This window comes from Ipomoea nil, unplaced genomic scaffold (assembly GCF_001879475.1).
Source record: "Ipomoea nil cultivar Tokyo-kokei standard unplaced genomic scaffold, Asagao_1.1 scaffold2922, whole genome shotgun sequence".
Classification (NCBI taxonomy): Eukaryota; Viridiplantae; Streptophyta; class Magnoliopsida; order Solanales; family Convolvulaceae; genus Ipomoea; species Ipomoea nil.
In genome coordinates, this window is record NW_017619350.1 from 837990 (window position 1) to 1288923 (window position 450934).

Below are 450934 nucleotides of genomic sequence, written 5' to 3' on the forward strand. Positions count from 1 at the left end.
AGCCCGCTAGTAGGTCTATCTATTGATGTGAGACCAACCAACTTTCTGGTCGGATTTTCGAGTTGGGGCTTGGGCGTTGCGTCCCTAAAGGCATGCATGTTTGGAAATGGGTTAACTTAATTAAAATTCGTTTTCAACAGTAGAGTGGAAGACTGAAAGGTTGAATCCCGCTACAAACAATAAGGATATGTTAAAAAAAAAAAAAAGGCAAATTATACCGTGCACCAGGGCGCACAATGCATTGTGCATCCTAGTCCAAAACGACATCATTTTTATAAATTGACGCAACGGACATCGTTCCGTCCGTCTAATTTTGTACAGTTTTTTTTTTATGTGTATTATGTTAAGAATTTATGTGTATTATGTATTATGTTAGATTATGTGTATTATGTTAAGAGTTTATATGTATTATACTATATATACAATTCTGTACATACGAAACAGAGTTTGGACCAGGGCGCCATGGTGCACGATATAACAATTGGCTAAAAAATGTGTAGCAAACAATATAGAGTTTAGACTCTAAAATAGGAATTAGGGCTGGATTGAGCTCTTTGTGCGCATGAATGTAGGTGAGTTTAGAAATAGGTTCACTTAAAACTTATTTTCAACAATAGAGTGGAAGTTCGAAATCTGCTACAAACAATAAGGATGTGCTTAAAAAAATGTATAGTAAGCAGTATTGAGTTTGGACTCTCAAATATGGATTAGGGTTGCGTTGAACTCTTTGTGCATATAAATGTATAGTAGAAGACAATTTAGAGTTTGGGCCTCTCAATATGGATTGGAGTTGAGTCGAGTTCTTTGTGCTTAAAAAAATATATAATTTGGTGTTAAATATTAAAGTTGAAGATTGAACTTTCAAATATGAACGGTGGTTAAATTGGTTTTATTGTTTGTGTGCAGAAATATATAATTTGATATGACATTCATGATGTAGTTTAACAAAATGGGATACAGGTAGGTGTTATAAAATAAAGATGGGGTTTTGTTTCAAACTTTCAAGTTTGGATTCGTTGAGTGCAAATGTCTCCAATGACGAGAATGTTTGGTGCTTTCAAGTGACTCCTGCGTACGTTAATTAACTTACTCCAACAAGTATCTTAGCATGGCACTACATTGTTCCAGGAAGCGAAGCATCCTTTTCTATGCTGAGGTTTGCCACCACGGAAAGTAAGAAATAATAATATAAGTTTCAACTCCACACATACCGTTTCTGTTACAAAAAAGATGTGTCTCAACTAGTCTATAATAATAATTAAATCACAAGACAAAATCTGTCTCAACTAGTCTATAATAAGAGATCAATCACAAAATATGGTTTAATTGGTATGATTCGAATCATGCATCTTTAAGTTTAATAAATTAAATTTTATAAACTTTATCTTAAATTTGTTAACCAATTGAAGAATATCGGATACATAAATAATAATATAGTTTCTAGAGGGTTGAGAGTTGAGACCCATATTGACACGTAGGCTTTCTCAGCTGACGTCATCTCTCATTTTCACTGCCATAGTTAACTTCCTGCATATATATGCGACTGAAAATTTAATGTTAATGGGGTCCTTAAACCGCTAGAATCTGATGTGTTCGGGGAAGTTATTAATGAAGCGAGCTTCCGTGCGAAATTTGAAGATTTTTTTATTTTTTAAAGATATTAATTACTTTCTTTGGTCAATAAGTTGTTGGTTTACTCCTTTTAGATCATGACGTTTCAAAAAATTAGAAAGAAATAACGGGAAGATATCACTATGGATTAATATAAATTAATGCATGTGGAGTCGTGCCCGCTCACTAATTTCTTAATTGTATTAACACTTTGTTAACTACTTTATTGTGATATTAGTGTAAGGGAGATATCATATTATCATGTAAGTAATTAGAAAGAATAAAGTATACGTAATAATGTATTTGTAAATGAACTCAAGTGACAAATGAACTTCTTTAGATAATCCAAATTTGATTCTCACAAATTACAATTCCTCTTGGACTAGCTCTCATGTCTCTCAAAGCGAACGGAGATTAATCGGGTGGACTTAGACCGTAAGACAGACGGAGAAAATCCAGAACAACTCATAGTTTACATCTAAAAAACTCCTCTTGGAACGAATAGGGATTAATTTGGTAGACTCAGATCGTAAGACAGACGGAGAAGCACCCGGAACACCTCATAGTTTACATTCAAAAAATAATAATGTATTTGTAAAGCCTACTTTGTAGTTTTAAGCTTTTAACTAGCAAATAATCATAATAAGATAAACTAATTTAAATTTTTGATCCGTTTAAATTAGATAATCAGCACCTATAGAAAGTTAACTTAAAACTTTATAGTTATAAATCAATAATCTGAACAATTCAGTTAGAGGTTGTCACCAATTTATCGAAAGTTAAGTAAATGAGCTTTTGTACTAAAGGAGAAATATGTTACAATATCGATATTCCTTTTAGTTCTTGAAATGAGGAAATTTGGAAATGGATCATGTGTTTTTTTTTGTTGTAAAGATATTGAACACTTTGTTACGTTACTATTGCAATACAATTCTTTCCATCAAATATTGTTTATTAAATCAGTGAATTAAGTTTATGTGAACACTATTGCAACATAATTCTAATACAGAAGACGATGTTAACACAAAATATAAAATATAACTTTTTAAAACATTTGATACACCTCCAAATATAATATGTTATTGCTAATCCAAGGTCAAAGAATATTTGATAGAGCTTAATTATAACTTATTTTAACATACAAATAAACTACTCTATTTGATTAAACACTGATTTAAAATAATAACTTATTTTGAAACACTATTATAAATAATGTTTCAAAATAAGCTAATAATTACTAACTTTTAAGCTAGTTATATCAAATAGAGTCCTAGCCAAGCACCTTGTGCTCATATGACATGTAGTGATCTCTCCCATGTGGGAAGTCATGAGATTGAGCCTGTAATAGAGTCAAAAAAAAAAAAAATAGTCTTATACTATATTAAAGAGTCTTGAATTACATGATCCTAATTGACAAATAATTCTACCCGAAAAAATAAATCAACTTAGATAAGTTATGTGATCAGCTCAATTGAGAAGTTAATAGGCTGCTCATAACTGAGAGTTGAGTTTGTAATCTTACTACCCAGCCTACTTATCTGAAAAATTATATAAAAATTAAAGTACGTCATTCTAACCGAGTTGGTTGAATAATTAACTCCGTAACTATAAGATTCTAAATTCGACTCTTTATATGAAAGTTGTTAATTAGTTTCTTAGTTTGAGGTAATATGTAACAAGACGGACTTATAATTAAAATCACCAATAACACTTGTGGATCAAATCTTAAATTAATCTCGTAGAAATATAATAGAGATACGGAAACCAACAATATGGTGCCCAACCAACCACCTTTTTCCCGCCCCACAACATTCAGGAAGCTAAAACAGAAAAGTTGGATTCCGCAAGTTACTAAACGGATTTTGGGAGTTGTGTGTGGTATAATGCAAGCTCCATACAGTTCCTTTGCTTCATGGCTGATTTAAACGCTCAAAAATCAAGCTCAAGTAGGCCCCTCCTCACCACCTCCCCCATCACTTCAATATATTAATTAGCTTTCTAATGAATTTATTAATTATTAGTACATGAATGTATGCCTCAATTTGGAAGTACGAAGTCCAAATCCACAAGCGTAAGCAGTACATAGTACTTCTTTTGGAGTTGTAGTACGCTTCTCTGTTGAGAAACTAACCTGAAATAAACAATAAGAGAGAAAGGGGAAGGTTGTTGGTTATCTGCACAAGTTCTTGGAATCAATGGGGACTGTTAATATTAGCAGCAAAGCGTTGAGATTTCCCCAAGAACTGCATCACCCAGAGATGCCCATCAGTTTCAAATCTCGGATTTTCCCACACACTGCAAAAATCCATGGCGTCTATAACAAAAAGGGCAAAGCTTTCTCCTTTTCTCTTTCCTGTACCCTTAAGACAGCAAAAGGGAAGAAGGGTGGCAAGAAAAAGGTTGTGGTGCCGGATTCCGACAGAGCGCCGCCGCTTTTTGAGGGAAAAACGTTCTTAAACGGTCAAGCGCCGGCGCGCCGGCGGCCGGCTGTCCGGCGGAGTAATGATGGTGGGGTGGGGTTGTTTGGGGCGTTTCCGAAAAGGGTCTTTGCCGGGCTGTCGAATCTGCCGCTAGCTTTTGCCCAGATGTTTTCTGTTGCTGGGTTGATGGCTTTGGGTAATTTACATTTCTACATACTTTGCTTCTGCCAACAACTACCTTGTTTTAGGCAAATTCGCTACATGGGATTGTGTTTATATGCTTATCTGTGCATCTTTGCATGGGGACATGATTATGTGTTTGTGATCATAGAATTGCATATGAGCTTCATAGCTGCCAAGGCTACCATAGCTTCATAGCTGGTGTTATTACTCATGTTTTACTCTTTGCAAGATGGTCTTTCTATGGGCAACCCCTACCAAGTTGGTCAGGCTGTATTACAAATTCGACTGCCAACGGGATTGGCCTATTAGCCTTTTTGGTTTGAGCCAGTCAACTATATATGAATAATCTATGCTTGTTTACCTCCTTGTGATCCTTTGCCGGATAGGATCACAATGCGGGGTTTACAAAAAATTTTGCTTTAACACTTTTTGAATGAGGAAGATAGTATGTAAACCTTCTCATAAGAGAATTGGGGTCTTTCTTCTTGTTGAGTTTTGCCCTCCCTTTACCGGTCTCTTCTGATTTGCATATTTAGCAGTATAATATGAATTGTTTCGGTCTATCTGTTGTGCGCTGCAGGAACTATCATTGATCAAGGCGAGGTCCCGGGATTCGATATTCAGAAATTCCAGATGTTTTCATCATCTCCCGTTTTCTTGGGAACACTGGCTCTCCTGGGAGCATCATTGATGAACTGCTCTGACCAATCAGAGACTCCACTTGTGAAGGTAGCTAGAAGGTCTGGTTTGATGCACTGACCTCTTTTGAATGCATCTTTTTAACATTTTCTTGGAATCTGTTTGTAAAAATTTAGCGGTTTTCGATCATGTGATTACTCTGTAGATGGTCATTCTTAAACTCAAGGAAGCCAATTAGTGAGCAGGAATCTGCAGAAACTCTGCCTAAAACTTCTGTTGAGGATTTGGGAATCACCTTGATGGGAACTGGATACGAGGTATAGAATATTCATTCATATTTCGTTCATTTAATCTGTGATTCTTTTCATGATCTGCATTGATAGTTTCCCATGTATGTATCTATCTCTAGGTGTTTCTGAAAGGGCCTTTATATGCATTCAAGGGGTTGGCAGGTCAAATTGCTCCAGTTGTAGTAAATCTAGCACTGATATTGGTGATGATGTCTGGAGGAACTCTCGGGGCCAGTGTGGGTGATGAACATGATCCAATTGCAGGTTTGCCCACGCCTTCAGATTACAATCAAAGCGGGGAGGTAAGGGCAAGTTGCTTCTGAGATGGATGGCAGCAGTTCCTCTCGCCACCATAATACATTAACGGGTCGAGTTGTTGCTTCTTTCTTGTGTTATAGGTTTCACAGTTGCTTGCTGATCCTTCATCACATGACCTCAAAGGGAAGGAGGTAACAAAGAAAGCAATAAGCGTAAATGATCCTTTAAGGTGCAGTGGCATCAGAATATACAAAACAGATAGGTGTTTACCACAACCCTTAAAGACCAATGGAGACAAGACACTAGTTGTTACATTCGTACCTGTTGAGGATTCCAATTCTTCGTCGAATGGAAACGAGGACGCCAGTTCTCCCGATGTGAAGGGAGTTAAGGAGGCCGATTTGCCCAATGTCAAGAAAACCGAGGATGATGCTGATTCACCTAATGCCAAGGGAATGTAGGTTCTCTGACTACTTTGATCAATCAAAATAGCTGATTTTTCGGTCTCTTCTCATTTCCTTTGTCTTCTTTACCATGTTATCTGATACTCTAGATCAATGGTAGCAACGGATTCACAGTCAGTAACCATCTACCATAAAGAAGGGAAAGTTGTAGGAGTCGGACAGCACAACTCTCAGCTTCCTATTGAGACTGATGGAACAGAAATTGTTATAGTAGACACAATCGGTAGTCCTGGCGTTGACCTCGAGGTAATGATAAAAATAAAAAAAAAACATTCAAGTAGTTTTCGGCCAGAAGTGTTTTTACTTTTTATCCATTTTGCTTACATTCAAGGATTTGCACTCAGACTGATGATCGAGCGAAAATTGTCTATGCCGGTTTTGGCATTGGGGCTGTAATGCTTATGAACTGCATCAACTACTTGTCAAATGTAGAGGTAAGTTTATTTGCTGCTTCAAAGCTCAAACCATCCATTCTATCTTCAGACATATTAACAGCGATTTCGTGTTTTGGCATTGTGCATTTCCCCAATCAAATAAAAGGTCTGGGCTTTACAAGATGGAACAACAGTGATTGTTGGAGGAAAGACTAACCGTGCCAAGGGCGAATTTCCTGATGAAATAATCCGGTTGCTTGATCAAGTCCCTGCAGAAATCTTTGGATCTTCTTCTTCTTCTTCCACAGAGTCTGATGATCTCTCAGACTAGTTTAGACCAACAGATTATCCAAAAGGGATTAGATAGAATTAGAGGTATAATATAAGCAAAAAGTAAGTGTATATATGGTTTGTACATATAGATTGATAGATATTCTGTTATTTCATTTATTTGTAATATATAGTGGTGCCCTACTGTCTTAAGAGCTTTCCAGCCTGCAGATGAATTTCTGGGTTTTTCTTCTTGGTCCTTCAATGCTTGTATTAATACATTGGATGAGGAGAAAAATGATGTTTAAATACAGATGTATTACATTTGAATCATTTTTCTGTTACTTTGATTCTTTGATTACCCAGAAAGCCTACAATCACTACTTGAAAGTGTGTTAGTGAAATTCACTTTGCAACCTTAACTAGCAAAAGATTATAAAAAGATAAATTAGTCTAAGTTGTCCTTAGAGCATCACCATCAGCTCGGTTTTTGATGATCCAAATAGAAGAGAGATAAGGGAAAGAGAAGAAGAAAAAAGAGGGGGAAAAAAACAACAAACTGATAAAGCTGACACCAAAAAAAAAAAAAAAAAAAAAAGAAGACATAACGCACACCGGCCGTGCGTTTGTTGTACGCGCACAACTGCAACTGTTTTCTGATGTTTCTCTCTCCTAGCGGGCCTCACAAAAAACTTCATTTGCACCCACAAAAAAAACCAAGTAAAAATCATAGATGAGAATGGCCTTTGATTCAAACTAAAAAGGCATATTAGAAAGAGTCAAGCTTAAAATCTTGGAGTTAAATCAATTGTCCAATTAATTTCTTTGGGTCTTTTCAATGGAAGTAGTTTTTTTTTTTTTTTTTTTGCATGATTCAATGGAAGTAGTTGTTTCCTTAATGTGTTGAATACCTGACTGCTCAACAAGAACCACCATATGACTTGGGTAAATCTACGCCATGCACGTCTACGTGTCAGTTGCAGAGGTTGACATTTCTTCTGTAGACCAACAACCGGGCTGGCAACTTGCAACTGCCTGTCTGCTTCCGAGGACAGATTCTTCCATAACAAATTAAGAATGTTTCTTTCCTTCTTTTCTTAAAAAATAAAAAATAAAAAGTTGGTTGGGGCTTTGAATGGACTGTTTCTAGTATTCAAAGAACATGTTTGGCAACATGTGGGAAGTAAATTATTAGAAACTCTGTGTTCTTGATTTTAAAATAGCGTTGAGTTTATGTATATTGTTAGTTTGAAATGGATATTAGTCATTGAAATGGATATTGTTAGTTTTATTGAGGTCAACCCCAGCATCGACCCTTTATTGTAAAATGTAGTGGGCAGTGTAGATTCCTTCCTCTTAATTCAGTGAATAATCCCAATTTTTGGAATGAAAAACATGCCCAATTTGTTCTTCTTCTTCCCAGGTTCTTACACGAATCACTACTAACCATCACTTCCTAACAACCACCACTTCCTAACAACCACCATTTACAAGTGCTATATTGAATATGCAAGGGCAATGTACCCCCTAATGATATCTTTCCCAGGACCATGCATGTTGTCCAAGAATTTATGAGAATTGCCAAACCAAAGCTCAAGAAGCGAGTAGTCTAAGGGTGTGTTTGGTTGATGGCTTTTGTCCATAGGAATGGGTATGAAAGTGATTATTATTGTTTGATTGATAGGTTTTTAGAACACTACTATGGGTTTCGAATACCCCCATCAATTGAAAAACTCATACCCAAATAAAATAAAGGTTTCATTCCCTTATTCATTCTCAAGCACTACTATTAGTAACCATTCTCATTCCACCATACTACCAAACATGTTAAATACTTTCACCAAAACTCATTACCGTTACCGGAAAAATAGCTCGACGCCAGGATGATAAAAAGCTTAAGACCTCTCATTCTTATTACTTTTTCAATATGAAAACGAAAAAAATGAAAAAGAAAAGGGACGTCTTATTCAAAATCCCAATTATGACATCCCTTCTCTCCCACTTCACACCTCGGAACGCGCCGTTCTTATAGAGATAAACGCGCTTTCACATCCGAAATGGCCGGGGAGAGGAAAGGTTCCTTTTTTGAGGATACTCACGTGAACAGATCCAGTGGAGACGGGGGGCCTGTAGCTCAGGGGATTAGAGCACGTGGCTACGGACCACAGTGTTGGGGGTTCGAATCCCTCCTCGCCCACAACCGGCCCTCCCTCCTCGCCCACAACCGGCCCAAAAGGGAAGTACCTTTCCCTCTGGGGGTAAGAAAATCATGATCGGGATAACATTTGATACCCATTCTGATTCCGATCACATGTGCGAACCAAACACACCCTAAATAATCTCTATAGACACACATCAGGGAAAGGGTCTTCACCTCAAAACCTTACCAAAGAATAGGCGTAAAGGAGCCTACCAAATAAGGGCACAAAGGATCTGCTCTTGTCGTGATAGGCATTCAAACGATCTTGTCATGACGGGCATAGAGGACCTTGCCGAGGATAAGTGGCGCCGAGATAGCCACATAGGTCCGTCGTAGCACGCCTAATCTCCCGAGATGTAGCAAATAATAATTCCCTTCAAACTAAAGCAATGCATGCAAAGTCGTTGTGAGCCAAAGTCAAACCCTGCCGTCATGGCAGGCACAACCTAACAAACACATAATTAATTATGGAGTATTATATAATTATATTCTGGCCCGGGAAACATGCATCAAACGCAGAACGTTCATGCTCCTCACAGCTAACCAGAGATTTGGCGCAATTGTTTAAGGTAGTGGGTGGATATATAATATATTACTTTTTTTTTATACATTTTCTACAATTTAAACTCTATAAGCAGACAAACCTGTGTAGATTATTAAACAACCTTTTATGATCATCATCTATGGTGTTAGGAGACGAGAAGAGATTAGAGGAGACTGACAGGAGGTCCTACAGCTTAGTGGCAATGGATCCAAGAGCTTTGGAGATCGGGCCGCCATCATCCGGGGAGGTGCATTATGCCGAGGAGGTGGAGGTTCCAACTAAGCTGGGGAGGAGAAGCTGGGTGGAATCCAAGCAGATGTGGGAGATAGCGGCACCATGCATTCTCACGGCCGTGGCTCAGTTCTCCATTGGCCTTGTCACGGTGGCGTTTGTGGGTCATCTCGGATCTGTGGAACTTGCTGCTGTCTCCGTTGTTCAGAATGTCATCGAAGGTTTCGTTTATGGAGTCATGGTATTACTTCACATTCCCTGCAGCCTGCATACAACTTTATAAAGTTAAATTGTGAAAACTTAACCAAACCAAAACAAATCAATGATGCTTTATCCTGATTTTCTTGGATGTTATCCTGATGTCTTGCATTAGCTAGGGATGGGAAGTGCGCTAGAGACCCTCTGCGGCCAAGCTGTTGGTGCTGGACAGTATGACATGCTTGGAATCTACCTGCAAAGATCATTTATTATTACTCTATCCACAGCCTTGTTGCTAACACCTTTCTATGTATTCGCATCGCCACTGCTAAAGCTCCTTCGTCAGAGCAAAGACATTTCAGAACTTGCGGGGAAGTATGCAACCTGGGCCATTCCTCAACTGTTTGCCTATGCGTTGAATTTCCCTGCCCAAAAGTTCCTTCAAGCTCAGAGTAAAATATGGGTCATGACAGTAATCAACATACTCGCAATCCCAGTTCATGCAGTGCTGAACTGGGTATTCGTGACGAAGTACAAAAAAGGAATGATTGGTGCTGCCATTGTAGGAAATATAACTTGGTGGCTCGTGGTTGTAGCTCAAATTGTTTACGTCATGGCTGGTTTCTTCCCTAAGGCATGGACTGGATTTTCCTGGAAAGCTTTCAAATCACTCTCCGGTTTTGTGAAGCTGTCACTTGCTTCAGCTGTGATGTTATGGTAAGTCCTTATTGTAATGCTCAAAAGAACCTCATCCTATATTATGTAGTTTTACATTAATTGTGTAAACCAATGGCAGCTTAGAGTTGTGGTATTACACCGTTGTGATCCTCATGGTTGGCTGGTTAAAGAATCCTGAAATTGCAGTAGGTGCCATATCTATCTGGTAAGTGACTTACTACAAGTTTGAACTCCCATCGGCGATTTCCTCTTGATTAACATGACTATGATTCTTACCTTCTTGTCTTTGCTCTGTCTGCCACAGCATGAATCTACAACTCTGGACATTGATGATCACTCTGGGCTTCAACGCTGCAATCAGGTTACCAGAACATTAAACATATATCAGTGGAACTATAATAATCCTAGTAAAACATGTAATGGTGTTACAATACTTCAACTTCCTTGTTTTGCAGTGTGCGCGTCTCTAATTTACTTGGAGCTGGCCGTCCAAAAGCAGCAAAATTTGCAGTAGTGGTGGCCGTAGTCACATCAACCTTTTTTGGAATTATATTTACAGCTGCAGTGTTTGCAACAAAAGACGAATTTCCAAAGCTGTTTTCTGATAAACCTGAGGTCATAAAGGAGGCATCCAAGCTGGCATACTTCTTAGCAGCAACCATCCTCCTCAACAGCATCCAACCTGTGCTGCATGGCAAGTCAAATCAAGATTAAAATCACACCATAGCTTGACACATTTCATTCTTGAACACCCAACATAAGATGTCTCTGCTGTGATTTTGCAGGGGTTGCTGTTGGTGCAGGGTGGCAATATTCAGTCGCAATTATAAACGTAGTTTGCTATTATGTTTTCGGCCTTCCTCTAGGAGGCGTGCTCGGCTACAAAGCAAAGCTCGGTGTGAAGGGAATCTGGACAGGAATGTTAGCTGGTGCATTGCTTCAAACAATCATTTTGCTCCTGAAAATGTCCCGGGCCAACTGGAATAGAGAGGTAGGTTCGTGAGAAGAGATTATTCACAGTAACAATTTTCTTGCTAATAATACGATGGTGAATGTAATCTTACTTGATGCAGGTAGCAAAGGCAGAACAGCGTGTCAATGCAGCTCAGCTCGGAAACGAAGAAGAGCAAATGTGATAGCTAGCTATCATAGAGCAGTATGAATGACAATATTGAATTGCTTAGAAAAAGGAAACTGTAAGCAGAAATTTCTAGCATTAGAGTTTGCAAGAGGTTTTAAGTTTTTAATTGAATAATGTGCAATCTGGAAATTTGTTACTGGAGGAACATTGCATATACTCTTGGGAGTATTCTTTAAGGGCATTAAATCAATACAAAGGCCTATTATCCACTCAACTACCCTGTGTATATATATACTCCATGCATAGAGCAATTACATTACATATACTCCCAGCCTAAAGCCCTAAACCTTTGGTAATGAATGTAAAGCAACATGCTCATGTCTCAGAGTGTAAATGAGTCTAAGATATTTGCAGGGCTTCCTCGCGCTTTATATCAAACACCCTGACAAGGACATCTTCAACAACCTGCGTCCAAACATCACCCAAAGATTAAGCCAGTGCTATCAAAATGTTGTCTGAACATGGTGTAAACTATTGGCAATGACTTCCCAATGAGAAGTCAAAACCTGGAGTGTAAAGTCTGTATTTTAGCTTCTTTTCGGTTCTTTTTGTGTGGATGGGGCAATGGAAGAAAATCAAATAAAGATAGTGAACACAAAAAAAATTTGGATTGTAACTGGGGAAGAAGATATACACGAGCATAATGATGAGAGTGGTTCTAATAGACTTTACCTTATCAGGAGTGGATGCACCAGATGTTACCCCAATCGTAATGGGGCCTTTTGGTAGAAAGTTCTCCTTCTCAACTAACTCACCATGCTGTTTACAAGAGTAGAAGAGGGTAAGGAAAGGTATCCGAAGCTCAAAATTAGCTGCAAAATCATAGTGCCAAAAGTGCTCACCATTAGCTTGTAACTTATTTTGTTTCCAGGACCTACTCTCTGCTCAGTGTCAATCCAATATGATGGAATCCCACGTTCCTCTGCAATCTCCTGTAGGTGTGAAGTGTTGCTTGAGTTCCATCCACCAATCACCAACATAAGATCCAGCTGCTCCTCAACCAGCTTATACATGGCATCTTGCCGCTCCTAAAGGATTTTATCATGAAAGTGCAATTGGAAAGAAATTGCCAGGAAAGCGTAGGAAGAAAGATGACTTACTTGAGTTGCATCACAAATAGTGTTGAAACTTATGAAGTGATTATTGACATTTTCCACTCCATATTTGCGCATCATAGTCCTCTCAACTAACTTGCCTATATATAAAATACATAAAATCAGTACCTAGGAATGTTTTCTACTCCGTGGACAAATACACAACTTGGCAGTAGATGTAACTGATGTGGAAAGAGACTAACCCATCTCTTCAGTTTCTCCTTTCAACATTGTTGTTTGGTTAGCAATACCAACTTTAGTGAGATCAGAGTCCGGATCAAAACCTTTGGAAACTGCATACTTAAATTTCTGCAGGAAAAAGATATGTCAAAGTAGCATGAAGGTAATAATTGAAACAAGTTCATGAGGCAGACAGATTCAGGGAAAGGAAAGAAACCCAGGCTGCACCTCCAGAAACGCCTCTTTGGTTGAGCTAGAGCCATCAAGCTGACCCCCAAGAATGTAATCACAAACATATGTTGCCTGGAAGAAATATACAGTTTATGAAATACTCCTACTGGGTGCCTTCTAAATACTTCCAAAAGCAAAGATAAGCACTTAAAGTGTTTTGGTAATGAAGCTTAAGCAGTAAGATGAAACAAACCTCTGCCATGTTCTTCACAATGATGTATTTTCCTGCAAATGATGCAGTAGCAACAGTTTCCTCGTGAGAATATTTACCATGGATAATGGAGGTATATTCTCCCTTCTTGTGCTTTTCAACAGAATTCCAAACCTGGATAGAATATTAGTAAGAATTACAATGTATTATATGAGTAGAACTGTAGAAGAATGAATGATAGCAAAGGGGAATAACAACCTGGTTGACATACCTTCGACACCCATGGGCAGGTTGTATCAACTATCTGTACATTCTTTTCACTCAAAGTCAACATCTCATCCACACTAGCCCCAAAAGCAGGTAAAACCACAACATCACCCTTGTCAACAACATCAAAAATTTTATTTCCTTGATTCACAGGGATATTCTTAACTTCCATCTCCTCTAGGCGCTGGACAGAACGAAACCAAATACATATCAGAAATTAAAAAACTTGCATTAACATTAGTAGTAACCTAAGTGTTCTGAGAAGAGAGAAAAACAGCAGAATGCCATTAAATAATACTAGTAGTAGAAAGAAAGAAAATAAGTAAATGTGGCACAAAAAGCGCAAGATTTTTCTTACTAATTAAGTTGAGCAACCGAATAGTAAACTACAGATCAACATCAACAATGAGAAAGATTTGAGACCTTATTCACTGTGGGGTTGTGTATAATCTCATTAGTGAGCCAAATGTTTTCTGTAGGAAATTGTTTTCTTGCTTCATATGCAATCTGGACGGCTCGCTCAACCCCCCAGCAGAAACCATAGGCTTCTGCAAGCTTCACAGTAACATTGCCCCATGTATATTCATAGCCATTGTCCTTCAACTTCTTTATAATATCACCTGAAATAATAACAGAAGATCTTTAAAACCATTGCGAGCATGACCAAACCAAGATGAGATGCAATTCTAACAACTATGCAGTATTTTCTAGGCATATACAATTGTGCAAAGTATTGAATAAGAGACCAAAAAGTATGTACTATTTAGGAAACAAATATATGCATAAAACCATTGACCGAATAATGCGGTAGAATTTAAATTAACCTTCCCCCCAAACCCCATCTTAGATGTCTCCGAGTAGCAAAACTCTATTTAGAGCATCAATCAATATATGGAGTAAGAAATTTCTACATATATTTTAATTGTGAGCTTCAATATGCACTACTCAGGAACTATAACTTACTCATATCAAGTATCCGTGCAGAAAGTATATATACTCGAGCAAGAAATCGTCAAAAAACAAAATTAGAAGAACAAAAAAACGGAGTCTATTTTGGGACGTTTACTAGTATATTCGCGATTCATGAGCTCAAGAGTGGCCTCTTTGTGTCCAAAACCCCTGCGATTGTAATTGGCGCTTCTAGTCAAGTTCTTCCGGAAAGTCTTAGCATCGAAATCCGAATCAACGGTGGCCGACGAGGAGGAAGAGGAATCGGCTTCTCCGGTGGAGCACCGGATTGAGAGCGGCTTCCGAAGCTGGAAGATCCGAGGCTGCGGCAATGAGATGGCCGTACGAGTTGCTAGACAAGAGAATTGCAGAGGAATCGCCATTTCTGTAGACAGAGAAATGAGAAGTCGCACGTTAAGCAGTGCGTATGGTCTTAGTTCATGGAGTCATCGAAGTAGGCCTCTTGTCTGTTATACGCAATTAAGACTTAAGAGTGAGACGTCCTTTTCCAAGTATTTACACCGTTTCCAATCCAAAATACCAAAAATCTATATCAAATGTTATATTAAAAAAAAAAATACATTAAATACGTGCTTGGAAACACAAAAAATGAATTCTAAGATTTTTCATTTTTCATATTTTTTTGTGTTTGACCAAACTTAAAAATTGAAGTCATAAAAAATTAATTATGGTCATAGAAAAAAATCACATTATTTTTTTGAAAACAACTCCCCTTTTTTTTTTTTTTAGGGAAAGTCATTTTCCAGACTTCTCTCTTCGCTTCTTCGGAACGTTCTTCCTCAGTCATCTTTCCCGACATTCTTTCGTGACGTCGAGCTTTCGCAATGTTCTTCCTTGACGACGATCCAATCAAATCTGAAAACAAAATCGATGAATCAATGACCCGCAACACGGCTCCTTCTATCAAAGAAGATGACCAGTAAAGTATTATAATTTTGTAGATCTCAATGACTTGTTGAATTAAAATTAATTTAAATAACTATCACAAATATAGCCAATGTTGTTGATAGAACGTATCTAAAGCACAATTCATCAATTGATTGACCCATCGTAATAATAAGTTAATAATTTAGTTTGGTTGGCAACCACGTGGTGCAAGAGCTTAATTTATTGTATTGATAGAGCATTTCATACGAAATAGAATAGTGAAAGACATAAATTATTTAATTTTTTAAATACATAAAAATAATACGGAGTATATAATTTTATACGGAGTAATAATATGAGGAAGGATGTCAAATTTAGTTTGCAGTATTTTATTCATAATTCGGAGAGGAAAATATTTGAAAAGCAAATTTGTTTTCTCACATATTTTACCCATTTTAATTCCTCAAATTTCCTTCTTTATTTTTATTTTTTAAAGAGAAGATTTTAAAAACGTCATGAGTATTACATTGTTGGGTTTTGGCGCTATGCTCTGGAGGATCCGTCATTGAACCGGCGGTTGATGCTCACTCTTCAGTTCGAAAAGTCAGATATATACATCCATAAATGAAGACAATTAACAACCACCATAATTGATTCTTTAATTCTTCAACTACTTCAATTTTGTCTGTAGTCCCTAAAAATTATACAGAAATTAATTTTCTTTTCAACAATCAACATCAACAATGACTAAATAGCAAGAAAATTTAACTTAAACATTTGTGTAATTAATTAACCTAGAGTTAATTGATATATAATATGATGGTTCTAAAACCATTTTTTAGTGATTTGGAATTTTTAGTGCCTTTCCTAGAATTATGTTTGGTTTCTATAATATTCCGTAAAAATTTAAGGCAATTACCTACAAAGCAAGGAAAGGAAAATCGAAACAGTAGTATAGTACTTGTAAATGCAAATTTTACAGCCGTATAACAACCTTTCAAATTGAGTTGTACGAGATGGTACAAGTCGCAGAAAGGCACAGCTAAACCCCGGACAATGCGTAGAGCCAGCGGTTACAGACGTAACAATGCAAACTAACAAGTCAGCGGTTAATCAAGGACTCCAGAGGCCTCGTAGCCTTCCGCCGTTGACGGCTTGGTAGGAATGGTAGCTGGCGGCGTAGGAGGATCTGCATTGCAAACGCCATCACCTGATGTGAGATCACACCGTGACTCTTCGATCTGCCCAAAACCATCTTGAGTCTTGTGATGATACATGTGCGGAAGTGGTGAGGACACTGCATGGATCACAATTCTGCTGTTGTGTATCAGATCAAGGGTTGGAACGCTGATGTAATTGATTTTGATCGGCGAAACTGTGCCTCCTTCGCCTCCGGTGGTCAAAACCAGCTCGTGCTCACTATCCATTGTTGGCAAAACGCTTCCAGTCGGCAGACCGATCAGCTCAGGGGCGAGGATCCTCCTGTTAGGCACAATGTGAAAACGGAAATTCGAGAGATACAAAAAGCCGTTACCAGCGAGAAGGTTGGAATCCTCCAGAGCGAAAACCGTCATGGAATTTAGTTTTGAAAGCTCGGCGAACTTCACTCTCATCGCCAACGCGACGATTCTGTAACGGCTGTTTTCCAGTCGAACGACGGCGTCTTTCATCATAAGACGCATGATAGAGATCTTCGTTTCATGAGGTGAAGACACCGATGACGGTGGAGGGAATGAGAGAGAATTCATATGATCAATGCTACATGACATCGGCGAGAGGTGAGCTACTAAGCCTTGGATGCCGTGAACCACGATTACGCCGTTGTAGAAGAGGTCAGGGTGAGTGATCGTCGCTCCATTCACGAAAATCTTCGGCTGATCCTGAGTTTCGGAGGCGGAGGTCGTGATAGTGAGGCAGCGGTTTTCAGCTAGAGTTTGGATTTTAGTGCCAGAGGCTAACTTCCGCAGGAATTCAAGCGGATAAAGTCCAGGAACTGAGTGCTCGTGTAGGAGCTGTCGGGGAGAACACGAACGACAGGTGAGCAGCGATGAATCAGCAGGAGCAAAGATCGTAATAGGAGCGCCGGTGGAGAGATTGGCGCCGGCAGCCGCGGTAGACAGCTCCTGGAAGCCTAGAGAGTAGAGAATGCTGGCAAAAACAGGAGGCGTATAAAGATGACCGTCGTAAGAAGCCGAGTGCTCCGACGATGGAGAAATGTCGACGTCGGCGGTCGTTATAGTAGCTCCGGATATGAAGAGGGAGATAAGAATGAGTAAGACGAGGAGGATCTGCAGTTGCAGAGTACTGGTAGCCATGGCGGTTTTTGAGAGAGAAACTCGTGCAAATATGAGTTCGAGAGGTAGGGTGCTTGTAGAGAGCGAAAATGATCAGTGTATGAAATGTGAAGAGTGAGGATGGTTATACAATCACCGGGGTAATATAACAGAATTAATGGCGGGAAAATAAAACGGATTGGATTGCATGCGTCATGCGCAGTTGGGAATTCTGTTAGAGCTCTCTGCTCGATTTGACAAACTTGCCCTTACCACGCCATTTTAACCTTTATACTACTAAATAAACTAATTATTTGAACAAAAACGGTCCAGAATTTGACTCACGTAATTAATTCTTCTGTATATTACCATCAAATTGTTTGAAATAATGTCTAAATGCGAATTACTACTCACAAAGTCTATGCGGGCCTTAACTTGCATTTTTTTTTTTTTATAATTTTATATACATTACATATCCAACTTATACTAGTCTAATTCTAATTAAGTTCTTAAATATACGAATCAACTCTCTTGATTGAGACGAAAGTGACACTATCAATCCCCCATTCCTACTCATGCATGTATATTCTATGTGAAATAGTATATATCGGCGTATACTGTGTAATACAGTGATAGAATCGGTTCTGATTAGGGTATCTCTACCGAGTCTGCTTATTGGTTTAAGTTGGGAAGTTTGAAATACTAGACTGTGGGTCAGAGGTTTCTAAGCTAACAATTGCGCCAGTAGCACGTGGAGGCTATGCATAGGCACATATCGGCACCTAAGGTGGCTCGATTACATGTCAAAAGATTTTTGATTCCGTTAGGTGCGCTTCCTCATACTCAATTATGAGAACCAGGCCAATAGCCCGGTCCCGAACTGGCTAGATCGAGGCAGAAATGATTGTTACTGCTATTAAGTCCAGTCACCTAACACTGAACTCGGCGTGAGCTTAGGTTGGGCGGGTTGGGCTCCCCTCAATGAGTGGGTCCGGATATCCATCAATATGCACATTGAATCTTCATTTTATTTAACTCCAAATTCTCAGTAGAATTCAAATTTCACATTATGATTGAAACACAATTTTAATGTAATTAGTCGAATCAACTGAACTACTAACCTTGCGGGATTGCGTGGTGGCACATATTGCAAAGCGGATGAGTCGCTCTGGTTTTGTTCCTCACCCACTCTGTGCAATACTTGTATTATAGTCGCTGCACAATCGAGGTTTGATTCAAATTCTTTATGCAAATTGGTAGTTAGAAACTTCATTATATTGTTGTGTCTTATCTTTTGTTTTTTTCTGATCTTGAAGTCTGGGTAGTGACCATTGATCTAGGCACAAGATTCTGACTGTCTTTTCTGCGTTTATTTATTTTATTTACCCAGTGTCTTGGTTTCCTTTGACTTTCCAGTGATTTCTTGTTTGTAAAATGGTGCTGCAGAAATCTAAGTAGCCTTCCTTTCTTCTAGTCTTCTACTTGCCTTTTCGAAATGCTTTGAAACATGCATAATCCCTGTTAAATGTGCCACCTCCTAATTCATTATTAAGGGATCGGATCCTATGTTTTTCTTAATTGGTCAGCTAGCATGTCTGTCAATTTATTTCAATTGCACTTCACAATAACCGAGACTAATTGATTTCATAATCAATGTCACTTAAAATCAGACTTTAAATACATTTTTACAATATATTTAATGTCAATTTTTTAAATCGTTGTAAAGGTGTCTATCGATACTAAATGAACCGACTCTTGACACCATTATATTTTTTAGTAATCCAATATTGATTACCTTACTCTTGAATTGTTTAGGTAAATACACAATGCTTTTTAATTTATGAAAAAAGCTTATAACAATTAAAAATTGTTTATAGATTCTAATACGTTTTTTGTGTGAAGCCTAACGGGTAAAAGATTAAAAGAAGGTAAATCAACTTAAATTGTTCATAGTTAATCAGCTCAAACTATGATGTATTTAGCTGGAGGAGAAGAGAAATGGCATTCGAGAAAGCTATAAAACTTGCACAAGAATCTAAGACAAAATATCACTTTTATGGCATTTCACTTGACCCAAACTCGGTGGAAAACTCAAATGAATGGTTCGGTCACACGTGCTGAATGTCTTCCTCTAAACCAAAAGGTACCAACTTTTTCTTTCCCACAATGCATGTTTACTTTGAGCATGAATGCTGTCTTTTCTCTTTCAAATGGTGTGTGATAGGAAGCAAAGTGCATAACTGCACATAATCCCATAAAAAAGTTTGAAGTATAAAGCTCTTCTAGGCAAACTTACTGGGAGTGAGCTGTGACTCACAAACTGCTATATATCCTTTTCTGTGTGTGTATGTTAATAATACTTAGCAAATTGGAAGATTATATTTGTGAAGTAGAATGGAGATGATTTTCTACTAAACCAAACCAGTCATCATTCTTTTTGGCTTTAGCTTTTCTGCCCTTTTGAGGTGACCCTTATTCTTCCCTTGTTAGTGCAGCCCCTTTCTCAAAGCTAAAAGTCCCATCACCACTTTAATCCCTTTCAGTCTTTCACCCAAATGGCTCCTGTTATACACCTCACTGTTTAAGATTGGATTCTGTTTCAAAACTCTCTTCAATTGATTTTATCACTTTAATTTGCCCTTCAAATAATGTTCTTTCCACTGTGTCTGTATAGTTTCAGCCCTCTCATTCTTCAGTAATTATCGGTAATCAGTGCTGTGAAAGGATTATGAACATCATTAGTGCTAGTAGTCTAATGGCGCCAAGAAATCAATCTTGGTTAGTTTTTCATCATATGATTAGAACATTGGCGCCATTTGCTATAGCAAAAAGTTAAACACTAGGGATATGATATGCTTTCACATCATTCTTTGTGGGTGAGCCATTACTCTGGTTCGTACTGGATAAATTCTGTCTTGTAAGATCGCGATGAGATAAACCAGCTTAGGTTGTCCATAGTTGACCGGCTCAAACCAAAGCTAATAGGCTGCTCATGTTAGAAGTCAAACTTGTACTCTCATGGTTACCAAGTGTGCATTTTAACCCTAACCGGCAAAGGGGCACAAAGAGATAAACCAGCATAAGTTTCATAGCTGATCGGCTCAAACCAAGAAGACTGCTACCCCGTTTGTATCATTAGCCAGCTTGACTGTGTTACCACTTTCACATCATTCTTGATTTGGAAGCCAATAGCAAGTAAAAGAGGTGAGAACAGGAGACTATTAACATGTTCAAATTCATAGCTAATCACCTTTATTTGCTAGATTTATCCCAACAGAAAGTACAAGTAAGAGCAATAAAGGCATATCTCTAGGTTGTGAATGTGACACAGTTATACTCTGAGAGCTTAAGCATTGACTAGCTTAGCTTACTGTAACACTTTCTTCCAAAAAAAAGGGTCCAAACTAAAGTACTTCTTTTAATGCAAAGGAAAAGCACCAGTATGCCCAATGGAGAAAAGCTACAAAAAAGGGTAGGATTTGCTTTCTAAAGAAGTGTGACTGGGCAACAATACCCACAATCTCAATTCAAAAACCATATATACTTGACTCTACTGCATTTATATACAAGTTGCACCACACACTGCTACTCTGTAGGGATATCTCTGTTTTACCCACTTAGATATAGACATATAGTCCAGTCCTGAGTGGTCTCTCTTATCATCAGTGTTTATACTCTCTTCTTCAAAAGCCTTAAACTTTTTGTCTTCTGTGCTTACCATTTAATGCTCCTGTTATGTACTGGCCATGTTTCAGGTTGGGCACTTTGTCAACTTCTGTTGGATACATTTGCAGCATTTAATGCTGTTTTAGTCCACTTTCAAAGTGTGGGGTCTCAGATCTACACCAACTTCCTTTTCAATTACTTCAACAAATGTGCATGGCTCTTCTCCTTCCAAACACATGGAAGTAAAAACATCTTAGCCAAGTAAAATTTTTGCATTGAAAACAGTAGTATCTGCAGAGGTGCTTACCATCTTGATTTGGTAGGATTCTGGTTTACCTTTCTGCTTAATTATGGTTTGTGATAGATATATTGTTCACTTGTCTCCTTCTTGGCACACTTAGCAGGAAATGGAGCAACTCAGAAGTTGTATTGAGCCTAGTAGAAGACAATTATTAACTCCTACTCAAGTTCATAATGCTGAGGATCTGATAAGAGAAATTGCTGTTTTGGAGCTTGAAGTTGTGTCTTTGGAGAAGTATCTCCTCTCGATGTATCGAAGAGCGTTTGATAAACGGTTGTCTGCCCTTTCCGTGAAGAATCACAAAGAAAAAGAGGAATTAAGTAGAAAAGAAATGATATTCTCATCAGAAAAGCGGGGTGTAACTAGCACTAGTCCAGCTTTGCAGCCACAAGGCATGGTTAATAGTCCACCCGAAGAACAGAAACTGCTCGATTCGAGTATTCTACGAACCCATTCGTCTCTATCTCATGCAGGCTGTTCATTCAGAACTTCTCCTCCAATTGGCGTCCTTGCTGAAGCTTTGGACTCTTACCATTCTTTGCCTTTATCAATGCTGGAGGTTAGTATTAGTTGTCTGTTCTAAAGTGGCATTTATGTTCAATTTCAACTCTAATTGCAATGCTACTTTGACAGCGGGCACAAGAATTGTCTTCGAACGTTGAGAATCTAGGTAGCGGTGTTTCTGATCGAGGCCACGAAGCGCCAAACTGGCTATCTGAAGAGATGATTAGAAGCATTTCAGCCATATATTGCAAGCTGGCTAACCCGCCATTGTTCAATGATGGTTACACTTCCTCTCCAATCTCATTCTCTTCACCAACAATAATTGAGTCTTTTGCTCAAGGTCACTATGATGTGCCCGAAGAGTCTAGAGAGCCTAGTGGCCATTTTATCGCCATGGCTGAGGTGCAAGGGCTCTGTCGCGATGACCAAAGCTTTAAAGGCGTCGAGCACGTGCTAAAATATTTTAGGTAAGCTTAACTCCTTGCTTAATTGCTCGATCTATGAGGTTTAGTTGGAAAGTGTTGAGCATATAATCATTAATGTGCAATCCAACTATTAACTTAGGCTTTTAGTTGAGATGGAGCTGATAAGATAACCATGTGCAATCTAACTATTAGCTTAGGCTTTTAGTTGAGATGGAGCACATGCTTCAATTAGTCACAGATATAACTATGATTCTCTGTTGCTGCAGATCTCTAGTCTCGCATTTGGAGCAGGTTGATCCTAGTAAAATGAGACACGACGAGAAGCTAGCCTTCTGGATTAACATCCACAATTCACTAGTAATGCATGTAAGCTGATAGTTCATGCTTCAAAGACTATATAGATTGTGATGTTTTTTTGGTTTTTGACAGTTGAACCACATCTTGCAGGCCTTCTTGATTTATGGGATTCCTAGAAGTAACCTCAAAAGGGTGTCTCTTCTCCTAAAGGTTGAAACTTGATAGGCTATTCAATATTTCAATCCACCCCAGTGCCTTGGTTCCTTTCCCTTCTTCTATTCACTATAACTTGGAAAATTTATACATTTTCCTGCAGGCTGCTTATAACATTGGAGGGAAAGCAGTAAGTGTTGATATGATTCAGAGTTCTATTCTAGGATGCCGAATGCCACGTCCAGGACAAGTAAATCACTCTATTCATTTTAGTTTTAACTTCTTGTGCTTGCAACTCTATTCAGTTTTTATCTTCCACAATTTGCACTTTGCACCATCACCAATGCCAGTTTTTACTGACGCTGTGCATCGGTAAACCCCATCTTGTAACTTTAGCCCGTAAAGAACTACAAGGAGATAAATAAACCTAAATTGCCTATAACTGAACGGTTGGTTCAAACCAAAAAGGTTAATAGGTCGCTTAGGTCAGGAGTTCAACATGTAACTTTGTGGTTATCAAGGCATAAACGTGATCAATTTTATTAGGTTACCCCTTAGTTTTGGAAAAAGGGTCAAACATGCCAATTACGCCTCCGAATTTTTAAAATTTACAATTAAACAAATCAACATGTCATTTTAATGCATCAAAACTAAAAAATCTATTAGTGACCTGTGATAACAGGTCATTAGGATTCCGATGATGCTATGCCTACCTCCAAGGAGGAAACCGGTGACCACCGAAAAATGTGACCAGCGGGATCGCCTTCTTTGCCTTCTTCACAAAGAAGGCGACCTCCTGGTCATCATTTATTCCCTCAGAGGTAGTCGGAGTATCGCTGAAATCCTAACGACCTGCTATCACCCGTCACTAGTGGGTGTGCTTACTTGTAACTTTTAAAAGTTGAATGGTCTAATTGACTTGTTATATAAAATTTCGGGGGTGTATTTGAACCTTTTCCAGTTTTTACATATCTTGATGGTGCTGATTATGACCAATTCTCCTTACAGTGGATTCAATCCTTGTTCTTCCCCAAGCAAAAGTTCAAGTCCGGAGATCCAAGAAGGGCATACTCAATGGAGCACCCAGAGCCTCGCCTTCGCTTTGCCCTTTGCTCAGGATGCCATTCTGATCCCGTGGTAACTTTCCATTTCAAATCGCCAATTTTTCTAGCAATGATCGGCTGATATTCATGTCTGATCATATGATATCCAATCCAGGCTCGCTTATACACACCCAAGAGAGTTTTCCAGGATCTCGAAGTGGCAAAAGAAGAGTACATTCAAACAAGCATCAGGGTACACAAGGAACAGAAAGTTGTGTTGCCAAAGAACGTGGAAGCTTTCATCAAGGAGGCAGGGCTGTGTTCATCTGGGGTGGTGGAGATGATAGAGCCCTCTTTGTCTGACACTTTGCGGAAGAACTTTCTGCAGATTGCTGCAGATAAGGGGAATAAAGTGTGGAAGAAGATTGAGTGGATTCCTCATAACTTCAGTTTTCGGTATCTGATTTCAAATGAATTAGCAGAGGGCTCCCTGTCTCTAATATTTCATGACCAATAAATCGTTTTTAGTTCGAGTTTTGCTTCGTTTTTGTGTATGAGTGTGAATAACTGGATATTACTGTTAGACTTTTTTGTTTGTTTGGTTGTTTGGATTACCTTTGAACTTTAAGAAATGACCCACTATTTATGTATAAATGGTTCTTTTGGTTTGCTATAATATAGACATTTGTATTTTAAAAGAAAAATGCTATACTTAATAAGTTTAGTAAATCAATCCTCTCTTCATTAGGTTGCAAAACACGTTAGGCGCCTAAGCGCCGAGGGGGTGTCTAGGGCGCCTAGCGCCGATTTTTTTTTATTTTTTTTAAACGTAAAAAAAAATTAAAAATTATCAAAATTCACTAATAAAACATAAGATTCTTATCATTGTTTCTTACAAATCATTTATTTAAGTGGCTATAAAATTGTTTAAAATATTGTTAAAACCATCAAATACATAAAAAACTAAAATTAAGAGCAAAAGAAACATTTTTTGAAAAATTGGCGGGACAAACCGTCTTTGACATTTGCGGTGGGTAGATCTAAAAAAAAAATACGTGATTTAAAAAAAAAAATTGTCCAAAACAAACAATCGAGTCAAAAGTGATGTCTTCCCAAAATTTTCAACCTAAACCCTTAAAAAAAAATCATCCATTCGACCGTCTAGCCGGTCGCAGAAGAGGCCGATTCCGACCTTCCTTATTGCGGTCGAGCGGCGTTTAGACGAGATTTTTGCAATAATTTTATTCACAAGGCCTTTCACAGTAAATTATTAAAAAAAAAAAAAAAAAAAAAAAAAAACTAGGATATTTTTCATTATATATTTACATTAGCCTTTAGGTGCATCAAGAAAGCGCCACATATACCCCTACTTCACACATCACTCTCCAAAAGGGGCATCTTTTTTAGCGCCTATTCTTAGCCCCTTCTCTTCTCTACCTCCAAACGCCGCCTACACAGATAACACACTTGAAAGCAAGCTCCGAAGTCCAGAGAGATGGATGAAGATAGAATAGAGCTGGTGTTGGCTAGAATATCAGAGTTGAGGTCCAAGATCACTAATTGCATTGCCACAGGTAGATTGGAAGGGAAAGAATTGGGGAAAGAAAGCTCCGATGTAGACCAGGAGGCAGAGCTCGATTCCGATGAAGCAACGGATTGCCTTTTGAACATCCGAGAAGCTCTTGAAAAACTCGAACTCCAAGTCTCGTCTTTGCAGGTCTTTTCCTGGTTTTCTTATAGTTTTTATTTCTGCTATTTTTGCTCAATTAAAATTTCGAGCATTTTGTTTTTGGATTTCTGCTGGTCTTAGGTTTACCTGCTAGTGTATTTTTTTTTTTCTTCATAATTTGCTTATTTAATTTGGTGCTGATTTCTTAAATTTTTTGGTATTTTACGAAATTCTATGGACCTAGGGTTTTGTTGAAATGAGTGGTTTAAGTTCTAATCTGTTGCAATTACAATTAGTTAATCATAGTGAGTCAGTGTCGCCATCCAAATCACCGGTTAGCAATTCCAGAAATGTCTTTCTTCCGTATTTTGGGGGTTCTAGTTGGTTCTTTTATAAGCTGCTGAAGGTTTGCTTTCATGGCGGCTTTCTTGTACTGTGGAAAGTAGTGTTCCAGCTTGTTAATTTTGATCTGATAATCTTAACTGTTAATAGAGAAATGGTGTAGTGAGCACATGAAAACCTCAGGTTAGTTTCACTCGCAGATTAAAAGGAGGGTGAGCATGTGAATTTGCACGTTTTGAGACAATGGGCCTCTGGCTTTTGTTGAAACTGAACTGGAAGGTTTATATTGTTCATATTGAGATGCATTTTCATGACTCTATGTCATGCATTCTCAAATATCTTGAGTTTAAGAATAATTTTGACCTACCTGTACCTGAAAGTGTAAGAGAGTTTAGTGGCAAGTTGTTCTAGCTGATATATGGTTATTCCTCTGTCTGGTATGAAGATTTTGGTCACTGTTGCAATCCTTATTTCATGCAGGCATTGCAACATCAACAGTTATATGAGAAAGAAGAAGCCTTGGCTGGGATAGTCTACTCCCAGGAGAAGTTGCTGCATAAGCTCAAGGAGTACAAAGGCGAGAACTTGGATGTTATACGCGAGGCAATTGCATTTGTTGGTGAAACAGTGGAAGAAAACAACGATCTCCTGCTCCCACCATACCCAAGCCGGCCATCTTTCTCCCTAGTATCCACCAAGCCCCACATTTCACATTTCCAGTCCTCACACCTACCTTCTCAAAACGGGGTGATAAATGGCAGCCAAAGAAACGGATTGACAAAAGATCTCATCAGACCAAACCAAACAGAGGCTAAAACTCCGTTGAAAATGGTGAAACGTTTCATTGGTGGAGCTGCCAAGACGGTATTGACTGTTTTGGGGGTAATATCGGTTTTGACACTTGCTGGTTTTGAGCCTAGTCTTAAGAAAAGGGATAACCACATCAAGTTTATCAACCTATTTCAACTGCCTGGGGTTGATGAGAAGGAAAGAAAGATTGAATGTCCTCCTGGAAAGGTACCAGTGGTTGAAAATGGCGAAATTCGATGCGTCGTAAGGGAAAGAGTTGAAGTTCCATTTGAGTCTGTTGTTGCAACACCAGATGTAAGTTATGGGTGTGGGTGAAATCCAACTTGTTTTCCATACTTAGAGTTTGAGAGCAGAGATTATCATTTTGAAGGCATGCCTGTGCTAATGATGATGTTATCCAACCTTCCTTTGCTGTTATCATTTGTGAATATCATCTACTTGTTGAGCTAGTATCACAATTTTTAAAATTTTCCTATTTTATTTTATTTTATTTTTAAAATTTTCAATGGACTGGCCCACCAAAGCCCATAGTAGAGCGGGACAATATAGTACTCCGTAGTTAATAATAGTTATACTTTGAATAATGGTTCACGTTGCAAGGTAGAGATTATGACAAAAAATTACTTTTAAATGCTATAAGTTTATTTTTAATGTATTATAAATTGATTTTAGTAAGGTTCATTATATTATGATATAGGTTCATTTTTAATGTATTATTTAAAAATAATCATGTGAATACATTCAAAAGGAACATGCACTATAATAAAATTAAACTTGTATTAATGGTTCGGCAATATGAATCATAGTTCATGATATAATTTATTGGAGGAGTGGAATGTTGATTTTTGACTTGTCTCGATCTACTAAATGATGAGTTTTAGTGCGCTCTGTAGTTTGGCATGTTAGTCAATTTTGACTGTTAGAGCATTCTTATTAAAATTTTTGAGAGATTTTTAGGCTTACAATCTTATGTGGAAGAGAGAGAAGATCTGAAGGTGTGTTGCAAGAGAGATTGATCTTTTGTCTCAATAGTGGGCCTCACCTAAAAAGATAAAGAAGTCGTCTGGTGTGTCTCACGTGCACCAGAAGCGTGCATTCCACGCCCCAATGGGGCCCGTTAACCAAGCATATATTTTTCTTTTGAAAACTCATTTTACCTTTTTTTTTTTTTTTTTTCTTCCCTCCATCTCTCATACCTGACGTCTAAAAATTTGTGCAAAATGATATTATTGCTACCTATACAGTTCACATTCTCAATTTGTGTAGCCCATAATGAAATATCTGCGGCCCAATATCGAAAAGAAAAGTGAACAATTGGATTGATAAAACGGCGCCGTTTACCGGGGATTTGAAAGTATCTTTACAACAATCAAGAATAATTTGACTGCGTACAAATATACAATGATCCATATGGATTTTGCATTTTGGGCACCCAAAGACATCTAATAGGAGCCATTTCTTGTTACCAGGCAAAATCTCGACATACAATTGTCTGTGTGTGTGTTGTTTTTTTTCCTAGTTTCTCCCGACTTCTGCAAAGTTTGTGCGCAAGAAGAATACATTTTGGGTGTAAATTAGTGAGGTGTACAAAATCAACTAACAATCATCACAAGGAAGGAAGTAGCCAAAGATTGGAAAGTGATGAAGTCATGGAAAGAAACCATGTAAGGAAGGCCATTGCTGCAGATATTTGATATCTATTGCATAGCTTTGAAGGACACAATGCTTCATCCGTTTTCAAGAGAAGATCCACAACACCCGCAGTGGAGCTAGCTGCCGCCAGGGTGAGGAACGATAACGCCTGTCAGTTTAAACTCATAATGAAACTATACATTTATATTAGGTGTTTGGTAAATACGGACTAACTGTTAACCGATTGGATTAGTAAATTTTACTGGTAGATAACATTAGCTAATTATTATAGAAAAATATTTGATAAATTAACTGTTAGTTGATAGCCATTAATAATCCATTATATGTAAAAATAACTTTCTCAAAAAGTTGTTCAAAACAACTTTTTAAATTTAACATTTTAGAGCAATAAGCTGTTCAAAAAACTAATTAACCAAACACTCATATTAATTGTTTAGTCAAGTCAAACAAATAATCAAATAAACCAAAATTGATTGATAAACTAACTATGTTACCTAACAGAGCCTATATACTCAATAATAAATACTCAATAATAAAATTCCACATTTATATTATATAACTGATACTCAAGTAAGTGAAGAGCAGGACATACCCAATCTCCCAGGATGATGACCAGCAGAATTCCCAGCTGACGAATGGGGCACTTGATGAGCAGAGAGTATCCATCAACCAGTGCCAAAGTGACACTCCAGGGAATGACCAAACCCATGATTGTTACCAAGAAGCTGCAAGTACAGTACAGTACAGAAACCAGAGATGTATGGAGCGAATTAAAAATATGTAAAGGCTAGGGTAACATGAAGATGATGATGGTTCTGATTACCAGAAGGCAGTGTAACTATAGAATTCAACTCCTAAAGACATGAAAAGAAGAGAGGCGGTTGAGAAGGCGGCCTGCCCCAATCTCAAAGCAAAGCTCGCTCCTGTCCCCACAGCGCCCGGTACGTCTTCATTCATCGCCATACCCTACCAGAACCTACGTACGCGATATAAATATAAATTCGCTGCAGAATTTTAACTGATCGACGGTGAAGACGAGAGTGATATGATGGCGGCAACAGCAATCGCATTCCCTGTCGAACAAGCTTATCATCATCATCATCGCACTACTCAATATACACAATTCTCAATCGTTGCTTGCCGGAAATTGAAATTTCGGATATGAACATATACGTACACGTCGTCCGCATCGGCCTGTGACTCCAACTTTCACAAGCTCCACCACGCCTTCATGATCTCAACAATTTCACCATGGAATTGAAGCTGGTTGGATATCGGTCCCTTTCCTCTCGTGCCTTGCTGTTGGTATTTCCTTTCAAAAACCGAACCACCTGCAATTTCAAGTCAGTACGCCAGACGGCCCAACGAATGGTGGACAGACAGGTGGAGTCACGAACCACCATTCTTTTGAGAGATGGCTATGAATTTTTGAGGCGATTGTATAATGCCTAGTTAGGGGAAAGTAGGTTAGTTGTATAGAATATGTGACGATTGACTGGAGAGCATTGGCCCAGAATAAAAGTTGATCCAACTTGCAGACTAGGAGAATCTGTTACAAGTTTTTTTAATATACCGAAAACACACAATAGCTATTGAAATGTATACCGAGTGAATCTAGCCTTATAACCTTAGGCCGTTCAAGTTTGCACGAACAATTCGGTTAGCTCCTAAGTAATAAATTGTGAATGAGGATATATAATTAAGTCCTGGTGGCTGCAATATGAGAATTACACTCAATGTAGTAGACACCAAACATTAGTTCTATCACTTAATGAATTATTGAGTTACTATGATTTATCTCTCAACTATCATGTTGGGTCAAAGTGTGTGGCTCTAAGAGAAGAGAATATCTCTTTTGTATGCAAGTTTAGACGGCTCAAATTGTTACTCCTCCACTACTATGTCATTGTGATTTATCTCTCAACTATCATGTCAGGTCAAAGTGTAACCCTGAGGGGAGAGAATATTTCTTTTGTGTGCAAGCTTAGACAGCTCAAATTGTTACTCCTCCACTACTATGTCGGGTTGAGATGTATGTCTTAGATTTTTTTTTTTTTTTTTGGGGGCCAAATTTAGATGATTCAAATTAAGAATTAAACTAAGAAATTTATAATTATCAAACTGACTATGTGAACAATTTGACTAGGCTGTACTCCATCTTTTCTCCCTTTGTTGACCTTAAATTTCAGAGTTTTAGGGATATAGCCATACGTGCATGGTCTATTGATCTGACAAGCACCTTGTGGGTAGGTGTAGGTGACACCAATGCCGCTAGAACTAGGCTAGTTGGTAGAAAATAATAGCCGCTACAATTTTAATGATGTAACGTATTCATGCTATTATTATTGTGTGGATCATGATTTATACAGCAAATTATATTATTAAAATATACTTTAAATATATTAAAAATTTACATTATATTTAAAATAAAATATATTATTTAAATACTGAAAATATATTATTTTGTATAATGTACATTCAGTATACAAATAATGTATTTTTAGTATATTAAAAATATACTTTTTGTTATGGTGCACACAATAACAATTGTTATGTCATAGATCGGGTCCACCTTGCAAGGTGGACCCAGGTCTAAAACAACGTCTGAAATAACGGTGTCGTTAGTGGCACCATTTTCTCAGCCAATGATATTTTTTTTTTGTCAATATAGAGTTTAAAAATTGTGAATATAGAGTTATGTAATTGTAGATATTGAGTTATGTAATTTTGCATATTGAGATCTAAAATTGTGAATATTCAGTGCTAAAATTGTGAATATATAGTTCTATAATTTTGTATATTGAGATATAAAATAGTGAATATAAAGTTCAAAAATTATGAGTATAAAGGAACGGATTCTAAAGACAAACGGCAAGAAAGTAAACAATATTTTTTTTTATAAAATTCAATCGGACAAAACGATGCGATTTTGGACCCGGGTGTAATTTGCCACACCATAATTTACCGTTCAAATGGAGTTGGATTCATTTATGGCTAAAGCCCAAGTCCTTTTTAATGGTGGTACTCGGCCCCTTTCATTTATGGCTAAAGCCTAAGCCCAAGGCCTCTCTGTGGTGCGAGTTGCGAGGCTGGATGACATCCCATCCAACAGTAATTTGAATTTCCTTATAGTATGGGCGCAGTGAGCGGAGGAAAATAAGAATGGCGCAAGGAACGGAGATGTGGGGAAGAAGCAAAAATCAGTACCCACATTCTACTCCCATCCATCCATTCCCACCAATAATAACACCATTAAAATCTGGGTTAGAGCAGCCCAGACCGGCACTCAAAGACAGCCCCTGCTGTTCTGAGTTGTAATAATACCAATAAACAAACCACAAGATGGCCGCTAGTCCCCAAAGCGGCTCCGCCTCCCCTTTCGCCTTGTCCCCGTGGAACCAAGTCTCGGGTGCCTCGCCATGGACCCAACAACCCGCCGAAGATTCCGCCATGTCCAACGACCAGGGCGGCTGGGACACCTCCCTCATCGGCTCCCTCGTCCGTGAAGAAGGTCACATTTATTCCCTCGCCGCTTCCGGCGATCTCCTCTACACGGGTTCCGATAGTAAGAACATCCGTGTGTGGAAGGACATGAAGGAGTATTCCGGGTTCAAGTCGAATAGCGGGTTGGTTAAATCCATTGTGTTGGGTGACAAGATTTTCACCGGCCATCAAGACGGTAAAATCCGGATCTGGAAATTTGCAGATCAAAAAAAAAAAACCTACAAGCGTCTAGGTAGCTTGCCTACAACTAGAGATTATCTGAAAAGTTCTATGAATCCTAAAACTTACGTGGAGGTGAAGAAGAACAGGAACGCTCCGTGGATCAAGCATCACGACGCCGTTTCGTGTATGAGCTTGGAAGATGAAGAGGGCTTGCTGTATTCCGGATCCTGGGATAAGACAGTGAAGGTGTGGAAATTATCGGAGAATAAATGCATCGAGTCCGTTAACGCCCACGATGACGCCGTTAACGCCTTGGTAGTCGGCTTCGACGGCCTGGTATTCACCGGATCCGCCGACGGGACGGTGAAGGCGTGGAGGAGGGAGATGAACGGGAAGACGATGAAGCACGTGCTGGTGGACACGGTGCTGAAGCAGGACAACGCGGTGACGTCGCTGGCGGTGAACGTGTCGGCGGCGATGGTGTACGCGGGATCCTCCGACGGGCTGGTTAATTTCTGGGAGAGAGAGAAGAGTTTCATGACGTACGGCGGCGTGCTGAGGGGCCACAAGCTGGCCGTGCTGTGCCTGGCGGCGGTGGCCAATCTGGTGCTCAGCGGCTCCGCGGACAACAGCATCTGCGTGTGGAGGAGAGAGGAGGGCGCCGTCCACGTCTGTATGTCGGTGCTGAACGGCCACAGTGGGCCGGTGAAGTGCTTGGCCATTGAAGTGGACAACGGCGAAGGCGGTGAAGGCGAGGGCGAGGAAAGTGCGTCGGTAAACAATGGTGAAATGGAACGATGGAGAGTGTATAGTGGGAGTTTGGATAAGTCGGTTAAAGTTTGGAGAATAGTGCAGCCCAAGACGTCGCAGTAATTAAAATGCATCAACAAGCTAAAGCCTCCTCCTATCCTATTGGGATCGGTCAGTAGATTGCAGCAGCCAGCCAGCTAGATCGGAGACCAATCTCCGACTCAATTTTTCCGATTCGGACCTTCATTTTTTATGTCTTCAAAAGACATTGTTGTCCACCCAACCCAAAAATATTAAATTAAGTTGTTCATAACATATTAATATTAATTACCTTTTAAAGTATTAATAAAATTTTGTTTATAAAACACCAAAGCAATATTACTAATAGTAGTAGTAAAGGGAGTATCTAATTATCAATAGCTTTCTTAACTAGAATTCAAGATAACACTCTTCTAATGGACTACTAATTACTCCTTACGCGGATTAATTCATTAATGGGAAGTTTGGTTTACGGAATAGGTCTGAAATGGCGGATACTCCCCTTAATTCATTTTAGTTCATTGATTCTGGAATTGTAGTGCATCGATTCTGGAATTTTAGTTCATCGATTCTGGAATTTTAGTTCATTCATTCTGGAATTTTTAGTTCATAGATTAGATTCTGGAATTTTAGTTCATAGATGTTGGAATTATAGTTCATCGATTCTAGAATTATAGTTCATATGTTGTTGCTGGGAATCGAACCTGAATTTTTTATTTTTTTTTAATAAAACGACGTTTTTGCATCCGTATGCACCATGCATAGTGCATACGGATGCACAACATAATTTGCCCTGAAATGGCATAGCATTCTCACTAATAGACCTATTTCTTAACTCAACCCAACAATATAATGTAATCGGCCTATTCCTTAAATCAACCAAAAGTTTATTTCTTTTGCGAACCAAACAATAGATACTATTCATATTCTATTCCTTGCATATTTATTTCTTATGGAATAACATTTCTATTATTCCTTATGGATTATTTCTTAGCATTCCTATTACCTCAAAATTCATTCCGTGAACCAACCGCTGCAAGTAATTTATGGGCACTTATGCAAATTTTCCTTTGTTTTCTAGTGTTATAGTTTAACTTGTCGAATACGGAGTATAATTTGTAGGCAGTGTTTTTATTTTTATCTTTAATTCTTTATCATATCCTTTCCTTTGGCTTTTCTCGACTCATATATTATACGATATAATATTTTATGAAAAAAAAAAAGGGGAAGTATATTGTATCCCTCTTATATTGCAGAATAGAAATGTTTATTGTATCACTGCAATTAAACTAAAATACTAAAAAATAGAAATAACAATATTAATTACATTTGGCAAACAAGAAATTTACACATCAATGTGTACCGACCTGTGTCCACCGTCAATTATTTACGCAATGCAATGGACAAGTAGGCGCCACTTACAGGGAAAACACAATGTCTTAATTGCCACGAGCCGCTGCACATTAGTTTGTAAGCATCAAAGAGTTTGAGTTCAGAGACATATAGGCAACACTGCAACAGCAACTGCATAGAGGGGCAAAACCCATTAATCATTACAGGGCTGATATAACAAATACTATACGTTCTGCGCAACTGTCACGGTAACAATACTTAAAGCCGATACACTAATTAAAAAATTCAGTAAATTGATAATCATGCCAATTTTTCATATTAATCCTGTTTAGTAACATAGTTAGCTTATCAACCAATTTTAGCTTATTTGTTCACTTTTAGCTATTTGACTTGGTTAAACACCCAATATAAGTGTATAACTAATTAACTTTTTGTAATAGCTTATTGCTCCAAAATGTCAATAATGCTAAAATCAGCTATCAGCTAACAACCAATTTACCAAACATCTTTCTACAATCAGCTAATGCTATCGACTAGTCAAACCCACTAACCCAATCAGTTATTTACCAAACATCCTCAACCACTTCTTACCGGTGTTGATGCAGAATATGCTAATCCATGTAGCTGCCTTCATATATAGTGCGTGCTTGTGTGACAGTGGAGTACACTCCACCTGATTGGTTTGGGGGAGAGAACTACCGGTTCATGGAATACATTTGAAGAGAACCCAGGAGAAACCACCAGGCCTCCGATATCTCTGACCAGCAAGCTAGGAAGTAAAATGAAGATCGTGAAACATGGCAAGCCTCTCTCAGATTTTTCTCATCCAAACTTTGTTCTTATCATAAGGCACATGCTCATGAGTCCTGGCGAGGCAGTCTTGGTTTCAAATGCAGGCTTATTGGCCTCAATTTGATGAATTTCCAGATACGTGTAAGAGTCCCAAACAGATTCCCTTCCAATATTCTGAACAGAGGAGTTACGTAAAGCCTCAGATCCAAGGTGTCCAACCCTCATACATATTGCAAAGATTATCTATACTAGTTGCCTGTTTGAGCAGATAATCCACCTGTTCTCCTACACTTAATTCTCTGACAGGACCACATATAACATTGTTAGAACAAGTCCTACAAATGGAATTATCTAAAATTTTCATGGAAAGCATATACCTGTCATCTACAATATCTCGACCATCTAATTTCATCTCCATCCGCCTCAAAACTGAAACAGCATAAGGATTTTTACCTGTAGAACCAAACAATTCAGGTATAACAATGTTACAAGTCATAAAGTATTAAGAATATCATCTACCATCCACACACCACAGAAAAAAAAAAAAAAAAAAAAAAAGGTTAATTAACTTTAGTGACAAAAAGAGTAGAGAGAAAGGAGCCAATAGGGAGTAAAAGGTGGAGGATCCTAGGGCAGCAAGATTTTGAAAGAAAAAAAAAAAAAAAAAAAAAAAGCAACTTACCTCTGGTCCGACTGGAAGCTTCAGTATTAGTAGATGGAGCTTTACTATTGTCCTCAACCTTTTCTTGGGTTGATAAGGATGTTTCAATATTTGCCAATAGTTTCAACCCAGAAGTTTCCTGATTCAAGGAACATGAATAGTAAGAAGGTAGGCTATTGTTTGTTACATATTTTAGCCAAGGCCACTGACCTGTATATTTTGAGATCTTGATTGTTCAGAAGGTGACATTTCTGGAAGAGGAATTCCAACTGAAGGGGACAAAAGTGAATATTCTCTACCCTCTCTGCCATCAACGCTGTGATGAATTGGGTCCATGATATCTGGCCCATTTGAAGTATCTGCAAGACTTGTCTCAGATGATGTGACACCAGAATCTGTGCTGCAACTCGTGATGCTTTCAGGGGGAGATATCCAACCTTTGTCGTGCAATGAAAGTCTGCTCACATCAAAAAAATTCTCGCCTGTCTCTCCACTTTCAGGGATCTCATTTTTACTGTTGTACATGTTATCAAGATTAAAGATATCAGATTTTGATGGATTAAGATCCTGTGATCTGACTTCCTGGCTTTCTCCTAATCCTTCAAGAGCCTGAAAGTAACAAAGCAGCAAGATAGATTAGAACCTTATATGAAACAAATATTAAATGGAAGTTTAGTCCAATACTTTGTGAAGGTTTCCAGCATGTAGACTTGCAGATCGTGCTAGATTGGTAAGCATGGAAAGAAGTCCTTCAACAGATGATGTGACAGATGGAACCAAAGGCTTGAATGCTTGATAAGTGTCCTTGATTCTTGAATGGTAAGACTGGAACATTGCTTGTCCATGGACTGGTGATATCTCTGTTTTTGTCTCCCTCTCCTTTGCCATAGCTTCAGTCATGGCAGTAACATCCTTGGATAACACAGTTTCAAGTGGAAGTAAAATGGCACAGGCCTGAATTAATGGAAAAATGAAACTATAAGAATCTAATTTAAAAGGGGAAATCACAAAGGACTGATGTGCACTCTAGGGCTATGGATACTCTTGCAGGAGTACAATCTAAGAAGCATCTATTACTCTTATTATTACCATTAGATAGTTTAGCAAGTTGGGGATTATTAGAAAGTTATTTAGTTTATTAGTTAAGTTTTAGACATAGAATTAGTTTTGGAATCCTTGTACCTATAAAAGGGAGAACTAGTTATAATAATACCCAGCAGAAATTTAATCCCAAAGAAGGGATAAGGAGTTTTGGGTTTCAAGCAATTGAAGCATGTGCTCCATCTCAACTAAAAGCCTAAGCTTAAGAGAATATATACAAGGGTTCCTACTTAATGGAGATTCCTAAATCTGTGCTATAGTTGATCCTCAACAAATATATATCCTAAAAGAACAAAATAGAGCAGTTCAAGAGAAACGGTGTCATGTATCTTCAGTGCTGTTCTTTATTTCATTGCTCTATTTCTATGTGGATGGGTAATATAATTTACATCTAGCTATTGTACTTACAAAAGTCGAGAGAGGTCACTGTAAGTCTTTAAGTCATTCCAAAATAAATAAATAATCAAACAAGTAAATGAATAAAGCATGGGATCCAAAGGATAAAGACTACTAGGAGTGTGGAAGAATATTACAGAGTACCTTAGACAGATCTTCCATCATGGAGGAGTGCAAAGCCACAGCCTCTTTTGCTATACTGTGAACATCATGCACGCCTTCTGTTACCGCTAGGACCTATAGATAAGGACAATTAGAAAATAATAAATACTTGAGCACTACACATAACCAGCGTCATAGTTCACACATACAATTAAAAGAGACAGGATTCATATCTATTGATCTAGAACACTAGTTACATAACATAAACTTAAAACAAACACTAAGCAGATTCTGAGGTAACCAAGACAAAGGATCAACACACTTTAAAGATAGAATACCTTGATTTGAGATGCAACCATCAAATAAAACAAAGATTATGTAAAGAGTTTTAGTGGTAGCCTAAATGACCAAAGCTACTAAATGTTGAAATGATTAAAATAAAATACCAATCTATGCTGCCAGACTATGAGGGAGAAAAAGATTTGATATCAGATAGTACCAAAAGCACCACACCTCTTCAAGCATGGAGCCGCATTCAGATGTCAAAGCAGTATGCCCTCTTGTAATGTTTCCAAAGGCAGAAAGGGCTACACTTGCTTCACAGGCACAATCCCTCATGGCAAGAAGAGTATTTTGCAGATCACCTTCAGAAAGTAGATGCACCAGGTTACCGAAGCATAAAGGGAAAAGATATGAAAAAACAGCACTCATGAAAAGCATGGGCTTCCATGTATTTTCAACTACACCACTGTGCAGTGTGGTCCAATAAAGTCACCTATGTGCATTATACTTGTTTCGATTTTCAGGTTGCATTGCGAATTTGCCATGCTATGATAATATTAACTGAATAATTACCAATTGAATTTCATACAGCATAACACTAAATATTAATGGCTAGACTAAGATACTTCCTCTTTAGAAATGATTCACGTGAAAGAGATGAACATTTAAAAATAAAAGGATGATCAAGCGTCAAATTTTAGTATAATTAATCTATCAGATCACAAGCAGTGCAAAAGACGTTTGAGTAGAACCATATTTCACCTGATGCCGACTTTGCTTTGACAGAAGCAATGCAGAGTTCATTAGTTGCAGTGAATAAACTACTGGAAGCAATCTCCATGTTGCTCTTTGCAAGTTTCCATTCTTGTTCGGTTCCTGACATTAAAAAAAGGAACACAAGTTATCACCCATAAGAAGAATAATATACTTTCCTACCAACAACTCATGAATAAAAATTGAAACTCACTTGTAAAAGAGTGAAATGTGACATCCAATTTTGTTATAGCACTTAGGTAAGCTTGCTCCCAGAGCCTTCCATCTACATTAGTCCTTGATGTACAAAGTTCTTCTGAAGTCCGGAAAAATCCATCCCTGGAAACTTCAAATTCCAATATAGAGATGCAAAGTTTCATCACATCTGATGCCTTTTCTCGAGCTTCAGATAACAACTGTCGGCGCCTAATTAGATGCTCATGAAATTCTGGAGGTATTCCTGAATTCCTTGCTGATGTATTTCCCATTGCACTGGTACTTGCGCCTCCACAAGCCCATCCCATTGCTCTCTCTAATTGCCCTTCAGCTGTGATAAAAGTTCTCTCACAAGCCTGTATGCCCTCCAGTGATTTAGCTATTTTTGCAATGGATGATTGCAAACTTTCAAGCAATTTTGGTCTGCTGATATTTAGAAGAATCGAAACTAATTTGTCGCTACTTGCAAGAAATTTATGAGACATCAGCCTGTTGTTTTGCAATGGATTCACAGTCATATCATGCATCCATTCCATCTGAACAATTTCCAGACTAGTCTTCAGAAGGTTATCCTTTAATTCATTCACCTGCCTCTTCATGACAGACACGGCTGATGTTGCTGCTCTGACAGTTTCATGTGCATTGCAATACTCCTCAAGCATGATTTGAACTTCTTTTATAGCCCCAAAATTATTCTTAATCTGATCAAAAGTAAAGTCCTTCCTTGACTCTGTCATATGCTTCAGTGATTCAATTTCTTTCTCTAGCCTTTCCAAAAGAACAGGAGCAACTCTCTCTCTCAGGTATTCCCCAATATTTTTTTGAAGTTGCGGTTCAAGTTTTTTCTTTACCACATCCACCAGTTGGTCGAATCCCAAAGTTTGAGCAACAGGTAAAGCAGCATTATGTACACAGGAATCAAGAAAAGAATCAACCAGAGAAATCTTCCAAATAAAAAAAGCATGACTGCTAGATATTATGCCTGGAAAATTCCAAATATACCCAGATATTAGACTTCCTGAATTGATTGAATTTGCAAGGTGAGAAATCCCACTGGATCTAGATGCATTAGGTGCACCAAGCGAAGATAATGTTCTATCAACTGATTCCAACTCAGAAAAGGGCTGCAATAGTGCAGCCAGAAGCGCGCTGCTTCTTTGAGCATGTGGTTCCCTATCCTCTTCTGTAGTAATTAGAGATTGCAAATGGTGCTCAGAAGACACCAAAGCACTTCTGATATTAGTTTCTTTCTTCATAAGAGACGAGGTTCGCAAGTCCTTCTGGTTCCACGTCCGATGGAGTTTATCTAGTTGAGCTCTGCAAGCTTCTTCCTGGGAGGCTAGTTCCTCAGCCTCCTCCCAAGATAAATGGTCTCTACCTTTGATGGCAGCTTCTTCAAGAGCCAATTGTTGTTCAGTGATGAGACCAACCTTCACAAAGTAATTCTGTTCAAGCTCAACTAAAGAAGCCCTCTCTAGTTCAACTTCAATAAGTTGTTCTAGTGCTGTATCAATGGATCCCCGGATTTGAGAGAGTAAACCAAACACATCCAAAATTTCTGAATTGAACAAAATCACAGTTCTTATGACCTCTGGTAGAACATACTCGACCATTTCCCTGACCAAACTTTTACAAGAAAGCAGACTGGTTTTGAAAACTGAAGCCCAGTTGACTTCATGTGAAGAGGTTGCAGAGTCAAAACCTGTGCCAATATACTGCTGTACTTCATTTAGAAAACCAGCTATAAGCATGCACTTTTCAATTTGCTCTTCAAATTCACAGAAAAAGGCTCCCAGATTAGACTGAGGTGGAATCTCTGTCCCTGTGAAACTATTTATGCTTTTAACCAACTTATGCTTGACATCACTATATAGAGAACTAACTGCAATACTTAAAACAGTTAGAAGTTTTTCCTTGTTCACTTCGAACTTCTCTTGTGACCCAGCATCTTGTGGCCCTTTAAGATTCAATGATCCCAATTTATTAGAATCTTCTTTCCTCTCAAGGCCAGTGGACTGCATATACTTCAAGAATGCAGAAAAAAGACAATCCTTGGCTTTTATTTCAGTCTCTTGTCCAATTGAGTTCACCAATTCTGCACACTCTTCTTCCAGTCTCCCTATTTCCGCAGCGTATTGTCCTACTTTAAAGCAAAGCTCATCATATCTGATTTTAACAGTATCAGATTTGTCAACAAGTACCTTTCCAATAAGTTCGCTAGCCTGTCTTCTACTGAGTGACAAAATGTCAGAGGAAAGATTATTCACAGCAAGCTGCAGGATCTGTGACCAACCATGCACCGGATTAGTTGTATGGTAATTAAGTGGCAAAATTCTTTGCAGGGCGAGTGAGTATGTTTGAAGAGCACTTATTGCTGAAGAAAGTCCATGATCCATCTCAGCTACTAGCTGAGAAACTTCCCTATCTATATCTTGGCACTGTGCTAGTGTGGGTTCAGGAACAATTGTCAATGGGACTCCAGCCACTAACACAGCGGATGTCAGAGAAAGGGCTTGTTCTGCATCAGTCAGTGTTGTATGGGCATTGATTTCAGGAATTGAACTGCTTCTGATAGCATCAAGGACCCTGACATGTTGCTCAATCCACGTTGTAGCCTCTTGAGCTTTCTCCACAACCATGGCTTGTGCTTGTGCAAATTCTCGAGCCTGAATTTGAAGTGAAGCTTGGATTTTGTCTGAATTAGAAGTTGCTTCAGCGACAATTGACTTTACAGAGGTCTCTTGTAGAACAAGGTTAGATCTCTCTTGGTCAGCATGGTAGAAAAGAGCGGAGACGATCTCATACTGATTTAGGATGCTTGTGAATCTCTATAATAAATTAATAACATCAAAAGGAAGTTCCTTCTAGTAAAGAAGAGACATCACCAAGACAGGGATTTTTTCTACATACCTCAATAGCAGATTCAACAGCTGGTAAACTCGCCAGTAAAAGATCATGATGCTCCTGGGCACATTAAACAGGACTATCACCTTCAAATGAATATATTCACACATGTCTCTACATCTACACATCATGTTTGAAGGAAAAAGGAATGGAACGGAACCATTCCAAATAGCCAACTGTTTCAACTGTGAATGCAAATACTTGCAAGTTATAATGCACCAAAATCACATAAACTGTAAACTGAAGCATACTTGCTCTGTGAATACATCCAGAAACACCTTATTTAAATAAAGTTAAATATTAAATAAAATTAAAATTAATGAAAAAATAAAAAACACCAGAGAACAAACGGCATGCAGTCAGCAGCAATGACTACAATAATGGAATCATACTAAATTATATAATGCTCAAAACAATACCTGCAAGGGAACACGAATTTCTTGCATGCGAGAAGCAAATAGACTCAGGCTAACTGCAAGCTCCATCCCCTTCCTTTCCTCACCAAAAATTGCTGCATCATCATGAAAATCTCCACGTGTCCAATCTACAAGGGGGTCCCAAACAAAGACCTCTAAGAGCATCAAGATTATGTCCTTATTCTTCTTCAAAACACCAAGAACTGCTTCACAATTTGCTCTAAATGTACCCTCAACACCAGTAAGCCCTAAAGCTGCTTCAATTGTCTGAGTTAAACGGAAGGGCACAATTTCAGGGATCTTTAGTCTTTGTCCCTTATCAAAGCATACATTGTAATCAATATGCACAATGTCACCAGTACAAAAATCAATAAGGATATTATCCAAATGCCGGTCTCCTAAGCCAAGAATGTGACCAACAATACTCATGGCTGCTAAAGTACCAGAATACCTGCGAGTAAATTGATCAAAGGGAAAGAATGTCATTGACATTTTACTTGTTTACTTTTTGAAATCACTCAAAAAAGCAGCAGATAAAATTCATGTGTTCCATTTACTTGTAATATATCATTCAAAGATAAGAATGGTGCACATAAATGCACGACTAAGGTCCTGAATAACAATTAAGCATCAAAAAGAATAGTCAAAGACAGTGAACAGTTAGGTATAATAGCATAGGAAACAGAGACAGAGTTCAAGGTAGATATTGATCACCTCTTTTGTTTCGAATGGAATGCTCTGAATCCGTCACTTGCACACCAAAGCTCATTATAAAGAAGTTGGTTAGGAGTCTCCTTCAAAAGATCCACAAGCACTTTTCTCTTAACCTCATGAGGCCAGTCTCTTCTTGATATCACTTTCCTTATGCCTTTCTCTTTAAGTGCAGGTATGATTTTACCATAGAACATGTCCATTGGCCTAGGGATAGGGGGAGGAACCATATGTTTTGCATTAGCACCCATTGCTGAAAGTTCTGCCACCTGAACCCGGTTCTGCCATGACTTAAAGACACTATAAATGCTTACTACATTATCAACCCACTGGATTAGACCAGCCCGGCCACTGATAGGAGTCACGGAGTAAAAGCGAATACCAACAGACTGACCATAAGTTACAGATGACGAATGGAGAAAGCCATTTATCGCTTGAAGTAGCTGCATGATCCTGGCATCAAGACGCAGATCTTCTCGCCCTTTTAGTAGATAGATGTACTTTTCCCCATCAGATCCCACAATCAAAAGCTTTTTTGGTTTCGTCTTGGTTGATAAAATAGTTATTTGATCAGAGAATGAAGCAATCCTGACAATTCCCTTGGGAGCAGTATTACCCTCTTCCGATTCAGAAATTGTAATTTGTTTCTCAAGACCAGGCATAGGAGCATCAGATGACGAGAGAAGAGCCAACTGTGGAGCAACTTCACTTAGTGATATTGATGATTTCCTCTGATATGATGCCAGTGATGCAGCAATGTTGTTAAATGGTTGCCAAACATCCCCTAGTGCAGCACTGGAAGCAGGAGGTATCTTGAAATTTAAAATGGCAGATTTGATTTGCTCTTTATATACATCATGGAACCACATTTCATGAGGTGTTTCAGGTTTCCGAGAAGTAGAAGCTAAACGACGCTCTAAAACAACAACTATAGGAGCCATCATGGCTGAGTATTTGGCAGCATTTATCTTGCTCTTCTCTCCATGGCTAAGAGTTGCATTTTCTGCAATTCGTGCAGCCTCTTCTTTCAACAAATTTATGCGCCGCATTACATCTGGTCATTCATACATTCAAGAGATAAAGTTAAAACAATGAACAACTTGGGGTGTTAAGAGGCATGTAAACAGAGTATTATTTGAAAAAATGGCCCAAGATGAATAGACAAGGTTCCTCTAGCTCCAATCAAATGTTGTGCTTGAAAGCATAAGTCTGGTTCAGTCTTCTAGACATGTACAAGTATTTTATAAAGTTGGAATAACACATTAACACAAAACTCCAAAAGCATACATGCAGAGGATGAACTAGAGAATATTACCCCCACCCCTCTACCACCAACAAGTTGATATTACTTGATCTTAAGAGAACAGCATTTAATTTTGCACCATTTTGTAAAGAATTTAAAGTCATATGCAGGTAACACCATCAGGCAGACAATACCTGCATGAAGATCTTGAAGTGTGCTCAGCCAAAGTTCCTCCCAAAGGACTGTTACATTTTCAAGTTCTTTAATCATCATCTGGACATCCTGGACTAATCTAGGATATAGCTCATTCTGCAAGTAAAAAAAGCCAAAAATAAAAAATAAGAAATTAAAAGTAGCAGGTTTAGTCTATATTAATATTATCATCATTTTTGACAAAAGTTACGATAAAGAACTTGTTAGTGAACTTGGAAATAACAAGTGGGAATATTTTAACTTACTCATTAATTCATTTATGTCTACAGCTAATTATTGATAGAAATGAAGAGCAAGACAACCTACATATTTTCAGGAAAAACAATAATCATTTTGCAGAGATTTTCTATTTCCTCTGCTCGTTGATATTTTCAGAACATATTGCATTCACTTTCTGTCTTGGATCTAGATCTACTACACTAAGTTGTCCAAAGAGGGCATAAAAAAGTGTAAACAATTTATCCAATCGATTATTTTTACCAGGCCAAAAAAAAAAAAAAAAAAAAAAAAAAAAACTGTTTCTTATCCTTAAATACCAGAAAAAAGGTGAAATTCCTTTCAATATCAATCTTAGAAGATACTATTGCATGAGACAGTAAAGAGAGACTTTACCAAACAAGCTAGTATCCGCTGAAGCTCCTCAGGAGGTTTCTTTTCACAAGAATTTGCATCAACAAGAGTTGGATACACTACTGACCAAGGAGACAGCTTTGCCAGCATTACTAATAAGCTCTCTACTTGTTTCCTAACCACTTGTTCAGGATGGGAGCACAATCGAGCAAAAAGTTGAGGAGTTATTTCCTTCAAAAGGAAGATACAATCAGAAAGGCAAAATTAAACCTCACAAAAAGCTTATGTATAAACAGAAGCTCACCTGCCATGGTAGCAGAGGAACTGCAGAGAACATAAGTCCAAGTGTATCTTTTAACTCAGGTCCAAAGTTGACAAGAATATGCAAGACATATAGTGTGGCTTTAAGAGTATAATTCGTGGACTTATACTTTGAGACTCTATCAAAACCAGTTAATTGGCCATCAAAACTTCTAGAAGATGCATGTGAGAGGAAGTTCATAAAAGCTTGAGCTGCATGACCAAAAAGAGAGACCCTTCTCCTCCTCAAAGACCACCATATATCAACCAAATCACCAATCAAGGAGATCACAGAAGCTTCTTCCATGGGTACCTTCACAGTTGCAAAGCACTTCTGCAACTTAGAAGTTACAGTAGCAGAAAGGCATTCACCACAAAAATCTTCTGCTCCAGAAGCTCCAGCTTCAGACTCAATAATATCGACAACCTGCTGCAACAAAGGCCTAGCAAGACCTTCATTTTCTATATGTTCAGAAGATCTGAAAGAAACATCAAAATCTCCAGCATTTTCATTCAACTCTTTGACAAGAGATCTGTTCCAAAGAAGTTGGAAAATGATGTCTTTCACTTTCAAGAACTCTTCCTTGGTTAACCCAAACCTCCCAGGTAGGAGTTCAGAAGTAAGAATGGGAGAAAAGGTGCAAGATTGGAGAGCAGTTTCAGCAGGTACAAGCAGAGATGACCTGGCTTGAGTAAAACACCAAGAAGCATATGAGATCCATGACTTTCCCATGGTGGGGCACAGACGGGAAGACAACTTTGTAGCAGTGCCCACAAGTTCCTCATAAATAAGGTTCATGTTTTCCTTAGAAGTTAGTTGATCATTATTAAAGCTAGATCCTTCTTTGCCACAATAAGTTTCATGGGCATAGAAGTCACCTTTCATTTTGAGGACTATATCTTCCAGTATGGCATCTGAATAGTCTTGTCTCATCCAACGAGAAAGTTTCAAGCATGCCTTTGCCTTCAAAGCATTATCAACACAATCAGAAGAAACAACTGAAGGTGAGACCATACAAGGACGCAGAAAAGACCATAGACTAGTAAATGCATCTTCAATCTTGTTTTCAGCAAACATTAGTAATATTTGCTCATAGTTCAAACTAGAAATTATGTGATCACGGATACTACCCTCAGGGCAGCTAGATATATTGTCTATCAAATATTTTTCAAGACGATTTGAAAGCATTAGGTTTCCTTGCTTACGGGCAAGGCTCATCACATTCATGCAAAGTTTAAGAGTTGATGGCAAAGTTGGATGAGCAGCTCTATAGACTCGCAGAACTTTTAGCCATGTATTGCAATCCTGATGAATCTGGTTGATAGGGGAGTGCATTGTTTGAAGATATGAATTTAACAACGATGGAAAATGTTGGTTTTGGGCCCCTTTGAGCTTAAAGCATTCTTCAAATGCCAGGAGGCAGTATAACTGGTTGACATATGGTGCTGCCATTGACAGCCCATCAAGGGGTAAAACAGACAATGGCTCCTCCAGCATAGACTTGGCCTTCTGCAACTCATGTGACACCTTGTCCACCTTTCCATCAATTTGGTGAAGCATAGCCTGCAAGAGCATTTGCTCACTCCTTTGCAATGCCAATTTGGGATCAAGAGTTAGCTCACTACTACTCTTTGGGGTTAAATCAAGACATGCCCACGCCGCCTGGAGCTCACCCTCATCAAAACGAGCCAACGCCTGTATAGAATTTATTTCATTGCCAGCAGTGGTTAATGCACCTGAATAACTTTTACCAGCATGCTTAGCACGAAGTGTTTGTAATTCCAACAGCCAGGATTCAAGAGACTTCCAATCAGAAACTGCCACATAACTCTCAATGATACGAGTTATGGCAAATTGTACACCATCAGAACCCATAAATGTAAGTGAGTCTTCAGTCTGTAACAAATGGATAAAGTGTGCAGCAGCTTTTTCATGCTGACCCTTAGCCTGATATACCAGCCCACTAATCCAAGAAAAATATCCCAATGTCCCTCTGTCATTTACAGTCTGGTTTTCATCAATAAACAATGGAGAAAACACTGTAGTTGCCCATTTTTTTATACCAATCAACACCTCTGGCTCATGATTTTTGCTTAACGCCAAAGCAATGTGTCGTAAAACTCTCATAATATCTCCAGCAAACCTAACTCTGATACTGTGAAGGCTTTCATTCACTTGGGCTCTTGACTTGTCTCTCATAGATAATGCAACAAGATTTCTTAGCTCCTGCAAACGCAATGCACAATAATGAATTGTAGCATCATGGCAATGCAGTGCTAACCCAGCATTCATCATTGGCTCACATATCCGAGAAAACCATTCCTCACAGACCTTTTTATTTGCCCTAAAGAACAAAGAACTCTGCCGAGAAGGACATGGCAAAACAAGTGATCCTTCATATGCATTGTATACATTTTTCTTCAAAGCCTCAACAAAGTCCAATAATAGTCTCATAGGCAACAAGTGGGCATAAGAAGAGCTAATGATATTTAAGCTCCCATCACTTTGATCAGCATCAAGCTCTAGCACATTAGCAACATCCAACAGCATGCGCTCTAATGCAGCAAAAGTTTGAGTTGGACCCCCGAGATTCGTTCGGAGTCGTGTAGTAATACAATATCTAGCAGCTTCATGTATAGCCCACCATGCACCAGCAAGGATATTAGCAGAGCAAGCTCTTTCAAGAATATCTTCATCCACTTTGATATCCCACAATAATCCCTTTGGGCCAACATCAGCTGCCTCCTCAAGCTGAGTCAAAGAGATATTGTTTGACCTTTGGCAGCTACAAATAAGCCTCTGAATCCAAGAAGAAAGAGGCACTTTCCATCGCTGTGCAATGTAACTGAGTATGGAAACAAGCTGCTGTGAATGAAGTTGCTGAGGTAGTGGCTTAAGTGCAAAAAGTTGCTTCCAGTGCAAGTTAGTCCTGTTAGAAATTCTACAATCACCAGGTATGTATGTTGTAGTTAGTCCATTATCATTAAGACCGCAAAGATATACTGTTAGTGGTAGCATATTTGAAAGCACCCTGACAAAAACATTTTTTATGTCTGTATCTGGATCACCAAGTTTCTCAAGGACAGTCTCAGCGGTAATTATGAAGTGTATGGGATGGATAAGTTTTGCTTGCAGAAGCATCTCCAGTACTGATGCCACAAGAGATCTCACTTTATGTTCCCTGTCTGAAGCAGCATCCAAAATAGAAAACAGCAAATCCTGGAAAATATCAACATAGCCAAAAGCTTCACAAGGAGAAAATAATGCCTTTGAATTATCATATATGCTAATAACATTTCCACAGAATTTATGCATCCACTGTAGTCCTTCTATTTTGAGTGCCAAAGGAGAAGAAGGATGAATAGCTTTAGCAAGAAGAACAGAAAACTTTTTCAGGTATTGTAAGATTATCACTGGAGGTTCATGCCTCCAATCATCATCCTTTTGGGAATTTTGTGATGCTGAATCTAGGGAAGTTTCTACAGTTCTTTGCTTGTCTAAGGAGCACTTGCATAAAAATTCTACTTCAGCCAGCCTTTCCAAAGTTTTGAGAACTGTAACTTGCAGTTCCACATCATTCTGGATAGTTGAGTTAAAAGGGTCCAATCTGTCAATAATACAAGAAATCAATTTCTCTGACCTACTAACATATAGAGTATCAATTTCACCTTGTCCAATAAAACTGCTGCACCCAGCCAAGGAAACACAACTTGACAATACCCTTAAATCAAATTTGATTAATGCAACCAGTTCAGATATCGAGTAAGACTTAGGGACTGCAGTGTTACAGATCATGTCCCCACTACTTAAAGTTTCTCCAAGTGCTCGTTTCAATGGCTCCAGCTCTTCAAGCACTGTACTCACAGCTATTTCAATAACCTCATTGTTTCCATGTTGAAGCAAGAAGATATATGTAGCAGCAGAACTTCCAGTCACTAAGTGGTTTGGATGCAAACGCAACTTGGATATGGGTGCAGTAAACTGTAAGATTTTGTGAACTGAGGATGGGGAGAGACCAAGCTTTTGCAAAGACAGCAATTGTAAGTTGGTTTTAAGAATCCCATGAACTTGAAAGGAAGTTAGCTTCTTTGACCCCATAAATTGCTCTTTACCTTCCATATCCAAACTTTGAAACAAAATATCAACCGCAATGCTATAAAACGGTGAAAAGTGTTCCCTTAAAATTTCTGCCAATAATGTTAAGCATTTCCAAGAATCCTCTATCCATTTTGACCACCCAAATTTCCTTCCAATTAAAGATATGCACCCCAACAGAATAGGCACCATTTTGCAAAGAGGTTCATTAATTTTTTCAAGCATGTTAATCTCCAGTAAACCTGATGCCATGGACTGTAACACAGTAGAAAAACAAGACAGCAGTGCAAGTAATCTTTGGAACTGCTGCAAAGTACCAGGACTTCCATCCTGAAGCAAAACATCCATGTCTCCCAAGAACTTTGACAGCAGTCCCAGAGAGAACTGCATATTATTCACCCAGTATTTCTGAAACTGCAAAAAACTATCCATGATAACACGCCTATCAGTATCTGCAAGGTCTGGTACCAGCACCCATCCAAGAAGCAGATCGACAATATCTACAAAATGTGGTTGGAAGCATCTAAAAAACTTCAAAGAGATCAGTGTTAAAACATCAAGTAGTCTACGAAGTAAATTGAAGGAGGTCCGCTCATCTTCGAGAAGTTCTTGACAAGCCTTGAGGATTGGCAAAGCAAATCTCTCAACTGCTCCAACATCCCCTATACTAAGAAACTCACGAAGACCTTCCAAAGCAACATCCAGTGACCCATCTCCAACGTTGCCAAGTAACGGCAATGCCCAGCCAATGAACCGATCAACCAAACTTCCAAGTATAACATGATTCTGCCTTCCATTTGGGCCCATAGAGATAGAACAAAGCACAGCGCACAAAGCACCATAAGCTGTAGCCGCTGGGTGACGCACTGAATAGCACCTAAGCAGCAATTTTGGGGAAAATTCAGAAAACAAATATCATACAATCACTACTGATACAAAATACTTGAACAAATTAATTGAGTATTATCTATTCTCTATCTCGAAACATATGACATTGCTCCAAAGCTGTGGTCAACATCTTAACAAATCACGTAAGTGCACTGCTAAAAGGAGCAACACAAATAATCAATTAAATCAGCCAAACATTCTAACATAGAGGGAGTGGGAGGTAGGGAGAAGAGTTGCGGTACTTGTCGGAAAGGAGCTGAGAGAAGCCTTGAGCTAGAAACGAGGCGGAGTGAGTGACGAGGAGGGAGTTAGGCGGGTAGAGAATGGCGCGGTGAAGTGAGGTTAGGGCGGCGATTCGAGAGGATTCATCCTCCTCGGACGTCGTCGCAGCGGATGACGACGGCGTTGACGATGACGGAGTTTGTGGCAGTGGCGGTAGTGGTGTTGATTTGGAGGTGTCGTCTTTAGGAAGCGCCGCCGCGAGGAGTGCCGCTAACTGCTGCTGCTGGTGGTGAAGCCCCTGCATCATCTCTTTGTCTCACAAAACAGTATATCACAGTGATTTATTGATACCTCCCCCTACATAGGTGTCTGAATGATCCTTTGTTCGTTTTCCGGCTCGAGAAGACATACGTAGTGTATTCTCGCGTTATCGGCCGGCTGTTTAGGAGGAAATTCCGTAATGGAAATGGTTTTGGAGTCCCCGGAGAAGCAGAGCAGATATAGCACAGGTAGACGGAAAAGTGAAAACAGCAAAGCGGGGAGCTACATAAGCTTTACTTTGCAAAAATGTTCAATGGTATACGAACACTTCAAATATAAAATTCAATTTAATTTTATAAAATAATTAGACTTACTTTTTTTTTTGAAGCAAAGAGAAACTGATAGATTAGCTCAATAAGGCAGAAATACACCGGGGTGGTGAGTGAACATCACACGATCCTAGGACAGATTCAGAATCCGTTGCTCGTGCAAGCACGTGATTCGTTGACCTCTTAACATGGTGAACTTGAACGTGTTCCTGATGTCACAGGCAAGCAGTTGGCACTGCTTAATAATCAAATCAACATACGATAAATCTAAACAACGCGAATTAAAAACGACAGAAAATTCAAACAATATGTTTCTACGATTACATTATTCAGGTTGCGATGCTTTAGCCAAGTGAGCGCTTCTTTCACCGCAATTGCTTCCGCCATGAGCGGGTCACTGATACTGATTAGCTTTCCACTATGCCCTGCGACAAAACGTCCCTCATGATTGCGAATAACCGCTCCAAAGCCCGCTCCATCAGCAAAGAGGGTTTGCGTCAACGTTGCATTTCAACCACATTAGCGACGGTGGAGTCCATGCGACGGCGGACGTCCGTTTCTGTGCTGCAGTTCCGATATGCCGGTACGTGGCTTTCCATTGGTTGCGAAGTATTTGAACCTGAATGCGCAAGTATTTGAACCTGCAGTTCTATTTTATAACCGGTACGGCGGCGTCGGTTGTCGTCTTCTTCGCAAATTCGCTAGAGACGGCGGCGTCGGCTGTCGTCTTCTTCGCAAATTCGCAGGGGAGGGCGGCGGCGGCCTCATCAACCTTGGGCTTGGCTTCGTCGTCGACCGTCAAATTTGGCCGAGTTTGAGGAGCAACAGATCACATATACACAAATTTAAGAATTTAGATGTTAAGCATTATATATTTGAGTTCTTACTTTTAATTTCTCATGGTTAAAGGGTTAGTTCTATACATCAAACACAATGAAAAACTACTTTAATTCTTCTACCCGATTTCTCTTGCTTTTAGTGAGAGAAAACTATACATTCAACTATAGAGAGAGAGAGAGTAATGGAAGCATGTGGAAAGAAATTTGCAGTTCTGTTCTGTGCAAATGACTCAAGTACGTGAAGAAGATGTTGGGGGGGGGGGGGAGGGGGGGGGGTATTTTGGGGTTTTCCTGAGAATGCTGGCGGAGGAAGGGGATACATGGGCGGTGTTTCGCGTAGCTCGCGGCGAGTTCCCGGAGGACGACGAGATCAGAGAGTTCGACTGCTTCGTCATCACCGGCAGCTGCAATGACGCCCAGGAAGGAGAAGAAAGATTTAACTATGGAAATAACCTTTTTACCCATTAACTTAACGTCTATCTAACTCTTGGTTAACAAAAGGACGAATGATGGAACAATTTTGATAGTCAAAGGTTTATTTCGTTCAAATTAAAAGACGAGAACCAAATTTGGAAAATCACAATAGTTGGAATTAACATTGCAACACCTCATACATTGGAGTGCAATGACTTTGTTATAAAATGTTTGTATTAACTATGAATTCTTGAGTGCTATTGTTGATTGTCTTAATTATCTTGATTGTTACAGTAATGTTTCAAGTTTAACTAAAGATCGTGCAATTATTCAATTATACAGTTATATTTGAACATGTAAAATATACCATTGGACAATTGAGTACAACTATTTCAAGAACTACAATTTTTTTGTGTGTGTTATACTTAATAAAAATTTGTATAGAGTTATGAAGTAAATTAATTTTTATTAAAAATAATTTTCAAATTTATTGTTTTTTTTTTGGTTCAGTTTGTGTTCACAATTTTATCATTTTCAACTCTTCCGACCACACGGCATTACAAAACGTCAAACGCCTAGTGGGCATTGCAATTAGCAACCAACAAATTGCAGACCTCCCGCGTCCGCCTCGAGCCGTGGAAGATGAGAATCCGCCAAGCTATTCCAGTCAGAAAGCTCGATAGGCCTAAGCTTTTACAGGTTATCAGGCACTTCTCATCACGTAATCTTGTTACAACCGCGAAGCCCACAACCTCCCCTGCAATCACAGGCGAGGCTCTCCGGGACTGTGTGATTTCTTCTCAGTGGCAATTCATCAAACAGGTTTTGCCCGAACTTACGCCCACCTTGGTCTCCTCCACCCTCTCAAATCTCCGCTCATCCCCAGGCCACGTTCTCGAATTCATTCAAAAGCTCAGCCCCAAGTCTCTCGACATTGACTGCTACTGCATCGCCATTTCAATACTCTCTCGCCTTCCATCACCACATCAAGCAATACAGCTACTCAAGCAAGTAGTCAACTCTCGCACTGCGACGCAAAGAGAGATTTTTGATGGGTTAATGAGTGCTCGAGAGAAGTTGGAGATAAAGAGCACGATATCTCTGGATTTTCTAGTGCGGGTGCATTGTGAATTGAAGAAATGCGACGAGGCATTGAAGTGCTTCTACTTGATGATAGAGAAGAGGATTTTGCCCAAGATTGAGACTTGTAATGCATTATTGAGTTTGTTTTCCAATTTGAATAGGATTCAATCAGTGTGGGATGTGTTTGGTCAGATGTATAGGTTGGGGATTAATTCGAATCTCTGTACATTTAACATAATGATCAATGTGCTGTGTAAAGAAGGGAACTTGAGGAAGGCTAGGAAGTTTGTTGAACAGATGGAGGCTTTAGGATTCGAGCCAAATCTGATAACGTTTAATACTTTGATAAATGGGCATTGTCAGAGGGGTGATCTCAAAGGAGCAAGTAAACTTTTGGAGGCAATGGAAGCTAAAGGGGTTAAACCAGATTCATATACATACAATTCTCTGATCACTGGGTTGACAAAGGAGGGGAAGGTTGAGAAGGCTTCTGTTCTTATCAAGAAAATGGATGAATCTGGCATTGTCCCAACAGCCGTGACTTACAATACTATGATTAATGTATACTGCAATAAAGGGGATCTAGAAAGGGCATTTGCTAGTAAGGATGATATGGTTAGGAGGGGGATAATGCCTACTGCAACTACCTATAACTTGTTGATTCAAGGTTTGATTCTTGAAGGGAGGGTATCAGAAGCTGATGATTTAATGAAAGAGATGAGAGGGAAAGGGGTGGCTCCTGATGTTATTACATATAATACATTGATCAACGGCCATTCCAGGGCAGGGAATGCAAAAAAGGCTTTAAGTGTCCGTGATGAAATGTTGAGTGGAGGTATTGAACCTACACTTGTTACTTACACTTCACTTGTTTATGTCTTGGGCAAGAGGAATAGAATGGGGGAGGCAGATGATTTGTTTGCAAAGATGATACAGAGAGGAATTTTGCCGGATCTTATAATGTTCAATGCGTTGATCGATGGCCACTGTGCTAATGGAAATGTGGAGCGTGCAGTTTTTCTTTTGAAGGAGATGGATAGGATGAGTGTTATTCCTGATGAAGTTACCTACAATACTTTAATGCATAGGTATTGTAGGGAGGGTAAAGTTGAAGAAGCTTGTAAACTTCTTGATGAGATGAAAAGCTGGGGAATCAAACCTGATCACATCAGTTATAACACTCTAATCAGTGGGTACAGTAGGAGAGGCGATATGGAGGATGCATTTAGAGTACGAGATGTGATGCTAGGTTTAGGATTTAGCCCCACCCTTCTCACCTACAATGCACTTATACAAGGCTTATGCAAAACCAAGCAAGGTAATGCTGCTGAGGAACTTCTCAAAGAAATGGCTAGTAAAGGCATTACTCCTGATGACAATACATATCTTTCTTTAATTGAAGGGATTGGGGATGTTAATGTTTTCTTGGGGAAACAAGATCCATTATGAATATCTTACAGTTTACCTTTTATGAGAAGGCAAGCAAATATCTAATGTGAATGGTCATTGATGCCAAAATACCAAAGCCTCTATAGGTATTGCCTTCAGTGATTCTCACATCGGCTGCTTTTGCTATCTCTAAGCAAGATCCCTCGTGTATTTGAAATATGGGGTATACTATATCCAAAGGCAGTGGAGGTAAAGCAAGATGAAACACTACTCCACTTTAAAGAGCTTCACATTGGTGGCCCTTCAAATTAAGGCTATCCTGTTCTTGAATATTTAATGGCAAGGGTCCTTGTAAGACAGTACAGGGAACTCCAGCTTTGTTCAAGCACCAGAAGGAACACTGATCATCACATCATGTTTAAGTGAAGCTAAAGGACATATGCAGAATATAGGCAATGATATTTATCTTTCAGCATAAAGATGGTATCTTTTTAACAAAAGCCATTTGGTTATGCTAAGAAATTTCTTCTACAAATTGTATTGCATGACTTTGTCATCACCATGTTACACTGATTTCAAATATTCATATTATAATTCAGGGCAATGACATTCTCTATTCAATTTGAAGTTTGAGTATCCATAACTCTTAGAGTTAATTCCAGAAATAGTCTCTTGACTATTGACATTTATCAATTTTTATCCCCGACTTTCAATTGGACCATAAATTGTTCCAAATTTGCTGGGTTTATCTTAGAATTCTATGATGACCTCCTAAATCAGCTTGTTTTAATCAAGAAAAGCAGGTTATCTAACATTGTGTGGCTAAAAGTTTTGCAGGAGTAGATGAGAAAGAGAGGCAAAGATATCTTAGTTATATATATGTTGCCCCAACAGAACAAATATACAAGACAAAACATGGAACCAATTCAAAAGCACATTGACCTTGATTATTGAAAAAGAACTCTGAACCAACCACCAGACTTGCCATAACTTCATTCTTCAGATTCCTCCAGGTAAGCTTCAACTCGGAGGAGGACGAAACCGACAGCGACTCCAACAAGAACAAGGCCAGGGATTATGGCAGCAATCCTGAAAATCTCGGCGATGGCATTGCAGCTTGCAGAGAGAGCTCCACCGCCATTACCCTTGCCTCGTGGTCTCAGTGAGCTTACAATCTTTGCAAACGAGTGGTCAGCGCAAACAGGGACGCCTAATGCGGCAACATGGTTATGCGCCTTGAGGCCTTCAAATGAATTCAGCCCTCTAATGTACCTCACTTTGGTGCTTCTTCTCTGGGAAAACCTGTTGGTCTTTGCGGCGACAACCATCGCCGCGGGTGAAAGGGTAGCCGAGGCTGATGCTGCTGCCGTAGCCATTATTTTCTGCTCCAAAACCTGTATGAACAAGACAAGAATGTGAACAATTACTTGTACTGAAGAATTGCATATATGCCTAAAGAGAAGAGAAGAGAAGAGAAGAGTTTTTATGATTATGTTACCTGTTTGGGATGGCTTGTGGATTGCTCTAAGTTTGCCAAAGTAGAGAGATAATAAAAGAGTGAACATGGTACACTGGTGTGAGGAGAGTGTGAGAATGAAATCAATGAATGGATAAGGGGTTGATGAGGTGGTTGTCTGACTAGCTCACAGATACAAGTGGATTAGTAGATAAATTTTTACTTTAATTGTTGTCCAGGCAACAAGGAGTGGGGCAGGGGCTAAAACCATACGAAAGAGTATATCAATTTTTTTTAGTACATCTTACAATCGTTTAGGGTGTATTTGGTTCATAGATTTACACATTATAAATGAATCATAGTTAGTGTTTGGTTAATAACTTTTTAAAATCAAATATGAGATTTGATTACCCCTTCAATTAAAAATCTCATTCTTTAATTAAAAAAGCGTATCATTACATCTTATTGATAATCTAATTTTTAATTTTGGATTATTACTTTTAGATTTTTTGCTTTTTTTTTTTTTTTTTTTGTGTGTGTGTGTGTGTGTGTGCATATTGATGCTTTGGATGTCATTATATTAGGATCAATTACCTTGATTTTTTGTTTTTGTATTTTAAAAACATTTATTCTCATTTTAGGGTCATACACAACCAAACATAAATATTGGTAATCATTCAAATTTTATCCTACTACCAAACATGTAAAATAATTTTTACCAAAATTCATTACTATTACCAAGTATTTAATTCTCATTTCGATTCTGATTACCATGTGCAAACCAAACATGTAATTAAAACATGTTTCTGGGTGATGAGGAAATCATGCTCCTATGCTCAATAGGTAAATTGCAAGAATCGGACTTGTAATTACATTTAGGTAAACTGAAAGAGTATATCAAATTTGTAATTACGTTTCACCTACTCAACCAACCATTAATATTTTTTTATATGGTGTTGATTGACGATGGATACCGACAAAATTTTGTACAATTGTTGTTTAGTGTGAAAATTTGTAAAATTTATCACTAAATCATATTATTTAGTACATACAAATAATGTTTCCAACATTGACTTAGGTAGTACTTGATACAATTAAATATAATATGTCTAATTATGCTGAGTATTGTTGATATCATACAAAATTACATTTTTTAAAAACAACATAATAGAAATAATATGTGGTCACAAAATCCTATATATTTGTTTACTTATTTTTTTGGGAGGGAGGGGAGGGGTAACACAGCTAGTTTATATTTGTTTACTTGTTGATTGTAGTATGTGTTAGTTGATTTGATCAATTAATTGCATTAATTATTTGTACAAATATATCATTCCTAAATTTCTATTGTTTCTTTAAAGTGCTATGATCAAATAATTCAAACAAATATAGTAAATTGAACTAGATTCAATAATATAAGAACATCCACTCGCACATGGTTTCCTCCATAACAAAGGTAGTTTTTTATATAGAAGAAAGGAAAAAAAAATGAGAAACACTCCAATATGAAAGACAATGATCTTTTTTTTTTTTTTTTTTTTTTTTTTTCTTTTTTTTTTAAAAGATAATTATGATGATAAAGCCCCAAAAGGATAGTCGGTGGGTGAAACATCTCTAGTGCAGATTTTCTTAATCTAACAAAACTATCCATTTTCAAACTTATTTACTCGTTGTGTCGGAGCTTTTGATTTTTTGTTGGATGATTCAAAGTGCTCCTCTGCTCCAAATGATCTGGGGACTTTCTGCATCAAACACGTATCATATGATCATATCATTGTTCTAAAATGGGGAAAAAATGAATAGAACATGCACACACAAACCGAGTTCATTGTAATATATGTTATAAATTCGTTGCGTAAATGGTTGAGCTTACTAAATAAAGAGACTTGCAAACATTGCAACTTTTGAGATGGCTTACATATCCAGGATTCTTGGAACAGCAGCCCTGAAATGAAATGATGATGATGCTGTCTGAGGAGGGATCAATGGCTGCTGAACATGAACATCTCTCTCCAAGCCATTCACTTTGAAGATTCTTACAGAGAAAACCATAGCTCCATCATACCTGAACAACAGAAACTCATTTTCTTTCAGGGAGTTATCTCGATGGAAATCCTTCCAGCCTTGGTGCATAAACAGGCCGTCTTCATTTCTTTCCAACTTTACATGCCATGTTCCAGCTCCTGATGAGTCGCCCTTTAGCACTACACTTTCTTCATCTTCTTCAAGGTGCTTCTTAACAAAACATGGAGGGATTCTCTGCAAGATCAGAAGAAATCATGTCACATGGAAAAGTTTTACTTAAAAGAAAATGACAGGGAAACATACAGAGTCTGAAGAAATGGAGTAGATGCAGAAGATTACCAGAAAATCAGTAGTGAGGGGAGCTTTGACAAGCTGGAAGAAGGAAGGTCCCTCAGTTGTGAGTTCTTCACTTTCTTTCTTCTCCATTTTCTTGTATGAAAGACTTGGAAGAGAGACCATTTATGAGATGGAATCTAAAATGAAATAAATGGACCACCTCTAGTATGCATTTGTTTTATCTTTATCTTAGCTCGAAGCATCTTTGTATGCAAACGAAGTAAAAAGGTAAGAAGTTTAACATCTTATTCAATATAATGAACATCCAAAATAAATTCCCAAAATGAAGCATTTCCAAAAAGGGAGTATTTCCTACAATAGAAGTAGGAAAAACCCCAACCACACTTTCATAAAAGGTGTGCCAAATGTCAATTACATTCATAACCTTAAATGGAGCATCTTAATACATTTCAAAAACAATGCCATGGCATGGTCAAACTGTCCTAGATGTCTAGCTCTAAATTGCACTGATGATTTTCATACTGCAGAAAATATCAATCAGTTACTAAGCTTTGCAAAAGATTATCACCCAAATCCAATACCTGACTCACTATATCATTAAGGGCTTAATGATACCAAAATACTAGATATTGCTTAATCCTATACTTCAACCAAACTGATTTCATCACACCGATTTGCATTATCTAGCACAGCCCGAAATATGTGCACCTTGAACACAAGGTTATCATCCTGAAGGTACTTGATCAGCTCAAAACCACAAGCATCTCCTGCTGCTAAATTTTTCTCCCTAACAAATGCTGCCCATCCTTTGCTTAGAACGCAAGGCTTCTTAATCCATTTTATATTCCAACTATTCCCGTCAGAATCTTGAACTTCAACATTTTTTGGAATAATGGGAAGATGCTCCTTGGCAAATACAGGTGGCATGTGCTGCAGATTAAGATGAAATTACATGAACACATCAATGCCTATGTTAAACGTTGCTCTCATTAACAAGTATAGACTGCATAAAGCAAGGAACTTAACTCATTAACAGTAAATAATTTCTTTAGATTGTCAAATAAAGCAGAGAAGTCTTACCAGAATACAGCTGCTTGTTATGTTATATTCTTTCAAACTGACAGTAAAATAAGGATTGTTTGGTGCCAACATTTTTGCATCTCTACTTGCCCTTTCTTTTTCCTGGGCTGTAGCTTGTCTTTGCATAATATGCTTGGAAGAGCGTTTGCTAGAAACAGATCTCCGTTTCTTTTCTTGCTTTATATTTGATCCCTCGCTATCTGCAAGTAATGACAATAGCAGTCACTGAATGATGCAAACATGTTTCAGACACAACTTGAAAGCCTGAATAGTAAACAAACCGGTCTTGCAATTTGGAAAAATTGGAGACAATCTGTCAGCACTGTTTGATTTTCCATCATCACTGACCAGAGTGCCTTTTTTACCTGAAATTTGTTGGTTATTTGCATTCTCCACAATCAGGCCAGCAGAATCATTGTTATGTCTACTCTCACTGCCCAGAAGTGATTTGGCAAAGACTGGCTTATTAGAATAGCCATCATCAGGCACATTTTCTGCACCTGATATGCTCCCCTCCTCACCAAACATTTTCCCTTTGCCTCGCGTTCTATAGGAACTTTGAACATTTACCCATCTAGTGGCAGCTCTCTGTCTCTTGCATCCACTTCCAAGTCCAGACAAATCAGCCAAGTTCTCATGAACTTGATTACACTTCAGGTCATCCAATTGTTTGACAGTTCTGTTGCCATCATCACTACCACCACAATCAGAAATGCCAACACACTTTTCCTTTGTAAACTGCAGATCCTGACTGATATGAGTGGATCTTTCTGCATTAGCATTAGTACTAGGCAGGTCCCATATCTCAGTAGCAGTCATGTCAAACAAATGCACATCAAAACAGCAACTCTTTCTATATATGAAGAATAAAAAGTACCCAATTCCAATAGAGTAATACTCCATAAATTTTCGCCAACCATCAGTAAACAATACCCTTTTCCCAACCTTCTTCAAGCTCACACACCATTCATCACCAGTATGAACAGTAAGCTTAACCTCGCCAGAGAGACGATGTCCATATCTCTCCACAAATCCATCAGGTATCCTCTGCATGCATTAATAACACATTTAATTTAACCAGACAAAATAAAGACTCACCCCATCATATATATAACTGTTGGTTAAATTATGTTAGTGACCCCAACATGTAATCATCAGATGTTGTATTGATCTTCCCGAGCTACTTAGCTCGGCAGCCACCCCACTGAGCTAGCTACAGCATCCGAGGGTTAGTCTATTTTCTCCAACAATAACAATATATACTTAGTGTCTCGTTCAGTTTCTTATGCTCTACTCCAAAGGTTCAACCATGACAAAATGCAAAGATATTAACTACAAATAAGACTCCAATTTAAGCACAGTTTACAGGCGCAGTTTTAAATGATCGGAAACCTTAGGAATCGAGCTGAATACCGAGAGTACTTACAAGTTGAGGCTGATCGAAGACGGAAGGCGTAATAATCCGATAAAAACACGGACTAGAAGAGCAAGGGAGGGTTGGCATTGCTTCTGATCTCCCTCTAAAGTCTAAAATCTACCGGTGCTATGATCTGAGAATCAGGTATCCCCGGGACTGGGAGGTGGTTTCCGGCAGCGGAGTTGAGTGGTCTTCAGCTGAGGAGGTGCTTTGACAGAGAGATTAAGGCGAAGACTGGAAGCTTTAACAGAGAGAAAGCTTTGAGAACTCCATCGCTGGATTGAGCTAGCATTTCAAACCCGCCCAAATTTCCAGTGTCCCGTTACTCCGTTTTAATTTTCAATAGCATCTGGCGGATAAGATGGCACATTATGCCATTATGGTACTGAAACCATGTTTTTTTAGAATTGTACGGAAAATGTTGATTTCTATCCTATTGAATAGTATTTTTAATGTATGAAGAGTAATAATACATGTTGATAAGTTATATACCCCAGGTCCGTGCCATCGCTTACGATCGGGTCGGGGTCTCTCGGTTCGGGTCTTGGCTTACGGGTCGGGGTCAAAGGCGACGGGGCAAACCCGAGATGGGTCAAACCCGAGATGGGTCAAACCCGCCGCCTCGGTGGGCCTTTAAAAGGGCCCAAAGCCCTTTGAGGGGGGGATCTTTGGCCCATTTGGAGCGAGGATCTCTCGGCTCTCTCTCTCTATTCTCTCCCCCTTCTTCCCTTTCTCTAGAAATGCAGAGACAAACACACAAAACAGGAGTTTAATAAAAGAGGGATTTGAGCTATTTCTTGTGTTGTTTCTTGTTGTTTATACATATACATATTCATCCAGTACAAACACCCTGCTATACGGGGGAATTAGTACTATCAAATGGCGCCGTCCGTGGGGATCCGAGCAAAGAGCTCCGTTCCTATCATCAAAGCAAAAGCTACACAACGAGCTGCTGGCCTAGTAAGATTCTGGAAATGGAGTGCAAAATTGATTTGTTGATTGGTTCTGGAGCTAGGAGGATTTGAACCCAGGAACTCAAGCAACAAAACCAGCACTCTAACCTCTCCACCACTCTACTCATTCAGTAAGAGACTGTTTTCCGCCTGATCATCGACGTTTCTGCAAGATCATTTCCTTCAACAGCAGATCAGCGCAGATTGGTGGCGGATGGACTCTTCTTTGCCTCATGCAAAAAAGAGATGGGCAGATCTTGGAAGCCTGAGGAAGACCAGGTGTCCCATCCGTTCCACACAAACACCCTGCTATACGGGGGAATTAGTACTATCAAATGGCACCGCAAAAAGAGGCCATGCATGCCGTTCACTGGACGAGTAGGAACGAAGCAAATGAGTGCGAAGATGCACGCCGCTTCCATCACCGCTGCGACTGTCACGGGAGAATAGCTTCATCATATCATGCCGCTATCGTTGCCACCCATGCATCGCGGGACGAGAGTCTTCTGCTGTGGGGAACTTAGATCGCCGGCAAGGTGTTTCTAGAAACCACAGATAAGTCATCTTCTTCGTCCTCCGCCATTTCGTTTTTATTTTATTTTATTTAATTAAAACAAATGGCAGGGCAGGGCTCTATAGACGCCGTCATCGATTAGTTCGAACGACGGTGTAGCGCATGTCCAGTAGCTTTGGTTCCATGCAGCGCTCGGAGATTGGCACCAAGCTTCCTCATCAACCCACTTGAAATTATGAACTCTCAAAAGTAGGAGGGAAACAGACAGAGACGACCGGAGCTCTCCAACACCATTGCCGATAAACATCACCGCCCGCCGTTCTCGCCGGGGATCCTAGCTCCGCCGCGCCGTCTCTCTGTCGCAACTTTAGAACCGCCGACCACAGCCACCGCCACATCTCTTCGACGTTCGGTGATGATCAGGTCCATTCAGGGTGCGAAATAGATTTCTACGGTAGTCTCAAAGCTTGGATTTAGGGAATGGCAATGGCTTAATGTTGCATGCAATCCTATTGGGGGGTGTGTGGCGGTGAATTATGCAATCCAAGAAAGTGGATAGAGAAAGGCATGAGGAAGTGGTGTTAACATACATTAAAAAAGCAAATGCAAGACATGGTGGCCTTTGGAATGCGAAAAAAGGCTGAAATGCAGTATTGCATGCATCCTGATTTGTTACATACCGCGGTGGAATGTAGAGATCCAAGAAAGTGGAAATTAAGTAGCAAAGAAAATAGAAAGTGCGTGGTGCATGCACTTAGAAAAATTGTATTAGTCAGGTCCATAAATTAAAATGGGCCGTTACATTTTAGATACCAAGTTGTATGGGCCCAACTACAAACTGTATAGGTTATGGGCCTATACCTAGAAGTTGTAATAAGACTATTTGTAATAAGTCCGGTTAGGTTGGTATTTCCACCACCGGCACCCCAAGCCCGGTTAGGTTGGTATTCCCACCACCGGTACTTAGAGCCCGGTCAGGTCGGCCTCGCCACCACCGGCGCCCTCCGTCGCCACCACCGGCATTGTTAGGCCCGGGAAAAGCCCCGGCACCAAGCCCTACCACGTAGGCAAATTTGGGTCTCCGGACCAATCGGACGACGCTCCAACGAAGATCGAAGACGGGCTCCTCGCCCAACACACCTCTCCCTCGGTTCCGACCGATAGCGGTGTCCAAAGATCGAAGACGGGCGCCTTGCCCAACACTCCTCTCCCTCGGTCTCCACCGATAGGGGTGTGCCCTCGGGCTCTAGTAGCCTCAATTCTGCGGCTCTAATAGCCGACTGAACCTTGACCGGGCGAGGCAATCGACCGGTCATATCGCCGATTGGGGAGGTCGACACCGCGGCATATTCCCCGATCCGCCCGTTCCTCTCCAGCACTGCACTCACTCGTGCCCCGAGCGCGCACAGTGGGGGCTAAAGAGGGAGGGAGTGCCACAGGTCCCATGCTCGGGAACACCCCAAGCAGCGGGCCCTAGTGAAGTGTTTAGGCCCACACTCGGGGACCCCCCGATCGAGGCGGCCAAACAACAGTTGAAGCAAGCCCAAGTCGAAGAAAGGTTCCAAGGCCCACGAGTCGGGAACTACAGTCTGGGCCCAGGGTCGGGAATATCCCGTCTTAAACGGCCCACCCAGAGATCGAAGACCACGCCCTGAGTTGATCCGGCCAGTAATTTCACTGTCACACGCCCTTATACATAAGTGCGTCCGACAGTGGGGGGCTGGACAGGGTAGGGCGGCGGTCGATTGAGGAGCGGCCGGGTCAGATCGTCTGCTCGGATAACATACTGATATGTGGGTCGCCTGAGGCCATACGCCCGGTCGGCTTACTGGTATGTGGGTCGCTTGAGGCCATGCGCCCGGTCGGCCTAGAGCGGCCGGTTCAACCCGTCTGCCCAGGTAAGGCGATGCTGGCGTGGGGGTCGCCTGGAGGCTTTTAGCCCGGTCGTCCAACGCGCTTTTCCACCTCGAGCAGGTCGGCACTGCCACCTCCGACGAGAAGGGAAAGTGAGCCACGCGCCTTGTTAGACCGAGTAGGTTGGCGTTGCCGCCTCCGGTGTTTCTAAAGACCAGTTAGGTCGGCCTCGCCACCACTGGCACTCTATGACTGGTTAGGTCGGCATTATATTGCCACCACCGGGGCTATGAGTCCGGTTGTACCGGGTGATACCGCTTTTTAGCGATGCCGCTTTTCAGCGATGTATTCCGCTTCTTAGCGATGCCGCGTTTTAGCGATGATATTTCCGCTTTTTAGGCGATGCCGAGCGATGTGCTTGTTCCGCCTCTTAGCGATGCCGCGTTTTAGCGATGATATTTCCGCTTTTTAGGCGATGCCGAGCGATGTGCTCGTTCCGCCTCTTAGCGATGCCGCGTTTTAGCGATGTTGTTTCCGCTTTTTAGGCGATGCCGAGCGATATGCTTGTTCCGCCTCTTAGCGATGCCGCGTTTTAGCGATGATATTTCCGCTTTTAGGCGATGCCGCGCGATGTGCTTGTTCCGGCTCTTAGCGATGCCGCGTTTTAGCGATGTTGTTTCCGCTTTTAGGCGATGCCGTGCGATGTATTTACCCCGCTTCTTAGCGATGCTGCTTTTCAGCGATGTGTTTACCGCCTTTTGGCGATGCCGCTTTTAGCGATGTGTTTACCTTCTTTGTGCGATGTTTTACCGCTTTTTCAGCCATGTGTATGTACCGCTTGTTAGCGATGTCGTGCCCGATCGTCGACACGGTAGTTGTAGCTGGGTGCACTTACGTCGCGGACCCGGTCGAGTCATTTCCCGACCGCGGTGTCGTTTCCCGGTCGGAAACCCGTCGTATCCACTCCTTTGTGTTGACAATTCTCACACCCGCGAGAGTGGGGGGCTGCACTGGCCCGAGCAGCTCGTTTGCGTTTTAGTTTGCCCGATTAGCACATTCGTCGGTCGAAACGGTCGAATCGCGTTCGCTTCGCCCAAATAACGTTTCGCCCGAATGAATCCAGTCTCTCGGTCACAAGCGAATCTAACCCCATAGTTGGTTAGTAGATATCCAGATCGCAATCGAATCGACAACCCAGTCGTGCCCGGCAATCCAGTCGCGAGCCGGATGGGCTCGGCCTTTCGCAAGTTGCGTTGCGAGCTCGACCTAGTGGTCGGGCGCTCCCTTTTGGTCCACCGGACTATGTCTGGGCGTTGCACTCTTTTTTCCTTTGGCTAAAGTTTTTCCCACTGGGTTTTTTATTAGCCTAAGGTTTTTAACGAGGCAACCGGCATATGTCACGGACCGTGTGACCCGTTTTTTCCAGCCCGAACCCTTCTTCCTCGTTAGCTCGTCGTCAGGGCACGGGCTGTGGGGGCTTTTGATAAGTTATATACCCCGGGTCCGTGCCATCGCTTACGGTCGGGTCGGGGTCTCTCGGTTCGGGTCTTGGCTTACGGGTCGGGGTCAAAGGCGACGGGGCAAACCCGAGATGGGTCAAACCCGCCGCCTCGGTGGGCCTTTAAAAGGGCCCAAAGCCCTTTGAGGGGGGGGGGGGGGGCGGGGGGGGGGGATCTTTGGCCCATTTGGAGCGAGGATCTCTCGGCTCTCTCTCTCTATTCTCTCCCCCTTCTTCCCTTTCTCTAGAAATGCAGAGACAAACACACAAAACAGGAGTTTAATAAAAGAGGGATTTGAGCTATTTCTTGTGTTGTTTCTTGTTGTTTATACATATACATATTCATCCAGTACAAACACCCTACTATACGGGGGAATTAGTACTATCACATGTATTTTCATTTTTACTTCATTTTGTATTTTTTGTGTTATTATTTAATTGGTATACGTGACGGGAGTTTATACTCTATAGGTGTACATATAACATTTTTCATGTATGAAGAGGGTGTTTGGTTTAGATAATCGTGTCATATTTTTTAGGGAAATGGAAATATATAAAATTCTCATATTTGATTTAAGCTTTGTAATTTTTTTTGAAAAATTGTAACATAACTCACATAAGATTTTTAGCTATTGAAACGAAATGTGAGATATTTCACATTTCTTAGATATTCTTATATTCTATTTTTTTATTGTTAATTTTGTCATTTAGAAAAAGATAAAGGAAAATGTTACATGTACTTTCATTTTGTACTCCCAATTTATATTCTCACACACAAAATTTTGATATGGGTATTAAGACGCACATGAAAAAATAAATTATCAGAATCTGTCATATCACGGAGTAAAATTTAGGGAGTAAGATTGGAAAGTGCATATACTATAACTCAAAGATAAATTCAATAATCGTCGCCTAATTGGGCTTACAATAATCTCCGTATGATTGGGCTAAAAGCCCACTTATGGCGCAGTTGTTATTTGTTAACTACCAGCTCCACCTCCCAACTTCCATAACCGTTTCAGGAAAATAAGAAAGATCGCCCTTCTTGATCACCTCATCTGAAAACAAAATCCCCATACGCCCATCTTCTCGAATCGTGAAACGTTTTCGTCAGGTAAATTAAACCTCTTTTTAATGTTAACATTTTTCTTAGTATCTCCTGAACCTTACCTCTTTGCCCTCAAATTCCAGTTCCGCCATTGATTGTTAGCAATAGTCGTGTAAAATCAGTGTATAGTATAAGTTGGTACAATAATTTTCAGATTTCTGGTTCATGTTATATGTGTTTACAGCCCTTTTATTGGTTCTGAAATATATGGTTATGGATATAGAGTAGTAGTACTGTGTATGATCTGTAGCTTGAATTTCAGAAGGTGGGGATGGCAGCCATGGCGGCGATCAAAGTGGTGACGCTGACAATGGCCATAATAAGCTGTGTATATGCCGGCAGCGACGACACAAATCCTGTATTTGATCCATGTTCAGATGCAGCGGTTCAGAGATGGGATGGTTTTACATTTGGTCTGGTGTTTTCTTCCAAAGATTCCTTCTTCTCCAACCAAACCCAGCTTTCTCCCTGCGATCGCCGCCTCCCCCTTTTCGGTTCTCCTGCTCAGCTTGCGGTTTTCAGGCCGATGGTCGATGAGATTTCACTCCTCACCATCAACAACTCCCTCTTCAATCCAGTAAGTCCGGAAAACACGTCTATTGACTTTATTGGTTTGAACCAATTAATTATGTACAATTTATACTGGTTTAACTTATTTTGTGGTCCAGTTAAGGTTACATGCAATGCCTTTTAACTATGTACAATTATATTTATGATGGTTTAGCTTATTGTGGTCCAGTTAAAATTACATGCATCTATCAGATAATATCTTCGAGTTTTCCTTTGTCACTCAAATAAAAAAACTAGTTGTCTATTATGTGATGACATTTTTAGGAGTTTTATTATATGTAATTCTCATTCTTATTTTCTCAAATTTACTTCATGATGTGACAGACACTAATTAATGAATTATTATTTTTATGCGAGTCCTAATAAAAGTGTTAGGAGTAAAGAATGAGAGTAAACATAAGTTCTCTTTTGGTAAAATAGTTAGATCAGTCAATTTTAACTTATTTGATCATTATTAGTTGTTTAACTTGGTTAAACAATCAAATATAAGTGTTTGATTAATTTGTTTTTATAACAATTTATTGTTCTAAAATGCTAAAATTCAAAAAACTGTTTAAAGTAGCTTTTGATATATTGTTTGAGAAAGTCATTTTGTACGTATGTAATCAGCTAAGTAGCTAATAGTTAACAAATAATTTACCAAACCTTTTTCTACAATCAACTAATATTATCAACTAGTCAAACAGAGTAACTCAATAAGCTAATAATAGCCCTTTACGCCACACTCCTATAACACTTTCCTATTTTTAGTGGTTTTTTTTAATGCTTTCTCAGGTCTTTTCCGGTGGTCATATGGTGGCATTTGCCGGGCGAAAATATGCGGCCAGGTCTTTCCCAGCTTTTGTTGCCGACGTTAGTAACACCGTTACCAGCCACACCCTGGTAATTACACCGTACTAAGAACTGTTTCGTTTTAGTTTTGTCGTCTTAAATATATACTATAAGCGAGCGTTAATTAATAACGTAACATTAGATAGTATGTAGTTTTATATAGAGTAAATACCAGCGGAGGTCCTCTGACTTTGGTGGCACTGCCACATTTAGTCCTCAACTTTTAAATCAACCACTCTTAGTCCTCTTACTTTTTGTTTCTAACCAACTATGGTCCTTCCGTTAAACTTGACCATCTAATGCCATTTTCTCAAGGATAATTCAGTCCTTTCATAATTAATTTATTAGTTATTATGTTTGCCGAGTCATACCGAGATATCCCGACGTCGTTTTGGCACAACCTTCGTATCAGCTTTTGTACGCCATTTTGATTCACGAGCTGGTTTTGTACACGTTCATAGCTGGGAAACCATTGTTTGACTATTCTGATGAGGAAATTAAACATAATAATTAATAAATTAATTATGAAATTACTGAATTATCTTTTAGAAAACGGCATTAGACGGTCAAGTTTAACGAAAGGACCACAGATGGCTATAAACAAAAAGTAAGAGGACTAAAAGTGGTTAATTTAAAAGTTGAGGACTAAAAGTGGCAGTTCCACCAAAGTCGGAGGACCTCCGCCGGTATTTACTCTTTTATATATGTTGATGCATGCAGGTTGTTGAATTTCAGAAAGGCATCCTCCAGAATCTGTATTGGAAGAAATTTGGGTGCGTTTCTTGCATCGGAAGTTCTTTGGTTTGCCTTAATCAGACTGATTGTGCAATAAAAAACAACAAGTGTCATGGCTATGGCGGGGACACCGACTGCAGCATTAGCATACAGTTGGCGTTTTCAGGCACAGACAAGAACGATGATGTTCTCAACTCTTGGTACGAGGTGAAGAATCTCCGACAATACTCTCTTTATGCACTCTACTCTGGTCTTAGCAATTCTATCACCAGTCCATTTAGCAGTCTTTTTTGAGAAATTTGTATGGATGTAAACTCTTGTATGTGTTTAATTTGTTCATGGAGCTATTATAAAGGCCACATCTTTTTAAAAATGAATTATACGGTCTTTTTTTTTTTTTTTTTTTTTTGGTGTAATTACACTTGCTAATAGTAACTCTATCTTGCAAACAACATGAACAAATTTATGACCCTGCACCCAGCAAGGTTCTTGCAAATCAAATTACCATTAGGTAACAAATTAAACATGTTTTTAGATGCATATAAGACATGCATGACAAGGCAACTCCGATCCTATGGAGTTGGTCAAGTAATTGATTCGATCAGCGAAGCCAAGAATTCTATTGAATCGGAGCGAAGAAGCAAGGACGGGTCCATAAATTTTTTCAAGTGAAGACCAAACATGAAAATAAAAGAGATAATTTGAAAAATAAATAAATAAATTATCCAATAAATATAGATATAAATATTGTTGGATATGAGTGAAAAATAAAACACATCAAAATTTTATAAAAATATTCATAACAATTTGATAAAATAATTTGAATAGGTAACACATTATAAATTACACGCCTTATTATTAATATAAAAGAATGTTATATATATATATATATATAACCTTTATTATTATAACTAAACATATGCTCTACCGTGTTCATCCCTATTTAATACAATGGTGAGTAGGTTGCTGATACAATTACAAATTCACTAACTCAATCGAAAATATCATTTAATTAGTAAAGTGTGAAATTTTATATTTATTGTTTTGAGAGAAAATTAAACATAAGATACAAAGGCATAATATTATTGTATTTCAACATAAGAAATATAAATTAAATTAAACAGGAAAAATAAATCTAAAACTATGTGGATCGATATCCAATCCAATAGGAGAAATTTCAATTTATTATACATGAAATTATTTTACATCATCCATGGCTTATACTGGATCAACCACATATACATGGCCAAGAATTTGTATCTCGATCCTCAACAATTGTCTCCGGTTCAACGGTGAACCCGTTCTTGATTCTCCGACATTCATGTCAGGGGCGATATGTTTCCGGCGAAAAAATGGACGGCCAGTTTTGATTCATCTATCCACTACCGGCCTCTGAATCACATCTCCCCTTTCTCATATATAATCCCCTGATTCATTCATTCATTCATTCCAGCAGCCTTCGGCGCCGGCCGATCCCAGAATAACGCAGTGATATAATCACGGCAAAGTTTCTTTCCATAATCATGGCCGCCGTCGGCTGCCTTGTCTTCCTTTCACTCCTATCATTCTCTTCCATTTCTCTTGCATTCACCGATGCCGACGCAGAAAACATTGCTCGCCGCCAGCTCCTCCATTTTGCGGCGGAGGTTGATTTTTCCGGCGAAGGGTTCGAGCATAAACTCGACCTGAAGCTTGAGTTTGCGAATGACAGGCAGAAGAAAGCTTATGTAGCTCTCCAGGCATGGAAAGACGCCATATATTCCGACCCAAAAGGGATCACCAAGAATTGGGTCGGCCCAAACGTTTGCTCCTATAACGGCGTCTTCTGCGACCACGCTCTCGACGACCCAACGCAGTGGGTGGTCGCCGGAATTGACATCAACCACAGCGATATCGCCGGCCACCTCCCAACGGAGATCGGGCTGTTGACGGACCTCGCCTTGATCCACATGAACTCTAACAGGATTTGCGGTATCGTCCCAAAGACCATCTCCAATCTGAAACTTCTGTTCGAGATCGATTTCAGCAACAACTGGCTGGTCGGGCCGTTCCCGGACGTGATTCTGGAGCTGCCGTCGTTGAAATACCTTGATCTCAGGTACAACAATTTCGAAGGGGCGTTGCCGCCGTCGCTGTTCGACAAAGATTTGGACGTTATCTTGTTGAACAACAACAGATTAGAGTCCAACCTGCCGGAAAACTTCGGCAACTCCACCGCCTCCGTGATCGTGTTGGCTAACAATAAATTCTCCGGGTGCGTCCCGAGCAGCATTGGCAGAATGGAACAGAGCGTGGAACAGATCCTGCTATTGAACAATGAATTCTCCGGTTGTTTGCCGGAGGAAATCACTTTGCTTAGTAATATAACGGTGTTTGATGTGCAGCGGAATAAACTGGTCGGAGAATTGCCGAAGGGGTTGGGGTATATGCAGAGTTTGGAATCGGCTTCATTTGCGGGGAACATGTTTTCTGGGCATGTTCCTGATGGTCTTTGCAGCTTGCCTAACCTTAAAAACCTGTCGTTTTCCGGGAACTATTTTGAGATGGAGGATGAGTCGTGCCTGCCGCTAAAAGATGGGGTTGCGGTTGATGATAGCGACAACTGCGTTCTTGAACGGCCGGGCCAAAAATTGCCCCAGAAATGCTATGAATATTTGAGCAAGCCTGTGGATTGCAGTAAAACTGGGTGCAGAGCTGCTACTAAAGAGACGCCTAAACCAAAACCACCGGTTTCTTCTCCTCCACCACCACCACCGCCCGTTGCCTCTCCACCACCACCTCCACCGGTCTTTTCTCCACCCCCACCCCCACCGGTCTACTCTCCACCCCCACCCCCACCGGTCTACTCTCCACCGCCGCCACCTCCAGTCTACTCACCACCCCCACCAGTCTACTCTCCACCGCCGCCACCTCCAGTCTACTCTCCACCGCCGCCACCTCCAGTCTACTCTCCACCGCCGCCACCTCCACCAGTCTACTCACCACCCCCACCTCCACCTGTCCACTCTCCTCCTCCCGTGCAATCACCACCACCGCCGGCACCCGCAAAGTCTCCACCGCCACCTGTCTTCGCTGACGTAAAACTGCCTCCAAACTTGGGCGCTGTGTATGCATCACCGCCACCACCGATATTCCAGGGTTATTAAAGGCTTCAACATCGACATCTTATCTCTATACTGTAATATCATTCATAGTCGTTCCAAAGCAACATACAAGCCTGTCTGCAAAAATGTAGTGAATGTTTAGTATTCTGCCGCATATATATGGAGAGATTTTACCTCATTCTAACTTTCGTGCATGATCTATGAGTGACACACAAATACCAATTAATGCATGTGATCATAATTTGGTAATAACGACACAAAGAATAAAGAATCCAATATAATACACCCCGCGTGGGTCTTAGCTAAATGTTTAAATTCTTGTTTCCAAAATGTTGAATCCTCAACTTTACTTATTGCTTATGAGGAATCTCATTATCCCCTAATTGTTCATACATGTATTGTTACTGGTAAAAGTCATTGTTCTCAAACTTCACATGCCATATTCTTATTGGGGACAATTGGACAAGTTTTATATTTTTACCGATCGAGCATTCATACTTGCATACATTTGGTAGTGTGATTGCTGGTTTCCTTTTTCACCAACAAAAATTAATTGATTTAATTCTCTCCGTACTTGAATGTGTTCTGTTGATTTTTAATGCATCAAATAATAATAATAATAATAATAATAATAATAATAATAATAGAGTTGATATTTTAGTTATAAGTATTTATTGTTATGCATCCATTCAATAACAAGCTTTATTCCGTATATTTGTTTTAACGAATTAAATATGGAGTATACTAATAAAGGCAAAATCTACAAAGTACAAATAAAATTTTGTTTTCTTTTCATTTTATCCAAGAAAATAAAATAGCTCAATAGAATATGTGTATTGAACCACATACAAGTTTTATAAAAAATCATGCTTTTCCAGATCAGATCGAAGTAGACGAAGGGTTAAGTGTTGAGTGGGAATCCGGGGCTCCGGTGGATGCCGCGGATTCTAATATTATTATTATAATAATATTATGTCCGAGGCACCTGTTTAGACCGGAGACTCGGATCCTAATATTATATCTGCGTCACCCTTTCCTAGTTGTTGTCTCGGATTCGCATATTATTATTATAATAATAATCTTTTCGAGGCACCACTTTGTAATTGGTGCCTCGTAAAATTCTCCTTTTTTCTATATAAGACACCTTTACCTTAAAGGTGTAGTGGAAAACACTACTTATATTTCTAATTCTGTAGTAGTGAAAGATAAGTTTATGTAATTAGGAAAACTTTTTGCAATTCCATGTAACAACATAAGCAATTAATTATGTTAATAACATAGGGGAAAAAAAGATGAATTGTTGTTAAATTATAAAGAATTTATAAGTGTATGTATAATAAAATGAGTACAATATATAAATTATTATTGTATGTCAAGCGTTGTCTATTTGTGAACATATTAAGAATTGTCCGTCGAGTGATTTAGTCCTTCATTTTATTTTGTTGTCGGAAAGAAAATTAATATTTATTTGAGTTAATTATGAATGTATCATTTCTAATTTTAATTTTAGTCATTGACTTTTAAAACTATCAAATTAAGTCATGGAGTATTAATTCATATACAATTGTAATTCATTATGGTTGTTTAATAAGAAAATGAGGGGTTTGTTTAATTTCCGGCATGTGATAAACAATTAGCACAATGATCATGACTTTTTAATTTTAACAATTCAATATTAGTAGTTCATAAAAGAAAAAGCCAACGATAAACAATTAGACATGATGCAATAGTTATGAACTAATTTTGGTAGCTTTTAGGCTATATTTGATAGAACTTGTATCTTATTTTAAGTTACAAATAAATTATAAATTGTAGAGATGAAAGGGTCAAATAGGCCCCTAAACTTTACCCCAAAGGTTAATTAGGCCCATAAACTTTTAAAAAATTCAATTAAACACTCAAACATGTCAAATTGTGTCAATTAAGCTAAAAAACCAGTAAATGACATGTCATTATAGGTCATTGCAATTCCGGCCACCGGCGACAATTTCCGATCGTCTTCCACTGGAGAAGACGACCAGACAGCCGCCTTCTCTAAGCAGACGGCCGTCTGCCGCCTTCTCCAAGCAGACGACCGCTTGCCGCCTTCTCCATTAGAGAAGACGACCAGACTGCCATATCTAGTCGTCTTCTCCACTGGAGAAGGCGGCCGTCCGGTCTTCCACTCACGACCGGACGGTCGGATTTTGTCGCCGGTGGCCGGAATACGTCATCGAAATTGAAATGATATGTAATAACAAGTCATTTACCAGTTTTTGGGCTTATTAATTGACCCAATTTGACATGTTTGAGTGTTTAATTGAACTTTTTTAAAGTTTAGGGGCCTAATTGACTTTTGGGATAAAGTTTAGGGGCCTATTTGACCATTTTCTCTAAGTTGTATTTGGTAAATCATGAATAGTCTAAAGTAATAACTCATTTTAAAACACTGTCATAAGTAGCGTTTCAAAATAAGTTAGTAACTATTAGTTTTAAAGTTTTAAACTATCTTATAAGCTAAGAGCAATCTCATTAGATGAGGATTTTATTTGATTTTTGCAAAGATAGCTAGCAGAGAGAACATGGAGTCTGGGAGAGATAAGGGAAAGAAGAAAAAAAAAAAAAAACAACACGGGCGCGTGCAATCAATTGTGCGTGACACATAATTGAGGAGAAAGAAATTGTTTTTTGTGGGACAGTAAGTCCCACCAAAAATCAATTCTTGCAGGGTAGTCCCAACCTTCTCTCCACTCATCTTTTTCTTCCACATGGGTAAAAAAAAAAACTGCAAAAATCTCTCTAAAAATCACAAATTGAGAGGCTATAAGTATATGCCAAATAGAACATTAAAAATCAAGAACTAAGATTATAAATAACTAAAATAAATGATAGTGGGTTGACTACATCTGAAATTAACTCTATAGATTTTTATATAATTTGTAAGGTTAGATGTTCTAGTTTCATAATGGAGCAAAATTTTGGATGCAGTAGAAATTGAAGGATTTTTTTTAAACGATTAGTTGAAATTGAAGCGACACGACGTCGCATTTATCCTGCTAGCAATGAAACGCACATTGAACCAGATTTCGTATTCCATTTCGTTTCGATGCGATGCAACTACCAACCACTGAATGCAAGGTGGCATTTGAATCTTCACTGAATAACCAACAAGGAACATGATGGTATTACTTTCTCTGTGATTTTGTTAATATCCAAAGAAAAATCTAGTTCAGAGATATGGCGGATAAAATGACCGAGTCTTCCAATGAAGAACAGATAACGTTTGTGCAGGAAGAAGTTGAAAAAGAGGCTGAAACGAAAACGGCAGATTCGGCAAACGAATCACAAGCTGAACTACCTCCGCCACAGGATAACAGCGATGGAGGATGGGGTGGTTGGAGTTTCTCGGCGATCTCGTATATATCCGACTTTCAAAAGGTCGCTGCCGTCGCTGCCGAAGAGATCTCTCGCAATGTACGTCTTTCCATCTCATGTTACTGTGTGCGTGGCGATTTTCTAAATTTGTAAATAGTTTGTTTGACGCTGGAAATGCCTAGATTCTCCAAACTGTGAGTAATATTCACAACATTTTTTGAGATGAATTATGAGATCTGTTAAATCATCACCAAATACTGGATATCATATCTTGTGTCTCGATGGTGCCTTTTCAATTATTTACATTCCCAGGTTGGTTTCAGTTGTTTGTTCATTTATTGTGTAGGCTGCCGAGGCTGCTAAAACAGCTGCAAAGAGCATTTCTGAAATACAGAACACGCTTGAAGACGCTGAATCTCATAAAGACGATCAAGCTGAAACATCTGCAGTGGAGGAGCAAAGTAAAGACGAAAATGACATACGGCGACAGGCTGCTTTGGAAAAATTAGAGAACGCTAGTGAAGATTCCTTCTTTGGTCAGGCAAGTTACAGCGAAACGGACTAAGATGTAGCTGTTCATTTGCAAAATATAGGGATTGTGCAGTGCCCATTCACTAACTTTTTTATAGGCATAGATTTTAATTATTTTCCTAACTAGTTTGATATGGCCGTAGTTTCAACCTTTAAACCATATGTGCAGCACTTGAAGGTTATTGACAATTCAGTTGAGAGTTTTGCTTCAGGAGCTTGGCAAGCATTAGGAAATGCAATCAAAGGAGGTTCCGATTTTGTCCACAAGTACATTTAATTACATTGAGATTGCAGATTATAGCATCCAAATTATTGACTTTGCTGTCCATTTATTTATTATTTTATTTTAATTTCTAAGTTTGGGAATTTATTTCATTGCTGAAATACCATATGTGGTTAACAAAACAATGCTTTGCCATGTTTTTCAGACTTGAGGAGTCCATTCAGCAGAGTAGTTCACCTGCAGCAACTGGTTCCGTTGCACCTTCCATACTAGAGGTCTGCACCATACATCATTAATTTTTATTTTGCTTTAGAGGCTGCTGCTTATACTAGGGCTATTTTACAGACAGGAAAAGCTTATACTGCCAAGGGAATGCAAGTGCTTGAGCAACTGGGGAAAGAAACTTTGGATCTTCTGATCTCAGAAACTGATAAACATACCAAAGAAGCCGAAGGAAATATAGATGAATCTCAGTTTGAAGAAGTATCATTTGATCGGTGTTTCTATATTTATGGAGGTCCAGACCAATTGGAGGTCAGTTACTTCTGTTTGCTGTTATATCTTGAGGTACATTTCTTTGGTGCATTCAACTTTGAAAATGTTGTTTATTCACAGGAGTTGGAGGCATTCTCCAACCATTATGCAATGTTATTTAACCGAAGGAAAGTGAAGCTGGCGTCTGAGCAAAGATCTATTTATGATGGAAAGCTTAAACAGGTGCAGCAAATTTTTGACTTGAGTTCTAAAATAAATGGAAGTGTAGAGTCAGAGAAAGGGAAACAAGTAGAGGCTGGAAATGAGGACAGTGCAGACGAGATAAAGAATTTACATGATTCCAGTGTGAGGAGAGCTTCAGAATTAGCGGTTGGGTAATATATGCCATAAACATATTGAAAGTTCTTTCTTTTTCTTCTTGTTTTTTTGGTAGAGGGGTAAGTGGTGGAAGGGTTATCGCATATTAATCATAAGTTTCTTTTCAGCATGCAATCTGGGTAGTTTTTGTTGCATATTATGATTGGATGTTTGGCAAAGAAAACATATAATTTTTGGTCAACTTCTTTTCAAGTTAAAAAAAAAAAAAAAGAAGCTCTTTCTGGTTATTTGCAGCTTTGATAATGCTTTGGCTGGACTAACTCCAAATGACATGGTTCAAAGAACTGCAGGGAGATTGGATTCCCTTCATTCAGAGGGTGTTCAAGTATGTGTACATGAAGTTATTTCTTTAGCTCTTTGTTTTTGTATGATTGGTGTAGTTAGGAAATAGCAAGTATCTTATTATCCATGTGAATACAGAGGCTCTCGGACATGTGTTGTTCTGCTGTCACCCAACTTCTGATGCTTGGGAAATCTATCATATCTAATGCAAACAAGGCTCTGGATCAGGATGCCAATGAGAAAATGGTGAAATTTAATTGGCCCGAGGATTCTGTAGAAAAGGCTATGATTATCCGAGCAAAGACACAGCTGATTGTTGGACTTCTTGAGGCAATCTGTTCTGCTTTTATCACAGGTATAGTTGCGACAGTATGCATTTTTTTTTTTTTAGTCAATTTGCAAATTTCTTCTTTGTTTCTTGCTTTTTCTGTGTAAACCTTCATCTTTGTCTTGTTATTTACTAGATCAACCCATAGTCTCATAGGTCAGGCAACATCAATCCTTGACTAGTCCCTTGTATGCTTTCTAGAGAAATCGTTGATGGGGTTACTTGAATGTGTATCAGGATCAATTATGTCTGATATATACATATGGAGATCTGGTATCATGAATTGCAATATTAAATATATTGGGCCTATCTGATTTTTTATGAACTTGTATGCTCTGCAGGCATATCGAATGTGACAGAGTCACACATAGCTGCAACCAAAGGTGATTCTGCCAATTTGCCTGCAGCTACTCAAAAATCAATTCAGGACAAAGCTAATGCATTTTCAAAGAATCTTCATGCTGATCAAAGAACAGCCATGGACAAAATTCAGGATGGGCTTCAGTACTTGTCTTATGTTGTCCTCTCAACCTCAATTCCTGCTGCTTGAGAATACATTGACACTAGCAACAAAGCATTCACAACCAGGTTCTTTTTTAGTTTATGAGTGTAAATAGTTGCAATTATAAGTTTATTCAACACGTCTTTTTTGGTGTCACACACTTTTCAGCTTGCTAGGAAGAGAACTTCTCTATAATATGGTTATTAATGTTGGAATGGATCTACTTTAATTTAGTAGAATACCTTGTTAAATTCCCCCAGTTTTTCCTTTAAGGGAAACAATATAGATATGTTATGGATTGATGAAATAAACTTTACATACATATTCACATTCTTGGAAATTGGAATCTTGGCCATGAGTTTTAAGATTTTCATTGTTTATAATCCTAAAAAATTATGTGCCATAAAGTTAAGACAGTGGACCTGGCCATATCTTTCCCTGACTCCCTGAATGACATGCAAATTTCAATTCCATACAAAAGTAAAGTCCAGATTACATACTGGTTCTTATTCATGTACACCAATAAATTCAGGTTACATACTGGTTTCTTATATATAATACTTGCAACATGCTACATAATCAAGTCTTTCAAGAGGCTATAGCAGAAATGTGGAGCTTATAGATAAGGTAGGCTACTGATCAGAACTCTTGGTATTTTTGAAATGGTAAATTTGAATGTTTTCAACACCAAGCTTCTTGTAATTACTGGTCTTTCGAGCAGTGAAAAACTTTCCCCAGTTATATGGCTTGTACTTTGCTGGATTTTCCTCGTTCACTATCTCATCCAGGGGCTGCACCCAAGTGTAGTGTGCAGGGTTAACGAAGAACGGAATTGAAAACCGTTCCCTCTCCGAGTTCACCTTAACCCTGTGTTCCACACTCTCATACTTGTCATTGCTCCAAACCTGATCAGCATTTACATATAGCAATATGATTTAATGATTATAGTTTTAACTTCAGATAGACCAATACTTGTTGGATGAATGTGTAACAGATATATAGTATAGTACCTGAATAATGTCACCAACATTTATGATATAAGCATCTGGTGTAGGCTTGACAAAAACCCATTCTCCATCTGTTTTCCTTTTCACTTCAAGCCCTCCAACATCATCCTGAGCCAGAATGGTCAAAGCCCCAGCATCCTTGTGTCTCCCTACTCCAAGAGCCAGATGAGGGCTAGGGCATGGTGGGTAGTGATTTAGCCTCAAAAAACTGGTTTGGTCCTTAAAGAATCCATTCAATCGCTTCTCCGGCAACCCTAAGCTTAGGGAGATGAGTTCCAATAGCTTGTAAGAAAGCTTTTGCACTTCGTGAACATACTCTTCACATACCTCCCTGAAAATGAAAAAGGCAAAAGGTTAAGGATAACACTTGTGTGAGACCAGGGTCAGACCTTTGATTAATGGGCTAAATCTTTGATTGATGAATCTGATCTTTCATCTCATTAATAAAAAATCTGAACTGTCTCACGGATTTTCTCTCACAAGTTTTTGCCAAAGGTTAATAATGCGCTTCTCATTGTCCAGCTCAAAAATTAAAGTTATAATTTGTTGTGTAAGTTAGTTGTATGAAGTGAGATTTACCTCATTTCTGGAGGGTACTCAGGCCACTGGCTAATCATCTCCTTGAGAGCCTCGTCATCGGGCTCAGGAGAAACCGGAATGAAAGTTCTATCTACAGAAAAATCAAATACTTCTTTCCAATCCCTGACATTCTTGGTATGTTCTGTATCATAATAACCGTACGGGTTTACTTCATCCCTCCTCACCTTACTTTTCTCCTCTTTCGGTAACGCAAAGAACTGCCTCGATGCCAGCTCAATCTTCTGCCGCGGTTCTGACGGCACGCCGTGGTTGATCACCTGGAAAAATCCCCACTTCTCGCTTGCATCACCGATCTCCGCCACCAGCCGCCGAAACTCATCGGAGTCCGCCTCCGGGGAGCTCAGTATCGAAAGGTCGATAATGGGAATTCCTTCTGGTTCAGTGTTGGTGAGTTTAGGCCTGTGCTCAACGTCTTGGATGAAAGCTGGATCTACCTCTCCCATGGTGCCAAAAAACCACTGATGTTGTGCTTGTGACTATTGAAGAAAGAGTGATCAGAATGGCTTTGTTTTATACTGAGTGAAAGCTATGTAACTGGCTCGGAAATGATGAGTAACATACATTGAACCTGGACAGCAACGTAGTAAGTCTAGGCTACGCGGTCTCGCCTAGAAGTGAAAATGGTTTTGTTGTCTGGTTCTGAAGTTTTAAGGTCACGTACGTGCTGAAATCACCAACGAGAATTTAGAGCATTCCTAATAGGGGATTTTAGATCATTTTTACAGGCTGAGTTGTTTATGTGGAGGAGAGAGAAAAAGAAAAAGAAGTAGGCCCTATTAAAAACACAATTGCCTTATTGGTGTGCCTGAAACACATCAGAAGCGTCCAATAGGGCGCATCGTCTTTTTCATAATAACACCTGACATGTCGGCCAGTTGATAAAAATGCCAAAATTCTACAAATTTGCACAGCATGACAGTTCGGACTTGGGATATGTCTTTAGGCGTAAAACTCAAACTTCAGTAGTGACAATGCAATTCAAAAATACAATTTTTTTTTTTTTTTTCACATTGGCAGTTTTATTTGTTCACTTCTGTTATTAGTTGCAAATTCTACCATGCATGCAACTTTTTTCTTTTTATTACAGCTTCGTATGGTATGTTTAGTATAACATTCCAAATCAAAGGTTAGGTTATCAGATCCAAGATTTAGACAAAATGATTTGACTAAATAAAATTTTGAAACGGAGCTTTCTTAATGATGACGCATTGAATTATATATTCATGTTTTTGGTGGTATGGTAGGCTGTTACCATCCACCATCATCATCACCCATCATATCAGGGCATGTTTGCTTCAAAACATTTGTACACTGTTGTCTTGTGTTTCCATATCAACACTTGTGCCTCACAACCTCAAAAACCCATAACAATATCAACGGGGAGATAAGGTTGAAGTGCAAAAAAAAATGTTAAATTTGTAGTAAGATAACTTTTTGTGAAATTCGCTAATTCATGTCCACATGTTTCACATTATTTTAGTTAGTTTTTTTTTTTTTTTTTTTTTAATCTGACAAAGTTTATATACTATTAAGGATGTTCTAATAAGACTATTGTCACTTCAGTGTCCAATACATTGAACACAAATTAAATGTACAATTCGATCAGAAGAGATCTTAGATCACAGTAAGAAGAGCAAAATGCAAATTCTGAAACCTTAACAAAAGACAATGAAACAAATCTGAAGGCTGCAAGTCTGCAACACATATCGACTCATAAGATCAAAACCCAAAAGCTTCTCAACAAAATTGGAAAGCGAAAAAGAGAGAGGAAATTAAACTGAAACAGAACCAAAGACCGCGATATGATGATGAGCTCTGATCTCTGGGATTCTCAGTACACAGATGAGAAATGGATCCGTTAACGATTAAGGAAGAATACCGCCGAGGTAAGTAACCGGAGCGACGTAGGCGGAGGTTGCCGCCGCCGCCGTCATAGAATAGTAGGAATAACTCCGGCAGAACATGGCAACTGCTTCCGCGAAGACGATGATCAACTCTATGCCAAGATTCACCATTCCCATGCACATTTTCAGCTTCTTTATCACCATTAATGTTTTTCTTCCTTTCTGCAAATTCTTCTTCTTCTTCAAGGTTTTCGGGTGCTGTGTAGTTAGTTTGGTCTGATCTGTTGAGGTCTCAATTTATAGCCCCCCCCAAGTTGATCCATCCATTTCCTTGACACTGAAACTGTGAGCACTTGAGCTAACTAATCAAGTATTCTTGGCTTTCACACATGCCCAACAGACACGTAGATAGACCATCAAACATGGGGCCAACGTTAATAGTTTCCGTTTGTAATCCAACGTACTATGTTTATTTATCAATTTACAAAAGTAAAGTTGTAATCATTCAAAAGAGTAGTGAGAGAGAAACAAAGAAAATAATAATTCACCGAAACCTCGTGAATCCACTTTATTCACAATTTTTGTAAGACTAAGGTATAGGCCCGAAACAAGGATTTCACCTTATACATCCAAGAAATACCATCAAAAGGGAATTTTTTTTTTTTTTTTTTTTAAAAAAACATAAAAAGTTGGTAGCATGAACGTGTCACGTTGCCATCTAGTTCATACATGTTGTTAATTTCACATATGATCCAAGGACATATCCAGTTGTGATTTTTTAGGAAGTCAAGTTTACCTAGAGGAGAGAGGGGTGAGGAGAGAGAAAATTTGAGTACACAGTGCAATCATTTACAGCCCGTTTGGTTCGTTGGGGAAATGGAATTGAAATTCCATGGAAAATAAATTTCAGAAAAATTGATTCAATTGTTTGGTTGGTGGAAAAGAAATTACTGAGAATATGAATTCCATTGTTTGGTTGGGTTTAAAAAAGATAAGGAATAATGAATATAAAGACCAATATGCCTTAAAAAGATGAATGAATAAATATGTGCATATGTAATTAAAAAACTTTCATAAGGGTAAAACGGTACACTCATGTTATTTTTCTTCGCAATCTTTATGGAAAACAAAATCACACCCCTTTGCAATGAATTCATTTTCCTCAACTTTGAGGAATTCATTTTCCAATGGAAAATATTTTCCATCCAACCAAATAACATAAACCAACATTTTCCTTTACTTTTAAGAAAATCTAACCAAACACCCCCTTAGTTTTTGGCCCTGAAGATGGCCCACCACAATGCAACAACAATGCTGTTTGTGGCGAGTGAAGCGCAACACAGTGCCCAACATGACGCGTTAATCTAAAGTTTCTCTTTTTTTTTTTTCTTTCTTTTTTAAATATTTTTTCAGATTTGTTTTTTTCTTTTTTCTTTTTTTTTTCTTTTTTTTTTTCCTTCTCTACCATTTTCAATTCTCTTTCATAGTCACAGTTGTAAAAACTCATCAAAAACTACAACAATTGGAGATGGTATAAGTCTCACGAAATTGAGAGTTCAAACTTATGTGTATGTACGCAGTAATGTGTAATGACCCAGGAAAATGGAAGAATAAGAACGACATCGTTTCATCCTATTCTGTTGCTGAGTGTATTTAGATATTTTTCTTCTTAGTATAAATAGAAGGTATTGATTGTAATGAGGTTTTTGGAGGCTTGGCATGAATAGAATTATTCTCTCTCAGCAATTCTCCTTCTCTTCTCCCTTTCTTCCTTCTGCTCTCGTCTTCACCTTTCTTCTACTTTTGTTCTTCTTCATTACTGTAATTCCCTAGATCCATTACAATTGGTATCAGAGCCCTCGTGGTGGGAACTCAAACCCTACCCCATCAGCCATGGAAGCGCGATTGGACAAGCTTGAAGCTCAGGTCATGGAGTTGAACCACAAATTGGATGCACAGTCTCAGGCTACTACCGATTTTGTGGAGAAGTTTAAATTTCGGATGGAAGCTGAGTTCTCCAACTTAAACAAGGAGGTGATGGAGGCTCGACATGAATAGAATTATCAGATTCTCTCCAATCTCTAAACTCTCTGCAATTCTCCTTCTCTTCTCTCTTTTTTCCTTCTGCTCTCTTCTTCACCTTTCTTATACTTTTGTTCTTCTTCATTACTGTAATTCCCTAGGTCCATTACATAATGTCATTGAAAGAGATGTTTAAATACAATTGATCTAAATTTAATTGAATTAATTTTATCATCTCTAAAAGTATAATATAATATTTTTGTATATCTATTGCTTCAACTAAGTATTTTACTTTATATTTCATCACCATTTCAATAAAAAAAATCACATGTAATCACTAGTCGTATCAATCGATCCATTCTTAACCACAGACCACATGATTGATCATTTGATCTTAGCGCCACAGTCACTCAAATGCAAAAAGTATGCAACGAAAAAGGGAAAAAAGGAAAATTAAATAAAAGATTGAGGCCCACCGCTCAATGCAGTTTAAATTCTGTGGAAAATGGAGTAGCCGTTAAGAGTCATTTTGATTAATTTCAAAATCTCTACCCTAATTTCCTTTTAAATTCCGGGTCGACCCCTGACCCAATTCAAAATGTAAATCGCGGTTTGAATTCAACCCCCATTTTCAAATCTCGAGAATCTCCACCGTTGATCTAGTACCACCTTCATTTTAAAGTTTAAACTCGTCCGGACATCACAGTCAGCAAGAGAGAGAGAGAGAGAGAGAGAGAGAGAGAGAGAGAGAGAGAGAGAGAGAGAAAGAAAGGGAGGGGGAAGTTTTCCACTTCTGCGAGTTGCAGTTAATACACATGAATGCAGAAAGATTACACATTTGAAGCAGAGCGAGAGAGGCGGGAGACAATGTGTTCTTCATTCAATACTTTGTATTAAAGCCTTGAAACTACTTCAGTTCAAAAAATCCTTTGAGGAACCAGCTCAGGAACCAACTTCTCCTCTGTGTATCCGAGGAAAACGAATTTCGCAGTTTCGGGGCTTCACAATCCTTGTTCTCACTTCTTCCGACAGGTACTAATCTGAAGTCTTTCATTTCAAAGTTCAGTACTAACAAAATAAGATTAAATTCGATATTTTGAGTGCAGAATGTTGAGGGACTTCAAATTCTTGCGTCGAAATGCTGGTACAAATCCGCAATTGGAGGAAACCGAGAATGTGCCAGTGAACCCCAGCGACTCACTGGGTTCTCAGATTAGTAATATGGATTCATCCAGACCTCCCTTGAACACAATTCAAGAGAGGAGTATGGTGGATCACGAAGTAGGTGCTAGGGTTGCTAAAGTAGCTAGAACACCCAGCACAATTCAAGAAAAGAGCGTTGTAGATCAAGAAGTGGGTGTTAGGTCTGCTAGAATAGATAGAACACCAACAAAGTCCAAGTCTAGCAGATATTCCGATTCAACAGTGCCACTTAAAACTCCAGAAAGGCATAAAAACCGATTTGGGTGGGCTCAGAGAAGTGATATGAGCTCAATGGACTTGAAGGATGAAGTAAAGCTTGATGGTACTGCCAATGGGGGTCCATCAAGGACAATGGCAAATATGGGTACTCCTCGATCTACTAGGACAGTTGCTAGGGCGAACTCAAGCTACTCAGAGTGTAATTCTACTCAAAGCACACCAACTAAGAGCGTGAGTAAGCCACCAAATCCCGGTTTTTGTTTAGCTAGTGGCTCTAGGCCTCCTGCTAATGGAGGTGCTCGAATGGCCAATTACATGGCACTGTCCAAGGGGGTCCCAATTAGCTGTAATACATCTACTGTTGTTAATACTGTTGATGTACCACATTTTGAACTCAAGGAAGATCCATCTTTCTGGATGGAGCACAATGTACAGGTAAGTTGCCTATTTCATTTCTGAATTTTTTTGTTTTAAGACTGGTTTCTTCAGAATATTGCTTGTTAGACTTCATTATCATGGTTAATTGTTTGTTTGGTTGCACTGAACTGATTCAGGTATTGATACGTGTGAGGCCTCTCAATGGCATGGAGAGAAGTACTAATGGGTATAATAGGTGCTTGAAGCAGGAGAGTGCACAATGCATCACCTGGATAGGACAGCCTGAAACTCGGTTCACCTTTGATCATGTTGCATGTGAATCAGTAGAACAGGTCTTGAAGAAAGAATCATATTAAATTGTGTTTAAGTTAAACTTGGTTCTAGAAGTTGCTTACTGCTTCTCACTTTGATTTTGCAGGAAACACTTTTCAGAATGGCTGGTTTGCCAATGGTAGAAAACTGTTTGTCTGGATACAATAGCTGCATTTTTGCATATGGACAGGTGCTGACATTATAATCTTTCTGCTTCCTATATTTGAGCCCCTCACGATCTGCTTTACTTTTCTCCTTATCTTGTTTTCTGTTCTATTTTCCAGAATTAGTGTCATTATATTGATATAAATAGCGTTATATTGCAGACTGGAAGTGGGAAGACATATACAATGCTTGGTGAAATTGAAGAGCTAGAAGTCAGGCCAAGTCCTAATCGTGGAATGACACCACGCATATTTGAATTCTTGTTTACAAGGATCAGAGCGGTAATTAATGCATCCGATGCATTCTCTTCTAACTCTCACCTTCTAATTTAACAGTGGCCATCATATCTGTTGTGCTTTCTTTGCTCAGGAAGAGGAAAGTCGAAGGGAAGAGAGGTTGAAGTATAGCTGCAAATGCTCATTCCTAGAGATTTATAATGAACAAATTACAGATCTTCTTGATCCTTCATCCACAAATTTGATGGTAATGGGTGTATAACAAGCTGGTTTTGAATTTGGTATGAATTCACTAAATGCTTTTCCCTCATACTAAATTTTCTACTTACAGTTGCGTGAAGATATCACAAAGGGTGTGTATGTTGAAAATCTCTCTGAATTTGAGGTTCAAACAGTTGGCGATATTCTTAAGCTTTTGAGTCAGGTGACATATTGTCAGCATTCATATTCTTCAGTTCATTTGTCTAATAACTTCCATACAATCGCTTAAGCATATATGTGCATCTATTTGCAAGTGTTGCAAAGTTCCTTCATGTTTTTATTTCAACTTGTCCTTTAGGGTTCTTCTAATAGGAGAGTTGCTGCAACAAACATGAATAGAGAAAGTAGCCGCTCCCACAGTGTCTTTACCTGTGTAATTGAGAGTAGTTGGGAAAAAGATTCCGCCTCCAACTTTCGTTTTGCAAGGCTGAATCTGGTTGATCTTGCTGGTTCTGAAAGGTAGTGCACAGTTCTCATGTTTATAATCAATATTGCCCTTCACTTCATTTGCATTCACATAATCACATTGCCTGTTATATAGGCAAAAGACTTCTGGTGCTGAGGGTGAACGTCTAAAGGAGGCTGCAAATATCAACAAATCCTTATCAACACTAGGGTATTTCCACTACTATCAGTTATTTCCTGGAGAACAATAGTCTGATTTCAAGGTCTTTATATTTGCATCCCTGGTAAATTTTTTTCTGCAGTCACGTGATAATGGTTCTAGTTGACATTGCACATGGGAGACCGAAGCATATTCCTTACAGAGATTCAAGATTGACATTTCTTCTTCAGGTGAAAAGTGTAAACAATTCCTATTTATCCCATTGTTGATTCTAAATGTCTTGAACCGTTAAGTTTTTAACACAAATATGGATACAGGACTCACTAGGGGGGAACTCAAAAACAATGATGATAGCCAATGTTAGCCCTTCCATATGGTTGGTATATTATTTACTTCTTTCTATTTTACAGAATTCAGCCTGACTTATAATATCATGGTTCTTAACTTTCTTTCAGTTGTGCTGCTGAAACACTCAACACACTGAAGTTCGCTCAGCGAGCAAAACTCATTCAGAATAATGTAAGTGCTCCTTTTTTATGACAAGAAATGTTATTTTCACTGAAACATCAGCCAGGTAGCTCATTTTATTTATTTATTCATTCTATCACAAAGGCTGTTGTGAATGAAGACTCATCAGCAGATGTTGCAGCACTACAGCATCAGATAAGACTTCTGAAGGTGGCTAAACCTCTTTGTTCATTGGGATATTAATTGGTCATTAATCAATTCATAAGTTAAACTGACTGTGGTGGCTACTTGAACAGGAGGAACTTTCAACTCTAAAACGTCAGAACATTTCCCGCTCTTTGTCATTTGGTGCAGCATGTACTGGAGACCAAAGGGAAGAAGAATCCAAAAACAGCCTGACACTATCAACTAAACAGGTGCTAAAATCACTGCTGTTTTATTCCTTGTCCTTTCAGATTAATTCGTTCTTTAATTCCAGAATCATGATCTACTTGGCTACTGTCTTGCATATGCTATGGATGAATTTACATCTGCCTTATCTAGTTGGCCTTTCCTGACTTTACAAGATTGCATTGAATTATTGAATATCATGTCTTTGAAGTCCATTCTGCTCATGTTAGTGCTAGTGACATGATTTTTAGCTGGCTGCTTGAAAAACTGTTTGTTTTTGTTTTTCTTCCTTTCTCTTTGCAGTTCAAATCATTGGAGACTACACTTGCTGGAGCTTTGAGGAGGGAACAGATGGCTGAATCATCTATCAAACAGCTTGAAGCTGAAAATGAGCAACTGAACCGTCTGGTTCGTATCCTGCCCCCACTATCTACAATTCTATTTCAGGATTTGCATCCTGTCAATAAGACAAGATTCCTGAGCTACGTTTTTATAAACCTGTTGCTTCTCAGGTTCGCCAAAGAGAGGAAGATACCAGGTGCACAAAGATGATGCTGAAATTTAGGGAAGACAAAATTCAACGAATGGAATCTCTTCTCAATGGATTAACACCGACAGATACGTATCTGCTGGAAGAAAACTGTGCACTTGCTGAAGAACTTCAGTTGATTCGTGCCAAAGTTGATAAAAATCCAGAAGTAACTCGCTTCGCACTTGAAAATATTAGGCTTTTGGAACAACTCAGAAGGTATATTGTTGAACATAGTCTGATTTTATGCTAGTTCTTTTTCCTTTTTTTTTCCCCTCTCAATCTTTTTTCTTGCAACGTTTAGATTTCAAGACTTCTATGAAGAAGGAGAGAGAAATATGTTGTTAACTGAAGTGTCTGAATTGCGAGATCAGGTACCTCAATACTCTAATGGGTATCGCATATTTGCATACTCTGTATTTCTCACATTTTGAACTTTGTTATCATACACATTTCATTTGTCAACAGCTACGGCTGTCTCTTGATGGGAACTTGAAGCTGCATAATCATTTTGATATAAATATTCCTTCTCAGGTAATATACCTAATGCCATTTTTTGTTCCTTTCTTTCTCTTACATAACTAGAGAGTGCTGTTTTTTTTTTTTTTCCCTGAATCCTATTAATGATGTTTTTGGTTGTTTCAGGAGTCTATTCATGTCAGTAAAGAAAACAACTCGCTCCGCAGGGAGGTTGGATTCTCATATCTAGTAAATTATGTTATGATAAAATAGAGGAACCTAGATTCTCATATGTGCTATAATTCTTGCAGTTAAAAGAGACTCTCTCTCAGTTAGAAGAATGCAGGTCAAACCTGAACAGTTGCTTGGACAAAAATGCAGAACTCAGAAGGTAAAATCCTTCTAAGTAACCTTATTGGTGACCCAATTTAAATAATTTGTTTAACCATATCCAATGCAGACCTAATTTGAGTTTTCAACTGTCTACAGAGAAATAACTGACTTACGTGCTTCACTTGGTGGCATGGGATCTTCAATTCTAGATAATGATAGTGGTGTTGAAGTTATAAAGGTAATTTAATACAGAGTGATCCTTATTATTATTTTTAATTAATTTTTTATTTTCTTTTAAAGTGAAGATTCAAAAGCAACATTATGTCTCCTCTTTGGCTTCTTGGTGCCTGTTAAAGTTTGAGGTCTAGAAATGTAATTCATTAACTAAAGAAAAAGTGGTTGAATGGCTCTCTTAGAACCAAAATTTAAGATATGATGATATGGTAATTTTGTTATGCTGTTTTGCTTTTGGTTAGTTGTAGAAGCTTGCTTGAGCTGCTTGACTGCTTGACTGCTCCTTTATCTAGATTCTAGACATTCTCTATGTAAAGTAGAAACATACACCAACTCTAGACACATTGTTCTTAGCTGCAAAAGGATTATTAACAAAGCATTGAAGCTTGTGTTAACACAGCATCAACCTGCAGTTTATGCAGAGCGTTCAATTATTGACAATACTATGAAACTTGTTGATCATTCAATCTTATATACATTGTTAAGGCTTACAGATTCTGATTAACTATTACTCTGAACTATGGAAATAATATTTAATCAGGTGAAGGCATTAGTTTTACAAGAATATCCTGAAAATTCATTTACATGAAGACTGTTCTTGCTTTCTACATAAATGAAAGTATGAAACCATAAGATCCATGCTTTTACAGTGCATACAGTGCTGGACTTCAGGCCTCAATAGGTGACAATTTTTATGTTGTTTCAGGAGTCTATATCAGAAGCTCCTCCTCTCAATTACCAGTCAGCAATTGTTGCTCAGGAAGAGAAGCCAAATATAAGCTGTGATAAAATGCTTAACTGGTCAGAGAAAATTATGGATTTGCAATTAGAGTTGGACATTCTAAAAGTTCTCCTTCAAGAAGAAAAGTCATCCCACAATGAAGCAGAGGAAAGAGCACTATCTTTGAACAGAGATCTAGAGTCATCAAAAGATCAGATTCTGTTTATAACAAGGCAATATAAAGATGTTCAGGAAGAACTCAAGGAAGCAAAATCCATTATTGAAGCTCTTGAGTCTCAACAAATTCTAGCAATTAATGAGGTAGAGGATCTAAGAAATAGTAACAATCGCTATGCAGAACTTGTGCAGAAACAGGAACTAGAGATCTCTTCTTTAAAGGAGAAAACCTGTTCTCAAGAACTGAGAGATCTCTCATTCCCTAAAGTCCTGGAAAGTAATGATACTCCTTTACAAGCCAAGCTGAAAAGGATGCACAATTCTCTCGAGAAGGCAAAAACACTGAACAAATGGTACCAAAGTGACCGTGCTTTACAAACATCGAATGCAGAAGAAATGGATGAAATACGTAGGCAGGTTGAGGTTGAAACTGCTGAAGTGATTGTTTGCCTGCAGGAAGAACTTTCTCTTCTTCAGCAGGAAGTCCAGGCCAGTCACTTGAAGGAAACGGAGAGCCTAGATAGGTTGTCTCAGTTACAGTGTGAAATAAAAGAACTTGAGGAAAAAAATTATCTGATTACTGAAGATAATAGAACATTAAGAGGAGCTTTTGAAGAAAAAGAGAAAGAATTACAGAGTCTGCTTGAGGAATTGGAGCAAGTTAGCGATGAGATGGAAACAATTCTTGGTGGGGGACAAGCGGCGCTAAAGGATGCCTCTGATCAGCTTGATTTAATATCCACTTCATTTCCACAAAAACGAGCAAGTCGGATATCTGATCATTTTGGGAGGATGGCAAAATACATTTTTGAAAAGGATTTATTGATAGAAGATCTCAACAGGAGCCTTGAGGATGCTCTTAATAAAAGAAGTGATGTTGAGTCCATGCTAAGGTCTTTAAGAGGAGCAGCTTTGGTTATGACTGAAGCACACCAGCAACAATGCAGTGAAAAGGACAGAGAGATTATTCTTTTGACATCCCAATTGAATTCTAAAGTGCAAGCTGTCTCAGAATATGAGAACAAAGTTAAACATGTGGGGGATCAACTTAGAGAAACATCCACTTGTGCAACAGCTGCTTTCGTGGTTGTTAACTGGCTGTCTGAGTTACAAGCCAGTAACATTGATGCATTTAAACAAAAGGAGGTGAAGCTTGGGGAATATCTAGAAGCAAATATGCAAGAGATTGAATCTCTCAAGTTAGAATTACAGGCATTGGAAGAAACCTGCAGTGGACTAAGGCTGGAGCTCTCAGAGCAGCAGAGACATGCCAGTGCTATGCAGCAGAAACTTGAAGAGCGTGAAGTGAATGACATCATGGAAACCATGGAGACACTTGAAGAGTTAAAAACTGGTGTTTCAGTAGTAAGTTCCTGCATGAATGAGCATGTAGAAAGGCATGGGAGACCTAAGAGAGATACTACCAATGAAGGTCCTTCACATTTCTCTGTTAAGGAAGAATGCGAAATACGGGTAAGAAAGTGTTTACTGTGTTAGGCAGTAGCTTGCTAATAAGAGTTATTTTACTTTTTAATTGGTGAATAACTTTTTGATTCTGGCATTCTGGTTATTCATGTACTCCATATTAATTTAGTTATATACTGTTGTATGGTTGCAGACAGGTGCCAATGCAAAGCAACCAGTTGACTCCTGTAAGGATATGGAAACTGAACAGAAAGATCCTTCTTTTGAAATCCAGAAAAATATAGCTGGCCAGAAGATTCCACATGGAAGAGATGCCACCATAGCTCTTCTGAAGAAGGAAATTGTATCAGCTCTTGACAGCTTGAAAAAAGTGCAAGCTGAGATGGCCAGATTACATAATGAGAAAGAAGAGGTCTGCAAGGCTGAAAAGCAGAGTCGGGAGAGCATTGAATCTCTTTTTATTCCAATAGTTGCACTTGGAACCTCCATAGAAAACTTTGAACAAGAAGTCAAGCTCAAAATGGAAGAGGTAGATGAAAAGCTACAACAAGTAGAATATGCCGTGCAGGAATATAGGACTTCGTGGTTTGAACAAAGAGAGGTAAGCCATGCAACTTTCTTTTCCTATAATTAATTCTTAGTATATACTAATAACTCACCCTTTGACCTTTAGGTCATGGTTTAAGCCCTGCATCATGCATGAGCCTTGTGCACTGGACCTGATATAGCTTTAGTTCTCACTTCTCAGTATAGTTAAGTTGTTTTTCCTGTTACTAAACTAATAATGATTTATATCAGTTCAACTTTATTTTTTGTGCTCCTCACACCCATTTGCTGCATGTGTATTCCTTCCCTAGACCATGCAAGATGCAGGAGCCTTTTGTATGGGATCAGATAGACCCTTCAGTTCTTAATGTGGTTATGTTACTTTCTTTTTCTGTTATTAACCTAGTAATGATCTATATTAATTTGATTCTATGTTCCATGTCCCTCATACCCAGCTAATGGAAGTTGAACTTGGAGATGCAAAGGCAATTGCTATACAGAAAACCACTGAAGCTTCCTGTATTCTTGCTAAATTTGTAGAGGTCCAGGACACCATGAAGGATGCAGACATAATGATAAATGAGTTGATGATAGCAAATGAAGCCTTGAAGCTTGAGAATAAAGAGCTAAAGAAAAAGGAGGAGAAATTAACCAATGAAAGGGACATTTTAGAAAATGAAAACCAATGCTTGCAGTCTGCCAATGATCTAAAGGACTTGCATGCTGGAAAACTGGAGAAAGAGTTTGAATCAGATCTATCAATGGTAAAGCAGCAGGTTCTGGAGTTGGAAGATATAATATCACAAGCCAATAGTTGTTGGATGGAAGAGTTTATATCTGTGGCCTCTGATGTCATTAACATAAAGTCTGACCTTCACGACACAACTGAACTGATGAGGTCATGGATTGAGGATATCTGGTCTGAGATTATTGTCAAGGATTGTGCTGTGTCTACCTTTCACCTCTGCCACTCTGGAATTCTCCTAGAAGCAGTAAATGGTTTCAATGCAGAAAACGGTCTACTGCATCATGGTCTGTGTGAATCAAATTCCGTAATAACTGAGTTGAGAGAGCACAATTTTAAAGCTAGGCAAGAGCTTGAAATGTGTAGAACTCTCAAGGGAAAGTTATTGGCCGATATCAAAAGTAGTTTTGATCGTATTTCTAGGAAAGAAGGTGAAACCAGTGAGTTGACATTAAAGCTTGCAACTTTTGAGAAGAAAATAATTGATCTACAGTTTCAGGAGGAGTTAATGTTGAAAAGATCTGATCACTTGGGGTCAGAACTGGCTGAATTGATAAAAGAAATGCATCTCAGCAACCAAAATGTATTGGCAACGCTTGTGGATCGAGAGAGATTGCTTCAGGAGAAAGAGGAGGCCATGAAATCTGCAGAAGAGGATTTTATTATGAAACTTGTTGTAAAAGATTTCGAGGTGTTCATCTTGTCAGTGAAATTACAGGAGATGGCTGTCCTAATATCCAATTTTGAAAAAACTAATAGAAGTTACTGTGAAGTGGCTGAAAACTTGAAGAGAGAAATGATTCTTTATAGCCTGGATGTATCAATCAATGAATCAATATTGGTCGACAAGGAAATTGAAGTTTCTTTTCTGAAAGGAAAAGTTGAAGGAGCAGAAAAACAACAACAAAAATTGGTGTTAGAGCTTAATGAAAAAAACTCAACAATTGCCCATTCCAATGATATCAACAAAGCTCTTGAACAAGATGTCCATTCACTAAGGGATATTGCTTGCTCCAATGAGAAATTGAAAAGTGAACTTTGTGAAGTAGTTGGAACAAAGATAACTTTGTCATCCCAGGTTCAGAAACTTAACTCAGAACTAGAGAAAGTAATTGAAGAAATGAAGAGTAAGGAATCAGTTCTTGAAGTTTCTTCCAGTCATATCTCTGACCTTGATCAACAAAACCAGATGCTCCAGAATAGGATTTTATTGCTGGAAGAAGCATCGTGTAGACTCCAGAAAGAGTTGGAAATGAAAGATGCTGAGCTTGTGGAAATGAGCTGCCTTGGTAAGGATAATGATGCACTTCAGGGTGAGCTGAGGGGGTTGAAAGCAGCACATGGTGTACTTGTTCAGGATTTGGAGGTCATGAGAGCTGAACTTGAATCATCTTTAAATAGCAAAAGGGTGATTTCTGCCGGAAGTGATAGATTGCGAGATGCAATTTGTTCACTGGAGAATCATGTCTGCGATAATGATATCTTGATCAACAGAGTTTTCTCTGTGTTCTTGAAGAAATTTGATGAACACGAAGGAGAATTTCATAAGATATGCGAAGAAGTGGAAAATGCGTCTAGATTTCTGGGAGAGTTTGAGTTATTAGAGAATCTTGCTAAAGAGATTGTATCACAAAATTCTTCTCTTGGGAATGAGCTGTTAAGGAAGGATGACATTCTTAAGGGGCTGTTGTTTGATCTCAGCTTACTGCAGGAGTCAGCCTCAAATACTAAGGATCAAAAAGATGAAATTGAAAACTTGGTGGCTTCTTTAAATGTTTTGGAAAATGAATTGGAACAAAAGTCATGTGAGCTTGATGAAATTGTTTCTAAGGGTATCAAGCTTGAAGCTCAGTTGCTGGAGAACAAGAGCATAATATCTGATTTGGAGTCAGATGTCTCAAGAAAATGTGAAGATGTAGAATTACTTTCTATAAAAAATGATGAGCTATTAGCAAGTATCAAGGATGTCTTAGAAGAAAAAACCTTAATGGAAGAAGAATTAACAGAACAAAGGAAGGTCAGTGAAAACTTAGAAAATGAACTCTCTGAAATGGGTTCTGCTCTTTCAGAAATGAACAATTCCATTGAGTCCCTAAGGAGAAACTTGAATCTGGTTACTTGTGAGAAGGATGATCTCAGTGGGGAACTTCTTGCTTTGAAGAAGAAGCTTGAGATGGCACAAGTGCTTGCTGAGGAAAATGAAGCAGTTGCTTTAGAAGCTAAAGAGGTAATATGTGGTATTGTGGTTTAGTTATGCTTTAACCTTCTATTATCAACTTTTGTTACAAGTTTAGCTAACATGTGATTTGGTTGGTTGGTGTAGTTAGCAGAAATCAGAAAACTCTATGCTGAAGAGAAAGAAGAGGAGGTAAAACTATTAGAGCGCTCTATTGAAGAGTTAGACTGCACAGTAAATGTGCTTGAAAACAAGGTACTGAATTTTGTCAAATTTAAACTATCCACGGTACAATATTTTTCCCCTCTCTTGACACATCCCACTTTGTGAAGGTTGGCATTATCAAAGAAGAAGCTGAGCGGCAACGGTTACAAAGAGAGGAACTTGAAATGGAACTGCATAATGTCAAACAACAAATGCTTGGTGTTAAAAGCAGTGATGCTGATGTGAAAAGGTATGCTTCAATGGTTAGTGAGTTGGATAGTCTCATTCAACGGTTTCTAAGCGTTTATATTAATTCGTATGCAGAAATTTTGATGAAAAAGAGAAGAATCTTCTAGAAGCCTCTCAGCGCATCCAAATCCTTGAGAAAGAGATAGCTTTGAGAGATGCTGAAGTGAGTTCAGACCTTAGTTTACCTTGGGTTTTCCAAAAAGAAATTACTTTATTTTCTCTTATTTACTTGATTGGCTTCAACAGATTGCTCAATGCAAGGGTCATATCTCTGAATTGAATTTGCATGCTGAGGCACAGGCTTGTGAGTATAAGGAAAAGGTAGGGAAATGCATACACTACCCATTTTTGAAGTGGGATCATATTGATTTCTTTACTAACTGCATGGTGTGTTGAATTGAAACAGTTCAAGACATTGGAAGCGATGGCTGAGAAAGTCAAGTTGGATGTCCATGCCACCCAAGGCTCAACTTCATCATCAGGCAAATTGGAGAAAAATGCTTCGAAGCCCAGAGGTTCTGGTTCTCCTTTCAAATGCATTGGGATAGGATTGGTTCAGCAATTGAAGTCTGAGAGGGATGAGAATCTAACAGCAGAAAAACATCGAATTAAAGAACTTGAGGCTCTAGCTGCAAGTAGACAAAAGGAGGTAACCTTGAGAAAACAGCTTTGCTAGCATATATTCAGTAATTTTGTTAAGCGCCTTTACTGAATCTGATATTTTATCTTGCAGATATTCATGCTGAATTCAAGATTAGCTGCTGCAGAAAGCATGACCCATGACGTAATTCGCGATCTATTGGGTCTAAAACTAGACATGAATAGTTATGCGGTAATTTTTCTTTTTACTAGCTTGATTAAAAGATGTTAGGAGTTTTTCATATCTCACTTTCTTGTTCCTCTTGTGGATGAGTAAACTTTTGCTTTTGTTTTCCTCACTTGTCACAATAAGACTTTGCTGGATAATCACCAAGTGCAAATGTTAGCAGAGAAGGCTCAACTTCACAATGTAGATGCTGTGGCTAAGGTAAATTTAGTTTTACTGTGTTGACACTAACTATGATTTTTAAAGTTCTATATGACCTCTCATCTATGATTTCCTGCTTCCAGGAGCAGGAGGTAAATGAGTTGAAGCAACAGCTAAATGAATTTATCGAGGAGAGGAAAGGGTATTTAATTTAAACCTTTACTAAAAACCTGAGAATGGATAACAATTTCTTATGCATTTCTGATTGACTTCAATTCTTAATTTATAGATGGCTAGAAGAAATTGAGAGAAAACAAGCTGAGATGATGGCTGCAAAGGTTGCACTAGAGAAGTTGCACGAGCGAGATCAAATGCTTACAACTGAAAATGAAATGATTAAGGTAAAAAATCTTGTTAGTTCTTCCACATAGCTAATATATACAATGTTATGTCGATTTAGAATACTCAGCCCAATAAATTTTAATTATCTCAGATGGAGAACATTAATCATAAGAAAAGGGTTATGGAACTTGAAGCAGAAGTAAAGAAGCTGTCTGGGCAGCAAAACCTCCAGCAACGCATCCATCATCATGCAAAAATCAAGGTAAGTAGTTGGAACAACAGATCAACTATCAGAAAGAAATCTCTTTTAAGTTTTGAAAAATGATCTTGTATGGGTTTTCTCTAACAGGAAGAAAACAATACGCTGAAGAATGAGAATGATGGCCTTACTTTTAAGCTGCGGAAAACAGAAGCAATTCTTGCACGTGTTCGGGAAGAGCTAGCTCACTTCCGTGCATCTAATGGGAGAAGCCCCCACGTTAATTTTGAAGAGGAACAACGGTTAGAGATCAAACTGAAGGTTAGTAACTCAATGATAATGCCTTTGTGCTTTGATGCGAGTTTGTGAGGGAAGTGCCTTACATTGGTGAGTGATGGTGACTAATAAATAAACTCCAAATTTTACTTACAACAGGAAAGAGAAGAAGAAAAACTTCAATTGGCTCGGAAGTTACTAGGCTTGTGCTCCAGTGTGTTGAAGGTCTGATTGAGCCTGCTTTCTTAAACTTACATTCTATGACCCTTTCAGAAATGTTATCTCATTTTAACAAACCTCACAGGCTGCTGGAATAAAAAGACCGACATCTGAGGTAAACCTGCCTATGGCCGAAGAAGCACTTGAGCAGCTGAAGAATAGAGTTGATTCATTGGAGAGAGAGTTGCACGGCGTCAAACTCAAGGTAAGTGCATCAACCTCCTTTTCATTTGCAACTTTTTCCAGTTCTTTGCATGTAAAAGAAATGCCTCCTAACTAAATTAGTATGATTTTTTTTTTCCAGAATAAAATGAGTAATGAACGACAGCGACTATCTGAGCTGATGCCCCAAACTTCAGCTAGAAGTTCAATGGCAGATGAGAATGGACAGAATCCAAATAGATCACCATTTCTTACTTCTTTGGACAGATGAGTTCTCTTCAATGGCAGATTTTGTTTGAAGATTGATGATTCATGTACTTGGTTAGCTTTTTGCTAGCAAAAGCTAACATTCAATTGTTTTTTGGTCATAGTTGTAATTGTAAATATATATAATCTTTGTACTACTTCACTGTGCAGCCAAATGTATCAGCATGTAACTCTGAGCTGACAATTTTTTGTAAATATTGACAGATATGATATGTATAATATAGTACATTATTGTTTGTTGTAAAGATGGATATAAGATGACAATATTATGTTTATTTTCCCCTTTCTTCTGACCTTTCCAACCAAATTCAATGATCCAGTGATGCTATGTATTTCCTAACAATATCACTTAGGATGTGTATACATTTATAATATAAAAATCAAATTTGTTTATTAAAACTTGATCATATTTGCCAAAAAAAAAAAAAAAAAAAAAACTACTTTAAAAACTTAAAGAATACAGAGTAATTTATTTAAAATAAATTAGGTAGATAATATAATTTTTCACAAACACACTGTCATTTGTAAGTTTGTGAATTTTATTATGAAATAATACAATTTTAGTACAAAAAAATATAGTTATGTTCACTTTTTCATTAAACTAAGAGTTTACTATTAGTACATCGGTCAACAGGTTTTCAGTCTGATTCTCGCAATTGGGACTTAATCTCTATTGTATTCGGTCTCTACTTTCATCTTCTAATTAATAATAGATTCGATGTTGATTTTTTTTTTTAAAAAAAAAAAAAAAAAGTTTATTACTATAGGCCATCGAGATGGAGTAATTTATTGAACATTTTAATTTGAGTTGGAGTGACTTAATCTGATTTATTATTTTTATAAGTAATTTTTATTGATTAGAGAAGCGCAACAAACGTTTAAAAAATACCCTTAAACCCCAGGGCCGCGGGTCTACTCAAAGAGACAAAGGGTTTTCGAGAAAGAAAATTTTATCCATGGCGACAGCCCATTTCTTGAGCTGTTGCACTCATTCCCAATCGGGCAATTTGATGTCTCTCAAGCTCAATTCTCCTTATGCCGGCGTCTCCAAGGTGATTCATTTTTGTTTTCTTTAATTTAGATTTTTTGGGGGGTGAATTTCTCGAGCTAGAAAATATTGAGTTCTGAAAAAAAAAATTAACCTAGTTATGAATGTCTTGCTTTGAAAAAATGCATAAAGAATTCTGGATTTTCAATATTCAAAGATTCATCTGCTCTGTATCTTAGCTGCATTTTGGTAGAAGATGATGGGAGCTTCCCTTCGTGCCCTTTGTATCATTGTTATTATGCACTCATGTTCAATAACATAGAGATATCATCCTATCACCGCAGGGTTTGCCGTCAGTGGTGAAAAATCGGGGGTATATTTTGAACTTAAGACCTTATAAGGCATCTATTGCTGCAAAGCCAAGAATATTTCGTGTAATGAGCATGGCTGCAGGGCAATCGGACGAAAGTCGGAGTTTAAACTTGGACAACATAGTGAAAAAGGCTAGAGAGCTGTGGGATAGTTCTCCTCAGCCTGTCAAAATCTTCCCTTGGAATAGTGTATTGGATAACTTTGTTCAGCTTATTTTTGACCTTGCCTTGGCTGTTTTCAAATGCTTATATGTGCCAGTACTTATAGTTTCCTCAGCCAGCGAGTTGTCTTATTGTGCACACGAACGAAAGAGTTATCTTATCCCATTTCCATTTATAGTTGGTGCTTCCATAGCTGGGATCTTGAACTCTGCAGCTTTAGAATCATCCTTGACTCTCAAGGTAATAATCCATTCTTTGCATTCTGTTTTTGTTAAAAACATTTGCTAAAAGATGACTGTTCTTTTGCTCAATTTCCTTTGTGTTATTTCTTACGTTCCTGCATTGTGATTGTACTTTCAGCATGCTGAAGTTCCTTGGCATTTGATTGCCATTGCAATTTTATTCACACTGCTGAAATTGCCGGGACCATATTATCCATACTGGGGCCGTATTTTAATTCCACACTTTGCAAATGGAGCATTGTATAGGACCATGTGGTTTTTGTTTTTGTGGTACAGAAGGCCCAGGAAGTCATCAGAAGAAGTCATACCTGAATCTGTACCCACGCCTTCTGAGTAGAACATGCTTTAGCTTTGGGTTGCAGAGGATATGCACTGGTAAAATACCCATTCTTCAAATGAATAAGTTGCTGCTTCTCATTTAGACCAATGCAAATATAATTGGCATTGCTCAAGTTGATAAAACAGAACAGCATGACTGTCAAGAAGGGAAAAGAAATACCATTCTAAAAACCCAAAATCCATTGTTATTAGACTATTAGTGCAGACTTGAAAAAATTACTCAGGTGGGTGATCTACATTTTACACACACACACAGAGGCTATAAAATATAAATTCTAGATATAATTATTAATATTAAAAGGGGGTTGGGTGGAAGGGTGGACGTAATCTGAAGAAGATTATTATAAAATATGTGCAATTGTCTTTTTTACAAGAACAGCCAAACAAGAACCTATTTATATTGTATATTCTTTGTACATCATAAAATATGTGCAATTCTTTTTTATTTCTGTTTAAAAAGTCTACTTTCTGGCATTTCTTAGTTTCATATGCTACGTTTATTGCTCCAGGGTGCAATGCATTATCACTGAGCCTACTATGTTGAGGCATCTAACCATCGGCCCAATGCATTATCACTAAGTCAACTTGGAATTATCTTGGCGCAAATAACAGACAGTTGCAGTTTATGTTGAGGCATATAATCATTGAGTTTGTTATGTATCACTTTAGTTGATCAGGCCTTGGGAGATGCTACATGAGAAAATATTTTTTGTTTCCTTGTTAGTCGTAGCCCTTTATTACAAATTTTGTTTTGTAGCAAAAATATATGAACAAAGTTCATTTTCTCAGTTCAGTTTTAATGTGAAATTCTCAAGCATTTATTTCGTGGTGTCAATAGCTTATACATGTATCATGCTTAGGGTTAGGAAGCTGCCATTTTCATGCATTTTGAGTTTTGACTATCAGTTATTTTTCACTACCTTGAGTTGTGGTTTGATAATCATAAGATATTCAAAGTTAGACTCCTCGTGAGATTGGTCTATTAATTTTAACTAGTCAATCAATTATAGATAATATAGATTGATTTATCCCATTGTGATCCTTTGCTAGCTAAAGGTCACAAGAACGCACATTTGGTGGGTAGTAACTCCAATCTTTCTCATAAATAAAAGATTGGACAATAAAATCTGTAAAGAATATTCTTAATTAAGCAGAGACAAAGGGTAAAGATTGTTACAGAATTAGTTCTGAAAAGAGCTTTTCCTACTGCCTCAGAACCCAGAATATGAGGCAACAGAATATAACACACAAAGAAAAGTAAATGGTAATGATACAAAGGGAGCCTAAGTAATAATACATGAAAATATTTTACATGTCCCTAATGTACAGTGGAAGATGGAAGTAAGCTATGATGATCCAGAGAAACGTGTGGTTTCTGAACCCATTGAGACGACCCGAAGGGATCCAGTGCCCAACTACCGACTCCGATCCATCCGACCTTTGGTGGCCCGGTCTCTGAGCGCTCTCCCTCGCCTTCGTCGACCTGTCCCTGGCCACAGGTAGGCGATCGATGAAATGATTCTTAGTCCGGACCGGTCTACATTCAGCTTACTACAGGCTTTGAAATATGCTTTCACTTTCTTTTCTTTGTGTGGCGGGCAGCTGTGTGACAACACTACAGAGAAAGCGGCGCTTTCGTATCACTTGCTAATTGCTATCAACTGGTGCTGCCACTCCTGCCAGAGAGCTCTCCAGAAATTGCACTCCCATATGATACCGATCCTGTGTGTGAACTGGAAACCCGAGACTTATGTAGTTGTCGAATCTTGAAAAGATCTCTAGGTAGAGGCTGGCTCTGCACAGTCGTCGTGTCATCATCATCTTGCCCTGTGAAAAAGAAAAATAAAAAGATACACCTTAATTCTTTCGATTATTGTGCTGCAAATGATGTGTAATAGGTCTTGTGACATGTATATATAGTAAGATAATGGGTGTAGTAAACATACTGTCCATATTTTTCCTCTTTCCAGCTAATCTGTCTCTTGTTTTGAATTTGCTTGAATCCGAGCGATCGCTCGTAGATGGAACGGATCCTGACTGTGCTGGATGAGACACAGCCCCTGGTTTGCCTGTAACTGAAGGAATGTTGCTTTGCAGACACACAGATATCACAAAATCAGCATCTGGAGATGGTCCTGCATTTCCATCAACCCACAGTCAAATTATTAGCAAGCAAAGGTATAATTCCACCGAATAAAACTGGTTGCTAGCTTCTTGCCAAATAATACTGCATTATTTGTGAGAATCTACTTTCTCCATTCAAAAGATTAAAGTCACAAACTTCCATGGCAATGTGATGCATCATAACTTTTCTTTGGAATAAGGTATCACATGATCACTTGGTGGGGGCATTATCAGCAACATTAACTTTGTATAGAATAGAAATACTTGAACACAGGTCACTTAAGAATTACTTAAGATAATTCATCAACCAACCAATCTGCTCCTTGAATTATTGCAGATGGCTGTTTTCAAGGTAAATAGTAGTGTATTGATAAATGGGAAAGAGAGGGAAATTTGTTTAAAAGCATACCCTCAACAGCTGGCAAATTTGAGATGAACGCTGCCAATGCAGGTGGCAATGATTTCAGAACATCACCCAGCGGATTTGGTGGTTGCCCGTTACTGTTTAATTGAATGCCAGAATAAGGCAAGGTGCCTGAAATTGGAAATTGTGTGAGGTAGTGGGTCTGCAAAATCCAGTATCACATGCAAATAAACACAAGCTCTCAAAAGTTCTGATAACACAAGCACTCGAAATTCTTCTTAATCCCAAAAGTGCTTTCTTAGTTAGACCCTAGTAATGAAGGTAGTTAACCCTAATGCAGCATTTCAAACAATTTTTTTATAGGAGACAAATCTATTAACAAGGAAATAGGAGAAATTGAGAATGTAGATGACAAGCAAAGGAATTCCACTGTAAGTAATTTATCTACAAGTTTTACCAAATTCATGGTGCTATATTAAGATCCTAGCATGCATACCTGGCGTTTGCTTTGGATTATAAATAGCCAATTTAGAAGTATCTGGATACACAAACTTGGCAGAGTTTGTATTGGATGAAACTCCTGGCATACTCCCATCTGCATAGAAAAGAAGAATTACATAAAAGCTGAATCCAGTTATCACTGCAAAAGTATTTATTAACAACAAAAAATGTATAAAACCTGTCTCAACACCAGCTGTGGATTTCTCAATCTTCTTATTCATGCTCGTTACAAGCAACTAAAAAAGGTAAAACATAAATGATGAGTAAAAAGAGAAATATAGTTAAACATTTCTGCTTATATATGAACAAACGTGTATACTAATCCTCGCCCCCTCCCCCCACAAAAGGAAATTGATAGCATATACATGTTGAAGCTACCTCTTGCCGTGAAAGATAATCCAGTGCCGTGGAAGAGCAAGGCCACAGATCCTTAAAACTATAGCGCGATACAATATCTTGCAGTGAACTCTCTAATATTGATGCTTCATCATCACCTGTCCTAGAAAGGGCTTCTTTTCTTCTTTGCTCTACCTTCAACATGCTGGCAAGATCACCATAAGTCTGCTCAAATTGAGAGAATCTTTTCCAAACCTATACAAGAATGGGCAAATACCGACATAAAAAATTAACACCATCACCTAAATGGTTAAGATCTCATGCATATAATTAGAATTTTGACAGCATGAAAAAAAAAAACACATTTTTATTAGATATCAACTTTCCATCTGATTCTATATCTTATTATAGGCAATGTCACATGACAAATGCAAGTGAGCCAATTTTCCAACATCCAAATACTAAGATAATAATGTGTTATGGAACACAAAAGGCTGATATGGTAAAATATCACAGAAAATGTAGAGAGATATAAATAGTTTATTACACAACCAGCCCAAAGCAACCATGGCCTTAATATTAATATTAAACAGTGAACAAGGTATGAAGTACAGCACCTCAAGAGATTCCTCAGGTGGAAGAGAGCTCAATGCCCGTTCAAACAAGGCCCTAATATTAATATCATCATTCAAACGAGAAAGGAAATCTGCATACCTGCAACACTAGATTAGAACAAGGCAACAGATTCATGCTTATATACAGAATTTTGATGCCAAAAAGGGAAGGGAACTCACTCAAGAATGTATTCAGGTTCATGCATAAAGTTTTTCAACCCTGCTTCAAACACATTACGTGCCACCTGCATGAATACACAAAAAATATAAAATACACAAACGGGCTTGGTATTTTAACAAAAGTAAATAAAGGGGCCACCTTCTAATACCTCAATAAAATATGAAATGTATACACCAGAAAGAAAACAGATGAAAGGGTAGTATTAGAGGTTTGATCACAAAATTTTAATCTAAATTAATTTTAAGTAAGCTGAACAGCAATGTCAAACATGAAATTACTGATTTTGAGACACTCCCAAAACATAAAACAACCAAAAAAAAGTTCCACACCTCATTTAAAATTCACACACACTAAAATTGAGAATTTGAGGGACACTAGTCACCTTAGCATCCTTATTAAGACAGAATTCCATCATTGCCTGAGCTACATAAACATGATAAGTGCAATTTGGTGATTTGCGTGCATCAAGAAAGTACTTGCGAGCTGCTTCAACTCCTTCTGTCCTCCTTAAGAACCGAATAAACTGCAGTACCCACAGATGCAGCCATGATGTGTAATAGAGAGCAGAGAATTGTTGAAGACAAGAAAAATCACTATGCTATATAATATACTTTGTAACACTTTGCTATGTTGTTGAAAACATTCATTTTCTCAATTGTGTTTACATAAATATAACTAATCCATTTGTTTTATTAAATTGACAAAGGAGAAAACCTATATTAGGACTAATAAATTCTAATGTGAAATTTGGTAAGTCATACCTGGATAAGTGATAGTGCTGTGGCGTTACTTCCATCTCCCATAAGACTTTCGTACACCTTCTTTGCAGCCTGCATCGGTTTGAACCCCATAAAAAAACACGAAATACTAATACTTCTGAATTGATGAGGTAAGTAAGCATGCTAGTTATATATTTTGCTCTAACCTGAATGGCTCCACGAGATTCTTCAAGTTCAGCATAAGCATATCTCAGCATCTCTGAATCTAATCATGTAGAGGGAAATGAATAGTTAAGAGAACACAATTTGAACAATCCAGCGTTGCAAGATGCAAAAGGCATAACCAAAGTAGTATTCTACAATTTAATTGAAAATGTGACAATATAAAATTTCCATAAGAATGCAACAAAAGATGCTAACAAAAATATTTTATTCAGCAGAATAGCGGTAAAATCAAATACCAGGTAAAGCCTTTAAAGATCGCTGGTAAACTTTTATTGCAGAGTCTACTGAACCAGACTTTGCATGCCAGGTAGCATAGTCATACCATATGTCAGGATAATGATACAAGTACATGAGGCACTGTCACCAAAACAAATAAAGGAGCAATCTTCTTTGGTTAAGTAAAAAAACATAATAATATACTTTAAAATAATGGTGATGATGATGAATAAGAAACTCAGGCAATTCAGAGATTTGAAAGCTAAACTGATATCTGAAGGCACCAACATAGGGGAGCAGGCAAAAGAATTATAGCTATTAGACAAAGCTTAAAGCATATAAAAATCATCCCAGGCAATACATTTTCTAAGTACTTTTTTCATATATAGTATTGCAAATATTTGGTAAAAGGCTTTCATGAAAAACATTGCAAATAAAAGAAGTCCAGCATAGAAAGTAGAAATTGATGAGGAAGAATAAGAGAGAAATTAATTACAGAGTATTAATTATATAAATGACAGTTTTATCTCATATACCTGCTCGTATGCGAAGACAATTCTTTTATTAGCAGAAGCAGTATCTATCCTTTGAGGATTTCCTCTGAAATAAAGGAAAGCAAAATGATGTTACACCAAATTTTAACCCAGTAACAAAATTGAACTTTAGTGACAGAACAAAAATGAGAGTGAGTGCACAACAAGTCTTCTATTTAAATGCAATGTGTATATGATTGTGCATAACATGTGAGGCAAAATGTGTCTTACTTTTCAAAGGCTAGGAACCTTTTCCATGCCATCCACTGCATTTCTTCCTGCAGAAGTATTGAATAAAGCATGGTTAGCAAAATCCAGAAGTACCAATCTGCAAGTTTCCATGTGCAGCAACTCTCAATTAAAGACAACTAAATCTTATTTCCAGTCTAGTTGGGTTTAGTTACTTGGATTTTATGTCTACATTCAGTCCTAAAAAAACACTAAATCCATTGTGAGTCCTAGAGTCACATCTTTCACACAATCTGAACATAGTTTCTATACAAGTGAGTTACAATCTATCTATTTCTACTGTATCTTATTAGACTATTACTACCACACAACTGCTCATTCTAACCACGCATCTATAGGTCTACACAGAAATGTCCAAACCATCTTAGTCAATTTTCATTTAACACATTTGCATTGCTTTAGTTAAATCCACCAAGTTTAATGATTTTTTTTTTTTTTTTGCCTCTGCAGTTAGTTGAGTTGAAACTGAAAGATTCCAAAAATTGAAGCAAGCCATGAGTGGTTTAGTATGCAAGAAAATTGCCTTGGAAGAACCAGAAGGTGGCACAGCAAGCATATTCCAGTCAATTTCATCAATATACTTTTTCATCTCTCTGTAAACTGCCTTTGCACTATTATATTTCGGCTGATACTCAGATATAAGACCTTTTGCCTGCAAAAGGTTTTACCATCAGATTCAAATCTAAGAACACAGTCATGTCTTAAATTTTCAAAGCTAAAAGGGGTGAACTCAATGTGTCAAGACAAAACCTACCAGAGCTCGGCTAATTGAATTTTCAAAATTCTCGTAGTCCCTCCAAAGTTGTTCAACATGATGGGTTGGCGTAACAATAGCTCTTTGGTATGCTTTCCTTACTGCAGTCATTCTTTGAGATTCATCTTGTGCAGTTAGAGCCTGCAACATCATCAAGTGATTAATAAATAGAATAAAAAAGTTGAGTTAATCCATCCAAAAACTCATTATATGAGTGTCAAAGTACTAGCATACAGGCAAGGACTTTAAGAATGCAATGTACTCCATCCAAACAGGGCCTGAGGCAATGTCTACTCCTGTTAGTACATGGGATCATAAGTTAGAAGTAGGCATTATGATAGTCTTCAACTAGCACTTTTTATCTGTTATCAAGGAACATAAATAAGAACATACCGACATAGTTAAGCATGAACTCATAAGCTTTCCTAGTCTCTTCCTGACCCTCAGCTCCCCTCTTATCATTTACCTTTCTGATAAAACGAATATAACAGCGCCTGAAAAGACAACATTTAGACTCTCACCACTTCGAAAAATTCTCACCAATGAGCAGAAGAATAAAATTAGGAACTTTCCATAAACATACCAAAGAGGAATTTGCAGACAGTTTAATAAACAACGACTAAAAATTTGCTTTGTGGCATCATCATTATTTACAGCCATATGTGCCTCGACATACTGTTTCCAATATTTCGCCTAGAAAGAAACCAAATTCGTGTCAGTAAGTGCATATTACTCTGGAGTATTTAATATTTTTTACACTAAATTAAATGGTGAAGCATGTATTGAAGAAGGTTGCTCACAGCAGTAGGAAAAGTAGACATCAGTTGCTCATATATAGGCACTGCCTCAGCAATTGGCAAACGCTGAAACAAAATAAAAAGAACATTAGTATAATTTAAAAAATTACTTTCAAAATCCAATTTCAGGAAGAAAAAAAAAAAAAAACGTGGGGAAAAAGGATAAAAATCTCAAAATACCATTGCCTCGTTGGCGACAATTTCTGCAGCTTCAACATTGTACTTACTGTCCGCCATTGTTGTACAAGTATATGACTGACACCAGTCCAACTTACTGGGAAATTCTACAAAACACAAAGATTATCAAATTGGGAACAACAGTAAAAATAAAAATAAAATAAAATAAATTTTTTGTACACAAGTACCCGTATAATAGTAGTAGTTAAAACAATATTTTTAGCCGCTCACTGGCTCAGTACTCACATTCATGATTCATATAATGATATAAAAGCACTTAGCACATACGACATAAATCATCCAAAAACCATATACATTAAATATTTAAATTGATTAAAAACAACATTAGTCCCTGGCTCCCTGCTCACATTCATATAAAATCAACGGCAAATATTATCACTGGCTCAGTATATGACTGACACCAGTCCAACTTACTGGGAAATTCTACAAAACACAAAGATTATCAAATTGGGAACAACAGTAAAAATAAAAATAAAATAAAATAAATTTTTTGTACACAAGTACCCGTATAATAGTAGTAGTTAAAACAATATTTTTAGCCGCTCACTGGCTCAGTACTCACATTCATGATTCATATAATGATATAAAAGCACTTAGCACATACGACATAAATCATCCAAAAACCATATACATTAAATATTTAAATTGATTAAAAACAACATTAGTCCCTGGCTCCCTGCTCACATTCATATAAAATCAACGGCAACACCAATAAAATTCAATATAATTAACTAATTAAGAGTCTAAGACTTAAAAGGGAAGTTAGGGCAAAAATAAAATTAGAGAAATTAGGGCAAAATTGTAAAAATACAAACCTGAGAGGCTGAGATTGTGAGACACTGACTCACTGAGGACTCCTGCTGGGCTGCTGACTGGCGAAATTAGGGCACAGAGGAATGGCGAGTGGCGAGGTGCGACCGTTCGGCAAAACAGGGACAGAGCGATAGAGCGATTGGGACAGAGAGGAACGACGTTATGATCAGACCTCAGATGAGACCCCAACCAAGACGATGGAGAAATGGCGGGCTTTAGGCTTTCCTGTGAGCTTGACGAATCAATATTGGCTAAGGATATATTTCAGTTGTTATAAGAAGCAATTTTGGTCCTAAATTGTACGGAGTATTTATTTAGGATTGGAAGGAATTTGTAAGTTTTAATATTTTGTGAATAGTTTTTTTAAATAAAAAATTTGTGAATATAATATAGGTTCATAATAAATTGTCATTTAAAAAGATAAATGTTAAATATTTAATATTTTTTTTTTATACTTATAGGGAAGGGGATACCCATATATACAAGTTCTGTCTTATAGTTTATTTTAAGCTACTAATAAGTTATAAGCTCTGTTTAGTAATGTTCTCAAAATAAGCTCCTAGCTTCATAACTTTTTTTACATTTTTATCCTTATTATTTTAAATAAATGACATAATTTACCTTTCTCAATTAAAACTTTTTCTCTTTTCCTTTATTCGCAACTTTCACCCCAATTATTATTATTATTATTATTATTATTATTATTATTATTATTATTATTATTATTATGAGATTTGCAACAATATTGCTACTTCATTATGAGATACTAGATCATGATTATGCTAATAGTTTTATTTTAAAATATTAATTTTTTTTAAAGACAAAATGTTAAATTTTAATATGTAAACAAACTAAATTAAATTTTATGAAGATGTCCTTTTTAGTTTTTTTTACATTTACCAACTTATTAAAAATTTAATTTTACAAAACACTTTCAAACATAACAAATAGCTTAACAACTCTTCCGTTTTCAGCTCCGAGCTTATAGCTTTTCAGCTTTCCAATTACTTTTCAGCTTCCAGCTCCTAACTTATAGCTTTTTAGCTAGGTTTGCCCAAACAGAGCCAATCTATTATGACTATGGCTCTGTTTGGCAAACCTAGCTGAAAAGCTATAAGCTAGGAGCTGAAAGCTGAAAAGGAGTTGAAAGCTGAAAAGCTATAAGCTCGGAGCTGAAAACTGAAGAGCTGTTAAGCTAGCTGTTATGATTAAAAGTGTTTGGTAAAACTAGATTTTTGATAAGCTGATAAATGTAAAAAGACTAAAAAGGACATCTTCATATAATTTAAATTAGTTTATTTACATATTAAAATTTGACATTTTGTCTTTAAAAAAATTAATATTCTGAAATAAAACTATTAGCATAATCATGATCTAGCATCCCATAATGATGTAGCAATATTGTTGCGAATCTCCTTCATCTCAGTAGAGGCCTAGCATCCCAGAATTATGCAAACTTAAAAGAAGTAGCACCACAACTAGCATTATTAAAAGCATTGTGCACATTCAAAGAAGTAGAAATATTATTTACTCTCTATGCATTAGAACCATGAATACCGTTAGTTCAGACAATAACACAAATAGCTAGCAGACCTATGGCTTTGCATCATGCCGTTAGTTCAGACAATAACACTAAACAGTTTTACGGTCAAACAGTCCATCCACTTAAGAAGAACAAGACACACAAAATCATTATTTAGGATGTCCAGCCAAACATATACATACCTGCGGATTGATGCTATGGCTATTAGACTATTGCGGACTGCGAAGTGCGATGGATGATGCTCCTGCGGAGTGAAAATGGGGGATGGCGATGGATGACTCTTCTGCGGAGTGCAAATGGGGGATGGCGATGCTTCTGCGGAAGGCAAATGGGGGATGGCGAACCTTATGCGGAATGCAAATGGGGAGATGGACGAGGCTTATGCGAATGGTCTAAGATGAAGGGATTGTCGTGAAAGTTGCTAGGAGAAGAGAAATGGTTTTAATTCAGAAGAGTAAAACATGTCATTACTTTAAAATAATAAGGGCAAATATGGAAAAAAAGTTAGGAAGCTCCTAGCTTATTTTGAAACGCTACCTAAAGTAGCATTCCAAAATAAGCTCTTATTTTAAGCTAGGGGCTTATTTTGGAACATTACCAAACAGAGCTTATAGCTTATTAGTAGCTTAAAATAAGCTATAAGCTCCTAGCTTATCTCTGCCAAACAGAGCCTATGTTTGACAGAGCTTATTTAGGAGTTTGTAGCTTATTTTAAACTATTAATAAGCTATAAGCTCTGTTTGGTAATGTTCCAAAATAAGTTCGTAGCTTAAAATAAGCTAGGAGCTTCTTAATTTCATTTTCATCTTTGTCCTTATTATTTGAAAGAAATGACATCATTTACCATTCATAATTAAAATATTTTTATTTTCCCCTTTATCCGCAACTTTGATTCTCAACACTATTGCTACTTCATTATGGGAACAAACTAATTTTATCAAAAAGCTTGATAGGGTAGAGGTCCTATAAACCTTTGGTATAGGTTCAAATCGTATAAGACGCAATTCTTTTTATCTTTTTTTTTTTTTTCCCCCGATACCTCAAAAAACCTTTTGAATATTGAAATATGAAACGCTTGATTGGATACTTGTTGCTGAAGTAGAAAACGATCCATTTGGTCCCGAATAGCTTCTTTCAAAAGGGCTTCAAGATAACCGCTAAATTTTGATTCTTGAACTTATACTTCAGCTTAACCTTTTACATTTTTAGGTAATGACAGCATAATCGTCATCTCCCACATAGGAGAGTAATCGAGTACCAGTGAGCCACAAGATCCTTGGTTAAATGTTTAATATATAAATTGTGTATCTTTGGATACAGACCACTTTGTAAGGTGGGCTCGGGCTTAATGAATAACTTATATAGATATTATTTGTGCAATTGTTATATTATGGACCAGCGTTCATATTGCATTGTGAATCTGATACAAAAATTATGAATATTCAGTTACAATTAACAAAGTTTCTATACATGTAAACAAATGACAAATTATGCTGTGGAATTGTGTCCACTGGCACGATTGGGCACGGTTTCAAAACTGTTAATAATTATGAATATAGAGTTCAAAAATTATGAACATAGAGTCATGTAATTGTGGATATAGAGTTTAATAATTGTGAATATGAGTTCAAAAATTATGAACATAGAATTTTATAATTATGAACATAAAGTTCAGTAATTATGAACATACAGTTCTGTAATTGTGAATATAGAGTTCAATAATTATGAATATAATAGCGCGTCTTCGACCAGGTCGCAACCACCCCGGAATGCATAGTGCGAAAGGTTGCCGAGCTCTCTAGATACACGATCATGAAAACAATCAACCTTAAAGCCAGTGGCATGGGGAGATCTTCCCGGATTTCTTGGCATCCGCCTGCACATGGTTGGATTAAAATAAATAGGATGGGGCTTTCAAGAAAGGAACTGGGCCCGCCAGTGCGGGGGGATTGGCGAGGGATCACCAGGGTGACTGGATCTTTGGGTTTACCACGAGAATTGGTTCTACTAATAGCTTTGCCGCAGAGCTGTGGGGCCCAAGGGAGGGTCTACGGCTGGCAAACGCTAGGTGGGTCTTTAAAGCTATTTTCGAAATGGACTCGGAGGCGGTGGTGGCCGTGATGCGCAACACAGACTCTGAGATGGGGAATGCTTCGACCCTGGTCAAAGACTGCAAATTCCTTATTACTAAATTTGAGAGAATCGAGCTCCTTCATACGCTTAGAGAAGGAAACAAATGTGCGGACCACCTTGCTAATTTGGGGCAAGCAGCCGAATGGGGGACGTCTGTCCTGAATTCTCCACCGGCCACCATCATCCCTCTTATTGAGGCAGATGCTTTTGGTGCCAGTACGGTTAGAGTCTGGTAGTTCTCTTTCCCGTGTTCAACGGGCCTTTCTCACAAAAAAAAAATAATTATGAATATAAAGTTCAAAAATTATAAACATAGAATTCAATAATTATGAATATAGAGTTCAATAATTATGAACATAGAACCGTGTTCACTTTGCAAGATTTACGACATAACAATTGTAAACAAATAATTTGATAATTGCTGACACATAATATGATAGATATATGTACAAAAATTATCAATAAAAAGTATTAAATGCATTGATTAAATAAATATAAAATTTAAAAGTTATTTTTAGATCAGGATCTACAATGCAAGATAGAGTCTGGTCCATGATATAATTTGCCTTATTTGAGATATCCAATCCATCCAATATATATAATAGTCATTCGGCCCAGCCCGATATGAGAGTTAGAGTAAAACAAGTACTGTACCATAATCCATTATTGTGTTAAACGGGTGGCCCGGGACATTATTTTCGGCTTAGGCCGGTACTCTCCGCCGTTCCCTCTGTGCACCGCCGACTCGCCGAGCAAATGCTACAGTGCAGCCATACAGCAACCCAGCTGACCGTCAGTCTCTCTTCATGTTCTCGTCAAGAAACCCACAATATCCGCAGTTTACCCAAATTTTCCATGCGCACAGCATTCAGCTTCCTCCACACATTCTCCGTCTCCGTTCTCCTGAACACCACTCGCAGTGGCCGTCGGAACCGACGCGGCCTCTTCTGCACGGTGTCTCTGCTCCGGAACTCCTCAGCAACGTCTCCCCATCTTCGATTCTACCCTCGTCGCATTGTATACTGCTCCACGCTCCGCTCATCCTCTCCTTCGGCTAGTACTTTCTTCGAACAGCTAGCGTACGAGCCTGAAGAATCCCTGAAACATGAGGAGGACTTGTCGAGCAGCACTGAGAGGGAAAGTTTCAATTTTGATAGCTCCTTCGAGTCTGTCGAGTTGAAGCGGTTCGATTCGCCGGTTGTTGATGTCAAGGAGCTTGAGGAACTTCCCGAACAGTGGCGCCGGTCAAGATTGGCCTGGCTTTGCAAGGAGCTTCCTGCGCATAAGCATAATACTTTGATTCGGATTCTCAATGCTCAGAGGAAGTGGCTCAGACAAGAAGATGCTACTTATATTATCTGTCATTGTATGCGAATTCGTGAAAATGAGTCTGCTTTCAGGGTAAGAGCTGCCTGCTCATCGTCAACATAATTGAAACATTTTCACTGTTGAATATTCTTCTTTGTATGGTAGGTTATGTTGAGCATTGTGCAATCCAACTATCAGACGTTTAGTTGAGATGGAGGATTCAATTTGATATCATGGGTTGAGTGGCGTGTTTGAACATATAATATATAAACATAAATGTGCAATCCATCTACCAGCTTAGATTTTTAGTTGAAATTGAGCACATGCTTCAATTGGTTATTTGTCTATTGCAAGTGATCATATAGAGAAATGTTGCAGCTTTTTGTGGTATGCAAGTTGCTAATTGGCAATACAATATCATTAGACTGTGTAGTTATCAAGTCCTGAAGTTATTTTATGCAGGATTGGTGCATGAACAACAGAATGACACTTAGATGCTCTCCAACACTAATTTAGCAAGACTGTTAGTGTGTTAACTTTTAAGCATAGTTGATGAAATCTTCATTTCTGTTTCGTTTCTCGTTTGAAGTTATTTTTAAAAGCAAGAATTAGTAACTTGGTGAAGATATTTTTAAGCCTATGTATGTGTTAAATTGCAGGTTCTTGTATTTCTGAGTGATGTAATGCCAAAAGAAGATGCTGAATTCTTTGATTATACTAATATGATGAAGTTTATTTTGCAATATTTCAGGTGTACAAATGGATGATGCTGCAACATTGGTTTCAATTTGATTTTGCTCTAGCTACGAGGCTAGCAGATTATTTGGGTAAGGAGCGCAAGTACTTGAAGTGCCGGGAGGTTTATGATGACATACTTAATCAAGGACGAGTGCCTGCTGAGTCAACTTTCCATATTCTGGTAGTTGCATATCTTAGTTCATCTGGTCAATCAGTTGTGGAAGAAGCATTCAGCATTTACAGCCGCATGATCCAGCTGGGAGGTTATAGGCCTCGTCTTAGCTTGCAGAATTCTCTGTTTAAAGCTCTGGTGGGAAAACAAGGAGGTTCTTTTGAGGAAACTCTTAAACAAGCAGAGTTTATTTATCACAATTTGACTACTTCTGGGCTCCAGATACACAAGGATATCTATGGTGGTCTTATATGGCTCCACAGTTATCAGGATTTAATAGATAAGGATAGAATTGCATTATTGAGAACAGAGATGCGTTTGAGAGGGATTGAAGAAAGCACAGATGTACTTGTGTCAGTCTTGAGAGCTTGCTCGAAGGATGGGGATGTAGAGGAAGCTGAAAGAAATTGGTCAAAACTTCTTTCCTCTAATCCTAGTCCTCCACCACAAGCTTTTATGTTTAGAATGGTAACCTATGCAAAGATTGGAGAGCTTATGAAATCTTTGGAGATATTTAGGCGAATGCAAGAGGAGTTGGGTTCTACTGCTGTCATAGCATATCATAAAATCATAGAGGTGTTGTCTAAAGCTGAAAAGCTAGAATTGGCAGAGTCGATCATGACAGAGTTCATTGACAGTGGTCTGGGGCCGTTGCGGCCATCATTTATTGATATGATGGAAATGTACTCCACTTTAGGCTTACATGAGAAATTGGAGTCAACTTTCTTTCAGTGCCTTAAAAAATGCCGTCCAAATAGGAAAGTTTTCAGCATTTACTTGGATTCATTGGTTCAAATTGGCAGTATTAACAAGGCAGGAGAAGTCTTCAATCAGATGATTGAGAACACGTCAATTGGTGTCAATGCACATTGTTGCAATAGCATTTTGAGAGGTTATCTCTCCCAGGGGGAGCATATAAAGGCAGAAAAAGTGTATGGGTTGATGCGCCTGAAGAAATATGATATTGATTCTTCCTTGATAGAAAAGCTCAGTTTTGTTCTGAGTTTGCGCCAGAAGGATGTCAAAGAACCCATAAGGCAGAAGCTCAGCATAGAACAGAGAGAGGTCATGGTGGGGTTGTTGTTGGGTGGTTTGCAAATTAAATCAGATGCAGAGAGGAAGAAACATTTAGTCCATTTTGAATTCAGTGAAAACTTGAAGCATCATTCCGTTTTAAGGAGGCACATATATGACAAGTATCGTGAGTGGTTAGCTTGTCCAGATAAACTGGCAGATGATGATGATGATGATGATGATGTTCCTTGGGTGTTTACTACCATTCCACATTCTTATTTTGGCTTTTATGCCGACCAATTCTGGCGAAAAGGCCAACCTACTATTCCAAAACTAATCCACAGATGGTTGTCACCCCGAGTTCTTGCTTACTGGTATATGTACTCAGGCTACCGGACATCATCAGGGGATATTCTGTTGAGATTAAAAGGAAGCCAAGAGGGCATTGAAAGTATTGTCAAAACACTCAAGGCCAAATCATTGGATTGCAGACTAAAAAGGAAGGGAAGCTCGTTTTGGATAGGTTTTCTGGGAGATAAGTCTACATGGTTCTGGAAACTGGTTGAACCCTTTATTCTCGATGATCTAAAAGATTGCCTGAGACCAGGAGGCAACCTATCGGATGATTTGGAAGGAATTCAAACCATTGACAGCGGGTCTGAATCTGATGAGAAGCCCTCCGAGTGCAGTGATGGTGAGATGTAACAATATCTCTTGTAATCAGTTTCTGGTTATACTGCAGATTTGCACTCCGGTTTCGATGATTGAAGCCACTGCTGCCTCGTTTTTCCTGTATGTGTAGCAAACACTCCCTACCCATTTTTTGAAACTTTTAATTTAGTAATATGCAGAGTTGTATATATTCAGTTGTGGAAGTCCAATATGTAAACTTGCAAGAATTAATCTCATGGCCATACATTCAAAAAAAAAAAAAAATCTCATGGCCATGATGATAAATACAGCCAAGATTCTTATTTAAATTTGCATGAATCACCCTGCAGAGTTTATTCTAGTCTAAGATTCAAGGCTCAGACAATTAGAAAATGGTGGAAATGCCTGATGGTTTGAAGATTGTAGGCAAACATGGAGAAGAAAATATGTTTTACCATTCACTCAATTGTTACTTCTTGAATGGGTTAGGCTTTGCCAGTAGATATTGATCTACACAATGTAATTTCATATTTTCATTCCCATTTTAAACTCTAATTTCGTGTATATTCCTAGTGATGGAGTGGTATAAGTTTATATTAAAAGATCATAAATTTAATAATGGCTTGTTTATTTATACCAATTAATATATTATTCTAAATTTATTTGTAAGTATATTATGGTAACTAAGCTACCAATTACCTTTGGTTGCAAAATAGGAAACATAGTTTATGGCATAGCCATTGATGGATACCCAATATATGTATCCGGTTGGCACCACCTAACAGGCAGTCAGGTCTCGGACTTGGCAGTCAGTACTTGGGAGGCTCCCTAATTATTCTTTCTTCCATAACCTTCAAAACGAGAGGAAGAAAAGGGCGGAAACCACGTCTCTCTAGACTAGAAAGCAAGAAAACATGGTCTCTCTAGACTATAAAGCAAGAAAGCATGCAGTGTTATATGTACAAAATCTCCGACAAAATAGTAAAAAAAACTGATTTTCACGTAAAAATTATTGTCTCGGTGTTTTTCATTTTATATTTCTCATTCAATGGCTTACGGACTAACTATCCCGAGTCACAAAATCAACAGTCATAATTAAGAAAGATTTTCAGTTCCCAGCCACATCCTAAATAAAATTAGCATATTTGCTTTCAAAAGATTTTAGGTTCTAGTCTAATCCTAATATTAAAATTTGAAAAACAAAAACAAAAACAAAAACAAAAGTACAAAACATACAAATTTTCTTTCTGTACTTGAGGAAGAAACCATTCGACTCCGATTGACTTCTGGTATAGCCAATCTGCATGCAGTCCTCCACTCTACCGGTCTAACCAGCCCAAGTCTGAAAAATGGTGTCGGACTCCGAGTTGGTGGGCCGGCTCTGGGATATTCTCCGGGACGCTAACCTCGAGACCGCCACCGCCGCCAGCGTCCGGCGGCGGCTCGAGGAGCAACTGGGTGTTTGTTTGCTAGACCGGAAGGCCTTCATCAGGGACCAAATCGACCTTTTCCTCCAGACCCATGTTGTAACACCTCAAAACAACAAAGTACAGCGGGGAGCCGATGACTCGGAGAACGTGAAGCAAGAAAAGAACGAGAATCTCGATTCCCAAAAAGAGGGCACCGTTAAAGAAGAAGAAATTGATGACCAAGATGAGAAAGAGGAAGAAGATACTGACGAAAAGAGCACCCAGAAAGCAAAGTACACTTTTTTTCTTCTTCTTTTTATCCTCCATTACTCATTCTCCCCTGTAATGCAATAATATTTACAGTGCCACTAGAAATTGCTTACTTTTTCATAAGACCTGAAATCATAATCACCACCAGAAAGCCATAACTTTTTTTCTGTGTTTTTGTGATGCTCTAAATGTTTCAATTTTCTGTTGGTGAGTTAAAGCTTGAAACTTTGAACCATTCCACAATTTGTTTGTGTCATTGGTTTGTATATAGATGGTATGCTTTGGTATATGATGATATCCAATTATCTATGGAGGTGTGAACATTTTTGCTCATCCACGCATAACAGATTAATAGGAGTATTAGCCAGACATTATTGAAGTTGAATCTTTGCTTGCACTATGTTATGTATCAGCTCAATAATGATTGAGATTTTATGCATATGCAAATAGGTCTAACACGAAGGAGAAAGATGATAAGAAAAGAGGCAAAGGCTTTAACAAACCATGTGCCCTTTCTCCACAACTTCAAGTATTAGTCCAGGAGCCAGAACTTGCGCGAACAGAGGTATTGTATAGGTTGTGGACATGGCTTTTTATGTTCCTTACAAAAATGTTTAGTTTGGAACTAACTGAGTTCAAAACTTTCCCTTTATGTGGATATTTACGTAGAGATTATCTAACCCAATCAGATGTAGAATTATGGTTCACTTGCTTATGAGTTCCATAATGTGGCAATTTCTATATGTACTTTTGTTTTTGCTTGTAAACTTTAGTACGGAGTACTTGCTTGCCTATGATTGGATTTCTTGCAAGTTTCACCTTGTGGCAGCAAGTATACTAGTACTTCTGGGTGAATCTAATACTAGCTATTTTGGTGAATTTGTAGGTTGTCAAAAGAATCTGGGCCTATATCCGGGAGAATAATTTGCAAGATCCAAAGAACAAGAAAAGAATTATATGTGATGAAACTTTGTTGGGGATTTTTCGTGTCAAGACCATTGACATGTTTCGGATGAATCAGACACTTTCAAAGCATATATGGCCTATTGAAAAAGAAGATGGTACAGTTTTTTTTTTTTTTTTTCCTTAAACACATAAGAAGTTAGACATGTGTTAAGACCCTGAGGATTAAGGCTATGAGTAGCTGAGGAATTGTAAATGGATATTGGAGAAACTGCTTTGCTGCAATGAATTTATGTGTTATATTTTCTTTAGATTTGAAGCTTTAATGATAAGTGGGATGATATTTTGCCCAAAACATGCAGTCACTCTGGTCAAATCCACACCAAAGGAAAGGCAACGGAAAAAGGGCAGAGACGAAGGTGAGAACTGAAGGCCACAAGTTTCAGATCAGCTTTCAATTTTAACCCAAATTTTCTATCTTTGAACATCCCTTTAACCACGCAACAACTTACACGTTGGTTAAACTGTGTTCCAAGTTTATACAGATTCAGATTCAGATTCAGATTTTGAGCCAAAGCAGGAAGAGAAACGACAGAGAGGACTGAAAGGTGGTGGCACCGGTTTCCTTGCTCCAATTCAACTCTCAGACTCTCTGGTAAAATTCTTTGGTACTGGTGAAAATGCACTATCACGGGGAGATGTGGTGAAGAGAATGTGGAAATACATTAAGGAAAATGAACTGCAGGACCCATCTAATAAGAGGAGGGTCATTTGTGATGACAAGTTAAGAGAACTCCTCGAGGTTGATTCTTTTGAAGGCTTCACGATGACTAAGCTCTTGACTGCTCATTTTATAAAAACAGCAGGGTGATGTTATCTTACATTTTTAGCAACGTGAAAGTGTTTGTTGTCTTGCTTTTCATTCCCCTTGCCTAGAATCTCCTTATAGAATTTCTTGACCTCTATAAATATGTAGCAAGCTACGGAATCAAAAACAGAATATTAGGCTACTGAAGATTCTAAACATTTTATTTAACACGCCCAAATCCTTCAAAATGGTTTGGAATTTTCACCTACCACCAAAATCTTCATTTTTGTCTGTTTCCTTCTCTACTTTTGGTAGGTGCTCCAGTCACTATATGGTAGGATGGAACTCCTCTATGGCTCTATTAGTCTATTACATTGTTCTCTTTTGAATGGGAATTACTGGTTCCTTTTAACTGTTTGTTTTGCAAAACGTGGAATAATTTAATCCTCATTTTGTAATCCGGAAAGATGGAGACCAGTTTCAACGGGAAACTGCCAGAACCAGAAAAACTGTCATTGTATTGCTTCTGAAATGTTTGTCTGATGTTTTCTTTTCATAAAAAATTCCTTTTTTCTTAGTCATTCAGCCTGTTGAGAACTCCGAACGTGCAACTACTGCTAAAAAACAGGTAAGGAAGCTCGATAGCTGTGGGTGAAAAATATTGGTCTGCTTGAACTCTGGGAGGGAGTTATAATTGATTTGAAGCTTGTTTGGATTGCGGATTTGCACTGAGAATGTCCAGTATTCTTATGCTTTGATGCTGGCCTGGAAGAGCAGTAAGTTGCACTGACTTCTTCTTGTTTACATTGGAGGTGTTTGGTAAATAGCTATTAGATGATTGGTTAGTGAGTTTAACTAGTTGATAACATTAGCTGATTGTAGAAAGATATTTGGTAAATTTTCTGTTAGCTGATAGCTAATTACATGCATTTTGAAGCAATAAGTTATTACGAAAAGCTAATTAATCAAACACTCATATTGGCTGATAAACAAACTATGTTACCAAATAGGGTCATTGTGTTTTAGTTAGTCTATGTATCTTTTGAATCTTAGAAGTTTAAGGTCATGAACTTGGCCCAATCAAAAGAATTGGCGCATTGTAAGCAGCCCAATTCAACATGCCTCCATTATTATTAAAAAGAACCAAGAAAATGTTGTCTGTGTCATGTCCTTTCAAGTTTATTGTGGTTTCTTGTATTTTGGTTGGTGGGTTGGTTTTAGCGGGCACGTGTAAAAGGAAATACTCACCACCACAAAGACACCCATGATGCTGAAGTAGTCTTTGCAGATGGAAGTAGGGATTTATTCAACTGCAATATGATAAAAGAAGGGACCATAAGATATTGTTCTCGACTCTATAACATAGAGACTCGAGTTGAATCTAGATTAATTTTACCGTAACGACTCAGATGCCATATGTAAAAACTGACTTCGAATACCGGGTGCCAAAAGAGTGTTATCTAAACCGACTCAAGTGGTATATGTATTATGTGTACATGTCTCGAGCCACACACACACACACTCTCTATTCGATCGATTACTTTAAAGTTCTACAGAAACCTAGGGAGTGGGGACTAAGGGTGAGAACTTAGGAGTAGAGACTGATGAAGCGACTCTCAATTTATCTCTTTCATCGACTCTTGGACATAAATTCTAGGACTTAAAGATTAGTTTGACCTGATGTATCAAAAAATATATTCAAATTTTAAGTACCCATTATTATCCCAAGTGTTATACCCTCGGTAAAAGATGAAGTTGAAAGAAGCAGGACAACAAACGCAAAAATTGTCCACATGCTTTTATAAGTAGACAAAACCGAAAAGAAAAAGAATCTTGAGAACGGTGGGACCCCCTGCGCTATTCTCATCTGGAATACTGAAGATGGAGCAATGAGCATAGCTGTTTTACAAGTTGGAATCACATCCCAATTTAAGATTGGCAATATATACTATGAATGAATGGGTTAAAGTATGCTAAAAAAATAATAAAAATAATTATATTGCATTATATATTATATTTAATATATAAATACAAAAGTATAAATTTTAATGGATACTAACTTCTTTTTTTTTTTTTTTTAATTTATACATACTATATTTTAATGGATAAATTATTTTAATCGTAAAATTTGTAACTGAATAAATAAATAAATAAATAAATAAAACAAAAATAAGCATAACCTATACGAATTTGGAGATTTGGACATAAAAATACACACATAATCCGCAAGCATCAATGTTTTAAGACCTTAATATACAATTTTTATGACCCGAAAATCCATGGCTACTATCTCAATGTGTTCACCGAATAAATCATGTTTATTGTAATAAATTCATAAATTATATACAAGAGATAAATTATACTAGAAAAATCAGGTGTGCAATTGGCCAATCATGCTCATGTGTAATAATCTGTGAATTATACACGAAAAGTAAAATACACTAAAAATATCATATGTACATTAGATAATTTGTACTCATACAGTCATATGTAATAATTCACAAATTACATAAGTAAAATAAATTATAATAAAAAAAGACTATGTACAACATATTTGATCGAAATAATATTGACAAGAATTAACTCTTTTTAATATACAAATTTACTTTTATGTGGATATGTTTAATGGAGAGCTTTTAACTGTTTAAATGTCAATGTTATCCAAAGAGAGTTTTAACCCACAGTGCCACGTTTCAATGGGCCAACCTTATCGGCAATAGAGAGATAGGTCAGTAGTTATTATCTATGGGTTGATAAATTCATTATCACCTCTGTCCCATATCAAAGATTGGTGACAAAATGCCTATGTTATATGTTTTATAATCTTTATCTTCCACTGTTTACTAAATATAAATATAACAAAAATAAAATTATATTGATGTAATAATGTATATTGATAACTAAAATATTTTGATTTATTATTTGTACATGAGAATTATTATTTTTCTCTTTTCACTTTTTCATTTATATACAAACTTTAGTAACAAAATATTCCGTTAATTTTTTATTATTCTTAACTACCCTTACTCATTCCAAACTATTTTCTTAGCTTTTAATAATAATAATTATAATTATAATTATAATTATAATTATAATTATAAGAATTATTATTATGTTGAGATTAAGAACAAGAAACATAACAATAACAGAAAAGTAAAGAATGACAAGATTTACGTAGTTTAACAATGTGCTTACATCCACTGTAGTGAAGCTACATCCACGGGAGTGAAGTTATTTCTTAGCTAATTTACCAAACATCTTTCTACAATAAACTAATGTTATCAACTAGTCAAAAACGCTAACCCAATCAGCTAACCGCTATCAGCTAACAAATATTTACCAAACACCTCCTATATCATCAAAGGGCACATACATATCATCATGAGGGGCCAAGGAGTGGAAGATATTGTCTTTGAGGACTGGAAAACACACCAACATAACAATAATGTCACTCAACTACTCCATCTCTGATTAGTATCTAAATTTGTCGTACCTTATCATCACTTTCATTTCATTCTGCAAATGCCTCGCACTACATATTTTTCACTGTCAAAATCAAATCTCGATTAAAAAATCTACGCGAATAAATAATCTAAATTTCACGATACCCTACTATATAACATTATAATCTAAAAATGTAAAGTTTCCCGAGTTTTTTTTTTTAAATTTTTTTTTTTTGAATTACGGGTGTTTTGTGTTGTAATCCATAAAATTTCTCTAATTTTATTAGGAAACAAGATACCATAAAATTTCTCTAATTTTGTTAGGAAACAAGATATTATTAATACCCTTATAAATGACAAAAATAATGTACATGCATCCTGGTGATGTTACGCTGATTGAGAACAAGTAGTCAACAATTCATTGTACCAATCTTTTAGAATATAATATATAATATGATTCAATGTTTAGAGATTCCATACTTTCCAATTAGCGCCAAGCAGTACATAATTGGAGCTGAGTGTTCTGAGGTGCAAAGGAAATAATGATGTGAAGGGTCAGGATATAAATAAATCAAACAAAACTACAAAAGATTCCCTCTCTCACAAGGCATGAGAGACGACTACGTACGTTTGTTTTAATTTAGAATTTATTGCAAAAAGATTTTCTTTCCTTACTCATTGATATTATATAAAATATATATATATATATATATATCAACACCGATACACGTCTGGCTCAACAGACAATGTCAAATGTCGATGCGCACAAAGAATTTGCCTACTTTGGACATAATCCTTACACTGTCGCTGTCGAAGATTGAACCTTAGTATCTTCTTCCAAATACTGTCTATTGAACCAGTGAGTTAAGCATGTGTAGACTATTAATATTAACTACTTGCAAATATTAAAGATGTTCATAAATTTTGGATAGTTACCAAGACAATCGGAAGTTGTTAGAGAATTTTATTTTCTCAATTATGTATTTAATAATGGTCAAATGACACCGATCTTTAATTTCAAATTAGGACGTTAAATGTTGGACTCTCAAGATGTTCAGAAAGTATGGATAGTCAAGTTAATCAAGACAATCAGGATTATCAACAATTTCCAGATATAATTGTATATTTTATTTTCTCGGTTAGGCGTTTTTTTTTTTTTAAATAAATATATTTCAATAACTTGTGGGTAAAAATGTAAAATAAATATTGGGAAAATTGCACTTTTTCCCCCTGTGTTATATGCTTATAGCATTTTTTCTCCCTGAGTTATTTATGCATTCACATTTGCCCCCTCAATTATTATAGAAGTGACGGTTTTTCCCCCTGATAATATTAAATGGACATTTCTACCCTTAAAACAAATATTTTATTTATTTCTCTTCTTCACCAAATTATTGCTTATATGTAGGAATGACCACGGTTCGGTTCGAACTGAATCAAACACTATAGCAATCAAATTAAAAAATTTCGATTATGATTCATAACATAACCCAATATTTGGGTTTCCGTTTATTAAAATCGTGAACTGGAAAAAAATGGATCCTGAACCGTGAACCGGAGGTTCAAATCGGAACAACTACTAGCAATAGCTTAAATTAGAATTATAATATTTGCAAATAGTGTATGTTTTTTCCCGCATTTATATTGACTCTCACATATAAGTATATATAATCGCGATTTGAGTTTTATTTTGAACCGTCGGTTCACGATTTTGGATCCAATTTGAACGGTTAGTTCAAACTTTCTTTTAAAATTTTATTTTTTTATTTTTAAAATATTATAAATTTAACACTTAATGTATTTTATTTTTTCAAATCGTGGTTATAATTTGTTGGAGAAGAAAAATAAATAAAATATTTATTTTAAGGATAAATATGTCCATTTAATATATCAGGGGAAAAAACTGCTACTTAAATAATTTAGGGGAAAAAAGTGCTATAAGTATATAACAAAAAGGGAAAAAGTGTCATTTTCCCATAAATATTTTATAAGGAAAAGTAAAATGAGAAGAGTAACGGACAAATTGGAATTGAGGAAAGGGGGAAAACATTAAAAGGGAAGGACAAACGAGGTTGTCATCACGTGAAAGATGCTTCGGAATGAAAGAGATTGGGCTTGTATGCTCTTCTTTAGCACCACTCAATTCAATAGGGGGAATCATATCGTATCCTTTTTACTAAAATGTCTTTGCTTCTTCTTCGGATCCAAATAAAAGAATCTTGTTTGGGTACAAATGTTACAGGCTTACAGCTTCTCCGCCTCGACCACAAGACAACAATATGATTCCTTCCACGAATCTAACTAAAAAGAAAACCAAAGACCTAAAAAGTCTACCCCGCCCTATTTATTTATTTATTTTTTTTTAATTACTAGTGACTCCGTATTTATCAATAATTATTTTCTCAATCTATTAAAGCACAAAGAGTCAATATCGTCCCTACTAGGGATTGAACCCATGACTTCCAATTTAAAAGAGTCACTAGACCACAAGCCAACAGCTAAAAATATAAAGCAATTCAAATATTTTATAATTTTTATTAAGTTACATAATTAACTAAACATGTATTGCCTTTTATGACACACATGAAATAATTAATGAGTTAATAACCAAAATCGTCCTCGACTATAGTGGTTTTTCTCAATTTCGTCCTAAACGACTTTGGTGACCTAATATCGTCCCAGACTTTTGTGTTTCGCTCAATTTAGTCCTCCATTTGTTATTTCGTCAAATTGGTGTTAAATTAAGGGACAATTCAGTAATGTCAATATTGATCTCTCTTTACTTTCAATTTGTGAAGTGCGAAATTCCTCTTTCTTGTACGAATTACACCCAGAATTACTCCCGGACCTGCAAATCAAATTTTATATTCGTAGTTTTAAGAGTAATTATGGGAGTAATTCGTAAAAAAAAAAAAAAAAAGATTTCGCAGTTCACATGTCTATGAGTAAAGAGATGCCAATATTAAAATTACTGAATTGTCTATTTATTTAACACCAAATGGACAAAATAACAAATGAGGGACTAAATTGAGCAAAAACACAAAAGTCTGGGACTAAATTGAGCGAAACACAAAAGTCTGGGACGATATTAGGTCACCAAAGTCGTTTAGGACGAAATTGAGAAAAACCACTATAGTCGAGGACGATTTTGGGTATTAACTCAATAATTAATAGAGAGTGACTTTTGTATGAGTGTTTAATAGTATTTATTGCAAAATTATTTTATATATTCATAATCAATTATTATAAAATAAATCTTGTCTTACAAATTAAGAGTTAGAAACTTAAATTTATCAATCCAATAGTTTGAAGCAATTATACTATAATAAGGTCGAATATTCGACTCAAAATTAAGTTTAGAGTTATAAAAATATTAAATGGAAGTATGAAAAAAAAATCTACTTTTTTTTTTTTGGAGGACATGGGAAACTTGCAACTATTAATTGAGCGTCTGCACCAAGTAAACTCGCTCTTGTGTAATTGTGGTTAGGTGAGAAATCGTGTAATATCTACAGATTTAATTAAAAGAGTGTTTGACAATAATCAAACTCGTAACATTAAAATATGAGAATCATGTTCTATTCATTCAAACACCTCCTTTGAAAAATTCTTAATTTATTACCTCTAAGCAACGTGCATTGTTAGAGAATATTAACACTCAGGTAACTTCTAGGAAATTCTTATTTTTCTTGTCTCCATTGCTTTCCTATCTTTTTACATAGTCAAGTCAACCAAAACAACCCTTGCTTGTAGATGGGGGCAGAGAATCCATTACTTTCCAAGCAAGAGTTAATTATGACAGAAGTTTTTCTAGGTTACCCAATGAAATCTATCCGGAAGTCTTTTTTTGATGGTCAAGTTAGTTTTCTACGATCTCAAAAAGTCAAGAAAAACTATGGATCTCGAACAGTCAAGAAAAATTATGGCAGTAAAAAAAAATTATAAAAAAAAATTACACCACCCTCCAAATTCTAAAATGGACAGTTCATTTTTAGATTCCTAACTCAATATTAAATAAAGTTGTTGGAACGCCAACTACCATATAGTATGATGACATATTCAATTACCCATTTAAATGGATCATGAGTATTTCAAAAAAAAAAAAAATGTCGTTGGGAAACAAATTATATTTCGTGCCATACATGACAAAATTCAACAGCTATATACACACATGCACACACACAATAAGGTTTTTTTTTTTTTTTTTTTTTTTTGAAAGAATGGAAAGGCTCATATCAACACATGAGAAGTTGATAATGTTAATTGTTATACACATCCTTGAAAATTCAACAATTATTTATCACTATTTTTGACTAAAAAATGGAGATTAATGAAAATTTACCCTTTTTTTCTGATCATTATTTGAGGTAGTCGAAACTTCATGAACATGCTCGACTACCTAATCGATCAAGTTTTCTTATGACCTTTATTACTAATTATTAGTAGTACGTTGATGTTATTGACCATTTTCCAAAAGTGATTGTAAATAGTGATGAAAGATCTTTTAAATTGCAAAAGTGATAAGAAAATATGTAACAACTATTTAATTAGTCAATTATTAATTATTTTTAATGACAAAAAATTTGACATCTTTTAACAATAACACTAACATATATACTTTTAAAAAGGCAAAACAATTTAAACAAGTAACCTTATTATAATTATTTTGAAAATATACACTAATTATGTGTGGTCATATTCAAATTCGACCAAGGCCAATGAACCCTAGGATACCGTTTCTTGAATCTTGAAGAGAATATTTTGAAAGAATAATTGAGAAGCAAAATGTATACTTTTTTGTTGTATCCTCCTCCTAGCTTTATTGCGAATTATTATTGTGAATTTTGTGGGGATTAGGGAATGGCGTAATATTTTATGTTGTGCAATTTGGAATCGACCGATCGACTTGTTACGGATAGACTATCGTATCCGGTTGACGCGTGTTTTCCCTTTTCGAGTTCTGACCAAGATTGGTGGGAAGACGAAGACTAAAAGGAATCTTATGTAGACTTATTATTTTAAAAAATTTATATTAAAATATAAAGGGTTTGGTTGGAATTAGGCTGGAAATTTGGTTATTGAAAAATCGTAGACAAATTTTGATTAAAAATATTAAATATTTTTTTTTATTACTAATTCAAACTACTATAATGTACAAAATTGATTTGGGGAGATTGTCTCAAAAAATTAATTGAGTGGTTAAAATATGATTCTTAACTTATACATGAAAATTCATCCTCTCGATCAAGCTTATTGCATCGACTATCCTATAACATTTTCATGTTTCTAATATGTTTCTTTATATATATATAAAATACTTAATAAATTTGTTTCGAAACGGGTTCAAATTGTGATTAAAGAGGAGTTTTTTTTTTTTTTTTTTTTTTTTTTTTTTTTTTAGTTAACAAGAATGCATGTTATTATTCATTGCTTTGACCTATGAAGTGCACATCATTTGGTAGTGACAACATTTGTTTAAGCAGCTTGTACATACTTTAACTCCCTGATTCAGTAGGCAGTATTTAGAAAAGAGACCAACGTTCAAACATCGACAACCACGATGTGATGATTATGCCTAAAGTGGACAGATCCCTTGTACTCCCCAGTAATTGGCCATTTCTGAGGACATATCCCTTGTACTCACCAGTAATTGGCCATGTCTGGGGACAGATTCCTTGTACTCACCAGTAATTGGCCATGTCTGCTGAGCTACCTCCCAAATGCTGGGAGCCATTGAGGTTGGAGATGATTCAACCTTTAGAAGAACATTTATCTAAGCATTATATTTTCATGTTTTTGGCATATTTTTTCAAAAGGTTCTAAAATAATTTTCACATTTTAATATAATTAGAAAGGTTATTCGTTTTCAAAAAAGAAAGGTTATTCAAATATAATAGTTATTTTTTTTTATAAGGGTTTAAAAAAAAAATGCATGTTCTCTATAATTCGATCATATATTCTTTAATGAAGATATTAATAAAAATCTAAAAATATTTAGAATCTTCATAATTAAGAATATTTTAGATACTGTACTTTGTATTTTAAATTAAACTTATAGTATTTATTAATGTATTACTTTTAATTATGAAACCATTTGACAATTAATATTTAAGCACATTTACAAATTACCTATTTTGTATATTTGCAATTTTTTTGTCATAAATTTTTTATAATGACTCTTTTTCGTGATACTTAATTGAACTTTGCAATACATGAATACCATAATTTAATTTTACTTGCTTATTTTAGTTGTTATTTTTATTGTATTGCACAATACATGATTAAAAATTACTTTTTTTTTTTTTTTTTTTGGGTCAGATCATAAGGTGTCCTGAGCAAGCCTAACTGTAGGAGGCACCTTTAAGCTCGTACCGATTAATCCACATCCGCACCGATTCCGACCCAATTAAGGGACAAAGTGATGGTGAGATTATTTTTTTCATACATATTAAAATTGAAGCTTGGTGATACGTTAAACAAGTCAAAATTTTAACTTCAATACAAAAGCTAACTCATGAGTAAGAATTTGGTCTCAGCTTAAGCACCACTACACAATCTTTTGTGGGGCCGATGTAGCATCGTATCACTGTGTATAGAATCTCACTGCTTTAAATCAGTCGTGATATATTCTCTCTTTAAAATTATTAATTAATATTTTTTGGTGACTAATAATTATTATGACCATGTTTGGTAAATGGTTGGTAGCTGTTAGCTGATTGGGTTAATTAGAAAGTATAATTAGTTGATAACATTAGTTGATTGTAGAAAGGTGTTTGGTAAATTAGTTGTTAGCTGATAGCTGATAGTTGTTTGGTATAATTTCTTTTCTCAAAAAACTAATTAAAAAAGTTATTTTGAGTAGCTTTTTGAATACAAAAAGTTAATTAACCAAACACTTATATTGACTTTTAAACCATGTCAAACAACTAACCGTAGTCAAATAAGTCAAAATTGACTTATAAGCCAACTATTTTACCAAACAGGACCTATATAAAATTTATATTACCTCACGAGCGATGATAAAATAAATTAGTTTATGAAATATAATAATATCACGTTGAAAAAGTAAATTTAGTCCCCCAAAAGAAACATTTTTATTTAGGAGAATCGTATTTCAACAATTCAACATCATCTTTGATATTCTCTAACACAGAAATCAGAAAGAATAAAAACGGGAATCTCTTGAAATAGACAGGGGCAATATAGACCATCCAATTAAATGGCGGGTTGGATCGGAATCTAGACTCATAGGTGTAAATGGATGAAATATGCGGCGAAAGTCACTTTTCCATATACATCGCTGATCGCTCTCCCTTCCCCTTTCTTCTCAGTCAAAACCCGGCCTTGTTTTACAGAATCTTCGCCTTCTTCTTCATCGTCCTCCCTTTATCTTTCCGCGGAGTATAATTCTATATATATATTAACAATCTCATCTTAACTAATCTTCCATCTTTTCTGTTCTATATGTGATTTTGGCTTAAATTTATACACATAAGATCTTACCTGACAGACTGAACAATCTGGAAATGGATTTTATTTCACCTTTAGAGTCCAGGCCCCCTGTCGTTCTACGAACGATCACTGAGTTTCTCCGTGAAATCTCAATGATCGGAAACGTTTCAGAGAAAGTGGAGAGAATTGATGATCGTGTGAGGAGGCTTGAAGACGAGATGCGGAAGATCGATGCCTTCAAACGCGAGCTACCGCTTTGCATGGTCCTTCTCAATGATGGTATGTATATGTATGTATTGATAAATGTATGTATATGTGCCCTGTGAACGAACTGTTAGGCTGAAGGGAATCGAGTTTCATGATTAATGAAATTGATTGTTATTTTTTTGGTTTTGAAAAGAAGTTACACTAATTTTATTGGTGATTGGGGTTTTAAAAATAATCTGGAGATTGATTTTGGAGTTTAATGACATCGATTAATGGATTTCGTTGTTTTTGTGCTGTGATTGCAGTGATTATAGTTTTGAAAGAGGAATCGAAGAAGTGTAGAAAGTCATTGGTTGAACCAGTATTCGAAGAATTTCTTCCACTGAAGAAGAGCTCTGGTGATGATGACCTTGACCGTCATTACAAGGTTGACACTAATAAAGAGGACAGTAAAGAAAAGATAAATTGGGTGAGTTCTTTGCAGCTCTGGAATGGTGGACTTGGGAATGGTGATAATGTTTGCAGCCGTTCTGACCTTAGCAATAACAAACACAGCTTAGAATATGATCTCAGAATGGTAAAAAAACTAGCCAATCTTTTGAAGCTGGTATTCAATTTTTGCTTTATTTGTTTATGTATTCTGATGAATTGTTATTTGTTTGGTTAATATAGAGTGCGGAGGGAGAGGGAAATAGCTCGGTGGCTAATGATTTTCCTGTGTCCTTCAAAAGGAGAAATATAAACAAGGCGTTTGTGCCTTTCAAGGGGTGTTCTGGTTTTCCAGTGAAAGTAGTGAGAAAGGATCACCAGGAAGAATTAGCAGGAGAACCCGGGCTTTCTCTTAGTACTCCTGGAATTACGAATCGAAGGGAAGATATGGTAATTGGCGATTTCAGTTCAAAACCAAGCAGAGTGGTGCCTTCCAGTGCTTCAAGTACTGTAACAAATATAAAAGCCAGGGCACAGCCTCAGCAGCAGACATCTAGGAAGCAAAGAAGGTGCTGGTCTCCGGAGTTGCATAAACGATTTATCAATGCCCTGCAACAGCTTGGTGGTCCACAAGGTTAGAAATTCAATCTTGTTCACATGTATATTGAATTTGAGCATAGGCTAATTTGGTGCTGAAATTTGGCCTACTGTCTTTTTCACTTCTTGAGGAATAGTTTCCTTTTTGTTACAATTCTGAAGAGAGAATCTAGTTTTGAAGGGTTGAGGAATTTTTGTGAGGCAATTTCTTTGCTTGATGATGTAGTTAAACAAACAATATTCGAACGATTATGTTTTAGATAAGTGAAATGAAGTTGATCTGAGTTAGGATGCTCTATTAGGCAATTGATAGCTGCTGAATCTGCTAGAACTATATCCATGGTTGTTAAACCTGAGATGCACCCCTTTTGGTTCTTTGCAGTTGCTACTCCTAAGCAGATTAGAGAGCTTATGCAAGTAGAAGGTCTGACCAATGATGAAGTGAAGAGTCATTTGCAAGTAAGTTTGAACTTGCAGCTATGTCTCCCCTTGTCTTCTTTGCTTGAGTTTGATATGAATGTTGACAAAAAGATTATTTGGTTATCAGAAATATCGGCTCCATACACGACGAATCCCAACCACACAATCCTCCCCTGCAAATAAATCCATTGTTGTATTAGGTAATTTGTTTACGGTTGACCAGTATGGTGAATCCTCAAAGCAGAGTAGTTCCCAGTCTGGTTCTCCTCAGGGTACCCTTCAGTTAGCGGCAAGCTCTCGAGGAACATCCATGACTGGAAGCGATAGCATGGAAGAAGATGGCGATGACAGATCCGAGTAATGGACTTACAGCAGAAGAAACCTTAAAAATTATGTATAGATGTCCACCATGAGTTTTGCAGATAAAGTATCCATGGGGGATTGATTGCTCGCTATATATTCAACATCATACATATATAAACGGATCATGAGTGCTGTGAAATTTTGCAGGATTAGATTTCTTTGTATTTGTGCTGATGAATCCAGTTCCCGGTTCTTTTGTTGTTTTGATTGATTTAAGGAAACTTGCAATAAAATTACATCACGACAGAATGCCTTTCCTTTGAAGAACAACATTTTTCAGCTTCCTGGAAGACTTTGGAATAGATTGCATAAACCAGTGTTGCATATTTGTTCACATGGCCAACATTTGAACAACTAAAACCGGTCAAGAATGGTTGAACCAAGTAAATCATTAATTTTCAAAATGAATTAAAATCTTATTATATACACTGTATCTGTTCACATATACCAAATTCTGAATCATCTGAACGACTAAATGTAGTCAATTTTTTTTAGGTGAGACCTAACTAGAAGATTCAAAACATATGCTGTCAGGAACAATATTTTCAAAGGCAAGATTTGTTGGTCTTATAATCCTTATCGTCTCTACCAGCAAGCCAATCTCTCTCTCTTCAGTGTTTGATAATTTTTTTGTATAATTAAATTGTATTGCCCTACTAAAATGCTGATATGTTTATTCTATGGGCCTATTTGACAATGAAAAATGCTATTTGTTCTTCTTAAATTCTTAATATTCATCTCGCCATTAACATGACAATAAAGTTATTTATATACTTTGGGTGTTCGTGAATTGGTTATCTCACTATAAATAAATAAAAAAAAAATTACTCCCAAGACTTAGCGTAGTGGTTCCGTCGCATGATGTTACAATTGAAGGTGGCACTGTGGATGAGAAAAAAGGCTCAGGATGATGAAAGGTGGGGTTTGGATTCCTTGTGCTCACATGAACGTAACCTAGAGTTTAACCGGTATGCTAATTGCACGACTCGCAATTTACTTTTACATTGACTCCAGAAGCAGGGTCTTGTGGGCTTAAATATATATATATATATATATATATATATATATATATATATATATATATATATATATATATATATATATTATTTCATAACATTCTAAAAGTTATTACACTTTTACATTCAAATAGCATAAATATTTAGTTATAATTTCATGAGTGTTATAAAAAAATATACTCCGTAATAACTTATAAGGTAAGAGTTCATCACTGCTCCGGCTTTGAATAATAATAAAATAAGTAATTTCGGGATATGTCTTAACTGGCATATGAATCCTGTATCATTTAAGATGTGACTACTAATAAAATAAATTTTATAAATTCATTTTGAATTTATTAACGTGAGTTGTCTATCATACCAAATATTTGTCCTTATATATATTCACGTAAATTACAAAATAGTCCATTTCACAAGCAAAATAATGGAAAAAGGAATCTTCCAAACAAGACACGATGAGTTCACATCGATGCAGGTACCATTGTTGTACATGATAGTCCCCTCAAAGAATCTTACTGTTACACCCGTTGGTTATCCGCGAATCAAGATTGGAAACAATATTTTCTTTTTCTTTTTATCACTATCTTTTCATTTTCTTCTGGATAAGGGAGAAAATAGGTGGCACATCAATCGCCTAAGAAACGTTCATTAGTTGCAATTAAAACTTAAAAGTTAATGCCAACTACCCACCCTCTAATGTGATCACATTCTAGTTATCATTTAAAATGAATAATTATAAGTTTGAATTTTGATGGTAGGGATTTAAATTTTTTAGACTAAAAATATTTGAAAAAGTAACAGATACTATCTTGTAAAAAAGGAATAAGGTTCAAATTGGCCACTGAACGTAATCTGAAAATGCAATTAGGTCACTGAACGAAAAAAAAAAAAAGTGCAATTAAACCACTGAACACTTCAAAAATGTGCAATTTCACCTGATAGCAGGTTACCCTCAATTTTAGCAGGTTATCTGCTTACGTGGCAGCTGAGTTGGCATTTTTAATAAATTTTAAATTATTTTTAATAAATTTTAATAATAAATTTTTATTTTAAAAAATTTTTAAAAAATAAAAACGACTTTATTTTATTTTTTATTTAATTGTTTTCAATTTTTTTATAAAATTTATTATTAAAATTAATTATTAAAAATTATTAAAAATTATTTAAAAATTATTAAAAATGCCAACTCAGCTGCCACGTAAGCATGTAACCTGCTAAAATTGATGGTAACCTGCTATCCGGTGAAATTGCATACGTTTGGAGAGTTTAGTGGCCTAATTGTCCGTTTTTGGAGTGTTCAGTGGCCTAATTGCACTTTTTGTTCGTTCAGTGGCCTAATTGCATTTTCAAGTTACGTTCAGTGGCCATTTTAAACCTTATTCCTGTAAAAAATAATGAGTATTTAAAAAAAAAAAACTTAAAAGTTTATAAAGGTTATTTTGATAGTTTAATAGTTTCCTTTCTGTCTCTTTTTTGTCGATTTAAAATCATTTTTTTTCCTTTCAAAAAAAAAACATCATTTTTTAGTACGGAATAAAACAAGATAAGAATCAGTGAATATTGATAAATTATATACTTAATCGTTAAATCATGCTAAATATTTATAATTGGCACACTTTTTATAATGTCATATAGCACAATATCATAACTCACGAATAATTAAAAGGAACTGCATAATTAGACTATTGATTCAATCCAAAATGAAATCCATTTGATCGTTTTATCCTCTAATATAAAAAAGCCATAAGAAGTAATAAATGATTTTTAGCCAAAAGTTCCCGCCCAACTCAAAACAGCTGCGTTTAGAGTTTAGATTTTGGTTTAATAGTTTTTCCACAAACATCAATAACATTTAGAATTCCAATGATAATTTTAATTAATAGTAGGTTAAACGTTTAGTATTCCAAAGAAAAGAGGAATTCGAATTTTAACAGGAAGCAACTGGGACGTATGCATATAAAATGAGCATTGAGGATATATATTCATTTTGAACATAAACTGCATCTGAGAGGGAATGAAACAACTTACAAGATCTGTGATAGGGAGGAAAAGGAAACACCAGAACAAAGGTACCATCTAATAGCCCTTCTCCATTTGAGTTCATATCAAACACAACTACTGAGAATAAAAACTTCATTACAACACAAATACGAATCAGAATGGATCCAATATATATCTTTGCTTGCGATATTTCACCATTGAAAATTCCTGTAATATTGAACTTCGCTTAGTGTGTACTTTTCATGAAGTTGCAGAAAGAAGGGCAGTGAATCTATTGAAGGTAAAGAGTGCCTGTTTCACGATGAAGAAGTATCCATTCTTTACTATTTTTATATAATCTTTTGCTTACCCATGATCTATTATTTCACCCATAAGATCCTGCATACAATAAACATATTAACAATAAATCCTTCCACTAAGGCTCATTATATATGCTTGCAAGTGATTTATGATGAATTTGTTTCAGTACATTTTCTTAGCTATTATGTGCCAAAGACAATCATAGTTACTGAGAGTATATGTGCGTTTCTGCCATTGATGGAGTTCAGTAGCTAGATATATGAGCTTCATAATACATAAATGAAGGAAAAAAGGTTATGCATGCATGACTCTGGCCTTTGCAGATTGACATGCATAAGCATGTGTGTATAGTTTACTAAACTTTATAGTAACAACATGTTGAATTACAATGAGGACATGTTATTTGTATGGGAAGTGGATTTTGATTCAACTATGTGAATGTGGTGAAGATATGACTTTGCGGACTTCTTTGACAAATGAAAATTCAGGTATGTAGAAAGTAGAAATGTTCAATGTGTAAGGTTAGTAATTTATTTTTTTTTTCAGTACGTTTAAATTCTGATGTAGATTATGGTTAATGAATTACCTTAATTTTGAAATGATTTTTCTCAACTTTTTTTTAGGGTGAATCATGCTATGGTTTTATGAAGTGGTATGATCCTCCTATGTGTTCTAGGTTAAGGAAGATTATACCTGGACTATTTCTCTATTGTGGATGATTAATAAGAATGAAGAAGAAATAACAAAGTTAAGATTTAAATTGAAAAGTGCACGAAGAGGAAGAGAAAGTGACATGAAATATGTAATACATAAGAGTATGAAATGTACATCTATGATTATGGTTCTTGTGGTTGTCATTATTGTTGTGTTAATTAGTTATTTTACAATAATTGTAACAACTAATGAGAGCTTAAGTGTATGCAACAATGTGTATATGCTCCCATCAAATAAATGCTTTAATGTTTTTTATTTTAAAATAGCCACTTCAACATCAATTCATATTTTCATTGCAAATTGTAATTTATATTTGTAAAATTAGTTAATTAGTTATAATGTGGATTTAACCATATTAGATGGGTTCATAGATTCATTTGTAATTATTCTTTTTTCAGTATGTATAACTATAATAGTTGTTGATTTATCTTACATAAATATACACTATAATTTATTATATTATATGTGCATAAGAGATTAGACATTGTGTTTTCTTTTACTAAGAGATTAATAGTTTTAAACATATCATACTCATCTCTCTCAAATATTTAGTCCGTGCATTTTGGTATTCAGTATTAATTTAAAATACTAAACATGTCACATCGGAATAGTTTTTGTATTTCAAAATAAATTGTAATGGTCTTATTAATAATTAATATTTATTAATAATATTTATTATTATGAAGTTCATGAACACTGTATAATTATGCTTATATTTTTAATAAAACTAATTCTGCTTAGTATTATAACATTATAAAATTACCTATAAATTTTTGTCCGTGCATCGCACGGGACAAATACTAGTTTGTACAATATCTAGCATTTACTCAATAATATTAGTATTTCATGAATTTGGTAATAACCCAACCGAGTTTTTTGCACTTTTGGTCCCATGACTGTAGTGGCACTATCAGCATTGATCCGCGACTTTCAAACTTTGAATTTCAGTCCACGACTATTGTTTTTGTTGTAAAATGGTCTTTTCGGCCAATTTTCCGTCAAAATCTCACTGGAGAAAAAATTTCTCATTTTAAGCAGGGATAAAATAGACATTTACATTGACCTTGCAATCTCGGACCGTTGTTGACCTCTTATTCTGACCAAAGTGCGGAAAAAGAAAAAAAAAACTCAATTGCCAGAGACGAACCCTAATATGCTCTCATCTCATCAACCCATCTACGAACAAGAGGAAAATATTGATTGTCATATTCAACACGACATCCATTGTCCATCTTTATCTTCTTTATTTTGAAGGAAAACATAATGGCTACATCGATTGCCATTTTCAAACCCAATTTTCCGTCTCTAGCAATTGAAATTTTTTTTTCGTTTGATTTTTTAGCACTTTGGTCAGAATAAGAAGTCAACAACGGTCTGAGATTGCAAGATCAATGTAAATGTCTATTTTATCCCTGCTTGAAATGAGGAATTTTTTTCTCCGGTGGCATTTTGACGGAAAATTGGCCGGAAGGATCAATTTTGCAACAAAAACAATAGTCGCGGACTGAAATTGCAAGGTTTGAAAGTCGCGGATCAATCTTGATAATGCCACTATAGTCGTAGGACCAAAAATGCAAAAAACTCTAACCTAAAACATGAAATAAATTTGTCAAAGTTTGGTGTATATGGATCAAGAAAAATATGATACATGTGTATAATAACATCATATTGAAACATATGTTTAGTGAATTAATTACATCAGTTTTTGGCATTTTGAATTACATTATTTAAATATGAACCACCCCCCACCCCCTACACGCACACAAAAGGCTACAGTGTATGTAATACTCTCCGTGGTTTTTGAAGTAATTGTCAAAGCTATAATATTGTAATTTAAAAATATGTGGCTTATTAGCTTAGTTGCTTAGTTGTTTAGTGTATCGTGTTAATAATGTGAATGTTGTAGGTTCAAGACTTGTATGAGCCAATTTATTTTTATAAATGTTGTAGACCCAACTTATTTAGTTCATATTTTTAGAAATGTTGTAGAGCCAACTTATTTAATTACGTTCATTATTACGGTATGTTATATCAGCTATCAGTCGAACCTAGCTCATCGATCACAAATTTGTACATAATATTTTGAACCATGATCCATAATGCATAAGTATGTTAGCCGACAAAGGACCAATGCCAAATAATATAATAGTTGATAAATAATTACAAGAAGCTAAGATAAATCAAGCGCTTATATATGATGCATCTCCAAATGGCAAAAAGTGACAAGCAATATAGTTGTTGAGTGCACTTGAAAGTTGAAACAGTATCCAACAACAAGAATATCATTATCCTCCACAGAAGTAGACACTGTATTCATTCACTTTAATTGGACGCAGCATCTCTAGAATGTTCGTTTGGTTGACAAACGACAACATATATAAGAATAATGCTGGCATGGCCAGCTTTTAGTGGCTGTCCATTTGCTGTATTGGTAAGGCCAACATCTCCCATAATTTATATTAGAGCAAATTACACTTTTGGTCCTGTGACTATAGAGGGTGTGTTAATTTGGGTACGTGACTTTTAAAACTGACAATTTAGTCCTTTAACTATCATTTTTTAACAGATTTGGTCCTCCCGGCCAAATTGCCGGTGGAATTTGGCCTGAAAGACGTTCGACTTTTTAAATCAAATATTGGTGGGGGTAATTCGGTTCAACAATTAAAAAGACCGAATTACCCTGACCAATATTTGATTTAAAAAGTCGAATGTCTTTCCGGCCAAATTCCACTGGCAATTTAGCCGGGAGGACCAAATCTGCTAAAAAAATGATAGTTAAAGGACTAAATTGTTAATTTTAAAAGTCACGTACCCAAATTAACACACCCTCTATAGTCACAGGACCAAAAGTGTAATTTACTCTTTATATTATAATATTATTTATGTTCAAAAATAAATGTCTAATATTAATACTCCGTAATTAATAATTTATATTAACATCTTAAAATTATTTATATTCTACATATGTATATTATAATTATTATTGTATAATACGTAGTAATATTAATATAAATCATTTATATAAATATGATATTTATATTTAGGAAATAACTTATATAGTACTCAATGCATAATGTATATATATTATTACCATCGAAGAAGATAAGAAAATATACGGTGTAAATATGCATGTACATGGTAATAATAATTGAAAAAATAATGAAAGTTATAACTGTATGGGTACTTCTTTTTTTTTTTTTTTTTTTTTACTAAAATATTGTATAGTACAATTCTTATAGCATAATGTATAAAAAAGTAACAAAAAAAAAAAACAGACATAAATAAAGGGTATAACATTTATTTATACTTATTAGTTTTTATTATTACTAGTATAGTATTTCATATGCGCATGCGTAAAAATATGTGTTCAATATTAGTTTTATATTAAAATCTTAGATTTATTTATATTTTATATATTTATATTATTGTAAATAATAATAATAATAATAATAATAATAATAATAATAATAATAATAATAATAATAATAATAATAATAATAATAATAATAATAATGATGATGATGATGATGTAAAACGTTTTTATACTACAATATATAATGTGTATATATTATTGTTATTATTATTGAATAAAATAAGAAAATATATGATGGATGTATGTGCATAGCAATAATAGTATAAAACATAACAAAAGTTATAACAGTAGACATGTTTATTCAACATATTATATAGTACACAACTCGTATAGTATAATATATATTAAAAAAATGTAACGGAAAAACGAACATGTATGAAGGGTATAACATTTCATTCACACTTTTTAGTTTTTATTTATTAGATTTTTAAATAAAAAAAATTTATACAACATCAAATAATAAAAATATCAATTACGATATATAAAACAACACTCAACACGTTTTATTAAATATATTGATGAGTACTGGTTATCGTAATCTAAGATTAAATATTCGCATAATTCAATGATAATGTTGCAATGACATTGTCTTAAACTTAACAATGATTTGAGTACATATAGTGATATATACAATGACAAAATGGTACAGTCAATGGTCTTTATCGAAGTCCTGCTTCCAGGCAAAAACTTTGTACTCCGTACTAATCTTGAAAATCTTTTCTTGTCCCACAGCAGTGGAATGTATTCGCCGCGGGCCGGCAAATGAATAAACAATTTGATACGAAGCATTGTTTATTGCTTGTTTTTATAAGTTTTCTTGATTCTATGTCTGGAAAATTAATATATATCTTGTAATTTTTATTTTAAGTGATGAAATGTGAGAGGAATAAATACCTTTTCTTGAGTGATGAGGAAAATATATGGTTTAAGGAGAAAGCATGTAGTCATCATTAGAATGTGTATTTTAAATGGAGTTTGCATTGTGATCCTAACCGACAAAAGACCACAAGGAGGTAAAGTAATATAAATTGTGTATAGTTAAACGGTTTAAACTAAGGGTCCGTTTGGAAACCAGGAAAATGACTTCTGGAAAATGTTTTCTGGAAAATGAGTCATTTTCCGGAAAACATTTTCCTTTCCGGTGTTTGGTTGCATTCTGGAAAACTGTTTTTGTGTGTTTGGTTCATTTTCTGGAAAATGAGTAGAATTGTATAATTAAACATTTTAATTATTTTATTTAGAATATTACAACATGTATAATAATATATAATAATATAATATTAATTTTAAATATAATAAAAAATAGCTAAGTTTTTCAACAAAAAAAAAAACTAATAATATATCAAAAATATTATGGTGGTGGTGGTGGTGTAGTGGTAGTGGTGTTATTCGTTATATAATAATAATAATAATAATAATAATAATAATAATAATAATAATAATAATAATAATAATAATAATAATTGGTGGTGGTGTGATGGTGGTGGTAGTATGACGATGGTGTGGTGGTGGTGGTGGTGGCGGCGACGGTGGTATGGTGGTGGCGGCGGCGGCGGTGGTATGGTGGTAGTGGTGGCGGCGACGGTGGTTGCAGTGGTATGGTGGTGGTAGTGGTGGTGGTGGTTGCGGTGGTATGGTGGTGGTGGTGGCGGTGGCGGCGGTGGTGTGGTGGTGGTGGCGGTGGTATGGTGGTGGTGGCGGTGGCGGCGGTGGTGTGGTAGTGGTGGCGGTGGTATGGTGGTGGTGGCGGCGGCGGTGGTATGACGGTAGTGGTGGCGGCGACGGTGGTTGCGGTGGTATGGTGGTGGTGGCGGCGGCGGTGGTTGCGGTGGTATGGTAGTGGTGGTGGCGGTGGTGGCGGTGGCGGTGGTGTGGTGGTGGCGGCGGTGGTATGGTGGTGGTGGCGGCGGCGGTGGTATGACGGTAGTGGTGGTGGCGGCGGCGGTGGTATGACGGTAGTGGTGGCTGCGACGGTGGTTGCGGTGGTATGGTGGTGGCGGCGGCGGCGGTGGGTGCGATGGTATGGTGGTGGTGGGGGCGGTGGTATGGTGGTGATGGCGGCGACGGTGGTTGCGGTGGTATGGTGGTAGTGGCGGCGACGGTAGTGGTGGCGACGGTGGTTGCGGTGGTATGGTGGTAGTGGCGGCGACGGTAGTGGTGGCGACGGTGGTTGCGGTGGTATGGTGGTAGTGGTGGCGGCGGCGGTGGTGTGATGGTGGTGGTGTGACAACGGTGGTATGGTGGTGGTGGTGGCGGTGGTATGGTGGAGATGGCGGCGACGGTGGTATGTTGGTAGTGGTGGTGGTGGTGGTATGGTGTTGATGATGTTGGTGTAAAAGTTGGAAAATGACTTCCCCCAAAAAAAAGGGGAAGTCATTTTCCATAAAATTGCCTTCCTTTTCCATTGACTTCCACCCCATTTTCCTTTGACCAGTCATTTTCCAATGTAACCAAACACCAAAACCCCGGAAAATGACTTCCAGAAGTCATTTTCCGGGTTTCCAAACACACCCTAAAAAGACCAATAGACAAGTCTCACATGAAGTCAAACTTAGAACATTGTGGTTACCAAACTAATGTCCAACTAACTTGGTTGGGTTATCCCAGGACGAGAGAAAACCTGAAGTCTACCCAATGGTGTGTGTAATGAGTAAACATTGTTCATAAGTAATAATTCAAAAACTACACATGAAAGGTCGAGTCAATCCGTTCTGGTCAAGAGTCCGGTCAAAGGTCAACTAGTCAATGCTTGGGCCTATAAATAGGGCCTTAGTCCTCCATTTTGGGTTGCTTCTCTCCCTTTCTACTACACACTCTCTCTAGTTAGAACTCTCCCCCTTCCCTCTAGAAAACACAAGAACATATAAAAGATCCCTTTGAGCTACTTTCTCTTGTCTATTCTCTTACATTGTTCATACATACATTACTCTACATACATACGGTATACACTCTACATACACGAAAATTAACATCACATTAGAAATATGTAATGCGACAAAATCGATTAATAATATGTTAATAAAAATTAAATGTGTGGCTTTTTAATACAAAAATGGTGTTGCATGCACTGATCATTCAGTGATCCTGTTAAGCACAAGTAATACTTTTTTTTTTTTTTAGGTGTAATCACCACGTGATGGTCCGGATCTTTCTCTGTCTGTTTAACGGTTCAAATTTACCCAATTAATCTTTGTTTATTCCGAAAGTCTAGGAGTTAGACCAAAAAAAATTGTCACTTGTAGGAATCAACCTAATTTATCCCGAAATTCTCTCCACGAATACTTTTTTTTATTACAAGAAATGGGGATACCCATACAAACTACGCCTACAACGAGGCTTGAAACCTAAACCTCCCACATAGGGGAGCAATTCGATACTTTTTAAGATTAAGGTGGACATTTTCTAACTAACAAATTTGTGTAAAAATAGGAATTTACCAAAATGGTAATAGACCAAAAAGGGAAACTATTTTGAACAAAACAAACGGCGTCAGTGCGTCAGCGTCACTAATCACTATGTGGGTTGTGCACGTTAGCACACGCGGCCTAAGTTAGAGACAAGCGCTACCGCGGTTGAGAGGGGCTGGAAGTTAAGTTCGAAGTATATATATAAAGCTGGATGCATCGGTGCTAAGAACTCTAGAAGCCTCCATAGCCTTAATTCTCAAGTCAAACAAACTTAGGTTTATCACTCCCCCTAACTGATATATCTAGAGAGAGTTGATCGGAGATGGCGAGGCCGCGGTGCTTTCTGGATATAAGCATCGGAGGGGAGCTGGAAGGGAGGATCGTTGTGGAGCTTTACAATGATGTGGTTCCCAAAACCGCCGAGAATTTCAGAGCTCTTTGCACTGGCGAGAAAGGCATTGGTCCTAACACCGGCGTTCCCCTCCATTACAAGGTAAATCTCGTATCTCTGTATTTCTGAATTCCTATGTGTTTTTATCTATACGTAATGAATGAAAGGTTGTTGACTCATGCCTTGTGAATGGAAGTTCGGACTACTTAAGTTGTTGATTTGGTTTGGAAATTCATCTTCATAAACAGATCATGATTGTTCGATTGCGATCATGTTTTCTACTACGATATAAAGGCGGGAAAGAGTGGTATTCTAATTTATAATAACTTGTACTTTGTTTTAATCATTTGGAAGTGTAACCGGTTCTGCTTAGCGCTCTTTGTCCATATAGATGATTGATTTATATTATTGTTCATGTTGAGAATTTGAAATCAGTTAGATATTTCTACTGTGCTCTTAATTGATAGTGTTTTTCGAGTTTTTCCTTGACGTTAATGGAGTCTCCTCAGCCTTCGCCATTGACTGTAACTTCAACTGAAGCTGTAAAACATTTTTCGGATCTCCATATATACTGGTAAAATGAAGTTTGGTATATTCTAGCACCAATCTATTTTATCCTTGCAGGGAGTCCGTTTTCATCGTGTTATTAAGAGCTTCATGATACAAGGAGGTGACATTTCTGCTGGGGATGGTACCGGAGGAGAATCCATTTATGGACTAAAATTTGAGGATGAAAATTTCGAGTTGAAGCATGAGAGAAAGGGGATGTTATCCATGGCTAATGCTGGACCAAACACAAATGGATCTCAATTTTTTATCACAACCACTCGCACTGCTCATCTTGATGGAAAGCATGTTGTATTCGGGAAGGTAATAAAGGGAATGGGAGTTGTTCGTTCTATCGAGCATGTCCAGACAGGTGAAAATGATTGCCCTACTGCCGATGTTATTATCGCTGATTGTGGAGAAATTCCGGAGGGAGAAGATGATGGAATTGCAAACTTTTTCAATGATGGTGATATGTATCCTGATTGGCCAGCTGACCTTGCTGAAAATCACACTGAGCTCTCTTGGTGGGTGGCTGCTGTTGAGTCAATCAAGGCATTTGGTAATGAACATTTTAAGGTATTAATAACTAAACAAACGATATTCAATTGTTGCACATCGTAACATTTGATTTCTTTTTGCACATAAACTTTACTTAGCATTAGTAATTTGAAAACTTTGCTTTTTTCCAGAAGCAAGACTATAAGATGGCTCTTAGAAAGTATCGAAAAGCTTTGCATTATTTGGATGTCTGTTGGGAAAAGGAAGGGATTGATGAAGGTAAAAGTAGTTGTGTTCCCTTACCTTTCAGATATATGGAAAATTCTACCATAAAATTTAGATAGATATACCAAAAGCTAACTTATAGTATTAGTACCAAACTAAATAGTATATAAGAGTACCAAAATGAAAAACATATTACTGAAAGTTGTTGCAACAAAAACTTTTGGTACAGTATTTCAGATGTACTATACAATTTCCCTAGTAATGCGGTTGACAATCTGATCACTTTATATAGATACTGTCTGAGTGGCTGTTTTCCTTTATGCAGACAAGAGTCTGTATTTGAGAAAGATTAAGTCACAGATATTCACTAACACTTCGGTAAGCTCCTATTATCTGTTTGATCATTTTTACCTGTCTTGTTTTCCTGCTTTAACAGATTGACTAACAAAAAGGTTGATATTCACGCCTAAATGCCTTTTTTTATGATTAAACTTTTTACTTCAAATTCTTTTGCTTCACGTTTACAAATTTTCCATTTTCACTTCCTTTAGTTATCAGCTATGCTATGTTATTGAGTAAAACACTTACAGCTTAATGGGTTTGAATCTTGAAATATTCATTGAGTTCTTCCTATGACCACTATATACATAAGACTTTTCTTTCTTCAGGCTTGTAAACTGAAATTGGGAGATTTAAAGGGAGCACTCTTGGAAGCTGACTTTGCAATGCGAGATGGAGAGAACAATGCAAAAGCTCTATTTCGCCAGGGTCAGGTTAGTTCTTTAATAAAGATGAATGTTAGATGTTTTAGCTTTGTAATCTTAATTTACCTGCAATTTATGCTGTATTTTCCCTTGGGAGTGGGGGTGGCTTTGGTATATTGGCTATGTTTAGCAGAGCTTATTTAGGAGCTTATAGCTTATTTTAGTATACAACTATTCAATATACTTCTGAGAGGTCTAACAGTTCTGATCACTGACTTTATCAGGCACACATGGCTCTCAATGACATAGATGCTGCATTTGAAAGTTTTAAGAAAGCACTTGAATTGGAGCCAAATGATGGTTAGTATCTTTCTCTTATTTTTCTATGATATGACCTTTTTTCCTTATTATTATTTTTTTTGGTATTCTAATCAGATGGTTTGAAATGAGGTTGTTGAATGCGTTGAGTTTTCCAAATTAGCTTCTAGATCCTCTGACTTGCCAATGGCTGGCTTCTTTCAGGTGGAATTAGAAAGGAACTTACTGCTGCAAAGAAAAAGGTAAACATATGACCTTGAATTTGAGTTTAATAACAGGATATCCAAAATGCTAATGCACTTTAATTTATGTGACAGATTGCTGATAGACGTGATCAGGAGAAAAAAGCATATGCTAAGATGTTCAAAAAAATTTGAGGTAACTTTATTTTACATTTCGATTTCTACTGGCCATTTAATATTTGCTCAGAGATTCTGACAATCAAATGTGTCTTTGCACAGAACTGGTTCGTGTGACTTCTTTTTTTTTTTTTTTTTTTAAAGCAAACGGCAAACTTGTATTAAGTTATAGGAAAGAGCATTACAAATGAAAGAGGGTGGGAAAGAGCATTACAAATGAAAGGGGAGGGGCAGAAGACCACTCCTGCTGCTTTGTTAATTTGCTTTTTTACAGGTTCCTTGGAAGAATAATGAATACTTGCTTGCAGAATTATAATAGTACAAAATTAATTCCTGGGCCAACTTGTGTTCCTTATTTATTCTATTTTCAATTGACCGTACATTCAATCAGAAGACAGCTCCCTTCATTCCCTTGCTTTGGTTTTGGTCTCGTCATATATTTTCTTAATAATTGCGAATTGTGTCCAAAGGAGTCGCGTGCTTTGACCGTTCATTATGGATGAACATTTGAACAAAATATTAGTGATTTGATTCAATCAAAAAATTAATATTTGATGACCAGGGCTTTCTATTAGCATTATACACTCAAAATATCAATTTTAAATTATTAATAATGAATAAAATAATTAAATAAAAATATTTAAAATATTATAATTATAAAATAAATGTATTTTTATTTCTTTGTTAAAATTTGAACATAAAAATTAATTGATTAATGAAAATTATAATGTAACTTATAAAATGTTAATCTAAGAAAATAATTAAATAAAAACTATTCAAAATATTATAAACTAAACGAAAATAATTTTTTTTTTATTTCTTCGTTAAAATTTCTACATAAAAATTAACTGATCAATGTAATTATAATGTAATTAATAAAATGTTAAATCTATGAAAATAATTAAATAAAAAATTTAAAATATTATAAAATAAATGAAAATAAACCTACTCGTATTTCTTCGTTAAAATTTCTACACAAAAATTAATTGATCAATGTAATTAATAAAATGTTAATCTATGAAAATAATTAAATAAAAAAATTTAAAATATTATAAAATAAATCTACCTGCATTTCTTCGTCAAAATTTCTACATAAAAAGATTTAAAATATTATAAAATAAATGAAAATAAATCTACTCGTATTTCTTCGTTAAAATTTCTACATAAAAACTAATTTATTAATGTAATTAATAAAATGTTATTATATTACTACAATAAACAACTAATTTTACTAAACATCCACCCACATAATTAATTTGTATTTTACTAATGTACTTTAATAAATAAATAGTTTATTTTTGTAAGAAAATACTTTTATAATAAAGATGTTACCAAAAAGATCCCATTTATATAAATTATATAAAGATATGCGTACCTGATGGCTGATGCGATAGATGCGAATGCTTAACAGGTCCATCCAAATTGAGTTTATGAAGGTGAACAAGTCTTGGGAGTGAAGGGAGAGTTACGCGTATTGAATTTACAATATAATAATGTGAACAACATAGAATAAGGGATCGGATCACTAAATTATAAAGTAAAACCCACACAAGAGTTTCTACAATCAGAGACAGATGGAAGCCAAATTGGTCACACTTAATTGTAAATGGGTTTCTTGTAATGCCATCCAAATACATGCACAACTCAAAACCATTGAAAGCTGAAAAGTTGGAAGAATATTTCCCCAAAAAAAAAACAAAAGGCAAAAAGAAGAAAGGATTAGACTCAGATTTACCAATTCAGAATTGTAGACTAAGAGTTGTAGTCATCAAGTCCAAGATCTCTTAGTGCATCAGTGGCAGCATCTTTGCAGCTTCTGTGGTTTGACTTAGCCTTCCTGATGAGCTTCTCAATACCATTGCCAAGCAGAAGTGCTCTGCAAAATTGAAACATAAGAATTCCAATAAAGCCTTAAGCCGATAAACTGACCTCAGAACCAATTCTTTTCCTCATGTTGGACTTGTCCCACCTTCCCTTATTAGACAGATATAGAACATTTTTATTAAGGGGACAGACTTGCCTGTTCTCAGGATTTCTGACCACAAGATTACGGATCATGAAACAAGCGCTCCTTTGCAGTTGCTCTGATTCAGGAAATCTATTCATGGAATGGATAGCAAGGTCACCAGCTCCAGCTTCTATAGCCCGAGCTGCTTTATCTGGGGATCTCAAGGATAGCACACAAATAATAGACATGATCTGTAACAAGAAAAGATTGATTACAACATGTCAAAATACTTGAAAGCATTTAGCAATTAATTGAATTTTGTACTACTCCAATTTTGGAAGTATGCATCCATGTAAATCATTACCTCTTGAAGTACCGAAGGATCATCAGAAAATAGTGTTGAAATTTTAATAAGCCTATCCATGCCTCTCTTCTCAACTATAGCACCTTTGTTTACATCACTTCCTGCCAACTAGACAAGTACAACAAATTAGATGAGCTTCAATGTTTCAAAGTAATTTAATTGGCCAGACAGTTGTGGCATCCAAATAAAGATAAGCAAACATGCAACAGTTGCCCATATATATATCACTTAGAAACAAGAGTTTGAAAATATTTTCGCAAGGCAGCGAATACATACAAGCTTGATTGCATAATGAGGATACTCAAAATGGTATACAGTTTCAAATGGAACAAAAGAGGGGTGGGTTCTTATTCACAAATTTCTGATCATAAGCTCTGAGCAACTAATATGTTCACAAGAAGTTGTAACCAAGCTTAGCACCTTAGATAACAAAGAACAGCAAGTTTTTGCTAAGGCATTGTTTCCGTGTTGACCACTTTCATCAATACAACAAAGAATTGCATCTATACCACCAATATCAGCAACAGTTCTGCATATTTCATCCTGAAAACAGAAGCAGGAGCAGATGACAAATTAATGGCAACAATGCAATAGAATTTCTTGAAATATCTTGAAAGACAATGAAAGTCATTCATGATTCGTGCATAGAGCCAGAGGCGAGTTTTATGATGTAGTGATTACAGAAGCATGAGCTTACATTAACAGCAATGGCTTTCAAAGCATTGCAGGCTGACATTAGACTGGGAGTCCTAATCCCTTGATTGAGAGATCCCACAAGTGCTTCAACAATTCCAGTCTTTGCAAATCTCCGAGCATACCCAAAAACCTAAAATGGATAATGAATCTCAACAATTAAACAAACAAAATGAACTACACTCACAATCTTATTCTATTTCTCCACTTTCAGGACCTATCCTGAAGGGTTGACTTCCAGTTTTAATTCCAGCCACTTATGTCTATAAAATGGAGTAAAAATCTTGCATAGAACTAGAAATATAGATGAGCACTCATTTTACTTACTTGAGAAGCTACAACACGATTATCATCAGATGTTAACAGGACTTGTATAGCATCATATAAACAAGGAATGCTCCCACTGCTGTGTTCTCTTAGACACTGAACAATGAGCTCATCAATTTTCAGGTCCATAAACGATGCTTTGAGAACCTCATTACCAGTTGCAGCTGCCGCGACAACAGAAAATCCATTATCCAAAATATTTACATCCTCGCTTTTATCCTTTAGGATACCAACAACTGCTTTTGGTCCACCACTCTCCCTAAACATTTCTGTGCTTTGAAGATCTGTGAATGGAAAAAATCACAGGCACATGCACAAATTCAAGTGCATGAAAATGAGCACGCATCCAGATAGTTTTGTAAGCTATATACAGGAATGTTTAGTTTTCTTAGGCCAAGACAACTCAGATGCATAATTACACAACAGTGAATGCCATACAAGTATGAGCTTCTAACTATAAGCATTATGAGCAGTTCACTAAATATTCACTTCAAATAAGCCATCAGCAACATACTGAATAATCAATGTTTCATAACATGAAAAGCAAATCAAGTTATTCCACTTTAGGAGAGATTATACCTAAAGTAGTACAGATAAAATTCACCAACGCAATCAGATCGATCATTCAAAAGTGCGGTAGTACCAATTAATAACACAGTAATTTCATACCATGAAGTAGCGAAGCCAATGTCTTCAAAGAGGAGATCACGCCCTGATTGCAAGCACTAGGAAGCTTCAAAAGTACGGAGCACACTAATTGCACTCCGCCGTTCCTGGTAGCAATAGCCACATTACCCGATCCTTTATCAGTGCACGAATCATTCAACCTATCCAACAATTCCACAATTTCCTTCAGAACACCATCGTTTTCGACTGAACTAGCCAACTCGAGATCCAACTGCTTCAGTCTCTCGATCGTTTGAATAACCGGATTGTCATTCACGGAACTCACTCCCGGGACGCAAGTCACTATGCCTATCGGATAGAAAAGGAGCTGTTATGGAATTTGTATCGCTTCGTTGGGGATAGTAAGAGGGAGAAAGTAAAATACCGGAGAGATCGACGCCTTGGAGGGTTAGTGTTTGGATTGCGTCTTCGAGAGCTTCGGTTGCGTCCATTCCGAGGTCCTCAATGTTCTCCTTCACCATTTCATCGAACGCTTCCTGTGATACCGTTCGCACCGCCTTCGGTGGTCCCATTTTCGCTGTCGTTGCCGGAGCCGCCCGCTACAACCGCTACCGTGAACACTGAACAGAGAGTAAGAGAGGGAAGACTGCAGATAGTGCGGGAGATCTTTGAAAATTACTCGTAATATACTGGCCATGGGCTTCTCTAAAACAACTCGGCCCAAACATTTGAAAGTTGGAGAAAACTAAGAATTAATCACAACTATACATCTGGAAAAATTAAACGCATCAGATCAAATTTTTTATAAAAATGCGGTGTCAATTTCATAATTATCACCAATTTTACTATGCAAACATGAACACTAAAATCTGTAATTTTTAGACTTTTTCAGATTTGCACATTTAGTATTAACGTTTTGCACATTTAGTATTAACATTTTGCATATTTAGCATTAAAAATTTGTACTCGCAAAAATGCGAATGTACATTGCATTTAGGGTTTCGATTTTTGAATTTTATGACTGAGTTTTTAATTTTATTTGGTCCAGTAATTCACTTTTTATTGCTTAAGGTCTAACATTTATGTTTAGATTTAAAATTTAACCTTTTCGTTGATTTTATAGAATTTATAATGTTTGCATATTTAGTTGTTAAAGATTTATGTTTGGGAATTCCTCTATTCAATCATTTTCCTTGTTCTTGTTGCTGGATATCTCGTTTTTATACATTTTTTCTTTGTTTTCCATACCTTTAGTGAGTTACTGATAGAGTTCGAAAATGTCAAATCTTTGATGATTGTCTCATCAATGATTGAAATTGAGTTGTGAAAACTTATAGATAAGTATCTTATGACTGAACTAAGAGACATCTAAGTCATACAAGTAAAGAAATCTATTCATTGATAAGGAAAAAAAAAAAAAAAAAACGTAAACGGGAATTGGATTGATGATAAAATAGAATCTTGGGCCGCGAACAATGATTCGATTCATGAGGAAGAAAGAAAATTCTTGGTTTAGCACTCCGCCTTAACGACAGAAAAAAAAAAAAATTCTATTGAGTCTGGCTCATAGTGATCATTTTTCAAAGAATAACTCCGGTTATCAAATAATTGAACAATCGGGCACAATTTACTTACCATACTTGGTTGACGATAATTATGAAAACTATTATTGTCTCTCTTTTTTTTTTTAATTTGATTAGATCTATCAAATTTTTATAGATATAAGACTGATATTAATTCTTATTTTTTTCATGTGGAAATTTTCTCGCATGATCCATAGATTATATATATATATGTATATATATACACTGGTATTACGCAATAAAACTGTCATAACTACGTCAGATTCACGGCTATTATAATTTATAACTTTGAAGCTACCTTCGTGCTGTGTGGAAAACGCGACATTATGCTCCTAATTATGGAATTACCTTGTTTGACCAAACTTTTATAGTTGGGCAATTGTTGCTTCACTTTTTGCTGTAGCAGAAAGTAAACAATTCTGTCCCGAAATAGATGATCCTAAAGTATTACTCCGTATTATTATTGTACAAGAAAGTTGTGAGCTCAATTATTATCCACACTTGTGATCTTCCTTTCCCTCGTCACCCAAAGCTGAATTTCGTTCCTAAACACACTAAAATGTGAACTTCAGATGAAAGCTCATTTTGTGACTCTAACCAATAATAATGATCGACTACAAAGCAATAAAACATGCATGTTATATTATTTATAATTGATCAGTTCAAATCAAATAAAATACTCCATAATATACAACTTACCCAATCACGTATCCCACTAACTTGATTGGGTTGTCAACTCTACTCTCTTTTAAAAAAATTAAAAATTAAAAATTAAAGGCGCTACTACGGTAATTTCATGCCATTCTTTTACTGCCATGCTCTGGATACAGAAATGATTTCTGATAACATTATTATTCGCATGAATGCCAACTCTCGATTTGCACGGGCAGAAAGGCAACAACAATGGCCGCCTCTTAATCCTCCGATCCATCAAAACTATCGTTGGTGGAACTGCAGGCATGCAAAAACGCCCCATTCTATACTAACAAGTAACAACACATTGTTGTATAGGAATAAATGTAATATATTTCATTAATTTTTATGAAAATTAATTAAACTCGTAATTTTTAATTTATGTCCACAAAATCATATCTGTACATAATAAATTGTGAGAACAACCTATATATTATGCATCTATCTCAATTTCAATCTGGCTAGTATACATATCATTCAACCCTAAAAGCTTCCCTAATAACATTCATCATCATAATAAGTATTAAAATACATGAATGTTTATTATTATATTTATGTAACGATTATGGATGTGGTAGTTAAACACTAGGAAGCTAGCAGTATTTAAGGATTGATGAAGCAACGTAAATGCATTCGTTAAGCATAACTAACTACTGGTATAAGCATAGATTAGGGGAAAGCAAGATTATTGATGATGTTTGATGTAATAGTGGTCAAGATTGATATCCCATTTTCAAGGACAACTTGATTATACAAACCCAAAAAGATAAAAGGGAGAAAGGCCGTGTGTTCCTTTAAAATGGAATATAATTAGTGGGGAACCCACTCATTTTGATACAGACATACACAATCATTAACCATATACATTTTCCTCCATTTACCAATATATATATTTATATTAATGTGTAGCTATTAGCTAATTGTTTAGCATTTATATAGTTGATTTTGTATATGAGACTTCATAACTTAATTTAATTTATTTTTTGTCACTACAAAAACTCGCATGTAATTACTAACCGATCCTATACATTAATTAGGTAAATCTCGTACTTTGTCTATAATAGTTTGCAAACTATACACGATAGGTAAATCGTACTAAAAAGGTCTTGTGTAACGGACTCGAATCAAACTCATAACATTTATATATGAGAATCACGTTTTCTTAGTCTGGTCATCTCTTTTGTATAGTTATGTAATACTTATTATTACTTAATAGTATGGTAGTGTTTATTATTATATCTATTTTAGTTAAAGCGCGCAAATTTCACCACTTCAAATGAGATATTTAACATTTTTTCTTTTTTGGTGCAATGAAAATGGACCATTACTCAACAGATAATGGGTGTATAGTAGGGGTGGGAATAGGCCAGGCCCCTTGTAGGGGCCTATGTCATGGCCTAATTAAAGCCTAGTTAGGCCTAGCTCGTTTAGTAAAAAGGCCAGGCTTGAGCCAATTTCAAAGCCTATTAAACTAAACAGGCCAGGCCTATATATACCAGGCTCGGCCTTCAGGCCTACAGGCCTGGCCTATATATATATATATATATATATATATATATATATATATATAGGCCAGTATATATTATTTAGATATACTAAAGTTTTTAAAAAGTCTTAACATGTAGGCTTTAATAGGCTAGGGTAGGACATACTTTGAAGCCCTTTTTAATGACCTAAATATTAAACAGGCTTTAAAAAGGCTTCAGGCCAGGCCAGACTAATTGCAGGCTCAGGCTTGAGCCTAACAAAAAGCCTACATACAGGCTCAGGCCCAGGCCTAGGCTTTAGATTTTCGTAACAGGCCCAGGCCTAATTTTCCAAAGCTCGGCTCGGCTCGGCCTATTTCCACCCCTAGTGTATAGTATACGAAATCTAATGTTGGTTTAATTAATGTTTTGCATGTAAAGTCATAGTACACCATCGACGACCACAGCAACCAACATTAATGCATGTTACATTGTTATCACTACTCTTTATACTATCATCAAATTGTGCCAATTAGTTGGTGGTTAGGTTTGGTTTGTCATATGATCCCGTCCTTTGCATACATGTCCGATTATAATTTTGATTAATATTCGGCATAAGTGCTACATACAAAATTACAAATTCATTTAAACATAATAATAATGATTATTCTTTAAAAAAAATTATAATTTATGCCCCTCACAAATATGTCAATTACCAATGTTATCCCTAAATTATTAGTGGTATAAATATTGCCAATTAATTTTCAAAACGTGACAACATTAAAATTTATTAAAATTCTGCCAAAAAATGATAAATTTCACAAAAATTCATTATCATCTTATCAACGTACATATTATATATTTTAACCTTTAATATATATATATATATATATATATATATATATATATATATATATAACAATTTTATGGCTACCAAAATAATATTAAAAAAAGTTGTCAATTTCATCTAGAAGTGCATGTGTTTGTGCGATGCCGTCAATTAGAATATGATTTCAAAGACTTAATTGCCGGTATAATCATTCTAAGAATTGGAAATGCAATTAAATTTGGCTAAGCTGGACAAGTTAAATGCCTCGACCAAACCCCATATTAGAGAAATATCAACAATAGCATTAAAAGCATATACACAGGCACATTTAAGTACCCAATTAAGTCTACGTATGTACATATTTGTAGGCATGCAGTCTCATATACATGATCAATACGTTTACCTACCAAATTCGTATCGCTAGCTAACTACATTAAAACCCTTTTTAAAGGCATTTAAAATATCCTTTAAGATTAAAATGACCTGTTCAAACAAGTCTATCTAGTTAGATTATCATGAATTGCTCGTGAACCGTTTGATCAAAACTTTATCATGTTAAAAATGGATGCACCCCTTCTCTATCAAGACTTGGCACTTCAAAACCATCCGGATTGCATTATTGTGAATGATGATAACAATAACAATAACAATAACAACAACAACAACAACAATAATAATAATAATAATTGACCAAGAACCTTGTGGTTCATTGGTACCAAATTGCTCCCTTATGTGGGAGATTATAGGTTTGAGTCTTAGTCCGTGAACTATATATGAAGTGGAAAATAAATTACTAAAAATATCAATTCCATTAATAAAGACAATTAACTATATATGAAGTGGAAAATAAATTACTAAAAATATCAATTCCATTAATAAAGACAATTATATCCCTATATGGGTTCGAGCCTTAGTTCGCGAACTATATATGAAGTGGAAAATAAATTACTAAAAATATCAATTCCATTAATAAAGACAATTATATCCCTACATAATAATAATAATGGTAATTAAGAAAAGTTAGCGATGACATAATTGTCCTACTTGTTTTCCTCATTTTTGAGGAAAATGTTTTCCATGAACTAAACAAAGGAAAATATAATTTTCCTCAAATTCAGGAAAACATTTTCCTTGGAAAACATTTTTCATGAGCCAATCATGCCCTTAAATATGCAAACTTGGATACTTTTTTTTTAAGCTAAATTTTAAATCTTAATCGTAAATGCTAGACACTAAATAGTAAAAAGTGAACCACTAAACCAAATAAAACAAAAAACTTAGTCATAAACTCGAAAATTCGTATTTTTGCAAGTGCAATCTTTTTATACTAAATGTACAAAATGTTAATACTCAATATGCAAACCTGATAAATTATGAGAAGTACATATTTTAGTGTTCAAGTTTGTATAATAAAGTTAATAATAATTACACAAATATTACCGCACAACTACACGAGAAGCTATACCCGCACATCAACCCTACCCTATATATAAAACTTTGCTATAAGTAGGTAGTATATCCCTTTTGGTGGTCTATTTTAGTGTGCGACGTAATAAATGATCTCATATGCATCTGATTTCCTCCAACGATTTTGTGGTCCTAAATTTTTTGCAATAGATAGATCACTACAAGACAGCAAAATTGACGGCAAACAAAAACCATATTATTATTATTATTAAATATTGTAATGTAAGATCTAGCTGCTAACTTTTCTGTTAAATTACTTTCTCTTTTTAAATTATAATTGTGATCATCAACATATTCTATGATTGATACTTAATAATTCTTTTAATTTCTTGTAATTTTGTACACTAGCTAGTATGTAGTGGAGTAGGTTGCCCATTCCTACATCACCGTCATTAAACAAAATTTGGGAATATAAACCTCTAAAATGTATAATTATGCATGGTATCAAATTTATCGTCTTCCTAACAAAACAAACAATAAAAATATATAAACGGGGGAAGAAGGAGAAGACAACAATAAAAAGAAAAAGCAAACATAGTATTTTATAAACCTTGTCTTTCTAGAATTCTAGAGGGGATATTATATTAGGAGTGGACTTAAAAGCAATATGAATCATGCCATTGCATGTTTATTTCTTAAAATTACATTAATATCTTTCCCCAAAAAATTACATTAATATCTAATACAACTTATGCATGCACTAAAATATCTATTTTATAACGATTGCATCTCAATCTCGAAAGTTCTCATTGCTCGCATCTTAAAATTTAGTGGATAAGATAAATCACATAATATGTCTTAATCATCAACAATAATTGCAAGTAATAAAGCTAAGCTATGCCATGTAGATATTATTTATTACTCATCTTTTACCAATTTTGAGTTTTAACTAAATACAAGAACATATATATTTAAAATAAAAGCAAAATGCTTAATACGGTGACAATATGCGAAGAAAGTAATATTTCTCTTAATAAATAATGCGATAATAATTTATCTTTTGCATTGACATGAATACATGATTAATCGGATTAGCGTATATGGTATAATGATATTATTACATTATTCCATTCATCCACCTTCTACATAGTCACACTCATTGATGTAAAAAAATAAATAAAAATTCTATGGCATCATTGTCAGCTCTATTTAGAAAGTTCGTACCCCATAAGACAATATATAGGTAAAGTCGAGGTTTCATTACAATAATAAAATTTACACAATTTATAATGTTGTACATGTAACATAATGTTATAGTCAATATGTTTTTGTTGTTGTTGTTGTTGTTGTTGTTGTTGTTGTTGTTGTGTGTGTGTGTGTGTTTTTTTTTTTTTTTTTTTTTTTGTGAGAAAAATAGAAACTGTTACCCAATGGTGTGTATAAGTTAAACTATGTTTTTATTTTATTTTGTGATGAAAAATTCCATTATTATTATTATTTAAGTGTGTGCAGAAAATAAACTCTATTCTGTTACGTACTCTTTTAAAGCAATTTCATCAATTGTAATTTTTTAAAAGTTGTTGTCATACCAGTGATACCACATAAGAGGAGATGAGAAGAAAAAGAGAGAGAGAGAGAGAAGGACTCTCATAAAAAATTACTCCGTATTATTAATGAACCCATTAGGGGCAAAATTGGTATGCAAAATGTGCACCAATGTGATTTTTTTTTTTTTTTTTTTTTTTGCAAGACCCACAAAAAACATGTTTTACCTTCTTTTTTTTTTTTTTTTCATCATCTCTCCTCCAACTCAATCCCTATCTCCTCTATACATGTATGCCAAAAAAAAAAAAAAAAAACAAAAAAAAAAAAAAACAAACACTTCAAAAAACTCTTAATGGTGATGCTTGTATAGTAGTATTTTTTCTTTTTCTTCCTCCCACTCGATTTCTTCATTTCGATTCCGACCAACCTTTTATTTTTTTGGAACTATACAACATAGGAGTTGCTAGTTTGCAACATTCGTTTTTTTTTTTTTTTAAGAAAGATTTATGATTGAATGGTCATTAGCATGTTTCATTTAGCTTAGTACATTAGTTATTACCACAACATCACTATTTACAAATTACTCCGTACTTTTTAAGAGTAATGTTAGGTATCCCTCTTCAAATCATCCCTCCCCATTTCTTCACTTAAAGTGGCACCATATAATAAGACTATTTAATATTTAATTAAAAGTGTATGGGGCCAACCATCACCCAATAAATATAAGTCATATTATAAAAAAAATTTAGATGAAGTAAATAATTTTTTTTTTTAAATCAAGCTAATATAACTAAAATATACGAATGAGAAGGGGAACCATGAAACCCCACCTTATCAAGCGAAAAAAATTTTCCTAACATCTACCCATTTAATTTTCCAATCAAATATTATACAATTCTCAATATTAAACTACAAAAATGTAATTTCAATCAATAAAGATTAATTAAATATTATTTTTTAACTTTAAAATGCATAAATTTATATTGAACTATACACACTTTAAAAAAAAAAATATAATACCGAGAAAGGGACGGAGTTTCTCTACCCCACTCCTACCTTTATCCTAATTCTTGAGAATTGTATTTATAATTTGTCCGGTTGAGTTGAGTTTATTGTTTGGTCTACTAAAATGTTTTTTTTTTAAATAAATTTAAATAAAAAAAATATATGGTAGAATTGGAAGAAAGAAAAGTATAAGACGTTGAAAGGCAACAACATGACGAAAACACTGAAATGAAAATAGAAGCGAAAAAGGGAAAGAAGGTGCACATGATCGGGGAAGTCATGACTACACGGAATCGGTTTCGTCATCGTAGGAGTAAATTGGTATAGCTAAAGCACGTGGAAAACACGTGACCGTAGGAATAGCAAGGCGCAGCGTAGTAGATCTGTCTCCATCAACCCATCTACGCCACCTCCACCGTATACACAGTCTGACAGTATAAATCTATACATACAACAAAAGTGTGTACATATAAATCTCCAATACATCTCTGATAAAAGCTTCCGTCTCGTCTTTTTCCACCCTTCTTTTTCCCATTATTACTCTTCCACCACATCTCTCTTCTTCTTCTTCTTCTTCTTCTTCTTCTTCTTTAGTTTTCTGAAATCGGTTGGAATAACCGTGCAGGCATTGTTGAAGAATTTGCCAAATATGAGAGTGAAATGAAAGTGTGAAGCTTTTTTTTTTGCTTAGGATTTTACAAGTTTTCGCCATGGGAGCTTGCACCTCAAAATCTAACAAGCCCAATCCTTATACACTCCGCGAAACCCTAGAAGCGCCGCAAGTTCCCGAAACTCCTGCCAACAACGCCGCCGCAGCTGCCGACGCGGGGAAGAAGTCTCCCTTCTTTCCGTTCTACAGTCCCAGCCCCGCGCACTATTTATTTTCTAAGAAATCTCCGGCGAAGACCGCGAAGAGCGCTGGCTCTACGCCCGGGAGGTTGTTCAAGCGGCCTTTCCCGCCGCCGTCGCCGGCGAAGCATATTAAGTCGTTGCTTTTGCGGCGGCATGGGAGTGTGAAGCCGAACGCGGCGGCGATCCCCGAGGGCGAGGAGGCGGAAGGAGCGGATTTGGACAAGAGTTTTGGATTCTCAAAACAGTTTACTAGTCGGTACGAGATCGGGGAGGAAGTTGGGCGAGGGCATTTTGGTTATACTTCCTCTGCTACGGGTAAAAAGGGTGAACTTAAGGGTCAACGAGTCGCTGTGAAGGTCATCCCTAAGTCCAAGGTCTCTCTCTTCATACTCAAAATCTCTGTATATATGAAAGCTCGAAACTATTCTTACAGAATTGCGTACAGTTTAGTTCTCATATAATCATTGATTTAATTCTTTGAAGCTCTAGAGATTAGAAAGTTATCTCATTTTAATCTTCTGGCTTGAATTGTCTAATACCCCGTTTGAATTTTCCTTTTGGGTTGGCGGGCGGAGGTTTGATTCATTGAACCATGATTGATCAAAAGGAAGACGGTCTCCTTTTTCTTTTAGGATTCGTTCTTATGATATCATTGTTATTGTGGATCTGCCGAATTAAAGAACGTTGAATATTCCCACCAGCTGGTCTAGGAACTCACGCTGCCATTTTTTAAAAAATGATTGATCATTACAAGGAAAAATTGCATTTTTGGTACTTCATTTATGTCCGTGGTACAAACTTAGTTCATGAGTTATAGGGGTGAATTTAGTCCCTCGTGACTATTTTTACCACCAATTTGTCACTTAATAAAGTGGCTGATTTGGTCCTTTTAAGTACTAAAATTGCTCCTCCATGCATAATTTAGGGGTTGAAAGATAGTCACGCATATAATTCAGAGACTAAGTTTGTACCACTAGAGGACTAAAAATGCAACTTTTCCTTGTTATAATATAGTGCTAGTTGAAAATTGATTGGTGCAGTGGAAATGGGGCATGAAAATTCAAAATGAGATTTTGCCTATAAAAAACTAAAATATATGAAGGAGATCATCGAGTAATTTGTGAGTGGCCTCCAAAGTTGGAGCCAAATGCATTTTGAAGCTGCTTTTCATGCATAAAGAGAAGTAGCTTGCTGGCTTGACTTGATAGATTAAACTTGAAAGACCTCTTCTTTGCTTGAATTGCCTACTGGCAGGCAATGGTTTCCTCGAGGAGGATTTGGAATTTCAGGGTGGTGATTTTGTTTTGCAAATTGCACCACTTTAAATTTTAAAATGAATTAGTATGAACTAGATTGAGTAGAAAAGAGATCCCCTAGTTATCTACTGAATAATATATGCGGTGAGCTTAAGATTCAATAAAGTAACGGAACCCTATCTTACTCTAATTTTGTTGCTCACCAGATGACAACAGCTATTGCAATTGAGGACGTGAGGAGGGAAGTAAAAATATTGCGAGCCTTGACAGGACATAGCAATCTTGTGCGGTTTTATGAAGCATTTGAAGATCAAGACAACGTCTATATCGTAATGGAGTAAGAATGTCGCATTCCATTTAATATCAGATTCTATTTTCTCTTATCATGAGATATATGATAAGAATTTTGTGTTTAGGCAAGAACTTGGCTTGTTTTTAACCAGCAAGGACTAATCTGATCTTCACCACACATTTTTCAGGTTGTGCCTTGGTGGAGAGCTCCTAGATAGGATACTTGCAAGGTATTACTTTGGCCGGTGTTTAACTTTGATCTCATAATATGTATTTTTTTCATTCTTTTCTTAAGCGCTTAACTTGTTTGATAGGGGTGGAAAATACTCTGAAGATGATGCAAGGGCCGTTATGATACAAATATTAAATGTTGTTGCATTTTGTCATTCACAAGGTGTGGTGCACCGTGATCTTAAACCTGAGGTAAAAACTGCAGTTAACCCCTGAATGCACCATATGTTGCTATGCAAATATTGAAGAAATATTAATTCTACTTAATTATTTGTATCTTTATCTCTTGTCAGAATTTTCTGTTTTCTTCCAAGGATGAAAGTTCGCAGTTGAAAGCTATAGATTTTGGTTTATCAGATTTTGTCAGGCCGGGTTAGTTTTTTTTTTTTTTTTTTTTTTTTGGCACGGGTTTGAGTAATCTTATTTCTTTGTTGTACGTTTCTGTTGGCCAATATACTAATACGTCTGATATTTATTATCGTTTGCAGATGAAAAGCTTAATGATATTGTTGGCAGTGCCTACTATGTTGCACCCGAAGTTCTACAGAGATCATATGGTACAGAGGCTGATGTATGGAGTGTAGGCGTGATAGCATACATTCTTTTATGTGGTAGTCGTCCATTTTGGGCCCGAACTGAATCTGGAATATTTCGAGCAGTCCTAAAGACTGACCCCAGTTTTGATGAAGGGCCTTGGCCTTCATTATCTTCAGAGGCTAAAGACTTTGTCAAGCGGCTGCTAAATAAGGATCCCCGCAAAAGAATGTCAGCTGCTCAAGCGTTATGTAAGTTTTTGTTTTCCTCCAATACGTTTTGAATTTTCCTATGCCATTCATAATCTTTAGTTTTTCAGGTCATCCTTGGATCCGGAATCACAGTGATGTGAAAGTGCCCCTCGATATTCTCGTGTTCAAACTCATGAAGAGCTATATGCGATCTTCATCTTTGCGTAAGGCTGCAATGAGGGTGCGTATTGATCTACTCAAGTATTAGCAGAACTAAATTGATCCCGAGTGTATAAATTATTTCCGTGTGATTCTAAACGCTTTTCCTTGCACCTTTGCAGGCATTGTCTAAAACATTAACAGAAGATGAGCTATTCTATCTGAGGGAGCAATTTGCTTTATTGGAGCCAGACAAAAATGGCAGTATAAAATTGGATAATGTTAAAACAGTATGTACTTCCTAGTTCCTATCCACATCCTTCTCTCTTTCCATAACAAGGAAAATTTTGTCTTATTATTTTCCTTTAAGCAGGCTATGATGAAAATTGCCACGAACGCTATGAAGGAATCGCGTGTACCTGATTTTCTTGCTGCGGTAGGTCATAGTTGCCTTTTGTGGTTGGCAATGTGTTTTAAGTTACTATGAATAACTCCCTTTCAATTGTATTGTGACAGCTAAATGCGCTTCAATACAGAAGAATGGAATTTGAAGAATTCTGTGCAGCAGCACTTAGTGTCCATCAGTTAGAGGCTCTCGAACGCTGGGAGCAACATGCTCGCTGTGCATATGAAATTTTCGAGAAAGATGGAAACAGGGCGATTATGATTGAAGAACTAGCATCGGTAAGTTGAAGTTTCCCCATCATTTCTTCCTTCTCCCAAAAGGTTGAATCCCCCCACACCCCAAATTCCGGTACGCACAAAGGATCTGTCCACTTTGGACATAATCCTACACTGTTACAGCCAAAGTTCGAACCTTGGTCCCTTCTCCCAAATACTGTCTATTGAACCATTGAGCTAAGCTCGTGTGGGTCCATCATTTCTTCCTGTCAAGTCAAATATTTGCACAAAAGATTCCTTAGATCCATTTTGGCGTGGTCCATATGCAAGAGAAACAAACAAATAGATGCTTAATTTCATTTTCAGGAACTTGGGCTAAGTCCTTCGGTGCCAGTTCACGCCGTTCTCCAGGACTGGATAAGGCATACTGATGGAAAGCTAAGTTTCCTTGGATTTGTCAAACTGTTGCATGGTCCCTCCACCAGAACACTTGTCAAAGTGCAGTAAAGCAGTTGAAGCATGCATGCTTCAAAAAGGAATGAACTCACTCCCACCCACAGTTGAGATAACAGAGTTTTGATCAAGTTGATTATATATTGTTTACTCTTAACCGCGGGATTCTTAGAACATAATAGTGTATCTATCCACCAGGGTGACCACTGGGTGGAGAGTTTTCAATGGTGTGCAATAGCTGTGGTAGAATCTATTGAAAGCTCCCTTTTCATGGTTTATATTCTTTATTTTTTTTCTCCTTTTCTTTTTCCATTGATAATCAGAGGGTTTGTTGTGATCTTTTAGTAGATGGGGTATGTGTTAACAGAGCATCTCCTTAATGGTAGAAATCACTAGGGTGTGTCTATAGGACTCAATTGTGATTGTATTTGGAATCTGGATTATATGTATAGAAGCAATGGAATTACTGTTGAAACATTGTTGGCAACAATGCCTCTTGCCCCCCCAACTATCTCCTTATGAAAGCATTGCAAACATTACTAGGATGCCCCATCAAATTGTAAACCATCTAAAGATTAAGTCTTGTGTGAGATCGTTTCAGATAACACTTTATTGCTATTCTAGATAATGACAGTATGAACTCTCAAACTGAAATGAAAAAAGAGCTGATATGATTTGAGGATTGAATCACAAACATCCCTCTAAAACTTGGGTTATGTATTCTCATTTAAAGAGAAAAGCAGCTAGCAAGATTCATACATAATAACAAGTAAATTATTCAAAGTGCACATGAAAGAAGCAACAAAACTTCTCCTGTGGGAAACAATAGTTTCATCATCATGTTTACGTTGTAGAATCGACGAAACAATTGAATGCAATACATGGAAGTTTTGTTCGAATGGCAAATATCAGCTACAGGGCAAATAAGTTTAAACTACAAAGAGAATCTACACTTACATCATTGCATGGCTGATGATCCTGCTCCTTCTCCCTTCGTTTAAAATCCTCCTATCTGGAAGAGAGCTGTTGATACAGCTCATCAGCCAATGCCTGCCTCATGCTTTCGCCATAATAATGGAAAGACTTCTCGTTCTCTAACACCCGTGGTGATGATCCATTCTCGTCTGGTTCCTTCCAGAGCTCCGGCTCAGGCTCCCTCGCGATCTGGCATAAGTTATGCAAAACGCAACAGGCAACAATTGTTTGAGGTGCATGAGTTAGACCCACATTCAAGTTCTGAAGAATCTTCCACCTTCCCTTCAACAAACCAATGGCTTCCTCAACCATCTTTCTACCCTTCATCAGTGCTTCATCGAATGCATTCTGAGCAGGAGTTCCAGTCCTGTTCCACGAAAACGGAGTGAGCAGAAACGACAGCAATGGGAAACCCCAGTCTCCAACAATGTAAGGCCTAACATGCTGTCCCCTCACATTGATCACCTTGTCCCAAACAATGTCCCCCGAAATCAACCTATTATACAACAAGCTATCCCTAAAATGAGTAGCGTCATCAAACCCGCCAGGAGATTTCACACAAACATCCCAGAAGATTTTCTTGTGGTCAGCAACAACCTGAAGCAAAATCGAAGGGAACCCATAGCGGCAGTAGTACATGGAAGAGTTAATCGTGTCTGAGGGGAGATGATGGAGTCTCACGGGGGTTCCATCAATGGCCCCACAAACGTTAGGCAGTAAGGTGAGCTCTTGAAAGCCCTGAGTGGTTTCCACCAGCCGGCGGCGACTCACAGGGATCTTGATGAACTCAGGGTAGAGCTTAGTGGCCAAGAGCCGAGTGACCATGTTGGTAATTTTGGAAATTAGGTAAGGCTCGAGCCCGTAACGAGAAGCTAGGGTTTTAGCCGAGAGGCCGTGGGATAATCTAGAAAGAACCATAGCCACAGCGTAATCAGAAGGGAGAGAGAGCTGGGACTGAGTGATGTAGGGTTTGAGCTTATCAACAACAGTGGTAAACACCGGGTAAGAGAGACCATAGAGAGATCGCCACTGGGCGTCACGGAGAGGGGCTTCCATCGCCCATATGTGCTCCGTCGATAGGGCACGGAACGCGGCGACGGAGAATTCCGCGGCGGAAGGGGACGAAGGATTATTGGAATTAGAGGTTTTGGGCTTCTTCTTAGGCGGGTGGGAAGCGATGTAGGAGAGAACGGAAGCTATGGTGAAGAAGAGAAGAGGCGCGGCGGAGGTGGAGGTGAGGAGTGAGGTAGGAGAGGAGGGGGAGGCGGCGGAGGAGGCGGAGTCCGAGAGGACGGAGGTGGCGGGATCGAGGTGGTTATGGAGGTGGAGTAGATTTGAGAGCATAAGCATGAATGACTGATCCATCTCTCTCTCCCTTGCTCCCAATTAGCTTTCGGCTGAAGAGAGAAGTAGAAATGGGTGGTTTTGGTTTCCCGACGGCGGTTGCGCCTTTCTCCGGTGGGCAATTGGAGATTATAAAACGACGACGTATAACCGGCGTACACTAATTATCAAAATGCAATAGTGCCCCCTAAAGTCCCACTTTTTATACATTTCACCCCATAAAGTTTAATTCTAAACACAATCGGTCTCAAAACTTATCAATTTCAGGCCACAAAGTAGGAATAAACCCTATTTGGTAATATAGTTAGCATATCAATCAATTTTGGCTTATTTGATCACTATAAATTGTTTGACTTGGTTTAACAATTAAAACGAGTGTTTGATTAATTAACTTTTTGTAACAACTTATTGCTCCAAAATATTAAAATTTTAAAAGTTGTTTAAAGTAGATTTTTCGATCAATTTTTTGAGAAAATCATTTTATATGTAATCAGCTAACAACTAATTTACCAAACACTTTTCTATAATCATCTACTGATATTAACTAGTCAAACTTACTAACTCAATCAGCTAACAGTAATTTACCAAATTAAACACCCAAAATGATTTTGGCTTGTTAGTTAACTCAAGGTTACTAAATCAAGTACGCAAATAAGTTACAATAAAGACCTATAAGTTACATAGACTATAGTATATAAATGCACTTGATATAGGATGTAAATCATGGTGACTCAATAGTTCAGCGCATAAGGAATCTATCTATTTTAGGCATAATTTTCATACTGCGGTCCAAATACTGCTTACTGAATTATTGAGTTAAGCCTCTGCGGGTAACATAGTATTAATCATCTGAGTGTTTATGAGACTAAGATCTCGAAGTTAAGTATTTAATTTGGGATGAAAATGATTGAAATATTTTATAACAAATACTATTTTATAGAGAATCATAAGTGTTTAAAACAAAATCTCAAAGTTAAGCATTTACTAATGTAATAATATAATTGGTGAAAGTTAATTTTGAGTTGTACACTAAAAAAAAAATGTATATTTTAAAATGATTATATGTTAGGTAATTAGTTAATTACAATTTACAAGTTAAGAGATTTCTAATTTTCTATATATATCTATACTACTATGACACTTTAATGTGTTGTATTTAATGTTGCTCCATAATATTGTTTAACATGGCCAACATATTAGGCTTTTAGGTTTGGACAGTCCAAACTCCAAATAACTGACTTAATTTGCTATTGTATTGGATTTATTAAGCCAATTAGGCAACTAATCAATGGCAAATTATGTTGTGCATCCGTATGCACCATGCATGGTGCATACGGATGCAAAAACGACGTCGTTTTAATAAAACGCGCGTCTCCTCTTAAAAAAAAATCAGGTTCGATTCCCAGCAACAACATATGAACTAAAATTCCAGAACCGATGAACTATAATTCCATAATCGATGAACTATAATTCCATAATCGATGAACTATAATTTCAGAATCTAATCTATGAACTAAAAATTTCAGAATGAATGAACTAAAATTTCATAATCTATGAACTAAAATTTCAGAATCGATGAACTACAATTCCAGAATCGATGAACTATAATTCCATAATCAATGAACTATAATTCCATAATCTATGAATTAAAATTTCAGAATGAATGAACAATATAATGTTGTTACTGGGAATCGAACCTGAATTTTTTTAAAAAGGGAGACGCGCATTTTTTAATAAAACGACGTCGTTTTGGCATCCGTATGCACCATACATGGTGCATACGGATGCACAGCATAAGTATTGCTAATCAATAGTTATACCATGAACTCAAGTCCACATCACAAGGATGACCCGAATTTAAAAGCACAATTTACATACTAAATATTCATAATTTACTTTTTATAAATTTGTGAACATTCATTATGTAAATTGTATCTTTTGAACTAGGTACACCTTAGATATGTAGAATAATTTGCCGTAACCAATATTCCAAAGACTCGTTTGCCCTTTTATCACATACGGTCATAATGGAATCTTGTTTGGTTTCCTCTGCTTGTACATATGATGTCTATTTTTAACAATAACATTTACATTCGGAAAGACTAAACTATATATTAAAAAAAATCAAATATTGACACGTGCTTTAGTGTTTTTTATTCTTCTTTGGTGGGAGGATGATCTCATAGTTGTTGTGGTTAGTCAACTGTGGGGTTTGGTGGGCTTTTCACTTTTGACATGGTGAACCGTTATCCCATATCTAATGCCCTTTAATTGACGCTCTCAATCATGCTTGGCTGGTATTACATGTATGGTCTCTCAGCTTGTCCTCCACGTGATTTTGACTACTATATGGTCCAATATGACAGAGGCTTCCCAAGGGCAATCACTTAATTAATATCAATTCCAATGACAATAATATTACAACATTGATTATTAATCAAGTCTTTATAACTATTTATGATAAAAACAATTTACTATTTCAATTCGCCTCACAAATACATCGAGCTCAAGACTCTAGATGAATTTAGAAGATAAAATGTAAACCTTACTCATGTGCAATAACTTGCAAATTAAATCACATAAAAAATGTAAATTGTACAACACAAACTTATCGAAATGGTGTTGACAAGAATCAGGTAAACTGCATTCAATTGAGAAGCCGTTGGCAAGAATGAACTTGTGATCATCTTGACCGCCATTTTGAGATAATGTTTTCTTTCTTGAATCTTCCATTCTCAGCCCTAGCTCAACTACAGTATTAAGGATTGTAAAGCATGCAGAGCAATGAGATCGAGCATCACGTACATGTTTGCATGATTTACCAGTTTTAAGGTTCTTGGACGAGGAATTATAATTTTACAAGATTTTTATATATATAAACAACTCTACACTTGACATATAGAAAACTAGAGATTCGATAATATAATATTATTAGGATTTAGGAACGAGGCATGGACACGGAAGCAAAACCTCTACAAGACATTTCATGAACCGCAGGATTGAAGCCCAAGCAACCTAGGAGGCCTTGCTTGTATGGCAAGAATGTCTTCCTCCTCAGCTCCTCCGAGATCGTCCGGTTCATCGTGTAATGCAGCTCGTGAGCCGAAACCGGTCCTCTCCTCCTCGAGATTGACCCGGATCCCTCGCTCTCCATTGTAGACGACCTAAAGCTGGAATACACGTCTTCTTTACTCTTCTTCTTGTTCTTCACCTCTGATGATGAGTATTTCTTCATCTTCTGTGTACTGCTCGCCCGACCTTCCGAAGCGCTTCTGAACAGCAGAAGATCCTTCAGCTTCCATCTTCCCGACAACATGGTTGAAATGAACGAGGAGGAAACGGAGTTTTCTTGACCGGTCGTCTGTTTCCGGTCGAATACTAAATCCGAGGCTCGGAGTGGGGACAGAGATCTCGTTGCCTTGTGCCGAGGATTACTCGAACGGGTTTCTCTTCCTCGTCCTCGTTTGTCGGCATCGTTCCCCGTTCCACTCCGTTGTACTTCCTTAACCGTTTTGTTGGGATATTTAGGAGAGCTAGGAGGTTTTTCGCCGTGTTCCGGCCGCAGCGACGGCGGTTTCAGAGGCTTGATCTTGCCGGAGTCAAAGAGCTCGTCAGCGGCGGACAAATAAGCCTTCTCCAACGGCCCGCTGAACTCGAAAACAAAATCACTATCATCATCCTCGTCTTCTCCGTAGAAATCACGCCTAGACTTGGGAACTCCTGGCTTCTCTTCCCAACTGAACGGAACCGCGCCGCCGCCGTGGAAGCGGGTGGGGCTGGCGGGGACGCTGGCGAAGCAGGCGCCAAAATGCGGAGGACTAGACGGCGCGCTGATGTAGGGGGTAGTGCATGCGCTGTCGAAGTTGAAGTCCACCGGCGGCGAGGGCATCACCGTTTCCATCTCTAATAATTCAGCCAAGAAACTATGACTTTTCTCCCTGCAAATCTGTTTGTTTGTGGAAGTATATATATAGAGAGAGTGGGGAAGAAGGGTCCTCAGGTCAGATTGGGCAAGCTGGAAAGTGTGCTTATAAGTTATAATATTAAGCAGAGAAATATAGAAATGAAGAAAATTTGACTAGAGAGGGATGGTGAGCCGCCGCCATGAATATCTAGTCTGGAGGTATGGTAGCAGCAGAGGTAGACCAGTAGTTTTTGTAAATGCTTTTCCTCCTTCTCCCCGAATGGCCCCACACCTTCCGCTCTAGGGAACATTTAGGAGTATATAAATCACAATGACTTAATGGCTCAATAGACATGATCAAATGCTCGTGTGTATAAGAGATCAGTCTACTTTGAATATAATACGAATATAATACTCACACTGCTGTCGTTGATGTTAGAACATTGGTCTCTTCTCCCAAATACGACATATTGAGACCATAAGATAGAGAATTTATTAACTCTTGATTAAGATATATACAAAATTTTAATGTCATTCATCAGGGGTAGAATCGTCACTTTAGTAAAATAACCAAAAATAAAAATGATATTGATTAAACATTAGGTGTCAAATTAACCTAACTAATGAAACTAATTTGGCAGATGTTTATAAGTTTAGTGGAACAACCCAAGTAACAACCTAAGTCCGCAATGCCTACCCTAATGGCGGGAATTATTAAAATGTCATTTAATGTGTCATACATTCTTCAAAAGGCTGAACCACAACCTTAAGGGCCTCCCACACCCCGACCTTAAGGGTCCCGCTTTAATGTGTCATACATAAAGCTTCAACATCATGAAATATATGACTCTTTGAAATGGTTAGCGTGATTACTACGTATGTTTAGTTGTTAGTACATCAAGAGAGTTAAAATATAATAGTAATTTTTAAAAAAATATTATACATGAATCCGACTCTAGCAATAATTGTACTCAAATATTATTTTTTTTTAATCACACATAACTACTAATTATTCTTAATATTCTTTATTGACTAAACTGGTTAAGTATAAATTCTTTTAAATTTTATAAAATAACTTCTTTTATATTGATTTAATGGGGACAGAAGAAGTTGAGTGTGAACCAATATCTATCGTTAAAAATGACTTTTGCCTACTTCAATTTAATGCAATTCTCCGGATGAATACTTTTTGATTATATTGACTTAAGGACTAACGCCAATCTTGTCTTGTAATATGGGAGACTAGTCGACTAGATATATGGTCGTGATTGGAGATTAGAGGAATATAAAATTCGTAATCAATCACTACTTGAAAATGTACATTGTAAATTTGTAAATTTATTACGTTTAAAATGAAAGATTTTATGTGAAGAGAATTGTTATCAATTGACAAAAATCAAACTTATAAATTGTGATTTTTGATATAAGAATCATGATTTACCTATTTCGCTACCATTTTTAAGTTTCGTTTTTGGAACTTCTCATAACAAAATGATCTAGAAGAAATGAGTATTGAACTAGTAATTTGGTCAGCAATGAGCGGCTGCAAATTGGTATTGTTGAAATTTATATTTTATTTGGGCCCTTTCATGAAACAAAGGAAACAAGTCTCCAACAAAAGTACAAAACAGCCGCACTAGGAAACAATATGTGGGCTATGTACATACCATGAAATGAAACAAATAAACGATGAAACCTATCCTTATAAATAAAAAACTTCTCTAGAAGTAAACTGAGAAGTTGCAGAAGTAGCATATTTCCTACAACTCAAATATCCAACAAAAAAGATTACAACAAAATTGATCAGTTTGTCAGGAATAACTTAAAGGCAACAAGCCATGACTGAAAATCTACTCAACAAGAATTACCTTGTTAGCTTTCTGGTAACGGGAGATCGAAAAAGAATGATTAATCAACAGAACGTCGTGTTATATATACACAGACAGGCACTGCACATCTACATTTCTTGATCCGCTCGTAGGAAGCTCTCAAATGGCGTTCCCTCGAGGGTCTTTTCGACATCGCCCCAATTCTCAACCTGTGAAGACAAAGGCCCTTTGTGTATCTTAATCTGTCGACTATGTAACTCTCTATGTGGGACTGTAAGGAAATCTTGAACATCAATGAGTTTCTGTGAAATGAATGGCGAGATAAACAGTCAATAAATCCAGAAATCTAAACTGCAGAAGAAAATTATTAAGTGATGGTAAATAGTTTAGGCATCTTACAGTTCGGTTTTGTATTATGTCCTCGTAGTAAAGGATGATATGCCTAGTACTTTTGAAGGACTCCAAGCCTTTTGTCACCAACTCCTCCGCTTGCCTTAGGCTTGGAATCAGCAATGCTGTGTTTATCACTGGTTTGTATCTAGAAAGTATTTCAGCCTGGAACAGTATTACCATGTTTAGGAGTCGGGAATTGTGTGTGTGTGTGTGAGAGAGAGAGAGAGAGACAGAGAGAATGACCTCTCGAGGAGAATGCACGTGAGATTTGTGAGTTCCATTTAGTGGCTTTGCATTTTGATCATAGGAGTTTGCAAGTATTGAAACCATTCTACGCAAAAGATTTCTTCTGAAGAGAAAAATTGCCGAAACTCCTTTCCTTTTAAAGTATTCAACAATTTCCTCATGATTCTGAAGTAGACCCTGCAATGAAATCAAGAAATGTTTTAAGGCAGTAGAAAGACGCAAGTAGGGGAAAAAAGGTCACTGAGGAGATGCTGGTTTCGAAGGGCATTGCCTATAATCCCTATATCATTCTACACATTTCAAACAAGGAAAAAAGAAAACTTTAAAGTTATTTCATTGAAAATGGAGAATCCTCAGTACTAATAGCCTCACTCCTTCCACAAAAAAGTTCCAACAGCTTACAGAAATCGCCATATGAACAATATAATTGTTCCTTCGTTTATATTGATAGAACCATAATAAGAAGGTGGTATTTCATTAAGCTCCATGCTCCCCGGCTCTTATTCAGGTATCACAAAACTATCTTAACATCGCAAAACTATAGAAAATTTGAACTTTGCAGAGATTTCAATTCAGAACAGAAGCACAGCATGAATCTAGGAAACTTCTTAATACTAAAAGTTTAAAAGGGGAGGGCTGTAAGAGTGTCATTTGATAATCTTGATGTAGGGAGTAGACTATTTAAGGTTATACGGGTTAAATACAAGCATTTAAACCAATAAAGATGAGCTAGTTAAAATACTTCGGGGAGGCCTTACGCCCTTACCTGATTAAGCATCCATTTCAGCCCAACTGCAGCTGTACACTCATTCTTGGAAGCACTAGTAAACCAGTCTAGATTATAGATGTTGTCCAAAGTGTCCACAATAGTTGATATGTTACTCCTCCGAACTTTGACAGAAAAAATCTCCCCATTGGAGCTGATATTCGTGTGATTGTTTAACAATGTCTCGAACCATCCACTACCAGACCTCTGTGTCGACAAAATTGCAAAATACCGTACTGGATTGCAAGCACACTCGGCACTACACATGTCAAAAAACATCAGCAACGTTAGCATCGAATAGCAATCTACAACGTTGGAACAATCAACAACTTACCGGCTAAAAGTCTTTGGCTTGGGGAAGTGCAGGTAAGGTCGCTCTGATGGTTCGATATGAGGCGGTTCACATACATTCTCCGCAACAATAGGAGGAATCTTTATTACTTGTATATTGGTGTGGCTACCAATTTGCTTAAGACAGATTGAGCATATATAGACTCCACATAGCATTGCAACAAATAAGACCACCATTCTCAATAACAGTGGAGATTTCTTTGAAGGCTTTATGATCAATACATCCTGAAATGGACATAATAATAATATTATAAAGCAGAACTTAGGCACATCAAATCAAGATAGAGTTTTCCACAACCAAAGACCCCAAAATCCCCAAATGCATCTTGATTAAGCTCATTGAGAACACCATAAACTGAAACATCGAAAAAGACCTAACATTTAGCTAAATATATTTGAAGCTTAACTTTTATAGCGATGCCAAGATCGAATACACCGAAAGAAGAGTAAAAGATAAAACTTTTGAAGCAAAATATCAATATATATTTAGCTAAAAATTCCGGTGAGAAAGAGGATTAGAAGCACGCACCTTCGAGAAGAAACAAAGATCTTCAGCCATTGGAAGTGTTCTCTTAAAAAGGAAGGCAAGCAAAAGACATTTGGGAGCTCAGATTCTCAAGTGTTCTTTGCCCTTTTCTTTCTAGCTTTATTCATTTGCCCGTTCTGCACACATGCATACAGACACACAGAGCCAGTTGTATGTATATGAGGAGAGAGAAGTAGATGATGCTTTAGCGAAGAGGACGAAAAACAAAATGATGATGAGACCTATTCCTGCATTCGAACGTTATCACGCTTTCCTCTTTCCCTGTTCCTATGGAGACCTTCTCGAACAGCTTCTTAGACGATTGTGGATAAGAGCTGGATTGGGGACAACATCAACTATTCTCACTTGGATTATTACTATTGATTCCTTCTGTTCATTTCAACCTTGAATCTGGGCATCAACAAAAGTATATCTACAAGAATGTGAAGGAGGATTTGGAACTGGAGAGCTGCAAAGGCATAGAACAGGAGACAGTGGGACTCCAGGTTGGTCGGATTCGGATCCAGAAAAGAAATACGGAACGACATCGTTATCGACAGCAATGATTTCTGCCATTAGGGTCAATCATTAACAAGTGGAGTATTTAATAATTTTATAGGTAACATACGGAACTTCAATAAGTATTGGGCCTCACGTTGCGCTGACAATTAATTTTGTCGAGGGGATCGTGCTTGGCAAATTATGATGTGGACTTGGTCTAAAACGATATCGTTTTGCTTCAAAATGAGGCTGTTTGAATTTTTTATTAAAAAAATTGTTTCATTTTTTGCCATTAATTTGTTGTTTGCCTTCAGAATTCGTTCATCAATATTCATAATTTTTAAACTCTATATTTACAATTTTAAAACTTTATATTCACAATTTTAGAACTGAATATTCATAATTTTAGATCTCAATATACAAAATTACAGAACTCAATATTCACAATTGCAGAACTCTATATACACAATTTTTGAAGTCTATATTTACAATTACATAAGTCTATATTCACAATTAAAGAACTCTATATTCACAATTACATAACTGAATATTCACTCGCTGAGTTGTTTTCATTAATTATATATATTAAAAAACATTTGCTAAGGAAATGGTGCCACTAACAGCACCGTTATTTTCACACGCGCAAACTGCGTCGTTTTGGACATGGATCCACCTTGCAAGGTGGACTGAGTCTATGGCATAACAATTGATCATGCTTGGCCTATGCTTTCATTCCTGGACAGTTATGCCATGGCCTAGGGTCCACATTACGGAGCGTTATGTTGTGCAACCGTGTGAAAAAAAAATTCAGAATTGCATAACTCTATATTCACAATTAAAGAACTTTATATTCACAATTACAAAACCCTAACATAATACACATAATCTAACATAATACATAATACACATAAACTTTTAATATAATACACAAACTCTTAACAAAAAACAAATAACGGAATTGGATGGACAGAACGGTATTTGTCGCGTCACCTCCCCCGACTTATAAAACAACATTGTTTTATGTCAGAACGCACAATGCATTGTGGGTCTTGGTGCACGATATAATTTGTCGCACCTAACAACTTGGGCTCTTTGTTAGTGGGTCGGCCTTGATTGTACATTTTGGATTATATTTACTCATTTTATTATGACCCAATTAATCACTTGAGGATTGATCATTGATTTCGCACTTGGCCAGTTTACTGATAAATTATAATGTGAATAATGGTCTACATTGCAATGTTGCAATGTGAATTATGAATAAATGTTATATATATATATATATATATATATATATATATATATAATATGAATGTATATTATTTGTGTATTGATTGATCATAATTTAATTAACTTTCATTATTTAAATAATATATATTTAAAAAATAAATATTTAGTATATTAAAAATATAACTTATGTCAATGATTCACTCTATAAAATGGACTATGGTATAATGATTCCAGCTTACTAAAGCAGATGCCTCAAAATAGGTCTTAAAGTATCTCAAGATATATTTTAATCGATTAATTAATTCACATCAAAACAATCAAATTTACTTTGTAGGAGTTCGTTACGTCTTAGGCTAGAATTCATTTTAGTATATTATAAATTTATTTTAACTGCGGTACACTAATAATTTTGCATGATTGTACTCGCGGAGTAAGCGCAATTTGTCAAAAACGATGGAATAATAAATTTCATTAATTGCCCTATCAGACCCGGGTCCCACGAGATGGTAAAATTCAGGCAATTTATCAAAGTCGACAGCGGTTCAACCGCCCAAAATCAATTATAAATCCAACTACTACGTATTCTTTAATCGACCTTAAACTCAGCCATATCTTCATTCTTCAGTCAACCCACAGCCTAAAAATCTTATCATGGCTTCTCCTCCGGCCTCAACTAAAGTAGTTCACGATTTCTTCCCCATTCTTCGCGTCTACGAGGACGGCCGCGTCGAGAGGTTTCACAACTATGTTTCTGTCCCTCCGACCGACAACCCAGAAACCGGCGTTCAATCCAAAGACGTCGTGATTGTACCAGAAAACAACGTCTGGGCCCGCCTGTACCTTCCCAAGGTCACCGACGGCGCCCAGAAATTCCCCGTTCTAGTCTACATCCACGGCGGCGCCTTCGCCATTGAGTCCGCCTCCTCCGCCACCTACGACAGGTATCTCCACTCCGTGACGGCCAAAGCCAACGTCGTAACCGTTTCAGTCGAGTACAGGCTGGCGCCGGAGCACAAACTCCCGGCGTGTTACGACGATTCCTGGGCGGTTATGCAGTGGGTCGCGTCGCATGGTAAGGACGGCGGACAAGGATCCGACCCGTGGCTGAAAAATCACGCCGATCTCTCCCGGGTTTTCTTGGCCGGCGATAGCGCCGGAGCCAACATCGCACACTACATGATGGTGAAGGCAGGCGAGGAAACATCTCAAGATTGTCTAAAACCCGTGGGGATGATTTTGGCCCACCCGTATTTCGGAATCAGCGGCGAACCCGATAAGCTCTGGGATTTTGTTTATCCTGACTGCCCGGCCTCCGGTGACCCGAAGGGGAACCCAGCGGCCATTCCGGGTCTTCTCTCGCAGCTTGGCTGCTCGAAAATTCTGGTGTGTATTGCGGAGAAGGATTTCATCAGAAAAAGAGGATTGAAGTATTATGAGGCACTGAAGAACAGTGGGTGGGGCGGCCAACTGGAGCTCGTGGATACCGATGGCGAAGAACACGTTTTTCATTTGCTGAATCCGACATGCGAGCAGGCGGATTTATTGATGAACCGTGTCGTGTCTTTCCTGAGCAGCACCTAAATTAATTTTCATCCTCCTGTATTCAAGTTGTTATTTCCTTATTTTCAAAAAAAAAAAAAAAAAAAAGTTGTTATTTCCTTTTATCAAAAAAAAAAAAAAAATAGTTGTTATTTCCTAAAGTTATTATCAGTGATAAATAAGATAATATTTTATATGAATGATTATATATCAAATTTGGTGATTTTTATTAAACAATTATTTAATTATAATTATTGATTGCACGACTTAGTATTGTTAAAACGGGCTGACCAATCCTACTGTATGCTTAATTTTTGACGAGTTTTTGCGAATTAGCTCGCGGTTCAAGTAATCTTTACCCACCCAACACGAGTTTGCGAGCTAGGCTGGTTAACTCGAATGGTAACATTGTAATTTTGAAAAAAATATTCATTTTGTCATAATACCCGATACAAACCATACATACTATGCTTCAAATATTTTAAAAAGTATTTGGAGATTTTTTTTTTAAATGATGATGTATATATTAAACATCTATACCTATCACTCCAAAACTCAACCTTTATCCATTTTATTGCTATTTTGGATCATTTGGTCATGTTGGATGCTTCTAACTCAATCTTTTTGTATTTTTGACCTTGATCAATTACCAAAATATGTATTAGTGTGACCAAACACATCCAAATTAAGTCGCAATTTACATGCTTCCCATCAAATCACAAATGACATATATATCTACTTGGTAATTACTAACCTATTAATTTTTTTTTTTTCATTGGATGTATACTGTCTAGAAATTCTCAAAAATGAATGATTCAACATGTGCTATGTTTATGCTTCTGCAGCCAACAATGTTGACAAAGTAGTCAAGGACCGATCAAACTTTATGGACGACGGAATGAATTGATACAAAGTTTTATTATGAAAATACTTCTAGACCTCTAATCTCAGTTTTAATTTGTATTCATATATTCAAATTCTTTTTGTCATTTACTAGTTAGACTTTCTCATGCACATTTTGATAGATAGAGTGTCTTGTGCATATTTCAAGTAATAATTGTAATTTATCTTGACACCTAAACAAAATTGAGAAAATATAAATTATAGTTAATTTTATTTTTGGTTTTAAATTTATAGGTGACTGATCACTTTTAATCCTTTTATTTATCAGAATGTCTTCATTTGGTCATCGTATTATTGTGGTATGATCATTTTTGGTCTTCCGCCAACAAAGTCATTGAAATGTTGTTAAATGCAAGAACATTTTGATTTTTTTTTTATAAAGTAGGCATGGTTGAAAAATCATTAGGCGTTTCTCGGGTGCTCAGGGGCGCCTAGGCGCATGTGTATTATTTATTTTATTTTTTATTTTTAAAAAATTTGTTTAAAATTTTTAAATTTTTAAAACTTGATAATTATAAATTATTTAATATTTTAATAGTAAATACTAAAATAATAAATATTAACCTACAAAACATCTAGAGTTTGAATAATTTAGAGTTATTTTGCTCAAAACGATGTCATTTTAAATGAAATAATCATTTAAAAAAAGAAAAGAACTATAGCTAATCGGAACACTAAGCGGTACGGTCTAGTCAGCCCTTGGGAGGCCTAGGCGGTCAGCGCCTAGACGGCCTAGTCGGTCGCCTAGACCACCGATTATTGTGATACGTTAGACGGCCTGCCAACGCCTAGCGCCTAGGCGTCGATTAATCGGTGCCTATGTGAGATTTTTGCAACATTGAAAGTAGGTTGACCCTCTACATTACTTATGTTTATTTTTTTTGAAAAATCTATGATTGAAAAATTAAATGTAATTGTATTTAAAGAAATTATATTTTGTTGATATATGACAAAAAATGTGGTCATGTCATTGTAATACTAAGACCAAAAGTGAATATTTTGTAAAAAAAAAAAAAAAAAAAAAAAAAAAAAAACTAAAAATGAATTACCACATATAAACCTATGACAAAAAATGAAATTAATTATATAAATTATTAGCAAATTATCAAATTATAAATAAACAAACGGCTGCTGTTGACTGAAACATAAAAACAATACGGCTGCTGTTGACTGAAACATAAGAATATCTGTTTGCTCTGTTTTTAGTCAAAAAAAAAAAAAAAAAAAGATTATGCATAATGTCCACTTATGTGATCTAAGCAATGAAATCACAGTTTCATCATTCCAATCTTCACCCATAAATCCCACTACTACGTACTCTCCCATCAAGCTTAAACACAGCCTGCCATCTTCCTTCAATCAGCCCTCAGCCTAAAAATCTATCATGGCTTCACCTCCAGCCTCAACTAAAGTAGTTCACGATTTCTACCCCAGATTTCGCGTCTACGAGGATGGCCACATCGAGAGGTTTCACAAATATGTTCCTGTCCCTCCGACCGACAACCCAGAAACCGGCGTTCAATCCAAAGACGTCGTCATTGTACCAGAAAACAACGTCTGGGTCCGAATGTACCTTCCCAAGGTCACCGGCGGCGCCCAGAAATTCCCCGTTCTAGTCTACTTCCACGGCGGCGCCTTCACCCTCGAGTCCGCCTCCTCCGCTTCTTACGACACGTTTCTCCACTCCGTGACGGCCAAAGCCAACGTCGTAACTGTTTCAGTCGATTACAGGCTGGCACCGGAGTACAAACTCCCGGCGTGTTACGACGATTCCTGGGCGGTTATGCAGTGGGTCGCGTCGCACGGTAATGACGGCGGACAAGGATCCGACCCGTGGCTGAAAACTCACGCCGATCTCTCCCGGGTTTTCTTGGCCGGCGATAGCGCCGGAGGCAACATTGCACACTACATGATGGTGAAGACAGGCGAGGACAGTTCTCGAGATTGTCTAAAACCCGTGGGGATGATTTTGACCCACCCGTATTTCGTAGGCAGCACCGATGTCGATAGGATCTGGGATTTTGTTTATCCTGACCGCCCGGCCTCCGGTGACCCGAAGGGGAATCCGGCTGCCATTCCGGGTCTTCTCTCGCACCTTGGCTGCTCGAAAATTATGGTGTGTATTGCGGAGAAGGATTTCATCAGAGACAGAGGATTGATGTATTATGAGGCACTGAAGAACAGTGACTGGGGTGGCCAACTGGAGCTCGTGGATTCCGATGGCGAAGAACACGTTTTTCATTTGTGGAATCCGACATGCGAGCAGGCGGGTTTATTGATAAACCGTATCGTGTCTTTCCTGAGCAGCACCTAAAGTTTCATCCTCCTGTCTTCAAGTTGTTATTTCCTACTTCTTGTTGTTTGATGTGTGTTTGTAAACTCAAAAAATGATTACTCTAAATCATTTTTTGAATTTGTACGTACGTGTTTGAGTATTTAATGAAAATAAAGTTAAAAGAAAATATATATTTTGGTCAATGAAAAAATAGATGTTTAACTAAAAAAAAATATTTTTTAAAATTTTTAGTAAGAAGATATTTTCAAAAAATTAATGGAACAGAAAAAATATAATTTATTAATGTTAGGAAAATATTAAATTTTTAGTTAGAAAAATGTTCAATAATGTACCACAACAAATCAACTACTATAATGCACCATCCAATGTCTAAAAACACAACTCAACTACTATAGACGCACCACCACGTATCAAAATATGCACTACATAGTGTTCAATAATGCACCATAACCAATCAACTACTAGAATGCACAACACAACGTATGTCTAAAACACAACTCAGCTAGTATAAATACACTGCCATATATCAAAATATGCACCACAAAGTGTTTAATAATGCACCACAGCCAATCAACTACAAGAATGCATCACCCAATGTCTAAAAGCACAATTCAGATAGTATAAACACACCACTATGTATAAAAATATGCACCACAATGTGTTCAATAATGCAACACAAACTACATGTTTCTCTAATGTTTTTGCACCATGTATCAAAAGAATGCACAAAAAATGTTTTTATTTTTTATTTTTATTTTATTTTATTTTTATTTTTATTTTTATTTTTATTTTTTTTGTTGGCTGGGTGTACGTGGTTGTAAGTGTTTGAATTCATACCTTTATTATTTTTATTTTTATTTTTTTTTATTTTTATTTTTATTTTTTTTGTTGGCTGGGTGTACGTGGTTGTAAGTGTTTGAATTCATACCTTTATTATGTGATCTAAGCAATGACATCTCACAGTTTTATAGCGATCTTTTGCTGAAAATGGCCGCCACTTCACTACGTTTTTATCACGTTACAGTTTATTAGTCAATTGGTTCCACCATAAAGGAATAAATGCACTATGGTCATTAGAGTTGGTGGGAGACCTTTACCCATTAGAATAGATAAAGAATCTTGTATGGGTGAAAATTTGGAAATTGGCAGGACCATTTGTTATTTATCTTTCATTTTTTAATGGCTCTTAAACATGATATTTAAAGTAAAGTTGGATACTTAATATTAAAAAAAAAAAAAAAGCACTTTGGTCATTAAAATCTACGTCGCTCTCTATATATCGCATGCAACTACAAAAGCCAAGCTTTACGTGGCACGAGCTAGAAGCCCAAGCTGTTTACGTGGCGTACAATACAAGCGGCGTTGTATCAATAATTGGCTTCAACACCGCAAACAAATCAGAGTAACAATGGCTGCACTCGCAAATGCAAACTCCGTCGATGTGCTCTATGATTTTTCAATAATGAGAGTTTACACCGACGGAAAAGTTGAGAGGTTGGCCGGAAAAGATGTCGTCCCGGCTGGGTTAGACGCCGAAACCGGAGTTCAGAGCAAAGACGTGGTTATCTCGCCGGAGCTGAACATTTCTGCGAGGCTCTATCTCCCCAAAACTGCCGGTACAGATGGACGGAAAAAGCTGCCGCTTCTCGTCTACTTTCACGGTGGCGGGTTCGTGATTGAGTCGGCCTTCTCTCCAACCTACCAAAAGCATCTCAACTTGGTCGCCGCCGAAGCCAACTTCGTCATCGTTTCCGTTAACTATCGCCTAGCCCCGGAGCATCCGCTCCCCGCGGCGTATGATGATTCTTGGTTAGCTCTCAAGTGGGTGGCGTCTCATTCCCGCGGCGGAGGTCAGGAGCCGTGGCTAAATGACTACGCCGACTTTTCCCGGGCGTTCTTCGGCGGCGACAGCGCCGGCGGCAACATAGCACACAACATGGCCATGCGGGTCGGGTTAGAGAATCCCGACGGTATCAATCTTGAAGGGATTTATCTAAACTGTCCATTTTTCTGGGGAAAGGACCCGATTGGTAACGAAGGTGACAATGTGTACGTAAGCTCTCTTCTTGAGAATCTATGGAAGTTCGTGAACCCGGGCACGACGGGGCTCGATGACCCGTTAATTAACCCTGCAGCGGACCCGGACCTTGCTAGGGTCGGGTGCAAGAGGGTGCTGGTTTACGTTGGCGAGAAGGATCCGTTAAGGAATAGAGGTTGGCATTACAAAGAGGTGCTGCGGAAGAAGGGGTGGGATGGGTATATTGAGGTGGTGGAAGCTAAAGGGGAAGATCATGTTTTCAATTTGATTAATCCTTCAAGTCATAATGCCATGGCCATGGTGAAGAAGTTGGCCTCTTTCATCAACAATGTATAATCACATCGTTAGTTTCCTGAGTCTTAAAAGCGATGCATGACACGTGTTACGACCGTTTTGAACGATGCATATATGTTTGCCATGTAAGTATGTAACGATAGATTTGTCAATGTGATGACACGTGTTAAAATCGGAGTGATGACATATGCTACGACAGGTTTGAATTATGCATTATTATGTTATGTGCCTACGGTTCTACGTTTATGTTTGATATAAACCTAACTGAAAAGCAGATAACAATTGAACTGTTAAATTAGTTAATTATGCTTTAAAAGTACTTGGTAAAATTATTTTTTGCTCATGATCTCTCATAGCACATAAGAGAGGTCATTACATGTCATTTAAGTACAATGTACTTAGCTAGCTTATTAGTAGCTTAAAATAATCTATAAATTCTTAAATAAGTTATGTCAAAAAGAGCCTACAATTACTATGTTATTTGACTTTGATTTGTTTAATTACTTTATGTAGTTACAGAATATAGTAACTGTATGTAAAAAATTGAATATTATTTTTGATCCAAAATTTGCAAAATAGACACCGATTTATAATATAATTTGGCCCCTGCGTTGAGATATGATTTCTAAAATCTTTGTATATTTCTCGAACTTATCAGAATCTTCGGGTTCAATTACAAATTTGGACCTATAAATACAACCTTTGATTTCATTAGCTCTCTATTACATCGCTATCATTTCTTAAGAGTGGTGTTGAATCATGTGTCTCATATTTAACGTGACTCAAATATCTGGATCAACCTCTTTTGGTATCCATTTACATTTTAAAAGTCACAAAACCTTTAAAATTCTCTCATAGAAATATGGAAAATATTCAGCTGGACCTATACATGCTCTGATTTCAGTTTTCATAAAAGTCAATTGTTAGGCCCATTATTCGCTTCTGAACTCTAAATGCCCGAAAATTAAAGCCCAATGGACCGGACACGGGGCGCAGAGCCGCAGACTTTGATAGGATATGACGCTGTGCTACTAAAAATCTATATTGACGACAAAACCAATTTCTTTCTTCCAAGTTAAAAAATCATATATGGTATTGACAAGCAATTTAAGGGGTTTGGATACGCTTTCCCGTTTTTAACGAAAATTTTGGTCGTGATGTTATAGTGTTCGACGGCTAGACACGTGGATAGATCTATAAAATTGTAATTTAATTTAATTTCTGAAAAATATTATGGTCTTGATTTAAGTATCATATAATTAGTCAAAGGTCTTGTGGTCGAGCGATTTTGGTTTTGAAAATGAGAGGTCTTTATAGTTGTGGCTCTCTTTGCGCTTCAGTAGGTTGAGAAAGTATCTATGATCGAGCGATATAACTATGATTTTGAAAAAGAGAGGTCTCCATAGTTGTGGCCCTTTTTTGCGCTTTAGTCGGTTGAGAAAATATCTATGAACAAATATTACATTGTAATAGATCTTTGTGCTTCAGTAGGCTGATAAATTATGTAATAGAGTTAGTAACATATTTAATTAATGAACAAATGACAATTTTGAATGACTTGGTAGTCATAAAATATTTGGTAATCACCGGTAACCATAATATTATGAGTTCAACTCTTAACAGGAGTAATCTATTAACCTCATTAGTTTAAGTCGATCAGTTAACCTCATTAGTTTAAGTCGATCAGTTATGAATAACTTATACTGATCTATTTTATTGTGTCATTTAATAATGATGGCAGAATATTAACTGACAAATAATCAAGTAAATCACCTTAAATTATTTATAATTAACAATTAGCTAGTTTAAATCAATAAAGCTAACTTTAAATTAGTAACATGTAAAGTTAAATTTTGTAGCTAAATATTTGATTAATTGATGTCATTTTACCTTTTTTTTTTTTTTTTTTTGGTTGTGAAGCTGGCCCGAGTTGTATCAATAAAACATCTACTCTGTAGATGATCTTGCGGCCGAAGTTACCATTAACGACGTTCATATTAAAAGCCCCATTCCCCTCCTTGCCAGTCCAGACCTCATCTATCTCGTTCATTTCCGTCTACTTCTTCTACCATGGAGAAGGCGGTTCTGCTGCGCTCTCTTTCATCTACTACACCACTCGCCTGTTCTAGAATCTTCGCTCGCCCTTACCACGGACTAGCTCGATTTACATCTATCTCCGCCAAGCGCCACCGTCTGCTCCACAACGTCCAGCGCTGTCGCCGCTCCACGCTCTTCGACAACCACCTCCGTCTCACCTCCACCGCCGCTTCCCCTGCTTTTCACGTGAGAAGGCACTTTTCCTCTCTCTCCGTCCGAGCTGTTGCCACTCCCTCCCCGCAGCTCTCTCCAGGTACTCTTATGTTTCTCAATTGAGATTCGATTCATAATCTGTTTAGTTTGGTAGTTTTAGGGGGTTTCATGTGATTTTTAGAAGGTATTGGAGCTGATGATGAAGTCGCCGAGAAGCTGGGGTTCGAGAAAGTGTCTGAGCAGTTCATTGATGAGTGTAAATCCAAAGCTGTTTTATATAAGCACAAGAAGACCGGAGCCGAAATTATGTCGGTTTGCAATGACGATGAGAATAAGGTCTTTGGTATTGTTTTCCGAACTCCTCCGTAAGTACATCCTCCTATCTAATGTACAGTACATTTATAACTTTGGTAGTGGTGCAATTAGTGAACCTTTTTATTTGTTGCTTTCTTTTTGTAATGGCCTCGTTTCTGTATTGAGAGTTCTTTCACCATAGAATTGTCAATAACCAATCTACTACTAGAGAATTTGACATATGCAATACAGAAAAGGTTCAACGTGAAGTTTGGCAAGTCTGTGGGCATGAATGTAGTTTTCAGTGAAAGGAAAAGCATTGAAGCAACCTTGAAGTCGTGGATACTTTTGAATACCAGAAAAACTTTCTGGATTTATCTTCTAGTATTGTCAATTTTGACACCTTGGTGGTGATGCCTATGCAGGAAAGATTCAACTGGAATTCCTCACATATTGGAACACAGTGTATTGTGTGGTTCAAGAAAGTATCCCCTAAAAGAACCTTTTGTTGAACTATTGAAGGGAAGCTTGCACACTTTCCTAAATGCATTCACCTATCCTGATAGGACTTGCTATCCTGTTGCTTCCACAAATACTAAGGTATAACATATTCTTTCAGATAATCTGTAGAAATCGTGTTTCTGTCTAATGCATACTTACTGATCTTTGAACAGGATTTCTATAACTTGGTTGATGTGTACTTAGATGCTGTATTTTTCCCCAAATGTGTGGAGGACTTCCAAACCTTTCAACAAGAGGGTTGGCATTATGAACTGAATGACCCTTCAGAAAACATAACATATAAAGGTTTTTTTTTTTTTTTTTTTTCTCTTCAGTTTATATATGTCCTCTCTCACCTTGCCAACTGCATATTTTTCATAAATAATAAATTATTTATATTTCAATTTCAGGTGTTGTTTTCAATGAGATGAAGGGGGTTTATTCACAGCCTGATAACATAATGGGTAGGACGTCCCAGCAAGTAAGGGTTCCTAACTTTCACACCTTTGAAAAATTGCTTTCTAGTTGAGCCAAGACAATCTGACAATGTGTCAGTATTTCTATTATGCTGGGTGGCTGAATATACAATTGAATGTGATTACTGAAACATAGATAAACTGCTCGGGTGTTTTAAATTAATTTTGTTATATATATATATATATATATATATATATATATATAGTGGTTGCTGACTGAAGAAATCAGGGAATTGTAAAATTGAACAAGGAAATGTGCTATTAAGTTTTTGCACATTGTTGCCTGCAGGCTCTTTTTCCAGATAATACATATGGTGTCGATAGTGGTGGAGATCCACAGGTCATTCCCAAGCTCACTTTTGAGGAATTTAAGGTGTGTAGTGCACATTCTGCTGTTTCCATTTAATGGGCTTTGCATTTTATTATATTTGATAGCCCGTAGCTACATCTGTAGTTTAAAAAATGCAGTTCCTGTGTTTTATTCCTTGCAATTATGCATGTCGATGGCTTGATGATTTAATTGGTACAAAACCAAGACTAGTGAAAATTTAGAAGCCCTTTGTTTTTGTTTTCTTCTGTTTCATTTGACTCCCACATGTTGGTATGTGCTTTTGGTTTGCATTTTGCTTCTTTGTGGAACATAGAGATTGTGTTTTAGAGTGATCCTTAATGCAGAGTAATTGGTTCATTTCTATTATGATCATCCCATATCTGATGCATTAGTATGTTTAGGGAAGGGCACATGGATTCTGTAACTTTTTTACCACATTACCATAGAGTTATATTTTTTGCTGTATCATAGCCTTTACACAGTGCATTTAGTTGATGGTCTATATGTTTTCTGTAATTCTGTCAAAGCTAGAAATTTAATGAATATGTAATTTTCTTCTAACTTGATGTATTCTTCTTCCTAAAAATAATTATACAGGAATTCCACCGCAAATACTACCATCCTAGCAATGCTAGAATATGGTTTTATGGTGATGATGATCCCACTGAACGATTGCGCATCTTAAGTGGTATGATTCCTACCTACCTTATTCTTCTGTCCTTACTTCTGGCCAAAAATTGGAGACTAATGTAAATCAGCAGTGAATATCACAAGGCATTTGGAGTTTCATTTATTTTCTCTGCCCGTATAATAATTCTTGCATTTCATATTGGGTATCTGATGCTACCATTGTTCTTATTTTGGTTGCCAAATTTTTTATTGTTTTACAAGCTCCTTGTAGATGCTATGTTACCCAATGAAAAGATAGGGGTAAATGGAAAACCAGTTCTGTTTAAAATGGTTCTCAAATTTCAAGAGTATGATAGAAGATTAGAAGTCCTAAACTTATTTCACCAGCACCATTTGTGTATGTTATGTCAATTAGCTACTCCCTTTGTCCTAAAAAACGTATCCTCTTTGATTAAAAAGAGGATCTAGGCCATGTTTTTAATGCATTATAATCATAAATTATATTGCATGCATTTTACTTTTACCCTTCATCAATACAGTAATTGCTTTCAGTTGTCATTGATTTCAATCTAAGAAAATGGGATGTGGTTGTAATTTGGAAATAAACCTAGAAAAAACTATGAATTTAATCAATTTATTACCCGGGGGGTGGGGGGTGGGGTGGGACAATTTTCATTTGTCTTGCCAAAATCCCAAGTAAAAAGCAGGACACTTTTTGAGGGAAGGGGGAAGTAAAATAGTAAATTTGTAGCTTATTTAGTTTCTTCAAATCATGTTTTACAGAATATCTGGACACATTTGATGCTAGTTCAGCACCTCAAGAGTCGAGAATTCATCCGCAGAAACTGTTTTCTGAGCCAGTTAGGATTGTTGAAAAATATCCTGCGGGGGAGGGTGATGACCTAAAGAAAAAGCGCATGGTTTGCATTAATTGGCTTCTTTCTGAGAAGCCACTAGATTTGGAAACTGAGCTTGCTCTGGGTTTTTTGGATCATTTGCTGTTGGGAACTCCTGCTTCTCCTTTAAGGAAAATCTTGTTGGAAAGTGGTTTAGGTGATGCTATTGTTGGGGGCGGGGTAGAAGATGAGCTTCTTCAGCCTCAATTTAGCATTGGGTTGAAGGGTGTTTCGGAAGAAAACATTCAAAAAGTAGAAGAATTGGTAATGAGTACCCTAAAAAATTTGGCAGAAGAAGGTTTCAATTCAGATGCTGTGGAGGCATCAATGAACACAATTGAGTTCTCTCTTAGGGAGAATAACACTGGCTCATTCCCTCGTGGACTGGCGTTGATGCTGCGCTCCATTGTAAGGGATAAATATCATTTACTAATCTTTGTTTTCTTCCTTTTTATATGCACTTGCATTATTATGTTCTTATTCTTAATGGCATTTCTTCCAGGGGAAATGGGTTTATGATATGGATCCATTTGAACCACTAAAATATCAGAAACCTCTTGAAGACCTGAAATCCAGAATAGCCAAGGAAGGATCCAAAGCTGTTTTTGCTCCTTTAATAGAACAATTCATCTTGACTAACCCACATCGAGTGACTGTTGAGATGCAGGTAATTATTGTAATGATTTTGTTTCATGTAAGATGGTAATATTTGTTCTTGTGTTTTAAAAATATATGCTATTACTTAACAGCCTGATCCTGAGATGGCTTCCCGTGATGAAGCAACTGAAAAAGAAATTCTGAATAAAGTGAAATCAAGCATGACACAGGAGGATCTTGCAGAGTTGGCACGAGCTACACATGAGCTACGACTGAAGCAAGAAACACCTGACCCTCCAGAAGCCCTGAAAGCTGTACCAAGTCTCTCTCTACAAGATATTCCCAAAAAGCCTATACATGTTCCGATTGAGGTAATTGAGTTCCTTTTGTTATCAGTGGATTCAACAACATGCTTGCTACTCTTCTTAGTCTAAGCTTATTGAAGTTGTGACTGTAGGTTGGTGATATCAATGGAACAAAAGTTTTGCGACATGACCTCTTTACAAATGATATCCTTTATGCTGAAATTGTTTTCAATATGAGCTTGTTGAAGCCAGAGCTTGTTCCATTGGTTCCACTTTTCTGGTGAGTTTCCTGCTTGAAAATTGCTCCATCTTTTCTTTGTCTTGGTATTATTATGTAACAAGATTTGTAGTGGGTCCAAAAGTGAAGTGAATGATTAATTTTTCATAGATATGAAATCCTATATACTTATAAAATGAAGTCTTACATATTCTCTTTTGAAGAATGCTCTCAAAAATCATGATTCCTATCCTAGTTTTTCCAGTATGTTTTATGGTGGGCAGCCTGGAAGTCTACTTGGTGGCTATTATGATAAAACCTTATATGGATCCAATATTGTAAAAGCTGAAGGGTCACACTTGTGTGAGACCGTCTCACGGATCCTTATCCGTGAGTCGAGTTGGGCCGGGTCAATATGAAAATGTAATAGTTATACTGAAAAATGTAATACTAATTAGGAATAAAGTGTTCCTACTTATAAAGGAAAGTGTAATACTTTTGAGGTTTACTAATTAGGAATAAGGTGTTCGTTACTTATAAGGGAAAGTGTAATACTTTTGAGGACAAATGTAATGCTTTTACATTTTGATATAACAGTATTATATTTTTATCAAAAGTATTACATTTTCCCTTATAAGTAATGTAAGGGAAAATGTAATACTTTTGATGAAAAATTTATTACTTTTATATCAAAATGTAAAAGTATTACATTTGTCCTCAAAAGTATTACACTTTCCCTTATAAATAACACACACTTTATTCCTAATTAGTATTACATTTCTTAGTATAAGTATTACATTTTCATATTGACCCGACCCGTCCCACGGATCCTCACAAGTTTTTGCCAAAGCTGAAATATAGTTAAGTATTGGACTTGTTAGAATAGTTTAAGGGCATGTGCCCTGTTTAGTGAATGGAATTTTTTTTTTTTTTTCCGGAAAGTTAGTAGAATACAAAAATGGTGAAATGGAATTTGTGTTCCAGTTGAAATGTTTTCCAAGCTGAAAAATAGAAGCAAAATTCCAACTTCCCAAACTTATTAACAAAGTTGGAAAACATCTCCACTGTGTTTTCAAAGCAGAAAACAGGCAGGCAAACACTATGTTTTACTGTTCACCCTCCTTTTGCTTTCTGCCTGGTCAGCTGCTTTTTTGTTTCCTCCCTATTCTACGATTTTGTTTTCCAATTGGAGTATATTGGGTTTGGACAGTCAGTTTAATACATATGCAGATAGACATATATGCTTTGACCCAAAAAAAAAAAAAAATACTGGTCTTATGAATTGCTTAATAGTCAGTCACTGCTGGAGATGGGAACAAAGGACTTGGACTTTGTTCAGCTGAATCAGTTGATTGGAAGAAAAACTGGAGGGATTTCAGTGTATCCTATGACCTCATCAGTGCGGGGCAAGGTAGATCCATGTAGCCATATGATTGTTCGAGGCAAATCCATGTCTGGACGAATTGAAGATCTATTCAACTTGGTAAGTCCAGTTTTCACATGACTGATTGCAAGTGATTAATGGTTATGGTTCAATTTGTAGGGGAGTTTGAGGCACTTGAGTAAAGCTTTTCTTACTATCCACTGGGAAATTAATGTTTCACTATCCATTCATTTGTGGTTGCTGTAGATCAACTGTGTTATTCAAGATGTCCAGCTCACCGACCAAAAACGATTCAAGCAGTTTGTTTCTCAAAGCAAAGCCAGAATGGAGGTATCTGATTTGTTTAATTGTTTTGGGAGAAGAAATCTGATGTTAATATGGGATATTTCCTATTATCTAATTTCATTGTCTTTTCATTCCAGAACCGACTCAGAGGCAGTGGTCATAGCATTGCAGCTGCTAGGATGGATGCAAAACTTAATGTTGCAGGGTGGCTGTCTGAACAAATGGGTGGTGTCAGGTTAGAGATATGATGTTTTGTTTTGTTTGTTTTTTTATTGGATGGTTTGTGGAGAATTGGGAATAGTAATGGGCCCAAAAGTCAGTTGATTATACCCTACAACACATTAATTGCTACATGGGGTTACATGCTATGATGCTAGTATTTCTGTCTAATGGTATTGATCTTTGAGCAAGAGTAGATCATTCTAATTATTTTCTAGTATAGCTACCATTTCTGTGGAGTGATCTTAAACACAGGATTGGTTAAACATGATTCTCTAGTATCTGCAACATGTATAGCTTTTATTAGTATTTTAATTGCCATCTCCTGATTGCCAAAGATTATGATACTAGTACTAGTAATCTGGTGTATTATTGTTGTTTTTTGCTCTCACCTCTTGATGTTGAAGAAACTATGAAGCAGACTTCATTTCCCCTTTGCAAACGTGCAATTTAGCCACACAGTGTAGTTTATCAGCTTTATCAGATCACTTGAAGTAATACTCTCTCATTGAATGTGCTTGCAGCTATTTGGAATTTCTGAGAAACCTTGAAGTAAAAGTTGATAACAATTGGCCAGAAATTTCTTCATCTCTTGAAGAGATACGGAGATCCCTATTTTCAAAGGATGGGTGCCTGGTTAATCTAACAGCTGACCAGAAAAATCTAATGAATGCTGAGAAACATGTTAGTTCATTCCTCGATTTGCTTCCTAGTAAGTCTCTAGCAGAACCTACAGCATGGAATGCACGGCTTTCTCCTACAAATGAAGCTATAGTTGTCCCTACTCAAGTAAGTTTATTCTCTTATGTATTGCTTCTAAGATTTTTTATGCTCTTTTTGTTAACAAAGATAATAAACCTACGCTTTGTTTCCAGGTAAATTATGTTGGGAAAGCAGCAAATCTCTATGATGCAGGCTATAAACTTAAGGGAAGTGCATATGTTATTTCAAAGTACATAAGCAATACATGGCTGTGGGATCGTGTACGAGTCAGTGGTGGAGCTTATGGAGGATTTTGTGATTTTGACACCCACTCCGGTATACTTGTTATTGCCTGTCATTTGCAGTTATTATTCTTTACTTCCATTTATTCATCTCTGTACTTTGATATCTCTTTCTTCAGGTGTATTCTCATTTTTGTCTTATCGTGATCCAAATTTGATGAAGACACTTAATGTGTATGATGGAACAAGTGATTTCCTGAGAGAACTTGAAATGGATGATGATACTCTAACGAAGGCAATTATCGGAACAATTGGAGATGTTGATGCATACCAGCTACCTGATGCAAAAGGATATAGTAGGTAAGAATTTTCCTATAATCCCATATCTGTAAAGAATTCCCCTTTTTGGCAATGTGAACATTTGTCAAGAACTTTTCTGTTTCAGGACAATATGCGTTGACTTTTATTATATGTTTGTGTTTATATATCCTCCATCCCATTTTGAATGGACACCTTTTAGGCTCTTAAGTGGTGGTGGGTGTCATTTTGATATGCAATGTAAACTTCTAAGGTAAGAAGTGGGTTTTATGGAGCTCATTTAGCTAGTATTCACTGATAAGATGAAAATGGTTGGAGGAATTTCATTTCTCTTTTTGATGTACAATATCTACTTTAAAGGCAAACACGTGGGATTGGTAGAGTACATTAGCTATAATAAAAGTGGTTATGGAGGTTCATTTTTAGGAAGTAGGCAAATGTTCAACTCTATTTAGTCTATAACATCAAATGCCTGTGCACTTAGCATTGTAGCTAATGACTTTCACTGTTTTCAGTTTACTTCGATATTTATTGGGGGTTACTGAAGAAGAAAGGCAATTGAGGCGCGAAGAAATATTATCCACAAGGTAAAACAGACTTGATTTATATTTGTGGGTGTCAATCTAGAATATGACTTGTAAAGTGCTGTGATGTTTAATTTACATTATCTTGCAGCCTCTATACAATCTCTCTTTTAGCTTTAATTCATAACCTAATAATCCAGAAGGTTCTCAGAATTGTAAAGATTAATCAAATTTATTAATTGTTACCTGAATTGGATCATAAAAGTCATCCATTCTTGCATTCAGTCTTTTGATACACTGGTAGAATAAATGAATGCATTGGAATTGGATTAGTGGTCCTATGACTCGAGTTTCAAAGAAACAATGAAACCATATTTGGGTTGTTTTTCTTGTATTTAGGCTGGCCAATTTCAAGGAATTTGCGGATGCAATCCAAGCAGTAAAAGATCAAGGGGTCGTGGTTGCCGTGGCTTCACCAGATGATGTTGATGCTGCCAACAAGGAACACCCCAACTTCTTTGAAGTAAATAAAGCACTATGAGAAGAGTAATTTTTCCTTTCCTGATTGTCTTATCACAAATTCACACAATAGATACACCCCAGCAGCACCATCATCTGTCTTGCACTGAATAGCTTAGGAATAACAATTTTTATCCCCTCCCACCCTCACCCTTTTTTCTTTTAGTATTTGGAGGAGTGGTGGAGATTGGCACCTCAAACTAAGTTTTTTTTTTGTAGATACTCCATTATTTATTTATATTGCCTACATGATATTTGGAGTAAAAAGATTCTGAGGTGCACATTACCCTTTTACCAGAGGTGAATGCAATGACTATTTGTCTATTTAGTTGAATATCTCAAACTAGTAGAAAACATAGCCAAAATGTTACACAGTAAAAGAAACCGCGGTAATATGTAGTCCACATGTTATGTTTACTTAGGAGTTTTTACACTCGATTTACTTGCCGTGGTGAAATTTATAGTCACCTGTGCAGAGCATATTTGACTCCACCTCTGAAACTCTGAAGCTACTTGGAATCCGTGTAACGTTTCCCTTCCATGATAACATTATTGAGTTATTGAATTGTACTATGGTTCCGTAGAGCTTATAATTAGGTACGGATCTGCTTTGCTTTTGAGCGACACTGTCATTTTACCTTTGCCCAGCCAATTCATATCTGACTTAGGACCACAACTCGTCGCTCTCGTATATAGAAATTGGTCTTAAAGTTATTGAATTCGGAACTAGTTTCTTTAGAAGATAATTTGTAGCACCCAATGCCCCTGCCGTTTTTAATCAACATAGTCGTTTCTCTGTCCACAATCTGCGTTTAGAATCACCCGTTAATTGCTATATTATGAAAATCTCATTCTGAATACTTATTTGTGGAAAATAAGAAGGCGCCACAAAAGCAGACAAAAAGTTGTTTGTTTTCAATGGGTACAACGTACAACTTATGGGACAGAATTGAAAATTGGGAAGAAATTGTTTTTAAAATGAAAGGGGGCGAACCAATGTGTTCTTTCATTCCTTGTTTACTTTACATTTTGAGCATGAAAACATTTGATCCTTTATTTTGACAATGAGTACTAGGTTATATAAAAGAGCTATTACATACTTTGGACAAGATAATCTATGTTTCTTCTTCACTAGAATACATAGAAAGAGATAAAGAATATGTTCAATAATTATGTTTCTTCTTCACTAGAATACATAGAAAGAGATAAGAATATGTACTAATGGCTAATGGAGAATGTGATGTGAAATTTTTGTCGTATAATAATTCTCTAAAGAAAGAATACTACTTCACAAGTGGTCCTTTGTTTAGAAGAGAACATGGTAAACATATTTTTTTTCTTTCAAAGGAAGAAAAGTCACAATAACATATTTTTTTCTTCCAAAGGAAGGAAAGTCACAATTTTAGTTACATGCATCTAGAAAAAGTAATGTTAACAAAACAATATAGAATGGAAATTATTATGGAGAAGTTTGAAAAAATAAGACCGTAATGTATTACAATATTACACCATATTATACAGTATATAATGTAAAATTGTTCATTTTTTTTTTTTTACAGTATTCTTTCTTTCAGATTCTGCCACCGTTACTTTAAAAAAGAAAAAACAAAAAACTAAACTAATACTAGAATATTATTAAGACGAAGAGAGCAATAAAAGAATACAATCGGGGGAGTGTTCTCCCAACGGTGAGATCCATACTGAGAGCTTGCTACCCGAGCTAATTTATAAGTCACGAGGTTTGCTGATCTCCTAATGTGATGATAAGAAAATTGTTCATCATGCCACCTTTATATTTATATGTTTTTAACTTTTTACCATACCACTCCACTAGTCACTATGGTAGAAACTTCCAATACTCCAAATCGTACAACCACTCGTTCAGCATGAATATCTCTGAAAAGACCAATCTCTGCGTCTTCTTCCCCCAACTACATTGCATGAAAGAAATATTCTTTCTGATTTCTGCTACATTTACTTACCGAACAACTCCCAAAGAAGCAGAAATTGTATTAGGCGTGTTGCTTGAGTGCTTGATATGTTTCTTAATCAATGATATAGTTTTGTTTTTTTTAACAAAAATGTTGTGAATAATAGAATTGTTGATTAGGCAAATTTTAATTTTTTAATTTTTTTAAAAAAAGGTACATTACATCACCGCTTAAAATGTGTCGCCTTTGTTTGATCCAACGATCCCCAGTATTCTTACCGGTTGTTCTTGCATAATACACGTGGCTTCCACTCATTAGCTACGTGAGCGGTAATCATTCTCATGAGTCTGCTGCATTTTAACAACGGCATTCCCATGTGCACTGCCACCGTAACGGAGCCTGGACCACATCTTCTATTCATCATTTTATCCATCGTCTGGAGTATAACCGCCTCTTTTAATCTCCACCCTCCGATCTAATCTATTTCAGTCAAATCCCCCATTTGCCCCCCTGAACTTCACTATAATTTCCATATTGCCCATATTCTGAATTTTTCACTCACTCCCCCGGCTAGTGTGAGTGACACAAAAGACAGCTCTTTCTGCTCGCTTTTCACGCATAAAAAGATACATTGCATGTATATATATATGTGTGTATATACAGTGGCAGTTTTCACAGCTGTGTAGAGAGTTTCTGAAAGAGATGGAAGAGTACTTGAGGTGTAGAAGATGTGAACGAGTCGGGGAGACGACAACGGCTGCGGCGACGGAGGCGGGAGTTGGAAATGGTGCTGTGCGGATGAAAGCTAGGGAGGTCACGAGCTTCAGCTCGAATAAGCGGAGAAAGGTTTATTCTGAGTTTGATGATCGCAAGATGAACTGGTCGTCGGAGAATTCTGTTTCTCCGGCCACCTCCGTGACGTCGAGGTGCTCAAGCTGCGAGTCTAGCGACGTGGCGAAAAATATTCTGGATCTGAAGGTGGAAAACTTCGAAATTTAACACAGTCGTCTTTCCTGTGAATTGAATTTATTGCTCCTTCAAAATTTCTGTTTCTCATGCTTTAATTGCTTGGAATTTAATTTTGCGTTTTTAAATTTTGAATTTCAGGGAGAGGTTTTTGAAACTGACGATACAGCTCATTGCAACTGCAGATTGAGGTACATAACATTTTCAAAATTTCTCGTTCAGATTCAAAATTGCTTTGGACGTCTACATGTGCGTATACTGTATACAGGCATTCTGCTGTGTTGAATACTCGATAATAGCTTCTCAGAAACTCAGGAATTAAGGTTTTTTTTTTTTTTTTTTTTTTTTTGCAGTAGAGAGACGACGCCAACAACCGAGCTTCGTCGAGACTCGGTAACAGAAATGGAGTCCTCATCAACCAAAAAGAATGTCTCAATGGCGGCGACCTCTCCTCAGAAACCTTCAACAGCGGAGATGCCATCCGCGGAAGAGATTGAAGAATTCTTCTCAGCTGCTGAAAAATACGAGCAAGAGAGATTCAAGCAAAAGTAAGTCATATATATACACGGCACTTGTTCATTCTAGTATCTCCAGTTTCGCCTTCAGCCAAATTAAATAAACACCTAATAATTTAAGAATAGAACTTGCACGTTACTGAAAATCCACTGGTGAATGCATGGTAGGTGATGGACTAATGGTTGTCGTTGCACGCAGGTACAACTATGATGTAGTGAAGGACGTCCCTCTGGAAGGGCGGTACGAGTGGGTTCCCTTAAAGCCTTGTTCACATGTCATCAAAGCCTGCGAAGAAGAACATGACAGGATCGCTGCCTTTAACAATTGATCATCATGTGGTCACCCGTAACTTATTAGCTGCTCAGCTCTACTTTTTATCTTATTTAGTTCAATGCATACCTTAATCAATTGCTTTGTACATGCATATATTATTGCATTTTCCATTTCCATTTACATATGAAGAATTATATTGCTCCAACCTCTAACATCTGTGCTTGATTAGATCTTATTATTTTCAAAGCATATATAATCTTTGATACACTACCACACACACTGTAAGCACAGTTGTTCATAGTTTGAGATCAGATCTACCAGTACTAGAAGACACTGTGGGGGAACTGAATGATACGTGTTAGGTTAGCTGGTTAGGTGTTACTAGTTTTACAGTAAAAACTACAAATAGTAGTATAATTATGTTGTGCTCAGATGACATATAGTGATCGAGCCTCAATGGAGGCCTCTTTGTGCTTTGTTTGAACAGAAACTACAATGTAATAGAGTCAGTAGTATTAAAAAAAAAATTGTTTATTGAGAGGAAAAAAAAGGTTAGTTTTGTGCAGTGGTTACTATAAATAACAGCGAAAGCCGTTTTTATTTCCTAACAAAGGTGGTGCGCTATAGGCTGTGAGAGGATAGTGATATGGACGCAGAAAGAAATTAAAGTGGCGCGTTTCAAGGAATAGGACCATTTGGTTGCATGGAGAGCACGACAATACAGGTGGGGGCATGTGAGTTAGCTCCGGATAAGAATTATTGTGATTTTATTGAGGATGGATTTTGTCGTTTGCTCTCTGGAAGAGAGGAAAGTAGCGGAGTAAATTTGGGATAGAAAGCGGCTATAAAAGGGTCGTCCATCGTTTTTGTTATGGATTTATCTGATCTGCTGTTGCATTTAATAGATGTGGTACATACGTACACATTCATTAATGATCATATAACATGAAAACTCGACATTAATTCTTGATAGTTATGTATATAGGGAGAGAGGTGTAGCATTATGGGAATTGGGAAGAAGAGCTGAGAGAGAGGGATTGACATTGAGACTTGAGAGTGAGGCACGTGCCGTGGGGAAGTGGGCTTTGGGTTTCACTTCACTTTCATGTGCTTTGGATCTGATGCTACAGTTGTCTACAGCATCAAGATAGAGAGGTACAGAATGTTGAGTTCTTGAGGGAATTGAAAATGGCATGGGATGCGTAATTACTGACTAGATATTTCACTTATTTTTATATTTACACTTATACATACCCACTCGAATAAAATATGTGAGCCGATCTGGTGGATGGTTCCTTGTAAAATTAAAAAGTTTTCCCTTTTCTCCCATCACGAAACAGACTACTTCCTTCTTCTAGACTCCGGATTCATGTGATCATTTTGGACTATTACTCCAAACAGCTGTTTATTATAATCGCCAATTTGTATTGCACAACTCTTTCAATGTGGTTGCATGTGAGCAATATATATAAAATAAACGCGAAATCCGGCGGTGGGTGGACTCAGGCTCGCCGCCACGAACCACGCCGTTGTTAGGCATCGGTATCGGTATTCCGGTGGAGTTTCGAAGAAGAAAAATAAAAACAATTCTGTTAAGACTTATGGCCACAGGCCACTGAATGGATTCTGGTCAGAGGCTTTGATTTGGGTCAGTATGTGAGCTGCAGGGAATGAACTTGGGCTGTTGATTTGGTAGTATTTTGGACCTAGAGGCTAGGCCTAGTTTGCTCATGATTTAGCCCTTTCGTTTTCAAATTCGTTTCTTGTACAGTTTGACTTTGACCCCTTTTATGAGAGATCTGCAATTTGACCCTTGTATACACACACACACACAAATGTTTGGTGTGTCTCTCTAAACCATCATGTCTTCTCATTCTTAAAATATAAAAATAGAGATAGGTTCACACAATCACACATAAGTCTTGTGTGAAAACATAACAAGACTCAATGTATATTGTGGTAATCCAACACCAAATCCATTACTTAAATGCAACAACTTTTGTAAACGTTTTCAAATTCCACCATGATTGGACATAAATGATATAATCTAATAAGTTGATCTATGTAAACAATATGTATCATAATATCGATGTGCTTGCTATTAGTTTTTAGATTTTTATTCATTAACAAATTCTATAAAATTTTCAACATCAAATATTAGAAATGTCACACACGCATTGACGCATATAGAGAAATGTTCATATAGGTAAATATTGACAACAAACTAAATAAATACAAAGAGTTGAATTATGCGAAATCCAATATGTAGTATGTATTATGCGTGCCAATCTGATGATTGACAGTGATAAATAGCTAGGGAGACCATTGTATCTATAATTATCTACCCTAGTCAATTTTTATTCTTTAGCTTTATATATTGACAAAATAAATATATAAATAAATAAATAGAGTCGAATCATGTGAAATTCAATAGATAGTATGTCTTATTCGCGCCAAATGGATAACTGACAGTGACAAATATCTAGGAAGACAGTCGTATACGTAGCTGTCTACCATAGTCAATTTTTATTTTTTTTAGTTGTATTTATTGACAAAATAAATAAATAAATATAAAGAGTCAAATCATGCGAAATTCAGTAGGTATTATGTGTTATGCGTGCCAGCTGAATGACTGATAGTGACAAATATGTATAGAGACAGGTGCCTACGTAGTTGTATATCACGATCAAAATAATTTTTTAGTTTTATTTATTTATAATATACTACTCCGTATATAATACTCCGTATAAATTATTATGTTGAATATATAATGAATATTAGTTGACAATGTAAAGTAGAAATATCCCTAATTATTGTAGATGGTCTCATAATTCTAACATTCTTTTCTTCAAAATGACACCTACAATCCTACAACAGCATCAAGTACAAATTTAATAGAAGACATTGATGAATTCAATAACCTAAATTTCTTTTATTCACATGCTAAAATAATACAAGGAATTTTAGTAATTTTTTTAACAATTATCAATTCTAACATAATTTGAAATTTAAATGAAAAAAAAAACCGACAATAAGCAAAAATCTTGCAGATATGCCAACCTTATTGTATCCAAAACTTTCACCACTTATGTTGTTTTTGGAAAATAATTTTCGTTTTTCATTTACAAAATCTAAATACTTTCCTTTTTTTACCATATTCATCTTTTTAAAAAAATTAAAAAAATTTATATTTTACCATGGGTAATCTCCCATTTCCTACAAGTTATTCACATTTTCGCCAAATTTGTTATTATTATTATTATATTTAAAATAAAATATCAAGAAAAGCAAGAGAATCCGAAACGACAACACCTTATTAATTGTTGCTTTCCGGTTTGGGTAAAAACTTGTTGAAATGATTTTAAAAAATGTTGGGTGTCAAAAGTAGAAAAAGAAAAAAAGTAAAAAAAGGCAGGAAAATGGGCGCGTTTGTTAAAAAACGGTGGACTGCCGGTCCTACGTCGGACCCACCTAACCTGGTCTGCTCCTGGCCCCGCGTTTGCCTGTCTCTCTCAGCTTGGTTGGCTCTCTTTCTCTCTCTCTCTCTATCTCTCTCTAGTCTCTCCACATATACTCCGTATATCATCACTGATATACATATACATACATTTTTGTATACGACTACCTGGTACTTCTGCTAGTGAGAGAAAGTCCAAAAGACAACCATGGAAACTAAGCACTCGAATGTTAAACGACCTGTCTCCGAAATCTGTTCGCACAAAGTACGGCTTTCTCATTCTCTGTCCACATCGACGCCCGCAGCTTCTTCCTCTAAGGTCTCTGTCTCTATACATTTTTTACTTTTCTTTTATATACACATACACACGCGACTATACAATACATGCATATATATTATATATATACACGACTGTTTCCGCCTTTAAGTTACTTTCGTTATTGATCGTTTGTGGTTTTACGTGTTGCGTTGCAGACTAAGAGGAAGATGCCATTGGAGAGCAAGGAAAAGCTAGTTTCTAAAAAGCGTAAAATTCTCAAATCTAAGGCTAAACAAGTAAAATTTCTTTCTAGATTATGTTGTTGCTTTAAGGATCTGCGTGCTTTTCGGATTTGAGTTTATGCTGTGCATCTGTGTTTTGAGTTCTGTTTTGCATAGATTTGTTGTTTATGTGATGCGTGTTCCTTTTGGTTTTGTGTATCTTATGTATTGTGGTAATCTTAGCTCTTAGGATGTTTCAAATTAGGATTAATGGAGAATCATTCAGAGCAATCAATGTTAGACTGGTTGTTTGGAGCAATGAATGTTAGGTTTGATTGGTGAGGCAGGACAACATTTGGAACCCTAATTTTTTGGGAAAGGGAAAAACTCGAACCCTGTCGTGTTCCTAATGATCAAGTAACTGATATACCTTAGCGAATACAGCTATGTCCTATGACCTGGAAGTTCTTCAAAAGCACGCTTCCATGACTATGCACGGTCTTTTTAATATGAATGCAAATGTGATTCAACATAAACGCTTCGGATTTCTATCAAGTGATTGGTCTGAAGAGATAGAAATGGTAAAGTAGTCATTTGAGAGAACTTGAAAGTTTGTTGTAGCGGTCCGGAGCTAGTGGTATCGTTCCATTGGATACATTTCGAGGATTATTTATAGAAGACAAATGTTGAAGCAAAATTGTCTGTTCTACATTACATACTTCTAACTTGAGAGAACTTAAATTGTCGTTCTAGGTATCTGAAGCTAGTGGTGTTGTTCCATTGGATACATTTCGAGGATTATTTATAGAAGCAAAATTTGCCATTCTACATTACATTCTTCTAACTTGAGAGAACTTGAAAGGTCATTATAGCTATCTGAAGCTAGTGGTGTCGTTCCATTGGATATGTTTTGATTTTTGAAGATAATTTATAGAACAAGTTTAGAGTATTGTTTTTTGGGGGTTTATTAATCTACATTGCAATATGTGTTGTGGTAATTTTACAAATATTTAGTGATTGTTTGAATTGGTTCACATGTTTTAGATGAAGAATTTACTGCTGTTAAATTCTAGGAATGACGAGAAATTATTTGCTTTGTTGAACAGGAAAAATCTAATAATCCCAAAAAATCAGAGAGGTGAGCAGTTTTAGTATTCAACCTTAACCACCGCATCCTCTGCCTTCATTCTCCTTTCCTGTGTTTCGATTCCCGTTGAAGGTAACACACGACTAATTTCCCAAATTGCCCATGCAGCATTAAACGAAAAAGGGCTACATTTAGTGACATGTACGATGATGTTGAAGCTAAGTTCTCTGTTTTGGAGCGAGCAGAAAGGGTGCTGTCGAGTCTATCAGATGAATTCCCTAGCTTTATAAAGTGTATGCTGCCATCAAATGTTGCTCATGGGTTTTGGCTGGTAATCCTTGAATGATTTTTCCTGTCATTTTGTTCGATTTTTTTTTTTTGGTCTAACTTCCCTCCAATGGCAGCATCTTCCAAAGGCATTCTGTGACATGTATCTTCCGACTTGTGACACCAATATTATATTGGTAGATGAATGGGGAAATGAATACAAAACGTCTTATCTTCTGGAAAGGCATGGATTAAGCGCTGGCTGGAGAGCATTTTCAATCTCTCACAGATTACTCAAAGGGGATATTTTGATCTTTCGTCTGATTGAGCCATGCAAACTAAAGGTAACTTTTCACAGTTTTTTTTATTCCACATTTACCCACAAGCAATAACATGCCACAACTCAAATGATTTATTGTCTAAAGTAAAGGAATTAAATAATAATAATAATAATAATAATAATAATAATAATAATAATAATAATAATAATTGTCAAGCCTGTTAGTGACTGGACAAAAGGGAACTTGTGGACAATTAGTCTAGGACCAGAGGGGGCAGGTAGTGTGTTGTGTGAAGTTCATTGGAAATGTTCTCCTGTCTTGGTATATGATCCTTTGACCTTATGAAATTTGGGTATATTTTTCTTGAGAGGGTTGCTTGGGTTTATTATCTAGTTTGTTTGTAGATGGTCAAAAAGGGTCTTTGCAGTATATGCATGAGAACAACTATAACATTTCTTGTTATGGATGGTTGGTTGTGCAATTTATATCGTGGACTAGGGTCCACGTAGCATTGTAGACCTTGAATCAAAACAGCGTCGTTTTGAACTTTTGATATTTAAGCTTTAACGGATTTTGTAGTTTTCCGTTTCTTATGTTTCAACACAAATTTTAATTTATTCTAGGTATAGAATCAATACTCTTAAGGTACAAAATTTCATAACACAAGACACATACACATGATATATATTTACTTATTCTCAAATCTGATATATGTAGATAATATATGTTCTATAGGCACATAATTTTATAATTCAAGACATAAATTCATAAAATAAGACACAATATGATATATGTTACACCACTACTAATCTATTTTAGGTATAGAATCCCTAAGCTTAAGGTATAAAATTGCATAACATGCCATGAGACATAGAATGATAGAAACGCATAACACAAGACACATAGACATGTTTTATATTTACTTTAGTTCAGGTATAGAATCAATATTCTTAAGAGCAGAATTGCATAGCATAAGACAAAAACGAATAACACAAACCACAAGACACAAAAGCGCATGTTATATTTACTTTATTTCAAGTACAGAATCCATACGTTTAAGGTATAAAATTGTATAGCATGAGACACAGAAATGCATAACACAAGACACATACAGTACAAAAAAAAAAAAAAAGGTCGCCGTCAAAATTAAAATTCAAAACTACGTCATTTAGCATTGTGGACCCTGGTTCACGTTAATAACGATTGGTTTCTCCCCTCATCCTCTATGTATAGAGGGCAAATAGTTTGCAAGATATAACAAGTCTCTTGTTTTATGTTTTGAATAGTAATGAGGTTTTATGTTGGTTGAAGATCAGATGCACTCACTGATAATACTCAACTAAATTTTCTGATTGTTATTCTCAAAAAAAAAGATAATAATATCTAATTGTGAAGAGAGATTTTTCCAGGTAGACATAGTAAGGGTAAATGGTCGAGATGTGGTAGATGCTGCTCTTTGCCTCTTGAAATTTGATGCTAGTGTGAACACAACGGATCCGGGTAAATAGTAGTATTGCATTTTTTTTTTTTAATTAAAAAATAACAATAATAAATGTTCTTGATTTGATTGTTGATGTTGATCTCAGTGATTTTTATTTTTTATTTTTTTGCATGTTCAATACTGAAGATCTTTCACGGAAAGACACTCGCAAGCGTAAAAGCTTAGTGAAATTCATAGAGCCTTACATCCATAATGTTTGTAAACCTGAGGCAAATGTTCAAGTTGAAGGCCAGAGTGCATTGGATTGTTGCTCTCCAAACATTGTGGATCAAGCTGAACATAATAGTAAAGATTCAGGGTCTGAAGATTTCAAAGGTATGACCTTGCAGGACTCATCTTTGTTTATGCACAAAAACTCCAAAACTTGTTATCTTGTCTGTGTGATCCCATTTTAGGTTCTGATATTGCCAACCACCCGCAATCCAATGAGTTCTGCAGCTCCAAAACTTCGTTTTTGTGCGACCATCCCCGTGATGGGGTAGCTTGTAGATAGATTGCTATAAAAGAAAGTGCATCTACAGAGGTTGGAATTGATTGAAGCTCAAAAATCAATTGATTTTGCTTCTTCGTGTTACAAGGAAAGCTTCTGAGGGGTGCGTGACGGTTGGGCTCAGTTTTGCAGGAAAACACAGCAAAGAGCCAAAGACTACCTCGGAGAGAGAATCTTGGCTGAACCATCTTAAGTGTTTTGGTTTTTGAAACAGTATGGGTTTTTGGTAAAGAATACTGTACATCACCCTCCTGTTTAGAGGTAATATATTGTATATACAGTCAAACCCGTTCTCATATACTAAAAAAAGAAGTATTTTCTGCACCAAATGTTTTATTATTTAATATGATTTACGACAAACATTACAATTATTTTATATTTGAATGATAAAATAAAGTAGAGCAAAGAGAATGTGGGCAGTTGCACTGATCTGTGATTTGCGTTACAGCTTCGAAACTTGTTGGTTGAAAGCAGGATCTATGCAAACCACAACCTGCAATATGGTTTGTTTTCCTTATGACAGTCAAACAACTCGAACCAGAAAAAAACTGAAGTCACAAAATCATGAGTGAAGAATATGAGTAAAGAATCTTGTTTGTACCTTGCCAGTGCTTTTACCAGAATAAAGATACTCAACAGCATCAGCAACAGAATGAACGCCTAAAAATCTTTTTGGGTCTATGGCAACCTTGGACACAGAAGAGAGTAAAAGGATTTGTAACGCTTATAATGCACTAAACCTTATAACTTGGTTGTACGTCTAATTCAAAATCATAAGATAATGCGTGGTTTGAAAAGCAACAGATATTAAATGAAATATTTTCTGTGGTGGATATGTAGGTATACTTACTTTCAGCTTTCCAGAGGAAAAAAGATCAATCAACCTGCTCAAATGCTCTTCCCACAGATGAGCATAATGTATCAGGAAAAACCCACTCTGAAAACAATTGCACCACCAAATTAATGAAGTAGTATCTGAGTGTTTGGAATAACAGAAAGATATTAACACATGGACTTAAGGAGAATGTGAGCTTATGGATTACAACTAATGACCCCATAAAAGTGACAAAACACAGAATAGTAATTGCACCATATTTAACTGTGTATATGTTCATTTACAAGCAAATATTCCCAAGGCTAACATAAGGAAGAATTTCAGTCAGATTGCTGAGAAATTTTTAGCATATTGCTAGGTGCCTATGTGAACATTTATTATGCAAAAACTGTTAGAGAACATGATTGGAAATTGATGAAATTGATGGTACCAATTGAGTGGTCACTATCATAGTATATTAGTATAAAGGAACTATATGGAAAAGAAATCTGGAAGGACATTATTAACTGATGAATTTCCTCAAAAAAAAAAAAAAAACTGATGAATAAAATGAGATAGAGCTGACATACCACAGTTTGACTTTTAGCTAGAATCTTTTCACACAATCCTGGGTAATTTTGTGGTTTCCATCCATGTTCTCCTTGATACTGAAACCAGAACTTTTCAGTTAAACTTTACAAGTGACATTGATCAAGCAGAACAAGCAGTAGATCATAATGCACACATCGGTACACAAGGGTGATAAGAAAGCATACAATGGAAAAAGTTCAAACCTGAGAAATCATTCCAATGACAACAAGTCGCCCATAGCGTGCCAATGCATTCATGCATAAGTTGAACATTTTACCACCAACAGACTCATAGACAATATCAACACCTTTTGGAAACTCCTCCTTCAGAACCTGGTATAGTAGAACTAAGATAAATTACTTTGGGATGGGGACATAATGCCTTGCACATCAACAGAAAAACCAGATCAGAAGCAATCAGTTTTGTCAAGAACTTTTTTGTAAGACGGAATACGGAATAGAAATCGACCTTTTGGCAACCATAAACTGAGAGAACTCATCTATGGTGCTTGGAACTTAAGATGTTGAATAGCAATAAATACAATCAAATTAACAAGAAAATTGTTAGATTACCAAGGCATATCATTTGAATGACCTAGAAGTGTGACAAATGGATTAGACCTCCACATACGAAAATGGTTTATCAACCGTAATAGCAACTCAAGACGTGTTTTCCTTTGCTCTCCTTTCTATCCCTTAGAGTAGCAAGTACAAATAATTTATACAACCCGAAAAGTGACATTTGCATCATAGCACCATGAATGAATAAGTTATCAACTGGAACAGCAACTCAAGGCACATTTATCCATTGCTCCTCTTTCAATCACTTCACCCATCAAAATGCAAGTTACTAAGTGTAGAGATAAGCAGACTTACAGATTTTATATCTTCTTTTTTGTAGTCAATTACTCGGTCAACTCCCAAGTCTCTCAGAAGATTGGCCTTTTCATTACCTCCACAAGTTGCAACTACTGTATTTCCAGCTAATTTTGCAAGCTGCAATGACAATTTATTGGATGTTAGCTACCATCAGATTGAAGAAGTAAAGGAAGATCCTTGTATGATCAAAAGAGTAGTGAATACCACTTATATACAAAAACTTAATCCTAAAGCCAAATCAAACACTACCTGGAGAAAATATATTAAAAGAGGGAAACTACAGGAGTTATACATAGCATGCAAATGCCACATATTAGCCATATAAATGCCTGTGTTGCTAGTATTTACAGTATCCTAGTTGGATTCTTATGCACTTTTAACAGTATACCTGCACAGCAAACTGCCCTGTCCCTCCAGCAGCAGCAGTCACAAGAACCACCTTTCCCGATTCCATTTGAGCAACCTTGACTTCCATTAAAAAAAAAAAAAAAACAAAACAAAACAAAAAAAAAAAAAAAAACAAAGAAAATATATTGGTCAAGACAGTACATTATGTGTGTTGTCTGAAAACCAAGATTAACAGTTGTACAATGGCATCAGAAGTTTAATATCCAACGCAATTAAATAAAGAGGATAAAATGTCAAAAATACACAAACTGATATTTGAAAGGGACCTTTTCTAAAGCAATTGATGCAGTGAGTCCAGATGTTAGCATTGCAATTATTTCTGGATCTGGTCTCGCTACTGGAAGGATGTGTTTTGCGGGTACCTAGATAAAGTGGAAGCCAATTCTCGTAAAACTCCTCCAAACAACAAAATGTCAACAGTTTGAAGAACTTCTCAAACTATATAGATTGCATAGTGGTACCATGGTAAATTCAGCATAACCACCAAATGACATAATGGCAGCTGGAGTGCCAACCTTCAAATTTCTCACAGAATCACCAACCGCAGCAACTATCCCCACAGCCTGCCATAGATAGTTTAGAAAACACATTTTAAAGATAAATATCCATGAAAAATCAGAAACAGAAAATTTTAAGTGCTAGAAATCAAGTTACTTGATAGATATAATTTCATGCAAGAAAATTGTCCAAAAATGGTGCTAGCAGGAACTACAACATTACAGCATTAATACAATTATTATTGAAACAAAAATACTAACAATAACAAGCCAAATGGCAAATGCTAACTACAAAATCCTCTATGCACCTCAAATCCAGCATCAAAGGGAAGGAGGGAGTCAACATCTTTACCGCCACCGAAGTAACGTCCAGAGCTAAAATTTACCTACCAGTAAACCAACCAGTATATAAAATTATATAAAGGTTGTTAACATAAAGTTAAAAGAATTTATTTGAGATATAATAGAACTTACATCACTAGCATTAACACCAGCATAAATGACTTTAAAAAGAACATGATCTGGTTTGATAGGCAATTGCAATGGAGCACGCACAATTCTGGTAGCGCTACGAAAATTGTTACTCAAGGTGTGTACAACTCTACAGAAAATAAAAGGAAAAGTAAGGGCAACAAATTTGCAGACTTTGCATATTATCTCTAGTTAGTAGAAGCAAGTATTTAATCATAAATAAGTTGCTGGCTCAAGAGCAAGCTTGCCCAACCAGATGAGGTGGAACACAAGGGAAAAATCATTCATTTACATTTTCTCAAAGCTTTGGGGAATTTGAAAACTTGGTGGGACAAAAGTTGAAGATCTTCTCCGTAATTTAGAAGAATGCACGAGGTATTTTGCTTCTTCAGCTGGAGTTGGCCAATACTCCATTCCTCTACGTTTGGTAATCCACAGGCATGACCCTGCCTTAGTCTCATCTCTGATAAGTTCAAAAGCACCTGAAGAAGTTACAATTTGAACATCAAAACTGGAAGACTATCAAAAGAAAGTTACTGTTTAAATTACTTTTCTTATATATGTGCAATACCATATAAATGTAATGTGAGAACTTCAAAATACAAAGGAAACTCTAAAGCAACTTTGTTGATATAAATCACCCTTGCTCCAGGTTGTGGAAGAATGTGAAATTAAACATATTTGTAAAGCAGGAAAAAAAATTACAAACCTTTGATCACCATATCCATTGGCAAATACCCTCCAGCTTTATTAATGAAGTCTTGATTCACCTTTGAAGCCAAGTCTGTTTGAACAAACTGCAAGCAAAACAACAAGAGAGCAAAAGCTTGTGCTATGTTTAGCAGTCACATTATAGTCCATATATTGAATAGTTTTTAAGCACTCATTAGTATTACTTTATCATCTAAGCTATTTCCATAAAAAAATAAAAAATAAAAAAATAAAAAAATTCTCTACATATAGGAAATACTTGTCACATTTCTAACTAGATTCTGAGAACATATGAGATGAATATGGTCATCATTTAAAAAAAACATAGATGTATAAGAAAATCAAATATTTCACCTCAGGGCAAAGCACATTGACACGTATTCCTTGACGCTTGTATAGAGCGAGTGATCTTGTGAACATGACGACACCCCCTATAATTTTTCCCCATTTCAGTGGGAGCAATTTGGCATAATCGAAGAGTGAAGAAACATGAAAACAAAGAAAACTTAAACCCAGAAAAAATATACAGAAGGTGACTTATCCATGAAGAACCCAACAAACCTTTTGAACCAGAGTAGATAGGATCACCATACATTGGATACAGTCCTGAAGCAGAGCCCAAGTTTATAACAATGCCAGGTTTTTGTGTGGTTTGCATGATTTGGATCTGTGCAACATGCCTAGGTAAGTACTTGTTTATTGACCAATAACAACACCCAAGATCATGGGAATGGAAAATCCAAACTCACAGCAAGTTTGGTGCAATCAATAACAGCAATGAGGTTAACATCAAGTGTGTGCCTCCAAGTTTTATATCCATCTGTTTGGTCTTTATGGAAAGGCACATTACTTCCCAAGCCTGCAGAGTTAATGCAGATGTCCAGCTGTCCATAAGTTTCCAAATGCTTCTGGAAAGCAGCTTTTAGTTCTCCTGTAAAAGCCAACATTCTGAAAGTGAAGCATCACTAGAATTTGAAATGTTCATGGAACATTATTGAAAATTAATGATCAAAACTGATGAAAGAAACAGAACAAACTCTTATTTGAGTTGAATGAGAAGTAGAAAATTGCAATCTCCTTGTCAATGAGCCAGTTGTGCAAACACAGTTTATTCACCTGTATTAGTAACATCACATCTGATGAATGTTACCGGCGGAAACTCCAGTCCAGCATGGAATTTAGTAATCTCTTTCTCTGCCAGAGATGCTACTTCCTTTCCTCTCTCCACAGAGAAATCAATGATGGTGAGGAAAACACCCTTCTGTGCAAGTGCCAAGCAAAGTGCTCTACCTGCATACCACATGAAATAAGCATAAACTAGACCCAAAAGTTGTACTCTAAAGATAATATGCAGTAATTCACAACAAGCTCAACAGTTGATTAATCATTCACAATTTTGAGTCAATGCATTAGTAGTTCAAAAATACATTCACAATCATAGGAATAATGCTGCAACGAGACCCTTCAAACATAAGCTCACCTTAACTAATCCAAATCTAACCTGAACATCATTTTAAACCTTATTTGAATAAAAGAATTATCCAAATAGATCAAAGTCACTTGTGTACTCGGGTAAAAAATGATTGATCATGCAATGGAATCCAGGAAAAATTTCTTTCAATGGAACAGAAGGAGAAAGTTTCAATGCCAGAGGCATCACCTGTGACCAAAGCCAATAAGCCAGGCTTGAGCTACATCTTTCTAGGAGCCTATTGCCCGATGATTAGCACATGGACCCATAAGAAGCAGAAATATAAAATATAAACGACAATCGACCGGATTAAGCTCAAAGCTGATATTCATTATACGACACAAATTAGAATTAACAAATCTCTAGCTCGCCTGTACGTTTGCTATCATAGGTATAATTGCTATCATGAGTCGTTTCATTATCACGTTCGCAAAATCATTCAATATTATCACGTTCGCAAAATCATTCAATATTAACACGTTCGCAAAATCATTCAATATTAACATGTTCGCAAAATCATTCAATATTAACATGTTCGCCAACTCGGTATATCCACTTCCAGTTAAAAATCAAATCACCTTATCCAATCTGAATCGAAAGTAAACTACATGAATATACAGATTTTGTTCCACAGTGGTAAAAAAATATCAATCAGAGAGTGCAAACAGTAAACATTTCAGCGAAACAGAAGAAGTACCGATTCCGGAGGCGCCACCGGTGACCAAAGCCGATAATCCAGGCTTGAGCTCCATGCTTCTCGGAGTCTAGGGATCGATGAGAATCGTAGAAGATTTCCGGAGGCGTAGAGATTGGTAAGTTCAGTATGATTTGACATTTTAGCTTCAGTTTATATTATAAAGGAGGTGAGGTCAGAGTGCACAGTCTGCACATATATGATAATATTTCATATATACGGTGCACAAGACGCATTTGTCCAATGCCACGTCGTAAGGATCTAAATCGGTAGGAAATTATTATACATTTTATTTGGAATTTACATGAAAATAGTCTATTATTATTTATCAAGTCAAAAAATAATAAAAGTAAAATTTAAAAATACATGTAATAAATTTAAACTGATATTTTAAATTTTTTACACTTCTGTGATTTGTCTGACCCTTTTTATTTATTTATAAAAATCTGTTAATCTTAATTTTAATTGTACACAGATCAAGAAAATAAATAGACAATTTGTATATATAATTGAATTTAAAATTTTAAAATTATCAAATTAATTATTTGACTAATTCAATTAGAGTGTTATACCTTTACTTTCTTTTTAATTATCAAAGACTGCTTTCACAGTTTCAGACTTGCCCATTCTATGAAATTAATTTATTTTGCAGTCATTGTTGCAGCCTTGCTGGTCTTTGGACTTATCGGAGTAAAATTTGCGTGTGTGTCCAATAACGACGTTTTCTAATCTCGATGAAATCTATAACACAATTCAATTAGTAAGAAAGTGACAAAGACAATAATTCACCAGTAAATAGGAAAGTTCAAATAGCACACGAGCCACGGCGCATACGAAACACGCTTTCATGTACTACTGATTAACGAGAAACACGCTTTCATGTTGCCGTAAATCTGTTTTAATCTCTTTTGGGTGAGGGAAACTCGCATCGCATTTGCACGTACTAAGTGTGTGTTTACTGTTTAATTCATGAGTTTGCATTCTAAGAATATGAATTAGAATTATACTTAGTGTTTGGTTAACAATTGAATTTGATTACTTCTTTAATTAAAATGTATCATTTCATCTTATTGGTAATATTATTTTTTTTAGTTTGAATTAGTGCTTTTAGATTTTTAATTGAGTTAATACCCAAAATGGTCCTCGACTATAATAATTTTTCTCAATTTCGTCCTAAACGACTTTGGTGACCTAATATCGTCCCAAACTTTTGTGTTTCGCTCAATTTAGTCATCCATTTGTTATTCCGTCAAATTGATGTTAAATAAAGGGACAATTCAGTAATGTCAATATTGATCTCTCCTTACTTTCAACTTGTGAAGTGCAAAATTTCTCTTTCTTGTACAAATTACACTCATAATTACTCCCGGACTTGCAAATCAAATTTTATATCCGCAGTTTTAAGAGTAATTCTGGGAGTAATTCGTAAATAAAAAAAATCACAGTTCACATGTCTATGAGTAAAGAGAAATGCCAATATTGAAATTACTAAATTGTCTATTTATTTAACACCAAATGGACAGAATAACAAATGAGGGACTAAATTGAGCAAAAATACAAAAGTCTGGGACTAAATTGAGCGAAACACAAAAGTGTGGGACGATATTAGGTCACCAAAGTCGTTTAGGATGAAATTGAGAAAAACCATTATAGTCGAGGACCATTTTGGGTATTAACTCATTTTTAATTTGATTTTTTTGTTCATATTGCTGTTTTGGATGTTACTATATTTTTTTATTATTATTATAAGGGAAAGAGAATACTGACATATACAAGCTACTAATGTCAACATAATCGTTGGTTGGATGTTACTATATTAAGATCAATTGCCTTGATTTTTATTTTTTTTTGTATTTTTTAAGACCTTTATTTTCATTATAGGATCATATATAACCAAACATCAATATTGGTAATCATTCCAATTTCACCCTACTACAAAACATGCAACCAAATTCCATACAATTACCAAGCCCCAGGGTCTCAAACAAAAAATAGACAAATTATACCATGTCCCAGGGTCCACCTTACATTATAAATTCAGATCTAAAATGACATTCAAATTATGTGTATGTAGTTAACGCGTGCATTAAGTTTATTTACAGCCACATAATTTATTAACCGAATGCACATATTAAGTTAACTAACTAACTGTAAATAAACAATTTTTGGATCAGCTCCACAATGTAAGGTGAACCTGATCAATGGGTACCAATTACCAAAAATGTTAATAAGCCACTCCCACTAAAAGTCAAAATTAGAACTTTCTGAGTATTAAGTCAATTGTCACTTGTCTCATTGGGCAACCGTTATATCATTGATTCGGGTCTAAAATACACAATTTACATGCTGAATGTTCACAATTCAAATTATGAACATTCACTATGTAAATTTTGCATTTTTGGATACGAGTCTCCCTTGCAAGGTGGACCCGGACCTACAGAATAATTTGCCCACATTGGGGTGACAGGCCTGTCAAGTTGGGCTTGACCGACCCATTTATCAGTTTCCTACTTTTTTGGGCTTGAATATCTTGTCATGGCCCAGGAACTTCAGTTCTCAATATAATGTCGGCGAAATACATTTGCTTTTTTATGGATGCAGCACTCTGTTGAAAGATCTGAGAAACTGATGTGGTTGGGCAGCCTGGCAGGCAACCTAGATTGCTGCAATTTACTATGGTCAATTTTATGTTTCATAACCAGTGTATATATGTATATATGCCTTTGAACTAATTTCACTTTTGGTCCCACGACTTTAGAGGTTCTATCATTTTTTGTGCACAATTTTAAATTTTTTCAATTTTGGTGTCTAATTTTGTTATTTTTATCAATTTTGGTGTCTAACTTTGTTATTTTTATCAATTTTGGTGTCTAACTTTGTTATTTTTATCAATTTTGGTCCTTTCGACCAAATTGACTGCGAAATATTGCTGGATTTTACATTTTAGGGGCAAAATTGTCATCCCAAGGAAAGATATTCAATATCCAAACAAAAGAAAAATCATGTTAAGAGAAATATAAGAGTTTGGCAATCGTCGATGCTATAAATCTCATAGATCTGTGTCTAGTTTCTGTCCGTCTTCCCAATTATTCTCATCGATCAAACACCTATAGATATGATTTTAGAGTGATTTTGTTTAGATATTGAAGATGTTTCCTTGGGATGACGATTTTACCCCTAAAAATATAAAATCCGGCAATATTTCATCGTCAATTTGGTTGAAAGGACCAAAATTGATAAAAACAACAAAGTTAGGCACCAAAATTGAAAACTTTTAAAGTTGTGCACCAAAAGTGATAGATCCTCTAAAGTCGTGGGATCAAAAGTGAAATTAATTCTATGCCTTTTGACAGGGAATATTTCCCACGCTGCAGAATGCAGATTGATAGATTCATAAATAAACTACTGTTTAGTCATTGGTTGCCAGCAAAGGGCTACAAGAATGAGATCGAGTCCGTAACTATATAGAACAGATCAACGTATAAAAGTGCATACATTATTAGACTGAAGTGCAAACATTTTGTACAGAAAATTAAAGATGAACATAAGAACAACACATGTGTACAGAATCCATCTAGTCTTCCTAATATATGAAGGAAGGAAGAAAGAAGAAAAAAAAAAAACAAAAAATTATGACAGAAGGACATTATCCATCCAGATCAGAGCCTGGAGGGGAACAAATATTCTTAAAAATTAGCTGCTCGGACATGAACAAGAGAACAGGACAGTACTAGGAATTAGGAAACACTGTACTCCTTTGCAGGCCGGCTACTTCCCACCTGCAATGTTGATCAAATCTTGAACCTTAACTTCATCTATTCCTTCGAGGCGGCCTTCGTCGTTCCGGTCAGCTAATTTCTTGGGGAAAACAGGAGATCTCTTCAACCCCAAGCGCTCCCTCCACCGGCTGCTGGTGCCCTTTAGGAAGAGATCGCCATAGTCATCATCATCTGCCGCCTGGAGGAGCTCATCTCTGAGAGTCTTGGTGGATGATTTCTCCTTCAAGGGCAAGATTTTGCCCTTGAAGAACACTTCATCTGCAGAGATGATGTTGTAGGTGGGGACTGAGAACTCGAAGTCTGAGGAGACTGGAGCTTCTTTGTAGCTGTGATCATGCCTCTTTGGGTGCTGGGAATCTGCAAAGTCATTAGAGAAGGAGATTCTTGGACCCATTGATGTGCAGAGGCTTTGCTGATCATTATTGAACATGTTTATGCATGCCATGGTGAGAGGATATGATGCCTGCTCAAATTCAACCCAACTCTCTCTAATTCTCACATATATACACAATGCTAGCCACGGAGTAGTATTTATATATTGGGAAATTTTACAATGGGTTATAATGCTATGCTTTTTGGAAAGTAGTACCTTGTGCTTTGTAAGTTATTCTCTCCTCTAGACAAAGTACAGTATACCGAGAAAGTCAATAAATACTCTAAAGTGTCAATGTCTCAAACCCATGACCTCCATATGGGTAAGTCACTTCGTGACACTACAACACAAGGTGGAGTATATGTCTTGTCTTAATTTAAACGACAATGATAATCTTCTTCTCCCAAAAGGTTGAACCCCCAATTCCAAGGGCCCTCCACACTCTGGGCATGACAGAGAATTTGGGATGATGTAAATTATGGTGACTCAATGGCTCAGCAGACATGGCCAAATGTCGATGCACACAAGGGATCAGCCTACTTTGTGCATAATCCCCACACTGCCGCGGCCGAAATTCGAATATTGGTCTCTTCTCTCAAATACTGTCTACTGAATCAGTGTGAGCTAAGCCCGTGCAGGCAATGACAATGAAAATCTGCAATTACTATCAGAAAGTGTATGAGATGAACTCTATTCTTGTGTAATTAAAAGATTGGACGACTATATTAGTGTGCAAATATGCAAAATATAAAATTGTGACAGATGATATATACAATGCTGTTCAGATCTGTCTTCTTTAATCCGAGTCAAAACACCTTTTTTAACGACGAATTAATTTTTGCTTTATGTAACGTTGTAGACATGTGAAGAGCAATAAAATAAACGGCGTTGCATGTGTTATCCTCCGTTTCAAGATTATCATCAATTTTTATCTTGGGCAGAAGATCACTGCATTGTTATCTCCTATGCCTAACTGGCAACTTATATGCAATGGCACATGTCATGAGACTCTCTCTCTTTGAATTCTCATGGACGCATCCAAAACTCTCCGAGCTAATCCATTTGACTAACACTTTAATTTGTGGCATATGGGTGTACAGATATGGTTAAAAGCCAAAAGGATTCTGATTCCAGACATGGATTGCTAAAATTATCCTCAAACTCACATGCATGGTCTTTCTCATTCTAAATTGTGTAAGTTTGTTGAGGGTCAACAAATGGATTTAATTGGTAAATAGTTGTTAGCTGATTGAGTTAGTGAATTTAACTAGTTGAGCATTAGCTGATTGTATAAAGATATTTGGTAAATTAGATATTAGCTGATAGCTGATTACATACAAAATAATTCTCAAAAATTCTATCGAAAAATTTGCTTTGAACAGCTTTTTGAATTTTTAGCATTTTAGAGCAATCACTTATATTAACAGCTTAATCACGTCAAAACAGCTAATAATAATCAAATATGTTAAAATTGATTGATAAGCTAATTATGTTAGTAGGCCACTGAATTACCACAAATACAAAAGACTTATTGAATTTTTGCCTCTATCGAATGTACCAAAAAGGAAAGTGACTTATTGGTGTAAGTCACAAGCAGTGTTTCGCTTTTGGTCTCCCATCCGATAAACATATATTTGTTTTTTTCTCCTTCATTATAGGGGAAAATGGACTTTATTTTCTTGTTGTATGCTTATTGTTGGTTCACTAGCACGGTTTGCAATGTCGGATCAAGAGAATGGCCCATTCTTCAATATAATGTATATTAAATATGTAAAGATAATGTATTAAAGGAAGCAATATATAGAGAGTGTTGTGCAAAACCAAGATTTACAGTGCATATCAAACGTAGAAGGTAAGCATTAACAGCTTAAAATGACCTGGTTCAGACTTGGGCCGACGTACAAAGCCTCATCTACTTTGTCTGATGCACACAAATTCGAACTCCATTGCGTGAAACCGCATCAACTTGTATAGATATATACACGCAAGAGTGTGTGTATGTCAGTATATACATATATTTGAATGAAATATTGATATATTGTTGGTTTTCAATTTTTTTTTAAAAATTAAATTAAATCAGTATAGATTGCTCATAGTTAATCAGTATAGATAATCTCTACAGAGTGTCGAAGTCTAACTAAGTCGGGTTGTCCCCTCTTATTGCCTATGTTAGGGTGTTTATAAAATTTTAAGCTTTAATTACAAATTATTGTAAATCATGAACACTTAACGGTTGGAACAGTGATAAAACAGACCGTTACGATTGTTACATTAAATGTAAACAATGTTTGAGATAGCTCAGAAAATTTAAGATGTCCTTGAATGAAGTCTTTTCGAAAAAACCATATGCCCCTCCCTAGGAGTTAGACGCCTAGGGTACATATACTACTGCAGAAATAGCATATATTCAACCTATAGCTTGCATGGGCAGCTCAGTTGGTCTCATTAGTGAAATTTGGGAACAACGATTTCGGATCGAGCCTCACCCGCAGTGATTCATTGAGTCTCACCAGTAAGGGAGGCTCCTTGTATGCAGTAAACAAAGATCTAGCTTGTGTTCAGTTGAGTTTTCATGATTTACACCCTCCTAGATGTTCTGTTAGCTAGGTCGAAGCGTGACTGTGTGATGAACCTTTGAGATTGACAATTTAATCTTTTGGGAACAATAATTCAAATCTATAACGTTGGTTTTAATAAAACCGCCGTTAAAATGACGAGGCTTTTTGGCCCGTTCATCCACCTTTTTCCGATGATGTAAACTCCTCTGATCTCCAGTTGTTGGTTAAGGATGCAAGTGAAGGCTCCATTTCCAACTTGCCGAGGACATGGAGCCTCCTTGTCCTTATCTATCAACAAGTACATTGGAGTACTCATTTAATATGAAAATGAATGAGAATATATATAAATCAAGTACACAGATTGTTATTTGGAATGTATAAAATTACACAGATTATTATTCAAGTTTATCCCATACTAAAGTAAACTTGATTTGCTTCTATGCTCCTAAGGTTGTAACAATTGAAAGTTAAACTCACATAATCATAAAGGTCTACACAAAAGCAGCAGAAGCAACACTGAATCACACACACACATAAGCCAATCATCATTCAAGTTAACTACAGGTCTCATTTCCCTTTGCTAGTTTGGCCTGTAAATTCTAACAGATCCTGGCGGTTCGAGTCATCATGGTGATGAATTCATCCATGTCGATCACGCCATCTCGGTTAGCGTCCACGGCTCTCACCATCTCCCTGCAATCTTGCAGGCTGCACTTCTCCCCGAGCCTCTGCAGCAGCGCATACACTTCTCCCGCACTGATCTTCCCATCGCCATCCTTGTCGAACGTCTTGAATGCGGTCTGCAGGTCCATCATTTTCATGCCTCCTCCCTTCTTCTGCACTTCCACAAACTCATTGAAGTCTATAAACCCATCGCCATCAGAGTCTGCAACCTCGAATATCTTCTGGACTTCCCTCGTAAGCAGCATCGTCTTTCCCATGGATCTTAGTATGGCCTTGTACTCATCTGGGGAGATCTTTCCATCTCTGTTGGAATCAAATCTGTCAAAGACTTGCTTCAGATCATACATACTCGGTTGGTAAGTCGGCCCCAAGCCAGAGTTTTGCCTGCTGTTTTGCCTACTGCGCGAGAACATATTAGTTGGCTTCCTCAAGAAACTTCTCTTCGAGAGGCTGTACTGCATATCCAGAAAAGTTGTGCTCGTCATTCTTTCAGCAGTTATTTCAGTTGATAGAGCGAAAACTAGAGTACTATGGAAATCTCAACCTGTTGTCAAACAATAAATAGGTATGAACATTAATGCACAAGACATTCTGGCGCGTACATACAGAGAATAAAGAACCACTTTTCGAAGATAAAGAAGAACCACTTTATTCCTACACGAATGGCAAACCGCGTTTTTAGGTTAATTAACAGGTAAAGAATTAAGAACACGGTAAGATGTGATTCCAGAAATGGGATGCACCTAGTAAGCAGAGAATATAATATATTCTTGATTCTTTACACATTGACAGGCCAGGTACAACTGCATGTACTTTCACTAGAAGAAGGAGAGCGAAAGCTGGATATTGCTAATCAAACATAGTTAATCAAGGGCCACTGTGCAGTAGAAAGAGTTAAGAATGGATGTGATTTGTGTAACCAAAAGAAATGACATTCTGTGAAGACCTATCACATTAAAGCAAGGAATTCTTATCCTCGAGGGGGGCGGCTGAATAAAGATGAATAATATCTAGACAAACATGCTATGAAGAACTAGATTCTCAAAAGCTACTGCAACTTTTCCTTTTCGAGATGCCAATGTTTTTGGTCCACTCCTTTTTCATTTGAGGCTGGCTTTTAACGAAGCAGAAAAGCACAGCTCTTAATGCAGTTTATGAAATTCTTAGCATCTAGTTAATACCCACATACGTAGAGGACTATGGATGCATTATGCTACCAGTTGGCTAAAGAAAGGGACAAGCAATAATGTTCAAATTAAACAAGAAAAATATGTACCAAATCTTATTCGAAACGCATAGAACATAGAGTTAACAATACCAAGGCACGGAATGGATTTGCAGTCAGTATTCTTTCCCCTTCCATGAACCCTGTTCCTTGGTAGCTCCGAAACCTCCTTGCAATCCTGCTAAAATATGAAATAAACAAGTATTACAACAAAATGGAAATAAGAACCTGGACTTGATCGCATTGAAGCTGGGGATTTACCCTTACCTTTGACTGCTGCGAAAAGGAGGGAGATGGTTGGTGCAGATTTAAAAATTGTATTTTGTGCTAAAATATGTAAGTTACGGCTTATGGCACGTTGCTCAGAACAAAATTGTGACCAGTTCTGATAATGTGTTTACAAAATTAATTTGGTGGATGTTCTTTGTTCAACACCTTTTGTATTGTCTGAACAACATTAATGTACTAGGTAATTTCTTTCAAAAGAGTTTCAATTCTTTGCCAGTAGAAATTTAGAATAGATCAGCAATGAACTAAGCTCACAAATGATTAACAAGTAGTGGAAGAACCAAATTGTCCATTTGACACGGCAAAACTGTCAGATACCGTGGAAAAAAATGACAACGGAAGGGCACTAACAACAGCTCAAATGCATGCTTATAAACAGACTATGAGCTAGTAGCTACAAAATCCAAAATTTCACCGCCTGCTGGACATGCTGAAGGAAGTAACCTTCATAGGGGTTGCCACTACCAATGGAGCTTCAGGAGAGTTGCTTATTGCAAATTTGTCATGCATGAACCGACTCTCGACAATGGACTCGTCCTTCAACACTATCTTGTAACAATAGCAACTCTTGAGCCCTTGCTGATCCTGATAGCAGCCGTGTGCACTGTCCTTCACCTGCTGGAAACTCCATATCACGCTAAATTTGCCAACTGTTGCAACCAAGTGGCGTTCCTGTTTTCCACTTTCAGTAACCTGAAACATAGGCGCACGGGGCATATGTCAGGAGTATGTAGTTTTAGTCCAGAAGGACTTACCAGTTACCACAACATATGAATCACAACACAATCATCTTACAGGATATGAGTATATGGCATTAGAAGATGACAACACACGTAAAAATTCAGTTAACTGTAAAAACTTTAAATAAGAACTTACTCCATAACATGTAAAACAATAAAAATATTTCACTATAAATAACCATACTCCTATTTTAGGCCAAGTTGTTAGAATCATTACAACTATAAATATAAGTACACCTAGAATCCTATATTAGTATTATAGCAGGCCTGGTAGGTACCCAAAGCATTTGATTCATCACTCAGTGTACATTATCTTCTCTTGTAGCACACTAAGAAGCGGTGTTTTCCTGAATGTTCAATTTTTTTGTAATATTAACTCACCCACTGAAATATACCAACCATCTAGTCTTCCCTAGTGGGACATAAATTTTACTGAATTGAATGTCCAAAGTTTCTTTAAAAATTAAGATGATAGATTGATAGTCAGTCATGCATTTATCTTACCACTACAGATCATCTGAAACTATTTGTGGACCTTCTAACAAGTTGGGTATTCAGACAGTTAATAGTAGAATTTCATTCTTAGACTTGAGGGTCTGTATTTAGACTTCACTGAGCACCACTGTGATGAAGCTCAAGGACAACTAGGATCACATGGAGACGGCTATGACAGTATAATAACAAAAGCATTCATTATTATAATTAGAAGTAGTTTAAATAGGGGGAAGTGGCATGCAGTGCACAGTATCTGCAACTGTACAAACACCTCTTTGAACTCATATTGCATACTCATTGCAACAAAAAGCTATAACAGTATCAGTACCCTCTCTGACAGTCAGGTGATCGGCAAGTGTAGTATTAAAAGTAGTTAAATGAAACCATATAGACTGTAAAGCCAAAGATGAGTAGCTTACCCAAGAGAAATGGCCACCATGGAACTTGTTGTTTTGTCCAGCCAAATGTGCATCCACGGGAGCCAGCTTCAGTAATCTTGGAGCTGGAATTTTATTCCCCATCCGAGCAGTAAAACCGGTTTTCATTTTTCCATCCTTATCAGTAAACAAAGTACATATTAGGACCAAATATGTATCTGTTGTGCCCAAAATCCACTTGCCATCATAAGTAACATCAACATGAGTAATAGGTGAACCAAGCCCAGGAAAAGCAGTCTTTGCCTGCCTCATTGAAGTCTTAGAATATAGACGGATCTTTCCATCACGTGAGCCAACAACTATGGATCCATCCCCAGTAGTTGCAAAGCATTGAAAGTTTGTTCCTCTAGAAAATTGGTGGCCCTGTGTCCAATGCAAGACAGGTGAGCTTGTATTGGCTAGTGTCTGTACCATTCCCTTTTTATCACGCATATCCCATTGGCAAAGCCTATTGTCATCCAACCCCAAGAACGTCGATGCAGAAGGGTCCAATTGTGATCCCTTCGTATCATTTGAAATGTCTCTCATTGTAATCTCTGCCCCATCCTTCTCAAACTTCCATTCACTAACAACCTTCCCAGTCTCAATATCCAATTGATGAAGGCCAGTTGAATGAGGCTTCCCTTCTTTTGAAGGACTCATTAACATCATATTAGTCTCCCCTCGCATTAAAAGAGTTTTCTTGGGTGTTGAGCTATCCTTTCTAACTCTATCTTCAAATTTCACATAAACACCTTTTCCATGAATTCCATGGCTGAAATTCTTCACAACCTGAACCCCAGAATCATTCACAAGAAAACTGTTGTCCAAAGCCCCCAAGGCCAAGCTTTGTACCCCATCACCAGTGGCAGCCTCTTCAAACTCTTCCAGCAGATCCTGACTAGCCCTCATAGGCATCACAGTACTCTTCCCTGGACTCTTCCATATCCCTGCATCCACATCCTCCCAGATAGCATCATCTGATTCCTCTGGCTTGAACCACCCAACAAAATCCTTCCCATAAACCTTCAATTTATTAGCCTCTGTAGCCTTCATCCCGTACACATTCTCAAACAAGCAATCCTGAAACTTAGACACAAAATTTCGATAGTCATCATTGCCAAAAAACTTCAATGCCCAAACTCCATTATCCACGAAATCAACCCTCCTCTGCTCCCCAAACATCTTCAACTGCATATCGGTTGAAACCTTAACCCTTACCTTCTTCCCCACCTTCAACACCCAAAACCCCTCATCTCCACTATTAGAATCTTCATCATCGCCTACTTTCAAGCCTTTCACATATTCATAAGACGTGAGCTTTTCACTAATAATCCATTTCGCTTTCGGAGTGTTTCCACCGATATGCAAGTATAGTTTCACGGCATTCTGGAGACTGCCAGGGGTTTCAGCTGAATGTTGTTTCAGCTTTAGAGCTTTCAACTTTGCATCAACCTCGTCTAGGGTTTTGCTACTGACCTGCGGAGCCTTATTTGGTGATTGATCCTCTGCTGCGTCTCGGCAATCTCCTTGGCTTCCATTCTCCTCCTCCTCCTCCTCCTCCTCCTCATAGTCTGAATCATCAGAGAGTTCGAGACCTTCGCGACTCTGTGAAGCTCCCATCCTTCAACGCGATCACTAAGTGTTTGCTTCACCAAAAAAATAGTTAACAGAAAATGAACTTGAAACGATGAGAAATTTGAACAGATTGTTTCGGAAGGAAAATCTGAATATTGCAATGATTTTGGTAAATTTATACACTAATGTTTATAATCAACCAGTAATAGTAGTCAAGTATACGTCGGAATTGTCTATTCTTTAACACTGAAAATGGAGCATTTGGTGCATAAGTTTGCCGCCTACGGTGGTTGGCGGTTGTCAGCCGCCGACACGTGGAGCTTCGTTATGAAGTAAAGGAGGTGCGGCGCGGCGCCTGTGCTGCGCTGTTCATGTCTATTGTCTTATTATATTATGCGACTTGTGAGACTGCCAGTGCCACTTCAACGAGGGACAATGGGCTTGGGCTTTGCTTAATATGATTTCACTTTGGGCCATAGACATGTAGCCCATAAATAGTGGATCACCTATTAGGTTGATTTTTAAGAAATTACGGATGTGAGGAATCTTGGCCCACGATCATCCATTATGACTTATTTGTTTATCGACTCCGGCCCGGCATGATAGTGGAGGGTAGATCGCAGCGACTCAACGGCTCATTAGGATTGGATTGATAGGGAAGGTTTGATTGATATAGGTTTTGCGAGGTCAGAGTTTACGTAGAAAAGAGGTTGATCGATGAAAATTTTTTGACCAGTGAGACTTGACCGTTGCTTATGCACGGGCGACTGGTTGAATGGCTTCCCCAATTCAGAGTGTGTCTGAAATACAGAGTCTTAATAGTTGTAGATTTTTCTTGTTATTAAAAAAAAATAAAAATAAAAATTTATTTTCTTTTCCCATTCCATGCCTCCCAACACAAATAAAGCAAATTAAAGCACGTGCATACCGCTATGGAATTTATTCTTTACCAGATATTTATCCTCTTCTCCCAAGCAGATATTTCTCCATTATAACAGTATGATGATTGTTATAAACGTAAAAGTTGATGTTTAGTGAGTGATTAAGCAGTTGATAAGTTGCCAAGTTGGGAATCATAAATTAAATCAATCTCGCGTGCTAATTTCTAAATTAACACGTTGAAGTGCTTAAAGCATTATATCAGTATATCACATACATGCACGAGGCCAATTCAAATACCTTTTTAAATTAAATGATTAGTACCCATGGCAGACCAAATGTAATTTAGTCTTTGTATCCTTGATATCCCATCTTTTTTTTTACAACAGAAGCAAATCGCACTAAGAAGTCTTTGTGCAATAAATTTAATGACCTTTTGATATAAAAATTATGTTCTATCCACTTTATTGCTCCTTTCAAAGTGGATATCACATGTTTGTTGTGCCACTGGCGGATGTTTTTAGCATTTTGCAATAAGATTTATGTAGTTTTTAAGTTTGCTTATTTTTCTCTATGTGTCTCTATATAGTCAGTGTTGTAAAAATCGGCCTAGGCGACTTTTAGTCGACTGACCGACTAAATGGCCGACAAGGCGCCAACTCGGCTGTGTTGAGCGCCTAACTCGGCCGATTCAAGCGCCTAACTAGAGTTGGCGTTCAACTCGACCGAGTGGTTTTTTTTTGCTTGCTTGGCTACTTCTCTTCTATATTTCTCCAGCCAAGTACTCAACTAACCATCTAACATATGCAGTTGACTAGTTTGGGAGATTATAACCGTCTAACAACTCCTAGCCCTTAGTGGAAAAAGTAATGACAATATACTCGGATTACTCGACCGCATAAGCGCCCCTAGGCGCCTAGTGCCTTCTGCAATATTATATATAGTAGATAGTAGACGAGTGAAATGAGAATGTGCGCTCAAGTGCAAAAATACACTACATAATTTACAAAGTTCATCATATAATGCGTAAAAATGCACTCCATGTGTGTACCTTATGATATGTAAAAACGTAATTAAAAAGTAAGTAGACTTTTGAAATTTTGTATTGTGCACTTTTAGAATTCGCACATTTTTAATATCATAGAATACAATTTTATAGTTTACATATTGCACTTTTAAGTTCACACATGTATACACATTCTCATTGATGTGACCCATATATATATATATATATATATATATATATATATATATATATATAATTAATCACAGTGACACTATTTTAAAGTATCTAGTTGTTGCAATACAATAAAATTGAGGTGATGTTAAATAAAATTTTACAAAATTGTATGATGTAATGTCATAAAATAAGTAAATTATAGTATTTATCTGTTGCTAAGTTGACATAATAGTTTACACATTTTAATTATAATTTTTTAAATTGTATTTTTGTGTCACATGTTGTAAGTAATTTTTTTTTATTAGATAATTACAACGTGTGCAATTGTTTGACGTAGGATTACTAGCTGTTTGGCATCTATAGAATATACTTGTAAAAGCTGGCTGTACAGTAGAGATGAGTAGAAGTTGAGGAAAGTAATTACAAAAGAGTTTCCAAAGCGTGGTGCGGTGATGCCGTCAACAATACCGAGTGGCGAGTACGGCTGACCCCATGTTTGGACCGAGTATTATCGTCCACTGATTCAGTGCGCTTCAATGATTTACTATCTGTTATTAGTCAGTATATCTAAGGTGATCTTCAATAGTGATGTTTTTTTATGGATTTTTGAAATGCTAAATAAGAGAGAATAGGAAAATTTGGAAAAAAAAAATTGTATTTACGGGCCTAGCTGGGCGTCTGTTTTGCGCCTCACACGAAGGAGATTGTCATCAATGATTTGGTAGGATTTATATTTCTGAAAAAATTAGGTCTTTGCGGGGTCACCCAACTCTCTCTCTCTCTCTCTCTCTCTCTCTCTCTCTCTACGGGAGAAAATTATGTAGAAAATGAATTGCAATTTTATAAGAGATAAATAAATGTGGAAATAAAGTGATAATTTAAATTTCAGTATTTGATTTGCTGGAATAAAATTATTGAAAATTTTAATTTTAATGTTTGGTATATATGAAAATTAAAAGGGAATAATAAGTAGTATAAAGTTCAAAATTCCTGTTGATGTTACAAAAATTATGTTTGGGTATATCTAATGAGGGTGTTCTTGAAACATTGTTGGGGTAATATCCAATTATGTTTGTGAAAAATTATGTCACAAGTCATAGTTATGCCTTCTTGAAATATTTACTTTTATGAAAAATTTGATAATCTTGCATTGATATACGTCAGAATACCGAATGATACTTTGATAAATTTTGAAACAATAATTTAAAAATATACATTGGACATTGAACTATTTGAGCAATGCATGTGTGGTAACTAATACGTGTTCAATTCACCTCACGGACCATTTCTTCTTTGACGTGTTTTTTATTTTATTTTATATTTTACTCATTCACCCACACAATTTTCCACTGTATATTATATTCAACAAAATAAAAAAACATTGTTTTTCAATTTGTATACTTATTTTCCAATAATTTTTTTTTTAATGGACGGAAGGACAAAAGGAGTATCTGATGTTGACAATTTCCTTTATTTGATAATGCTGAGTTGACCCCGCTGGGGACTGCTCCCTTTTTGTTTTCTTCCTTCAGGTGACTTCATTTTGCTTTTTCATTGACATAACTCATTTAAGCACATGTTGATTGTCCAATATTTCAGATTTGCATTCATCCAATTTGCACATGTCATTTTTAGCCGACATCACAATACTAATCCGATCCCCTACGATTTTAGCATAGTTCTTAGGAAAAAGACTTGATTTTATGATCAAAATTGTCCCAATAATGTCTCTTTGATTCTGACAAAATTGAGCACATGTCAAATACTTCAGATTTGTATACTTCAATTTACACATATTATTGTTAGCTGACCTCAGAATAATGATTCCACTTCTATTTTAGCATAGTTTTTAGGAAAAATGTTGTTCATGGATATAACTAGTTGATAACATTAGCTGATTGTAGGAAGATGTTTGACAAATTAGCTGATAGTTGTTTGAAATAAATTTTTTTTTTCAGAAAGCTAATTAAAAAAAGTTGTTTTTAACAATATTTTTGAATTTTAACATTTTAGAGTTAGAAAAAGCTAATTAATCAAACACTTATTGATTTTTTTTAATCAAGTCAAACAATTAATAGTGATCAAACAAGTCACAATTGCCTAATTATTTTAACAAATAGGACCGTTATTTATTTATAATACAACTTTGATTAGTTACATAAAATTTAATCAAAATTGTCTGAATTATGTCTCTTTGGTACAGATGGACCAAATTTTGTAAAAGTAAAATCGGATGCCTTTTTTTAAAAAAATCTGAGAAAACAGAGCTCTTTCTCTTGTCATCTTGTTTTTCTAAAAGCTGTGAAGATTTCCGCTGGCTGAATCAGAAGAGTCGGCGTTGAAATCCATCATCATCATCAAGTCCTGAAAATCTTGGTCTCCGGCGAATTCCCAGAGTTCTTTTTCCTTCCTCGTACCTCCTACGAATCCCATGTTTTCGTGCTGCGATTGTTGTTGTTGTAGGTGCAGCGGCTGAGGAGGATGAGGATGAGGATGAGATGAAGAAACGCTTGAAGTACTCTGCTCCGGCGGCGCGTATGAAGTGTAATCGGCGAAGGAGAAATTGAGCTTGGCTCGCGGGCCTCTGAACTCGATGGCGGCTCTGTCGTAAGCGCGGGCGGCTTCTTCCGCGGTGTTGAAAGTTCCGAGCCAGACTCTAGCCGCCTTACGCGGGTCTCGAATCTCCGCCGCCCATTTCCCCCACGGCCTCTGCCTCACGCCCCTGTAATTCTTCTTCTTCTTCTTACCCGCATTTTTCTTCCTCTTATCTTCGGCGGCAGCGGCAATCTCCGGCGCCGCGCCGAAGAAGTTGCAGCCTAAACACCCCTTGATCTCGCAGAACTGGCACGTCTGTCCTTCCGGGACGCGGAACACCGGCGGCACCTCTGTTCGTGCCGTCGAGGTCGAGGCGGCAGAGAGAGACTCGAAATGGAGGTCGCGATCAAAATTGGACTCCATTGCGGCGGCGGCCGCGCTGCCATCTATGACGTGCTTCAGGGCGGTGACCATGACGGAGTATTCCTGGTCGCCGGTGAGACGCGGCGGCGCTTGGGCGGAGGAGGAGAATACTTCAGCCTGTTTATTAACCCTCTTGGGTATCCTCTGCATGCTGAAAACTCGTTTGTCTTTGAAACACGGTCGGGGGAGTTTGGCAGCTTATATATATGGCGTCGGAGTCTCCACAGTTCACACTTATTTAACACGCGGTGTTGATCTGTCATACGGAGAGATTGACAATCTTTTATTCGCACGTGGGTATTTCCGAGTGCTTTCTTGTATGACGTGGCGAGACTGTGTATCAATTTTCAGGTGCCAGTGGGTGACTTGGACAGCCTAACGTCATCTTCAAGGCGTGTTCACACGGTGCTTTTACCTTCCAAGAAGGTACTGGCGGGATGGCGGTTATACGGGACTCATGTACTTTTAACTGACACGTGGACCACTCGCACGTTATCTTATCTCTTTCAACTTTCAAAAATAGGCTGGGTCAGATTTAGATAATGTCAGATTTTATATTTAGTGTTTTTTGAGTAATAAATGAATACTCCCTATTTAATATATATATTTTAAATAAAAGTGAAATTTGTAAATAAAATAGATAAATTATATATTATAATTTTATTTTTTACATGATTTGTAAATATAGATTTCTATAAATTTTTAAGATATCGAAATGAATTTTGTTAATTTATATTAAATTAAATTAAACATATAATAAAGAATTATAATTAATATATTATTTATTATAAAACAAATTATCAATGTTGAAGTTGATATTTGTTGTATGATGGACGGAAAGTGAATGTTTAAAAAGTATATAAATTGCATGAGTTGCATGATAATTATATGATACTTTGATGCAATGACTTGGACTAAACATTTATAGAATCTTAAACATTCTTTTCTTTTGTTGTTTACACACTAAATATATTACCTTTACGCAACCAACTTATGTAATTAATATTCCATAAAACATTAGCAATTTTCCTTAATCAGTGTGAATCAACCAATTAAAAAAAAATAAAAAAAAGATGTACTATAAATTTTTTGTTTTATTTTTCGTATAATTAATAATTGGCAGCTTATTGTTTTTGTTAAATTGCTCAGTGTCTATGCTGACTATGCGGTCATGCCTTTTAGGGTCTTGCTAGGGTTCAATTAAAAAATGGGAAAAAAAGCTGTGATGGTTGACAATAAGGGCATACAAGAGTGAGGAGTCAACCATTCAGCCCAAGTTCGTTCACGGCATGAGAATATTACTCGTTTTGATTTGTAACTAAACCAAATCCTGCACTTCTTTCTAGAAGGAGTACACATATAATTGACTACGACGGCTAATGTTTCTAGATGCAAGCTAAGTTCAAATAGCATTTCATAGTTATTGGAGAACAGACCAGATGAATAAAGTGTGTGTATATGATTCGAGTAAAGTGAACTGCAAGGAGCAGCACATTTTCCATATGCTTAACCAACATGGTTGGCAGTGATAGTTCAACACCTCATCGATCTCCACCCATGTGAATGGGTCAAATCATTTGACCAGTCTACTACCACTTAGTGTGCTAAGACAGAAATTAGTCTTCTTGCTATCGGCTAAAGAGATACTTTTGGGCAACCAAAAAAATTTTCCATATGCTTGTTTTGAGAAAATTTATACAACTATATTTGTACAACCAAAACTGTCGTTACTTGAAATCACAGATATGCCTACGCCTACGGCTACTACTATCATTCTATCAAGATTGAAAAGGGTAAAGGGATAGACGCAGAGACAACGCTACAACAACTGGAGTAATAAGCAATCTTCCCAAGCCATCATGTAATAATGGGAAAAAAATGATGAGCATAACCATCCAACTAGTCCTCATCCTCTGAATCTGTATTTTAGTGATATAGATATTTATTAGCATAGAGTAAAATAAATAGATAAGAGTAATCTATAATTTGGTAAAACTCATAAAATCTTACCAGACCGTATGTCTTCCCCAACTTTTCCTTTATTTTTCAATTGTTTACTGATCATTGAGCATATAAGAATCCACCAATATATGTGAAACACCAGCAGCGTCAACAGCAGGGTATTGAAGACATAGTATAATGACTTATCATAGCTGTCTGACATCCTCAACACCTCAAGGATATAAAAGCTGGGGAATGCAAACCATAAGATAATCAAAAAACCATTAGAGCACACAGGGATGTGATAAAAAGTATGACATTGAATTCTGATTTGCAATCATACCTTGAAGCCTTTATGACCCAGAATGGGAAAACAACTAGTCGTAGAACAAGCCATGAAATTGCAAACAATCCAAAGCATAGGCTAGCTCCAAACTCCTTCTTAGAGTACTTGTTGAGTTTAGCAGCTTCCAGAAAGATATCACTTGCATCATGCAGAGCTAGAATTACTAACCCAATTCGGAAAAACCTAAAATAATGGAAGATTTATTAGCCAACCCAAGATTTGTTTTAGACCTCTATATTTCTTTAGCCAATACAAAATCCCTTTATCATTTTTTTTTATAAAATCTATTTTTGCTCCAAAGATCAGCATATTCCTTTCTGTCAAGCAATGTCTTCATCTTTCTTCATTTTATGTTAAGCATGTAGCGATAAACAAAAACAAAAACAAAAACCAAAACAAAACATAAACCCAACCTAACTGATAAAGAACTTCTGGTGTGTAGAAATTAAAAGCTGACAATAAATGATGAGTGATACTAATCCTTGATTATCATAGAATCTCTACTGACAGAAGAAGCCAGAGGGCAAGCTTTTATTTTTTGGGGCTTGAATTACCAAAAGAGACCATAAACTTCATGAACAATCAAATACCTCAAAGCAGGAGGCTAAAAAGAACAGCAGGTTTTGAAATTTACCTTGTAATGTATGAGTATGAAATCAGTATGACAGTGATTATATGATGAGACATCATTACTGCAAAATCTTTCCTTCTAGTTTCCCAGACAAGGAGGGCAGCGATGCTATAGACATAGAACCCACATTGGCACATGTATAAAAGAATTATGGAAGGCCTGACACAGAAAAGGAAGCATGTTAGAAACCAGTTCAGTTATTAATGTATGAGCATCTATACCAAATACACACACATTATGTACATGTGCATATAAAATGAAAAGTTTTGAATGACACATCCCATTTGCATCCCTTGGAAGTTACAGGCATATAAAGGTCAGAACTAAATACCCAATTTAAAGCTCCCACAATTTGAGGTTCGGGGAAAGATGTAAATGACCTTGCCCCTACTTCCAGAGGTTTTTTTAAGGCTTGAATACATGAAAGGATTCAGTGATGAACAAGGCAGCAAATACTCTGAGCACAATCTTTTCTTACAGGGATTTATAAAAGACAAAATCTAAAGCATGCTCTTCTAGAAATTACACATCTACCAACTGAAATATTTCTCTATGCCATTCTGATCTCAATAGGCCATTATGCACCAGAACCAAATTAGGCATTTGAGTGATTATATATATATATATATATATATATATATATATATATAGGAAATGACATTTCAAAATTTTCAAAAATCGAAGTACAAGTAAACATAAAAGTAATATAACTAATAAATAAAGCTCATCCACGAGATAAAGCATAATTTTGTTTTTTTATTGGTTTTATTTACGAGCATCTAAACATAATTTTGTTATTATTCTATCTTTCACGAGCTCTTTATACATATTTTGCAACAAAAACAGTTCTCATAAACCCCAGAGACCATATATACCTGGAAAAGCATTTCACATGAGCTATCCATATAAGGGGCCAAATATCAGTGTGATTCAAACTAGTATGCCCTCCAGAATTAAGAATAATGTATTTTTGTTTTTGTAACAGTGGCTTCCCATTAATAAGTAAATCAGAGAAATTAGGTATGTTAAGGCTGTAACTGATAACTGACCATTTGGAAGAGATCCCTGAACTTAAGGTACTTACTTAAGTGATATGTTCAGGATTTAATTCTGCATTTTGATGAAATACAAGAATTCATGCAACTGTAAATCAAGTAAGGCTTAATCCCAATCTAGTTTGGTTATCTGCTTGCATTCAGAACTAATTAAAATATTCATATCACAGTTCAAGTGTTACAATGAAATAAATAAATGAAGCAACCTCCTAGTAAACAAAATCAACTAATGTGAGAGGGAAAGACTTTGCAGAGCACCACTCTAAAATCTACTTTTCATTTCCTCCAACTGTAAAGAAATGTAGGTCAACTACAAGGTGAAAAGCATAACAGGTAAATACTCACTGTAGCTCTTGATTTGGCCAGCCTCTGAAGTACTGCTTAATATCGTAAAACCATGGCAGATGATAGGTGGCTTTTAGGACACAATACTCAACAGTGGTATAATATGCAAATTTCCACATAGATTCAGTGAATTTTCCAATTTTCCCCTTTTTAGCCTCATTCATGTTGCGGGTAGCTCCATATCCCAGCATCCAGATGGCAAGCCTCTGAACAAGATGGTCAACTGTGAGAAACAGCAAACAACTTACATCTGAAAAGTGAATCTCTGTTTTCTTGCTAACATTTGTTGGGCCAGTTTGAACAGTAATACTTAGCTACTCTTTGTTACAGATAATAGTCCAGATTGTTGTGTAACAGGTGTGCTTGTACAGATTCCAAGCCAATAATAACTATAATCTTAATCTTAATTCTTGACTAATATTAGGCAGATGTATATATAGAATCATCAGTTCTCATGAAACAGAAAAGAAACTTAAAATTTAAATTTCTAAATGCTGGAACATTTATTCCATTCCTCTGTGTAATTACCTAGATTTTCACTTAACCAATATCTTGAATTAAAAGAACATAGAATATCCCACAAATGCATGCATCTGTATTTATTATCCAAATACACTTTACTAAGGAAATATGATTTGAGCATGCAAACATTAAGTAAAAAATGAATTTAGCATTCATCAACAGCACAGTATCACCAGAAATATATAGTTTATATTTTTACAAGAACTAACTCTTCGAAATTATTTTTAAAAAAATGCAAGTGTAGTAACTAACAAAGTAACAATCGATAATGGAAACATGCAGCTAACTGAGCGAATGCGAACACATTATTCCAATTGCACGGCATTAGTAATAATCTAGTTAACAAACAGTTACAGCGGCAGAGTTAAAAATCAGCTTACACGAAAGACGAATCTGTCGAGCAAGAACCTGGCGGCGATGAAAGCGACGGCGAAGTAAGTCGCGACGGCGAAATGCGAAACGCCGGGGACGGCATTTTCAGACCAAATCGAATCCATGGGCGGATTCGAGCCTCGAGAACTTGAAAAAACACTTCAGTAGACTTATTCAATCCGACTCTGATACGAATCATGCATTCGAGCACTGAGCTCCTGCAGTGTGTATATAGAACGAACTGACACTGATTTTGGGGGCGGTGGTTAGAGAGCGAGAATAACGCGGAGGGAAAAAGAGAGGAATGGAGTAGCACCGGAAGGCGGAGGCCGAGATCATGTGAGTGGCGGAACGGGTGTTTCCGTGGAGGCCACCCTATGGCTTTTAGCGGCCATGGGTCCCGCAGGCCCTAAGGATACGCAACGCTATTGGCTACTCCCCCAGCGGTCTCACTGTAATACCATACGTCTTATACACCAAATCAAGGATTTCAAGCGAACTGCCATTACCATTTACCAGAAAATCAGCGGTTTTGCGATTTTTAAATTTTCTTTATCTAAAAATCGTATGTCGTCAAGGTACGGAACTGTCAAGACACTTGATTGGCTGATCACATTAGCCAAGGAAAAGGTGCACAATCTCTTAAGTCCTGCGCTCTATATCAATTTCTCTCATCTTGTATCCCTCACTTATTTATATTGGCTTGTATTATTGTATCATTAGACTCGTATTAATTATAAAACTAGAATGAAAAAGTAAATAATAATAATAATAATAAGTCATCCCGATGAATTGTTGAATTTGAATAATATAATTTAAAATTAAAGATTGATCAATTGTATACTATTAAAATAAAAAATTAATAGAAGCAATCAAACCGTGTTGTCGTATGCAGTAGACTATAGAGTGGAGACAGTAAACGACATACGATATTTTTTCTTTTCAAAAAAAAATCGTATGTCGTCTACAAACTCCACTCTATAGTCTACTACATTCGACAACACTGCTTGATTGCTTCTACTAATTTTTTTTCTTTTAATTGTATAAAATTGATCAATCAGTTATATTATTCAAATTCCACATTCATGGGGATGACTTCTTTGTATTATTATTATTATTATTATTATTATTGTTGTTGTTGTTGTTGTTGTTGTTGTTGATTTTAGGTTTTTAGGCCCAGGGAGGTCTAACACAACCGTGGTTGGTGGATTCACCTTTCAAATAAAGCTATTAAAATAGAAGAAGTATGACTCAATGATTTTTACGAGGAAACTGAAGGGTGAAAACCACGGGCCTTTTTGGACGGTGTCAAGCCTAAATTCACTATGTATTTTGGAGGTGTCTTTGTACATGTTGTAGAGCTATTTTGTACATGTAGTAGTGTAAGAATGATGATATATCTTCTTCTCTCTAGCCTTGAATGTAGTCTTTTTGATAGTCTTTTTGTTGTGAGAGTAGTATAGGAAGAGTGCTTCCATGTGAGGATGAGTGATATGCCTTCTTAAGAAAGAATAGTAGGTGGTCTTCTTGGGAGAGTCCTCCCATGTGAAGATGAATGAGATGGCCCCCTTTCTTGTTTCCTTTCTTCCTTTTGTAGTAACAAAGTTCAAGATTATGGCTGTTGGGTAATTAACAAGGGATTTATTAGGCTTTATATGTGATAAATTGGAGGTTATAAGAAGAAACAAATATGTAATTAATTGGTAGTTAATGGAATAATATGTTGTAGGTGAGGGGTAGACGTTTGGTAGGAGATGGGTAATTAATGGGGAAATAATGGGTGGTAATGGTGGTTTAATTGGGTAGTAAATAGGATGAGGGGTTATGGGTATTAAGTTGGGGGTTAGGATGAGGTAGTTAAATAGGTTTTATTAGGATAATTTAAGGGTGGTCAAATGGGGTTTAATTAGTAGGATTTTGACTGAGTTTAGATGGGTTAATCGAGGTTAGGCGGTTTAACTGGGTTTAAATATTGAGTATCTATCAATAATTATTATTATTATTATTATTATTATTATTTACTTTTTTCATCCTAGTTTTATAATTAGTAAGAGTCTAATGAGCTCTGTATCTAATTTGCCTATACCACAATGATACCTTGTAAATAGACTAATATGCACCTTTTGTCCTTTTGCTTGGCTAATGTGATCACCAATCAAGTGTCTTAACAGTTACAATTAAATGTACAATTTTAGGGTCCCTCCCACTAATTCAAAAAGTAAATAAGTAATCAAACTATTGACTTAGTTTTATAGTTGCATTGAGATGGAGCACATGTTTAGAGTTAGCCTCATTATCAAAGATCATGGATTTGAATCTGTATGTCACCTGGTAAAAAGACTATGATTGTTTGGAGCTTGTAAAAGTAAATAAAGCTCATATGCGAGGAACGTGTTGAGCATATAATACATAAACATAAATATACAATTCAATTATTAATTTAGACTTTTAGTTGAGATATACGGTATGCTTCAATTTAGACAATGCAACAAAGGTATGTGTTTGTTACAAGTCAACTAAGCTAGTTTGGTTTATTGTAGGCCAAAACAATCTACCCATCATATTTCATAACCATTTGAGTTTGGACCAATCTTTCAAAAAATTAATACATAGGCTTGAAAGATTGGACCCACGATTCAAAATAGATAGTTCCTATAAACAATGCTTTAATGACAACTCTTGTGAGTTGTCACATATTGACCCCAGTGGAAAACGAAAGAGTTTGTTTTGCCTTGTTTGGACGTATATTAGCGAATACTCCGTAATACATGTGAGGGTGATGTTCTACTCCATCATGTTTGATTGACCAATACCAGAGTTAGAGAGCTCACATTATATATATATATATATATATATATATATATATATATATATATATATATATATATATATATATACATTTTATGAATATCAAAATTTTAAAAGAAATTCTTTTTTTTAGTACTGACTCTATTAAATTGTAATATCATTAGGGTGACAATTCTACCCGCACTTAATGGGTTCCCCACGTCCCCGTTCCTACGGGTTTTAAAATATCCGTACAATTTGGGTAATGGGTGCGGGTATGGAAGAAATTTTGTATATCTGCATGGGTATGGGGGCGGGTGCGGGGGAGGTAGCACCGCCCCCCACCCGCACCTACACCCGCACACACACCTGCACTTATATATATTGTTATTAGTATTCTTTTATTATATAAGTTTATGTATATTTTATAATTAAAATGCATAATGTATTAAACTTCTTTGTTTTTTGTTAATGAAAATTGAATAGGAACAACACAAATAACATTATGAGTAAACATTTAATACAATTATACTATCGACGCAATTTTAGTTTTAATTAACGATTAACTTCATTTACGCTTATTAAATTTTAGAATTATGTTCAATTTTTTATAAAAAAAATTCGTGTAATAATTAAAATTGTAGTATAAAATTTTTATTAGATTTGAGTGTAATATTAATAATTAGAGTTGCGGGTTAGGTATTATCCGCACCCTCAAAATCTCCGCAGAGACAGGTATGAAGTAAGAATTTTATTATAGGAGATTCTAAATATCACTAAGATTTGATCTCATGACCTCACATATAAGAGAGTTCATACATGTCATATGAGCATAAGGTGTTTGGCAAATGAAATCTTTTTTTGTTTATTTTAAAAAGAGTAAATACCCAAAATGATCCCTCGACTATAGCTAAATTCACAAATTGGTCATTGACTTTCAATTTCAACCAATTTAAGTCCTTAACTTTGTAATTTTAACACAATTTGGTCCTCTGTCTATTTGACCGTTTGTTGACTGTGATTTTTGAGGATATATATGTAATTTCATGGTCCATCGTTGGTTTTTTAAAGTTCTGGTTGCATTTCCAGACCACACTGTTACATTTGAATCCACTGCCGAAAGCAATCTACCAAATCTGGTCGCCTTTCTTCATCCTCCCTTTGGATTCAATGTAGTTGAGTTCGTACCAGAGCGAAGAAGACGACGTGTTTCCGAACCAGTGCAATGTCATCCAGGAGGTCTCCATGTGCTCCGACGAGGAGCTGAAGGTTCTTCTAGAGATCGTCGTTCACGGTCAACAAACGATCAAATAGATGAAGAACCAAATCGTGTCAAAATTACAAAGTTAAGGACTTAATTGGTTGAAATTGAAAGTCGAGGACCAATTTATAAATTTAGCTATAATCGAGGGACCATTCTGAGTATTTACTCTTTTAAAAATACAATTCATTTTCCAAATATTAAAAAATATGCCAAAGTACAAATATTTTATTTTTTGGAAAGTATGAAGCCTTAAAAACAGAGTATCATTGCGAGTTCTTAATCTTCATCTTCTTCCCTCTCCCGTTTAACAGCACCAAAGCGTTCCACCAAGAGTTGAACAATCAATGGCACCAAATCTTCACAAGGGACAGACTTCTTGTACACATCTCCCAAATGCGAATCACTCCCAATCCTCCCTCCCACGTACACATCAACAGCTTCCACAGTCTTCCCTTCCTTTCTCGTCAAGCATCCCATGAACCCTATGTCTGCAACTTGGACCTGCCCGCAGGTGTTCGGGCAGCCCGTCCAGTGCATTCTCACGGGGCGGCTCACGGCCACGCGTTGCTGGAGCTCCTCCGTGATCTTCAGGGCGCGGGCTTTGGTCTCTATGATGGCCTGCCCGCAGTACTGGTTGCCCGTACAGGCCACCAAGCCCTTCATGAGAATGGGGGGATTGGGGGAGAATCTGTGGTTCAAGAGAGGCTCTTTTAGAAGAGCATTAACGTTGGCGGTTTCGACGTTGGGGATTATGATGTTTTGCTCGACGGTGAGGCGGAGCTCGCCGGAACCGTATTGGTCGGCTAAACGGGCTAGGTCGTCCATTTCGTCGGCTTGGATGCGGCCCACTGGAATGTGGAGGCCGACGAAGCTATACCCTTCCTGTTTCTGGGGATGAACGCCCAGGCATTCTCTCCTTTCCCAGTCTTTCTTGATCAGATCTTCTGCAGCTGCCCTTTCTAGCTCTTGCCATGGCATCCTCTTCACCACCTCTGCTCTGAACCCCTCTATGCCCTGCATTTTGAAATTAGGATTCAATGTATTAGGACAGTTACTTACTTAGTAAGCGAATTGTTAATGCTGTCAATGCAACTGTAAGATCAAATAAAGAGCTTTGGTCAAGACAAGCTCTAAAGAAGTTCAAACTGCTAATGTTGTTAATGGGGTGTTCAATAAATAGTGTTAGCTGATTGGGTTAGTGGTTTTGACTAGTTAATGGTATTAGCTAATTGTCGAAAGATGTTTAGTAAATTAGAGTTAATTACATGCAAAATGACTTTCTAAAAAAGGTGATCCAGGAGTAGCTTTTTAAATTTTAGTATTTTGGAACAATAAGCTATTACAAAAAAAGCTAATTAATCAAACACTTATATGAGTTGTTTAACCAAGTCAAACTGGTAATAATGATCAAATAAGTCAAAATTGACTAATAAGGTAACTATGTTACCAAACAGGGTCAATATAATTGTAAGATCACAAAAAGAATTGCACCCTCAAGGGCCAAATTTAGCATCGGGGAAGGGTCAAGTCCAACCCTTATATTTGAAATGTGAGACTAACTGTTATGCAGATGAAGAAATAAAATCATGTATTTAGTACTAGCTATAATTTTGATGTAATGGTAAATACTTATCCTAAGAAGTGATATCAGAGCGCAAGCTATAGCTTTTGGCTGATAAGCTCTTGCTAACAAGAATTTTGATCCGAACCGGACAAGATCTAGAAAACTTCGAATTGCTAATGCTACTAATGCAATTGTAGGATTAGATAAAAAGTTTTGATTGGGACAACATTTAGAGAAGTTCGAACGATTAATAGAATTGTAAGATCAAATCAAATAAAGAGTTTGTAGTGAAGTTGAAGGGGGAGTATGAAAGCTTACAAGTTCATCAATCAACCACATCATTCTTGTTTTCTGTCTGTTCCCTCTAGTGCCAAGATCTCGGAAGGTTTCCAGTACAGCTTTGCAAACCGGGAGAATATCATCTCCGGGCACCCACGCATCTAGAGGGATAGCTTCAGCGCATCGCTTGGGGCTGAAGAATCCACCCACGAGCAAGTTAAAGCCGAACCGCCCATCTTTCATGGCAGGCATGTATGCAAGATCATTGATGTGGGGATGCTCATACAAATCATGAGTCCCTATCACACAAACATTCCATTTCCTCGGCCTGCAAAAGAACAACAGACACAAAATCGAGTCTTAACAGTCGCAGTATGGTAGTTATACCTAATGTGTTGGACAAATTAGCCTTACAAGTTGGTAAAAGCAGGGTTGCCTTGTGAATTAGCAGTGATAAAATGGGAGAGCAGATTGCAGTAAGGCCTTGTATCAACAATTTCATCAGGGTCAATTCCAGCAATAGGGTTCCCAACTGGATTCCTGACATTATCCATGCCACTCTGCAAGCTAGTCAACCCAACTTCATCAAGTCCCTTCAGAATCTCAGGCACATCAGACAGCACAACACCTCTGATCTGCCAATTCTGCCTGGTTGTAACATCAGCACAGCCCTCTTTCCCATATTTCCTGATAACACTTGCTAGATATCTTGTTTGATCACTGGTTGTAACCCCATTTGGTAGCTTCAATCTCATCATAAACCTTCCATCTAATTACACATTCAAATACATAAATAAATAGGAGATCCCTTCATCACATGCTACAAGAAATCACTGAAATGGGCAACCCCAACCAAGTTAATCAACTGTTGAATTAGCAACTATAAGATTACAAGTTTTACTCTCGACGGGCGGGACTTTTTGGTTTAAGCTACGGGCAATCTAAAATTGGTTTATGTGATCTTTTATCACACTGAAATGTCAATGCAGTATCTGATCATAACTATTTTCTCAACCTACTGAAGCACAAAGAATCCTTACACTCTCGAGTAGTGATTGCAATTAACACTGAAATGTCAATGCAGTATATGTTCATAACTACTTTCTCAACCTACTGAAGCACACAGAGTCAATATTGTCTCTCAGGCTCGAACGCACAACCTCCCATATGGGAGCAACTTGGTGCCACTAGATCACAAGGGTCTTGGCCTGAAATGCTAATTTAATATAGGCAAAGAGACCTAGATTCTACTTAAGATGATAAATCAAATGTAAGAATAATTTGAAAGACAAGAAAAGAAACAAAAATCTATGTAAATTGATGGGAAAATATTGGATAGAGTCAAACTTACAGTGATGCTTTCTCCTATGAAAGAGGCCAAGCCATTTGAGTCTACTGTCAACATCATCTTTGGTAAGTTTGGACTGGTCAATCTCTTCAAATGGTATCTTGGAAAGCTCTTCAACTTCATTTTCCATGAACAACTTCATTGGTTCCTTCTCAATCTTAACCTTTTCTGCGGGATTTATGCCCTGTCTGAACTTTTCCTTGAGTATAAAGTAACCATCTTTTTCCTCCACCCTGGGCTCCAGTCTTGCGGGGTCGATCTCCGCGGATCCGGATGCTGGTGGCGCCACCGTCTGTGGCGGAGTCGCGTGGAGGCGAGTGAACTTAGTCAGTTTAACGTTTCTGTGATTTGGCAACGATGGCGCCACGAACTTAGCGGAAAGTGATGCCATTTTGATGAATTATGGAGAAAGTTGGAGGCGGTGGCTGCGGCGGCGGCGGCAGCGGTGAAAGGCGGAAGGGGAGGTGAGAGAGGTGCCGTTTTTGTAGTGTTTAGGGGCTGGTGCCGCCATGTTAGGGAGTGACCTTTCGTAGGAGGAAGGGGTCGTTTTTCTTGTTTCAACGCTTTTTAATGTTCAAAGTTGCATTTTCTACACTTAGAATTGTGGGGCCTTGTAGGTTGTGACACGTATCATTTCTGTTTGCTGCTGGAATTTACCGGAATGGTTTTTGGATGAATCCTTGGGACGGGTTTCGTTACGCCGCAATGCCTCTTGGAAATTAGTAAAATGCAACTTGCTAGTCTACAAAATTCATTCAATTCATTGTAAGAGGAGCAAATGGGCAGGCACATCACACATGCGACAAGGGTTGTGCGGACCGCGATTTAAAAAGACATTGTTGTATGAGTTAGAAGAATATATTTTATAGGTTAAAAATTTAAAATAATACGGAGTATACAATATATTAATTTTTAGAGTAAGATAATATATTTTATGAGTTAGAATGTACATTATACTTTGTAATAACGTACATTATAAGTTACAAAAATATATGTTGTAGTAGATTTCGAGAAAAAAATTACACGAAACGACATTATTTTTAGATCATGATCCACATAGTTATGTGAGCTACGGTCCACACAATAACTATTGTGTGACAAGATATAAAGGCTGGTGGGGGTGCCAACAAGTTTGTGCTAAATGGGTTCAATTTAAATTCATTTGATTCAGCGACTCATTAAATAAGAGAATTAGTATTTGTGCTTACAAAATATTCTATTAGTTAAACTCTCACACTATAACTATTAAAGACTCGATCATGTATCTTTACCCACAATCTACTATCTGGGTTACAAGTGTGCAATAATAGGTTATTGTTTACCAAAAACCAACCATGACATAGCCCTAGTAGGATTTGAAGGATATTTTGTCCTACAGGAAGCCCCAAGGGCCAAGGCCACCTCCACGGCTTCTACCGAGTTGCCCCGGATGGACAAACCCTTCGGAGAAAGCAATGTAGTTCAACCGAAACAGACGATCAATCAGTGTTGTCAACTTGTCATAAATTATGTCAACTTGCCCACAAACACTGAAATTCATGTCGGAAACAATGGATTCCATGTAGGGTAAACCTTACAACAAAAGAGTGTATAACAAGACATCAAGATCACGTTTACAAAAACTACAGCCTACACTTCTAAAGCCTAAAGTTAACTGTGTCACAGAACACGAAAATTTTATGCTGATCTTATACAAATATGACTTCAAACTTTGCACATGCATTGCTTTCTATATGCTTCCTAAACTCACTATCCCCGTTAAACCTGAAAGAATAAAGCGCCTGTCTCTGAGTCAAGCCAAGAGGATATACGAGATGCACTTTGAGCTCATCGCCTCCTCGCAGAACTGGGGGCCTTTCTTCTTTCCAAATGGGGACGTGGTTTTGAGACTCGAACTTCTGTAACACTGCCGATTTGAACGCCTCCATTGTTAAATTAGTTGACCTGTCAAAAATAGTGAGGAATTTAGTAGTTGGCAGTTCCAAAAATCTTCCCATCCCTTGTGATGTTGCCTATTCCCCAAGATACATTATGCATAAAAGTGGATAGGAAGAAACTCATAAATAACAAAGCCAAAAGCATAAGCCCGAGGCATTGATGAATATACCTTAAGAAAATAGACTCCATCTTAAACCTCCCTCTTTCACGTACATATACATGATAAACAGTTTCCGAACCTCTTGTACATTTGCAGGGACGTTTTGCAAAGTTTGTACTGTTCTCTTCTTTCTCTTGGATCTTTGTTGCCAAGTGAATGCACAAACGACAAGATGAATGAACTGCTGCCATGTCAACTAGGGCTTTGAAAGAATCAGATGGACCTTCAAACTTCCACCTAACGAATAAACACTAAACTTTTATGCACAAACGAAGCGAATCCATGTATTGTTCCACAATTGGCATGGAAAATGAATGCAGCATTTATCCTCACCTTAAAGACTGATTGTATGCACTCGGATTTTCAGCAAGGTGCTTCATTGTCTTGGCAACCGACTCAACATCTTCAATGTTTTTTATATGTAAGATTGAACCAGGACAAGGAGCAAATTCTTGGATATTTGGAGCACCAACCACAACAGGGATAGAACCTACGAGTTTTTTCCCCCCCAGATAAATCTTTATCAGCAGGCAGCTAACATTAAGACCAACTTACATATCTTTTCAAGAATTTTCAAGATTGAGGAGAAAAAACAAACTATTGATACAGAAACAATCTTTAAAAAATAGATTAATATCTGAGTAGAGTAACAAGGAAAGCAGAGCCTAAGGGGGTGTAGAATTAAGAACAATTAATAAAATGGGAAGCAATACCAGCTACAAGAGATTGGAAGAACTTTTCAGTAACATAATCCTCCTCATTGGAATTTTCAAAAGCCAAGCTGAATTTGTAGTGCCTCAGAGTATCTACTTTGTCCACTGTAACAAAAATAAAAATTTAAAAATAATTTAAACACACACACACACACACACGTGTGCAAAAAAAATTCTAACCTCTGCCATCCTTATTTCGATGACAACTGCCATAAGAATCAATGCTGATGTTTTCCTTTTCAAGTGCTTCAAGAGCTTGCAACCGAAAATTGCGAGCACCGCAGTTAGAAATGAATGCAGCAGCCAGAGCCTTCTGTGTCTTAGGTTGGACTGGTGCCATAATGTCATACTCAGCCCATGAGAAATATCCAACAGGAACATCTGAAGAAAGACTTGTAGTCATTACAATGTCGTATCCCCTCCTAATAAATCATAGAGTTTAGAAAAGTTAGTTACATAATGTTCTCTGAATCAACTGTGTTAATATGAAATAAAATCTCTACTAAAGTAAGATCCATAAATTTCTCAATTAAAAAAAAAAAAGGTTCCATATTTCAAAATGTGTGATCCATATACAAGTTTTGTATTGCAGAAGTTGAAGTGCAAGACACGCCTATACTAATACACAATTGTCCTTGTCTTAATTGACATCTTCAGAAGCCCCAACTTGAAGGCAATGTGCATGTACAAGTAATAAAATAGTACATAAAGCTGGTGTAAACTCTGAAAGCCCTCTCAGGGTTACTGGCTGTATCTAAACTTGAGTCTCAAGTATAACTGATAAGTCAAGAACATAATTTTCACATTGGAATCAACAAAGAAAAGAGTGCAATTATTTTCAACTGTAAGGATCTACACGCTTTCTCCTAACTGCATACTGAGGTTGTGATTTTGCCATGTCATCGAAATGAAATCAAAAGATCCACAAAGTTACTGGACACTCATGTCTATATACAATACTGATAACTTTGCTGATTTCACATTTCCTATCTTTCCACTACTCTCACCCAATCCCATCCCTGCAGCCTTTCCAGATTTTGCACTTGAGCATCCCACCACAAATCAAAGCAACCTATATTAACACATCTTATTCTATTGATGTGCTTCACTATCCTTCTCTTTCCTTCATTACTATTCAGATTAACAAATCTGAAGAGGAAGTTGGTTCTCTAACTGTCAGAGAGTCAGATTTGCAGTCAATCATACATACCATCATGATTACAAATGGGCATGAATGCCAAAGCCCACAGATAGATCAAGTCTCCAAATGGAGGTCATAGAATCATTCAGTCTCAAAATAGCGTGCATGCCTTGTGACATTGAATGACAAACTTTAAGAAATTTTAGAAAAATAAAATTGATACTTTAAAGTGGCTCTTCATCTAGTCATCAAGCAAAAAAATTATAACCTAAGCAAATAACCAGACAGAATTTCTAAAGATAAGTTCAAACACAAATTTCAGTGAGAGAGTGAAGATTTAGATGGTCATGTGCACAAGCCTTTAGCTCAACGAAATAATACCCTAATACCGTGAGTCCTTTCACAGTGTGCTTACCCACCGTCTTGCCATAGCAATGTTGTTCTCAGCATAGTATTCTGCAGATTCCATCGACCGAAGTATACTAGCTGTGCCAGCTGATTGAGGCATTCCAAATGCAGCATCCGGCGTCCTGTCAGCTTGAGCTCCAAATTTACACCCCACAGCACAGAATTTCCATTCCTAGACAGCAAATACGAGAAAGTTGTTGGTATTTAAACAAAACATGAAATGCATCAATCTTCTGGCAGCTTCTCCCTCTTTGCCAATGTTCCAGTCTTACAATCCACAATTGCATTAGCAGAAATGTTAAGAGGGTATATATATAATCTTCAGATAAAGCTTCTAAGCTCATTGCTTCACAGCTCTGGTTTTAAGATTCCAGTGATTTCATCATACAGTTAATGTGCAGAAGCTACAATCTAAAAGGATTGCTATTTTTCTTCTGTTTCAAGATTAATTCACTTAATCATATGGAAAACATTAGCTATATATGTAAACTGAATCAACTGGGGAATATTAACTGAAATAGAAATAGGAACAGCGACAAGTAGGTTTCATGCATGTGGACGAACCTGTTCGCCACCGTGTACGAAAATTGGGTCATTTTCAAAATCTCTCGAATAAGTCACGGTATCCTCCTTCTCCAACCACTCTTCGCAGCTCTCCAATCCGGGGCGCGGATCCCGCTCAGCCGTGATCCCGGCCTCATCGGCGCCGCGAGCAGTAAAACCGTCAGCGGCGGCGGAGGGGACGGTGGACATCGACGACCGAGACGAGGTGGTGAACTGGTAGAAGGAGTCAGCCCAAGAGTTGACCAGGTCAACATTCTTTGCCATGTCGAGTCGGCCCAGAAAACCGATCTCAGCTACCACCACTAGGGCTACGAACAACGGCAGCCAATTGGACCACCTCTTCTTCGGATTGTTGGAGTACGGCGGCGACCCAGTTGAAGTGGGCCCATCTTCCATTTTCGGAAGCCTCTGAATTGGGAGCGTGGGAGCTGATGAGGCCATATTTTTCTTCAATTAGTTTGGATATCTCAACCTTCTCGGGTGCTTAATCCTCCACAACCATTGAAGAAGAGGAAGAGAGCTTGGTGAGAGTGTATTGTTGTTCAGAGGGAAAAAGTTGATGCACTTGAGTGGTTGGTGGGAATGAAAGGCGTTATAGGAGTGAAAGTCAAGTTTAAGAACCATAAAGTAGGATTGCCAGATTGAACTGGTAATCTCAAAGTCTACGCCTCGTTGGGTCTATTGGTTCGTTTTGGGTGCAGCCGTGAACCTCGCTTGTGCTAGATTCTCTCCCGCTTGGTTCACAAGAAGAAGAAGATAAATGGTAAAGGTGCCATGTGTAATATTACATGGAAAAATCATGTGTGATAAGTTCGGCCTAAATGAATTTTACAATTAAGATTTGAAAGTTGTTAGTTTCAATTATGTTTGATAAGTTTATTAAGGACTTAGGGGATTATGAAATCTAGTTCAATAGGATAGACTCGACTAATAAATTAACAGTGTTTAGATCTGACGAAATGAACATACATAACCACTCCCTAGAACATAAACCAACCAACATGTGACAAAGATTACAATGGACAATCAAATCTTAGACTATAGTGACCTAGGTCAACTCATTATAAGTTATAACATGTGCTAATGACAATATATATACTTTTTTTTTTGGTGTATAAATGAAATGGAGTCAACATCAACTCTCCAGTATCAAGAGAGATGATCACTTTGTTTGTTATAAACAAATTTAACAATAGATATTTAGTAGAAAATTGTGAGAAAGTAATAAACAGTCAATTGGTTTCTAATTAATTACTATTCTTTGTTGTTTTTCCCTTGCTCATACACAACTTCTTGTGGCATTAAGTACATCAGTATCAATTTCTTAATATCATGAATAAATATAATACAAACAAAAAATAAAAAGTAAAAAATTAAAATTATTAAAATTTTAAAACATATTTACAACTTTATAAGACAATCATTTAACAAGTATTCAGTACTAATGATTTTTAATGAACAACGTTCACTATAAAATTAGATTAATATTAGATAAATAGGAAGAATATGATAATATATTAATAGGGGCCCAAGCTATTAAAATGTTGTAAATGGGCTACAAATGGAATAAATACAATAAGGAGTCAAATCATATGCAAAAAGACCTAGCATATAAGCCCAACAAATGACATGTTGATTTGCTTGAAAGTCAACGAGCCATACTAACCCATGATCAACTACTGATTAGGTGAAAAATACAACTGAACACGCATGTGTTGATCCTTGGAAGGGACATGGTCCCCCTTTTACAATACTCCTTAGGACATAAGATTGAGGCAAACCCGTGTGATAGGATACCCAACAAACCACAATCACACATGTTTCCCTATTAATCGTCATATTTCTTGCAAGTTTGCAATGATGCCCACAAAGCTAAAAAATGATAACAGTTCCCAAGCATTCCTTTTAACAGGCTTTGCGCTTTGGCATCTTGCATGTTATATCTTATCACACTTTGTCCTCCAAACCCTTTCCCATTATTTAGTTTGGATCTCATTCATCAAGTATTTGCACTTCATCCCCGTTAACTTTACTTCTCAATCCAATTCAACCTCCAAACTCCATTCTCATCCAATTTAAGCCCAAAAACCTTGCTCGTGGGCTCATATTATTTCAACTCTTTTGGCCCAAGCTCTATAGTACTATCAAATACTATTCAAGATTCCTAAAAAATAAATCTTATATGATTGAAAAGTAGAAACATAAAATTTAAAAAGTAACAGAAGTTAGTTGACTAAGAGTGTGACGCAAATCTTACTCACTCACATTAATATATTAAAATCATGTCTAATTAAAGAGTATATAATTTTTATCACATATATTGATTTGATGGACAAATAAAATAAAATAAATAAAAATTATCTTAATTAATCAAATACTGAGTAAAAAATAAAATACATATAATATTACACATTTATTATCCAACAAAAATATATGAAACGGATATTTAGAAGTTAGAAGTGAACCAACTGAGGTTAGAAACGTGTCCATGTACTATTGTGGATACACGACATAGCTGATAATTTAGACGTCCATGTCAATCATTCACGCGGAAGCTGCACCATATGCAAAGAGCCAAAGACCAATATGAATGGCGCATTCATCGTGCGCACGTTCATATATTCGCAGTGCTTGGTAGCCTCTAATCTAGACTCTAGGCCCATTCATCTTTTCCACCCTCTGTACAATTCAATGGTACTGTGTTTGCTTTACTAGAATTAAAATTATTAGCAAACGAAACCCAAGGGCCAATGCCTAATATTGTTAATTACTTTTAACGCAAATGCTGAAATCTCTAACTTTCAGGATTATAAGAGCATCTACCATGGTTAAGTTTTTTTTGTGATTTTTTAAAAGTTTTTATAAGTGTAATTAGGAAAGAGAATATGAGATGAGAAAAAAAAAATAAACTAAACTAATTTTATATATAAAAAAGTAATAAAAAAAAGGTCACACGCGCTGTGTGAGTTGGGCGCACTGGTGACCTTCACGCACAACACGCAAGGCTGTACATTTTCGTCTGTGAGGCCCATATGTCTGTAAATAACTCCATCATTGCAGTTGCTCATCTTTCTTCTCTCTCTTGCACTCTTTCTCCGCCAAATGTGCATGTACTGTTCCAATATCTCCCAAAGATCAACTGATAAGGAGTTTAAGAACAAACAATTCAGTTGATTCCTTAGGTTGTGTTTGGAAACTCAAAAAAATGATTTATTTTGATGTAATTGAAAAATACAGTCAACGGAAAACATTTTCCGTTGACTAGAAAAAGTCTAGTCATTTTGGCGGAAAAATGACTTCAGCCAAAATTTGACAAAAGTCATTTTCCTTCACACTCAGAACAAGGTTTCCGACGGAAACCATAAGTATGGTTTCTGCCGAAAACCATAATAGCTATGGTTTTCGGCGGATTTTTTTTTTTTTTTTTTTTTTAAACGCAAATGCTGAAATCTCTAGCTTTCGAGATTGTAAGAACATCCACAATGGTTGAGTTTTTTATTATTATTTTTTTTTTGGTTTTTTAGAAGTTTTTGTAAGTGTGATTATGAAAGAGAATATGGGAGGGGAGAGAAAAAATAAAAGAAAATTTAAAAAATTGATTTTATATAATAATAATAATAATAATAATAATAATAATAATAGCACTATCAGGCACGCTGTGTCAGCGCGCCTGACGCGCCCGCTGGGTGCACTGGTGACCTTCACGCACAGCGTGCAAGGCTGTTGATAGTGTTAATACACGTGGACATAAGAGTAGTCTAAATAACCTAGCACGAGGGCCGACTGACGGCGGTCGGGCAGCTCTGAACCAGGTATCTTTAATCTTCCCAAAAGTCCCCTCATCCTGGTCCTTGATTAGTATTTATAGCATTCTTCGGTGTCGGCATGTAATACACACGTTCCTTACGTGTCACCATATAGGACTAGCTTTTTGGTCACACTTACCACTGACACGTGTCTCCTTCCTAACACCGGCGCTAAGGTAAAGGGATCAGGAAAGTGACGGGTCGGGCGGTGCGGTCGGGAAGAAAGGAGCGGTCAAGACGACTTGAGCAAGAGCAAGCGGTGGAAGTAACTTTCCGATCAAGCAAAGCACACGTGGCGACATCGGTTGGGATTTATCCTACGAGCTGTAAATTTTCTTCTGTGGACCCATATGTCTGCAAATAACTCTAGCCTTGCAGTTACTCATCTTTTTTCTCTCTCTTGCACTCTATATCCACCAAATGTGTCTGTACTGTTCCAATATCTTCCAAAGATCCACTGATATCCATGCTCTAAGGAGTTAAAGTACAAACAATTCAATTAATTCCTTATGTTGTGTTTGAAAACTCAGGAAATGATTTCTGGAAATCATTTTTCGAATTTTCAGTGTTTGGATGCAATTGAAAAATACAGTCAACGAAAAATATTTTCTGATTGTGAAAAATCTAGTCATTTTAGTGGAAAATGACTTCAGCCAAAATTTGACAAAAGTCATTTTCCCTCACACTCAGACCAAGGTTCCCAACGAAAACCATAAAAACAGTTTTATTATTATTATTTTTTTGTTATATAAATAATATCATTTTTAATATTATTATAAATATTTTCATTTTCTAAATAAAATATTTAAAATGTTTAATTATACAATTCTACTCATTTTTTTATAAAATGAACCAAACGCACAAAAACAGTTGTATGCTATGCAACCAAACACGGGAAAGGAAAAAGTTTTATGAAAAATGACTCATTTTTCAGAAGTCATTTTTCTGCTTTCCAAATAGACCCTTAATAATGGAATGAATTGTAGGTAAGGATTAATGATACATTACTGAGTCATGATAGTGTCTGGTTAAACTCAATATGGTGGGTTTATTGTAGGCATCAGGTACTGATACTCCCACTTAATCGGTCGTTACGTCATTGTAATTTACTCATATGCTATCTTGTTGGGTCGGGATGTGTGGTCGGAGGTAAAAAAAAAAAAAAATGCGTCTTTTATGAACAAATAATTAAATCACAGTAATTCAATATTGTCTTATGTAGAAAGATGAATGTCTTATTTACAAAATCTCACTCCATAAGAATAAACTATAACATTGTAACTATAAAAACTCATATATGTATCTTTGATGTAATCTCCCACCCAATAATCAATTTAACTCCACATACAATTTCCCTAAAATAGTGTTAAATGCCTACCATTTTTTAGTTAATCTCGTACATTAAAACCTGAAAACGTAAACAAAATGCGTACATGTGCAATTATTCGTGTACCCACAATTCCCAGTGCGATCAATCTTCAAATGTCTCTTTTGTCTATCTACAAGCAGCATGCCAATTAACATCTCACACGTAGCCCTTGTCGGAAAAGCCTGAATGAACGGTATAGATCCTCCAACCTGTCGCCCTCCCATTGGTTCTGCGTTCACATCAAGAGCCCACTGTCGACGTCAATTGATCCACGTTGCGGACGCTGGAGGCGCCACGTATTATATCCGAATTAAAAAAGAAAACAGAGGGAAAGTGAGCGTGACGTTATTTTGCGGTATTTAAAAAGCCGGGTGGACTCGTGTCCCAGACAAGGCTTAAACACTTGTCCGCTCCGCCAAGCCTCAGCCGGCGAAGAAGAAGAAGAAGGAAGAAGCAACCGTCACGATTGTTCCACCCATCCTCTCTCTCTCTCTAAAAGGGTAAGATCGTCTTTCTCCTTTCAGTTTCCACTGTATATTTGATATTTCTCTCTCATTTTTATGTATTATCTGCTCCGTTGTCCTCGGGGGCCAATGGAAGAAGGTTTTAGGTTTTCATCATTGTTCCGGTCACGTAATGATGATGTTGACTGAAAATGGATTGAAGTTTTTAGCGGAGAGAATGGATTTAACGTTAAACAAAGTTGAAATGAGAAATATAGTTCATGTATGAGCTGAATATAGATCAGTCATTGGAATTTCGGTTTGAATATAGCGAGATGCATTTGGAATCTGATTTGAGAGAGATATAGAGATTCTAATTTAGTGGTTTCTGAAGCGGATTGCTTTCTCCATTTTTTCTATGCTGAATTGGGTTCTTCTTCAGTGATGTCAAATCTAACAGGGAGATTCTAGTTGGCACTTGGCATGCCTTTGACGTGTTTATGAATTTGCCCATAAGGACCATAATATCTAACTTATCTTCTTAATCTAACTGCTTGTGTTATAATGGCAAAAAAGTTTGTGTTTTGATGTGGACAGAGTTTGGTGGGAGGCAGTATATAGTGTGGTGTGTCATGTGTGTGCAGAACTTCACATGCAATGTTGATTCCCAGAGTGTATTTTTGAATTCTTTATGTTCTTTCTATTTAAGGCAAAAAATTTATTTTGAGGAAAATGTGAGCAAAGAGAAATTCCCAGTTTATCTTGCCCTTACCCCATCTAGGAACCAACTAAGCTGCTCGTGCAGGCAATTGCCAGTTTATCTGATTGAATTCCTTGCATATTAGAGATTATGATGATGATTTGAGATCTTATTTGGATAATGGATTTGTTAAAACTTTTTGTCAGCTGTGTGATCTGTTTCTTGGATAATGGGGTCATACTTGGACTTTAAGAACTTTGTGGAGACACCACAGCCAGAAGGTAATGGAGGGAAGCCAGCCAGTCATTTCCCTTTGGCTCGACAATCTTCGATATACTCGTTGACATTTGATGAGCTCCAGACTACATTTGGTGGACTTGGGAAGGATTTCGGGTCTATGAATATGGAGGATCTTTTGAAGAGCATTTGGACTGCCGAGGAATCTCAACCGTTCCAGGCATGTTGTGCTGGTGCAGGAGATAATGGTAGTGTCCCTGGTGGGAACTTGCAGAGACAAGGCTCTCTAACGCTGCCCAGGACGCTCAGTCAGAAAACTGTGGATGAAGTGTGGAAAGACTTTCAGAAAGACACTGGTGCCACCAAAGATTGTGGCTATGGTGGATCAAGCTTTGGCCAAAGACAATCTACTTTGGGGGAAATGACATTGGAAGAGTTTTTGTTCAAAGCAGGGGTTGTAAGAGAAGAAATGGTTCCAAATAGTGTTGGATTTGGCAGCAGTGTGACTCAGCTGAATAGTATGGGATTTCAAGAACCAGGAAAACAAATCACAGATAATAACAGTGCTGCAGCCATTCCTGGTGCATCTAATCCAATGCTTAGTGCAGGAGCCACCAGATCTACCCAGCAACAACCTTTGCAGCATCATCAACAGCTTCAGCTTCACCAACCACTTTTTCCTAAACAGACAACCTTGGCCTTTGCCTCTCCAATGCAATTAGGAAACAATCCTCAGCAGGCTAGCTCAGGAGCAAGGCGTCCTGCTCTTGGAATGGTAAGTCCTCCACATAACACTAATCCTGTTCAGGGAGAACTTATCCAAGGAAGTGCGAATAGCATGGCAGGATTACGCCGCAATGGGGCTGCAGCAGCAGGAGGAGGAAGAGGAGAAGGATCCCCTGGAATTCCATTGTCTTCAGATGTGGCTCTTAACAGTAATCTGGGCATGCCATCACTATCCCCTTCGCCTTATGCATTTAACGAAGGCGGGAGAGGGAGGAGAGCATGTAACTCTATAGAAAAGGTAGTGGAGCGGAGGCGTAAGAGAATGATTAAAAACAGAGAGTCTGCTGCAAGATCACGAGCCAGGAAGCAGGTTATCTACATAAATGAAGCATTACTTGTTGCAGATTCTAGTTTTCTCTTCTGGCTCCAATAAAATTATTGGTTCCCCTTTATCATGCATTAACATCCATTGCATAAACATGGCAGGCTTATACCTTTGAGTTGGAAGCGGAAGTAGCAAAGCTTAAAGAAATCAACCAAGAACTGATGAAAAAACAGGTATGTCTGTGAAGCCAACAAATCTAAGGTTGTTTTGAAAATACAATGACCATAATCACTCGTGTATGTGTGTTTCCACAGGCTGAATTTCTGGAGAAGCGGAAAAATCAGGTAAAAATGCATCTAACTGAAGTTAGCTTTAGTACCAATGTCATTACATTACATGTACCATCCAGTGTGTGAATCCATATAATCGAAGTCTAATATGATTACTGAATACTAAATGTCATGATAGTGAACAAAAAAGAAAAGGTGTTTGTTCCTTAAAAAGACAACGTTGGGGCATCTGTTTTCATGAAATAAATCTTGTAGTCTTGTTTATGGAGTATGGGTTTTGATGCTCATATTGGATGTGTCTGTCTGTCCACAGATGAGGGAGAAAATGTTTGTGCCATGGGAAAGTAAACCAAGATGCTTGAAGAGGACGCTTACTGGGCCTTGGTAATAGAGTGGAATGGATGCATAAATTTAAGATTTGTGCAAAGTCAGTCTCTAATTAGATTAGGAGGTTTAATTTGGACAATGTTCTTCATGTATAAAATTGTTGTGATCTGAATTTCAGATCTTGTTCTTCCCCTTATAGCTAGCTAGCTAGCTAGCATTGTGCATATATATATCTGAGACTGCCATTTCTGTAAATTATGGACAATGATTTTTTAAAACTATCTTGTTTTTGTTTTGTTTTTTTTTTTAAAAATAAATTTATTACAAAGATAAACGTGAATTTTCATATTTTTACTAACCAATCAGCTAAAAAACATGTTATTGGGCTGGGCTAGTGGCCTGATGGGTTAATGAAGTAGAAATGGGCTAATCTAAGACACACACGAGAGTAATGATGAACTCCATAAACTCAAATAAATCAAATCAATTTAACTTACAAATATAACATTAAATTATACACTTTTATGTCGCAAATTATGCTCTGAAAACGTGTTTACCATACGCATGATGAACACAAGGGTAGATTCATAATTTATATGCTGTAAATTCATAATTTTGTTTTTCATTTGTTGTTAACAACGTTTCTCTCTTCACAATCGCATTATTTCATCTTTGCAATACAAATATTATGAATCTACAGTATAAAAATTATGAATCTATGACTTAAAAATTATGGATCTATCCCGTGTTCATTGTGAGTATAATGAACACGGTTTCACAGTATAACTATTGCTTTTGTGTACAAAGAATTTAACACAAATTCAAACTTTATCCCAATTGTCATAGCCAATATAGATTCATAACTCACCCCCTCGAATCTGAATAGCAAAATAAGCACATTATGCTTTAATAGAGATAAATAATAAATGTAGTATGATTCTAGTACAATAATATTAAAAATCATTTTTAACTATCACAATCAAATTCGTTACACTTTTTTTTAGTGTAATTTATATTTCCCATATAATTTGTGAACTACTCCGTATTAGATGAAAATATTATTTATCCCGTGTATATTTTTAAATAATAATTACAATATTTGTAGTCATTAAAAAAAAAAAAAAAAAAAAAAAAAAAAGGAGCACGTTACCGAATTACCGTCGTCCTCCGCTCTGATTCTCTGAGTATTTTTTAAATTGTATCTGGAAATCGTGGATCTTCCTTTCGGAGTTCGCCCTAGAACACTACTCAATACTGCTGGGAATTGATCTATTTCTGGAAATCTGATGATCGTACTGAAAATGGCTTCGAGTTATGCCACTCCTTCCTCTTTACCACTCCCGCAGGCGCCTCTCCGCCACCGCTCTCTCTGTTCGTTGCCGTCCAACTTCCCGCAGAAGGTGAATCTCAGATTCCTTTTGCCATTACAGCTCAAGAGGAGCTTGAAATCTCCATCTGCTTCCCATTTGCGCATATCTTGTCTCCGTGGCTCCAAAGGTCTGGAAACTGATCACTCTCTCTCTCTCTCTCTCTCTCTCTCACTTGATACTGTGTGTAATTTAGAACCTGATTGCGGATTTCCGATATTTATGCTTCTCAGAATTTGTAAATCATATTGCATGGTTTCAAATTTCAAACAGTGCATAATTGGATCCGAGTAAAATATATCGTGGTCTGAATGTCTGATTCAATAATCAACTCGCCTAGGCTAGAAATGGCTTATTGGCTACTTCAAAAAATTTGCTGAGTTACACTTGAAGCCTTTTCTCTTCTGTTTAAGTTCAGTTTTTAGGTACTTCTAGGGATTTGCTTGTTTAGGCTGAAGGGTGGCAAGGAAAGACATGGAGGAATAGAGATGGTGAAATTACATAGGAACACAGCTGTGTAGAAAAATTAATGACACTTCCTGCGGTGATTTTAAGTTGATTAGCTGACTTGATTGCCTTACCTTTCTCAGTAGCATAATTGCCTTGTTTCTCTTTGTAAAATTCATGATGCACAATAGCCATATATACCCTTTTCTTCTGTCCCAGATTGCTATGCATGGGTTCCAATTGGACATTATTTTTCCTTGGTGAGTTTCCCAGACCTGCTAAAGGCAATTGGAAATTTGTTGGTCTCCTAATTGAGAGATTGTACTCATTCACCTTTGTTTTGGTATGGATGCGTTGAACATAAAATTAGTTTTGTTAAAATGGAAGAAATTAAATATGGAAGTGATCATCAGTCAGGGTTGAAGCATATGAAAATGGAATCATTTGGAGTTTATGTTGTCATTTCTTTTGGCCGCTAAGTGTTCTCTCTTGCTGTATGCTTAGGATGGAATCTGTTATGAATACTTCTATATATGTATTTCTGGGAAATTTGGCGGTTTGATCTTAAAACATTGTTGGCTCTTTAATTCCAGTCATGTTATTTTATTTTATTTTTACCAAATCTTCTTTGTCTATAAGCTGGCTTTGGAAATCCCTTGAATCTTGATGGTATCCTCTTATTTCAAAACTCACAAGTCATAAATATGTATTGCCATATATCTATTTGTTATTACTTCTTTTCTTCTATATATTTACTTTTGCATATTTTCAGACTGGACTGATTTGTGAAGCTATGTGATTTTATATATATATATATATATATATATATATATATATATCTGTGTGTGTGTGTGTGTGTGTGCAATATGTTGCAAATTAGTGAAATGTTTAATTTCACTATAGCCTTATTGGAGTTTTTGATTCTTGAGTTTAGGATTAAAAACTTGAGAATTGGTGGAGGAGAGTGGGATTTGAAAAGGTTAGATGATGGAATATTGTTTGTTTTATGTGTTTGGTTTTACTACCTTAGCTGTTGTAAGCCAACTCGACCGATCGGAAACAAGAATATAGTACTCAAGAAAATTGGAGAGAGTAGAATGCTATTATTGCTTAGAGAATGAAAAATTTTGAACCGTTTACAAACCCTTCTTCAGGGTATTTAATTATTTATAGGCCTCCGATTCTAATTCGAGTGCTGGACTAAAATAGGAAAGTGATCTTGGAAATCACGGGCCATTAATTATAGATTTGATTGACCAAGGAAATTTGGAAAGTGCTCCCCTAAACGGCATAATCTCTGGAATGAGATCAGATCCTCTAGCTGTACCTAGGACGATCGCTAGCCCTCCTCTATTCAACCCATCAATATGATTCTCGGATCATGACCTCAAAGCATCTAGGCGACAACTTAGCATTGAACTTCGGTTGTTATTTTTGTAACTGAGATTTTTGGCAGAGGTGTGTTGTATCTTTTGCTGAGGATATGAATTTTTATTCTTAATACCACTTGTGACAGGATACTTAATGAAAACTGAATACATTAAAAACTTGATTATATTCGCTTCATGTTTTGTGATTTACAGCTGCAGTTGTCACCGGTAAGTCGTGGAACAAATTGGTTCTGAGCAGTGATGTGCCTGTACTGGTCGAGTTTTATGCCAGTTGGTGTGGCCCCTGCCAGATGGTCCACAGGGTGATTGATGAAATCGCAACTGATTATTCAGGAAGAATAAAATGCTTTGTACTCCACGCAGATACCGACTTGCAAATTGCTGAGGATTACGATATCAAGGCAGTGCCGGTAGTCTTGTTGTTTAACAATGGAGAGAAATGTGGTTCTGTCATCGGTACCATGCCTAAGGAGTTCTATGTGGCGGCCATAGAGAGGGTCTTAAGCAGTTCACAGTGTTCGTAGTCACGAAGTTTCACTGGCCCAATCCGATCCACCAATGGTTAACTTTATGGTTTTACGTTTGTTAAAGCTTTGTAAATGTTCGGTTTTTTACTATCTTTACCACGTAGTGAACTTGGTGCTAGCTAAACTTCCAAATTGCATTTTACTCTTCTTGTCTTGCAAGGTATAACGAAATAATATGGGACTAGTTGTACAAAAAATTTGTCTGGCAATGGCATTGCCGAATATTGACGGGATTTTTTAATATTTTATAATTCTTTGTTTACACTCTTATTATATTGTGGACTTGCAATGTTGCATTTTGTTTGATGAGTTTAACCAAGGTGTTGATAAGAATCAAATTTGCATTTTGTTTGGTGAGTTTAATCAAGAAGGTGTTGATAAGAATCAAATTCGTGACTTTCTAGTACTAAAATACTTCTTTTGGCTACTAATCCGGCCAAAGGATGTTGCGTTTGACTACATGTTTTAAAAAAAAAAAAAAAAAAAAAAAAAAAATCAAATAGAAGGGTTCAATACTTCAATCCGAAACAGTTAATCTCATCTCGTTTTAACTTTGTCATTAAGTCTGTGACTCAATTTTGCTCCCTATAGACATGTTTAATCGTAACTTCTCAATCTTAACATGTTTGAACAATTAAACCCCTTTCACTTTGAATCAACAGCTTTGACTCTAGATTCATAGTGAAGAGTGCTAAATCTAGTGATCACATTAACATGTAGGGAGCCACCTCAATATAGATTGTAAAGTGCACAAAAGAAGTCACATAACTACTCAAAGTTTTCGGACCCTTCTTATTTTCAGCATTGCAATCACTATAGAAATTCGTTTTCTCCATAAAACAGTACTCTTTTAATTACTCCATTTATTACAGCCATTAACAGGCACGCATTCTTTGAAGCTTTGAACGTGCGGAGCATTATAGATACGCGTATTAAAACCCAATATCCCAAGATCGACAACTTTCCACCCTGTTCAAGCTATAATATATATGGATAATGAATTACTAAGTACCCAGCAGCGGTGCGGGGTGCTCCGCTGGGTGCACGTGGGCGGGAGTGTGCTCCAGCTACACGTGCATCATTGGGGAAGCAATGGTTGAAGCTGTACCGGCAAGTTTGCCGGGTTGACTACAGACAAACCGGGTCGTCCGGTACCTGGCACCACACTGTTGCCAAGACCGACTCCCCACTACGCGACGATGCTTCATATCTCATTGTTTTCTGATAACTCTAATTAGCATTATACGCCTACACCAAGCTGGACCGGCAAGTAAATCCTGTTTGCTCTGTCGGGTCGGAGTGTAGGGCCCCTATGGTTGGAAATTAATCATTTTGGAGTAAGTAAGTCCTGTTTGGTAATATAGTTACTTTATCAGTCAATTTTAACTTATTTGACCATTTTTAGGTGCATGTTTGACTTAGTTAAATATTCAATATAAGTGTTTTATTAATTAGCTTTTTGTAACAAATTATTAGCTTTCGATCAATTTTTTTAGAAAGTCATTTTACATGTAATCAGTTATCAGCTACCAACTAATTTACCAAACATCTTTCTATAATAAGTTAATGCTATCAACTACTCAAACTCACTAACCCAATCAGTTAACAACTATTTACCAAACATCCCCTATATGTTGAACTTCATTAACATACTCTAAGTCCATAAGCACATAAGTCGAACTAATCTAATTTCAAAACTTAATATCAAACTGTACACTTTTACATACAAAAAATAAATCTAAATCCATACTTCTAATGTTTATAGTAAGAATCGAAACATACCTTACCTTGAAAACAATTCTTAAGTAAAATTTATCACTTACTAAAAAATTCATACAATAAACTCACTCGATTAAAATAATATTAACAAAAAATAAACTTAAGATTTTTAAATACAAAGATTATATGCTCTATTCATGGGTCATTTTGCCGGTGAGGAAGAATTTGAACATGGTTTCCCTGAAAAGGAAATGTCTAACATGGGATACAAAAGAGGGAAATTGTTTTTCCCTTAGGCGAAATTGTACTTTTGGTATGTTGCCTAAGGGAAAGACAATTTCCATGTCTATTTTTGAAATACGTTGAACCACCGTATTTGTGCAGTATTTACGTATTAACGTCGTATTTACTTAACAATCAACGTATTTACTTATAAAACAATGTATTTATAGGTTTAAATTAACGTATTTACGTTTGAACGATCGTATTACAATTTTTTTAGAAAAAAAAAAGGCAGAATAAACATTAAATAAATTAAGGTGTTCGATTATTTTGTTGATTTGATGTTAATTAGTAGAAGGACGAATAAATAATTGATGCAAACTCCTCAAATAATTTAGCTATTGTGATTGATGTTGTTAAACAAAAAAATATTGCAGTAGAGAAATTAATTATCAAGATCTCAACATGAAAGCTATACCTATATTTTGACACATCGTTAACTTTTTTCACAGAACAGTGGGAAGAAATAACAACACATTTTAATATTAATACAACCGAGGACGATGTCGTTTTATTCAGTTTGGAGGACAACAGTGTTCTCCTGTTGGTCATTGGTACATGTCATGTTGAAAATATTTATCCATGGTCGGTTAAATATTTCATTAATGACCATGTCTATGGTGAACTATACACTTTAGACGTATAATAATAATCCTGTTACACGTTTCGATGATTTTATTATACTGTACCTATGTTTCACTTTTAATTATTATTTTTACTTGTATTATTGTCTACTCATAAATTTTTTACTAAATATCACGACAATTTTATATTTAAATATTTAATTAACAACACAACATTATTATACAGGAGAACAAAATTAATACAGCATTATTATACAAAATTACTAAATTAATACAGTTAACACGGCATTATTATACACAATTACTAAATTAATACGGTATATAGCTTTGTAAATACGTTAATGTTTATGTTGCCAAACACTTAGGCGAAATTACAAAACATCAATTTCGCCTAAGGGAAAGGCACTTTCCCTGATTGGTATCCCAGTTTGGAAATTTCCCTATTTCGAATCCCACGCTCAATACTTTCCCCGATGAGTTAATGATCCCTCTATTCATTCTATCTCCTCTTTTGGACGGAGCAGACGTATTTGCATATACAAAACTTGAAGAAGGTGGCTATAAATTAAAACGTACACGCACAAGTATGTTCACCGTAAAGGTTGTCAGGGTTTAGAGTGGACGGTTCATGTATCATAATGCGATAGGGAGATTGGGGAGAGGGACAACCTGGGGCCCCTCACATTCTCTCTGTTCATCTTTGACCTTGACCACCCATATTGGCCAGCAAAAGATCTGACCCACCGTACAAGCCAAAATCAGCACCTAATTCAATTCGGTGGACTAATCTACTGCTTCTGGTACTAAAACACTAATGTCTATTTCAACCACTTAATTATAGGTAAGATAAATTGAATTATCTATTTAAGTAGATCACTATAAATTATAGAAAATAATTTTATTTATTTATTTATACAAAGCAATTTTTTTATTAACTAAGATCATAAAGTAGACTTTACTTAAAAGTATACCTTTTAATAGTAACTGATTTTAGCAAATGCAATGACTATAATCCAGATAATAAATATTTTCAAAAAATATATATATATAAAATCCAGATAATAAGATCATTTATTCCCTTTTTGCAACTCTGTTTTATGGTTGGTGCAAGCCTGGCCCCCATCATCGAAACTTCCTAGCTTTATCATCATTTAATTCAATTTAATGTATCCACCTCGAATTCTCCGATACAAATTCAAACTCATCTGTGTTGCTCATGCAAAAATGGCACCCTAACATAAGTAATAGAACCCCACCCCTATTTCTTTTTAAAAGAATAATGTTATTTTTTCATACTAAATTTACCTCTAATTTCAAGTGATAATAATACTTCTTTATGTTTAGTGGGTGCTTATGAATTGATTGATCTAAATTTAAAAATTTTATTTAATAATTAAATTTTGTAAAAATAACCAGTCACAAAAATGTTACATTATAAATGAATATTAAGAGAGATGTGAAAGAAATAACAAAATAGAGTATTAGTTACTCTTTATTGCTAACATTACTAGTATAACCAAACAATATAAACCTATATAGAGATTACGAAAGTTTCTTCATTGATAAGCGATAACTAAATTGGTTTTCAAGTGGAATATTGCATCCAATAATATAGGATTCATGTGAGTTTCACTCTCATGTAGGAGTAGTTTTTTGTAAGCATTAAGCATTAGTTCTCCACCTAAAGAAAAACTAAATCAATATAATTTAATTCATTCAAAATCCATTATATTTGACTTTAACACAATTCTTTGGCCACTCAAATTCTCTCATTTTGTTGAATTACAATTCATATCATCCCCTATATGAATTTCAATTCAGTAGGAAAGAGAAGAGAAAAATGAAGAAAACGACTTTTTAACCCTTAATTATTATTAGTATTATTATTACACAAGAATATTTTAGACTTTATACCACTTTTTCTCTACCCATTTCTAATAATTCTATTCAGCATCACCAAATAATATAATTTAAATTTATACTTTATTTCCACTAAATTACAATTCAATTCCTTCATAATTCATTCCTTCCAACCAAACGTCTTTTCTAAGAGTGGGAGATTTTGCCTTTGATTGCCAAGTTTATGGGAAAAAGGACTAAAATGCAAAGTCAAGAGTGCCTAAACTATAATGCACAATCATCATTCATCAACCCTGGAAAATGATGATAGAGGAGATGTCCATTCATTAATACCCCATTGACGTAAACAGGAGTTGGATTTGAGCATGCATTGGGTCCCACTACGTGAGGGGCCAATAGTACACTAGCTTTGACCACACGGCTCTCGACTAATCAACCAACCAACCAACCAAACGCCACTCTCCTCCTCTCACCCAACCCTGGTTAAATGCATATGTCCATTTCAGGCGTAAATATAGTAAATAATACACACGTGAGGGAGGTAGCTAGCTAGTATACTAGTCCTACATGCACAGTCAGGAAAGAGAGAACAATATCTAACAGAAACTCTGAGAAAAAGCCCCCACGCCCTGTTTGGTATGCTCCTCTGTTCCTCTATCCGTATACCACCCCTTGCCTTCCCCCGATAAAGTTCTAAAGAGAATTTTTCAGATTCATATTTTCTTTTTTTATAGTAAACACAAACACGGAACACAGAGATATATAGAGACGGGAGTAAAGAAAGCATGCCTGGAAGCTTAGACCCTCTGGATATTGGGATTCAGATCCCGTATCACTTCCGGTGTCCGGTGTCCTTGGAGCTGATGCGGGATCCGGTGACGGTGTGTACCGGTCAGACGTATGATCGGGCAAGCATAGAGTCCTGGGTGGCTACCGGGAATACTACGTGTCCGGTAACCAGAGCGCCGCTCACGGACTTTACTTTGATTCCAAACCATACTCTCCGGCGGCTAATACAGGAATGGTGTGTGGCGAACCGGGCTTTCGGAGTTGAGCGGATTCCTACCCCGAAACAGCCGGCTGAACCGGGTTTGGTCCGGTCCTTGCTAAGCCAGGCGTCTTCAACGCAGAGTCATTCGAGGTCCAGGCTTTCTGCACTGAGGAGACTCAGAGGACTTGCCTGTGAATCGGATAAGAACCGTTCCGTTATTTTAGCGAATAACGCGCGGGAAGTTCTGCTTTGTATTTTGTTCTCGAACATGGATTCCAACTCGCCTGAGCTGAGTCACGAGTCACTCGCCATTCTGTCGATGTTCCCCCTTCCGGAGGCTGAATCCGTCATTGTGTCTTCCGATCCGGTTCGAGTTGGTTACCTTGTGTCTCTGCTCTCAAATCCTTCAGTTGATGTCCGAATGAACTCCGCCGCATTGATAGAGTCAGTTCTCTCCGGAACTAGATCGCCAGAGCTTAGAGCTCAAATCAGCAATGCCGATGAGATCTTCGAAGGAATCGTCGGAATTCTCAATTGTCCGTTGTCGTATTCTAGAGCCTTGAAGATCGGAGTCAAGGCACTATTCGCACTGTGTTTGGCAAAGCAATACCGGCACAAGGCGGTGACTGCCGGAGCAGTGGAGGCGTTGATAGACAGGTTGCAGGATTTCGACAAGTGTGACGCGGAGAGAGCGCTAGCTACGGTGGAGCTTCTATGCCGAATTCCATCCGGATGTGCGGCGTTCGCGGCCCACGCATTGACCGTCCCTCTGCTCGTGAAGATCATCCTGAAGATCTCGCACCGGGCCACTGAGTACGCAGCCGGAGCTCTTCTCTCGATATGCTCCGCCTCCGAACAAGCTCAACGAGAGGCGGCGGCGGCGGGCGTGATGACTCAGTTGCTACTGCTCGTCCAAAGCGATTGTACAGAACGGGCGAAACGGAAAGCGCAAATGCTTCTGAAGCTGCTTCGCGATTGTTGGCCGGAAGACTTCACTGCAATTTCAGACGATTACAATTGCAGCTACGTCGTTCCCTTTTGATCATACTGTTATATACTCCGTAACATATAAATTCGGGTAGTCATTTAACCAATGTTGTAAATTCATGTAAAATTTAATTGTTCAACAAAAAAAAAAAAAAAAAAAGGTAATTCAGTTTCTACTTTAGGAGCCTAGGACCAACGGGGATGAATTGAACAAAAAAATGGTTTAAAATTGAATTATGACTATAAATTTAGGACAAACAAATGAATTATCCTTCATATTTGTGCAACACATGTGCAATATAGTGTGCGTCATTATGCAGTTGGTTATTATATTTTTATTTGATTATAAATATGTTTAAATGACTTTAAATATAAGGATATTTTGAGCTATTAAACCTATCATCTTCTGAGTTCTTCTTTGTTTTAATAAATCCTCAACCTTGCCGACCTAATTTCGAACATAAAGCTCCTTGTTTCATAAACAACTTAAAATCCCCCTTTTATTTGAAATTTGATTTGCAAGGTTGATGATTTATTAGAAGAAAGATGAACTGAGAAGATTAGTAAGTTGAATAGATTAAAATGTCTTCGTGTTTAAAGTTATTTAAACAAATTTGTTGATAAAGGACTAAAAATGAGCATGGCACAATAATACTATTACCAATAATGGTCATGCTACATTAAACCTCGAAGTGGCCGCCAGCCTCTCCCAAAAAATATGGTGTTACCATTCCCTACAAGATCTCCTCTCCATTAACTACGCAACGTAATGTTATCCAAGATGTTTCATTATTCTAAACACGTATTGTACATTATTTTTACTCATAATATTCACAATGATGTTTTAGACCGTGGTCCACACAGTTGTGTGGATCCTAATTTGCCAAAGTAATCCCCACTCTCCAGTTGAGAGCAACCAATAGGGATCTTTGATGGTATTAAAAAGAAATTTAAGGACCATAGGACACCGGTTCCTCTTGACTCTGGTGGTTGGAGGAAGATAACTCCAACCCATAGGTCCAGAGTTCGAAACTGGTACCCCAAGGAGAAGAAAAGACTAAAAAAGAGGTATTCTAAAATACCTATCCCCCACCCTTTTTTAGTCTCTGTTTTTCAAGTAGAAATTATTTTGGGTTGGTTAACACAGTGATTGATTCTCACATTTTATGTTCCGTTAGAACAAAGGAGGTGCATGGAATAATACACGAACAAAAAGAATTTTAGGAAGCTGCAAGATCATATATGGACGCAAATATTGGAAGGTAATATATAAATAGGAAAAATAAAAAACTCAAACGTTAATTTTTTATTTTTTTTTTGAAATACTCAACTGGGTTAATATACCCTTTGAACCCTGATGGTGAGGTTCTATCAGTCAATTTTAACTTATTTGACTACTATTAATTATTTGAATTGGTTAAAAAATCAATATAAGTGTTTGGTTAATTAGTTTTTTGTAACTTCAAAAAAGCTAAAATTTAAAAAGCTCATCAAAATAACTTTTTCAATTAGCTTTTTGAGAAGAAATTATACCAAACACATATCAATTAACAGATAATTTACCAAACACATTTATACAATCCACTAATGTTATCAACTAGTCATATTTTTTAATTAACCCAATCAGCTAACAACTAACAACTATTTATCAAACAAGACCGATTTCTTTTTTGAGACAATTCTCTATCGAGTTAGTCAGGCAATTGTCGCAACTGCGAATTGCTTTACCCTCGACTACGAATTCAAGACTTTTTTTTGTAAATCAAAGTAGATCGATGTTTAAACTCTTACAGGGCGTTTGGTTGGAGGGGGGAATTATGTGGGAAAAGAATTGTAATTCCATGGGAGTTGAATTACTGGGAATAAAGTGGGAATTTAAATTCCAGTGTTTGGTTGATAGGAATAGAATTACTAGGAATTCCAATTCCAATGTTTGGTATACATGGGAATTGAAAGGGAATAAGTAGTATAAAGTCAAAAATGTCCATTATTATTGTTAGACATTAATTTTAGGTTAAAAAAGGAAGAGGTAATTTTGACTCATCACTATCTTTTTTTCCCAGGAATTAAAATACCAGGGGGGGACATGGGATTTTAATTCCATGAAAATGGGGGAATTGCAATTCTCTCCAACCAAACTACGGAATTTAATAGTCTTTGGAATTAGATGGGAATTAAGTGGGAAGGGAATTTAAAATCCCTCCAACCAAACGCCCTGTTAGTGGAGTTAGTCAATCTATAAACACATTTTTTTTTTCTTTTACAGTATAAGGAAGTGAATTTAGGAGAGAAAAATACATAGGAGTGGACTTGATGTAATGATCAAATAGCTTGTTGGCCCAATCAAATGAAACATAAGCCCACAAAAGATTGTTTAAACATAAGCCCGTTGTTGAATTCTATCAGCCTAAGTAATTAAATGTCTAAATCTATTTCATGAATAAATATTTATTGTGAAGTTTTATTTTCTTTTCTTAAAAGATTGAATTCTCAACTCCAATAGTCCCTACACCCTAATCTAACAGAGTAAGGGTCAAATGTCAGCTCAATCCTATAACCTTCCACTTAAGGAAGTAACTTGATATTATTGGACTATAAGATCATGAATATTTAGTTATTTTCTAAAATATTGTGCAATTAAATACTAAACAAGGTACAATGTGCACGATTATGCAAGATTCGTGCTAAAATATAGCTTCAATTAAATAATGTGAAGTGCATGACCATGGGCATGTTTGTGCACACTCCGTGCGAGAACACTTCCTTGTATTAAAGTCTAAATAAAATTAGTATTGAAATACTACCGCGTCTCAGATTGTGTTATTTATTATTTATTGGTCAAACTAACTATTTATTTCTTACTTATTTTATTTACTATTTTGTAATTGACAGGATAATGGGGTTGGCACCCGACCCGGATCACAAATGAGCATCTGACTCAGCATCACATGGGAACCCAACGGGCAGAACTCCAACGGTTAGAATTCCAACAGGTGTCACCTTTATTGTCATTGAAGCCACCTTTGATGCCACCATTGATGAGAGAGAGTTAAAGCCTCAACGCCTCATTCATGACTCTTCATATTCTTGCCGTTAGCTCGGCTCCCCAAGGATGTCTCTTCATGTTGTTACCGTTAGGACCTAGCATAAATAGAACTTCCCTCAGCTGAGCAGGGGACACTGTATTTTCTATACTGAGACAAAAGCAATACAACTATTGTTACTCTCTTATAGCGTTGTTATATTATTATTACCGGTAACATTATTTACCGTCAGTAATAATTTTATGTTTTTTTTTTTTTTTTTTTTTTTGTGTGTTTAATAGTATTTGTAATATAGTTTCTAAATATATACTACATTTTATATATTATTTTTCTTTTGAATGTTATTAACTCTATTACAATGTAGTATTTGTTCATATACTACTTTCTCAACCTAATGAAACACATTTTATATAGTGTTTAAACCACCTAATTAATAATGGATGAGTTTCCTCAAATAATCACAGCACATAATTTTTAAACCACCTAATAATGCATGGATTTCATCAAATACTAACAACTCATACTATTTAAACCACCTAATTAATAATGCATGGATTTCCTCAAATATTGACAACACTTAATTTTTAAAAAGCAGTTGTCTGTGGGAGTCTTTGAGATATTCGGATGGCAATTAGTTGTTGAGGGTAAGAGTCGTGCTGCAGCCTGCATGCCCTTAAGTGTATTCGATGGGCATGGGAAAATAGTTTATGCATGCAATTATTCAAAGCACCTCAAAAGAAATTGTGAATTGTCTGAAAGGAAGCAATTTGTCATACTATCCCACTCGAAATATCGCCGACGTTTACAGGGAGATGTTAAACAAAAATTGGAAGGTTGTAGTTAGCCATATCTATTGAGGGCATAACAAAGTAGCAATTTAGCAAACTTCTTCACAAAGACTAGAGTAAAAGTGTAAAATGATGAATCGACAGTGAATCATATACCGCTTAGAGCAACATTATATCGGTGCATATTTGGGGGTTTATGTCAGATTAAATAACTCAAATTGGGGTTAAATTAGAATGGGAGGGGTTATTTTGGTGGGTTATTTCTCCTGCAAGCATTGCATAATTGTGGGGCTCAGTAAAAAAATTAAATGATTGCATTAATGGAACGCGCACCTGCTGCGCTCCTGCAATGCACGCGCCGCTAGGTGCGTAAAATGACTTTGATTTATTTTTTTTAATTTTGTTTAAGTCAGAATATATTTTATATTTGATTTTTCTTTTTCTCCCACATTTCTTTCTCTTTCCTAATCACTCTTACAAAAACCCCTCAATAACCGCATTGGGGTTAAACTAACGTGGATGCTCTTAGGGCAACCTCAATAGGAATAATTTTTTAATAATTTTTTAGGTGCCAATTAGGATAGAGATGTGAGAAAGAAAAGAAAGAAAAAGCGGGGAAAAAAAAAAGCATGACGCTAAAAGAAAGAAAAACATCGCAGTTAATGCGCTAGCCGGCATGTACACTTGCAAGCGCCCGGCGGCGCCTGGCTTCTCCACTTTCTCTCTCTTGTGGAACCTACACAAACACAATCCCTTGCAATCCCAAATCTTTCTCTCTCCCACATAAGTTAGTTCTCAAAAACTGAGCACAAATCACTATTGTAATTGCTCTTATTAATATAGCAATACTTATTCACCAAGTTATGGGAGAGGATACTAATAAATTAATATAAATTAATTTTTTTTTTTCAAGAATTTTCATCCCTTTTGATCTAAAAAATGGTAATTTAATTTAAAATTTAACACGAATATCCAATACCCGAACTACAATATTTTTTCAAGGAAAGAACTAATTATAACACAACTCCTTGCCCAAGAGTCGATTTCATGATAGAGAAGGAAACTACTGCTTGTAGTCCAAGCAAAACAAGCAAACAACCACACTTCGATCCCTGATTTCTACTGTATATATATTTCTGGCTGTATTAACCGATCCTCTTACAGCAATGGGATTGTTCAATACTGGTTTGCTATCCACAGCATGATCTCTCCGGCAGCCTGTTTGTACACCTCCTCCACTGAAACCGACATTTCTGAGAATAGATCATCGCACGGCGGCCTATTAGCACGAGCTTGAACCATATACATGGTGCGATGATGATCCGATGAAACCTGAGCAGAAACCACCTCGATTTTATGCTTCTCCAGAACGAAGCAAATGGCCGGAAAGAGGCCGGGCTTCTTAGGACAGCAAAGACTGATTTGAGCATCGTCGCCGCAAACATTCAGGATGACATTCGGAGAAGTCCAGGTCTGGAACGCCGGCGGCTGAGGCGGAAGCAGGGCGTCCGCCGCGGATGATGATCCGATGAAGGAAGCGAGACCGCCGCCGGAAGATCCTTGATGATGATCAGCCAGGAACGCCTCCCTCGTAGTGAGCTCGGCGTTGAGTTTCTGTGAGCCGAAAATGGAGGGCGATGGATTGCCGCAGTTAAATCCATGGAGGATTTCCAGCTTTCGATTCTGCAGCTTCTGCAAAGTCTGTTGTAGGGTTTTGATGTAGTTCACAGCTTCGTCAACAATGGTGGATTTGTCAGCCTGCAAAATGTATTAATTACATAGATCCAAATCCGTAATTCGTTTGATTGCAATTAAATGACAATAATCTATCGCGATCTTATTAATCAATTACCTTGGGAGGAAGTTGAGGAAGCAAAGCATGGAGATTCGAGAACATACTCCTCATCTTCTTCCTCCTCTCTCTCTCCGTCCAAATATGTACCTCATGATCAGACTCAGCTCCTCCACCGCCGCCACTTTTTGCTTCAATTCCTTTACCTCTGCCGCCGTCACCGTTACTTTCCGACGCACGAGGCCTCTTCCTCCCGGTAGGCGGCAGCTGGCAATCGGAGGTACCGGAACCTGGTAACTTACATTGGCCGGATTTCTCTCCAGAGTTACCAGAATTGGTCGTCATCGTCCATGCTTGATCTTCCCAGATGAAACAATCTTGAGCACTGCCGTCACCCATGAGCATATATAAACTCCGTATATTTGTTGTATATATATATATATGTGTGTGTAACTGTGTATATATATATACACGCTGCAATTTAGATCATCAATCTGTGTTTATATGCGTGTATATATAGGGGAGTTTTCTCCCTATGCAAGGAAACGAAATTTGGAGTTTTGTTTCGCTAAAAATATCAACAAACCAATTTAGAATGATTACTGCCGTTACTGCCCTCATAACAATTAAACGGTAGCTTCAAAAATGATTCTAAAAAATGTATCATCCATGTGGGTCCCGTCCCGCTGCTCGCGTAGATCCATGCTCAAACTTGAGAAAAAGCGGGATAAAAATAAAAATTTATTATGTTCCCGCGTTTTCATTGTTTTATCACATTTGAGCCTTTTAATTATAATGAATTATGTTTAAAGGTGATATGATTTTGAACTTAAAATGTGATGGTTATTTCTTTATAAAATTTGACAAGAAATATTAAATGTGATAAAAATGATAATTATGTATTGATCAAATGTGACAAAAATAATACTTGATAAATAAATGTAAAAGTAACTTAGAGCAAGCCCATAAGTAAATTTTGGTGTAGTTTTTGAGGAATTATGACTGAGGTGAAGGAGAGAGGGTGAGGAGATAGATTATTATGACTTCTCCTACAATGCCCTTGCTTTTTGCAAGAGAAGCAAAAAAAAACGCGCAGGAGCGTGCTTAGCACCCCAGCGGACGCGTCATAGTGACCGCCAGCGAGCGGCTGATCTTTTTTACCGTTACTTTCCCTTTTTCTTAGTTGTCATATATTTTTTTTTCCTTTCTTTTTTTTCTCTTCTACATGTCTTCCTAAAATGTTGTGCAAAAACCAAACTGATACAAATACTCTTACAGGGCGTTTGGTTGGAAAGAAGGAATTAAGGCGGAAAGGAATTGTAATTCGGTAGTAAAAGAATAAGGTGAGAATAAAGTAGGAATTACAATTACATTGTTTGGTAGGGAGGAATAATGGAAATGGGAGAAGTGATATAAAGACTAAAATACCCTTGTATGATGATATTTAGGGACAAATATATCATTTCATTCCTTTTTCCTGTTCATTGTATGGATGAATTCATTGAATTGCAATTCAATGTAGTTTATCATTTCATTGAATTGCAATTCAATGCCAATGCAATTCATGCCAACCAAACACCCCATTAAAAAAAACACCCCATTAAAAAAAATAAAAATTCAAAATTGTTGTTTTATTAGCAACTACGTAGTGTATAATTCGACCTTATTTTGGCCACTAGTGTACAAGCATTTAGGGATCAATAGACTAGTTGAATCACATTCCATGATTTATTTCATCCATTAAAAATAATAAATTTCAAAAGTGTTATTTTATTAGCAACTACATAGTGCATGCTTCGACCTTATTTTAGCCACTAGTATATCATCATTTAGGAATTTATAAAGTAGTTGAATCATATTTCATAATTTATTTCATCCATATGCCCTAGGGTATGAGCAATGTATGACCCTTATATTTGGAGTTTAACTTATTAAATATTATTTATAGTTAATTTTTATTACAGTATTATGTTTTCAATTAGTTAATTGTTTATTACTTTTCTCAACAAGTCTATATTATAGGTTTAATTTAACTTTTTTTTTTTGAAAGGAGGTTTAATTTAACTTTGATTACGAAGATTAATGATTGGGTTTTAGGATAGCCTTTATTAAGGGAAGTCGGTATTATCATTAGTTTATGAATAATTGACAGTTAGTTAATTTAATAGTGCCCTGTTTTACAGAGGTTAATGATTGATGAGTAATGTTGTACGTATCTCATTTGGATGAGTTCTTATCTTGTGACACATAATTACCAGCAAGGACAAATCGCGAGCGTTACGTTTTAGGTGCAATCATTAAGAAGTAACAGTTGTCTTTACCCTATATATGTATATTACTTTTAATTTATTTATAAAAAAATTTGTCATTACTATCTGAATGTAAAAATTAAAAAGAAATAAATGAGTTTAAATAGTCTATAATTGATCGACTTAAATTAAAAAAATTAATAAGTTGTTCCCACTAAGAATCGATCTTAAAACTTTGTGACTAAGCTAATTGTCCAATCAATTTTGTTATAGCTTCAAATGGAACCAAATTAGACCACATTGAATGGGAATCGTCATTAATACTACTTTTTAAATTTAATAAATAATAAATTAAATCATTAGTACTTTTCGTATATATTAGCACTCAATAACATATATAGGCCATCTTAGCCAATAGTTGTTAGTTGATTGAGTTAATTGAAGAGTATAACTAATTGATGACTTTAGCTGATTGTAGGAAGGTGTTTGGTAAATTAGTTGTAAGCTGGTAGTTGTTTAGTATAATTTCTTTTTTTCAAAAAGTTAGTTGAAAAATCTGTTTTGAGCAGCTTCTTGAATTTTAGCATTTTAAAGTTAATTTGTTAACCAAATCAAACAATTAATAATGGTCAAATAAGTCAAAATTGACTGATAGGCTAATATTTTACCAAACATGACCATATTCAAATATGAATTTAAGATTTTTATATTTTTTTTAAAGAAGATTTTTATTTTAATTTGATCTTTTCAAAATGCACACAAACCTATATTTACAAATAATGTCTAAATATTATATATGATCTTTTTAAGTAGGGGTCAAGAATTTATTATATATACAGTAGCATCTTTAAAATAGTTGTCCGAATGAGCCATCAAAGCTGGATTGAAGTAATGTCTTAATGCAAAATAAAAATTAATACTAGTGCGTTGTGCTAAATAATAATAATAATAATAATAATAATAATAATAATAATAATAATAGTAGTAGTAGTAGTAGTAGAAGGGAAATACACTCCATTATTTTTCAATATTATAATAATTAAGTCATTTGTTTATATTTATGTCATTCAACTATTAACAAAAATGGTTAACATTTAATTCTATCATTTTATTAAAAGAGTTTATAACAAAAGGAAGATAAAATTACATGTTAGACAAGAGACTTGAACGATGAAAGTATATGTTAGGCTTTTTAATATAAATTTAAATATATAACTGATAATATTAATGATACAATATAACAATATAATTGATGATTAAAAGATAAATTTGTTATTTTGATGAAATCTATCATATCGATCCAGATCATACCAAATACATCATATATATATATATATATATATATATATATATATATATATATATATATATATATACAAACTTTTTAAATTATTATACTCAACGCAAATTAACACATTATTAATCTTTACGCGTAAATAAATAACTTTTAACATTAATTTTTTTAGCTGTCTTAGCATGTGTCTCTATGGTGCTTTTTCCAAAAAAGATCATTTCCATTATCATTGTTATTATACTTCATTTGGAGCTTTAGTTTGAGTGAATATTAATTTAATAATTATAATTACTACTCCATATTAAAAATAAAAACCAAAAAAAAAATAAAAAATCCTAATTTGTTAGCCTTTGTTCACAATTTCAGGTCACCCGTTGCCAACTTCTGATCTGTCAATCGGCCCCACGACGTATACAAACGAAAATGGGCCCACTCCCTCCTACTAATCTACGTGGCATACATGCAACCGCAAATTATGCCATGGAATCGTGTTCACCGAGAATGGTGAACACAAGGCAAAACGACGTCGTTTTTAGGTCAAAAAAAATTTCGCGGATGTGAAGTTAACGCGCGCGTTTGATCAAATTATGAATTTTCTGTTATGAGATTATGAATTTTTTGAAAATTCATAATCTCATAACAGAAAATTCATAATCGCATAACAGAAAATTCATAATCTCACAACTGAAAATTCATAATTTCATAACAGAAAATTCATAATCTTATAACAGAAAATTCATAATCTCATGGTTCCAAAGTGAATGTGTAGGCATGGTTCCAAAGTGAATGTACATGCATGGATTCATAATTTATGAATGTCCGTGATTTCGGACGGGAATATGTAGGCATGGTTCCAAAGTGAATGTGCAGGCATGAATTCATAATTTATGAATGTCCGAAATTATGAATGTAATGAAAATTCATAATCTCATAACAGAAAATTCATAATCGCATAACAGAAAATTCATAATCTCATAACTGAAAATTCATAATCTCATAACAGAAAATTCATAATCTTATAACAGAAAATTCATAATCTCATGGTTCCAAAGTGAATGTGTAGGCATGGTTCCAAAGTGAATGTGCAGCCATGGATTCATAATTTATGAATGTCCGTGATTTCGGACGGGAATGTGTAGGCATGGTTCCAAAGTGAATGTGCAGGCATGAATTCATAATTTATGAATGTCCGAAATCTTTGTTCACCTCAAATTAAAGTGAAACCGCAAAATGTGAAAATAAAGAAGAAAAGTCACGCAATTAATTAAAAAAAAAAAAAGAAAAAGATAACGGTGTACTAACACCGTTAGAACCGTGTTCACCATGAATGGTGAACACGGTTCCATGGCATAACGTCTGTACATGCAACTACGTGGGCCCACCTATTATGAAAAACTTACAAAAATGTACTATGTTTTAGAACTTTTTAGAAAACAAACCATATTTTAAACATTTCACAAACTAGAGCATTCTACCTAGGAATGGCAATGAGGCGCGTCAGCCGTGGGTGCGGAGATATATCTCCGCCCCGCATTCTTAATCCACTATTCGCACTCGCATTTATACCTATGCGGGTAATGAAATTCTTATTTTATATTTGTTTTTGTGTAGGGATGGCAATGTGTCTCGTCCCTGTTGGGGACGGGGAAAAATTTCGGGGATTGAAGACGGAGACGGGGAACTTTTTAAATTCCCCGTCGGGGACGGGATACCCCGCCCCGTTCCCGAAAATTAAAAAATATATATTATATATTATATATTATATTTGGAATTAGGAATTAGATTATTAGTTATTTAGTTAATTAACTTTATTAGATTTTAAAATTAAAATTTAAAACACACTCAATATTATTTAACTATTCAAACACTATGTATATATTGGATGACATTCAAAAAAAAAAAATGTATATATTGGATGAATTGAAATTTGGAATATATTCAATATTGATTACATTGCATGCATTGTGAATATTGAATGTGTATATATTGGACTAATTAGATTATTAGAATATATTGACTATGGATTTTATTTTTTTTGTTTTTTATTTTAAAAAATTACATTACTTTCACACATTGACTTTGGGTTGACCGGGGATGGGGATTCCCCGTGGCGGGGACGGGGACGGGGACGGGGATGGGGTCGGGGTCGCGGGGACGGGGATGGGGAGTATACTCCCCGTCCCCGCCCCGCCCCGTTGCCATCCCTAATTCTGCGAGAATTTTGCGAGCGTAAATAATACACAACTCTAATTATTAATATTGCACTTAAATCAAATAAAAAGTATACACTTTAATTCTAATTATCAGTTTATAACATGGATTTATTTATATGTTTGAACATAATAATAATAAAATTTAATAAGAACCAATGAAGTTAGTCCTTAATTGGAACTAAAATTGTGTTGGTAGTATAAATTGTATTAAATGTTTACTCATTATGTTATTTGTGTTGTTCCTATTCAATTTTCATAAACAAAAAAACTAATACAATGAGATGATAACTCAATTGAATCTCTAAGGCACTAGTTCATAAAGAAGTTTAATTCATTATACATTTTTAATTATAAAATATACATAAACTTATATAATAAATGAATACTAGATAACAAAAGTGTGTGTATATAAATGCGGGTGCGAGTGCAGGGCGGGGATACCTCCCCCGCCCCTGCCCCCGCAGCCGCGCGGGTATACAAAATCCTCCACACCCGCACCCTTTACTTATATTGTGCGGATATTTTAAAACCCGTAAGGGCGAGGATGCAGGGAACTCATAAGGTGCAGATAGAATTGTCATCCCTAAATTTGAGTCATTGTCAATAGTTGTGTTTTTTAGGAGTTTTTATAGGGACAAGAAAAAAAAAATGAAAGGAAATAACGCGTCCGCCGGACGCATGGGTTGCGCTCACGGCTCACGCAAATCATCAGAAGCTTTTTCCATAGTTGGTGTTTTTCTCTCTTTCACATATGATTGGTCTTCTCAAAAATCACCCAAAAATCATTGATGGGAATGCTCTTATGTCATAATAATACTAGAATCAACTAAATTGTTTTGAAAAAAAAAACACATACAAATCTATGACGATAAAATTTAAATAAAAAAATTAACACTTAAAACTAAATAGATCGAATTTTTTTAAAGACATTTAAATGGTTTATTGACGAAAAATAAAATTAATCGTGTTTTAATAATACTAAGACCAAAAGGAGAATGCCAAGCACCTTGTGCTTAGATGGCACATCTATAGCTCCCCTTGAGGGAATGCCATATGATCGAATCCTGGTGGTGCGGTATTAACTCTTAGGACTGCAACACTTAAAGAAAGTATAGAACAAACAATAATATTTTTTTTTAAAACAAACAAAAAAAAAAAAAAAAAAAAAAAAAAAAAACTAAAAGTTAAGTGACATGAATTATTTCTTTTACCAAACATTCTATCCAAATAAACAAAAATGCATACAAGATTATTTGAAACCGTCACATAACACATGTAATACTTTTTCTAGAAATAAAATATTAAATTTTTGTTAAAATGTAGTATATGTTTCATATGAGACGGTAAAACCAACCAATCCACATACAGATAGGTATAAATAAACAAAGGAAGACTTAGGAATCATCAAAACTAAAAAATTATTGCTGCTAAACAGTTTAATAGGAAACATTAGTCCAGCAAATGTTTATTTCCCATTCTCCAATCCCTTGAGAAATAAGAAAAGATGTTTCAGACTGCATGCATAGTATAGACAGTCTTCTCCACATGAGACTTGAATTTTTTTTTTTTTTTTCATTTTTCTTTTCTTTTTTGGGTGGGTTGGGGGGGGGGGGGGGTTGGGGAGGTGGTAGGTATATGAATTCAGAATGAAGTGCCAGCATGTCAGGTTTCCAAGCCAGTTGTCTTGCAGATTGGACATAGATTCTTGAGCATTAGCCACTGTTTAATGCAATCTGTATGGAACTCATGTCCACACCCTAATATCCCAATGTCATCTGCAGTTACATATTCCTCCTGGAAAAGAAGAACGAATCGAATGAGTGAAACCCCGATTGATTGACAATGGAGTTATGTTAGCGGGAAACATAGAGATGAATCTCACCCGACATATACAACATGGCTCCAAGTCGGATGATAATCCTCCACAGAAAGAATCATATTTCCGCTGTTTCATAGATCCCAGAATGGTGGCCTCACTCAATCCCGTGTTCACATTCCCTATGCGTTCTTCCAGTGCCAGCAATTCCTGATACACGATGGCATTATAGTAAGAAGATGTCAGAGGTAGAAACTCGGGATATGGTAAGTGGATAGTAGTATTCCACCTCATAAGACATGTTAACCACATCAAGCCTCATCTCTCTATGCCTATCGTGTGAGTCACCAACCCCGTTGATAAACGGATTGAACACTGTGTAATCCTGAAAAATAATTACTAAATGTTTAACATGATGCAAGAAGTGAGTATCAAATCACACGTAATCCTAAACCTTCCAGCAAAATTGAGCTCTCGGGTTTTCATTTGCCATGATTGCATTGTGAAAACGGTTTCCAACTTCAAATGATGCCAACCTCACATAATGTGATGGTTGGCCAATGTAAGCAAGTGAAAGCTCAAACTAATTTAGATTCAAAATAGAAAATAAAGTAAAACCTCAGGCTGGAAGTTCTCAGATCTTCGCATAGCATTAAGTACTTCACGAATCTGTTGAAGTCAGGTGGCAACAAATTAAATCAGTATTTACAAGATTGTTTAACATTTAGCTCCAAAAACAAAAGGCAGTACTTAATAAATCAGAATAGTTCAGTATAAGGATCAAGAAGACTAATCACAAGAAGATCCATAACAGTTGAAAGTAAGGTGCAAAATTAGGTTTAAACTTATAGCATTTGTTAACAGGTCAAAAGTATTGCAATTTGGAGGGAAAACAAAAAAGTCATTTGTGACTGAATCTTGAGAGAATAAGATACTTTTCTCTAGTTACTTCTCTCCATGTTTTGAATAAATATAAGTTGCATAGAAACCTATATTCGGAGTGATATTTGCATCTATGAAGAACAGAATGTCTATCTAAAAATATTCAGTTTTACATCCCTCCCAAGAGCATACGTGCACCCAAAGAAAACTTTGAAGTATAAATTTTTTTAAAAAAAACATAAACTGAAAGCAAACCTCAGATGCCACTCTGTGTCTGCCCTCAAAATCAGAAGCTAATGCACGCCATGGACCATGATTGTCACCTGAAACCTCTGATGTCATAGTTGACCGAAGATATGGTTGGCGATTACCCCTCCTGCGGGGTCTGGATGACATCACTGGCTCCTCTGTCGAAGTACTAGCCCAGGGCAGTGGTGAAAATGGATCATCTGAGGAAGTACTCGCCCATGATGGCAGTAAAAGATGACCTCCATCCTGGCTTCCTGGATCAGATCCTGCAGGTAGGGAAAAACTCCAAGGATAATCTGACAATCTTTGATGGCTGCTAGTGCTAGTAGTTGGGTTCTGATTAGTATCCCAGGTTGTGGGAAATGTCTGTGAACTAGAGCTGGGGCCAATTCCAGAACCAGAAGGTTGGTTTTGAGAGGAGATTAGAATATCTGAATTCCAGTTATCAGCATCCTGTACCAGATTTCTTGTCTCAGTAGCAGAGAAATACCTAACACGCGCACCATTATTTCTAAAGGAGCTTCTAAAGCTAGTTTCATCTCGAACTGTAGCACTACTTTCTGCGGAACGTGAACTAGAACTTGCACAATTGCCACTTCTTGAATCACGAGATCCATTCCAGGGAATCGAACGTGCACTCCTTTGAGGACTAGTAGATGCCATTGAAGGAGGCTGATTTGCAGAGTTACTTGAATTCATTGTTAGTGATAATGGATGCCTCAAGTCTGAAGAACTAGTTATAGAGAAATGTCTGGGCGGCACATTGGTAGTGATAGCATCAGAAGGCCCTACAGTAGCTCCAATTGGTGGTAAGCCAAATGAAACTGATTCTGGATTTGCAATGTTCTCGGTTGCATGAAAGTTTCTTGTAGAGCTCTCTGCAATCCCGTTAACACTTGAAGGTGGGAATTCATCACCAGCTGATAATCTTCTACTAATTCCATTTCTTGAATTGGCTTGTTCCGAGACACCAGCATTGGAGGGCAAAAATATATTTAAGCTGCTAGAAGCATTATAATGAGAAGGAACATTGTGCAGTGTAATGTTCTCAGCTCGGGGATTGGAGCTCGAACTTCCACCTGCACACAACTTTTCAGAGCTAACTTCAAGGGCCTTCCGCTTGCAGGCAAAACCCCAGGTGCCCAAAGAAGAATCTGAATCATTATCATGGTTTCCCATCAAATCACCAGAATTGTATGAAGAGGTACCTCCATTATCAGAAGAAGCAAAAGCAGGAAGAAGGTCGGTTTCTGATCCAACTGCCTTATTACGACCAAGAGGTGCACATGTTCTTGTGACCTGTGGGCCACTGAAATTGTGATATGGACCACTTAAACTAACATTCCCATGGCTGCAATTAGAACTAGAATGATGCGTAATAGTTCTGCCAATTGGGTGACTGCCACCATAAACATTGCTACAGTTCTCGTGAAGGAGACCACTGGAAGAGTCAAATTCTCGTTCCTCAGACATTGGATCAGCTACAACATAATTGCTTGACGATGAAGACCAACCATGCCTTACTTCCAAATTACTCCCATGGACATGGCTATGTACATTTCGAGATGAATTGGACTCACCTGGATCCCAATCACTGAAACTAGGAGCATTCATGCCTGGATTTGATAATTGATTCTCAACTGGATCTGGCATGTTATCTCAAGAATTTGTGTGGTTTATAGAACAGTTACTAGATAAACACCCCTGGATAAGATTAATAGTTTCAGAAAAAAAAAAAAAAAAATTCAATTACTTCTTCCCATTGCATCTGGACCACTTAATATCCTAACAGCATTAAGTTGTAGTGCGACTCTTGGGAATCTGAATTCACAACATAGATTAGAAAGCATTGGGACCAACCAGATTGAAGGGAAATAAAAGGCAACAACTTCTTACTTTTACAGATGAATTTCTTCAAGAAACGAGAATCAGAAGGCTTCCATCTCGACCCTCATCAAATATGCTTCCATGAGTCCAATTGAAGATTTCAACTGTTTATGAAATGAAACACACAAAAGACTTCACAATATAGCACATTAGGAAACTAGAAACTCTGGTAAACCTCCATTCCTATCACATCAGTACCCATATCAAACTACAATCCGAATAATTAGAAAGAACATATAAGTTTAGCTTTTATGAACATGTTTTGCCAGCAAGAAACCACACACAAGAAAATTATTATGATCAAAACATCAATACTCCTCCCTTCCTCAGCATAGACATATATCACTTTAGTTTGAATATTATAAAATTCAGTATAATCAAATGAACTAGTGGAACTGGAACGAGGATTTCTTCAACAGGCCAAGAAAAGTCAAATCCTTGATATCACCCAATCAAAATTTGCATTATATACAAAGCAGAATTTTTTATTAAATTAAAAAAATAAAATTAGATATTATCCAGCAACAAATTTGTATTGTACCAGTAATAGAATTCTCAGATCCTAAAAACTAAAACGCTAAGGTATTTAAAACTATAAGACCACAACTTTTGAGTACTGGAGATCATATCACATAAGCAGCTGTATATTACTCCACTAAAGATGAACAGCATTAAATTACTTTCAGAAAACAATGATCACAAACTGATTTTTCAGACAATTAACGAAATAAGTGATACGGGTCAAGAGAAAAAACCCGATGAGCTATTGGAGAAGAGGATCGGTCTCGGTTTCTCAAAAATCCAGTTCACTTCCTGGGCGCACAGCTTGGATGAACGGCTTTCGTTCCGGCGGAAAAAAACAGAGGAGCGGCAGGCCGGCGGGGCAAAGATGGATAGCGTGGACTACAGCAAGGATGCCTCTATGGACGACCTCCTCTCTAGAGAGAAGACGGGAGTGCGGTGAGTGGGCAGTGGGGACGGTGGCGTAGATACGTAGAGAACGGACTACGGAGTCCCAAGAAAAATTCGGAGTATTTGTTAACTTGATCCGTGCTTGGTTTCTTTTTTTGTTTTGTTTTGTTTCTTAGTCTGCGTCAATTATCCTGTGTTCCTGACTCAACATGCCATAAACCATAATTAAAGTTAGGAAATTACCATATTTACTCCCATTTCCTATTCTAACTTTTACTTTTAAATTAGTTAGGAAATTACCATATTTACTCCCATTTCCTATTCTAACTTTTACTTCTAAATTTAAAATTTTGATATAAACACTTTTACAGAAATTCACATGAAGAAAATAACTTATTAACTCCCATCACATTGTAATTGTAAAGTAAATTTGAAGGAGTAAAATTTGACAGTATACTTAATATAACTCTTAAACTTAGGGATAGACAATTTCAATGTGTCCGTAAATATTCATCTGAATCCATCTTGTCTATATTGGATTTTTTGGGTGATAATTGATAACGGGTTAGGTGTAAGTCTTAAAAAATTAACGCGCTATGGCCTATGGGTCAAGTTAGATTCGGGTTTATTGTGCAAAATAAGTGTTAGTGTATAGTTAACTACAACGATTTTTAGAAAAAGAGTGTCAAATAGACTCCTGAATTTTAAGTCAATTAGATCATTAAACATTCAAAAGATGCAGTTAAACACATAGACAAGTTAATTTGGAGTGTTGAAGCACATAAACCGGTTGGTGACTTGTATTTACATGTCACTAGGATTCTACACAAACCTCCAACCAATTTCTTGCGACAAAGTACCAACGACTGTTACCAGTTGTGTTTGGTATGCTTTTTCCTTCATAAAAAAATGAGACCAACTTGGTCGACTTCTCCCATGGCGTTGCCTTCTCCTTTGTTGGAGAAGACAGACCAAACGCGACCGGTTACGATCAATCGTTATACCCTACACCACGGCGCACATAGCACTGTGCGCCGCGCGCCTCCCAAAACGACGTCGTTTTGGGGTCGTTTTGGGAGGCGCGGTAGGAAGTTGCTGGGACTATGTGTATTTGTTCACACAGTTATCTGTATTTGTTCATACAGTTATGTGTATTGGTTCATACAGTTATGTACATTTTTTATACAATTATGTACATTCTTCTTGTACAATTATGTATATCCGAATCAGAAAACTTGTGTGTATTATGTTAATAGTTGATGTGTATTATGTTAAAAGTTTATGTTTATTATGTATTATGTTAGATTATGTGTATTATCTTTTAAAAAGAGTATGTATATTTTGTTAGATAATTATGTACATTCATGTATACAGTTATGTGTATTCTAGTATAACATTATGTACATTCTTGAACAACGGGTTTTTTTTTAAAGAAAAAACTACTGCCATTCACTGGGGCGGGAAATTTCAAAAAAAATAAAAAAATAAAATTAAAACGACGTCGTTTTGCATCTGGGCGCATAGTGCAACGCGCGCCGTGGTGTAGGATATAAATTGCCGGTTACGATCACTAGTGTTTTGTTATCGGGTATTGGGCTTCAATGCTTCAAAATAATATGTTTATGAGTTTAATTGTAACTTTTGAATATTTAAGGGTCTAATTGACCTTTTGAGTAAAAATTCAAGGGTTTATTTGACCATTTTCCAAATTTTTAGAACTTTTATTACTATTATATATGTATAAATGAAGTGTATTTATACAACAATTAACATATGTTATAAAAAAAAAATTGCCTTGACACTTATAACCCAAGTTGCAACTAGCAATGAGTTGATTACAATATTCTCTTTAAGTTAACTAGAGTTGTATAAATTTTATAAGTTTGTGCATTATTATGACACAATACAAATAATGGACCACAAATAAATTGTTGCATCAGAATCAGAACATTATGGGCCTACCCAAAGACTAATAAGCCTAGCCCAATAAGTGCTTAAATTTGGCCCACCTGGTACCTCTTAAACTTCCTAAAAACCCTAGCGCGAAGCGTGAAGTTTCTGTACGCAGGTTAGCAGGTTGCAGAGTAGGGTTTCTCTATTCCCCGCGACAGAGGAGAACCACCAGAATGGCGGCAGCACCGGTAGAATCAGTTCAATGCTTCGGTCGTAAGAAGACGGCGGTTGCCGTGACTCACTGCAAGCGCGGCCGTGGACTCATCAAGATCAACGGCGTTCCAATCGAGCTGATCCAGCCCGAGATTCTCCGCTACAAGGCGTTCGAGCCCATCCTCCTATTGGGCCGACACCGTTTCGCCGGCGTGGACATGCGCATCCGCGTCAAGGGCGGAGGTCACACCTCTCAGATCTACGCCATCCGTCAGTCCATTGCCAAGGCCCTCGTCGCGTTCTACCAGAAGTACGTGGACGAGCAGTCGAAGAAGGAGATCAAGGATATCCTCGTTCGCTACGACAGGACCTTGCTTGTTGCTGATCCAAGGCGCTGCGAGCCAAAGAAGTTCGGAGGTCGTGGTGCTCGTGCCAGGTTCCAGAAGTCCTACCGTTAATTGCTCAACACAGTTCTGCTTTATATACCGAAAGTATTATGGTTATTATTATCAGAATTTTCATGTTTTTTGTTTAATTATTCGGTATTTTGATGCTCTGTATTAGTTTACTCTTGTCTGAAATGACTACATGAGACGGTTTTCATCGACCTTGAGCTTTGCGTGAGGTAGAAATATTAAAATGTCTTATTTGAAAGTTTGAATTTTGCAGTATTGAGCTTTCTTTAGTTAAAAGCTTTTAATACAGTGTGTGTATATTATATATATATATGAATCAGTGGATAGTTCTGTTTGGGTTTCTTTACCCGAAGAAACCTTAAAATCTGTGGGCTACTCCTGGAAATTTTATAGTGTTGAATGCTTGAATAGGCTGTAGTTGTTTGGGGTGTTTTATCTATATGAAGGGAGTCAAAGGACACTGATGATGTGAGCTTTGTCCTGAGTTTCCCTGTTGTTTCTTATGATGTTATGTTGGAGGTCTGTTCTGAAGATTTGTGGTCTGTCTGTGATACACAGTTGTGCATATTTTTCATGTCATCTTTCTTCAGAGTGTATCATCCACCATGAATATAAGATTTCAGCTCATCCAGGCTGATATTCCAAGTTCTGATTCCCCCCGGCTTGGCTTTTAGATACTACATGTTTTCTTTTTACCAAAAATCATTGCTAGTATACATGTCTATATTGCTAGTATTATGCTGTGTTTCAGTTGTTTACATATCCCAGATTGATAATCAAATTATTGCTTGCTTGCCTCTTTTGTTTTATACTGAATAGTTTTTGCAGTAATTTTTCCAACTCCCCCACAGCTGAACTTGGCTATTAGATATTATGCATTTTTAAAACCAACATCCTTGTCTTCTTTATACAAGTCTGTATTATCAGGTGTGTACAAGTATATATTACTAGGTGTGTTTTGTGTTTCAGTTGTTTGCATATCCTTGTTTGATTATCAAATCCTTGCTTGCTTGCTTTTTCTATTGTCCATTGCCAATAATTTTTTGACTCCTCACTAGAAACACTGAGGATCCTAGCTTGATACAGTGAGAGTGATGTTGCAAGCTTTTGCTTGTTCTTGATTGTTGAACTATCTTGCTTTCACAAGCTAATCAATCTGCTCATAAAGGGCTTATTCTGCAGTTGCTGCATTGTTGTGTTTTTTTGATGTCTGATTTAATCAAACTTGATTGAAGTGATAGGCTGTGTTTGTAGTGTTTTGCTTGTTCTATGATTGATGCGAACTTGCAATGTCATGCTTTACATGCCATGGATTTGCATCCATTTTGGTGTAAACAGCATTTTAAAATCTTTTTGCTAATTGTTTTTTTTTTTAATTTTGTATTATTAGAAATAAATTATATAAAGATTTAAAGATCTCATTGAGATATTTAAAATAAGATTAATATTGACTATAAAATAAATAAAAATAAAAATGCATAAAAATAAATTCTATTTTAAAATATTATTATTTATTTTAAAATTTTAAAACTATATTTTAGATTATATTAAAATATTTAAAGTAAATAAAATTAAGTGTATGAATAGGATTTGGTTTAAGTAGATTGGAGATTACATAAAAGTTGGTGTATGAATGGTGTTGGAAATATTCATTTTGGTGTAAAATTTGGTGCATAATTGATTGATATTTTGGGTTGGAGATGACTTAAGTCAATAGAAAAATCATCTTTGAAAGCCATTTTCACAAGTTCTGTTTTCACGTTTTGTCCAAGTGTTTCATAAGTTTTGTTTAAGAGTTTTTCATGTGTTTGGTTATTAATTCTGAATGTGTTTGCAAACATTAATGAACATGTTTGTTAATTTACACGTTCAAACATGTTAACGAACATGCATCAATGAATGTTTAATAAATCAATACAAACAGACAGGAACGGAGCCAGGACGGAACAATGCGGGGGGCCGAACTACGATTGAAGTACTAAATTAAATACATTGATATCTCGTTAACATATCTCAAAATAATCATTACATTACAAATTCAATAAAGTTTAGAATAAATTATTTATAATTGAATCTATATTAAATTATTTTGCAATATGCTTTTCAATGCACATTACTTTGCATTGTACGGTTGAAAGAATGAAAACATTCACGCATGTTTTAAAAGACTATTGATTATTTCTTGAAAAACCTTCTTCACAACATAACATAATAGCAATTGTTTTCTCAAATACATATACTACACAATTGTTACATTATTATGCATTTTAAATTAAATACAAAATTTATCACACAACCACAAATTTACATAATTAATCAAACAAATGCACTTGATATCCATGATTTAGAATCAAACAAAACAATTATTTAAGATAAACAATAGAATATGAAACAAAAATTAACCAAACAAGTAGTTATAAATAAAAATAAAAAATAAAAATTAACTTGAAAATATGCATAGATTTTGTTAATGACAAATTATCTTATTATAACGTATATGCCGCATATATGCATGGTTCTACGCAGAGAAACTAGTAAGTAGGTTAAATGAAATTTAATTTGAATGTGAGTCAACAATATATGGAATACATAATTTGAAATAGGAGAGAACTGAAAAAGTTGAGAAGATGAAAAAATTTATAACTTTACCTGTAAGATTAATTAAGTGGAGAGGGGCCAAATATTTTGAAAAAACAACAAAATTTTAAAATTCTATATAATATTTTTTTAAAAAAATTTAATACATATATAATATTAAAAAATTTTGGGATGGGGGAGGGGGGCCAAGGCCCCCCTAAACATACACTTACCTCCGTCCCTGCAAACAGATTTTCAAAACCATGAATATGAAGACTCCAAAAACCTTGTTCCTTCATATTCGGTTTGTTAAAAGCCATACACATAACCACGTGATCGCATTTCTCAGTTGATTTTATACACAAAAGGAAAGACTGAAAGATGCAATACAGGTGAGTAACCAGTACATACGAAACACCGTACTTGTAAGATTAAAGGAAGCATTAACCAATACTCGAAGTGTGCATTGACCGCACCGGACAACCAATACTCCAAGTCTGCATTGGACCATTGGTTAAAGGAAGCATTAACCAATACAAATACGCACTCATCCATTTCTCTTTCTCAGATCTTCATTTCTTCTACCTAAATATGAATGGTGGATTCGAGAGAGATGAACCGCTGACGCCGAGCAGCCGCCTGTTCTCCCAGCCGGGGACCACCCAAGTTATCAACTGCCTGGTGGCGTGCAAGAATCCGGTGGACATTGACGCCGTTAAAACAGTGATAACAAACTCCATACTGATGAAACACCCCAGGTTCGTTAGCGTCATGATCAGAGACGCTCGCGGCCGTGAACGGTGGCGTAGAGTCGCTCATGTCAACGTCGACGACCACATCGTCGTGCACCGCCGACGCCTCAGCGATGACCCCGCCGTCTCCGACGAGGACTGCGTCAACGACTTCCTCGCCGACCTCGCCGTCTCCTCGCCGCTCGCCAGCGATAAGCCGCTCTGGGAGTTCCATCTCCTCATGGCTCACAACTGCGCCGTCCTTCGCCTCCACCACTCGCTGGGCGACGGGGTTTCGCTCATGTCCATGTTCCTGTCGTGTTGCCGGAGGGCGGATGATCCCGATCAGCCGCCGCTCATTGACGGTTTGGGAACTTCGTCGGATTATCGCCGGAGAGGGAAACGGAGTTGGAGCATTATGAGGTTTTTTAAGGTACTATGGTACACGACGGTGTATGTTTTGAAGTTTGTGCTTAGGATCCTGTGGCTGAAGGATAAGCGGACGGCGTTGAGCGGCGGAGCTGGGGTGGAGCTTTGGCCCCGGAAGTTGGCCAGCGCCACCTTCATCCTTGAGGACATCAAGACGGTCAAAAGAGCGGTCCCTGATGCTGTAAGATTCTTCTTACCCGTTGGATACAATTCCTCTCCTTACTGTAATTTACATAAAATATTTACTAATTTTAAAAATAAAATTTCATTGTGAAATTTATAATATTTTATATTTATAACTTCCACTCAAATATTCATTATCTAAAATCTAAAAACATAGTGCTAATCACTTTGTACGCATTTTTAGAGTTGTACGATATAAATTTTTGAACCAAAATATCCTCATCGTTATAACTTCTGTTATTCTTTTCATTATTGTTACCTTGCACATGCATCCATCATATATTTTCTTATATTTCTTAAATGATAATAATATTTGTAGACATTATATATTAGATTAATATAATAAATAAAATTAATTTCATATAGATTTTAATTAGTAATGATTTGTTAATTATTTTTTAAAAATATAAATATTGAACTTATATTTTTGCACATCGTGCATAGAAAATAAATAACACGCATGAATATACATTAAGGAATCGGCTCGGCTCAATAGGCTCAAACATCTTTAAATATAATAAAAAAGATAATGAAAGTTATAACAATAGAAAGATTTTTGTTCAAAAAATTATATAGTACAACTTTAAAAATACAATGTACAAAATGATTTAGCACTAAAAATATGAACATAAATTAGAGATATAACTTTGATTGAGACTTATGTTTTTATATGGGCTCATCCCAACATTAATTTTGGTGAACCAATGGTCCAGACCATTAACGATGTTCTGTTCGGAATCATATCATGTGGGATGTCCAGGTACCTGGAAATGCGTTCGTCCCGAGGTAAAACCATGCAAGATCTCTTGTATATTAACACATAAATAGATTAATAATGGCTCTATAAAATCAAATATTTTTTTCCCAAAAAAAACAACAAATATTCCTTGTAGCTCTGCAGGAAGGTCTGAGCATAACTGGTGTTGCCATGGTAAATCTAAGACCACAAGCTGGACTGCAAGTATATATGCCCTTTCCAATCTTCTCCACTCTCAAGACTTAAGTATTGTAAACTTTGAAGTGAATGTTTGGTGTGTTTATGCTCAGGAAATGACCAAACTGATGAATGGCGAGTCGGGATCGCGGTGGGGAAACAAATTTGGTATCATTCTGTTACCTATAAATTATCACAAGGGTGTGAAGGATCCTCTCCAGTTTGTGAAGAGGGCAAAAGCAATGATTGACAAGAAGAAACTGTCATTAGAAGCCCTCTGCTCTTACAAACTGGGGGATTTGGTCATGTCCTCCTTAGGGGCAAAGGTAAGTTTTTTCATTTTTTGCGATGTGAGTGAATTTGATGTAAGAGCGGTAAGCTTTGATGTTTATTCACAACAAGGAAAATACAAAAACTAAGCAAGCCAAAAGAATATGCCAGACTAAAACTAAGCAGAACACTAAGGGGTCGTTTACTAACTGGAAATTTCCGGAAACTGGAAAATAGAAAACAGAAGTCTCAATATCTTGACATGCTCAAATGGCTGCCATTTTCAAGTGTTGTTTTCTGGCTTTGGTGTGTAGATTGCGAGCTCGCTTAGCTACCGGATTGTGTGCAACACGACCTTTACAATCTCGAATGTGATTGGCCCTCGAGAGCAGGTCACTATTGCAGGCAATCCCATTGATAACCTTAGAGTAACTTCAACAAGCTTACCTCATGTGAGTCTCTCAAGAACACGCTCTTCTTCTTCTTCTTCTTTCCTTGTTGCTGGAACTCTCACACCTGACAAATTATGCAGGCAATCACAATGCACATGGTTAGCTATGCAGGGAAGATTGACATGCAAATCTTGGTCGCGAAAGACATCATACCTGATCCAAAAGTCCTGGCCGGTTGCTTTGAACAGACCTTGCAGGGAATGAAAGAAGCTGCAAAAATCTATCATCGAAACTGAAAGAAGCATCTAACGAAGAAACCACACTCGAAGACCACTTGGTACTATAAACATATAAAGCAATAATGCATAAACGCACTGCTAGTTGTACAAGGCAAATTATTAAAGCCGTCTGAAAACATTACATGCCAAATTGGAGACTATGTACACTCTCAATGAAATTGAGAGTCAAAACCTTCTTTGTTGCCAAGCCTTAAACTGCTAAGGAATAGGACGTTTTCTTGTGGCTTCCTTTCTTCTTCTTCCTAAGCAATAGCTTTCTCAGAAACCCCATCCCTCCTCCCTGCTTCCTGCCTGACAAGATAACCAAAGTGCCCGGTTTTGCATTTTTAGATCCGTTATTCAAGCCACGATATGATCCAGAAGGTGTGACTTTGGAAGCGCAAATTGCATTGCAACTGTTAGGCTGGGCAACAGAAAGTGTATCTGCGATGGGGATGTTCAAGGCATCTTTTTTCGTGGGAGATTTAAGTGTTCCCTTTTTAGTTCCATCCTCAAATAGCATTTGATCAAGTAGAGATACATGGTGCTTCACAGCCTTATTGTTGGAAGGGGAGGGACATAATTGTCTGTCAACAACTACTGGCTCTTCCTCCGATAAAGTCAGTGCCTTTAGCTGCCTCCCGAGGTTTAGGATAGTCTCTTGGCACTCTGCCAACTTCATAGAAGCAGCTGTTATCTCCCAACCCTGCCAATTTGAAAAAAAAAAAAAAATTTATCTTAACCAATTCTGAAGTCGATGCATGACAACCTTAAACAAAACAAGAAACTCACAGTCTGCTGTATCTGTCGTTCTTTTTCCATGTTCTCATCTGGAATCTTGGTGCTGTTAATGCTGCCCATCAGAGATTCAGTTCTTAGATGATACAATGATTCACTTATGCTAGCAAATGGTAACACGCAAAATTAAATACCGAAAATCATTATACCTTTCGAGTTGAAGTTGGAGCTCAAGACATGTTCCTTCGAGGTCTTCAAAACAGTGACTTTTATCCTCAAGTTCAACCTCAAGCGAAGACATCTTTAGGAGGGATTCGTTCAATTTAACTCTGTTCACGGTAAGCTGTGTATCAAGGTCTTCATTTATTGACTTCTGATTCTCGATCATATCCTCCATCATTCTGTTAGATTCTTTTAAAGTTTCAATTTCAGTGTGTAGACTTTCAATGCTTCGTTGTGATTGTTGAAGATCACTTGCCAAGGCTTCGTTCTTGTCTTCGAGATCTTTCTGTGAGGATCTTGACACATTCAACTCAGCCTTCAAGCCTTCATTTTCTGCTTGAATAATGGAATGAATCTTCTCCATTTCAAACATAAAATCTTGCAAGGCTCTTGTATCAGTTGCAGTTCCTAATCCTCTTGGGCCAAAATGCTTTATAAACTCGTCTCTAATACTAGAACCTTGATAACACATACAGTTGTTCATAATCCAATCCAATGTGGCAGTCAGTCCCACAGAAAACTCTACGAAATTAATTTTTCCATCCAGCAGACTGCAGCATATATGCAGGAATTGCTGCAATACAGTTTTAAGCTCGGGATTTCTCCACCTGAAAACATGAAGCAAATAGTCGTTTGCTATTATTGGCTCCCGAGTTTCTGTCTCCACCATATTACAGCCCTCTGAAAATCTCGTGACCAGCTCAACAATTTTTGAAACAGATGAGTTGATAACAGGGCTGCTGATTGAATCTGCTTTTGGAGATGTTACTGGAGACCTCCAAGCAAGATAGCCGCTAATAGGCTGCATTGAGCTTACTGACTTGTTACCTTCGCTGGTGTGTGGAAAGTTGAGGTTATGCCAAGCCACTCTGACGTCTTCTAGAAGTTCATAAAAGTCTCGTTTTGAAACACTGCTTTGCTCAATGATTACCTTCAGAACAGGTTCAATCCAGTCGCCTTTCCCTTTTTCCTGGCCCAAGTCACCGAGATCTCCTTGTTTTACTTGAACCAATTCTTTACCTGTCGAGTCCACATGATTCTCATGCTCATCTGATAATGTAAGAGTCACTTCTGGAGAAGCTTGGGAACTCCCGAGTGGGGCATCCATTGCTACTATTGCTAGTTTTTCCATTTCGACAAAATCATCCATTAGCCTCATCTCTGAAACTCCAATCGTTTTCTGTTCAGAGTTACTCTTCTGGTCCTTATGATTCTTGAAATGCTCTAGTTCAGATATCAAAGCACAAGCCCAAGATTCAGAAGAAACACTTTCATGCTCCTTCTTCATTTCATGGCTCGATATGGAGGAGATATCATTTGATATAGGTCCATAAACAGCGAGCTCTTTAGAACCCTTAGCTCTAGAAAGCTCTTCGGGTTGATCCCAAGCTTGAGTTGATTTTGGAACTGTTAGAGGGAACACAATTCCAGAATGTCCTTTCTGTGCTAAAACTAGTTTCAAATTTTTGTTTTCTTCTTCCACATTGCAAAGATTTTCCACCAAGAAACTTATCTCTTTCCTGAGAATGTCGGGATCGTTGTTTCCTAGGTAGGTGGGATTCGTGTTTCTCCTTGTCTCAATCCGATTTCTTTCCTCCAATTCAATTTCTTTCTTCAATTTTGTCAAAACAGACTGACTTTGCCCAGGCATCCGTTTTCTCACCAGAACACGAAGCCTTTGAGTTTCTGCTTCCAGCCTCTTGATTTTCTTCACATTTTCTAGCTGTTGCTTATGTGAGGTGTCTGCAGAGCGGCGAATAAACTCCATCTCCTCATTTCGGTTATGAAGCTCTGTCTCGAGCATCCGGAATTCGTACCTTAAAAAAGCATTTTCTTTTTCTGCAGAATCTAATCTTGACATCAGAGCATTCAATTCTGCTTCTGCCTGAGAATTGCTTTCGGTAAGATCCTCAATTATCTTTCCTTTCACGAGGAGAACCTTACTAAGATGAGAATTCTCGACGGTTAAATTCGTAACCTTCTTATTTGTTTCTACCAACTTGTCCTCCAACATATTATGGGCCTTCTCGAACTCTTCTGAGGTCCTCATTACAGCATCACAAACTCTTTGATCCGTTTCTTCTCTGGTGAAAGTTAATTTCTGCATACAATCCTTCAATGCACTGTTGAGGTGAGTTAGCCTTCCATTTGCAGCCTCTCTCTGCTTTGTAGATTCTTCTAACTCTTCCTTCAAACACATAATTTCAGCCTCCGCTTTCTTGTGAGCTAAATTTTGCATCAATTACTCAAAAGTTAGTTGGAAGGACTTTGCAGAAACGAACGGAAAAAAAAAAAAAAGTGAAAGAATCATCAATACAACATGAATAAACAAAGAAATGCAGTTATGACCTGCAATGGCTTCTTCCGCCATTTTTGTGAACTTTGTGACTAATTCATCTTTAGCGTTGCACTCATCGAGAGCAGATGCTAACTTCTCATCGAGGCTTCTAACCGATTCCTCCAGAACTTTTTCCTTTTCATTCTGAAGGATCTGAACCTGAACCCAAAAATTCAACAAAGCTTCCTTCAATCTAAGACAAATCTCATATCTTAAGAAGTGACATTTAAGAGTATCAGTTAAAATCATATCATAATCAACTATCTATGAGGTTTTGGATACAATTTCATGTCAAATGTCAAAAGGCCAACAACATTTTACACAGATAGGCTCGAGTAAGGTAAAAACATGATATATGTACCTCCTCATCGTTGTCTTTAACGGAAAGATCAGCTTTGTCATTTGCAATTATTCTTTTCTCTGAGGACTTTTTCCTCCACAGCCAATTCTTCTGGTCCATGGTCTACTGTTTGCTGTAAAATATCAAAACCGGGGTTGTCCGTGATCATTCCAATGATTCAATGACAATGTCAAGGTCTCAAATATCCAAATTATAGCTTATTAAGCCAAGTTTACCCACACTTCTGCTAGGACATCCACTTCTTGGACAAGACTGGCTGAGGTGAAACTTATAATCTAACAAATAATGTTATGCTTATGACCTGAACATATCAGAAAACATTACATATTGGGAATGTTTGGTAAATAGCTGTTAGCTGATTGTATTAGTAGGTTTGACTAGTTGATAATATTATCTAATTGTAGAAAGATGTTTGGTAAATTAGATGTTAGATAGCGTATTACATGCAAAATGACTTTCTCAAAAACTTATCGAAAAAACTACTTTGGTTGAAAAAGATTTCTTTTTTTTTTTGGATTACGATGGTAACCCGCAGGTGACTCTAACCGGCAAAAGACATAAATCAGCATAAGTTATCCATAACTGACAGGACCGGCTCAATGCCTCAATCTAAGAAAGCAAATAAGCTGCTCCCCACTCCTTGCTAATGCAGCTTACTACTAATTTTTGTACGCAATCCCCATACTCCCCACTCCCTACCCTTTACCAATACTAGCTACACTGTGAAACCAGACTTGATTTCAGTAGAGATAAGCAGATTTCTAAAACACCCAGAAATGAGAAAGATATTAGACAGTAGATATACAGTGTAACAGACTGATCATGATCACGAGCAAGTTCTATCAAACTACAATGAAAAAAGGAAGAAATCAAACTGATCATTTTAAAAGCAAACCAAAAAACAGTGAAAAAAAATACCAACTTCAGCTGAATAAATACTCAATAAGAAAGAAAATAGACAGAAAGGTGCGAATATACTCACTGTGGCAATCATGCAGCCACTCAGTATCACTATCAGAGAAGATTGAAGCCGCCGCCTTGGCGAATATAATGCCGGCGGCGTCGCTGCAACCCAGAAAATTTTGTATACTGTTTCAGGGCGAGAATGAATGGAGAGTCTTAAATAAAATCCTCAGGAAATTTAGTCATTCCACCGACAGTCGTAAAGCAGGAGAGCAGTGGGTCAGTGTCATTTCGCTAAAGGGCGGTAAAAAAATGGCTAAAATGCCAAAAGGTTGAGAGAAATCGTGGTGAAATGTCTATGGAGAAAGAATTGATACTTCTGACGATGACGATGATTGACCAGAGCGTCACAGACTCACAGCATGCCTGCGTGAGTGCGTGGTGCGTGAGTGCGTGGTGACGCCCACGCTCCATGGATTTGGCACCTCTGCCCATTGTACGCGCCGTTCTTGAAATTGAAAGCATGCTCACTATTTTGGGCCCGACTCTATTTAATACTGCACTCTTATTTTGTCTCTTTTTTCATTCCCTGCTTTTTTCCTTTTATAAAGCACCATCTTATTTTATGTTTAATGGATAGTTTCTATTTATTTATTTGAGTATCTCACTTTATATTTGTTTGTTTTTTTACTAGTTGAGCATTTCACAATTAAATATATATATTTAAAGAAGAACAAGAGGAGTTTTTTTTTTTTTTTTTTTTTTTTTAATCTAAATGAGTTCAGCCCAACACTAACTTGATATGTCTTCATTTCATTTAATATATGAACGATACCATCAATAATCAAGTTTATATTGTTTTAATATTTTTTTTTCAGTTGGACCGCTAAGCTTGCAAGAGAGTCTGCAACACGAGTTTACTTTTGAAAAGTATGTTTGATAGAGCCGATAAAATGGACTTTGTTTATCGGGCTGGGTTGTCCTGCCCCCTACTTAGGTAGGAGTGGGTTTCGAAAATCCCAATCTTTCCTTGTCCATCTACTGCAACTCTCAGTGATGGTTATTAACTTCTTATGCGGCAAAAGGTTTAAGTCGCATTTATCTTAAAACTTATTAGAGGATATTTTATCACTATTAATGTCTTATTCAACACTAACATAATTGGTCTTTGGTTTTCAAAAAAGAGTCGATAATCTATGAGCAATCTATGTTGGATGACTTCATTTGTGGTAATTTGCTGACTATGGTCACATGTGGGCGAACTTCACTTATAACACACATTCAATAGAGGTTGTGGATTTTCATATAAATCAAATAATCAATATCGGTGCAGTTGATTGGTCGATAAAATAATTGGTAGTTAGACAAGAAAAAAAAAACTAGAGAAGCAATAAGCAAATTTATAAAGAAACTAGAGAACATATGTGATTCTTTTTATCATTTAAAATTAATATTCACTATTAAAAATGGCGTTTATATTGTGGGAATGAAAATTTTAAATATGGATATTGATTCTAAATAACAAAAATAACTTTATAGAAAAATTGTTTATAAATAATTAATAAGTTAAATTTGTTTAAATTAACTTGGGCAAATAATTTCTAAAAGTTAAGTAATTGAGAGGCAAAAAAATGTATTTTTCCTACTAAGTACTTACAACATGGACACATGGTTACTATTATTAGCTTTTAAGGCTGGAACTGTCATAGCCCACATGGCCACATTCATTATATTTGGTATGTTATAAACTTGACTCATATGTCATATCCAATCTTCCTATTATCATGGGCTTGCAAACCCAGCCCAAATGGCACTTTAATTAGCTACTCTTTTATAGTTTCGTTTAAAGCTTGATTGCTTGAAACACATGAGAAGAATATTGAACTCATATATTCTAGAATCTAGATTGAAACAAGTTAAACTTTTAAAACATAGGTCAACCTTTTTGAACCGAAATTTAATCGTGTCTGTGTAATGAATACACTAGGTTATACGAATAGATTTACATAATGATTGCAATATGTGAACTTGGAAATTAGTGGCAATGGATTAGAGGTTCTCGAATTAATATATATTAAGTAAAAGTTCAAAAGTCTTATTAATCAGATATTTAATGTCCTAATTATAGGGGTGTAGAGGGAACACATGCGAGGTGATCATCATGCTAACCACATGTTCTTCATGCACTGGTGTGGTTGGTCGCCTTCTCGATAGGTACATACGGGCGTCGATCTCTGACAAGCTTAATTATTGTGAGACCGGACAGAGCTACGGATATGGAGAGGAGTTTCGTCCTTAGGTGTATGAAGCAATTCGTGATAAGGATCTGATCAACTTGAGCTCTAGGGTTGAAACTGGACAGTGAAAGGCATAGTGCACTGGCCGATAAAGGAGCCATCGGGATCCGCTATCCACATCGGGTCGAATGAGTGTCAAATATTTCAACATTAAGTTCTTATTAATGTTTTAGTTCTAGTTCATAGGCCTTCAAAACATTCAGCACAATACCTCAAGACCTCTCGCCTTTAACTTTTTCTAGTCATTTAACAATCGACTCTTAGTTGCACTCAATCATTACATGTTATTGTTATTTTTTTTTTCCAATTATATATTTTTTAGTTAGGCTATGAAATGTCATACGTAAGTCCTAACTATAGAAGACACATTTAAATATGTACCATGCTCAGATTAATTACCGTACGTACTGAACCGTTCCAATTAAGTTTGAGTATTGGTTAAGAGTGTTTTTTTTCCATCCAATTAACATATGTCTGCATGAGCAGTTCAGTTGGTCATAGGAGTAAAGTTTGAAAAGAATGACCAGAAATCGAATTTACATCCTCCCATATGTTCTGTTGGGACCGGTGTGGGGATCATCGGGGTTCGGGATTCAACATTTTTTGAGAAGAACATATGCCATGAGAAAAGTACACTTCAATACAATGGATAACCAATCATTATCTGACACGTTATTTATCAACTCCTTGCCGACTACATGCAATCCCTACCTTTGTTATATTTTTTCATGAGATGTATCGTCCTTAAACAATTAATAGTCAAAACCACTTGCGCATCCACTGACCGACTCCCGGAGGACAAAGAAGTAATCTTCCTCGCGGAGACGTGGTTCCCCGATCTATCCTCCACCCAGAAAACCGTTGTTCTTTCCCCAGCGACAATCTGTCATTTCCATTGGATTAAAATTCCGATCCTCAAAAAACCCTAGGAGAGAAATCTCACCAGGTCCTTATGGAGATCGCACCGGCGGCGCCAGCGTCTAACGACGGTGGAAGCGGGATTGCCACCGCCGCCGCTTCCTCCTCCTCATCTTCCTTCTCGGTCGATGCAATCAAGGGGACTACCGGTACCGCTTCTTCCGCATCTTCCTCCACCTCAACGATGCTGCCGGACGCGGCGAATAAAAATAGTGGCGCTACTGGTACAGCTTTCAAGTATGATGACGACGAAGAGGAGGAGGACGTTTGCCGGATCTGTCGAAACCCCGGTGACGCCGATAACCCTCTCCGGTATCCCTGTGCGTGCAGCGGCAGTATTAAATATGTCCACCAGGATTGCCTTCTTCAGTGGCTCAATCACAGCAACGCTCGCCAATGCGAGGTTTCTCTCGAATCCTTTCTATCTCTTTACGCGGATGTCCATCTATATTATTACTCCGTACCTTGTTATATGTATTTAGCTGTATGCATATGCATGAACACGTCCACAATATAAACGTATTATCGTTTATAAGAGAGACTATCGAGTGTTATTTATTGAATTGGACACCACTATATTCTATTTATACAGGAGAGTGGATTCAGTGCCCTTGTATATCAATTTGCCAAATCACATCACTGTATTTTGCCCTGATCATCTAATTGATTACGTTCACTTTTACTACAATCAGGCATTTACTAACCATTTTGTGAGTTTAGATAATTAGTTATCACTGAAGACTCATCTCTCTCTCTATTCATCATTGTGGCTGCTGCTTGTTTGGTTTGTCAATGTTTCTTGTAATATGCTTAAATGTTCTTTGATATTTCTGTTCTTCTCGAGTTCTCGTATTGTATCAAGGGGGAACCTCCAAAAGTAATGTTTCCTGCAGTCTAAATGTGACCTATCCACATCTTAGTTTTAGGGGTGTAATTTTGCTGAGCCAAATTGAACCATTTAGATGTTCCACTCAGCTATAGCCAAATAGTACTGAACTTGAGCTAAATTTGGGTTCAGCTTAGCTATTAGATGAGTGGCTCCAGCTGAACTTGAGCTCAGCTTGAAAATATAGAAATGACTAGAATTGTCTGGTGAATAACCTAGATTGTGAACCTGCTCTGTATGTTTAAATAAGATGGGGGAAAGACAGGTATTGGGGTGTTGCCCAAATGGTGAAAGTGGTGAAAGGGAGTAGTAACAGACTAACAGTTAAGACTAGGTTCACAAAGAAAACACTAACAACAGAAGGGTGGAAAGAGAGCCTGATGAGCTGAATGGTGTAGAGCTCAAAATTCCATCAATGCCAAGTTGAGTTAAGCTTTAACTGAGCAATCTTGAATAACTGATGAGCTGTACTTGTCATCTTCTATAATCACCTCTGATACCCATTGAGGTTTAAAACTGATCTGATACTGACATAGCTGGTTATTGCTAATTGACTATGATTTGATAGAGTTATAAGGTATTTTGGTTTTTGTTTTTAATGCAAAATATGTTATACTCAATATTTGAAGGGGTTATGGAAAAGAAAAAATGGTAATTGTGGGTCCCCATAACATGTACTATTTACCTATAAGGGGGTTATGAAATATCCACAAATTGACATTTCCTTCTTTTATGAGATTTTCATAGTTTTGGTTATTAGGATTTATCACAACAGTTTAGTTTATTGGAAAATTATTACCTGTAGTAAGTTCATTGTGTAACATCCAGCAAGTTATTCTCTTTCTAGATTTATTTCACTCTATTTCGTCCTAAAGATTATATCCAAGTTTCTTGTGTGTAAATGTGAAACTTTAGTTAATTTCTTATTTTCTTATGCTTGATATGCAGGTATGCAAACATGCCTTTTCTTTCTCTCCCGTTTATGCTGAGAATGCTCCAGCCAGGCTTCCTTTTCAGGAATTTATTGTTGGGATGGCTATGAAGGCATGCCATGTCCTGCAATTTTTCATGCGCCTTAGCTTTGTACTTTCTGTTTGGCTTCTAATCATCCCTTTCATAACATTCTGGATATGGCGTTTGGCGTTTGTTAGAAGTTTTGGTGAAGCTCAGAGGCTATTCTTAAGTCATATATCTACGACAGTTATTCTTACTGACTGCCTGCATGGGTTCCTCCTCTCTGCAAGCATTGTATTTATTTTTCTTGGAGCAACTTCACTGAGGGATTACTTCAGACATTTACGAGAACTTGGGGGACAGGATGCTGACAGGGAAGATGAAGGTGATAGAAATGCAGTCCAAGCTCGAAGACCTCCTGGTCAAGCTAACAGAAATTTTGCTGGTGAAGGAAATGGTGAAGATGCCAATGGAGCTCAAGGAATTGCAGGAGCTGGTCAGATTGTCAGAAGAAATGCAGAGAATGCTGCTGCCCGTTGGGAGATGCAGGCAGCACATCTTGAGGCTCATGTTGAACAGATGTTTGATGGTTTAGATGATGCTGATGGTGCGGAGGATGTACCTTTTGATGAGCTTGTTGGCATGCAGGGGCCTGTCTTTCATCTGGTTGAAAATGCATTCACTGTAAGTTTTTTTTTTTTTTTTTTTTTTTTCCTGGTTATTCATGGTTTGCGTGTCAAATTTGACATTACCAATTGTTCTGCTATGTAAAGCTCATAATATATGGCGAATATCTTGTTATTTTTACAGGTACTTGCTAGCAATATGATATTCCTTGGGGTTGTAATTTTCGTCCCTTTTTCACTGGGACGTATTATACTCTATTATTTGACATGGCTCTTGTCTTCTGCCACCAGTCCAGTATTGTCAACTGTCATGCCTCTTACTGAAACAGCACTTTCCTTGGCTAATATCACTTTAAAGAGTGCTATGACTGCTGTTGCAAACTTGACATCTGACAACCAGGAAAATAGTTTGCTTGGCCAAGTAGCAGAAATGATGAAATCAAATGCCACAGGATTAAACGAAGTGTCAGGCAACCTCAGTACAGTAGTTTCAGCTGATCTTTTGAAAGGGGCATCTATTGGGGCATCACGACTTTCTGATGTTACCACTCTTGCTGTTGGATATATGTTTATATTTTCTCTCGTCTTTTTCTATCTTGGAGTTGTTGCTTTAATTCGGTACACTAGAGGAGAACCTTTGACATTGGGGAGATTTTATGGAATTGCTTCCATTGCAGAAACTATTCCTTCCCTATTCAGGCAATTTGTGGCAGCAATGAGACATCTGATGACTATGATCAAGGTTGCTTTTCTTCTTGTAATTGAACTTGGGGTCTTCCCTTTGATGTGTGGATGGTGGCTGGATGTTTGTACCATAAGAATGTTTGGGAAGTCGATCACACAAAGAGTTGAGTTCTTTTCAATTTCTCCATTGGCAAGCTCATTGATTCATTGGGTTGTAGGCATCGTCTACATGCTACAAATAAGCATCTTTGTTAGCCTTCTCCGAGGGGTACACTCACAGATCCCCTTTATTCTTTTATTGCTATGCTTTCTGTATTACCAATGCTAAATTTCATGCATTTCTCATAGGTTTTGCGTAATGGGGTTCTCTACTTCCTTCGAGATCCAGCTGATCCGAACTATAATCCATTCAGGGATCTCATTGATGATCCTGTGCATAAGCATGCTCGGAGAGTTCTTTTATCTGTGGCTGTTTATGGCAGTTTGATTGTGATGCTTGTATTTTTACCTGTAAAACTTGCCATGCGAATGGCTCCCACCATTTTTCCTCTTGATATTTCGTAAGATTACCTTCCTTCACTTTTGGTTCCTTTTCAAGATTCAGTCTCTCTTCTGTTTATAATCAATGAAGTAACCTTCATTATTCTGGTTCTTTGTGTAATATTTTTGTTTAACAAGACCATTCTTTTGTTTGGCAGTGTGTCAGATCCATTTACTGAAATTCCTGCTGACATGCTTCTCTTTCAAATCTGCATTCCTTTTGCCATTGAGCATTTTAAATTGCGGACAACAATCAAGTCTCTTCTCCGATATTGGTTTACTGCTGTGGGTTGGTCTCTTGGCTTAACTGAGTTCTTATTGCCTAGACCTGAGGATAATAGTGGGCAAGAGAATGGAAATGGTGACCAGGGCAGGCAGAACAGGGTGCATGGGCAGGTAGGTGGACAAGATCGAGCACTTGTGGGACTTGCTCCTGATGATTTGAACAGAATTAGACATGCCACAACAATTAATGGCAATTCTGTTGATGAGGATGATGGTGATGAACAAACTGATTCAGAGTAAGTTGAATTGTGCACATGGAACTCTTATCTTTTCTCTGGCAAGAGCATTCATTTAATGAGTAATGGCATTGAGTGATGCTGCTTGTTTGATTCATATTTAAGACCACGATCTAATGCTGTCTTGACGCATCATTTTCTAATGAGCATGTAGTGCTTATGATCCTTGTCCTGCATACTAGGAAACCAGCTTTTAATGGCTTTAGATATGAAGATATATTACATGCCTCCTAAATGTGCTATATTCTCATGATATTCTGAAACCTTGGGGTGTGAGATAGTAGCTGGTTCTTAATTGTGACTTTGCTTGCATGAAGGGGACTGTTTTGCTACTTATGCATGCTGTGAGCAAGTTTCTTAGATTTGTATACCATCTTTTAGCAGGTATGGCTTTGTGCTTCGAATTGTGTTGCTGCTGGTTGTGGCTTGGATGACTTTGCTTATATTCAATTCTGCCCTGATAATTGTCCCAATTTCACTTGGACGAGCACTCTTCAATTCCCTTCCACTTCTGCCAATTACACATGGAATCAAGTGCAATGGTATGATAATATTAGTTGGTCGATATTCACTTGTTTCATGTCTTCAGGTTTCAACTTCTATAGCTAACTTCTTTTCTTGTATAGATTTATATGCATTTGTTATTGGAAGTTATGCTATTTGGACTGCCTTAGCTGGAGCTAGGTACTGTGTTGAACACATTAGGTCAAGAAGTGCTACAGTTCTTATTGCCCTAATTTGGAAATGGTGTGGCATTGTCCTAAAGAGTTTGGCATTGCTCTCAATATGGGTAATTACATATTTTCATGATCTTGTGTGCTGTTAAGTAGTTTATATGTTCTTGATTCTATCTTTTGTCCTTTTATTTATTGATCTATTTATCTTTTTGTATAGATCTTTGTCATCCCAGTATTAATTGGACTGCTCTTTGAACTTTTGGTGATTGTGCCAATGCGAGTGCCTATAGATGAAAGTCCAGTTTTCCTCTTGTATCAGGACTGGGCTCTCGGGCTCATCTTTCTGAAGATCTGGACAAGGCTGGTATGTACAGTCATCTATTTCTTCTTGATTACCATGGTGGAATTCAGTTTACTTGATTGAAAATGTCCTGTTGTTTGCTTGTTGCTGAGAATACTGCAATCTGGACCTGTTGAAAATTCAATTACTTTTCTTTTATAAATGTAATTGAGATATGCTTATCCTGATAAGCTGTGTTGAGTGGGGTACCTTGACTGATTTCTTTTATGTTTTTTTTTTTTTTTGGTCCTTTTGTCAATTAATCATAAAAATTTTCCCACTATTATTGACATAACCCTATATGTTTTAAACAGGTTATGCTGGATCAGATGATGCCCTTGGTGGATGACAGTTGGCGAACAAAATTTGAGAGGGTGAGGCAAGATGGATTCTCTCGGCTGCAGGGATTTTGGGTCCTGCGTGAGATTGTTGTTCCGATTATCATGAAGCTTCTTACAGCACTGTGTGTTCCATATGTCTTAGCAAGGGGAGTTTTCCCAATACTTGGTTACCCTTTGGTGGTTAACTCTGCTGTTTATCGGTTTGCTTGGTTGGGATGCCTTGGCTTTAGTCTGTTGTGGTTCTGTGCCAAGCGGTTCCATGTATGGTTTACCAACCTCCATAATTCAATCAGGGATGACCGCTATTTGATTGGTCGCAGGCTTCACAATTATGGTGAAGATGTTGTAGAGAAGCAGAATGAAGAGGGGGTGTCCCAAGAAACACAAAATGCTCCATTGATTCAAGATGACCAGCAGGCTGCAAACATAGGTATTAGACAGAGAAATGGATTCAGGCAAGATGCTTAAGCATTAAAAATCACTTATAGATTTGGTCCCCTCTGAGGATATTACATGGTTTTGGTGGGAGAGAAGGGGAGGGTGGAGAGAAGGAAAGCAACAACAAGAAAGAGTAGTGTTGACTACTTGTCAATGTGCGTGATGGTCAAAAACAGAAGGAATGTATTGGTGAGACTTCTATTCGTGAATAATTTAGTGGACTTCTGCAGTTGTGAATATTTGTCTAATGTGTGGCTTGAAGATGTAACTTAGCTATAAACAGCTTAGGCCATAATCCTTTTCTTTTTTTCTTTAGCTCTCATTCTTTTCTATCCTGCTATTGTACTTTGGATGTGCTGAAGAATTGCCGTCATGTCGGTTGCAAATCGTTTATATATGCGTTGGACGTTCAAAAAGGTCCGAGAAGAATGCCGATCCTGATCACGATTTCACATTTGTACTTTGTACACTTAAATTTTGGTATATATAATGTAGATGCTTTCCGTTTTGGTCGTCGGATGCGCTACCAAGTGCCAATTGGGCAATAGAAAATCAATCTGCCCGTTCTCGGCCTACTAAATCTATGGTTATAGTAGCAAACATACATAAGAAGTGATTTGATCTCCATTTGTATCTAAAAATGGATAATACAACCGGTGCAAAATCTAATTAACTAATATATATTATAATGCTGTTATTACTAATCACGCTGCTAAACTCAAGATGTGATCGTATGCTTTGATTTCTTATCTTTTTACCCCCATTTCTTGGTGGTCCTAATGAGAACACAATTTTTGCATATTCGAAATACTAAAAGTATGTACAAGGATATATCCAAAGAGATGACATATACTAGGAATACTATACAACTATAGAAATATAGTGCAATTGTGAGGTATGTTAAAGGTACTTTAGGTTATGGTTTACGACTATGAAAGTGTATTTCTTCGGAGTTACATGCTTTCTCTGATTCAGATTGGACTGTTCAACTGATCGTAAGTCAACGAGTGGTTTTCTGCGTTTTTGGGATCGAATTTGGTCTCTTAAGTGTGTAAGAAGCAACAGATTGTGGTTAGGTCGTCCCCTGAGGCTGAATACAAGACACTCGCTTATGCCTCGGCTGAGGTAACTTGGATTGTATCTTTGTTACGTGAGCTAGGAGTTTAACTTGGATTGTATCTTTGTTACGTGAGCTAGGAGTTTCAGTGTCTCTTCTGAGACTATGTTGTGATAATTTGGAGGCTACTTACATGAGTGTTAATCCGGTGTTTCATTCTTAGACTAAGCATGTTGGATTGGAGCTGGCCAAGGAGAAGTAGCGCCCTTGCTCATGTAGAGGATTTGAGAGATTGTTCGATAGATTTCCATACTTGTTGTGAAGTGCTTCTCCCAATCGCCATATACTTGACTTCCTCAGATAACGAAGAGATGATCATAGATAGAATGGACTGGTTTTGCTGCACCTAGGCAGTGTACGCATGATTAAGGGTAGGAGAAACAGCAGAACCAACCATGAAAATGACACGGGGAAGGACATGGACATGTGCTATCAACAAAACCAAGCAGGTTCTAACCTCGAAGAAACAGTACCAATTGCGTATGCCAAAACAAAAATTTTTGAGTCGTCAATTTGATTGAAACAAAGTGGTGTGTCGTAGATAACGATTTTAAGTCAAACAAATTGTTATTCCCTTCAACTAAATGTGTATGGGTACAAACTTTGATAGAAAATCAGTTAATCGATCGAACTTTGAAAAATATTGATTAATTATTTTTTAACTGATATAATTCGATTTGGTTAATGATTAGATATTTTATATCATTTCGGTTATCGACAAATTCAATTCGAAATTGTCGATTAACCGAATGATTAATTGAAATTATATATATGAAAACGTTATATATTCAAAAAAAAAAAAAAAAAAAAAAAAAAAAAACCTAACCGATACTAAATGAGAACACAATTTCTATATATTCAAAATACTAAAAGTCTGTACAAAAATATATGTACAAGGATATATCCAAAGAGATATACATAAACTAGGAATACATTACAACTAATTTATGTGTATTCAAAATACTAAAAGTCTGTATAAGAATATATGTACAAGGATATATCTAAAGAGATAGATATACACTATGAATACAATACAATTATAGAAATATAATGCAACTGAGGTCGTAGAGTCCTAATAGTCCTGAGGAATAATCCAACTATACTTTTCGTCGAGAAATACATAAACTTTGATCAAGACATGAGATGTTTTGTTATACTTGGAGTTCAATTTCAATGCAAACTGCAATAACAGCGGCGTTGATAGTTCCTTAATTCCCACTTGTCATCGACCGCCTCACGTTAACTGGCACTTTCAGTCCAGCAGATTTTCTGTGAACAAAGTAAAAGAAAGGCTACTGTTTGAATCTCACACGAAATCGAATTATTCGTGTTTTCAACGCACCGCACTTTCCCCTTCTCCAGCGTTTATTTAACCTCATTATAACCTTTTGTATGGAATATCTGAATTATTATCGCTAAGTTGGATTCAACTTTTTGGGAAGAATTATTATCGCTTCCAAGTTCCAACGCACGCTCATTACTTGATACAGAATCTTCCATGGCCGCCATTAGTAACCATATCTTGCCGTGCGCACTTACTCACCGTAGCCGCCCCCTTCCGACACCTTACACCGCCGTTAAATGTTCCGTTTCTAGCCGCCGGTTATATAGACGCTCGGAATCCCGCTCGCAGGCTGCCGTGAGTGCCGTCCCTTCCTCCGCCGCCACCAATTCTCGGCCGGTAAGTTTCCCCTCTCTCCTCCACACTCCAGTAGCATTATATAGTCTCAGTCCTAGCCTCTGGATTTGTTTACCTCTCATTATTTTTTTACTTAATAAATTATACTAATAAACTATTGACCTATTGTGTTTACTAATTAAATAAGCTAATTGTTTACTAAAATAATAAATTTGAGGTTTCGGTTTTGCAGCCAGGAGACGTACAGTACACTGTTGGAGATTTTATGACCGGAAAAAAGGATTTACATGTTGTGAAACCGACTACAACTGTTGATGAAGGTTTTCCTGCTTCCTTCGTCTAAACTCGTCGGAGATTCACTTTTTCCCTCCCTAATTGTTGCTTCTTCGTATTTGCAGCGCTTGAGGCTCTGGTGGAGAAGAGAGTTACCGGATTTCCGGTGATAGATGACGATTGGAATTTGGTAAGTTCATGTGATTTGGAAGCTTCTTACTGAGTTCTAATTTTGAACACTGTTATTAAACAAGGACACAACTACTAGATGTGGAGACTGGAGATTGATCTACAGGGAACAATAAAATAATTCTTGTCAATTTCTTAGTTGATGAAATTGTAAAATAATGCTGTGAGTGGTGGAATTACATTATGGTTATAATAAAGGCTACTGTGGATTTGATGATATTGTTTCACTACATGTTCAACAATCTTGCACTCTAAATGTTTGATAGCTGGATTTTGTCAAGCTAATCCATAATGCTTATGCTGATTTATGTGCCTGTGACTTTTAAGACTGCATTTGTGAATTGTGATTTAACTAAAACTTGTTTCTGCAGGTAGGTGTTGTATCAGATTATGACTTATTGGCACTCGATTCTATCTCAGGTATCCCCAAGTTTCTGAAATAAAGCACTTTCCATGAAATTTATCTTCTTCAAACTAGTCGTAGGTGCTAAGTTTCTACCTCTTGGTGTCTTTTCTAGGCAATATTGTAAATAAAATGGCATTGGAGTATATGATTTAATAGTTGAAAACATATGGGTTGAACACTTGCCCTGAAGACCTCTCTACATGCCCTTAGCTGCTATGCTATCGGATGGGGCATTTGATAACAAAACTTTATTTTTTCTTAATTAATTGGATGAGATAGAAAAATTATTTTCTTTGCAACGTCATATGCTTCACTTATTGTGGCTTTCTCTTTACAATTGAGAATAACTTGGAAATGCACTTTCTATGAATCAGGTGGTAGCCAATGTGATACAAACTTGTTTCCTGATGTTAATAGTTCTTGGAAGGTATGTAATGTGGGAGTATTTTCCTCCTCCTGTAAGCATAATAATTTAGATCATTGCTGTTAAAACCCTGAGATGATATTAAAGGTGTGTGCAGAGACAGTAGTATATTGTTTGTTCTTTACCTCTTACTTTCTTTTGTTCTTGATTTTATGACAGACTTTCAATGAGATCCAGAAACTGTTAAGTAAAACTAATGGGAAAGTGGTTGGTGATCTTATGACACCAAATCCTCTTGCTGTTCGTCAAAACACTAACCTTGAGGATGCTGCAAGGTAGTTCGTCCTGCTATGATCATGAGAATTGTTGTTGCTAATATTTTTCTCGGCTTCCACTTTTATGCTGTAAAAAAAAAAAAAAAAAAGAGGTGAAAAAGAGAACATGCATCACGCAAGAGTTTCATACTATGCAGGATTTTTGGTGTTTCTAAGGCCTCAAAATCTTAGTGTTTTTATGTTTACACTGTTTATATCACTAATAAGTGGTTGCATGTTTAGGAAGACATTTTCTAGTAAAAGTGTGTTTTTTCCCCTTTGACCCTGTTGTTAAGTACTTTTTGTTGATTAATGACTTTGAATAAACTCAGTTGCTTTCCAATTTTAGGTTGCTGCTTAAAACAAAGTACCGCCGACTTCCAGTTGTAGACAGTGATGGCAAACTGGTATGCATTCTCTTTATCGATTTGCCTGTATACCCAAGGAACATGTATAATTTCTAACCTGTGGCCGTCTTGTTGAATATGAAGGTTGGAATTATTACAAGGGGCAATGTAGTTAATGCTGCTCTTCAAATAAAACACAGCTCCGAGAAGATGTGATGACTGCATAATATACTCTTTCAGTCGTCATCACGAGATTCGCCATTGGACAGATGCATAATATACTCTTTCAGTCGTCATCACAGCGGTTAGACAGATTGTAGTTTTATTTAGTTTGAAGAGTGGAGTTCCATCATACCAACATTTACGGGTGAGTTCCAAATCCGCAGAATGGGAGGATGCTATATAAACTAGATTGAGGAGAAGTGGAAAAGTAAATACCAAATTACCAAATACTTGAAATCTTTCTGTGGGCAATTTTTTAATGGTAATGTTGTGTAGACCAGTTGCTTCTCTTCTATGATCTCATATAGCATCTCTTTGTTGTAGGGTTTAAGGAACTTCCCATGATGTTCTATTTATTATTGTTTGGAATAAGGTTCAAATTGGCCACTGAACGTAACCTGAAAATGCAATTAGGCCACTGAACGAAAATAAAGTGCAATTAGGCCACTGAACACTCCAAAAACGTGCAATTAGGCCACTGAACTTTCCAAATGTATGCAATTTCACCGGATAGCAGGTTACCATCAATTTTAGCAGGTTACCTGCTTACGTGGCAGTTGAGTTGGCATTTTTAATAAATTTTAAATAATTTTTAATAATTAATTTTAATAATAAATTTTATAAAAAATTTGAAAAAAAAAAATAAATAATAAAATAAAATCGTTTTTATTTTTTTAAAAAAATTTAAATAAAAATTTATTATTAAAATTTATTAAAAAATATTTAAAATTTATTAAAAATGACAACTCAGCTGCCACGTAAGTAGATAACCTGCTAAAATTGAGGGTAACCTGCTGTCAGGTGAAATTGCACATTTTTGGAGTGTTCAGTGGCCTAATTACACTTTTTTTTCGTTCAGTGGCCTAATTGCATTTTCAAGTTACGTTCAGTGGCCAATTTGAACCTTATTCCTTATTGTTTTAACACAGAAATTCAGAATCGTTTTAGTGTCTTTATTGTCGGTGCAAATACTTGAATTTGTTAGTTGCAATTTCGTGAAATTTTTATTTTTCATCGGTGGCACCTACAAAGCTGCCGGCCGCCCACCCTATTTCATGAGATTTTTATTTGTCACCATTTCATTCATTTATTACTATGTAAAGTCACTACGAACTACTAAAGAAAGAAACAATGAAAACTACTTTCATAGATTTTAACGTGTGACGAAAAAGCTTTAGCTGGTAGCTCATGACATTTTTGTGCCTTTTCCAAATGAGAGGTCATAGGTTTAAACACTAGTGGATGCATTGACTTTTTGTGTTTCAATGAGTTCAAAAAATATATATGGACAAATATTATATTGTAATAGAGTCAATAGTGCTTAAAAAAAAAGTAATATCATCTTAAAAGTAAAGTTGATGAATAATTGTTACAAAATAATATGAATAATACATTGATGTATGGAAATCGAGGACGGTTATAGAGTTAACAACGGGTCATTTCTCATAGAATTAAGTGATTTATCTGAATTACTTTGTAATATTTTATTAGTTAGGGTTGTAAAATAGATTTTATCTAAATCCATATTTGAATTTTGAGGTAGATGAAACATAATTATGTCCCTCCTATGTGTACTATTGTTTTGTGTGGTTTATGTAATGCCGGGTTTCCATTATTAAAAAAAAAAACATTAAATTGCACCTACCGGTCACAGAAAGAAGCCAGTAGGCGATTGAGGTGATGGGGACCAGCAGAAAAATTAAGACATACCTTGTATTCCCTTGTAATATGCTCTGAAATGTTTTTAAAAATGACATTTTTTCCCCCTGAGTTATATATTTATAGCATTTTTTTCCCCTGAATTATTAAAGTGGCTATTTTCCCCTCTGAAATGTTAAATGGATATATTTACCCTTAAAATAAATATTTCATTTATTTTTTTTTCTCCAACAAATTATGACCATAATTTGGTTTAAACCAAACAAACACTATAGCAACCAAACTTAAATATTCCAATTACAATTTAGAATCGAAACTCAATATTTAGAGTTTATTAAAATCGTGAACCGGAACGGACGGTTCATGTTCTGAACTGAAAAAATAAAATACATTTATTGTTGAATTTAGACTATTTTAAAATAAAAAATAAAATTGTAAAATAAAGACAGTTCAAAATCGCGAACCGGATCCGGAACCGCCGGTTCACGGTTCAAGATTCAATTTTTTTGATACATAATTTTAATAAATTGACATCTAAATATTGGGTTCTAGATCTGAATCATAACCGGAAACTTTTAATTCGATTGTTTTAGTGTCCGGTTCAGTTCAAACCGAACCGTGGTCATCCCTACGTATACACAATAATTTGTTGGAGAAAGGAAAATAAATAAAATGTTTACTTTAAGGGTAAAAATGTCAATTTAATATATCAGGGGGGAAAAGACACCACTTTTTAAATAATTGAGGGGACTAATATGCTTACCTAAATAATTGAGGGAGAAAAAGTGCTATAAGTATATAACTCAGGGGGAAAAAGTGCCATTTTCCCAAAATACTATTTAAAATACTTATAACTCTTCAATTTTTACTTCATCACTCCAAATTTTAGAACTTATAACCTATATATATAAGATGAAAATAATTTATCATTCAATGCATAGGCCCTACCATATTTGTTAGCTTCATTCTTGGGGAAGTACGAAGCAACTTGTCTTCTCCAAATTAAAGTATTTTGTTATAAATAGCAGTATATTATAACTCCAAACAGAACGCAGATTGCAGAAATCATTCAGTCAATCACTTAAGAAATTTTGTAGTTTGAAGCAAAGATTTTGATATGGGTGAGCTTCATGTTTTCTTCTTCCCCATGTTGGCTCATGGCCACATGATTCCTACTCTAGATATGGCCAAGCTCTTCGCTTCACGTGGCGTCAAGGCAACCATAATCACCACCCCTGCAAACCAACCCGTTTTCTCCAAAGCCGTAGATAAGTATACGCAGTTAGGGTTCCAAATGGAGATTCGATTGCTGGAATTCCCCGGCGTCGAGGTTGGCTTGCCGGAAAGTTGCCAGCGTCTTGATCAGATCCCCTCCGATGACGGACTCCCCACATTCTTCAAGGCCTGCGCTTTGCTCCAACCATCTCTTGAAGAACTCTTACAAGAGCTCCGTCCCGATTGCCTCGTCGCCGATATGTTTTTCCCGTGGGCTACTAACGCCGCCGCCAAGTTCGATATCCCAAGACTCATCTTTCACGGAATCAGCCACTTGGCCTTGTGTGCTATGCAAAGCCTTGGAGTTTACAAGCCTTTCAACAATGTTTCATCTGATTCTGAACTTTTTACCATTCCAAATCTTCCTCACGAGCTCAAACTCACCAGATTGCAAGTTTCTCCTATGGAACGCAGCGAACTTGAAACTCCCTTCACAGAATTCTTGAAACGCGTTAGTGAATCAGAGGATACAAGCTATGGTGTAATATTCAACAGCTTCTATGAGCTAGAGCCGGATTTTGTAGAGCATTACAAGAATGTTCTGGGGAGAAGAGCGTGGTCAGTTGGGCCACTTTCCCTTTACAACAGAGACGTAGAAGATAAAGCTGAAAGAGGGAAGAAATCGGCAATCGACGAGCATGAATGCCTGAAATGGCTGGATTCCAAGAACCCCCATTCCGTGGTTTACATCTGTTTCGGAAGCGTCGCAAATTTCGCTCCGTCTCAGCTCCACGAAATGGCAATGGGGATCGAGGCTTCAGGGCTGGACTTCGTGTGGGTGATCAGAAACAAGAGAGAAGAAGAGAAATGGATGCCGGAAGGATTCGAGGAGAGAACCAAAGGGAAAGGATTGATCATAAGAGGCTGGGCTCCTCAAGTGCTGATTCTTGATCACGAAGCCGTGGGAGCATTCGTGACCCATTGCGGATGGAACTCAACGTTGGAAGGGATATCTGCAGGGGTGCCCATGGTGACATGGCCGGTGTTCGCCGAACAGTTCTTGAATGAAAAACTGATGACTGATGTTCTGCGGACAGGAACCGGAGTTGGGTCGAAAGAGTGGAAGAGATCAGAGAGTGACGGTGTGAAGAGGGAAGCCATTGCAGAGGCAATGAAGAAGGTGATGATCGGTGAAGAATCAGAGGAGATTCGGAGCAGAGCAAAGGCAATGAAAGACAAGGCAAAGAAGGCAATCGAGGAAGGAGGATCATCTTACTTAGGCTTGAGCTCTTTGTTAGATGAACTCAGAGCTTACCATGCAAAACATTGACTACATCTACAAGGTCCTAAAACATTGAAGATTTCAGTACGAGGTCTACAGTTTACCTGTCTGGTTTTCTCAATTCTTTCTGCATTTTCTTCACACCCTTTGTAGGGGTAGAATCTGGATAATCACAAATAAATATGAATTACCCTTTAGTTTGAGGAATGGAGTTCCATTATACCAACATTTACGGGTGAGTTCCAAATCCACGGAATGGGAGCATGCTATATAAATTTGTTCACTGGATGTTGTGTTCTTCATCTGGAAATCTTTATGTGGGCAATTTTTTTATGGTAATGTTGTGTTGACCAGACCAGTTGCTTCTCTACTATGATATGATCTCTTCTTTGTAGGGTTTAAGGAACTTCCCATGATCTTCTGTTTATTATTGTTTTAACACAGAAATTCAGAAACGTTTACTGTCTTCATTGTCTGGTGTAAATACTTGAATTTGTTAGTTGCAATTTCATGATATTTTTATTTTTCATCCGTGGCCCCTGCCAAGCTGCCGGCACACCCTATTTCATGAGATTTTTATTTGTCACCATTTCATTCATTTATTAGAATATCAAGTCACTACTAAAGAATGAAACAATGAAAACTACTTTCATAGATTTTAACGTGTGACGAAAGCGTTTAGGCCAAGCAACTTGTAGTCGAATGACAGCTCTGAGATGTCACATGTTTAAAGGGACATTGACTCTGTGTTTCAATAGGTTTAGAAAGTATGTACAAATAGATATTACTTTGTATTATTGTAATAGAGTCAATATTATTAAAAAAAAAGAAAAGGTAATACTCCGTAACATTATAAAAGTAAAGCTGATGGATAATTGTTACAAAATAATATGAATAATACATCGATGCATGGAATCGAGAACGGTCGTAGTGTACCCGCATGGGCAGCTCAACTGGTCACAGAGGTGAAACTTTGGAAGGATGACCAGGGATTGGGTCTCTCAAAGTGAGGGGGAGCTATCTCTCAAAGTAAGGACGGTTCCTTGTGCCAGTGAGCATCGGTCTAGCCTCTGTGGTTCATGTTCAGTTGAGTTACCATGATTTACATCCTCCGAGTTACCATGATTTACATCCTCCTATCGTGTCGGTCCCGAGTACGATGATTTTGAACAATTTAACCATCTGATTTTTAAAATCTTTCTAATTGAGGTCCTTCCGTTATATCTTAGGGGGGTGTATTCAATCATGACTTTTGTGGAGTTTTAAAGACTTTTAAAATGATAGATTTTAATAAACTTTGATTGACTTTCATAGAGTCGTTAAAAACTTTTTAAAACTTTATAAGACTCTATAAAAGTCTATATAAAAAACATTCATAGACTTTTATCAACTTTTTATTTTAAAAAGTCTACAAAAGTCATTGAAATTCTAAATTGAATACATCATTACAAACTTTCAATGATTTTGATTCTTATCATTTACAATTTTCTTACAAAACATTTATAATATATCATAAAATTCTTCTTATTATATAGTTCTTCACCCACATCAACATTCGCAACATTATTATTTTTAGAGCAAATTACACTTTTGGTCCTGTGACTATTAGGGGTGTGTTAATTTGGGTACGTGACTTTTAAAATTAACAATTTAGTCCTTTAACTATCATTTTTTTAGCAGATTTGGTCCTCCTGGCCAAATTGACGGTGAAATTTGGCCGGAAAGATATTCGAATTTTTAAATCAAATATTAGTGGGGGTAATTCGGTCTTTTTAATTGTAAAAAAAATAGCGTTTGATTTAAAAATTCGAACGTCTTTCCGGTCAAATTCCACCGACAATTTGGCCTGGAGGACCAAATCTGCTAAAAAAATGATAGTTAAAGGACTAAATTGTTAGTTTTAAAAGTCACGTACTCAAATTAACACACCCCCAATAGTCACAGGACCAAAAGTGTAATTTGCTCTTATTTTTATCCATAGTATGCTGAGACTTATATGCTAATTACTTATATATATTATTAATAAACATCAACAAAAAAAAAAAACTATTTCATTAGAAATTCATAACAATATTGAATAATAAAATTTATAATAAAAGACTTGATCAAATAAAATATTTAAAAATATAATTACAAGTTGCATAAAATAAAAAAATAAAAATCCAATATTAATAATATATATAAAATTATCTTTGATATATTGCTAGGCATCATGCAAAGAACTATTATTTGCAATAGCAATTTGAGACTGCAAACAACAAGAAGGTGTTACTGTTTGCAACTCCAAATTGTTGTTACGAACAGTAATTCGCTATTCGTAGTAACATGTTGTTATATATATATATATATATATATATATATATATATATATATATATATATATATATATATATATATATTATGAATATAAACATCAAAATAATAACATCAAAATATATAAGTATTTATATGAATATTATGAAACATATACTAAAATTTGACGATGAAAAATTTGCTTTGTTCATGTATTTAGGGAGAATTAGAGAAAGTTAGTGATAAAAAATTCATAAAAAAAAAATAAAAACCAATATAAACAAGCAATAATGAAATAAAAATAATATTATTTCGAATTTTTAGATGAAGATTCTAAAGTTTATGAGAGAGAGAAAAATTGGTAGAGTTTAGGTATGAGAAAAATATAGGATAATGAAGAAAAAAATAATTTTATTAAATTTAGATAGGTTTATCGAGTTTAAATAGGGAGAAAAAACAGAGTTTAAATAGAGAGAGAAAACATTCAAAGTTGTTAGAAAGAAAATTTGAAATCTAGGGATTGATGGTCGGATTTCAACTATTTATATTTGAGAAGGAAAAGTCTACAAAAGTCTTAAAATTAAAAAGTCTACAAAAGTTCATAACTTTTTGAATATCACATGACTTTTAAAAACTCTTTAAAAGTCTTAATCGAATACCACACGACTTTTAAAGATTCTTTAAAAATCTTGATTGAATACCGCCTGACTTTTAAAGACTCTCTAAAAGTTTGAATTGAATACCTCCAGACTTTTAAAGTTCATAAAAGTCCTTAAAACTCTATAAAAGTCATGATTGAATACACCCCCTCCCTTAGTTAAGTGGACATTTATTTGAGGGGTAAAAGTGTCTTTTTAGGTTTTGAGTGTATATTAGATCTTCATTTCCAGCCGGTGATATTGGAGGTGCGTACGCGGCGCAGGAGCAATTCCTCTTGCGCATCGCCGTACACTCATCGAAGCTCATGCCGGCGTCCACAATCGAACTCTCCGTCAACTTCATCTAATTCAACGCCAAAAACCTATAGTTTTCACAGTCCAAATTATGAACTCTAACGCACCCGTCCGACGAGAATTTGTTCTAAAAGCGCATCGACCGGAGTTTTCAGGGGTGAAGAAGCCCATCTCTAAAAGCGCATGGGAGGAGACTAATTAAGGTTTGGTCTCCGGCGAATGGGTGCGTCGGGGTGATGGTGTTGAGTACAAGAGGTGCGGTGAGAGTTGGGAGGATGATCGAGGGTCTGGAAAATTATGAAACAGCAGATGCAGGGTGAGTAACAATGGCGGTGCCCAGCAGTGTTTGCTCATTCTTGAATTAAACAATGGACCCCTAAACAATGGACCATGCATATTAAGCGTCGATAATTATAATAAGAATATTGTCAGCCAACATCCACATTTCAATTAAAAAATAACTGTGGTTTTTCACAACTTAATTTGTGGTATGCATTCAAATAATATTCAATCAATCAAAGCCTAAACCTGATTGTCTGCCTTCTGTTATAATTCAAAACGTTGGCTGTGGAACCAAGATGAAATATACACTGAGAACCTGAAAAGACACTTTTACTCCTCAAATAAACTTCCATTTAACTAGGATATAACGGAGGGACCTCAATTGGAAAGATTTTAATAGTCAGATGGTTAAATTGTTTAAATTAAAAGTCGATGACCAATTATGAAAAATCATTATACTCAGGAGACCATTGTTGGAATTAACTCGTTAAGAAAGGACCATTTTTCATAGAGCTGGTTTGACAATTAATTTGAACTAATTCGTTAAATTGATTTATCAAATTTACTTTGTGATTTTTTATTACTTAGATTTATAAAATATATTTTATCTAAAGTCTATAATTAAATTTTGACATAGATGAAACATAATTATCGTCCCTCCTGATGTGTAGTACTCCGTATTGTTTTGTGTGGATTGTGGACTGCCGTACTGGTTTGAGTGGTTTCCCTTGTTAAAAAACATTTAAAGTGCTTCTCAAAAAAAAAAAAAAAACATTAAAGTGCACCTATTGGTCAAAGAAAGAAGCCAGCAGGTGATTGAGGTGATGGGGACCATGTACAAACATGTGACGAAAGTGCTTAGGTCACTGCACATAAACCAGCAGAAAAGTTTAAGACATACCTTGTAATATGCTCTGAAATGTTAAAAAAATACTACTAAGAACTCTTCGGCTTTTCCTTTATCACTCAAAATTTTGGAACTTATGAATAAGATGAAAATAATCTATCATTTTTATCATATCAAAAAATAAAATAAGGAAAATAGAGAATGAAGATCAATATAATAGAACTTTAAATAGTTAACTTGGGGTATGATTGAGTGAAAATAACTTATTAATTCTTATCTAAAAATCTGTCTCATCCAATAAAAGTGTATTGACGGTGAAACTCTTGAGCTACTCTCAAAAAGAAAAAAAAAAAAACTCTAAAATATTTGGAAAATTCAACGAATGGGCCTACCATCTTTGATGGCTTTCATTCTTGGGAAAGTACGAAGCAACTTACCTTATCTAAAATCTAAATTACAGTATTTGTTATAAATAGCAGTATATTATAAACCCAAACAGACCGCAGAAATCAGTCAATCAATTAAGAATTTTGCAGTTTCAAGCAAAGATTTTGCGATGGGTGATCTTCATGTTTTCTTCTTCCCCATGATGGCTCATGGCCACATGATTCCTACTCTAGATATGGCCAAGCTCTTCGCTTCACGTGGCGTCAAGGCAACCATAATCACCACCCCTGCAAACCAACCCGTTTTCTCCAAAGCCGTAGATAAGTATACGCAGTTAGGGTTCCAAATGGAGATTCGATTGCTGGAATTCCCCGGCGTCGAGGTTGGCTTGCCGGAAAGTTGCCAGCGTCTCGATCAAACCCCCGACGACGACGGACTCCCCAGATTCTTCAAAGCCTGCGCTATGCTCCAACCACCTCTTGAAGACCTCTTACAAGAGCTCCGCCCCGATTGCCTCGTCGCCGATATGTTTTTCCCTTGGGCTACTAACGCCGCCGCCAAGTTCGATATCCCAAGACTCATCTTTCACGGAACTAGCCACTTGGCCTTATGTGCTATGCATAGCCTAAGAGTTTACAAGCCTTTCAACGATGTTTCATCTGATTCTGAACTTTTTACCATTCCCAATCTCCCGCACGAACTCAAAATCACCAAATTGCAAGTTTCTCCGTTCGAACGCAGCGAGGTTGAAAATACCATGTCGGAATTCATGAGAAGCGTTAGGGGATCGGAGGAGAAAAGCTATGGGGTAATCTTTAACAGCTTCTACGAGCTGGAACCGGATTATGCAGAGCATTACAAGAATGTTCTGGGGAGAAGAGCGTGGTCAGTTGGGCCACTTTCCCTTTACAACAGAGACGTAGAAGATAAAGCTGAAAGAGGGAAGAAATCGGCAATCGATGAGCATGAATGCCTGAAATGGCTGGATTCCAAGAACCCCCATTCCGTGGTTTACATCTGTTTCGGAAGCGTCGCAAATTTCGCTCCATCTCAGCTCCACGAAATGGCGATGGGGATCGAGGATTCAGGGATGGACTTCGTCTGGGTGATCAGAAACAAGAGAGAAGAAGACAACGGATCAGAGAAATGGATGCCGGAAGGATTCGAGGAGAGAACCAAAGGGAAAGGATTAATCATAAGAGGCTGGGCTCCCCAAGTTGTGATTCTTGACCACCCAGCCGTGGGGGCATTCGTGACCCACTGCGGATGGAACTCGACGCTAGAAGGCGTGTGTGGCGGCGTGCCCATGGTGACATGGCCGGTATTCGCCGAGCAGTTCATCAATGAAAAACTGATGACTGATATTTTACGGACCGGAACCGGAGTTGGGTCGAAAGAGTGGAAGAGATTAGACAGCGATGGCGTGAAGAGAGAAGCCATTGCAGAGGCAATCAAGAAGGTGATGATCGGTGAAGAATCTGAGGAGATGAGGAGCAGAGCAAAGGTGATGAAAGATAAGGCGAAGAAGGCAATAGAGGAAGGAGGATCATCTTACTTAGGCTTGAGCTCTTTGCTGGATGAACTGAGAGCTTACCATGCAAAACATTGACTACATACATCTACAAGGTCCACGAGTTCCTAAAACATTGAAGATTTCAGTACGAGGTCTACATTTTACATGTTTGGTTTTCTCAATTCTTTCTGCATTTTCTTCACAGCCTTCGACCTGTGATCCCTTTGATGGAAGCTAAGGCTCTCTTTTGTGATTTTTTTTTTTTTAAATTACTATTCAGTGTAGGTTTGGAGTTTAGACTTAATTAAAGAATCTTTGGGTACAGTAATGTTGAAATTAGAGTTTGAATTGAAATTATTTAAAATTAATTAAAATATTTGATTCTGATCACTTGTTTCTAAACAACATTTCATAAAGACCAAAACTGAGAAAAGAAGAAGAAGAAGAAGGGAAACGTCTCAAATTTTTTGCACTAAAAGTCAATTAGGCTCAACAATTTTTAAAAAGTATAATTAAACACATCAATTCACGATTTTAGCGTATCTTACTCCGTTAGCCTGTTAATCTTCCAATAACTTCTGATAAAAGCTAATCTTCGTGGCAGATTACTTAACAATAGTTTTAATATTTGGCTAGCCACAAAAGCATAAGCCAACATGTTGAAATCCAGAGGGCAAAGTGGATAGAGTGGCTAGTCAAATATTAAAATTATTGCAGGAAAGGAAGCAACATCTGAAGGAGCTTCATGTTGAAACCTAGAGGCCTGAGTGGCTAGTCAAATATAAACATTATTGTCAAGTAATCTGCCACGAAGGCTTTTATTGGAGAGTTAATCAGTTAACGGGATGAAATGGGTTAATTGACTTTTTAAAGTTTATGAACCTAATTGTCTTTTTATGAAAGAGACTATTTGATCATTTTTCCCAAAAAAAAAAATAGTGATATTAGTTAAAAGTGTAAATTTAAAAGTTAAAAATCAAGAATGTCATAATAATTATTACTAGTAAGTGTCTCGCATGATGCACGGACTATTATTAATTTCACAAATGAGCAAATTACACTTTTGGTCATATGACTATAGGGGGCGTGTTTAATTTCGCTCCCTGAATTTTAAAACTAACAATTTATTCCTTTAACTATGCTTTGTTTAGCAGATTTGGTCCTTCCGACCAAATCACCGGTGGAAATTGACTGGAAAAACTTAAACCTTTTTGAATTTTTTATTCATGAGGAAAAAATAGTCTTTTTACGTAAACTGCTTCTTCTTCGCGTTCATGAGCTACGGCTAACAGTTGCCTCTGCTTCCAAGAAAGAACAACTCCAAGAATCGAAGCCCCAGGTTCAGGGTTTTATCGTCAGCTTTTTCTTCATGTCTACCGCGCATTTCTTGATTCATCTTCCCCAGATTACACAGTATAAAGCTCTATAAGAGATCTTAACTCCCAGAAATATTCTTCTCCCTATTCTAGCCACAACCATCCTCCCAATTCCAGCCACAACCAAAACATAATTGTAGTATTGGTTGTGGTCTTGTGGATGATGATTTATTTATAATGTTGGAGTAGGTGCAGATGTTCATGTAAATATTGATTCTGAATTTTAAATTTATCTCCAATCAATTAATGTTAGAAACATAACATAATTATTGCAATGTTAATTCTCAATTATGGATCAACAATTATTATTACTCAAATTAATTTTGTGAATTACTCTCCTATCCACTAAAATCTTTTTGCTTATTATTCACTTTGATTTTTCTTTTCATCTTTATTTAATTATTTATAATGATTATGATTAGGGAAAATTTTTTCTTAATCATTTTGCTTTAATATATATAGAGATAGAGATAAAGAAGAGAAGAGAAGGGATAGAGATATAATATATAATATATAATATATTTTATAAATTAATGATATAGACATGTTATGTTGACAAATTTAATAATTATGTTGATATTGATTAATTAAAATTTCATTAACTTATAAATTAATGTGAATACAATAAATGTTTTCACATTTTGGAGGGAAAGTTTTTTTCTTAATCATTTTGCTTTAGTATATATAGAGATAGAGATATAGAGATAGAAATATAGAGATGAGACATAAATGTCAAAATTTACTGTCTTAAAAGTACCAAACAGCTCTAAATGTCCTTGCCTCATTAAGTTTAAACCCAAATTTAGAGTCCTATTTGACCGTTCTTCGGGTACATGTCATTGCCTCATTGGCCACCTGAGTAAACGAGTGTTAACTTAAAATCAATGATTTCATGGTCAAACAAAGAAGCCGAGTGCACTAATTTGTGACGAAAGAGCTTAGGTCACATGTCATCGAAGAGCTTAGGCAATTTCGCATGTCCACATCTTCCAAACTTTTAGAACAAAATGACTTCATCGCCTGTAGCCATTGGACCCAAAAAAGAATATAATACATCATCACAAACAAAGTCAAATTGGCCAAATTATTAATTTGTAAACTATAAAATTCAAATTAAATTATTTGTACAAATAGCTATTGACTTTCATAATTTAAGTATGTATGAGTAATTTCAATCATTATTATGTGAATCATAATCCGCACAACTGTATAAATCATACCATCAAATAATATATTTTTAATATATTAAAAATGTATATTGTATTCAGAAAAAATACATTATTTGAGTATTAAAAGTACATTATTCTGTATAATGTACACAAATAATGTACTTTTAATATATTAAAAATGTAATTTTTTGTTATGATTTATATAACATTGTATGGACCATGATCCACACAATAATTTGTCGGAGTAATTTAGATAAATTTACAACTTTGAGGTTTATAATATTTATAAAAAAAATGAAATGTTTTGGTGTGCACCCACACCCATAAAAATGGATAAATATTTTTACCAAATTTCAGCCACAATGTAATTTACATAGAACTGTGAAACTTTCCAAAGAAAGACGACATCAAATTCAATTTCTTGCTAAGGAAGTAAAGATCTGGTCGTGGGTACAAGTACTACTATAAAAACCAGTATATATACAGCATGGGTGAGCTCCTCCATGTCTTCTTCTTACCCTTCATGGCTCAAGGCCACATGATTCCTACACTCGACATGGCTAAGCTCTTCGCTTCTCATGGCGTCAAGGCAACCATAATCACCACCCCTTCAAACCAGCCCGTTTTCACCGAAGCCGTAGATAAGTATACGCAGTTGGGGTTCCAAATCCAGATCCGTTTGCTTGAATTCCCGGCCGTCGAGGTTGGCTTGCCGGAAGATTGCCAGAGCGTCGACAAAGTCCCGTCAACTGAAGCACTCCCCAGTTTCTTCAAGGCCTGCGCTATGCTCCAAGAGCCGCTTGAGCGTCTCTTGATGGAGCTCCGTCCCGATTGCCTCGTCGCCGATTTGTTCTTCCCTTGGGCTACAGACGCGGCGGCCAAGTTCGATATCCCAAGATTGATCTTTCACGGATCCAGCTACTTGGCCGTGTGTGCTACGAACAGCCTTAGAACTCACAAGCCTTTCAACCATGTTTCATCAGATTCTGAACTTTTTACAATTCCCAATCTTCCTCACCAGCTCAAACTCACCAGATTGCAAGTTTCTCCTATGGAACGCAGCGAAATTGAAACTCCCTTCACAGAAATCTTGAAACGCGTTAGAGAATCAGAGGATACAAGCTATGGCGCAATATTCAACAGCTTCTATGAGCTGGAACCAGATTATGCTGAGCATTACAAGAATGTTCAGGGGAGAAGAGCATGGTCAGTTGGGCCACTTTCCCTTTACAACAGAGACGTAGAAGATAAAGCTCAAAGAGGGAAAAAATCGTCAATCAACGAGCATGAATGCTTGGAATGGCTGGATTCCAAGAACCCCCATTCCGTGGTTTACATCTGTTTCGGAAGCCTTACAAGCTTTGCACCGTCCCAGCTCCACGAAATGGCGATGGGGATCGAGGATTCCGGGCTGGACTTCGTGTGGGTGATCAGAAACCAGAGAGAAGAAGAGAAATGGATGCCGGAAGGATTCGAGGAGAGAACCAAAGGGAAAGGATTGATCATAAGAGGTTGGGCTCCCCAAGTTCTAATTCTTGACCACCCAGCCATGGGGGCATTCGTGACCCACTGCGGATGGAACTCCACGCTAGAAGGAGTGTGTGCGGGCGTGCCGATGGTGACATGGCCCGTATCCGCCGAGCAGTTCATGAATGAAAAACTGATTACTGATATTTTACGGACCGGAACCGGAGTTGGGTCGAAAGAGTGGAAGAGAGAAGACAGCGATGGCGTGAAGAGAGAAGCCATTGCAGAGGCAATCAAGAAGGTGATGAACGGTGAAGAATCGGAGGAGTTTCGGAGCAGAGCAAAGGCAATGAAAGAAAAGGCAAAGAAGGCAATCGAAGAAGGAGGATCATCTTACTTAGGATTGAGGTCTTTGTTGGATGAACTCAGAGCATACCATGCAAAACATTGACTACATCTACAAGGTCCTAAAACATTGAAGGTTTCAGTTTACCTGTCTGGTTTTCTCAATTCTTTCAGCACTTTCTTGACAGCCTTCAACCTGTGATCCCTAGGATGGAAGATAGAGTTCTCTTTTGTGATTAAAAAAAAAAAAAGAATCTTTGGGTACAGTAATGTTGGAATTAGTGTTTGAATTAAAAATTTTATCATTTAAAATTAATTAAATTATTTGATTCTGATGACTTGTTTCTAAATGACATTTCGTACATACCAAAACTGGAAAAAAAAAAAAAAAAGTCAAATGTGTTCATAAATTTTTGCACGAAAAGATAGATCTATGAATTTTTAAAAAGTGCAATTAAATACATCAACTTACGACTTTAGAGCATCCTACCAGACTAGCGGATTAACCTTCCGATAACTTCCATTAAAATCTAACCTTCGTGGCAGACTACTTGGCAATAATTTTGATATTTGGCTAGCCACATAAGCATAAGCCAACATGTTGAAACCCAGAGGCTAAAGTGGCTAGAGTGACTAGTCAAATATTAAAATTATTGCAGGAAAGGAAATGATGTAGCAAAAATAAGATGTGAGCTCGGGTGTGAAATATCGTCCTCAGGGGATTGGGGGATATGACACGCAATATGCAATCACAATAAACTAGGCACTAGCATAAGGAAATCAACAAGAAGCTAAGCAAACTACAAGTTTAAGGAAATGATAAGACTAACACATATACACAAAGATAAACACAAAATAAAGAAATAGGACTCAAGCTAGGGAGCATTATCATCTAGATGCTTTAACAACCTAAGGGATTAGGGAGAACAAGTAACCAAGGAATCAAGCGGGAAAGCACGTAGGTATTCTAGTCTACGAACCATTTTCATGATTTATAAACAAGCTAAGGATTAGAACAAGGAATTGCCCCACTTTCATGGTGAATCAATTCCAAGTCCATCGAGCACACAAAGCATCTAAATTCCCCAATTTCCCCTATTTTCGTAGGAAGAAATCGGGTCTATGCAAGGGGTGGCTTGGATTCATCACCCAACTCTCGTTGAGGCAAGGAATCCTCCAAAAACAAGCTAATGAATGTGTACATCAAACATTAACAAGATATAAACACAAAACCTTCACAAACACATGAACCCTAGGTTGGAGTTCTTCCTTTTTTGAAATAATCACAAATCAAGCATCAAGATAGATAATACAACCCTAACTCAAGTCTATAAACTAACTACTCATGATTAAATAGCATAAAGAACACAAAAGCATAAGTAACAAACATAAATCTTGCAAAAGAAAGAGATAAAAGGAAGAAGAAAACTTCACTAAGAAATGAATGGTAAATCTTGGAATCCAAGTGTTGAATCCTTGATTACAAGCTTGAAAAATGTTAAGAAACCTAAATCTAAACCTAATCTAACACTGCAATATGAAAGGAAGTGAAAGAGAGAAGCTAGGGCTCAACCATGGGTCAAAACCGTGGAAAAAGAGCTCAATTCGAGCTTAAATAGGGGCAGAGCAGGTAGGGACGCCCTCGGGGATGGGCGTACGCCAGGGGGTACGCCACCTGCTTCATTCTTGAGCTGATGGATGGGCTGATGGATGGGCGTACGCAAGGGCGTCCCATTTTTGGTGCATTTCCAGTGAACACTGGAATGGTCGTACTGGCATGCGTACGGGCGTACAGCAGGGCGTACGCCACCTGGTTCCTTTTTCAGATCTCGGATTGGATGAGGGATGGGCGTACGTGAGGCAGTACGAGGCTCTTGGAAACAGAATTCTGTGCACTTGTCTTGACTTCTAGGCTATTTTCCTCCTCTAAAATCATTTTATTGGCACTTATAGTCTTCAACAAAGTTGTACCCCTTTAAGTTGGCTTTCCAATGGTGCAAGAATCACCCCATTTGGACATTCCTAGGCCGAGGTATGGTCAAAACACCGAACAGTGTCCGAAATGAGCGAAAATTACAATGTCTTGATCTTTTGCTCCTCTTTTGTTTTGGTTTGCCCAAATGACTAAGACCATTGAGTACACCACTCTTAGGTTTCCTTGGAAGTGTTTTGCCCATCAACTTAGCTTCTCCTTGGCTACCATGGACTCTAAATGTATCCATAATGCTCCACTTGACTCCAATATCTACCAAAATGCATGATATTACTCATCTTTGATTCCAATGCTTTCCAAACCAAACTCCTTGCAAAATAACACAATTTAGTCCCAATCTCATGAAATTTGGAATGATCTATATGCAAAATGGCTTAGAGAAATGGTGGAAAATATAGACAAATAAACACTTATCAGGAAACAACATTTGAAGGAGCTTCATGTTGAAACATAGAGGCTATAGTGGCTAACTAGTCAAATATTAAAATTATTGTCAAGTAATTTGTTATGGAGGCTTTTATTAAAGTATTAATCGGTTAACAGGGTAAGATATATTAAAATTATGAATTGATGTATTTAATTGTAATTTTTTTAAAGTTTATGGTGGCTTTTTATATAAGATAAATTCAAGGATTTTTTTATTTTTTCTTGAAAAAAAAAAAATAGTGCTGCTAACTAAAAGTGTAGACAAACAAAGAAGCCGAGTGCACCAATTTGTGACGAAAGCGCTTAGGCAATTTCGCATGTCCACATCTTCCAAACTATTAGAACAAATCTACATAATGACTTGCACCACTTTCAAATACATCGCCTATTGCCATGTTGGACCAAGAAAACAATAGATCATCACAAACTTAGTCAAGTTGATCAAAATTATTAATTTGTAAATTACAAAATTCAAAATAAATTATTTGTGTGAATAGCCTATTGACTTTCTTAATTTAAATATGTATAGGTAAATTCAATCATTATTGTGTGGATCATAGTCTACACAACTATGTGGATCGTACTATCAAGTAATATATATTCAGTACACAAATAATGTACTTGCCCGCATGGGTAGCTCATTTGGTCATATGAGTAAAGTTTGAAAAGAATGACCAAGTATCGAGTGTGGAGCAACCTCTCAAAGTGAGGGGGCTCCTTGTGCGCATCAAGCAAAGGAAGAATAATATACTTTTTGTTATGGTTCGACGGTTTGAATATCAGTGTGTGGATCATAATCTACACAATAATTTGCTAGTAATTTAGACTAATTTTCATCTTTGTGATTTGTGATATTTTTTAAAATAAAATGAAATGTTTTGGTATGAAATTTTTGTAATATTTTTTCAAAGTGAGGGCTTCTGATGCGCAATAAATAATGATTTAGTATCTGTGAGTTATATGATTTATATCCTCTCAAATGCTTCGTTGAATTAAGGTGTGGGGTCGGAGATTTGACTTTTGGGAAGAAAAAAATGGATAAATATTTTGACCAAATTTCAGCCACAATGTAATTTACTTAGAACTTTCCCAAGAAAGACAACATCAACTTCAATTTTGCTAAGTAACGATCTGATCTTGGGTACAACTGTACAAGTACTACTATAAAAACCAGTATACCGCATAGGGGTATAGGACATCAATCAAGAAGAAATAAATTATAGTTTTTTTTTTTTGAAAAGAAAAGAAAAATTATTGTTTCAAGCAAAGATTTTGTGACGATTATATTTTCATTGTCGGCAGCATGGGTGACCTCCATGTTTTCTTCTTCCCCTTCATGGCTCATGGCCACATGATTCCTACTCTTGATATGGCTAAGCTCTTCGCTTCTCGTGGCGTCAAGGCAACCATAATCACCACCCCTGCAAACCAACCCGTTTTCTCCAAAGCCGTAGAAAAGTATACGCAGTTGGGGTTCCAAATGGAGATTCGTTTGCTGGAATTCCCGGCCGTCGAGGTTGGCTTGCCGGAAGATTGCGAGAGCGCCGACAAAATCCCCTCCGTCGACGGACTCCCCAGGTTCCACAAGGCCTGCGCTATGCTCCAACCACCTCTTGAACACCTCTTACAAGAGCTCCGTCCAAATTGCCTCGTCGCCGATATGTTTTTCCCCTGGGCTACAGAGGCGGCGGCCAAGTTTGATATCCCAAGATTGATCTTTCACGGATCCAGCTACTTGGCCATGTGTGCTATGAACAGCCTTAGAACTCACAAGCCTTTCAACCATGTTTCATCTGATTCTGAACTTTTTACGATTCCCAATCTTCCTCACGAGCTCAAACTCACCAGATTGCAAGTTTCTCCTATGGAACGCAGCAAACTTGAAACCCCCACCCCCTTCTCAGAAATCTTCAAACGCGTTTTTGAATCAGAGGATACAAGCTATGGTGTAATATTCAACAGCTTCTATGAGCTGGAACCGGATTATGCAGAGCATTACAAGAATGTTCTGGGTAGAAGAGCATGGTCAGTTGGGCCTCTTTCCCTTTTCAACACGGACGCAGAAGATAAAGCTGAAAGAGGGAAGAAATCGTCAATCAACGAGCATGAATGCCTGAAATGGCTGGATTCCAAGAACCCCCATTCCGTGGTTTACATTTGTTTCGGAAGCACTGCAAACTTCGCTCCATCTCAGCTCCACGAAATGGCTATGGGGATCGAGGATTCAGGGCTGGACTTCGTGTGGGTGATCCGAAACAAGAGAGAAGAAGAGAAATGGATGCCGGAAGGATTCGAGGAGAGAACCAAAGGGAAAGGATTGATCATTCGAGGCTGGGCTCCCCAAGTTCTGATTCTTGACCACCCAGCCGTGGGGGCATTCGTGACCCACTGCGGATGGAACTCGACTCTAGAAGGAGTGTGTGCAGGTGTGCCATTTGTAACATGGCCCTTATTCGCGGATCAGTTCTTGAATGAAAAACTGATGACTGATATTTTACGGACCGGAAGCGGAGTTGGGTCGAAAGAGTGGAAGAGTGCAGACTGTGATGGTGTGAAGAGGGAAGCCATTGCAGAGGCAATGAAGAAGGTGATGATCGGTGAAGAATCGGAGGAGATGAGGAGCAGAGTAAAGGCAATGAAAGACAAGGCAAAGAAGGCAATCGAGGAAGGAGGATCATCTTACTTGGGGTTGAGCTCTTTGTTGGATGAACTCAGAGCTTACCATGCAAAACATTGACTACATGGATTCAATGCATACACCACAGCTCCACATGTTCCTAAAACATTCAGTTTACCTGTCTGGTTTTCTCAATTCTTTCTGCATTTTCTTTTCTTCACAGCCTTGAACCTGTGATCCCTAAGATGGAAGCGAAGGCTCTCTTTTGTGATTTTTTTTTTTTTTAAATAACATTCAGTGTAGGTTTGGGTACACTAATAATGTTGAAATTAGAGTTTGAATTGAAAATTTTATCATTTAAAATTAATTAAAATATTTGATTCTGATAACTTGTTCCTAAACAACATTTCTTAAAGACCAAAACTAAAAAAAAAAAAAAAAAAAAAAAAAAAAAAAAAAAAAAAAAATCAAATAAACCTCTAAATTTCTTACAAAAAGTCAATTATGCCTATGAATTTTTAAAAAGCACCATTAAACACATCAACTCACTATTTTAGCCCATAACCTTCCAGTAACTTCGGATAAAAGCCTTCCCGGCAGATTAGTTGACAATAATAATTTTAATATTTAGCTAGCTTTTTTTTTAAAAAAAACATTTAGCTAGCTACATAGGGATGTTAGCGAACCGAACATAAACGAACGGAGGTTGTTTGTGTTCGTTTGTTAAGGAATTTGCAGTGTTCGTGTTCATGTTCGTTTGTTAAGGTTTTTGAAAATGCTGTTCGTGTTCGTTTGTTAAGCGTTCGTTAGTGTTTGTTAACGTTCGTGAACACGTTCGCAAACGTGTTAGTTAACGTTAACAAACACGTTCACAAACATGTTCATTAACAAGCACGTTCACGAACATATTCATTTACGTTCATGAATACTTAATAAACAAACACCTGCACATGTTCATGATCACAATTCGTTCGTAAACAATAAATAATATACGTTCACGAACAATAATCAAACAAACAACACAATTACAAAACTAATATAATATAATATAAAATATGTTTGTGAACATGTTCGCGAACATTATTAAACGAACACAAACGAGCTTGTTCACGAACATTATTAAACAAACATAAACGAGGTTGTTCACGAACATTAGTAAACAAACACAAACGAACTTGTTCACGATCTCTTAGCAAACGAGCTTACAACTGTTCAAGCTCTGTTCGTTTATTAACCGAGCTCTAAATTTTGTTTGTTAATGTTCGTTTACCTTAACAAACGAACATAAACGAACGCTTACCGAACACGAACACGAGTAGTTTGTCGAAAGCTCTGTTCGCTAACACCCCTATAGCTACATAAGCATAAGTTAAAATAATAATAATAAAAAAAAACCCTAATATCCTCTAGCCTCTAGGTTTCAACATGAAGCTCCTTCAGATGTTGTTTCCTTTCCTGCAGAAATTTTCATAACAAATCAGCAAAGAAAATTCAGATATAAATTTGATGAAAAATTAAGAAAAAGAATGATTTTTAAGAAAATAAGGGCAACTTATAGCTTAACAACACTTCCTCATATAATGATGGTAACTCAAAGTGAAGGGTTCCTCATATAATGATGGTAACTCAAAGCGCACTAAACAAAGGTCTAGCCTTCAAATGCCGAGCGAAAACGGAGAAGTTTCACTTGGGATGCGAGCTGCAGTTGCTGTGGTCACAATGAAGAAACAATTGACCACCTCTTCCGATACTGCAGGGCGGCAAAGGATGTCTGGAGGGCGTTCCTACCTGGCACTGAAATTATGAGACAGGATACTTTAGATTTTGAGAGATGGATGGACGACAACATCAGTGGAAAAATTAACACTCGGGAACAAAGCAATTGGAAAGAAGTTTTTGCCATTATTCTATGGTGGATATGGTGTTGGAGGTGCAATCTGGCTTTCAACAATGAAGACTGGGATGCAATGCGCAAAGTGGATTGGATCAATACGTATGCTGATCAGACTACCAAGGTGTTCCGAAAACAAAGGGAAGTTCACTTCATGATGATAAATAATCAACATGGTAAGTACTCTGTTGTGAATACTGATGCTTCTTTTTTTAATCTTGACAGGCCTGCGGGATGTGGAGGATTAATGAGAGACGCGAATGGCAATTGGAAGAGAGGCTTTAGTTGCATTGCAAAAGCCGACACTGTGGCAGAAAGCGAAGCTTGGGCACTCTATCTCGGAATCAAATGGGCTTGGAATAATGGAGAGAAACGAGTTCGTTTCCTTTGTGACTCGCAAGAAGTGGTAAATTGGATCAACTCGGATACACAGATCCTCGGGCTATGTGGTAGAATCATTAAAGAGTGTAAAAGCTGGCTAGACAAAGATTGGGAAGCCAATGTTCAACACATTACGAGAGACCATAACAATGCGGCGGATGCTCTAGCCAAGATAGCTTTGAGAAGACAATGTGATTGGATTGAGTTCACAAACCCCCCGAATGAGGTTTTGAGCTATCTCCAAGCTGACGCTGCGAAGAGCTGCCTTACCAATGAGGCAATGAGAGCTAGGAATTAGCCTAGCTGGGTTCTCCCTTCCCCAGCTTTTCAAAAAAAAAAAAAAAAAAAAAAAAAAAAAAAAAAAAAGGTCTAGCCTTTGTAGTTCAGTTGAGTTACCATAATTTACATCCTTCCAGATGATCTGTCGGGCCCGGGTGTGGGGGTCCTTGATGTTGGGGATTCAACCTTTTGGGAAGAATGAAGGTAACTCATCATCTCTTTTTCTAAAAGATAGAAGTGAAAAAATAGAGATTAAGAATCTAGTAAATACATTATGCATTTCCTTCTCAAAAAAGAATGTATATATATATATATATATATATATATATATATATATATATATATATATTAGACATCATCATCGCGTAAGGGCAAAAACTATTCTCTAAAATGTACTAAAGAGCCTTAAATGTCTTTGGCCATACGAGTACGTAAATGACAAGTGTTAACTTAAAATCAATGCATTCATGCATGGTCAAACAAAGAAGGTGAGTGCACAAATTTGTGACGAAAGAGCTTAGGTAACAATGTAACATCACAAAACCCCCCAAAAACGTAACTCATCAAAAAGTTGGCAAATTTACTAATATTCCACAACGAATCTGCTCTGAAATTTTCTTTGCTGGATGATTATTGGGCCTCATTCCCACAGAGTTAGTCGATCTTCGTGTGCCCAGATATTTTCAACTTCTAGAACAAAATGACTTCTGTCACTTCCAAATTCATCCCTATTCGCACTTGGCCAAGAAAATAAGGAATCATTGTAAGAAAGAAGTGATCAATGGATAAGACATTTTTTTAATGATAAAATGTAATATTTCTTATTATACACTCATAAATATTTTGACTAAATTTTAGACAATAATGTAATTTGCTTAGGACATTTCCAAAAAAACACCCAATTAGTACCTTTAAACTTTTCTTGACATAAAGATTTCTCTTTTTTAAAATACTGTCTACTGAACCATTAATTGAGATCATAAAATCTGTACTTAAAAAACCAGCAAAGAGCATATGATATTGCCAAGCACACCTCTGTGGCTCACCAGTCAAGTGAAAAATTTTATAGTTTAAAGCAAAGATTTTGTGACGATTATATTTTGATTGTCGGCAGCATGGCCATTGGTGAGCTCCATGTTTTCTTCTTCCCCTTGATGGCTCAAGGCCACATGATTCCTACTCTCGACATGGCTAAACTCTTCGCTTCTCGTGGTGTCAAGGCGACCATAATCACCACCCCTTCAAACCAACCCGTTTTCACCAAAGCCGTAGATAAGTATACGCAGTTGGGGTTCCAAATCCAGATCCGTTTGCTGGAATTCCCGGCCGTCGAGGTTGGCTTGCCGGAAGATTGCCAGAGCGTCGACAAAGTCCCGTCAACTGAAGCACTCCCCAGTTTCTTCAAGGCCTGCGCTATGCTCCAAGAGCCGCTTGAGCGTCTCTTGATGGAGCTCCGTCCCGATTGCCTCGTCGCCGATTTGTTCTTCCCTTGGGCTACAAACGCCGCCGCTAAGTTTGATATCCCAAGATTGATCTTTCACGGATCCAGCTACTTGGCCTTGTCTGCTGTGAATAGCCTTAGAACTCACAAGCCTTTCAACAATGTTTCATCTGATTCTGAACTGTTTACAATCCCCAATCTTCCTCACCAGCTCAAACTTACCAGATTGCAAGTTTCCCCGGAAGATCGCAGAGAGCTTGAAACTCCCTTCACGGAACCAGAGCCAGAGGATAGGAGCTACTATGGCGAAATCTACAACAGCTTCTACGAGCTGGAACCAGGTTTTGCAGAGCACTACAGGAATGTTATGGGTATAAGAACATGGTCAATCGGGCCACTTTCCCTTCACAATAGAGACGTGGAAGATAAAGCTCAAAGAGGGAAGAAATCGTCAATTGACGAGCTAGAATGCTTGAAATGGCTGGATTCCAAGAAACCCAATTCCGTGGTTTACATCTGTTTCGGAAGCCTTACAAGCTTTGCACCGTCTCAGCTCCACGAAATGGCGATGGGGATCGAGGATTCCGGGCTGGACTTCGTGTGGGTGATCAGAAACAAGAGAGAAGAAGAGAAATGGATGCCGGAAGGATTCGAGGAGAGAACCAAAGGGAAAGGATTGATCATAAGAGGCTGGGCTCCACAAGTTCTGATTCTTGATCACGAAGCCGTGGGGGCATTCGTGACTCATTGCGGATGGAACTCGATCCTGGAAGGGGTGTGTGCAGGGGTGCCTATGGTGACTTGGCCGCTACTTCACGATCAGTTCTTGAATGAAAAATTGGTGACTGAGATTTTGCTGACCGGAATCGGGGTTGGGTCGATAGAGTGGAAGGAATCCGAGAGTGATGGTGTGAAAAGAGAAGCCATTGCAGAGGCAATGAAGAGAGTGATGATGAGTGAAGAATCGGAGGAGATGAGGAGCAGATCAAAGGCAATGAAAGACAAGGCAAAGAAGGCAATCGAAGAAGGAGGATCATCTTACGTAGACTTGGGCTCTTTGTTGGATGAATTGAGAGCTTACCATACAAAACATTAACCTCAAACGTATAATACATTTGTTGTGTGGCATAACTGTGGTCCTTCAAATGAAAGATTTAAATTCAAATCTTGGTGTAAGGTTTTGAATCTGTGTTTTAGTAGGTTCAGAAAGTCAAAAGTAATAATTGGTGGTTTAAATAGTAATTTGAAAAGGAATGCTCAATTAAATATGAAATTATTGGTGAATTGATTATATATTATTTGATGAAAATTATGTATCTAAAAATAATAAATGTGAGTGAAAATTATCTATTTCATTTATGTTTATTTTTGTGGTTTTTTTTTTTTTTAAATACATTATACTATAAAAATTTTACGGTCCTATCTAGGGTCGTAAGACTCGTAACATTAACACACATATAGTAATTGCTGAATTTCTTGATCACTCAAAAAATTTGTGACAAAAAGAGTTTTGGTAAAATCATAACTTATAAAAAAAAGTTGTTTAATATGTTACTGAATCTGTTGTTAAAAGTAAATTAAGTAATGTTACAAATACTTTTTTATCTTTTATGTTATCTTTTCCTATCTACTTGAGTTAATTATTAGTATACAATTTTTTTTAAAAAAAAACAGTTTTTTCCGATTATTTTTTGTTAGATCACGAAGTATCATGAGCATGCCTTAACTATACGAGACACTTTTAAGTCTATATCATACTCAGACTAATCCGGTAAACATAGAGCCGATCCCATTAAGAGACAATGTATTGGTCAAATTGATTTTTCCTGTTCTTATATCTATCTTAATTGACTGCCGAGGCAATGCAATGCAATTTGCTCTGAAATATCTCATTTTCTCAACAAAGAAGCCACAACTTTTTTGACTAAAGATGTGGTCTTGGACTCTGGGATATATGTAGCACTATAAAAACCAGTATAGAGCATAGGATGACTTACACCACTTTCAAATTCATCGTTGGTTGCCATTGGACCAAATAATGTACTTTTAATATATTAAATATGTTTTTTTGTTATAGTTTATATAGCATTATATGAACTATGATTCAGACAATAATTTGCGGAGTAATTTAGACTAATTTACAACTTTGAGGTCTATAATATTTAAAATAAAAAAAAAAATGAAATGTTTTGGTATGCAACCAGCACCCATAAAAATGGATAAATATTTTTACCAAATTTCAACCACAATGTTTTTTTTTTTTCAACCACAATGTAATTTACTTAGAACTTTGAAACTTTCCAAAGAAAGACGACATCAACTTCAATTTCTTGCTAAGGAAGTAAAAATCTGGTCTTGGGTACAAGTACTACTATAAAAACCAGTATAAATACAGCATAGGAGTATAGGACATCAATCAAGAGAAAAAAATAAATAAAAAAAATTAATAGTTTCAAGCAGAGATTTTGCGACGATTTTCATTGCCATTTAGCATGGGTGAGCTCCATGTTGTCTTCTTCCCCTTGATGGCTCAAGGCCACATGATTCCTACTCTCGACATGGCTAAGCTCTTCGCTTCTCGTGGCGTCAAGGTCACCATAATCACCACCCCTGCAAACCAACCCGTCTTCTCCAAAGCCGTAGACAAGTATACGCAGTTAGGGTTCCAAATCCATATCCGTTTGCTTCAATTCCCGGCCGTCGAGGTTGGCTTGCCGGAAGATTGCCAGAGCGTCGACAAAATCCCCTCCATTGAAGCGCGCAATCGGTTCTTCAAGGCCTGCGAGATGCTCCAAGACCCGCTCGAGCAAATCTTACTAGAGCTCCGACCCGATTGCCTCGTCGCCGACATGTTTTTCCCTTGGGCTACTAACGCCGCCGCCAAGTTCGATATCCCAAGATTGATCTTTCACGGAACCAGCCAATTATCGTTGTGTGCTGTGCATAGCCTCAGAATCCACAAGCCTTTCAAGAATGTTTCGTCGGATTCTGAACTCTTCACGATCCCCAATCTTCCCCACGGGCTCAAACTCACCAGACTGCAAGTTTCTCCGTTTGAACAAAGCGAATTCGAGAATCCGATGACGGAAGTGATGAGACGCGTTAGGGAATCGGAAGAGACAAGCTATGGGGTAATCTTTAACAGCTTCTATGAGCTGGAACCAGATTATGCAGAGCATTACAAGAACGTTCTGGGTAGAAGAGCATGGTCAGTTGGGCCTCTTTCCCTTTTCAACAAGGACGCAGAAGATAAAGCTGAAAGAGGGAAGAAATCGGCAATCGACGAGCATGAATGCCTGAAATGGCTGGATTCCAAGAACCCCCATTCCGTGGTTTATATCTGTTTCGGAAGCGTCGCAAATTTCGCTCCATCTCAGCTCCACGAAATGGCGATGGGGATCGAGGATTCAGGGCTGGACTTCGTGTGGGTGATCAGAAACAAGAGAGAAGAAGAGAAATGGATGCCGGAAGGATTCGAGGAGAGAACCAAAGGGAAAGGATTGATCATAAGAGGCTGGGCTCCCCAAGTTCTAATTCTTGATCACGAATCCCTGGGAGCATTCGTGACCCATTGTGGATGGAACTCGACTCTGGAAGCTCTGTGTGCGGGTGTGCCCATGGTGACATGGCCGCTATTCGCCGAGCAGTTCGTGAATGAGAAACTCATGACTGACATTTTGCAGACCGGAATCGGAGTTGGGTCGAAAGAGTGGAAGATATCAGGCAACGATGGTGTGAAGAGAGAAGCCATTAGAGAGGCAATCAAGAAAGTGATGATCAGTGAGGAATCGGAGGAGATGAGGAACAGAGCAAAGGCAATGAAAGACAAGGCAAAGAAGGCAATTGAGGAAGGAGGATCTTCTTACTTAGATTTCAACTCTTTGTTGGATGAACTCAGAGTTTACCGTGCAAAACACTAACCTTAAAACAACCACTGTGGTATTTAGCCATGAGTTGTCTATTTGTGTGATTTATCCTTAGTTTTCCCCTAAATATTAAGGCAAAATATTTACTTTCATGCAACTTTTATGGTTTTCAATTTGTGACGAGATGACTTAGGTAACATAACAAAAACTTAATGGAAAAGTCATGTCCATGGGACCACATACCCACCAGCTCTGACTCTGCATGTTCAAAGTTGCTGGACTTTTGAAGCCCAGTGGCGTACGGCACTAGCAAATTCAACGCTGGTGGACGAAGTAAACAAAGGAGTTGATGGATACCCGAGTAGGTTAATTTATACCGTGGAGGTGACCCTGGTATATAGAATTTGACTTTATAAGATGGAGAATTTATATTCATAACGTATAGAATTCATGTTCATAATACACATACACATAAATACAATATAATGAATATAAATTTTGTGTATTATGTTAAAGTATTTATATGTCTTCAGTTATATAATATACATAATTCATGTTTGTTATATCGTGTTTATGTTAATGTGTATTATGAACATTAATTATGTATATTGGACGAGGGTTCACATTGCAGTATGAATATTGGTCCACGATATAACAATTGTCCGAGTAGGCCAGGTACCTAACCAGAAGCATGTTGCAGTGTTCGGAGCTTGCAACTTAACCACATTTCCCATCAGACGGGTGGGCATCTATAGCTAGGCTCCTTGCTGGGCGTTGGGTTTGTCTGGGCCCGACTGCTCGCCCCACGGAAGTGGTTGGGGTAGCGTGTCTGACAAAGTGTTACACCCAGAGACAATTATTATAGGAGATTTTTTAGAGAATTCTAAAAATTGTGAGCGAGATTTTTCTTTTCAATATTAAGAATTAAGCTTTCTTAAAATGAAGTTTTCTTCATTCCTTTGTAGGACATGTAAATCCTATATTAATACCTTGGGGTTCAGAATCCAAATTTCTCGTAATTCTGTCAATTTATTCTCTTATTCTCTCCCTTAGCTTGTTTTACACCTTGTGACGGTAAAACCAACAGGGGTCTGCTACAAAAATATTTATATTTTACAATGTTTTTTTTTTTTTTTTCTAAAGATCTGATCTCGGGTATTGTAAAGTAGTATTATAAAAATAGCAATACATTATTATAACGCTAAACAGAACACTGGAAGGGAGTCAAGTGAGAGATTTCATGGCCATGGGTGAGGGTAAGCTCCATGTTTTCTTCTTCCCCTTGATGGCTCAAGGCCACATGATTCCTACTCTCGACATGGCTAAGCTCTTCGCTTCACGTGGCGTCAAGGCCACCATAATCACCACCCCTTTAAACCAACCCGTTTTCTCCAAAGCCGTGGATAAGTATGCGCAGTTGGGGTTCCAAATCCAGATCCGTTTTCTGGAATTCCCCGGCGTCGAGGTTGGCTTGCCGGAAACTTGTCAGCGCTCCGACCAAATCCCCTCCGACGACGCACTCCTCAGTTTCTTCAAGGCCTGCGCGATGCTCCAAGAGCCGCTTGAGCAAATCTTACAAGAGCTCCATCCCGATTGCCTCGTCGCCGATATGCTTTTCCCTTGGGCTACAAACGCTGCCGCTAAGTTTGATATCCCAAGGTTGATCTTTCACGGATCCAGCTACTTGGCCATGTGTGCTATGAATAGCATTAGAATTCACAACCCTTTCAAGAATGCGAGTTCTGATTCTGAACTTTTCACGATTCCTAATCTTCCTCACGAGCTTAAACTCACCAGATTGCAAGTTCCTCCGTTTCAGCGCAGCGATCTTGAAAATCCGATGACGGAATTCATGAATGGAGCTCTGGAATCGGATGATACAAGCTACGGGGTGATCTATAACAGCTTCTACGAGCTGGAAACTGATTATGCAGAGCACTACAAGAATGTTCTGGGGAGAAGAGCATAGTCAGTTGGGCCACTTTCCCTTTACAACAGAGACGTAGAAGATAAAGCTCAAAGAGGGAAGATATCGTCAATCAACGAGCATGAATGCTTGAAATGGCTGGATTCCAAGAAACCCAATTCCGTGGTTTACATCTGTTTCGGAAGCGTCGCAAATTTCGCTCCGTCTCAGCTCCACGAAATGGCAATGGGGATCGAGGCTTCAGGGCTGGACTTCGTGTGGGTGATCAGAAACAAGAGAGAAGAAGACAACGGATCAGAGAAATGGATGCCGGAAGGATTTGAGGAGAGAAGCAAAGGGAAAGGATTGATCATAAGAGGCTGGGCTCCTCAAGTGCTGATTCTTGATCACTAAGCCGTGGGAGCATCCGTGACCCATTGCGGATGGAACTCGACATTGGAAGGGATATCTGCAGGGGTGCCCATGGTGACATGGCCGGTGTTTGCCGAACAGTTCTTGAACGAAAAACTGATGACTGATGTTCTGCGGACTGGAATCGGAGTGGGGTCGAAAGAGTGGAAAAGATCAGAGAGTGAGGGTGTGAAGAGGGAAGCCATTGCAGAGGCAATGAAGAGAGTGATGATCGGTGAAGAATCGGAGGAAATCAGGAGCAGAGCCAAGGCAATGAAAGACAAGGCGAAGATGGCAATCGAGGAAGGAGGATCATCTTACTTAGAATTGAGTTCTTTGTTGGATGAACTCAGAGCTTACCATGCAAAACAGTGACTAAAACAATTGTATTCTGTAAAATTTTTCCTTATAAGATACCAACATATCATTCATCTAACATTTTGACTAAGTATGGATAAAATGGCTAACATTCTTGCAAGTCTAGGTAACACAACAATAATACAACATCCATCAACTATGGTTGGAGATCTATATTACTTCAGTTTCTGCTACTACGAGAGGTTAGACTATATTTAGATCTAACTCATACTACAGAAAGATTGATGCATGTTTAGAACTTAGGTTGATTTACTTTTGGTGGTCTTTTGCCGGTTAGGATTAAAGTCCGTGTATGTTTTTGAGTAGTGGTGGCCTGTTTTCCACTTCATTAAAAAAAAAAAAAAAGATCTCAGTACCCTGCAGGCTCGACATTTCCATTGTTTTTCTTTCCTACCTTAATGCTAGGATTTTACTGTAGAAATTAGCTACATAAATATATATATCCTTTCTGCATTTTCTTTGGCAAACTTTCAACCTGTTTTTGCTTATTACAATTTGGGTTTCAGCACACCAAAAGCAATGGGAGTGAGACTGTGAAAGTGCCAAAATTTTGCTAACAAAATTCTGGAATCCAAGAGGATTGTATTGGGCCGATATCTTTGGTTGAATGCTCAATTGGTAAAAGGCCCAATTATGTGTCCATTCATGTGACACATTTCTCCCAACCAGGGATAAAACTTTGTTAACACATTTCATTAATTAAATGTTGTCGAGGTAAATACAATTTTCTTATTTACCAAAGTGATCAAGTTATCATCAATTCAGGTCCGGGATAACAATCGTTATACCGTGCATCAGGGCGCATATATCACTATGCACTCCGCGCCTCCCAAAACAACGTCATTTGGTTAAGCTGTTAAAAAAAATCTCCTGTTTTGAATGCACATAAACTCATAACAGAATACACATATTCTAACATAATACATAATACATAATACACATAAACTCATAACACAATACACATAAACTTTTAACTGAATACACATAAACTCATAATACAATACACATAAAATTTTAACTGAATACACATAATGAGATTTAGTCCGTTCAGATAGACGGAGTGACATCAGCATGACATTAACATGAAACGCGCGCATTTTGTACTTGGGCGCACATTGCTATATGCGTCATGATGCACCATATAAATTGTCCCGGGATAACATTGTATTCACGCTGACGACACTCTATCCAAGCCAAAACTACTCAAAGACACATGTCATCTCCCCATTTGTGTATTTTTTTTTAAAGAGTATTTGTAATGTTCTAACACCTTATATTCTATAAATAACATATTGTAAGATTGGAAAAAAGGTCAATACTCTGCAGAGGATAACTGAGCTATAAGATCTAGTGTAATAGAGTCGACAAAGAAGGTGTTGACAATTATAAAAAATATAACTTCTTAATACAAAAATTATATTTTACTCACTCGATCACTCTTATGGAGTAAAAAATAAAAAATAAAAACACGAGTAAGTTGAATGGTTAAAAGGTAAACCATCAAACTTACTGTACCTAGGACTTTGTGCTTAAGGGGATAATATATGCTTAATTATGAAAACCAGTAACTTGCCTGTATCAAAAGGAATAAGCGCAACTTTATTAAGATTGATTATCATAGTGTTTGGGAAAAGCATTATCAATCATAAAATAAAAAAGGATTAACATTTTGTTTTTATTTCATTTTTCTGTAAAGCTGTTCGCATAAGTTCAGGCACTTGCCTTCCCCTGTTCATTCTTTACATTCAAATGTTCATTATATTAACAAACAAAAGTAGATTGTTCATAATTGTTAGCTGGAAAGGTGGATTTCATTATCTTGTCATACCAAACGCATTCACCTCCTAAAGTGAATTATAAACTAATTATTATGATTACTTTAACCTATAAATAGATCACCAAAATCGTAATTAAATTATAATTTGTATTTCAAAATAAAGGTAAAATTTTAATTTATATTTGTTATCTCAAAAATAACTCTATGAATTATATTATTTTGTTGGAAGGAATTACAATTCCCTCATTTTGTTGAATTGAAATTCATCTTCTATTATTACTAATACACAAGAACATTGTAGTTTTTAGGGAAAAGGGTCAAATAGACCCTTAAACTATAGGCAAAAGAGCAATTAGGCCCTTCAACTTTGCAAAGGTGCAATTAGGCCCTTCAACTTGTTATTTTGAGTCAAATAAACCCAATAGCAGGTTTTTCACCTGGAATAACCGGTCAAAAAATTCCGGCGATATTTCCGACCATATTTCCGGCGACAAAAAAAAAAAAAAAAAAAAAAAACTTGCCGGAGAAGACAACCGTGTTCGGTTGTCTTCTCCGGTGGACAGGTCGCCTTCTCCATTGGAGAGGACGACCAGTCCGGTCGTCCTCTCCAGTGGAGAAGGCGACCAGATCTGGCCGCCCTCTCCAGTGGAGAAGGCGACCAGTCCGGTCGCCCTCTCCAGTGGAGAAGGCGACCAGTCCGGTCGCTTTCTCCACTGGAGAGGGCGGCCAGATCTGGTCGTCCTCTCCAGTGGAGAGGACTGTGGAGAGGACGACCAGATCTGGCCGCCCTCTCCAGTGGAGAAGGCGACCTGATCTGGTCGCCTTCTCCACCGGAGAAGACAACCGCCGGCAAGGTTTTTTTTTTTTTTTTTTTTTTTTAATTTGTTGTCGCCGGAAATATGGTCGGAAATGTTCGCCGGAATTTTTTGACCGGTTATTCCGGGTGAAAAACCTGCTATTGGGTTTATTTGACTCAAAATAACAAGTTAAAGGGCCTAATTGCACCTTGTCAAAGTTGAAGGGCCTAATTGCTCTTTTGCCTATAGTTTAAGGGTCTATTTGACCCTTTTCCCTAGTTTTTATATCACTTCTTACCTCCTCATTTCTTATTATTATATTCTTTCGTACTAAATAATATAATTTATATTCTTACTTTATTCTCACATTATTCTTTTATCATTGAATTACAATTATTTTCTTCTTTAAATAAAACAAATGAATAAAGAATTGGCAGGCCAAAAAAATGAAGCATCATCGTTTGTCCTTATCCAAACGCAGAAACATCATGGCTAGCAACAAAATGGAGTAAATGGTTGTTTAATCTGGATTGGATGTTTGCCATTTCCTCTACCAACTTTAGCACCATGAACTAAGTTTGAAAATTTTAACTACATTATATAATTTAGGATGATTTTTATTGGCTACCGTATATTTAATATAATTATATTAACATTTTGTTACCGTATAGGCGTATATTTATTATTTATTATAATAAAAAATATGATATTTAAAATCATAATTACATATTCAATTAATTTGATATATAATGCACATTATCTTGGAAATCTAAAATTCTCGATTATTTATACCATTAATTTAGATTTTATCGTAGATGGTAGAAATACAACAAAATATAGTATTAGGTAGCAAGTATTATTTATTTATATATAGTAAAATAATTATTAATATCATCAGATTTGATTTTAATTAGTTCACTATTGTATAAAGGGCAAATTATACAATATAATTTGGGCGTACTGATGATTTTTTTTTTTATATAAATACGGAGTATCTTTTTATATAAAAATTATATTTTGTTCAATTGAGCATCTATTTTGAACTATCCTCCCTATCAAGATATATAAAGCTTTTGGTCCGTATGGACAATTCAATTAATCATAAAAATAAAAATTAAAAAAACTAATCTGATATCATTACATCTTTTTAAATATTTTGTCGGACGAAATTAACGTCCTCTCAAACATTCTATTAGGCCGAGTTTTAGAGGCCTTCAATTGAAGGTGCATTTTGTTGTTGGTCCCACCCATCTCCAAAAAAAAAAGGTAGGACCCCCATCCCCATATTTAATTTGATCAACCTTCCCAGTTACCGAAGTAGTTTGAACTTTTGAAATCATTCTCTTATTATGTGATTTATATCTACAGATTTTTTTGAAGAAAATGAAAAAGATTTTTTTTTTCTTTAAAAAAAATACCATCTTTGAAGCACTATTATTTGTACTCGGTTTTTTTTTTTATTTGTGCACAATAACATTTTGGTTGGAATCTCATATTTGAACTTTAGTGAAGGTGTTATTGCCTCTTTGTGCTTCAGTAAATTGAAAAATTAGTTATAAATAAATATTACATTGTAATTGAGTATTCAAAAAATTAATGATGAAGTTTAGTTTATAAATCTTATAAGGAATTTATTTTTAATAATACCATTTTTATCCAACAAAATTCAGAGACTGATACCCAATATCCAAAGATCTTGTCTCCTTCCTCTTTCCCATCCATTTCCAATCTCATTTCTTAAAATTATTACCCCCCCAAAAAAAAAAAAAAAAGTTCACATATAAAGCTCTCTGCATCCGATTAATTTTCTATTGCAGAGAGAGAGAGACACGGAGAGAGAGAGGGGTTGAAGATGAAGACCGGAGCAAAGTTCATAGTTCTCCACCCTTCACCTCACAAACATGGCGTCACGGCGGCTTCTCCTCGTATTCTGCTGCTCCTTTTGGTCTCTTTCTTCACTTTCGCGTTTGCCCTCACGTTCTTCTCCGGCAGGGACGCCGTTCCGGCCGCCGGAGCAGCTGCCGCCGCCGCTGCCAAGGCTGAGTTGCCGAAGCCGGTGCTTGAGGCGCTTCTCCACTACGCTACGGTGAATACAACGTTGGTGTCGGGGCGAATGTCGCCTGCGGAGGTGAACAGCATCTCCGCCGCGCTCCGCCGGTGCGGCGGAAGCGGATGCAACTTCCTGGTTTTCGGGCTCACCCACGAGACCCTTCTCTGGCACTCGCTCAACTACAACGGCCGCACGGTCTTCGTCGACGACGGCTCTTACAGGGTCTCCAAGTTCGAAGAAGACCACCCGGAAATCGAAGCCTACGACGTCCAGTTCACCACGAAGGTGAGCGAATTGCCGGATTTAATGGCGCACGCGAAAGAGCTTCGCAAAACGGAGTGTCGGCCCGTCCAGAACTTGCTCTTCTCCGACTGCAAATTGGCCATAAACGACCTCCCGAACCAACTCTACGACGTCGCTTGGGACGTGATCTTGGTGGACGGGCCGCATGGGTATTTCCCGTCGGACCCGGGGAGAATGTCGGCGATTTTCACCGCCGGAGTCTTGGCCCGGAGCAAACCAGGCGGCGCCGCCCAGACCCACGTCTTCGTGCACGAGATTGATAGAGAAGCGGAGAGAGTATGCAGCGAGAAATTCTTGTGTAAGGGAAATTTGGTAGAATCTGTAGATTCTTTAGGGCATTTTGTGGTAGCTAAAATGGAGGCTAAGAGTTATAAGTTCTGTAACAAGCCGGAATCTTCATCGTCGTCTTCTTCCCCTTCATATGCTAACGAATGAGGATATTCGCCGCCGTCAACATCTCTTTTTTTTTTTTTTTTTTTTTTTTTTTTTTTTTTTTTTTTTCATTTAAACCTTTTTCATATGTACAATCTGTAAGTTACAAGTACCTTCAAACTTCAAAGTTTGATTTAAGTATTCCATGAAATTATATGAGAATCCAAAATCAAATTTTGCTTCCAATTTAGTCCTTTTAATAAAAATCTAGCAATATTTCAGGAATTATGTCCCCTCAAACATTAAAATAAAAAAAGAAAAGAACTAGCTAGTAAGTAGTCACCATACGACAACCTCTCGATCTGTATATTTTTGACAATCTTTCATAGGGTCTTAAGAGTTCAATAGTTGTAGTAGATATTATAGGAATTATATGGTTCAAAATTTTATAAGTAGTAATGATGATTTGGTCACTTGGATATAGGCAATCTAGTATTCAAATTTGGTATAGACACTAAGGGGCTATATTCAAGTGGTTGGACTCTGTCCAAGTACTTCGTCTAGGGTCAATATAATTTAAATTTTGGGGCACATTATCTCATTTATGAGAAGTGCATCTAGGAGATCTTAAATAAAAGACCATTACAAAGAGTCAATACTCCCGCAACCAAATATTTTATCTATATGTTATAGCTTAAAAAGTCAATATCTCATTACTGGAGTTCAATCTTGTGATCTTCCCTTAAAAAGAGCTACAAATATACGATTTGAGCACAATGTATTGAGCAGGTTCAAAATCCTCTATTATCAAAGCAATAATAATGTTCCATATTTCAAAATTTTCCTCAACAATATTCATTATTTTGGATCAATTATGTTGGCCAACCATAAAATCAACTAAGTAATTTATTAAGGTTCATATCTTTATCATACATTAAAAAAAATTGTTATTTTTACTAAAATATTTTATTATTAAATAACTTGATTGTAATTAATTTGATAGTGAAAGAAGTTTAAGGATGCTAGATGAGTATATGACATCATATTTTGGTGTTTGGTGTTCCATATGACCATATCCAATCCAAATGCCTTAAAAGCACAACTTAGCTTGTGCTCCAATGCCACAATAAGTGGTGAGAAAATGGCGGCAACCACTAATATTATGTCGGTGATGGGCTTGTACTGTATATACCAAATTATGCCAGCTTGAAATGTTGCACTCATCTTTATCCATCAATATACAAGGAAACTAATATAAAATATAAAATGTATATCAAGATGAGTGTTCGAGTGAGTGAAATTATTATTCTGAAAATATTATGGATTTGAGTTTTGTTAATACTTTATTAGTCGATGTCAAAATAAGTTGAGATGTTTTGCCGCCCATAAAGTATAAACATATAGACACTTGTGTATAAATATTTGAAGACATATAAAACACTATTTATTTTATTCATCAATTTTTAGGACAAGATTAACTCTCAACTTTGGAAATTGAACTTAATAATATGTAATGTACACAAATTAATGAATTTCTATAAATGTTATCATTGATTATTTTTTTTTTTTTACTGAATTGATCTACGACTACGGTCGTCGAGTACTATATTTTTTTTTTAGTAGATTTCATTGGTTAGGAAAAAAATTATAATAATATTATATATATTGCATGAAGATATTACATGACTCGATCTAATTGAATGATTTTGACTCAAGATTGACATGAACCACTCAAAGATTACATTAAGTATACCAACTAATAATGAGAGGATCGCTATGTAAATAATGCATTTGAGATATATTGACAATAACAACAACCAAAATTATGATTCCAGTTGTAGCAGAATCTCAAATGGGATCTGCGGATTCAAGACAGCGGTGGAATTATAGGCTCCGGTGCACGTGAGCCGTGGAAGGTTTAGTGAATGCGGAAGGAATGAGAAAGCGGATATCACGTGAGCGAATGAATAGATGTCAGTCAGCCAACAAGCAACACAGGTCATCTGGGTGTTTCCTAATTAGATCCGATCACGTGAGACACGCTATTAAAGGCGCGTGCATGCCGCCGGGAAACGAGTTTTCTACGGTCAACGCGCCCGGCGTGTCGGCTGCCCGGCACCGTGTTTTCCGGTCCATTAGAAATATCTTCGTGGCCACACGAGTTGGGCTTAAACTCTGTTGGCCCACGAGGTTTATTGGTCCAATGTAGCAGTTATTGGATGGAGAGTGGTCGTACTGTTCTAATGTTTTTATTGCAAATCAAAGGTTTTGAGTCCTTTAGCCCAAACATTCTTGGGCCGTTAATGTCATGAAACCCACAATCTATGTGAATACATAAAAGTCGATAATAATTCCAGTCAAGATGACAAAAGATACAAATTTACAATTACAAGTATGACTTTCAATTTTTTAAAATTTTTTTTAACCAATAGTCATTTACCGATTAGAATCACAAAACAGAATTTACCCAATACACACTTTCGAATTTTTCCTGTCACTCCAAAAAAGAAGTGTATTTCATACAAAATTTACAAACTTAATTAAGATACGCAATAAGGGTTTTACTCTTTGAAAATACACTTAAGAGGTTAATATGTTCTTAGCTAAGTCTGGTAGATGCTCAGAGCCGTGGTCCGTGATTGGATTACGTGTATATATATATATATATATATATATATATATATATATATATATATATTGTGTAAAAATGTATAATTTGGTGTAGGTATAAATTGAAACATAAATAGTATAATTAAGTTATTGACTCTAGAATTCAAAGAAAAAAAAAGTTATTGACTATATATGTATTTTCCTCAACATTGATGTGGACATTGTACCAAAAGGATGATCTGTTTAGGTCAACTAGACTAAGTTTCACTCCGTCCATTGCGCCATGGATGTCACCACTCCAAGAGTTCCAGTCCTAGTGTCCAACCTCTAGTGCCGCCTGAGTGGATGCAGTTTGCAGTGGCCATTTGCTTCTGCAATTCTTGTCGGCCGCCTCATACTTATTCCATGCTCACTAAAGATCATCTCAAGCTAATAAAATTGTGAAGTGGTAAATTATAGTCATTAAGTCCATCAAATAAAAGGATCAATGTTAAGTGGTCACATAAACTTATACTACAACTTATAAGGTTTCATTTGTCATCCAAAAATTAATTGTTACCCGTTGATATATATTTCTAAGTTTAGTTTGTATTCCACCATTATGTCTATATAAAGCATGTATACTCAGAACAATATCAATACAGCATCTACAATTTTGAACAACTAACACTCTGCAAGTCTAGACAACACAACAAGATTCATCAATTATGACTAGAAACCTCTATATTGCTTCCACTTCGACTATTATTAAGTTTATTCAGTATAGTTAGACTATATTTACATCTAATATCTCTGTGGATAGCTGTACCGATTTCCAACTATTGTATTGAAAAACGCAGCTCAACACAAAAATCAATTGCAGGTTGGCCCACGCTCCACCATTTTCACAGTTCAACGCATGCACAGATGGTGGGCGAAAAGTATGTCTTCGGCCACAACTCCGCAACTTCAAATGCCTAATCATTAATCTTCATATTCAAGATTAGGTATGGATCGGACTAATCATCACCTGCCATTAATTTCCATAATAAGAAATTAAAACAGTAAGAACACAGCATACAAGGCTAGAGTTTTTTTTGTTTTGTTTTGGGTGTATAATATAATCCTATTATGTTTGAGATATGATACATAGATGATGAGCTTTGATATCATAACCCATGTCTAAGCAAAGCAGAATATGTAATCAAATGCCTTTCAGATCTTGCTGGCTTGTTAGATTCTGGAACTGTTTGAGAAAATTTAGGATGTTTGCAAGAAATGCGGTTATAGCTTGCACGGTTAGGGCACTGCTGCTGTGTCCGATTAAACGCGGCGCATTCCGCCGCCGATCTCTGGTTGGGAAGCCCGGGAATGCAGTTTTGCTTCACGTCAAGAATCCCGGTCGTGATCAGCTTCCGACACGCCGGCCCGACTTTCGTGAAGTAATTATACGACAGCGATAGATTCTGTAAGTTTCCTAGGCCGCATAGCGGCTCCGGCACGGACCCGTAGAGCAGATTCCCGGCGAAGTTCAGCTGCTCCGCCATTTCCAAGCACCCTAAAGAGCAAGGCAGCGGGCCGGTTAGCATGTTGCCGCCGGCGTCGATAACCGTCGCTCTTCTTAGCAGGCCGAGTTCGACCGGGATACAGCCGCTTAGCTTGTTGTTCAAGAAAAGGACTTCGAGCAACGTCGCCGACGCGTTCCCGATGCTCCGGGGAATCGGACCGGTGAACCTGTTGTTCGCCAGCGTTAAGAATGCGGCGGTGGTGGATCCGAGGTTGTCGGGGAGCGTCTGCATGAAATTGTTGTTGTTGAGGAAGAGCGCGTCGAGGCGTTTCCCGAAAATCTGCGGCGGGACGGCGCCGGAGAGCGAGTTGAACCGGATATCCAGGAAAGACAGATCCATTATGTTGAGAATCGACGTCGGGAACGCGCCGGAAAGCTGGTTGTTACTCAGATCAAGCTCGTAGAGAAACGGGAGATTGGCGATCTTGGGAGAAATCGCGCCGGAAAAATTGTTGCTGTTGGCGTGAAAAATGGCCAAGTCAGGGAGCTGATCGATGAAGCCATCCAACGACGGAGCACTGAGCTGAAAGCCGTTGAAATCTATGGAGGCCAGAGCGGTGGCGCTCCGGTTATCCGGCGGGTTACCGCAGTAGAAGCCTTTGTAGTTGCAGACATTAGGACCAACCCACGACAACGTTATCCCCAGTGGATCGGAAAGGATACTGTTCTTGAAGTTTAGGATCACGGGTAGAAGCTGAACAATTCTTTCATCCAAGAAATTGATCAAATCTGGGATTAATGGGATTAATGGCAATGGCGGCAGCGGGAGTAAATCGGCGCCACAGTGTTGAAGAATTAAGGAGAAGATAAGACAGTAGGGAAGGATCTTATGGAGAGCTAAGTTTTGGGAGTACATTGTAAAGTTGGTGAAACCAAACTATGTTGCTTCACCCATTTTTATAGTAGTGGTAGATTTGTTTTTCCTCATTGAGACTAATATGGATTGACTTGGATTATTCTTTTTTATTTTTTTATTTTTTTGAGTGAGAAAATAAATCTGCATGCACTATTTGAATGTGTATATTGAATCTGTTTTGTAATTCTAGTGGACAAATGATCACATACAAAGAGGTAACTAGGCTAAGCATTAGGTTAAGTTACTTATAGCTGATCGACTCAAATCAATAAGGTCAACAATTTGACCAACTTGATTGAGTTGGTCTATCCACTTTACAAAAATTTAATTCATAAAAAAAAGTTAACTTAAAACTCTTTAAAAAGATATAATATATATCAATTTATTTATCAATTGTTGGGTATATAGTGGTGGGTTTATTGTCATCATTACATATGTTTCTTCTAAGATTTCTCACTGCTTTCCTAACGTTTGTGCTACTAAATAACGCCAAAATCATGTTCCTGGTAGGTGAAGCCTTGGAAATTCGAAAATTCTTTAAATGGTAGTGGAATGGAACTGACACCAATATAATGTAAGGCTAGTCCAACTCTTTATTTGTTTATTGGCTAAAGTGGTGGCATTCCAGAAAGTGCTGTTGCGTTGCAATTGGTGGCTCGAGGAGAGGAATATATAATAGTTGAGCAAATGGAAATGTTAAGGAATGGAAGAAAAATCAAATTGCATAATAAAGTAATAATGGCATGTTAATTATTTTTATTTGACCATGTTTTGATTGTTGGAGTGATGTGGTTTTATCCAATTGACAAAGTTTAAACTTCATTGATTAAAGGGTTGATTTTTATTTTTTTTATTTTTTTTATTAGATATAAATTTTCTTCTCTCAAAATGTTGATTTCTAATCACAGAAGTTTCTCATACCTGATCGATTCGACAGAACATTTGAAAATATGTAAATTAAGGTTATTCAATAACTTTATACGATTACTATTCAATAGTATTCATCTGATAAACACTACTCATATATAATAATTAACAAATCATTATTAGAGAGATAAATTACACTAAAACTAACATAGTCATAAAGCAAATTAAAGTAGAGCATTGGTGACACAAAAAACAATCATCACATGAATATAAGTGGAAAATCAATGCGCTCACCATACAATGCACTAGATAGCCACATTCAGAAAGCTTATCACAATATATAAAATATTTCAATCACGGTCAATATCATTAGCCACACGTTTTAAACAATATTATCAAATTGAAGCATGATAAGTGCCAAATTAAATGAAGTATAACAAGCATAACATAAAGTATAATTTTTTAAAAATAGTAGTATATCTACTATAGTAAAATTAACTTCTTCTTTTTTCAAATAAGATTTGATTCGAGTTGTATTTGTAGAGTTTGATTCTTATTCATCATGAATTCTTTAACTTAGTACATACATATATATACAATACTTGATCCTCGACCTCATAATTGCATTAACAATTTGTTGAAAGTTACTGGCTCTATTACATTCTCCACTGAGGCTCGAACTCATAATCTTCCAAATGAAAGTCCAACCCGGGTACCATTAGACCACATAGTCCTGGTTGATTTGTTGATTAACTACTCTAAACTATTGAGTTAGTACAAGATTTTAATACACCGATTTATCCAATTATTAATAGTTTTTTTAGGCAAATTATGCTGTGCATCCGTATGCACCATGCATGGTGCATACAAATGCAAAAACGACGTCGTTTTAATAAAACGCGCGTCTCCCCTTAAAAAAAAAAAAAAAAACCAAGTTCGATTCCCAGCAACAACATATGAACTAAAATTCCATAATCGATGAACTATAATTCCATAATCGATGAACTATAATTCCATAATCTAATCTATGAACTAAAAATTCCAGAATTAATGAACTAAAATTCCATAATCTATAAACTAAAATTTCAGAATCGATGAACTACAATTCCATAATCGATGAACTATAATTCCATAATCAATGAACTATAATTTCATAATCTATGAACTAAAATTCCAGAATGAATGAACAATATAATGTTGTTGCTGGGAATCGAACCTGAATTTTTTTTTACAGGGGAGACGCGCGTTTTTTAATAAAACGACGTCGTTTTGGCATCCGTATGCACCATACATGGTGCATACGGATGCACAACATAACGATTGGTTTTTTTAATAAAAAAATAAATATCTTATTAATATCAACTTCCTACGTATAACGTATGGGCCAACTAACATTCGTGAATATGCTTACAACATGGTTAGTTTATGATGCATGGGCCCATAAGCATATATAGCTAAAATAGTTGTATGAGTATTGTCACTTTTTCAAGCCCAATTTCAGTGTTTTATATATGATTACAATTTACTTTCTCTATTAATCTTTAGGATATTTATCCGTCTTTAGATCATGAGCGATGAGAAATCATTAAATTTGAAGTTTAAACTTACATATGATTGTTCTCTAGCATTAGAAAATAGTAGTCACATGGTTGGAATTAGGATGTTAGATATGATTGTTCTCTAGCATTAGAAAATAGTAGTCACATGGTTGGAATTAGGATGTTATAAGTTTGAGGATCTAACTTGAATTTGTTGGAGATGTATAAAAGCAAAATGGGCCATTAATAGAAGATTAAGTTAGTTGTTTTATGTTTATAGAAAGTAAAATATGCTTGCAGATTTTCCTTACTAAGTAATGTCAAGTGAGTCATGTTGTCCTAGTCTAATCCAAATTTACTTGAGTTTGACACTAATATGGATCCAAATTACATGAAAAATGGCCTGACACTATTCTATCATCTGTATAGGGTTATGCCAATCATTATTGTGTGGACCATATTTTGTATAGTGTAAAATAATATACATTTAGTATAAAAATAATGTACTTTTAATATATTAAAAATGTACATTGTATTAAGGTGATATACATTATTTGTGTACTGAGTATATATTATATTCTATAATATACATTCAGTATACAAATAATATACATTTAATATATGAAAATTATACTTTTTGTTATAATTTACACAATAATTTACCGGGTTGTGCCATGCCAATCAACCAGTGATGGGTGGTGCTTAGGCCTGTCTAGCTCACATTGTTAGCTTTACTTGTACTGATAACATCCTTTATATAATAAAGCTATATGGGTTGAGAAATAATTAATGTTACAATTAATGCCACAACATCATTTATTATAAAAAAAAACAATATTTAAAAAATAAAATAGCTATATATTATATAATCATATAAAAATATACTTTTGAAAAATAAAATAGCTATATATTATATAATCATATAAAAATGTGTTCAATTAGAGTTTAAATTTACACATACAAAATTTAAAATTTGATTTCCAAATGTAATTATCTTAGTTATTATTCGTATTGTGAAAATTATAATATAGATGAAATACAATTAAGAATAAATCAATGTAATTATATAAATTATCTCTATAAGTTTATTTGAATATGTATGTACATAATTAGAGATTATATTAACCATACAAAATTTTAATTTTAATTTTAATTTTAATTGTAATTGTAATTTTGTATTCTATAAAAATAATAAATACTTGACCAATGGAAGTTCAAAAATATTATTATATTAAATAATTTAAAATATTTTAATTTTTCTATTTTTTATTTATATTTATAATAACATAATTTTTTTCCGTGCATCGCGCGGGTGAATTACTAGTTTCTATAAAACACCAAACATTTATCATTTTCTAATTGAGGAATTGTAAAACACCGGGGGTTAAGTTGAAATTTACAGGAGTTCAGGACTTAAAAATAAATACTGCAATTTCATTAATCAGGATTCAGGATCTCCGATCTATCATTGATTTCCGGGACAAGACGAGGAATCAACGGGAGCGGATGAAGAACTGAAGAAGAGATACTACGACGTTGAGTATCAAAGACCGTTACCGCCGCCGCCTCCCACCGCCATTGACTCCTCCATTAAGGTCACTCTTAAGCTCTTAACTCAACTTCGGCCTTTAAATCTATAGTTTTGAGCTCGTAATTATCTCAGTATGCGCTTAAGTACTTCTAATCTATCAGTTACTGCTTTGCAAAGTGAATGAAGACTGCGGATCAGTGAATTAATTGATTGAAACCAACCTAAAATATTTTGGTTCGAGTCGACATTAGGGATTTTTTTTTGGTTCTATAATTCTCGTTGCACCATTTGACCTTTTCCCCTTGTCAAATACACTTCATTAAGATCATGAGTCTGAACCGAAACAAGTCCAAAGTAGTGTGCAAAATTTTGTTAATAGTGCTCTAAAAGATGAAAATGTTCAGTGAAGTCATGCAAATCAAGTGTTAAAATAATAAAATGGAAGTGTAAGAACAGAGATAGGTATTATATCTGCTTGCTCTACCATTTACTCACCCATAGACACATATTTTATATATCAGGTATTGTGCAGCTTCACTACTAGTTTATTGGGCAGTCATGGGTGCTTAACTCCATGCTTCTTGAGCAGTGCTGTTATTTTGCATCACTGAGGTCTGACTTGTCGCAATGAATCCCCAATCTTCTGAAGTACCAAATCCTCAACCTGTCACAAATGGCACTGTGGATTCTGTGCCACCTAATCCAGCACATGATGGGGCTTCTAAGCTATCCTCTTGGGCTAAAAATTTGAAAATTCCGCAACCATTTGTGGGACCACAGGGGGAAGAAACATCAGGAAACATGGCAAAATCACCCTTTGCTCGTTTTACTAGTGGGTTTGGACTGAATTTATCTCCAAAGTCTCCGAAAGATGATAATTCAGAGGGAACAGCAAGTACATCACCGTCTGGATTTATTGGTACATTCACAAAAGGATTAGTTGACTCCTCCAAGAATGCAGTGAAGGCTGTGTCAGTTAAGGCTCGACATGTTGTGTCTCAGAACAAAAGAAGATATCAGGTTGCTTTCTGTTGTCTATGATCTTCACAATATCATCTTCATACCAGGTTGCATATACATTGGAAGCTGGTGTTATTGACTGCAAACTCTATAGACATCTTGCAATTACGTATTCTGATATTTGCAATTTTGCATTTTCATATGTTAACAGAAGTATTCCTCTTTTCTAGGAAGGAGGATTTGATTTGGATTTGACATACATCACAGAAAATATTATTGCTATGGGCTTCCCTGCTGGTGATATGAGCTCTGGATTTTTTGGCTACTTTGAGGTAAGCAAACAATATTTCTGAATGACAGGAAATCATAAATCGTTCTCTCATTCTGTAGTCAGTACTAACCAGGGCTACTTGAGATTTGGAAATAGGGGTTCTACCGAAACCATATGGAAGAAGTGATTAAATTCTTTGAGACACATCATAAGGTATTGCTGGCTGGTTTGTGTTTTTATCTACTTTATGGCTAGATATTTCAAAGATGAGCTTTGGAGTATCTTTTGTTCTAGAAGTTCAATTTTCTTTCCTATCTATAATCTATGGCTATTAAGGAAATACTTGCTTTATTCTCAATCAACCTCCATGGTGCAGGGAAAATATAAAGTATACAATCTTTGTTCTGAGAGATTGTACGATGCATCACTATTTGAGGGAAAGGTGCGTTCTCATTTCATAAAAATACTGCTGCATGCTCTCTTAGGAGATGGAAAAGAGCATTTCTGCTGAATCTTAATTTCCACATCTCTTTCCTTTTGCAGGTGGCTAGTTTTCCATTTGATGATCACAATTGCCCCCCTGTACAACTTATAATATCATTTTGTCACAGTGCATATTCATGGTTGAAGGAGGATATTGAAAATGTCGTGGTTGTGCACTGCAAGGCAGGTATGGCAAGGACTGGTTTGATGATATCCAGTCTTCTTCTGTACCTAAAGGTGAATAAACTTTCTTATATTTGGATCCATAAGTTGCTAAGGTCACAGCCAAAATGGATATTCTCTTCTTGGAGCTTCCTGTGCTTCTCGTGATTATTTTTATGTGAGTAAATATGGACTCTTGTTTTCTTCCTCCAGTTCTTTCCAACAGCTGAGGAATCTATTGATTACTACAACCAGAAAAGATGCATTGATGGAAAAGCCCTCGTTCTGCCAAGTCAAATTGTACATTCAACTAACAACTACACCTCTCTATTTTCCCATCTATATTCTTAACAGTTCCTTACTGATAGATTCTTTTTTTGATAGAGGTACGTCAAGTACTTTGAACGTATTTTGACGGGCTTCAATGGAGAGAATCAGCCTGGGCGGAGGTAAAAATTTTATTTGATTAATGCTTGAATACCTTTTTGGATTATTTATTGGAAGTTCATGTTTTATATATAAAAGAAAAATTATAGTCTTGCAATCATCCTTATGACCTTATGTACTCAAATCTGAGAAGCTAGCTTTGAACAAGGTACAAAGTGGGATTTGTATCCTTACTCCTTGAAGTTGTTGCAGGTGCATGCTCAGAGGTTTTCGGCTCCATAGGTGCCCTTATTGGATCAGGCCCTCCATTACGGTCTCTGATCATAATGGTAAGTTAAAATTTACTCCATACTAGTTATGTCATCTTTATACCCACACTAGCCATTTATTGTAGACTATCCTGTCATTCAGTTTGACTTTCTGAATTCGTCCTATTTTTATTTTAATGCATTGGTTCTATATGACTTCTTCTTTGGCAGGTGTGCTCTTTTCGACCAAAAAACATCCGAGAACCAAGGATATCTCGGTAGGTCTTTAGATTTGCATCTTTTCATACTAATCTGTTCCTCATGGGAGTGAGTTCTTTTAGCTTTGCTGATGCAAGTGTCTTCAACATAGCCGGTTGAGGAACTGACTATTTTTATTTAGGAGAAGTGGGTATCTATTACTGATTTAACTCATACTTCTATCCTCCATTTTGTACAGCCTGAAGAATACTGGTTCAGTGCACCAAAGAAAGGGATAATGGTTTTTGCTCTCCCTGGGGAGCCTGGCCTTACAGAATTGGCTGGAGATTTCAAAGTCCAATTTCATGACAAGCAAGGAGACTTTTACTGGTATGCAACCAATTTTTTCGGGAGTGTTGGTAGCACTTAAAAAATGTAGATCAGGTTAAATTCTGCATCAAGTGTGGATTCTTATAATGTTCTCTTGATTATTTAGCTGGTTGAACACAACAATGATTGAGAACCGGAAAATTCTGAATACGGCCGACCTTGATGGTTTCGACAAGGTAAATGGAGAGAAACTTGCTACACTTTAGGGAATTTTATTTATATATTTTTGTACTATTTTTCTTGAAGCTGTATTGGAAGTTTTTCTGATCACATGATTATATCCCTTTGCTGGACTGTATTTTGATAGAGAAAACTGCCCTCGCCTGGTTTCCTAGTGGAAGCTGTACTTGCGGACTATGATGCTGCTTTTCCCGCAACTCCTCAACCAGAAGCTACTGGTGTAAAATCAGCTGACAATTCGAGTCCCAAAACTACCTCTTTTCCCAGTCCGGGCTCAGCTGATGAGTCTGCAGCCGCTGCTGTTGACTCAAACCAACAATCAGCTAGCAACAAGAAAGACGATGTATTTTCTGACAATGAGGCTGAAGAAAGCGGGAAAAGGAAAGTTACAGCCGCTTCTGAAGGTGTAGACGCTGAAGTCTCGGGTTCTGGGACTAATACTGGTTCAACTCAAATCTCGAGTTTGACACACAAGGCGGAGCAAATCTCACTGCAAGATCCCGGGGCTAAACACAACGAGCCAAAAAAGGATGCCGCTGTTGGAGCTGCACCAGGCGGTGACACCCCTAGTTTAGCAGAAGTGAGCGATTTCAAAGCCATGGCTGCTGATGCATCTGTGTTTACATTTGGAGATGAAGAGGATTATGAAAGTGAATGAATAAAATGGCCCCCACATATACGAAACTATGTACAGAAATAGCGCAGCTCACACATGGTTTGTTATTGGTTTAATCTGATGGAACAACAAATCCGGTTTCATTCATCGTATTCAAATGTATGATTGTTGGACCATTTCTTTCCTGTATTATTGTCTGTCCAGAACTGAGTATGAGGATTGCCATGGACTTGAAGAATTTATGAAATTGTTAACAGGATTTATGATTTTGCCATACTAACTGCTTGGATTAACTCCTGACTTTGACTGTTATTGCTAATTTCCTTGTTTTAACTCTTTAACCGTTCGGGTTGGATCTAAAATTCATGTAATTATCCAATTATCTTGTCACCAGCGAGCTCAACTTGAACTTGAGGGTAGGGGTGAATTTAAGTTGGTATATATTTTTGGAATGACCAGGTTATTACGTGTGAGATGTCTTATAATGACCATTTGGTATTAAAATGTAAATTGAATTGGTTTTCATTTGTCATGTAATTTAAAAGAAGTGAAAAGTCATATTCTTTGTTTGCGGACGTATAATAAATTGAAAAACACGCAAGCACTATAGTCCTACGCGGCAACATGATGTGTACGACACGTGAGTATCCTAGGAAGCTACAGGAGCAGTAGTTTGGTTGTTTCTTCTGATAAATCAAATGATTCAAAGTTGAGAAACATCGTACCGGATGGGAAGAAACAATCAAGAAAACTCCTGACAACATATAACGCATTCATCATTTGATCCAATCCATCTTACGTTGTCTATAAAAGCTTCAGCAGATGTCTAGAATATAATCAAAATCCTGAGAATTATATTTGACTCTATCCTCTGGTCTGATCTTCTTCTATAGTACGTATATATATATCATATTCATTCCATATATATATATATGTCGAATTCTGGCATTCATGGACGTCTCCTCGAACTCACTGGTAATTCCATCTTCAATCTCTCTTCATACCTGGGCATGCATGGAAGCTTTGCAACAATGCAGCAGGTTCAATTCGTTCAAAGCAAAATAATGATTTGTAAATGAACATGAATTTGCAGTTGTTAGCTGTAGCAGACTAAAGAACACGGAGTGGATTTCTAGGCAAGATCCTTACGTTTGTCTCGATTACGCCACCACCAAATACCGTACTAAAACCTGCACAGGTATATACTTTTTCCTCTTATCTGATGCATCTATTATTGACATTCTACGTTTGAGTCGATTAACTATGAAAATATAGTCTCTTTAGCTTCATTTTAGTCTTTTACACTGCTGAAAATTATGAAATTTCCCATTACCCGAAAGTGATCTTATATAAAGTAAAACGTGGTCAACAGAGGATCTTCCGGATACCAAAAGTGGTCGGAACAAAGTTTTCAACTTGATTTAAGATCATTGTCAGGTAGTGGGAAATTTCATAATTTTTAGCAGTGTTTGTAAACTAGAGTTAAACCCCAGGCACACCCTCGGGTGGTGACAACATGTTTTTGTGGTAAAAATGCAGTAAATTAAAGAATGGAAATGATGGAAAATTATATTATTGTGATTTTTGTGGGTGTAGATGGAGGGAAAAGCCCCATATTTCAGGAGAAATTCGTGTTCACGCTGATTGAAGGGCTGAGAGAGATGAACGTGGCGGTCTGGAACAGCAATACGCTATCTTCCGACGACTTCATCGGCGGTGGAAAGTATGTAATCCAGTTTTTTTAGGTTTTCCGTCGAGTTCTTGGTTTGAATTTTTAGCATTAATGTAATATTCGTGCCTACATTGTTCCAGGATTCTACTGCACAAAGTTATCTCCCAGGGATACGACGATAGTTCTTGGCCGCTACTAACCAAGTCCGGCAAGAATGCCGGAGAAGTCCGGCTAATAATGCACTATTCTAATGCAGCTTCCACGTCTCCTTTCTCATCAGCTCCGGCGGCGCCGCCAGTTTATTCTCCGTTCCGCCCTCATTCCACAGCATATCCGTCATCGTTAGCTCCCTATCCTCCTCCGCCTGCCGCCGCTTATCCTCCTCCGCCTTACGCCGCCACCTCTTCCTCATACTATCTCACACCATATCCGCCCTTCCAACACCATTCATCGTCGTCGTTATATCCTCCCGCGCCATATACCGGAAGCTATCCACCACCGCATTACTATGGATAGATGAAGCAAGATTGTTCATATATATAAGCATCTCATCTATTGCCGGCATTTATATATAATTATTGTTGCATTAATGAATGCATGGATTCATTGCTTGTGACTGCATATTATATTCGCAGCCCTATGTAGCTAAAAATTAATGAAATAATGTGTTTTTATAGCTTTTATTTAGTTCTTCGGAAATTTATATGCTAGTTAAAATTAAAAATAAAAAAAAATCCATCTTGTTCACCATATATATGTGTATGCACACATTTTTTAAGGTATTTTTTTTCTCGCTTGTATAGTATAAGAATGAACACCAATGGATCAAATCAAGTTTTTTTTTTTTTTTTTTTTTTTTTTTGGTAATAATATGTAAATTATGACTTGATTAGGGATTTTGTCACATCCCTGATGATCCTCGTCCCAACGGGAACGAAAATGGGAAAATTTTCTGGAGAACGGGGGCGGGACGGTCCCCGCCCCGTCCCCGAATAATTATTATAATTAAAACAAATAAGTATATATATATATATATATATATATATATATATATATATATATATATATATATATATATATATATATATATATTAATTTTTTTAAAATTAAAACTAAGGTTTTTAATTTTTTAAAATTAAAAATTACACTAATTTAAGATTTTGACTAAGAGTTGACTGTTTCCGGCTTAATTTTCTGCGGAGACGGGAATGAAGACTAATTTTAATTCTCTCTCCCGTTGCCATCCCTAGACTTAGATCGCTTGAGATACAAGGCCAATTCGGCCATGGTTATGGAAAGTTGATTTCATTTATGGAAAATTGTGTTTAGGAAAGTCTTAATTCACAACGAAAGATAGACAACAATTATGAAAAGTCTAGATTTGCCTAATGTTACGTTGTGAAATATATGTTCTTGGTGATTCTCAAGCTCTCCTAACCTAAAGAGTTTCTCCATTGTTCATTTAGGTTAGGTTGTCAAACCCATGAGTAATATATGGACCATTAGATTACACCAATACCTAACCTAATTAAAGTTTATTTTAAGAAAAAAAAACCTAATTAAAGTTGGTCAGAACCCGTAATTGTCTAATCAATACAAAAATATATTTCTCTATAAACATCTTTAATGATAAAGTATATCGTAAAGTCTCGAAGAACAATTCCCTTAGAGTAATAGTTTGGTGTGATCATTGTCTTTGTTTATCCTTTAATGTAATATGGTAACGTACGCAATTACATATGATATCCCATGCACATTGACAAAGAGTGCTTCCTAAATCCTACCATCTTTCTCCGATTACGTACGCAATTATATTGCATATTATATTTGAGTTGTTGTTTCAACTTTCATATGTTGAATGTATTGTCAACGTTTGAAGATAGGGACTTGGAACTCATACGTGGCATGCAGGGAATAGTTTGGTGGCTCAGGTGATTTACAGCGCGTGGACATTTTCAACAATGCTTAGGTGACTAACTGACCATATAACGTGTATTTACAAAGTTTTGTATATTTGACTTTCGGAAACTGTGGTCAATGGGGTGATGGGGCGCGTAGGTCTCATAGCTTCTAAGTTATCCTGAGGTTGAGAGTTCAAGTCTTTTTCACCCCAAACTTTTATTAATCCACTATAGTATAACATGTTCCTTATTAAAAGATGGATTGGGCTGGTAGTCAATGGGGTGGTGGCGTAGTTGGCTAGCGCGTAGGTCTCATAGCTTCTAAGTTATCCTGAGGTCGAGAGTTCAAGCCTCTCTCACCCCAAACTTTTATTAATTCACTATAGTACAACCCATTCCTCATTAAAAGATGGATTGGGCTGGTAGTCAATGGGGTGGTGGCGCAGTTGGCTAGCGCGTAGGTCTCATAGCTTCTAAGTTATCCTGAGGTCGAGAGTTTAAGCCTCTCTCACCCCAAACTTTTATTAATCCACTATAGTACAGCCCATTCCTCATTAAAAGATGGATTGGGTTGGTAGTCAATGGGGTGGTGGCGCAGTTGGCTAGCGCGTAGGTCTCATAGCTTCTGAGTTATCCTGAGGTCGAGAGTTCGAGCCTCTCTCACCCCAAACTTTTTTTAATCCACTATAGTACAGCCCATTCCTCATTAAAAGATGGATTGGGCTGGTAGTCTAGTGGTGATTGGGTTCAGCCCAATGTACCATAGAGTAATGATTGGCTCCGGGTGTTCTAGTTCAACCCAATATAAAATTGCAAATTATGCTGTGCAACCGAATGCACCATGCGCATGGTGCATACGATGCAAAACGACATCATTTTGGTTAAAAAAGGCGTGTCCCACTTAAAAAAAAAAAAATCAGGTTCGATTCCTGATAATAGCATTTTTATATATCCATAAATTCATAACTATATATTCATATATCCACAGTGAATGAATGAACTAAATATCCACAATGAATGAACTAAATATCCATAAATTAATAACTATATATCCACAATAATGCTATTGCCGAGAATCAAACCTGTTTTTTTTTTTTTTTAAGTGGGATGCGCGTTTTAGTCAAAACAACATCGTTTTGCATCGTATGCACCATGCGCATGGTGCATTCGGTTGCACAGCATAACTATTGATATAAAATGGGTTGGGTTGGTATTCTATAGTAGTTTTACTTGAGTTTTGGATTTTAATAATTGTAAGCAATTTAATATCTTTATAAATTTTGTTTATTGTCTGTTAAAAGCAAAATCAATAATAAATGTTTATTTGTTTATATTTTTTTTCTCTCACTTTTATTAAGCCAGTTTGCTTATAGATTATTATAAATTTCATGAGATTATGATGACTAAATTGTGTTATTTTACAAGGAGTTTGGATTGAAAAGCTTTGAAAGCAAAGAATATTTTCATGCACTTTAGAGGCCATTGGAAAGCTTTGGAACCAAAGATTTTGTAAACAATCAATAGTTTCTTCTTATCAGTACAATAGTCACTTAAAGACTAAATTAAGTAAAATCAGTATAGTCAATGACTATATAGTGTATTAACTCATATAAATATATACTCCGTAATATTTATTAGCACAAAGTTTTTGAATATAATGAAGTAGGTACAATATTCATGCCAGGTACATGAGCATTAAAATTATTTATTAGAGTCGTTTTATTTTATCTTTATTATTTATATTAATGTAACTATCTCTCATGAACATGCATGAAGATTCAAACTTTTCCAATCCACTCTAGCGCTTGCAGACAACCCCACGTCCATAGATCCCACTCTTGCACTTCATAGTGGGCAGCTCCAAAACCGACGAAGACGATCCCTTTCTTCCGCCGTTGAACTTGGACACGGCGCAATCATCCGCAAAGAGGCTGGACGAGGCGAACTCTTTATCGCCGCCGATCACCGGCATCGCCACTCCCATTTTCACCCTGCTCACGTAGTCCCTCCTATACGTCTGCCCCAAGACGCCGTCCACTTCATCGCTGCTCAAAGACAAGAACTTGAAGCCCAATTCGAGGTGGGCGAAGCAATCTTCTTCCGTGATTCCGTAGTTGTGAACTCTTGATTCATGTTGAGTTATCGGAACCACCCTGGCCGTGATCGTGGCCGTGTTTTCTATTTCCAGCGTCACGTCGTTGGTGTCGGCGGTCCTTGTGATTTTGGCGGCCGGGGCGGAGTTGGAGAGCCACGTGGCGCTGTCGGTGTCCGGGAGGAGGATGGGCTCTCCGTCGAAGGAGAGGGAAAGGCGGTCCACGGCGTCGTCCCAGGTGGCGCTTTTCTGGGCGCCGATGAAGATGGTGTGGTTGTTGTAGAGAATGGCGATGGATTGGACCCACGTAAAGTCTCTCTTCATTCCGTGGTTTCGTCTTCCGATGAAGTGGGCGTTGATATGGAGATTAGGGTCGGTTACGAGGCAAAAGTCTCTGTCTTTCTTGCCATGGAAGTAAAAGGTAAGGCCGTCGGCTCCGATGAATCTAGGGTCTTGGCAGACTGCTCCCGGCATGTCACATTCTGCAATATTATTTAATAAAATAGTCCGATTAGTTTATTATATATTGTTAAGCTATATATATATATATATATATATATATATATATATATATATATATATATATATATATATATATATATATATATATATTGAAAGGTTCCCGTGGAGTTGTGCGCTTATTAATGTGCGTGAGATTTGTACTTAATGTGCGTGAATGTTGTGTCTAATGTGCCTGAGATTTGTACTTAATGTGCGTGAATGTGTAAAATGCAGCAGAAAATATGGTTATCAGCTTCTTTCCCATCCCCAGCACTCTGTGAGTTGCTTCAGAATAACTTCGATTATTGGGTTGCTTATAATAGTGTGTTGCTCTGCTTTACTGATGTTTACAATGAAATAAAAGCTTCCCAAAGTAAATACACAAATTCTATCCTTATCAATGGTCTATGCAGACCGACCTTGGTGCGAGAATCTGGAACTTCTGTTGTTTGCTTCAATTCCATCATGTCAGATTTGATTATTTATTTATTTATTAATTGATTTATTCTGCTATGGTGAAGGTGAGTATGGAGGACATAGAAAAATTAGTGGAAAGAAACAGAGAATTTTGATCTACTGGTGATTGGTCTGCAAGAGGTTCCTCGGATTAATGTTTCCAGATTGTTGAAAATTCTCTTATTACTCACGCACATTAAGCACAAATCTCACGCATATTAAGCACAATACTCTGGCACATTAAGTACAAAACTCACGCATATTAACATGACGCACATTAAGTACAAATCTCAAGCATATTGAGCATAAGACTCACGCACATTAAGTATAAACCTCACGCACATTAATCCATCGCACAACCGCATGGGAAGCAACAAATGCACCTGATCCCTTCCCTATATATATATATATATATATATATATATATATATATAGAGAGAGAGAGAGAGGGGAGGGTTTAGGTGATATATACCCAAGTAAAAGGTGATGATATGATTCATTTTAGTAGATAAATGATTAAAGGGGAAAATGAGGAGGTATTTTTTTTTTTATTAATTTTGAGAACTTTTAATAATAATAAAATTGAGCCTATAATTTACTAAAATTATCAATTATTCATGAACTTTGGACAACTTAGATTACTTTCCACTTGTTTGCATGGACTTAGCTCAATAATTCAGTAGACAATACTTGAAAGAAGAGACAAGATTCCAACTTTGGTAGCAGTAGTGTGAGGATTATGTTCAAATTGGACAGATCCCTCAATATATATATATATATATATATATGTGTGTGTGTGTGTGTGTGTGTGTGTGTGTGTGTGTGTGTGTGTGTGTGTTAGCATTAACATGCATGCATAGAGTTAAGAGTTAAGATATGGGGATAAGGAGGAGCTTACTGCAGACTGGTTTGCAAGTGACGCAATCAACTTGGCAACCGCCGGGGCAAGCGGGCGGGCACTGATGCTCGACGGCATAACAAGATGGGTATTTACTGAGCTTACACCTAACTTTTTTTGGTGAAGTAGTGGAGGGGGTTGGCGGCCACTGAGATGGAGATGGAGAAGGCGATTGCGGCTTAGGATATGGAGGAGGAGGAGGAGGAGGGGTTGGCGGCTTAGGAGATGGAGGAGAAGATGGAGAAGGAGTTTGCGGCTTAGGATATGGAGGAGGAGAAGGGGTTGGCGGTTTAGGAGATGGAGATGGAGAAGGAGAAGGTGTTTGTGGTTTAGGAGATGGAGGAGGAGAAGGGGCTGGTGGCTTAGGAGATGGAGAAGGAGAAGGTGTTTGCGGCTTAGGAGATGGAGGATAAGGGGTTGGTGGCTTAGGGGATGGAGATGGAGAAGGCGTTTGCGGCTTAGGAGATGGAGGAGGAGAAGGGGTTGGAGGCTTAGGAGATGGAGATGGAGAAGGCGGCTTAGGAGATGGAGAAGGGGTCGGTGGCTTAGGGGATGGAGAAGGAGAAGGCGTTTGCGGCTTAGGAGATGGAGGAGGATAAGGGGTTGGCGGCTTAGGGGATGGAGATGGAGAAGGCGTTTGGGGCTTAGGAGATGGAGGAGGAGAAGGGGTTGGAGGCTTAGGAGAAGGAGAAGGCGTTTGCGGCTTAGGAGATGGAGGATAAGGGGTTGGCGGCTTAGGGGATGGAGATGTAGAAGGCGTTTGCGGCTTAGGAGATGGAGGAGGAGAAAGGGTTGGTGGCTTAGGAGATGGAGAAGGAGGAGGCGTTTGCGGCTTAGGAGATGGAGGTGGGGAAGGGGTTGGTGGCTTTGGAGATGGAGATGGAGAAGGCGTTTGCGGCTTAGGAGATGGAGGAGGAAAAAGGGTTGGTGGCTTAGGAGATGGAGAAGGAGGAGGCGTTTGCGGCTTAGGAGATGGAGGTGGGGAAGGGGTTGGTGGCTTTGGAGATGGAGATGGAGGAGGCGTTTGGGGCTTAGGAGATGGAGGAGGAGAAGGGGTTGGAGGCTTAGGAGATGGAACTTGAGATGGCGGCGGAAGAGAGTCAGGGGGAGGGGAGGCGACCGGGCCATCAACGCAAATAGGCTTGCAAGACCTACACTCCGTAATGCAGCCATTAGGACAGAATTTGGGACAAACATGTGGGAGATTCTTGCACTGCTTAATCTCATCGTCAGTGCAATGAGAATTGCTTGGGTGATATGCTATTCCAGGTGGAGTGGCCTCCACCGCCATACCCATTAACACCATCAACACAATCATCGACAACCTCCCCCGCGCCGACCATGATACCCCCGCCATTCCCAATAACTTACTTCTCTAATTCCCGTTACTGTTGAGAAAGCTAAGCTATAGCTTCTTACTCCCTATAGTATTTGTTTCTTCTAGAATGATGGGATTGTGAATGGTCTGTACCCTATTTTATAGATGCTGGTGATGGAATCTTCTTTATTGAATAATCAATAAAGGAAGGTTTCTTCATAACTATCTTTCACATGCCACTTTTGGCATATCAAAGTTATCTTCCACTACAAATAATTATTTAATTAATTAATTATTAAGTCCAGTTGGAGAAAGGTTTTCATTTAGATGATAAATTAAATTTATAGCTACTATTATGCATCAAGTAAATCTTGTCTTGTAATAATAATTAATAAATAATTATAAGAAAATAAATTAGCATAAATTGTTCATAACTCATCAACTTAAACTAATAAAACTAATAGACTATCTTAATTGGGAGTTGAACTTGAAATGTGGTTACCAAATGACTAGGCTCATCAATTTGGGTGAGGTTATTCATGAAAGAAAGTATTTTATACTTTACTAAAATTTATTTTTATTTTTATTTTTATTTTTATTTTTTATTTTTTTGAATGCTACTAGCTCTGTTACATTGTACTAAAATTTATTTATTTATATTATTTTTTTAATATTTGAACAAATATAATTGACAAACTACGGACTAAACAAACTCTTGAATATCAATAAATCCCGATGCCTTCTTCTCATGCATGTTTAACAAAATTTAATTCAAAAAAAAAAAATATTTCTTTTAATGATTATTAACCATATTTTCGGAGTAGACTAGGAAAAGTGACCACATGAAAGCCTAAACTTGAAGCAAATTATTGGCTGCATTTTTATTTTTTTTTTTTGAAAACTTGGCTGCATTGTTAATAACCCATCCTTATACACTATAGACCAAGGTTCACATTTGACATGAAATTTGTATAGTAATTTTTTGTGTTTTGCGTTATGAAATTTTGTAATTTAAGATTAGAGTATGAATTATTTAACTGAAACAAATTAGTATTTGTGTCTTATATTGTGAATTTTGTGTCGTGTGTTGAGAAATTCTTGTTCCTATGAATACAGATTATGTACTTAAATTATATTTTAAAAATAAGTAAATATATAACATGTGTATATGTCTTGCGCTATGATTTTTGTGTTTTGTGCTATAAAATTATGTATCTTATGATTATAAATTATGTACCTCGTCTTTTCAACTCAGCTAGGATAGGTCCATAATGCAATTTTATGTGTCTTGTGTTGTGATCTTTTGTGTTTTGAGTTATGAAATTCTATACCTTAGCTTACAAGTATGAATTATGTACTTTGTCTTTCAATCCAACTAATTCCATATGCGATGCTATGTGTTTTGTATTGTGAATTTTTATATTGTGTTATAAAATTATGTACTTCGTTGTTTCAATTCAGGGTCTATAATATTATGTGGATCCTAGTTCATGATATAAATTGCCGTTAATAACACTAGTGATGGTAAACTTATATTTATTTTAAAAGATTGTTATGATTGTTTAGCCAACACTTTAGATTTCTAGATATTAAAATTGTTTTGTTTTAATTTACCTTTTTTAAAAAAGAAAATCTATATCAAATAAAAATATTTAAATTTAATATCACCTTGAAAACAAAACCAAATCAAAAAGTATTTATTTTACGTTGGAGAAAATTTCAATTTTGGTCACATGATTATAGGGACATTGTTAATTTCAGCACCTGACTTTTAAAAGTGTCAATTTAATACCTTGACTATGTAATATTTGTCAATTTTGATCACTTCGGCTGAATTGAAGGTCAAATTTGACTGGAAAAATTTAATCAAACATTTAGTCTATAATCTGAGAGGCAAATCATCTTTTGATCCTTTCTAGACTAAATGTTGGATTAAATTTTTTCAGCCAAATTTGACCGTCAATTCAGCCAGAGTGATCAAAATTGACAAATATTACATAGTCAAGGTACTAAATTGACACTTTTAAAAGTCAGATGCTGAAATTAATAATGCCCCTATAGTCATGTGACCAAAATTGAAATTTTCTCTTTTACGTTGTAAAGAAGTTTTTATTTACGAGAAAGTCACCTAATTAATGGTTCAATAAATCAAACTATGAAGGTCAATAAGTAATTTCAATAAAAAAAAAATTAAACTGAAAATTTTATGATTAGTAAATTAATTGTCCGATTAGCTCAGTTAAAATTACCTCCACTCTGTAAAGAAGTTGAACTTTAGTATGCCTACATATGTCCACAACGTAACAACGGGAGCATATTTAGTCTCGTTGCTTTGATGCTCTGCATGCCCAACCTAAAAGCTAACATGGCTTATTTTAAGGTGCAAGGGTTCATTGTCCCTGCCCCCTTTCGAAACTACACGAGCAATTCTTTGCGTTAAGTGCGTGTCATAGTTTTAGTACTGAAAATATATTATTTTATATCATGTATATTCAGTACATTAATAATGTATTTTTAATATATTAAAAATGTATATTTTATTATAATCTAACAACACTCTGTAATTATGATTCACACAATAATTTGTCTTAACCATTTTCTACTCATTATTCCCTTCATAATTTAGATTAGGCATAGACTTAGGTTAACACTTTTGAATTGAAGCTGCTTGGATTTCAAGATTATTCTCTCATTTTTAATAGATAAGTTCTCTTTCTTGTTATCTTTTTTTTTTTTTTTTTTTTTTTTTTTTTTTTTTTTTGCAAGATTCTATTTAATATAGTCATGAGTAGTTAGTTTATGGGTTTGAGTTAGGGTTATATTGTCTATATTAATGATTTATTTGTGAGTAATGCATAATGTGTACATATGTTGGACTACAATATAGGGTTCGTGTGTTTATTAGAGTATTGAGTTTATATCTTGTTAGTGTGACCGCGCATTTGGAGGAGCCACAATTATGTCGCTTGACGACATAATCTTTGGTGTAAGAGTTCAACTACCTGGTTGCGGCCAGGTGATGCTTCTAACCAAATCAAGCATCCATGGAAAAACCTCATGCAAAGGAAGTACAGGCCCCAGCTCGTAATGTCAATGATGATTCCATTCTTCCAACAACTAACTGGCATCAACGTCATCATGTTCTACACTCCCGTCTTGTTCAAAATCGTCAGGTTTGGAAGCAATGCTTCTCTTGTATCTTCTATGATTGCCTTGTTAACGTTCTCGCCACTTTGGTTTCGGTTGCATTTGTTGGGAGAAGGTTCTTCTTGATAGAGCTGGGAGAAGGTTCTTCTTGATATTCATTATATAGCACATACAGATACTCATATTGCTCAGTAGACACCAATACGCCGTCTAGGGTTCTGAGTAGTATGTGACAAATATGGCTAACGATCTACCGTTCAAGAGGCAACACAACAAAACGGTCTACCGTTTAAGATGCAACACAACAAAACCATCAATTGTGGCTGGATTTCATCTTATCATCACAAAAATTCTCTTAAGACTTAATCAAATAAAACCATTATAGTCAATGACTATATTATGTATTAACTTCATATAACTATATAATACTCCGTATATATTAGCACAATGTTTTTGGATATAATGAGGTAAGTACAATATTTATGCCACGTACATGAGCATTATATTTATTTAGATCAGAGTCGTCTTATTCAATCTTTATTATTAATAATAATGTAACTATCCCTCATGAACATGCATGGAGATTCAAGCTTATCCAATAATCCACTCTAGCGCTTGCAGACAACCCCACGTCCATAGATCCCACTCTTGCACTTCATGCTGGGCAGCTCCAAAACCGACGAAGACGACCCCTTTCTTCCGCCGTTGAACTTGGCGACGGCGCAATCATCCGCGAAGAGGTTGGACGAGGCGAACTCTTTCTCGCCGCCGATCACCGGCATCGCCACTCCCATTTTCGCCCGGCTCACGTAGTTCCTCCTATACGTCTGCCCCAGGACGCCGTCCACTTCATCGCTGCTCAAAGACAAGAACTTGAAGCCCAATTCGAGGTGGGCGAAGCAATCTTCTTCCGTGATTCCGTAGTTGTGAACTCTGGACTCATGCTGAGTTATCGGAACCACGCTGGCCGTGATTGTGGCCGTGTTTTCTATTTCCAGCGTCACGTCGTTGGTGTCACCGGTCCTCGTGATTTTGGCCGGCGGGGCGGAGTTAGATAGCCACGTGGAGCCCTCGGTGTCCGGGAGGAGGATGGGCTCTCCGTCGAAGGAGAGAGAAAGGCGGTCCACGGCGTCGTCCCAGGTTGCGGTTTTCTGGGCGCCGATGAAGATGGTGTGGTTGTTGTATAGAACGGCGATGGACTGGACCCACGTAAAGTCTCTCTTCATTCCGTGGTTTCGTCTTCCGATGAAGTGGGCGTTGATATGGAGATTAGGGTCTGTTACGAGGCAAAAGTCTCTGTCTTTCTTGCCATGGAAGTAAAAGGTAAGCCCGTCGGCTCCGATGAATCGAGGGTCTTGGCACACTGCTCCCGGCATGTCACATTCTGCAATATTATTTAAAATATTTCCCATTAATTTATTATATAATGTTATTAAGATATATATATATATTCCGGATCAGAGGACGGAGGACCTATCCTTAGGTGAGGACGGGTGAGGACGTGAGGACTAATCTGATCCTTTCATTTAATTAAGCCGTTGATTTAATTATATGCAATGAATTTAATTTTTCTTATTCAATTTGTTGTGCATTCGTACTCAGTTTGTTGTGCATTCTATCTCTGTTTGTTGTGCATTCTGTCCCAGTTTGTTGTGCATATATATATATATATATATATATATATGTGTGTGTGTGTGTGTGTGTGTGTGTGTGTTAGCATTACCATGCTGCATGCATGGAGTTAAGATATGGGGATTAGGAGCTTACTGCAAACTGGTTTGCAAGTGACGCAATCAACTTGGCAACCGCTCGGGCAATCGGGAGGGCACTGATGCTCGACGGCATAACAAGATTGGTATTTATTGAGCTTACACCTAACTTTTTTGGGTGAAGTAGTGGAGGGGGTCGGCCAGTTAGGAGATGGAGAAGGAGAAGGCGTTTGCGGCTTAGGATATGGAGGAGGAGGAGAAGGGGTTGGCGGCTTAGGAGATGGAGAAGGAGAAGAAGAAGGTGTTTGCGGCTTAGGAGATGGAGATGGGGAAAGAGAAGGCGTTTGCGGCTTTGAAGATGGAGGAGGAGACGGGGTTGGAGGGTTAGGAGATGGTGGCGGTGGAGGAGAGTCAGGGGGAGGGGCGGCGGTGGGGACATCAACGCAAATAGGCTTGCAAGACCTGCACTCGGTAATGCAGCCATTAGGACAGAATTTGGGACAAACATGGGGGAGATTCTTGCACTGCTTAATCTCATCGTCAGTGCAGTGAGAATTGCTTGGGTGATACTCTATTCCCGGCGGAGTGGCCTCCACCGCCATACCCATTAACATCATCAACCCAATAATCATCCACAACCTCCCCTGCGCCATTCCCACTAAGCTAGCTTCTTACTTTGTATTTTTTTGAAAACCTTACTTTGTATTTGTATTTGTTTCTTCTTGAATGATGGGATTGGGAATGGTCTGGACCCTATTTTATAGGTGCTGGTGACGGAATCTTTCATTATTGAATAATCAATAATTTAAGGTTTCTTCATAACTATCTTTCACATGCCACTTTTGGCATATCAAAGTTACCATCCACTACATTTAATTGTTAAGTCCAGTTGGGAAAAATGTTTTTTTTTTGGATGATAAATTAAACTTATAGCTACTATTATGCATCAAGTCAATCATGTTTTGTAATATTAGTGGATAAATAAGTATAAGAAAGTAAATTAGCATAAGTTGTTCATAATTGGGTAAGGTTGCCCTATGAGAGAAAGTATTTTGTACCTTACTAAAATTTATTTATTTATTTATTGTTTTTGGCCTAGTTTTTTTATAAAAAAAATATTTGAACATATATATAATTGATACACTGCGGACCAAACAAACTCTTGAATATCAATAAATCACGATGCCTTCTTCTCATGCATGTTTTATTTTAAAAAAAAAAAATTACTTTATTTTAATATGTTCTAATATTTATTTTTTTTTTGAGCTTTTCTAACGATTATTAATCATATTTTGAGAGTAGACTAAGAAAAGTTCCACATGAAAGCCCAAACTCGAAGCAGTTTCTTGGATGCATTCTATGGACCAAAAACAAACTCTTGAATATCAATAAATCCCGATGTCTTCTTCTCATTCATGTTTAACAAAATTTAATTTTTAATTCAATGTTTTCAAAAAAAAATTGGGTTCTTTTAATGATTATTAACCATATTTTCGGAGTAGACTAGGAAAAGTGACCACATGAAAGCCCAAACTCGAAGCAAATTATTGGCTGCATTGTTAATAACACTAGTAATGCTAAACTTATATTTTATTTTAAAAGATTGTTAGGATTGTTTAGCCAATACTTTCGATTTATAGGTATTAAAAATTGTTTTGTTTTAATTTACTTTTTCTAAAAAAAAAAAAATCTATATCAAATAAAAATATTTAAATTTAATTTCACCTTGTAAACAAAACTAAATCAAAAGGTATTGATTTTACCTTGTAAAAAAGTTTTGATTTACTAGAAAATCACTCAGTTTATAGTTGATTAAATCAAGGTATGAAGGTCAATAGGCAATTTTAGTAAAAAGTCAAACTGGAAACTTTATTATTAGCAAACCAATCGTAAAACCTCCACTTTATAAAGAAGTTGAACTTTAGTATGCCTACATATATCCACAACAATGGGAGCATATTTAGTCTCGTTGCTTTGATGCTCTGCATGCGCAACCTAAAAGCTAAACATGCCCAGTTGTGACGCACATGGCTTATTTTAAGGTGCAAGGGTTCATTCTCCCTGCCCCAATTCTTCAGCTACGAGCAACACATCCACTGAGATATAACAAGTAAAAATAATAACAAAGTCGGTCCTAGCTAGAATTGTACCCAATTGCAACATCTCTCACCCAAGGAATGCCATCCGTGCTACAAATGTGGTCCTTATGAAATCATCTTTTGATGGCACTTTGAACTTTACTTGCACAGCTTCAAGCTCTTCTCGGTTGCCGGCCAGTTTCTGCAGCAGATGTTTAAACATATGCATAAGAAGAGGGTGTAGAACTGTAGACGGGCACCCTGATTTCAACAAGAAACTAACGAGACTCTAATGATATGTCGTAAGTAGCCTGCTTTCATGACACTTCAATGCCACATGAGAATTGGGAAAGGAGGCAAGCAACTAGTAAGGTGTGACTTACAAGTAATTTCACTTTATGAGAATGCATCTAATGGGTGATCCCTCGGCACCAAGCATCCGCAAAGGTAAGCAGTGAACATTATATATCCCAAGTTCGATACCATCAAGCTTCAGGGCTTCCACAAGAATAACTTCCTACAGCATTTCAGCAGTGATAGTTGAGAATATTAAAATTTATACTACTCAATAAGGCTTCAAATTCTGATTTGAGGGGTGCAGGCAAAACACAGACATGGCTTTCAAAAATAAAACACATGTAAAGAGAAGTAAGAGAACTTTATTCATAATTACTCATTTGGAACAATGCAGAAAATTTTTGAATTGGCACCATCAGCAAATACTAAAAACGGTTTTGGTCTCTGGTTGGATGGGGTCATTGATAATGTACATGAAATTATATTAACAATATTGGTCCAAGGTTACCCAAAAACAAGTTGAAACTATGCACAGAAAATCCTTACCCTGTCTTTGAGGAAAACTAGATGGGAAGGAATCAGGTCATCATATGCAGCAACAGATAAGTAATCAATTCCTGCAATTCAACAAAACCACATGAATACTGCCTCTATTCCAAGAGAGAGAAAAAAAAAAAAAAACCATCTCTTGCTTTTGACAAGCAACCTAAGAAGTAAAACCAAATGGCATTGAAATTTGTCTCACCAACAAGTTTAATGTCAGTGTTGTCCACAAGCCACCGTGCTCCATCCTTCATGAATCCCACATAGCTTGTGTCAAATGCTTTCTTCCACATAAGACGCCTGAAAGCAAAGCCTTAAATGAAGAAATCTTGTGAAGTGGTGACTTTCTGTAGCGCAGATGTTAGGAGATAATAAATACAATCAACAAAAGATGTGAATCAGTGATGTCATACTTTCCTTTCAAAAATAACAAGTCATCTTGCTAAAAGTTCTGAAGCAGCAGATTTCTGATGAGACACATACCTGTCTGTATTCAGTGTTCTGAAAAGTACTCGCTTCACTCCCTTCGGAATATTTAAGGACTTCATCACTTCAGCTGAATTAAAGAAGACATGCTATAAAGATCACAGAGCTCAAGTATAGAGGTTAATATGCTTATATGCTATTAAAGACAGTCATAAGAAAGACAAACTCCCAAACAAAAGAATTATCACAACCCTCTGGAGTAGCTTATTTTATTAAGAATCAAATCTACAAGCGTAAAAAAAAATCCATCTGAAGATTTGTTAGGCATGCTTCTATTTCAAAGTTCTTTGAAATAAATTTCATTTTTTCAATACCTCAAGGAAAGGGGGCAAGATGTGAAAATCAATGAGCCAAAACTTGGTCATACAGCTACAGTTTAACACTTCATCCAATTAAGACTAGAACAGAGATTGTTGCATAGGAACTCGGTAGATTTCAGCTTAAAACAGAGAACAATACTGCATATTCTATATCCCCCAACAGTAAAGAAGCAGATAATGTTTACCAGTTATGTTCTTGTCCCTCGGAACATCAACTACCAATGCAGGACCTGTCAAAACACAAGAACAAATCTATCTCACTAAATGAGCTAATAAATGTTTCAAGTAATAATTAATGAATGGAAGTTAGCTATGCCTGCGAAAAACTAAACATAATTATGCAATTTTCAATCGGAAACTGCAACCAATGAATCAAGGATGCTTCAAAAGCTACGGGGCAGCTCAGCTACTGATGAAGTCCACCTTACAATAAATAATTTTTTAAACTAATATTTCACTCTGAAACTCCACAAGAACTGAAACAAAAACAATCCACAAAAATTTCCAAATCCACACCCACCAAACAGCTCAAAATTGAAAATTCCATTACAATACTAGGCTAGGCAGGCATGATTGTGACTATCCACACTCAAATACACTACGTAAATACTCGGAAGTTAGTTGTTCTTAGATGAGGAAGGAGCGAGAGACTGATGGTTACCGTTGAGAACTTCAAGGTCAAGAGTATCGACATCGAAGCCAGCATCGAAATAGTGATCATACACATGGCCAGGGGCATCAATATGAGTACCGGTGTGAGTAGGGAGCTTCATCTCGGAGTTGTTCGCCTCAGAACCGTTCTTCATACTATTCGGCAGCCACAGGAACTGACCGAGTCCCTCTTCGGAACCCCAGGACGGCATTTCAGGGCGTAAAGTGTGAGTGATATCGAAGATCCGACCATTTCCGTAGACCTCACGACGAACGGGGACGAGATTATCAGCAGATGAAGAATGGAAGCTGGCGGAGCTAGCGGCGCTGTCGAGTCCGTATGGAGGAGGGTAGGCTGTGACTGTCGAGCCGGCGACGGAGAAAACCGAAGCGAGCATTACGTGCGCCACGGCGCATATTAGCAGGACGGAGAGATTTTCCATAGTTACCTTTTTTTCTGTTTTTTTTTTTTTGGCAAACAAACCATAATTAGATTTCATTCTCCAAAGAGATAGGAACCAATTCACTTTCCCAACAGAATTACAGGCCGGCTCTTTTACAAATTTTCTGTTATATAGTTTAATACCGGTTTAACAGACTTTGGGCTTGGTGAATATGCAAGCCCATAATCTGACCAATTGTAGTTGGGCTTGAGTGTGGACATATAGGCCCAACTAAGCCGTAACTTTCTAGTTTCTAGATAAATGTTGGTGACGTAGGCATCACCGACACCTAATCTGAGGACCGACCACGTGCCGCGTGCACCATTGCAACCACAATAGGGGTATAGGGCTTGGTAAAATATCTCTGGTACGGATCATCATTGGTCGGCAGTGAACCTTCCGCACTTCGCGCTATTTATTTTCGATTTAAATTTCAATTTAATTATTTCACTATTAACTTTTTTTTTTTTTTTAAGTTTAAAATTGTTAGGTATTAATATAGAAACATAGAAATTTGTCCATAATCTTGTGGTCTGGTATGAAGTGCCTCTATCATATAAGAAGTCATGGGTTTGAGCTCAGTGAGAATAATATTGACTTTTTATAGACTTAGTAAATAGTAACTAAATAATTTTGATCTTTTTTGAATAGTGATTGCGATTAATATATACTACTTATATATATATATATATATATATATATATATATATATATATATATATAAATTATAAAGTAGTTTGGATCTTTCTCTATTTGTTTAACGGTCCAGTTCCACACTACTAATCCACGTTTGTTTTGAGAGACCTAAAAGCTGGCCCAAGAGAGGGTTAATAACATACACTATACGCACTAAGAAAAGCATCAAATTAAAGGTTGAAAGTAGACATTATTTGAACGAAAAAGTGGGGTGGATGCAATCCAGTACAAAGTTGAAAGTGTACGTGAGGTGCATGTGGAGTTGAGCCTGAGCATGCATACAATTGCGATGGATCGGATCAGCTTTTGCTTTGGAGCAGCGTAACACATCTAAACGTTTCATCAAATTGTTTTTAAAAGAGTATTTTTATTTTTTTTAACAAGGAAAATTCACAGTCAGAGTGTGTTTTAGATGAATTCAACTTTTACATAATGGCCCAGTTTGGTAAAAAATTGGCTTATAGGCTAATTTTGACTTATTTGATCACTATTAATTGTTTAATTTTGTTGGAAAAAATAGCTAAAAATGACATAAAATGGCATGTTAAGTGGCTATTTTGTGGTACAATTATCAGTGGGGTCCACTTCCGATTTGGGTCGGGTTAAAGTGGATTCGGATTCTTCGTAGTGAGACGAAGAGATCGATATATTGTACGCTCAAAACGAATAATGGGTGAATGAGATATTGATTCTCAAAGTAGACCCATTTGAGTTGGAAAATGAAGGGAAAAAGTGTGTTTTTGTCCCACATTGCTTTGGAATGAAGATTTCCCCCCCTTATATACAAGAGCTCTTTTGAAGCTTGTAGAATTGTATAGCATAGAGACTCTCTCGCGCGGGTGGGGGGGGGGGGGTGCAAATCAAATTCCAACTAGCAGAGATTGAAATTAGGCTTGATTCAAGCCCGACACTACTGGAAATTATGAAATTTTCGACCACCTGAAAGTGATTTTAAATCGAATCTAAAGTAAAAAGTGGTCGGAAATAGCTATAAAGGTTTTTCCGGACGCCAAAAGTGGCCGGAACAATACTTTTGACATGATTTTTGATCATTTTCAGGTGGTCGAAAATTGGATAATTTTCAGCAGTGCGAGCTCGTGTGCGCTGGCACCTGGGGGGAGCTCGTGTGCGCCGGCACCTGGGGGCACGAATGTTGGGAGGCAGCTTTAATGTCATTTTTAATTGCCATAATAAAGGCTATTGGCTCAGTAGAGTTTTTACACATAGAATTACACAGCAATAGAACACGAAAGTTCGTTTTTTCCAGCTTCAAAATCTCTCTGCTTCTACTCTTTCTTGGCCTACTGTGTTCATAGCCATTGTCTTGCTTGCCGGATTCCTTGTTTGAGTGCTCAAACATTGAATCATTAGCAAGTTTTATCCTGGGAAGCCTAGGCCACAACGCTCCTAGCATCTTTGGGAGGTGGCAAATAAGGTTTTAAGGAAAGAGTGCTCACTCGACTCTTGCAAAAACCCAACACCAAACACTAGCCAAATTTCTTCATCTTTTCTTCCCTTCTTTCTAGAAAATAATAGTCAATTTTAATTTGATTATTATTTGTGTTTTCTACCAACGGTACCAACAGATTTAGTTAAAATATCAATATAAATGTTTGGTTAATTAGCTTTTTGCAACTCCAAAAAGCTAAAATTCAAAATGCTACTCCAAGCAATTTTTTCAATTAGCTTTTTGAGAAAAGAAATTATACCAAACAACTATCAGCTAACAGCTAATTTACCAAGCACTTTTTTACAATTAGCTAATGTTATCAACTATTTATACCCTCTAATTAACGCAATCAGCTAACAGCTAACAGCTATCAAATCAGCTAACAACCATTTTACCAAACAGGGCCAATAACTTGCAAATCACATAAGAAATATAATTTCATGTTACTAAATTTAAATAATATTTGAGAGTTGTGAAATTAAATATTATTTTAAATTTAGAGGAAACTTTATCAAGAGTTATTTAATATTTGAAAAATGAGGAGAGACAAAAAAAATTTGAATAACTTTACCTACGAGTAGGGATGGCTACGGGGCGGGGAGTATACTCCCCGTCCTCGTCCCCGAAACCCCAACCTCGTTGTTGTCCCCAACGGAAAATTAAAAAAATAGTCCCACATCCCTACCCCCACGGGGACGGAGATTCCCCGTCCCCGATTAGTTGTTAGGTAAAAAATATTAAATTAGTATAATTTTTAATTTTAAAACCTAAAAGTCTAACGGATCAGGTGAAAAGCTAAGCTTTTCTAATATGAAAATAGAGTTTAGTCTTATCCATTGATTCAGTCCAAATCAAGGGTCAAAATGAAGCTATTTAAAAATAAAGAATAAAAAAAAAAGTAACATTATGGTAATTTTGTGTAAATAAGTTAATTTATTCTTTTGTCTTTCCGAACATCTTTTTTGTGCCTTTCTGAGCACACTAATGTGTCTTTCAGTGCACATTATTGACCTTCCAAAGCATATTGTTGTGCCTTCAAAATACATATTATTTTTCTATATTTTTTGTTGCATCATGTAAAATATTACGAAATACTAGCATTTTTTCTAACAAAATGTTTATACCATTTATTAGCATTATTGGAAGAATGATTATTAGATCATAGGTTCCATGCATCAGCACATTTTAAAAAAATTAAGATCCACTTAAAGAAAGAATTTATAATGTATTTTCTGCTATTATTGTCGGCATATAGTCTATATATGTTCTTTATAAAACAAAAGTTATAAACGAGAAGATTTATTTGATACATCACATTATTAATTGAGACCTGAGAGACCCGCTCTTCCACTATTTATGTACCGCAAACGCAACCATCACATTTTTATGTGGACAGCATTAAAATTAAAATTAAAGTCTAATATGTATATAAATACAACTTAAAATGTATACTTGAGTCAAGATTAAAATTAAAATCTACTTGTATATAGTAGGATTATAGTAATTGGTTTACATTCATGTCATGTCAATAAGATTATTTCAAATTATTATATTACATTTGGCTTTATCATATAGTAAATGATGTCCTACTTATACACTATTTTAATAGCCATAAATTAATCATTAAAATTAAAACACACATTTTACTCAATGTTTTTAATGCAACTAATAATTTTTTTTAAAACACTTAGATGGCTTAAGTACGTTAAATTTTTTAAAGTATTTTTATACTGGTACCCACAATACGACAAATAATACTTTTGTAAGATATGTACCTACACACTGTAGTTGTGGGTGAACATACTATTAACTTTATTTTAGATTGATTTGTAACGTTTTTCTTATTTAATTATTATTAAGTTAATTACAATAATTATATTGTCTTTAATTTGATGTAACGTTTAACTAAATTTTAATAAAAAGAGTTTGGTCAACTATAAGTAACTAGGGACATTCAGTTACCTATATATATTGATGAGATATGATCAAGTATATAGTTTCTTAGGTCCTCTCACGATCACAACTCATACGCCATCTAAAACTCTAAGTAAAAGAAAGACACACAACTTTACATTGTCTGGAGTTTTGAATAAAAGTTAAGAGAAACACAACTTTATGCTTATCTTCTAAAGCACCTCAAGGCTTTTCACAATTTGTTGCGCTAGACAAAGGAAACTAGCTCGACTTTCACTTGGATGTTAGTATGGTTAAGAGTTATCACGTGCTTGAATGATATGCTTATTTAACCAACTAGTTAAGTTATATCTCACGATGACAGCTGCTAGATATAGCCATATAGGTAGCTATGTTGAACACTATGAATATGGCAGCTGAATTTTTTAGAATGTATCTAAATGGGGTTTTTTTTTTTTTTTTTTTTTTTTTGGTATAAGGTGTAGTGAATATATTCCTAAAGGTTGGTAGTGTAACGCACTAGCTGCCTAGCGGTGTCCAGCAAAGATTAGTAAGAGACCCAAAATCATTAAAATTCCAACATCATGCGGCGCCCACCATCCTCCATGCTCATACGCCCTTTGATCTTCACTCTCATCATCTCCCTCCATCACCAATAATAACTAACACTATTCATTTTTCTCGCATAAACAACTAAATTGGTCACAAAAATAAAATTTAAGAACAATAATGATTCAGAATCGAGTCTCATCAGTGATGAAAGTGTGAAAGCAATTTCTCAAAAGTGATTGACTTTTTTTACATAATAAGTAAATATATAATTTCTGTGTTTAATTAAATTATCAGAATTTATATCTTTTTAAATATTCTGTCGGGTCGGAGCATGAAGACCGGGGGTTCAACCTTTTAAGTTTGGGAACAACATGCTCAATTTCAAAGTCTTCGCCGTTGCTTTTCAAACATGTCAAGCTCCGCCTTCTCCTCCTTCTTCTTCCTCTTCTTTGTCATATTTTTCTCTGTGTTTCTCTCTGCAGAATCCCTCACGGAGTTCTCAGATGTTGAAGCTCTCAAGGCTTTCAAGTCCGCCATAAAGCCATCCACTGTTCCTTCTTATTCTTGCTTGGGCTCCTGGGATTTCGCCTCTGCTGATCCGTGTTCTCTCCCTCGACTCACTCACTTTCTGTGTGGACTCACCTGCTCCGGCGACCGAGTCACCCAGCTCATCCTCGACAAGGCCGGTTACTCCGGCACGCTTTCTCCGCTCATCTCCAAGCTCACTCAGCTCATCACTCTTGACATTCAGAGCAACAACTTCTATGGCCCCATTCCCACTTCTTTATCCTCGCTCCCCAATCTCCAGAACCTCGTGCTCCGGGATAACTCCTTCTCCGGCTCAGTCCCGCCCTCCATTACCACGCTGAAATCCCTGCAAACCCTCGATCTTTCTCAGAATTCGCTCTCTGGGTCGTTGCCGGTTTCCATGAACTCGCTCGCCACCTTGAGAAGACTCGATCTCAGCTTCAACAGGCTCGCGGGGGCCATCCCGCCGTTGCCGTCGAATCTGATAGAGCTTGCAATCAAGGCGAATTCTTTGTCCGGATCTTTGCAGAAATCGTCATTTTACGGGTTGACTCAGCTGGAGGTCGTCGAACTCAGCCAGAACTCGTTCGCCGGAACCCTGGAATCCTGGTTCTTTCAACTCCCGGCCCTACAACAGGTCAACCTGGCAAACAACAGCTTCACAGGCGTCGCCGTCCCGACACCCACGAAACACAACAGCGACCTCGTCGCCCTCGATCTGGGATTCAACAAAATCGAGGGCTATCTCCCCGTGAATTTCGCATCTTATCCTGTACTGTCATCTTTATCCCTGCGTTACAACCGGCTGCGAGGACAAATCCCGGCGCAGTTCAACAAGCAGCAGTCACTACGGCGGCTGTTCCTCGACGGTAATTTCCTAAAAGGCTCGCCGCCGGTGGGACTTCTCTCAGGCGGCACGACGGTTTCCGGTAGCCTGGGAGACAATTGTCTACAACAGTGCCCGCCTTCTTCGGAACTTTGCTTGAAACCACAGAAACCAGCGTCAATTTGCCAGCAAGCCTATGGTGGGAAACCAAAATCCTAGTGTCAGTCATTCAATGTACGAATTATTATTATTATAAATTTTCTCTCTTTTTCCAATAAACACTTGTATTTTCATGTAATAATTGTATATTTATTAGACTAGTAGAATATAAGGAAAAAATATTAAATAAGTCTCTAAATTCTATTCAAAAAGTTAATTAAGTTTTTAAACTTTTAATAGTTGTAATTAAATCTATAAATATGTTATTTTAGTGCATTAAAATCTAAAACTCAGTTCATGATCTATAATAATAGGTCATTAGAGTTCCGACTATTCTCTAATAAACATATAGAGGATACAAATTATTTGTTTCAAAACTCCGGCACAATTCAAATATTCAACTGAAAGATTGATTAAGGTTTAACTTAGGTAAGTAGCAACGTGGATAGTATTATATATTATAAACTTATCAAATTAAAATGTTAGTAATGTCAGAGAGTTCAGTGAAGGGTGTAAGATCCAAAATTTGGGTTTGGGAAACTGATATAGCTGGCTGGCAAAAATCTCTGACCAAATAGTTATATAAAGGCAATTCTGGCAAGAATTTGTCATTGCCTTCATTTTTTTTATTTTTTTTTTATGGGGTGGTGGGGGGGGGGGGGGCGGGGGGGAGGGTGGTGTTATGATACTTGTACTCTGTGTACTGCTGACAGAACCAGACATTAAAACATTTGTGTCTGCTAGAAAAATTGTGAGTTGTTCAATATGAGGAACACAGAAAAACTTCAAGTTGGCAAGATCTGTTGATCTCTTCTTTCTACAGTATGGCAACTTCCTGCTAACACATACATATCTGATGACAAGAATTGAAAATTTTTCACATTTTCTTTACTAGAACACAGCTAAAAGAAACATCATGTGATTCAATTCTTGGAGGCAGATTGGAAGATGAAAACTGCTGTGAGAATGCCCACCAATGCTGTAACGCCGAGGGCTACAGTTGGTAAGGGAGTTATGAGCCCAAAGTTCTGCAAAACCACATCAATGGTGTATTAGTAAAAGGTCAATGCTACCCATCTGAGATATATAGATCCTCTCTAACAGAGGCTTTCAGCTATTGGGATTTGGGAGAATGCAAATGCTTGGCTTTGTGTTCAATATGTGCATCATGAGATGAACACCAAATGCAGATAAATCACAGGCATGCAAATGTATAGGTCATCTCCCTAACAAGGATGGGGAGAATGCAAATGCTCTCCTTCATGTTCAATATGTGCATCATGAACAAGAATCTGACATATATACAATGCACATTTTTGTATGCCAAATGCATATAAATCACAGACATGCGTTCAATGAGTATAGAGAGGACCAATTATTGCAATCGCATGCAATCCAATCCAAAAGATAAAGAATAAGCATTCAGGCAATACCTCAAGCAGTCCTTTGCCTGTTGATATTTCCACACTGATAGCAATTGCAAAGCCAAGCATAGCAAATCGACCAAGCCAGACGTCCAAACTACTACTGCTTTCCTTGCTACTCTGCTCGCATCTTACGGTAACCAATGCTCCTTTAGGGGCATGTTTGGTTGGATATGAAGTCCTCAGGACTGCTGAGAATTAAAAGGATCATCATCCACTATATAGATTAGTTACTAAGCTGTTCAATTTCAAGTTAACCATGGGCTAAATCCTCTTCTTGAATGTAAGGCTGCTCAAATCGTTTAGTATTTTCAGGACTTTGCATGATGAGAATTGAGAAAGCATTCACATTAAATCTCATCTTCTTTGAGCAAAAATCTCAGCTTTGTAAAGAACCACAAATAATAGGTCAAGAAAATTTTGTTATACTTTTACATGGTTTCGGTTTGGCATGGTGGTACAGACCCATTTGGTGACACTGCTAATGAGCTAGATTTGTTCAGCGTGACATAAACTCGAACACCTTCCGCACAAATCTATGAAACATGAATTTGAAGCAGTACAAGATAGAAAAATGAAGACTCACGAAGAGGGGAGCCAGTAGCAAAGGTAGTTCCCAATCGAGCCAAACTCGACGGCCTGAACGGAGAACTCGAAGAAAGCCTCAATGGGGTTGAGATAACCACAGTATCTGCAGAAAGAAAGAAACCAAAGATGATTCAAGTGCGGTTCTTTCTCAAGTTCTCTCTGTTCTTTCCGTTGGAAATTAGTGCAAGAACAAAAAAAAAAAAAAAAAAAAAAAAAAAAAAAAAAAAAAAAAAAAAAAAACAGTGGATGGGAGAGTTACCGCGGACGGAAGTGCAAAGGGAGCTGGAGATTTGAAGTACAGCGGCGGCCATGTCTTCCGGCAAGAAAACGGGATGGAGGAGATTATTGACGGAAACCTCTCAATTTCTATCAATTCTCTCTCTCTCTCTTCGCTCAGACGATGATGACCATAGATAGTTGATGGGGAACAGGGTGACACGTGTCTTATCTGCACTTCAACTTCTGAGTTGGAGTTAATTCCATGGTGACTATATTAATTTTTCAAAATTAATTTCTGAATTTTAATTTGAACACTTTTAAGTCTTTTGATTTTTAATTTTTTTACAATTGAAATTCTTTCGTCAAAATACGTGTAATTGAATTTAAATAAATGGATAAACTCATCTTTTTCACCTATCTATGTATTATTCTTTGTATTTCTCCTTTATATACGCGATATATATGAAGATAAACTCAGTCAAAGTCTTAAAATGTTACTAGTCGTTCCCTATTTGCTAACTGCTCGTGTGTGCGTTCCTCCATTATTGAGATGTTTACAAGGTATAGCAGCGAAATACGAAGAGACTTGCCTTTACATTCTCTAAGGGGGCCTATTTATAGGTGGCTACCTTTCGTTAATTTAAATACAAACATAAATGTGAAATAATGGAACTATTAAGGCTAAGGGTCGTTGGGTCGCCGTTACCGGGCCCTCCCTAACGGCCGGGTTGACTCCGCATTAAACGCGGTCTTTAAGTGGCAACGGTCATCTGCGAGGTCGACTCTTCGTCTGTGCCGACCGTTGCCCGTGCTAACTCCTTGGACTCGGCTCCTCAGTCGACTGCATTCTCCTTCGGGGCTGCCCATGGCCCACAATGTAGATTCTCTTTTATCCCCTTTGGGGCCTATTACAACAAGCCCTATGTCTGGCCCGTTTCTTCCTCTTCTCTTAAGCCCCGAGCCCATTGGGTCTATACCCCATCCGTTGTCATTATAATTTTAATCCACAAGGCCCCCTCCCCTCCTTCCCCAAATATTTTGGAGGGCGAGGAGAAACACAAACCACAAAAAAAAAAATAAAAATAAAAATAAAAATAAAAATAAAAGCAATTTTTATATTTTCCGGTGCTGCGGCCATGAATGAAATACATTTTTGGTTGGATAGAAAACATTTTTTATGAAAAAGATTTTTCTAAATGTGGAGAAAACGTTATTTTATGTTGTTTGGTTAAATGGAAAATATTTTTCATTGGAACTCGACTTCCAAAGTGAAGGAAAACAAAATCATAGCAAAGGATTGGCATTTTATTTTTCAAATGATTTGGGAAGAAAGTATAACATAATTGAATTATTTTACCCTCATCAAAATTTATTAATTACACATATATATTATTGTTAAGGGCATTTTGATTTTTATATTTATAATTTTTACTATTCCAAATTCAACCAAATAATAGAATTCATATTCTCAATAATTTATTTTTCACCAACCAAAATGAAATTTATTTTGTTCATAATTTATTTTCCAAGGAATTTGAATTCTATTTTCCTTGGAAATATTTTTCAACGAATCAAATAGGATGTTACAAGTTTACAACGTTGTATGATGTACGGAAATGAATAATTTAATGATGGGCACCCATGAATCTTACACACTCTACTGCATAGAAAGAGACAGCATCCTCACTGCTTATTGGCTTTTTTCGGCCACCGCCGTTTCAAGAATCACCCAATTCGCTTTTCTCCTCCGCCGATCCTATTGCTTCCTCGGGTTGGTTTCTGCGGATTCGGTAATGGCCCTTCGCCCAAGTTGCGCCGCCGGGATGCTGGACTCCTTGCTCGAGCCAAGGACGAGGCAACAGACTATTCAACTTCCCAGCCCAACCCGGAACCCCAATTTCAGGTTTGGCTTTTTAACTTCAGAGTTTAGTGTCACGGACTGTTTTTCGTGACCAAGTTAAGACCCAATGAATAAATCGGCCAATTGGTTAGTTAAGGTTGTTCTGTCTTAGACCGTTTGGTCGATGTATGACAATTCGGATAAATTTGGAGAGTTTGTTGCAAATTTGCTATTGCCCTTTCCCTGATGAGCCTATGGCATGGCGATAGCAGTTTGGCATGTATGGCTGGTTCAGGGGTATGAGGGACCCAGAACGCCGTACGGATTTTGTGTGCTGCGCCAACTCTATGCCGTAATCATCCATATGTTGTTTCCTAGAAAGTAATAATTTTGGACTTGACTTTGTAATTAGCACTATCCATGATATGATATTTGCTTCCATTGGGGTAGTTCCGTTAGTAACAAGGTATCTTTTGTACAAGACTATGGAGATAGGGATGTTTGGTAAATGGTTGTTAGCTAATTGGGTTAGTGGGCTTGATTAGTTGATAGCATTAGCTGATTGTAGAAAAGTGTTTGATAAATTAACTGTTAGCGGTTAGCTGATTACATACAAAATGACTTTTTCAAAAAGCTTATCGAAAAAAACTACTTTGAGCAGTTTTTTGAATTTTAGCATTTTGGTGCAATAAGTTGTTACAAAAAAGTAATTAATGTTAACTATATTACCAAACCGGGCTTATATTGCCAGCATATTGATCTCAATAAATATCAGGACCTTACATCTTCATGTGGAACATGTGATCCATTATGTTCTGTTGATGAAACAAGCTCACAAGATTTTTGTTCAAAGCACTTGCAATAATGTTTGCAGCAGTTGGCACTGGAGCATTGGCAATTAATCAGTCTTGGGTGGCGGCAAATCAGGTGGAGTATATATATATATATATATATATATATATATATCTTGTAGCTTCATAATACTTTTTCTTCGTCGATCATACAGATCATTATTCATTAGTTTGATTGGGTTTCATGCTTCAGGATATTGCCATGGCGATATTATTTGCAGTGGGATATGTTGGCATAATTTTTGAGGAATCTCTTGCCTGTAACAAAAGTGGAATCGGGCTGTTGTTGGCCGTGAGTTTGTGGGTCATACGAAGCATTGGGGTAAGCTAGCCTCCCGTGGCTATCGGTTTAGGTCATAATATACCCTTTCAAAAGGTTAATGACAATAATAATTTTCCTCGAGACATGGAAGTGCTAGTTGTGCATAGTGTTTATTATAGATTCTTCAATGTTGTCGAGCAGGCTCCTTCAGATGACATAACTATGTCGGAGCTGTCACACGCTACTAGTGAAGTCAGCGAAATAGTATTCTTTCTGCTCGGTGCCATGACAATTGTCGAGGTAGTTGATGCTCATCAAGGATTTAAGGTGGTCACGGACAACATAACTACTCGCAATCCAACAACTCTGCTTTGGTTGGTAAGTTAGTTCTTGGTTGATTTCTTGCACTCACAACTTTTTCTGATGCTCAAAAGTTTCTTGTTATAATCTCTATTTGCCTTAAACAGTAATTGGCAATAAGTGCAGGTCGGTTTTGTGACATTTTGGCTAAGTTCAATCCTTGACAATTTAACCTCTACCATCATAATGGTCTCCTTGTTGAGAAAACAGACACCTTCGTCAGAATACCGGAAGTAAGTTCTAGTGGCTTTATTCAGCCTTATTGGAATGCGCTTTGATTGGAGAAAATGGAACATCATGAACTAAGAAAAATTTTGACAAATAAAAATAATTGGTTACGTTGCAACCTGTGAAGTACCATACAGTATTTGGTGCAAAGATCATTTAATGTGACGAATAAATTTTGACAGGCTTCTCGGTGCTGTTGTGGTGATTGCTGCAAATGCTGGTGGATCATGGACTCCTATCGGTGATATTACCACTACTATGCTCTGGATACATGGTCAAATAAGTACGCTGCAAATTATGAAGGTTGTTCTAGTTTCTCAATCTGTCATGTGTTTTTTTCCCGAGATCTATAATAAACTGTATGTCTGTATGGTTGTTGTTTGCAGGGTTTGTTTATACCATCAACAATTTCTCTGGCTGTTCCCTTGGCTCTTATGACGTTGACAAGGTACTTTAATTAGATAGACTAAATAGGATTGAGGTTTGAGAAAATAATAGAAGACTCGATTTTCTGTTCAGTGAAGTTAATGGGAAGGAACAAAGTTCTCCAAATGTTTTGGCCGCCTCCGATGAGATGGCTCCTCGAGGACAGCTTGTTTTTTGTGTAGGACTCGGTGCTTTAGTCTTCGTCCCAATTTTCAAGTCGTTAACCGGATTACCCCCTTTCATGGGCATACTCCTTGGATTGGGACTTCTTTGGATCCTAACGGATGCCATTCACTACGGTGAATCTGAAAGACAACGTCTAAAAGTACCACAAGCTTTATCGCGTATTGACACTCAAGGACCCCTGTTCTTCCTTGGAATCCTTTTGTCTGTTAAGAGGTATATATTTCTATCCTCTCTACTAGGATGCCTTGTGTTGAGCATATAGTCATTAATGTGCAATCCAACTAATCCAACTATCAGCTTAGGCTTTTAGTTGAGATGGAGCACATGCTTCAATTTGGTATCAGAGCCAGACCAAAGGTCATGAATTACGTTCTTTTGACAGTCTGGAGGCAGCAGGTATTCTACGAGAACTGGCAAGCTACCTCGATGCCCACATTCCCAACGTCGAATTGTTGGCAAGTGCGATAGGGGTTGTGTCAGCGCTAATAGACAACGTTCCACTCGTTGCAGCCACGATGGGGATGTACGACCTCTCTTCCTTTCCTCAAGATTCCGAATTCTGGCAACTCGTGGCATTCTGTGCAGGCACCGGCGGATCTATGCTGCTCGTTGGCTCGGCAGCTGGAGTCGCGTACATGGGGATGGAGAAAGTCGACTTCTTCTGGTACCTGCGCAAGGTAATAATGCTATGTTTATCCGTTTTCTTGCCTCAAATAGTGTCTACTGAACCAGTGAGTTAAGCCTGTGTGGACGATTTGTCCGTTTTCTGTCATTATGCAGGTCAGTGGATTTGCATTTGCTGGTTATGCTGCAGGCATTGCTGCATATCTAGCTGTTAACAAACTGCAGTCTTCTGATCTCCCCAGTGTTCTAGCCCATGTTCCTATCCTTTCTGGTTTATAAAACTGGGTTTCAACTCCTAATTGATAGAATCACAGATCTCATATTTTAGATTCTTGTAAATTACCATATTTTGTATAAGATAGAATCATAAAAAAATGGTTTGAGTAGCAGAAACTACTATCATTACATGATAAAACTCTTAATTGCAGAGCTTTACCTACAAAGTATATCACTTTTGTAGGAATTAATTCATTCTAGGGATTGTCATCTAGCAGAGGCTTTAGCGGTCATGGATCCTGGAACGAAGGTGGAACATTATTGTGCTACGGTCAGATTGTCAAATGGTTTGCAACTTTCTTAATGGTGGTCTCCCAGACTTTTCTTATGCAGGTTGCGTTATAAGGAAATGTCGGTCTCTAAAATCACACTTTGAATCAGTGTCTATACAGTTTATCAATCGATTAGCAAATAAATTCACTCATGCTTTAGCTAGAATCGCTAGTTCCCAGTCTGGTCACTCTATTTGAATTTCTTCTATTCCTTCTTGTATTAAACAGTTAATTTCTATTGTTTAATGAAGTATTTTCCTTTCAAAAAACCATTTTTTTAATAGTATAATGATGTTGTGTCTCAATTGTTGTCGGTTATGCAATCTAATCCATCATTATTAATTTTAAGATACACAACTCTTTAATAGTTTGAAAAATTGTAAACTTGGTTACAAGTTTAACTATAGGTCTATAGCCATATTTGATTGAGCCAAAACTTCCCCATTACCTTTAGAAAGTGTGGTAATAATTAAAAAGGAGGATTGTGATTAATTAGTGAAATCCAAAACCAAATACTTTCATCAGATACAATAATGGTGGTTCATCCACCTCTTTACGCAACACAATCTTTCCTAGTCAATAAAGAAGAAAGAAAGAGAGAGAGAGAGAGAGGGGATTCTTTTTGATTAACTTTTTGGTTCCAACATCATCATTACAAGTATGAAGATGAAGAGGAGCATGGGATACTGTCGATGACGTGGAGTGCATCTTTCATGGAAGGCCTTTTCTTTGGATCCAAGCTAGCACATTCAAACCCTAGCTTAAACAACGCCAGCGTGTACTGCTGTCTGCTCTCCACGTCAGCTCTGATCGACACGTCAGCCATCCGTAGAACCCGGTCCTTGTTCTCCGCCACCGACCCCGTCGCCGTCCACTGGCTCAGCTCCCGGTCCGAGAACATTTTCCCGGTCAGAAGCTCAAGCAGGACGATGCCGAAGGAATACACGTCCCATTTCGGGTTGGGCTTCAGATCCTTTAGCGACTCCGGCGCGTGGTACGGCGACGTGCACCCCATGAACCCGGCCGCCGCAATGTACGGGCTGCTGCACTGAACCGGATGCCCGCCGTCCGGTAAGCCGTACGAGGGGGTCGATCGCCGGCTCCCGAAATGTCGCGAAGAGTTATCGGTTTTGTTGCCGTAGTGGTTGGTTTTCCCGTACAGCAGCCAATGAAGCCCGAAATCGCTGATCGCCGCCTCCATTTCCGGCGACAATAGAACGTTACTAGGTTTAATGTTGCCATGCACATGTTTCTTGTCGTGGATAAACGCTATCCCTTTCGCTACTCCCTTCGCTATCTTCACCCGCACTTCAAACGGCAAATGGTATGGTGATGAACCCACTTTTCCTTCAATTTCATTTCAAAAAATTAAAATTATGCATGAATATATACATACATCCCATGCCATCATGCATGAAATAGCTAGAACTATATATAGTATATGTTGCACAAAAATTAAAAATTGATATGATAGGCAATTATAGATTCCTGCTCCTGTGGTCTAGTAACAAGAAGTGATTCTCTCAAATAAAAGACTATTGGGTTCGAGGCATGTCATTAGGCTCAATCCTATGTCATCGCTACAATCTATCCTAAGAAATCAACTGAGTTGTCTGTAGCGGGTTTTCAATCATAATGCCACACCTTATAGGATATACCAAAAAGATGATTTTTGTAACATTATGAGAGTAACACAATCCCATTACCAATTGCCACCACTCACTCCAATCTTTGGGTGGGTGGGGGGGGGGGGGTTAAGGTGGGATGAGGTACTAGAGAGGGATATACTATACCTATCTATTCTAATATAGGATCAGAGCCTGTGAATATATGTCGGAGACACGCTGAATACAATAATGTTAAACGAATAAAGTACAAGTCACATGGTTTTTGGCGTATTTAACGTTGTTTCTTACTTTATCAGGATGCGGTGGGCTGAGAATTTTTCACGGAGTTATCACTATGTCACATGGACCGCCATTGGAAGCAACAATGAGAGCCACCAGAAAATAGTTTCAGACTTTAATTTCAGCACAGAATTAATTAATAATTAAAGAAATTGAAAAGACAAGTTTAGTATAAGACTATATATGGTGATGATTAAGGTTAATTACTTGGTGTTCTGGGTTAATCTCGAAAATAAAAATGATTAAAAAATGGAAAATCTTGAAGGTGGTGGTAAAAGAACTTACTGAAACCAACATTGGCTAGGCTGCCATTGCTGACGTAATCATAGATGACAAGCTTTTCATCCTCTCCCCAGTAGAAACCTCTGACCCGAACCAGATTAGGGTGCCGGAGCTTGGCAATGGCTTTAACTTGGTGCTCGAATTCCTTCATCTTCTTCACGCCGCTCTCTCCGATTCTCCTCACTGCAAAAGCTGTGCCGTCTTCGAGAACCGCCTTGTAAACTATGCTGGCGCCGCTGGAACCCAGAATATATGCGGAGGCCTTTAACAGCGTCTCTAAATCGAGCTGGGTTTCTCTGTCGATCATCACGAGTGAACTCGGTTTCTTGTTCTTCTGGACCAGTTCGTGGTCGTCGTCGTCGTCGGCGGCGGCGGCGTCTTGGTTGGTCGGATGATTGTTTGTGTTATCGTCGGAGTCTGAGGCTGTGGCGTCGTCGGAAGTTTCGGTTTCTTCGCCGTTTGTTATTATGGTTAAGCACGGCCATGTGGGGAGGCTTTTTGTTGTTTCTTTTACTGAGATGATTTCTGGTGTTTTGTTGAACTTTTGATCTTTCGTTTCTTTGATGTTTTCTTCTTCGTTGGCCTTTTTCTTCTTCTTCTTCAACTGGTAGACGTAGAGAAAGACGAGAGCCAGAAGGCCTAATCCGGCCAAGTCTCCGACGACAATTCCGGCCATTGTTCCTGGTTTTAGCCCGTGTTGTGGTGGCTGATCCTGAGCTGCTCCGCCGGAGCTTGGAACGGGGGTTGAGCCGATGGTTTTAGGAATGGCTGCGATCGCCGGCGGAGAAGTGTTGGTGGAGACGTTGGGTGGACTAGACAGAGTTGACGGGATTGTGCAGAGTTTCTTGAGCGGCTTCCCACAAAGATCAACGTTCCCGGCGAAGAACTCCGTTTTCTGATTGCTCAGCGCCATTGATTCCGGGATTTCTCCGGTGAGGTTGTTGAATGAGAGATCAACGGTAGCATTCGCCGGGATTTTCTCGGCAAACCCCGGAGAAAGCAAACCAGAAAGCCTGTTGGAAGAGAGATTCAAGTATTTAAGATTCTCCCCACCAAACTTTTCCGGCAACGATCCGTTCAACAAGTTGGAAGACAGATCCAGCATTTCAACAAACTGAAATCCCCCCGGAACACCACCGGAAAAATAGTTACTCCTCAGAGAAACCACACTAAGATTCCGCAAAGAACTCATCTTCTCCGGGATTTCCCCGGCCAAAGCGTTATCGGAGAGATTCAGAACCTTCAAACTCTTCATCCCTCCAAAACCTCCCGGAAGCCCACCATAAATGGCATTACTGGAAAGCGAAAGCCCCTGAAGCTCCGAAGCATTGAAAAGCGAGGAGGGCAGAGTTCCATTCAAGAAATTCCCAGAGAGATCAAGCGTTCTGAGATACGGAATGAAACCCAAATCCTCGGGAATGGAACCCAGAAGCTTGGAATCAGGGAGGGCCAAACTTACAACTCTGAAAACATCTGGATTCCCAGGAGACGCTTCAACTTGAGCACAGATCACACCATTCCACAAACATGGAGTTTCGTCATTGTAATCCCAGCTATCAAGAACCGACAAAGGGTCACTAAGAATGGAGTATTTGAAAGAAAGCAAGAGACTCCCATCGCTGTTGAGACCAAATGAATGAGAAACAAAAAGAAGGAAAAGAAAAGCTGAAGAATAATGGTGGGAATGATAGCCTCTTGACAGCTTCATTGTTCCTTGACCGGACCACTCATCATTCTACAGACATATAAGCAAAGAGGATGAAAGAAAGAGAGAGAGAGAGAGAGAGAGAATGAAAATATTGTTTTGGGTGACCAAAAAGGCAAGAGATTAAGGTAGAATAATGGAAGAGGAGCAGAGAATGGTGGAAAAAGGTTCTGGTTCTGCAATCTCTTGATAATGATGTTTGCAACTTGATAATGATATAAAGGGGAAGGTGAAAACCAGGCCAACTTCAAAGTGTATATATAAGCAGGTGTAACAACTGTGCAAATTCTACAGTACTGTCTCTGTCAATACTCTGTAAATTCTAGTAGTAAACTGGGAGTGCTGTTTCCCTTTAATATTTTAATTAATGGAAAAATACACATTTAATAACGATGGAAACTCACCGCCACTAAAAAATGACACCTGATGATGTGTAATAGCTTGCAAATCAAATCTCATGTAAGTACCATAATCATACTCCGTCACCCTTTTCGAGGCTAACTTTTGTTTTTCAATTGTTGTGAATTTAATCATTCAATTGTTAACTTAGTTATAATTTTAGTCCATCGCCTTGTTTGTAGCATAATTAGCTTATCAATCAATTTTGACTTATTGGATCACTATTAACTGTTTGACTTGGTTAAACCGTCAATATAAGTGTTTGATTAATTAGCTTTTGTAATAGTTTATTCCTCCAAAACACTAAAATTCAAAAATCTGTTCAAAATAATTTTTTCGATTAACTAAGAAAGTAATTTTGCATGAAATCATCTATCAGTTAACAGTTAATTTACCAAACATTTTATACAATCAGCTAATGCTATCAACTAGTCAAACTCACTAACTCAATCAGCTAACAGCTATATATGTACTAAATACCCCATATATTTGAATTATGGTAACCCCCTTTATTTCCATTATTGAACTAATTACAAATCCAATCTTTTTATTGTTGATCTAATAGCAACTAGCAAGTATAGTACATTAAAGTTACAAAAAAAAAAAAAAAAAACAATTAGATCAATAATTAAAGAACTATATTTACAACAATTGAAATAAGGAGACTTAGAAGTGTTCAATTAATAACCAAAACAATTTCAATTAACTATTAACCTAATTAATTAGGTTAATTTAGTCGGTAACCTAATTACATCAGTTCAGTTAATAGTTAAATATTTTAAGAAATTCAGTTCAATTAATTCAGTAAACTGTACTTTAGTTAGATGAATAATTTTACCAAAGTAAAATTTTGATTAAATCGATTTGAAATTAACCGAATTAATGAAATAAACAACTTTAAAGAGATTAAATTTGTAATTAGGTCCATAACTAAAATATTAAATTTATAATAATAGAAAGACATGGGCTATATTTATAATTCAGCAACAATCTGTTTCTTTTAATTAATTTAATTTAATATTGGAGGTAAAAACAAAAAAATAAGAAAAAGCAGGGAGGAATCTTTTGTGCATCTGCTAAAAGACGCCCTGAATCAGGTGGACCCCAGCAGGCATGCACACCACAGTTGCTAAAGTCCACCTCCTATTGACTTTCCATTTTTCACTAATATTATTTCTTCATATTTCCCTTACTTTGAGTCACTTCTTTTTGAAATTAGTTGCGAATTGTGACTAGCCGGTGAAAGTTAGTGGGATGATAAAGTCGGTCCACAAAGGTTACATCAATGTTATATGAGTGTTTAGTTTCAATTCGGTGATAAAGAAATACCGTCAGTAGATAACTTTTACAGTGAGTTGAATTTAAAACGTTATTACCTAACAAATTATATTAGGGTTGCCTCCCATCTTACCATCAATCTTACTAGTCATACTAAGTTCTCTTTGTCTAGTCTAGAGAAGTTGATTTTGTACCGTCAAGAGTGGAGCATGGTACCTTCTTTGTCCGGTTATGAGGTCGGTTTGATCTTAAAGTCAACCAATCTTTATAGTCACTGTTAAGTAGTCATTTCTGTCTATTCTAGAGAAGCTGGATTTGTATGGTAAGAATGAAACTCGGTACTTTCTTTATATATTCAGATGAACGGTTTGATCTTATAGTGAATCTCGTTAGTCAAGTTAGGTCAGTCTTTCTATCTAAATTATGAAGTTGAGTCTATATGAGCGAGCGGATGCGTATAGTAGTGCATGCAATCTTGCATGAAACCTAAGGCAAAGGTGAATTAGGTTTGAATATATAAACGCAATGCTTTGTAGCATTTGAAGTAGTTTAATCACAATGGTTCAGGTTTGCTGCCAACTGCTCTTCGTACACCATCCAAATCAGCCATAACCAATCCAAACAACCACTAATCTCTCTATATATAAAACCAACATATTTGTCCCATCCAAATATTTTTGAAATTTATAGCATAGGTTAACATAAACAATTGCAACTACCTAAAAGGCACTCCATTTTTTTTTAAATATACAAATATATATAATTCTCTACACGCATATTTTCAAATTGAGTTTTTTTAAAATAATAATTAAATTAATAACCTTTGACAATGATAAAAGACATAATATACTAGTATAAGATATATATTTTTGACAAGTTTGATTCACTCTGAGAGCTGCCTTTAAACTTTTCAATTTGAACGGGTCATGGGTAGCAACTGACAACTTATGTTGATTTATCTCTTTATGGTCCTTTGATTTGCCAATTAGAGTTACAAGAAAGATTTCACTTGAAATTTACTTTTGGATAGCCATGATGATAAATTTGACCATAAATCAAAGATATTTGAATTAGTATATTCTAAGTAGAAGAGCCGATTTTTAAACATGCGGCAGAAGTTTAAATTTTGACCATTTGTTAAATAAGAGTATCTTTTAATGTTGTCTTTAGTTAATGTCTATACTTAGCCAATGTAGTAAAGTCACACTAATGCCCAATAATAATAGGACATCCCATAAGTTATGTGAAAGATTGCAAAAATGATGCATACGAGGTAAAAAAGTCAGACTGTTTGAAAATCATATTTGCATTAATGTTTGAATGTTTGAAATCATTTAAAAAATAATTTCAAAGTTGTTTTTTTAAGAGAGCTAGGGGTGGGAATAACATAATAAAATGTGATGCCAAGTAAAATGTGACTAGAAAAAAGTACAATCTAGTGTTATTGAATAATTTCAGTTAGAATGATATACATATATAGTAATAAACTAATACAAGTAGTGAGATATGAGATAAGAAACAAGAGCATGATTCTATACTATTATTACAGAACTACTTATATTGGATTTATGGCACTTATATCATATGATATGATGCTTTACAGGTAGGTTAATGTAACATCTTTTAATTGATCAGCTATGACAACCTATGTCATCAATGCTACATGCATAAGTCGGCTAATTTGAGCCTTACCGGCCAAAGTTAATTAAGCTGACCAACAAATTTTCAACCAGTCAGGCTCGAGTTTTTGTGTACTATCAAGGAAGTAGGGAGAGAAAGGCTTAGCTAAACTCGACAGTTAACTATTTTTTTTTGTCACATATTATATTTATTTATACATACAAGTTAAACACCCTCAATCAACGTTAGATAGAACATTAACTCCACTGTTCAAAGACGTGCATCTTTCCCAAATAGTTCAAACTCATGTGATGTGAACTGAAGGAAAGTCGAACCCCCAGTTGCTGATATTGATAGACAGCTACGAGGATGTACCTGAAGCTCAATAATTGAGCATGGATGGAACCACTTCAGTTTACTATATGGGAAACATGAATTTTGTCACTTTCGATCTGTACAATAATTCTTGGGTTTCCTGGTACGCACCAATTGAGTCGTAGATCAGATAACGTCCCTTGCGTCTTTGGGTTTTGCGGTACGGTTTTTACCATCAAAGATAAACGTCTGGGCATGGTTCCAGGCCATGACAGATCCACATAGTGCTCTCCAAACATATTATATAGTTTTCTCCATTAATGGCTTTGGATTCTTGCTGGGGTCCTTAACTCGTATTAGACAAACCATTTTGACACTACTACAAATAATGCTTTAAACTTCGTTTTTTTTGACACTTTTAACGTCGGTTTTAGAATAACTGACGTTATATGTTATTTCTGTAGTAGTGTGATCTGATAATATAATGTATGTCTGATGTGATTTTGTTAATTGGTAGAAGAGAAAGTATAAAGAGGAGTCAAAAAACTTGTCATGTTAGACATGGGATGTAAGCCAAACAGGCAAACAAGCTTTGTCTTCTCAAACTCAGAATATCAGATCAGCTCCAGCTAGCAATGTGCAGCAAAAAAATATTTTAGAAACAGAACCTCTCAGGCTAGATCCAACACTGAAAACTTAAATCTGCCCATGCCATGCACATTTGCTGCTACTCATCATATTAAAATGGAAAAATACACCAGAGTGAAACATGATTTTGATATCTCAAGGTCGCAAGTTCAATTCTTGTCAATACTCTTTCGATTAAACTTGTAGCACAAAATTTTGCTAATGTAATTTACTTATTTTGTGTGATTTACGAACTATTATATATTAATAATGCAGTCCACTAGCTCTCTCATAGTAGCTACGGATTTATATCCTGATCTCATCCAAAGATGAGGAAATAATCAAAATAATATTACTCAACACTACTCAAACACATGCCCAATATGTGCAAGTTGTTTTGTATATATTTGATCGAAAATGTAAGGGACTAATTTTGTCACTAGTAGTATATATACTCACAGATTTAAATAATTTGATTAAATTGATAGTTAATTATTAAATAAAAATCATAATAGTCCATAAAATAAAATAAAATAAAGAAATGGTATAACGGTCAAATAGGCTCATCTAATACTTACAAATTTACAAGTGCTTAATTAACTTTTGATCTAAAATAAGAGCTAATTTGATACATAAACCGCCTAAAATTTTGGCATTTACCATTTTTGTCAGGTTCCATCCGATTTTGATGACATGGCGTCAAATTAAGCTTAATTATGTGGCTGGCATTTTTCTTTTCACATGACGTCCAACAAAATAATATTTTGCTTCAATACACAGAATAGTGATTCTTCACTTTTTGGTGGCTCCAATTCCACCGGAAGGTGAAATTATAATATACTTCCACTTTTCGGTGAATATAATGCTATCTTCCGGTGGAATTGATTCAAACCACCGAAAAGTCGTAGATGAATTTGAGAAGACGAAGCTGAAAAAAGAAGTTAAAGATGAGTTTAAGAAGACAAAGCTAAAGAGAGAAGTCGAAGATGAAGAGCATACTAATATGGTTTTCTTTGTTTTAATTTATATTCTTAATAAATTTCATGTCAACAACACTTTTTTAATTAAATTTCAATGTGAACTTAATATGGATCGACAACATGATGGAACCTAGAAAAAATGGTAAATACAATAATTTTTAAAAAATTTGTGTATCAAATTAGTGATTATTTTAGATCAATAGATTAATTAAGCACATGTATTGTAAGTAATAGATGAACATATTTGATCATTCTGCCTAAATGATAATATAAATAAAACAATATAATTACAATCATTTAAATTGATTTAAAAAAAAAAAAAAAAAAAAAAAAAAAAAAAAAAAAAAAAAAGGAAATGTAAAGCCAAGCTTGACTAGACTGAGCCGATAGCCCAACACGGCAACGCAACTAAGCTCCGGTCCGGTCAGACTGTGAACTGAACTCTATTCGGAGTATTCGCTATGCAAACGCTACTTTTGCCGGCAGCTCGCTCCGGCGGCGCACTGCCACCTTTACCGATGGTCTCACCGGTGGCGTCGAAACCCTCGCCGCTCAATCTTCTCCAGCACCCCAAAAGTTCCCCATTTCGTCTCTCGTTAACACACACACCAACTGCCTTACAGAGTCAACATTTTCTCGCCCGGCCGCATCTAACTCTCAATTACAGAAGGTTTAGAGTCCTCGCCGCGACGAGCGCTTATCCGAGCGACGATTCCGAGAAAGCGAAGCTCGCTCAGGTCTCCCTCTTTCTACTGCAAAGCCTGATCCTTTCAGTATACCTTTTTTTTTTTTTTTTTTTTTGATTAAATGTACGTAAATGCAAAATTTGCTTGTGCATTTGGTGGTAAATGTTTTGCCACTTGAATTTATTGAGCCCTAACTATGAATGTTTTCAATAATTAATTTTGTACTTAGGGTTTGAACTTGCGAGAAGAAGCATTGATAATGTGTAGATGCGAAAGAACGCAATTTTTTTATTTATTTTTTATTAATTTCACTAGTTTATGAAAGATTAATCTTTTGCCTGATTGCAATGAATTGTGTTCTATTAGATTGATTATCTTGCAACTTTCAGAATTAAGATAGAAGCTGATTGGTTGAATTATCTATAGGTGGCTAAGAGATTGGAGAATACTGCAAGGTATTTCAAGAAATTGGGAGGTTTTGGGTTTTGGGGGCAGCTGGTTTGCACAGTTGTTGCGGCTGGGATCCTCTCTTTATCCGCTGGTATCACCGGGAAGATCACATCACCCTTTACATTTTACTCAACTGCTGCTGGAATTGTTGCGGCTTTTGTTTCTGTTTTCTGGTCTTTCGGTTATCTTCGTTTGTCTGAGAAGCTTAAGAGAACAGCTAATGATCCTTCAAAGGTAAATCTCCTTTTCGATGAACACAATTACACATTAATGAGGTGGCTTTTGAGCTGCAACTGCTTTTTGCCATTCTTTTACTCATTTGCGCAAGTGCAAAAGATAAAGCTTCTCATAGTAGTTATATCATGTTCATTATCTGGTCATTTCAACTTCAGAATAAACTCGGCCTTCTCTCATGAGTCATGCCCTTTTTTCTGTGGCAAGATTGATGTGCTGTCATTTTGGAAACCTATCAAGATGTATGTTTTTACATTTAATAGCATAAAACTAAAATCTTGGAGCTTTTGACTAAAAACCTGAATTTTGTATATCAAGAGATCTTTAACTCTGCACTTGAATAACCTAGGTAAACCTCCTGAATCCATGTCAGACATGGCTTCTTGTCTCTGTTGTTCAATAGGGAAAAAAAAAGGATGAGAACACATTGCATTCCAGCCTTTTAGAGTTGCCAAATTTTCACATTCCAGCAAATGGGCAAATGAACCTCTGTTATTGACACATCCGTATACCACAGATATAAATCTTTACAAAATAGTGTTTTCAACTTAAACACCTGTCAATTATGTGACAAGCAGGTGCGAGTCAGCGAGTCATTCTTTCATCTCTATAAATCAAATAAAGCATTCCTTAATTCCAATCCAGTTAAGAAGTTGGCTGTGGAATATCTTTCCTCATTATGTCTATTCCCTGTGTTTCTATCTATTTCTGATTTCTCATTGCTGTTAATGATGCTTTCATGTGACGCTTGCCAGCAATACAATCAAAGCTCAAAATTTTGATCTAACACAATTAGCTCTATGTTGCATTGTTTGCTTGTGTTTTTAGGCTCCTCCTCGTGCAGATGTGGTGAGAAGCTTGAGAAATGGGATCGGGTTGAACCTTTTTGGAATGGGTGCCACTGTAATTGGCATGCAAGCCACTGTAGGTTTGTTGGTAGCCAAGGCCATTACCACGTCGGCTAACCCATATTATCAGGGTGGCAGTGCCCCTTTGGTTGCACTCGACGTGTTTTTGGTACAGGTATTCTCCTCGTTATTGTTTTAACAACATTACTATTATTATATTACGATAAATTTGCTCAACACTTTCTCTAATTCTATTGTTCTCGTGTTGTATTTACAGGCATCGGCAAACACTATACTCTCACACTTTATTGGGTTATTATTCTCGTTGTTACTCTTACATTCAGTGACATTACCGCCAACAGAAGGCATCCCTGTTCCTAAGGTTGCATAAGTTCTGCTTAAGATTGTAATGTGGTGGTCGAGATTTGAAAATAACATTTTAGTTCCTTTAGCCATTTTGGTTGTATTTTCTTAGTAAGGTGTTGAGGTTCAGGTTTCTATCTTTTTTCCAGTTTATAATGGCCTGTTACAGGCAAAATTCTGCCCAAAATTTTACCATATTTTTGACTGAGTTTCCAACAAAAGCCTGCACTTGATATAGCAATTGATCTGAAAGCAAATAAAGCTGCAACTCTGCTTTGAACTATCCCATGATTCTCATAGTATTTTCTTGGAACTACATGGTTGGTTGGAAGCAGATAAAGCAAACCAACAAGAGTTACACAATATAAAAGATGACAAATAACTTCAATCATCTCTCAGCTTCTTCATCATTATCCGACTCTCCATCATCGGAGGATTCTACTCTTTGCTGTTCTTCTCCACCTGCAGTTGGTTGGCTTTTCTTTCCCTTCTTCCTCTGCTTTTTCTTCTGGCGTTTCAATCGTTTCTTGGCAGTGCGCTCCTCGGCAGCTTTCAATCTTTCTTCTCTTCTCATGTTGAATTCTGCCATTTCTTTTCTTTTTTGGTAATCCACATCCATCCTTGCAAGGCGATCTTGTTCTTTTCGCCTCATCTGCCGATACTGCAAAAAGGAAATGCCTATAGAAGTTAAAATACTGATACCTAAAATCAAGTCCCCTTAGTTTAATTATATAAATGTAAGACTTTTCATAAGAGATCTCGAGACTAACTCCCCTTATACGTAAACATACCAACTCCTCAAATCAAGTTCAATGGTTTGCGAGAGCAACCATATATGGATTAAAAGCTTCATCTCCTACAGCTTACTAATCAGAAACCAAATGGTTTTCATACTAGGATGTTCACACACACAAACACTCACTAAAGGTGCAACAAAATACAGAGTATATAATACTCTTCTATGTGGATATATGGTTCGTGAGAGCAACCATATTTGGATTAAAAGCTTCACGTCCTACTGCTTCTTACTAATCAGAAACCAAATGGTTTTCATACTAGGATGTTCACACACTCACTAAAGGTGCAACAAAATACGGAGTATATATATACACTCTTCTATGTGGATATATGGTTCGTGAAAGCAACCATATGTGGATTAAAAGCTTCATCTCCTACTGCTTCTTACTAATCAGAAACCAAATGGTTTTCATACTAGGATGTTCACACACACACACTAAAGGTGCTTCTTACTAATCAGAAACCAGAGTGTCTAATTCACAAAGGTAGGGCAGCTTTGCATGAAATGATAAAGATGGTATTCACGGGCAGGCTTAATGATCTTCTAACAAAGAACATATACAAGACAATAGGCATAACTTCACCTACTCCATTACAAGGATTAACTTTGTACAATAATTTAAGTTTCTTTGGTATAAACCAAAACAACTAAAATAAACATTTCCGCTTGTTCATGTGTCTCATCAACCTAACAATCTCGTTTCCTATCAAAATCCTTTGTTCTATCATCAAACCTTGAAGTTTCAACCCCTCACTAACAGTTTGCACCAGCATCCCCTAGCTACCATTCAACATTACTGACAACTTTCCATTAAACATCATGACAACAATAAGCTAGCTGCTAGATAAATGCTACAAATCAATCCTACCTAAGATTCCTGGACCCTAGATTTATCAACACTCAACACGAGCTTATGCAGTTCAGTAACAATCGATGAATGCAATACAAACAGCAAGCCACAATACTCATCCTCCAATTACATAACATAAAAAGGGGTGAAACTTTAGCTATTAATATAACTCTAAGGATATCAGGATACCTGATGAAAGTCACCGGAGCCAGAACCGGCGGAGCTACCAGAAGTATTGCTAACACGGACGGGGACACATTCAAGTATACGGCGGAGCTTTATTTCAAGGTCCTCCTCTTCAGGATTAGGTGCCGGCGGCGTGTATTCTACTAAAGCAGTGGAGGAAGACGTCGGGGGTCGCGGAGGAAGGCCTGCCACTGCCTTGTCCTCCATCGGAACCACCTGCAAGTCTCCGGCTGCTACAGCGGCCGATCTACCCGTCGATGACATCTCCGAAATCCTTCAACGAATTGAGCTCTCTGCAGAACTATTCGACCATAGAAGATGAACTGGAATTTAACCACCGCTGCTCTTTCTCCAAAATCTCTACACAATTTTGTTAGCGATGCCGGATTTCGACGCCGGATGACTAGGGTTTCGCCTGCAATCAATTTAAAAAATATAAATATATTTTACACCGTATCTCTCTCCGGGTTCTAATTGAACTAATTAAAGTGGTGCATTAGAATATGGTCGTGGGCAAATTATATCGTGCATCATTTTGCATATTAAGAACTATATGTATTATGTTAAGAGTTTATGTGTATATTATATTAAGGGGGCGTTTGGTTCACGGAATCTTGGATTACCTAGGTCATCTGAGTCTGGTAATGTTATATTACCTTGTTTGGTTCAAGTTATGAGATTACCAGGTAATATTATATTACCTGAAAGCTGATGTGGCGGTAATGTTTCAAGGTAATGTGATTACCCCCATTTTTTTAGGTAATCTTAGATTACCTTGAATTATTCCAACTTTACCCTTTTTACTAATCTTTATATAATAATAATAATAATAATAATAATAATAATAATAATAATAATGAAATTAATATATGTTTATATAATTAAATATACATATGTGTATATTTATATATTTAGTTTTTTTTTAATATTTAAGTTTTGATATAGATTCATAGATATAAATAAAAAACACACACACACACACACACACACACACACACACACACACACACACACACACACACACACACACACACACACACACACACACACACACATATATATATATATATATATATATATATATATATATATATATATATATATATTATTGAGGGCATTATTGTAAATTGACTCATATAACCTAAAATATAATCCTGAACCAAACAAAGTAATATTATATTACACCATCCAAACCAAACACACAAGGTAATCTTACATTCCCAAAATCTCACATTACCTTCCAGGAGGTAATCCTATTACCTGGGGTAATCCAAGATTCCGTGAACCAAACGCCCCCTAAGAGTTTATATGTATTATGTTATATGTGTATTATATATTATGTTAAATTATGTATATTATGTTAAGAGTTTATGCATATTCTATTATATAATTATGTATATACGAAATAGAGAATTTTAAAGCGTATGATGCATTGTGCGCTCTAGTTCACAACATAACAATTCGATTGTGCCCCCACTGAGCCACGTGTTGTGGTGCGGCAAAGTGGCCTGGTTGCGGCAAATTATATCGTGCACCGCGGTGCATAATCGATTATGCACCACGCATCAAAACGACGTCGTTTTATTTAATGAAAAGAAATTGAATCCGTCTCGCGCCGTTCCGTAAAAAATAACTATGTTCTTCAGTTTCATTTTGTATACATTGCAGTTTTAGTTCAACACAACCTACAGTTTCATTCAATATTTATATACTCAAATATGTGAAAATTTTATTTAATTTTATTTTATATACACTATAGTTTTATTAAAACACAATTACATGATCATTTCGAGTTTTTTGCACTTTTGGTCCCACGACTATAGTGGCACTATCAGAATTGATCCATGACTTTCAGACCTTGCAATTTTAGTCCACGACTATTGTTTTTTTGGCAAAAATGGTCCTTCTGGCCATTTTTCTGTCAAAATTCCACCGGAGTAAAATTTCTTCATTTTTAAGAGGGCTAAATTTGGCATTTCCCTTAACAATTCTTCCTAGATAAAAAACAATTCTTTATTGCAAAATATGGCAGTCAACAATCAGTAATACAAGCCTCTTAAACATGTCAACTTTAGCCTTCTTAGAAATAAAGAAATTTTACTCCGGTGAAATTTTGACGGAAAAGTGGTCGGAAGGACCATTTTTGCCAAAAAAACAATAGTCGTGGACTAAAATTGCAAGGTCTGAAAGTTGTGGATCAATTCTAATAGTGCCACTATAGTCGTGGGACCAAAAGTGCAAAAAACTAATTACAGCTTCATTGTACAATATACATTCAAATATGTGAAATATTATTCAGTTTCATTTTATATATACTGTAGTTTCATTCACCACAACTACAGGATCATTTTGATATAACTGCAGTTTTATTTGATAATATAAAAATAATACGTGAGGCAGTGTCAGTTTAGATACAGTGTAGTGTCACTTAGTATACACTAACAGCATGTTGTTTCTTTATTTAAAAAAACGACATCATTCTGTTACGCGATTCATAATCGATTATGCACTACGGTCCACGATATATCGAGTTCCTGGCTGCACGTCCCTTGCAAGACTTTCCTTGTTTCCTTATCGAGAGTGAGTTTCATCCATTGAGTTAGGCTAAAATCTCTTCTTGGACGAGTGGACTCTTAAAGTGTGGGCCATTACACATGACCCGAATAATACTTGGATCTGCGATACCTTGTGAATTTTGAAGTATAAATTTGGGCCTACTAGGTCTGTCATATGAGCTTGAATAGCTGTTCATGGACTTTTATATGATCAAATACAACCCTTTACAAAATTGTGATTGAGTGAAAGGGAGTTATCCATTCTTAACCAAAGGTCAAAGGTTTGATCCCATTTCTATTGAGAAATTAAACTTGATGGATCCATGGAGGGCCCGAAATTCTTACAAAGAGATCCCTCCAATATGATAGAGGTTTTTGCATGTCTGCATTTCTGACGACAATGGGTTGGTCTTGTCCTAAAGAGACACTTTTGTTGAATTACTATTGAGGGTCAAAACTTAAAAGAAACAAAAAAATTTACCAAAAATATATACACACATAAAAAATAAAAAAAAATTCATCTAACTGACAAATTTCCAGCAAAAATGTTCATGAATTTCATGCAATTAAGCAGCTGCAATACATGGCATGCACGTGCATCTTCCTTAACCAGAAAGGTTGATAAATAAATATAATCCCCGCGTGTAACAGTCTTATAGTATACAAATACAAATATAAATGATATTTCTTGCACGATACATGAAATTTGGCTCCCAACTTCCTATAGATTACTCCGCCAACGTGTCCACCGCTATATATAAAACTGCATCGTTTCAGCTATCACGGTCCACTACCACCCCTCAAGAGCTCCGTCCGTCGCCATAAGCCGCCGCATTCCCCGTCGTCGACGAAAATGGGCTCTAAAGAAATCGCCGGACCGTCTCTCCCTCACGCCTTACTCATCTCGTTTCCCGGGCAGGGCCACGTGAACCCGCTGCTCAGGCTGGGAAAGCGGCTGGCCAGCAAGGGCCTCCTCGTCACCTTCTCGGCGCCGGAAACGGTGGGGAGAGACATGAGAAAAGCCAACAGCAACATCTCCGGCGAACCCACGCCGTACGGCGACGGCATGATAAGGTTCGAGTTCTTCGACGACGAGTTCCCGCACTCCGAGAACGGCGACGACGTCGACTTTTACATCGATCATCTCCAGCTGGTTGGCTCCCGGAAAGTGGCGGAGATGGTGAAGGAATATGAAAAGCAAGGCCGGCCGGTTTGCTGTTTGATCCATAATCCGTTCATTCCTTGGGTTTCCGACGTGGCGGAGAGCCTGGGGATTCCAAACGCCGTGCTTTGGGTTCAATCTTGCGCTTCCTTTTCTTGCTATTACCATTACTATAATAAATCAGTTCCGTTCCCGTCGGAATCGGAGCCGGAAAGTGATGTTCAGTTGCCGTGCATGCCATTGTTGAAGTACGATGAAATCCCGAGTTTCTTGCACCCTTCCAGTCCCTTTCCATTTCTGGCAAGAGCCGTTTTAGGGCAATTCAAGAACTTATCCAAACCCTTCTGTATACTAATGGACACTTTCCAGGAGCTCGAAGGAGAGGTTCTTGAATGCATGTCTAAATCGTGTCCCATCATGACGGTGGGCCCACTTTTCAAGGACCCCGAAAAACTCGCAGGATTGTCGGAAGTTCGCGGCGACTTCGTGAAAGTCGACGACTGCATCGAGTGGCTGGACTCCAAGCCGCCGGCTTCCGTCGTGTACATATCCTTCGGGAGCATCGCCGTCTTGAAACAGGAACAAGTGGACGAGATAGCGGAGGGGCTGTTGAGCTCCGGCCTGAATTTCCTGTGGTCCATGAAGCCGCCGAGCAACTGGGCGGCGTTCAAGCCGGCGGTGCTGCCGGAAGGGTTCCTGGAGAGAGCGGGGGAGAAAGGGAGAGTGGTGCAATGGTGCCCGCAAGAGCGCGTGTTGGCCCACCCTTCCGTCGCCTGTTTCGTGACCCATTGCGGGTGGAATTCCTCCATGGAAGCCCTCACCATCGGGACGCCCACCATAGCTTTCCCGCAATGGGGCGATCAAGTCACCAACGCAAAATACTCCGTCGATGTTTTCAAGACCGGACTGAGATTGTGCAGAGGTGAGGCCGAAGATAGGCTAATCCCGCGGGAAGAGATAGAGAAGTGCTTGCTGGAAGCGACGAGCGGCCCAACGGCGGCGAAGATTAGAGAGAATGCAGCCAAGTGGAAGAAGAAAGCGGAGGAAGCGGTGGAAGACGGCGGCTCATCCGACCGCAACATGCAACGGTTTGTAAACGAAATTCTTCACCGTTCGAGCAACGGTAAAGTTGAAAAGCATCTTCCCAACGGCAAAGTAATTTAAGTTGCATTGTAGGATCGTCGGCAGATTAATATATTATTTACAAAAATTATTTTGGTGAAAGTTCAAGTATTAATCCTTAAAATTAAATAAAATTCGCTACTTTTTTATACTTCTAAACTTGGAATAATCATGTAACTATTTTTTCTTATTGTTATTATTATTATTTTTTCTATCAATAAAATCATGACATGTGAACAAGATTTATTTTCCGAGAATTTATGTATTATTTTCATTTTCTTTTAAATAACATGGTACATCGCACACCCTAATCATCTTCTCATGCATTTAAAAGGTTGAATATTAAACCTATGACATTATAATCTAAAGTCACAAAAATAGTACCATTCAACTACCAAATCTTAATTAGACCGCCATTTGAGTGTATGCATGCCATGTAGTGTTGGGAGCGAAATTGTTCAAGATTCGAGTTTGTTAAGAGACATTAAACTTCTCTCCGATCCATGCAGCATCTAGTGTCAAGTTCCGCAACATTATATTGTTGCATTAAATTTCTATACTTTTTAGTACAAAGAGATCAGAACAATTCAACTTGAATGTACACTAGTGCCGCAATAATAAAGTCGTAAAGCTACCAAATGTCAAAGCTAAGGTAACAATATATTTTTCGTAATGAAAAGGATATATATAAGCAATTCAAATCTCATAGTACACATGTACTATATATATATATATATATATATATATATATATATATATATATATATATATATATATATATTGAATGCTACTGACTCTATTACATTGTAGTATCTGTTCAAACATACTTTCTCAACTTAATGAAACACACAGTGTCAACAGCGCCTGATGCTCGATCTCATGACCTCTCACATCAAAGAAGTCACTACATGCCACATCTGAGCACAATGTGCTCGATATATATATATATATATATATATATATATATATATATATATATATATATGGTTCATGTGACAACCGGTCTTCCCGTGCGGTCAGTGCGACATACACCATTAGGTATGCATAAATGCACCATACAGTGTTCGAGAATACACCAGAATGAAATGTCAAAAAATGCACCACACATAATGGTGTATTTTCAAACACTGTGTGGTGCATTTATGTATATCTAATGGTGTATGTCGCACTGACCGTACGGGAAGACCTGTTCTCATAGGAACCCGACTATATATATATATATATATATATATATATATATATATGACTGCTTCCTATAGATTATTAGTTTATTACTCCACTTGCACCCACCACAATTATTAAAAAAAAATCAGCTATCAACAACTTCAGCGGTATGCATGATCCATGAAGCGTACGTATATAAAATATAAATACATATTGCAATTATTAATTTAAAATTTTAATTAAAAACACAATATTTAATTTGATTTCAGAATATTACACGAAAAAAACCATGAATGTTGTAAATTGAACTATATCTTAAGTGGGGCAGTGAGAACATATTAAACATATATAATATACACACAATATAACATTTTATATGAGATCGTAGCATACATGTTACTTTTTAATCAAAATTATTTTTAAATATTTATTAAAAAGTATATTTTTATTGAAAAAGTATTTAGTGTCGTAACCGTGCACAATATTTTGTGTTGTCCATGGAACAAAACCAAACGTATATATTAGGTAGTGGGGACTAACTGCAAGCATACGATTTAGTACTTTTATAAGTTTAACGTGATTTGCATGTCCCTAATTAAGGTACAACTTACAATGGATTATTAATTAATTAGAGTTACACATGATATACTCCATAGTATTCATAATAGTCAACACCATTTCCCACAACATTTTTGGTGCAAAACGTTATTTGCATCAAGTTGCACTTTCTATTCTCTTCTTTTCTTTTTTAAAGAATGGCGAATAAACTACTTTGTAAATTTACCATAGAATTATATATAAATATGACACTTGTACTCTTAAATGTATTATTTTATATGAGGATTCATATCAATGGATTTTTATTGGTTTTTTGTGGGGTCCATTGTTATGTGAAGGTAAGAGAAGAAGGAAAGAGAATCAATCTTGATCTCCTGCAAGAGAAGAAGGGGAGGATTGTTCGCAATCTTGGGCACAAAGACGCTGGGCGCGTTAGATGGTTTTTTTTTTTTTTCTTTTCCCTGTTTTCGTGTTAGGAGGCTTTTTTACTTGTTACTTTTTTTTTTTTTTTTTTTTTTTTTCTTTCTTCTGTTCTTCTCTTTTCTCTCTCTCCTAATTGGATCATTAAAAACCGTGAAAAACTAAACTATTATGGATGCTCTCACAAGTAATAAAGAATTATTTCGCTTCCGTAGATGTATGCATACTGCCGAATAATGACAAAAACTTGTGTGAGACCGTTTCATGGATCCTAGTTCGTGAGAGAGGTTGGGTTAAGATCAAATGTAATACTTATACTAGAAAATATTATACTAATAAGGAATAAAATATTTATATATATTACTCATATGAGAAAATGTAATACTTTTGATGAAAAATGTAGTACTTTTAAATTTTTTATTTAAAATTATTACATTTTTTCTCAAAAGTATTACATTTTCTTGTATAAGTAATAAACACTTGTCAACATTACTTATAAAGAAAAATGTAACATCAAAATGTAAAAGTATTACATTTGTCCTAAAAAATATTACACTTTCCTTTATAAGTGACAAACATTTTATTCCTAATTAGTATATTAAAAATGTACATTTATTCATGGTCTACGTTGCGTCAACATTACAACGTGGAACAATATAATTTGCCAGTAAATACTGGGCTTAGAAGTTGGCCCATTACAAAACATAGTTGGCCCCAGACAAATAATTGGGCTCTGTCGCTCTGTCCAAACGAAATTGTTATCTGGCAATCATTATGCTGTGCATCCGTATGCACCATGGTGCATACGGATGCCAAAACGATGTCGTTTTATTAAAAAATGCGCGTCTCTCCTTTAAAAAAAATTCAGGTTCGATTCCCAGCAACAACATTATATTGTTCATTCATTCTGGAATTTTAGTTCATAGATTATGGAATTATAGTTCATCGATTATGGAATTGTAGTTCATCGATTCTGAAATTTTAGTTTATAGATTATGAAATTTTAGTTCATTCATTCTGGAATTTTTAGTTCATAGATTAGATTATGAAATTTTAGTTCATATGTTGTTGCTGAGAATCGAACCTAATTTTTTTTTTTAAAGGGGAGACGCGTGTTTTATTAAAACGACGTCGTTTTTGCATCCGTATGCACCATGCATGGTGCATACGAATGCACAGCATAATTTGCCGTTATCTGGCTACAATTGTCGACCTTTTGATATCCGGTTTCTATGATATGATGTGTTATATGTTTATACTTTGTAAAACAAAATAAATAAATAAATAAATAAAGACACTTTTGGTCCTTTAATTGTTGTTGATTATATAATTTAATTCCTTATTTTTTTAAAAAAATATATAAATTTAATCATTTTACTAACGAAAGTCGCACAAAATGTTTGGAATGAGACTTTTTAAAGGATTGTTTTTCCTATCAAAAAAAAATAAAAAAAAGGATGGTTTTAAAATGTTTCAGTTATAACATCTAAAATCCACAAATTTTCATCAACTTATTCACCTCTAAAACCCTAACATAATATTCTAAAAACTCTAGTTCCAATTTTCCAAAAAAAAAAAAAAAAAAAAAAAAAAAACTCTAGTTCCAAATGTTTTTGGTGACTTTTGCAAGCCAACCAAAAATTCAAACAATTAAAGAATTAAATTTTTAAAATTTTTTAACAACGAACTAAATTAATTACATCAGCAGTAACAATTGAAAGTTAACAATATAATGTAATTTTTCATTAAAATGAGTAATTTACTATAAAAGTCTTGTGATTAATGATATATTTGTAAAAATTTTTATAAAAATTTCGAGATTTGAAAAAGAAAATGTTTCTCACCTTTACAATTATCACTCTAATTAAGATTTTTTAAAATATTTATTATAAATAATGGTGAATTGGCTAACTATACTCGGAGTTAATAAGACCACATCCGAAGTTAATAGTACTGTTCCAGAAATCTGGTGATTTTTTCGGATTGCCAGTTAGTGTGTCGTCTTTGATGCCTTCTGCTCCAGATAATTCCTATGCAGGTTGTTTCCTCAAGGAATGTTGCAACCTTAAACGATAGCTTGATAATGTGTCGTTTCGTTTTATTCATAGATCAACGAATAAGCTTGCTCATGTGCTGACAAAAAAAGTTTTTTCACAGTCTGATCCTCGTATTTGGTTTTCAATCTATCATTCAAGTATTCAACAATTAGCTTTTGATAATTAATATATTTACATATTTTCCTTTCAAAAAATGGCACGTTAAAAGAGTAATTACTAGAGTTGGTAATTGCAGAGGTGTGTAGCATAATTGATTAATAAGAAAATAGTATTGAATGTAAAAAAGGTAAAAGAGTTGGTAATGGTAGAGGTGTGTAGCATAATTGATTAATAAGAAAATAGTATTGAATGTAAAAAAAGGTAAAAGGGATAGATAGATAGTAATAAATACAAAGTAATAAATGGTGATCATTTATTCTTCTTCTTTCAATAGGTTGAATTCTCAATCTTAAGAGTTCCACATTTCGATCGATCCTACAAAAAATCTGCGAGGGTGTAAATCAGTCAAATGTCGGTGGGCACAATGGATTTACACACCCTGACCCGACAAATATTTGATAGGGTGTAAATCAGTGTGCATAAGAGATATGTCTATTTTAAACATAATTCTTATGCTGACAAAGTTTGAACATTATTTTCTTTTTTCAAATAGTGACCTACTGAACAATTGAACGATCATTTACTCTTCGGATGGGTGAATGTTAGGCGGGAATGTGACTATGTGAGTTTTTAATGAGGAGAGTACAAACACAAACAGCAGAAACAAATTAAGAAGGCCAAGTGGAAGACATGCCAAAGCCTCATGTCTGTCACTTTTAACTTCCAAGGAAAAAAAAAATCATTAAAAACAGCATCATCATCATCCCCAGACTCCATGACAAGAAAGCTTGCGTTTTCCATTGCATCTTCCCAAAACGATTACATTTCCCAATCAACTTTCAATTTACACACCCCCCCCTCCAAACTACCATGTATCCACTGCCTATTCTAGATCTGTCATCATCATATCATATCGCTACTGATCTGACACTAATTACTACTGAACCTAGCTGCCGCAGTCGTACGTTTATCACAGACTGCGCTGCTTCAAAAACGAAAGAAATGGCAGATTTAGTTGAGAGTTGAGTGCGGTGGCGGGTTGGGTTCGGAGACCGAGATGGCCGCCGCCGCCGGTGACCAGAAATCTGCGCCGTTGGAATGAGCCACATGCAAGGTAAGGTCTACTGGGACAAGACACAGCCCCCTGCTCCTCATGTTCGGCGGGTTCCCGCCGCCGGATCCCATGGCTTCTCCGCCGCCCTGACGGTGGCGTTGGGAGGAGGAAGGATGCGGGTTCAGATACGGAGAGCATAGCACGTGAACTTGTTCCTGCAGAAACCTTATATATCCCATGGCTTCATGCAACACAGACGCCGTATCTCCCTGCAATCAATTCATTCATTGTTTTTAATACCCAGAAAAATCAAATAAATCTCACATTATGACTCTAGATAAATCATTAATAACGTCCTGATTAGCTCAAACTGATAAAATAATCATAGCTGATCAGCTCAAACTAAAAAAGATTCATACTAGAGAGTCCTTGTATGACCAACCAACTTAACTGGTTGGTCCACATTTTTACTTCTTTTTCTTTAAAACTTAATTGATCACTGTAAGAAAAGAAAAGTGAAATTAAAAGAATGTACAGAAATTAATTAACCTTTCCAAAGGGAGAAACGAGCTGCTGCAGGGCTGCAATTCTGTCGCCGAGCTTCTCTCTCTTGCCCTGCAAAAATTCATCATTAATTTTCGTCAAAATTTACATTAATCCCATCTAATTATATATGTATGTATTATGTAAGCATGCAGAGAACCTCTGACCTTTGCATGGGTTGTCCCTTTCGGATTTTCTGGCTTGTTCTTCTTACCGTTTCCCTGATTTGCGGCTTTTCCCCTTTCTTGATCTGAATCCTTATTTTCCGCCGCCCCATTATTTCGCTTTCTCTTCGATCACAGAAACGAAACCCCCCAAAAAACAGACATGATTATATTAATTAAAACCCAGATTTTGAAAACAAACTAGAATTATATATATTCTCATCACAGAAGAAATGGAAACGTACATTAACGTTGGCCTTGTGGTTTCTAGTGGTGGTTACTGAGGATGCCGACGAAGAATCTTCGCTGCATGTCACCTTTCCGGGACGCAAGTCACGGCATTCTTTGGTACCAAAACACAGCATTTTGGGGGAGTTGCCGCCGCCGGAGGACATAAACGACGACGAACTGAAATTCAAGCACCCATCGGAGTCTGTTCCCAGACTGACAACATCGTCGTCTCCGAACAGTAGCTGCGAGTAGGACCCAGCTCCTCCCAGAGGGTCATCGTCCGCCATGGATGCTTTTCTTCTTCTTCTTTTTTTAAAGAGGGTGGGTGGGGGGTGTTTATGGGAGAAAACGACGGAAGCTTCTTCGTTTTGAAGTTTTAAGGTAGAAACCAAAGCTATATATGTAAGCGATTTGCTAATGTTTTCTTTGCATTCTGTATTTTCACTCTTCTCTCTCTATATATATTTGTGTATCTCTCTTTCTGTGTGCATTTATAGAAGTACAAGTGCATAGAAAAGAACAAAGAATTGTGTGTGTAAAACTGTGAGAGACTAGAGAGGCGTTACAGCCGTTGCATTTCTATGAACTTTGATTTTATCGTCTGGTCTGCTCAGTCAAACTCGACTTTGCCCAAGAAAACCGTGCCCCCGCCCATACCCTTATTAGGGCATCTATCTATAAAACTATAATGTCCAAAAATAACCCCATGGGCAGCTCAATTAGTTATAGAGGTGAAAAGTTAAAAAATAATTAGGAATCGAGTCTCACCAGCGGTAGTGTGACATATAATCTAAAAAATTATAATGTCCAGAAATAACCCCCATGGGCAGCTCAATTTCTCATAGGGGTGAAAAGTTAAAAAATAACTAGGAATCGAGTCTCACCAGCAGTAGTGTGGCATTTATATGTTTATATATTAAACATAAGAAAAAAAATGATAGATAATTGTGATTTACTTTTCATGAGAAATCTTACCCTATTCAGATATTATTCCCAGACAAATTTTAAAAATCGTAAAAAAGTATTTGGAAATTGATTGCTACATTAATTAATTTGAAATTGACAACGAGATTAAAGTAGAAAACGCTAAAATAATTCGTAATATTATGTTTTTCATATTTGACTGTGCCAGCTGGATGCATGCATGCAGCAAACGCTGCGCTCTTATTTCTACACCCCTACCATGGCTATCTCCATCGAAAATTTTGTAACGGACAAAGTATTCTATATCGGATTGTTATATTAATTATTAATTGGGTGTTTGACAACGATATTAGAGCGATAAATGTTAAGATGGTTCATAATTTCTTTTCAGATTCGATTGAGTCAGCTGGATGCATACATTAAGCGAACGTTTTGACTTCAAGAGTCCTGCCTTATTCCATTTCAACTTTTTGTAATGAAAAAAATACTCTCGTAATTAGTTTCTACATTAATTAATTTAATGTTTGACTGTAATATTACAACCATAAAAAGTTGAAATGGTACATAATTTCTTTCATATTCGGTCATAGTAATTTCTTTTCAGATTCGATTGAGCCAGTTGGATGTATGCATTAAGCGAACGCTTTGATTTCAACAATCCTACCTTATTCCATTTCAACTTTTTGTAATGAAAAAAAACTCTCAAAATTATTTTCTACATTAATTAATTTGATGTTTGACAGTAAAATTACAGCGATAAATATTAAAATGGTACATAATTTCATTCATATTCGATCGTGCCAACTGGATGCATGAGTACCCCTTCCATATTTTTGTATTTTTTTTTTAAAGTCTCCCAAAATTAATTGCAACCTTATTTAATTTGAATATTGACCATGAGATTGTAGTTATACACATTGAAATGGTTCATGATTTCTATCATATTCCTATATTTACAAGTACAAATTTAAGCAATTGTAATGTTGAACTATTCTAATTGTAGTATTATTAAACCCAATAACAATTTCAGATATAATAATTACTTTCATAATTAAATTAGTCATACATAATTATATCCTAGACCAGCATGGCTATCATGCGCATTGTAGACCTTAGGTCATGATACACAATATTCATGGTGTACTTTGATCTTTGATATAACAATTGGTTGATCATATCTTTGATTTGATTAATGTGATAATTGAAAATTATTTCAAATATATTTTATAAAGAAATTAGTCCTTGATATATAAATTGAATATTAATTTGAACATTATATTTGAATGAAATTGCGATTGATGGGATTGTAACATTTTATTTTATTTTTGTTTGCATATCGCATCCAATTTGTGTTGTAACACAAACAATCAAAGTAACAAAGAATCTATATCAGTGCATAAGTAAGCCCTAACTCATCGTTAACTTGTTGATAACTTTTTTTTTTTTTTTTTTTTTAAACCAACCGTAAAGCGAAATATATTAATTGAGCAAAGCCGAAATAGAGTTTGGCGGGATTCTCCCGATCTTTCAACCAAGAGAGGGCTTCTTTGCATGCAATACACTTAATTGCACTTTTTAAAACTTGTTGATAGCTTGTTAATACACTTAATTGTACTTTTTTTTTATGAAATAAAGTACAAATAAGCCACTGAATTATTTCGGAAACAACAATTAAGTCACTAAACTCAAATAACTTTCAAATAAGCCACTGAACCCAGGAAAAAAAAGTAATTAACATTTTTATCAAGTTAACTCCAAGTTTTTGCTGACTAGATTGACAATGTTTTTATTTTTGAAAGGGGATTGACAATGTTGTTGTTGTTGCTGCTATTGTTGTTGTTGTCCATCTGGATTATTTGTAATGCGGCATTAAATTCTCCGAGTAAGCGTGTTTTGGCATGGACAACACAGTGCAGAGCTTGTTTCCGCAAGGGAGTCAGGAGAAGGAAGATTATTTCTCCGGGTGGAAAATCGACGATTTCTGCGCAGAACACTGTAATACATGCATTCTGTCATATATAGACTGAGTGTAAGCCTTGCCGACAGTGTTTCTGTGCGGTGCTGCCCATGGCGAAACACGCTGACCCGGAGAATTTAATGCCGCATTACAAATAATCCAGGTGAATTATAATAAATATAAACATTTGATAATCCAGTCAACAAAAACCTGGAGTTAACCTGCTAAAACGGTTAATTGCTCTTTTTTTTCAAGTTCAATGGCTTCTTTGGAGGTTATTTGAGTTCGGTGACTTAATTGATGTTTCTTAAATAATTTAGTGACTTATTTATAGGTATCTTTTTTTACTGACTGTATTACAATAATAATTTAGTGACTTATTTATAAGTATCTTTTTTTTTCTTTTACTAACTCTGAGCAAATAATAATTTAGTGACTTATTTTTTACTGACTTTTTTTTTTTTACTGACTCTATTATAATGTAGTATCTGTTCATAACTACTTTCTCGAACTCACAACATCTCATATGGAAGTCTAACCCGGGTGCCATTAGACCAACATCTCCAACTGAAGCTCAAACTCACAACATCTTATATGGGAGTCCAACCCGGGTGCCATTAGACCACAAGGTCTTGACAGGCCGACCTAAATGGATTTATTTTAGTTCAAATGCTAAATTACATTATTCAGTATAGTTTGAGAGTTAATTTGATTGATTAATTTATTTTGCAATTGAGTTTGTCTATTGTCATGCTTTTTTATTTTTTACCGAGTATTTTTTTAAAAATAACTTTTTGTTTTTTATTTGGGAGTTTTACTACATGTATTTTCTAATCTTACTTTTAAAATTTTATTTCTGTCGATTATGATAAGTTAATTTTTTCATATAGGTCTCAATACAAATATCTATATTAAAATTTTGTGTTTGGAAGTACAAGTTGTAAGTACAAAATGGGAGTAGATGTACATTTTCCTTATTTGAGCGTGAATTTGCGAAACCTGGCTGACAAGGACGTTGAAAATGCGAGCTGAACATACACATGGGGGAGAATCGGAGTACGTAAGATTTCCGCAGACTGACTGATAAAAAGACAATCTAACTTCCATATGTTCTTCCAATAAAGTTTAATTATCATATTAATTAATTGACCAGAAATTTATCACCCAAAATCAAATGCCTAATTCCCATAGTACTGAATCATATTAACAGACATCTTTGCCTCCTTTCGAGGCTGTGTTTTTCGAGCTCAAGAACACTTTGTCCCTACCTCAGTCCTTCCCAAATCCTCCATGGTCGCTATGAGTGAAATTATTCTTGTCTATAAATTGAATAATGAAATAATTTTTTATCGAAAAAACGGAGTTTTAACAATTTATCTAGAGGATAAAAGATTTGGGCAAGTTTCAATATCAAAGCTTCATTTTATTCTTTAAATTTAGAGATGCCATAAGAACAATTCTTGAGAGGAGGAAGCAAAGCAAAATAACAACAGAAATTGTTGCAGCAATGAGTTGCCTAAACCATAGAAAAGTATGTAGTGAGAGTGTGGGGACGCAAAATTAGTGTCAACTTATTAAACTCTGTGAAGAAAACAAGAGTAAACTCCTAACCAGCCTCTTTGGGGAATATCCGCAAACAGTTTGTGGGCATAACTAAAACAATCACGCAGAACAGTACAGATCTCCTTCAGCAGCCTCTTTGGGGAATATCGGCGAACAGTTTGTGGGCACAACTAAAACAATCAAGCAGAACAGATCTCCTTCAGCCTATTCGCCGCCGATTGGTCCACCGAATACTGGAATCGCCGAAATCCCAAATTGGCAACACAAAACAAAAGGTATCACAACCAAAACGCATGCCAAACACCTAAATATCTAGTGAACTAATACGAATACTGCGCAAAGAACAGCAAGGATGGGAGTATTCTCACCTTCTTCAAGATCCAGATGGAATGGTTGTACGTGCGTTGAAGCAGTTCGTGGAGAGAGACTGAATCGTTGGCGTCGATTACTCTGTAATTGACGAAGTTCTCTCGAACGTATTTGGCATAGTAAGGCCTTGTGTCTTCTGGGAGTCGCTTCACCAGCCTGAGCACCTCCTTGTACGCCATTAACGCTTTCTTCATTTCTCTATAAATCACCATCTGCTAGATTTGGTAATTAGTACGTCTTCACTTAACAGTTAACACTGCATCTTCCCGCGAATTTTATGATCTGTCCTGCCTTATAAATTTTATTTATAATACATTTCAATTTAATAAATATTATTAAAGTAAAAAAAAAAAAAAAAAAAGAGCTAAATAAGTTTTCAATTATTTAGAAGAAAAAACAATTGTCTTATCAAATATTTCATATTAACTTTCAAAGTCCAAACTGTTGGGCCATCATATATTTCTGATTTATTTATTATTAAATAACCTAATTGTTGAATTATTCTTATAGTTATTAGTTAAGATTCATTTTATAGGGATCTTACTTTCTAGGTTGTTTGATTATATTTTCTAGCACGCAGACACCTATATATAAAGGGTCTAGGACAAGTTTTCTAAGAGACAAGACATATTATTATCTGCAATATTATCTTTTTGTTTTTTTTTTTTTAATTTTTGTCAAGCGTCTGCTGTCAGGATTGTTACAGCATCCATTTCAACACACCTCCGTTCTACAATTTTATACCCAAGTTATTCTACACAAACTCTCAAAATAATTAGTACAATTAGCACATTTAATAACAATAATTTATTGAGTTGAAATATAATTAATTAAGTACACATGTGACAATTTATACATGACCAAAGTCGTCTTCATCCATGCATGGTCGTTATGGACAAAAACGAAGCCCTTGGCTTAGATATAAGAGTATAAGATGATAATGCACCCATGGCAATGGGACGAAGATAACTTAGCTCTGTCATTGCAACCTTGGTGGATAGTCACATATCTAAGCTATGGTTATCTAAGAATAATTTGACAATTATTAATGTTGATAGTATCCATTACAATAATGTATAATATACTTAATTATATAATACATTGATACAATGTTAATAGTGACATTAACAATATTCAATACAACTAATTAAGTATATTATACTTAATTGTATTACATTGATGAGTGAGGGCGAGGAGTCTGGTGATTGTCTTGAATCCTCGGCCTTAACGGGTTGAACTCAACATGAAATCTCAATATGTGATTTGTAATAAGTGCATAATTGTTCATATTTATACCACATAATTGGTCCAATCTGTGCTTCCCTAGCTACATCATTTTCCCATTTTTTATAACTACGTTTTGGGTGGTTTATTTCCATGACTATTTTCACAACCAATCAATTTCTAACTGATAGGAGATATTTTATAGATTTACTCTTCTATTTTGGCTGAATGCCTTAAACTACATTGAACGGTAAATATATATCATGGAAAAAAAAAATTGTAAAGAGTTTAAAATCCTTATTCTCCAGTGCAATATACGTATTCTACAATTTCCCTTGTAATTTAACTTGTAATCAAATGGTTGTGTTGGTTGGCTGAGGACTACAAGAACTGAGTTTTGAACTCACAACCATTAAAAAAAAAAAAAAAAAAAAAAAAAAAAATCTTCAAATTTAATATCATTTCATGTTCACAATATATTTTAAATCTCAAGCCAACTGTACTGCCAATAGATGAAATGATAATGTTGGCCGCATGCATGACATGCACGTACAACCCTATATTTCACCATACGTGTCCACATCTCTATTCCAAATCAAACAAAACTTTCATTTTATTTGATCCATCCATCTACATACACGTACACTCCAATCTCCTTCAATATTATCTTGCAACTCCCACCACCCAAAAAATAAAAACGGTCGTGTATAAATGAATAAGAAGGCAATAGAATGGGCAACCCATCGTCTGACAATTAGTTTAGTTATCACAAGATTTTAAGTTGGAATTGATTTTAGTAAGAGTAAATTATTGACTTTTTTTTGCCCTTAAATTAATCAATTATGAGCAGTTTATATATACAGATTTATCTCCATATGATCTTTTGTCAGCTAGATAAAACATGAATGTCACATCAAAAAATAATTGCTTATAGCATATTGTTTGTAATGGTAATGGTAGAGATGTTTAGCTTCTTGATTTTTTTTTTCGAGTTATTATATATATATATATATATATATATATATATATTTGAAATATTCATGATTATTTATTAGATATTATCCGTTGTATACTTTCTCAATCTTTTTCACTCAAAATATTATTGCCCCTACCACTCGGGTTAGATCATTTGAATGGTAACAAAAATGTCATCATACTATACAGTAATTGGCTTCGAGTATTTATTATCTAAATCTACTAAATAAATAATGTCAACCAACTTGACGTGAGTGATCGTGCACTCTCATCTCTTAAGAGGTTGGAAGTTTGAACCTCTCCTGATATGAAAAAATCAATCTGGTCAGCACTTTACTCCTTACAGACTTGCTCAAGATAACTAATAGCCTAACAAAAATAATAAATAATGCCGCCAAAACTGAAAGCTCAAAACAGTGATACAAGTCCTCCTTGTGGCCACAAGTTTAGTTTTCTTTCTTGACAACCGAAATGCGGACAAAACCCTCTCCAAGTTTACAGCTCTTTCATCACTCATTTCTCTATAAATTGTCATATTCTGCTCTAACTCCAACTCTCACCACACTCTTTAAGCTATACTCCGATCCGGCTACTTCCAAACCAATTCAATCGGAAACTATGATGGATGTTTGGACGTGGATATGTGAACTTCCAAACTCCGACGAGTCGAACTCGCCATTTGTCTTTAACCTTGCTACTTCTGAACACAACCCTGCTCGGTCCATCCAACTCAGAGCCGAGCCGAGTTTACACTCCAACTCGGTGACTTTCTCCGTTTGCTTGCTAGGGTTTCATTCCGACGATGCAGAGGTGACTACTGTCTGGGTTTCCGACGAGTGCCATCTTTCGTCGGACAAGCCGTTCTTGCCTCTCGTCCTCCAGCTTCTTCAAGAGGTGATTTCCCGTTCGCCCACCGCTCATGATTCCACCTGCCCGCGCTCGCAGCTCCAGAAACTCCACCCCGACCGGGTTTCCTGGATGCTCGACTCGCACTCGCCGGAGACTTTCTCGAGCTTCTTCAACCTCGTCTTGCTATCCCGTCTTTTCTGGCTCTGTGCGTGCGACGCGCCGTCGGAAGCCGGCGCTCTCTACTTCCACTCCATACTGGCTCCGAATCTCGAAATGTTTTCGTCTAAGCCCGCGCCTGTCGTCCTGCGGACTTTCTTCGTCACGGTCGGAACCGACGTGGAGCTGTGTTTCATGCGCACCTTCGGGTACATGTTAGCAAAATGGCTGATATTAAGGGAGGTTGGCGGCGTAGGTTTACAGTCGTTAACGCCTCAGTACCTCGGAATCTCGTACAGTACGGAGGCGTACGGCTTGTGGATACTGAAAGGCTACGCTCCGGTCAGGGCAATGAAGTGCACGCTCCACCGCGGTGAGAGGAATCCGTTTCCGGTGATCGAAGCCAAAGAGTCGGCTCTGAGATACGCCTTGGCTCACCATCAACTTGAGGCTGTGATACAATTCGAATATACGGTCGGATACTTTGACGGTTTTATCCAAGTCAACGCGCGTCTTGATAACATACGCCTCCACGTGGCAAGATTAGGGTTCAACAAGAGCCAAGACGATGCTTACGTGGACGAGAAGCATTTCCCTTCGAGGATTCGAGTGTGGGTCGGGCCAGAAGTGGGCGCCAGTTACGTTGGTGGGCTAAGTTTGGGCCAGTCCACGAATAACATAGAAAAAGAAGTGGAAACACACAAGATTTGGAAGGGCAGTTTCGGAGATTCAAAGGTTCCGAAGATGAAGGCGGTGGCGAGAATGGCTACGAAGACAAAAATGAAAAATTGGAGATGGGATCAGGACACGGAGGGAAACGCGGTCGTATATGATGCCACGTTGTGCGACAATCAAACGGGCATTGAAGTCGCCACGTGGAAGCCAGACAACGGCGATGATGGTCCCACCGCGGTGGTGATGAATAATCTTGGGAGAAGATATAGGGGAGCAAACAGGGGGTTTACAAAGAAGGGTAGTTTGGTAATTGCAGGGGAGGAGAGTGGGACAGGTGTAGGGTGGAGATTGAGCAAGGAAATGGTAGGGAGTGTGTTGAAGTGGAGGATTGGAGGTGAAGTATGGCTAACTTATTGGCCCAATCATGTCAACACTTCATACTATGAGACAAGGTGTGTGGAGTGGTGTGATGAGGTAGATTTGCCATTGATTCCCACTTAATCATTATGTCAACATTTGTAGTAGTTCATGTATAGCTTATGTACCATACGCATACATATGAACATGTATATAATGAGAGATTAGCTCGTTGGTTGAATAAGCAGTATTTGAAGATAAAAGAGAGATTGTATGAGGTTTCATATATGTAATATATTTGTTTGTGTATGGACATAATATGTGACTAAAACACCCTTCACAAGTAGCTCGTATACACACTATGTATTTAAAAACATATCTATATAAAATGTTTTTTTTTTAGTACTACTGACTCTTTTACAATGTAGTATATGTCTGTGACCTCCATTTAGAAAGAGTCACAGATGTTCCATTAAGCTGCAATCTATACAAAAGTTAATGTATACATGCATATATTAAGTGACAACGTTTTAAAATTTAAAACATCTCATTTTGTAAGGTTTTAAAACCCTATGATGGTGTGCATCTCTTCCTTTTCATAAATAAAAATTATTTAATCTAAATTTACATGATACGTCATGATTTTTTTTTTTTATATACAAAAGAATCGAATAAATGTTATTTCTCATCTCAAAATTATGTATATAAAAAAATATTTATCGTCTCTTAGTTATATCACCTCCACTTTGGACCTTATTCCCAATTTTAAATTTGGGGTAAAAACTTGATACTTGTAAAGTTTTTTTGGGTTACCCGCACAATTGTTTCTACTGACAGAGTGACATATAACTACCTCGAGTGCTTTACTGCTTTAGAAACTCTAATTATGGAGGTGGTCCAACCCAGTTGCCATGGAGAAGATACCGAAACAGAAACAGGTACAAGCACGAGAAGCATTTGGCGCCGGCGGAAATGCCGAAACCATGGGGCATGGGCCCCCGATTTTATGTCTCTACTCTCTACTCGGCCAAGTGCCGGCGGTGCTTTTCGTCGTTTTCAGCTACCTACTTTTCTCAGTAACGGCGTCTCTATTAAACCTGTCTTTATTCTTATCCTCGGACTTTTGCATCGTTAACCTGTTGTAGTATGCTCACTGATTGAACAACTTTAGAGAATGCGATATTTTGAAACGGAAGAGTTGCAGCTACCCGCTATGTAAGAGAGAGCGAAGTTTTCTTCCGTTTCACGTCAGTTGAGGAATTTCTCTGCAATTCAATGGAGGATTTCGATTGGATTCTGGTGAAGGAGCTTACAGACGCAGATATGTGGAGTCCGAGCTCGGGAAGTACAACGGAGAGTTCGAAACCTCTCGAGATTAGGTTCAACGAGCCGGCAAAGCTTTGGACCGATGCTCTGCCTATTGGAAACGGTCGTCTCGGCGCCATGGTCTGGGGCGGTGTTGCATCTGAGACTCTCAATCTCAACGGTAATCATATTTTGCCGAGAGTTTATTTGCGCTTCGTTTCTCGTCTTTTTCTATTGCGTAGTAAGCTCTGATGCCTTTTGTGATCAATGAGGAACAAAATCGTAGCAGCAAGTTTTAGGAAGGGGAAGATAACATGTAATCTAATTAGGTTTTGTCTGCTTTGTACAGAGGACACTTTGTGGACTGGAATTCCTGGGGATTATACTGATCCAGATGCTCCAAAAGCACTGGCTGAGGTTAGAAAACTTGTTGATGATGGCCAATATGCACAGGCTACTGAAGCTGGACGGAAATTAGTAGGTAAACCAAATGAGGTATGCAGTTTGAATGTTTGATGACTTTGGATTTGTTTCTTTCAGTATGAAACATTGAAGAGAGATAACCGCAAGTGATAACACAGAATGTAGACCTTTCCTAAGTATGGCAAGCTGCAATCCTTTTTAATTAGAAAGAAGTCAAAGAACAATGATCTAATCCAGATCCTAGGTGGAAGGAAATCTTGAGGAGCAATTTCGAATGAATAAGTTAGGTTTATGAGCTGATAAATGGGACAAATACCTAGTGTTTAAAGATGACTTCACATTGAAGGGATTCTAGATACTTGAAAGTATTATCATGTTCAGAGTATATTTATATCTGCTTACTTTGCTATGTGGGTTTTTCACATCACATTTTCATTTTCTTCAATTATGTTGGCACCATTGACTTTACTGAGACTTTTTATGGTTGATCGGTTGATCCTTATCATAAGCATTCTTATGATTTTCTTGTGATGGTAAAGGTTTACCAGCTCGTTGGAGATATAAAGCTGGAATTTGACGCTTCTCATGCAAATTATAATGAAGAAACATATCAGAGAGTGCTGGACTTGGAAACTGCAACTGTGAAAGTAAAATATTCGACGAATGACATAGAATTTACAAGGGAATATTTTTCCTCAAATCCAGATCAAGTGATAGCAATAAAGATATCTGGAAATAAACCAGGCTCTCTTAATTTCACAGTGTCCTTGGACAGTCAAATGCATCATCACTCATATACAAATGGTAAAAATCAGATAATAATGGAAGGAAGTTGCCTTGGTACACGGATACCTCCCCAAAAAAATGCGACTGAGAGTCCTCAAGGTATTCAATTTTCAGCAGTTCTTGATATACAGATCAGTAATGGGTCAGGGGCTCTAAATGTTTTGGATGAGCAGAGGCTTCAGGTCAAGGGTTGTGACTGGGCCATCATACTTTTGACCGCCTCATCCTCATTTGATGGACCATTCACCAAGCCATCAGAATCAAAAAGGGATCCCATTTCAGAGTCCCAAAAAACATTGATTTCTAGTAAAAGATTTTCATATTCAGAAATTTATTCACGCCATGTGGATGACTATCAAAAATTGTTCCAGCGTGTCTCGCTGAACCTTTCCAAAAGTATTGCTAGTGGAGAATTCAACAAAACTTATATAGATTTAAAAGGAAGTGAGGATGGGGCAATTCCAACTTCTGAGAGAGTAAAATCCTTCATAATTGATGAAGATCCTAGTTTGGTTGAGCTTTTATTCCAGTATGGTCGTTATCTACTTATTGCTTGCTCACGCCCTGGAACTCAGGCAGCAAACTTGCAGGGGATATGGAACAAGGATATGGTGCCAGCTTGGGAGTATGTCTCAACACATTTCTTCCATATTTTCATCTTTTAATAACTGTAGTTAGTTTTCTTCTTCTGCTTTCAATTTTTTTTCTGTTCTTTGATTGATTGATTGATTGATTGATTTATTTATTTATTTCTGCATCTCTATTCATCTTGTTTTATTCATTTGTCCTTGTCAGTGCTGCCCCTCACTTGAATATCAATCTCCAGATGAACTACTGGCCTGCTCTCCCTTGCAATCTTAAAGAGTGCCAAGAACCTCTATATGACTATATATCCTTTCTTTCAACTAATGGAAGGAAAACTGCAAAAGTAAGAATTAATTTCACTTTCATAGTATGTATTAACATTGCACATTGAAGTTTTGGATACATTTAGTAGCATCAAATTTGGAAGCTGTATAGCAGTAACGTATTGTATACTTATGGGGGATCAGGAATATATATTTTAAAATTCTCAGTCAACAGAACAAATATATAAAAGATTATAAAACAATGAAAGAGAGTAAGCTGTCAATAAGAAAGTTGAGAAATCATGTAAGAGGGATAGAGCTGTCTTTATATGAGTGAAGGCACTTTCTTTTAACATGTGAAATTTGCACTTCCATATCAGATATCAGTATTATGATGTAATCTCGTCGTGATATTGTAACTAGTGCTGGATCTCTTTCAACTCTTATATCATTCTGGCCATTTTCCGACAAGTTATTTCAAGTAGAATGAAATATGATAATGCTATGTGCAAACATTAATGTATTTACTCACAAAATATTACAGGTGAACTATGAAGCTAGAGGCTGGGTTGTGCATCACATATCTGATATATGGGCAAAAACATCCCCGTATAGGGGATACGATGACAGACGAGACGTTGAGTACTCTATATGGCAGATGGGTGGAGCCTGGATCTGTACCCATTTATGGGAGCATTATACTTATACAATGGACAGAGTAAGGGTCTTTCTTTTAAATATGGCCAAGTCAGAATATTTGTTTCTGATAGACATTCTTTGTTCATTTATTTCTCTTTTCTTCTAAACATTTTAAACATGTTTCCTGTGAAAGTCCTCAGTAATTAAATACATAACATTCCACAGGTGTGATCATAATGGATTCATAGAAGTCTTTGACTTTTCCTAGAGGCAAATTGTTCTGTCATGTTAATAAATGTCCCTGAACATGAGGATTCTCTAAAAACCATTGTTTGATTGTCAGTATTTTCTGCACTTACAGGATTTTCTAGAAAAGAAAATATATCCCTTGTTGGAAGGCTGTACTTTATTTCTGTTGGACTGGTTGATTGAAGGAAGAGAAGGATATCTTGAAACCAACCCATCCAGCTCTCCTGAGCATTATTTTCTTGCCCCAGATGGTGAAATTGCCAGTTTGAGTTACTCAACAACCATGGACATGTCAATCATTAGAGAAGTTTTCTCTGCCATAGTTTCTGCTGCCAAGGTATGTTCTTTATTTTTTTAAATTTATAGTTTTATGCAATCTTTCTGTTACGTTTTTATTCCTTTTTTAGCTGTGTGAATCTGAGTTTGAGAGGAGAAAATTATAATGTGAACAGGTTTTGAACAAAAGTGAGGATGAGCTGATTGTGAGAGTTCAGAAAGCTCAATCACGTCTTTATCCAACCAAAATTGCTAGGGATGGTTCTGTAATGGAATGGGTGTGTCCAAAACCTTTGAACTTACAGTCTCTTAAACCAATAAGATTTTTAATTGTTTCACAGTTACTCTAGCAATAAAAGATGACTATCAGCATTTAGTAATTTCTGTCATGGCAGGCAAAAGATTTCAAGGATCCAGACGTGCATCATCGGCACCTGTCTCACCTTTTTGGCCTCTTTCCAGGGCACACAATTACACCTGAGAAAACTCCTGACCTCTGTAAAGCTGCAGAAAATAGCTTATATAAAAGAGGTTTGTGAAAATTAGAGTAGGAAGCTCATGTAATGAATGAATATTATCCCATGTTTCAACGTTATGCATGACTACAGGTCATCAAGTACAAGAAATTTTGCATGGGCTTTCACACTTGTATCCATGAATTTACAATTCTCAGTCTAAAAGATTAACAAAATGTTCATTCGAATGTCCTTTTCTCAAACAGGAGAGGGTGGGCCAGGATGGTCTACTGCATGGAAAATTGCTCTATGGGCACACCTTCTTGATAGTGAACAAGCCTACCACATGGTTAAGCATCTATTTCATCTGGTGGATCCTGAAAATGAGGCCAAGTTTGAAGGGGGACTTTACAATAACCTGTTTGCCGCACACCCACCATTCCAGATTGATGCCAACTTTGGGTGAGCACTTCTTTCTATTCACACCTTAAAAGTTGACTAATATGAATGCTCAATGCCATCTTGTTAAAGTTTTTGCACCAAAGTAGAGGCTCGGTGAAGGTGCTAATCTGCATTTCTTTTGCACCAGCTTCAAGGCAGCAGTATCAGAAATGCTGGTTCAGAGCAGCATGACAGATTTATACTTGCTTCCCACTCTTCCTCGAGATAAATGGCCAAATGGTTGTGTTAAGGGGTTGAAGGCGCGTAGTGATTTGACAGTCAGCATATGCTGGAAAGAAGGGGAACTTCACGAAGTTGGCCTTTGGTCGAAGGATCACAAGACTATAATGAGATTACATTATCAAATGATTACTATGACAGCAACCATAACGTCAGGAAGAGTTTACACATTCAACAAGGAGTTAAAATGCCTGAAGAGCAATGCTCTGCCCAATTGCTTATCTTCATAGAGGGCTTCATGAAGGTAAGGAAAATATGAGAATGGTTAAAACCTCTATATATATCCTACTTTCAAATTTCTAAAAAGTAAAATGTTCAATGAATCACTCTTATTCCTATTTCAATGAAATTAGCTCCCATATGGTCACAAATTTACATGTAAACCCACCCAAAATGAGACTAACATTTAAAACCATGCATTCTAGGTCCTCAATAACACAGCATGACAGCACCAGAGCCTTGTTTATTCCTACTTCAAACATCCTGAAAGTAATGTGCAGCAATTTCCGAGGGTGGAGACATTTTAGCAACCTGCTTGTACTGTTTACAAGAGAAAAAATGTTGTCAGTGTGTGGGTGATGTAGTTAGTTGGGCTTCATTGGAAGCACTCCTGGCAATATATTGAAAGGAAATAAACCATAGATATTAGCTAGTTGGAAGACTTCTCCCAAATTGCAAACTTATAAAACTCCAAGTTTTTGACAAAAATAGGAAGATTTCATGCGTTCTAGATAAAAATAAGAGGATTTTGAAACTTGAACAAAAATAGCATATGGCATGTGTTTAAACCTTTTTTAAAAAATTGCCAAAAATTTTAATTTACATAAAAAGCATATCTAAAATGCATTTGACCGTTAAAATTATAAAATAAAATCTTTATTCGTTCTCGACCTTACACTCTTTTTGATACAATTTTAAAATGCACATTCTATTAATAATTAATTAATTTTTTTTCACAATTAGGTATATACGGACCTAGTAACATGTGGTTTTTTTCCTAACATCTGCAAAAAAAAATTATTTTTGCTCTAAACACAAATAATAATATAAATTAAACACCCAAGTTGCCGTAATGTTTAACTATAGAACAATTTTATGTTGAATGGGAAATGCCTTTTAGGTTATGTAACTCAGGCATTTCGGATGTGTTTGAGCTTGAATTCAAATTTTTTAATGTCTAACCTCAAACATACTTAGAGGGGAGGGGATGTAAAAAAAATGTAGGGTCAAAAGTATTTTTCAAATGTGTTCGATACTAAAAAAGTAAACACTCTTATTTTAACTATCAATCACATTTCAAATATATATATTTGACGTAAAATTAAATTTGCAAACGGAATAAAAAAGTGTCAAATGCATACATATACCATATGCATTTACTGGATACTAAAGAGCACAAAGCATAACATTACATTTCTAAAGCAAACCAATCGTACCTTGTGATCTTGGTATTTGTCTCCCACCATAGATGCCTCGCTTTTACTAAATAGCATTTCATGTATAGCAAGCACACAATCCTTCAGATCATATGGTCTGTAGCCTGTATATTGTTGCAGTGCAATGCTCTAGAAAACACAAAAGAAATAGATACATGATGGGCATCAAAAACTGGAATCTTTTATGAATATTACATTGAAAGTCCAAACTAACTGATGAATCAAGTAAGCAGCAAGCCAATTATATGATTAGCTAAAAGCATTGAATCCAATCAATACATAAACCTATTAACGACAACTTAAGGCTGAAGTTTTACCCATGGATGAAGTGTTGGAAGGATTATAAGCCTTGCGAGAAAGATTGCAGCAGCAGCAATCAGTGATGGCAAGAACCGGGCACAGTAATAATCTAATAAGCTTAGCTCCGCAAGATAACTACACAAGAATTCAAATTCCAGTGTCGAAAACTGAAGAAGAGGTAAAGCTTATAATCAGCATTGAAATATGAGTAAAGAGAAATAATAAATTGCATAAAAAAATTTCAGGTGACCTTTGAGTTATCTTGGGCAGGCTTGGTAAAGATCCTGTACATTACCCAAAACATTCCTATTAGCCAAACAGGCCAAACTAAAAGCAGTAGCTAAAAGAAAATTAGAAGATTTTTCTGGAAATTGAAATGCATAAACAAGGGTGATTGATTGAGTTTAAGGGCTAAGTGAGAATTCAGTTATATTTACAAGAGATAACAGATACCTAAGAAAAGTTTTTGTTGTGGGGTTGCCAATTTCAAAGTCTAAAAACTTCAGCAGTTCTCCCTCCATGAGAACAACCTAACATGAAAGCAAAAAAAATCTGTATCCAATTCATAATCATACACACAAGTCAATGAAATCAACACGAAAGAGATAAAATCCAACCTCCTCTTTAGTGAATGTATTGTCAGTGATATATACAAAGTCCTCAACATGTGGGGGATGGATCTCTTCATATTTTCTGCAACATTAATTAAATAATTGTTGAATTACACTTAAAGGAAAACAAAGCCTACCGATCAAACGAGAGAGTTTTGTGAGCTTACGAGGCAACAAGCATGCTAGAGACACCAAGAAGCTGAAGCTTTTTCCTGTTCAGAGTATGGAAAGAAAGGAATCTGTCAATGTGGGAGACGGCGAGATAAAGAGTATCTGCGACAAGTCTGTACTCCTCAGCAACCTCCACCAACCAATCAACTAAAACAAATCGCATATTGGGGGTTAAATCATTCTGAACCTTCTCCATATAATTTGCCAGAGGCCTTCTCTTCGCCTCAGCCTATACCACAAAGGCACAAATCAATATAAAAGATCATCATCATCAACAACAACAACAACAAAACTGATCATTCCTCCAGCAAAAATCAATTATCAATCACAAACGAATGCAACAAACTCCACGAAATACCTCCATCGAATGCAGATGCTGATAGATGAGCGGAGCATAGGCAGACCTCTGAGAGGAGTTCTCAGGTGTGAAATTATCTTCGTAAAATCCAGGTTCCACAGATTCATCACCGTCACCGTCCTTCAAACCAGGCTTTTGCTTAGCCTTAGGCTTCTGTGTTTGTCTCACACTCGTGTTCTGAGTGGAGCATGTGTTGGTGAGATCGCCAAATACGGCCCGCTTCTTCGTGGCCGGAAGCCCTAGCACATGCGCCGATTCGTTTTCTACGGAACCAAATGCAGTACTCCTCTTCGATCCCTTCATGGTGATCCGATTCTCTCCTCCCGGCATCACGAATGAACTAGGGTTTTACAGATAAGAATTAATAAGAAGGATTTTAGAATACTTGAGGGAAATAATGGAGAGAGAATGAAATCATGAATCGAATCAAAGTAGAGGCGGGAAGATAAGCCGCCTTTTTTCTGGTTTTAAAAAATTACTCTGTTTCCTGAGTTTAGTGGCGGGCCTTGGGACTTTTATTGGACTGGGCTTGCACTGAATTTGGGCTTTACTGCAGCCCAAATATACGATTTTCGTATTCAGAAACTAAAACATGAGACGGGAATCCTAGTTTCATTTCATCACATAAAAAATAACTTCACTCTCTTGCCCGCAAAAGAAAAAATTTCCTCCCCTCGTGACTTCCTCACTTCAGCCCGACAGCCCGACATAATAGTGAAGAAGAAAATTATAATGACTCAACGATGAAGAAGAAGAAAATTATAATGACTCAACGATGAAGAGCCAATTGAAGCATGTGCTCCATCTCAACTAAAAGCCTAAGCTGATAGTTGGATGGCTCTGATACCAAATTGAAGCATGTGCTCCATCTTAACTAAAAGCCTAAGCTAATAGTTGGATTGCACGTTAATGGCTATATATGCTCACAGAGCCGACGTCAAGGTGCCAAATCTTCGTGTCGATGTGAGCTTCTGGAGAAGATCAGTCTGTTATCTCTAAGGGAAAATCACTAAGGCAAACTTTTTCCCTACTCGATAAGTGGGTCTTGCAATCAAATTCCATTCTGTCTTTGCACTCAAGAACTAATCTTTGTCAGGCACGAGGAAATCTTTGCACACCTCTGTTGCCTTCTGGGAGGCCTACGCCCCATAAAAATTGTTCATCTAAAACTATCTTTTAGCCTGTAGGTCCTAGCACAAGATTAGAATTTTAACTCTTCTAAAGTAGAATCTCACCAATGACTCGAGACCTCCCAAATGGAGCCCTTCTTTGCCTTCCACCTAAGCTATGCAGGAAAGATCCTAAGCCAATCCCAAGGAACGGTGAAGTTTCATAGGGTCTTTCTGTCTAGGTGCAGGTAGTCTGTCCACATCTTCACAGACATGTTTATTTCACCGAGGCTTCATCATGTGTCCTTACCCACAATCTATCACCCAGAAATCAACTAAACGCCCGTGCAAGAAAAAAAAAAAAAACATCATACTCTAAATTTAAACGAGAAACGTGCTGTTACAATAAGCAATTTATACACCTGCTGGGAGTGGAAACTAGACACCACAGTTAATAAGTTGGTATGATTCATAGCTGAAGTTCTACACTACAGTATCAGTCTATCCCCTCTCCTGGGGAAGAAGATGTTGCATCAAGTAGATACATATCAGTGTTGATTGGATATGCACAGAAAATGCTAATGCCTGTCCTTGTAAGTTGTAACTCGAGGGAATCTTCCACTGCTCATTTTCAAGTCGTTGACGCTTTTCATAATTGCTCTTCACACAGTTCTGCACTGCACATGAGATTGTGCTGCCTTTTTTCACTAATCTGGTGCGCTGGTTAATGCTTGATGAGAGAGCTAGGCAGCAAAGGCTATCAACTTGCATCTTCTTCTGCTTCTGTTACTTCTGGATCCTTGAACCCATATCTGATTATCACGCTTTGGCATTCCTCTTTATCGGGACTTGCTGAAGGTGGTTCAGTGTTGCAGCCCCACGGCATGAAGAGTTTGGCACTTTTACCTCAAGAACTCAATTTTCTGTGGGTCTTCATTTTGGGTGAGGAATTGCATCATTTTTCTAATATTTCAGTTAAGATTGATTCTTCGGTTGATTGGATGATGAGTGGTGAAAGCTCCGCCGAGCATTTTCAAACCATTTACTAACCTGCACAATTTATATTCAAGAGGTCATAACAGAACAGAATAGAGAAAGAATAAAATGGAGTAGGTCTCATTCAACCTGCTGGGCTGTCAGTCCTAATTCTGCAGCTAAACTTTCCTTGACTTCACGATTTGGGTATTGATTTTCCTTGAAGGATTCAAAGAGTCTCTACAAAATGCACCACCATCACAATAAGTATTGAGACTAAGGCAAATTAAAACTTCTCTCAACATGTGTATGTGTGTGTAAGAGATTGTGTCAGAACATATTTCATTTCAGAATTTGAAGGCATAAGCCAAACCCTTGAATTACCTTGATCACATCTTCTCCATATCTTGATTTAGTATTTCTTTTACTACTTGAACCTTGTTCAGGCGTCACCGAATCTTCAACCTTGAGCCTTTTTCGGCTTCTTCTCTCAGTGGTATGTTCAGTTTCACTCTGGTTGAAATTTGTATTCATTGCACCCATTGCAGCCTGATCAGATGACTTCTGAGCAGCTTTGCGACTTCCATTCTTTCTTTTTGGAGCAGTACACCCATATTCTTCATCGCAATAATCAGAAGACGTACTTTGATGTGTTTCCTTCATATGTCAATGGATTACAAAGTAAATTAAGAACCACTACCATAGATTTCAGTTTAGGAAGGAAAATCTGACATTGCAAAAATTAAGAAAGCAAAACACAGTGAAAAATGAACAAGGAATCAGAGGAAAGGACAGGAGCCTCTGGAAAAGCAATAAAGAGGCAATAATAAAACCAAAAAAGAATTCTTAATTTACCAATACCATATGTTCTAATGATAAATAGTAAATTCAGAAGATAAAACATATGAAACAGCAAAGTAAAAGGAAGATGGTTCAAAATTTTCTGGAGAGGGGTTATCAATCATAGATTCACAATTTATAATAAAAAATTACACTTGTAGGAAAGAGAAACTCACATCATTCGACTTTTTGTAGTCCAGTCCCTCCCCATATCTTTTCTGAGATACAAGATCATCACTGGGCTGTTGGTATGATAATTCATCCTTCAATGAGTGTTGCGCTACTCCACCTATTTTAGTTTCTCCACATTGGTCTTGGCTAGGGGTCCTAGTATCAGTAACTTCTGGACCCAAATCCTCCGAATCTGAGGTAAAATCGGAACCGGAACTTTCTTGCATCACCTGCACATCATGGTCTGGAGCATCCGGATCATAATCATCATCTTCTGAGTCATCTGAAGGAAGTCCCATGAGTTGATCATTATTGACAGGTGCTGCCAAATCATCAGATGCAGAAAAATAATCAGATTCTTCAGAGGTTGATTCGTCTCCTGAACCATTTTCCTCTACTTCCAGATGATCAGGGTTGTAGTCATCATCCTCAGAATCATCTGACGGTAATCCAGGAACATCATCCAACTTCTTTCCTGATACGACACTCGCAGCCTCCTCTGGGAACACCTTCTGCACACACCAAAACTGCTCGGTGAGCAGTTGGCAATAAAAAAACAAAGCCAGGCGTTATCTAAAGAGGATGAAAGCCTGACCTCCCAACGGTCTGTAAGAGAAAGATTTGTTCCCAGAAGATCATTAAGTAACACAAAGCAATCTAATTTGCAAACACATCCAGGGCATAGCCAGGCTTCATCACCTGGTGGGACTGTATGTACAACAAGGAAAGGTAAATCATATATATGCATATAAATACATAAAGATATTCAAGACTAAAGACACTTTTTAACACTTTGGGACTTTACTATCTTCTTTCAACAAAGGTGGCTCCAAACAGAATTGGTGAAATCCACGTTCACAAGCACCATCACAAAGGATAATATCATTATCAGCTGGCAAATCCTTAGAACCACACTTCGCACAGAATATCTGCTAATAAAGAACATATTATCTCAACATATCAAGGTGCAGTATGATGGTGATAGATGAAAACAAGATTCAACTACAACATAATGTTAATGTGCATGTATCAACAAAATTCTCCTACATCTTCGCTGTCAATCAGTCCTTTGGAGTCAAATGAAGATTCTGGAAGCCTTCCATGAGCAAGTATCATATCAATGCGTTGAAATAAGTCTCTGATTTTCAATTTGTAAGTGAAAATCCCAGATTTTGCACGTTGCAGCTCCTTCTCAGGCTTGATTTTTTCTATGCTGCAAATGTATAAAAGAACATTAGGCTGATGTGAAATGATTGACAACAAAAAGTGGAGATCGAACCTTTCCCTTGGGAGGGGGCATAGTTGGTGAAAGTATCAATAAATAATTATCGGAGGACCAGACATCTAAGCTGGTAAACTGAGGAGCCCATTTCAAACAAAAAAAGAGGGATGAATATGAAGGTAAAGATAATAACAATAAACTTTAGGGAGGTCATGCCACCCACTAGGTCTGTCCCTGGCTCCCTGCAAGTATCTATAAATTGAAAATGTTAAACAGGATAGAAACCTAGACTAGCTCTTTTTCTTATTTTCCACTCTGCCAAGAGCATCTTAGTAGATATGACTATGTGAGTGAGCCAGTCAATGAAGCTATACCTATAAGCTAAGGCAGTAGTGGTGGACCATCATCAGAGATAAATTAATAAAGCTAAGAATTATCTTTAACTCCCCTCCATTGAATTTTTTGAAATCATCAATTCTTAATGCTTGCTTATATGCATTTAGTAATTTAGTAATAATAATTATAGAGAAATGGGAGAATTAGAACCGGCACTCTCAGCAAGAACATCAACCTATGATATTAAAGACTGCAGCAGCAACCTTCCACCTGAGCATGTGGAGAGAAAGGGTGCAGCACAAACCTTTTTCCTTTCCATCCTTCACCAGAGTAAGCATCAATTAAATTTTGCTCATATTTTATTCGGTGTAGTAAATATCTCAGCTTGGTCCTTATACTTGAGAATTCATTAACAGCATTTTGTTTCTTCTGCTTTTCCTTTCTCCTTGTTCTATTATTTTTACTGTCATCACTATCACCTGCAGCAGCATCATTTGGTATAGGAGATTCAGATTGTTTATGTGTTTTGGGACGCAGAACTCTGGTAGTGTTTACATCTGTTCTGAAAGTAGATATACTCTCAGGGGGTCCTTTTTCTTCATGTTCTAGCTGTGCAGGACTTTTATTTGCATCTTTACATGTTCCTTTTAATCTGTGACCACGATTATGAGATTCGAAACCAGGTGGTTCTGCTGGGTCAGCTACAGAATATGCTCCCTCATTTTCAGGTGGCAATTCAACATTCTTAGATCTGAGATTCAATGTCAAATCTTCCTGGGGTGGTCTCAAAAACTTGTGTTTAGAAGGCATTTCAGCTTGTTTCTCATTATTTTCATTTATCCGCATCAATGTTCCGCTAGGACTTCCAATTGCATCTGTGTGAGGTTCTTTTAACTGCTGAGGGCAAAGATTTCCTGTGACCTTGTTGTGTAGCTGAGAAGAATATCCAACTGTTGAATTTCTTGTCTCAAATCCAGGTGGCAATGTCATCTCCCCAACATCAGAATTTACATCACAATTTTCTAGCTCTGGTTTCTTGTGCTGTTGAGTGGAATCCATAGAATCAGGTTCAAGTGGCAATTCTATCCGCTCCACCAGCTTGGCTTTTGCATTTTGATGATCATATTCAGTAGAATTTGGTCCAAGGGATCCACAGTTTGAGTTTGTGGCCATATTATCTGAGTTAATCAATTCTTCACCACTTCCACAGTTCCACTATCAGATTAACCAAACCACTATTTGACAGTTTCAGCCCTTTCACCAAGTCCAATATCAGAACACTGGATGGAAGATTCCCCTAAGCCACTGCAAATAGTATAGTGATATCATATATTATTCCAGTTACTGCACTGGTTAGACTTCGTTTCTCTAATGCAGGCTGTTTCGGACTGAAGCATATCCCCAATCAACTGTTTCCCTGAAAGCTAGAGGAACCTCTACTGACATCTTTGGACATCTTAAGAGAAAACCTTAATAACAATCACATATGCTGACCAAGCAAAAGCTTGTCTCCTAAACTGTATGTTAATCACCCATGCATAAGTATAATCTAGATGAAGCTGGAGGAACCATGGACCTGCAATTGTTATCAAATTCAGACAAAAAGAAATTCATATTATTTTGACATGCACATTGTGTACAACTAGTACACATTACTAAAGGTGAGTCTTGCTCCACCGTAACCTACACACCATGGTTAATAGACTACACTGGAAAAAAGAAACTAAACCGTGTACCCCAAGGATGACTTTTGCATATGTTATGCCCAATATCAAACTAACATAAACATGAGAGCAAACAATACAGTGTAACTCGAGAATAGCGTTTCCTACTCAAATTTTCAAGAACAATGCAGATATCAGAACCGCGAAAATCAAAAGACAAAATAAGCATTCATTGCTAGACTTAATAGCAGCATTGGATGAAGCGAACGGAACACTTTTGAAACAGCAATCCTTGCTAATTTTAAAGATGATTCTGCTGAGCCTATTTAAATTACATACAATTGAAGTGAAAATTTCCATGTTTTCAATCTTATATCTATCCTGGAAACCTCTTTCAGCAGCCAAAAAGGATAATAAATTGTTTAAGATTTTTTATTTTAAAAAAATAAAAAAAATGCAAAGGTTACCTTACACAGAAATAAGGCCCTGAATTTTGAAGCTCACAGATGTAAAACCTTAATAATTGCAACTTCTTTCCTTTCCTTCGATGCAGGAGATTAGCAAAAGCCGCAGTTATGGCTGTAGATTTGCGTTGTCGAGAGCTTTTCTCGGAGCCGATAAAATAAGAAAAGGATCTGAGAGTAGAGCGAACTCGCAAAGGGAAATATGAGAGAGGGGTGGACTATGCGGGTCGGGTTGTATTGTTCCAAGTATTTTGTGCCCACCCCAATAACCTATTTCCCAATCGTTATACCATACACCGGGGCACACATAGCAAGTGCGTCGCGCCTCTCAAAACGATGTTGTTTTGGTAAGTTTTATATTTTTAGGTATAAAATTTTGTGTAGTTTGTTCATTCGAAACATGGAAATTTTTAGTTATAAAATTCTGTGTTTTCAGATATAAAATTCTGTGCATTCTATTATATAATTCTGTATTTTCAGATATAAAATTCTGTGTATTCTATTATACAATTATGTACATTTGAACATGAATTTTATTTTTAAGAAGTTAACAGCAAACATTTGAAAAAGTTTAAAATGACGTCGTTTTGAGTACCTAGTGCATGGTATAATTTGCCTCCATTTCCTAAGTCCGTCTAGAAAAGGCTGGAGCCAGGAAGCCTGTTAGAAGGGGTCGGATAATGGGCCTATGGGCCATTTTCTCCTGTGCATTTTTTCTGCAATCTATTCAAAAATTGTTCAAGTTTTAGAAGCCCAATTACATCCTGGATAAATTTTACAGAGCCCATTAACAACCGAAAATATCAAGAAGAGGCCCACTATTTCCCATGGCGCAAATTATACCGTGGAATCGTGTTCACCGAGAATGGTGAACACAAGTCAAAACGACGTCGTTTTTAGGCAAAAAAAAAAGAAAAAAAAATCGCGGATGTGGAGTTAACGGCGCGCTACTGATCAAATTATGAATTTTCTGTTATGAGATTATGAATTTTATGAAAATTCATAATCTCATAACAGAAAATTCATAATCGCATAACAGAAAATTCATAATCTCACAACTGAAAATTCATAATCTCATAACAGAAAATTCATAATCTTATAACAGAAAATTCATAATCTCATGGTTCCAAAGTGAATGTGTAGGCATGGTTCCAAAGTGAATGTGCAGGCATGGATTCATAATTTATGAATGTCCGTGATTTCGGACGGGAATATGTAGGCATGGTTCCAAAGTGAATGTGCATGCATGAATTCATAATTTATGAATGTCCGAAACTCCGAAATTATGAATGTCATGAAAATTCATAATCTCATAACAGAAAATTCATAATCGCATAACAGAAAATTCATAATCTCATAACAGAAAATTCATAATCTCATAACAGAAAATTCATAATCTCATGGTTCCAAAGTGAATGTGTAGGCATGGTTCCAAAGTGAATGTGTAGGCAGTCACGTAATTAATTTAAAAAAAAAAAAAAAAAAAAAAAAAGATAACGGTGCACTAACACCGTTGGAACCGTGTTCACCATGAATGGTGAACACGGTTCCATGGCATAACGTCTGTTCCCATGGAGTGACTGCAGGATTTATTCAATAGATACCTTAAAGTACTGATTACATATTTTTTTCATCATTAAAAAAAAAAAAAAGACGCCTCCTATTTAAGAAACAATCATTATATCGTAGATTCGTAGACCAGGGTCCACCATGCAAATCATGTGCAATGTGTATCTTATCCAGATTAGATTATGTACGTGCAGTTGTAGTTAACATATATGATATATTTAACTTCAGTTAACAGATTATGTACACGTTCTAAGGTTGTTTTAAGTTATAATATGTGAACTGTAAGTAAATAAAATGAAGGTACATAATATGTTAACTGTAAATAATAATATGGACCGATATTCATAATGCACATGATGAATATTGGCTCATGATATAATGATTGTTCAAAAAAATCAAACTTTACGGACTAGATGAAATTTTGTATTTTTATTTTGGGTGGAAATTCTATGTTGCCCCCTCTTGCAACTAGTACAAATTCAACATTTTTGCAATCACTTTTGATTATCCCCGATACAATTAGCACCTTGAAATTTTGTTTATTAATTATTGATAATTTAAGTTAATTCCAAAACTTTTAGTTGTTGTTGTTGTTGTTTTTTTTTTTTTTTTTTTTTTTTTTTTTTGAAGGGATAGAAATTGTATATATTAAATAAAAGTTATGTATATCAAGGCCACTAATATATACAAAATTAATACATGGCTAAAGGACAAGAAAAACATCAGTAAAGTAACTATGATTGCATTTTTCTACCACTATGATTCCAGATTCTATAATTCTCCTATTTACCCTAAAACATGTTTTTCATGTGATCACCGACAAAATCCTAAATTAGAAAAATGAATATTGTTGCAGAGCTGTGTAAAAGAATAAAATATGTTATTAATGTCGATAGTGGGTTTGGTTCATATTATCGCATTTTCTTGTACAACATTTTACTTAATTTCATGAGTGACTCATTATATAAACTCAATTTCTTTATATGAAAATAAAGAAAATTATACTCTATGTTTTGTGTTCTTAAAGAACTTGTAATTGATATATCATGATAGTGAAACAATTCATTGTTATAATTCTTATTTATTTATTACAAGAATTGCTTATTATAGACTATGATTCCTACATGCATCCTTCAATTTCTTGGTTGTGTAATTTTTTCCTAATTCTTAGGTTGTGTTATGCATCTAGAAGAATAAATAGATAATATTTCTTTATTCTGTGTTTATATCTTGTACGATAATATGTGTTTGCGTTATTTTGTTTAGTTACCGTTGATTTAACCACAATATAGATTGCTTAGCTTCTTGTTGATTTTCGATCTAGTGCTAATGTCTAGTTACTTATTTTTATATATTACGTGTCATAACCCACAATCACTTGAAGACGACATTGTACACACGTACACTCACTAGTATCAGTGTTTTGCTACATCATGTACATGCAATATGATATGTTAATACAAAAGGTACACACGTTTTTCATGCAAATAAAAGGCCATCCCCAATTGTTTGGCCGGCAAAACAGCAATTATTATGAAACAACCTGAATGAATTAGCTGCTGATAATGATTTAGATTTTTCTTGTTTATGTGGTCGCAAGAGACTTGTATAATACTTCCCATTTACACAAAAAGTTGAGTATGTAGTTGCAGAAGTGCTACGTGGATCAAGTAGTGGATCCAGGACAAACCACCCCCCCCCCCCCCCCCCCCCCCTTTTTTTTCCTTGTAATGACCATTTTACCCTAATGAAAAAACAATTCGAACCAAATTACATTTTTTTGTTAAAAATTGGCCGGCAATTTGAACGGTAGGACCAAATCTGCTAACAATAATTACATAGTTAAAGGACTAAATTGAAAATTTTAAAAGTCGAGTATTCAAATTATCAACATCCTAATAGTCACAGAATCAAAAAGTGCAATTTGTTCTTTTTTTATAATCTTTAGAGACAATCATAGAACCACACAATTGTACGGTGTGAATGCGATAAACCTCGTGAGTCGTATGAAGTTTGAACAACGTTAGAGTAGAGATTATTGGGGGCATAAACCTTGTAGCTCTACGTTCGAGCTCTGATCTCGTTCCGTATAGTCCGTACTCCCATTTCAGCACAGCTGTTCCCTACACGTGCAATATAGTTTAATTTTATACCACTTTTATTAGTGGAAACTCAAGGAAATATATAAGATTAAAAAAAACAGTGCTCGAAACAAAAACAATTTTCTGACCAAATAATAATTGGTCCATTCTGAGTTGTTCCACCTACATGAATACACGGGAACCTGATAGCGGGGACGATGTTTCCTTGACGCCGGGGGAAGGCAATGGGAGAATCCCAAAATACCCCTTTCAAAATCCGGCCTTCACGTGCAGATGGATGGGCAGGATGGCATTATATTTGCTCTAAATTCTAATCTAATCATGCATATATATGCGGTACGTACTGGTCATACTTTTTGACTTTGAAATCAAACTCCCATCAACCACTACGAAACTTCACTACTCCTTCCTCAATCCCACGTTTCCTCAACTTTCCTTGTTCACGCTCATGGCTACTATTCTAGGATTTCTAACTTTACTAATTATAACAGCTTTTTGAAGAGATCGATAAAGACTATGTGTTTTTGGGTGCCATGGATGTTTAATCTTTTTTTTTTTTTTTTTTTTTTACATGACAACAAGTGTTTAAACCTCTTCCCATATCCTCAAAGCAGTGGAAAATGCATAGTCTTCTTTTTCTATTCTCAACCAAGGTGGCAACCGCCTAGGTTGCTTATAGCTGACCATTTCAAATTAAAAGCGTTAAGATCCGAACTCATAATCTTATGGTTATAAGTTTGTATCCTTAATCATCTTGGTTGTGGTAACCCCTCCTTGTCCATTATTGATTAAATGGAAGGTGTATATTTATTTTTTAGTATCCTAGCGTGATCGGGTGTCAAGTGTTATGTCCTTTTTCCCAACGAAGTGAACATGTTAGAGCCTTTGGAACAAATCTTAGAGCAATGCGAGTGATCCTCGATCGAATGCCATGCATCCTTGATAAGTGATAATTGTCATTGGGTAAAAGTCTCACCTCAACAAACATTGCCCATATTTAATATAACACTTCCACTACTTGGTTTACTATTATCTTAGTCATTAGATAATATTGATTAAGAATAATTTATATTAAATAATTGGTATGGTATAAAATACACCAAAAAGTAAGGAGAAAAGAAACATTCTAATTTTGTAAAATTAAAGCACTACCTATTTTGTTTTCTTCAAATCACTCTTATTTTAAGACATTTTCATAGAAACTCAATCCCCCCCCCCCCCCCCCCTCCCCCCCACACACAAAAATTTCTACGCACAAATTGAGGGTTCATGTTGGGCCGACTCCATAAACCAACAGCTACATTAACATCTTCAATTCTATAACCACAATTAGCTCACGAGTTACTTAAGCTCAAATAATTTGACCAGATTCTGTTTGATAAAAATTAAAGTCACCATGTTCATTCATGTAGGGTACACCTAACCTCGTGGAGATCTAATCCTTGATAGTGAGTTAGTTGAAAAGGGGAAAAAAAGAGCATGCCATGCATTTATTTGAATTTAATGCTTGTAATTGGTTTATAACATTGGATAGGCTTGAGGTGCGAAATGTTTGTTTCATGTATCCTTCCTTAGGCATAGTTGGGGTCAAGTGGCCACGGGGAGGCAGGGGACGATTGAGAAATGAAATTAATTTTGTTGGTGGCCAAGAAAAACCTAACTGTCGGTTAGAAATTAGAATTGTGTCCCTGTTTTATTTGCTCCGTCCGTGACTAAATAAATCCATCTATATATAGTGCTGCTGTACACTTATGATAAAAAGAGTTTGTAAAATCTTACCTTTTTCTTATAATAGTATAAAAATTAAATATGGTCTTTTATTTGAGGACTTTTTTGGTTTGAGACGATTAATTATTGACAATGCATGTAAGATAGTTTACCTCATTATGGTTATTTGCTTACTAAAGTCATGAGATGAGATTTACATAATGCACACTATCAAGTACGGGTTGTGGTGTTCTCTCGTCATAAAAAATAAATAAAAATTATTTGAGGATAATAAACGAATGTCCCATTTGTTTTGAGTAGACAATAGATCAAATGTGGCAAAATATACGTGAGCTGAGTTCGGGCTTTCTTGTTTCATTTATCATGACTTAATTTACATATAAACTCTTCATATCTTATGGACATTAACCCACTTATTCGTCCATACTTTTTATTGTAATATGTTTAATTTTAAGAATTGACGATTAAAGTGGGGGTTAAATTGAAAATCAATGGCATTAGTGCTAATTACTTGCCATCTCCTATATATATATATATATATATATATATATATATATATATATATATATATATATATATATATATATATATATATATATATATATATATATATATATATATATATATACTTGTGATTGAGCAAATTTTTTTTTAAGATTGATGAATAGCTAGTATACTTGAGTGCTAGAAATATATACCATTGTAATCTGTTGTGGTTGTGTTTGGTAAATAGTTGTTGGCTGATAGTTGTTTGCTGATTGGGTTAGTGAGTTTGATTAGTTGATAGTATTAGCTAATTGTAGAAAGATGTTTGGCAAATTAGCTGATAGCTGATTATATGCAAAATGACTTTCACAAAAATTAATCGAAAAAATTACTTTGAGCAACTTTTTTGAATTTTAGCATTTTGGAGCCATAAATGGTTACGAAAAGCTAATTAACCAAACAGTTATATTGGTTACTTAACCAAGTCAAACAAGTCAAAATTGGCTAACTATTTTACCAAACATGATCATTACGCTTAATTAATTAGAGACTTCCTTGAAGCACCTGGTACCAACACTTGTAAATTAAACCAGCTAACTACTACTCATGCACGCCTAAGGTTGGAATGATAAATAAAGAGCAGATAGAGGGAGGGACAAAGACAAAAGGCGATAGATATATCAGAGCATAGTTAATAATAATAAGGTTAGTTGCTGGTGACACATTTTACTAATTAATACTCCGATATGATCCAAAGCGTTTGCGTTTAGGCGTAATCAAAGTGATTGAATTAATAATATATCCGAATTAGGCGACACACAAGTTAACACGGCCAGCTAATCCTAGTTTTTGTGTTTGAACAATTATGTTGGGGTGTTATCATCATGTTGTGATGGACTTACCTATCATGACTCGTGAGGTTGACGTTTTCATAACCAAATGCATGCATAGCATCAGCTATTATAATTGTAGTTCGGTTAGAAAAGGTAGTCATTCCAACATCACCCATTTTTGCTTTAACATCTAAGATGACAAGAACCGCTTTGCCATGCCCCATTTCTCCCTTTTCCATATACTTTGTTCATAAGTCACCTTCCTCGACCATTCTGATCTCTACCTTTTCCATTTAAACCTAACCAAGAAAACAAAGTTAAAGTTGCAGACATGGACTTCTCCTTTTATCTCCATCATATCCCCTCTCTCTTATTTGGATTCCATCTTCTTTTATTCCCATTATTCCTCCGTATTATTTTGACTGTTGAAATCTACATCATTGAGTATGTAAAAGTAGTGTAATTTTTGTTCATTTCTTTGGGTGATTTGATGCAGGAAGCCCACAACCACTATATGTATTCCTAAATCTTCTAGGCAGGAGAAGTAATTAAATTGTTCTAGGAAAACCTTATGCGATGAGCTTGAATTGACTGAAAGGCCCTATGCATGTATTGGTAAATCTTCACAGAAGAGGTAAACTATTCTAGGAAGACTCTAGTTGTGGGATAGTTTAAATTCACTAAATTAAAGGGTATTGACAAGAATAAAACTCGTGACTTTTATGTACAACAATCATACTTCACATACTTGTTAGCATATATATTATTTTGTCTTATTATCTTTGTATATTATATAGTTTATATTGTGTGGTAGATATGTTAGATTGTTACACCTGTTCTATTAGTCAGGGTTTGTTAGAGTCCTTGTAGAGATATACTTTGTATTCTCCTTTAATTCAGTTATCGAATGAAAGCTATTCTCTAATCTGGTATCAGCCGGGATATCGATCTTTCATCAATCTCCACCGTAAATTTAGCCCCCCTTTCCCGTAAAACTCATCGGAATGTCTACCAACTCTTCCGAACGTACAGTTTCCGGTGCCGGCTCACCATCTCCGGCTGGCGGGCCCTCTCTAATCATACTAATGTACAATATTTTGACTGTTGAAAAAAGCATGATTATTGTGTATGTTAAAGCAGTGTGATTTTGTTCTTCTCTTTGCATAATGCCGAAACCTGCAATCAATATTTGAAGGTGTGTATTGGTAATTAAATTTCCAAACATGAGATAAAGCACATACACTAGAAAAATCATATGCAATGGGCTTGACTAAGTGTGTTAATAATAATAATAATATAACTTGGGATATTTCGGTACAAAAATCATATTTTATACATGTACTCCACATTCTAATGTACGGTTTAGGTTGAATTGTATAAAACCCTTTGAATTATATATTATGGTTTGTGCTAAATTACCTCTCAAACTTGACTTGCCGGTCTCCATTCAGGTTGAATTGTATAAAACCCTTTGAATTATATATTATGGTTTGTGCTAAATTACCTCTCAAACTTGACTTGCCGGTCTCCGTTCAAAAGATTAATAGATGTTATTAGAGTATACAAATTAAAATAGTTAGGCAAGCTTCTAATGCAATATTCAACACGAGAAGTGTTACAATAATTCAATCGGGTCATTACCGCCCACATACGTGTGTCAACTATCATATATGTTTAGAGCTTCCGTGAAATATGAGTAATATTTATAAAAGGAAAGATTAACTACCATATAGATAGTATTAATTGTACTAAATATTATCCGCGCACTTATACAGATAGTTACTGTGCACAAAAGAATCCCTCACTTTGAGAGATTACGTTGTTGTTCCTACACTATCGCTGGTGAGACTCGACTCCAGGTCATTATTATCAAATTTTAGCTTTGTGATCAACTGAATTGTCAGTTGTCTATGCGGGCACGGGGTAAATTTGTCGTAGGTGTGGTAGCCAAAAGAATGAAATAACATTTTTGACCTTTGTGTGTGAATATATCAAATTATATATATCGTAGACGTTGTATCTATCAAAGTTAGTGCAATTATACCATTTTGTGCATCTAAATTATGACACGTTAACACAAAAACAGTGTCGTTTTCCCGAATTTTCAATCATCATTAGGACTTTGGTTACATGCAGATAGCTACGGATATGCAATGTTCGAATCGCACAAGCAAGAAATTTTTGACGTGCATGATGGGGCAAGCTATGTTATTACTGCCACTATATTTTACTTTGTTTCTCTACGACAAGAAACTATCAACTTCAATTTCAACAAACAACCTAACCAAATTTCCAACCGCCCCGCCGGGTTTACTTTGAAAATCGACATTATATTCAATGACTGCCCACCTTCTTCTCTGTCTTACACGGATTTTTTTAAATCTTTATTTCGCCAGTTTTTAATGGAATAATGTCTATTTTGTAGCGGTAAAGGAGACCAGAAACCAAAAGGGATGACAAAATCAAAATAATATAAAACTGCGTGCTAACTACTCCGTTGTAGACTAAGCAAATGACAACATTTGTTTTATTTTTATATTTATTAGATTCTAGTAAATAAATCAATTCAATAATATAAATATAATGAAATATATCATATGCATATTTTTTTTTTGAAGTGTCATTATCGGGTATCACATCACTCTATATAATTCTAATTATTTAATGACATGTCAATTTAATCTCTAGTTGTTTAATTTATTAATGACATTCCGATAACAAAAAAGAAAACATGAAAACTCAAAACTAACCACTGAAATATGAAGATAAGAATAGCATGTCATTAAGTAGATTTTCTTTTAATGCATAGAATGATGTGATATGTCAAATATATATATTTTTTAATTTGATTAGGTTTTGAGGCTACCCAATAACCAACGGACCAATTCAAACCAATAGGTCAAGGGAGACGATGTCCGATGGTCAAGTCTTTTGGGCTCTTGATTAATTGGTTGGTAAGACTGATTCACATCTATATATATATTTAGCTAGTGGAGTAGTTAGAAACTAAATATGATGCGCCACTTGATGAGATTACGGTATAAATTGACCAACTGTCATTCTCCACCATAAAAAAAAAAATCGATATGTTGATCCCACTTGCCACAATCCATCGCATCATTGCCTTATTGATAAGTGTTTCTAATATAAATAAAATGTCATTACTCACCTAGAGAATCATCTTAATTATATACTCGATATTATATATTATATTACGCACTCACACTTTATTCTATTCACCTACCGTTCACCATAATACTCATTTAATCTATGCATTATCATTTATACATCTCTTATTTCATAATGTAACTCTAAATCCTTACCTCGATCTAATTTACACTATCATAATCCCTACTCCTATCAAATTAACTATACAATCATATATATCTCCTTTAATGGGAGGTAGACTGATAGGTGAATTATATATATGTGTGTGTCTTTTTCTTTTAAACTTTATTATGTTATTTATAAGAAAGAGACTTGTATACTGATGACTATACAAAAAATATATATAGATAATTAAGGAAATTTGGAAATTATAATTAATATACTGACCTACATATGCCCCACGCCACAAATTAAAGAAAAACAACAATAAATAAATAAATAAAATAAAAGAAGATACTCCGAGTGATAATGATACCTACAGAAATTATTATTATTTACCTCTTCAAATAAATAAATAAAAATTTATTTAGAAAAAAACAGGTAAACTACTAGAGGCGTAGCCATGCTCACATTGTAAAATTTGTTTAATGTTAAGTCGGTTGCATTATTGTGGCGGTTATTAAACTAATCAGGTTTAGTTATACTACTAGCTAGTTATATTGTTGAAACGTGATTTAAAATTTGCATATCAGTGAAGGAATCATCAATCAGTTTACATGAGGGGTTTGAATTAATTAGTTGTAATTATATTTAATTAGTTTAATTAATTACATGAGGGATTAATTAATGGGATAAAGTATATATCACGGAGCAACTGTGGAGAATGGAGATTTTAGCCTTCCGCGATCGTTGAAATCGAACAAGTCGTACTCGTTGAGCAACGAGCCAACGAGGCATGTACGATAATGTCCTATGCTCCCCCTGAAATTGTGCTTTAGCTTACTCATTAATCATATAATATAATATTATTTATTTATTTTTGGATGTTGAGAGAAATCTCGACCATTATCTGAGCGTGTGCGCAAGGTAAATCTCGATTTTGTTTAATAAATCTTGCATATAACAAGTAAATCGTACTAGAAAAATCAGGTACAAATTGTTCAATTAAGGGTGTGTTTGGTTTATGGGGTTAGACACAAAGAATGATAATGAAAGTCATACAGAATGTTTGGTTGACAACTTTTTAAAACTTAAGTATAGAAATTAATTATCCATATAATTAAAAAAAATCAATTACCTAATTTAAATAATGTATCATTCCATTAATTCAGCCATATCTCTCCTCATTTCATCACCTCCTAATTTCGTCACCTCCTCACTACATGAAATTAGTGTTTTTAGATTTTTTTTTTTGTTAATGTTATGCTTTGGATGTCATCACATTAGAATTAATTGCCTTGATTTTTTACAATAATATTGATAATCATTTCAATTTCAATATATTACTAACCAAACATGTAAATTAAATTACTTTCACCAAAACTCATTTTAATTATCAAATATTTGATTCTCATTTTGATTTTGATTCCTACGAATGGATACCAAGTATCGGAACTCGATTTGACTGTCTAACCCCGATTGGACCACTTAAACCCCTTCATAAAACCCAAAACAAATACCCCTTTAATTCCCAATAATTACATACTTATTACTTCACTTACTCACAAAACAAAGTAGTTGTTGTCCTCTGTAACCCCATCACCACCAATTAATTTCCTATCTACTACCCAATTAAATACCCATAATCCCCTTAATTATCTACTCATAAATCCTATTAATTCCTACCCAACGGCTACTACTTAACTTACTGCTATAAAAGTGATGTGAATAGCAAGAAGAGGGGGCCACATTCACTCTTCCCCACATGATTCTTCTTCATACTAGAGGACTCTTTCTCTTCAAGAAGGCTCCATCACTTCTATGTATAAAAATAAGCTTCATCCCTACGCAGTATGGGATGTATGAAAATAGCTACCCAACATGTACAACAATACCAACAAAATAATGAAATCCTTAAACTTGGTACTACCCAAAATGGCCGTGGTTTTCCTTTTGATTTCCACGTAAAAATTGTCATATTCTTTTCTTATCTATTTTTTATACTTTACATTTTTTAGCAACACAAATTCTTCATACTTTCTACTTTATTTACCGGTGAATCCACCCGTCTTTCGGTTGTGTTGGACCCCATGGGCTTCCTAAAAGTCCTAAAATCAACACCTACATTGAAACCAAACACGCTCTGAGAAAGTGTTAGTAAGAATCGAATTGCGAGTAATTAAAGTATGAATTATGAACTATTCAATACATATTTCCATTCGGTTTAATGCTGTAAATTTTCTTTGTCACACAAAAAAAACATATATATATTTTTACAATAACGTTTTGCAATTGAAGCACGATTGTTACATGTTTAAACTCGTATTGATTCAAACAATAAACCAAAGTGGTGAATACTCGAAATTGCAATGGCTAACTGCAATTGCAAACGCGTCAAAATATTGACACATTAATTTAGAAAGGTGGCGGGTCAAGTCAATAATTTTACTCCGTATACTAAAGTGCGGTCGGTCCATCATCACCTTGTGGAAAATGCAGATTAGACGACAACCGGTAATCAATTTATTACGTGGCAGGTATACATACATACTATACGGAGGTTTGAACAATAACCGCCACCTAAAAAAAATTGAGGCTGTTCTCCGACCGTCGCCGCCGTAATGTTTTGGCCGGTACGGCAGCAGCAATTTAATCCTGAGATTCAACGACACATGCTAAGCTCAACACAGATTCCGGCCAGGAACCGCGCAGGAAATGAGCCAGCACGTGATTCCTCAACCTTGTTCGATCTGCGGGAATTTTGCATGGATCTAATCCTTTTTTAATCCACTCCTTAATTCTACTGCCGCTGCAGTAATTAATCAACTAATTGTGATACAGCTAGCCAGCACACACTACTAACATAAATCATTAATTCCTAATTACTTTACGTATTACTTAATTAAATTAAACAAAAGTTTATGATTTGTTCCATACGTTATTTCTGTAACGGAAAATGTGATGGGGATTTGAATAAAAAAAGAAACCAAACAGGACTTAAAGTGGCGTTCCAGAGTGAAGATAATTTATGTAATTTGGGTATTGGGTAATGTTGTGATGTCAGGAATTTGTTTTTAATATATATATGTATTTGTCTTTAACGGATGAAACTGCCAAGTTCGCCGGCCGGCCGTCGTAATCGTGGTCCAACATTTTTACCGGAAAGCTGGCGCGTGGTTTGGGTGACGTAGTAGTTTGGGGTCCAAAGACCGAACCTCAAGCTGTACGCCCGGCTGAGGTGGCCGCTTTGGGGCCCACGTG

At 36.8% G+C, this 450934-nt stretch overlaps 76 protein-coding genes, 2 long non-coding RNA genes, 2 other non-coding genes and 2 pseudogenes across 111 annotated transcripts; 47 read left to right on the forward strand and 35 right to left on the reverse strand.

The window, feature by feature from the left end:
* The first annotated feature begins 3424 nt into the window (after positions 1 to 3424).
* On the forward strand, positions 3425 to 6839 carry LOC109161443 (cytochrome c biogenesis protein CCS1, chloroplastic-like). 3 transcript variants are annotated; one of them, XM_019309845.1, is made up of 9 exons: positions 3425 to 4227; positions 4795 to 4954; positions 5059 to 5170; positions 5263 to 5445; positions 5542 to 5558; positions 5619 to 5858; positions 5955 to 6111; positions 6210 to 6299; positions 6406 to 6839. In XM_019309845.1, the coding sequence occupies exons 1-9, from the start codon at positions 3807 to 3809 to the stop codon at positions 6568 to 6570; spliced, it is 1545 nt and encodes a 514-aa protein (XP_019165390.1). In that variant the 5' UTR covers positions 3425 to 3806; the 3' UTR covers positions 6571 to 6839. The 3 variants fall into 3 exon arrangements, with proteins under 3 accessions (XP_019165390.1, XP_019165389.1, XP_019165388.1); XM_019309844.1 differs by having other exon boundaries at positions 3426 to 4227; positions 5542 to 5589; positions 5620 to 5858; XM_019309843.1 differs by having other exon boundaries at positions 3426 to 4227; positions 5542 to 5858.
* Positions 6840 to 8933: 2094 nt separating this feature from the next.
* On the forward strand, positions 8934 to 11535 carry LOC109161444 (protein DETOXIFICATION 33-like). Of its 2 annotated transcripts, XM_019309847.1 has the most exons (8): positions 8934 to 9278; positions 9403 to 9725; positions 9858 to 10399; positions 10479 to 10565; positions 10665 to 10721; positions 10816 to 11054; positions 11146 to 11351; positions 11434 to 11535. In XM_019309847.1, the coding sequence occupies exons 2-8, from the start codon at positions 9456 to 9458 to the stop codon at positions 11494 to 11496; spliced, it is 1464 nt and encodes a 487-aa protein (XP_019165392.1). In that variant the 5' UTR covers positions 8934 to 9278; positions 9403 to 9455; the 3' UTR covers positions 11497 to 11535. The 2 variants fall into 2 exon arrangements, with proteins under 2 accessions (XP_019165392.1, XP_019165391.1); XM_019309846.1 differs by having other exon boundaries at positions 8938 to 9725.
* Positions 11536 to 11555: 20 nt separating this feature from the next.
* LOC109161445 (4-hydroxy-3-methylbut-2-enyl diphosphate reductase, chloroplastic-like) lies at positions 11556 to 14847 on the reverse strand. Its single transcript, XM_019309848.1, has 10 exons — positions 14491 to 14847; positions 13848 to 14044; positions 13429 to 13608; positions 13200 to 13331; positions 13004 to 13078; positions 12799 to 12904; positions 12602 to 12696; positions 12344 to 12529; positions 12174 to 12260; positions 11556 to 11906 (listed from the first exon to the last, which is right to left on the reverse strand). The coding sequence occupies exons 1-10, from the start codon at positions 14753 to 14755 to the stop codon at positions 11841 to 11843; spliced, it is 1389 nt and encodes a 462-aa protein (XP_019165393.1). The 5' UTR covers positions 14756 to 14847; the 3' UTR covers positions 11556 to 11840.
* A 1394-nt stretch (positions 14848 to 16241) lies between these two features.
* On the reverse strand, positions 16242 to 17687 carry LOC109161446 (fasciclin-like arabinogalactan protein 21). The gene has a single exon (XM_019309850.1). The coding sequence runs from the start codon at positions 17573 to 17575 to the stop codon at positions 16370 to 16372; it is 1206 nt and encodes a 401-aa protein (XP_019165395.1). The 5' UTR covers positions 17576 to 17687; the 3' UTR covers positions 16242 to 16369.
* Positions 17688 to 21588: 3901 nt separating this feature from the next.
* Positions 21589 to 24439, forward strand: LOC109161268. The gene is made up of 7 exons (XM_019309590.1): positions 21589 to 22059; positions 22134 to 22471; positions 22696 to 22795; positions 22877 to 22936; positions 23043 to 23129; positions 23888 to 24016; positions 24098 to 24439. Exons 1-7 carry the CDS (start codon positions 21607 to 21609, stop codon positions 24437 to 24439), a joined length of 1509 nt encoding a protein of 502 aa, XP_019165135.1. The 5' UTR covers positions 21589 to 21606.
* An 843-nt stretch (positions 24440 to 25282) lies between these two features.
* Positions 25283 to 27249, forward strand: LOC109161447 (plastid division protein PDV2-like). The gene is made up of 2 exons (XM_019309851.1): positions 25283 to 25639; positions 26414 to 27249. The coding sequence occupies exons 1-2, from the start codon at positions 25418 to 25420 to the stop codon at positions 27056 to 27058; spliced, it is 867 nt and encodes a 288-aa protein (XP_019165396.1). The 5' UTR covers positions 25283 to 25417; the 3' UTR covers positions 27059 to 27249.
* A 788-nt stretch (positions 27250 to 28037) lies between these two features.
* LOC109161244 (CASP-like protein 5C1) lies at positions 28038 to 29889 on the reverse strand. Of its 2 annotated transcripts, none has more exons than XM_019309564.1 (4): positions 29574 to 29889; positions 29220 to 29469; positions 28989 to 29121; positions 28038 to 28544 (listed from the first exon to the last, which is right to left on the reverse strand). In XM_019309564.1, exons 2-4 carry the CDS (start codon positions 29357 to 29359, stop codon positions 28350 to 28352), a joined length of 468 nt encoding a protein of 155 aa, XP_019165109.1. In that variant the 5' UTR covers positions 29360 to 29469; positions 29574 to 29889; the 3' UTR covers positions 28038 to 28349. The 2 variants fall into 2 exon arrangements, with proteins under 2 accessions (XP_019165109.1, XP_019165110.1); XM_019309565.1 differs by having other exon boundaries at positions 29570 to 29889.
* A 1443-nt stretch (positions 29890 to 31332) lies between these two features.
* On the forward strand, positions 31333 to 33103 carry LOC109161253 (myosin heavy chain kinase B-like). The gene has a single exon (XM_019309575.1). The coding sequence runs from the start codon at positions 31739 to 31741 to the stop codon at positions 32933 to 32935; it is 1197 nt and encodes a 398-aa protein (XP_019165120.1). The 5' UTR covers positions 31333 to 31738; the 3' UTR covers positions 32936 to 33103.
* A 961-nt stretch (positions 33104 to 34064) lies between these two features.
* LOC109161416 (serine/threonine-protein kinase SMG1-like) lies at positions 34065 to 50618 on the reverse strand. Its single transcript, XM_019309804.1, has 17 exons — positions 50091 to 50618; positions 44869 to 49837; positions 44607 to 44795; positions 43976 to 44090; positions 42542 to 43592; positions 41831 to 42278; positions 41418 to 41471; positions 38506 to 41335; positions 38301 to 38414; positions 37770 to 37900; positions 37299 to 37391; positions 36342 to 36611; positions 35868 to 36266; positions 35679 to 35796; positions 35374 to 35449; positions 34796 to 35295; positions 34065 to 34375 (listed from the first exon to the last, which is right to left on the reverse strand). Exons 1-16 carry the CDS (start codon positions 50375 to 50377, stop codon positions 35196 to 35198), a joined length of 11244 nt encoding a protein of 3747 aa, XP_019165349.1. The 5' UTR covers positions 50378 to 50618; the 3' UTR covers positions 34065 to 34375; positions 34796 to 35195.
* A 1873-nt stretch (positions 50619 to 52491) lies between these two features.
* Positions 52492 to 55038, forward strand: LOC109161417 (pentatricopeptide repeat-containing protein At2g15630, mitochondrial). The gene has a single exon (XM_019309805.1). It carries the CDS (start codon positions 52556 to 52558, stop codon positions 54443 to 54445), a length of 1890 nt encoding a protein of 629 aa, XP_019165350.1. The 5' UTR covers positions 52492 to 52555; the 3' UTR covers positions 54446 to 55038.
* Positions 55039 to 55225: 187 nt separating this feature from the next.
* Positions 55226 to 56007, reverse strand: LOC109161419. Of its 2 annotated transcripts, none has more exons than XM_019309811.1 (2): positions 55884 to 56007; positions 55226 to 55767 (listed from the first exon to the last, which is right to left on the reverse strand). In XM_019309811.1, exon 2 carries the CDS (start codon positions 55759 to 55761, stop codon positions 55378 to 55380), a length of 384 nt encoding a protein of 127 aa, XP_019165356.1. In that variant the 5' UTR covers positions 55762 to 55767; positions 55884 to 56007; the 3' UTR covers positions 55226 to 55377. The 2 variants fall into 2 exon arrangements, with proteins under 2 accessions (XP_019165356.1, XP_019165355.1); XM_019309810.1 differs by having other exon boundaries at positions 55226 to 55779; positions 55884 to 56002.
* Positions 56008 to 57541: 1534 nt separating this feature from the next.
* On the reverse strand, positions 57542 to 61001 carry LOC109161418 (B3 domain-containing transcription factor VRN1-like). 3 transcript variants are annotated; one of them, XM_019309806.1, is made up of 6 exons: positions 60670 to 61001; positions 59525 to 60290; positions 59244 to 59443; positions 58729 to 59093; positions 58647 to 58665; positions 58424 to 58567 (listed from the first exon to the last, which is right to left on the reverse strand). In XM_019309806.1, exons 1-4 carry the CDS (start codon positions 60745 to 60747, stop codon positions 58803 to 58805), a joined length of 1335 nt encoding a protein of 444 aa, XP_019165351.1. In that variant the 5' UTR covers positions 60748 to 61001; the 3' UTR covers positions 58424 to 58567; positions 58647 to 58665; positions 58729 to 58802. The 3 variants fall into 3 exon arrangements, with proteins under 3 accessions (XP_019165352.1, XP_019165351.1, XP_019165354.1); XM_019309807.1 differs by lacking the exons at positions 58424 to 58567; positions 58647 to 58665; positions 58729 to 59093 and adding exons at positions 57542 to 58100; positions 58206 to 58339; XM_019309809.1 differs by lacking the exons at positions 58424 to 58567; positions 58647 to 58665 and having other exon boundaries at positions 58990 to 59166.
* A 5505-nt stretch (positions 61002 to 66506) lies between these two features.
* On the forward strand, positions 66507 to 69073 carry LOC109161309. The gene is made up of 4 exons (XM_019309644.1): positions 66507 to 66593; positions 66850 to 67164; positions 67932 to 68039; positions 68709 to 69073. Exons 2-4 carry the CDS (start codon positions 66859 to 66861, stop codon positions 69015 to 69017), a joined length of 723 nt encoding a protein of 240 aa, XP_019165189.1. The 5' UTR covers positions 66507 to 66593; positions 66850 to 66858; the 3' UTR covers positions 69018 to 69073.
* Positions 69074 to 70186: 1113 nt separating this feature from the next.
* On the forward strand, positions 70187 to 72011 carry LOC109161533 (pollen-specific leucine-rich repeat extensin-like protein 3). Its single transcript, XM_019309975.1, has one exon. It carries the CDS (start codon positions 70247 to 70249, stop codon positions 71867 to 71869), a length of 1623 nt encoding a protein of 540 aa, XP_019165520.1. The 5' UTR covers positions 70187 to 70246; the 3' UTR covers positions 71870 to 72011.
* Positions 72012 to 74880: 2869 nt separating this feature from the next.
* LOC109161534 lies at positions 74881 to 78260 on the forward strand. 3 transcript variants are annotated; one of them, XM_019309977.1, is made up of 10 exons: positions 74881 to 74988; positions 75083 to 75280; positions 75528 to 75722; positions 75882 to 75979; positions 76141 to 76210; positions 76281 to 76469; positions 76551 to 76804; positions 77043 to 77133; positions 77229 to 77445; positions 77760 to 78260. In XM_019309977.1, exons 1-10 carry the CDS (start codon positions 74983 to 74985, stop codon positions 77966 to 77968), a joined length of 1527 nt encoding a protein of 508 aa, XP_019165522.1. In that variant the 5' UTR covers positions 74881 to 74982; the 3' UTR covers positions 77969 to 78260. The 3 variants fall into 3 exon arrangements, with proteins under 3 accessions (XP_019165522.1, XP_019165523.1, XP_019165521.1); XM_019309978.1 differs by having other exon boundaries at positions 75098 to 75280; XM_019309976.1 differs by having other exon boundaries at positions 74881 to 75280.
* Positions 78261 to 78371: 111 nt separating this feature from the next.
* LOC109161535 (protein DMR6-LIKE OXYGENASE 2-like) lies at positions 78372 to 80061 on the reverse strand. The gene is made up of 3 exons (XM_019309979.1): positions 79507 to 80061; positions 78931 to 79258; positions 78372 to 78825 (listed from the first exon to the last, which is right to left on the reverse strand). The coding sequence occupies exons 1-3, from the start codon at positions 79968 to 79970 to the stop codon at positions 78553 to 78555; spliced, it is 1065 nt and encodes a 354-aa protein (XP_019165524.1). The 5' UTR covers positions 79971 to 80061; the 3' UTR covers positions 78372 to 78552.
* Positions 80062 to 84161: 4100 nt separating this feature from the next.
* LOC109161392 (kinesin-like protein KIN-12D) lies at positions 84162 to 98065 on the forward strand. Its single transcript, XM_019309762.1, has 38 exons — positions 84162 to 84425; positions 84500 to 85250; positions 85370 to 85525; positions 85612 to 85695; positions 85832 to 85951; positions 86040 to 86153; positions 86238 to 86330; positions 86466 to 86626; positions 86709 to 86783; positions 86875 to 86962; positions 87050 to 87108; positions 87188 to 87251; positions 87345 to 87410; positions 87497 to 87616; positions 87894 to 87998; positions 88103 to 88338; positions 88424 to 88493; positions 88588 to 88653; positions 88765 to 88809; positions 88890 to 88969; positions 89068 to 89149; positions 89852 to 91516; positions 91662 to 92069; positions 92470 to 94986; positions 95083 to 95190; positions 95268 to 95389; positions 95464 to 95551; positions 95635 to 95709; positions 95795 to 96037; positions 96122 to 96220; positions 96341 to 96415; positions 96499 to 96557; positions 96645 to 96756; positions 96849 to 96959; positions 97047 to 97217; positions 97332 to 97397; positions 97477 to 97596; positions 97696 to 98065. The coding sequence occupies exons 2-38, from the start codon at positions 84501 to 84503 to the stop codon at positions 97822 to 97824; spliced, it is 8802 nt and encodes a 2933-aa protein (XP_019165307.1). The 5' UTR covers positions 84162 to 84425; position 84500; the 3' UTR covers positions 97825 to 98065.
* Positions 98066 to 98685: 620 nt separating this feature from the next.
* LOC109161398 lies at positions 98686 to 100743 on the forward strand. The gene is made up of 4 exons (XM_019309772.1): positions 98686 to 98872; positions 99153 to 99581; positions 99702 to 99958; positions 100432 to 100743. Exons 1-3 carry the CDS (start codon positions 98777 to 98779, stop codon positions 99918 to 99920), a joined length of 744 nt encoding a protein of 247 aa, XP_019165317.1. The 5' UTR covers positions 98686 to 98776; the 3' UTR covers positions 99921 to 99958; positions 100432 to 100743.
* A 258-nt stretch (positions 100744 to 101001) lies between these two features.
* Positions 101002 to 112921, reverse strand: LOC109161394 (cleavage stimulation factor subunit 77). The gene is made up of 23 exons (XM_019309764.1): positions 112877 to 112921; positions 108549 to 108771; positions 107716 to 107819; positions 107539 to 107601; positions 107322 to 107431; positions 107132 to 107232; positions 106973 to 107034; positions 106739 to 106879; positions 106508 to 106636; positions 105967 to 106013; positions 105739 to 105802; positions 105223 to 105343; positions 104968 to 105026; positions 104804 to 104872; positions 104425 to 104565; positions 104042 to 104106; positions 103865 to 103961; positions 103290 to 103502; positions 103090 to 103147; positions 102907 to 103005; positions 102456 to 102581; positions 101869 to 102057; positions 101002 to 101749 (listed from the first exon to the last, which is right to left on the reverse strand). The coding sequence occupies exons 1-23, from the start codon at positions 112877 to 112879 to the stop codon at positions 101580 to 101582; spliced, it is 2454 nt and encodes an 817-aa protein (XP_019165309.1). The 5' UTR covers positions 112880 to 112921; the 3' UTR covers positions 101002 to 101579.
* LOC109161393 (pentatricopeptide repeat-containing protein At2g15820, chloroplastic) lies at positions 112858 to 116576 on the forward strand. 2 transcript variants are annotated; one of them, XR_002050902.1, is made up of 3 exons: positions 112858 to 113623; positions 114282 to 116246; positions 116456 to 116576. XR_002050902.1 is itself a non-coding variant. In XM_019309763.1 (2 exons), exons 1-2 carry the CDS (start codon positions 112979 to 112981, stop codon positions 116157 to 116159), a joined length of 2523 nt encoding a protein of 840 aa, XP_019165308.1. In that variant the 5' UTR covers positions 112858 to 112978; the 3' UTR covers positions 116160 to 116369. The 2 variants fall into 2 exon arrangements, 1 of the variants encoding a protein (XP_019165308.1); XM_019309763.1 differs by lacking the exon at positions 116456 to 116576 and having other exon boundaries at positions 114282 to 116369.
* Positions 116577 to 117346: 770 nt separating this feature from the next.
* On the forward strand, positions 117347 to 120031 carry LOC109161397 (upstream activation factor subunit spp27-like). 4 transcript variants are annotated; one of them, XM_019309767.1, is made up of 5 exons: positions 117347 to 117807; positions 118235 to 118349; positions 118671 to 118845; positions 119050 to 119106; positions 119224 to 120031. In XM_019309767.1, exons 1-5 carry the CDS (start codon positions 117455 to 117457, stop codon positions 119556 to 119558), a joined length of 1035 nt encoding a protein of 344 aa, XP_019165312.1. In that variant the 5' UTR covers positions 117347 to 117454; the 3' UTR covers positions 119559 to 120031. The 4 variants fall into 4 exon arrangements, with proteins under 4 accessions (XP_019165312.1, XP_019165313.1, XP_019165315.1 ...); XM_019309768.1 differs by having other exon boundaries at positions 119233 to 120031; XM_019309770.1 differs by having other exon boundaries at positions 119239 to 120031.
* Positions 120032 to 130067: 10036 nt separating this feature from the next.
* On the forward strand, positions 130068 to 132670 carry LOC109161396 (myb family transcription factor EFM-like). Of its 2 annotated transcripts, none has more exons than XM_019309765.1 (5): positions 130068 to 130669; positions 130903 to 131174; positions 131270 to 131660; positions 132006 to 132082; positions 132171 to 132670. In XM_019309765.1, exons 1-5 carry the CDS (start codon positions 130465 to 130467, stop codon positions 132402 to 132404), a joined length of 1179 nt encoding a protein of 392 aa, XP_019165310.1. In that variant the 5' UTR covers positions 130068 to 130464; the 3' UTR covers positions 132405 to 132670. The 2 variants fall into 2 exon arrangements, with proteins under 2 accessions (XP_019165310.1, XP_019165311.1); XM_019309766.1 differs by having other exon boundaries at positions 130903 to 131066.
* Positions 132671 to 143189: 10519 nt separating this feature from the next.
* Positions 143190 to 157838, forward strand: LOC109161525. The gene is made up of 3 exons (XR_002050931.1): positions 143190 to 143528; positions 156299 to 156301; positions 157824 to 157838. It is a non-coding gene; the product is annotated as an uncharacterized LOC109161525 (long non-coding RNA).
* Positions 143523 to 146730, forward strand: LOC109161523 (peptidyl-prolyl cis-trans isomerase CYP40-like). Of its 3 annotated transcripts, none has more exons than XM_019309954.1 (9): positions 143523 to 143710; positions 144233 to 144733; positions 144847 to 144934; positions 145206 to 145258; positions 145549 to 145653; positions 145869 to 145944; positions 146107 to 146144; positions 146220 to 146280; positions 146536 to 146730. In XM_019309954.1, the coding sequence occupies exons 1-8, from the start codon at positions 143540 to 143542 to the stop codon at positions 146277 to 146279; spliced, it is 1092 nt and encodes a 363-aa protein (XP_019165499.1). In that variant the 5' UTR covers positions 143523 to 143539; the 3' UTR covers position 146280; positions 146536 to 146730. The 3 variants fall into 3 exon arrangements, with proteins under 3 accessions (XP_019165499.1, XP_019165500.1, XP_019165501.1); XM_019309955.1 differs by lacking the exon at positions 146536 to 146730 and adding an exon at positions 146364 to 146382; XM_019309956.1 differs by lacking the exons at positions 145869 to 145944; positions 146107 to 146144; positions 146220 to 146280; positions 146536 to 146730 and adding an exon at positions 145838 to 145858.
* On the reverse strand, positions 147769 to 150879 carry LOC109161522 (armadillo repeat-containing protein 6). The gene is made up of 8 exons (XM_019309953.1): positions 150645 to 150879; positions 150263 to 150568; positions 149594 to 149877; positions 149271 to 149399; positions 148994 to 149116; positions 148574 to 148681; positions 148282 to 148460; positions 147769 to 148137 (listed from the first exon to the last, which is right to left on the reverse strand). Exons 1-8 carry the CDS (start codon positions 150790 to 150792, stop codon positions 148014 to 148016), a joined length of 1401 nt encoding a protein of 466 aa, XP_019165498.1. The 5' UTR covers positions 150793 to 150879; the 3' UTR covers positions 147769 to 148013.
* Positions 157839 to 159222: 1384 nt separating the features above from the next.
* On the forward strand, positions 159223 to 163838 carry LOC109161485 (CDPK-related kinase 5-like). The gene is made up of 11 exons (XM_019309899.1): positions 159223 to 159974; positions 161063 to 161193; positions 161336 to 161377; positions 161462 to 161570; positions 161672 to 161750; positions 161867 to 162163; positions 162232 to 162344; positions 162445 to 162552; positions 162636 to 162698; positions 162779 to 162946; positions 163250 to 163838. Exons 1-11 carry the CDS (start codon positions 159459 to 159461, stop codon positions 163388 to 163390), a joined length of 1767 nt encoding a protein of 588 aa, XP_019165444.1. The 5' UTR covers positions 159223 to 159458; the 3' UTR covers positions 163391 to 163838.
* A 180-nt stretch (positions 163839 to 164018) lies between these two features.
* LOC109161486 (putative nuclease HARBI1) lies at positions 164019 to 165816 on the reverse strand. The gene has a single exon (XM_019309900.1). It carries the CDS (start codon positions 165674 to 165676, stop codon positions 164345 to 164347), a length of 1332 nt encoding a protein of 443 aa, XP_019165445.1. The 5' UTR covers positions 165677 to 165816; the 3' UTR covers positions 164019 to 164344.
* A 2716-nt stretch (positions 165817 to 168532) lies between these two features.
* LOC109161332 lies at positions 168533 to 169773 on the reverse strand. The gene has a single exon (XM_019309676.1). The coding sequence runs from the start codon at positions 169554 to 169556 to the stop codon at positions 168594 to 168596; it is 963 nt and encodes a 320-aa protein (XP_019165221.1). The 5' UTR covers positions 169557 to 169773; the 3' UTR covers positions 168533 to 168593.
* Positions 169774 to 171152: 1379 nt separating this feature from the next.
* LOC109161329 lies at positions 171153 to 174192 on the reverse strand. The gene is made up of 6 exons (XM_019309673.1): positions 173674 to 174192; positions 173128 to 173369; positions 172794 to 173052; positions 172025 to 172204; positions 171788 to 171943; positions 171153 to 171690 (listed from the first exon to the last, which is right to left on the reverse strand). Exons 1-6 carry the CDS (start codon positions 173701 to 173703, stop codon positions 171517 to 171519), a joined length of 1041 nt encoding a protein of 346 aa, XP_019165218.1. The 5' UTR covers positions 173704 to 174192; the 3' UTR covers positions 171153 to 171516.
* Positions 174193 to 175905: 1713 nt separating this feature from the next.
* On the forward strand, positions 175906 to 177005 carry LOC109161333 (2-hydroxyisoflavanone dehydratase-like). The gene has a single exon (XM_019309678.1). It carries the CDS (start codon positions 176053 to 176055, stop codon positions 176980 to 176982), a length of 930 nt encoding a protein of 309 aa, XP_019165223.1. The 5' UTR covers positions 175906 to 176052; the 3' UTR covers positions 176983 to 177005.
* A 2115-nt stretch (positions 177006 to 179120) lies between these two features.
* On the forward strand, positions 179121 to 180174 carry LOC109161334 (2-hydroxyisoflavanone dehydratase-like). Its single transcript, XM_019309679.1, has one exon. The coding sequence runs from the start codon at positions 179228 to 179230 to the stop codon at positions 180155 to 180157; it is 930 nt and encodes a 309-aa protein (XP_019165224.1). The 5' UTR covers positions 179121 to 179227; the 3' UTR covers positions 180158 to 180174.
* Positions 180175 to 181382: 1208 nt separating this feature from the next.
* On the forward strand, positions 181383 to 182652 carry LOC109161331 (probable carboxylesterase 12). Its single transcript, XM_019309675.1, has one exon. It carries the CDS (start codon positions 181548 to 181550, stop codon positions 182511 to 182513), a length of 966 nt encoding a protein of 321 aa, XP_019165220.1. The 5' UTR covers positions 181383 to 181547; the 3' UTR covers positions 182514 to 182652.
* Positions 182653 to 184399: 1747 nt separating this feature from the next.
* Positions 184400 to 193731, forward strand: LOC109161327 (presequence protease 1, chloroplastic/mitochondrial-like). Of its 2 annotated transcripts, none has more exons than XM_019309669.1 (19): positions 184400 to 184821; positions 184906 to 185086; positions 185441 to 185615; positions 185690 to 185822; positions 185927 to 185997; positions 186282 to 186365; positions 186921 to 187011; positions 187737 to 188257; positions 188352 to 188516; positions 188599 to 188817; positions 188904 to 189031; positions 190262 to 190451; positions 190599 to 190682; positions 190775 to 190872; positions 191381 to 191645; positions 191732 to 191894; positions 191980 to 192160; positions 192634 to 192705; positions 193042 to 193183. In XM_019309669.1, the coding sequence occupies exons 1-19, from the start codon at positions 184542 to 184544 to the stop codon at positions 193181 to 193183; spliced, it is 3243 nt and encodes a 1080-aa protein (XP_019165214.1). In that variant the 5' UTR covers positions 184400 to 184541. The 2 variants fall into 2 exon arrangements, with proteins under 2 accessions (XP_019165214.1, XP_019165212.1); XM_019309667.1 differs by having other exon boundaries at positions 184542 to 184821; positions 184903 to 185086; positions 193042 to 193731.
* A 1597-nt stretch (positions 193732 to 195328) lies between these two features.
* LOC109161335 (cyclin-dependent kinase inhibitor 7-like) lies at positions 195329 to 197075 on the forward strand. 2 transcript variants are annotated; one of them, XM_019309681.1, is made up of 4 exons: positions 195329 to 196070; positions 196200 to 196249; positions 196415 to 196606; positions 196773 to 197075. In XM_019309681.1, the coding sequence occupies exons 1-4, from the start codon at positions 195795 to 195797 to the stop codon at positions 196900 to 196902; spliced, it is 648 nt and encodes a 215-aa protein (XP_019165226.1). In that variant the 5' UTR covers positions 195329 to 195794; the 3' UTR covers positions 196903 to 197075. The 2 variants fall into 2 exon arrangements, with proteins under 2 accessions (XP_019165226.1, XP_019165225.1); XM_019309680.1 differs by having other exon boundaries at positions 195333 to 196070; positions 196412 to 196606.
* A 3369-nt stretch (positions 197076 to 200444) lies between these two features.
* On the forward strand, positions 200445 to 204734 carry LOC109161330 (B3 domain-containing protein At5g42700-like). The gene is made up of 8 exons (XM_019309674.1): positions 200445 to 200623; positions 200779 to 200859; positions 201891 to 201922; positions 202040 to 202202; positions 202276 to 202482; positions 203829 to 203919; positions 204047 to 204235; positions 204316 to 204734. Exons 1-8 carry the CDS (start codon positions 200513 to 200515, stop codon positions 204411 to 204413), a joined length of 972 nt encoding a protein of 323 aa, XP_019165219.1. The 5' UTR covers positions 200445 to 200512; the 3' UTR covers positions 204414 to 204734.
* LOC109161328 (zinc-binding alcohol dehydrogenase domain-containing protein 2) lies at positions 204687 to 211121 on the reverse strand. Of its 3 annotated transcripts, XM_019309670.1 has the most exons (18): positions 210949 to 211119; positions 209897 to 210070; positions 209530 to 209711; positions 209342 to 209447; positions 209135 to 209211; positions 208779 to 208866; positions 208362 to 208551; positions 208073 to 208199; positions 207907 to 207984; positions 207563 to 207664; positions 207368 to 207463; positions 207082 to 207156; positions 206691 to 206810; positions 206019 to 206147; positions 205815 to 205892; positions 205261 to 205347; positions 205012 to 205098; positions 204687 to 204903 (listed from the first exon to the last, which is right to left on the reverse strand). In XM_019309670.1, exons 1-18 carry the CDS (start codon positions 211001 to 211003, stop codon positions 204853 to 204855), a joined length of 1902 nt encoding a protein of 633 aa, XP_019165215.1. In that variant the 5' UTR covers positions 211004 to 211119; the 3' UTR covers positions 204687 to 204852. The 3 variants fall into 3 exon arrangements, with proteins under 3 accessions (XP_019165215.1, XP_019165216.1, XP_019165217.1); XM_019309671.1 differs by lacking the exons at positions 204687 to 204903; positions 205012 to 205098; positions 205261 to 205347 and adding an exon at positions 205426 to 205622 and having other exon boundaries at positions 205784 to 205892; positions 210949 to 211121; XM_019309672.1 differs by lacking the exons at positions 204687 to 204903; positions 205012 to 205098; positions 205261 to 205347 and adding an exon at positions 205666 to 205761 and having other exon boundaries at positions 205793 to 205892; positions 210949 to 211121.
* A 3592-nt stretch (positions 211122 to 214713) lies between these two features.
* On the reverse strand, positions 214714 to 215169 carry LOC109161269. The gene has a single exon (XM_019309591.1). It carries the CDS (start codon positions 215167 to 215169, stop codon positions 214714 to 214716), a length of 456 nt encoding a protein of 151 aa, XP_019165136.1.
* Positions 215170 to 217995: 2826 nt separating this feature from the next.
* Positions 217996 to 218892, reverse strand: LOC109161370 (calmodulin-like protein 1). The gene has a single exon (XM_019309735.1). The coding sequence runs from the start codon at positions 218822 to 218824 to the stop codon at positions 218255 to 218257; it is 570 nt and encodes a 189-aa protein (XP_019165280.1). The 5' UTR covers positions 218825 to 218892; the 3' UTR covers positions 217996 to 218254.
* A 1183-nt stretch (positions 218893 to 220075) lies between these two features.
* Positions 220076 to 223462, reverse strand: LOC109161363 (protein CYPRO4-like). 2 transcript variants are annotated; one of them, XM_019309727.1, is made up of 3 exons: positions 223304 to 223462; positions 221507 to 223152; positions 220076 to 220545 (listed from the first exon to the last, which is right to left on the reverse strand). In XM_019309727.1, exons 2-3 carry the CDS (start codon positions 223124 to 223126, stop codon positions 220264 to 220266), a joined length of 1902 nt encoding a protein of 633 aa, XP_019165272.1. In that variant the 5' UTR covers positions 223127 to 223152; positions 223304 to 223462; the 3' UTR covers positions 220076 to 220263. The 2 variants fall into 2 exon arrangements, with proteins under 2 accessions (XP_019165272.1, XP_019165271.1); XM_019309726.1 differs by having other exon boundaries at positions 223263 to 223462.
* Positions 223463 to 227294: 3832 nt separating this feature from the next.
* LOC109161369 (ethylene-responsive transcription factor ERF109-like) lies at positions 227295 to 228287 on the reverse strand. The gene has a single exon (XM_019309734.1). The coding sequence runs from the start codon at positions 228246 to 228248 to the stop codon at positions 227433 to 227435; it is 816 nt and encodes a 271-aa protein (XP_019165279.1). The 5' UTR covers positions 228249 to 228287; the 3' UTR covers positions 227295 to 227432.
* Positions 228288 to 229745: 1458 nt separating this feature from the next.
* Positions 229746 to 233635, reverse strand: LOC109161368 (LAG1 longevity assurance homolog 2-like). Its single transcript, XM_019309733.1, has 6 exons — positions 233319 to 233635; positions 232417 to 232622; positions 231020 to 231175; positions 230383 to 230568; positions 230109 to 230287; positions 229746 to 230017 (listed from the first exon to the last, which is right to left on the reverse strand). The coding sequence occupies exons 1-6, from the start codon at positions 233433 to 233435 to the stop codon at positions 229998 to 230000; spliced, it is 864 nt and encodes a 287-aa protein (XP_019165278.1). The 5' UTR covers positions 233436 to 233635; the 3' UTR covers positions 229746 to 229997.
* Positions 233636 to 237530: 3895 nt separating this feature from the next.
* Positions 237531 to 241078, reverse strand: LOC109161365 (ferredoxin--nitrite reductase, chloroplastic-like). The gene is made up of 4 exons (XM_019309728.1): positions 240556 to 241078; positions 239619 to 239973; positions 239244 to 239532; positions 237531 to 238375 (listed from the first exon to the last, which is right to left on the reverse strand). Exons 1-4 carry the CDS (start codon positions 240941 to 240943, stop codon positions 237638 to 237640), a joined length of 1770 nt encoding a protein of 589 aa, XP_019165273.1. The 5' UTR covers positions 240944 to 241078; the 3' UTR covers positions 237531 to 237637.
* A 980-nt stretch (positions 241079 to 242058) lies between these two features.
* Positions 242059 to 246230, reverse strand: LOC109161366 (putative fucosyltransferase-like protein). The gene is made up of 7 exons (XM_019309729.1): positions 245477 to 246230; positions 244924 to 245084; positions 243544 to 243785; positions 243364 to 243468; positions 242984 to 243140; positions 242660 to 242887; positions 242059 to 242496 (listed from the first exon to the last, which is right to left on the reverse strand). The coding sequence occupies exons 1-7, from the start codon at positions 245915 to 245917 to the stop codon at positions 242241 to 242243; spliced, it is 1590 nt and encodes a 529-aa protein (XP_019165274.1). The 5' UTR covers positions 245918 to 246230; the 3' UTR covers positions 242059 to 242240.
* Positions 246231 to 251025: 4795 nt separating this feature from the next.
* LOC109161367 (ABSCISIC ACID-INSENSITIVE 5-like protein 4) lies at positions 251026 to 253995 on the forward strand. Of its 2 annotated transcripts, XM_019309731.1 has the most exons (5): positions 251026 to 251151; positions 252001 to 253127; positions 253244 to 253315; positions 253397 to 253426; positions 253686 to 253995. In XM_019309731.1, the coding sequence occupies exons 2-5, from the start codon at positions 252024 to 252026 to the stop codon at positions 253758 to 253760; spliced, it is 1281 nt and encodes a 426-aa protein (XP_019165276.1). In that variant the 5' UTR covers positions 251026 to 251151; positions 252001 to 252023; the 3' UTR covers positions 253761 to 253995. The 2 variants fall into 2 exon arrangements, with proteins under 2 accessions (XP_019165276.1, XP_019165277.1); XM_019309732.1 differs by lacking the exon at positions 251026 to 251151 and having other exon boundaries at positions 251186 to 253127.
* Positions 253996 to 254833: 838 nt separating this feature from the next.
* On the forward strand, positions 254834 to 257669 carry LOC109161371 (thioredoxin M3, chloroplastic-like). The gene is made up of 2 exons (XM_019309736.1): positions 254834 to 255196; positions 257097 to 257669. The coding sequence occupies exons 1-2, from the start codon at positions 254986 to 254988 to the stop codon at positions 257426 to 257428; spliced, it is 543 nt and encodes a 180-aa protein (XP_019165281.1). The 5' UTR covers positions 254834 to 254985; the 3' UTR covers positions 257429 to 257669.
* Positions 257670 to 262381: 4712 nt separating this feature from the next.
* Positions 262382 to 270774, forward strand: LOC109161413 (U-box domain-containing protein 26-like). 2 transcript variants are annotated; one of them, XM_019309800.1, is made up of 2 exons: positions 262382 to 263945; positions 270757 to 270774. In XM_019309800.1, exon 1 carries the CDS (start codon positions 262662 to 262664, stop codon positions 263907 to 263909), a length of 1248 nt encoding a protein of 415 aa, XP_019165345.1. In that variant the 5' UTR covers positions 262382 to 262661; the 3' UTR covers positions 263910 to 263945; positions 270757 to 270774. The 2 variants fall into 2 exon arrangements, with proteins under 2 accessions (XP_019165345.1, XP_019165346.1); XM_019309801.1 differs by lacking the exon at positions 270757 to 270774 and having other exon boundaries at positions 262382 to 262512; positions 262611 to 264030.
* LOC109161414 (transcription factor bHLH95-like) lies at positions 268672 to 269910 on the reverse strand. The gene is made up of 2 exons (XM_019309802.1): positions 269539 to 269910; positions 268672 to 269444 (listed from the first exon to the last, which is right to left on the reverse strand). The coding sequence occupies exons 1-2, from the start codon at positions 269881 to 269883 to the stop codon at positions 268863 to 268865; spliced, it is 927 nt and encodes a 308-aa protein (XP_019165347.1). The 5' UTR covers positions 269884 to 269910; the 3' UTR covers positions 268672 to 268862.
* Positions 270775 to 276609: 5835 nt separating the features above from the next.
* Positions 276610 to 281139, reverse strand: LOC109161411 (E3 ubiquitin-protein ligase MBR2-like). 2 transcript variants are annotated; one of them, XM_019309796.1, is made up of 7 exons: positions 280824 to 281139; positions 280078 to 280172; positions 278188 to 280002; positions 277669 to 277719; positions 277340 to 277435; positions 277117 to 277260; positions 276610 to 277028 (listed from the first exon to the last, which is right to left on the reverse strand). In XM_019309796.1, exons 3-7 carry the CDS (start codon positions 279832 to 279834, stop codon positions 276897 to 276899), a joined length of 2070 nt encoding a protein of 689 aa, XP_019165341.1. In that variant the 5' UTR covers positions 279835 to 280002; positions 280078 to 280172; positions 280824 to 281139; the 3' UTR covers positions 276610 to 276896. The 2 variants fall into 2 exon arrangements, with proteins under 2 accessions (XP_019165341.1, XP_019165342.1); XM_019309797.1 differs by having other exon boundaries at positions 276855 to 277028; positions 278188 to 279885.
* Positions 281140 to 283025: 1886 nt separating this feature from the next.
* On the forward strand, positions 283026 to 283740 carry LOC109161415 (40S ribosomal protein S16-like). The gene has a single exon (XM_019309803.1). It carries the CDS (start codon positions 283107 to 283109, stop codon positions 283542 to 283544), a length of 438 nt encoding a protein of 145 aa, XP_019165348.1. The 5' UTR covers positions 283026 to 283106; the 3' UTR covers positions 283545 to 283740.
* Positions 283741 to 286547: 2807 nt separating this feature from the next.
* On the forward strand, positions 286548 to 289545 carry LOC109161412 (O-acyltransferase WSD1-like). Its single transcript, XM_019309798.1, has 6 exons — positions 286548 to 287420; positions 288136 to 288208; positions 288316 to 288383; positions 288470 to 288682; positions 288941 to 289078; positions 289159 to 289545. Exons 1-6 carry the CDS (start codon positions 286671 to 286673, stop codon positions 289312 to 289314), a joined length of 1398 nt encoding a protein of 465 aa, XP_019165343.1. The 5' UTR covers positions 286548 to 286670; the 3' UTR covers positions 289315 to 289545.
* On the reverse strand, positions 287893 to 293256 carry LOC109161410 (filament-like plant protein 7). Of its 3 annotated transcripts, XM_019309794.1 has the most exons (7): positions 293171 to 293256; positions 292956 to 293067; positions 292606 to 292753; positions 290244 to 292482; positions 290089 to 290149; positions 289463 to 290002; positions 287893 to 287905 (listed from the first exon to the last, which is right to left on the reverse strand). In XM_019309794.1, exons 2-6 carry the CDS (start codon positions 293052 to 293054, stop codon positions 289508 to 289510), a joined length of 3042 nt encoding a protein of 1013 aa, XP_019165339.1. In that variant the 5' UTR covers positions 293055 to 293067; positions 293171 to 293256; the 3' UTR covers positions 287893 to 287905; positions 289463 to 289507. The 3 variants fall into 3 exon arrangements, with proteins under 3 accessions (XP_019165339.1, XP_019165340.1, XP_019165338.1); XM_019309795.1 differs by lacking the exons at positions 287893 to 287905; positions 293171 to 293256 and having other exon boundaries at positions 289357 to 290002; positions 290244 to 291648; positions 291682 to 292482; XM_019309793.1 differs by lacking the exons at positions 287893 to 287905; positions 293171 to 293256 and having other exon boundaries at positions 289357 to 290002; positions 292956 to 293092.
* A 3662-nt stretch (positions 293257 to 296918) lies between these two features.
* On the forward strand, positions 296919 to 303588 carry LOC109161462 (probable E3 ubiquitin ligase SUD1). Of its 2 annotated transcripts, none has more exons than XM_019309872.1 (9): positions 296919 to 297476; positions 298908 to 299597; positions 299724 to 300491; positions 300572 to 300783; positions 300922 to 301284; positions 301666 to 301826; positions 301911 to 302074; positions 302179 to 302325; positions 302616 to 303588. In XM_019309872.1, the coding sequence occupies exons 1-9, from the start codon at positions 297108 to 297110 to the stop codon at positions 303108 to 303110; spliced, it is 3369 nt and encodes a 1122-aa protein (XP_019165417.1). In that variant the 5' UTR covers positions 296919 to 297107; the 3' UTR covers positions 303111 to 303588. The 2 variants fall into 2 exon arrangements, with proteins under 2 accessions (XP_019165417.1, XP_019165418.1); XM_019309873.1 differs by having other exon boundaries at positions 301669 to 301826.
* A 1828-nt stretch (positions 303589 to 305416) lies between these two features.
* LOC109161239 (CBS domain-containing protein CBSX1, chloroplastic-like) lies at positions 305417 to 308286 on the forward strand. Its single transcript, XM_019309558.1, has 8 exons — positions 305417 to 305878; positions 306069 to 306156; positions 306235 to 306299; positions 306670 to 306718; positions 307079 to 307131; positions 307288 to 307403; positions 307732 to 307789; positions 307874 to 308286. Exons 1-8 carry the CDS (start codon positions 305696 to 305698, stop codon positions 307943 to 307945), a joined length of 684 nt encoding a protein of 227 aa, XP_019165103.1. The 5' UTR covers positions 305417 to 305695; the 3' UTR covers positions 307946 to 308286.
* Positions 308287 to 310654: 2368 nt separating this feature from the next.
* Positions 310655 to 318703, forward strand: LOC109161377 (scopoletin glucosyltransferase-like). The gene is made up of 2 exons (XM_019309742.1): positions 310655 to 312150; positions 318473 to 318703. The coding sequence occupies exons 1-2, from the start codon at positions 310728 to 310730 to the stop codon at positions 318475 to 318477; spliced, it is 1428 nt and encodes a 475-aa protein (XP_019165287.1). The 5' UTR covers positions 310655 to 310727; the 3' UTR covers positions 318478 to 318703.
* LOC109161374 (scopoletin glucosyltransferase-like) lies at positions 316961 to 318703 on the forward strand. The gene is made up of 2 exons (XM_019309737.1): positions 316961 to 318472; positions 318514 to 318703. Exons 1-2 carry the CDS (start codon positions 317038 to 317040, stop codon positions 318516 to 318518), a joined length of 1440 nt encoding a protein of 479 aa, XP_019165282.1. The 5' UTR covers positions 316961 to 317037; the 3' UTR covers positions 318519 to 318703.
* Positions 318704 to 321413: 2710 nt separating this feature from the next.
* Positions 321414 to 322844, forward strand: LOC109161270 (scopoletin glucosyltransferase-like). The gene has a single exon (XM_019309592.1). The coding sequence runs from the start codon at positions 321414 to 321416 to the stop codon at positions 322842 to 322844; it is 1431 nt and encodes a 476-aa protein (XP_019165137.1).
* A 3508-nt stretch (positions 322845 to 326352) lies between these two features.
* LOC109161375 (scopoletin glucosyltransferase-like) lies at positions 326353 to 332884 on the forward strand. 2 transcript variants are annotated; one of them, XM_019309739.1, is made up of 2 exons: positions 326353 to 327789; positions 332758 to 332884. In XM_019309739.1, the coding sequence occupies exons 1-2, from the start codon at positions 326461 to 326463 to the stop codon at positions 332860 to 332862; spliced, it is 1434 nt and encodes a 477-aa protein (XP_019165284.1). In that variant the 5' UTR covers positions 326353 to 326460; the 3' UTR covers positions 332863 to 332884. The 2 variants fall into 2 exon arrangements, with proteins under 2 accessions (XP_019165284.1, XP_019165283.1); XM_019309738.1 differs by lacking the exon at positions 332758 to 332884 and having other exon boundaries at positions 326354 to 328010.
* A 1125-nt stretch (positions 332885 to 334009) lies between these two features.
* On the forward strand, positions 334010 to 335789 carry LOC109161376 (scopoletin glucosyltransferase-like). Its single transcript, XM_019309740.1, has one exon. The coding sequence runs from the start codon at positions 334259 to 334261 to the stop codon at positions 335684 to 335686; it is 1428 nt and encodes a 475-aa protein (XP_019165285.1). The 5' UTR covers positions 334010 to 334258; the 3' UTR covers positions 335687 to 335789.
* Positions 335790 to 336863: 1074 nt separating this feature from the next.
* Positions 336864 to 338559, forward strand: LOC109161372 (annotated as a pseudogene).
* A 4024-nt stretch (positions 338560 to 342583) lies between these two features.
* Positions 342584 to 343872, forward strand: LOC109161379 (protein IRREGULAR XYLEM 15-like). The gene has a single exon (XM_019309744.1). It carries the CDS (start codon positions 342754 to 342756, stop codon positions 343687 to 343689), a length of 936 nt encoding a protein of 311 aa, XP_019165289.1. The 5' UTR covers positions 342584 to 342753; the 3' UTR covers positions 343690 to 343872.
* Positions 343873 to 347038: 3166 nt separating this feature from the next.
* On the reverse strand, positions 347039 to 348670 carry LOC109161378 (uncharacterized protein At4g06744-like). The gene has a single exon (XM_019309743.1). The coding sequence runs from the start codon at positions 348636 to 348638 to the stop codon at positions 347385 to 347387; it is 1254 nt and encodes a 417-aa protein (XP_019165288.1). The 5' UTR covers positions 348639 to 348670; the 3' UTR covers positions 347039 to 347384.
* A 3811-nt stretch (positions 348671 to 352481) lies between these two features.
* Positions 352482 to 356743, forward strand: LOC109161517 (phosphatidylinositol 3,4,5-trisphosphate 3-phosphatase and protein-tyrosine-phosphatase PTEN2A-like). Its single transcript, XM_019309947.1, has 13 exons — positions 352482 to 352638; positions 353096 to 353594; positions 353765 to 353866; positions 353962 to 354018; positions 354182 to 354247; positions 354349 to 354525; positions 354664 to 354750; positions 354835 to 354899; positions 355090 to 355166; positions 355317 to 355363; positions 355543 to 355673; positions 355780 to 355849; positions 355981 to 356743. Exons 2-13 carry the CDS (start codon positions 353202 to 353204, stop codon positions 356509 to 356511), a joined length of 1803 nt encoding a protein of 600 aa, XP_019165492.1. The 5' UTR covers positions 352482 to 352638; positions 353096 to 353201; the 3' UTR covers positions 356512 to 356743.
* A 543-nt stretch (positions 356744 to 357286) lies between these two features.
* Positions 357287 to 358825, forward strand: LOC109161297 (elicitor-responsive protein 3-like). Its single transcript, XM_019309631.1, has 4 exons — positions 357287 to 357444; positions 357563 to 357667; positions 358066 to 358192; positions 358282 to 358825. The coding sequence occupies exons 1-4, from the start codon at positions 357402 to 357404 to the stop codon at positions 358655 to 358657; spliced, it is 651 nt and encodes a 216-aa protein (XP_019165176.1). The 5' UTR covers positions 357287 to 357401; the 3' UTR covers positions 358658 to 358825.
* A 1496-nt stretch (positions 358826 to 360321) lies between these two features.
* Positions 360322 to 360406, forward strand: TRNAM-CAU. The gene is given in 2 exon segments: positions 360322 to 360359; positions 360371 to 360406. It is a non-coding gene; the product is annotated as a tRNA-Met (tRNA).
* A 219-nt stretch (positions 360407 to 360625) lies between these two features.
* On the forward strand, positions 360626 to 360710 carry TRNAM-CAU. Its single transcript is given in 2 exon segments — positions 360626 to 360663; positions 360675 to 360710. It is a non-coding gene; the product is annotated as a tRNA-Met (tRNA).
* Positions 360711 to 361802: 1092 nt separating this feature from the next.
* LOC109161271 (tyrosine-protein phosphatase non-receptor type 23-like) lies at positions 361803 to 365346 on the reverse strand. Its single transcript, XM_019309594.1, has 2 exons — positions 363990 to 365346; positions 361803 to 362616 (listed from the first exon to the last, which is right to left on the reverse strand). Exons 1-2 carry the CDS (start codon positions 365344 to 365346, stop codon positions 361841 to 361843), a joined length of 2133 nt encoding a protein of 710 aa, XP_019165139.1. The 3' UTR covers positions 361803 to 361840.
* A 3479-nt stretch (positions 365347 to 368825) lies between these two features.
* Positions 368826 to 370816, reverse strand: LOC109161272. Its single transcript, XM_019309595.1, has 2 exons — positions 370222 to 370816; positions 368826 to 369838 (listed from the first exon to the last, which is right to left on the reverse strand). The coding sequence occupies exons 1-2, from the start codon at positions 370814 to 370816 to the stop codon at positions 369063 to 369065; spliced, it is 1371 nt and encodes a 456-aa protein (XP_019165140.1). The 3' UTR covers positions 368826 to 369062.
* A 1225-nt stretch (positions 370817 to 372041) lies between these two features.
* On the reverse strand, positions 372042 to 375068 carry LOC109161401 (kynurenine formamidase-like). Of its 2 annotated transcripts, none has more exons than XM_019309775.1 (8): positions 375050 to 375068; positions 374549 to 374994; positions 374073 to 374117; positions 373565 to 373637; positions 373284 to 373381; positions 373085 to 373155; positions 372625 to 372758; positions 372042 to 372443 (listed from the first exon to the last, which is right to left on the reverse strand). In XM_019309775.1, the coding sequence occupies exons 2-7, from the start codon at positions 374979 to 374981 to the stop codon at positions 372633 to 372635; spliced, it is 846 nt and encodes a 281-aa protein (XP_019165320.1). In that variant the 5' UTR covers positions 374982 to 374994; positions 375050 to 375068; the 3' UTR covers positions 372042 to 372443; positions 372625 to 372632. The 2 variants fall into 2 exon arrangements, with proteins under 2 accessions (XP_019165320.1, XP_019165321.1); XM_019309776.1 differs by having other exon boundaries at positions 372042 to 372452; positions 372621 to 372758.
* Positions 375069 to 379967: 4899 nt separating this feature from the next.
* Positions 379968 to 381278, forward strand: LOC109161400 (probable LRR receptor-like serine/threonine-protein kinase At4g36180). Its single transcript, XM_019309774.1, has one exon. It carries the CDS (start codon positions 380003 to 380005, stop codon positions 381164 to 381166), a length of 1164 nt encoding a protein of 387 aa, XP_019165319.1. The 5' UTR covers positions 379968 to 380002; the 3' UTR covers positions 381167 to 381278.
* Positions 381279 to 381820: 542 nt separating this feature from the next.
* On the reverse strand, positions 381821 to 383584 carry LOC109161405 (stress enhanced protein 1, chloroplastic). 2 transcript variants are annotated; one of them, XM_019309780.1, is made up of 4 exons: positions 383378 to 383584; positions 383117 to 383221; positions 382540 to 382718; positions 381821 to 382134 (listed from the first exon to the last, which is right to left on the reverse strand). In XM_019309780.1, the coding sequence occupies exons 1-4, from the start codon at positions 383427 to 383429 to the stop codon at positions 382030 to 382032; spliced, it is 441 nt and encodes a 146-aa protein (XP_019165325.1). In that variant the 5' UTR covers positions 383430 to 383584; the 3' UTR covers positions 381821 to 382029. The 2 variants fall into 2 exon arrangements, with proteins under 2 accessions (XP_019165325.1, XP_019165324.1); XM_019309779.1 differs by having other exon boundaries at positions 382540 to 382721.
* A 303-nt stretch (positions 383585 to 383887) lies between these two features.
* On the forward strand, positions 383888 to 388410 carry LOC109161273 (annotated as a pseudogene).
* Positions 388411 to 389125: 715 nt separating this feature from the next.
* On the reverse strand, positions 389126 to 392764 carry LOC109161399 (probable LRR receptor-like serine/threonine-protein kinase At4g37250). The gene is made up of 2 exons (XM_019309773.1): positions 390855 to 392764; positions 389126 to 390009 (listed from the first exon to the last, which is right to left on the reverse strand). The coding sequence occupies exons 1-2, from the start codon at positions 392557 to 392559 to the stop codon at positions 389315 to 389317; spliced, it is 2400 nt and encodes a 799-aa protein (XP_019165318.1). The 5' UTR covers positions 392560 to 392764; the 3' UTR covers positions 389126 to 389314.
* Positions 392765 to 398121: 5357 nt separating this feature from the next.
* Positions 398122 to 400577, forward strand: LOC109161402 (protein TIC 21, chloroplastic-like). Its single transcript, XM_019309777.1, has 4 exons — positions 398122 to 398512; positions 398888 to 399145; positions 399974 to 400168; positions 400271 to 400577. The coding sequence occupies exons 1-4, from the start codon at positions 398237 to 398239 to the stop codon at positions 400382 to 400384; spliced, it is 843 nt and encodes a 280-aa protein (XP_019165322.1). The 5' UTR covers positions 398122 to 398236; the 3' UTR covers positions 400385 to 400577.
* A 26-nt stretch (positions 400578 to 400603) lies between these two features.
* Positions 400604 to 402681, reverse strand: LOC109161404 (PRKR-interacting protein 1). Its single transcript, XM_019309778.1, has 2 exons — positions 402195 to 402681; positions 400604 to 401017 (listed from the first exon to the last, which is right to left on the reverse strand). Exons 1-2 carry the CDS (start codon positions 402453 to 402455, stop codon positions 400745 to 400747), a joined length of 534 nt encoding a protein of 177 aa, XP_019165323.1. The 5' UTR covers positions 402456 to 402681; the 3' UTR covers positions 400604 to 400744.
* Positions 402682 to 405517: 2836 nt separating this feature from the next.
* LOC109161249 (limonoid UDP-glucosyltransferase-like) lies at positions 405518 to 407132 on the forward strand. Its single transcript, XM_019309571.1, has one exon. The coding sequence runs from the start codon at positions 405600 to 405602 to the stop codon at positions 407070 to 407072; it is 1473 nt and encodes a 490-aa protein (XP_019165116.1). The 5' UTR covers positions 405518 to 405599; the 3' UTR covers positions 407073 to 407132.
* Positions 407133 to 412338: 5206 nt separating this feature from the next.
* Positions 412339 to 413632, reverse strand: LOC109161303 (transcription factor bHLH113-like). Its single transcript, XM_019309636.1, has 4 exons — positions 413335 to 413632; positions 413093 to 413215; positions 412932 to 412997; positions 412339 to 412651 (listed from the first exon to the last, which is right to left on the reverse strand). The coding sequence occupies exons 1-4, from the start codon at positions 413605 to 413607 to the stop codon at positions 412340 to 412342; spliced, it is 774 nt and encodes a 257-aa protein (XP_019165181.1). The 5' UTR covers positions 413608 to 413632; the 3' UTR covers position 412339.
* Positions 413633 to 417593: 3961 nt separating this feature from the next.
* On the reverse strand, positions 417594 to 418421 carry LOC109161298 (LYR motif-containing protein At3g19508). Its single transcript, XM_019309632.1, has 2 exons — positions 418133 to 418421; positions 417594 to 417997 (listed from the first exon to the last, which is right to left on the reverse strand). The coding sequence occupies exons 1-2, from the start codon at positions 418343 to 418345 to the stop codon at positions 417944 to 417946; spliced, it is 267 nt and encodes an 88-aa protein (XP_019165177.1). The 5' UTR covers positions 418346 to 418421; the 3' UTR covers positions 417594 to 417943.
* Positions 418422 to 420803: 2382 nt separating this feature from the next.
* Positions 420804 to 422513, forward strand: LOC109161274. The gene has a single exon (XM_019309596.1). The coding sequence runs from the start codon at positions 420804 to 420806 to the stop codon at positions 422511 to 422513; it is 1710 nt and encodes a 569-aa protein (XP_019165141.1).
* Positions 422514 to 423253: 740 nt separating this feature from the next.
* On the forward strand, positions 423254 to 428696 carry LOC109161519 (alpha-L-fucosidase 2). The gene is made up of 12 exons (XM_019309949.1): positions 423254 to 423445; positions 423515 to 423855; positions 424024 to 424169; positions 424637 to 425508; positions 425679 to 425811; positions 426276 to 426449; positions 426732 to 426956; positions 427072 to 427173; positions 427291 to 427426; positions 427617 to 427812; positions 427940 to 428275; positions 428457 to 428696. The coding sequence occupies exons 2-11, from the start codon at positions 423645 to 423647 to the stop codon at positions 428259 to 428261; spliced, it is 2517 nt and encodes an 838-aa protein (XP_019165494.1). The 5' UTR covers positions 423254 to 423445; positions 423515 to 423644; the 3' UTR covers positions 428262 to 428275; positions 428457 to 428696.
* Positions 428482 to 431389, reverse strand: LOC109161520 (G2/mitotic-specific cyclin C13-1-like). The gene is made up of 8 exons (XM_019309951.1): positions 430908 to 431389; positions 430546 to 430778; positions 430385 to 430460; positions 430221 to 430297; positions 430018 to 430051; positions 429785 to 429934; positions 429468 to 429596; positions 428482 to 428571 (listed from the first exon to the last, which is right to left on the reverse strand). The coding sequence occupies exons 1-8, from the start codon at positions 431235 to 431237 to the stop codon at positions 428506 to 428508; spliced, it is 1095 nt and encodes a 364-aa protein (XP_019165496.1). The 5' UTR covers positions 431238 to 431389; the 3' UTR covers positions 428482 to 428505.
* Positions 431390 to 432370: 981 nt separating this feature from the next.
* LOC109161504 (pathogenesis-related homeodomain protein) lies at positions 432371 to 437895 on the reverse strand. Of its 2 annotated transcripts, none has more exons than XM_019309927.1 (9): positions 437697 to 437895; positions 435865 to 437136; positions 435050 to 435215; positions 434808 to 434931; positions 434598 to 434710; positions 434008 to 434514; positions 433376 to 433648; positions 433142 to 433231; positions 432371 to 433066 (listed from the first exon to the last, which is right to left on the reverse strand). In XM_019309927.1, exons 2-9 carry the CDS (start codon positions 436731 to 436733, stop codon positions 432992 to 432994), a joined length of 2217 nt encoding a protein of 738 aa, XP_019165472.1. In that variant the 5' UTR covers positions 436734 to 437136; positions 437697 to 437895; the 3' UTR covers positions 432371 to 432991. The 2 variants fall into 2 exon arrangements, with proteins under 2 accessions (XP_019165472.1, XP_019165471.1); XM_019309926.1 differs by having other exon boundaries at positions 437692 to 437895.
* Positions 437896 to 441194: 3299 nt separating this feature from the next.
* LOC109161313 lies at positions 441195 to 441636 on the reverse strand. The gene is made up of 2 exons (XR_002050897.1): positions 441526 to 441636; positions 441195 to 441380 (listed from the first exon to the last, which is right to left on the reverse strand). It is a non-coding gene; the product is annotated as an uncharacterized LOC109161313 (long non-coding RNA).
* Between the last annotated feature and the right edge of the window lie 9298 nt (positions 441637 to 450934).

What these genes read in the sequence shown, in the direction of transcription:
- LOC109161443 (XM_019309843.1), top strand. Translation starts at nt 3,807, where the DNA reads ATGGGGACTGTTAATATTAGCAGCAAAGCGTTGAGATTTCCCCAAGAA. An exon ending in TGATGGGAACTGGATACGAG is followed by an intron (nt 5,171 to 5,262) that starts GTATAGAATATT and finishes ATCTATCTCTAG; the next exon opens with GTGTTTCTGAAAGGGCCTTT. An exon ending in GTCCTGGCGTTGACCTCGAG is followed by an intron (nt 6,112 to 6,209) that starts GTAATGATAAAA and finishes ATTTGCACTCAG; the next exon opens with ACTGATGATCGAGCGAAAAT.
- LOC109161444 (XM_019309846.1), top strand. Translation starts at nt 9,393, where the DNA reads ATGGTGTTAGGAGACGAGAAGAGATTAGAGGAGACTGACAGGAGGTCC. An exon ending in GTTTCGTTTATGGAGTCATG is followed by an intron (nt 9,726 to 9,857) that starts GTATTACTTCAC and finishes GTCTTGCATTAG; the next exon opens with CTAGGGATGGGAAGTGCGCT. An exon ending in GTAGGTGCCATATCTATCTG is followed by an intron (nt 10,566 to 10,664) that starts GTAAGTGACTTA and finishes TGTCTGCCACAG; the next exon opens with CATGAATCTACAACTCTGGA.
- LOC109161445 (XM_019309848.1), bottom strand. Translation starts at nt 14,755, where the DNA reads ATGGCGATTCCTCTGCAATTCTCTTGTCTAGCAACTCGTACGGCCATC. An exon ending in CCTGCCCATGGGTGTCGAAG is followed by an intron (nt 13,332 to 13,428) that starts GTATGTCAACCA and finishes TATTCTATCCAG; the next exon opens with GTTTGGAATTCTGTTGAAAA. An exon ending in CCAAAGAGGCGTTTCTGGAG is followed by an intron (nt 12,905 to 13,003) that starts GTGCAGCCTGGG and finishes TTTTTCCTGCAG; the next exon opens with AAATTTAAGTATGCAGTTTC.
- LOC109161446 (XM_019309850.1), bottom strand. Translation starts at nt 17,575, where the DNA reads ATGGCTACCAGTACTCTGCAACTGCAGATCCTCCTCGTCTTACTCATT.
- LOC109161268 (XM_019309590.1), top strand. Translation starts at nt 21,607, where the DNA reads ATGGAGCAACTCAGAAGTTGTATTGAGCCTAGTAGAAGACAATTATTA. An exon ending in GGGTGTCTCTTCTCCTAAAG is followed by an intron (nt 22,937 to 23,042) that starts GTTGAAACTTGA and finishes ATTTTCCTGCAG; the next exon opens with GCTGCTTATAACATTGGAGG. An exon ending in GAATGCCACGTCCAGGACAA is followed by an intron (nt 23,130 to 23,887) that starts GTAAATCACTCT and finishes TTCTCCTTACAG; the next exon opens with TGGATTCAATCCTTGTTCTT.
- LOC109161447 (XM_019309851.1), top strand. Translation starts at nt 25,418, where the DNA reads ATGGATGAAGATAGAATAGAGCTGGTGTTGGCTAGAATATCAGAGTTG. An exon ending in TCCAAGTCTCGTCTTTGCAG is followed by an intron (nt 25,640 to 26,413) that starts GTCTTTTCCTGG and finishes TATTTCATGCAG; the next exon opens with GCATTGCAACATCAACAGTT.
- LOC109161244 (XM_019309564.1), bottom strand. Translation starts at nt 29,359, where the DNA reads ATGGCGATGAATGAAGACGTACCGGGCGCTGTGGGGACAGGAGCGAGC. An exon ending in TATAGTTACACTGCCTTCTG is followed by an intron (nt 29,122 to 29,219) that starts GTAATCAGAACC and finishes CTGTACTTGCAG; the next exon opens with CTTCTTGGTAACAATCATGG. An exon ending in TCATCATCCTGGGAGATTGG is followed by an intron (nt 28,545 to 28,988) that starts GTATGTCCTGCT and finishes TTAAACTGACAG; the next exon opens with GCGTTATCGTTCCTCACCCT.
- LOC109161253 (XM_019309575.1), top strand. Translation starts at nt 31,739, where the DNA reads ATGGCCGCTAGTCCCCAAAGCGGCTCCGCCTCCCCTTTCGCCTTGTCC.
- LOC109161416 (XM_019309804.1), bottom strand. Translation starts at nt 50,377, where the DNA reads ATGATGCAGGGGCTTCACCACCAGCAGCAGCAGTTAGCGGCACTCCTC. An exon ending in TGATGGAAGATCTGTCTAAG is followed by an intron (nt 36,612 to 37,298) that starts GTACTCTGTAAT and finishes CCATTAATTCAG; the next exon opens with GCCTGTGCCATTTTACTTCC. An exon ending in CGAGATATTGTAGATGACAG is followed by an intron (nt 35,296 to 35,373) that starts GTATATGCTTTC and finishes TGGTCCTGTCAG; the next exon opens with AGAATTAAGTGTAGGAGAAC.
- LOC109161417 (XM_019309805.1), top strand. Translation starts at nt 52,556, where the DNA reads ATGAGAATCCGCCAAGCTATTCCAGTCAGAAAGCTCGATAGGCCTAAG.
- LOC109161419 (XM_019309811.1), bottom strand. Translation starts at nt 55,761, where the DNA reads ATGGCTACGGCAGCAGCATCAGCCTCGGCTACCCTTTCACCCGCGGCG.
- LOC109161418 (XM_019309806.1), bottom strand. Translation starts at nt 60,747, where the DNA reads ATGCCAACCCTCCCTTGCTCTTCTAGTCCGTGTTTTTATCGGATTATT. An exon ending in TTTTCCAAATTGCAAGACCG is followed by an intron (nt 59,444 to 59,524) that starts GTTTGTTTACTA and finishes CATTACTTGCAG; the next exon opens with ATAGCGAGGGATCAAATATA. An exon ending in TAACAAGCAGCTGTATTCTG is followed by an intron (nt 59,094 to 59,243) that starts GTAAGACTTCTC and finishes CTTAATCTGCAG; the next exon opens with CACATGCCACCTGTATTTGC.
- LOC109161309 (XM_019309644.1), top strand. Translation starts at nt 66,859, where the DNA reads ATGGCAGCCATGGCGGCGATCAAAGTGGTGACGCTGACAATGGCCATA. An exon ending in ACAACTCCCTCTTCAATCCA is followed by an intron (nt 67,165 to 67,931) that starts GTAAGTCCGGAA and finishes ATGCTTTCTCAG; the next exon opens with GTCTTTTCCGGTGGTCATAT. An exon ending in CCGTTACCAGCCACACCCTG is followed by an intron (nt 68,040 to 68,708) that starts GTAATTACACCG and finishes TGATGCATGCAG; the next exon opens with GTTGTTGAATTTCAGAAAGG.
- LOC109161533 (XM_019309975.1), top strand. Translation starts at nt 70,247, where the DNA reads ATGGCCGCCGTCGGCTGCCTTGTCTTCCTTTCACTCCTATCATTCTCT.
- LOC109161534 (XM_019309976.1), top strand. Translation starts at nt 75,044, where the DNA reads ATGGCGGATAAAATGACCGAGTCTTCCAATGAAGAACAGATAACGTTT. An exon ending in GAGGTCCAGACCAATTGGAG is followed by an intron (nt 76,470 to 76,550) that starts GTCAGTTACTTC and finishes GTTTATTCACAG; the next exon opens with GAGTTGGAGGCATTCTCCAA. An exon ending in GCTTCAGAATTAGCGGTTGG is followed by an intron (nt 76,805 to 77,042) that starts GTAATATATGCC and finishes GGTTATTTGCAG; the next exon opens with CTTTGATAATGCTTTGGCTG.
- LOC109161535 (XM_019309979.1), bottom strand. Translation starts at nt 79,970, where the DNA reads ATGGGAGAGGTAGATCCAGCTTTCATCCAAGACGTTGAGCACAGGCCT. An exon ending in GAGTACCCTCCAGAAATGAG is followed by an intron (nt 79,259 to 79,506) that starts GTAAATCTCACT and finishes TTTCATTTTCAG; the next exon opens with GGAGGTATGTGAAGAGTATG. An exon ending in ATGTTGGTGACATTATTCAG is followed by an intron (nt 78,826 to 78,930) that starts GTACTATACTAT and finishes AATGCTGATCAG; the next exon opens with GTTTGGAGCAATGACAAGTA.
- LOC109161392 (XM_019309762.1), top strand. Translation starts at nt 84,501, where the DNA reads ATGTTGAGGGACTTCAAATTCTTGCGTCGAAATGCTGGTACAAATCCG. An exon ending in AATGTTAGCCCTTCCATATG is followed by an intron (nt 87,109 to 87,187) that starts GTTGGTATATTA and finishes ACTTTCTTTCAG; the next exon opens with TTGTGCTGCTGAAACACTCA. An exon ending in ACAACTCGCTCCGCAGGGAG is followed by an intron (nt 88,810 to 88,889) that starts GTTGGATTCTCA and finishes TAATTCTTGCAG; the next exon opens with TTAAAAGAGACTCTCTCTCA.
- LOC109161398 (XM_019309772.1), top strand. Translation starts at nt 98,777, where the DNA reads ATGGCGACAGCCCATTTCTTGAGCTGTTGCACTCATTCCCAATCGGGC. An exon ending in CTTATGCCGGCGTCTCCAAG is followed by an intron (nt 98,873 to 99,152) that starts GTGATTCATTTT and finishes CTATCACCGCAG; the next exon opens with GGTTTGCCGTCAGTGGTGAA. An exon ending in AATCATCCTTGACTCTCAAG is followed by an intron (nt 99,582 to 99,701) that starts GTAATAATCCAT and finishes TTGTACTTTCAG; the next exon opens with CATGCTGAAGTTCCTTGGCA.
- LOC109161394 (XM_019309764.1), bottom strand. An exon ending in TTGTCTTCGCATACGAGCAG is followed by an intron (nt 105,344 to 105,738) that starts GTATATGAGATA and finishes TTTTGGTGACAG; the next exon opens with TGCCTCATGTACTTGTATCA. An exon ending in CACCTGAGGAATCTCTTGAG is followed by an intron (nt 103,503 to 103,864) that starts GTGCTGTACTTC and finishes ATTCTTGTATAG; the next exon opens with GTTTGGAAAAGATTCTCTCA.
- LOC109161393 (XM_019309763.1), top strand. Translation starts at nt 112,979, where the DNA reads ATGCTACAGTGCAGCCATACAGCAACCCAGCTGACCGTCAGTCTCTCT. An exon ending in AAAATGAGTCTGCTTTCAGG is followed by an intron (nt 113,624 to 114,281) that starts GTAAGAGCTGCC and finishes GCAATATTTCAG; the next exon opens with GTGTACAAATGGATGATGCT.
- LOC109161397 (XM_019309767.1), top strand. Translation starts at nt 117,455, where the DNA reads ATGGTGTCGGACTCCGAGTTGGTGGGCCGGCTCTGGGATATTCTCCGG. An exon ending in AAGAGCACCCAGAAAGCAAA is followed by an intron (nt 117,808 to 118,234) that starts GTACACTTTTTT and finishes ATATGCAAATAG; the next exon opens with GTCTAACACGAAGGAGAAAG. An exon ending in GAAAAAGGGCAGAGACGAAG is followed by an intron (nt 119,107 to 119,223) that starts GTGAGAACTGAA and finishes CTGTGTTCCAAG; the next exon opens with TTTATACAGATTCAGATTCA.
- LOC109161396 (XM_019309765.1), top strand. Translation starts at nt 130,465, where the DNA reads ATGGATTTTATTTCACCTTTAGAGTCCAGGCCCCCTGTCGTTCTACGA. An exon ending in TAGAATATGATCTCAGAATG is followed by an intron (nt 131,175 to 131,269) that starts GTAAAAAAACTA and finishes TGGTTAATATAG; the next exon opens with AGTGCGGAGGGAGAGGGAAA. An exon ending in AAGTGAAGAGTCATTTGCAA is followed by an intron (nt 132,083 to 132,170) that starts GTAAGTTTGAAC and finishes TTTGGTTATCAG; the next exon opens with AAATATCGGCTCCATACACG.
- LOC109161523 (XM_019309954.1), top strand. Translation starts at nt 143,540, where the DNA reads ATGGCGAGGCCGCGGTGCTTTCTGGATATAAGCATCGGAGGGGAGCTG. An exon ending in TTGGTAATGAACATTTTAAG is followed by an intron (nt 144,734 to 144,846) that starts GTATTAATAACT and finishes GCTTTTTTCCAG; the next exon opens with AAGCAAGACTATAAGATGGC. An exon ending in AAAGGAAGGGATTGATGAAG is followed by an intron (nt 144,935 to 145,205) that starts GTAAAAGTAGTT and finishes TCCTTTATGCAG; the next exon opens with ACAAGAGTCTGTATTTGAGA.
- LOC109161522 (XM_019309953.1), bottom strand. Translation starts at nt 150,792, where the DNA reads ATGGGACCACCGAAGGCGGTGCGAACGGTATCACAGGAAGCGTTCGAT. An exon ending in CCAAGGCGTCGATCTCTCCG is followed by an intron (nt 150,569 to 150,644) that starts GTATTTTACTTT and finishes TCTATCCGATAG; the next exon opens with GCATAGTGACTTGCGTCCCG. An exon ending in GTCAGAAATCCTGAGAACAG is followed by an intron (nt 148,138 to 148,281) that starts GCAAGTCTGTCC and finishes TCAATTTTGCAG; the next exon opens with AGCACTTCTGCTTGGCAATG.
- LOC109161485 (XM_019309899.1), top strand. Translation starts at nt 159,459, where the DNA reads ATGGGAGCTTGCACCTCAAAATCTAACAAGCCCAATCCTTATACACTC. An exon ending in TGCGTAAGGCTGCAATGAGG is followed by an intron (nt 162,345 to 162,444) that starts GTGCGTATTGAT and finishes GCACCTTTGCAG; the next exon opens with GCATTGTCTAAAACATTAAC. An exon ending in AATTGGATAATGTTAAAACA is followed by an intron (nt 162,553 to 162,635) that starts GTATGTACTTCC and finishes TCCTTTAAGCAG; the next exon opens with GCTATGATGAAAATTGCCAC.
- LOC109161486 (XM_019309900.1), bottom strand. Translation starts at nt 165,676, where the DNA reads ATGGATCAGTCATTCATGCTTATGCTCTCAAATCTACTCCACCTCCAT.
- LOC109161332 (XM_019309676.1), bottom strand. Translation starts at nt 169,556, where the DNA reads ATGGAAACGGTGATGCCCTCGCCGCCGGTGGACTTCAACTTCGACAGC.
- LOC109161329 (XM_019309673.1), bottom strand. Translation starts at nt 173,703, where the DNA reads ATGGCTGAAGATCTTTGTTTCTTCTCGAAG. An exon ending in AAGCCAAAGACTTTTAGCCG is followed by an intron (nt 173,053 to 173,127) that starts GTAAGTTGTTGA and finishes TGACATGTGTAG; the next exon opens with TGCCGAGTGTGCTTGCAATC. An exon ending in TGAAATGGATGCTTAATCAG is followed by an intron (nt 172,205 to 172,793) that starts GTAAGGGCGTAA and finishes ATTTCATTGCAG; the next exon opens with GGTCTACTTCAGAATCATGA.
- LOC109161333 (XM_019309678.1), top strand. Translation starts at nt 176,053, where the DNA reads ATGGCTTCTCCTCCGGCCTCAACTAAAGTAGTTCACGATTTCTTCCCC.
- LOC109161334 (XM_019309679.1), top strand. Translation starts at nt 179,228, where the DNA reads ATGGCTTCACCTCCAGCCTCAACTAAAGTAGTTCACGATTTCTACCCC.
- LOC109161331 (XM_019309675.1), top strand. Translation starts at nt 181,548, where the DNA reads ATGGCTGCACTCGCAAATGCAAACTCCGTCGATGTGCTCTATGATTTT.
- LOC109161327 (XM_019309667.1), top strand. Translation starts at nt 184,542, where the DNA reads ATGGAGAAGGCGGTTCTGCTGCGCTCTCTTTCATCTACTACACCACTC. An exon ending in TCACTTTTGAGGAATTTAAG is followed by an intron (nt 186,366 to 186,920) that starts GTGTGTAGTGCA and finishes ATAATTATACAG; the next exon opens with GAATTCCACCGCAAATACTA. An exon ending in TTGAAGATCTATTCAACTTG is followed by an intron (nt 190,452 to 190,598) that starts GTAAGTCCAGTT and finishes TGGTTGCTGTAG; the next exon opens with ATCAACTGTGTTATTCAAGA.
- LOC109161335 (XM_019309680.1), top strand. Translation starts at nt 195,795, where the DNA reads ATGGAAGAGTACTTGAGGTGTAGAAGATGTGAACGAGTCGGGGAGACG. An exon ending in CATTGCAACTGCAGATTGAG is followed by an intron (nt 196,250 to 196,411) that starts GTACATAACATT and finishes TTTTTTTTGCAG; the next exon opens with TAGAGAGACGACGCCAACAA. An exon ending in CAAGAGAGATTCAAGCAAAA is followed by an intron (nt 196,607 to 196,772) that starts GTAAGTCATATA and finishes CGTTGCACGCAG; the next exon opens with GTACAACTATGATGTAGTGA.
- LOC109161330 (XM_019309674.1), top strand. Translation starts at nt 200,513, where the DNA reads ATGGAAACTAAGCACTCGAATGTTAAACGACCTGTCTCCGAAATCTGT. An exon ending in TCAAATCTAAGGCTAAACAA is followed by an intron (nt 200,860 to 201,890) that starts GTAAAATTTCTT and finishes TTTGTTGAACAG; the next exon opens with GAAAAATCTAATAATCCCAA. An exon ending in TTGAGCCATGCAAACTAAAG is followed by an intron (nt 202,483 to 203,828) that starts GTAACTTTTCAC and finishes AGATTTTTCCAG; the next exon opens with GTAGACATAGTAAGGGTAAA.
- LOC109161328 (XM_019309670.1), bottom strand. Translation starts at nt 211,003, where the DNA reads ATGGAGCTCAAGCCTGGATTATCGGCTTTGGTCACCGGTGGCGCCTCC. An exon ending in AATGGATATGGTGATCAAAG is followed by an intron (nt 208,552 to 208,778) that starts GTTTGTAATTTT and finishes TAACTTCTTCAG; the next exon opens with GTGCTTTTGAACTTATCAGA. An exon ending in CATCAATTGCTTTAGAAAAG is followed by an intron (nt 207,157 to 207,367) that starts GTCCCTTTCAAA and finishes ATGGAAGTCAAG; the next exon opens with GTTGCTCAAATGGAATCGGG.
- LOC109161269 (XM_019309591.1), bottom strand. Translation starts at nt 215,169, where the DNA reads ATGGCATGCATAAACATGTTCAATAATGATCAGCAAAGCCTCTGCACA.
- LOC109161370 (XM_019309735.1), bottom strand. Translation starts at nt 218,824, where the DNA reads ATGACGAGCACAACTTTTCTGGATATGCAGTACAGCCTCTCGAAGAGA.
- LOC109161363 (XM_019309727.1), bottom strand. Translation starts at nt 223,126, where the DNA reads ATGGGAGCTTCACAGAGTCGCGAAGGTCTCGAACTCTCTGATGATTCA. An exon ending in ATGGTGGCCATTTCTCTTGG is followed by an intron (nt 220,546 to 221,506) that starts GTAAGCTACTCA and finishes CCTATGTTTCAG; the next exon opens with GTTACTGAAAGTGGAAAACA.
- LOC109161369 (XM_019309734.1), bottom strand. Translation starts at nt 228,248, where the DNA reads ATGCAGAGGATACCCAAGAGGGTTAATAAACAGGCTGAAGTATTCTCC.
- LOC109161368 (XM_019309733.1), bottom strand. Translation starts at nt 233,435, where the DNA reads ATGGATTCGATTTGGTCTGAAAATGCCGTCCCCGGCGTTTCGCATTTC. An exon ending in TCGACAGATTCGTCTTTCGT is followed by an intron (nt 232,623 to 233,318) that starts GTAAGCTGATTT and finishes CATCTTGTTCAG; the next exon opens with AGGCTTGCCATCTGGATGCT. An exon ending in TGGCCAAATCAAGAGCTACA is followed by an intron (nt 231,176 to 232,416) that starts GTGAGTATTTAC and finishes TTTCTGTGTCAG; the next exon opens with GCCTTCCATAATTCTTTTAT.
- LOC109161365 (XM_019309728.1), bottom strand. Translation starts at nt 240,943, where the DNA reads ATGGCATCACTTTCCGCTAAGTTCGTGGCGCCATCGTTGCCAAATCAC. An exon ending in TCATAGGAGAAAGCATCACT is followed by an intron (nt 239,974 to 240,555) that starts GTAAGTTTGACT and finishes ATGTGTAATTAG; the next exon opens with ATGGAAGGTTTATGATGAGA. An exon ending in AACCCTGCTTTTACCAACTT is followed by an intron (nt 239,533 to 239,618) that starts GTAAGGCTAATT and finishes GTTCTTTTGCAG; the next exon opens with GCCGAGGAAATGGAATGTTT.
- LOC109161366 (XM_019309729.1), bottom strand. Translation starts at nt 245,917, where the DNA reads ATGGCCTCATCAGCTCCCACGCTCCCAATTCAGAGGCTTCCGAAAATG. An exon ending in TCGTACACGGTGGCGAACAG is followed by an intron (nt 245,085 to 245,476) that starts GTTCGTCCACAT and finishes TTTGCTGTCTAG; the next exon opens with GAATGGAAATTCTGTGCTGT. An exon ending in ATGGAGTCTATTTTCTTAAG is followed by an intron (nt 242,497 to 242,659) that starts GTATATTCATCA and finishes TATTTTTGACAG; the next exon opens with GTCAACTAATTTAACAATGG.
- LOC109161367 (XM_019309731.1), top strand. Translation starts at nt 252,024, where the DNA reads ATGGGGTCATACTTGGACTTTAAGAACTTTGTGGAGACACCACAGCCA. An exon ending in GATCACGAGCCAGGAAGCAG is followed by an intron (nt 253,128 to 253,243) that starts GTTATCTACATA and finishes TAAACATGGCAG; the next exon opens with GCTTATACCTTTGAGTTGGA. An exon ending in AAGAACTGATGAAAAAACAG is followed by an intron (nt 253,316 to 253,396) that starts GTATGTCTGTGA and finishes GTGTTTCCACAG; the next exon opens with GCTGAATTTCTGGAGAAGCG.
- LOC109161371 (XM_019309736.1), top strand. Translation starts at nt 254,986, where the DNA reads ATGATCGTACTGAAAATGGCTTCGAGTTATGCCACTCCTTCCTCTTTA. An exon ending in TTGTCTCCGTGGCTCCAAAG is followed by an intron (nt 255,197 to 257,096) that starts GTCTGGAAACTG and finishes TGTGATTTACAG; the next exon opens with CTGCAGTTGTCACCGGTAAG.
- LOC109161413 (XM_019309800.1), top strand. Translation starts at nt 262,662, where the DNA reads ATGCCTGGAAGCTTAGACCCTCTGGATATTGGGATTCAGATCCCGTAT.
- LOC109161414 (XM_019309802.1), bottom strand. Translation starts at nt 269,883, where the DNA reads ATGCTCATGGGTGACGGCAGTGCTCAAGATTGTTTCATCTGGGAAGAT. An exon ending in TTCCTCAACTTCCTCCCAAG is followed by an intron (nt 269,445 to 269,538) that starts GTAATTGATTAA and finishes TACATTTTGCAG; the next exon opens with GCTGACAAATCCACCATTGT.
- LOC109161411 (XM_019309796.1), bottom strand. Translation starts at nt 279,834, where the DNA reads ATGCCAGATCCAGTTGAGAATCAATTATCAAATCCAGGCATGAATGCT. An exon ending in GACACAGAGTGGCATCTGAG is followed by an intron (nt 277,720 to 278,187) that starts GTTTGCTTTCAG and finishes TGACTTCAACAG; the next exon opens with ATTCGTGAAGTACTTAATGC. An exon ending in AGCCATGTTGTATATGTCGG is followed by an intron (nt 277,029 to 277,116) that starts GTGAGATTCATC and finishes CTTCTTTTCCAG; the next exon opens with GAGGAATATGTAACTGCAGA.
- LOC109161415 (XM_019309803.1), top strand. Translation starts at nt 283,107, where the DNA reads ATGGCGGCAGCACCGGTAGAATCAGTTCAATGCTTCGGTCGTAAGAAG.
- LOC109161412 (XM_019309798.1), top strand. Translation starts at nt 286,671, where the DNA reads ATGAATGGTGGATTCGAGAGAGATGAACCGCTGACGCCGAGCAGCCGC. An exon ending in AAAGAGCGGTCCCTGATGCT is followed by an intron (nt 287,421 to 288,135) that starts GTAAGATTCTTC and finishes CCAATGGTCCAG; the next exon opens with ACCATTAACGATGTTCTGTT. An exon ending in GACCACAAGCTGGACTGCAA is followed by an intron (nt 288,384 to 288,469) that starts GTATATATGCCC and finishes GTTTATGCTCAG; the next exon opens with GAAATGACCAAACTGATGAA.
- LOC109161410 (XM_019309794.1), bottom strand. Translation starts at nt 293,054, where the DNA reads ATGGACCAGAAGAATTGGCTGTGGAGGAAAAAGTCCTCAGAGAAAAGA. An exon ending in TTAAAGACAACGATGAGGAG is followed by an intron (nt 292,754 to 292,955) that starts GTACATATATCA and finishes TTTTGGGTTCAG; the next exon opens with GTTCAGATCCTTCAGAATGA. An exon ending in CTCCAACTTCAACTCGAAAG is followed by an intron (nt 290,150 to 290,243) that starts GTATAATGATTT and finishes TCTGATGGGCAG; the next exon opens with CATTAACAGCACCAAGATTC.
- LOC109161462 (XM_019309872.1), top strand. Translation starts at nt 297,108, where the DNA reads ATGGAGATCGCACCGGCGGCGCCAGCGTCTAACGACGGTGGAAGCGGG. An exon ending in ACATGGAATCAAGTGCAATG is followed by an intron (nt 301,827 to 301,910) that starts GTATGATAATAT and finishes TTTCTTGTATAG; the next exon opens with ATTTATATGCATTTGTTATT. An exon ending in TGGCATTGCTCTCAATATGG is followed by an intron (nt 302,075 to 302,178) that starts GTAATTACATAT and finishes CTTTTTGTATAG; the next exon opens with ATCTTTGTCATCCCAGTATT.
- LOC109161239 (XM_019309558.1), top strand. Translation starts at nt 305,696, where the DNA reads ATGGCCGCCATTAGTAACCATATCTTGCCGTGCGCACTTACTCACCGT. An exon ending in TAGATGACGATTGGAATTTG is followed by an intron (nt 306,300 to 306,669) that starts GTAAGTTCATGT and finishes TTGTTTCTGCAG; the next exon opens with GTAGGTGTTGTATCAGATTA. An exon ending in GGCACTCGATTCTATCTCAG is followed by an intron (nt 306,719 to 307,078) that starts GTATCCCCAAGT and finishes TCTATGAATCAG; the next exon opens with GTGGTAGCCAATGTGATACA.
- LOC109161377 (XM_019309742.1), top strand. Translation starts at nt 310,728, where the DNA reads ATGGGTGAGCTTCATGTTTTCTTCTTCCCCATGTTGGCTCATGGCCAC.
- LOC109161374 (XM_019309737.1), top strand. Translation starts at nt 317,038, where the DNA reads ATGGGTGATCTTCATGTTTTCTTCTTCCCCATGATGGCTCATGGCCAC.
- LOC109161270 (XM_019309592.1), top strand. Translation starts at nt 321,414, where the DNA reads ATGGGTGAGCTCCTCCATGTCTTCTTCTTACCCTTCATGGCTCAAGGC.
- LOC109161375 (XM_019309739.1), top strand. Translation starts at nt 326,461, where the DNA reads ATGGGTGACCTCCATGTTTTCTTCTTCCCCTTCATGGCTCATGGCCAC. An exon ending in AGATGAGGAGCAGAGTAAAG is followed by an intron (nt 327,790 to 332,757) that starts GCAATGAAAGAC and finishes AGCAGATCAAAG; the next exon opens with GCAATGAAAGACAAGGCAAA.
- LOC109161376 (XM_019309740.1), top strand. Translation starts at nt 334,259, where the DNA reads ATGGGTGAGCTCCATGTTGTCTTCTTCCCCTTGATGGCTCAAGGCCAC.
- LOC109161379 (XM_019309744.1), top strand. Translation starts at nt 342,754, where the DNA reads ATGAAGACCGGAGCAAAGTTCATAGTTCTCCACCCTTCACCTCACAAA.
- LOC109161378 (XM_019309743.1), bottom strand. Translation starts at nt 348,638, where the DNA reads ATGTACTCCCAAAACTTAGCTCTCCATAAGATCCTTCCCTACTGTCTT.
- LOC109161517 (XM_019309947.1), top strand. Translation starts at nt 353,202, where the DNA reads ATGAATCCCCAATCTTCTGAAGTACCAAATCCTCAACCTGTCACAAAT. An exon ending in CATCACTATTTGAGGGAAAG is followed by an intron (nt 354,248 to 354,348) that starts GTGCGTTCTCAT and finishes TTCCTTTTGCAG; the next exon opens with GTGGCTAGTTTTCCATTTGA. An exon ending in AAGCAAGGAGACTTTTACTG is followed by an intron (nt 355,674 to 355,779) that starts GTATGCAACCAA and finishes TTGATTATTTAG; the next exon opens with CTGGTTGAACACAACAATGA.
- LOC109161297 (XM_019309631.1), top strand. Translation starts at nt 357,402, where the DNA reads ATGTCGAATTCTGGCATTCATGGACGTCTCCTCGAACTCACTG. An exon ending in ACGTCTCCTCGAACTCACTG is followed by an intron (nt 357,445 to 357,562) that starts GTAATTCCATCT and finishes ATGAATTTGCAG; the next exon opens with TTGTTAGCTGTAGCAGACTA. An exon ending in CCGTACTAAAACCTGCACAG is followed by an intron (nt 357,668 to 358,065) that starts GTATATACTTTT and finishes TTGTGGGTGTAG; the next exon opens with ATGGAGGGAAAAGCCCCATA.
- LOC109161271 (XM_019309594.1), bottom strand. Translation starts at nt 365,346, where the DNA reads ATGGCGGGGGTATCATGGTCGGCGCGGGGGAGGTTGTCGATGATTGTG. An exon ending in CACTTGCAAACCAGTCTGCA is followed by an intron (nt 362,617 to 363,989) that starts GTAAGCTCCTCC and finishes ATAATATTGCAG; the next exon opens with AATGTGACATGCCGGGAGCA.
- LOC109161272 (XM_019309595.1), bottom strand. Translation starts at nt 370,816, where the DNA reads ATGGCGCAGGGGAGGTTGTGGATGATTATTGGGTTGATGATGTTAATG. An exon ending in CACTTGCAAACCAGTTTGCA is followed by an intron (nt 369,839 to 370,221) that starts GTAAGCTCCTAA and finishes ATAATATTGCAG; the next exon opens with AATGTGACATGCCGGGAGCA.
- LOC109161401 (XM_019309775.1), bottom strand. Translation starts at nt 374,981, where the DNA reads ATGGAAAATCTCTCCGTCCTGCTAATATGCGCCGTGGCGCACGTAATG. An exon ending in TGACCTTGAAGTTCTCAACG is followed by an intron (nt 374,118 to 374,548) that starts GTAACCATCAGT and finishes GTGTTTTGACAG; the next exon opens with GTCCTGCATTGGTAGTTGAT. An exon ending in TAGTTTTCCTCAAAGACAGG is followed by an intron (nt 372,759 to 373,084) that starts GTAAGGATTTTC and finishes GAAATGCTGTAG; the next exon opens with GAAGTTATTCTTGTGGAAGC.
- LOC109161400 (XM_019309774.1), top strand. Translation starts at nt 380,003, where the DNA reads ATGTCAAGCTCCGCCTTCTCCTCCTTCTTCTTCCTCTTCTTTGTCATA.
- LOC109161405 (XM_019309779.1), bottom strand. Translation starts at nt 383,429, where the DNA reads ATGGCCGCCGCTGTACTTCAAATCTCCAGCTCCCTTTGCACTTCCGTC. An exon ending in CCTTTGCACTTCCGTCCGCG is followed by an intron (nt 383,222 to 383,377) that starts GTAACTCTCCCA and finishes TTCTTTCTGCAG; the next exon opens with ATACTGTGGTTATCTCAACC. An exon ending in CAGGCAAAGGACTGCTTGAG is followed by an intron (nt 382,135 to 382,539) that starts GTATTGCCTGAA and finishes GTGGTTTTGCAG; the next exon opens with AACTTTGGGCTCATAACTCC.
- LOC109161399 (XM_019309773.1), bottom strand. Translation starts at nt 392,559, where the DNA reads ATGAAGCTGTCAAGAGGCTATCATTCCCACCATTATTCTTCAGCTTTT. An exon ending in CCTAGCCAATGTTGGTTTCA is followed by an intron (nt 390,010 to 390,854) that starts GTAAGTTCTTTT and finishes ATGAAATTGAAG; the next exon opens with GAAAAGTGGGTTCATCACCA.
- LOC109161402 (XM_019309777.1), top strand. Translation starts at nt 398,237, where the DNA reads ATGCAAACGCTACTTTTGCCGGCAGCTCGCTCCGGCGGCGCACTGCCA. An exon ending in AGAAAGCGAAGCTCGCTCAG is followed by an intron (nt 398,513 to 398,887) that starts GTCTCCCTCTTT and finishes AATTATCTATAG; the next exon opens with GTGGCTAAGAGATTGGAGAA. An exon ending in CAGCTAATGATCCTTCAAAG is followed by an intron (nt 399,146 to 399,973) that starts GTAAATCTCCTT and finishes TTGTGTTTTTAG; the next exon opens with GCTCCTCCTCGTGCAGATGT.
- LOC109161404 (XM_019309778.1), bottom strand. Translation starts at nt 402,455, where the DNA reads ATGTCATCGACGGGTAGATCGGCCGCTGTAGCAGCCGGAGACTTGCAG. An exon ending in GCTCCGGTGACTTTCATCAG is followed by an intron (nt 401,018 to 402,194) that starts GTATCCTGATAT and finishes TCCTTTTTGCAG; the next exon opens with TATCGGCAGATGAGGCGAAA.
- LOC109161249 (XM_019309571.1), top strand. Translation starts at nt 405,600, where the DNA reads ATGGGCTCTAAAGAAATCGCCGGACCGTCTCTCCCTCACGCCTTACTC.
- LOC109161303 (XM_019309636.1), bottom strand. Translation starts at nt 413,607, where the DNA reads ATGGCGGACGATGACCCTCTGGGAGGAGCTGGGTCCTACTCGCAGCTA. An exon ending in AAGGGACAACCCATGCAAAG is followed by an intron (nt 412,998 to 413,092) that starts GTCAGAGGTTCT and finishes GAATTTTTGCAG; the next exon opens with GGCAAGAGAGAGAAGCTCGG. An exon ending in TCGTTTCTCCCTTTGGAAAG is followed by an intron (nt 412,652 to 412,931) that starts GTTAATTAATTT and finishes AATTGATTGCAG; the next exon opens with GGAGATACGGCGTCTGTGTT.
- LOC109161298 (XM_019309632.1), bottom strand. Translation starts at nt 418,345, where the DNA reads ATGGTGATTTATAGAGAAATGAAGAAAGCGTTAATGGCGTACAAGGAG. An exon ending in CCATCTGGATCTTGAAGAAG is followed by an intron (nt 417,998 to 418,132) that starts GTGAGAATACTC and finishes CGGCGATTCCAG; the next exon opens with TATTCGGTGGACCAATCGGC.
- LOC109161274 (XM_019309596.1), top strand. Translation starts at nt 420,804, where the DNA reads ATGCGGACAAAACCCTCTCCAAGTTTACAGCTCTTTCATCACTCATTT.
- LOC109161519 (XM_019309949.1), top strand. Translation starts at nt 423,645, where the DNA reads ATGGAGGATTTCGATTGGATTCTGGTGAAGGAGCTTACAGACGCAGAT. An exon ending in ATGGTTCTGTAATGGAATGG is followed by an intron (nt 427,174 to 427,290) that starts GTGTGTCCAAAA and finishes CTGTCATGGCAG; the next exon opens with GCAAAAGATTTCAAGGATCC. An exon ending in CAGATTGATGCCAACTTTGG is followed by an intron (nt 427,813 to 427,939) that starts GTGAGCACTTCT and finishes CTTTTGCACCAG; the next exon opens with CTTCAAGGCAGCAGTATCAG.
- LOC109161520 (XM_019309951.1), bottom strand. Translation starts at nt 431,237, where the DNA reads ATGCCGGGAGGAGAGAATCGGATCACCATGAAGGGATCGAAGAGGAGT. An exon ending in ACAACAAAAACTTTTCTTAG is followed by an intron (nt 430,052 to 430,220) that starts GTATCTGTTATC and finishes GGTAATGTACAG; the next exon opens with GATCTTTACCAAGCCTGCCC. An exon ending in CTGCCCAAGATAACTCAAAG is followed by an intron (nt 429,935 to 430,017) that starts GTCACCTGAAAT and finishes CCTCTTCTTCAG; the next exon opens with TTTTCGACACTGGAATTTGA.
- LOC109161504 (XM_019309927.1), bottom strand. Translation starts at nt 436,733, where the DNA reads ATGGCCACAAACTCAAACTGTGGATCCCTTGGACCAAATTCTACTGAA. An exon ending in ACTACAAAAAGTCGAATGAT is followed by an intron (nt 433,649 to 434,007) that starts GTGAGTTTCTCT and finishes TGACATATGAAG; the next exon opens with GAAACACATCAAAGTACGTC. An exon ending in TAGGACTGACAGCCCAGCAG is followed by an intron (nt 433,067 to 433,141) that starts GTTGAATGAGAC and finishes TAAATTGTGCAG; the next exon opens with GTTAGTAAATGGTTTGAAAA.